This window comes from Manduca sexta, chromosome 10, assembly GCF_014839805.1.
Source record: "Manduca sexta isolate Smith_Timp_Sample1 chromosome 10, JHU_Msex_v1.0, whole genome shotgun sequence".
Classification (NCBI taxonomy): Eukaryota; Metazoa; Arthropoda; class Insecta; order Lepidoptera; family Sphingidae; genus Manduca; species Manduca sexta.
Window position 1 is genome coordinate 6,663,881 of NC_051124.1, and position 562,478 is coordinate 7,226,358.

The 562,478-nt window shown below is 34.4% G+C and overlaps 38 protein-coding genes, 2 long non-coding RNA genes and 1 pseudogene across 54 annotated transcripts in view; 17 read left to right on the forward strand and 24 right to left on the reverse strand.

Moving 5' to 3' along the window:
* Window positions 1–88,894, forward strand: part of LOC115455874 — a 124,538-nt gene extending 35,644 nt beyond the window's left edge. The window contains exons 2-11 of one of the 2 annotated variants that reach the window (XM_030184636.2): window positions 9,562–9,883; window positions 11,271–12,529; window positions 82,986–83,150; window positions 84,211–84,569; window positions 84,648–84,744; window positions 84,855–85,082; window positions 85,370–85,491; window positions 85,768–85,972; window positions 86,232–86,382; window positions 86,514–88,894. In XM_030184636.2, the coding sequence (XP_030040496.2) occupies window positions 9,562–9,883; window positions 11,271–12,529; window positions 82,986–83,150; window positions 84,211–84,569; window positions 84,648–84,744; window positions 84,855–85,082; window positions 85,370–85,491; window positions 85,768–85,972; window positions 86,232–86,382; window positions 86,514–88,630 (5,025 nt within the window). In that variant the 3' untranslated portion in view covers window positions 88,631–88,894. Of the gene's footprint in view, window positions 1–9,561; window positions 9,884–11,270; window positions 12,530–20,451; window positions 20,819–28,593; window positions 28,992–82,985; window positions 83,151–84,210; window positions 84,570–84,647; window positions 84,745–84,854; window positions 85,083–85,369; window positions 85,492–85,767; window positions 85,973–86,231; window positions 86,383–86,513 lie in introns of those variants that run through there. The other variant, XM_030184637.2, reaches the window with a different exon arrangement.
* Window positions 88,895–92,146: 3,252 nt separating this feature from the next.
* LOC119188888 (putative inorganic phosphate cotransporter) lies at window positions 92,147–98,688 on the reverse strand. Its single transcript, XM_037437020.1, has 6 exons — window positions 98,478–98,688; window positions 97,220–97,347; window positions 95,727–95,966; window positions 94,070–94,369; window positions 93,378–93,902; window positions 92,147–92,791 (listed from the first exon to the last, which is right to left on the reverse strand). Exons 1-6 carry the CDS (start codon window positions 98,485–98,487, stop codon window positions 92,633–92,635), a joined length of 1,362 nt encoding a protein of 453 aa, XP_037292917.1. The 5' UTR covers window positions 98,488–98,688; the 3' UTR covers window positions 92,147–92,632.
* A 2,380-nt stretch (window positions 98,689–101,068) lies between these two features.
* LOC115455826 (uncharacterized transporter slc-17.2) lies at window positions 101,069–126,745 on the reverse strand. The gene is made up of 9 exons (XM_030184569.2): window positions 126,534–126,745; window positions 116,019–116,145; window positions 113,282–113,366; window positions 111,546–111,788; window positions 106,396–106,567; window positions 104,742–104,887; window positions 102,968–103,188; window positions 102,493–102,793; window positions 101,069–102,108 (listed from the first exon to the last, which is right to left on the reverse strand). The coding sequence occupies exons 1-9, from the start codon at window positions 126,556–126,558 to the stop codon at window positions 101,914–101,916; spliced, it is 1,515 nt and encodes a 504-aa protein (XP_030040429.2). The 5' UTR covers window positions 126,559–126,745; the 3' UTR covers window positions 101,069–101,913.
* A 7,521-nt stretch (window positions 126,746–134,266) lies between these two features.
* On the reverse strand, window positions 134,267–141,097 carry LOC115455806 (arginyl-tRNA--protein transferase 1). Its single transcript, XM_030184533.2, has 8 exons — window positions 140,815–141,097; window positions 140,524–140,650; window positions 138,902–139,173; window positions 138,724–138,801; window positions 137,301–137,488; window positions 136,656–136,817; window positions 135,826–136,007; window positions 134,267–135,077 (listed from the first exon to the last, which is right to left on the reverse strand). The coding sequence occupies exons 1-8, from the start codon at window positions 140,900–140,902 to the stop codon at window positions 134,669–134,671; spliced, it is 1,506 nt and encodes a 501-aa protein (XP_030040393.2). The 5' UTR covers window positions 140,903–141,097; the 3' UTR covers window positions 134,267–134,668.
* A 3,616-nt stretch (window positions 141,098–144,713) lies between these two features.
* On the reverse strand, window positions 144,714–149,668 carry LOC115455807 (sialin). 2 transcript variants are annotated; one of them, XM_030184534.2, is made up of 12 exons: window positions 149,572–149,668; window positions 149,339–149,500; window positions 148,557–148,663; window positions 147,473–147,602; window positions 146,907–146,991; window positions 146,054–146,271; window positions 145,823–145,978; window positions 145,605–145,740; window positions 145,398–145,525; window positions 145,172–145,282; window positions 144,969–145,090; window positions 144,714–144,875 (listed from the first exon to the last, which is right to left on the reverse strand). In XM_030184534.2, exons 1-12 carry the CDS (start codon window positions 149,596–149,598, stop codon window positions 144,764–144,766), a joined length of 1,494 nt encoding a protein of 497 aa, XP_030040394.2. In that variant the 5' UTR covers window positions 149,599–149,668; the 3' UTR covers window positions 144,714–144,763. The 2 variants fall into 2 exon arrangements, with proteins under 2 accessions (XP_030040394.2, XP_030040395.2); XM_030184535.2 differs by lacking the exon at window positions 145,172–145,282.
* Window positions 149,669–150,450: 782 nt separating this feature from the next.
* Window positions 150,451–171,334, reverse strand: LOC115455804 (sialin). Of its 3 annotated transcripts, none has more exons than XM_030184531.2 (7): window positions 157,992–158,109; window positions 156,290–156,416; window positions 155,879–155,972; window positions 153,459–153,701; window positions 153,031–153,336; window positions 152,220–152,741; window positions 150,451–151,902 (listed from the first exon to the last, which is right to left on the reverse strand). In XM_030184531.2, exons 1-7 carry the CDS (start codon window positions 158,032–158,034, stop codon window positions 151,657–151,659), a joined length of 1,581 nt encoding a protein of 526 aa, XP_030040391.2. In that variant the 5' UTR covers window positions 158,035–158,109; the 3' UTR covers window positions 150,451–151,656. The 3 variants fall into 3 exon arrangements, with proteins under 3 accessions (XP_030040391.2, XP_030040392.2, XP_037293115.1); XM_030184532.2 differs by lacking the exon at window positions 157,992–158,109 and adding an exon at window positions 170,997–171,334 and having other exon boundaries at window positions 151,427–151,902; XM_037437218.1 differs by lacking the exon at window positions 157,992–158,109 and adding an exon at window positions 157,284–157,290 and having other exon boundaries at window positions 151,427–151,902.
* A 3,565-nt stretch (window positions 171,335–174,899) lies between these two features.
* Window positions 174,900–184,665, forward strand: LOC115455821 (2-hydroxyacyl-CoA lyase 1). 4 transcript variants are annotated; one of them, XM_030184562.2, is made up of 12 exons: window positions 174,900–175,135; window positions 175,358–175,467; window positions 176,295–176,436; window positions 179,495–179,652; window positions 180,937–181,083; window positions 181,388–181,610; window positions 182,262–182,422; window positions 182,726–182,914; window positions 183,086–183,271; window positions 183,507–183,609; window positions 183,703–183,835; window positions 183,913–184,665. In XM_030184562.2, the coding sequence occupies exons 2-12, from the start codon at window positions 175,420–175,422 to the stop codon at window positions 184,130–184,132; spliced, it is 1,710 nt and encodes a 569-aa protein (XP_030040422.2). In that variant the 5' UTR covers window positions 174,900–175,135; window positions 175,358–175,419; the 3' UTR covers window positions 184,133–184,665. The 4 variants fall into 4 exon arrangements, with proteins under 4 accessions (XP_030040422.2, XP_030040420.2, XP_030040424.2 ...); XM_030184560.2 differs by having other exon boundaries at window positions 174,944–175,135; window positions 175,347–175,467; XM_030184564.2 differs by lacking the exon at window positions 174,900–175,135 and adding an exon at window positions 175,194–175,212.
* Window positions 184,550–186,686, reverse strand: LOC115455822 (DNA-binding protein RFXANK). The gene is made up of 5 exons (XM_030184565.2): window positions 186,363–186,686; window positions 186,052–186,244; window positions 185,658–185,787; window positions 185,195–185,342; window positions 184,550–184,798 (listed from the first exon to the last, which is right to left on the reverse strand). The coding sequence occupies exons 1-5, from the start codon at window positions 186,589–186,591 to the stop codon at window positions 184,749–184,751; spliced, it is 750 nt and encodes a 249-aa protein (XP_030040425.1). The 5' UTR covers window positions 186,592–186,686; the 3' UTR covers window positions 184,550–184,748.
* Window positions 186,687–187,461: 775 nt separating this feature from the next.
* On the forward strand, window positions 187,462–189,152 carry LOC115455838. Its single transcript, XM_030184579.2, has 3 exons — window positions 187,462–187,733; window positions 187,815–187,884; window positions 188,373–189,152. The coding sequence occupies exons 1-3, from the start codon at window positions 187,648–187,650 to the stop codon at window positions 188,520–188,522; spliced, it is 306 nt and encodes a 101-aa protein (XP_030040439.2). The 5' UTR covers window positions 187,462–187,647; the 3' UTR covers window positions 188,523–189,152.
* Window positions 189,153–189,602: 450 nt separating this feature from the next.
* Window positions 189,603–207,326, reverse strand: LOC115455837 (EF-hand domain-containing protein D2 homolog). Its single transcript, XM_030184578.2, has 3 exons — window positions 206,996–207,326; window positions 191,164–191,328; window positions 189,603–189,964 (listed from the first exon to the last, which is right to left on the reverse strand). Exons 1-3 carry the CDS (start codon window positions 207,163–207,165, stop codon window positions 189,712–189,714), a joined length of 588 nt encoding a protein of 195 aa, XP_030040438.1. The 5' UTR covers window positions 207,166–207,326; the 3' UTR covers window positions 189,603–189,711.
* Window positions 207,327–207,346: 20 nt separating this feature from the next.
* Window positions 207,347–215,208, forward strand: LOC115455835 (pickpocket protein 28). Its single transcript, XM_037437160.1, has 15 exons — window positions 207,347–207,421; window positions 207,703–207,740; window positions 209,355–209,497; window positions 209,906–210,035; window positions 210,113–210,234; window positions 210,521–210,626; window positions 210,696–210,850; window positions 211,582–211,693; window positions 212,154–212,246; window positions 212,473–212,612; window positions 212,971–213,101; window positions 213,190–213,249; window positions 214,180–214,387; window positions 214,619–214,792; window positions 215,002–215,208. Exons 3-15 carry the CDS (start codon window positions 209,370–209,372, stop codon window positions 215,066–215,068), a joined length of 1,626 nt encoding a protein of 541 aa, XP_037293057.1. The 5' UTR covers window positions 207,347–207,421; window positions 207,703–207,740; window positions 209,355–209,369; the 3' UTR covers window positions 215,069–215,208.
* Window positions 215,209–218,952: 3,744 nt separating this feature from the next.
* On the forward strand, window positions 218,953–225,846 carry LOC115455824 (pickpocket protein 28). The gene is made up of 14 exons (XM_030184567.2): window positions 218,953–219,048; window positions 219,123–219,299; window positions 219,799–219,928; window positions 220,009–220,124; window positions 220,997–221,102; window positions 221,532–221,686; window positions 222,062–222,173; window positions 222,785–222,877; window positions 223,534–223,673; window positions 223,928–224,058; window positions 224,138–224,197; window positions 224,286–224,496; window positions 224,861–225,034; window positions 225,689–225,846. The coding sequence occupies exons 1-14, from the start codon at window positions 219,032–219,034 to the stop codon at window positions 225,774–225,776; spliced, it is 1,710 nt and encodes a 569-aa protein (XP_030040427.2). The 5' UTR covers window positions 218,953–219,031; the 3' UTR covers window positions 225,777–225,846.
* Window positions 225,847–227,030: 1,184 nt separating this feature from the next.
* Window positions 227,031–227,690, reverse strand: LOC115455870. The gene is made up of 2 exons (XR_003939831.2): window positions 227,574–227,690; window positions 227,031–227,065 (listed from the first exon to the last, which is right to left on the reverse strand). It is a non-coding gene; the product is annotated as an uncharacterized LOC115455870 (long non-coding RNA).
* LOC115455868 (inhibitor of growth protein 3) lies at window positions 227,409–232,477 on the forward strand. The gene is made up of 11 exons (XM_030184631.2): window positions 227,409–227,605; window positions 227,771–227,842; window positions 228,877–229,074; window positions 229,457–229,598; window positions 229,786–229,882; window positions 230,262–230,351; window positions 230,695–230,803; window positions 231,018–231,126; window positions 231,455–231,541; window positions 231,938–232,070; window positions 232,275–232,477. The coding sequence occupies exons 1-11, from the start codon at window positions 227,578–227,580 to the stop codon at window positions 232,392–232,394; spliced, it is 1,185 nt and encodes a 394-aa protein (XP_030040491.1). The 5' UTR covers window positions 227,409–227,577; the 3' UTR covers window positions 232,395–232,477.
* Window positions 232,478–233,113: 636 nt separating this feature from the next.
* On the forward strand, window positions 233,114–236,064 carry LOC115455871 (calcyclin-binding protein). The gene is made up of 5 exons (XM_030184632.2): window positions 233,114–233,287; window positions 233,604–233,826; window positions 234,013–234,219; window positions 235,094–235,256; window positions 235,919–236,064. Exons 1-5 carry the CDS (start codon window positions 233,264–233,266, stop codon window positions 236,010–236,012), a joined length of 711 nt encoding a protein of 236 aa, XP_030040492.2. The 5' UTR covers window positions 233,114–233,263; the 3' UTR covers window positions 236,013–236,064.
* A 412-nt stretch (window positions 236,065–236,476) lies between these two features.
* Window positions 236,477–238,711, reverse strand: LOC115455872 (serine/arginine-rich splicing factor 4). The gene is made up of 2 exons (XM_030184633.2): window positions 236,687–238,711; window positions 236,477–236,606 (listed from the first exon to the last, which is right to left on the reverse strand). Exons 1-2 carry the CDS (start codon window positions 238,708–238,710, stop codon window positions 236,558–236,560), a joined length of 2,073 nt encoding a protein of 690 aa, XP_030040493.2. The 5' UTR covers window position 238,711; the 3' UTR covers window positions 236,477–236,557.
* Window position 238,712: 1 nt separating this feature from the next.
* LOC119188930 (myosin-2 heavy chain-like) lies at window positions 238,713–243,523 on the reverse strand (the record flags this gene model as incomplete). The annotated part of the gene is made up of 1 exon (XM_037437191.1): window positions 238,713–243,523. A coding segment is annotated over exon 1 (4,749 nt), but the record flags the coding sequence as incomplete, so codon positions are not given.
* A 2,594-nt stretch (window positions 243,524–246,117) lies between these two features.
* LOC115455864 (60S ribosomal protein L13a) lies at window positions 246,118–249,236 on the reverse strand. The gene is made up of 6 exons (XM_030184627.2): window positions 249,124–249,236; window positions 248,646–248,776; window positions 248,297–248,406; window positions 247,294–247,439; window positions 246,853–246,975; window positions 246,118–246,242 (listed from the first exon to the last, which is right to left on the reverse strand). The coding sequence occupies exons 1-6, from the start codon at window positions 249,142–249,144 to the stop codon at window positions 246,159–246,161; spliced, it is 615 nt and encodes a 204-aa protein (XP_030040487.1). The 5' UTR covers window positions 249,145–249,236; the 3' UTR covers window positions 246,118–246,158.
* Window positions 249,237–251,835: 2,599 nt separating this feature from the next.
* LOC115455851 (group XIIA secretory phospholipase A2) lies at window positions 251,836–253,526 on the forward strand. The gene is made up of 3 exons (XM_030184600.2): window positions 251,836–252,224; window positions 252,448–252,693; window positions 253,030–253,526. The coding sequence occupies exons 1-3, from the start codon at window positions 251,993–251,995 to the stop codon at window positions 253,170–253,172; spliced, it is 621 nt and encodes a 206-aa protein (XP_030040460.1). The 5' UTR covers window positions 251,836–251,992; the 3' UTR covers window positions 253,173–253,526.
* Window positions 253,527–253,823: 297 nt separating this feature from the next.
* Window positions 253,824–255,940, reverse strand: LOC115455852 (myotrophin). The gene is made up of 4 exons (XM_030184601.2): window positions 255,693–255,940; window positions 255,241–255,351; window positions 254,215–254,298; window positions 253,824–254,023 (listed from the first exon to the last, which is right to left on the reverse strand). Exons 1-4 carry the CDS (start codon window positions 255,885–255,887, stop codon window positions 253,937–253,939), a joined length of 477 nt encoding a protein of 158 aa, XP_030040461.1. The 5' UTR covers window positions 255,888–255,940; the 3' UTR covers window positions 253,824–253,936.
* Window positions 255,941–256,240: 300 nt separating this feature from the next.
* On the forward strand, window positions 256,241–261,672 carry LOC115455878 (serendipity locus protein alpha). 2 transcript variants are annotated; one of them, XM_030184643.2, is made up of 9 exons: window positions 256,241–256,387; window positions 256,473–256,661; window positions 257,084–257,326; window positions 257,509–257,628; window positions 257,945–258,338; window positions 258,858–259,039; window positions 259,407–259,599; window positions 260,139–260,813; window positions 261,249–261,672. In XM_030184643.2, the coding sequence occupies exons 1-9, from the start codon at window positions 256,313–256,315 to the stop codon at window positions 261,599–261,601; spliced, it is 2,424 nt and encodes an 807-aa protein (XP_030040503.2). In that variant the 5' UTR covers window positions 256,241–256,312; the 3' UTR covers window positions 261,602–261,672. The 2 variants fall into 2 exon arrangements, with proteins under 2 accessions (XP_030040503.2, XP_037293198.1); XM_037437301.1 differs by having other exon boundaries at window positions 259,410–259,599.
* A 535-nt stretch (window positions 261,673–262,207) lies between these two features.
* On the forward strand, window positions 262,208–264,536 carry LOC115455827. Its single transcript, XM_030184570.2, has 3 exons — window positions 262,208–262,545; window positions 263,067–263,177; window positions 264,180–264,536. Exons 1-3 carry the CDS (start codon window positions 262,504–262,506, stop codon window positions 264,480–264,482), a joined length of 456 nt encoding a protein of 151 aa, XP_030040430.2. The 5' UTR covers window positions 262,208–262,503; the 3' UTR covers window positions 264,483–264,536.
* Window positions 264,537–270,843: 6,307 nt separating this feature from the next.
* On the forward strand, window positions 270,844–277,138 carry LOC115455839 (neuropeptide-like precursor 1). Its single transcript, XM_030184580.2, has 6 exons — window positions 270,844–270,931; window positions 273,885–273,980; window positions 274,254–275,019; window positions 275,133–275,277; window positions 275,734–275,766; window positions 276,076–277,138. Exons 2-6 carry the CDS (start codon window positions 273,885–273,887, stop codon window positions 276,446–276,448), a joined length of 1,413 nt encoding a protein of 470 aa, XP_030040440.2. The 5' UTR covers window positions 270,844–270,931; the 3' UTR covers window positions 276,449–277,138.
* A 522-nt stretch (window positions 277,139–277,660) lies between these two features.
* Window positions 277,661–294,919, reverse strand: LOC115455829 (mucin-5AC-like; the record flags this gene model as incomplete). The annotated part of the gene is made up of 6 exons (XM_037437192.1): window positions 277,661–278,303; window positions 284,021–284,118; window positions 285,168–285,467; window positions 285,547–285,829; window positions 285,904–286,927; window positions 293,526–294,919. Coding segments are annotated over 6 exons (3,567 nt in total), but the record flags the coding sequence as incomplete, so codon positions are not given.
* A 6,305-nt stretch (window positions 294,920–301,224) lies between these two features.
* On the reverse strand, window positions 301,225–303,452 carry LOC115455840 (cell wall protein DAN4). Its single transcript, XM_030184582.2, has 3 exons — window positions 303,365–303,452; window positions 302,868–303,281; window positions 301,225–302,030 (listed from the first exon to the last, which is right to left on the reverse strand). Exons 1-3 carry the CDS (start codon window positions 303,404–303,406, stop codon window positions 301,275–301,277), a joined length of 1,212 nt encoding a protein of 403 aa, XP_030040442.2. The 5' UTR covers window positions 303,407–303,452; the 3' UTR covers window positions 301,225–301,274.
* Window positions 303,453–307,829: 4,377 nt separating this feature from the next.
* LOC115455831 lies at window positions 307,830–312,033 on the forward strand. The gene is made up of 2 exons (XM_030184573.2): window positions 307,830–307,854; window positions 308,939–312,033. Exons 1-2 carry the CDS (start codon window positions 307,830–307,832, stop codon window positions 312,031–312,033), a joined length of 3,120 nt encoding a protein of 1,039 aa, XP_030040433.2.
* Window positions 312,034–312,779: 746 nt separating this feature from the next.
* On the reverse strand, window positions 312,780–313,751 carry LOC115455832 (putative uncharacterized protein DDB_G0282499). Its single transcript, XM_030184574.2, has one exon. The coding sequence runs from the start codon at window positions 313,749–313,751 to the stop codon at window positions 312,780–312,782; it is 972 nt and encodes a 323-aa protein (XP_030040434.2).
* Window positions 313,752–318,000: 4,249 nt separating this feature from the next.
* LOC115455833 (mucin-22) lies at window positions 318,001–331,225 on the reverse strand. The gene is made up of 5 exons (XM_037437193.1): window positions 331,145–331,225; window positions 329,694–330,353; window positions 327,695–328,817; window positions 321,060–321,618; window positions 318,001–319,751 (listed from the first exon to the last, which is right to left on the reverse strand). The coding sequence occupies exons 1-5, from the start codon at window positions 331,184–331,186 to the stop codon at window positions 318,005–318,007; spliced, it is 4,131 nt and encodes a 1,376-aa protein (XP_037293090.1). The 5' UTR covers window positions 331,187–331,225; the 3' UTR covers window positions 318,001–318,004.
* Window positions 331,226–334,807: 3,582 nt separating this feature from the next.
* LOC119188943 (uncharacterized protein DDB_G0271670-like) lies at window positions 334,808–339,622 on the reverse strand. Its single transcript, XM_037437220.1, has 3 exons — window positions 337,492–339,622; window positions 337,135–337,353; window positions 334,808–335,848 (listed from the first exon to the last, which is right to left on the reverse strand). Exons 1-3 carry the CDS (start codon window positions 337,531–337,533, stop codon window positions 335,531–335,533), a joined length of 579 nt encoding a protein of 192 aa, XP_037293117.1. The 5' UTR covers window positions 337,534–339,622; the 3' UTR covers window positions 334,808–335,530.
* A 792-nt stretch (window positions 339,623–340,414) lies between these two features.
* On the reverse strand, window positions 340,415–346,608 carry LOC115455841 (putative protein TPRXL). Its single transcript, XM_030184583.2, has 4 exons — window positions 346,481–346,608; window positions 341,797–344,048; window positions 341,403–341,696; window positions 340,415–341,159 (listed from the first exon to the last, which is right to left on the reverse strand). Exons 2-4 carry the CDS (start codon window positions 341,836–341,838, stop codon window positions 340,575–340,577), a joined length of 921 nt encoding a protein of 306 aa, XP_030040443.2. The 5' UTR covers window positions 341,839–344,048; window positions 346,481–346,608; the 3' UTR covers window positions 340,415–340,574.
* Window positions 346,609–348,216: 1,608 nt separating this feature from the next.
* On the reverse strand, window positions 348,217–349,037 carry LOC115455823 (sulfur globule protein CV3). Its single transcript, XM_030184566.2, has 2 exons — window positions 348,880–349,037; window positions 348,217–348,707 (listed from the first exon to the last, which is right to left on the reverse strand). The coding sequence occupies exons 1-2, from the start codon at window positions 348,913–348,915 to the stop codon at window positions 348,387–348,389; spliced, it is 357 nt and encodes a 118-aa protein (XP_030040426.2). The 5' UTR covers window positions 348,916–349,037; the 3' UTR covers window positions 348,217–348,386.
* Window positions 349,038–358,267: 9,230 nt separating this feature from the next.
* Window positions 358,268–362,420, forward strand: LOC115455817 (uncharacterized PE-PGRS family protein PE_PGRS54). Its single transcript, XM_030184555.2, has 2 exons — window positions 358,268–358,418; window positions 358,745–362,420. The coding sequence occupies exons 1-2, from the start codon at window positions 358,392–358,394 to the stop codon at window positions 362,321–362,323; spliced, it is 3,606 nt and encodes a 1,201-aa protein (XP_030040415.2). The 5' UTR covers window positions 358,268–358,391; the 3' UTR covers window positions 362,324–362,420.
* Window positions 362,421–362,462: 42 nt separating this feature from the next.
* LOC115455818 (protein gooseberry-neuro) lies at window positions 362,463–386,032 on the reverse strand. 5 transcript variants are annotated; one of them, XM_037437341.1, is made up of 6 exons: window positions 385,765–386,031; window positions 374,211–374,383; window positions 372,724–372,864; window positions 371,911–372,019; window positions 365,615–365,811; window positions 362,463–363,414 (listed from the first exon to the last, which is right to left on the reverse strand). In XM_037437341.1, the coding sequence occupies exons 1-6, from the start codon at window positions 385,835–385,837 to the stop codon at window positions 362,680–362,682; spliced, it is 1,428 nt and encodes a 475-aa protein (XP_037293238.1). In that variant the 5' UTR covers window positions 385,838–386,031; the 3' UTR covers window positions 362,463–362,679. The 5 variants fall into 5 exon arrangements, with proteins under 5 accessions (XP_037293238.1, XP_030040416.2, XP_030040417.2 ...); XM_030184556.2 differs by lacking the exon at window positions 385,765–386,031 and adding an exon at window positions 375,571–376,107; XM_030184557.2 differs by lacking the exon at window positions 385,765–386,031 and adding an exon at window positions 375,575–376,104.
* An 18,028-nt stretch (window positions 386,033–404,060) lies between these two features.
* On the forward strand, window positions 404,061–424,197 carry LOC115455877 (protein gooseberry). 3 transcript variants are annotated; one of them, XM_030184640.2, is made up of 6 exons: window positions 404,061–404,625; window positions 416,478–416,650; window positions 417,276–417,534; window positions 419,066–419,265; window positions 419,753–420,366; window positions 423,331–424,197. In XM_030184640.2, the coding sequence occupies exons 1-6, from the start codon at window positions 404,571–404,573 to the stop codon at window positions 423,449–423,451; spliced, it is 1,422 nt and encodes a 473-aa protein (XP_030040500.1). In that variant the 5' UTR covers window positions 404,061–404,570; the 3' UTR covers window positions 423,452–424,197. The 3 variants fall into 3 exon arrangements, with proteins under 3 accessions (XP_030040500.1, XP_030040502.1, XP_030040501.1); XM_030184642.2 differs by having other exon boundaries at window positions 404,063–404,625; window positions 417,276–417,378; XM_030184641.2 differs by lacking the exon at window positions 404,061–404,625 and adding an exon at window positions 412,825–413,311.
* Window positions 424,198–488,016: 63,819 nt separating this feature from the next.
* Window positions 488,017–491,293, forward strand: LOC115455814 (arylphorin subunit alpha-like). The gene is made up of 5 exons (XM_030184548.2): window positions 488,017–488,168; window positions 488,395–488,528; window positions 488,604–489,434; window positions 489,527–489,693; window positions 490,312–491,293. The coding sequence occupies exons 1-5, from the start codon at window positions 488,072–488,074 to the stop codon at window positions 491,189–491,191; spliced, it is 2,109 nt and encodes a 702-aa protein (XP_030040408.1). The 5' UTR covers window positions 488,017–488,071; the 3' UTR covers window positions 491,192–491,293.
* A 7,214-nt stretch (window positions 491,294–498,507) lies between these two features.
* Window positions 498,508–501,560, forward strand: LOC115455792 (arylphorin subunit beta-like). The gene is made up of 5 exons (XM_030184513.2): window positions 498,508–498,652; window positions 499,001–499,134; window positions 499,369–500,199; window positions 500,277–500,443; window positions 500,591–501,560. Exons 1-5 carry the CDS (start codon window positions 498,565–498,567, stop codon window positions 501,480–501,482), a joined length of 2,112 nt encoding a protein of 703 aa, XP_030040373.2. The 5' UTR covers window positions 498,508–498,564; the 3' UTR covers window positions 501,483–501,560.
* Window positions 501,561–501,562: 2 nt separating this feature from the next.
* Window positions 501,563–505,955, reverse strand: LOC115455793 (arylphorin subunit alpha-like). Its single transcript, XM_030184514.2, has 5 exons — window positions 505,790–505,955; window positions 504,217–504,320; window positions 503,164–503,997; window positions 502,929–503,074; window positions 501,563–502,849 (listed from the first exon to the last, which is right to left on the reverse strand). The coding sequence occupies exons 1-5, from the start codon at window positions 505,875–505,877 to the stop codon at window positions 501,976–501,978; spliced, it is 2,046 nt and encodes a 681-aa protein (XP_030040374.2). The 5' UTR covers window positions 505,878–505,955; the 3' UTR covers window positions 501,563–501,975.
* A 1,196-nt stretch (window positions 505,956–507,151) lies between these two features.
* Window positions 507,152–512,943, reverse strand: LOC115455845 (troponin C). Its single transcript, XM_030184591.2, has 5 exons — window positions 512,816–512,943; window positions 512,252–512,423; window positions 510,520–510,622; window positions 509,012–509,160; window positions 507,152–507,521 (listed from the first exon to the last, which is right to left on the reverse strand). Exons 1-5 carry the CDS (start codon window positions 512,816–512,818, stop codon window positions 507,493–507,495), a joined length of 456 nt encoding a protein of 151 aa, XP_030040451.1. The 5' UTR covers window positions 512,819–512,943; the 3' UTR covers window positions 507,152–507,492.
* Window positions 512,944–515,188: 2,245 nt separating this feature from the next.
* LOC119188898 (arylphorin subunit beta-like) lies at window positions 515,189–520,726 on the reverse strand. The gene is made up of 5 exons (XM_037437040.1): window positions 520,603–520,726; window positions 519,792–519,925; window positions 518,910–519,704; window positions 518,678–518,799; window positions 515,189–518,586 (listed from the first exon to the last, which is right to left on the reverse strand). The coding sequence occupies exons 1-5, from the start codon at window positions 520,688–520,690 to the stop codon at window positions 517,332–517,334; spliced, it is 2,394 nt and encodes a 797-aa protein (XP_037292937.1). The 5' UTR covers window positions 520,691–520,726; the 3' UTR covers window positions 515,189–517,331.
* Window positions 520,727–531,537: 10,811 nt separating this feature from the next.
* On the reverse strand, window positions 531,538–534,966 carry LOC119188922 (annotated as a pseudogene).
* An 8,022-nt stretch (window positions 534,967–542,988) lies between these two features.
* LOC119188923 lies at window positions 542,989–554,602 on the forward strand. The gene is made up of 2 exons (XR_005112171.1): window positions 542,989–543,220; window positions 552,903–554,602. It is a non-coding gene; the product is annotated as an uncharacterized LOC119188923 (long non-coding RNA).
* Window positions 554,603–562,478: the final 7,876 nt, after the last annotated feature.

Here is a 562,478-nt window from a genome sequence, read left to right on the forward strand (position 1 = left end):
CAATTGAATTCAAATCTTACATAACAAAAATATAATGATAAGTAAATATATTTTTTAAGTAGTTGCTTTTACTATAAAAACATATACAGTCTTGATTATTTTAAATAACCGTTACACCCGACAATAATTTAAAAGGCTTACAGATCGCCTGATTGCTAGATTCGTTATTATTTTTTTTTTATTAGGCATAGATTAGAAACCGATTTCGACATAATGTGCGGATAGGTTTTTTGTCTATAGTAATTATATTTTAGCGAATAGGCTTGGTTCGTACAGCTCGTTGACCTTGAGAGCGGTGTACGTTTTTTTAATAGACTTTGACATGCTCTGAATCGCAATAGTGCCAATATTAAATTGCATGTAAATATCACATTTATTGTTTTATAAGTAAGACTGCTCGGATGGCGTAGTTGTATAACGGTCTCCGGTTCGACTCCCGGGCAAAGTGTATATTAGGTTTTTCTATTCAGTATTAGGCTGGAGCGGGAATTTGTGCTAGATATGGCGATAGAATCGCCGCCTATTGGCTACATCGTAGCACAGAATACGTATGGCAGAAAGTTGGTGCACCAGTTGTGCCTCTGCCTACCCGTTCGGGTATTAAAGACGTGAATGTGTGTTTTATAAATGACATGGCATTTGTGCAGTGTGTGGCTAAAATTCTGATATAGTTACTAAAGTTTGTGTTTTCAAATCCGATTGCGGCTTATGCATGAGTTAAATTGGAGAATAGAACCAGCGATTTTTTGTTTCACAATCAACTCATCATTTGCTAGCGAGACGGATGTTATCGTTATGACAAAAAATATATTATATACTACTCATCTCTTGGCGACGTTATTACGTTAAACCAATATTGTAGCTAAAAATTGTCGGTGACCCTCTTTGGCGTATTAGGGCCGGCTGCGGCCTTTCTGTGACGGAAATGTCTAAATCATCGTCCACAGCCACCTCTGCGCGGTGACGCCTATTTTGTATCTACCATGAAAATCTTTTACTAATTATTATATCTATGTCTGATGAATTAATCAAAAAGTTAGGTCCAGCATCTTACTTCAAGCTAAAATCACCGCTGTTTACATAAATAATTGAATATGACGGTCTCTTTGGTGTTATAACCGGTTTCTATGGCATTATATACATCAATTACACAACATGGCATATTGTTGTTATTCCCACGATAACTTCCTTAACTGAATGTTGTATTTAACTCGCTAACAGTTTGCGACATTGAGCTATATTGGTCTTAGTTTGTGTAACCTACGGTCATCCAGAATCATTCACAGACAAAACCCGAGATGGCGACTCCATTCAATTCTACCGGCTTATGGAATTTCTTCTTTTCCGGCCAATACTGTTAAATGTTTACTATGTCATATATTTGTTGAATTTTAGTAGTAAAGTGCCGAGTATTTGTTGAATTTTATTAGTGAAGCAACTATCAGTTTTGTAGTATAATTAATTTTACCTATGGTATAGTTTAATAACAAGATAATAGCATTTGCGCGATGCCTTAAACCAGCTGTAGTCTTTCAATCATAGAAATATATTTTTACGTTTTCCATCTTTATTTTCCTACAATATTTATGAAAGTAACCGCTCCGTGTTCAAAAAGCTGATAGTAAGCCTAGAAGCCAGTATGTTTTTATCAAACCATGTTGACTCATGGATGCATTTTCAATATCGCCAAAGAAGCTGTGGATAAAAACTAGTCGTGTAGACAACATTCGCAGAAACTCTTAAACTGGTTTTAGATGGTAGTCCCGTATAACCACATGCAAGAGCCTACTCTAGGCGTATTATCAACTGAATTAACATATCGATATGTTAAGCGTGAACCGGCTTAAGTAATGCATTTAGTCTGTTCAATATTATTTCACGCGTCACTTAATGTGGGCTAATTTGATTTCTAATGTAATAATAGTGTTAATGATTCATTTCTTTGATTTAGATGTATATACGGTGTATAGTGTATAATAATTTATAATACTAGTTTATATAATAAAGGATGTATATGCGGTGTACAGTGTATACATAAATATATATTATTTATATCTACTTATCCTATTAGCTGATAATCTAAAGGTAAATAATTTGACATATAATATTCAAGTTATTTTAATCCTAAGCAATATATTATGAAACAATTCAGTATCCACCGCCAAGCTTATTGTGTGCTAATCAGTCAAAAGGACATCGATCCAACTCAATCAATACACAAAGAATCAAGATAACCTGATTTCGAATTGCAAAACGAATGCGAGTCTTTATCCCAATACATCAAAATATATCATATAATATAAATAACTATTTTTCGTATCGAAATATGGCGAAGTCAATCAAGTCGTAAAAATAATTATTATTTATATCAAATAATGATTTGATCGCAAGAATTCCATTTAAATCTTCATGAAGAGTTAATGAAACACGCACTCATCTACCAAAATATATTTTTGTACAGAAACATCAACCTTATAGCTATGGAATACGGAATAAAATAGAATAATATATGTAATAGGTGAATCAGATGTATCAATTGTAATGATTGATTTATGCGCCTTTGTACTTTATTGTTCTATCAAGCTTTAGTCTTTTGTGGACTTTCAAATATATTATTATTGTAATACGATACATAAATAAATAACAGCTACTAACGTTAGATTGTATATAACCAAAAAAGGATCTCGGCCAATCTTACTCCACCTTAATGACGCCGCGGGTAGCAACGTAAAATCATTGACCTAGAACAGTAAATAAAAAGTAATTAAAATTTACTGGATATTTTTATTTTTATAATTTTAGCATACAGTTCAACAAATTTCTTTAGTTTTAGTGATTGTTTTAAAGTAATGTCAGTCACTTGCAATACCTCGGCGGGACGAAGGTTGGGCATAACTTACTGGGTGATTTTAGAATCGCGCCAATTTTAAACTTAACGTGCCCCGAAACATTATATACCATTACGGTACTGACAGTTGTAGAATAAACTTATTTTCTAAAAACCAAGCGGAAACACTACACTACTATGAAACTCACTTTTTGTATGAAACAAAAGTATACATTTATATTGGAAATATGATGTTTTTTGCATAATTGTTCAATTTTTTGATTTTTATCCACAGTTATCATTAAATGCCTTTACTTACTATATAACTTTCGCCATGGTAAAAATAAAAAAATATATATAATTGGCACATGTATTGCTAAATACACAAATTATATGTACTCGAATTATATTTTGCAACGTGTTAAAATCATAATGAAATGCGTACACATATCTATGTAGTACAGAACGAAATAATTTAGGCAGTGCCTTTTATATTCTCACAGTCCACACATACTTGATTACTAAAAAAATGCATGAGATATTATTACGTATTCTAACCATGTTTAGAATACTTTACAATAATACCGATAGATCAATCATGCAGAAAGAACGTTCCGTCCGAATGATTCAGCAGCTGACAGACTTCTGTTTGTCTATATAAATTATTAGCTTTTGCCTGCAGATCCACCCGCGTAAAAGGTTTTAATGGAATAAATATTTTTACGGGATAACAAGTCTCCCACACTACTTATTAGTAATGTAACTTCCTATTAGAGAAAGAAATTTCAAAATCGGTGTAGTAGTTCTTGGCATTAGCGCGTACAAACAAACAAACTTTTCACTTATATTAGTAGGTATAGGTAAAATTACATTCGCACTTTATAAGTATGAACAATCCTTCCGAAATATTTGCATGGTAAAACGATACTATCGTTCACTGATTCATTCAAACAATTTTAGTTTTGAGATAAAACTATTTAACTATTTTGTTTTAATATTGTAATTTTAGTTTACAATATTACTTATACGTGCATGTGTTTTTGAGCTGTGGCGATTTATAACTGAAAACTATTTGAATAGCAACTATTGTTATTTGACGTTTTATTCCAGTTGACCTTATCCAAGTTACCCAATTAATGGCTATAGAGCCATAGTACGCCACCACGTATAGCCACGTATAGACGTATCGTAATGTCCCTTTGAAATGCTTTTTAATGTCCCTTTGAAAATTGTTTGAGAGCGTATTTTTACGCATAGCTAACGCACGCGCAACACACCCTAAATCATTGATAACAACGCGATTTTTTTTTGCTTGGCAAGCATGTTTATTCAAGTCCCAAATAAGCTCCCGAGATATAGATTAATGTAGGAATTTTTAGCTGTGTTTACAGGATTTTAAAATAGCTTGTAAGAGTAATTTACGCTCTTATTGTAATTTGAATTTAAGTAAATAAAAGAGTAAGTAGCAAATGATTGGGAGCGAAACACATCCGTTGCCAAACATTTGGCACATTTAGAAACTATAGAAAGTGAACTGAAGTCGACAAAGGTCGGAAGCGATTTTCCAATCGTCAACAACTAACGACCCTTGAAGAATCAGTCGCCGAAACAAAACAAACGAAACACAATTTCTAAACTCTATATTTGTATTGTACATAATGTTTACGAATCCTATCTATTAGATAAGGCGATAATCTTTTATTTTCTTGTGTATTTTTTATCTAGGTAAGCACTTTTATTTGGCTCTACGTAAATATATTTTTTATTCTATAAAAATAAGCATAAGTATAAAATTCATATTCGTATATCACTATAAGATGTTGATTATCGAAATTATGTTTCTTTTTTTCAATGACGTCGTTCTAAAATTGATTAGCTTTTTAACCCATAAGGTAAGTGTTAATATTCCTACGCATAAATGCTTTATTTTATTGACAAATACGATTATGTATACTATATAGATTTTGAGATTTAATGAAATATTTATTTCTCAATTTATTAATTCATTAATTTTAATAATAAAATACTTATGACAAGACGTTCATATATAAATACAAAAACACTAATAAATAATGCATCAATATTAAATTACGTATTATTGAATTTTGTTGTTTATTATTCATGTTGCGTATGTTTTCTTCACAAAGCTGAAGGAAGCGATGCATTCCAAACTTATGACTTGATATGATTTTTTATGGCTTATTATGTGTGTTTTAAGTATGTTTTAAAAAATTGCAACAATATTAGTATAATTTCAATTACGCCTCTGTATTCTTTGATACTTTCAATTGCGTAAAATATGAGCCATATTTTAAAACATAAATAGTAAAGTGCTAATGGTGTGTCATATTTCTCTAAATGCACGACGTCCGAGTATTATCTTCTTACAAATTAAGGTCAGTAATATGCATTGACAGTAAGGTGAAAATTATAATTTTCTAAAAAAGAAAGTATTATTATTAGGAATGAAAGTGAAAATGAATAAATTATCAATCGTTTATGAAGATAAGGCGGACTAAACACGAGCCATGTGCGTATCGCATATTGATAAATGTAATTATAACATCGGCAAACGTCGAAAGTGTGTCAGTCGGCGACCTGACGATACGTTTGGGAGACAGCATTTTCATCGTACCACGATAACTTACAAAATTATTGTTAAAATACAGACAAGTTTTTGAGGTCATCTCTTAGTTCGTAAAATATATTTTTTTAGTATAGTTCGGTAAACAAATGCAACAGAAAGCTGTTAGTTCTTACTTTACGATATTTCGTGAGATTGTACTACTATTTATATATGGAATGAATCTGCAAAGTTTTTGCTTAGTTACATGGAAATTATGAAATTAATTTGAATGAAACGTCCGTTACTTGGAGGTATGTCGCATTGCATTTCGGAGAATTAGTTATTAATTCGTCTTATATAATAAGCAGTTTTATATCCGTAGGGCAGAGATGCGAATATTGAAGTGACCATTCTAGTATAAGTATTTCCAATATATTATAATGGAGTAAAACCACAATCACTGATTATGTTTTAATTATATGGATGAAACATGTGTTCCGCGGTATTGCGTGAACGCACGTTATTGCGGTCTCCTGAGAATTTAAAAATGTTCCAGCACCTGGTCTTTGTAAACGAATATTGAATTTCGGTCAATAACCCCAGTAACGAGATACTAAGCGTGATTTACAATATTGCAAAAATGTTAACGGCATTTAAAGACTTTTTTATAAATATGTAGAGATTATAACAAACAATACCTATTGTATTTATGTAAAATAAAATTGCGGGTTGCTAAGGGCTTTTGAATGTAGGTGCAGTAGTCGTACTACTGTTAGGAGACTTCTTCTTTTTATTCCAACTTATCCGATCGAATCGGTGTACTAAGCCAAATTGTACATTTATAAAAAATAAAAGAGGCCTACCCATTTCTCGCTTCCATAAATTAAGTACACAATCGCAAAGTACTATATTATTAAGTGGAGCAAATGGGATCCGGACAGGTCTACAAGCACGTAGTTACAATTTGCGAAGGAATTTCTCTGGTTTGGCCGTGTTCCATAGCTTTATCGAGGTTAACGAAAACGAACGTCATTACTTCTTACTTACTGCAATAATGTATGCTTTTAGTTCATTTTATAAGTATGATATCATTTAGTTAGTTGTATTGCTAAAAGCAATCATAGATAACCCTCTCTACAATGTGTTGATAAAACCGTTTCCTATTTACTATAATATCATTTATTTGATTGCTGATTGCTGTCTACCTATTGTTTGTCTACGTCGTGATGATACTGTATCATCTAGAATATATAGAATCTTCTTAATCAGGTGACTAAGTTCACATAATATTACAAATATATATGAAAACATAACACAAATTTTGCTAATACAAATTTGCTATACCTAAGCCTAAGTTAGCCACTAACCCTAAATCTTTACCTTTGCTTTCTTTAATATTCATTCTAGGAAAACATACTCACTGGACTGCAAAACTTTCCGTTTGCATTTTAGCCTAGTTTTAATAACATACACGGACCGTATTAATAAATGAACATGTAACATAAGATATTCACATAACTTATATTGGAATCCTTATCCATTAAATTCCAATGTATTGTAACATAGTAATTTATTATTATAAATTATTTATCATAAAATTTCAAATAACCCTTACTTTACATCATGATGAGAGGCTATTTTTACTTTAGTTAAAGTACTTACATATTTTATATTTAATACATACTATTCAGATTTACTATTTAGTTATATGAGATTTTTTTTTATAATAATATTTATTTTGTAGAGATGGTAGAGATTACCAAAATATGTTTATTTACTAACACGCCATCTATACTAAAGGTTATAAATAAATGCCACAGCGTTGAGAGTGAAACGCGCTTGCATTACTTTTTAGAGTTGGAAGTTATCGTCACAAGATGGCGCTCATTAATGTTTCCCTCACAACATAGAGGGCGTTAAACGCTTTGTAAGAATCTTAAATCAAGATAAATAGTAAGTGAAAAATTAAACTTTATTAACTGCATAATATTGTTATTGTATGTTTTCTAATTACAATTGACAATTTTAATCGGGTGGTATATATTTTTCGAGGAGTTTGATACTGGTCTCATAAAATGTACATAATAATATTATATTTTCTTTACGCCTTCAATTAAGTATAATCAAGAATAAGTATTTCTGTAGACTCTATAACCTATTATTACATTTTTTTAAAATATGTACATCAATTCGTCAACTGCAAAAATATATCCCTCATGGAAAATCAACTGACATCCATCTTTCTGGTTTTGTAAAAACAAAAAGCGTTGTCTGTGTAAATCGACTGCCCCTTGTCCGCTGCATCTTGTTTTATTTTTTCTCGTTGAAGATGTATCAGATGCATTATCCTGGAGGCTTTGGGCGTGGCGGGGCTCGGTGAGCGGGGACCGAGCGCGTGCGCATAACTTCGCCGTGACGTCACACGAGGGCCTGGTAAAAAACGCCATGAACCCAAGCAGTCAAGGCCTCCGACTTCTGCATAATGTTAATATACCAACATATTAAAAGGATTCGCTCACCGTTCGATATTTTCTGGCATTTATCATACCCGCATTTTTTCAACGTTTAAATCTAAAATGCACAAGCGGGAACTACAACTTCGTTTCTGAAATAACTGTGGTGATTAATATTTTAATGTGCATATTAAAGTGTTTTATGTTACATCTGAATAATAAAGCAGGTTGAAATATTTCAATTGCTACGGCTGATTTTACTGTTACTTTATTTACTCTGTACACCAAAGAGTAAAGAACGGGGAATAAAAACTCGTTAAAAAGTAGGTTAGTCATAGAGGTTGAAATCCGTGCCTACTCTTCTTTACGATGTTACTGTAACTTATTTCGGGGAAATATTCTGGCATTTCCGTTATACGACGACATTGACGTAATATTTTATACTTTACCTTCTGATCGATTTAACCTTGATATATACTATGGTAATCAATTACATAATATTTAAATATTTATAACATGTGTTTTGGTTAGATAAATATTTGATTTCTCTTTATTTTAAGTACGGCGTTCGAGAATAATAGTTTGTTCAAAATTTAAAATAATCCGTTCAAAATTCATTACATGACTACGGCAGGAAGGGATATTATGAACTACACTGGAATGTGTGTATGTTTAGAAAATACTCGATTACTGTGAATAACTTAAATTCAGGATTTGATTGAAACAAAAGAAGTTTCCTTGGAATTTGTTTTAGCGCTTTAGCTAGAATATATTATAGCGTCGATTTTTTATATTAGCACTAAAATATGATAATATTGTATCTTAAAAGTTATAATATGAAATAGCAATATTTATTACGCTTTACTGGTTAGCATTTTATAAATGATTTACTAGTTGCTATAAAATGTATATTTGTGTACAGTTTTAATTACGACATACAATTTTTTATAAAAAAATAAAATTCGGCCATGAATGAACCAACTGAAAAGTACGAAACAAGCAAAATATTTCTTTCTGAAATGGTGTGAAGCAGCAGGAAGCTGTCACTCATTCGCCCCTGGAACCCTTGTAATTATTGGTTCACATTCTTAACAAACTTGCATTACACGTTCCTATATAAAGAAAACTTATTATGATTGTTAATAAAATATTAAATTACTTCGAACATTCCATAGTGGTTTAATAACTTTAGTTGCATATATTTAATACGAAAAAACGGGTATTTTTTTCTTAGAAATATATTGGTCATACATATGCTATTTCTGATAATTTAAAGTACAAACCTAATAATTGCAGTTTGTGGTAACCTTTCGTGCAGCTGCATTAATCATATTGAGCAATCCTATATTAAATCACTTGAATTATGGAACGCGAAATACTAAAATTGATTGCGACTTTCGACTAGATTCACGAAACATTCTTCGTTTTACATTGTATTGTAATTCGTATAATGTAAAATCATAGAGATTTACTATGATTAATGTTATATAGAAATGGATCATCATCATCATCATCAGCCGCATAAATTCCACTGCTGAACATAGGCCTCCCGCAAAGATTTCCCGACGGACCTGTAGAAATGGATATTACTTCTTAAACTATTGGAATATCTGTGAAATTTAATATAAAAAAATAGATACACCATTGACAAGAAAACAAAACTGTATTGTAACCATCTCTATTTAGTTCTTTAAATGATTTCTTCATTGTTATAGGTGATGGTATGGGGACACAACACAGTAGCCGAAGTCGTTTGCGAGCCTTTACAAGAAGCCGGTGCTGTTGTAGCGGGCATCCCAACAGGCCCACTATCCGCCCCCTTATCTGTTCCACTTGGTGGGCCACTGCCTCCACCAGAATCTGACTCACCGTCAGCGCCACCAGCAGCTCTACTGTTCCTCGGAGGCTCCAAAGCGCCAGTCGAGCCAAGATCCTCAGCCGCTGTTTTAGAGGGTGAAGTCTTGGTAGTGGAGTACCAACCACCACAATGGGACGGCCGGGATCTGGAAACCTTTATTGCGTGGGAGAAGATGTATGGTAAGTACAAATATTGCAGTACATACATACTCACGCTTTTTATCCCCGATGATGTAGACAGAGGCGCAACTGGAGCATCTACTTTCCGCGTGTTTATTCTCTCCCATGATGTGATAGCGGACGAGCTATATCGCCACAACGGGTACAAATTTAAGACTTCGAGCTAATTCTGAGTAGAAAAACCCAATATCACTTTGCCCGACCCGGGGTTCGAACCTGATACCTCAGCACTACATTCTTATCGTAATAAAACTACGCCACCGACGCTGTCGAATTATTTTAATAATTTGTAATAATTCTTTGACTGGTCTACAAACCGTGTGAAAATTCTTGAAAGGGTACTCGTAGTTGGTTTTGTTACATAATGCAAAAAAGGTTCGTAAACCTTGGTTAGGTTAGCACTTGTGTCATATCTTCACCTAGTATTTCGCAGCACAGTACCATTATTATTGTTTTAAAAGAAAGAGCAGAATGAATAAAGCTTGTAATAAAATTAATTTATAAGAATCTTTGTACCATTCAAAGTTTATAGGAATGATTAAATTAAGTTTTGTCTCGTGAAACTATTAGTACTGAAGAGTATAAAGTCATTACAAACTATTATAGACAAGAATAAAGCGAATAAACAAGACTAAGTATAAATAAGCAACTTTCCTCATCAAACCGTTGAAATCCTCGTTGGCAATACAAAATGATGTCGTCTTCATTCAGTATTCCACTAGCAAACTCAGCGATGTTTGTAGAAAGCGGTTTGGCAATAATACTACGCATGCCAACCATTGTCCGGTAATCTTTCGTAGAAGGCGATAATATTATGCATTCGGTTTTAAGACACCGTGATACTCATGTTGAATTATATAAAAATATTTCTACTATCTCGTTGATTGGAGAATGTGCATTGTCATTTGAAAATCTTAAGTATATTGCGTCTCTTTTCTGTTAGAAAGGAATTTATATATTTTTTTATGGGTACAATATTTATAAAATATTAACAATAAATGAAAACTTGAAACTCTATACAGAGAAAACTTAAAATAAAAATTGCCTTGGAAATACAAAGATGTGGATTTATATTCAGCCAACGCGGCGATGTTAAAAAGTACATTTTGCGAAATCTTGAAATTTATTTCTTTACCTCGATCTTAGGCTGTAAGGAAATGTATGAGGAAAGTTGCGCATTTTGTGCAATGTATGTCGTGTTTTTTGCAGATCGTTAATAGGCTTCTAATGTACGTCATTGCAGCATACTAGAATAAATAAAAGTTAGGAGTAAGACTGTTTCAAAATATATATTTTCGACCAACAAAATTTAACAGTATTTTTGTCTAGTTACAAACGTATTTATTGAATTGTATCAGACACTAAATGGTCTTATTTATTGTTACAGCTTCAACTTTGTTTTCTGCGGTAGAGCTGTATGGAAAGCCATTGCTACGGGCAGCAGTCATAACAAAAGAAGAATACCATCTCTTATTCTATTACTTAGAGTCAGTTTCCGAAGCCAGCGAGGCTCTGACAGAAAGAATGAAAAAATATATTGATTCTGGATTACTCAATAAAGTTATTAAAGATGACAATGAAGAAGAAGATACAAATACATTTGATAAATCGCTCATAGAAAATGAACCAAAAAGTTTGCTTACTGAACTTATCCAAGAAGGCGTATTATCTCAACACGACGTCGATGCATGTTCAGTAATGACAAACTCGGAGTATAATGAAACACACGATAATCGGAAATTAGATGATGTATCTAGCGTGTCCTCCATTAGCGCTAGCCTTCGTAAAGTGATTGTGGATATTCCTATAGATTGCAATGACTCAGTCGCCGATAGCTCTATTACAGAAACAAGTGATAACGTGACAACAGTGTCTATCAGAGGCGGAGGACAATGTTGTGCTGACCACAGGATATCTGCTGACGTCACAGATAATGTATGGGCTAACGTGAAATGGGATTTTCTTAACCCCAACGATTTTGGCTATGACCAGGTTAGAAGTGTAAAACGAAGTCGTTCAGATTCTGCTATTACTCCGGTTGCGCCGAGGAAAAACGAAGAGTTGTACGAAACATTGCAGGACGTGGAAGCAGAATCATGTGGTAGTTTAACACCATACGAATCTATTGAAGACTTGTATGACTGCATTAAGAACGCACATTACACGAGTCCCGCGGCAGACGAGTCATCGCCCTCAACCGAAGGCCATTTGGAGCCGCAATATCCAGATTATTACGAGAAAGTAAGCACAACACGCCAGAGTTCTGCCAGTAGTGAAAAAAGCGGGACCTCATCAGCTGCGTTTCAATTCTCGAAATGTGGTTCGAGTGATTCTACGGATGCCTTTACTTCGTGCGAATCAACAAGTGGCATCAGTATGTTTACTACGAAAACTTTGCCCGAGTCCCTTAAATGCCGAGAGTTGCCACCTCCACCCCTCGAAGATGGCGCGAGCGAGAGCACCATTCTTTTAAAGCAGCTTTTTATGGGTGAACTGATGGATGCTTATGGCGAATATCTAGCAGCGTACCCTTACGCACGGGCTCTTCTCCGTCGAAAAATCCGTCGAGATGAACATTTTGCTGCGCTGGCCGACATCAGACGCGGTGCCGCCAAGTTCACTATCGCAGAATATCTCGAGCTACCGGTAAGTACTTTGAATGATTTTATATTTATAATAATGTTTCGTAACTTCCTTATGTGGAAATTATTGTATCGTTCACATAGGCTTACGCAAGTAAGGAGGAATGTCCGTTGTACTTGACCTTACGTAAGAGAAATCTGTCTGTTCAAATGTAATGAACGCGTCAAATGTGATCGTTATTTTAATCGACAGTGGAAACTATAACAATGCATTGAAGAGCGCTATTCCAGGAGATTGATTTAGATCAAGCGTCGGCTTTAATCGTGGCCGGGCGACAATGATCCGCGCAACATGCGCACGCGCCGCCCATTCAATGCTAATGGGCCGGAAGAGTGCACGTGTAGCTCTCTCTGCTGATGATGGACTTGATTTCCCTGGATACTGCACCAATAGTTCTAGATTTCAAAGCCACGTCGCGTATTGCATTTTTAATGCCTGGCAAATTTATATGACAACAGAATTATGTATATATTCTCGATATTTGTATATTATCAAAAATATAAATAACATGCAGGATAATAAAATACCAAAAAGGTGTTTGAGAGAAGCTTTTTCTCGTATTTCGAAAATCAACATTATCGGAGTCTCGCGACCTGTATCAGAGGTTTAAAGCATAAATACTGGTACATTGACTGTAGTGTCACTGAGAGTATATTTATTCCATTTGAAAACGAAGCTGAATTTATGCACGTAAAATACGACTTATTGTGGATGAAAATTTTAAATGAAGGGCTAAACAGTATGATTTAAAAATAACTCATTGGGGCATTTTATATTTTCAAATCTATATTTAGGTATCTCATATGAATAGGTAATCGTCCGTCAATTTAATTGCGCCTATATTCTTTTAAATGAATACTTTTATTTATAACGCTCGATGCAACCAGTTTTAAGGAGAAAAGACAATTGTTAACCTATAGAAGCATACTAAAACAATATTCTTCACACACATGCGGTTAAATAACTTGTGGTCGAAATTTGACTATTGAATTTATTATGTATAATACATATTATATATTATGTACGTTTAAACAAAAACGATCTTCGTCAGATTTATATAGTAACTAGCTTTTGCTTTCGTCTGAGTAGAAGAGTTCTTCTGGAATTAAAGTTCATCTATATAATGATTGCTTATGTTTACGCGAATGTTAGACATTAAAATTAAACTATTTTTCGGATTTATTTGTTTTCCTCCTGTGACCATGAAGGCTGCAAAGTCTTCGAAACGTCGGGAGAAAATTAAAATATAAAAGTCGCGATAAAACTCGTAAAATAGTTTAATTTCAATGTCCATCTTTATATTTTTTGGGATAAAAAGTAGCCTTCTTTCCCAGGGGCTCAAACAATCTCTGAACCAAACGTCATCAAAATTCGTTTAGTATCTTTTCAGTTTCCTCCATTTAGAGAGACAGACAGGGTGGGAAATGAATGCCTTATTTATGTGTTATTCATTATTTCGATTATAAAATTTCGCTATTACAATTACTTCCTACTGGATATAGAGATTTCGAATTTCTCGAAGTTGAATTTCAAGTTACATACTTTTCAATAAATATACTCAATTCAATCTTTATGTTTCGCCTGACGCCCACGCTCAGGTGTATACAAATTGCCACACTTGACCATCGCACCGGGAACAAACATAATCCCATTGAATACGATATTGTAGTCACAAATGATGCAAATGTGGAACTTGTACTTGTAACTAGTAAAATTAATAACTGCTGCTTATTCTCTTAGTTTCCTTACTCGATGGACGTTTAATAAACACTACATATTAATACAATTTACAGATTGCTTATTTTATGGCCGCCTGGAGTATTTAATAATAAATTACGTGCTTTAGTGCTGGCCAATGCATGCATATTGAAATTAAGGACTAGTTATTGCTGATGCATACGTTATTAGTATAATTATGAAATAGGATACATGAAGGTCTGTGTGAGGGTACTTTACTGTTAGTCTTAGTCTTTTCCTTATGGCCCAAGATGGACATTTGCCCTTGCTTTTGGTTAGACTTATTTGCATAGCCTATTTCATTTAGCAATACTGAGGCTATCATATTAATGCCAGAATTTGTAGTAGCCGTTAATAAGTTCCAGACATTACTACCTAAAACAAAGTCTTATATACGTTTATACGGTACACGATTTACATATTTATAATAAGGTAGCGGAACCCTTGAAGGTCTACCTAATTTGAAATCTTAATTAATTAATTTCATGGAAAATATAAACCTTTTATTAAATTGCAACATATCACTACTTACATATTATAAAATTTATAATAAAAGAACTAAAGGAAAGTCGTGATATGTTTTTGCAATACAACACAAAAAAAATACCAAAAACATGGACTTTCTTCGGTCACGCTACCTTATAAAATTTCCGCGTCACAGTATTGTATAGAAATAATATCATGCACTCTATAATCTAGATGAAACGTTACCAGTGTATAAATGGAATAATACTGGCAGCTTAACTAATCTCCAAATTGACGCTACAAATAGAATATTTATACCCGCAAGTGTGAACAGCACGTTGCGTCGTGAACGGAATGCTAAAGGATATAAGAGCCCTGCAATCTTGATACTTAGATGCCGCAACATTCCATTTTGTCTATACACACCAAGATAATAGTATACGCGACAAACACCTTTTTAGATCGCCTTGATTACAGAGCCTGCGAACTAGCTTGCCGACATTAGGATAAGAACTCCGACACAGATTAAGTAGCATAAATTCCCTGCTTACAATTTAACTTACTCAGGTCGCTATTTCCAGATTATCTGAGCATGCGGGTTTCAATGTTGCGTAGGCTAGGTTGAGGTTTAACGCATTTGATGATATAAGGAACCATCAGTTGAATCAGCTTTGAATTTAATATTGTATCGTCATTCATGGAGTCTTTGTCGATACCTACTTCTAAATTATTCAAATTGATATTTACGTCAGGCATAACTATCTTATATGTAGATAGTTGTTGCATTTTTTATTTATAGTCTGTTGGATAACTGAAGTCACATCCGGAACGGACATTCTTAGAATAGTTAAAGTTTTGTTAAAGCTTGACATCTTTTAAATATTCTCTGTAACTATTTATTTATTCATTCATTCATTTATTAGCACTTCATATACAAATGCATACAGGCGGACTTAATGCCATGGGCATTCTCTACCAGCCAACCTTAGAGTGGTGCCGAGATAATCATGGTAGGTGCATGAAAGAAGGGTTGAAAATTTAAAAGTTCAAATGACAAATATATATATATGTGTGTGTAATATATAAAGAACTAAGGTGGTGGTGACACTTCCGCTTTATTCAAAAGTAATTGCCGGACTCTCATTTTGAACGCTAGCCGCGTAGTGGACGTCCTGATTTCGAGGGGGATATGTTGTATAACTATGTTGATTTTGACAGCAAATTAATTACTTTTGTTGTGCTTACCTTTATAATTTATGATTTTAAATCTTTGTTACATTACTCATCCGTAATTCCCAAAATCAAACAACATTACTCCAAATTTTAATATCTTTGCCAAGTTTTTTCGTAATCACTAAAATGGCCCAAAATCTGTTAAACCGGTTATAATTGCATCCGTCTAGTTAGAGTGGATCATCAGATATGAGAATTGATTTTTTATTCGTATTTTATTTAAAATATATAATATGTGTTGCCCAATGTCAGGTCGGGTTCTCGTTTGGATTTGCGATGTGACGTGCCCAGCCTAAAAATATGTTAATCTTCTTAAATGATCGGTATTTCTCAAGACTCGTTTCGACACTAAGCTATTCGTAAAGAGCACACCTAGTCAAATTTCATCAAGTGGGAAGCTCGTTTTTTTAAATGTTAAGTGCTTCGATAATACAAATGATATTTAATCATTGAAGTGAATGAAACGAGGATAATCTCAATAATATGATAAGTAAGAGTGTTTTTATCTGTCCACTTGCTGTTTAATCACGGCAAGCCGATTAATTTGAATCTGCTTAAAGGATTACTGCTATTATTGTTTTGTATTCAACATTGTAAGTTTTGATGGTGGTAGGTCTCTCTGATTTGGATAGATGTCACTATATTGTTTTTCCTGGACCTTAGTTGAGCAAAGACAATATGTCATTAGCTGTGAAATATATTAAAGTTGAGGTTAGTATTTAGATTTAAGTTTATTAATTTCAAGTCCTTATAGAAACGAAGTGTATTTTTACCCAGAATGTAGGTACTTACTTTGCATATATTTATAGAGTCAATCCGAATATTTTAGGTATATCTATAAATAAACGAAATTTGTATATATTTTGGCGCCACTACTGGCTCTTCATATTATTGATTTTGTTGGCTCGCCAATGTACTTTGTTTACATAGTATGAGCTATTTTGCTTCATATTTATGCAAAGTCATGATCAATTTTAGAGAACGGCTAGATTGTTCCTCAAAAAGATATTTTTAAAAACGTATCCTTATTGTTTTGAAATCTTAATTTCATAATCGACATTAAGTTGTTCTTTATCTATACTCTATATACTTATAATAAATCTGTAGAGAGGTCAATTCTGTACATGAAATATATTTCCAAAATAACTATCAGGGGGTGATTAGGGATCATACTGATGCCAAAAATGCAATTAGTAAAATTTTTGTCTGTCTGTCTGTCTGTATAACCGTTATAGAAACAAAAACTACTCGACGGATTTTAACGAAACTTGGTACAATTATTTGTCATACTCCTGTGCTGGTTATAGTATACTTTTCATCACGCTACAATTAATACGAGCAGAGCAGTGAAGGGAAATGTTGGGAAAACGGGAGAAGTTACTCCATTTTTTAAGCTTCCGTCGCGTGTGCACCCTTAATGGTTAAAGCTACGCAGAAATCATGTATGACGGAATTGTTCTCCTTAAAATTATGTAAAAAATATCCCACGACAGCATATGTCTATCTTTTATGGTTGACTCAGAATAACACGTGTAACTCCCGATAGCTTAGCAGTTCGAAGCTTTCTCATTATATTTGTCTACTCTTACGTTTATAACACTCTCAGTCATCCCTAATTTAAATAGTTAACATTATTAAATATTAACACCAAAACACAAACTTGAAACACCAAAGTTATACATGAAATAGGTACGCTAATAATAAGCCATCACGCGTGAATACTGAATCATGCTATAAGCTTCCTTCGTTTTCACCAGGATCCCATCATCAGACCCTGACCGGACAATCGGACCACCTGCATACCACCATACATTAAAAAACATCCCGACAAATTGAGCACCTCCTCCATTTTTGAAGTCCGAAATTCACGCGGGCGAAGCTGCGAGCGGAAGCTAGTTAGTAATAAAATAGAGCCAATATTTTAAAAAAAGTAATTTAAGTCTCTTATGATTATGCTCGCATAAATAATTGTCATAATTCAAAAACAACATACTATTCTGAACGAAACACAACATTTATTTTTCTTGTTCTGGCTTACCTTGTCCCTTGTCGTGTCAGGATCCGAATAGATTTCTCCTAATATAAACAAACGTAATGGTTAATTTACTTACGACGTATCATCATTAAACAATAATTGTTAGAAAATTTATGAGTGTTCGATAAAAATCCATGAGTCGTAACGACCATACCTTTTAAAGAAAGCATGTTTAGATCTCACTTGTTTAGTACTTTGTAATCTTGAGCACAAAGAGACCTTCTAAATGGCCGAGGTAAACAGTAACGGTAAAACGAATATTAACTTGAAACGTCTTGATGTTTTATTACATAATTGATCCAGTGAATGCTTAATTTGTTAATGGAGCCAGTTCATCCTATCCTCCTTAATAATGGCGAAACGTCTAACGGTATCACAGTACATTTCGTTGATTGATGAATGTTTCATCGAGGACGGCAACAGATTTGTGTCTGCTTTCATCAAAGTCCCACTGATGGGTACGTGGGTGTTCGGGTGTTCGCATGTCAAGTCACGTCTTCCATACGGCTCAGCGGATAACATAATATTATCATTCGATGCCATGTGTTTGTTCAAAACTAAAATATGAAGTTTTTATAGACGCCAAAATATGTGACGTACGTGATAAATTAGTTGTGGAGTTGTTTAAACAAGCAGTTTGGTTTAAGATTTGAGATGAGTCTTAAAAACTACGTTCAAATCAATTGTTTGTTTTATACGAGATACAATTGCTACTGTATCGGCGATAGTAAATGTGAGGCATCGCCGATCGCCCCTCCCAGTTCTGCTTTCTACACGCGCGATTTCACTGACGGCGTTTGAGACGACGTTGCCGCGACTTGCTTTTTGTGCCGACACACGCGAGTTTTCGCAAATACCTGCTATCTTACCACCTGTTCTCATGTTACGTACGCGGTGATGCGTTTGCGCAACGCAAGCCAATTGCAGACAACGATTTGTACAACCTTACGATCGAAAACTCTTGATTAATACTTCATGTTTAATAATTTAATTCGCATTCCAAAATTATGAACAAACTTTAGCATGCATTTGATTATGCAATAGTCAGTAGTATCAATGTACTAGATAAGGTAATAAATTGTGCGGCGTGCACAATAGGATTCCTGGGGTGTTTGGAGCGAACGCGCCACCGCTATCAACCTCGGCGAGGCTTTCTTTGCGCCGTGGTGACTCATATCTGACTCACAATTCAGATCTGATTCACGCTAAACCACGTCTCAGTTGTCTTATGCCTTATTTTGAGATATTAAAGAACTTAAATCATATGATAAAAATGACTCAAATAAAAAGAAAACCATCAAGCTAAATGCGCTGTAAAAGGTAAAATTTCATTAATTTGTCATTGAGTGTTACGTGACTTATGCGCTAATAACTTTTGTGTTTAATTATATTTTACCTTATTTATTATAGTTATAATATTATAATCAAAATAAACTTATAAAACATTAATAAATTAAAGCTCTACGTCGCTGAGTGTTTTATCTCTACATAAATAATATTGAACTCACACGTGCTTTTGGTGCCAGATTTATGAATAGCAAAAAAAAATTTGGTGAAAAAATGTTCCTTTAAACAGCCACACATGTTTTATGCACACAGCGGAACCTTTAAAGTATAACAAACACTTTGAGTACACACAAAAATGAAGGACGGCCGGACCGGCACACGTGTCCGCAAACATTTTTGGATTGTATTTGTCCAAAAGTCAGGTCGTAATCTCACTGTTTGTTTATGTTCTGCTAATGCCTTTATCTTATTGTTGGAAATGAATAAATTTTAGTGAATTTTGGACTGCACAGGGCCTATTTGTTCAGAATTGTTGCGTGGGCGGTTGATGCGTCAATGACCCGCGAAACTTGCGGATCCGCATTCAGCAGGTAGCATAACTGTTCAGGAGTGATTTAACAATTGAACTGTCTCATTGTTTGATCAATAATATGTGGTTCACATACGTAATCATCACTTTTAAAAAAAAATACTTTAAAATTTTCTATGACTCTAATGTTACCTGTTTTGTAACACAGACGCCTCCACTTCAAGCAGTCGATCACACGGACTCATAACTGATTATTTTTTTAAAGATTGTTTGCTGTTAAGTGGGTTACAATTCGAGCAGAATAGTATTCCTCGGAAGGCTTGTCATTTACAACTAGTTCTGTGACCTCGCTCACGCATTCCCGCGCCTGCACCTAACTGTACTTTCCCGTTGACTTAATGCCGACTTTGGACAGAACTTGATCTTAGGCAAGTGTACATTATAGCGCTGTGATGGCGATCGGCTGTTGCAATTTAATTATATTTTGTATATGCGAAGCGAGGCGGGCGTTGCGTAGATCTCAACGGACAAGCCGAAGCCGTAGCCTCTGGGCCCGCGTGCCGCGCATTCCATCCGAGTTCCGCCGAGGACGGCCGAAGCGGCCCGAGCGTGCTCCGGCCGTGCTGTTGACTGCGGCCGACTTCACACCGGAGTATGCGCGAGCGCGGCGAGAACGTCTCGTTTGTCTGCACACGCTATCTGTCAACAAACTTCTCCTCCGTCGAAAATAGCTGGTGACTTTACAGTGATCCTTTTCGATATTGACTGGTTTATTGTGTGGTGTGAGATCTCTGCCCGAACTGTCAAACCTTGAGTTGTTAGTTCGACGTTGACTGTGAAAGAACCGTGTTATTTTTTCTTTTGGATCGCGTGCAACGCCTGCGGTGAGGTGGAAGCCGTGGACGTGTGTGAGTGACTGTTCCGTCTACCTACATGGAAAGTAGCCCTTGATGATCCTAGTGCTCCACCGACATCCACCGGTTTCTGTGATGACTTGTCAATCACGGTAAATAGATCTCTAAGTGTGTTATTTTGTGTTATACGAGCGGGTGATGACTCTGTAGCCTCAATATTCTAAGTACCGAATGTTCCGTTAACTTAAAATACTTTTTAATTCATTAACTATGTTTTTATTATTTGTATCAAGATGAATCATAAGATCTCATAGAGCGTATGAAAATTTCAACTAACAAACATGCGATTACAGAAGCTCAGTTATCATAAAAAATTGATTAATTTATAAGGTTACAAATATAGTCAATACTATTCTCTTACTTAAGATCGAAAGAACAAAAGAGATCTCAATATGAACACATATAGCAAATTGTAGTTTATTTAAAATATTTAACACAAAAACCGTTTTTTAATGTCATAATTACCATAATCTTCAGCTTTCCATATAAGAGCACCTACTACAAAAGTAGGTGGAGAATATATTATGCCAGATCGATAAGTCATCGCAAATACAATTTAAACGGGCATAACAGACAGGTTTGGCTCGATGCAAGAAAAAATCTCCAACGGAAATATTTGCCATCACGCTGTTTCGGATCCATGTTTAAACCTGTACTCTCGAATAAAACGTAAACGAATATTTAGGGAGCAACTTGTACACGAGCGACTGCAAAGTTCTAAACCAATGCCAACCTGTTTTTGTTCCCCGTGTTCATGTTAATTTCGAAGCCAGTCAGTAACATTATCACGTGCCGTAGTTGTAATGATGCATTAGATAGTTGTGTTTCTAATTGCTTCTTCCTGGGGTTCTCGCCTGATGAGAGACATAGTCCTGAACGTCATTAATGTTAATAGTTACTTGTTTGTAACCAGTCGTTGATTTCTATCCCTAGCGTAAACATCCGTGACGGCCTGCAGGGCTTGTTTGGCCACTAGAGGCGCTTTCTATTCCCGGATAGCACTGGACACGGTGGCGAAATACCCGATTGTAGCTTTATTACTTAGCACTTGTGCTCTTTACTTTCCGTTTCTTTTTCTCTATACATGTGTCATGTCTGTTCAAGTTCGACACAAACTGTTTTGTCACGTTACTACACCTTCGTCATTCTAAACATCTTTGCTAATATTACACACTCATTATATAACACTTTTTTTCTGTTATCATTGTCTAAATACGTTTCTATCTTTACATTTTGAAACAACGCTATTCTTTTTCGCTTTAAACATGTTGCGATATTGCGTTAATTGGTATAAACCTACTTGACATTATATTACTCAATATCGTTCATTTAGTTCTATATATTGTGTACATCACATATTTCTTGAAGAATAATAAACATGAAATAAATACTTATACCGACTTTTAAAATGGCTCTGTAGAGATAAAAGTTAGGTCTGCACAGTGATTTTTCATTTGATTTTAAGGTTAAACGTATATGAGTGGAATGAAATTTAAATTTAGGTCGTGTCTAGTAATATGTGGTCTAGTAAATAGGGTTAGTGTGATAGGGCTTCGCAAGTGCACGTGTGTGGGCGCGAACGCCTTGATGCACTGTCGTTCCTATTCACGCACCTACATTATCATTCATTGTCAGAATAAATGGGATTACCGTCTGTAAATTCTATTAAAATCACGACAAGTATCACAGTGATTGAAAGTGAAACCACTTAATTATCTTATACATAATATATTTGTAATGAAAGAGACAAATTACATCAATGTGGTGATTTAAATACAATCAACCAATTAATTTCACATCGTGTAATGGAACGTAATAATATTGCTAACTACTCAGCCGTCTAAACTTTCTCCATCAATTTTAATATTAACAATGCGATAAGGGCAACGTAATTACTTTTTTCATTTTGTTCGTCTAAAGAGGTCTAAAGCCTGTAAGTTTGTTAACTTTTCACAAAGTACAGTTCAGAAATGAATTAGATCATCACTCTTTTTGTGACGATTGATCTTAGTCAAGTTTGAATGACTTTAATAAGTTTTTGCATGTTGTTTGTCATTGACCTACAATGATTTCTCTAATTAACACAGAGGCTGTTGAATTTACTCGTAGGTACTAATTTGCAACAGAAGCTAACTTTAATTAAATGCCCAATTAATTAATTTCTGTATTCTGTTACGTTATCTTTGTACTTGATGTCTGTATATTCGGAGTTAATAAAAAAATGTGTAAAAACTATTTTGTTTATTGCTTCAAAGTAAAACTAGTTTTTTTAGAAATTAGTTTTTTGCTTTACTCTAGGAGAAAAGTATGAAAAAATAATTTCATATCACGTAGGCGTCTTCTAACAAACGACTCAGGGATTTAAAGGCGATTTATGATTTAGCATGTTTCCTACAATATAATTGGCTACATCAATGTTCATTTGTTAAATTAGTTGTATAAAACTCTGCCACAATTATATTACTCTGCTTTATTCACGTCATTAAGCTAATAGGCACTTAATGGTCAGGTAGCGTATCTTGTCAAACTGAGGTTTTTGCGTTCCTCGTGTTGGAATTCTTAGAAATATTCTAATCATTGCTTTAGTCGTCAATCAAAGGGGATTTCGTGTTTTTGTAACTACGGTATTATCTGTAGGTATTAGATTGACGTACTTTTTGCCATTTTAGCATAATTATAAAAGAACGTTAAATTAATTCCTTATTAAAATGAATATTTTGCAAAACAATATACATATAGAGATAATCATCATAATTGTTTAAAAACTGTCCCGATTTCCGACACGGGTGTAAGTGGGCGAAGTTAATGATGCAAGATAAGATATAATTGGTCTTAGTAATTATCAAATTTCACGCATCTCTTGCTATTTATCTGAGAACAAATAATGTCATCGTTTTATCATCAAGTTGCTACAAAAGATCGCTTTTTAGGTGCATTGAAATTATATGTTAAATGTTATGGGAGTTTTTTATAATTTAATTTGAACAACAAACATTTTAATTTCCGATGCATCAGGTTTTTGGCTGGATCGGAAGTATAAAATATATACAAAGCGGAAATAGAGTTTATAATAAAATAGTAAGAATTTTTATTGTTCTCGAATAGCAATTAAAATAATTGATGCATTTATCCTATATAAAAAGCTTGTTATTAAATCTGCTATAAAGATCGCAAACATTACCGTCTTATTATTAAATTTTTGCATTTTTGAGCATAGATACAACGTAACTTTACTGAGTTTATGGGTATACGTACAATAGGCATTCTTTTTAAATAATTATTTGACAATCCTACAACTCATAAAAGTCTAAAAGAGTTTCAAATAAAAACCGGAAAATACACGCGAACGACGTCGCTACCAACAACTAGTTAATTACGTACGAAACAGGAAGGCGACTATAGTTAATTTTACGCCAAACAAGAATGTCCATAAAGCCTTGTATGGTAGGAACTATCTAATCTAACAAGTATAAAATATTTGCGCGACCTACAAGATGCCGTCCTACCGTTATAAATAGGTATGCTCGGCTCTGACCTGGAGAAAGCACTGTGTTTTAGTCAATTGGAGATAAGTGAAGATGTTAAAATGCACGATATACCTTGACCTGGTGATTGAGGTAAAACGGAGGTCACGGGTTCTGTGAAATTTATTTTGGTTACTTTACATTGATGTACGGAATATTTATTGGCCATTATAATGCATTAGTGGTATAGCAATGTCTGTTCTCATCTCAGCCTTGATTTATTTCATGTATTTACTTGATATTGCTTACAAACGCCTCCGTTAAAGACCTTTCTCAGAATTCCCAATGAATACTTCTCTGGGATAATAAGTTGCCACGTGTAATCCGGGCGTGGTATATTTTTGTATCAAATTTCATACAAATCCGTTCCGATCAGCCGTAAGCAGATTCAGAATTGCCTTCTAAGAAACATCCGAAAGTCTTCACAAACTTTTGCATTTATAATATTAATAAGTTTTTACCTGACATAGATTTTTATCAGATCCACAACATGCAAACACTTGTAATCTTTTACACACCAATAAACCATTACATCAGTGTAAAGAATGCGTTTATTGTATAGAACTTACTCGTAACAAAGTATTTTATAATGATTGATCATCGAGCCCTTAATGTCTACTTCCCATACTACCTGTTGGCGAGTGGAGTGGCGACCGGGTTACGGCGCTCCCACCGGAGGGCCAACATTTAAATAACTACCATACTATGCACTAGTATTGAATAACGGACCGGCCCTTATAACGTCTTCAATTGCTCAATGAATGTAATTGCACATTCTTTTATTCAAGGAACATTCTAGATGCTCTTTGATGTTTCTGCATTTTTTTTATTTTTAATAGAAGTGTGCGGTCTGCGCTCAATTTGAAATTCATTTTAATTATTTTATTTTGCTGCGTTTGCAGAATTCCAATGATATTTTGGTTGTTATTTCTCATAATACGGCTTCAAATATTATATTAGTCAAGTTTAATTAAAAACAAACTACATATTACGTTTAATGTCCCTAATTAAATTATTCCTGTTAAACGTCAATCTTACAGTAAACTAAACTAACAATTAGAGGTATAATATAGGAATATTATAACAAAATTATTAAAAGATTTTTCCCACCAATAATTCCATTTGGAAATACTCCACTTCTCAAACTGCCAGCTGATAGGATGAAGACATTTCGAAATATGATGTGGTTAGTATACTACCATGATGTTTATTATTTTTGAATTATGTTTATGTAACTAAAGAGTAGTAATATAAACACGGTTCGGCAATCAGAAAATATGGCTGCTGCGGTTAATGTTAGTATCAAAAGGAATAGAACACTATCATTAAATAACCATAGAACGCAATGCACCATAGAAGCTTGCGTCGAAGATAACTATAAAATAAATTGGTTTTAATACTAAGACTTCTTAGATAAATATGGACCGCTTTACGCGTTGCATGTAGGCGTTAATACTTATTGTGAGTTGTGTATTAAGTTTGTCTAGAATATTTTAATATAAAGTAAGTTCAAATAAAATTGGTGGCTTTCACTCACGTCTTGTCATTAGAGGAACGATTCCGTGCCTGATGTTTTGTCGTGTTTTGGTGGCACAATTTTATTCGATGAGAACCATGCTATAATAAGAACAGTTAAATCTGCTTGTATAATAATAAAATCTTATAAATGACTTCCTTCCAATAGTGTTTTGAATGTGTGCCACAAAGGTTGTTTAGAGGAAATTTTAGCATGAGAATAGCTAGAATGTGATTCACGGTTGGTATGCGATTTTGATCAGAAATGATTTAGTTAATTGTAGATCGGTGGGTCAGTATCGATAATAGAGTTCCGTGCTGGGTCAGCGAGACGTTGCGGGCGGCGTGGGGGCTCCGAGCGTGACGTCTGCCACCCGATAGCCCATCTCACGACCGACCCACTTACACACCAAGGTTACCGGCTGACCTCCTAAACTCTGTAATATTTCCGTAACCTACACCTGTAAAATTATCGTGCAATTGTATCGATTACATAAAAACGATGTCTTTATTCGTATGTCGCCCGTTGACTGGATATTCCGACATGGCCGATGTACAAAATTCGTACATCAAACACTGACAACTTTTGACATGCGATGCTACAAAAAATGCGAAACGAATAAAGATTTATTATACCCAATGGTTCATCGATCATGTAAACAGATTTGTATTGGTCTGCTTTGAGGTACCTACTTTTTTGTCATATGCTACATTGTATGGATTTGTAATAATGATATTGTGAACAATGGTAAAGCCCGACGGTAAAAAACTAATTTGTTAGACAGTGTAACATTTGATAGATACGCGTGTTAAACATTGTTGTGCGATGTCGCCGCGTCGCGTCGCGTCGGTAATGGTTAATGAGCGGTGTAGTGGTGTAGCGAGCAGCGAGTAGCGCGGCATCAGCACGACAGATTTGTAGATAGGGCGCCAATCAGAGCGTGTGCGTACTCGTATCAGGCTTTCAGATACACAACACAACACACTTTCTAATCTTCGTCTTTGTCACTGCATTTGCTATTGGCTAACTTACCGTTTATACTACACTTTCGCCAATTGTTTCCACGCTACAATGGAATTTCACGGTTTTATTGTCTGAAAAATAACGATATATTATGCGTGGTTGCATCACAGTGACATTAAGTTCGTAGGCGACAGATATTGGCGTGATCTTGCCTCGCGGCACGGTCAGGACGGGAGCACAGCGATTGATTTGCTGTCTTGAAAGTTTACATTCAATCTAAACTGCGGTTAGTCAGACCGCTGGCCAGATTGGGTTGCCGGTTCGCTCGCATCTTGTTCTCCGCGATGAATCTGATACGAAGTATCATCGAGCCGTGAAATAGGAGAGGCTGGCGAGATGTTAAGCATATAATTTTTTGATAGTGACATGTATAATTATTTGTATTTTCGAATTACTTGTGGACATAGGGATGTGCGCGAGTGTAGTGGAAGCGGGGGGCGGTGTAGTGCAGGACCGGTCCGCGTACCGGTTTGCGTTGACGTCGCCGGCTTAGGACTAACCGTTTTATTAGCTGAGCCATGCTCCACAAACGATGCGAGCGACCGGAGTTAGCCCGTACGTAACATACCCACAAGCTTCATGTCAATTGACACCCTTCGCTCGATACAATTATATTGAGACACGAATCTATAGCGGAATGTATGAATATTTAACATTAAACCATAATGACCTCGCTTAATTCGATTAATTATAAACTATAAGTAATATGGGTCGCCCGTCCCATACTGTTTTATGTTTAAGCGCTGCCTATTCGTTTCCCACAACATATTCACAACGACTAAAAAGAAGTAAACAATGGTTTCGACACAGGTGTAAAAGTGAAAATGTGACTGACTACATTTAGTTTACGACTGAGTTAACTCAAGTCGCGTAAGTATTTTCGCAATTGTTTGTAAGTACAATGTTTATTGCCGTTTAAAACCTAAGGAAACAAGATTTTTAACCACAATCCATAATAAATTCATTGGTTTTTGGTATTTGTTTCGACTTCCGATATCTCGCATATTCTGTTATTTATTTGTGGATATTTGTGGACGTCTTGAATAATATTCATCAAAATCTGAGTGTTGAATGAAAACGAACGAAAACAATTTGTTCTTCCATTTATAAATTATACACATAAATCGAATCCACTGTTATTTTAAGTAAACATTTTCTTTGCACAAACAATGTTTAGCCAAATCTTTCTTGCCAGAGATCTTGTAAGCACGTGACAGGATTTTTCTGGAGTGTTTCTATTTTAGTTTTCAGTTATTGGCCTTGCAAGATTTTATTTCGTCGGCTGGATGGCAAGCTGCCATGACAATGTTATGAACACACTAACACTACACTGGCATGAGGCATCATTTAATAACTCACAATGCTGAATATGATACCAACAAAAAATGGATTCACTCAATTATTATCTCGGTAACTAGGTTAAAGAACCTGATAATAATCCACATAATGTGTGAAAACCAGCGTGGTTTGCTTTCGACACCCATTGTTTATATTCGCGTGCGTATATTTTTTATATGTAACCTTTACATCAGTAGTACCATGCAAATGCAACTCAATTTGCCATTTCCGTTCGTCATGGTACGCACACTGTGTGAATGAATTTCAAACAATGCCATTTCGAGAGCCACTATCGGTATGGTGACAATACCGCGATCGGTCAACGATCTAAATTATCAACACCCGAGCGCGTACGCGAGGCACGATTGTGACTGTCACTGTGATCGCATGTTTGTTAACGAGTAACGAGAGGCCACAGAGGACCGCCCGCGCTTTCGTCCATATAGAAAATAATATTTGATTGTAGGCGTTCAACGGTACGGGATATACCGAGCTACGGCACAATATGGATGTGTGTGAGAGTGGCGTGATCGCCGCTCGTGACTACCGTAGTGGGTGGCGAGTGTGATGTTCGAGTCGTTGGTGTCGCGGCTGACGTCGCCGCCGGTGTCGCGGCGGCGGCACACGGTGCACGCGGCGCGCGAGGTATGCAGCGAGCCCGAGGAGGACGCGGTGCCCGTGCAGCGACGGTCGCGCGCCGCCAAGCACCTGCTCGACAAGCGGCGCAAGGCCCGTCTCTCCTGCGCCGACCTCACCGCCGCTACCAACGCGGAGCCCGAACGCTCTTCCCGCATCGATGCGCTCAAAGCTTTCTTACCTCTGCGACAGTCCAAGTCCCTCGGTCGCCTTGATGGCCTCAAAGAGGTGAGTAACAATCAATGTATTGTAGGTACCCGTTTAAATTTAAATAAGTATGCCATAGTACTATTATTGTATTGTGGTGAGTTTGAGCAATAGCTTTTATAGAAATTACCATAAACCTATAGAAGAATGGAGGTCTGAATGGTAATAAGTAAAACACTTGCGACAGCATACAACGCCACAGTTGTGACCTTCGTTTGCGTCGCGCCCATGCGCGTGCGCTCGCGCTTGCTCTTACACCTGTTACGATCTCCCCTCCCTCTTCTGCCTCCGCGATATCCATCTTAGTTGCGCAACCGGCAACAACTAACATCACTTGACCACTTTTTAAATACTACAAAATGATCCGCCGTGGAGCGTCGCTTGTATTAAAGTGCAGTTACACACATGCAGTTGCGACATCATTGAAGGCGTTTCTATGAACTATGACATCACACCGGGTCCGATCTCAAGTAAGACAATACAAACAGTACAAGGGAACGAACATCTGACGTTCTGACGGCATGACTCAACGAATTTTTGACATGAATATCAAATCGACACAAGAGTCAAGGTGCAGTTACACGTGCAGTAAAGTTCAGTTAGATTGTATCTGTGTAGGCGTAATTTAATTTATTTACTTTATTAATTTTTAGTTGACGTCGTGAGACGTTTAGTACATAATAAATGTGGAAAAATTACGCTCTAATCCTACGCAAATATTTTGTGTATAAAAATAAACAAAACATTTTTGTAATATGAATGAAGGAGATTTAGCGTAGTAATTTATATCACGACGTTACGAGCAGAATGTCTGTCGCTGGCGTCGAAAAAAACATTAAGATATAAAAGCGGAAACTAACACTTTTTGCAATTTTAATTTCTTCTAACCTGATCTGCATCTCTTTATAAAGGTTTCGAGGTTGGTAGTTCATGGCCTACAAACATAAGAATTGAGGACAAGAAATAATAATAAAATGAATTAACGAGACGTGTTTGACACCTCTGAATGAAAACTAATCATAGAAACATTGTATGCAGACCTATTCAATTTTTAAATTGATTAATATTACGGCCTCTTTGCTGAATTAAATTAGATCGCTCTATCGAACTTCACATCTATTATTGTTTGTATAACAGATAATGTTGGTTAAGCCATTTGATACAGCTTTGAATAGCACTCTCGTTCATACAGTTTTTGTAATTTTTGGGTCAATAGGGTACGTGCACGAACTATACGTGGCTGTACAATCCATACAAGAGCCACAGAGGGGATAAAAAAGAAACATTTCAGACCTATAGTTTGTTTATACTTTTTTTAATATGGCAAAAAATATAAAATGTAATTTTCGGTATATTATTATTGATTTTTTAGATGGGAACAATTTATTTGAATGTTATTAAAGCAAACATATGAAGTTATGTTCATTGAATTTTAGTTTGTTTGTATTGAATATTAATTATTAACTACACAATGTAATTTGTAAAATACATTATGAGACATCTTTAAATGGTTTTGGAATTAATATTTATGTATGTTTTTGTAACGTTTATTATTTTTTGGCACTTTTCATATAGCCATGGGATGTAAGTAAATACATTCTTGGAAACGTAGTAGAATTTTACAACATTTGGATTTATTTATTTTTATGTGTTTGAGTATCCTGATATAGAGCAATACTTTATCAATAATAAAATGTTATTGTTCACTTCTTTTAATATAAATATTTTAGGACTATTATATTTATTGATAGAGTAAAAGATTCAGATTGCGCAACTAAGTGACAGAACTTTCGTCGAACACATTCCCTATAGTACAGTCAGTTTTATTAGTTTAAAGTTTTAAATGTGTGATCGTAATTCCTACGAGTAAGTTATAGAAATCAATTTGTACACCAATTGGATTATGTATTTATATTATACATAAAAATAATTTTAACAAAAAATTAAACCGCCTTCAAAAACCACTCATAACCAAAAATAATTTCACATAACAGGTATATATTGGATACCAATTTTGGAGTCGATGCCTATTTAAAATTGCTAGTTTCTATGAATCCAGAATAAAAAGTAATGAGCAAGCGTATCAACTGATGTCAAGTGATCCCACTGCCAGAAAGTTTGGTACCTTATTGATCTTTAAGGAGGAATGGCGATTGTAAGAGATCGCTTGTCTCTTTAATAATTTCAATAAACGTTTCATACATACTGTTAAAGTTTTATACCTCATGTTGGTTACCATTTGAAAGTAATGCTATCCTGAAAAGCCGGCTTATTATACTGCAGACAAAATCATCTACAGTATGGATCCACCACAAAGTAAATGAATGACTAGTGCGTCACAAATAAGTTTTTAGATTAAGAAATAAACTCTGGAAACTTTCATAGTAACAGTAAGATTGGAGATGTGAATAATAAACGCAGTGAATAACAGAAATCTTATTGTTTCGTACAACACAAGGTTCTTATTGTTACTTATTACTTGATTGATTCAAAGTATGCAGTACGGTGAAGCGAAGGTCTTAACACCTATTCGCATTTATAATTACGTTGTCAGTCAACGTTGGGAACTGTCAAACCGAACGAGATATCGAGGACATGTGCTAAAGTTCATCGTAAGATGGCATGCAGACGTTACGAAATTTCCCGATAGTAGATACCGCAAGAATTTGTTAGTGTAAGCGTGTCGTGCTTATGGCAAATTATTCGCATATTAAGTTAAAAAATTGTATGTTACGCATTGCGAAAAATTGACATTAGAACAGGTAGCGACTAGGCGATAGTAAAATACCGTGTTATAACTGTGATCGTAGTGAAAGAGATCTTTCTCAATCACTTCGCAGGTATTTTATTAATTTTTGTACTTAAGTTGTTTCATCATGTATTCATACAGTTTTATTAACTAGAATCTAAATGAATAGTAGAGTTAGTTTTCTAATCTTGCTTCTTATCTTATTACTCTTGCAAAATGTTTGGATGTTTGTAAAAAATAAACACAGAAAGATCTTAATGATTTAAATGAAGTTTGGTACGCGGAGAGATCGTCTAGTCTTTTAAGAAATAGGCTATTTTTTATCCCGATGCTTAGCTCCCGTGAGAAATAATGGGATTTTTTAATCTGACTAGTAGTAGAAGTATATGGCGAAAATCGCTACAGTGTTTTTAGTTGGTGTGACTTGTTTTTGAACTTTTGTATTGGGAAACACTTTATAAGTAGCTTCCGCTGCAATACTTCTTATATAAATAACAAAAACGAGCAAATTTTAAATCTTCAAAATTTGCGTTGGCAATCCGGTAGCATAGTAACCCAAATCCTTAAACACAAATGGTTGGATTAACAAGAAAAAAAAACGAAATCCTTAGAATACCACCACAATCCTCTGTTCTGTTTGCCCTTGTGATTCACAAACACACGCCAAGTCCCCACAAGCCCATCTGTTCTATCTATAAAGCCATCTCTCGTATGAGGCTTGTACAAGAATGAATAATGTAAGCGTCGTAAGAACTCTTATTACATTTATGCTTCATGTGTTAATTACATTGCATCCAGGTGGATGCGGAAAATGATTTCTTTGTCTGTTATGTGTATCAAGGCTGTTGTGAAGTTAAATACAATTTATTATTATAATTAGTGTTTTGTAAAGATCCATAATATTATATCTACTTATTTTTTTCGAATTTGACTTTGGTCAATTTTCAACAAAGTTTTTCCGAATATTATTAATTGAAGTAAATTATTATGGCGTATACAGATATTCGATTTCTTCCGCATTATAAAATATAATTGCTTGCAATATCCTGGTGATGCAACAGCTTTGACCCATACTAGTTTTGTATAATATACAATACAATACAATTTTATCTGTTTTAGGTATGAACCCAAATTCCATGATTTTGTCTCAAAATAAACTAATATTATAAAACAACTAAAAGAGTTGGCATACTGAATCCTTCTGAAGATCGTCATAAAAGGTTAAGATTGCCACAAAAACTCTCAAAAAGCCTCACTATACATAGCTAATATCTAATCCACGCGGAGCCTAGTGACTCAATGGAAAGCCACGAGGAATACGATTGGCGTTTTGAATAACATTATCCTTATTCATTCATTGTCTCTATTATAAGGCCATATCACGAGTATATTATTTTTATTTATTAAGTTATATATTTATTGTATTGTCTATACATACTTCAATATACCACTTTGTGGAAAAGAGCTTGTGTTTACTCAACGTTTAATAACTTAATATGAATTTGCAAAAACAGCTACAAAAAGATGGACAAGCAAAGTGTATTTCTTATTTTGTTAATTTAGCTACATCAAATAATAGAGCCACAATTAACCTCAGATGTTTTTGCTAGCTCCACGATTACAGGTAAGCCGCCATTTTTTACTAGTATGGTGATGTCAGATTCCTGATGGTAGGTGTCTTGACGGTAACGGGACGTCGATGGTGACTGGCGACCGTTGTAACAAAGCAATTAGTTGATTGAGAATCAATACGACCATTCGTTGAGCGTAAATAATCGTCTGTGAAGAGCGTTAGCAGGCTGTATATTTATTATAATAAAAAATATGCATCGACACATAACTAGCTGTTGCATATGCATGATATTATAAATATTTTCATTGAGTTTACTGCAATGACTAAATTGTAGCTAAAGACAGACTGTGATGTTTTAATTAACGTTTGTAATAATTTATTTTTCGAAATAACTTAAATACTACAAAGTTTATGCACCGCAAAATAATTGCGAAAACAATCCAACAACAAATATTCCATCCAAACTACAAAGAAGGTTACATGTTCTATACCAGCGATTAATTTTTAAACGCGACGTTATGACCGCGCGGAGCACGGCAAAATTGTTTTTTTTTCTCCCTCCAATCACGACCTATTCTGAACCTGTTTGAAACATGATCTTTAGTCAATGGATTTGTTCTCGATAGAAAAAAATGTGCATGTGTGCCAGAACATCGATAATAAATTAATATCTCGCGTCTGTGTGAAGTAACCTTTGCCTATTTACGCACATGGCTCTCGGCTCGCATTTTGATGGACAATTAACATGATAAATTGTTTCGAAACATACCTTTGTTTTAATGTCATTGTATTCTAAAATAAAAAAAGAAAACTATAGACAAGAAAACATGCGAAATTCTCTTTCTCGTTTAACATTGTAGATAAAATAAAAGCGAACAAAGAATACAAGCACAGAATGTAGTCAGAATGTATTGTAAAATAATTTATTTTTCTGTTTAAAAAATTCCAACGCATAACTTGTTGTAGACTCGACCATGTAGGTCTTCATTATTAACACAATTGAATGAACATTCCTTTACTAAAATACTATCTCATTAAAAACTGTTCGAGGCTGAAAAAGCTGTTCGCATTTCATATACATACTTACCTCAGTAGCACTTCTCATTTGCAAGCTGTGTTCAGATTGTAGGAACGTCACAAAACAAACAAATAAAAATCATATACTTATTATGTTGTTTACTGGTTGGTACCTACTGGAAAGTGTAAAACATTTTCAATAGAAATATGGTAATAATAAAATAAATGTAGTGTATAATATGTGATGTGATATTTAAAGTTATATACTTCTATTATATATTTCCTTATATAAAAAAATAACACGTGCATTAGGCAAAAAGTTAAAAATCCCAAATACGTAGGAAAATTAATTAAATATGTACAAATTAATTAATTTGCGGAAATAATAATAAAGTCACCTATCACACATAAAAGTATGAAAGGTGACTTTTTTATTAAGACATTAACAACACATATAATATTTATAATAAGGAATCGGAAAATAAAAGACGGACACAATGTATTCATCACCCCGAGACTAAAAACAATTTTACTTAACTCATTTCAATCGCTTCTCATGCACTTAATAATTCTTCCTTGTTGCGCGGGTTCCAAGTAGTTTTTACTCGAAGTACGTGTGTGAGTATAATCTGATCATCATAAATCAGCCCCCGGTCTTCCCGGTCTCGTTGCCGACTACATTTAACGTTAATAAATACTAAAATCGTATATACTTGTAACGAACTGGCTGCTGCATATATGCATTCAAATAGTGCTTTAAAGTGATATTATTATTTGTTTATATTACGATATTTTATTAGTAAAAATTCATATATTGATTTTAAAAGTTAAAAAAGAAATCCAGTTTGGTAACCAAAAGTATAATATGTTGATAAGCTAACTACAAAAATTGGTGTTCATAGTAATTAAAATAATTTTGATATTTGAATACTTACTACTTGCATTCTGTGATTACTTATCTCTATTATTAACTACATGTCTTCAAATATATAGTAATAATAACATTTCCCTTTCATATTTAGATACAATAAACTCAAACAGTACAAATAGAGATGATCCTATGTGCGACACTAGTCTACCTTGGAGGCATTCGCACCGTCCCTTCGCGTCGCGACCTCCTGCTGTGTGCATCGAGCTGCACGAGCTGCCACGCTGGAATAAATTCACTCCAATATGACAATTATTCAAAATGGATTTAATTTTGTATCTAAATTAAAAATTGGCGAGAATGGTTACATGGGCTGTGCATTTTAAATCACAGGCATTGAGAGTGCTGTGATTGTATTTTTAAATTCGCAATCCTTTATATTTGTATGCAGTAGAGGCGGGTGAGGCGTAGAAAAAAAACAAATACCATTATGATTCGTGGTGTATTGATTAAATTATGGTTAACCGCTAAAATTATACCCTCCATACATTTGCAACATTCAATATTCATATTTATTGAGAATATTTTCGAGCCTTGGGTATCCTCGCATGCATGTAGAACACCCTGCTGAATTTAACGAGGCTTTGGCGAAACAATAATTCTGTCTCGCAATTTGGGAGGTATTTGATTAGAAATGAGGTTATAAAGCTGCTAGTTAAACAACATGTTGTGTTACTATTTTAAAACTTCACTGTTCAAAGACATGTCAAATCGACTAATTTTTTAAGGTTGTATCAGGAATTCGCTTGTTTCCATAAATTCTGCTGCCAGACGCGATGTAAGACTACTTAGTGGTATGTCACGTGGATTACATTCTTGCTAAGGAAACTTGGGATTTCCGAGTAGCCTGGACAATTTATACATTTTGTACTCGCTTTACTCTCTTGAACTTTATTAAATCTTCCTTACATTGTGGCTAAAACTTATGCAATATACAGTATGAAATTTACTGTTGATAATTATTATTTACACTTTTTTCATTTCATATTTTTGCAGATAGATCAATATTTACTTTCCTTATTGAAATAAAAAATAATTTTATAAATACGCCATTAAGGCTCAAAATTGTCCAACTATCAATCAACCCTTCATTCGCTAACGCATTCCGCATAGTTATGCAGATTTCTTTTAGGATTTCCCTACGCGCCGAGGTTATTACACCCGACAGTCGACAGCCGCGAACCCACAATCCATCTGCTCCCCACGCCGGTACCTGATTATGCCATTGTATACACAGCTCTAAGCTAACGCGTTCCCGCTAAACATGTTAGAACTACTTTACTGTAAGTTGACGACTTTTTCACCAAAACCTGGAGTATACTTGACACCGTTTATGGATGTATCATTCTGTTTGGATTAAGTGAGTAGGGATTTTGTTGAAGAATTCTGTTCAAGAAAACATGTAATGGAAAAGATCTCATATCCGGTAGGACCAGACAGATAGTGGATGGTGTCGATGATGAAGAATTACATACATACATACATACATACATACATAACATCACGCATTTTATCCCCGAAGGGGTATGCAGAGGCGCAACTAGGGCACCCACTTTTCGCCAAGTATGTTCCGTCCCATGATGTGATAGGGGGCGAGCCTATCGCCATATCGGGCACAAATTCCAGACTCCGGGCTGATACTGAGCAGAAAAACCCAAATATCACTTTGCCCGACCCGGGATTCGAACCCAGGACCTCAGAGCGCTATTGTACCGAACATGCAATACAACTACGCCACCGAGGCAGTCTGAATGAAGTCAGGCATGAAGAATTACGTATAAATATAATAGTGGAAATAGTCGATGTATTTCAATATAAGAGTTGACGCGGCAGAAACAGTCATGTTCGAGTTAGAAATACAAAATGTTTTCTAAAGCGCACACTCAGTGTTATTCAAGAAATGTGAAATAGCACTTTAAGTTCGTCATTAAAACATGATGTCTCATCGTGCATTTCATGCAAGTAGTCGGTTTTTGTCTATCAAGCATTACTGAGTTGATGTTTCATAATAAAATAAATGTCATTTTATTTTCAAACTACATAATATTCGTTTGCAAATTATATTATGTCTTAAATTGTTAAGTATTTCATCTATGCTTATGGTGTTTCTAATATATGTGATTCAAGTTGATCTTAACTAAATTAAGACGCTGCATTGTCTTTTCTGTGAAAAGAATAAATAAATTATTTGACACCGCAAAAAATCTATCAGTCTTTCTCAGAAAATATGATTACGAAATCGGGTTCCGACTTTTTATATAAAAGGAAGTTAAACATAACCATTATTAATATTAGCAAGTAGAAGCATATCAAAGGCATTTAGGGCAGGTGTGCACTTCAGTACTCTTGTGTATAAAAGAACCCCACGGGCTAAATGACTGCTTTTCAACAATCAACGTATATTAAAGGGTCCATGGTAATGTTCCTTGGTAATCGTTTAAAAAGTATATTTACGTAAATATTACATATTTTATATTTAAATGACTATATTTTGCATATATATACCTTATGAAAAACATCGTAAGTTTTTTGTTTCCCATTTTTGGCACAATAGCAGGTTCTCAAGATTTAAAATAACTTGTTAACGATCAACTAATTAAACAATACTTCTCAAGAGCACTCACAATATATGCATAACGTAATTTATTTCTACGTAAAACATCTCTTCAGTCCGGTTTAAACGAAAGTTTCAAAATGCGATACTAAATAAGATGCTGCTATAAGCGGTCATTACACGTATACAAAACAGTTTCATCATCAATCGTGATGTCCATATAGACTTATTTATGACGTAATGAAGTAAGACGTAACGCCATTAACGAGTGAGAGGTTGTCATCCCACGTACCAATTAACTTTCTATCAAAATCACCATTGGACACAAGAAAGGGCCGCGTCGCATGCCTTGCAGCGTTTTGCTGTTCTACTTAATTTAAACTGCTGTTTGTATGTCAGTGTATGAAATTATATTGTTTTTATACATATTATGTATGGTTAATGAATGATTCCAATAAACCCTACCTAAAAATCCAGCGAAAATGGCACAATTTAATTAAAGTTTATTACGGATTGTTTAATTTTTATTTGTTTATTCTTCGTATGGATCCGAAATCAGCAATGGGATGTAAATCGTTAATGATTATTTCTAAGGTTCCGTGCCTGAGGTTACAATTGGCACCTAAAATTCAATTAAGTATTTATGTTGAGGTACGGAACTCAAGACGCGCGAGTTCACACGTACTTGACCGGTTTTATTTTTTTAAGCAATTAGTATTACCGAAAGACGTAAACGCCTTAAAAGTGTATTGCGCAACCGAACTAAGGGTCAGCATTGACATTTACAATTTTGAAGTTACCGGAAAAATTGCGCCATCTTTAAAATACTGACCAAAACGGTTACATTCAGTTCAATTAACACAAAATATTGTTGATGAGCGTACATTTATCAGCGATCACTGGTAATAATCGATGGTTCCTCGGCTTTCAATCTTTCTGTTCTCGTGAATGGATGACGCAACAATAAATGTCAGCCTCGTAGTTCGGTGCACCAGACGCAGCCGGTAGGGTTGCCAACTTACCAAAAACATTGAATACGGGTGGAGCCACAGATTCGCAGGTGAGTCGCAGTATGAAAAGTATTTACTTTATAAAGAGTTTATGATCATTGTACTGACTCTTCGTTTGGCAAACAAGGTATGTGTATATAACCATACCTTTGTGTAACTTTATATGTGTCCAGAAGTTTCAGTCTTTAATTGTAGCTTTGTTTACTACACTAGATTTTTATTTTATTTATACTACTAGCTTTTGCTCGCAGCTTCGCCCGCGTGAATGAGGTTTGTAGGCATAAAAGTTCTTAAAACTTCATCGAAATCCGTTAGGTAGTTTTTGAGTTCATAATATGTAAATAATAACCGATTATAATTTGTAATAATACAATACAATAACTCTACCCGCTAAACTATAGATTAAGTAGTAGGTTAATATATTGATCTGTTGGTAAGTGGCAACCCTAGCGGGCAGATACACTCGTGAGATGTGACACGCTCATTGTTACTCGCACAACAGGTGTGTTCAAACTCATATATTATTTAGATAGAGTTTTTTATGTTGAAATCATGTGTTGCGCAATGCTATGATACACATACGAGTTTTTGGTTTTGTTATTTGTTATTGTGTAGATTTTTTTTGTATGCTCATAAAGGCAATGTTAGTATTGTGTTAGATATCTACACTGATAAACATGTTGACATAAGCCCAATGTTCGAAGGAGTTTTTACTAAGAGTAATAAAAGAATAAAAATATAAAATCGATCTGTGTTGACCAAAACGCTACAGAACAAAACTGGCAACTAATGATATTAATAACAAAGCTGTACAAATTAAAAACGTAACTCAAGATTCGTGCAAATTTTTACAATTACGGAAATATAATTAAGCATAATGTTATTCGTGTTCCCTTGAATTTTTTCAATAAGTATCTATATCTTGTGCTGCGTTATACATATATTTTTTGTACTCTGTACGAAGAGTACACATCGCTTGCTTAATACTTTGTCCAAGAGATTTAGGCATGAGGTTCTTCACTTTATTACTGAATAACCTTACTATTCAAGACTGCGGTCGCAAGATAGTCCCAACCGGGACTAAAGGTACAATTATGCATTTTTCCAAAAAAAAAAATCATATGTTAATCTTAATTGTTTTTATTGTGACCTTAATTTCATTAAAAAGTTTAATAAACAAAATAATTACTGCTGCTCGTCTAGACTCTAGCCTATTACGCTAACCATTAAAATAATTTTTAATCATGCCCTATAGCAAACCTCTTTCACAACAATAACGACCTATATAACAACCTGATTATACAAAAGGCACGAGCTATAATATACACAAGTAGATATCAATAGCGGTTAATATAGCATGTATTTAATCTTTGATATGCTATAATCTAATGTAATTGCTAATGTTGGATAGAAAAAACAAGCAAATGATTAGATGGTATCTATTGACATTTATGTTGTGGACGCAGAAACATGCCGTACTAACGAAGGCGCCCGTGAATGCAGTCCCTCGGCTTCGCGTTTAAAGAACATAGTTACAAGCTGAATATCAATGATAATTTAAACATAGACGAGCTGGGCTGAGCGGTAGATTTGGCAAGGTTACTAATAAGTGATACAGAACATAAATAAAATCAGATTTGAACGGACGAAACGAAGAGGGTACGTTCCTTGTGTTTTGATTTTCATGACAAATATCCATTTGTAGTTTATTAACCCAAGCTTTGAATATGTAATAGCTCTCTTAAGACAGGTACAGTATCTTCCTGGAACTAAATATCATTTTCGAACTGAAACCAGTAATTCGATGATATCGGTAATAATTTTCCTTACTTATGCCGAGAAACATAAAATAAAGCCTTGAGCTGTTGTTGCCGGCAGCACAGGACACCAGTTAGCATAAATCAAAGGAATCTTCTTCATTTTATCTAATGGCGGTTCGATATTCGATGAGGTTATGTTCTAATAATAAGCAGAATAAGCTCATGACGATAAGAACATAATCATGGTAATGATGATCAGATTCTGAAAATACTTTTAATAACACGAAGCAAGTTTGTGCCTAAATTAAACATTTAATCTAAAAACGAGCTCTTTCACAGGCGAAGTCGCAATCACTAGCTAGTATTGCTATAAAAAGGTATTATTCAAAGTGGTACAAACGTCGGGCATCGCCATTCACATTTGCATTCAGTTGTACATACTGGTTCCGTTTCACCCGCGCCGGGGCACGTCTGACTCACTAACCGTCGTTTATACGTCATATATTTTATTAAAAATACAATTTAAAATGGAAGTTCCAAGAACCACTATTCTTTTCTGTATGGTAAAATTTACTCGGCCCAACTTTTCCTTTACGTAACAGAATAGCAAGTTTTCTTTGCATTATATAAGTCTAGTCACTTCATGACACAGGGTACGGTTAAGACGACACTATTCTTCAGCCGACAGTTCCATAACCGTGAAATTAACACTTATTAGGGCTGCCTCCGTACCAGTTTAGCTTTATACAAATATGGTACTTGGCTTCAGACTGCGCCAAAAGATCAAATGGAGATATGACACTTTAGAATGTACACGTGCCATGATGTTGTATAGTATGTGGTAGATTTACATTTAAGTAACAATTTTAATGATTCAGTCTTAACATTATTGTTAAGACCCAATTTAGGTGCCTAATATAAAAAACAATTACATAGGAATTTCTAAGTTAAAATTGTGGCAGTTTCATTGTGCAATTGTAAATGAATTACAAAAAAAAATATACAATACAGTACTCTTTATTACCAGGAAAATACTTTCAGATGTTTAAACGTGCTACGCTCTTATTTGACTTGTACCAAATTAATGGCGTAGTTTTAAAAAAAATGTGTTGTAACATATAATTCGTATACTTTACTCAAATCGACGTATATATTTTTTTATATTGAAGTCACCTGTCGCAGTGAAGTGTTCGCACGTGGCAACCCTGCGAGGTGTGGGCGGGACACGTGCGCCGGCGACGCGCGACCGGCCGGCGACGTTGCGACACGGTCGGAAGCGAACTGTGTAAACAAGAGGCAACCACTTGAGCCTATTGCCAATTACGAGTACTGCTACCCTATCCGTTACGTCACATGATCCGTCAACGGTACCGTCAAATAAACGTTCACGCGTAATTTGCCTTTATTATGATAGTTCCTCTATATGAATGATAATATATAAATCAATTAGTTTTGAGTGTCAATGTTGCATGTATCTGTAGCTGGGGTTTAAGGATCTCTTATCAACATTTTTTCCCACTAAATTTCAAGTGGATACTTCACGCTTATGAAGTGTTTAAGTAGTCACGCAATTAAGAATTAAAAGAACAGATTTTTAACACATTTAAGTGACTAATTGCATTCATATTTAAAATTAGATTTTGCTGGCGACTTCGCACGCGTAAAAAGCCTTTTCCGCTATAAAAACATTGTAGCGTATACGACGCCTGCGCCATCTATTTAAAATATCAATAAAACAAAATCTCACGGGAATAAATTACTGGGATAAAAAGCCTAGGATTTAATCCAGGACATGGGCTACCCGTGTGCCAAATTTCATCCAAATCCATTCCTGCGTTTACTTCCAATATCCAGTTTTTACAAACTCTCGCATTTATAATGTTAGTAACATAAAAATATTTCCCGTAGTTAACTACTTCTATCTATTACGGCGGCTGGGAAGGAATACACTTTATATAAAAACCAATTACTAATAAAACGCGGCATCAGATTATTGCTTTGCTACATAACGCTTTTCTAGATCTGCATTGCAGTAACTGGTTCCCAGGCGGGCTCTACATGCGCAGTATCTACTTTCGTGATAATACATTGCACCTTCGGGCCATTGCTGCTGGATTTAAACCACCAATGATAAAGCATTAGACCAATAAAATAAGCTATAAACTATTCCTGTAGTAATTGTTCTAAAGAAGATAACTCCGGGAATGCTGGCTGCAATTCTGAAAAGATTTATAATAACTCCATAAACTATGCATTCTCGCTACTGCCTATTAAGTTAATTGTTTAAACAGTTTATATCCCTAGAGTCGCGTAATGAATAATTTTATATATTGCACACATAGTCAGGTAATAACGTATTCTTGCACGCGGCATTTAGATTGTCCGTCGATAATGCAACGTTTTTCTGGCTCGTCAACACCGACTGAGTTATTATCTCGAACGAACGGCGAACAACATTGTTTCATACACATGCGCGAAACAATGGCTGCGGTTCTTGTAAGAAAGTAACGCGTACCTTGTGAAAATAGAGATTCCCATCGGTATTTTCACGTATTTCCCTTAGCGGTGTGAGTTTTTGCCACGCGCTGTCCGCGCACTTTCTAATCGCCAAGCCCTTTTGCAGCCGTTACTCGGCTTTACTTTGTCGCATTAGTGTTTACTGACAGCAATTACGCAGTGAAAGTGCTTTTTTGGCTTATCCCACGTCGATCTTGTCGGTTATTACGTTTTATCAATGCAGAATTAAGGTTTGCCAACCACATAGCTCATTCACAACGGCCATTGAACACGGCGATTAGCGAGCAATTCGTAGTAAACGTATTTACTGATATTGCGCTCGGAGTTAATTTAATTTACTATGAAACACTAATAGAATAGCTATCCGTCCGCATGCCGGAGTTAACTGCGGTGTAATAGTAACAGTACAGCAAGGTTAATTCCAATTACTTAGCCAATAGCGAGATATCGCCACTCATAATCCGAGTAATCTCGGTGATTGTGCGGAAAAACATAGGGAAGAGATCGCCGGGCGGAGCTTCACCATTAACGGGATTCACATTCCGGTGCCTAGATACGTGACTGATCCCACTGACTGAGACGCCTTGTCCATTAGCACTTATTCACAAGCACAACGTTTTACAAACTTTTTGTGCACCTTTTAGATTTCGGCGTGATACCAAGGAGTTGACATTTGTCTGAGAATATATAATATATAATTCTTCACGAATAGGTCTACGTTTTAAAATGGATTTAATTAAATGAAACATGCGTAATAAATGTTACATCTAATAAATCTCACATAGATTTTTATTAAAAGCATAGTAAAAGTAGTAATTAAGTTTTTACGTTTTAGTTATTACTATTTACTTAGACATTAACTGTATAGTGTAGTATGATAATTTATCGCTAAACAGTAGACGTGGCAGCGGATAGCTCAACATACTCTTAATCAATATTTTACGACATAAAAATTTATATGTATGGAGCGAATATATATTTGCATATTTAAGTAACTATTAATTTTACGATTGCAACCGTGATTACTGGTTATATTAGTATTTATTATAAAATAATACGTATTTCATTATACTTTATTTGGAAATGAAATTTGTTTAAAAGTACTTTCACACGACGATTATATAAATTTATAGCCTGCAAAGAGAATATTACGAACAAAAAATGCAATCGAAGTATAAATTCATTTTTTTCTCCGCTAAATTAACTTATTTTTGGAAAGGAAATCGATAGTGATGCAATTAAACTATTGAGATAGAGGTGCACTGCAGAATATCTTACTAAATTAGCAATTCTGTAGAAAGAGACAAAACAACAGTGCAGTAAATATTTGTACCCTGTTTTTATATGTTATTTCCCTAATTAATAACCACTATTCTCTTAACAGCTGGATTTGAACACTCAATACACTATATCTACGATTTACGAAATGAGCAATGTTCAATGTTCAAGAGTTCCACCGTCCTAAGGTGTTTCTCTAACGAATGAAGAAAGAAATGAAATTTTAAGAAATCAGCCTAATAATTTTAAACAATAATTTTAATACTTTGCATCACTTTCGTTCTTTAAGCATTCTTTATGATGTTTAACTTTTTGATACTTTCTATACTGGTACTCGTTATTATATATTTCTATATTATTCTATATAATCATGTCGTGTATATATATCTGACGTCTTAATTTATATATATTTATAGGGTACTTAATTGCGTATAATTTACAATTAAATTAAAAATACATAGTGGGCCGTAAAATATGGAGATTTTACGTAATCAAAACATTCACATTATGGCGACTTGAAACATTAACTGATGATTTGTTTCGTATTTTCATTTCGATACTCGTTACCTACCGCTCATAACTGTCGACGTAATATAGTTCGCTTTTTATTACTCGATATGACTTGTTTCTAGTTTTTCTAATGTATTAAATAGTAGCAAATTGTTATTGGTTTTAGGCGCCGAGGAGAAACTTTCAATTTGTTGCCGCCAAACAATACACAACCATGAAACTGAGTTGGTTCAGAAACTAGTAACTACTGCTACCATCAGTATAGAATGTAGTATTTCAGAGAAATCAATTGGCAGGGTCATCTATACTAATAGAAAAAAGCGGTGATAACCTAGTTGAGATCAGAACAGTCTGACAAGCCGAAGTCCGCCGGTTCAAAACCCAAGGCACACACCTTTAACTTTTCGAAATTACGTGACAATTGATTCTCAATTATAACTCGCTTTAACGGTAAAGGAAAACATAGCGAGGAAATCTACATACCTGAGAATTCTCCGTAAGTATTTCGAAGGTATGTGCAGTCTGCTAACTCGCACTAGGCCAGCGTGATGGACTAAACCCTCTCAGTAGTGAGCATTATATAAATCAGGGTTGGTATCATTATATTATTTTTAATAGAATTCATGTGTGTATACGTGCGGTCGCTAACATTGATTTACCGCCAATATATCAATAAGAATTTAAAAATGGAATCAAGAATACACTTACTTTCTTTGAAGTCCTTCGCACATGTATAAAACATAGTTACAAGACATTTTATCATTCGCCAAGTGTCTCTGAGAATTATGGATTTGCATGTTTACGAGTGTTCTCAGTTGGTGGTCCGATGCTATTTGTCCGGCGAAATGGTGACCACTTGACAGCCGGTTAACCGAACACCATTAACCAAAGGGAGCCAGTTAATGTTGGTACCGATTCTGGTGCTACACGTATTTTAGCGTCAATTTATTCTGGCCCGCGCGCGCTGAATTATCTTTCTATCAGTAACCTGAAACATAATAGGATGGCATGTTTTATGGCCGTAATTCATTGGACAACCAGGTGGCCCTGTATCGATGCCAAACATTAGGATTAGATATTAGATAGTTTACATAGTTAATGCGACTTTGCATGCTCGTTGGGCTCTCGCTTTATTCTCAATGTTTTAAACAGGTTGTTGTTTTTGCTTTATTTCAACAAAGATTATTGTCACGCTTATGAAATAATTCCGCATATATATAAAGCATAAAAAATGCCTAAAAGATTTATATTACATAAGGAATACAATCATTTCTCGAATCTAAAATGTACGAAATATTGCAGCGCTCTCATTTTATTAACAACATTATACATACATCTCTGCCAATGTTCATTTGCAGATTAAGAAACACAACCATTATTTATTATTAAGACACGTTAATAAGATGTAAGCTGAATCCTATCAATAATCAGCAATCAGATTGCATTTATATGTGACTTTGACGAAGCTGTATCAAACAATCTACACCTTGACTTACAATGTAGTGAGTTATTGTTCATTTGCGCAACTCAATCGCAGAATTTAATCAAGATTAAAGGAGTAGGTGAGGTCGCAGGTCTTCTTACATCAGTTGTGCACTTTCGATGTGCGCTAGTGAAAGGCGCATCTCTGCGTACTCGCCGCAGCCCGCAGGTGCATGGCCTAGGGCAGGCGATCTAACTATCATAAGCCACGGTGGGAAGTTATGCGAGCATTGTAGGGCTGTGAATTGTGATTGCTCTATTAAACCAGGCGAATATTTTAGTAGCGCATTCCTGACATCATTACAAACAATAACTTTTGGTTTAAATAGTCTATTTTAAATCGTTGAATTAAAATATTTTGATATTGTATTGATGAAGGTTATGTTAGTGTGTTTATTTGTTTTATGAGTATTGCATTTATTGTAAAACACAAACATGAATGAAGCGTTATTTGTGTAATTATTCTTGTTTTTAAACTTTTTTCCGTTTAGAAGATTAATTTTCCTGCTTTGTACAAGAGCACGTTGAAATATTAAATTAATTTACTAATGAGGTTTTTCTTCTCACATATTATTATAACATACGTTTTCTTTACATTTTTACAACATATATAATTACAGAATTATATTTATTTTACTATTTATAAAAAATTGACGTTGCTTGCTTCGAAATTACATAATTTTGCACTCCGCATATGATTTGTCACATTACGTTTTAATGTTTATTGAAAAAACTATTATTTTTCACATGCTAGAGGGTGCCAAAAGATCCCGGAAGACACATGAATCAGCCGTTGAAACATCTCATATTTTGTTCTCACAATGTTTTTGTTAGCGCATACATTAAAATGGCAAATCGTTCTTGCGGAAGCTTTGCTCTCTAGAAATAAATTTCTCTTGATGACATAACAGTAATTCTATGTATGCTTTTACTGGTCGCTTACTTTTTGTGCAATATTTTTGAATGGATACGTGATTCATTTCTTATTTAATATGTCTTATATTGATGTCGAAGCTAGTTACAAAATAATCATAATATATAATAATCATAATAATGGCAGTTACCAATATAGGCAAGATTTAAAATTACGTAAACTTAAGTTATTTTTTCTTTATAATACTTTGTAGACTGTTTTATTTGTTTTAACGCTTTGAGCAACAATTTAGCTGTCCATTAGTTCCTTCAACGTAATGTAAGTTATTTCTCCTCAAGCAATAACTCGTAAATTACTTCTAAGATTTACATGAGCAAATACCAATGTTGCTTAACAACCTCTATGAGATTACGTCAATTCCCTCCACTTGTGGGAAATGCAGGTCAGTTATCGTTAATATAAAAGAAACGCCGACAAAAGCGAAACATTTTCTTGTTTCGTACCGTGAATTATTTCACGACCTTTTTCTTGCTGAATCAGAAAATAAATTCGATGGCTGTAAAGGTATTTGGTACAACTGACCTGTTACCCACCGCGATGTAAAGTTACGGCTGTCTCTTAATTGCGTCCGAACTGTGTTCAAAGTTCGTGCCCGTCGACTCTCATTACTCGGAAACTTTATTATTGCCTTTGGTTGTTTCATTAATGCCATTCTGTCATTACCTGGCGTTTCTGAGGTGCAACATGGAAAATTGTCATGGGCGAATGCGGCAGCCGTAACGGGAAATGTAAGCGCAAATTATAACGTCCGCGTTGATGTTTCCACTTTCTTATGTCTACTGCCGTTTGAGCTCGTAGCTTGACTTCTTCCAGTTAATTATAGTTTTTATTAGCACCACCTTTTGTATGAAATTGTTCATAAATAATTTTAAAACGATTTTTACACCAATAGAAATATAGGTACGTAGATAATTCAGTGAATTCTATGTATAATCCTTTTTATCCATTAATCTTATGAACTAAGTATCTACCATGGCTTTGATAATATTTTATTTTATAGTTGTTTCATGTGTTCATTTTTTATATTTGCATAAAGCATTAATAATAAATTTAATTATATAATCTAACATCAATCATGGTTCAATTTCTCATGTGAAACAAAATTTCTATTACCATCAAATTTCTCTGCTGCTGAATAATAAATGTATATTGATTGGTTCACTACAAACTCTTATACCAAGTAGTACAAGTAATACCGGTTAACGGTTCAAGAACACTTCCTTTATTGCTCACGTTTGAACAGAAAACATTACATTGTAATAATATTAACAGGTTTTAATTTGTCTTTTTCACAGCATCTATACAGGTCCGGATGTGCTTAATCGTGTTTATACTTTAATAATGATGCTCGTTCGCGCTAAGTCAATATTAACGTGTTATTCGTCGGTACGTTGTGGCTAAATGTGTTATTTATGTCGTTCTTTTTGTAATACTAAGGGTAAATTCGTCATTTCCTACCTGCCTATATCTAAGGTTAAAATTAAGTCACTCTGTTTTTTATATGACCCAAGTGACCGTGAAGGCTGCAAAGTCTTCGAAACGTCGGGAGAAAACCAAAATATAAAAAACCGCGATAGAATCTGAAAAGTAGTTTAATTTCAAGCACTCTGTTTAATTAACCATGTTGTATATGAAATATATAGGCTTAGTTTTATGTCCGAACGCTAAGTTAAAGGCAATACTCTGTGGGAAATCCAATTTTTGACGATTTGTGTAAACTCTTTGCCGTACCTGGTGAATTATTATTGACTAGGTATTGCTCGCGGCTCACCTGCGTGCAAAGATTTTCCTTCTATAAAAATCCCTGAAACACTGCGATCCGTAGTGCCACATGTACGACGTCAGCGCCATCTATTTTAAATCGGATTAAAAAGTAATTATTTCCCATGGGAGCAATATAAATTGTCTTTAGTTTATATAGGCGATTTTATTTAAGTGATAATTAAATATTCTTATGTACCTTGACTTATCATGGTGCAACTATGTTCGCCTACGTGATGAATAAAGCATTTTATTTTATTTATTTATTTTATTTTATTACCCGGAGAAAAAGTATCCCACGTGTTAATCCAGAACATGGTTTCCCCGTGTGCCTATTATCATCTAAATGTGCTCGGCTATTTCTGCGTTTACTTCTATAAAAAATCCAAACATTTTAACTAACTCGCATTTTTAACATGAATAAGAAGTAAGATTGTACCTATGTTTTAATGGTGTGTCTTTTTAACCTAATCTAATTAAATGAATAGTAGCCGTTTTTAAAAGTCTCACCTACACAGATTATACAAATATGTAAAGCTGAACTCAAGGACCCATTACCTAAAATAAGACATATGTTTTTAACTTTAAGATATATGTAAGTATATAAACTTCGTAAAAATAATAACCATCGATGCTCAATAGAATTTAACGAAAGAATTTGGTTTCAATAATCTTTTTTTCTTTTTTATCTATTGATTCGATGATTTTGTTCGTTAGTATTCATTTATTTTCTTTATATCACTAGGCGTTTATATCGTCAATTTGACATGAAATAGAAAATGGCAAAACTAATCACAATTTTATAGCTAAGATTACTATAAAAAAATGTTGGAAATACGTTATATTTTGCTATCTCAATCAAATCAGATTTGAAAAATAGGCGCCGTTTATATGCGCAGGCGCCGCAGGCTAAAACTAATAGCCTATAAACCGGCGTAGTAGAGGCATACCAACATGAAATTAGCAACATGGTGTTATCTAGATGAAGCGCTAATAGAATCAATTAACGCCTCTTTTTTTCACAAAATACCTAACTTTTATTGGCATAGAAAGTTGTTTATTTATTTTCGTGTGCCACATAATTATGTAGGTCGTGGCTATATTGTGCTAAAACAAAATAGAAAATTTTACTTTCGTATATTTATTAGGAGAATCAGCGCATGCCTTACTTCCTCATATTCTAAGAAATTTATTTAGAAGACCTATAAGGAAAAAAATATTGATTTTAAAATATTTCCTTAAAAATCATAATAAATTATTATTTATTCCTAGGCCCAGTATTAGATCAAGTTTTGTTTATTTCCCAAGTCCTCACCAACATGGAAGGGATCTGACCGGTCCGTATTGTGTCATGTTCCAAATAATAGCTACATACACGCCTACCTACTTAATAGTATATATACTCAATATTATTAGATAATTTTACGTAATCTTTTTTGTTGTATATTAGTCATCACTTTATTTATACACATACTAATACGACCCGTAGAGCTTTCAACTATTTATATGACAAGAATATGAATAAATGTGCTGTAGTCACCGATGACGTCAATCAACTGGCCTTCAAGAATATCGGGTTGAAATTGCAAACAATAAAATCAAGTCATAAGAATACATGTGTATATTTATTATTTATGTTGCAAAGACTATCATTTTTCCACTAAAATAAAGCCTATTAATAGTAAATTACTTCACTTCCTTTTATAAGTCCTGTATCGTACCGAAGTCTCGAATTGTCAAAGGCCCACTCCCTGTTTCATAAGTTATAACATAGTAGATGTGATAACTACTCCGCCCCTTAAAAAGGAAAAAACGCAAAACCATATATGTATAAATCTCACAACATCGAAAGCATTATGAAGTAAACACATTAGAAAGCGATCGAGTTACAATTGAATATCATACGTCTAAAGGTACTTACACGTGTCGTATAATCGCGATCAATCCGCTTTCACGTCCACATAAAGCCTAGTTTACATTTGGCCAATAATTGAACGGCGACCGGTTGCAAGCCCTTTGTAAACAAATTACGTAATCATGACAGATACTGAATTTGGGCCATCTTGTATGTACCCATGTTGACTAGTATAGTAAATGTCAATGGTGGTAATAAAATTATCTACGAAGATAATTGTGTGAAAAGTATTACTTTAGTCTTTGCGATTTGTTTAGGTTATATAGTTTTTTATATAGCAGTGTAAGCCGTATTGAACAGGTTAGCTGATCCCCTATCTTATACAAAATGTAAAGTGGTTCAACATGGATATTATCGTCAGTAAATTGAAACAGGGTTTAAAATCGAAGTCTCAAAATCTCAATTTTTTTAAACATCAACAAAGCATCTACGATTCCTCCTTCGTTTGGTGTTCTTCTATATGGAAATCACTTACCGTTCCCAACATGCTCGTTTATCGGTCAAATCCTAAAAAATCAGTAATAGTTTGGAATAATAATAATGTTTGGAAACTTGTACTAATAAGGCAAAAAAGCAATCAGCCACATACATTGTACAATTAGCGCATATTTTCTAACTTGAATATATAAATATGGCTGTCTTCTTTGGCAATTTAAATCGCTTTGTAAGGTTATTTAGGCGTGGTTTGTCTATAAAACAAATAATCATTATAAATACCGGCCTAAAGTTTCACGAGGTACAATAATGTAGGGTTCCGTAACTATTATTACAAAGAAATAAAAGTTTAAAATAAACACAATGGAGAGTATTATATCTTGTTCTATCTGAATCTGAATCCTGACATATTTATTAATGAATTTAATTCTAAAAGCTGCGATATTTTAATTTTTTATTATGTTCAATGTTAATACAATGTATTATCAACTTTTTTTTACAACTTTATTTTTACAAAAGACCCTTTGAATTACTACGGAACCCTAAAATTAATAAAGGAATAAAAGAAGTGCATGCTGACATCATCAACTAAGAACTTTATTTTTGCCGTGAACTTATGTGGGCGGGACTCCGTTCACAATTTTATTAGTGGATTTTCCCGTTCGTATACGATGTTGGCAATCCATGGCTAATTCTGAAACACACTTTATACTTGGTAAAATAATTACAATGGCTGTTTATCAATAATAAGGACATCATGAGCGAATATAGCCCATGATTGATAGACATTTGATATCACCCGAAGAAATTCTGGGTTAGTGCGTCATAGAAACTCAGTAATTTTAAGAAAATTACTCATAAATGTGCTACTCGTGTGTCAGTAAGATTACTATTTCTAATATATAAGCAAATGTATGATACCACTGTATTATGTTTTCCTTACTTGCAAATAACACTCGTGCAGTTTTATTGCAAATGCACTTTAATGAGTAATAATTCTAGTTATTACTGAAAATTATAGGCAATTTTCAAAATAATTATTTTAGGATTTATGATTTCGCAAAAAACATACTTTGTCTTGTGTGGTAAAGAATTGCAGCATTATTAATTTATCGAATTAAATTTACTTTATAAAAATGTTAACGAAACTCTACTTTGAGTTCAACAACATTGTATAACATTCTATATTGTTAATATTGCATTGTTACTAAAAGGTTAGGGTCAGTTCTTTAAATATTAAGTTTTATATTATTTATTACAATAAGTACAGCAGGAAAATAATATAGGGACGTGATTTCCTCTGTTTTGATGTTAGAGATTAGGTTTCGCCAGGACTCGTTCAATATTTCAAAAGGCTTTCGCACGCAGGCCAGTAATTAGCGGTAATCGATCTCTGGTTTACGCGCGATCCTATATGGCAAGCGCTGAGCGCTGATCGCAATAATACTTAGGGTTGTAACGCGAAATATAATCAATTTACATATTAATAAGTTTTAAAATCGAAGATTTATTTCATCAATCCAAACTTTTCTAAAATGTTCGCACTATTACACGATTTGAAACATGTTAGAAATAAATACGGAAGACAACGAAACTGTGCCACATGTTTAAAATTTGAGGAAGTCTTAAAAAGCAAAATGAATAAACAGAATATGCTTCGATATAAAGCAGCCCTGCATGAGTGAATGCACTCCTGCTGCTAATTTCTCTATCTTTAGCTTCGGTGTAACTGACCGCAGTAGCTACTTAAGAGAAACTGCGTTAGATGCGTCCGGCTATACACGTCCAATACGGGGCCAATACTTCCTTCAGACGCGCTGCATCGACCTAAATATACCACACTCGTATAATTCATGCTTTGATTCATAAATTATGAATGGACAAAAGCTTTTAATTTCATAAATAGATAACTTCGATGAAATGCCACGTATAATTACTTCAAGATTATTAACCTATTTTGTGTATATATTTAGTTAAAATCTATACCAATACATAAAGTTCAAGAGGGTATTTTTAGCGCGCTAATCTCCGGAACCAAAAGTTGGAATTGAAAAGATATATTAGTCTTGGATAGCCCATTTATCGAAGAAGGCTATATGCTAAATAATATCATGCTATGACCAATAGGAGCGGAAAATCAACGAATAATGTTGCATGAATGGGGAAAATTTATTCCTTTTGAGAGCTTCCGTTGCGTACGCTGAGTAAACGGTAAAAGTTACGGAACAAATTTGTATGACGGAATTGTTGCCCTTAAAAAGTTATAAAAAGTATATTATAAAATAAAGTCCCCCGCCGCATCTACCTCTCTGTATGCCGCATCGTAACGTGATAAACTCAGAAAGTACCTAATGGATTACAATGAAATTTTGTATGGAAACAGTTTGAGGCGCTGGAAAGGATGTGGGCTACTTTTTATCCCGAGAAAATATATAGTGGGATTTTTATCCTGGAAATCTTTATTCTAGTAAAACTGTTTCACGCGGCCGCGTCGCGGGCAAAAGCTAGTCTTGAATAAAATATATTGTGTGACGTCTACTTTTAATAAAATGCAAAGAACGAAAGCAACGTAGTCATGATATAAACGCAAGGGCTGTAATGACCGACGACAGTTTCCTTTGAAAGTAGGCATTATGTGCACCGGTAGCTAGACTGTACCAATAGCTCATATAACATTTCTAAGAACTGTCTACTCACTCAATTTCCGTAAGATATAAACGTTTAGATACATATTTTTTTTATAAACTAATAATTCTGACTAGGAAATTCAAGACTTCAAGTTGCTTTAAAGTACATACTCGATACGAAAACAAACTTGTACTCCTTTGTATAATATTTTTATAGTATTATATTTATATTTCTCACGTGTGCTAGGGAAACAAAGAATAAGTGAGAAAATCAAGTAATAAAAACTTAGATATTGTATGTACAGTATATTATATTCCTCCACAGATTGGATATGAAGTAAATGAATTAAATTTTTTTATCACTTAAATAATATTAACACCAAAGAAAAAGATAAAAAACAATATTAATAAACCCGAGCTATAAATAATCACATACTTGCTACGTTTAGATTCAAATTTCCACACTCGATCAATCAAGAAGACATTTTGTTTACAATAAAATGTTCATACGACGTCTGGTAATTTTCAAGTAATTCCAGCCTCCGCTGCACAAGTGAAAAAGGATGTAATGCATTAACCAAGGCGGGTCTTATTCATAGTAAAGATTATTCACATAAGTTAACTTTCGCTCAGCGAGAGTGAGTTTCCAATAAGTATTGACTCGTAACAGGAAAGCAGAATAATTATAGTCCGTAATGTTACCTGCTTAACGTCTAAAACAACATCGCCGTTCGTTGATTGGTTGTAAATCACTTTTCCACTTATGGCGATGGAAATCGACTCGTAGCAAAAGTGTGAAATTTTTAGATTTCCTTTACCATTTGTAGCGTATAATATTGTTTTGCTAATCTGAGTGCTGTCACGCTCGCGCTACGTGATGATTATTTTGCCTATGATCTCTTCCTTGAGCATATATATTTATGTGTGAATAGTTCTTTTACAACGCTAAAAACGATTATGGTTATGATAACAATATGTAAAAGAAAAATATTTTTGTATTATGAGTACTCTTACTGCGACTGCCTCAACTTTGAAGTTTTAGTATTTAAACTACACGCAGTCGTAAAACAGTACATTGTTCCATTCTTTGATTTTTTGTTTAAAATATTTCTACACTGTCGTCCTTCAACAATAAAGATTATTTACTACATCACATCACATGTTTCGAAGATGAAAGAACCGTGTTTACGATAAGTAATGCTGTTGGAAAACGTTTTATAATGCCTTCTTATTTCTAAAATAATTTTTGTTAGTGAAAGTTTAAGTTTGTTTTTACGACGGCCGTGAGTTACGGCCCGTGTCCAGTTGTTCGTTGGATTTAGTTCAAAATACGTAATTTTATAGTATCACATGTTATCTAATTTTATCAATGAAGTGATACATTTTAGAGCAATGCGTAACCCACGTGTTTTTTTTGTTAAAATACTAATATGTGAAGGTGGAAAAAAATATTTATATTTTTAAGTCCAGTAAGTGACGGCTAGCTTTATGTCTCCTTCGATATGAGAAAAGTATTCGATATTTACGTATTCAAGATTCATATTTTATACCAAATGATACACAACTAGTAAGTTGCAATATTTGAATAGCAATTCAACTAAGGTATGTCATCCAGCTGTACAAAAGCGTGTTGAACTTAATGCCTAAATCCTGTCAGTAGCAGATGAGGCCCAGTAGGCTAGAGCTGACATTATAATCCTTTTCATAATTCATTCATTCGTTCATTACAGATATAAAATCTTTGTTTTCGCCGAATTACTCGGTTTCGACCGCAGTGACCTTGTTACGCGGTTATGTCATTGCCGCGGTTACGAAAAAATCGATCTTGGTAATATATTAATTAATTCTGGGTATTGCAAAATAGTTCGTGAGCCAAAAACGGTAGACAATGTTCATTAATCATTGCCCTAATAGATAAACAATCGGAGAACAAATGTATATCGACGGCTGAAAGGCTTATTGACTTAAGCGACATTTGTTTTTTAACGAAGATATTTTTTTTATTATTTGTTATTTTACACATTTACAGGTCATTACCGTACGTCGTAATTAACATGGATGGTATTATACGTTTTGCGAATGAAAACGGTAATTAAATGTTAAATGTCAGTAAATACATCAATTTAATTATTTGGAAAGCTAGTATTTAAAATGTAGTTTATGTTTCTTGCTTACCTGCCTGATATTTTAGTGAGATAGGGTTGATCGTAGACCGCGGACTATTTTTCTTATAGCTTTAGGCTCTTTACCTTGAAGAATTACATATTTAACTTCCATTAATCCTAGAAGATACAATTTCAACTAAACTCCATCAATCGCATTTTAATTTCAATACCAGAAAATCACACTCCTATAATAAAATATCTAATAGGAGCGATAAACCGACTGGAGAAAAAACGTGTCAGTTGTCACAAATAACATATGACGTATGCTAATACTAGGCCATTGTAGGGATTTACAAAAGAATGTATAGATTAGTAATACCTAGGCTGTGTGCACATGCGAGAAGCCATGTGTCACGTGGCGCTGCAGCAGAGCGGATGCGATGTCGCCACATTTCACGCGACCATGTTTAGATTGCAGGGCGCTTGTAATGATTTACAGCGTGTGCCTTGATGCAATCATTACCATTCATTAGTTCCATTACATTTTCTATATATGGAGTGGACATGCAACATTGTGCATGAAATATTGGTTTACGATGGGATATTTTATTAATAAGACTAGTAGTTGTTGCATACATTTTATAAATATTGATCCCAGTTCAGTACAATATTCTCTTAAATTATAACATACAGAATAATTTCTTTAGTGTCATAGACTACTGTCAAGTTCTGGCAATTTATCAGTTGCCCTTCAAACATTTATACCTACGATATTTTATAGATGCAAGCAAATTTAATCATGAATCACGCAACTGTTGATATGTATAATGTAATATGATACTAAAAGTGTTGCTTTTTGTTTCCAGGTAAGCAAAAGTCCCTTGTGTATGCGGTAAGAGAATGTATAATTGTAATTTAAGGAACAAATATACAGTTTGAACGCTGTGAATCTTATCATTCACGGAAAAAACGTTTTTATTAGAAAACAAAATTTCATTTCATTTTCTGACTACTGTGGCTGTATCTATATTATTTAACATAAATTATTAAAAAAATTACCTCAATAATGTTCTTTTAAAGATAAGACACACAGAAAGGATTGCACGAAAGCATGAGGTTACTCTCCACTAAGCGAGAAAAATATCGGGGTCTTAAACATACAAAAAAACTGTTGAATTTGATGATGATATACCGAAGCTATCCTATTGATTGATATGTACTATGTGCCTACCGCCATTCGTTTTAGTGGAAAGCTGGCCTAAGTTATCGTATGCAATGCGCACATAACGACAGTGACTCGCCTGTCCCTGGGAATGAGGACCGCGTGGTCTCATTACCAATCCTATTACGTTGATGCGCTACGCCTCTATTTATCTCCACTTTAGAAAGTCTAGGACGTAATTAATATGAAGTGAGGTTATTATTTCGATACCGACGCTGCATAGAGCGCTGTATAGATATAATAGTAATTACCCGCCAGCCTCCTAATGCGTTATCAGTGAAAGTTCTTAAAGGAATGCGCGATAAGGAAGAGATTTGTAATTAGGTTTATTTTCTAACGTCAACGTTACATAAATTTGTCCTACGGTGATATAATTGACGGCGATAGGTTGTAACATTTTGTTTGGTTAACCGAACGCGTTTATATAATTTTGTAAAAGTTAAGAAACTGTAACGTCACTACGAAACGTGATAAAAACACTCTTACACTGTGAGCGTAGATAAATTTGAATTATAGTGTGATTGATTAATGTATTGAAAGCTTGGATGTGTGTTAAGTCGTAGGGTATTTTTGTTGAGTTGACTTACGTGACTTATTCTGCGTATACCAACTCAAAGTTTGTATTATAGAATGCTTATACACCATTATATTTGGAAATTGTTTCGAAATTTGAAGGTCGTTGTCATAAAACAATATTTGATCAACGCGACGCGATCATTTATAAGTTATTTAAACGCTGCAGCGCTTACGAGAGGCGTCCCTATCAATCATGATAGCGTACCGAGTGCCGACCCACGCGCCCTTAACGGAAGTAACTAAAACTCAAGACATAACACATTAACAGACAAGTGCATAGACCTTGCCTTATCATGAGATACCACAACGTGGGAAATTCAGGATTCAACATACCAGCAGAATAACAAAATATAAACAGCCTTGTGCAGCATTCCTATATACGCCCTTAGTTTATGAGCGTACGGAGTTAATAAGCCTGTTTATGTTTTTAAAACAGTGGCTTTACATTTACCACTTTAAAATCCTTAACATTAAAAGCTGAGTAATTATAAAGGAGGTTACGAAATTACTGGAAATGTGTGAGTAGTTTTTGCGATGCCACGAGTGTGCGCGCCGCTCAGAGTTGTCCAAGCATGCTGTCTGGCAGCATACGCGCCGCTGTTTACAGTGCATGCACCAAAGGTACAAAATCGCTTCACAAATAATTACATAAAATTTGATTTTTAAATTAGCACGTTTTACTTGAAAAGTAGAGCGAAAGAACTTGTGCAGTATATAGAATTTACTTATTGATCGAATATTTTTTATTTCTTCATTTACATGCTTTATACTTACACTTTAAAGTATAAATTCGATATTTAAAAATATTGTATCGATGAACTCATTTACAGTTATTAGATGTTTTCAAGTTCATAATATAAATGTTATTTGTTTATTCAGTTCTATTTAGAATTTTAATAATTGGGAGGTAAACAACTATTCAACATCATTAATTTTATTTATTTCCGTATGTTTTTAAGTGTATGAGAAAAATAACCCTACAAAAACACATATGACCATATAATAGTAAATGTTTATACAATTATGAGTGAGTATTCTGTACTGTTTGTGCTATTCGAATGGGCTTAGTAACCCAAACATGCTGTTAATTACCAGAATTATCAACCTACTGTCTCGGTTGGTGATGAAATGTGTTCGTAAGAAACGTACATTGCATAACGCGTCATTTAGAACTTCTTAACGCTCCATTTTTCACGTTTTAGCTGTAAGCAATTAGTTGTTGTTTTTTGTCTCATTTTCAAAGGATAAGAAACACTTCCTTCTTAGAACTTTATGAGATAAAGGATAATACTTGTGAAATTAATGTTTTTATGTGCGCTCCTTTTGTTTGTTTACGTTGTTAATAATAAGGGCCATAATCACGTTCTTTTTGCTCGACAACGTTGTTTCGACTGCACTAAATTTATTAATGTAATTATTAATATTTTTAATAAATAAAATATGCTACTTAAAAATCATGCAAACGCTGTCAACTTGTTGCTGAGACATACTGCACCAACAACTTTAGCAACTGTCACTTCCGTAGTAGTGTTTCCACTTTCCAGCAACAAGTTAGCATTTCTGTGACATAACCTAATCTTTTATATACGCTACTCTTCCGTCCATATTATACAGTCCAAAAGAATGTTCCGCCATCTTTGGCAGTATTATTATTGTTTATATTAATATTATTCGTGGTTAGTCTTATATCTCGCCTCCGCATTACGTAAATCCATTATCGTTCAGATTGCCTCAGACATTAAACGGTAGCATCTCCACCCGTCTTTTATTAAAACAATCAATCTACATCTGTATTAATATCATAAATCGAAAGTACGTTTGATGGTTCGGCCTTTTACGTAGCGACGAAACGTCATATTTTTTCATAGAGATAATTGAGGACTATAGTAACATAGTATTTTCCATCGCAAAAAACTAAAAATTAGTATTAAATAAAGCCCTAAAGGTGAAAGTAACATATAATTTTCCTCATTCAATCATATGAAGCTTCTCAACGAAGCTGGCCAGTGCAGTAGGTACCTAATACATTTTAAATATCACTTGTCATTAGCATTATGCATTATCTACCGCCGGGTTATGTAACAAACGTGAGCACCATGATACCCTGAGGCAATCCACTGATGTACTGACTAATGATGTGCCTACTTACGATAGTGTTTCACGAGATAAAATTACGGTAACACTACACTAAATGTAATGTTTATGTTGCTAAATACCAACCGTCATTGACGGCCATGTTGAAAATATAAGATGCAGTATTCGCATTACAAACAACAAGAACGGTTAGGTGGAATGTGTTTTATAAAACTTATTTTGAGACGAACTAGTTCGCTATGGTTTTATTATAAAAAGGATGAGTATCATCCCGAAAATTTTATTTCAAATTAGTATAGTACCTAATGAACCACGTTCGTCGCTTGTAGTAGAATATTAGATATCGAAGGGCCCTATGACTCTCGCATACTACCTAGTTTTTTCGTATTGGTCTTGTTAGTAGTTTCGATGGCACAAAATGAAAATGTAGACGTTGCTTTTTCCAAAGTGCTCAATGTAGCGTTTGGCGTTGTTGTATGGCTTGCGCGGTGCGACACCGATCTGAGGTCCTGGGTTGGAATCCTAGGTTGGGCCAAGTGAAGATTTTTCTACTCAATAAGAGCCCGAATGCTGGAATTGCGACCGATATGGCGATAGGCTCACCCCCATCACATCATGGAAGGAAACACACAGTCGTAAAGTTGGTGCCCTGGTTACACGTCTGCCTATCCCTTCAGGGATAAAGGCGTGATGTGTGTGAGTGTGTTTATTACATACTCACACACATAATATATTATGTATTATTATACCGTTGTTAGCTTCTATTGTTTCATACTGATAATTACAATCATAGAGCATGTGAGCAAGGAAATTGCGGCCTTACGTATTATGTATGTTGAAGATAATATGCCACATCGCAAATATTAGCGTTGTCACTAGTCATCTCTATACAGGGCGCCCAATAAAATGATATTCAATAAATCAAAAGGATTAAATAAAATGCCACACAATCAAATAAGTTACGTCTTTTACACGTTCAATCGTCGGCTTAAACCGCAAAGTTATACTGGCGTTGAAAAATTAGACAATATTTAATTAATCCAGTTTTTCCGTAACGTTTCACCGGTACTTATTGTTACTTAATACTGATTTATTAAAGCGTAGGCAATCGTTATGCACCATCGTTGCGTAATTTGATTTTGCCTTCGATAAAACTCCAGTAAATTATATCCGACATCTCGTCCATTAATTCCATGAATTTTGTTGATATTTATCGAATTACACGATAAGAAATGCGATATTACATAAAACAAATGATCATTGTATTCTGATTTTAATGAACCGTAATTGTATTTTAATTTTATTATAACTTTCGTTTTTTATATGACATTAGGACAGAGTTTAATTACCTACATCTTTTTTATTTTACAATATATGCCCATTTATATAAATGTGTATTGTATTTTTCCACAGTTCGTTCTATAGAAGTTTTAATATTCAATTAAACCTATTAATTATACTCTAATTAAAGAAATTAATTCAAATAGATTTAGTCTGTCACAAGAATGATTATAATTATTCGATACTTATAATTCATAATTCCTTTGTCCCATTGAAATTATGAAAACGTATTCGTCAACATAGAGTCTCTATTTAATTAAGGTTAAGATATCTGTATCATTCCCAATCTCCACTGGGACTTTATAAAGTGAAAGTGATCAGTTTCACTCTAGAAGATTAATGGCGCTCGTTACTAGGCACCGAATTATCATCCATTCCAAGATGGGTCGGAACAAATGACGTCACTAATGTTAACCGATGGGGAACCCATTCTGGAATGATCTCCAGTGATGCAATTGCATTAAATTAGAATATTCCAAACATAAATCAACGTATTGGCCGCGGTAATCGGTATGAAAGAATTATTGTGCTTTTCAAGTTAATGTTTCTTAAATTACTTTTATCTGTGATTGGAGATTTATTTGTTGTACTGTAATCTGGTATTTACGTTACAGACGTGCATGTTTAGAATATTTCAATGTTCGTATAGCTATTTCGTTAGCCAATATTAATAGTGTTGCCGCCATTAATCTGACAAATTTAAGAACCATGACTGATCGTTTTAAATTATGAATAATCGATTTAAAATTGCATGTACGTTTCTGAAACATTTTTTGTTAGTGTAAATATGAAAGGCGTTTTGTTACTTGTACTGATTTGAAGGCGTAATTATACCATTATGAAATAGCCGTTACTTGACTGGTGATGACAAAAAACACGTCAGCCGCAATGGCTATTTTCCGTTGGCGTGTTTGCCCACTTAGTCATCTGAAAGGCACTTTAGCTAAAACAATTGGCAGTGGTTGCAGATGGACAGGATAACGTATTTATATCTAGAAAGTAATCAGCTAATGGTCTTCACCCAGCTTTACTTGTGACGTGTGTGTAATTTGATCGACATTTGATAAAAAAAATCCTTAGGGTTTTGCGAACCCACGTTAATCTATGGCCTAGTCGATCGCCCTTTTGTAAATTTATTTGTGCTACGAATTATAAACCACTATCTAACATAATTTACGATATAACTTTTTATTATGCAATAATTATAGAAATAACGTTAGCAAGTTAACATTTCAATTTAACATGTCTATCAATCGGACTGTTCAGAGAATTAATATTTTATAAATTGAATAATATGCATTTATAATTATTCTATTACACTCTGATGGGCTGTGTGTAGTGAGACGCTCTTGCCTTATGTAACGAGACGACCTAACGTTTCTATTTTCAGAATATCAATCCATCTGACAGCTAAGCAAAGAAGCAAGCCCGCTATCCGACTCTATCAACAATCTCTATTACACAAACTATTGTGAATCAATCAGCGAAAATATCAAACAAAAATTAATTTCTATATTATTTCGATGTAAAATACAACTGGTATATTAAAATACAATAAAACAGTACATAAGTAGCCAGTAGTAACATTCTTCGAGTCAAACAATAGAGTTAGTATTAATAATTTGTGGTGTGTAGTGTTATTCGCCTTGTGTATTCATGAGCTAATTACTCTATTCAAAGTTATTCTAACGTCATAACCATCGGTCAACGTCGATATCCCTCGCCGGAGCGCGCCGTGGAACAGTGCGTAGCGTCGTGACTAAACTCCTGAAACGATCGTATACTTGTCAGTCCGTGTGGCCACGTTCCGAACGCCACCGCAGGCTTTACACGACTATTCTCTTCCCACTAATGTAATAGGGCATAATTTCCTTTGACGGCTGACCTTGAGGACTCAATGTATGCGTGTATGTCTGTAAACAATCGATAGTACCGGCGTGGCCGACGCAACCCACCGCGCATGGCTAATGCGCGCGCGCAACCACGCCGCATAAAGATGAGGCCAAACGGCGTTGATAAATAAGCCTTAAGCTCTACGACTATCAAATTTTATTTGTCGCAGTATTTTATTGCCTTATTTGTATTCAATACTTCCTTTATTAAAACACCAAATCTGATGAAACCACGCTTGTAACGAGCAAGGTGACTCTGACGCCGGCTACTGGTTCTCAAAACGTTAAATCATACAAAATCTGGTATTCATAAAGTGTAATTCGTATTTATTGGAGAGAAAGTCATGTCCGTTCTTAAAGAGACGCGATACGAAGATGGAATAGGCAAACGATAGAATTTTCGATGAAAGCTTCGTTTGGAATTCTTCGTGGGCTTTAACGCTCTTAGATTTGTAGCTTAGTTAATTTGTATGTATTAGAAGGCTTATCACGAGGGACAATTTAAAATATCTCCGGCTTTAGTATAAAATATCTCATCAATTTCTTTTAAGTGTTTAATGCCGATTCGAATCTTTCCAATTGTTTCACTCTGACTTACCATAAAATTGTAGTGTTCGATGCGTCTGCGTTCAATTATTACGGGATCTTTTGAATCTTTAAAACAAAGGCTCAATTGAGAGACACTGGGACGATAAACGGTACTTTTACCATAAACAAAAAATACAATAGGTTACCAATAATCACTGAAAGTTGCTTACATCGGGGGCGTGCTGTCTGCATCGTGAATATTGTTTAAAGAAAAATGTACTAAATGCCATGACATTGTACAAAATTGTAGATCACTACAGATTTAGATGAGTCTTTGTTCTTCTCAAAACAAAAGGAGCATCGCAAACGGAGAGGTTACTAGGACGGATAACCTACCTAATAACACTAATGAAGATAACTTTCAGATAATCGTGAATCATCGTTATTTTATAAGGAAATGTTCTGAGCGGAATGGCATGCATGAACGAGTGATTTTGATAAACAATAGAATTAAATAGGCAATAATATAAGAACGCTGAGAATCGCGTGCTGCGCCCGCGCAGGCCATCACGCACGTTCGAGTCGGGAGTCATTCGTATAATCAATGTAGAATACAAAATTGGATAATGTCTTACAAATAACTGCACTATGGAAGGCTCATTAGGGCGGTCGACCTATTTACTATATTCTAGTACTAACACGCATTTTGTATCGCGATGTAGTAATGTATGTAGGCATTTACTTTGTGTAAATAACTAGACTGACTATACATGCAACTGGGGATATGATATGAAAATGGCATTCACATAAATAATGATTATTATAGTTATCTTACTACTATATTGTAATAGTAATATAGTTTTACTTGGCTGTAAAACTTGTGTGATCTAGGTTCAATCCCCAAGTCGGGTAGTTTGTGACCTAGCCTACGATAAAATTATTTCAAATGCTGCGACATAAGATCATCATAGAAAAATGTGGTGATATTAAACAGAGATGTAAGTCTCAGTTTACGTGTTAGTACGTATATTTAATTTGTTTTATCATCACAACAATATTACTTTTTGTTGTATTATAAATATATTTTACAAAAAATTGGAACGTAGAATGTAGTTACTAAACCCGCTTTATATTTGATTGAATGAAGTATCATTATAAATGCTTTTTTATGAGAACCCGCGGCACTTTCTGCGACACCGTCATTGGCTAACCGTCGTGACGTTCGTATTATTTCACAGCCTTATTCAATTGCTTGGTGTAGGTAATGCAATGCAGTTTTTTTGCTATTTACACAATTTCAAAGCTTGCTCTATAATTACTCTCTTATATATACTAATAAATTATGTAAACAAAATTCAATTACATGCCTATTTCAAATAATTCTAATTTCAAAATTGTTACTAATTGTAATGTGATTAAGGGGAACTGATGTTGTAGTAAAACGCTACGGGTAACATCCCGATGGATGAGATAGTAAAGTGTCAAGTAACATGACAGATAAACTACCTTAACAATGATATGTATTAAAAAAATAACCCTTGTTCCTCAAGCCATTATTAAATGTACACTAATAGACGTAGATCATTTCATCCAGGAAGCCGCGCCCCACTGCTTTCCCTAATCGCTTAGAGTACATGTGAGCAGCATGACTGCACACGCACACTACGATGAAGAGCGTCGAGGCCTAGACTTGGTCCCCTTTTCGCGCAATACCCTAATTTAAAAAGTCGTGGAGCGCGTCTTCGTGGATGAAATTTTCTTTGTCACGTACTTGTAATTATTGTTATGTAATAATTACTCCTTGCCCCGAGTATCATTTAACTATGCCCGTTATATCAAATAATGACATATAGACAAACTGTTTTATACCCACATATTTTATCCTTAAAGCAATAGGTAGAAGCGCACTTACCCACTTTCCGCCGTGTGTATTCCGTCCTATGATGTGATAGGGGGCGAGCCTGTCGCCACATCGGGCGTAAATTCCAGACTCCGGGCTGATACTGTAGATCGAACCCGAGACTTCAGCAATGCAGTCATATCATAATACATCTACGCCAACTAGGCAGTCGGCTTTGATTAATGTTCATTTAAATTTCAAATGTGCTTAACAAATGTCCAAAAATTAGAACAGGAAACTCCAGTGTCATGGTGACACTTTCGAATGAATAACTAAAACCACTAAATCATTTTAGAATTCATTGTATACGTGTGCATGAATGTTAATATAAAAAACACGTGTGGAATAATGTTGCATGCACTGCGACCCAAATATAGAGTAAAATCGTTTACTACGGACTGTGTAAGCAATTTAGTTGCCAATAGCCATCCGAGCGCAATTGTAGGAAGCTAAAGGTGTCATAATACTAATGTTGCAAATTTGCATGAACAGTCTACAGGCAAGTCAGGCTGTTAGGTCCGCAAACCGCCTCGCCAGTTTGGATATGACATATGTTCAAGTACAATGCGTACGCGCCGCGCGTAGAATTTTAAACGCGCCAGCAAAAAATAAGGACAATTGGACAATTTTATAAGTGTACGTCAGGTTTTTTTTTATTTTAACCATGGCATATCTTAGTTATCTACCTCGCTGGAATAATAAGTTGAATAAGTCTGCGCGATAAAAAGCGTTAGCAGTAGCATACAGTCCGACTTGTGTAATTTTGGTCGTTAATGTTCTAGACGCAACGTTATTGCTTTGGTCAACGTGAATTTAGAAACGCTATTTCAATGACATTTGTGTTTTCTCACTATTACAGCATACTACGCGAAAAAGTAAACAATCGCTCGTAAAAGGGTTTACTTTGGTAATATTTATTTCATTTACAACAATATGTTATTTTTTTATGAAACTATAGCTTTAATCTATGTCCATTATGTCACACTAAATAACATTTAACAGTTATATTTTAAATGCTACTGAAGAAGTTAATGTTAATACAAAAGTTTGGTATTCTTCATTGAAGCGTGGCGTGCGGTTGTTAATCGAATTATTGACGACAGCCGACCGACCAATGATATAATTTAGCTGGTTTTAATTCAATCAGACACACTCGGGGTCAATGAATTCAGGTTACTCTGTCGAAGCAAATTACTCCTCTACATTATTGTTGTCTATTTAGGTCGAACATGGCAGAGTAATGAGAAGTATGTTGTTACGTTATGATGTTTAAATGAACGAATAAATCATAACTAGTTCTTGAAAGATGATTTCAATCTCAATGCAAATGAAATATTCCTGCCGAAGATTAATCTGTCAGCTCATACGATACGATGCGAATGTTTACTATTGTGAATCAAAAATGGTTACTCAACACACGTTATTCAACCGGCTAAGTTGACAAGCGAATAGCAATCGATACTTATTAAGAGTCTGTCGCAAAGCTGTCGGAAGTTTCGACATCACGATTATTAGTCCGATGACTTATTAATATTATGTAAATTAATTTGTGTGCTTTTAATTTGGTTAATTGTTTGGGGTTGTGCACTTTACTTCCTTTTGCGGCGCTGGTCAGTGAACCACTGGCGTTACCAGCATTATTTGGCAACACAAGTCAGTTCGTGATGCCGTCTACCCTCGACAGTATACGCGGTGGTATGATTGATAACTAGTGTGACATACTCCAGTTGCGAAAGCCGCGGGCACCGGGGATCGCGCGGAGATTGGGCGCGCGTGCCCTCCGCTCTATCGCCATCACGAAACTCTTTTGTTACTACTTATTACACTTATTAATAAATAAATGAACATTGATATGTTACACGGATGATTTATTTACTCGCTGTCATTGGTAAACAACTCTGACCTACTACGCCTATTGTGTCGTGTATAGTTTTTGAGTGCGATCGTGTAGACGAGACGTTTCTGCAACAACCGGTCGGTGGTGTCGCTCTGATGCTTTTGAAAGATATCAAAAGTGAGCTGTAACATTATATTGTAGCTATAAATTACGGCGGTATTATTGGCAAACAGTGACTTTTACTTTTTGGCCATAAAAATCGTTTTCTATGGCCCATTTTATTTAATACGAGCTCATAAAATTTCAGATAATAAGGAACACGAATGATTTATAAATGTAGTTTTTATAATAGAGATGGGTCGCGGTTAGGCAGGTAAAGGCGGGCGGGATTATACGATTATAGCGTTGAGTTGTAAGTTGTAGGGTGTAGATGTGAGTTGTAAGTAAGCAAGCGCTGGGCGGCTCGCGGTGCCGTGGCGGGGACGCGGCGCGCGCGCACGCCGCCCGGCCGGCCGCTAGTGTTCCTCGCGCAGCGCTATCCGACGCACGCTTGTTCTTCTATTGGAAGCCTAACGCCGGTAAACATAAACAAGGGTCCTACGTGACCCGCGCGTAGTGATGTTCCCGTGGCAGTGACTGCAGAGTGCCGAGTGACGTGCATATACCAATTACAAAGGACTTATGATGCATGTGAGTGCTTCCCGCTTGTTCGTAATAGATTTATATACTCGGCTTCCTTTAACGGCTTAAGCCCATTCGGGTAATTTATTATTGTGACAGTTTAGTTGTGAGGTTCATGTATGTGGCTACTGCTGGTTGTTATTGACATTGTAGTCACAATGGATAATTGATTAGTCAAAGTGGTTGCACAAGTGATTTGTTTTTCGACCGCAGCGCAATACAATGGCTGTCGGTTTCTAAGCATCCTGTATTTGTAATGTATCCGTCGACCTGAATGCCCGCGGGCTCCTAGTTATACGCGCAAATAGACCACCTGCGCGTTTAGTTTCCTTAATGCGATTCTTATTATGTTATAATATTCTCTTTTAAATATAAGAATAAACCATTACAAGCTAATCAAACTCTTCTAGAAATATACAGAGGAAATTTATTCTTTACATTCAGTACCATCTTATATGATGTACAAAGTTTGCTTTTGAGCTAAGAAAAATTCTAATGTGTACTAAGTTTCAATATTTACTAGTAAACACGTAGGAGTATAAGGATAATTAGCATTAGAATATTCATTAAAAAAACAAGTGCGTACGCGCCGCTCGCACGACCCCAGCGGCGTGCGCAACACTAGTCATTTCGTGGCTCATTATATTCTCATCTCAATGTTTTATAGCGTTGTCATTACAGCGAGCGTGAACACGTCTGTTTATAAATATATGTTTAATGTTTAATACATTCTGTGCCTGAAACTTTATACATGATAAATCTGTAACAATATACGTCTATTATAATGTGTTAGCGTCATGAAGACGAAGCTAGAAGGTTATATTTTTATAACTATACCACAACATCTGATGTATAATGGATACTAGTCAGTTATAATCTGTTAAGTCCATAATTACGTACTAGAATCGCACTAGAAAACTTTTTTAAGTAGATATAAATTCTGATATATAAGGCCTCGATATATATACCCACTTGGGCCATTATTCTGTATGATAGTGGAAACGCGTAACGCGGCCGTGTCATGTTATCTTCGAGAAATGTGCGTAGAATGGTATTCTGTAAGCCAAATTTCTATAGTCCTAAACATGATGCGTTGTGTTACGTGCTTGTTACGGACTGTTAAAATAACGTGCGGGATAGAGAATAAGGCCCCTGATATTTAAGGCCTCGGTGGCGTAGACGTACTGCGTGCGCGGTACGACATCGCTTCGAGGGCCCGGTTTCGAATCCTGGAGTTTTCGGACTTACTGTCATCCCGGAGTCTTGAATTTGTGCCCTATATAGCAATAGGCCCACCCCCAACCCCTCGCGGGACGGAACACACTTAGGGAAAAGTGCGTGCCCTGGTTTCACCTCTGCTTACTCCTTCGGGGATAAAAGCGTGATGTGTATGATATTTAAGGCTGGAAACGAAATGGTAAAGTCGTGAGTGTTTACCAAGAATCAATGGGGAATTTTAATTTTCCCCGTACAGATGAGATCAAAGCTCAAATAAGTATGAGTCATCGAAGCCACATAGAAACTCAAGCTCTACATTTAAAACATCCCAAGTATTTGTTAATGACACGAATATTATATTAACAATGACTTATTCTCACGCTAATATGCGTTAAGTGATTAACATATCTAATTAGTTTAAGTGCTGTGAAAATTAACATACAGTAATTATGGTTTTCTTAAAATTCATAGATTTAGAGTTAGAACTATTATTATATATGTATATTGTATATGTAATATATGTATATATGTGAAAACTACATATTTATGAAGTGTCATTTACAACACTTGGCAATTTGGCTTTATAATAAAATATTTATTACGTACTATAATATGAATTACAAGTAGTATATTTTGCCACATAAAAAACCCTACTCTGTTCCATATAAAAATTACGCACATTTCTAAAGCTACAAAGATTACCTAAGTGCCAAGTTAGTGACGTTCGACTACATTGTTGGGATTATTGGTTAGTTACTTTTGTTTGAGTGCTCTGGCCATTAGAAGTATTGTGTGGACCAACTAACAAGTCATTGACTCACTTTTAAACAAACATACTTTGACCAATTTGTTATTGTTTCACCGGACGTCTAAATTTTGTGCTTGCGATACAATTATGACCATATAGAAACTAGGGTTGATACAGTACCGATATAGTACATATCATTAAGTTAATTGATGAAATATATAATGTTGAAATATAAACATATAAGAATGCTCCACTTGGTCATATGTAAAACTTAGTTCTTAATTAAATTTATTACAGTATGTATTGTAGATTTCGTATTATTAACAATTTAATCGATAAGTACAATATTTAGAAAAAAAAGAAGCAACAAAACGATGCCCTACTTCTATTTTCATGTGTATAATAATAAAATATTATAACACCTCATATATCAAAGCATGCATGACGACACATAGGTACAATGATCATTTATCATGTATTGGCTTTCTTAAAACGCAATTCGAAGACGCCCAGCCGAAACAAGCTCTAGCCCGCCTTCGCAATACACACGTTATGTAAAAGAATTGGCAACATTACGAGTGTCGAAGATTAAATGGGATAACATTTCATAATAGTTCCGTAATTACCCCCTCAACCTGATTTACGGGTTTGTAATCAAAAATCTACGATGTGCAATGCTTGATCGTTAACAGTAAGTTCGTATACTTATTAGTATCAGGACACCATCCGTATTGTATAAGAACTAACTAAGAGCGTCTTAATATATTCGATTTCTTAGTACATATTTTAATTGGCCTTCGGAAACCAATTGGTTATTAAAATCTTGTTACGATAATTAATGAGTATATCTCTGGACGTTGTCATATTTTTAAACTTAGCAGCAAAATGTTATTATCAACGTTTCATATACAAAACGATAAATATCATTTTTTGTTACGTATCATAATTTCTTATAAAAAATTAATATAAACGAACCATTTAACGATTAACTGCGCATAATATAAACATAGGTAACATGAATAATTCATTGTTTAGTTGCTTTTCATTAGCCCGCACATTAATTATAGGGGAAAGCGCATCTAATCGCGGCCTAGTTAAATAAACTAGGAATCTTTACATATGGATTAATGTCGAGGATTGAGAGGATCTGAGGGCCGACCGTAATAATGAACCTCTACATTGAACCGTATGTTTAGTTTAATTGCAGCCTTTGAATATAAAATAGAACAGTAAAGTTGCAGAGTTGTAAGTAAAAGGAAAATCTAGAATATTAACATTCGATACGTGTACTCTTCTGAATATTAAAATAGAAACTGGTGACAGTACCTGCTTTTCTTTAATGGATACTAACTACCAGGTAGTAAAAACATTCGGAGTTATGGACAACTTTTGTGGGATTTAAGTGACTGAATGGATAAAAATTAAACATTTTTAAATTATATTTATAAAAAGTCAAATTAAAATCGTTAGATCTATTGTGAAAGTGATGTTTCCGCCATACACAGAAGAACATTTTATTCGTTTTTATTTTCTTTTTCATACCCCGCTAAATAACTAACAGACAGGTCCGCGCGAGGAACTCTGACGTAAAAAAATGAGCTTCTTTTGACAGACATAATAACACAAGGCATAAAGTTAACGTTTCGAAACACGAATGAATTGGAATGAATTTATTTAATTGCTTCTTCTTACTCGAGGCTGATGGCAAAGATGTCTCTTCATCTTCAGGGTTACCATAACTTGAAAACAATCGAATTTACTGCGTCTGTATTCTAAATTACATATAGAAAAATGATTATCGGTCTTCTCTTAAATTAATTAAATAGTCGATAAATCAGATTACATCATACAACAATCGTTGAAAATAAAAAAAGATAAAGTGGTTTTAATTGTTTAATAACTTTCGAAAGTCTTGCGAATTTTAAAACCAATTCATAAAATTAAATGTAAAAGCGGCGTTAGCGATTCCATCGAACTTTTTAATTACCCAATTAGTGATTACGAAATGAAAGTGAAATGGTATTTTGTCATGTTTTAGTTGTTAGTAGTATGAATTGGCAACCCTCTACTCTAGTTGTCATTAACAAATGCAATGAAAAAGTGCGTGGCAACAGATGCGCGCGCGCAGTTATGTTGTTGAAAATAATTCAAATATTCAGTATAACAGTGAACACTATAAACTATGCTCTTAATAAGGACTTGCATATGTCAGCATCGACAGCTGCAACAGATAGGCAAAAAGCGATGTACTGTCAATTACAACTGCGCAAGTTTTGATTAAATTATACATGATATAATATGAACTTATCCCTGTATAGAGTCAGGAATGTAAGTGTTCATTGTGTCTCAAACTAGTGACAATAACATGAAAAATTTACATTTAAAATGCAAACACCGCGAGGAATTAAATTTAAAATAACCTATAGCATTGTATGAATAACAATCATAGGTGTACATGGGACCAAATGCCATATACAAGAGTACGTTGCGTCATGCATGGTAATAAGAAGACATTACAAAATTACTCACCATTGTTCTGGGTTCGCGGAACATTGTTTCTTAGGGTACTTGCGTTGATCGGCTAATAGAGCGCGCACTGTTTAACTGTGCATCTCTACGACGCGTCGGTTCTCACAAACTACTTTACGTGCCATCAACTACTGCAGAATCATAAAAAAATATTTTCAGCCTTATTTTATTATGATTAGATTCAAAATCCTCCAAAAGATTTTTTGAATCGTAAAGATAATGTGTAGATAGAATGATTTTTATAGCTGCGCGGTGTTAAAAATAAAGGTTCCCACTGCAATCTGTGCAGCATGTGACACGTTCGTAGATATGAAGCACGTGTTGCATTATAAAGGTTTAGTGACCCCCTGTCGAGTGCGTAGTCGCTAGTCCTGCAGTGATTAGGCACTTTTGTACAAAGTTCCGTTCAATGAAATCGCAAATAAACGCACCGACATAGTTCTATTTTTAAATGTTTGTTTTACATTTGTTTAAGTTTTACCGGTATGTTTATGGAAGTACTGTTACTATTTCTTTTCTAACAACTATGATTGATATGACTACACTGTTTCGTTGTATGTATTGTGACGATATTCGTTCATAAATGCATATATTCTTTCTCTAAAGTAGTGAGAGACGCAATAAACATAATCGCGGCCGGGCACGGTTCGCCGGTCTTATTTCCGTCCGATGCATGGTGTGATGGGGGAGAGGTTATTATATTTAAAGTATGTTTTTTTTGGAATCAAAAACCTTACATATTATTTTAATTGTTTGACCTGAGATTTATCGGCTTGACAACCTCAGCGCATTGATATTAAAATATAGACTTATATCCAAGCTATAATTAATTTGTTTATTGATTTTCCATTAGAGATTTAAAAATAATAGCTTTAAATCCGAGCCATTCTACAATGTTAAGGTAAGATATAATACAAAACCATTATTTTACGCACGTATTTGACACGAGCAAGTTTAAACATTCGAAATTCCTCGCATATCAATCATGTCGCGCTTACGAAAATTCACAACATAAAAAATGTTTTTTTGTTAATTTTCGAACAGCCAAGGTTTAGCTCAGCGACTGGACAGTTAAATGGGGAACTCCTGTAAATCAGGAACGTGACGAATTGAAAGGCACTCCGGTTTGGACAATTGCATGCACTGAGTCAGCCTTCCAGGTGCTACGTAACCATGAATTCGGAGGATTTAAAGTGATGTAAACACACTATCATCGACCGCACTCTTTAAATAAGTTGTCAAGCTATTTCGCTCCACGACACGCTAGTTTGTGTTACGTCATGGTGAAAGATTTATGACACCAAAAGGGTTTAGATAAGCCGGTTTAGATGGCAAACTATATTTTTATTGTACACAGTATAAAAATTCTAATGCCACGTTTCACAATATAATATCTATTTACATTTATTTCACTGTTATCTATGCAAAATGATATGATAGAACATACGCTAAATTGACATTTTCATAAGAATATGTATGACGTATCTTGGATGAAACACAAATGGAATGTGTATGACGTACGTACTGGATAAAAGTATACATAAGTGACAAAAATATGTGAAAAAAAGTCGTAATTACGTCCCGGGGCGGGAAGCGCGGTAACCGGCACTCGGCAGGGTCGGCGAGTGTGCGTGAACGTTTAAATCACATTCCGGGAAGCGAGGCACATCGCGCGTGCACGTGCCGGCAAACATTCTTCCAGAATTTTAAACGTTAGCACATTAGCATTTATACCGCTAACTTATTGTCTACTGTTTGAATTCCTCGCGGGAGAGGTGGAATATCAATTTGGTTATTATTGGATTCTTTCAACGACTTTAAGATGATTTACATGTCCGTAGACTAGGTACCTGGGACGCTATAACCCTGGAAATCTACCTGGAATTATTGGATAAGAAGATTAATTACTATAAAACCTTAATCACCTGTCAGACATTAAGGAAAAACAATTTGAAATTCGAACTATTACGCATCAAACATTAACGAAAGTATCCTTAGTCGAAAAACAATTAATAGAACAATGAACAAAAGTATCCTTAATCGAAAAACAATTATTAGAGCAATGACAGGCTTAGAAAAATCCGTAACCAATTATTGTTCCTAAACCGTAATCTGCATACGAAATGTGTCCAAATCTAATTACAGATTAGTTTAGTTCAATAGTCATTGTTCTCTAGGTAATTGAATGTAATCATTCGTTTTAAGCTCAAGGTGATGTCATGTCCTCCGTGCATCGATATTGAATCGAAATGTTACTGTGCGACGATGGTAATTTATATGTACTATAATTATATTTTCATAATAAAATGTTATATCGTATAACTGACTACAGACCACAGATTCCGTGTAATCAACTACTACAATCTAGGTATACTTCGGAAATCATAAATCACTTATTTGTCATTAAGGTTTAATTTCATAGGTACATTTCGAAGGTCATGTCGGTTTGTAATACTTTTATTGTTCTTAGCGAGATACTTTTTATAACTAGTTGTCTATTCACCATTTTAACATAATGAACGTTATCTAATATTTAAGAATGCACTCGCTGAAGATAGTTCCGAAACTGAATACAATCGACACTTAAAACACAGTATCAAATCAAAATTCCCGTGAATTTATGTTAATTAAATGTCTAAGTCCATTCTCAAGATTTAATTAATACCTTGTCTTACCGAGTATAGTATTATGGGAAGATAAATCTTATACCATATTATATAGTAGAGTTTCCATTTATTTACCAACAAATTTTGCCTAGATAACGTTTTACGTAACGAACGTAGAAAAGTGGGACATCCATTTTAATATTGACACGCGAAATAATAAAATACTTCCTGATTCGACGTGCTTCACACTTTCTTGTATTTTATGTAATTTCGCATGCTACACAACAATCAAACTTATCGATATCCATCATAAAAGCAAGTGCTGTAATTAGATTACCTATACACATACATAATTTATATTTTTATATATACTAGTTAATAACGCTGGGAATACATACTAAGATCCTGCACGTGCAGTCACTATAAAGAAGCGATATCATTGGACTTTTTTTTATTCTCACTGCAATCGTCACTATTGGCTTTATTCGTGAGGAAATAGTTACCAAATAATATAACGAAACTGGTAAGACTAAATGCATTTAAGAACATCTTGAAATTGATTTAACGCATGGTCAATTATCAATTGATGGCAGCCGATAGCGACGTATTGAATTGAATCGTGCGCCGGCCGCAGCGTGTGTTATACTCTATGATGTAAATTTGGTAAACAAAGCTTCGCATTACGCAACTAGAAAGTGGGAAACCAATGAGTTATTAACTGTTTATCGCGTTTTATAACTGCCCACACTAATTGTCACCGTAAACTTTCATAAATGTCATAAGTGTAGTTTGAGTTGTATACTGTACTTTCAACGCTGCACTAAGGTGCGGTCACACTACACAGTAGGTTTACGGATGGATGTTGGCCTTAACACTTAATACTATTAAATAGAGCATTCACAATAGGCGTAGGTATTGTATGCAATAGGTGGCATTTCAATCGCCAACTCATTCAAGTCATCGGGTGATTTGCAAACGGCAATCCTGTCGCCGGCGTTACGCCCGCTAATAACTGATTCATTCGGCGGCGTTACGCAAACTTTTTGGTTGCTGCAGCTGGGTCTCTAGAATATTTTAATAGATTCGTTTTATTAATATTTATGCATGTTAATTTATTAATAAAAAAATTAATAAAAAAAACTAATTTTGCAGCTAATCACGTAAATAATTCGAGTGACATCGAAACAGACCCGTATATCATAAGCCGACGCAAATCCGATCAAATATTTAACGGTATATTTCCATTTCTCTCTATCGGATTTGAAAGATAAATTTGTATTCACTAAGGCGATTACTTATATAATTATGCAACTTTTCAAAACGAATATATTTTTATGATACACATTGACGAAAAAACCTCATCTACTCGCCGAGACGTATTTCGTAGTATTGTCTCGCGTAGTGTTTATGAAATCACAAGTCAATCCACTTTTTCTCTCGATGTGAGCAACTGCGTAATAAGTTGACTATATTTAAAAAGTCGGGCCAATCGCGCCCGCTTTCGTGACGGGTATGGAGGGCAGTATGCGCATTATAATTCGAGTTGAGAGGTCGCGATCGCCGACCCTCAGGCGTGGTATCAACGATCAATTAGGCGGCCACAGTGAGCGTGAAGTGTAAAGAGGCCTGGACACCTCGTACGAGCCCGCCCCCGGCGCGGTACTTTCTCCCATGGACTTATTTAAAATCGTCTCCAATGCGTGATTGACGCTCGCTCTATTGTTAACGTGCATTACGTAACCCGATTTGATGTGCCGTCACTCAAATGAATATTTTTAAAGGAGACTGTTTCGTTAATGTGTAATGATGCGTATTCATTGTGCTTGCCATTTAATTGTTAAGCAATAGATGTGTCCGTTTAACTTATGTACCAATAGTTGTTAAAGATGTTTTATTTCCACGCCGCGGCGTCATGTAATTTGCAGTCTATTGCGTTTCGTAGGTCTAGTTTCATATTTTAGCATACCTTTTAGAGCAAACAAGGGTCTCTGCTACACAGTTTAGTAGCGGATAAAAAACTATCAAGCATTATTTGATGTCATTTCTTCGACGCCAAACTTTATAGTGTGCTATTATCTTGAACGATTCTCATTGGATCGTGTCTTCATTTTAACTGCCGCAGTCCCTCGCCAGATCTTTTACGGACAATCCTAAAACTTTATATTGAACAGACAATTAGAATTTGTTTTATTTATCGTCTTAACTATATTACAGCTCATTTGGAACATAGTTAAACTTTGTGAAGTTTTTCTTGTTTCAAAATAAGGGCTCGGGGTGTGGGTAAGCGGGTCATTGACCGCGATCTCCCGCTCATGGCCCAGAATGCGTTTATTCCGAATCTCCGCTGCAGTCCTACATCATTCCCAATCGGAAATTCCACGCTTGATATCTTCTTTGGTAATAGCGCTGCTTTCTTTATGATTTATGAGTGGTTCACGTCCAACTCGCAATTACCAGACCTCATCTCAGTGCGTTTAATCTTTGTCCGTAATAATTGATATTCATTTAATTTGCTTTATGATTGATTTTTTAAATTAACAATGAACTTTATAATAATATAATGTTGTTATAGCGTTGTTTATTTTATTTTACTGGTACGTGAATGTTACTTTTGTCAAAATAACAGGTGTGGTAGTTGTTTCCTTCGTCACGTACAAAAGACATCAACGCAATTGCACGTACTCTACAAAAAGTTTTCTTTGTACAACATCCATTAATACTAATTAACAAGGCACACGCACCTGCCCTAGTGATAATTTAGCAAAAGCGTAATTAACACAATCGACGATGCTTTTGTGTAAACAGTAGCTGTTCTAGTTACCATCGCGTGTGTCGAAAGATTTGGTAACATTATTATTTGGGTCAGTAAAATCCGTGCATTTTTCGGTTGCCTATATTATGGTATTTATCTCTCCGATAAATTTCCATTGTTTTTATCTAGACACAAAAAAATGTATTTATACAATTCATTGACAGTAATTTATTAACTGCACGCGTTTAAAGATGTTATGCGGATAACTAAATAGAACGTTCGATTTCTTTGACCTTTGGTAGTAGAAACAAAACACTTTTACTTGGCGGTATTTTGTCCAAAAGTGAAATGTTTATCACGCGTCGCTGATCAGAGGATTGTTTTCACTATGAGTCGACGGTTTGTTAGTGATGACAATGGGTGCGGATGACTGCCAACAGCGACCCGCTGAGTTCCGACCCGACCTCTGACAGATGTCGTTGACATTAATAAGGTATTATCATTCTCTCCCCTCCATATTCATTGTTTCAATTAGCACTGCCACTACTTTAATCACGAAGGCTGTATCCAAGTCGGAGGCTTGTACACAGCCTTTTGATGAGTACAAATCCATATATTCCAAATTCTGTACAAGCATGTCACAGGAAGAGATATTTAAAACATGCATATCGGTAGATAGTAGGGGCGATAACTGGCGGCCACACAGCTTTGTCGGTTACAAATTATAAATTATAGTCTAATAGCGCGCTGTTTTCCACACAATGTCTTCCTTTTCCTTTACATTTGAATACGTTTGTACTCGAGTTTCGAAATAATCTTAAAGTACACACGAGTATTGTGAGCATTGGCTTTGCTTGAGACCAAGCACTAACAAAACTAACTTTATGACTATTTACACTCCGTGTTACGAAATTTATTACCTTGTGTAAAAACAAGATAGCTAGCACGTGTGGCTTCATGTAATTAAAATACAAGCCTTGTTTAAATTCTTTGTGGATTTTCTATTTATTCGTCTTTCGACTCCCGCGCGAAATCTCAGGTTTCATGAGATAGAAAGTGATTTTGATCATTCAACTTGCTGCGCACGTTTAGCGAAACGCACTAGAAGTGACAAAATCAAGTAAATTTCACAAACGATCATTGCTGATGGCGATCACGAACGTCTTTCGAATCCAGTGCATCCTTGTTCCGATCTCGTGTTCCGATTGATCCGAATGCCTGCGGAATGGCTGGTGAATCATGCTCAGTTTGCATTCCGAGAACTCGACTTGCTGCATATTGCATTACATACCGTTAAAAGTTGTTGATTGTAAAATTCAATCAGTTATGAGAGATCATTTTCGATATAATTACGATGCTATGTGTTATACGACACGTAGGTTTAGTGAAGTATGTTTTTATGTCAGCTCTTTATTGAATCCCGCGTATGAAAGCGTGAATTTCATTGTATGTAGGTAGACAGGAATGTACATACATGAATGTATAAATATGTTTTTACGGACTCGATTATTCTGATTTCGTTTCAGCCTCAAGAATTTTTTGTTGGAATATACTGAAGCTATCTGTATTCTTGTAAATGTCTTGTAAAACATGTAAATGTAACTGTTCTTTTAACACTTAATATAAAAATGACATACATAGTTACAAATTTAAAATGTTGAAAATATAGCATACCAACGAATTTATTACGTGCGAAATTGCTAATAAATGTTGCAGTAGTGTTATGTATATTTTTAAGGTCGTTTGCATAATTAAGATTTTTAAAGTAAAATGATCTGGAACATAACCCGTTTGTTTATTATCTTTAAGCGACGTTACACACATTGGCCTACATCTAGCATTACCTTGAAATATTAAAAATTATTTAAATTTCAACATGGACAAGTTGAAGCTAATGGTGGTACGTAAGAAAGTAAAACGTCTAGTAAAACCGGCAGACTGACAGTCGATTGGGGGTCATTGCATTATTGGAGCTCATCAATCAAGAATATATTAATTTATAATAGATCATCGCAGATTATTACGCAACTAATAATATTAGCACAGATGCTCTTCCGTTTATGTAACGTATAATGCTAATGATTCATTTTGTAAACATCTCCTAGTGATTCTTTAGCTATTCTGACACACTTCCTACTTTCAATCGATAGCCTGACAACCTTCTATAGATGACCCTCTCAGTTAAAACTCACATATTTTAGATAATGAACTTATTTAAACATTTTATGGCTTAATGTAAACCCATTTAGAAATATTCGAAACGACAAACTTCTAGGCGTGTCGACTAAAACAGGAAACGAAAAAAATGCAGATAAAGATAATTTGTAAAAAGCGCAGGCCATAACGCACGGGCAGGGCACGCGCGTCGACTTATCTCAGTTTTTAGGACAGTTTATTTCTTATCTAAAAAACTTACGCGTGTACACACTTACTCTAAAGTAAATATTTGAGTTAGAAAGTGCAGTTCCGTGTTACACGTCTATAGATAAACTATACCTGTGCCTATTTGTGCCGCTCCAAATTCGTGGTTCTAGGAAACAAGCCCAAGTTAACCAGTGTTGGTCGAACAAACAGTCTTGACATCTTTGTCTGAGACGATTAATAACTTAAAACAGGTTATTATGTTGTTTGAATACAAAAACAATTCCCATTTTACAGAGTTAATCCTCTTTTAAAAATTTATTTGTTTATAAAAAATGCTAATAGCTTCAAAATGCAGTTGCGCGGCTGTCCGACGCCGGGTATAAATCCTTTTGTTTCGTATCTCTCTTTTGTTTATCTTATTGTTTTCTTTCTGAAGTTAAAACAAATGTTTCCAAGAAAATATCAGTATTTTTTAAATATCTAATCTTTACTTTCTACCTACATCTTAGGATAGATTTTTAATCTATAGCACTTATTCTTTGTGTTTTAAAAATATTTTTTTTATTATTTCTCAAATAAAATTAACGAAAATTATAATTAATGAGGACCACAAAAAATGAAGTGTCACATGAGTTAGTAATAAAATACTTTCAATCTTCGTAACTCCATTTCACGTGATAAATATTAAAAACCATAGTGTTCCATAATCAAAAGCTCTCAAACGAATATGTTATCTTAATTTATGCACTGTGTCATAATCTGTGTATAAAATTTAATCATGTAACGGTATGAAGTGAGGCCGTCCATTCAAATTAAAATCAAGCGAGCAGATCGCGGTTGTGTGCACTATCCGTAATTATTAACACTACAATAGGTTTGTGTAAGTATAATGAACGGTCTGTGCAATTATGTTTTACTCTTCATAATTTATAATATTTTAGGTGCACCAACAAATGCGTAATCAAGCCTTGTTTCCTGGTGGGTGTTAAAGACTTCGGTCACAATTAGTTTCATTTCTTTGGTATTGTAATAAGTTATAAATTGCTTTGTAAATTCATGTTTTAATAGTTTACATTTTAGATGTTAATGTTTGAATGAAAGGTAACTATTCACTCCATTCGTAGGACTTGATATCCTTCAATTAATTTACTAGTTCACACTGTACGGCTCTTAATTACCAATTTACATCAGATTAATTGCCGATTGACTATGTTACCAAAATAAATCTAAATTTGAAACGAGATCAGCTGTCAGCAACCTTAGCTCACGTTGCTTAATCAAAATGTTTATTTATTTTTAAAGTAACTCGGTCATAAGCATAAAAGGCAGGATATTACACCGCGCTGACCACACGCTATGATTTCTCAGAACATAATGGAGTTGGGTAGCACCGTTGCTCCCAGAGGTAATGTTAGATGTCGTGAGTCAAACCTATAATTTAACGTTCCACTGAACACAATCGAAACAATAAAATCCATTATACTATTAAATATTGAAATTTGTTGTACGGGGTAGATAAAAACAAAGCAGAAAAAGTTTTTGTATTTAAATGTTTATTCAAAACTACAGACTAATTCCTCAAAATTACGTCATTCCAAATAAACGAGTACCAAACATTTATCGTTTATTCCCTATAACAATTAACTCCTGTGCAATATTCCCGCATTGAAGTCGCCGTAATTCAAGCATTCAAAAAGTCACGTTTCTCTCGCTTACGGGAATCTATTTACTAGGTAGTGCTTATAAATGTTTATGACAACGTGGTTCAGAATTCTCACGGTCCTTTGTCCTGTTTTAATACGATAGCATTGTTGTGGACACGGCTGGAAGAGTCGTGAGACGGGCGGGAAGTCACCAGGACTCATACATACAATGCGTACGGAATTAAATTTTCTTGCGTTCCATGCATAAACACAATTATTTAATGTTCTTTTAAACTGATGCCGGCTTTTGTTCTTTAATATGTAATATCGGTAATCCTATAAGCATAATAGGACAGTATACATCATAAAAGCAGTACGCGGACTGTAATGTTTTGTATAAATATTTTATTTAGGTATTGGAATTTTTCACACACATTCTTACCTATAATAATATAATGACGTACTAAAAAAGTTATAAACATGTATCCGTTACATAGTATTATGAGATTTTCGGAGAAATCCCCTGAAGACATTAGCAACGGTATTACACGGTGATATTGCTCGTATAAACGCTGTGTCATTAAAACTATTACTACCGTTACGTATCTTCTTTCGGCTATTAGAACCGTAGATGAACATTGCGAATGTTTTGCATTTCACTCATGGTTTACATCGCAGGTTTACGTTATAATATTGTATAAAAGTGTATAAACCTATAGGATTGATTCTTTTAATAATATATTTAATAATCTTTATCGCCCTAATTCTTTTTTGAAAATAAATACAAATAGTTTGAAGCGGTGTGATTTGAAGTTTCCACCGTAAAGTTTTTCTAGTATTATAGTTTATCAGCGTTCCGCACAACCTGTTATGTGTCTTCACATGTTATTATAAGTTCCATTTTCTAATAAATCTCTTTTCCTTCCTAGATCGAGCGTCTGGCCCAGTATGAGCGGCTGGTGGGCGGAGGGTGCGCTCGGCGCCGCGCCGCCCGGCTCTCCGACCTCGAGCGAGTGCAGGATCTCTTCCCGCACGACTACCTCGCGCTGCACGACGCTGATGCGCCCTCTGCGCTTGCTTCTCACCATGCCCAGGTAAGCTTAACATTCATTATCAAACCGCATTAGTTCATTGGATATAGGCCTCGTCTACTAAAAGACCTACTGAGCCAACGTAAAGTTTTATCTAATAGGACAAACAAACTAGTAATACATTTAACATGTAGAGTATCCAAAGTCTATATAGTATCTTAAATAAATTCAGAGAAAAGAAATAGCAGCAGTACTCCCGCCAAACAGAAGATATAAACTTTATTCAAATTTATTACACCACTATTAACAGTCTTGTTTGCCGGCCATAGCCTTCAGGAATTGATGTTAAATCGATTTAAATTATCGATGGTGTACAATATCGATACCGTAGAAAATACACAAAATATGTTCGAGTGAAAATATTGTGCACTTTATGATAGACATAACAATGAAAATTTACGCTACCTAAATAAACTGAGGGGACATTTGCAAAGTAATTCTATTACAGTTACGGCAAAACCTTTAAATGTTTCGTACCATGTACATAAGGTGCTGCGCAGACACTGTAAACTACTGCACAAAAACACCACACTATAATGGAACGGATAGTTGCGACTCGTTATACTGCAGTGTATGCAACAAGTTGACAGTGTACGCGACGCCTTATGGTATAACGTCTTAGTTTTAAATCTAAACTCTGTTACATTCTGACGGTATCACAGATCAAAACTTACGTGACATATTACGTACATAAAATAATTTTAATTACATCTTTTAATCTAAATAAGCGCAGAGGCCAAGTGTTCAGATTAATATCGCTCACTTAACTATAATTTTTCGTACCATTACGGTACTGAGGAAGAAACAGTTACTCTTGAAATGCACATTAATTATATCCTACATTTCAACATAAAATTTTAGATACTTACTCTTACTAATATAATAATTGCAATAGTTGGTGAAGATGTTTGCATGTTAGAAGTAAACCCAGAAACATTTATACAAATTTGGATAATATTTGGTACACAGATAAATCATTTCCTCGATTAACATATAGATCTCATAAAAACCGAAAGCGACACCTTATCTCTCATGAGTATTATAATGTATATATATTTTGCAGAAACAAAAGAGTCTTCGCAAAAGACCAAGCCTGGACATCGGCGGGACGATCAGCGCAAGCAGCACTAACCTATCACCGCGAACCTTCATAATGGAGGCGCCGGTACAGCTGTGTCCCATAGGCACCACCTCCCCACCGCTAGAACGTCATTTGTTCCTCTTCAGCGACCTGCTTTTAGTCGGCAAGTCGCGCGGGACGAATTGCTTTAAGTTGAAAGAGAGCGTCAGGCTGACAGAAGTATGGCTGTCGCTGCCTGATGGCGACGATACCGGCTTTCTGATAGGATGGCCGACCGTCACCGGAGTCGTTAACTACCTCGCTACCTACCCCACGCAAGCTGCAAGAGATACCTGGTATAGGTAAGTTATATTTACTTTATAGAATTTACTGCAATGATTAAACTATATTTGCATTTCTAAAATATTGTTTCGTTCCAGGAAAATACAAAACGCTTTAAATGCTCAATTGGCCACAGAACCAAAGTCAACGAATATCCAGATATTTTACAAAGATATGATGACTTCAATAGAGTTTGTAAGTAACGATTTATTTATACCATTTTACATATTTCTATAAATCAATTCATACGAGCAAACTTTACTGTTAAAATATTAATTTTTAATTGTAATAATTTCCATTTGTAGTGTAAGACGGTGCCAGTAAGTCCAGACATGAGTGCCAGCTGCGTGGTGCGGCAGGCGCTACATGTCTTGCAGACTGGCTCTAGCGAAGGTGACGCGGACGAGGGTGACGGCGAAACGGAATCAGACAGCCGGTGGGGAGCTGCTTCCGAGTTCACTCTGTATGTGCGAACTGGGAGGGACGCTGCCCCCGTACCGCTGCGGGGCATTGAGAGACCCCACTCTATACAGGTAACTATACTATAATACTTTATGCTATAACAATAGTGAGCTTATAACCGTTTAGGTAAACTGGCAACGTCAAAGTATCTAACAGTTTTGAAGTTGAAATAGAACTCAACTAAAGAGTTTTTTGTTTCAAAACAAAAAAAAATGCGATAAAATCCGAGATGTTTGAAGAATTTTTATGACTACAAATTATCATTTAACTAAATTTGAAGTTTGAATTATGATGTACATTTAAAAACATTAAGCATAATACAATAATTTTGGAATTAAAAACGTTTTTATTTTCCTAGATGTCACGAATACGGCAAACACTATCCAATGAAGACGGGTTCGATTTGGAACACGTTAACGCCAAAAACAATCCGTGTGGATTAGTTTTCGAATTGAGGAAGAAAAATCAAGGATTGAAAAAGTAAGTATTGCTTAAATGTACTCGTAATCATAAAACCTCTAGAGCAATAAGAAAACACAATTTATGGCAAAATCCAATTACCTTTTTAATTCTGAGAGATGCACACAATTTAGCTTTCCGTAATGAATAATCCTTAGAATAATAAGTTTTATATTTATAAAACCAGTATATTACTAGAGCTATTTGCCTCTAGTCTCATAGAATTAAGGATATCAGAAGTTATAAGTTAGTCTTTAAGTTTGTCTAACGGACTTTATAATCTAACTCCCTCCACAGTGGCACAGCGACGCCAGGCCGCGGTCTTCGTCTATTGCGACGCGGCGGCCGTCTGTTCGGAGTAGCGCTGACTCGCCTGTGCAACGGCACGCCTCCTCCCGCGCTCATACAGATGCTGCGACGGCTGAGGGCCGTGGCGCCTCTCACGCATGGAGTGTTCCGACGCAGCGCTAATGCTAAGGCGCTGAGACTGCTCAGAGATAAGGTGAGGAGTTGTTAATATCTAGTAATATTTCCGTGTAATAAATAATGCTGTAAAATGGGGTGAATAGGGACGAAACGGGTGATTAATAGGCAAAATTTTATACATTTAATTAGCAAATAAGAGTCATATAAGTGTGTGAGTAATTCAACATAATTATTGTCCCAGTTCACTTTATACAACTGTGCCATTAAAAAATATTATATTTTAATGAACTTCTCAATAACTTAATAATAAATAACCAATGATATATGCATTCCAGATGGACGCGCTAGGTCCTTGGGCGGAGAGTTGTCCAGAATTGGACCGCGCGCCGGTGCTGCTGCTCGCGGCGCTCGTCAAGGAGTTCTTCCGCGCCCTGCCGCAGCCGCTGCTCGCCTCCGAACTCTATCCGGCCTGGTTGCAAGTGCTTAGTGAGTATAGTTCTTTCTTTATAAACCTATCAATATGTTGAATATTATTTATTTTTGTAAATAATATTTATAAATAACTAAGACATTTTAAAAAATACTTTTATTAACTCATGATTCCTCCTTTGTTGCAGGTTTATCACAAACAGAAAAAGTGAGTGCGGTGCGTTCATTACTATTGAAGTTGCCAAAGGCACACTACACCATGCTGACCTACTTCGTTTGCCTGCTGCAAGCGATCGCCAAAAAGTCAAACATTAATCTCATGTGCCCAATGAATCTCGGCGTATGTGTCGGCCCCAGTCTCCTCTGGCCTAACACTCCTTGTGAAAAAGCTCCCAAAGCAGTGCCAATGGTCGTAGAACTACTTATTGTGAAAGCTGAAGCTCTATTCGGACCTCAGATAACAAGCTTGTTGGGCAACGGCAATCCAGAATCATCCAACGCTCTCTTAGACTCAGGTGCTGAAGAAAGCGACAGTCTTCATTCTGTCGGGATATCTTTGGATTCCATGGAATTATCCACGCCAAGGAAAGAAAAACTGTCGCTAAGTCGTGATTCTGGGTTGACACTATCAGAAGATGATTCGAACAGTAATGGAGGAAACAGTCCAGCCCCAAGAAACATTCTTCATAGCTTGTCAGCGCCAACATGCAACGTTCAGCAAGAATCAAAATTAACCGTTCGGTACAATAACGACAATCATAATGTAAATGGTTTGCCTCAAATTCCTCAGAGACCAAATATTTACGCCAACAAAGCAGATTTCTATAGTAATATGAACGAAGAGTTATACACCACACCGTATATCGGCGAGAGATACGTTCACAACTCAATCAATATTGGAATTTCTAATGGTGTGGATGAGAGGAATTATGTATCAAAACAAGCACTGCAGCGCGCCAGGGCCGAAGTGTACGCCCAGAGCCCAGCTAAATACATCACAGGATTGGAACCGCAGAAACCCCCAAGAAGTAATGTTTCCAAAGCCGCTCGGACCTCCAAGGTTTACAGTATGTTTGCCGAAACTCAAGACGACGCCAACGTCAATAATAAAAACTTTAACCGTGCAAAGAGCTCCGACAATCTCTTAGAAGCGAAGCAAGATTCCGTCGAGAACAAACGTGACCTGGTGTCCAGTCAGGAGAATATTGTGTACAGCAATATACACGACCTCGCTATGTTCACGGAAAATATTCAACGACAAAATCAGTATCAAACGCACGCAGAGATCGTGGCAAATGCAAACACGAACTACACGCGTGTCTACACCGGGTGGGAGAAGAAAAGCGCCAACTACGCAAACAAAACGAACACTGAAAATATATACGGACAAATGAACAAAAAACAGGGTGAATCCTCGCAGAATAATTCAGATGGAAAATTAACACCGGCAGCCACCATTTTTACAAGAAATGACTGGTCTCGTCAAGCAGCGAGGACGAAAAGCTTAGAAGTAAGCGAAGACGGTCATGGAAACGTTTCAGACAAAACGCGTAACGGCAACTATGACGCCAACGTGGCGAACTGTTGTCGGAAACGACGATTTGATCCCGCACATATGTGCACCAAAAGTTGTACCGGGTCACAGGTAGCGAACACGAGGGAGCAAGACAAAACTAACATGAATCCAATGCAAAACTCATACTCTTACGTCGAAAGTGTTCAGAATATGTCGGAAGAGAAGAAATCAAGGCTTCGCAACTACAACAACAACAAACTGAACCAATCCAAATCACTAGCCAATATTATCCTGCACAGCGACTCGAGCAGTAGCGACACGTTGTATCAACCGCAGAACTCTTTCAACAGTCGATCAACGGAGTCTCCCGCGAGCGAGAACTCTTACGAGAATTGCTACACGACCCAGTACATCGACCCGCTGTACACGTCCGTGTACAACCGGCGGAGAGACATATTCCATGAGGTGAAACCGTCTAGCATGTTCTCATCGGATATATACAAAGCCACTCCTACAGCGGTGGAGCCCGAGTACCACAACTCGGACAACGAGAACAACAACAAGAAGCCCCCACACATGCCCCCACCTGTACCGCCACGGAAAATGGTATATCAGAGAGTACTGAAGAAGTTCCAACCGGTCCACGTAAATAAAGAGGACAAGGCATCCCGTTCAAGATCCGTGCCTCGACTGTACAGAGATCAACCCAACGGTGCTGACAAGAAGAGTCAAAATGTTCTAGCTTTGGACGGTTCAGACTCCGACACCGAGTCAGAATCATACGTTTAAATAAAATTATAGACATACAATTCATCGGATCAAAAACATATAAGTTTCGAAATATTTTAATGGCTAAAATTATATCAACATTATGATTAAGTGCTATTTCATGTTGAAGATAAATTAAATTGAAAATTGACCCAGTATAGCTACTACTTACTAAATGGCACCATTAAGATATTAACACGATATTAAATGTAAGATGTATGTTGTGAAACCCGCCTCAAAATTATAAAGTATGTGACCATAACCAGAGCTGTTTTGGTGATGAAATTCCAAAGACTTAAGATAAATTTCCATTTTAATGGTATTAACGTAGATGGATGTTTTATGTGAATCTTGTTTTATAATTATAACTTGCTTAATTAATCGGTTTATTTAGAACGTGTATATGCCAACCACTCATTATCAAATATTGATTAATAAATTCATTAGCCATTATAAGTAGATGTATACAGTAGTTGGTTATGTTTTAAATGTGTACGTTAATATAATTATTAAAGTCATATTCACAGACGTGGCTCGCGTATTTTTAAATTGTTTGGATTTCTTCATCACTCGTAATTAATTTAATCAGATTTTTGAGGAATTACGACTTCTACGTGTCATTTATATCTGATAATATATTTTTAATTGGTAACCCTTGTACATATAATGTATTGTAATATAATGTACCTACCTACAGATATATACTAAATACATAAAATATATTAAATGATTTGTAATGATACAGACCTGTGTTTGACTTATACGATATATCCTTTTTAACGAAGTTCATTGTTTAACATAGTTTACTATTATCTGAACTGATAGTATATTTATCAAAATCGAATATAATAATATACCTTATTATAATACACAGTGAAAAGAAAAAAAAATAGTAGACACAACTAATATTATTTACCAAAATAATTTTAAGTATATTTTGAAGAACATTACTTTTTATACATTTGATTGTACTAAACAACAAAGTTTACTTGAGTTTACTAGTTCATTATAATGTAACTTGGCATAATATCATAGATAATTAGTATCTATGACATAATTTTCTCATAATGTCATAGATACTAATTATCTACTAATTATCTATGACATTATGAGAAAGATCTAAATTATTGTGGAAAATTACAAAAAGCAACTTTTTATCTTAAAAAACTTTCGCGTGGTCGAAAGTCTCAACGGCTCGATTCCTAATAATAGTTTTCACTTTATAAGTAGTTTAACATTATGAGTATGTCTTTTACGTACAGAGAAAAGTGACAAAAGAGTGATAAAAATTAATCTTGCTCCCTTAGAATGTCCTAAAAGAGCGACTCATAAATCTATGTTGTTTAATTTTAATGTCTGTAATTGATCAAGAGACCAATGCGTCAGTCACGTGTGAATCTTTCAACCAATCCCAATAAAACGACACGGAGTAGTGTCGTTTTTGCCATATTCTAAGCACATAGATTATACTTAAAATATTTTTGGTAAGGCAGTAATAATCAAACATTTAGGACCTTCAACAGTAAATAAATATCCCGCATGGCTATGTCGACACGCAGTAAAGCAGTTTAGTAACCAACTTTGTCCCCTTCTGAATGGAGTTTCCCTAGGGATAGTACCTATTTAGATCGAGGATATTATACGTCCTTTACGTGTAAATAATACCGATATCTGGCTAAAAAAGGCTGGCTTACATAATCGTATGTTGCGTACAGACACGATTTGCCGTAGAGTTTTGTAAGCAGTTGATATTATTGTCTTATTCACTTGAGAATATTACGACTATTGTTACAATATAGTATAATTAGACTAGCGGCGAATGGCATAATATATAGGCACACGCCGAATATCGAGTATTCGGCAGGCTTCTTGGCCGTATATTCATAATATAGTCGCTCACTCTTAAATTTTAATTTTATGCGTAACAACACCTATAATGGAAATTGTACAATTTTTTATATATTTTTTAAATTCTTATTATATAACAGTTGATTATGTTCCACATGATTGATTACGAGGAAATATATTTTATAAAATAAATGAGTCTTTGTATCTTACCAATCATTTACCTCCAATAATTATTCGGCCGAATAGGATAAAAGTAGCCCAATAGGTCAAATATCAAATTGTAGTGGAATATTCTTGCAAGTCTAAATGTAATATTAAATATGGTTCCATAATGTAAATAGAATTAATTTTAATCACTCGTTAATTAATGGTAGGCCCTTAAGAAATTGAAAAACTAAATACTGAGATTATTATAAAGCAAGTTTTCATAAAAAGCAAAGAGGAAACGCTTTACATAATATTTTGGTATAATTTACACATTTTTTTTGTCTGATATTGTACCTACCGCCCTACATAGCTTTTTGCGTATTAGTTAAAAAGAAATATTTTTCTGGCTGAGTCATTACAGTTTAAGATGATATTAAAAGTACTTGAACATTAAATATATTTCGTTGACAGAAAGCCAATTAACAGTAGGCTATTTGTTTGCCAAAAAGTTAAGGACAGCTGTTACACGAAAGATATTTGCTCTTATGTGCCAAATGCGATGATTAATATCTAAAAGATCTTAAAACTAGGGCGGACCAATTGAGAGACACAAGATTGATGTCATGATGGAATGTAAAATTAAAATGGTACGTTATTCAATTATGCGTGTATTAATACGTGCTGAATATAATAACGAAGAACATTATGAACTGTTATGTTGTGCAGGTATATTTTACATTCAATTCACTAGCTATTTCCAGCGGCTCCACACACTTGACAAAGTTTTCTATGATAATGTAATGTACCCTTTTAATGAAAGAATTTTCAAAATTGGCTCGGTAGTTCCAGAGATTAGCCCCTATAAACCTCCAAACTTTAGAGTTAATTTTAGTATAGATATAAAAAAATAAACATAATATTTCTGCAATATGTTATCTTTACTTTAATCGTATCAAACTTATTAAAAGGTGGCTATTGTTGCATTAATATCATAATGAAAATGCCCCTAAAATAGTTGATTCCGTGCAGATCTCTTCCTAAAAAACATTTATAAATTTGCGCTCAACACTATTCCAAAACTGCTCTGAAGTTGCCACTAGCTTTTTAGTTGTAAAGTAACTTTATTAATACAAGAAATTAGTTCCATATTTAACCGCAACAGGGCGAGATTTTTAATTTTCCTAGATAGGCTATACTTTATGCCTCATTTATATATAATTTATCGCCAAATTATGAGCAACGAATGCACCCGAATAAACTGTTTACACACTCGTATTCTTGACTATTGGTCTCGGCAAGTATTGAAATCAGATGCAAAAGTTTAAACAGAAGTAACAGTCAAAGTTATTTACTTTCCATTAAGTTAGTGTTTTCCTGGAAAATTACTCAGACATATATGTATTCTTGACATTGCCGGAAGGAATAGTTAATTCGATTTTTACACGTATATTTATTATACTGTTATTACTTATTCCCAGTACGGATATCAAATAAGAAAAAATGACAGCGTTTTAATATTCTTTCGTAAATGATAACAATGTGTATATATTGTATATATATTCAAGTTAAATTTGTACAGGAGATCATAGTAATAAAATATAAATTAATAAGTAACGTACGAAAGGAAAAAATAAGGCACATTACTATGTGTTTCATTTTCTTCTATCTACTGATAGAAATTGTTTTGTTACTGAAACATTTTTTAAGGGAGACCCCGATTTCCGAAACCATCGAAAGAGAAAATCGGGAATCAAATTTATAAAAGTCCTATATTATTTTAGCGTCAAAAGAACCAAGAAATTCTAGATCCTTGGGGATCGGGATTTAGTGTTCTGGACCCTAATTATTACTTAGTATTAAGTATAATAATAGTAAATAACATGATTGCTTATTAATCCAATATCATAAATTAATATCTTATAAATTTTAGATACAATATGTGGGTATTAATTATTATCTACTGCCTCAATTTTTATGATTACAATACAACCTATTTACAACTTAAACTAAATGGATTCTTCATCTTTGTCATTGCTTCTCCTTTTCCTTATCTTTTTCATCTTCTATTTTTGTAATAACATTCCATGGTTGTGTCTCCGTGGAGCCGAAAATAAGAAATTGTAAACCTGTCGCTATGAACACTGATCCTCCCGTGTAAAACACTGGTTGCCATAACGCCGCACTTGTCTGGAAATATTACATACTTTTATATTTAATAAATAATAATTATTATTGTATTTAATAATAAAAATAGCCTTTATTTTATATATGTTTTGAACAATACACGTCCGATATTAGGAACATTAAGAGTCTGTTTCACAATTTCTGAGTAAATACTGTCCGTCACATACCTACGCTGCCCATGTATAAAAGTAACTTTAATGTATGCTCTGTTTAATACGATAACTGTCAAATAAAATTGGCTTGAAACTTGCGAAACAGACCGTAAGGTACAATAAACGTTCTTAAAATTCAATTCTATTTTCCGAATTTAACCCATACTTCTATACAAAGTTATACGTGATCCACAAAGTACATTTCGAAGATTGGTGGTACTACGTAACAAGTTTTCGGTCTGGGGTTATAAAATCAAAAGCCTGTACGTACAGGTCCATCTGGATATACTGAGTGGAAGCCTATGTTCAACAGTGGACTTTATGAGGCTGATGATGATGATGATGATACGTGCCTGATACCCAACGAAGGCCAACCAAATGTAAGGCCAGAAATACATAATAAATGCTGTTGAGTATAGCAAACTTAATCTACTAACCTCATCAGATTTCGTGAAGTAGGCAGTGATATACGGAGTTATGATCCCAGCGATAGGCATCATGGCGAACGCGATGCCGTTGACAGTGCCCGCAAAGTTCCTCGTCAAATCGTGTCCGTTTACTGCGGTAGTTAATGTCACAGACCCATTCAAAGCCATTACCGCAGTAATCAGTGTTATATAATATGCCGGATTCATTCCAGGATAACCCATTCCCAATAGTCCTAGACCAGGCAGCACATGGGATATGAATATTGCGCATTTTCTCAAAGCATTCAAAGTTACACATTTTTTCTTCAATAAGAAGTCGCCTATGGATCCAAATATCATAGCAAATATGGATTTTGCGAGGTAAGTGAGTGCTGAAAGTACGCCAGTGGAGGCGATATTAAAGTTAAGGGCATTTGCTATGTAATTAGGGGCTGCGGTAATGACGAAGAATATCCCCCAGCCACTTCCAAAGTTTATGATACATAGAGACCAGAACGGCAGTGACGTTAGAATATGGCGGTAGGGGATCGATAACTGCAATAAAAAATATTACGCATTATAATACATATTTCGAGTTCCTTATTGTGCTTCCAAAAGTCATTCTCAAGATAACATTTAAAATAAAAGTCATCATTACACAATGTTTGATAGCAAGTGAAGAATAAATGCACATATCAAAGATATTTAGTTTGAGATCTTACCTTCCCATTTTGCACCGTAATGTTTTCAGCGAGATATTTCCTCTCTTGTTTTGAAATTCTAGGATGTGTGTCGGGTGAATCATACATAGACCAGCATAACATCGCTCCTAATACGAAGGATACAATTCCGAAAAAATAGAAGCCCCATTCCCATCCGAAGGGACCAATCAAGAACCCACAAATAGTCCAAGCTAAGAATATACCGATGCTTCCTCCCATCAGAGCGCCAGAGAACTTCCCTTTGTCGGTGGCGAGTGCCCATCGTGAAATTAACACGTGACAACCTGGGTTTACGAAGCCCTAAAAAGTAATAAATTCATTTTATTATATGTTATTTTTTTGTGTTTTGTGTCAATGTAAAGCATTATAGCGGCGATAGCCTAGTTAGGTGTGGAACGGACTACCAAGACGAATGTCCGCAGGTTCAAATCCCAAGGGCACAGATCTCTGACTTTTCTAAAATCATGTGTGTATTCTTTGTGATTTCATCGTTCGCTTTAACGGTGAAGGAAAACATCGTGAGGAAACCTGCACATCTGAGAAGTTCTCTATAGGAATTTCGAAGGTGTGTGAAGTCTACCAATCCGCACTAGGCCAGCGTGGTGGACTAAGGCCTAATCCCTCTCAGTAGTAGAGGAAACACGTGCTCAGCAGTGGGCAAGTATATAATACAGGACTGATATTGTTATTATTATTATTAAAGTATTATTACTATTCCTAAAGTTGATATATTGTTATATTATTTTTACCTTCTGTATCAATGAAACTATACTTTTGTAATTTGCTGGGTAATATAATAAGTTGCGGCATATTCTAATTACATATTCAATTACATAACACTTCATCAGCTATAAGTGTAACTAAAAATTATCTAAATAGAAACACTCACTAGGGGCTGTATTAATAAATTGATTTCACCTTTTAATAGGAACTCAATTAGACATTTAATAAAGATAGCTAAGTTGGCGTTGTTTAATACAAAAAAGTCAGTTGTCAAATCGGTCATATGCTGTGACTGAAAATATCATTAAGTTACTGTCTTTAATTTGACAGCTTTTCAGCTTATATACACTTGAGAGCGAAATTAAGTTGCAAATACGCCTAATTAATACGCCCTTTGGGTCTTATAATAATATATAGTAATAATATCAGCCCTGTATGAAATACTGTCCCACTATTGGCACGGGCCTCCTCTACCACTGAGAGGCATAAGGTCTTAGTCCACCACGCTGGCCTAGTGCGGATTGGCAGACAACACTACTTTTTTCAAAATTCCCCAAGAATTTTGAGGGTATGTTAAGTATCCAGATTGCCTCACGTTTCTTTCCTTCACCGTTAAAGCAAGCGATAATTCACAAAGTATACACAGGTAACCTTAGAAAAGTCAGAGGTGCGTGCCCTTGCGTTTTGAGAATTTCTCAGTTATGCAGGTTTCCTCACGATGTTTTCCTTCACCATTAAAGCAAGCGATAATTCACTAAGAATACACATATAATTGTTTAGAAAAGGCAGAAGTGTTTGCCCTTGGGATTTGAAACTGCGGACATTCGTCGCGGCAGTCCGTTCCATAACCAACTAAGCTATCGCCGCTTTTATGGGTCTTATATTATTTCTAAAAATAAAAAATCCTTAACATTCGTAAGAATAGGTTACTCACACTGAAGAAGCCCAGAAGAAGTCGAACAATCAGCATCGCGATATAGCTCTGTTTGGCTGCTACAGGCGTGACCATGGTGAGCATTGCACTAATTAAAACCCCTGTGATAACCACGTACCGGGCTCCCCAGCGCTCGGCTATAGGACCGCCGATAAGGCAGGCTAATATGTCCCCCCATAAATGACTCGACATGACGTTAGCTCGTTCATATGCTGTCCAGTTTAATGTCACTTGTGAGTCCTGAAACAACAGTAATTAATATTAATAAATTTAGTTTTCTTAAGGATTTTGTATGCAAATGTCCACCCGGGTAAGTATTGGCGCATATTATTTCTGTTTCCAGTCAACCGTGTGCAAGCAACGCAAATTATTTGTTAAAAATATAACAAAATATACCTCTGTAATGGATTTTGTACATTAATTGTGATACAATATTTATGCGTAAAATAATAGGAATAAGAAACCCTAGTGTATAAATAAATAAAAGATGTTTAAAATTTAGGTAAAAAAAATATTTTATTATAGTACCTAGTGTTTTCGCTATTTATTTTGTTATACTTGCATCGTAACGTCCAGGTTCGGTGACGTCGCAAAACACAAAAGTGCGGATAGAGATCACCGAACAAAAAAAATTAAAACCCGCCATAGTGGCTAATGTAACTATGTCGCGTTCCGGAATCAGCCTGTCTATATCCGTTTTCAAACAGGCCTGCATAATTGTGTCGACTGGCGAGCAATAATCATCGCTTGTCAGTCAACACTCTATCTGGACCCTACATTATTCACCATCGGGTACAGTGGTGTCAATTTGTCGAGCCTGAGTAAAATAAAATGTTCAGTGGGCTTGTCATTCCGGACGGGGTGCCGTCGTAATTTTTTAAAACATATAGAAAAGTCGAGGCACGGACTTGACGCTGGGCGCCGCTAGAGATGACGGTTTTTAGGTGTCCGATTTTGACACTATAACATGTCTTCTTCCGAAGATGAAGATGTGTTAGCACTGGTGTATCTCGCTAATATACAGAGGGTTATTGCAATACCCCGGTCTATTATAAATATAGAGAACTAGATGATTTTCACTTAAACTACAAAATTAAACGTTGACTACATAATCGTTCTGCATTTTCACTTAATATACAATGATCTTTCGTCTCTAAACGTGTGACAGCGTCGCGCGAGTGCCGGCCATTTTGTATGAAAAGGTCGCGTAAAAGACATATGTCCGCGCCTCTGCCGCGTCTTACGTCTTTTCTGTCTTTTCAGTGCATTATATTTATTGTGTCAGGGTAACAAGCGTAGTGAAGTGCCACGCAGCACTTTATAATTCAAAGTCGTGTATGGTGTTGCTACTGTTAATGAGCGATCGTATCGTTTACGGCTACAGGCTCCTCTCACCTCGCATTATATTTAATTGCATTAAAGGATGTTAGACTATAAAAACATGGTATCAAATCATATCCTATTATTTCAAGAATCGAAGTTATTGTACTTACATATTCCGTGGTGTTAGAAACAGGAACCATGGCCACCAAGTTGACGTTCAGGTTGGTCCTCATCATGTAACTCGCGCACGAGCTTATGAATATCATCGTCGCCACCGCATATCGACTTGGTATTCTTGCTTTAATTACAAATAGACTCACATTAATATACTTTCTCTAGGTGTTGTTCGCGGCTGCCCCCACGTGATACGCTTAGGCCAGGATAAATGTTCTACTCTAGACTTCTTCGGGATAATAAGTAAACTATATTAATCTGTCCTAATCGTATGTCTATTTCTTTCTCTCGTTGTGTATACCGATTCATCTACGCACATCTTAGAAGTTCATCATCATCCTAAGCCGCAGGATGTCCACTGCTGAACATGGACCTCCCCCAAAGATTTCCAGATCGTCCTATTGGAACAGCCCACAGCGACCTCTTGCGACTTTTATGAGGTCCTCTGTCCACCTCGTGGGTGGACATCCGACGCTGCGCATGCCAGTTCGTGTCCTCCACTCCAGAACCTTTTTGCCTCATCAGCCATCCCCATCCTAAAGGTTGGCTGTGAGAAAATACCTTGAGCATTATTAAGTCCTATTTTATACTTTTAATATATACAATGTATTAATGTGCTCTCCCAGCAAATCGACGCGTTTACTGTATTTATAGAAGCTATCTACTCGAAATTTATAAAACATATAAAAAAACATATTATTTTTTCTAGAATATGTTATCTTAACTTTGTTAGTATTTTTTTTTTATAATGTCAATATTGTCTCATTAATTTCACATTAAAAATGCTGCTCAAATTGTGGATTCCGTTCATTTTTTTTTAAAGTACACATTATTTTAATATGCAAACAACACTGGTAATTAAACAATTTAATAAGGAATATTTTGGTAGTTTAAATTTTAAAAAAAGACCTAACATTTTATTTTTTTAAAGAAATTATTCGCAAATCTTTACATATTTCCGACGTAATTCGTCCGCCGAAAATGTATGGAAAATATACTCCAGGCCTTTTGCTTGGAGGAGGATCTTAAATTAATCAATAAATTTGAGACATGGTCTGCATATGTACGGTCCAAACCCGTCCAGTATTTACGGTGTTAACTCCTTAGTTTGTAGTTCCGCTGAACTCAGAGCTTTAAACAAAATCCAAATAAATTACAAAATAACTTATTTTTAATTTGTATAGTAAGTTATAAATTATAACATAATTATATATATTCTATAAATATGTATTTAAATATATAAGACAAACTTACCACAACTCATAGTTAACGTTTAAGCACTAATTTTCTTTAAATACCTCACGTAGGTATCTAAACGCGAACGATTTGCGAATCGTCACTTCGCGTGTGGCATCAATTTGAATATTTTCACTATTATCAAACCACTTTTATTGTAGATACTTATTTCTTACTATACGTATACGAAATGTGATGTTCAAGATTACCACTTGTCTAGATACAATCCAAATGCTTTTGTAAGATTATTCTCCTCGAGTATTGTTTTTATTGATAACATACAACATTGATATAAAGAAACGTGATCTGTCAATTTATCAAAGCGGCATCAAGATACCGATATTCATTTAGGTTCATCTTAATGATCTTATCTAATACGTCAATAAAACGTAATCGATGATATAGTAGTTTTACTACTTCTGGTAAATGCTACATACACCTTATATCACTGAGATTATCAAGCGTAACTTCTCTGCATCTCAATAAAGATACGATTTTAACGGTTCCTGGTTCCCCTATGCATAATGACAGGAACACCCAAGACATATAGAGTTCTATAACGTCAATTTTCTGACTCCGAGTTGCAACTAAGTTTTATGACAAAAAACCCAGTCGCGATTTTTTTTTATTGATTAAAATTCCGAGACGACCTTGCCGTTCGCCTGGTGGTAAGCGATATGACCGCCCATAAACAGTGGAAATCCATCCAACACCTTGAATTACAAAGTATTAATTGGTATTCCACTGCGCTCACCATCCTGAGATATGAGATGTTAAGTCTCATTATGTCCAGTAGTTACACTGGATACCATGTCGTTCAAACCGGAACACAACAGCGACTACACACTGCTGCTTGGCGGCAGAAATAGACATTGCGATGATACCTACCCACGCGGACTCTCACATATTAGAGACCTACCACCAGTAAATATTGAATTATTGAATAGAAGCGGGATTCGAATCTAACCCTCTTATTCATAAACGTTTTTTATCTAACGACCGAGTAAGGTTGTGATAACAAGTCTGTTTCTCAGTGCTGACGGCATGGCAGCCTTCGCAGTGCGTAGACGTAGGGCCGTTGTGATTGGCTAATATTGAAATACAACAATAATAACCAATCACAACGGCCCTATGTCTATTTCTCAGTGCCGTTGGGCACTGAGAAACAGGATTGTATCACAGCTTTACTCCATCCTTAGATAAAAAACGTTTATGAATAAGGGGGTAAGACTTTAGCGCGGTATTCGTACTGAGTACTGACGCAATATACTACGCCACCACCGCGATCAGAGAATATTTCTGGAGAATGTGGTGAGAAACGCCCGGCCCGGTTGAATTTTTACTGCGCAAAAATTGACAAATAGCCCCTTAATTTTTTTTTTTGATTCGTGTACGTAATAACGCATTATTTCTCGCAAGTTATGTGCAAGCACCGTAGTGTTCCCATTTTTAGACCTTTGTAGGCAGTGTAATTGCTTTATGTGATTTTGCTGGCTAACTATTACAGAGTCCAGTTGCAATTAATAATTATTGAAAAAATAAGATTAATAATTTTCATGTTGGTAAAAATTTTAAGAAAAATCATAGTTCCCCCCTTATTTATCTTTCGGGGTTATTGATTTTTTTTATTGTAAAAGACGTCTCTCTTATGTATATAATTCAATTTGCACATAAAATAGAAGATATTATTAGCAAGATATTTTGTAATTAGCCAGCGATTAATCAAACGATATCTGGTAAATTAATATAGAGCAATATCGTGCTGTGCTTAGCATTAATATTCTGTTTATGGGCAATCGTAGCTCTTTCTATCAGCTGAAAGGCGTCCATGTCCTTAGTATGAAAAATATTCTATACAGTATACATACAGTAACTATATATACAGTATAGTTCACCTGAGTTGATAAATCTATTATATAGTTTGTGTGGTCGTACAATACTTTCGGCATAACAATTCCGGTAGCAATTGAGTGACAAGATGAGCAGGTCACGCGCCTGATGACAAAACTATCATAATTTAATTCAGAACTTTGAATAATAAGAAGCAGCATGACATTATTCCTACTTACTGCGCGTTGTCGCGTTTGACGTTGCCTGAAAATAAAGTACGAGAATATACCTTTTTTTTTCATTGCCTTAGTAGGTAAACGAGCGAGCGCTCCGCGTGATGGTAAGCAACCACCGCCCATAGATGAAAGAAATGCCAGATGCACAGCCAAGCCGTTGCCTACTGGGATAATGCCCAGTTAACGTTGGCTATATTATCACCTTTCAAACCCGTACAAAAAGTGTATTTATTTTTTAGGATTGTGGATGTTTATCCAACGAGGGAGTAAAATCAGGTGAAACACTCTCGTTTGCGACGAGTTTATGGGGTAAAATAGTTTTATTTCAATGATTAAGGCCAATGTGTATAAAAGATCCAGAAAATACTCAAGGAAACTAATTCATGAGTATTAAAAAAAGTGTGCACACAAATGTTGCTCAACCTGGGAGTCGAATCCAAGCCTTCCATTCCACGGCTTATATACGGTGCCTTTAAACCAAACCAAAGATTAAGTGCTGTAGGTATGTATATACAAGTAGGATAAATTATATAAAAAAAATAATTTAGAATTGATATGTTCAATAATTTAATTCAGTACCATTAAACGCTCTTTTTATTCTAACTTCAACAATCATCACAGTCATAATTTATAATCCGTTATGTAATTTTACATTAAACTTACAAGGCAATAATAAATTCGCGGCAATTTCTTGTTACTAGGTAAAAATTATATTAAATATTTACAATAACCTAATGTACTACGTACACTTGCAAAATGTTAAACTGACAGTACAAAGTCTCATTTTAAAATGATTTCTCTTTAAGTAAACTGATTTTAATTAAATTAATAAAACAGCTTAAATATAGATGACAATAGATGATCAATATGAAAATACTGAACGAAACACACGTTGATCTATAGAAAAAAGATAATTATCACATAATAATCACGAATGTCAAAATTATTTAAAATTTCCTTTCACAGAATTTTAATCAATTGCTTTAAAATAATTAAAAATTTAAACTTCAGTTAGTGTTTATGTACCTTTTCTTAGAGTATCCAAACTTTTTGAAATAATCCCTGTAAAGTGAACTTATGAACTTATATATTCGTGAAGAAACTACTTTAAATTCTATTACGAACATTTGACAAAATATGTTATGAATATGTGAGAGAAATTTACCAACTTCAAAACACGCTATACATTCCTTCGGCAATAGAAATAGTACTGTTATCCTGTCACATATACTTCTCATACTCATCTAAATGTTCTTATTTACATTTCCTCAAATTCTTAACCATGGCAGCCGTAATATCAAACTAACTGCTTATTTAAACCACAAATAAAATACTTGACGGTAAAATAACTGACGTCGTATAAAATGCTAATTTAATGGCTTGCAACACTATGTTTTAGGAGGAATTGTGATGGTGGTTTCGCTGGAATTGCTGGGTCTTTTATCGCGTTCGTCTTCTTCTGTAGGAGCCACGTAGTTCCAGGATTGCGTCTCTCCGGTACCAAAAAGTATGAAATACCCAGCTGAAGCGATGTACAATGATGCCCCAGTAATGAATACTGGTCGCCACTCCGCAAATCCATTCTGTGAAATACATGTATTGTATGTTAATTTCTGAATATACTTCCGCATATATTAAGATAAGAGTTTTATAGCGTAAGCTAAGCAGGCGGGCAAACAGGATCTATTGTTAAATTATCATTGTTACTTATAAATTATAATCACCCAAAATGTCAAAGGTTCATAAGGTACGTTGCCGTCTATGAAAAACGAATTCCGAGAGGAAGAATTCTGCCTCAGCAGGTTTTAGTGACCATACTACATGCAATGTTAAGTGTGCCTCCTTGTGTTAATGATATGCAAAAGTAGTAAACCATCCTGATCGGACCATCCATATCGCTATATATAAAGCATACTGCAATGCGACGCTACCTCTTTCAAAAGTATGTTCATAATATTTAAACTTACGCCATTCTTAGTGAAATACGCCGTAACTAAAGGCGTGACGAAACCAGCGGTGTTTCCTATTCCGTTGGCAATTCCGTACAGCGTTCCGGCAAAGTTGGGTGCTAAGTCTTGGTGGTTGACCAAATTAGTCAAGGTGGCTGCACCATTAGAGCCCATAGAGAATGTGATAAGGGCAACTGATAAGATCGGAGCGCAGCCGGTGTATCCAAGAGCGATGAGGAGCAGCCCAGGCACAACGTGAGAAAACAGACAGAAGAACTTCCTCATGAATGTTGTTGACACCACGTTTTGTCGGACGATTCTGTAAAAGTATTTTATAAATATAAGTATAAGCAAAAAAATTTTTGGTAATAAGTTCTTTGATGTCTAATTAAGCGGCACTCTGACAGACGTAATATTTCGAAATCAAACATCGAGAGGACTCAAAATTGAAAATTATTTTTTTATAATAATAGTTAACGAAAATAGTTTGTACCTGTCGCCAATAGCACCAAATATAAGAGAGAATAGCATCCTAGCGAGGTACGGCAGAGATGACAATGTGCCAGTAGAAGTCAGGTTAAATCCTAGAGCGCTTGAAACAAACTTAGGTGCAGCCGTCATGACGAAGTAAAGTCCCCAGTTACTGCCGTAGTGCAGGACAACCATCGCCAAGAAAGGGAATGACGTAAAAATCTTCTTAAATGGAGGAACTACCTGCGAAAACATTTAAAAAGACATACATTTTGAGTGTCCCATTTCTGATACGTACTTAAGTATTGAATATATTATATATATTTGATATCGCTATTTGAAGGGCACTATTGTCAAATCACAGCAATTGTTCATTATTCATACCTGCATGCTTATTAATGTCACACTTGATGCCCATAGAGATTATTAACGACATATTTTATTTATCCTTGTTGATTATCAAGGTGCATGTAATATTTATTCTAGGTATTTTGTCGCATTATTGATTTAATCAGTTAAGCTACTGACAAATAATTACGTTTTAAATTATTCTGATATGTACTCATAGTTCATATACAATATTTCCAATCAACTTATGCAATAACCAAAAATTATTGAGAAGATTAATTTAAATTTAACTCTACCTAAAAACGCGACGCGATCTGTCGGAATGTTCTAGATTTCTTCGTGAAATTGTTCTTTCCAAAAATATTTGGAAGAACCGCTTACAAACAGAAATAAACTATAGCAGATAATAGCGACATGATTACTAAATATTCGTTTCAAATAACTCCAATAAAAATAAATGACGTAAATTTTAATTGTTCGCTTTTTTGTTGGTTGTTGATTATAATTGCTGTACAAGGTTGCAGTTTTTTTATTGCAGGACTTGTGTATTTTATAAATACCACAAAAGTGTAAAACAAGTAATGTAACAAAATCATTTTATTTTTGTTATGATATCGTACTATGACCAATACTTATTAATTTGTTTATGGCTTTCGTGCCAGCGACTCTACATAGAGTTTTATTTGGGTTAGGTATCTATTATAATATCGTTATTCGTATTTTATAAATCTTCAGGCTGATACCTATCAGTTTTACTTAAGTTTTACCCACCATAACGGCAAATATGCATCAAAATCCATTAAATCGTGGTTACGTGACATGCAAACGCATTAGTCCTGACTAACTCAACTATTTTAGTATACTAATAAATTGCTCCTTGAATCTCATTTTATTACGCATAAAATTTATCATATGACAATTATTCTGGGCTTTAAGGAAAATGTAATCTATGACAATACCAAGTATTGCGAAGGCTTTCTGATAAAAATCTTCAGGTCTTAAAACTATGAGTGTGTTAAACTTTATGTTTCCACGCATTTAGTTACCATTTTTGTATGCACGAAGGTATTTCCGTGATTTAATCGCCTAACAGTATGTGATAAAAGCGTCTTTGCACTCTTAATAGTCACGATTTTGATTATTACGTGCAAAAAAGACACATTTAGATAGAGGTCGTTTCTGTTTGCAGTTATATGCGTAACGACGCTCGCCTTTGATGTCTCTACTTACTATAATAGCTAAATATCATATAGCTACATATTATAAAATAGTAATCAATAATTCTGATAAATATAAAAACATGCTACATATCTTAGAATGCTATTTAATATGTGATTGATAGAAAAACATCTTAATATGCACGATGACCGTTTACCATATTTAATCATTTCCTAGGCAATCGACATTAAATTATGAACTGTGTTAAATATTTATAAAGTTTATTTTACCTTTGTATCCTTTGAGCTATGCGCAACTTTATCACCGATGGAGTCAATAATGTACTGTTTCTCATGTTCTGATATGCGAGGGTGTTGTACGGGAGAATCGTAGACCAGGAACCACCACAGAAAACACCATACGATACCAATCACTCCTGTAAGAAATGACGAGGCAATTATTACTTTGCGATAAATTAGTAATGGTTGATTTTCAATTGTCAGTTATAATATATTAACTACACAAGATATAAGCTATGACAAAATAAAGTAATATAACTTTTTTGTTACTATAATCGTTATTTTGAATTATATTTTTTATCTGGTGATTGAAAAATCTACCCTAAGTATAATTGTAAAATATCTCTTTTCCAATAAATATTTTAAAAATAAAATTCTTTAAGTAAGTCTCCTTAATGTACCAGACATTCAGATATGCAAAATGTATTCAGCACCTAATAAGACACCGTTTGCGGCCATTTGAAATCCTTTAAAATTTTCACGTCTTTCATATGATTACATTATTTTCTCCATAAATAACCATATCAAATGGCAACATTTGCACACGCCTCACGTGTCAATTAACTATGTAGAAATCTGTGGGTACAACCGGAATGGAATTTCAATAGAGGTACATAATATATGAAAGCAAATTTTGTAACACTCATACAACATAATCTTTCATTGTATTGAGTTTACGACTAATAAAATAGTGACTAATAGAATAGTGGTTTGCTAATAGAATGGCGGTTTGTTGTGCTCACATAAATATGCAATTGTATGATTGTTGATCATATTGGTAGGTAGTTGATTTATGAATAGCTTAAGCGTGTTTTGTTACTTTGTTATTCGGACTGAAGTTTAAATTTGATTCATATCATAGCATAGTAGTATAAGGCTATTTGATCAATCAGCGAATTGCCGTCCATAAACAACATAGGTCTCCCCAATTGAGCGCCATCTATTCCGCTATTACGCAGTGCAGGTCTGCTACCTTTACTGTTATTCATTAGAATACATTTTATATATTTTTGTTTAAGGTTTCATCATCAGGTAACTAATCATTGTTTTATGTTAAACCTTAATAGCATCTACAATATGTAGTCCTTTAACAAAGATTAATGACCTTGCTCCGAAGTAAAGACTAGGTTCTGCTTGCCATAATAACGTTCGATAAGCTATTATTTAATAGATACCTATACTATACTAATAACAATTAAACTCATGGAAAACTTGTTCATGAAAATAATTATTTTAAGTAATTAAGGTATTTTCGTATAATTTTTATTATGACTACCACTTTTATAATTTGTAGATACTATAATTAGTATATAATACTAATTGTGAAAATACACTGTAACTAAATTATATTCTTAATTTGTAGTTAAACCTTGTCGTATTTTATTGTTTTTTACCGAAGCATAATTTAACTACATCTATTAGTTTTAGAAAAGCTCAGTACTTACTGTTAAATTACGTTTACGTTAATATAAAGAGATGAGTATATATTAACAAACTCGGTATAAAGTTTTGTATAAAATTTGTCACAGATTTGATCTCAAAAAAAGCAGTAATTAAATTTTTTTATTATACTTGCTGCACATCGCGATTTCTAGTTTCAATGTTACCAGAAATTTCAATTTTTCATATCTTAGTGGTGACATACCAGGAACATAGAAGGCATAATCCCATCCGAAGTTCTCGATGAGCGGCCCGGTGAGCGACCAGGTGACGACGGTGCCTATGGCGCCACCCAGCAGCGCACTCACGAACTTTCCTTTCTCAGCCGGCGGCGCCCAGTGCGCAACCAGAGCGTGCAGCGACGGAAACAAAAAACCCTGTAATATAATAACATATAAATAATCAATTATTATAATGTATGTAGTTGAAATACATGGTACGGGCCTCCTACCTTCACATACCCTCAAAAATCATGGAGAATTTCATGGAGAATTTTGAGGGTAGGTGAAGTATGCAGGTTTCCACACGATGTTTTCCTTACCATTAAAGCAAGCAATAATTCACAAAGTATACACCACATAACCTTAGAAAAGTCAGAAGTCGTGCCCTTGCGTTTTGAACCTGCGGACATTCGTCTCGGCAGTCCGTTCTACTCCCAACTAAGCTATCGTCGTTTCGCCGCTAAACATAATCAATTATAATAATGTATTGTGGTGTGATTGAAATACAGCAAAAACCCTGTTAACCATGGTAATTTGGATCTCAATAATGTTCGTTTCCCCCCTTGGGTCCTCCATTTGATTCGACCCGTTTGTGGCACAAGTTGAAAATCGTTTAATAAAATTCACAGTAACTTTGATATACATTTTTGAAGAGTAATTCGAGTAAAGAAAAATAAAATCGTCACGTTTTCTATTTAAATTCCATTACAATCATCATTTATCCTAAATACTTAATTGGAAAATGATTACCGCGTATCTAAAACTACTTATTATTCATGCCCAAGTATTCTAATGGTTTATTCAGTTTTTAAGTTTGCCAACTAGAATATTCAAATCGTATAATACCCAATTTGTAAGATAAAAACAGTAGCCTCAATTCTATTGTTGTGTATAATTATCTTCTTTATAAAATAACGTTTTCACAGCTCATAATGAATACAAAACGGTGTGCCTCTGTGTAAATGTAATATCGAAACTCTTTAGATATGCTTTCCACGCGTGAATCAATAAACATGACAAAATAATCGCAATTGACACAGGTGTATAAATTGTTACAGGAGACATGCCTGCCTACGCAACGACCGCATTGTTTTACGTCAAATGGACTATTCCTTGTATTTATAAATAAGCATTGAATTATTGTTCAGTTCTCATAAATCGCTGTTCTGTTATTTATGAGACATGATTGAGATCTAAAGCGATGATTTCTTTACAAGTTCATTTGTTTCATAGAATTTAAACTTCTTTGAACACACAACAAAGACGCAATTTAGGTACAAATTTAGCGATTAGCGACAGTCATTGTTACTTAAAATTTCATATAACATTACATCTAAATACCTCCTTTTTTATCAAAAAGTAAAATATTACACACATACTCACGATATTTTTGTAATCATAAGTTTTTAAACTTGTTTGGAAGATTTCCGTTTAATAAATGACTTAATTACATGTACACAGTGGGTAAATAATATTTACCAAACGAGTTTTTATTTAAAAATCGATCCTTGTGATGACGTAGAAGTTTCAAGTAAATGCTACGTAGTTAAAAACATAAGAATGTTTGAAACAATATTCTTTTTTTAATTCTTGGCATTAATAAATAAAAATGAAATACCATGAAGTTATAAATCGTGGCAAAGATAGATCCACAATGTTCTGCTTATTCTGTAGTCTTCCGATATACATTTTTATGAAGCTAGAATTATTAACCATTTACTATAGTCACCTTGAGGCGAATAGTTGAAGTGATTGCTTTGCAGTGTTTACGTGTATGTCCATATCGGTTACGTTGTTTGATACCAGCTCCATTCGATTAATGATGGAACATGAATATATTTTTTTAGTCGTCTGTTTCGATTTTAGTCAACACATAAAGAAAATATTTGTTTTTCTTGTTAGATACTTTAGAAATACACACTACATGTATGATCCAGGTAATATGTATGCATAAATAATACATTTGGATATGTTTGAACTAGAAAACCTCCAACAATATTTGACCGATCAATAAAAGTGATCAAAATTGATTTTAATAAGTATAATTTCATTTTATAACTGGTAGCAGTACAGTGCATTGAAGTGTCTACGTCGTCCACAAATCACTGTGAAAATTAATATAAAATATATATAAATCTAGTACATACTTTGTATATAATTGCATCGATTTCCGTACTATTGCTCATACAATAATCGGACGAATTGCATTTGAGAATTATAATAACCAATTCATTCACTTAGGTAATAGCTATATACTTATATATATACCTTTAATTCAAATTCTAAGCAAACTTCACTCATCTAAGATTTACTAGTATTTTAACTGCTAATTAATAAGAAAAAACCTGTGTCATTTCATTCAAATGATGAGCACACTGCATAATTAGAACCCGACAATGTCACAGCGCCGAGTCTCTCCAATTTACCTCGAGTTTCTAAGAAATTATGTCTTGGGTAACTTCTATAAGTGGTTTAAGGAATCCGGTTGATTATAATTAACTTCATGATTCCATGGATTTTTCACAACGCTACATGTAATTTAAGATATTTTTAAAGTAAAATTAACTGCCAGTGAAAATTACCTTTATGCCACGTTGGTAAGTTTTACTAAGATATTTTATTATTAAGTTTCAGGTGATATTGATATTAAACATTTTTATTTTTACGAATAGATTTTGAATTTTAGTCTGGCGTTCATGCTCTTTAATATAAACGGCAATGTTATGTAACTATATTAGCCCCTGTTGTAGCCCACTTTGTGAGAAAAATTTGGGGGCTTCGGTCCTAAAGTATAAGAAATAAGAATCTAGGAAGTTCGATCACGTTTCCTAAAATGGATAGGGTGCAAGCAGTTTTAGACTAATCATATTATGAGCGCTATAATAAAAATTAACTAAAAATTTATCGGGTCAAGCTAGCATATTGAATTGTATAGACCAGCTATACTCTAAGTGTGTTCCGCGGAACCCTAGGGTTCCGTGATACCTCTGTCGGGGTTCCGCAAGAATTTAGAAAAAAAAAAATCAAAACACCTCTCTCAATAATAATTAGTAACTGTTACATTGTACTTTTATTATGCTGATTAATAAAAAATACACTTATAAAAACAATTGTTTTATTGTAGGGTTCCATCAAGTATTTTGCTTCCCAAAAGGGTTCCGTCATTTAAAAAGTTTGAGAACCACTGGTATAGACAATATTTTTCACAGCAAAAATTAAACTCTAACACATTGAAAAACATTTCGTGCCTATCGTTATGAATTCATCGGTTAGTGTAAATAACAAGTATGTGTAAGTAATGTATCATTGTTCAACGAGATATGTGTTCTATCTATGTGAACTGTAGCATTGAATCAAAACTGTGCAATAAATCAATGTGTTGAAAGATGTACACAATATTTTTATCTTTACTTGCATATACACATAATAAGCCTCGTTTCCCGAAAGTTGGACAAACGCATAATAAATGCATCTAGGGTTCATTGATCTTTATTCCCCAATAATTGGGCACAAATTTCAATACTTATTATTCAAATTTGGAAACGCATTACAAATATTCGCCCAATCTTGGATCATAAAAACCCAGCACCTCAAAGCTAACCGTCCACGCACGTTAACACTGAAGATAATACGACTTTTTTGCTAATCATGTCTGACCATAATCACACCCAAAACAAAATTAACTAAAATCTCTTTAATTAAATGTAATTAATGCTAAAAATATCAGGACATAGGTGTTTACGGTATGTCTGTGTAAGATCAAATTCTTACGGGTACATCCAAGATAACATCACTGAATACCCAGCAAATATTCTCGGCAATACACATTAAGCTAAAAAAATGAACCAGCACCACAAAAATGCTAAGCCGATAGTAACCAATTCTTTCTCAGCGAACGTGTATAATCTGCCGCGTATTGTAAGTATATCTAGAGCACGAGTACGAGTAACCTTTTCTAGTGGCCTTTTTTTATGTCTCAACCAAGTTTTTAGTTGGAATACTTATTATAGGTGTCCCCGCAATATTTTGCCTAGTGCCACCACTGGCACGCCTGCCAATGTTCCACCATGATATAGAGCTGTATACTATTGACAGCCCAATGTCGTACTTAGTTTTGACACGTGCCATAATAAACTTTAATTTTTACTGAATAGGGTATTTGACTATGTTTGATTTTGTTTATTTTTTACTATGTAACAGCAATTAACACAAAATAGAAGTTTTGCTGTGAAAACAGATTTAAAATTCGATAGCAAATGAAGCAGTAATTTAAATTTTAAATATTGCTACGTGTAAGAATGGGCGCGAAGTGGGGATATCGTTCCATCTCTTTCTTTCACACGCAGTGTAATGTCCGTTGACGTCACATGCAAGTATCGTCCCTTTTCTGTTTTTTGACATTTACCCCTACTACCTAATTTCAATGGTTTGTTTCTTGTATATTTTTAACCAGATTTCAATGATTTCTTCTGTTTTAGAATTGATACGACGTACATATTTTATAAAAGTTATAAATAAAAATAAGTCCAATACCCTATTACAAACGGAATAAAATTGTTAATCAACGTGGTGTTTATTTCCTAGTGAAGCGGGTCAAGGAAGTAAGTTACTAGGACTATTTACTGTCTGAATGGATTGATATATTAAGTCTTTATGGTCGCTTGGATTCCTTCTGTAAAGGCCACATTAAGTGGCGATTCTATATCCTGACGAGTTAACGTTGCTCCGCTACTTTCACATAATTACTTTCCACGTCTATTTTTAGACCTGACATTATCTAAATTGTTGGAGGCGCCACACGAATGTTTCATTTTAGATATATGCATAAAATTGTCTTACTGTTTTAACTACTATTAAAGGAGAAGTGCGTGTAATTATTTGTTATCAAAGGAATGAGGCTACGACAGGCCGACATAATTTTAACAATTTCTATAGATTCAAAATTATCAGACGTTTTCTGTCAAATGCCTAACGAACAAAACAAAATTCAAAAAGTCCAGGACAAATTGAAGTTCTGTCCGTCAATGATAGGTACATACAACTCAAGCTTATTAAACCTTAACAATTTCCAAAAATCCAAAATCCAATCTGTAAAATAAATAAATATAGCTAAAATTCAAAAATGATTACACACCGCAGCCAATCCAATTACGAATCTCACAGCCACCAGCACCATGTAGTGTAGTTTGGCCGCTTGGGGACTGATTAGTGTCAGCACAGCACTAATCAGCATCGTGATGAACACCAGCTTGCGCGGACCCCAGAACTCAGCCGCGGTCCCGCTCACCAAACACGTGATAGCGTAACCCCAGAAATAGCCAGATAGCACGTACGCTTGCTCTTGAGTTGTCCATGTGAACGTCACCACTCCCTCTGGCTGCAAACAATAAGGTTATGTATAAACATACATAGATATTATCGCCTCAGTGGCGTAGTTGTATAACGGTACGCCTGCAATGCTGTACGCACGTACACACACACGCATTTATCCCCGAAGGGGTAGGCAGAAAAGCAGCTGGTGCCCCCACTTTCCGCCGTGTTTCCTCCGTCCCATGATGTGGTAGGGGGGCGAGCCTATCGGCATATCGGACGCTAATTCCAGACTCCGGGCTGGTACTAAATAGAAAAACCCTATATCACTTGGCCCGACCCCGGGATCAAACCCGGAACTCTACTAATTAATAACATGCGTTTCGGCTAGCGCTATTGTGCAACTGTAGTTTCGTAGCCTGCGCAGTAGCGTCTACAACGAAATACTCATAGGCAAGTTAAAGCTGAAAGCGCGGGTATGTGCAATGCTTATACTTCCCACGTAATGACAACTATGTATATAGATATGTCACCTGCATGTTAATTATAAATTATAATTAATACAGTTACGAATGTCCCTGATATAGTAGTCCAACCAGTTATTGTTTAAATGCACAGATTATCACCAATTGAATGTATTGAAATTTATCTGTGTTGTCTAGGTTAGGCTTTCCAGAAATTATAGACATTTTTTCTTGTACCCTGTGGGTTTTATTAAAATTTATATGACCTGTTCCATCAACGTCTACGTGGTTAGAGTTGCGCACAAAATTAGACTAGCATTTAAGAACTGTTATTCCTGTATGATATATTACAAGCTTTTATTCCCAGAGGGCTAGGTGGAGAAGCAGCTGGTACAATTACACTCATACATCTTAACTAACAACATTAAACCTCGTAAGTTGACACATTATTTTGTATCATTATATGTAAGGATTTTTTATTTAATACGTTGTATAATGTAATATGTGTATAGTTTTTTAAAATAAAAACAAAAACGAAACATTGATTCGACCTATAACATTATAAGCGGTAGCGCGGGATTTTCCGTCCGTTTCGGAACATTAAAACATTTTATATTATGATATGCATTTTTTTCGCTAGCTCCTAGTTTCTTGTTGAAAAAATGCAATAATTTACCAAGGATGTAACAAGAATTAGCTTTTTTAAGGTGACAATTATCCCGAATTTTTGCCATAGGTAATAATAATTTATTGATGACAACTCGTATCATTGGATTCAATGCAGGTAATTTAATATTTCTTCTTATAAAATCGGTAAACATGCCTTGAGATATTATGGTAGGCTATATTATACTGAGTACATACGTCAATACCATCACACACTTTTAACTTTTTCAAAGGTGCGCGCAGTGGTGAAACACACCCATAGGGAGCGTTGCTATTTACCAGCCACAATTCCAAACTCCCGACTGATAATGAACAGGAAAACATATAATATCGCTTTGCCCGTAATTCGAACCCAAGAAGACAGAGCTTGCAGCATAATATATTTATTTATTTTGTAACGTAGTTGTGCATAGAAGTATATTGTGCTTACCTGGCGCAGTTCTCGCTTGGTGACGATTGTTGCGTTGTATAACGAACTATCGTTGGTCACGATGGCCTTGCATTCGCTTTTCACCCTGTGAATAACAATGAAAATTAAATTGAGCACAACAATTTTATCTGTAGCAATACCAATCTATTAAGGTCGTATACTCGATTTGTTCGTGTTTTTCTTGCCTTGCCTGATATAGCGGATGGAAACATATCGAACTCCTAATGTTGGATATATTGAAACAGTAAAATAAAACTAAAATCTTCTCTTGCACGTAGCAAAAGAGCGTATACGGAATACGGAAATACGCACCATCGCAAGTATTTGTTATTATCATATCAAAACAACAACAAAAAACAGTAGGTTTTTTACACATTCCATATACGCAAACATGTATCTAGTTAAACGACGCGTACAATAGTACAGTCAGCCACAGAAGTAGCTGAACTACAAACCGCTTGTACACATTAATTTTAATCGAAATATTATTTAACTGTATCTAAAATAAAAAAAAATCCACTGAGGTTTATATTAGTGGATTGTTAACACGGACACAACAGTTAAAGGCAATGTAAAACTTCGAATTTATTCAACTACTTTTATGACTGACTGTACATACTGATTGAATTCCACTCTTTACGATGTCTCGACTAATCTCTTGTCTCGGACAATGGCACACATTGACACCTATATAGCCAATCGTTCAATTTACGAATACAAGTTTTGCAATCAGTAAACTTTCTAAGAAAAGCGTTGTGTTGCAGTTTATTACGTATATTCCGTATGAAACCACTCAAGCACGTGTATGGACACGCGTATCGAACTGTGATGCGAGGTAATTTACAACTAGCATGAAAGGCGAACTCACGTGTACCTAACTGCGAAAGAATTAAACATAAAATTATAACTTGATGACATTCAAAGAAGAAATAATGCATATTGGCTTTAGAAATGTCAATCATATTAAGTTAAATATTATTTTAGACTTTCCGTTTAGAAATTGTGTATATTAGATAACAATAATTATGCGCCGGAAAGTTAAAAATTTGTAAATTTTTCCATACCTGTCTTACTCTATAAACAACCGATGCATTTCATTAAGATATAGGCAAAATAAGAACCCAATCTTTAGGTATATATTCCTTAAATTATTTTGTTTATAATGTAGCTCAATGATTCTTAATGATTTCTTATATTGAATGAATTTTTGATGTCATAAAATTAATAATATGGTTGTTTTACTTAGACAAGATAAAATAGGTAACAATGAAAAATTTTTGCACGATGTTTGTTTTACTTAGACAAGATAAAATAGGTAACAATGAAAAATTTTTGCACGATGTTTCATTCCAATAACAATAACATATGCATCAATAATATAAATAAGCAGATTTTGCAAAATGACACTACGGTAAATATATTTTAGCTGTGGTTTTTCCGACGTTAATGCTACATTTTAATGATTATTTCCTTATGTTTTAGGATATCTGTATAATTTATTCTAATTCCAAAGTCACATTATAGTTATATAACTACTAACGTTTAGTCTCAAATTAATTTAATACTCGATGCTAAACTAAATTTCCGTATAGTTCCGTCTAACATTAATTGTTAATACTTGTCGAGAAACGCTGTTTCGGTTTCTAGTATGTGTAAGTCTCTTCTACTATCACTTTCACTCTTCGTAATTTTGATTTCTTCTCAAAACTTCACCGGACTTGTTATTAGTTATGCTACATTTTATTTTTTAAATCGAACACTGTAATTTCGACAATAACGTGCAACGGAACACATGAAAGTATATAAACTGACTCAAAACACAATAAAATTCGCTTTTATTTATCTTGTTATTACACAGATACTTCAGCGAGGAAGAATTTCGATTATATTCATATATTTGTTACTGTACCTTGCTTGTGTGTATCTATATTTGACTCAATGCGAACTATATATCTACAGAACTTTTTTGTTTGTTACAAGATTTTACCTTTTGAGATAATATATAGAAATGGCAGTTATTTTGCTCATTATGTTTTTCAGAGGATTGTATTACAGCTTAGCGATTTCCCATTGTTTTAATCTCTACGCTTCCAACAAGATTATGATTATTTAGATGCTCTTTTATAAAGATATTTTAAGCTCTTACAATCCCAAAAAGAACGTATTAATTCTACATCATTTTTTATGAAAGAGAGCTCTTAGAAAGGTAAAAAAAATTAAAAAACTCATTTTTATATTAATTATTCTGCTACCTCGCCTTGCGTCTTATATTACTCCAATGTGGAGTTGGGACCCTTGTTTCGAAATATGTTGCAAATAAACTTTGCCTTAGTTTTTATAAACGTTCGTCTGGCTAACGTCGACTCGAGGATCTAATTTTGAGCAATTCATCTTAGCCCCATGATTAGCCCCATGATTAGCCACATGATGTCCACTGATGAAATAATGAATTAATATTAGAACACTAAGTTTTTTTTCCGTCCTGGAATTCGAAGTCAAGACCTCCCCGTGCACACTCCATATACCTACGCTATCACTAGACCAAGGAAGCAAGAATCATCGTCTTATTATCATTATTTGATTATAAGCATATAAGATTTACATTTAAGTTTTATTCATAAACATAGCGATAACTCGTTCTAAGGCTGTACTAGCTTCATCATTATTTAAAAGATGTTAATAAATTATAATTTTATTACGAACTTTTTATTAAATAATATTAAAAAACGAAACTAACGATACTGTGTGCGTCTCATCGGGCACCATAGCGATGATGTTGACGCTCATGTTGACCCTCATCATGTAGTTGACCCAGCACGCGAAGAACATCATGACGGCCACGTTGAACCGCGCCGGCACCACATCTGTTGCCAAATATAATAACATTAAAATCATATAAACAACATCTCACTAAACACAAAATTGAGAGACCTTTCACGTTCCTAGAATTCGCATAAATTCAATAAAGCTATATTTTTCCTCAACAATTTGCATGTAAATTTTAAATCAATGGCACATTGGTATCATGTAGGTATTCATTTTCATACGTTTATTTCAAGTATATATAATAGATAATGGGACGTATAGTATCTATTGTGAATGCGGAAAGAGTAATGAGTTTTTGACTTTAGCAAATAACAGATGCCAAGAATGCTCGACCTCGTAGGAACCTGTAAATGTTCGCGGAAGATAAACTTTCGAATACAATGTCAATACCGCCGAGCCGGTTGACAAACATTAGGCTAGCGGTTCATGGCACCGAACATATCTGTACTGGATAACTAGAAATACCATGATTAAAAACAAATTGGGACGACGTGAAAGCGAAAGCAGAAGCTTGACATATTGAGACGCTGATCTAGTTCAGCGAGCCGAAATAATGTGATAGGATGCAAGTGAAATGAATTGAACAGATGACGGGTGCAACCGAGCGTGCAGACAAACTTAATTACATTGCCATCAAAGGGAAATTGATAACCAATCTCAAAGCAGGTTAAAATATTCGTTACGTGCAAAAAATTGTGTTTTTATCGTGTGACCTCAAAACTCGTTGGACAGATACCTCGCGATGGCACCAACCTCCATTTGTAAGCACGATATTGAGAGAATCTCAATGTTTTTTGTTAAGCTTGACCTCATACAACCGTAAAGGTTGAATGATGTTGGATCGGTGAAGTAGGTTTATCAACCGCGCCCGGTAGAATAAATTTGTACCCATGACAAGGGATTTTGCAATAGTACGTGTTATACGGGCGATAATTATAGCAGTTAATTACGCCATGTAAATAAATAGCTTTTTTAAACGCAAAATTATGCATATTTTGTTAATTTCTGTAGTGGTTTTCAAATATAACTTTGCTCTATGATGTATTGTGTTAATATTATAGATGTAAACGTAAGTATTGCCTATATTTATCGGTTGGTTGTTTTCGCAACTAACCCACGGTATAACCTATACATTAGTCTAATAGAATTTACGTCAATAAGAACTCAAAGGGCAGAAAGACCAAATTATTTAGCGATAATAGGATTACTGATGTTTGTAACGAACTCCATAAGCCGCTTCAAACCGGTCTAAATGTTTGATAAAATGTATTCAAATAACATTCGCGATAAAAATCAGTCGCGGTGTAATAACATTATTTTATTGGTAAAGTAATTAAATTATATGTAACTAAAAACTGGCGCTTTAAATTGATTAATTAAATATCTAAATATTAAAAAGGGCACTAATTGTCCGAATGAAAAAGTCAAATATCACAAAAATTATGTAGCTTTTTAATGTTCTTAACAACTGATGGAAGGTGTACTAAAGGCTTCGGATGAGATACCAACACATAGTAAAATCTTTCTATACTCAGTAATTACTTGTTAAATACTTATCACACTGGCGATGTACCAGCAAGTTACTAGCGAGGCAAATAGTGACTTGAAATTCAACCTATAATTACACCTTTTTTATTTCTGTATCTGAGGCTCCGATTGTATATTCTATTGAACAAAAAATACACTTTAGAATCATATCATATCTAAAAATATTATATGTAGTCATAACTATGTAAAAAAGCAAACCAATAATAGCTATCTTAACGTTTTCATACACGAAAAAAATTGCCATATTGATTTCTTAAGTTTACGCAAATGTTAGACATTAAAATTAAAGTATTTTTCGGATTTTATCGCGGTTTTTATATTTTAATTTTCTCTCAATGTTTTGAAGACTTCGCAGCCTTGGTGGTCACAGGGAGGACTTGACCATGGGCGGAATTATCCATATTGTCAAACAAAGGCGCACGAAGGCCAATTTGCAGGGAAATCTCATCTATACTTGCTATTATATAGAGCTGAAGAGTTTGCTAGTATATTTTTGTGTTTGAACGCACTAATTGTAAAATTATTTTAATGTTGGATAGCCCATTTATCAAGGAGCGCTATAATAGGCTATTTAACATTACGCTATGACCAATTAAAGTGTAGCATCAATGAAAAATGTCGCAAAAACCGGGAAAATTTATCCCTTTTGACAACTTTCGTTTTTTTGCGCTGCGTAAACAGTTAAAGTTACGTAATAATCGTGAGTGACGGAATTATTCCTTCAAATAGTTCTAAAAAATATTTTATAAATCAAAGACCCACGACGCATCTGTCTGCCTGTCTGAACGCGATGTATTCAAAAAGTACCCAACGTAATTAAATGAAATTTAACTTTAAGATAGTTTGACGCCCTGGGTAGGATAGAGGCTACTTTCTATCCAGGGAAAAAATATAGCGTGACCTTTTTTTTAAAGTTAGTTTACAATATACATAAACGAAAGTTCGAAGAAATAATTGCTTACTAATTTAATATAATGCGATATTATTTTTCAAATATCCTAACAGTCATATTATAGTTATTCGATTCAAGATAAGGCTGTCGACATACACTTATCCAGCATACAAAATCCAGATAACTTTTTTGTTTGTCATCTCTCGTTTTGTAAACTTCGTATTAAATCCCAAATATATTTTATCAGCATAATCGACAAGCCATCTTTTAGTATCCATACTGTCCTTGTCAAAGTATCTTTGAATATGTCATACTTATCATCCATACCCAGTTATTATTTCTTTTATGTGCTAATCATCGGTGGGATGAGGCTTGTGGTAAATGTGGGCAGGAATCCTGACATTGTCACAAGCCATTATTTGTTACGTGTTCATTGTGTTGAATCTTTGACATACTACTTAGACATACCTACTATTGTTCGGGTAATTGCTATGGATCATAGATCATAATTTGCAATCCGGTTAGTACGACACCAGCCAGGTATACAAAAATTCTGTACACTTGGGTGTGGTAAGCGATTTTGAATTTAGTACGTTATTTATAAGATCTCTTTTAAATTAAATTACTGGCTTTTATAACTTGGACTTGGTCCTGCTGCTAAAAATTTCCAGACTGTCATTTTGGATGCGACCTCAATCCTGAGTATTATATTTAAATTTTATTGCAATTCAGTAATATAAATATTTTATGGACGAGTTAATTAAAATAACTAATCGAAGAGACGTAGTATATGTAAACAAACCCGAGTCGGCAATAATGTATTCTCTCACTTTCGCTAGCATTCGTTCCGTGACTTTTCTAATATTTATATTTTTTGGCCTTTTCTGATGATTCCAAACCTATAAAATAAATAAAAGTAAATAAATTTGCCATAATACTTAACATCTTTAAACTTCTCAAATTATAATTTAATATGTGTGCGGAATTCGTACAATTCTGCCATTAACGAATTGCGTCTTCTATTATAACAGTTTGCTAGTGTGTCAAAATACGAAAGGTAGTAAAGCTCGCTCTTTAACCATTATCAGAAAATGCTCACTTCGCTCCCTCATCTTGCCAAATTTTTATCAACTTTCTTACGAGGATATTCCAGGCCACTTAGCCGTAACTGTTAACACAGCCATTAAACTTATAAAAACGTCGAGGATCACAAGCGCCCAAATATGGTATCAATATATTTATTAATTTTCGTACGTAGCTCCGCCAGTGAAAAATTCCGTTGCCTATTATACTCAGGAATATTATACTTAGTGTTTTATTAGTGAATTATTTTTCTGAGCAGAAAATGTAGAATTAAGCACATTCAGATAAACATCATCTAGTTTTTTTTAAACATTTTTTGCATTTAACTAAATATTAATCTATTGTAAATTACTTAATGTTGGTATTTTCGAAATCCGATTCAAGTAATTTACTGACGACAAAATATAATAATTTAATTCCCAGAGTATATCACTACACTATGTTACCTATTTATACTTACTTATAGCCCACTAATCACAAAAATATCAAGGACTTGTTACAACGTCAACAACCTTAAAATTGATAAACAGGTTGCCTAAAATAAAAATTAAAAGAAGATAGAATGGAATTTAAGTAAAAACAACCAATTTAGAACTCATGCTTCTTCAGACATTATTCTATAGCTAAGCTGAGTTAGATATTGTTATGTGTCAGTTTCTACTTGGGTAACTAGACCACAATACGAACTTCGCTTCGACAGTGGCGTAAACGCATGGCTGAACTACTTAACTAACAGTCTAACACATGGTTATTTTAATGAGTCGCGAGACGACGTCAATCATTTGCGTAACGGTGTGCTCGTGCTAGGCTCGCGATCTGGAAGAATCCGAATGTCCGTGTAGCGGTGAAAGTGCAAGAATGCAGGGTCCGACTGGTTGGGAGGCGCCGGCACCCGCGCCCGAGCCGCCGCCGTGGCGACTGCGCTCGGCGCCACTGTCAATCGTTAATGACTGACCATCCCGTTTCTGCCACATTTACCTGCGTAATTAATCCTTTACTGGTTTTATTTGCACTTTATTGCACACGAGCTAACGACATGTGTACTAAGCATGTTCTTAAAATAACATGTCAGCTACGAATGCTATTTTTAGATATAGCTAAATAATATATTTTTACCTAGGAATATTTTTGGTAATTTAGCAGTTAATGTTATAATTGCAAACAAATTTATTTTAATTCTTATCTTATCTGTTATGTTATAAATGCGAAAGTTTGTGCAAATGCTTGTTTGTTAAAAGTAAACGCATAAACAACTGATCGGATTAGGTTGAAATTTGGCTCGCGGGTAGATCATGTCTTCTTAATACCTACGCCAATTTTTATCTCTGTAATTTCCTCTCATGGGAAATAATCGGTTCTTTAAAATAAAACCTTTTTAATAGATGCCGCTGATGCTGATGCCCACTTGTGAATAAAAATACTTATTTTTTTCCTGCAAGCCCTAATCAGAAAAAAAGAGGTACTAATATAAGAAAATTAAAAATTCGCTTGGACATAAAAGTCCGAAATGTGTCTATATTTTCCTCTTAGGTGTTATCCTGTTCACTCTGCGCGGTAAAAAAAAAACCTCTTTTTATTAACCTACTCCCAAAACAACAAATATCTTTCTAGGAATTATTAACATTTAAAATCATTGCAAAACTCACAATGTCGTTATTATGTATAAATCGGATTAAAATCGTGCCAAAATAACGTCGTCTGCATAGCTAAGTGACAGCTACCGTACACCGATCACAGTAAACTTTCAAAGTAATTAAATACTTGGCAAGTCCACTTGCAAGTACAAACATACACTAACGGTACAGCCTACTTATGTTCCATGTGATTCATTTCGCACTGTTCTCAACACGAACACACAAAAATGAAATATTTTCAAAGAACCGGTTCAACGTACGAAGTTCGTTCACGTACTCAGGTAAGGACGTGAGATGATCTCTAAAAAAATATTTTCCTGCAACATTCATGTACAATTAGATATATGTTATACGTAGTAATAACTCATAATTTAAACTACGTAATTATAATTATCTTATTAAAGACAATTGAGCAAAATAATGTGAACATTTTCCTTGTTGTTAAAGTAAATAGCGATGTTAAAAACTCATCTAATACTCATAAATGCACGAACTAGAGATCATGGGCCTATAGGTACCCTATATGGGCCACGGCAAACCTATTTCGATAAACTTGTACTAGCAAGATTTAAAATTCATGCCACGTTGTAGTTGTCGTGTTTACAAATAAACCAAAACGTTAATAAGAAACGTGAGTACCGTGTGAAACGTAATTAACAAGGCTACATAATTTTAAACACGAAATATGTAAATAATTAGGTATTTACCTCGCTCAAAATTACCTTTATAGGTTATGTTAAAATTATTCACAACTTTTGTCTGCGTTTCTAGAAAAATTAAATTATCGAAATGTATTTTTAACATAATTCGACTAAGACAACACACATCACGCAATCATTCCCGAAGAAGATATGCAGAGGAGCAACCAGGGCACCCACTTTTCGCCAAATGTGTTCCTTCCTATGATGGGACGGGGGGCGTGCTTATCACCATATCGGACACAAATTCTAGACTCCGAGCTTTATACTTTGCAGAGAAACCCGAGCTACTGAGACAAAAAAACACTTTGCCCGACCCGGGATTCGAATCCAGGATCTCAGGACACTGCCGTACCGCGCATGCAGTACAACTACGTCACCAAGGCAGTCTAGATTGAATCTCTAAAATGATAACATTTTACAGTGGTTTCTTATAGAAGGTGGGTGACCGTAAAAAATAATGAAGATTAAATCCTAAGGGATTTACCAAGGTTTTGTCCAAGAGATATCCCATTTGGCCCACAGATATAAATGCTAAATTAGCACTATAACAGTGGCAGTTTGTCATGGGAAACCTTTGCTATAATTGTTGTAAGGTCATTCAAACGTGAAACGACGGAATCACGCTTTACACGACTTATCAAGGACGACATGGCATTATACGGGTTTATTTGTACCTGTACCAATAAAGATGGAGATTTGCAGAAAATATAAATTGATTAGTTCAGAACATTTTTGAATGTCATGTATGGTCGTTAAGTAGTAGGTATCTCGTATGATATAGTCTTTTTGAATAGTATGCAAATACTTTTGTATGCGGATTTGAAAACACGTGTTGCGCAGGATTGAAATTTGTGTCCAATAGGTCATCGGTGTCAGGCTTAAACCCTATCACACGAAGACCCATAGGCTATCAATGTTGAATTTATCAATATTTATCGGCCTAGCGGGCAGTATATTTTAAAGTAGGGGCAGCACATTAAGTAATTTTTCAGAAAAATTATTCAAGATATTTTGTATACGTAATGTATACAAAATATCTAAGGACTTTTTTATTTTTGGGTCATCACTCTGTTAACTGAATAGCCAAAAGGTATAAATCCGGCAATGGACATAATATTATGAGTTCACTAATTAGATCTCTGCATTAACCTTCAGAGATAAAGGGCAAAGGTGATTATGATTGCTTATTCTTTATTGAACACAATTTGTCACAGAAATTCGACAAACATTACTTATATGTTTTTCGTGACATACATTTATTTTTGAGAAATATCTACTTATTTATAATTATTGTTAGACCTATGTCAACCAATATAGGTGTTTGCTATGTGAACTATTGGTTAAGGAAACCCAATTAGTGAAACACTCACGAAAAAAATTACCTTATTTTATTTTTACTCAACAGTTCGGATTTATGTTTACTTATAGAACCCAATAAACTTAAAAACTTATAAATTGTGATACTTGAACCGAATTGCTTTGTTTATCAAAAGTTGAATTAACTTTTTTTCTTTAAATTGTGCCGTAATTTGTTTATTCAGAATAAAAAGACCATACACATTGTAATTTCACGCATAATTACATTCATCTTAAAAATAACGCTATCCGTATGTATTGCTACATTTATGCAATATATATTACATAAACACATAGTTACTACTACTATTTAGATGTCACCTTTGTATATTTACGGGTTGCTTCAAAACTCTGAAACTACAAAAAGGATTCTTAGAATTATTTAATTTTCTAGTGAGTATCGGATATGTTAACTTTTATTAGATAGCGTAACTTCCTATGCAGTACCGGCTTTTGCTTACCGGGCGGATGGATGTACCATTTTTTCGGTGAAGGTTCCAAGGATGTATTCTATCTTTAGTAGTCCGTGGCGACACTTATGACTTGTGAGGTTTAATCTAGGACCTGATACACTGAACGAACGCCTGACCTTCCATTATGCCTCAGGACTTGGCCCAGTCTACCGCAGGCCCATTCCTACTTCTTAAAGCCGGTACACGTACGATATTTTTTTATTGTTTCAAATATAGTAAAAAGCAATGAAATGTCTGTTAAGAACATAATGATATTATGTAATAGCAGCTCTCCATCGAGAGTTTTATGAGTAACAAAGCTCTTGCGTTGCGTTTGTGTGTGTGTGTTTGTGTTTGTCCCGTTTTGCTTTCTTTTTACTAAGTTTACTTGAGATGAAATTAGTTACAGCAGATGCTAAACTCGACCAGAATAAGAATTGCATGTGGTAGATGTGGTACATCAAACAAAAAATATCGAAGATTGATCTAGTATTGTGGATGTTTATACAAAGAATAAATTATTTGTTGAAACCATTGTGAAAATGTAGACTAGGGGAATATGAGACGAACTAAAAAAAACATTTGACTAAATATACCTACTTAATTAGGAGACGACGATAAAGTTGACTAATATGAAGGAAAATAAGAGGTATTCAGATTGCGGAAAGCATTGCTCTGATGCAAAAAGGTAATATAAAAATTTCCATATTGCAACTAATAGTTACTGCGATATATTTCTTTCCTCTGTTTTCAAGAACCTTTTGGAGATTCACGCGTTGGCTAAGGCCGATCATGAAATAGGCGGCGGGAAAATTTTCGAATAAACCCAGCCTCTGCGCTTAATATAAGTAAGGCAATCACCCCATTGATCCCCGTTAATATCCCAATAAAGATTTACACCTTATGCCTTATTCTAAGAATGGAAATAGCTGCCCGGTTTCCAATTATCTCTGTCGTATTAAAAATAACTAACAGATACAAACAAAAGATTATTACAAAAGGAGATATTATTTTTTTACATATTATTTTCCTTATGTGGATATGATATAGATAGTTGTTTCATTTCAAATAATTTTATTCAAAGCCTAATAACTAAGTTATGCGTAATATCCTGCACATAACACGAATTTGCTTGATTGGTAGACAAGCAATAATTTTGCAATAACAAGTTATAACGTCACTAGCGTAACTTTATCTGACTAATATTTAAAAAAAAACCACAAACATTAACATATTAAGCACCGTAAACAACAATAAATCCAAAAAAAAGGCACTAACTACACACTAATTAATAACTTCACGAGATTATCTCTATCATTGCGCAGCGCATATTGTGTTCTGCGTCGATTATATTTCAATGTTTTCTGAAGTACAACAAAGGCGATTAATAAACAATACTAACTGCTCAGAAGAGGGCTACCTCGGGGTTCCAATCATTTTATTTATTTATTTAATACATTATATTACATTATATTGGTTAGCATTGTGATTGTGTATTGAATTGCACGCCGGTTAAAAATATTTAATGTTTATTGTGGAGTGCAATAAACTTGGAATTTGAATTTGAATATATGATCTTAGGATCTCGGCTTAGCAGTCGCTTGAATGGCATTCCATCTTTCATGGGCGGCTGCCTAAGCTAACTCATTCGTCATCGTGGACGGTAGCGATTCATGCAGCGAGAAAATTAAAAACAATATAAGTAGTACATACAAGCAACAATATTGACATTGAACTCGATTTATCACTTTTATCGAATATTATGTACTCTTAAGTTCTAAAAACACATTAAAAAAGTTGTAATTGTATAAATTAGGTAAAAGGAATAAAAACCGCATTATGACTTTACCCCATTGACGTGCAAGGTAATGGTAAATATCGAGATAAATTGACACTACGCTCACACTATAATTACTCCTCAATGAATATTTGATATCGTGAAACTGAGATTTATTTATTCAAATTGTAACAAAATACATAGTTCGTTTTAACGGTGAAGCCCAAAAGTGCCGTTTTTAGAAAAGGCTTTTTTCGTAGTGTTAACTGTAATTTATAGTATAACAATAGAAAACATCACCATAGGAAACTATTCTAAAGTAACTCTAGTAATTCTAAATTAAAAAGAACGTAGTCAAACCAAAATAAAGATATATTAGTAATCTAATCATTTTTGTGCCTATACATACGTAAAAGGCAAGTTTCCGAATATCCTAACAATTATTTTAACGAAAATTATTTAAAAGGTAAAAATGTAGGTACTTTATAAACACCTTACATCATTTTTGTGATTTCCCAAGGTCGTGATAAATAATCTTTAACGTATTACACAATTAAATGTTATTAAGTAATTAAGTATTACAAAGCAACCCACTAAAACTCAAAAAAACAATGTAAGTTTTCTTCATTCATAATTTAAATTAAAATTTAATAACACCAATTCGTTTCGCAGAAATAAAAATATTTACTTAAGTGTGTATTTTTATACAGTATGACGTTATAAGAGTCACGGTTGGTATTAAGTTTACGTCGTTCCTCTCACTAAGCAAAACAACAATAATAAGCGAATAAACATAAAATACTGAACATCATTGACGCAAGTTATGATTGTGAAAAAAGATACGAAAATTACAGTAGTTGGTATAACTACTTAATATTTCTTAGAAATAAAAACAATACGGTTAGATGATTTTAATATTACCTCCGCTGATTATTACAAACATTTGATTTTTAGTTGAATTAAATATATGACGATACACTTACCGAATAGTTTAATGTGGAACTTCATTGTGAAAATTGCATATAGCACGTTATTAACACGAAACACCCGCACGGCGCGATAGACGGCACTCGGATCGTGGCAAGTGTTCGCACGCACGGCCGAGGACGCGAGGCGAGCGGGCTGCGGGCGCGCAAGTCTTTCTGCGACTGCCTTTGCCTTTTAGATCCCCACTGCACTAGTCGAAGGCCTTGCATACTACTTCATACATCCTATCGTCAATGAACATCGGTGTGGCAACCAATATTATTTGAATACTAGTAACTTAGGACTGATACTATAATCTATCTTGTTGCCTATAGAGTATGCACGTATCTAAACAATGCTCTAATATCGATCAACATCAGGTTTTTGACACAGCACGATGCAATTACATGCTGTATTTGATTTCAAATTTTACTACGAATTACTTAGGCAATGTTTACAAATATTTCATCACGTCATAAACTTGTTAAAACATAATTATTTAATTCAGGTATTATAATTATTTATCGGTATTGAAGGATAGAATGATAAGTTTATTTTGCTTAGATTCAAATACCAATTCCTACGAAAAGTCAAATTATACCATCAAACAACACTAGACAATGGACATGAGCGCCAAAGTAATTTTAAACATGTCTTTTTTTTTACTTGACACGGCTTATTTTTAATTTACCATTGTCTTATTCTTTTTATACAGGCTTATGTGAATTGAAATAATATCTATGTATGAGGTAATAACGTAGCAAGACGTGCTGGAATGGGTGCTAGCTATGGACAGAGGGTGTGTAGGTTAGGTACTACAGTCAAGGAACGCATAAGACACTTCTATTTATAAACGTTCGTGTTTTTCTGAACTATACAATCTAATATTAGTTCGTCCTGTATAATTCCCATTTAGTTTTTATTAAACTTTGTATTTACTATGAAAAGATATTAAAAATATATTGTTCATTAAATATTTTTGAACAGGTAAGAAAATCTGTATCTAAACGAGATTAAGCGATATAAATACAAAACTCCACAAAAAAGTATATATTTTTTGCGGAGCAACGTCATTCATTGATACATTTTTGCAATACCCGTCGGCTATTAAGTACTATGCATGTAATGGAGCTGAGATGACAGATTCAGGTTAAATTCGATGTTTAGTTTCTATTCTAAATAATTTATGCTGCTCACAAGGTTTTTGTTATGAATTTCTTATTAAAGTTGATCGCAATCTAGATGTCAAACCCATCCATTGTAGGATTATAAGTATATAATGATCCAATTTAGTATAACGACAGTAATACTGTTCTACTTTGCTACTTTAGTTTGATTCTACTAAAACTTTTACATCATGACAAGTCGATCACCTCATGGTGGGCGTAACTACTGTCTAAATATAAATATAGTCAAGCCTTATTCCGTGTACGAAGGAGTAAATAAAGAATTGTTGACGCTTACCTGTGTGGCTATAAAAGTTGTCCCTCGATTAAAATGGTCGTAATTGCAAAAAGATGGACATTCCGCTGTAGAGGGAATAGGGCTCCCTGACTATATCCCCCTGTATATTATAGTAAAAACGGCACAATATTGTAATTAACAATTGTTATAGTTGTCAGAGGAACATAGTCAACAACAAAATATAGTTTTAAGGAACTAGTATCTCAAGAAAATAAAGTATTAAAAGTTGGTAAGGTTTCGCCGTTCCAAGGGTTATGATTTCAATTTCATGATGTAGTTTTGTTAATTTAAATAGTGGCTAGTAACTTAGATCCTTTTGTTTAAATCTGCAGTTTTAAAACAATACATCGAAACTATTTACCCTACCTTTTAACATAACGATAAAAATTATATCAAATAGAAGATCACCTGTAAATATGAAATGTTTGTATTATTACTCTATGGACTGCGACTATATTTTCGAATTGATTTATTCAATATATCAATATAAAAAATTACACAGTCACTATTATGTGCGTTTTAAATATGATACATTAAAACAATGCGGTCAAAATTGGTACCATTCCAGATCAGACCAGATACCAGTCTGCTATAAGTGACTAATAAACATTAAATGTACCATCAGTCAGAGGCGGCCTTTGGGGGAGGCGAAACCGGGCAAGCGCCCGGGGCCTCACGCTTACAGAGGCCTCACGCGGTGCCTCGCAGGACCTTTTTTTTACGTTCTTAGCGACGAAACTGTTAAAACAGGAGAACGTTTTTTTACTCTGCCCGGGGCCTCGCTTCTATTTCTTTTTGCTTTCGCCTGGGACCTCGCGTCGTTTAGGGCCGCCACTGCCATCAGTTTAGTCAAAGGCCTTTGTATAATTGATGGCGAAATCTGTGGTTTAAAGACTAGTAAATATAAGTATCATAAAATATTAGATTATAGCCTGGTCCCATGAATTAAACTGATGCTACATTCAACGTTTAATAAGCACCATATAGTTTTATGTTTTTGGGACCCATATAGTTTGTTGAAGCGTAAAATATAATATGTATTTAATATGTGTAAGTGTTACAATGTTGAATATTAAAATTTATAAACAATGAAATATACTTGGGTATAAATCGCTAAATGGTTAGCATTATGTCTTCATTTTTATCTAATCGATGATGCACAAACAACGAGACGCAGAAATACGATCTCACGATGGATTTCATACGCCAAACAATAAGTATGAGCTATTTCTGAAATAATCGTGGATATTGATATTATTCTTAAGATATGTCCGCTCTTGAAGATATACCTACGTCCAATGATTCCATTAATATTATAAGAATAATACTTATCTCTAGTTTATAAAGGTATTTGTTTTTTGGATGTTAAGACTTTTTGCTTGTCGGTAACACAGCTGGATTTAAAGTCCTTTTTTAAAATAGAATATAGCTAATATGACTCTCTCAATCCTTCTTTTATGCGAATGATGCTGTCGAAATGATTCAAATGCTAATAACCTAGTAAATAAAAGCAGATAACCAAAAGATTAGCAGAACCCTTTACTACGTAAGCACACATAGATACATGATTTGCTTATATAGATAGATATAAAAAAATAGAAGGAAATAAGTATTCTCCGAGATTAGTATAAAAAATTTACGACTCAAGATGATTTCCGCACTACAGTCAAATACCCAGCAAAAGCAGTGAACCTCTCAAATTAAATAACAATTACGGGTTCATTGCAACGTCGGACGCTTTTTTAATCGTTTTCTTGCGAACGAACTTGACTTATTGTACATTTTTATATAAGTGTAAGACCAGTTCTGGATACGGGGCAAGATCCCGATATAAATTTCTTCGATACTGCGGTCATAAAAAGTTGCATAAAGAAAAAGTAAGTAGGTGGGTATTTCTCGCCAGGAGTGGACTATAATGCGAACATTGAACTCTAATGAGTTTTTACTGAAAAGAAAATTAATAGGTATAGCCATTAGAACTTAGAGGAAATATTTATCTATCTTAACAAAACTCTAACCTGTCTAAAGTGTTTTAGTACAAGGAAATGCATCCGTATGTGTCTTATCGAACAATCAACATAGAAAACAAAATCCATGTCCTTCATAACACCAATCTTGTTTATAGTACAGAGATAATGAAATCTTGTAACAATAGTATGTCACTTTATATCTTTTAGTTATATAGGGAGATCTAACTCAAATCAAATATTATCTGTTGATATCATACTTTTAAGCAGAGATACGATGGTAAATTACCAGCACTATGTTACAATTTTTATAATACTAAAAACCATTATCGATAATTATAAATGCTTAATTACTGCTAATTTAATTCATTGATAATCTGATGATCCATCCATAATCCATATCAGCTTAGTTTTATCGCCAATCTTAATTACGTTATTTCGCCTCCGTTAGAATAATAAATAGTCTCAAGATGCTTTATACGATGCTTCTTTTTTATACTGACTAACGACTCACGTTCCTATCTCACTCGCTTATTTATAAAGGTTGGTTATAAACAGTAGAAACGCCATCTAGATACAGTCCAATTGTAAGTATAATTTGCACAAATAATTTGTACAAATTGCAGAATATGGTTTGTTAGTGACAGTGGATGGTTAGGATCAGTCGGGTAGGGTAGTTAGAGCGGGAGGATAGTATGCCTCGGGCGGCACTTAAGAGGCTGCAAAATACTTAAAATATACTTAACTTTAAAAATATTTTAAATTTTGTAACTTGTAACAGTGTCAAGGGACGAGCGAGTGACGTATCATTCTTGGTTTGTTGAAATGACACCCGGGTTTTTTTTATATCTCCCGGTGCCTTACCCCTACATGGCAACTGAAAAGAACCCACGCTATGTCAATGGATAGGATTTTCTGGTTCTGAATTTATTTCCTAGAGGCCTTTTCTAAATTTGATATGATTTACGGATTTGTCGGTTCTCTAGAACTACAACACTTCAAGTACTTACATTTTGTTATATCCTATTATACTGTCGTGCTAAGCGCAAAAGTGTTACATCAAGGTAACCTTATTTCGAGATAATCGATTCGATCGATCGATTTTGTAAATATAGCTTTATAGTTTTGTATGTAAAACTGAGATAGAGACAAAATTTTAAGGTTTTTTTAACAGGTTCTAAACAATATATCGTAATTTAGGTAAATTTAATGAATGGGTATTTCTTGCTATCTGACGTCATAAAAATCAAGATTTTGATATTTTTTGAGAAACCGCTGTTGAACTTAGCACGGTAGTATACGTAATCCTTCTTATTACTATAAATGCCAAAAAGGTTTGGATTTCTGAAAGTATGTTAGAAGGAGGTGAGCGCAAAGGTGAAGGTATGTAAAGTAACACTATCAGTTATTGGCATGGCTATGTCCTGGATTCATATGTTGCAGTTAATTTTGACTTAGGATGGAGAGATATCGTATAGGACAACTACATAAAAATAAAATTATTTTTCCACACAACACAAACTGAGGAGAGGGGCTTTTGTCTTTTATTGCGGGAGACATCTTGGCAAAAAAAGAGTCGATAGTCAGCAATTGTGTCTTTTTCTATTTACCTATAAATGTCTAAAGGTCATTGTTGTATAATTGCAATAAAAATGGAACCCGTGATGGATAGGTATTCAATGAAAAGAATTTTCCGAAGGATGTCTATTTCACAAAATAAAACCTATTTCTTTTTTAATAACACTACGTTTGTTTTGCGACTCCGTCTGTGAAAAGTCGTTTGCTTCCAAACTAAATGGAGATAATTAAATCGCCATAGAATAGCGATAATGCTAACAGAATTCTTAAAATCGAATGCTCTGGCAAACTACGTCATTTGGAAAGACACCTAAAATCAAGGAATTTCCTATAAAATGATGTACTCACTCGTGCAACATTTCAGAGAGTTGGTCCTGTGTGGAAAGTGGCGTAGCCAGAGGAAAGATGGAGTGCGGCACTTTGTGCAGAATTGACCAATAATGTTGACAAGGCGTCCCTCACTTTAAGGACTTTTAATGGACATTCAGAAAATAAAATTCAGAAATGAATCATTCAACTAGCTAGGATTTCTTATATAAATAATTAAACAAGAACCTAAATTAAGATAAACCCGTAGATAAATTAAATAAAAAGCGAGTAGGTGTTTAATACTATTCTTATATAAGATTATTTTTGTATTATGTAAGACTAAAAAACTAAACAAAGGAAACAAAATATGTCCGCCATGTACCACGCTAATTAATACCTATCTAATGACATTTACGTATTTGTTCTACGTGTTTAACCCTGCGGGTTTGCTTTAGAATTAGTAATTTATGAATATATTTTTAATAAAATTATTATTCTTATGTTTATAGTATTCTTATATTTGGCTCTGTTTTATGTCATGTAAATGATCGACCCCCATTTCCAACGTTCAGTAAATTTCTTTAGTTAGCTTTCTGACTGTACTTTGTGACAATTAAAATCAGAGCTGGTTTCTTTTGTTTTCTTTTAGGTGTGTAAATAAGCATGATCTATGTTTGAATAAAAACAGAAACTATTAAGGCTTTAACTTTAAGCAGCGTACAATTACATTAAGTGTATATGAAAATTATCTTTCTTGTCAGTTAATATGGCAATTTAGAGTAGAATATAAGAGACTTGTCACTTTTTCGTGTCTTATGTGTTAAGCTTACTACGTATAAACACCTAACTTGAATAATACACAAAAACGTATCTACATACCTACTATTAAGTTCTCCTTCGTAATATTCAAGAACTAAAAATGAAATACTTATAAGTAGGTAGGTAATAGGTAATGGGATAGGCCCATTTCTTTGCAGGCAACTCGCATGGTACTCGAGTACTTAAAAAGGTCGTTTTAAAGTCATTATACTTAATCGTTCCTAATATCCATTGATAGAAAACACATAAAAGTGAAACTTGAGTGATCAGAATTACAACCGTTTGGCTAAACACAAGTATGCCTCATGATTGTCTGTCGAACAGGTTTTTTAGAATTCAAATCTAAATATATCATCAGTGTGCCTTCGACTTGTTCTCCACGCTTGGCTGACATTAAAATTTTATCTCATTTACCAGACGCTCCTATACGGAATCTATATTTTATTGATAAGTACTTAATGTTTTGTAGACATTAATTAATTAGTTAAACTTAATTTAATTATGACTTAACCAGAAGTCTTGGGTTAATATAATGTCTAGGGGAAATGTTTATATCGGAAAAATGCATACTTTATTTAGGGAGACTATATTAACGCTAGTGTAGCAGCGAGCAACTTCTTATTACCTGGGGTCAGTTTAGGTATTAGGTGGTGGCGAATGGGGCAACCTTCCAAGGCCTTGCACTTGCGACGGGAATAAAGAAAAAAATATCACCCTCTTTTAACAATTGGGTAAAAGGGTATCGTAAAGATTAGCCGGCTGGCATTAGTAAAGGTCCCCACTACCTGGCCTGGCCAGTGTATATTTTAATCAGAATTATTTTATCTTCTCTAAATGCGGCTGAAGCATTTTATTAGCCACACCACTCTAAGAATTCCAAGGATCTCTTAAAACTACAAGGACTCAACGAACATCTGTATAGCAGCACTAATTCCGGTTCGAAGGACCATTTTAGCCAGAAAAAATTGACTTTATGGGACATATTTCGTAACGATAGTAAGACAGGGTGATAGTGCTTTTATAGATAGGTCTGGGAGAAGTCACTAGTGTTTATGGGACTCTTACCGCTTGTCATCAGACTAGTAAGTTACTTTTCTCTATGTCAAGTATGTCAATCATTTTGGCTAATATTTAAATATATAATTATTTCAATCATCATATCATAAAAAGTTACGTACCTTTTTTTATTCTTTTCATATCGACTGGCGAAAGTCTTATTAACTTGAGCGACATTTTTGTGACATCAAGTTATATACATATTGGAAAATAAGTGTTATTGAAAACGACTTATTGTAGATATTTGTGTTCCTTGCCCTAATTAAAAGACCCCATAAGACGTACTCATTTGTCGTTATTCTTTCGCCTATTCGAATATCGTGAAGCAGTAAAATGCAATACAAGCCAATGAACGAAATGTCTACTTCAGTACAATAAAATACGACGCAAATGTTTTCACTCATTATATTCAAGTTAAGTTTATGAAAACAGGTGTAAATTAACAAAATATGACTAGTTAATATTAAATAAATATAATATATTAACTATTGTAATAAAAACTTAAGCCTAATATAGCTTATGTAAATTTATTAAGGTGGGAAAACAAAACACACGTGTTTATTGATCTAAAGATCTATTGCTGTGAATGTAAGTACTGATAGTTCACTATAATACAAATAAATTACAATGTAAAATATTTATTAGTAACACTCAAAAGGGCTTTGCCATTACAACTATGTATATTAACAATATTAAAAGCTAAATTGATAAAGCCTGGCGTCGACTAGAGCGAATCGAAGTTCGCATAGTCGAATTACATTTATTAAATATGTGTTTCGGCTTGGAATGCCATGGCGTGTTTTTAATTGACGCTGTTTAGGCTAAATATAGTAGGCAAATCAATCCGATTCGGTTCAATTCGGCAAGCTTAGTCGACGCTAGCCCTTAAAGCAAAATATAGTACTCGGGTGGCCTTAAACTGTCAATGCAAGACACCACTGAGAATTTCACAAACACATTCATCTAGCCAAGATCAGACTCTTAGCAGCTTTAGCGCCGGCTAATATCGCATATTCTTGAACCTCGTCTGCACTGTCATTTTTCTTAGTCCCGATTTTCCTTTTATACGCTTTGTACGTCATAATAGCGCCATTCAGATACACTGGTATGTAGCCTATATCTCTCTCCGTGGGATAATTCGTGTCCACACTATCTATGTCTGGGTCAAGCCTCGAGTACGGCGATAGTTCTAGCTTAGGTATGCAGTCTTTTAGAGGGAACCATTTGTAAGTCTCTGGGCATAGAAGGTCTGACGGGGCGAAGTTGCCTTTGTACCTCATCTTCCGACAAGAATGGATGTAGAATCCCATGTAGTAGTACTTGAGCTCCGGGCACACAGTGTGCAGTTGTCTTGTGAATTCGATCTCTCTGAACAAAGTAATAAAATGTTTTTAAAGTATAAAGTCTGGTTAGCGAGTTAAAGGACTTTGAAGTTTTGACTGGCCGGCTGGTATACCCACTTCGAATCCAATTATCAAGTTTTTAAATGTTACAATAAAATAAATAAAGCAATGAAATAAATACTCGATTTAATGAGCTTTTTTATTGTATTTTTGGAAATTGAAAAATCATTTTTTTTCTTTAAAAAATATATGTTTGAAAGTTTCTAACTTGAATTTCACAAAGTTGCCATATTTATATATATATATATATATATATATATATATATTCTAAAAATAGCTACTATTGTATAGATAATCCCTTAAAGTTTCATAATGGGCTGAGAAGTCGTTTAGGAGCTAGACCGATTACAGTGCCGAAGCGCGGCTGTCGCCAGAAAGAGCGAAGTAGTAAAAACTTTCAATTAAACTAAATACTTTATATCACAGTATTTTATCATGTTTTGCATTGATTTAAGGATTCAATTACATCTGATTATAATATAAAAAAATATATTTATATTAAAAAGCCCACCCCGACTACGCTACGCAGACAGGCTTTTTAAAGTGAACGAAATAAAATAGCAATATACCCACGCTATTTGATATCATAATAATTATTATGATATATTATACCCAGTGTTCACACCTATGTGTCCACAGTAAACAAATTAAGTAAAGGAACTATAAAATAATATATAAAGAAAAGTGTTAAAACATTAGAAGTTATTACTAACCTGAGAGCGCCATAAGTGCCCAAAGTTAAATGCATGTACTGAGGGTCATAGAAGAAATAAACAGACGAGACACATTTGGGCAATATATCGATAACGCCAACAGCCACTAGTTTACCTTCCAACCAGTACTGTTGGTGGAACGAACCAAACCCGCATGGCGGACCCGTCTCGCTGAATTCCTCCTAGAACATCAAAAATAGTGATTACAACTTACAGGTTTCAATATATTCGTCGCCAATGGGACAGTCTTGTGAAATTAAATTATAAAAAAGGATTTATATTCTGAATTAAAAAAGTTTATTTTATCTAACTTATTGTTGTAACCACGCGAGAGAATAAAATAATTATATCTAATTAATCAACTAATAACTAATCAAATTAGTAGCGGCGATAGCCTAGTTGGGTGTGGAGCGGACTGCCGAGACGAATGTCCGCAGGTTCAAATCCCAAGGGCACACACCTCTGACTTAAAAAATCATGTGTGTATTCTTTGTGAATTTATCGTTCGCTTTAACGGTGAAGGAAAACATCGTGAGGAAACCTGTACATCTGAGAAGTTCTCTATAGGAATTTCGAAGGTGTGTGAAGTCTACCAATCCGCATAAGGCCAGCGTGGTGGACTAAGGCCTAATCCCTCTCAGTAGTAGAGGAGGCCCGTGCTCAGCAGTGGGCAAGTATATAATACAGGGCTGATATTATTATTATATTATTATTATAATTGCAGTTCATCATCTCTCGTCATGCCAGCCTGCACTCTATCCACATGTTAAATATACCATAAGGTAGACATAGTCACTTTACCGTGCTTCTAGTATAACATATATACGTACCAACAAAGGACTCCGCACTAAAAAGTCCTTGAACTTGGGCTCAGTACATTTCTCCGGCTTATCATCGTGTATTATTGTTTGATATTTGACATACACTTCATACGTTTCTTTAGAAGTCGCCAACCACTCGGGGCTGGGCGGAGTGGTGCGGACTAATCTAATCTGGAAACGAAGACTAAGTGAATGTCAATGTAAGAGGTTTAGTTTCAGACAATATAAACCCTGTTTTAATAATATCTTTGTTTTTATTACGTAACATTTCGAAATATTTGAATGTTCTACTCTTAGTAAACTATACAATTGTACTAACGTAATGTTAGTAATTGTTCACTTAAGTAATATCTATATGACAATGTATGTAACGACGCAATAAAAAACAACACCCTTTAAAATAGCTCTAGAAATTTCGATACGTACAATAGGCATGTAAAAAAATAAATACCAAACAAAAATAATAAGGATCAAGCAACATTAATTTATTCATTCAATATATATTCAAGTAGACCGGCATAATTGTGTCGACTGTTGAGGGATTATCATATCTCGTCAGTCGCTGTTCTATGTGGACACCACTCTACTTAACATCAGGTGTGATGGAGCTAGTTTGCCATGCCTGAAAAATATATATAAAAAAAAAATTAGCACCTCCAACTTTTTCTTCACATCGTCAGGCAACTCATTGATAAACTCTTCTATTTGTTTTTCATTGTTTTTGCTGGTTGTGTTCAGTGACGACACATCAATTCCCTTCTCCTTTAATTTTTCTAATTTTCTCTCTCGTCTCAACTGTTTGGCTTTTTTACATGGTGCCTTACTAGGATCAGGACCAGTGTCTGCAAAGAAATTTTAAAACAAAGTTATTCATATGATTTATTATTTTTAAATTAATATTTTACACATCAGATTTAAAAACTGTTTTTATATGGGAAAAAATACCTACTGTAAATCTTTAATAATATTTTTATGACCTATAAATTATGTCACGTTAACCTTCCTTGGATCCCCCAGAGAGAGAATGAGTCAACCGGGTGTGGCGGCCAGTTTTATATGCGTGTTTTAGTTCTTTAAAAGTGTAACATAATGATTTCTTGTTTACGCGAATGTTAGATGTAGAATGTTGAATGATAGATTAGATAAAACTATTTTGTGGATTTTATATTATATTGCGGTTTTTATATTATAATTTTCTCCCGACGTTTCGAAGACTTTGCAGCCTTCGTGCCTTTTTTATTTTAATAACCGCAATAATAATATCAGCCCTGTATTATATACTTTGCCCACTGCTGAGCACGGGCCTCCTCTACTACTGAGAGGGATTAGGCCTTAGTCCACCACGCTGGCCTAGTGCGGATTGGTAGACTTCACACACCATCGAAATTCCTACAGAGGAACTTCTCAGATGTGCAGGTTTCCTCACGATGTTTTCCTTCACCGTTAAAGCGAACGATAAATTCACAAAGAATACACACATGATTTTAGAAAAGTCAGAGGTGTGTGCCCTTGGGATTTGAACCTGCGGACATTCGTCTCGGCAGACCGTTCCATACCCAACTAGGCTATCCTCGCTTCGCAATAAAATCCCCAAATAAGTTTTATTTTAAAGTATAACATAATCGCAACATGACAAACCAACTGTTAAATATAAAACATTTTATAACCAAAATTTAAATTTAAACTGAGCAGTTCATAATAAATATCGAAATTTTTAATACAATCAAACTTAATCAATTACAATATTATACATGGTTACATTTTAATACTTCTTTTCACGAAATCAATTTATTTAATCTGTGGGTAGCCTATAGATTTCTAAATTCCAACGCGTTTACGAAATACACGCAAACCAATAAAGTTCGACCTCCATTTGCGCATACAGCACTTGCACGAAAACATTTCAAACTACAGAATTGAAAAACAGACCTCATCTGTGTTGGGTAATTATCAACACAATTGATTTCAATATCCCAAACTATCAATATTGCATGAGTTTATTCTTATACATATAATATGTATGTTATCTTCCTTTACATCTTTTTATTTTTATATATTATTATACATAACAAATTACCTTTTTTTATGGGATTTTGTACATTAGTACTGGCTTCTTTTGGTAAAGTATTTACATCCATTTGTACTGAAGATTCACCTGAAAAATAAAATTTTATTTTGTATATATCTCAGATTTCATATAAAGTTGAATATTACTCTTTAATTGCCCATATGACTTGTCTATATTAACTACATACCTTTTGTACTACTATCAGCTGTTTCATTTAATCTATCCATTTGACAAGATTGAATTTCCGCAATATTCATATCTTGAGGCTCTCTAGTGGTTTCAACATATTGCTCAACTCCTTCTTCAAAACCTTCGCCTAATACTTCAGACCCGCTACTGCATGTGGACATTTTCCTGCCCTTCTCAGCTTCTGACTCATTTTGACCCATCAGAAACTTGTTGAAACGTTTTAATACTTTCTTCTGTGATTTGGTAGGCTTAAACTCTAATGCTCTGCATCTGTTGATGGGTGGGAAGAACTATCTAGTTATGTCATGTATGATAACTTATGTCAAACAAAATAAGTACCCCCAATATTAAGTATTCCAAGATAAGATAATCCAAGTGTAGGATCATAAAACACCAAATAAGTTTATCAAGTATTTTCTCAAAATATCTTATATCTTGTGTGTTATATCAACATGTGGCATTTAAGTAAATTTTCTTAATGTAAAAAACAATATTTTAAAAGTCAACAATTAATATAACACAATTTTGCAATATACAATTAGCTATGTGAGAGTATATGTAAAAGTTATCAAAAGCAAACACTCATATCTAAATCTAAACATTTGATAACTAATACATACTCAATACATTATTGTAAATATCATTAGGTATGCAGGTAGAAACTTAAACTCCATGTGGATTCATATAAGTGTAACAGTTTATAGAGTTATATTTTAGACATACTATTTTGTGGATTTCTGGCACTTTAAGAAAACAAATTCAGTATAATGCGCTTAATATGACTCACTTACTGGCACATGTATTAACCAGCTGCTTAATCATCATCAAAACTAGTTTGGATTTACCCACAGATGTATGAAAAAAAAACTGATAAAACTCTTAATGACTGCTTATAGGGACATACATAATACATACATACATACATGTATGGTATGTATGTATGTATTATGTATGTCCCTATAAGCAGTCATTAAGAGTTTTATCAGTTTTTTTTTTCATATAGGGACATGTCACTTTGAATTACCTATTGTCAAGGTAATCTGCCTATTTTTATTGTCTAATAGAATACCATTTATTATTTACCCATCTTCTATCATGAGCGAGCCTTGTATTGACTTGTTTGTTCAAATGTCTTAACCACATTGTTAGTGATTGGGGCATTAATAGGTATTATGCAATATCTTTGTTTTGTATAACGTCCGTTTAGTATGCACATGATTTTCTTTATGGTTGCGAGTCCATACAGTTAGCTTTAACATTATTTATATTCAAAAATAATTGTGGCAAAGAATAATGAAAATTGTTATTTTATATTATGCTCTTATTATAAATTTCTCTTCATTATACTATTACAAGGCATAACAAATGTTTCATTCAATTCAATGTAGGGAACTATTTTCCACAAGTTTTAAGCAACAAGAAACTAATTATGTCATGCATATCATATCTTGTTAAATATATCGCATTTAAGAAATATAAACAAAAATCTACCCACTGTTGAAGTTTGTTTTCCTATCCTGAATAAGGTTTGTCAATATAGCTATAGAGATGTATATGTGCCATACGTATATTGGTTGCTCCTATATAATTTAATTAAGTGTATGCATATTGTGTACAAACCTGATAGTATACATGGGACAGCAAGTTACATCCATTGTTGGTTTATAACAATATTTCCCAGATCTTCTCCAACCCCTATCAATCAGATCCTGGTAGTCACTCACCGTTAATGTATGCGCCCACATACCTAAAAATATAAATTTTTTAGCTCAAGCATTTAAAAAACAAGGTTAACTAGACAAAACATAACTTTTTGAATTATTAATGGAATTAATAATAAAAAGTGCCTACTTTACACAACACAATGTAATTTTATTCCTCGTTAATGAATTTCATTGTTTATAAACTCACCGTGACTAAAGTTTGTCGTAGGACTTCGACAATATCCACATCTATAGCCTCCGTGTTCGGCGTAATATTCAACAATGCTGCGTAACATTTTTATATAAAAATGGTTATTTTTTTATAATCTATGAAAATCAAATTCACTGTGAGTAAGACCCTAGCAGGCAGAACTTAATCTGATGGGAATCAAAATTTTTTGGAATCTTTTAATCAAGAAAGTCGAATAATTAAGCAACAGACAGTTGTCACTTGTCAGGTGTCACAATTCGCATCAAACTTCAAAGAGAAATACGCAGAGTTGCCATCGTATCTCAAAGACATACCGTAAAAAAATCCGCAAGTATATTATACAGTAGATATTATTATTTTAACATTCCGTTTTTATGAAGTCAAGTATTCTTAAGTCAAAAACTTTCTGTTTTCGTTAATGTGAAGGCATGGTTAACAAAATCCTTGTGTATTTCCTTCCTTCTGAAATTCAGAAAGGCCCAAAACTATTTTCCGATGTTTTAAAAATAATACTTTATTTTGCTTGAAAAATTCCCTCGCGAATTAATAAGTACCTACAGTTTGTTAGAAAATAACTGATACTTACCTATTTATAGATTATAATTAACTTTTATAACAATGCCAGATTTAGTACATTTGCCTTTCCAAAGGAAATCCATATGTGATAACGGACGCTTAAATTTTGCCTGCGTTTCATTTAATATTTTGATAATGTATAAACCTACTTAAATATTTGTTTTCATACGATTTATCAAAAGATAACTACGAAATCCAACAGGCTATTTGTAAAATAAGCACAGTCTCTGATACATACTCGTTATTTTATCAATAACTATGTGTTGCACACAGCTTCGCAGACGTTAAAGGCCTTCCACTTTCCACTTTACTTTACTATCAAAATGAAGTAAAGTGCGAAAATCATTGTAGTATCAATATGATATATTTAACGTATCTATAAGTGAATATTCACTATGGGATCAATAGTCTTTTATTTTTCAAATTTTATCCAGCCACTCAGCTGTTTCTGCGTTCACTTCTGTAACGCATCTAAAAATCCTCAGAATAAGAACAAGCATAGAAGGAATCTAAATTACCCTCATATACTTATCTTATTTTTTCAAATAGGCCAAAACCGTTGAAAAGAACGAGACAAATATTATGTTGCTAAGGTCGGCTTGCGTACACTTTAAAATAACCAAATGGTTACCTTTGGTCCTCTTTATGATGCCAAATTAAAAAGCAAATAAAATGTCAAATGTTCCAACTTGCCAATCCCAAACAATGTCACAAACGCGCCCACACAATTTAGTTATGTTATACTTCAGCGCGTGCTTTTCAAAAGTGGCTACATGTTTTGTAATATTTTTGTTGTTAATTTTAATAAATACACAGTGATAAAGCGGTAAAATATAGCCCTAGGAACAAGCAATGGCCTGCGTTATTGTGGGGTGTAAATCTCATTCTTCTCGTAAAGAAAATGAAACTGAAATCATCAGCTTCCATCGGTGAGTAAACAAAAATCGAATATATTTGCTTAAACCCTGTATATAAGTGCAAAAGTGTTATTAATTATACTTTATTATGCTGTAGTCATATTATAATCTGCTGTTGGCCATTCGATCCAGTCATTATTAAGTATTTTTCATTTTTACCAATTTACGTAGTCGTGGTCAATAGTGTTGTGCTGCATATTCTGTCGATAACATAGATGTTAGTATATTGTAGTTTACTATTTTGAATAAATTGCCTTTTACTTTCAATGTATGGTGGTGTAGTGGTAAAAGCCACTTGGAAACCGTGCGCGAAGGCTGGGATCGAGGAAACTATCTGATTTTCATAGTGTGTTTCATACAATGTGTTTCATTGCAGATTCCCCACAGATGATGCTATGAGGCAAAAATGGATCGTTTCCATAGCTCGTCCCAATTGGCATTGAAAAAACAGCACCGTGTTTGCTCTTAGCATTTCGACAAAGTTTTATTAACATTGAAATAAGTTATCAAACATATGTGACATGAATGATACCGGTGTGTTTTAATTTTACTGTCCCATTTTAGTAGCTTTTGTCAAATCACACCTCTTGGGTATCTTTTAATCCCTTACTGCGTACTGGCTTTCTCCTAGACGAAATTCCGGCCGATTTCTTGTTTGTTACAGCGGTTTCCATTCCTTCCGAAATTTCTAACATTTTCTTAATTTAATAATCTAAATGCTAGACCATTTTTGTGTGAATGATATTGGTATGTTGTAGTGATGTTTTGGTACTTTAATACCAAATCAGGGTTTTGATATCTTTTTTTTAGCCTCTATCTAAAATAGCAATTTGCAACGGCTTGTAGTTGACTGACCGAAAAGTGTTTATTTTAGCAGGTCTGTGAATTTACCATAGCCGATAGACAAAGCATTTATCGATATCGATAAGATGTCAGAAGGGATCGCAACACAATTAAATTTCTTGCTGTCTAAGACAGAGTACGCTCAAATGTCATAGTGTTACTTCTATGCTTGTCATTGTTCTGAGTAAAAATCACTCATACACATTAATATTTGACATAACTAGAAATCCAACAAGTCCCCGGAAAGGATTATAAAGCTGGCAATACGTAGTCAATACTTTTGTCACTTTGACATGGCTTTTCATTTTCATTTTCATACATAGGCAAAGGACGACGTCATACATGAAGGCCAATCTATATATATAAAAATGAATTGCTGTTCGTTAGTCTCGCTAAAACTCGAGAACGGCTGAACGGATTTATCTTATCTTGGTCTTGAATTATTCGTGGAGGTCTAGGGAAGATTTAAAAGGTGAGAAAAATTCGAATAATTGCCGGGAAAATCCTCAAAACAGCATTTTTCTATTTCCCATACAAACGTTTTCTAAATAAAATGGAGAGTCAATTTGTAATTTATTACCGCTGCATAAAGTTCAAATTCGCGTGCGCGTTGGAGGATCTAATATCGCGTTCTGAAACTCAACAAAAGTGAAAGTGAATCGCGAACGCGACAAAATTGCATAGTCTCAAAATACATAGTACATAAATAGTGGTCGGCTTCGAGAAACTCAATTTTAGCTAACTTCAGTTGTTAATATAATATATAACTCAAAGGTGACTGACAGTGATATATCAAGGAACAGCCCAAACCATTGGACGGATCGGGCTAAGACTTTACATGCATAAAGCTACTATGACGTAGGCATCCCCTAAGAAAGGATTTTGATAAATTCTACCCTTAAGGGGATAAAATAGGGGATGAAAGTTTGTATAAATGTTCTTAGATTTTCGACTGATTGAACTGAAATTATAGATTGGGGATAAAATTAGTTTGAACCTATAAGTACCGGGAAAATATGTAGCAAGACTTTTATCAAACAGTGGAATTTTATCCTGGAAAACACCTTCACGCGGGCGAAGCCGCGAGCAAAAGCTAGTCTTCAATAAATATTTATTAAAATTATTCATGGATAATTCTATAATTCCTTTATCTTTATGCAGGTTAAAAACATGTCGCATAATTTTAATATCTAGTTGGGAGTTCAAATGTCAAACCAATAGAAGCTTACTGCAGGCAATAGCGTCACATGCGTATTGATGCTGTTTTGGAAGAATCTAAATAAATAAATCGTAACAATTTTTTATCAACATTTAAAAAAACGCCGTACACACTGATGTCAGTAGGTTTCAAACCTAGAGAGTTTAAACGAGAGCACGGCTAAATCAGTACCAACTTAGGAAGCACCGCAATGTATATTTTTGCCGCTCAGTAATAATGTGCAAGCATAATTGCGCTCTAGTTTGAAGGACATTGTAGCCAACGTTAGTACTGTACAGTATAAGACAGCGTCTAATACTTACAAACACTGGCAATTTTGATATTATAATACTATAACACCATTTCATTACTGATCAAGTTTATTTAAACTAATGTAATTATGGAAATAAATTTATAATATCATCTGTGATTTCCTTGTCTGCATAGAACCAGCATCTTCATCTACTTCAATTATATTTGACATAAGGGAAAGATTCCGATTAATATTAACTTTGTGATGTTCTCTGTAAAAAATATTTTTAGATAGGATTTCTCATCAAAATATAAGATCTGAGTATAAGGAGGTAATAATTTGCATAAGATTTAGGTATCACTACCTTTTTCTCGAATAATGCCACGGCTGTATTTCTGTTTCGCCCCAAATAAGGAAAATAAATCCGCTGATAAATAATACTGTAGCATGGAAACACCAAATATGCTTCCAAGTTACCGGAATATTCTGTAAATTGATATCTGGGTTTTGGTTAATGTCTTATCAGAAACTATTAAGAAATTCCGCTTTTAAAAGTAGGGCAGATACTTTATACTTCTGAGTAACTTGACCAACACATAATGATACTATTATTCCAGAGGTGTGGCCAATAATTTTTATTACTGTATGAAGAGAATTCACAAAGGTCGGCGTTAATTCCTGAAAGTACAAATACAGTGCCATGTATAAATATCATGTGTAACATAGTAGCTAAATCAATTAAAAACATATAAAATGCAGAATTTCTTGATGAGCTTATTTTAAAAGTTCTAACATAACAAAGATCCAAAGTAAGATCCATTCCAGCAGCGGTTAATGCGACGGCTATAGTCAATAAAACAGGGCCCGGAACCACAGGTAAAAACCATGAAAATGCGACGATCATTCCTGGTAATACATGTGCTGTAAATAATCGCGTAACTTTAGATTCAATGAACAATACGTTAAGTTTTAATATTCCTTGTCAAGTGCTTCCACTTACATACGACTATAAAATATTTTCTAATATTCTTGATGCGCTTGAATTTCCTATTGTGTTTGTACCAATGAAAAGTTTGTATTACGATAGTGCCTAAGATTAGTCTCAGGAAAAACGGCAATGCAGTCAATACAGACGCCTATAGGAAATGAATAGTTGTGATTATTCCACTAGCGAATATTTTTCATCAGAGCATAAGTAATTTACAGATTCCAAATTACCTGATAAATATCATATTTTACCACTTTAGAATAATAAATAGGACCATGTATACAAACAGAAATTATCATCCACGCGTATCCAAAATTCAGAATACAAACTGCCCAAAATGATACCGATTTCAATATCAACGTCCATGGAGCTTGTAAATTCGTTAGCTGAAATGATTTTATGAAATTCCTTCATTAATATTATTTAATTTTCAATAAATAAATTGAAATTGTGAACCAAACCTTAATCGCGAAAATATTCCCGATTGTATCAGTTAAATAAGTCAGTTCTTCGGTTGATATGCATGGATGCAATCTCGGGTAGTCAGTTACAATAAGAATCCATAAAACCGACCAAGTAATCTGTGTTCCACCAGATATATAAAATCCTATTGGCCAGCTAGAATAATATTGTACGCCAGCACATATTAAAAATGTTGAAAAGGTCCCCGTTGTAATTCCTGAGAGCAAAGTGTTTATTAACAAAGATTATGTTGATAAAATTGATTATGGTGTTCCACTAAAAATTTCACATTTCTTTTATCCATTGCATAAAACCCACTGTAGTGCCACGAAAGTTTCGTAACCACTAGGTATCACTTTCATGACTTAAATGTAGTCCTAAGTGCTTACATGATTAAGCATTAAAAACCGCTGCATTTCCCTAATAGTAATGTAATTTAGTAAAGATACCAATTATTCTTATAATTTTTATTAACGTATGGCCTCCACAAAACCCAACTTGATACCAATCGTTTATTTACTATGGGAGTAAATAAGTACTTAACGTATTATTGTACAGAATGAATCCCACAACAATGGAAGAGGTACAATAAAATATCCAGCAAGAAAACAGAACAAGAACTCAAAATACGTTGCATGCAGTCGTTCTAGATTTAACCGCCCGTTTCGAGGAATGCAGAGAGAAACACAGTTCGCACGTGGTGGACATATTTTTTTTATAAAATATAGTTTAATATACAATAAACAGATTTTAAATGAACCTATTATTTACTTTTTCAATATATTATTTTTAATAGCAATAATATATTAAAGTAGTAATATATTATTTTTAGTTATTTGTAATTAATCTTACCACAATAAGCCCACATAAAATGATTTCTTTCAACTGGTGGTACCCAATGTCTTAATATTTGTACCATGCTTGGTTGCATAGCGCCCTGGTAAACAACATTACCTACTATAAGAATAGTGTTTAGATAGTATGATTTTAACTTCTAACTATAAATTAATAGGTATATGTTTATGTTTTCAATTAGTGATAAAACTGTGCCTGAACTTAGGAACTAGGTATTCGCGACTTTGGTTAGCTAATTGTGGGTTACAATTCAGAACCTAAGTAATCACAGTCAATTTTGAATTTTGCCCGCATGATAAGTATTTCCCATTACAAAAGTTCCCAATTACTGTAAAGACCCATTAATAGTACCATCTGTATCGACGACACTATTTTGTAAGAGCATAATATTATCGGGATGGAAATTAGCCTATGTGTGGGCATGATCACACATGGTCTATGTGTGGGCCTAATTACAATTAAATCCGTTTGCATTTGGTCGTAATTCTGCGTTTACATCTAACAAACATCCAAAAATTTGCACAAACTTTGGTACTTATACTTAATACTAGTGAGATACTTACTGCACAAAATCCTTTTATTGTTCGCACGAAGAAAAGCGCCCAAAAATTTGAATACGCTGCCGCAGGCGTCAGACAATTTAAAATACCTGATATTAGACCCGCTATTCCGATCACCCATTTAGGTCCCAGCCTGAAAATATACTTTTAATTGAATGCACCTGCATACTATTAAGTAGATTGCAATTCTTAAGTCGCTCCCCGAGCAAAGGGCCTTAAGCAAATCGTTCCGCACATTGTGGTGCTTCAGGCGGTAATAGCAAAGGTTTACGAATATTTTTTTTTATGAAATTTAGTTCTACCAAAATATTCCTAATTCAATTTTGTATCTCACAGTGTTGGTAAAAAATTAAAATGATGTGTACTTTGGGAGGAGATGCACGAAATCAACCATTTTAACCGCATTTCCATTATGAAATTATCGAAACAATATCCACGTTGTAAAAAATTGGAAACAATCAAAATAAAAATAACATATTGCAGAAATGTATTGAATTTTTCCCATAATTATTATAATTTTCAAATAGATAGCTTTTAAAAATAGTTATTGCGCCGTATTGCTGAAAGAAGGCGTCACAAACGAAACTGATCGAGAAGCATGAAAATTGAAACGTTTAGTTACGTTACTATTTTGTATTTTGTGATACTAGTTCCTCGTAGGGCGTGATAAATTTCTTTACCGTCCTCTACCACCGATGGCGAAACCCAAAACCCAATCAATTAAAGGCTTGAGAGTGAGAAGCTCTTCATTCCTCATGCTGTTTAAAATACCACCTCTAAAGATGTTGGTCCAAATTGAAGGTTCTTTGTTATCAAATATCAAGTTCTTTATGGATATGAAAGGTTTTTGTTAGGTATCATCATTATCAGCCTGTTTTCGACCTATCGCATCCAGTTCTTGCCAGCAACCTTTCGCAAATCGTCAAGTGCGAAACTATACTACGTTTGCCAAGTCGTAACCTATTGAAACCCTCCAATGATTTGTTTGGATGGTAATGTGGGGATAAATTTTGTTTAGCGAGTCTGAGTCGAAAATGTAGTATGAATATCAATTTGTTAGATACCTACTATCGTCATTTGCACTTACCTATCACCAACGTTATGAAATATGGGAAAACAAATGCAATATCCTATATGATAGGCCGCAAATATTCTGGCTACATTCATGTCGTCCCAACTTATCAAGTCAAGTATCTGAAAAATAATTTGTAAATCGAAACGAAAATCATTGTGTAGCCATTAAAGATTTTAATTCAATTAATGTCAGCACATATTGTTTCCTTATTCCAGTTAATACTGATGAGTGAAAGTTCGGAGGTTTTCATTCATTTTTGTAATTTTACTACTTTTGGCTGCAAATATCTAATCTAATACTGGAGTCGTAATCAAGACGCCTTTCTAGACATTAACGCTTTTAAAAAACAAAAAAATATAAGAAACACATATCTATCTATGCGTCTAAGCGATAAATGAATGTTGGTAACACAAATGGAAACACTTATAGATATACTTAGTACATAATATTATGGAATGTGTTCTGGGGGATCCCGGATAATCCATTCTCAAGTTGGACAATAAAATTTTTATGTTTTTACTACACCATTTTTGTGGAAAAGAAATGGATTCCCTAGTGAAGATTGACGACTGGCAGGTGACCTGAGGCAAGAAACTAAGGTAGACCCAATACCCATTCAGATCACATAATATTGAGCGCGGTAGATGCAAGTAAAAAAATACTACAAATAGAAGCATTAAGTATGCTACATTTTATGATATATTATTTTTATGGAATTTTAGTATTTATATTTATGGTAACAAAAACTTTAATATAAAACAATACTTAAGTAAAAGATATATTTATAAACTTACTCCAGATCTAGCTCCCGTATATATACCATTTAAAAACGTCCCATTGTATGGCATATAAAATTCTTCCCTTTTTGATATTTGTACCATATCAATAATATGGACACTGAGATTGTATCGGACGATATATATAAGGAAGTAACCAAAGAATATCATCACACCGATCTACAAAAATATGTATGCATGTATATTACATTCTTCATAATTATATTACAACTATGTACAATTTTAGTTACCACAACCCGGACTCTAATTTTGAACATGATTACACATTACCAAAAGTTTATGGAATCCATAGCCTTCCTGAATTATACCAACTAAAATGTAAAGTAAAAGATAGTACAAGTATTGGTAGGTACTCGTTTTTTATTTGTTCGTATCTTTTTTATATCTCCATTGTAACTTAGTTAATTTAGTAATTTGTGGCGAAAGATAAAAAAAATATTAAATGAATATTAATTATCTAAATGAGTATTTTGTATAATATATGGTGCCTGAAGACCAGTGATATAAATTACCTCGAAGAGAGATGACATCCTAACTGCCTAGGATGAATAAATATCATCGGAAAAGAAATCGTGCAGAGGCACCAAGAAGATCCTAGATTTCTCTAATACCTAAGTCTTTTATTTTGTTTCAGGCGATACACAGACATATTAATTATATCCATACAAGTCCACTCCTTTTATTCCCGAAAGGGAAGACAACAACAACTGTAACAATTTCAGCATTAGTAGTAAGTCCTATAATGTGGTAAGGCCGAGCCCGACGCAACATCGGACACAAATTCTACACTTCGGAATATGCAGTAATAAATCCAATATTATCGAGCAATAGTATTAATTTCTTACCTCCCCCAGCTTCGAACCCGATACCTCAGAGCAATAAGCAGTTGCATGGCGCACGCAATGCAACTACGCCACCAAGGCAGTAAATAAATGAATGGATTTTAAAAATCATTTTTTTTTCAAGTGAACTTGTTTGTCGGAACTTAAAATGCCAAAATCAAAGATCTGCTAATTCTTATGAAAATTAAACAAACAAATGGTAAATATAATATGCCGTTAATTTAACATTGTGTCTTTTTAATAGTTACCGTTTGAATAAAACTTCGAGTTGTCGATAACAGGATTTTATTTTAAAATTAATCAAAATGTCATTATTATACGACATTCTTTAATTTATAATTAATGTCACTCATTATGGTAAACACAGTTGATGAATTCGTAGGATTTAAAAACATTTAGTCTTCGCTGATATTATTGTCATTTAATTTTACGAGAGTACAATTTTTTAAAATTTTACTTCATATAAGAATTGAAAATGCGAGCCCAATGAACTTAACGCAATTACATATTATTATTTCATCATTAAATAGGCAAAACGTGTATGTCGGCCTATGAAAAAAATTATAAAACCTGATTAACTCGATTCGTCTGTTTAATTTACTCAGTGTGATAATAAATACTCGTGTTATGTCAATAATCATTAAACATTTCAAATACAGTCTGTTTGAAATATTGAATATTAAATCGTGCGATTCTTAGAAGAGCTGATGTTGTATAAGTTTATTTGTATTTTTGCGTATTTCAAATCGTATTACGAGTGACGAATATACAAGCAGGTAACATTTTGAACGACGGTAACATAATTTATTTTAAACGATAGTAATGAGCTTGATCCCGGATCAGAATTTCAAATACATTTTCCACTATAAATGTTTAATGAAGAACCAGGTCAACTTATCTATTGGGCTATTAGCGAAATTGTTGAATAGACATGACCAAATCTACCTACTAAATGAAGTACGAGTATGCGTAACATTACATTTGGCAATACTGATCACAGACATTAAAATGAACGCGAAATTTTTGGTTTCAAACATTAACATTTTACATCCGCCAATTTGAAGACAAAAAATTTGAAGACGAGCTACAAACTAAATTACAAGTTATATTAATTTAGACATCACAATATTACACCTTATATCTAAACGAAATGCACAAACAGTCGATTTACAAAAAAATATCAATAAAATACTTATATAAAAATATTGTATAACAAATAAGTAATGCGCGTAAAATACATCTATCCCCGTGTTTTTTTTTTTCTTTAATATTTGTCATTTTAATATAATTTAAAATTTATCTCAGTAAGCACTCCATTTATGAGACATAATGATTACGTAAATATGGGCAAGTCATAAAATATTCAATTAAAATTACACAATTAAGTAACTAGTGTCACCGAAAATATTATTATAAGCACGTTTTTAATTCGGACACCATACAATTTACACGGAAATCTTCAATACCTAACCTTTACTGATTCGTTATTACACTTAGGGATGTCTCTTTATTTTCCTTGGTTCCTCCGTTCTTCACGGAGATTCCATTGATTTCCTTAAGGTCATTGTTGGCATTTTTATCATCCTTACTTTCTCTGTCTTGATCAACGAAATTCCAGTCTTGTATGTTGCCAGTGCCAAAGAATATGAAAAATATTGCCGAAACAATATACACCGAAGCACCGACATAGAAAACTGGGCGCCAATTTTCAAAGCCAGACTGAAAATAACATTTACAGATTAAATTATAGGTACATATGGCCTTGTAGGTAAATCCACCTGCGGTCGAGCCCTTTTTGGACTTTATAATAAGTGTACCTCACAGCCCTACAAACGTAATTTTGGTTGTATTTAGAAAATTATATCAATCAATATAAGACATGTTTATACCATTGTTCGTTGGACTCTATTGTCCAACTTACGGTAACGGTGCGGCCAAAACATGCCAGTTATCGACGTTTCGGTGTTTCGGAATGGTGACTTTGGGATATAGTCATATATTTATTCCATAAGTGCCATCATAAAACGTATACTTACACCATTCCTCGTGAAGTACGCTGTAATCATAGGTGTAAAGAAGCCAGCCGTGCTACCGACGCAATTGGCAATTCCATACAAAGTTCCAGCGTAATTTGGCGCTAAATCTTGATGGTTTTGTAGATTTGTCAGCGTTGCCGCTCCGTTGAAACCCATCGACATTGTTATCAGGGTAACAGACAAAGCCGTCGAACATCCCGCGTACACTAACATCACTAATAACACTCCTGGCAAAATATGTGAGAATAAACAGAAGAACTTCCTTATAAATGTTGTTGACATCAATTTTCTTGCTAGAATGAAATCGCCAATAACTCCAAATATGGTAGCCATGAATAATCTTGCTAGATAAGGCAAAGCAGATATGACGCCGGTGGCGGATATATCAAAGCCCAAAACGCTTGCAACGAATTTCGGTCCAGCCGTCATTATGAAGTACAATCCCCAGAGATTTCCGTAATGTAGTATCACCATGGCAAGAAACGGGAAAGACTTAATAATATATTTGAACGGCGGCAAACCCTGGAGACAAAAATAGTTATGGTCATAATGTTCAGTTTTGATGTTATAATAATATTTGTTAATATCTGCGAAGGTCTTATGACATAGTTAATTCGATATGATAAGCAAATACAATTTTGGGTGGGTATATGGTAAATATTTCACAAACTTATTTCAGAAAAAGGAAAGGGATTTACTTAAAACGATGTATTTGTAATTATTAGAGGCGCCTGAACAGATTCAGCGCTATAACACAAAATGTAGCACCTTATTGCGATTTTTGTACAACTTATTACAAATATTGACACACCTTTGATTTCTTGACCTTGTCTCCTAAAGCATCTAATATGTATGTTTTTTCTGCTTCAGTGATTCTTGGGTGTTCCCCAGGTGTATCCGCTACTAAGTACCACCAGAACCCACACCATACTAGAGTTAGTCCGGCTGGTACGTAAAAAGCTGATTCCCATCCGAATTTTTCCATTAACGGTCCAGTTAATGACCACGTGACCACTGTTCCTAACGTTCCACCCATCATGGCACTCACGAACTTTCCTTTCTCGGCTGGCGGGGCCCATCGTGCCACCAATACATGTAACGCTGGATATATGAAACCCTGAAAATAGTTTAGATATATTTATAATAATAATATATATTTATAATGATACAGTAATTGAATTATTGCAAACCCACCTTCAAAGATACAAAACATGATAAAAAAAATCTAACGTTACGTACCCCAGCAAATCCGAGGAAGAATCGAGTTACGACCAAAGCCATATAATGCCAATTAGCTGCAACAGGACTGAGTGCAGTCAATATGGCACTAGCAAATGATGTGAAAAGGACCACATATCTTGGACCCCATCTCTCGGCAGCCATGCCTCCCACGAGCGACGTCAAAGGATAGCACCAGAAATATGAGCCCAAGATCAGAGCTTGCTGGTCAGCATTCCAATCAAAAAGTGCACCTCCTGGAACCTAGATATTATTTTTTAGCATCTTTTAAGTTTAAATGATCAAATTAATTTAGTAAGGCAAAGAATAGGGGCGTCATATTCATATAACAAAAAACTGGAGTCAAATATATATGACATCTTTGCTTCCTGCCTTATCCCACTCCAAAGAAAGTGGGTGTGGGCTTTGCAAGGCATTATTGCAGAAATTATTTTTACAACTGACTGTCTTGCCTGACCTCAAGCCCATCTGGAAAATCTAGTCTTAAGTAATTCGTGTTAACACTCGAATCGATCTTGAACTGGGGTTAAAACTCCGAATTAGGTTTTTTAGGTTTTAATTAGTGCTTATAGACCACTGTCAGGCCAAAAAAAAGTTAAAAAAATGGCTTGTTACATTTCGGACTGTCACTATCTAACAAAATAATCTGTAAGACTATAAGAACTTATTATAAGGGCACAAAAAATAATACATAGTTTTTTAATTTATGACCATTAAACATGACGTCGCGTCGTGGTACTTCTTTTAATAGTTGTCTGACAGGATACAATCATAATTTTATCTTAAATTTACATATAATAAATAATAATTTTATTGTTCAAATAGAACTGTTGTATAAAAATACGATTAAAATAATTACGTGGAATAATAAATTAAATGGATGTTCGCCTTGGACATTTTTAAGTGTAAATTTAATTTACACAAATAATTTCCATTTTAATTTCCCGCTACCAAAACACCTATATCACCCTAGCCCTATATGTGTACCTACATACAACGCCTACGAGTCGTCTACTAAAAAAGTTAAATTAAAACTTTTAATATCTCTCCTAAGGCGGCAAATTACCAGGATTAAAATTGCCATTATGTTATTCTAGCACATGATCCATCCGTATGCCAAATTTTATATCTATACTATTATATAAAGCTGAAGAGTTTGTTTGTTTGTTTGTTTGTTTGTTTGTTTGTTTGAACGCGCTAATCTCAGGAACTACCGGTCCAAAGTGAAAAAATATTTTTGCTTTGGTTAGCCCTTTGTTCGTGGAGTGCTATAGGCAATATATCATCACGCTATACCCAATAGGAGCGGAGCAATAATGGCTAATCTCAGGAACTACCAGTTTCAACTGAAAAATTCGTTTTGTGTTGGATGGCCTTTTATTTGTGGGGTGCTATAGGCTGTATATCATCACGCTATGACCAATAGGAGCGGAGCAGTAATGAAACATGTTGGAAATACGGGACAATTGATTAGTTTTGAGAGCTTCCGTTGCGTGCGCTGCGTAAACGGTTAAAGTTATGCAACAATGATGTATGACGGGATTGTTCCTCTTAAAAAGTTATAAAAAAATATATTATAAAACAAAGTCCCCCGCTGCATCCGTCTGCCTGAACGTCTTAAACTCAAAAACTACCCAACGTATTAAGATGAAATTTGGTATGGAGACAGTTTGAAATCCTGGGAAGAACATAGGCTCCCGGGAAACTACTACTTTTATAATGGAAAACTTTAGCCTGAAAAACTTCATAACGCGGGCGGAGCCGCGAGCAAAAGCTAGTATAATATAAATCCTTTCAGCGGTTACTGCCTTTACTTCTAACATCTAATATTTTCATAAACATTCGCATTTAAGGTATGGTCAGTTTAAAAACAGTTTTGGTTACTAATAAAAATTTAGCGAAGTATTAGCATTGACGTATATTCTTCTTCTAAAACTATTTGTTCAAAATCTAAACTAAAATGGCAACCAAAACGTCACTGTTATAGCCTATTAATTCACTCAAGTGACTTGTGTGAAGAGTTGTACTTATAATTTTACTCCTTTGATTGATATTTTTTATTCAAATCCAAGTTTACATTTAAACTCGAGTTCTTATATCATGAGCGCCACTCCTTACACAACCACAAGCTGTAAATATTGACCATACTAAAGTCAGTTTGAATGGATATCAGTTCAAATCCGTTGAACACAGTGAATGTTCGGAACGCCAAATCTAGTACGTAGTATTATGGTATTAGGCTTTAAAAATCATGCTTAAAAAAATATTGCAAATCATTTAAAAATAATGTAGCCAAAAAATACTTGCATTTGAAATACCCTGTTCTCCCCTTTAATTTATTATACCAAATAATACAAGCAAGTAAATTCATAAAAAAGAATGAAACATTCGAAGAAAAGTAAAATATAATGTTTTGGTACCTGCCTAGGCGCCTCCCGAACATCGGCGATGTCCACGTGACGTAGGCTGCTATTTCTAACAACGTCATCCTTTGACCCACACTGAGACCGGACGCTGACATGAGACATACAACTTATTAGATACGCCAGGCGTTCGCGTGACAATGCTTATCATGAAAATTGAGGGTACAAAAACGTCATTATAGCTATAAGGAATTTCGTATGCTACAAGTTTTTGAGATCTAACCAAAATTCATAAATGTATCTTATTTCAATAGAACTTGTACAGAATGCAAAGAAACCGAACTAGTATATTTTATAATTTAATTATATTTTTCGGTATAATAGCTATTAAATGCGATATCGAGTAAAGGTAATTAAAATCTAAGTTAGTTAAAATCCTTTTTAAGTTTATTATTATAAGTTAATCACTTAGAGTTGCGAGGAGCTTGAGGCACCATGGCGATCAGATTGAGGCTCAAGTTGACACGAAGCATGTAAGCCGCCCAACAGCTTGTGAACAACATGATCCACAAGTTGAAACGTACGGGAACAACATCTGCAACACAAGAAAAACAGTAAAAAAAAATGTTTGCAAAGTTATGCTTGATTTTTCCTTATTACGTATATTTTGGATAAAACGAAGAAATTACACCACTAGACGACAAGTATTGCCGTTCACTGTGCTCGCAAAATCTTCCTGCTGTATCTAGTTCATAGTGAAATAGCAAAATTTTACTAAAAATGTATGCAAACTCTAATTAAAAATACTCCAAATGCATAGAAATAGGTATCTCTCGTCTCCAGTATATAGCATTCAAACCGGCTTTCGCGTGGAGTGACATAATACGCTGCCTGCATTCTCATATACGTAGAAATCAAATGGATAAACTAGAAATATTCATGTCAATTAACTAACTATACTATTTAATGTTTTTGATGTAAATTAATTCATTATACAGCGTCGATTTTTAACATAAGGTAGTAAGAAAAGCTACATAAATCCGTGTTGCTATAATAAATCTTTCTAAGGAAACTGTGCATTATTTTTGAAGATTTGTATTTACAGATTCTGAATAAAGTATATAGTCAGCAAGAAAATGGGTAATTTATATAAAACCTTTTTTATGCCAAATAATCCAGTTCCTTATAAAGATTAAATGACTCTACGGGAAGATTAGAGATTTTATTACTTTTAAGGTCAATTGAGAAAACCTTCTTCATACATTTTGTAGGAAATGTGAAACCTTATTGTGCTTTCAAACATAACAACATTTTGTATTATCGTTGTAGTATCGGTGTGTGCTAATACCGACAAGTATTGTTGGCATATCTTATTTCCTGCTTTTATATTGTGTAGAAATAAAAAAAAATACGATGCAATGAAAATTGCTACTGCATAGATTTAATTTTGTTGCAATGTAACCGAAACTTTTTTACAATAAATCATATACATTACACAGGTTTACTTTCTTATGAAAAGGAATAGACAGTTTCTATAATTAGCAACAAATGAAAGTAAAAGCAACAAATTCTAGTCTTGTCAAGATTTCCTTTCAAGTTACGAGTTTACTTATAGTAAGTAGTTTTCCATCAACAATTTATGATACAAAAACAGACATGATATTTACTTATACAATAATGTTTCTAAATATAGACCTTTATCGATGTAACTTAATAAATAAATAAATAAAACTTAAAATTTCTATACAGTTTTATAGCTTATTAATCATAAATATTGTGAATTGATAAGAATATGTCTTTTTGACATTTTTGTCTTCTGCTTATTAGAAAGATGATGAATTAGCCAACACACCTATGAAAGGGAGTTGATGAGATGCCCTAAAGCATCTACTAATTACTCCTTGAGTTATCTTTGAACCGGTCTCTACAAAAAATAACAGCAAAATTGTTACTTCTTTACATCTGTTATCGAGAGACAGTTCGATAGAACCAGGGTAAGAGATATTAAATGATAAATTTGAATATAGTACGACTTATTGAATAGAAAGACGACATTAAATTGAGAATAATATAAACTGTTACGATGATACTTAAAAACTAGTAATGACTTTTATATCATCTACTTCAATATTAAAAAAATCCTGAAGAAATAAATAAAAAATGTACTAACTTACTACAACTGGTTGTTTATTTAAAAAGTCGAGCTTAGTCATAATTTCGTACTAAAAATCAACATTATTATAGAAATAAACATAACCAAAAAATAGTACAACAAAAACCAAATTTCAAAATATTTTATTTATGACAGCAAATTTATGACTTCTTTGTGAAGTTGAACTTCTATCAAAACTTTTTAGTTTGTTCATGAAATGAAGTTACACAAAACGACTATTTTATTTTTATGAGCCGAATTTTCTTATTCGACGCGTTTGCACTGACTATTTATTGATTATAGCCAAGTTAACTGCAGAAAGCCTAACCCTAACTAAAAATTGAAGACACTCTCGTGAAAATTGAATACGAAATTAATACACTATTCATCTATTAATTCCAGGAACATGTAACGCCCCAGCCTTCATTTTTTAAAGAAGTAGAGTTTGTAGAGTAATTGCTTTATAATTAGTTATTCTTGAATTAGGGTATTGGTTCTACTTGAGTTCTTATAATATTTTAACAGTGATAAGTTAAGAAATCGCATAATTCTAAGTCTTGTATTTATGCGAATGTTAGACATTGAAATAAAACTATTTTTCGGATATATCGCGGTTATTCATAATTGTAACATGTAAGTAAATATAGTAACATTGACTTTTCAGGCGACTAACACCTTAGTCTTCCCCGTGACCATGAAGGCTGCTAAGTCTTCGAAAGGTCGGGAGAAAATCATAATACAAAAAACCGAAATCCGAAAAATAGTTTTCCTTTTCGTGAATCATTGGGACAATTTTATGGTATACATAAAATTATTTTAATTAATGTACATAATATTATATTATTATTATAAAGAAATATATAAACTACATTGTTTTTTTTACAAACTTAGTGTGGGAATGGTGTTCGTATAACAATCTCAAGGGTGTTTTGTATTTTAATTTCGACTTTGTAAACAGTGTGATGAGAATTACATATTAGGCGTTCTACAAGACGTATTGTAACTTATAATATCCAATATCCATGTGACTATAACCGAACAGGCAACAAAAAATGTCGGATGCGGGTCGGGTACATAGAGATGACTCAAGAATATACAGATTTATAAGCGAAACTTCGTTAGTGTGATTGCACTACCAAGCAGGAGCATTCGTCAATGATTGCCATGGAGAACGCTTTGCAAGTATCTCTTAGGAAGTTGTAATACAAATTTATATTCGCTCCCAATTGCTAACTACTCATCTAATCTTATGAATATGTTTGTCTCGGTGGCGTAGTTGTGTTACGGTACGACTGTAGTGCTGTGATCTCGGTTCGATGTCCGGCTCGGGTGATATTGGGTTTTTTTCCTTAGTATCAGCCCGGAGTCTGGAATTTGTCCCCGACATAGCAACAGGCTTGCTCCCTTTCATAACATGGGACAGAATACACACGGAAAGTGGGTGCATCATTTGCATGTCTGCCTACCCTTCGGGGATAAAAGGCGTGAGTATGTGTGTATGAATACGAGTAATCTAATAAAATCAATTGCAATTCAAATCCTTGTAAAAAATAACTTAATACGGTGACAAACAAATATACCCTTCGAATTGAGTATCTTCCTCCTCTTCTTTGGTGAAATATTTATAACTAATACTAAAAGGTCGATCCGCGCATCATAATTAGTATGAAGAACGATAATAGTTTTCGTTCGTTGTCATTTAGGCATTTGTTGTGCGACATTATTATAAAAATAAGACGGTTTTCACGGTCACAACTTGCCTAATTTGTGTTTGAATAGTGACGTAACTTTGTGGTTTATTATTAGACGGTCTTACGCAAATAAATCTGATAGATGATAAGTATGTATAACATAATAGCATAAAGGTTTTCTACGAAATAACGAGCGGAGTAAATCCCCGCTTTCAAAGTCCAACGTTGACGTACAAAAAACTTAAGTAATTTTATCTAATTGTACGTAGGTACATTCTTTTTTGTTCTTTACGCCAAAGTGACCCCACTGCACCTGATAGTAAGTAGAGTAGGGTCCAATAGAATTTCGACAGGCGAGAGATGATTAACCATCAGCAGACGAGACAATTATGCCGGTCTATCGGAACCGAATATACACAGTCTGATACCGGAACACGACACACTAATACGTGGGCCACTATGGCGGGTTTTAACATCTTGTGAACGGTTGTCGCTATACGGACGGATATAAAATATATCCTACCACCAGGAAACACGTGTTTTTAACGTATATAGTCAATGACAAAAGTAGAACGAAATGAAAATTTTCAAATTGCCTTTAAACTTTTATGTCCGCAGTCGGTATTACCTCAGACATATACTCATCAAGCTTTTACTTTATTTTAGATTAAAAACAAAATCGATTGAAGTTAATGTGTGGAAGCATTTGAAATTTTTCAATTTGTGATGACACTTTTTTGGTTCACAGTACAACCAACAAAGGACTACACAAGGAATATTTCATTCCTTTCGCCTAAGTATAAAAATCTTGGTAAAACTAAGACAAACTTTTGTTTACTAGTGTTATCTGCTAAATTATATTGGTATATTATAATTACATGCTTTTAGCTAATTAAGTACTTTAGCTATTTATTTTTGTTATTTCAATGAAATGTTTCCTATTATTTTCATCTCTAACGACTTCCCACATATTTGTAAGTTACGTATATTTATCTATATTCACTAACTACGAACATTCAGCAATGTATTACTTATATTCATTTATTGGCCTTCAGCTTGAATTATGATGTTTCATTAATTCTGTTGTAACTTGTGTAAGATTTTCAGTAAAAAAAAATATGTTTATAGACTTGGCTACATACTAAATACAACTTGCACAAGCATACAAAAATGTTAAGGGCGAAACAATATATCGTGCTAATAGCATGCTCAAATATTAATTTGCTCCAAAAAAAATGTGCATACACAAGCGTGTATATTATAGCGATATACATAAGTGTATAGTACGCAAAAGGTTTTAACTCGTCGTGTCATAACATTCATTTTATTTACCTTAATGATTTTCGCAAGCTACGTCAACAAGCTCGATGCGCTCTTTCCCTGAGATCTAAGTTTGTGAAATATAAATGATTTCCTGCAATATTAAAATAGTAACACTTACCATCGCAATATGTATAAAATTTTCGTTTAAATTTCGAAAATTAATACATATACCTATATCTATAGGATATTGCAATTTGCAACAAAATAACTAAACAAAGCAATATAAATATATTTTATTTACGGAAGAACTAGAATTGACGGCTTAATGGACGTTAGATACGTACTCGGTTAAATTAATCAGACACTGGCATCAAGGGTTAATTGATTAAGAACAGTTGTTTACTAAGTTTATTATTCGTATCGCCATGATGATTATACAATAAAAACCTATAGTGTGATGTTCTAAAACTATCAATGCTGTTCACACACGTGCCAAAATTTAAAGACAAAACAATACACATATATACATAACAATACGCGCCTAGTATATAAAAATGAAGAATTAAAAGATACCGCCTACTAAAAGCGCTTTTATATTGCTTTAGGTAGGTAACCCTCAATGTCCATACTCCATCATAATAATTATTAGGTAGTAGGTACAATTACCCCGCTACTTATTTTAATATCAATGTAAAACAATGACAGAGCTATGTATTTTCAGGAAATAATCTGTGTTTTTCCAAAGTCGGCTGTATGATAAAATAACAAATCGCAACAATTCAATGTCATGGCATTTTATTCAATGACCTCGATTACGCACACGACTCGGCTTTTATATGTAGCATTGTGTACATCTTACTGTATATGGTGTGCTTATATGACAGTGTACGTGAATTAGGCACAATATTACCGGCATCTATATATATTCACAAAAATTAAGCGGATGTAGTTTTTAAATTGCCCGCAAGAAATGATTTTAATATCTCTAGGCTAGAGAGTATAATACGGGAATTGTATAGTCTATTTATCAATGAGTAGTAAATACGAACTAAATGTGATTTATGTAACTTGGGTTACCCGTCGTAGTTGCTTCAATTAAGTCTCAATAAAACCGACTTACCTACTTAAAACTCCCGGCTGAGGAGCGTTGTTGACTGTGAATTATCGTAAAAAATGTCGGTGCAGAGGTCTTATCATAATAAACTCAATAGATATTTCAGTTATGAACCGCGTTTGCCTTCATAATAATAGAATGACAATAAGATTTTAAAATCTTACATTTAAACGTATGAAATATAATTGTCTAGTTTTTAACTGACATGCTTCTTTAACGAAGCGTGTTCTCATTTAACGAAAGTATTCAAAATAAATAATCCTACAAATATAGACAATATTCACATTATACGCTCTTATTACTGCCGGTAATGCTCTCCCATGAAGTTTTCTTCCAGAAAAAGTTTCAGGTAAGCTTTGCAGTAATTAAAATTTAAAACGGTTTATCATTATTTAAAGCAAAGTAACCATTTCGTATGGAAAATGTGCCATTACAATTCCGATAAACATAAAATTGATTTTCATTCTTCAACTCAAAAGAAATAGTCATAACTCATAACACTTTACAAATACCAATAGCACGGTTTTATACGTGCAATTGGCGCTTGCATGTAAGTACATTTGTAGCGCAATAAAATAAAAACAAATCAATCGTTTTTGTTACCGGTGAGATAAAACTCCTATAAAATCACGTTCATAGTGAGCGATTGAAAATTCTTTATCGTCAGCGTCCTTTCTCAGCGTCAACATTGGCGCGTATTTGATAACATGGGGCTGGCGTCGCGTCCAATAAATCCAACTGTTGACATAACTACCATGTCGCGGTGCGAATGAATCGATCACCTTTCAAAAACATCATTCATAATGTTCTTAAAATTCTACACAATTTAGGGCTGATTTTTCTGTCGACGATTATTGATGGAGTGCACGAATAACTTTGTTTTGACATATTTTCGAAAGTCTGGCAAAATTTATCGAATTATAAAAGTGAGATGTGTTAATTGTAAAAAGAGCCTTATGTGTGTTTTGTTTGGCTTGTTTTTATCATATGCGAACGTCATAACTCATAATTGGACTCCTCCATCTATCAACTTACATACTTTATAGCTAGTAGGTTCTAAAAGGTATCGCTAAATAGCTAAAGAGCAGCACCATATAAAATCACATTAATAATCTTGCACCGAACATAATTAAATTTTACACCTGGCATTGTTATAACACTTATCCTCAAATTAAAAGACTCTTAGCTCTCCAGTAATGGCTTACCTTACTTAGATAAAAGAAATGCCGGTCGCGTCGTTTTCATATTTGGACTCAATCTTTTTTTGAATAGTTTAGTAATTAAGATAAACTAGAATCTTCTTTACATATCTATGTGTAATACTTAGAAACCATATTTATGACAAGTTGCATCTATGATTGGATGCTTCATTCCTTAATGCCATTAGCTAAGTGTTAATTAGACTTTCAGATATTAATTGTTATTAATGATTCTAACGGAAGACATAACTTTATAGATCACGTATTTCCACGAACTGATATATTGTACTTGATCGATTACCTCTTTAGTTGTTAGCAAAGATTATATTGGTAATTTCCTGAATTGTTTCTAGATAATAGCTCGGTACGTAGGAACTAGGTATACTAGGACATAATAACACTAAATCTCATACTATAGTAATGTAAAGTTATTAGGGTCACTAAACCTACCAGGAATAACTTTTGGTTTTCTTATAAATTTCGATAAAATGGTTATATTGTATTTTAACCGACTTCAAAAAAAGGTGGAGGTTATCAATTCGACGTGTATTTTTTTATGTTTGTTACCTCAGAACTCAGTCATTTGTTAACCGATTATGAAAAATATTTTTTTATTTGGAAGGATATGCTTCTAGATTAGTTCCATAGAATTATTTTAAATACCGGTTTCGTAGTTCAGTTTTTAAACCGAATAAGATATAATTATTATGTTAATTATTATGTCGCCCAAGTAAATGAAATTGCGAATACTGCTTTCCCGTAATTTTTTCAGTAATATTTTTATGTTGGTTTTTGTTTAGTCTATTTTTAAACAAACAAACGTTTTAATCGTGGTGAAATCGTCCCAATGGTACCTTAAGGCGAAATCTATGGAAAACGGGAATAATCATAATTATATTACCACTATCGGTGTATTTAGTCTTCAGTAGTCTTATTAAATGATTGTTCAATTATTGATGTACACAATATCAAATTAAATACATTTTAATCTTTTAACTTATTATGATATAAAATATTATAATTAATTAAAGTTTAGGGGAAAAAATATTTAGTAACGTAATAATGTAAGAAATTATTTTTTTAATAGACCTAATATGCATATGTGCGTGCCATGACAAATTTAATTTCACCATAGTGAGGTTGATACATAGGTAATTTTCCCAACTTTTTATTGCCAAATAATTCGCAACGGATTGCGTATCGATAATAACACTGGATTATTTTTTTCAAAGTTTACGCCTTCTTTTCTAATGCACCACTAGTCCGTAAAATTATTTTCATATTGAAAAAGTGATATTATACTTATTTAGACAATTTACATAGTTTGTATTGCAATAATCAAAGCACGATCGCACTTTTCAATAAATTGCAACACCTAACGGGATCTGGGGGATTATTCTCACTTAACAGATTTTTTTGTCTAATACGACTTATGACATAATGTATGTTGGAAACATGAAGAGAATAATTAGGAATAATATTATGAATGTAAAGTGTGACTTGTGATTGACCACACGTTGCGCATCGCACACAGTTTCTGAACAGTTATATAAGTGACCTTGAGTGTTATTCAGAAATAATAATAATTATTCTTATTAAATTGTTTTGACGTATCATAAGTTTGTTCGCCTACGTGATAAATAAAGTATTTAATTTTTTTTTATTTTAGTCGAATATCTCACCATACAACATACCAAGCATAGAGAACAACAGTAGTCTTTAGACATTTAAATATCGAATTCGCGAGAATTACAACCATGATTTCTTTATTTCTAGGTTATGTTATGTGCTCGACATTTCAAACAAGCCAACATGTGTCTACTGTATACCCTAATTTGGGTATTACGTTCCCTGCTTACTACTATGAGGATGTGACGATATGGTCAGCTGGGCAAGATATCTGTTAAGCAAAGATGTAAATTTTATACGTGGATGAAGGCTTTCTCATATGGTGGGTGTTGTCTTATGTGAAAACACCATCTAAATTGATTAAAAAATGAGACAGCAGTAATAAATATTAAGAATTTTTCTCGTGGTGGCGACATCTCGCTTTTCCTTTCGCACGCCCGTAAAGCTGATGACTCATGACATCACCGCTTGAATCGTCCGCCCTTAGGTATTTCATATTATGGCAATCGCCGCGACTACTAGATTTGAAAGGTATTAATTATTGTTGGTGATGGATAGTGACTGGGATACCTTCCAGTTTGTCTACGTACAGGCTTAAAGTTAGCCTGCCAGGCAAACTTCAATTTTGTGCTTCATTGTTCAAGGCTGGGCGTTATCCTAACTCCGCCTATGCTGACATCCACTAAAAGATATCTACGTTAATTGAATATCCATATCTACGAGGCCCATTTTTTGTAAGGTTTAAGTTTTGCTAACACGCATACTTTATTAATTTTTAATGTTTAATTATAAACTTTGGACGTTTCTGTGATCTGTATTGTTGCAAATATAAGAGTTTTATTACTTCACGTGATTAAATACTTAGTTGACTAATAAATAAAACTGTCAAAAGACATAAGTATTTAAAAATTATTGCTTAAACAATAATCACACATTTTATATAACCTGCTAATCATTAGAAGGTTTTTTCCTTTATGTTGGATAAGACCGTCGAATGAAAAAAAATAATTAATGTAATCGAATTTAAATTAAAGCCTCCAATAGAAGCATTTGCCGGGTAAGTTGGGCATATTTTGTCATTCAGGTGTTCAATATAATTTCGTCACAAATATTCACTTTAAAAATATAAAATTTAAGCGAAATTCTTTCCCGTGACCTGTCGCAACCGCTAGAGTTTGATGCCAATAATTTCAAGGGTGGTACCCGAACGAAACTAGTGAGTTAAATCGTATGAAATTTTAAAAGGAATGTGTATTGCCAATTTCTTAATTTAAAAACAATTCATTAATATCAAAGTCGAGTAAGGCTAAAAAAGATTAATTCGCAATACGGCATGTTCAAATGAATTTTTAATTAAAAATAGTGTTCGATGGGAAATTTTTAAAATTTCTGAAATCGACTAAAACCAATATCAAACGGCTGATCGTGGGCCGTCAAAGACTTCAAACATCATTTTCTTTCTTTGTGTCCTAAATAACACGATAATCTGCGTTTATTAATAAGAGTTAGAACAATTTCCGATTTCGTACATCGGGCTGCCATCTTTATAGCCAAATTTAGCATTCATCATAATTCTTACTAAACTAACTAATACGGTGCTCCTCAGTCGACTGTCATTGACGCATTGACCAATTTATTAAAGAGCGTAGGGTGTAATATCGTAATATTGTAATATTATGGTACATTTAATGTAGAAACTGCATTTTTTTATTACTTTAGTAAGCTGTACGACAGATGGTAAGCGGCATCCACAGCCAAGCCATTAGCTACCGTGACATGGGTTTCAATCTAAAGGGATTGAATGCAATATGAATAAGTACATGAAACTAATATTTATTTATTTTGCACTTTATATACAAATGTATATCGGCGAACGTAATGCCAAAAGTATTCTCTCCCAGTCAACCTTGGAGTATTTATTATTATTATTAAGAAGCAAGCTATTATAATTTCACAAAGTTAATAAAAAATAATATTATTAAAACTTGTGAGAGAGTAATGTAATATTATTACACTAATAATATTTAATAAACTGAATAAATTATTAAAAAGTATAAAAAATAACATTTTAAGCAAAGTTATCAGCATAGATGAAAGGTATGAACACTTAGTATCATCATGATAATATTTTATTTAAAATCAACGAACTAACACAATATTATGCAAATGTACTTATTGTTAATAAAATAATTCCTGTAAAAAGATAAGTCAAAACCAGTTTTTTTTTAATTATAACTGCTATTATAATATAATATTTTATAATTATGATGTTTTGTTGTGAGCCTGGATTATCCAACAGCAACTTGTATAACCTTATGTAGTCTTAGTATGTAGTAGGTAAATACATACTTGTTAACTGCTACTGCTAACACGCTTTATAATTTATAGGTATATATTATTGTGTGGGTGGCATTGACTCGTTTCAGTGTCACATTTGTACTTGGGTATTTTATATAGCTTGGACCATCAAAATAGACTTAAATAACCAATAATCATTAAAGTTACTAAAAAGCATAAAAATAATCAACATTTTAAGCAAAAAGTTAGTAATTAAATCAAATTTATCTGTTTTTTTTAGTTTATTTTTAATACGTGTTTATATTTAGGAATCTTAAACTGTGTTTCCCGATTTTATAATTTGTGAGACACAGTCAGCCTGACTTAATCAGACCTAATTAGATCTGTGTGTCAATGATTACATATTGTATCACTTTGAGACTTCAAAAATAGGCGATATTTATATAAGCAGGCGTTGAACCACGGTTTGAACTAATTTGATATTTGGTAGATAATATTTTAAACCCCATAAATCAAGGCTACAAGAATGACGCCAAAGTTAAAGTAGATGAACCAGATTTTTTTTTATTACAATTTTTTGGGGCCTGTAAATCATAATGACTATGCATAATAATATGGAACCATTCGAGACTTAATCGTAAAAAGGTAAAGGGTGCTACATAAACGTTTTCGCTGGGATATAGGTATCTATACGTCAGTGTTCGTCATATGGACAGAAACATAACAAGATTATGATTAATGACTTGCATCATAAAACGTTATAAGTAATCATAATTAAACAACAATGGCACACTATATTAATGTTGAAATACTTAGTAGTTGAAACAAATGACTAATTAAATAAAATTTATATTTTTTTCTCTTGTATGTGGTTGTTATTGTAATCAAATATTTGATATTATTTAGTTATAACACGGAATTTATAGATATAAACTAAGCTCGTGCAGTACTTGCAGATGTCGGAAGCGGAAGAGCGATATAAGGACAAGTAATGCTCACCAACACCTAGGTACTGCACCACAGAATTGATTGTTCCTATTATAAATAATAGACAAAATAATTAGCAAAATGTCGTAGAGCCTAGCCTAACCTAACCTAACCTAATACCAAATTTATTTTTAGAGCTTTCTTATAATATATTTTACTCAATATTTACCGTACAAGCAGCAGGTTAATAACTTGAAGTTAATGCTAAAAATACTTACCCTGCTTAAAATACAATAAATAAATTTATGGATGGCCAAGGGATTCCGAACCACCATCTGTGTGTGTCTTAGTAAGATGTGTGTATGTCGCAGTGAAATTATAAAAATTGGGAAGAAATAAATTACCCAAAAATATAAATTACTGAAATGTTTGTAGTCAATTGGATTTTATTCTGATAAACCTGCATTTTTTTAAAGTTGTCTGATAACTTAATTAAATCCATAACCTAATGATATGAGTACATTACTTGTTTGTAAATTATAACGTTACAACATATAAGTTGACGATATTTATGGCATTAATATCCAAATTATTATTTATATATAAGCCTTCCTTTTTGAATTGCCGACTGTTCTTTAAAATAAATATTTCATAATATTAAATTAACGAAGCATTTTATGAAATTCTCAAATAGGTAACGTAATTATTAATCTATAATAGTGCTTGGGGACAAACCATGCTTCCTAATTTTGCTTACATATATTTTCACTAATAAAACATTACCTAAGTCTTTTATAAAATTGCTACTACTCCGTGGTTTGCTAATATGATGGTGGTGTTTATAACCGTAGGAATAAAGATGAAATGTTTAGCAAACTGGTAGAAACTCATTTCCGAACTAGTGGTAGAATAATATTTTGACGGAATCGAAATAATGTTCAATATTTTATGATTCAAAATACAGTATATATTAATTTCAAATTTTAAGGAAAAAGAAATAAAAAGTAGAGCGAGAATTTTTTACCTTAAGCAATCTTTTAAAACGCAATAACAGTCTCTGCTTTTTCCTTTACCTCATGTTACGTCATGTCCTTTATTTTTTTTAATACTACACGACCTTAACCTTAAAACCCTATATGGAATCGTGACTATTTGCATTTTGGTATTCCGGAAAAAATATGTATATCTATCTCCATGTAGGGATTTTAAATAAGAAATGATTGAACATTACGGGCATCATCGAATAGCACGTAAGAAAAATTTTGATCTTTAATCCGATTATTACATTTTACGATATGAAGATTTTTTCAATTTGTATTCGCGGTAACCACTGTAAAAAAAGTTTATATCGCTGCGACTCGCGATATCACCTTCAATAAAATATCACAAAAAATTGTGAATAGTAGCACGTAGTAATGTTTTAAAGTCTAGGGATAAAACGACCATGCTGACCTCATCATAAGGTTTAGGTTACCGAAGAGGTTTTGTCCCAGGCAGTTGATAAAATCCCAGTTTTTATAATATCTGCAACATATTGTATATAAATGTATAGTATACACTATGATAAACCCGTTAGACCCGCTTTTGCGAGTCTTGTTTCGGGATTAACTAGTGTTAATATCCAGTTAGTTTGTGGACTGGCATACCACATGTCAAATGATATTGATTGGCAATTCTCATCTCTTTTTTGTTAGCAGAATATTTAATATAATCAAGTACCTAACTATTTCTGTAGCTGATTATTAATAAAAATAATAAATAGATACATTTTGGTAAACATATAATCAAATAAATTATACCTAGTTTTTTTTACGAAGTTTAGTCTCTCTCAGTAATGACCGGCCAAAAATGGGTTTTTAAACGACGCGATGGCGCGCGATCCTGTTATGTTAATACACAATATAAAACATTAGTTTTAATATAAATTAACGAATTTCTAACATGTCACGGATACCCAGGCATTATAAATCAGACCACCAATAAACAAATATCAAAACACATTTATTTCAATTCATAAATTTTCCATAGAATTTACATCCTTTCTCTACACGATCATGTTACACATCATTTATTTTAAATTTTAAATACGCGAAGAATAAAAAACGCAATATTTAATTTAATTATTCAAACAAGGAAAGGTGCGGTCGACTCTTACTCAAATAGGGCATTTGTTACGCATTGACCACTAAACTCAATACCCGTGTCGTCGATAGTTCACATTCATAAAGGCACGAAAATCTGTGACAGCTATTATCTTCAAAATGTGTGTACAGAATGAACCATACCAATACCTTCTGCCTGTTCTAAATTATGCGAATAATAAACATCTGCCATTTACCGAAGATTCATTTCGCCTTTTACGCCTATTTATTTTAATATTACTACGGCAATATGTATGATGGCATATTTCTTTTTTAAATAATCATAATATTAAATTCTAGAATAAACTGTTTTGATATACAATAAAAGGAGAAGATATACCTAATTTATTATATAACACTATTTAAGTAAAAGACTTAAACGCAATCTTACACTACATTTCTCTTAATCTTAGGCGTCTGAGAAGAGGGCTGAATCAATAATTTATTGTAATAATATATTTATAGCTATAAGTTATAATATTTTAATGATTGTAATCTAATAAGTACATAGATACCCTTTCTTCTACAACGTGTATAAAAAACAAAGTCATAAAAATACCTAGGTACGCATACATTGGATAATTGAATACCATTTTATTACACTCTCGCGATAAAAAGTGATCTTGTGTAGCTAACTATGTGTTTAATATACGGGTAGGTACTTACATAAATTAATATAACCGTGAAAAATATATTTTTTGCATCATTTAATAAATCCCAATTTTTTACTTAATATTATAAAATAAAACAAAAATACTCACCGAAAATTTTTAAAGCTATAACCGCCATATTAAGTCTTTTAACTACCTTTTTTCAAATAACAATTACAATTTTCGTCACTTTTATGCCGCAATCATTGTATATCGGTGCGTGAGCCAAATGAGTGATCGGAATACGTGAAACAGCGCGGTCGAGTGCGAAGAGTGAAATAAAGTTAGAATAAACTGTTACGAGGAACGCGCGGACGTTGTATTGTCAACAGTGGAAGAGGCTTCGCGGTGCGTGCATCGCGACTCGCGTTCTACTACTTCCGTCGTAAATTAGACACTATATTTTGTTTTTCTCTAGGTCTAGTGTTAGTAGAGGTCGTTAACCAGAAACCCACTTATAATCCGTAGAAAAAACACTTACCCACATGGAAAGTTTTATACAAAACACTTTTAAACAGTTTGACGTAACTATGTAAAAAGAAATGTTTGATTTTTATTATCAAACAAGGACGGAATAATATATTATAGGTAGGTAGGTAATATTTTAAAACTCATTTCCCAATTAAACATTATCGTGGGCCTGGTTGCCTTTTGATAACTAGATTTAGTTATTAACATCATTATGGTTTTATAATCTTAAGTTTAATTTTAACCTTATGCAAGGAGAATTATTAAATATGTTTGCATTTTGCAATTTAGACAAATTCTAAGATATTTCAAAAGTGGGTAGATAGATATCATGTACGCATGTGGACCTATCGTCTAAACTTTCACCAAATAATATTATGGTTTATGAAGCTTTATTAAATAATAATGTTATTAATATAAACCTACCAGGCACTAATTATAAGTAACTTAGATACAAAATGATAAGATTTTCGTAATCGCTGCATTTTTGTATAACAAATAGCTACGTGACTAACAAGAAATGTAAATTTATCACGCGTAGATATTTGAATTCCCTTTCATACAAACACCATGTCAAAACAGATAATCAAGTGTTAAATAACACATAGGAACTTCAAAATTTGTGGATTGAAGGTTGTATAGCATTAGCGTATGAAAGACCCCAAACAATGCACACAGACTTAAACTACTTGTCTATGAATTTACTTGTATACATATATTATTTGGAATGTTACTCCGGACTTCTTACTACCTTTTTTTTCGCACCATTTCTTCCCTTACAGAAGCTGAGCTATCGCAGAGTTTTATATTCCTTGCTGAGCTATATTTGCTCACTGATAATACGGCGTCAGTATTCTCGAGGATAATTTAGCGTCAACAATATCTTAACAAACAAAATTTCACGTTATGTAACATAGCATTATGTATAAATAAATAGGCACAAGTGTACGGCCCAACGCTCCCAATGGCGATCTATTTGCATTAAAATGAATAATTATTGTGTATATTGCGTCAAAATTAAGAAGCATTGCAGATAAAATACTGTATCCCAAGTAAAAGTTCACTTTAGGATTTGGCCACACTCAGAAATGCAGGGTCCGTGCGTCGACCTGGTATATGAGACCAAACCTGTATTATTCTCGCGCAATGCAATCCAATTTTATTTCATACGGTAAGATCGATGTATGGGTACGCATATTTTTTTAAAATTACGAGGAATTTCATCCTGTTACTGACTAACCGTTTATTACGCTTTTGTGATTTTACACTTAAAAAATTTCGCCTTGTTATTGCGTTCTACAAAGAATTTTATATCCCGTTACTATACCTACATATTAATTTAAACTTATACCGTTTCTAGTAAAAAAAGGCACACAGATTGACTAAATAAAGTGGACGGACAACAAAGTGACTAAGTGGTTCCGATTTTCCTTTGCGGATACCTAACTTTCTATTCTCGACTTTTAGTTTAAAGTAAATTAAGTAATTACCAACCTACAGGTCATTGAATGTATTGCAGCATTAAAACCTATTATGATTGAAACTCTTCTTAAAAGACCAAAAGTCAAAACAAACACAAATGTATCAGGTCTAGCAGACCGTATGTGAAAGCTGTATACCTACATAGACATGAGTCCATTCCAGTGCGCTTAATCTGCTGGTATCTACTAACTACATAGATACCTACTTATTTGCCTTGAACTATGAATGAAAGAGTCATATACGGTCTCATTTTGCAATAATATTAGTTTTGGTCATAAAAAATAGTTCGTACCTATATGATATGACCGTAAGGGCGCAATTTTGACTTGATAAAATAGTATTAATAGACTCAACAACCAACATTTGCTTAAAAAGTTTGAACTTAAGTATATTATAATGGTTACCTTACCAAACCTTTAACTAGGAGACTTTAACGTAATATAATTCCCGCTAAAACTTATTGAAATTTTTGAAATGTAGCCCCATAAAATTCAAATCACCGCCATAATAACTAAATAGAGATGCAAGAATTTAAACATTGATCGCGTATTATTGTATTAGATAGATTGGTCAAGCTACGCTCAACCTACGGCATTACATTTGACTGAAGGATTTTATTCATAAAAGATTAATAGAGTACCTCTGTACTGCACAAGTAATCATGGAAAAACTTTCTTTAGTAAGTACTAGATAATTTTAAGTACTTAATTTGGGCTGCATGCAAAAGCTCGGCGTGCCGCACGCATATGCCCGGTGCGCCTTCCATATACTTACATAATAATATACGTATACTTATATAACACAGGGGCGTAGCTACCGCCGTATCAGCCGTATCAGTGATACGGGGCCCCCGAGCTTTGGGCCCCTCTTGGCCCATACCTACATTAAACTAAGCGGGCGCCTAAAAGTTCGCACTGCCCTGAAGAGCCCCCAACAAATATAGATATAAGGCCCCTCTATGGCAAGCAACGCTACTGATATGACGTCTATTATTAATAGACGTCAGTATTTCTTTAATTGGCCGGAATGAAACGCAGTCGCCATATTCACTAATACCTTGTTTAATATGTAAAATAGAAGCAAGGGTATCCTAGTTTTTTCATTGGTTTTTAATTTGTTTATAGCCGCCATGGCTACATGTCTTTCAGCCGAAAACTTAATAAGGAGGGCGCGCCGCGCTACTAAACACTCAGTGTGACAAGTATTAATAGTATCCAGATTTTTAGGGTAATTAAGTTTTCGGATAATAAAACTAATAGAGATAATTGACAAATAAAAAAGCATAGTTCTAAGTGCATTATTAGAGATAAAAATAGTACTCATAATATGAGTGTTATGACGGAGTTACTTTATACTAGCTTTTGTTCGCAGTTTCGCCCGCGTGAAGGAGTTTTCTGGAATAAAAGTCCTGCTATATATTTTCCTGGAATAGAAAGTAGCCTATAACCTTCCCAGAGTCAACTGACTTCATACGAACCTTCATAAAAATCCGTTTAGTAGATTTTTAAGAAAATCGTTAACAGTATACAGACAGAAATGGCTCACTATTTTGGTCATAGTGGCTTCCACATAAAAAATAGATACATGCTGTCGCGGACTCTTATTTAGAACTATTTAAGACAAACAATCCTACGGTACATCATCTTTGTCTCTTACTCCAACGGTTTAGGCAGCGTACGCCAAGATAGCAATTTTTTCCAACTTACTTGATATGTATCGTTATATTATGATTGAATTACACAAAATTACTTATTATAAATTGTACCCTATGTGTTATTTTGATGTAAAACCAATGTGACCATTCAGTAGTTTTATCGTGAAAGAGGAACAAACATACAAAGATCCATCCTCACAAAGTTTCGCATTTATAATATTAGAAGTATTCAACGAGCTATTTAAGTTTATATAAATTATTCTATAGAACACGTACTAAGAATATAAATTTGTGTCCAAATATTATTATTAACACTCGAAAGCAGGGGTTTCTTTATTGATTTTTGTAGGCAACATTTTATTAATGTCACTTATGACAATTCACGAGATGTCAAGTATTTCGGCGTTAGTTCCAATTTTGGCCACGTTCATTACGCCAATTACTGATTAGGGCGCCCTATACATACATTATCATCATGTTTACATTTTACGTTATCTCATTGCGATTCAGAAACTTGCAACCCTAGAATGGAAATGACGCGCAAAATCCAAAGTTTATTGTGATAAAACAATAATTCAAATTTAGATTTTAGAGCTTGTCAGAAGATAAGGATAATACTGCGATACCTACGTTAAGCGATTTTATGGTACGTTTTTATTTTTACCTTTAAACACAAGTCATTTTGCGCTGATAAAATATTTTTTATACAGTAAACCGCTATCGGTAAGTTTCTGAGTTCTGTCTTTTGATCTCTTTCACTCATTCGGCAATCGGCGAACAGTTATATTTACATCTCCAGTGGGGTTATATCCTTAGTGACTTTTTTATAGATTTTCTCGAATAATAAAAAAATTAAGTATGTTACTAGGTAGAATAAGCCAGTTGGTGTTCAGAAGATCTTTGCACATAACTCAAAAGTTGAGCTCAAACATGACAATCGACGGGAATACAATTTTGGCGGAAAGTCTTAAAAAGCAAGTGAGTACCTACTCCTTAAAATTATGTCTAATTTAGTGTTGATTATTTTTAAATTGTTTACATAAATATACTTTCACAGAAACATTTGTTCCACTGTTATACATAAACAAAGCATAAATTGTTTCTGTGTAAAATTGATATTTGACCTAAATTTAAAAACAAAGCAATTTAAGAATTGCTTGTCAAAGATTTTTTTGTTTTTATCACTTAAATAAATTTCACTATGACAACATAATGTACTCAGCAAAGAGCATTACAATACTGTACTCAAATTTGAGGACAAAATAGTTGGTGCTTATAAAGAACCTTGGACCTGATATCACAATATCACTGCTGTATCCTTCTCAATCATTTACACATTTAATGTAAATGGTGTATATATTTTCTTTACACAATCACTTTACAATTGCTATTATCGGGCTCATAAAAATTTGGTCCTTGTTAATCTATGAGTGTATGAAATCAACAAATTTATAGAAAAGTACATTCAACAATACTACACACTCTTAATAAAATACTTACCTATTTCAAAATTGTTAATATGTGGGAATCGTTAAAAAACTAATTTCTGTTTGTGACCTTTTTCTCATGCTATAAGTTTCATTTTTGACCTATCTGATGAGTTCAATTTTATAGCATCTTAAAAAAAAGGACCAACAAAAAATAGTTTTTTGAGGATTTCTACAAATTAACAGTTTTGGAATAGGTCATTATTTTATTAAGATTGCAACTATAACTGTGGAATATTCTCATATCTAAATACTCTTCAGCATACATTCAATTGTTTTTCATCAAATCCTATTGTTTATGTATAATAATTATTTTAGGGTGTGGAGTATGTGTTCGGTATAGTTGGAATACCGGTAATAGAAACAGCCCTCGCATTCCAAAGTGCTGGCCTGAAGTATATTGGCATGAGAAATGAGCAAGCTGCCTGCTATGCTGCTCAGGCTGCTGGATATCTCACGGGTAAATATAAAGATCTTATTTTTTATTTGGAAAGTAGTTTATTTAACAATAAATTTTAATCACAAACTCATTCCATAATTCAAATTTACCCCTACAAAGCGATTACAAATTAATTGTTAATCTATGCACATATAAATATACTTCCATATTTAAATTTTAAATAAGTGAAATGGGAATTTTAAGTTTTCTTTAAGCAATTGGTTTCTTGCTTCTTTTAAATAATGACTACTTAATTTGCGTCAGTCATAGTCTGAATACAGATTTCTTTTCTATATGACCAACAACTCACTGAATATTTTTTGTTTCTCAAATTTTATTAGTACAGTTTCCTATGTTTAGGTTGATTCATGCTGTTGTTGTAATAGTTATTCTATTGCTCTACTGTGTTTGTAAATGTGCATGTCACACCCCTAGTGCATAAAGGTGTAAGATGAAAACACCAACTTTACAGGTTGAAAAAACAGAATATATGTGTACATTTTCTGTGTTTAGTCCTATAATATTGGTTTTTGTATCAAAAAAGTAAAAATATTACCCTTTTACTACAATTATGCACAAAATCCTTGAAAACTGGTTATTTCGAAATATTTAAGAAATAACAGATGTTGTTTCGTTTTATGACGAAAGGGCACACAGACGTAAAGATTGTTTTCCCATTATTGTTTTTTAAATATAAAGTAACACTATCAATACGAAAATTAAAAAAGGCGTAGTCTAAACCCAATTTACTTTAGTATTTATATCAATTTTTGGATTTAAGTCACAATATCTGCTATATAAAAATGTATTTCATTAAGTGTACTGTTTTTATATCAAACTTAAAAACACATAAAAATATGTCTATATCAAATTCTCGCTACATTTTGTGAAACAAATACGTATACCCGATTATTTTTTATTATAGAATATTTATATGCATAGTTGGTTTATTATCTTTTTTCTAAATATATATAGAACTTCCTATGACGCAGTATAGATGCTAATTTCTAATTTAAAATTTTAATTATTCAAAAAAAATTGCATTTGGCAAATGCCGTATTCAAAACTGAAAAAAAACTTGACGTAATACGACTTATGCCGCTTTGTTATAGGGGTGCGATGTGAACAAGCTATAGATTATTATTATTGTTTTTATTGACCATTGTTAACTTAATTAGTAATTATAATCGTCTCTCAAGGTAACAAGCAGCAAAAAGCATGGTGTGAAAATTAGAAATAACAAAGTATTATTGAGACCTAATATATAAAGGCTAAATAGCTCCATAAGCTTTGCTCCCCATTAATATAAATTTACAGAAATATTCGTGTTTCGATCTTTAAGTAAAACTATAAATACGTATAGGTAGATATTCCGGTTTGAAGGACATTGTAGCCAGTGTAACTACTAGACATAATAAGACTTAACACCTCATGACTTAAGATGGCGAGCACAGTGGCATACCAAACAATATGTACTTTGTAATTCAAGGTGTTGAATGGTGTTTCTACTGTTTATGGGCGGTCGTATCGCTGACCATCAGGCGAACGGCAAGCTCGTCTTGCCATTCAAAGCAATAAAAAAGAAAAAAACGTCGTGAGAAAATTGTGTTACGTCGTAATCTTAGACGATTCCATCACCTTCGATCTACGGCCCTAAAAAAACAACATACTTCTTCGTATGTTTTGTAATTTTAAAAAGGTTCTCAACTATGCTGTTTTTATACGGTAGCCAAAACCTATACATGTGGGTATTATAATGAATCAAACCTTCGTATGAATGTTTATAAAACATTCAATTCTTCAATATAGTTAGTTGAGTGTGATATAATATACAAAACATGTAACAATTATATTGTGTCATATTTATCATAGTATTCGTAAGTACCTACCATTATACTCAAATGGTTTAAAACTATTCCATGAATAGAAACTAAGTGTAATATTGGATGCATGTGTTTATTTCTGAAATATTGGTGCCACTTTGAGTAGGTAGGTAAATATGTATGTTGTTAATTTACGTTTATTTCTACCTGTTTCTTGTCAGGCGCCTTCAATTACCAGTATCGAATGCTAAAAATTATCTTGACTGGTTGAAATATTTAATTATCTTCAGGTATTTAGATAAAATGTAATTAGCGATACAAAATAATATATTTGAAGTACTTAGGTATTTAATAAGTACAATCAATTGATTACAATTTGATACTTTTCCCTACTGTAGCAACATGTAATATTTCCTACAATAACTGCGAATTTCCGTTTCTTTGAACCTCACACATACAGCCATCGATAAAATACGACTCTTTCGGGGACTTTTTTCCTTATGGTAAAGGGTGCCGCAGTTATAAACAATATCTATTGACTTTATATGAAGCTGTCTCGGATCAATGTGGTATCTAAAATCGATACTGTCTGTCTTCTAGACAAAAATAAGCATATTTTATGCAGTCTAAAGCACAAACAAATTTACGAATTTTAAATAAAAAAAAATAAAAAATTATCTGTCTCAAAAGAAACTGACTGTTAAGGTTATAGCTTAAGGTCCATTTTTCATACATTTTGTTTCACCTTTAATCTGGGTAAATAAACAAGTATTGACAAGTAAAGAATTTAAATTCACGTCTAGGTAGTGATTAGTTCTCGCAGTTGAAAGAAAAACGTAAAAATAATTAATATGCATGGATATTTCGGCCTTTAAAATTTCGTCGTATTAAATTTTTTTACGCCTGTTATAAAATATCAATCGAAAAAAGAAGTCATTAAAAATAAACGTGTTTTGTTGCAAAACAAATTTAAATATCTGTATTTAGTCAACATTTTGTTAGAGAAAACATTAATATTTTTTATTTATCATTTGATATTCTACTGAAAAACTTACTGTGTTACAGCCGTTTTCAATAAACGATTTCAATCTTCAATCTGATGAAAGAATGAACCAATCAAAATAACTCATTTGTTATGTCAAATTACTCTTTGTTCTGATTGGTAAATAACAAAAAAACGATTGGGATCGTTGATTGAAAACGGCAGTAACTAAGATTCAGTAAATAATACTTAAAGAGTGCGTTATGTTTTACAGGTAAACCGGGAGTATGTTTGGCGGTGTCTGGTCCCGGACTGCTCCACTGTATCGGTGGAATGGCTAATGCCCAGGTCAATTGTTGGCCACTGTTGGTTATAGCTGGATCTTGTCCCGAGGATCACGAGGGAATCGGCGGTTTCCAAGAATGGCCTCAGGTAAATGAGAAATACTTTAAATTTTATTTGTAATGATATTGTAAGTATATTGTGTACAAAAAACATACATGCGCCTTTTTTTCTTAAAGTACCTATTCTTTAAATTTTTTATGCTAATCCAGTATCAATAACTTGCTTATATTCAAAATATGAAATAAAAGCATTGCAGGTGCCAAAAGTTGCTTGATTCATACTGTAATATTTGATACAAGGAATCTTATAATTTTATGTTACAACCGTATATTTTATTATCTATTATATATAATAATATATTATATATATTATCTATTTATATCTATATTTTATTATCGCAAATAATTATCTATTATCATAAACATTTTTACAACAAACATTACACGAACATTACATAAAGTGTATTAAATTATGTTATCCAATTTATGAAGTATCTATCGCAAATGATTTCTAAAATATTTCCTCTGTATACACAGATAAGATTAGATAATTCAACCACAACATCGTAACCGACCTTTGTACACGAATTACGATATTCTCAAGTATATAAAAACATAAATGTACTTCGGTCTCTGATGTGATTCTATAAAGTTGCACTTTGGAATCTTGGGTACACTATAGATTACAGTTATCATAAAAATACAGCATGAAAGATTTATAGTACCTACACTTTTAAGTATGATAACGCCTCACGTGCCGGTAATATACCTAAATCAGAAAATAGAAAGGAGACAATGCACGTCAAGTGCGTAGCCATGTTTTAGTATCGCGTGGTGCAAAAAACAAAAATGTGCATTGAATGAGTTGATATTCATTGCAATAAAATTGAATATTATTAATCCTAAAAAGTCTTAAAACAGGCAATTGTTAGTTGTAAAAACTTAATTTGGGAGGGGTGAACTTCTAAAATCCTCCTGGTTATGTCAACGATGCACATATATCTTCAATAGATTCAATACCAATGAGAATTTGTGAAGACGCGTCAAACACTATTAACAATATATTCCAAAAACAAGTTAAAGTTATCTCTGTTTACAATGTTTTATCACACATGTAGAGTGGGTAAAGTTCAGAGTATCGCCTAATGGAAGGTGATTCCGTCGCTAATCGACACATTTATGCCAGCCTGTTTGAAACTGGATTCTATATACTTTACCTGATGTTTCATTATCGTGGCGCAACAAGTAATATTATAAATAGCCATAATACCTTTCGAATTCTCGACAAAATTATGCCTGTTTGCCTTTACTGAATGTACACCAATTTCTCTTTATTTAATTTTTTGATAACACGTTCCGGCTCTATTTTTAGGTGGAATCGAGTCGTCTGTACTGTAAATATGCCGCGCGGCCTCCGTCGCCGCGTCTCATTCCGCAACATGTTGAAAAGGCCGTGCGCCTCGCCGCCGCCGGCCGGCCCGGTGTGTCGTACCTCGACATGCCGGGAACTCTTCTCATGGTATGTTGTAAACTTATAATAGAGATTATATTGTGGTATACAATTGTTTTAGAAATAAGTCTCAATATGTGTTCCTGAGATATTAAGAGATCCGACTTGTTTCAAGTTTAGAGTTTAGACAGTTCTTTACTGTTCGTTGATGCTACATAATTCATTTATATGAAATAGTTTTAAACGAGTAGTATTTTGAAAACACATTTATATCAAGTAGTTTTAAACGTGTTGATTTAAGTATTTTGGTAACATATTCTTAGTATTTGTTTGATCTGTATTAGCAAATTACACACAATTGTAAATTTGGCAGGCGGAAGTGGAAGAAGAGAAAGTCCCGTTGGAGTACTACAGCGCGGCGCCGGTGGAGCTGGCGCACGCGGCGCCGGCGCAGGTGTGGCGCGCCGCCGAGCTGCTGCGCGCCGCGCGCCGCCCGCTGCTGGTGCTGGGCAAGGGCGCCGCCTACGCACGCGCCGAGCTACAACTCACGCAACTCGTTAACGACACCAAGCTGCCCTTCCTGCCTACGCCCATGGGTAACAAATATATCCTGTGCTATACTAACAAATATACAGTTTATTAGACGGGTAGGTAAACCAGCAAGTACAGTTACTACATACTGATCACTCTGTAAACACCAATAAGGCCTTCTTCCAAAATACACTCATATTGTACTGCTGTAGTCTGCGTTGTGCTATTTATATTAATATCAGGTATATGCTGTCACAATGCCATTTAAACTGACCCCTAAGTGTCTTTTGTAACAAGTAACAGTTGTATCAACACACCAGTTTCTAACTGCCTAATTAAATACGTAAAGTAAATGTTTTATTCAAATGGTGCTGTCCTACAAATGCTCTTGTTTCTGTGCTCTATATGTATATATTTAACTTACTTTTATTTGCTATGCCTGACCTATGCAGGCTACAATAAAAAAACAAGATAAGAATTGTTTTGCTTAATATCGGAATTCTTAAAGGCTAAAAATATGTTACCACAGAAGTACACAGACATGCAGCTATATCCCGAAAGGATACAACATAGTAAATAATATAGTCCTTTATTTTAAAAAGTATTGAATTCAAAATTGATATCTAGGTAACTCTAAGTTATTAAACATGAATTTAATTTTAGAAACGTCAAATATTACCATAATTTGATATTAACATTTATTTTATAATTACTAGGCAAGGGCGTAGTGTCGGATGAGTCCGAGTACTGCGTGTCAACAGCCCGCACACAAGCGCTTCTCAAAGCAGACGTAATAGTTCTGCTGGGCGCGAGACTCAACTGGATGTTGCATTTCGGACAGCCGCCGCGGTTCGCACCCGATGTTAAAGTTATTCAGGTAATTGTGTATTATTTATTCATTAATTATTTATTAATTTACGAATAGTGTTATGATCTAAAATGATAAATGAAATAAAATTTAATATAGGTGATCATAAATAAAATAACAAGCTTAAAAATATGCAGCATAATAGATGAAGGAACACATTAGATATTTAGGTTATTACTAACAATACCAATTTCAAATGTTTAAAATTAATACGTTTTTTTTTTGGTTAACAATAATAAATAAATAAAAAGAGATGACTAAATTATAACACGCAATCCTTTTAAAAATATTAACACATGTTAAAACCTATAGGTGGATATAAATCCGGAAGAGTTCCACAACAGTATAAAGTCCGAGGTGGCTGTGCACTCTGATATCAAACCATTCGTAGAAGCGCTCGCGCAGAATCTGAACAAATCGAAATTCTCGTTGGATCCCGCTACCAACGAATGGTGGCAATCGCTGAAGCAGAAACAAAAGGCGAACACGGAGTTTGTTGAGGTATGTGTATTTCTTTAGCAACATAAGCCTTTTAGCAGATATTATTTTAGAATTTACTATGGATATAGAATATCAACACATAACTTGACCACATGTTAATAAAAAAAAGTGGTAGGGATGATTACCAATATGCCAAAAACTTTTTCTAATTATTGGTTTTATTTCTCGCAGGCTCAGGCCGCGAACACATCAGTGCCTCTCAATTACTATGCAGTGTTCAAGACTGTACAACAAAACATTCCCAGAGACTCGATAATAGTGAGCGAGGGCGCAAACACCATGGACATCGGCCGCGGGCTGCTGTTGAACAACAAACCGAGACACCGACTCGACGCGGGCACTTTTGGCACTATGGGTGTATGTATAATTTGAAATAGAAATTACATGCTAAGGCTGTCTTGAGATGTTTGTGTGCAAAAATAATGAAGTGTAAATTATATAAAATTTTTAAAGGGGAAAAATCCTTTAAAATCTTGCATAGCATTGTATTAAACAAACGGGGATGAAATGAAACCAAGGCCAAAAAAACCTTTTCCTATATAGTAAATACATAGTTATGTGACAGTGAATATTTTAAAATTAACTTTGCTAGGTTGGTCCTGGCTTCGCGGTGGCAGCTGCCATGTGGTGCCGTGACTATGAGCCGGGCAAGCGAGTCATTTGTGTCGAGGGCGACTCCGCTTTTGGATTCTCAGGTGAGATTCTTCCGAGTAATTAAATAAAGTGTAATCAATTGCAACATTTCTGCAATAAGTGAATATGATTTTAAACAAATATCGATTTTACAGGGATGGAGATCGAAACCATGTTCCGCTACAAACTGCCTGTTATTATAGTAATAGTCAACAACAACGGCATTTATAACGGTTTCAACAAAGAGATGATGGCTGACATACAGTCTAGCGGCGATGTAGCGCAGTGGTGAGAATTAGCATTTTAATAAATATTTGATATCTTATTTTAAAATTGGTGCTCTAACATCATTCTTCTTTACCCAGCACACCGCCAACAGCGCTAAGTGGCGAAGTACGTTACGAGAAGATGATGGAAATGTTTGGCGAGACTGGCCATCTTTGCCGCACCGTTGAAGATATCAAAGCTGCACTCAAAAAGGCCTTAGAAGAAACGGAAAAACCTAGCATTATTAACATACTCATCGACCCACAGTCTAGCAGAAAACCACAGACATTCAACTGGCTCACAGAATCAAAATTGTAATTTCATGACATTTTTGTTTGCATTTTATACTGATAACTGCCATGTGAAGTTGAATTGTAATGATTGTTCAATATTTTTACTGTATTTTGGTGGAAGGGTCTTACAATACAAAGTTTGCAATAGGGTTGCATCAGGTGTGTGTGCATTTTAAAAATCGTATGTCGTAATCATAAAATGATTATTTTATTCAGATAAAAAATATCACTTTATTCTTTGAATCGATTTTATGTAAATTTACAGAAACAAAGTGCTAGTCAGGACCTGTTTTACCCAGTGTATAGGCACTATTCAAGTTATTCTAAAAGGTATTTATTGTTCAATGGTTATTATATTTATTGGTGCTAAGTGGGTGCAGTAGGTGGAAGCATTTTGTACTTTTATAAACATTTAATAAGGGTTAAAAATAATACAAATAAGTGGTTTGACAAGTCTGTATTTAAATTATTCTTAAGTTATTGTGGTCAAGATGTATGTAATTTGTATATAATGAACTTAAAAATATATTATCCAATACATTTATATTATAAACTAAATCCCTGTATTATCATTTAACTCCTGGAGGCAAATGAATTGTGCTGTGTCGGTTGTATGTAGCAACATAACATGAGCAGTGTTTTCACATTTTGGCAAGGCAGCCAATCAAGAAGTTTTCTATCACAGTTTGAGCTGAAAATGGAAAATATAATATTTAACACCATGAACACTGCCTTGGTAAGGGCATTTCTAGATACATGATATTGTTTTTTTTTTTGCCTTTTTTCCATAAAATATGTAGTTTAACAGCATAAACATCCTTCCCTATGTGGTTGCCCTTTTAATAGCACTGGCCTGCATGCCAATGCATATAATAATAATATAAAGATTGTTTAGTATGCTCATCCCATAATTGTTGATATCACATGTCCCAAGCTGATGTAATTAATGTGTCGCCATCACCTCAGTCACTTAATTTCCAAGGGTAACAAGCGCATAAAACACTCATTCAAAACTCTGGTGTATTTGTAATAGCTGATCCTTGTCAAGCTAGCAAATATAAGACAGAAAAAAAAATATCCTCCTTACCCAGTTTGCAGTTATTGGTGGTGGTCAATGTGTAAGCATCTTGATCATAATCATTGGTAAGGGTGAGGTCAGCTCCTCTTATGAGGAGTTCGTTGCAGGTGTAGGGAAAATCGGCAGCTGCTGCATACATTAATGCTGTGCATCCAGACTGAAAGAAAATTATTTGAAATTTAATTTTTATAGTATATTAGTCTATATATTTTTATTTACAATACTGAATCATTATAAGACTTAACTGCTGCAGTACTACATTGCTTTATAATCCAAAACCATGCCAAGCTAGGTCTTCTCAGTGTTCAAATATTATTATATTGTTTGTTTTCACTAGAATTATCAGTATAGAAAGACAATTGTGCAATATATTATAATCATTCAACAAAAGATACACTTGCCTTTTCTAATTGCACACAATAAAACATCATAATAATCGTGAAGAAACAGTAATAATATTGCATATACTTACATCATCTTGTATGTCGGCAGCAGCACCTTCATTTAACAAAAACTTCACAACTTCGTGGTGCCCCCCTGCTGCAGCCAGATGTAGTGCTGTCTCCCCCTCCGGACCCCGCATGTTCACATTGGCACCACACCTAGTAAATCACAAAAAGTTAATTTTAAAAGTTGTAATTAGAAGTAGATAATTGATAAACTACTGCACATGTTGGGTGTGAATATAGACTTATGAAACAAAACAAATTAATAACAATGATTTTAGCATAGTATTTTGTCAAATAATTATACCTTATTAAGTTAACATCACATTATAACACTAACCACACTGAAAAGCATTCACTGTGTCCTTGATGAATACACAAAGAACTACAACAAAGTATATCGCGAATCGCCACACTTACCAGACAAGGTCTTGACAGCTATTTAGCTGGCCATAGCTCGCGGCCCAATGCAGGGCCGTGAGACCATGTTCGTCCGTGATGTCAACATACTGCTCCAGTTTCAAGTCGTCACGGGTGATTTCGCCGCGGCCAGCCTTCGCGTGCAGGCTGTAATCTGGCTGGGGCAGCTCCGGAACCCGCGCCTGCGTGTTACCTGCAAAGGCGACCTTGAAATTTTCACCCACATATATAATGATGCGATTAATAATCAATAGTCGCACTAAAACGACAAAGTTACAGTAATTAATCAAATAATGACTTGTATTTTGTACCTCTCTGCAAGTTGGTTAGTGCAGTGCAAGCTGGTTTATAAGGAGTAAATGCGCTTTTACGGACTCCATTCAAATTAGGCGCCCAACGTTGATATCCACCGCTACCACTTTTACTGCTATCTTGGCTACCCGAATCGAATTCATATTTAAAACTATCCGTATTTTCTTGTTTTTCCTGTTTGATATCGATACTTTTCCCTTCGTGTTTCACAGAAATAGCTTCATCCATTTTATATACACAGACTTATAAAGCAATTTATAGCGAAAATTGTAAACAAAACAAAATACCACTATAAACCACTGATACAACTCATTGACTGATCAATACTTCAAAGTTGACTGACAGTTAACATTTTCAAAATTAACTCAACTCTATGCTAGCTGTCAGTTCATACTGACCAACTGAGATTTTTCACTTTTTTTCCTACAATTCTTACTACAATTTTATAATACTGCTAATTGATTTATAAAAATAATTTGTATTATGTACTATACTCTGTAAAATGTATGATGTCTTGTCAAAGAATTTAGGGTTAGTATCAATTATTAATTACGGCTTCCACCATTTATCAGTGGTTTAGGTCAATGGCCATTAGTAATTTATACTTTGAAAATGTAAGTAAAAAAAAGAAGATATAATTGGGATTTCTTGGATTTGTGTAAGAACAATATTTTTTTTAATAAATCGTTTGGTAGGTAGGTATAATAAATTATACTAGGTGTTGCTCGCGGCTTCGACCGCGTGAAAAGCCTTTTCCGCTATAATAAAACCCTTAACTACTAAAACCATCGATTTAAATATTTTGAATATAAATCCTATTACTTCAGCATATGGGTTAATCCGGAGCGTGGTCTATCAGTCTCCCAAATTTCAACCAAATCCGTTCAACTGTAAATACTTTTACATCTCACAAACATCCAATGAGTTTCACTAACTTTCGTATCGAACACAAAACACACAAAGTATTCAATTATACATATTATTGTGATAAAAATTGATCGTTATTTTTTTTAATAATATTATGGTTGCCTGATGTTATACCACAGAAACTGCCCGAGTGAAGCGACGTCTAATGATCACTTAGATACCGTATTAATCGATAATCGACTCTTGAAATCCTTACTTAATTTCCGTTGTAAAATGACACTTTTAAAAAATTATTCGATAAATTTTGTATGTAAACAAAGAGTTGATTACTTTTTAGCTCTGCTTTTTAGTTTGTCAAAGATCTTTTATGAAAAGTTTTAGTTGTTGGTAAAGTTTAAATAATAATTTAAATAAAAAATGAATGCAACCGGCCAACTAAATCAACAATTGCAACAAGATTTACAAAATGAATTAATAACTGCAAATCAACTTTTAAGATTAATGTAAGTTTACACGATTATAAGTACCTAATTTAGTTCAATATAAAAACTTTACTCCCATAAATTCACATAATTTTATTGCAGATCGTTTGAACTGCAACAGTTAAAAAGTTTTACGTGCGCTGGTGGGGAATTTGAAGCCAATATTAAAGAGGTAAAAGTGTGTCATTTTTATTAATGATTATAATTATTTGTCTTTAAATGCTGTTTCCATTAAAATTGGTAGCAGTAGATATTGTACCTAAACCCACCTATAAACATCAAAATGTAGTCCTGCCTCTTCTGAAAGAAACTTTACTGTCAGTTTAAGACATGCTCAAACACTGTGCTTGGACTAGTTGTGTGAGTGTAAGTCCAACTTTAAGTGCAATGTTGCCTCTGCTACGAATTCTCTTAAAGTAGTAGTAGTACTGGCATCAGGTTGTGAAATATTAAAATTACTTTTGATATTTACTTCGTTACAAACTGTCATTTTTTGTATCTATGATTGTATTTATTAATTGTATAGTGTTATTTTCAAGAAGAGAAAAATGTGATTTTATTTAGTAATGAAAGTCAAAACGATTTAAAACAGTGTGTTTAATAGAGAATGCAAATATTTGATTTAGGATTATTTATGTGACTATAATTTATTTATTTCAGAATGCATTGTTATTAGCTAAATTAGCAAGTATGAAAAATATCAATATAGAGAATCTGCCCTTAATGACAAGGATACAAACTAACATTGCAGTGAACGATAGCCATTTACCGGAACAAAGTTTAAGAAATGAAACTAGTATGGAAGATTGACATTCCATGAAATTTAAAATAGCTTTAATATACTGTGATCAAACTTGTAAAGGAAAGCATTACCCCTAGCACAAATAATAAAGAAATTATTATTTGTGCTATTATTATTGTTTTTATTTCTCTATTTTGTTTAACAATACTAAATATCAAAAAGATTTAGTCTTGATTCCCATACATTTCGAGTTTACTGTACTATGGCTCCACAATTTAGTATGGGTATACATATGTGCAATGGTTATGCTGCTGAATTTAAGTTCCAAATGCAATCATAGGGTATGATTTAAATTTCTGTACAAAATTATACAGAACCTGTACCTATACTTTAACTTATTTTATACTATAAAGTAAATATTTGTGCTATTTGGGTCCAGGTTGTCCCTAAAATAGTTAAATCACTTTATATTTTCATTATGCAGTCAACATGCCATTGCCATGGTTAAGTGGCAGTTGTAATCCTGGATTCTATTTCCATATGAGTAACACACTGTCCATGCTGAAATCATCTAGTTATAAAATAAAATGTTGGATTAAATTATAATAAGCGCTATTTTATAAACAAATATCAAAAGAAAGTTTGTCAAAATATACCATGTGATTTAAGTACACAAATAAATGTAAGTTCTCTTTGTACACAAATGTTTTATTTATATTTTCTTAAAAGTAACCTAATTTATAATACAATAACATCACATATAACTTTAAAATAAGTATAAAAATCTGTTAAAATTATATTTTACATGTAAAAAGCTATTTAGTGACCATTTTTTGTAAGGTACTTACAGTATTGGAGACTCCAGGTTCTTGCAATGAATATAAAATTTATAAAAATTATGAAACAAATATATTGTCAATCATTAATGTCATATCAAACTTGAAAAAACAAGCCTAGGCCTTGTTAATATTTTTTTAACAAATAACATTTTTTGTTAATAATTATCCTTCGATTAGCATCTATTATTATTTTTACAGGTAAGTAAATATGTTACATATACATAATAACACATAGCGAGTAGGTCCTTATATCGAATTTTAAAGTTTATTTTTACACTGAGATTTTAATACTATTATTAGACCTGATAATTTTGCTTTCGTTTATACCAATAAGACAATTATGGCAATGTATTTTCTCCGATAAAGCCATGGTAACAGCTTACAGACTAGAAATATAACAATACAATTAATGACTTTATCAGTGTTGGAATAAAGCAGCTTTTTCATTGAATCTTTGTTTTCGAAGTGCTTTCTCCTCGGCTTCCCGGCGTTTTTCTTCCTGTTCTTGTATTATTTCGTTGTGGAATTTGTTACTTTTCGCGAGTTCTTCGATCTTAGCTTCGAAGAAGTTTTTAGCTCCGTTCACTCCGACTTGATGTACATTTATTTCTGTAAGCCTTGCTAACGCTTCCAAACCAGAATCGGTTTCTAATTCTCCGGCTCTTGCTTTTCTGAAAATAATATAAACATCTCGTTATCATTTAAGTAAATTAGGTATAACATGGAGCATTACTTTAGAATAATAAACAGATAATAATATTAAGTATATAAATAATCATTTAATATTTCATAATTATAAATTTATCAAATACGTTAAGTATATTTGTTATGTATATTAGTTTAAAATCTCAATAAAATAACGTAGGAATATTGACCTACCGGTAGTTAAGTATCGGCAAATATATAGATATAATAAATAGTCTGCAATCGTATCATCAACATAAAGTTACGTTTGATTGATAGAGACTTCCTAATGATTACTAACGAAAATGAAAACTAAAGTTACCAATCGATTTCACCAATAAATCCTTGAGATAAGAATTTCCATTTTTATATTTCGTTTGTAATAATATTATAATATACGAAATAAGTTCATGACTATGCTGATAACGTCTTTTGGACAATCATAATAATTTTAATAGTTCCCCTTATAAATCCCTCATAAAACTTTTATATTTTTATGTGGGTGCTAATCATTGGAATTTCTTACGAACTTATTGTCTGCTACTAATTATAGTGGTATTTACAAAACCACATTATTTACGTAATTAATTTTGCCTGTTGTCTTATACCATTGTTTCTCTCATAAAACGGATTTTCCATGTGTTATGCGTATTTATCTACGGGAAAACAACAAATCCCTACAAATATAAAATTAATTTTGGAATAAAGTGGATGAACAGTTGCCTGCTCACTAAGATTTTAAATTGTTATTCATACGGGAATACCCAGAAAAGGTTCAGAAACTTCTGGGTTCAGTGATATAAATTACTAATTTAATTAACTTTATGCTACGACACAACTTCCGAATACAATGTGTCGGGTATGAAAAAAACTAATTTGGAGTGAACCAAAAGTTTCAGGAGTATAATTTTTCGAAAATGTATATTTTTTACTTATACAATTTTTCAATCGTCAGTTAAAATATATAATTTATCCGTCAATTAAATTATAACCTGACCAAATATAGAAGGGAGTCAAATTGACTACAACATGAAAAAAAAACATTTGATGCTTGAAAAATTGGCCTTTACAAATCTATAGGTAATGTATTGTAAGATAAGTACCTAAATAATATTCATAATGTCTTCTCCTATAGTTATATTAGATCTATGGGAAGGCGATAGATTCTTTGATTAAAGAATATTACCGGTATATAAGTAGGAACTCTCTGAAGCTGATCTTGTTATCGCCGTCCTCGTCGACCTCTGAGATCATAGCTTTCAGTCCGAGATGGGTTTGCGGGGCGCCTAATCGCTCCATCATTCGCTTCACCTCGGTCAAATCGAGATAGCCATCACGACCTTCGTCGAATCTGTAAAAATAACATTTTTGTTTGTTTTATCAACGCTTTTTTTGTTAAATAGTATCTAAGTATTAAACCTACACAAAATTTTGTACGAGAGGACTGAGCAAACGTTTAGTTTTTTTTGCACCTACCTAATACTTATATATCCACTTTTTAAGGCTTCGACGCAATGATGTTAACTTGTATATATATTTATCCATTGTTTAAAAACATATATAATTAAATAATAATTTTATTATTGTGTTATTTCCCTCTTCGGCAACATTATTTTTAGGTATGCTTTGAAAATACAAAATTATAATTATAATAGAATTATGTAGTAAATACAATACTATTATAAGGAAATACGGCACAAATAATTTTAATTTGTTATTAATATTAGCCAATTTATTTTATTTTCACTTTTGTGTTAAATTAGCTCGCGTGCTTTCGGCAACAATAAGGAGGAAAAAAATACCCAAGTCTCCGTAATAGCAATCATAGCTACGTCAAAAATTCTTACATACTTTTGGGTATATAACCTTAACCTAGCTTGCTTTCTAGGTATGAACATACTTAAATATGTGTGGGTGATATCTGCTGGAGGATTTTAAAAGATTCTCCAACCCTTTTAACAGCATGCGCTGACTCGAAACTCATTTAAAATGATAGCTCTGTCTGTGCCATTTGCCATTCTATAGATATTCAATGCATAAAATTTGAACATTCCTAAATGTATTGTTCGCGTTGCTGGCTGATTATTGTAAATTTTCTGACTACAATCAGATTCAGACTAGATCATACAGTTTATCCTGCATTGAATTCCAAAAAAATATTGCTTATAATACACCACAAATTTTTAATTACCAAAAGTAAAAAAATCGTTATCTACTGCCATTATTAAACACATATTTGACACCAAAATCACGATTTAAAATATCCCTAAAAAGAAAATTTTTGGTCAAAAGTTAGATTGTTTCGTAATTCTGTTCTTTTAGCGGCCATTATAATTCAAACAACCTGATAGTTTTTAGTATATTGTCATTTCTCTTATGCACATATAGTATTCATTGATGAATCTGACGTGTGATCTACAAAGTTTTAGTTAAGTACTACATGTTATGTTCATTATTTTATGCAATTTATGGATTTTTTTACCGCGTCATTAATATTTAATTTAAATATTATGAATAAAAATTCTGACTGCACATTTATAATGTTACCTCTTCTGCATACCCCTTTTCTTTTTTGATAATTTAAAACTATTGGTGTCCATGTATCTAAGTGTCTCTTTACTTAGGTTTTTGGTGCTTACCTAAATACATCTACTTATCCAAAAAAATTACAAATATTTTTTCTAAGGTATGTTAGGTAAACCGTAACATGTATGTATGTATTTGTATTTATCCAAGCAGAAAAATTAGAACTTCCTATAACGAATCTACCTATAATAGAATAATGAAACAGTAATGTTGCGTAGGTACCAATCTGTCTACGATTTCCAATACTGTCGCTAAATAATGGAACGAAAGACCGTTACGTTATTGAGTATTATGTTCAAGGAATGCTAATATATATTCGCTTTAAAATATGTCACTTTCTCTATGCTTTAACCGCGATGTCGTCATGTGGGAAGCCATTACAAAATCCAAGCTAATTATTCATTAATACGACCTATTGAGCTTTTTAAGTAGTTATCTCATAACCATAGTTTATCGTAGTTCGCGATGGTATTTTGGGTTTATGTAATTTTTATAATTAAATTAGTATAGATATCGACAATAATGAGAATTGGGTTATATTGTAATAAGTGCACATTACCTAAACTATAAATCTAACATTGATGTTAAGATTTATCTTCATATTAGTATTTATTATCATTCCCATGTGGATATTAGATTATAGCGAGAATACAGCGACCTTGAAAATGTCCCACAATAGGGAACGTAGCGTAGCCAGAACCACGAAAGAACGAGTTATGAAATGTGATAGTTTTTGCAATGTCAGGTCACTTAGGACACATATCATATTTGGTTCAAGTATCGTATCGAGCTGGTTGGTTGAACGTGGCGCAGACGCGGCCCCGGGCCTTGTTTGTATGCGTAACACGTGCTTATTTAACTTACTGCTTATTTCACCTAGTTTAGTAATGTTAGATGTATTGCAAACAAATCTATCTTTAGCTACTGGTCGAACATTATCCATCGATCGTAAAGGTGTTAAGAGATGCATTCACTTTTTATATCATTTAGATATCTACCTACCTACTGTTATCTAATGGGCTAGACCAGTTTGTTAATCATGTTATTATGAACCCTGGATTGTTAGGAACAAGCATAACATTAAGATTCTCTAATGTTCTAGTTATTATTATTAACTATTTTAATATACAAAATTTATAAGTTTTCACAAAGCTTGGATAATATAATACTAATTAATGGCTTTTGCTATTAATCAGTAATTACACATAAGTTATCATTCGCTTACTAACTTATATGTAATTACTCAGCTTCAAATTTTCACCTTTTCACCCTGAAAAGACGCTCCGGAAAACCGAAAACAAATATGTTTATAAGGCGACTCTACCACTTTCAGATTTTCTTATATTTTTTTTATTTAACTAATATTTACCTAATTAAAATATCTTTGACCTAAGAAAAAAAGCGCGCCATTCGATTCACGCATCACAATACACATTCTTATCTCTAATTAGGTATATTAATGTATGAATTAATAAAATCTCGTTGCTTAGAGATTCATCCTACCTACTTTACATAAAAACTATCATAGGTATCTCCATTCGATAGGTACTTAATTAAAGGTGTAAGTATTAATATTTACCAATTCGCTGCATAACTGTAAATATAATTAATATTTATAGATATAATAATGTATAAATACTGCTCTACATAATATTACAACATACATTTTAAATCTGTATACATACTACATTGCATTGTTAGTATATAATAATTACGCATAAAAGTAGGCATATTTTTATAAAACTCGTTAGCTTGGTTTATATCAGAGTAAGGGTTCATCGTACTAAAGATTCTCGTTATTATCCCGATAACGAGGTAATTTACAATGTTTTTATTCGCATTCTACATTCCTGATACGATAACCTAGGAAATAAGAGTTCGTGAGCTGGTTTATTTTAACATTTAACCGGCTGAGGGACTTGTTTATATGGTAAGTTGTATACTATTGTAATAACTACGTAGGTGTGCCGGCACTCGGTAGCTAGATTGCCATGATTGCAGTTTGAAGGTCGCCTGTCCTCTTATTTTATTAGATCAGTGTGATGATTATAAACAAGAAGACTTCAAAGACGCAGTTTATTTTGTTTACTTATACGTTATATCTACTTATTAATAGATAAGGATTGTCAAGATGCTACGATTCATATCCATGTCAGTTAACTTATTTTTGCATTTGTTGAGTTTAACGTAAAATGCTCAATAAAAACTAAACATTATGTTAAGTAGAGTGACGTGCGAAACATTGGCCAAAGATTACAAATAGTATTGTCTGAACAAGTCGTTTCAAGGTGAGTGAAGGAGCCTCACCTGCCTACACAAAATTTGGATGAATATTAATATGAACTAGTTATCTCATGTTCATCTCTGTTTTAGCCTTATGTAGCGTAATAATTAAAAGTAATTAACTAAGATACGAGTCTTATAATGAATAGTTTTTAGTTCTATTACTTACCTTATATCCACCTTACGTCTAAGGTTATTTTTAACTAACTAATTTACAACTTGGATCGTAAGATGTGATTTAGGGTTCAACTCGGGTAACTAAGAAATGCGTAATTTCTTCGGAAAACACACCTGTTACCCAAGATCAGTATTTGTGACTCAATGGCAAAAGGGACAATAATATCATAGGACGAATATAATCTGTGTGAAATAGTTCTGACTAATCTTCAAAACTAAACTTGTCTTTGATATAAAAGACATGTTTTGACAACATTTTCGTTTACACAAAATACTAGAGTGAATTCGACTTACTTTACAAAATCGATAATCTATATAGATTTTTAAATTTTGAATAGAAATATACACATAAACAATCGTATGAATATAAATACATACAAAACATATGCATTTAATTCTAGAAAATATTTAGTGCAACTTTTATTACAAAAAAGGACTTCCGCACGTGCGAAGATTTGTGCGTTTCACTCAAATTTATTCCGCTGCTCATGCGTTTACTGTCAAAATTCAAACAGCTATAGTTCCTCTCAAACTTCTACATTATACATTATACTTGATATTAATAGGAAATATAATACAGTTGCTAAAAGCTAAGCTGCATCAAGTTAAAACACCTTTTATTTTTACACATTTCAAAGGTCGCTCCACAAACAAAAGTGAAGGCGTTCGCAGCGGGAGTCATTTTGTTATGACGGCTGGCACACTCCACGTAAGGCGATTTTTAAAATAAACTTGAGCCGAATGCGTTTGTGTATTATAATTAACTGGTGACGATGAGTAACAGTATTACGTGTAAGTATAACAAACTATAACAAAGAATGTCGCTTAACCACATTGTATAGATGCATCAAACACCAATTACAATGAATAACTATGATGGTATGAATGACGAGAGAACATGGTCAAGTCATTAATATAGATAGTTTATATTTATACTAGGTTTTTCCTGCGGCTTTGCACGTGTGAAATAGTTTTCCAGGATAAAAGTTCTGCTATATATTTTATCGGAATAGAAAGTAGCATATTGGCTACCCGGAATCTAAACTATCTTCAGATGGGATGGGATTTTTGTTTAAAAATATATTTTATAAACTTTTTAAGACAAACTATTGCGCCATAAACGATTGCTGCATAACTTTAACGTTTACAAAGCGCACGCAACGGAAGCTCTCAAAGGGAATAAATGTTCCTCTTTCTTTCAACATGTTTCATTGATGCCTCTTATTGGTCAAAGCGTAATGTTACATAGCCTTTAGCCAACGCAAAATTCAGTTCCTAATTCAGTTCCAAATAAAAAAGTAATAATCAATGGCTCGTATGTTGAAAGGAAGCCTTTTCGTAATTGTAAAATGGCTCTATATTACGCGATATTGAACACCGATCAACTACATGTAATGTCCTTGTATTATAGACTTACAATACGCTATTCCATGGCTTGTATGTCATGGTTACACTTCATAGACTTCTCGTCAACCCATTTGATATAATCTGCCCCTCCTTTCGGAACGTCATGTGCACAGTACATAGTAATTTAATTAAATAACGTACATATCTCTAGTCTTTAGCATTCAGAGTCTACATCAATGTTTTTTATATAACTTTACTCGAATTCTATGCGAGCCAGTCGCTGGCCGAATAAACATCTCGACGGCCTTACAATGCGACCTAAAAATTTTAATAGCTCTACATGGTATTGAACATTCGACATCTACGGATATTGCGATTTGCGATTCAGTAAACAACGATATCTGACTGCAATATCCTTCACACTAGAGCACATCAGTGTACAGTTACTTTTCGCTGCATGAGACTATGATATTCATCGGATTTAGGGTTCATCATAGAAAAATAGTTTACTACATTCTATCTCTTATTAAATAAAACAACAGAATAGTTTAATGTCTTTCCATGACATGAATAAGATTTTTTAATAAATTACAGTACAGGAGATATGAAGGTGTAATTTCCAAACATACATATAGGTACATATATAATATCAACCTATTATATGTAATACTCATCTGAATCAGGTTATTGAGGCAATCTATTACATGACATGACCTAATAAAACGCGAATGTCTTCCAGCTAACCCATAAACACGAAAACAACGATGCTAATAACAATAAAATGGTGTCACTATGCCCTACTATGGCTAGACTATGATGGAATTTGTCAATCTAGGCGGCCGTCCACTTGTGCAATAATAGCTTTTAATTACTACAAGAACTAGTCCATAGCCTCTTGATATTGTCTTTTAACAGATCAATTAGTGTCTCGTTCATCAGCCTGGTTCCCAACAACTACTTACTTACCTAGGTACAAAAAATTGGTCATCGTGTGATTGAAACAAACTTTTACATGACGATATAGAAGCTGTTCCAATAAAATATTTTTGTCCTGCAGTGAAATTCTCAGGTATACCTATTGGATATGTCTATAGGTTTTTTCAATTTATGTGCTTTGTTTTATGCTTAAGAATGAGTAATCTAGGAGGTCACAGCATTATCAACTGGACATTTATGATTCACAATAACAAGTAAGTATAATACGTATGATTAATATACAGGGGTTTTGTAATCCATTATACAGAGTGCCTTTTTTTTATAGTCACGTACGGAAACTAAATGCTCGAGAGGTTAAATAAAGAGAAGAGAAATATCATGTGTATGAATTCTTAAAATCGTAATATTTAAAATGCTTTGAAGGTAAAATAATGAAAAACAAAGAAAATGTTGTCTGCGGTAGTTTATGTAATTGCGGTAAATAGCTACTAATTAAAAATATTTTTAGTTATAAAAAAAATCACACATATTGCCCAATATATAAATAGATGTAAGGAACTCCCAACAAAAAATTTAAGCTATAGTTCGATATTTAAAAAACAGAGTACAATATTCCTGCTACCTCAGTCTGACTAGTGAAAGAAAATATTATTTAACTAGAATGTTATCTAACTCCAAATGAAAACTGCTCGTATGTCTAAACCGCTCTCACGAGCAACAGCGAGAAGCACTAGTTCATAGACCTCGTTTTTTATTTCCAACTAACGAATATTTGCAACATCTTTTCTCATCTGTCCATTAGGAGTTTCAGGCCAATTAAACGCGACATATACGTAGTAGTCCAATTGTATAAAATATAGACGGCCTCGGTGGCTTAATTCTATTGCGGTACAATTATCGTCTTGTGTTCGATTCCTAAATTGAGTAATGTTATATTGGATTTTTCTGCTCAGTATCAACTCGGAGTCTCGAATCGTTCCAAGTAAGTGACAATAGCCTACCCTTGTTACATTGGACAAAATGTTGATATGTGAATGTTGAGTGCAACTGCTGGACATAATAATACTTAACACCTCATGTCTCAGGATGGTGAGCGCAGTGGAATATCAAACAATACTTTGTAATTAAAGGTGTTGGGTGGTGTTTCTACTGTTTATGGGTGGTCGTATCGCTTACCGTCAGGCGATCGGCAAGCTCGTCTCGTCATTGAAAGCAACAAAAAAATATGTTTACACATTTGCATACTTTTGAAAAGGAAAAAGGCGTGATACTATTTAATCATCCTCATTATTTGTTTGTGATATGTTACATTAAACTGGCTCATTACATAAACACATTTAAATTTGATAACTATTCAATGAGTCGATTGTAAATTGAAACTGGTTATTTAAGTAGTTTACTCGTTTAGTTCATCGGTTACGTGATGAATTTAAATGAATGTTTGTATAATAACAAGTCCGCCCTTCTCATCTTAACTTTCTTCGAAGGTAATCCTTGCGTGATAACGAACTACGCATAGATTATTATCTCTAGACAAGTGTAATTGAAAAATTTCTATCGAACGTAAATTTGAATGAGAAATAAAGATCTGCAGAAGGACGTATCAAGTAGACAGGTTCTCAAACTCCTATTGATCATCGCGTTTGGATAAATTAAATATTGACAAAATACTTAGTACAATATTTTTATAGATTATAACTTATTATCCAAAGCCGGATAATATGCAGGTATTGTAAGTAACACGTATTAAACTAGATTATGGGGCAAAGGCAAGGTTGTGTCGCGAGACTATATGACCTCTATCCTTCGAAGTTCAGTAATCTTAAGACTGGGTATTTTTTAAACTACATAATACACTATCAATGTTATCGTCCGTTTGTCCTTGCTCTACTCTACGTGAGGTCTGGCCGGCGTAACATGCTTTTTACACATGTCGCAAAAATGCTTTAGTTTGAAGACCGACCAACTATATGACGATAAAGTCTTTTAAAAAATCCCGGGCAAGTTATATTAGATAAAAAAAACACGAACTTTTATTAAAATCCGCGGGATAACATGCTTTTTACACATGTCGCAAAAAATGCTTTGGTTTGAAGACCGGCCGCCCATATGACGACAACGTCCTTTAAGAAATCCCAGGCAAGTTATAGAAGATAAAGAAAAATACGAACATTTATAAAATTCGATATTTTGTAAACTTCTACATAAATAAAAATAATCACATAAAAGAACTAAATACCAAGTTGATGAAATCTTGTTTGCCAAATAAAATGTAAACGTGCGATCTTGTGTCTCGACATAGTTGACATTTGTTATTTTAATTTCGTTGAAACGTTAATTACATGGAAATACCTAATTACAAAATACCTAAATAAAATGTCGTTTTATTTACTCCATATTCGATAAGCTTTCGGTATGTTATATTGTCAACCTTCATTACTTTAATAAATTAAAATAGTAACGCTTTTAGCAATTTTAGTGCTGTCATAAAAGAGTTGGTACTTAGGGAATAACTATCGACAAAAAGGTCGCTTCTTTTTGGTGTAAAAATTTCAATATTCTTTTACTTAGATGGACAAACTTTCATTCTGCGAAGCTACAATGTCAAACTGTTTAACATCTCATGTTATTACATAAATAAATGCAAGCTTCTAGATTATCTTTTCAATTTCTGTTTCTATCTAAAATTTACACGGTTAGTAATATAATTTAAACATACCTCAGGCATGAGCACAACAAAGAATAAAAAGACTTAAATTTTATTTCTAATACAGTATGTATATTACGCAAATACGTATTGATATGAAAGTGAAAATAAAGAAAGGATCAAGGATAGAGGATACGTATCAAACAAATTAAAATGCATTGCCGGTACAGGTAGTTGCTGCATATTGCAACCGCGGAATACAACAGCTGTTGCGACACTCGTACAATGTGAATTGACTGTGAAACGACACTGTTTCACAATAACAAATAACTGATATTGTTTTACAATGTTACCTTTATTTTTAAGAAAAGGAAGGCTAACGGTTGATGACTCACTGGATGAGAGCGAGCAATTATCAATGCCTATAATCCATTAAGTACAAGGAGTCTCCTTACTACACAAGAATAATTTTTATTCCGAAACGTAAGTGGATTAGTTGGGGACTGGGGTACAACTTACATGTTTCTAAAAGACTTTCACGTTTTTCATAATAGCATGAATAATATATTTTAAGTACCCGTTTATAATCGAAGGAATCCGTGTGGATTATATGCAAGGTGATTTCATAAGTGACCGTTTGCTGTCACCGTCTGCATTTCGTAAGTTACAAACATGCATATTGCAAGAGCTCTGAATTCGCGCGGTTCCACAACTAAACCACAAGAAATTGGAACCGCGCGGAATCCGCGCTGATCTATTGCTATGACATCTCTCGATGTTGTTAATTATTTTACAATTATGTATTTCAAAGTGTAAAGTAACGTCAATCATGATCGATGTTAAAATGAGTTGTTGCAATTTTTATTTCAGCGAAAAAAGGAAGATATTGAAAATTTCAAATTCTGTAGGACTTTTTTGTTATTTCCAAAACAGTTTTACTGAGACGTGACCTTGTAAAATTGCAAATACAAAGAAAACTTGCCTTACCATATTGAACTTTCAAAATTTATGTATTTCGCACCGAAATCATAAATCTCTTAGTTCTTAAAATCCTTCACATATATCAAACAATACTTTAGTTTATAAACATATTGTCATGATAGAGAATAATACACATAGAAAGTACATAGTCATTTCGTTCATTTGTAGCCGTTCTTACTGATGTCACCTACTTTGAAGAACTGGGTGACGACAGCCGGCTAGTTTTTTATACAACTGAACGACGAGACGACGACAAATTGTTCCCTTGATGTTAGGCAAAACTGTGAAAATACCACCCAGAACTTGGAATAACGAAGCTCTACATTTATTCTACATCATGTGAGTGTCACAATGCTGAAAAACGAGAGACCGTGATTTTATCAAAATTATTTGTAAGATCCTTAATTTTTTTTTACCATAATCTACGAATATTATACATCTTGTACTCTCTGATAGTTATGAATATACGCATATAAGTAAGGATATGTAATATTTAACTTATACAAACGGCTCAACTTCAAGACCCCTAGCCTTTTCTAAACAGGACATTATATTAGCCCTCTACAAAAAAAAATACTATTAAGGTCTGCGGTCCGACACACAAAATAACGATAATAAATCTTATATATATAATTATCGCTAGTTCAAACCGCATTAGTAACATCAGTTAGCTTTCTGTCGTGTTTACTCATAGGCCAGTGTATATAATTATCCAAACATTTTTTTTTATCAAACCAATTACCTAATAAATAGACACTTACCTAAATAAAAACAAATTGGACCGAAAATAATTTGTTAATTTCAATTACTTTCATATTATTACAATAGGTTGTAATTAATGGATTAGTTGCACGAACAGGTGATAGATATTGCCCACTAGTTATTTCAACAATAGGTAGTGGGCAATATCTATTATTAATATTACCAAACATGGGTGTGTGCCACATTTATTGTGTTACAGAAATAGAGTTTATTTCTAATATAAATGTTTCTAGACTGTTTAACATTACTTTCATAACATAATATAAAAGTAAAATTCCAAACGCAGAGAGAGTATCGCACCTTTTCTCGCTATGTCGACTTTCCTGTTGTGTTAGTTACTTTACAGACGAGTTAGCACAGACGAGTGTCCACACTTACCTTGCTTATAAACTTTCAATTACATCTAATTAATGTAGTTCTTGTCACTATCGCTTAGACATCTATTTATCCTACCTATATGTATGCGGTTATGGGAGAAAGCAAACATACTTATCGCAGAAACACTGACATTGATAGTTATACATAAAACTTTATTTTTAACTATGAGCCCACGCCCAAAGGACACCGTTAAGCTCTTAGACCTCCAAAATATAAACTAAAAAAGCCTAATTTATGCAGAAAATATGATGATTTTTTGGCATAAAAAGACTATTTCTGCGTGCTTACAAAGGTCCACTAAGTATTCGAGTATTTTTGGAAAAAGATAACTTGCCGAAAACCTAATAGTTCAGATATTTGCGTTTAAGACGTTAAATATCAGAAAATGTTGAGATCAGCTCGGATAGGTTATCATATGTAAACATACGGACCTGCCTTCTTCCTTTTTTAGTAAGTTCCTTATAAAAGAAGGCGATTCTGGTAACAATCTGCTAAAAATCATCCCTGAGTTACGAATATTTTTACCAAAAATCCCAGTTTCAGTTTGCCGATTTTTTTTATCATTTAGTAGTTTAGTGGAATATGACCTATGAGTCAGAGATTTTTTTCCTGAAAGTGTGATATTGCAGCTGCGACGAAAAAGCATACAGTAGTAGCAGAGTTAGTACTACTACTGTATGATTTTTTGTTAGTAATGTACCGACACTAAATTAGTAGTACAGCGCGTAAAGTTAAAATTACTTTCTATTGCTTTTTATTTTATTCGAAACTTATTTAAATTCATGTCCACGGTTCAAGTAACTTATTGTAACATGTTTTTACTCTATTGCAATGTCAAATGACCCTATATAACGATATTAGTTTATGGTCCGTCCATAATGTTACCTAAACCTTATATTGTAATTACAATTCACGATACCCAACAAAAGTAAAGTACATAACATTATCAATTCTTATCAATGTCGGTATAGTAAGTAGTAAACAATATATTTGTGATATAATTTTTATCTGAATGTGTAGTTCCGCGCAATATATGATATTCAAAGCATCCTTGTCGCACGTGGTAACGCGACACCAGAAGTCGTGTCACATTGTAAACACTACATAAACACCGTTGATTTTATGAACACGGCGATAAAAGGGCGACTCTAGAAGGTGTCATTCACAAATATATTAGTCAGCACAATTATTTCTTATACATACTTCCCATAATCATTCATGTTGATCATTTTTATATTATTCATTCTATTCCGCTGTATGACAACGCTGTAATAATTAGTATGTTTTTTTACCAACCCAGGATAATTTGCCGACACGTCATACGTCGGGTGTTTCCTCCAAAATCGATAAAAGTGCCTGTTCGCGATATTCGGCGGGGAAAGACTATGACGAAACACATCCGTCCGTTATTTAATAGGTGACAAAAAATTATGAAGTATTTTAAATTAAACTCATCGAAAATTTGAATCACCACTCTCAACTGTATTGCTTTGTTTGCCAGCCATGTTCGCTTAATAAACCGTAATGAGGAACCAATTGCTATTAATGACAATTGAAATATTGCCCCGTGCAGAAACAAATTCACATGACCGCCGTAGTGACATTCGTAAACATCCAGTGACTCATCTTGTCCTCAACATTGATTTTGTCGCGCTGTGCCGCGTCGCATCGCATGATGCATCTTATCCGACCACGAGGTCGGTACTTCCTTCCTATGCAAGCTGATCAATTTAACAACCCTGCGTAAGTTTTAACGTACAACTGTCGCATTACAACCAATTGTGAATTGTTAACTTCTCGCAGTTAATACATCCTTACATCAAAAACTTCATTGACAAGATTTGATAACGTTTCCCTTGTGTTCTAAGGTTTTTCTTTATATCAAGAGTAAATATGACATAAAAAATGGCCGTGAATAAAATTAATGTAAATGAAATAAGTAAACCCGCGCTAAGTAATGACGCACACCTGTTATAGAGCCATTCATAATGACAAGACGAGTTTACTACCTACTACCGTGGTTTTACGATGAATCTGACTAATTTTCTTTAAAATTTTACGCACGTATGACACAACGCTACCGACTCATACGTTGGATTCGGTGCCGGTGTGAATAACATCCGTTCACTAAAACACCAAGGAATTCAATCATAAAAACGGACCAAAGGCGAAAGCTGCCCGGCTTGTACGGGCCAGTTTAATATACAAATACCGCCGTACAATGAATCAGTCATCGGGAAAAATTATTGTTTTGACTTACCACAAATGTTTTGCAAACAAATGACACTCGTCTTGTTTATTTGTTTGCTAGCTTATTATTGTATGGGTATGTGTGTGAGTCATTAAAATGATGACCTACCCGCATAAGAGCGGTTCCATAGTTAGTGTAATGTGAGTACATAGTAAATATATACAGCACGTATGTTACAATGAATGTTTATTTCCGTTATAGTGATTGTGGGTCCTCGCTCCCTACATCTTCCGTCGACAATCGTTATTATTCTATGATACGGCATTGTTTTTGATGCTGTTATGAATTAGATATCGCTGGAAATTACATTTTGCTATAATACCTAAGTAAAGATTATATTATTTTTTATTTCTTCAATTTTTCTCTAACAATCAAGTCTTCGGCACTTGTCTGTGGTATCAAAATTAATATTTAAAACGTGCATTTTAACTAACTGCAATTGAATAAATATCAGAGCTTTGTCGAATAAAAAATATTAATTAAAAATACCAGTCTTCCACGAGAAAAGATGCATGCGTTACGAGAAAATTCATAAAACTAGAGGAACGGATAGCTATTAAAGGTACCTAGGCTCTTTCCTTATAAGCTCTTCTCCGAAGTCCCTAAATCGATTTCCGTATGATTAATTACTCAAATGGATTAATTCAATTAACCCCAAACATAATTTCTATCAATGAACCCTACACTTATAACAATTTCTAATGTAAATTAACTATCGCAAGTCCCGTGTGAATAACGTAATGTCTCATTACCTATTTGAATGAAAGTAATGATGTAAAAAATGTTATTCTCATAAGCGTGCCGTAACGCCTATTCTTAATTGTCTCCCACGACGATTCGACGTCATTTCACTTAATAAATTACTATTATGTTTTAAGCTATATATTCGAACGTAATTTTTATGCAATATTCATTAATTTTACTGTTAAACTAGCGTTTCTTTCGGGGCAATATTAATAACCCATAAGTAAAGGGTATTAGATATATAGTTTTATTCGGTTATTCTCCATTGCTAGTTTATTTTTGTAATTGAGTATTTTAGATCGAATTAAACCTAAATAAATAATATTCTAACATTCTCTAAAATGTCTATAAAAATTAATGGTCATAAATATAACCTGGTATTATTAAATTATTACTTCATCAAAATGTTTCGCCGAACTAAGCGTGAAATTTATAATTGAAATTTGATAGTTAAATGATATGTATATACGCACAATTATTTAAAAAAAAACTTGAATATTGACTTCTAATTTTCACAAATACGTATGTAACAAAAAAGGGAAAAAAGTTTTTTTTAATAGGTGATCTTTTTGACATTTTGAAAATATTATTGTGACAATGATGCTGATTTACGATGTAAACAATTTTTTAGTTTCCAGACTTACAATTGTATTAAAGTAAGTCTCCGTTGTTTGAGTGTATCTTTCCTTTAAATTTATAAACAAATAAACCTTTTGATTGACTCAAACACGTGGACTATTAACAGTAAGGTTCTGGATTGCATTCCCAGTGGACACTACTAAAATTTATAAAGATTTTCAATTAAAAAAACACATTTGTAGTTGGGCAGAAAATGGGTACTTAATTGTTCGTTATTAGTTATTGTAACCGAAATGCTGATAAAATCTCCCTTTGACATAGATTTCCTTACTAGATAAAAAGCGTTACTTCGTGTAGAGTAAATTCTTATGTTCATAAAACTCCAGATTTCAAACATTAGAGTACCTACTTCGAGGGACTTTTGTACGAAATGTATTTCAAAAGTGGATATTTTTACTGTTTATTAGTGTCCTAGGACAAAGGGATAGGTCCACATTTGGTTTCGGATATCAAATTCAGTTCGTAATTTTAAAATATTGGTTTTTGTCGGCAACCTAGCTGGCAATTTCTGTATCTAGGTCCCATTTTGTCTCCCCGGTACACCACGGATTTTAAAGCTATGAGCCGCATCTATCCTTAGAGTAAAATAAAGAAATTGGAGACTTATTAAATTAAATTTGTATGTCCAATTGTAATAACCCACATAATGTGAGTGCTATGATTTATAAATAAATAAATATAAATAAAATTCAGGCAGGAAGTTAAAATAAAAGGTTTAAACTATGTACTCAACTCACTGATTTACAGAAATATGTTAAATAAGTTGAAATATTTGATGTTATCTTTCACGGGGTCATCTCTGTTTTCAGGTCTAAATGACACTTAAAATAAAATGGCGAATTTGTATGACCATAATATACCTAGATAATATTTAAATAATAAACTAGTGGTAGCTGCGATGGATATCTACCTGCGATTTAAAAATGATTTCGTACCTTATCTACCCCATTTTTATGGATCAACAGTTTATCTTCCTAAATAAACGAACATCTAAATGTTGTACCAGGTGTAGGTAATTGTATTCACGATAACCAACCTACCTATCTCAGTAATAAAAATTATACAAGCACGATCAGTGTCAGGTGCCTTCTCGGTCTTATCCAACCTTGTCAAGAATTTATGTTGCATAAAATTTGCACACACTACTGGTAATATCTAAGAAATTGCATCAAAGGTCAACTGCGATCACTTCGATATTTAAAATTCTAAATGAATGCAATTTTTCGTTATATTATAAATGAAAGCCACGGATGTCTTACACAATTTAATGAAAGGAAAAATACTCACTTGTTAAAGGTCTGTTCGTATTGTTTTATTTCCTTCCTGGAGAACTCGTGAAATTCCGTATAAACGTTTACGAATTTATATTTCGGCTTAACCTCCACGCCCTCTTCGAGTTTATCGTTAATTTCTTGCCTTCTTGAAAGAATACCGCTCAATTCTTGTGTAGCGGCCATCGTGTAATTTACGCGCCAAAGAAAAAAAATAAAAATATGTTTTTTTCGCACACTATTGAGCGCTGTACGGAGCGAGATGCTGCCTGCCGCAACGATCTTACAAATACTGGTAGTGCGGGCCGGCCGGTTGGCACTCGGCACTCTGTGCCTCGCACTCCCCTCGTATCGTAATCAAATCGCGGGGGACGTACGGATCGACTCACGTAAATGCCGATTGGCGCGACCCGCGCAGCCCGCTTGACTCGTCCGAACCCAGGTTTGCCTAAATCTTGACGCATCGTACAAATATCGTCGCATAATACTATGGGATCTGTAGTTGTTAAACACACAACCCTGATAACGGTAATCCTTGGTACATTAATGTACGTCATCCAAGTTAGCAATTACATCAACGGCGCCATGGAAATTACGTACCTTATTCATGTCGTCGCACGGCTTGTTTGATGACTACTGTAATTACAAAATCGACTTGCTTACGGGAAAAAATAAACTATGACTTTTTCTCGGGTATTTCATATTGAACATTATTTATTACAGAACATGTACGACGTGGATCAACATCAACAATGAAAGATGTAAGAAGTCTTTTCAATTTTCCTTTTTCATCCTTTATTCATGATTGAAAACAGATAGGTTCACCTTCATTCGAGCGATGACGTGAGGTGGCCCACTAGCTTGATTGACGATTGCTTGCTTTTTGCTACTAAATACCCGCATTTACATAGTATGACGTAGGTCTTCAGATAGTTTCTTAGAACGTACCAAAGTAGAAAATTAAAGAGCCAGGCACTTTATTAATATAATATTTGATAGTTTCTCAGAGCGCTTTTGCTATGCTGACAATCATAGGAGTAGGTATTTACGTTAGTTTGAGCAAAGGTGTCTTCAGGGCCAAGGTTAAATAAAACTAGGTATATGTTATTGACGTTTTATTCTATCTGTGTTTTGAACATTTTAGAAAGCCCGAGATTTTGTGTTTTTTTTTCTGAGTAACGATTAACTAACTTTTACTAATACGTATTTAATATGAAGTTTACAGATACTATAGCAATGTTCCTAACAGAAGGTATGATGTTTCTCCCTGTCCACCATCGGGTCAGATAAATAATCCCATTTCACTATAACCAATGTTAATAGCACAGAGAATTGCAAGTGTTCCATGTATTGTGTTCATAATTCCTGTCATTTTGAGTATAACCAAAAGATTTTGAACCTTATTTATAACGTCTATATTTTGACTGAAATGCTATACAAACCGTATAAAAATAGGCAAAACTTAGGCAAGTGGAACTCTCCTAAAGGTATCTAAATTATTTTTTGATCTTTATGTCCAAATGGGGATTATTTGGTCACAAATCACATTGCCTTTATAGCTTTCATTAAGTTATTTTCTCTACGTATTGTAAAGTCAGTTGCTAAAATAATACGCAAACAGGCGTCATTATTATAAAAGTCGCTCGACCGTTTACGTTTTTAAGTACCTACGTAAATTGTAAAATCGATTTGTATTCTAGCATAGTAAAATAGCTAACTACTCTGAACCTAAATGTTCTAATTAAAATGTCAACCGACGAAATCGGTTGCGTTCCTTGATGGTCTTACAATTTATGTTGCCAAAAGGCATGCTTTGCTGTTTGACGTAAAAACCAATCCCAGAGAAACGAATCGCTATCACTATGGAGGGTTATAGGGTGATCGCTTTGACCATCCAATCGGACACAAAATACAGATGATTACTATGGAAACTTTATATTTTCTTCAACGACTATAAGTCATTACCCGTCGCTATGACTGGGTGCGTGTGATGCTCACAACATTTGTAATAGGCTGCTCTATGACGAATTGAAAGGTTCCCTGAGGGATTAAAATTTATGCGCACCACGCCATACAAACATAATGCGAAATTTTTCTATATAAATATAAAACATTAATAGGTTAAATAGAACTTGTAGTAACAAATGTTAATTTCTTAATTGGAAGGTATCCCTTGTGGTCATTTTGACTACGCCTTTCGTTTGCCCTATACAAAATTAAAACCCAACGAAACTTGTGTTGCATTAGTCACTCCCGAACAACTCGTCTAAACGTTTGAAGTATTTTTACAATAGCATCGTTAATATAGTCTGTTCTGGTATTATTAAAAAATATAAACCGATTGACCACCCAATAAATCAATTCAATCGTTGTAGTAAGAAGAAAACAAAATGAACTCGAAGCAAAATGGGAGAAGAAAACGCAATATTATCAAGGAATATATTGCAGATTATATGACTAATTCGAATCTTCATGGTCTTAAATACATTGGTGAGAAAGAACGGACATATATCGAAAAGTGAGTTATTTATTCTTCTTATAATTATTACTTAAGTCCTGTGGAGTGAGCACTACGTTTTCTAACATAAACAAATATAAAATTAAGTACCTACCGCTGTGTGAGTAAAATGTATTAATTTTTAGACGAATAAATTCTGAAAATTAATAATCTAATTTTAATATCCATCAATTTTAAAATACTTTTATTTTACGCAGGTCACTTTTATTTTACGCAGTAAAAGTAGTTTAATAAATCATTGTATGACAGTGATTATTTATGAGGGTCTAACTAGTGGTCCAACCTCCCTATATTAACACTATCCATTGCAGTTTAACGATTTTATAACCTCCATAGCTAGATAGTACACAGATAAACTTTACATAGTACACACATAAACTTTATTTTCTAATTTAAATATTTTTGCAGGATATTCTGGATGTCTGTATTTATTGTTTGTGTTGTCTTATGTGCTGGTTTGATTAGAAAGGTGTGGATAAAATGGCACGATACTCCAGTGATCGTTACGTTTGCGGAAAATCCAACGCCCGTATGGCAGGTACGGTACATATTTGATTTAAATACATTATAAAACAATGGTTATTTCACAAATTAAGCATTTATGTCTATTTATAGATACCGTATCCAGCTGTAACTATATGCACAGAAACGAAAACACCGCAAACAAAATACAATTTTACAGAATTCTATCACTTATATCATGGCGAGAACGCATATAATAATTCACGGCAAGACGAGTAAGTTTAAGAAAGCAGTTAATATTATTCATTACTATCTATTATAGCTGCTGAGGGACATTTTGGACGGAAGCTACAAACCTTAACGGCATTTTAATGTTCGACTTGTGACAAAAAATAGCCTATTATGTATCATCCTTCCTTAAGAGTTAAGCTTACTCCATAGTTTCTATTGAGTTTCATCAAAATCGCTGGCCGTAAAAGCATACAAAGTTACTTACGTGTTTATATAGTTACCATAGAGTTCAAACACAAAAAGGAAAAACGTATTTAAATATGCTTCCAGGCGAAATCTGTTTGAAGATGTATCAACGGTTTGTGACAGTGGCGTTGCACCACCTAATGGGCGGAAAGTAGTTAATGGATCTGAAATAATAAATAACATTAGAGAGGTACATGGTATTTGTATTATATAGTATTCCTAAAAACAAGATAATATATTTAATATTCTTGTTATTCAGGTATCGCTAAATATGTCTGAAACAGTTTTTGGATGTAAATGGCAGGACATTCCACGCCCAAACTGCTCTGAATTATTATCACCCATAATCACTGAAGAAGGAATTTGTTATACATTTAACATTCTCGCAGACGATGAGCTATTCCGAATAGAGAAGTAAAAATTCTGTTTTGTGTACAACATTTCGCTGGCTCACCATTACACGGTTCTTCTACATGTTGAATTACGTATATATATCACATAGTTCTATGTCTTCAGTAAAAATGTATATTCCTGAAAGATAAATAAAAAGGGAGCCATGAATTATCGCCTCTAATTTTTCTAACGTGAAAGTTTTAAATCTAATTTTTCGAACATAACTTAAAATTTACTTATGGCCTTGTAATAGTAAGCCAGCGATCGTCTTACGTAGTGAGTTCAAAATGTAACAGGAATTTTGTGATTTCCCGGGTATTTTAGTCCGATTCGTGTCATTTTTTCAATGTAGATTATAATGGATATTGAATTTGGCTTAAAGGTGTAAAGTTAGCCTGTGATGATGTTTTTTATTCTCTTCTGCTCTTAGTCTTTTGCCTGTTTCCTAAAACAAAGGAGGGCCTTAAAAAGCTGTTTAACAAGCTTACATAACAGTTTATGTGCATCGCGAAAAGTATCTATCACACAAGTTCAAGAAAATCAAGTTAAGTATTAAAGGTTTAAAAGATGCTTTAAAATAATATACTCATATTATGCTAAAATAAATAGCACTATTTTAAGAAAATAACAATCTTGCAAATTAATACATAAAAAAAGTTTGCCCAAAGGAGAAAATCCCCGTTACTTTTTGAATACACGAGTCTAATTTATATCAAGATTATTATTTTTTAACAAATGTTTTTTGTGTCCAGCTTAAATACAGATTATTCATATTTAGAACAGAACAGGAAAGCCGAATCATGGAATTTAGATGACGGCTATGCTCATGGCACACCCGTAGAAACCTATCCGCACAGAGGCTCTGTAAGTATAACTCACCTATTTTATACTCATAATTATTAACCAATGTAATAATCACTGTAAAGTTAGGAATATTTTCAAGAAAAGGAGGCTTCATGATTTTATTGTTTGAATCTTTAATAAAACCTTGGTAACTCTACGATATGGTAGAGTTATCGGTGACTGTGGTCGTACTTAGAGCAGTAGGTAATAAGAAATTATTAAAAATAGTAATGTGAATTATGGTCATCAAAAAAAATCCGTGAGGTCCGGTGACATCGTGCTTGAGTTTTATTTCGCACAGGGATCGATAACGAGGTTGGACAATACATGTACGAGTGTTTAGATATGACAATACAATACACTAGAATTACCCTAATTTGAAATTTCTAGCCGATATTTATAAGTTAGCGTTTTCGTCTTAAGCTTTAATTGTTCGACTGGATTGTTGACGGTCGCATAATACTATAATTTTATTTTTCAGGGATATGGTGCAAAATCTGGTTTAACGTTTGTGGTGAAATCATATATTGACAATCGAGATTATCTTTGCAGAGGATCTTTCCAAGGCTTTAAGGTAGGACGTGAAAAAATTAAATTATTATTTCAACTAAAATATGCCACGAAAAATAAACATATTTATCCTATATAGTAAATTTTGGGAAAAAATTGTGATTAACTACTTAATTTCTTTGGTCTCTATGAAATCGCAATGTACTCCCAACAACTCTACTTTTAATTTAATTTATATTAGTAGAGTATATTTGTGATACTATAGTATATAGCATCAATTATAATCTTAGGTGATGTTGCATAATCCAGCTGAGTTGCCGAGGCCTTCACAACTATATTTTCGGGCCCCAGTGTCACAAGAAGTCGTGGTATCCGTGAGGCCAAAAATAATCACCACCTCGGAAGGATTGAAGTCCTATGATCCAGAAAGGTGCCATACCATTTATAAATATGTTTTAGCTCTAGGTATAACCTATATTGCGCTCTTACTTTATCTAAAGAGTCTGACACTATCATACTGAAAACGGGAAATATGTAATGATGATAATGAAAGAAAAATGGATTTAAGTACTCATTTATCTAAATAATTATTATATTAAATCATACTTTTTAAATTAAAGTAAGATAAATTAATAAAATACAATGTATAGTACTTAGTCATAAATTAAGTTTCTGATGGTACATTTTTATTCGATATTATGTTGCCTAATGTTACTTTGAGTTAAGTTATTCACTTATATTATTTAAAGTATAGCATACATTAAAAAAGTAATCGCTTTTGTCCACAGACGACGATGTTATTTCATAAATGAGCGTTACCTTATCTATTTCAAAGTCTACACTCAAGCAAATTGTGAAATGGAATGTCTCACCAACTTTACGTATAATATGTGCGGATGCGTTCATTTCGGAATGCCGCGTAAGTGTGTTCTGAAATATAAATTAGGTAAATTAAATATCAACACATGTATAACATATAGGTTATTTAGAGTTTTACCTTTTTGCAGATTCACAAAACATGCCTGTTTGCAGCGCAGGTAGTATGTCCTGTTTAAAGAAAGCTCAAAGTAAGTTTCTCTTTTCTTCTTTGCATCGTTTTTTTTTTGTTTTTGTGTGTTTTGTACAATAAAGAGTAAAATAAAATAAATAAATAAAGTAAGTAACCTCAATCACCAGGTAAAAAAAATTGAAAATCTGAATCAATCAATCAATATAAGGTTTTTTTTGTATACGTCCATGGCAATTTGTCCCAACTGCATCTGATGGTAAATGGAGTGGGGTCCAATAGAATGTCGACTGACGAAAGATGATTACCCTTCGACAGTCGACACAATTATGGCGGGTTGATGGAATCAGATATATATGCTGGTCCCGGAACGCGATACACTTATGTGATCTTCTATGGCAGGTTTTAAAACCTTGTCGCTACCCGGGCGGTTATAAAATATATCCTACCACCAGCAAATATTTTTGTTTTTTTGGCATCTTCATTCAAATTAGTATTTTAGAGGATCTTATTTTAGTAATCTTTGGCACTTTTTTTGCTTAGTTTCTGGCATCTAATTAAATGGCATGAATACAATTTGTCTCCTCAGAGAATGCATTCACAATCAAGTCGTGAAAGAATAGGAGTACTTAAATATTCACCTAAATGTTTATTTGCTGCACAATACGTACAATGGATGTAACATGAAGATTTCGAAATTAAAGTATTATTAGAACAAATTCTTTCTAATAAGTGCAACGAGCGCTATAATTGCATAAATATAAATATTTCTGATGCATTATAAGGTTTTCAAATTGCTAAATTACGTATTTCTATTATGTATGAACAACGTAATATGTAATTTTGTTACAAATTTTAAAATAAAATAATTATATATAAATAAAGCTACTTCCAGAAAAACCTTAGTTGTTGAAACATTATTGGTTAGTGAACCTGATTTGAAACTACATCATATTCGATCTTTCCAAATATCTTCTTTCTTTAATTTTAGTGGAATTAACAAGTACAGAACTACGAGCTGCGATGGACTACAACATAGATAGAGAAGAGTTAAATAGAGCCCGCGAAATAGCCCAGCAATGCAAGTGCTTGCCAGCATGTACTTCCATACAGTATGAAGCAGAAACTTCACAAGCTGTATTCGATTGGACTGCGTTGTTTCGAGCTTATAACTTTTCACCTCCTCTAGATTTATTAAAGTAAGTTTAATATAAAATGCAATTGGGCTGAGTATGAGAATTAAAGTTTCGACTCTTTAATTTGTTTAATCCTTAATTCATATTTTAGAAGCTAGCGGACCTTGTTCGATATGTGAACCAAAGAGGATTGAATAAACCTTAAATTTTATTAAGGAGTCTGGTTATTACTACCTAAAATTATTAATACCTACTACCTTAACACTATTACGTTGACATAATATTTTTTTCCAGTGTGTCTGGTACTCGCATATTCGTATATTTCAAAGAACCACAGTTCATAACAAATAGACGTTCGGAGATATACGGATTGACCGACTTTCTGGCGAATTGTGGTGGCCTCCTAGGGCTGTTCATGGGTTTTTCGTTTATGAGCCTTGTGGAAATATTCTACTTCTTAACATTAAGGTTTGTGTAACATCAAATAACTATTATACGCTCAAGTTTTACACATGATGATCTATCATGACATGATACGATTTATGCCTAGTTTTAGTATATTTACGTATACAGACTGCAACTAGTTCACCCATGTTTTCTCTACCATATCTCCTTATTATGATATATGTCATCTTGATACGAATTTTGGATTGAATTTGGATTTGTTTTATTAACAGGCCTTGCTGTTTATTGCGTCGGCGCCAAAACCAGCGTACCTTGGAGTGTCCCAAAGGAGAAATATAAAAAAGATAGATGTCTTAATGTATATTTATTTCAGTCATTTGTCATGTAGGTAATACTAACATGAAAGAAAGAAAACAAAGAAAAATATTTTATTATATTTATTATTACATAACTTTAAAATTATATTCCTATAATGTCTATTATACCTATCGATTAAATAAATGATAAAATAAATAAATAAACGTTTAACTTTTTATATGACATTTTATTTACCTGTAATACCGCCTACAAGTTTTTCTTACTACTGAAAATCTGGGTGGCTTACGAGGTTATACTTGCCCACCATCCTACCAGTAGCTGAGCAGTTACCAGTTGATATCAAAATATCTTTAACTTCCAAAATTAAACTTGGGTTATTTGTATTTGATGCAATTTGTCATTAGGTTGTAGAAGAAAAACACAAGCATATTTTTAACTAAAGTTGAAAATTATGACATTAAAATGAAATTTTAGAATATAACCGTTTTTTTATAAACCTCCTGGATTTGAACCTTATACAACATTCAAAAAAAAATTATAAACCTCCTGGATTCAAGCTGTATACAAAATTCGAAAACTCAAGCTTAATCTTATTTGGTTTTAAAATCACAAATTTTATTATTTAATTGTACCTACATGCGGGCAAAATTATGGGAATTAAATCGATGAACATTGAGATCTTCTACCTACCTGCATCTGTTCCTACATCAGATCATATCCTATAACGTTAAATTTCTGACCAATAAAGTGGTCTAATAACACGTGTTTATCCAAAGGCTACAAAGTGTACTATTACAGGGCTTCCAACTTAAGTCTAGAAATGTGTGCCCCTATTACTGCTACGGAAGATAATATTATACAGGGATCTTTATCTAGAAGAGACATAGAGCATGGACACGGGGCTTCTAACTTAGATCTAAAAATGTGTGCTAATACTACCTAGCAATACATATAGAGTATGGAAGTGTTAGACTAAAAAGTTATTCACCTTGAGTGATTGCTAGCCTTCATAGATTTCAGTTGCTTTTAATTTCTAAATTGTTGTCTAATAAATATTATGGTATATCGTCATGCAGGTTTATATTAGATAGTAGGTCGCTCCGGTTATGTCTTAATACTTAGATACCAACGCAGTGTACCTAGATTTCTGTCACTCAGCAGCTCAAGGAATTTCGTATTAGAGTTCGAGGGGCATATTTGGGCATTATTAAACGTAACACCGTAATGTCTCAGATTGACGAACATGCAGTATGCCATGGAGAACTTTATAATTAAAAGTTCTGATATTGCTACAATGGGCCTATTTATGGCTTACCATCAGATTACTAGTAACTAGCTCGTCTCATTACTAAAATGCATAAAATATATTGCATAATGTGGTCAGATTATCATACCAGAACGTGTGAACAAATAAGCCTACTCACATCCTGCTCGTATTATCTAAAATAATAAGAATGTGATAGTTTTGAAGATGTCTGTTCAAGTTCTTTTTGTTAGCGCAACACACACAAACCGCTAAATAGATATAGATATTAGTTTCGTTATTTTATAAGCCAGCAAATTTAGATAACCACACTTTGAATACATTGCATACACACTACTCCAATCCACGCTCTATAACTCCAAAATAACCAAGGATTCGTGAGCAATCTTAACTTTATTTTAGGACTAGCTTTTGCTCGCGGCTCCGCCCGCGTTATAAAGTTTTTCAAGCTAAAGTTTACCGTTATAAAAATAATAGTTTCCCGGGAGCCTATGTTCTTCCCAGGGTCTCAAACTGTCTCCATACCAAATTTCATCTTAATACGTTGGGTAGTTTTTGAGTTTAACACGTAACAGACAGATGCAGCGGGGGACTTTTGTTATATTATTTAGAACTTTTTAAGTGAAACAATCCCGTCATACATCATTGTTGCATAACTTTAACCGTTTACGCAGCGCAGGCAACGGAAGCTCTCAAAACTCATAATTTTCCCCGTTTTTGCAACATGTTTCATTACTGCTCCGCTCCTATTGGTCATAGCGTGATGATATATAGCCTATAGCACTCCAGGAACAAAGGGCTATCCAACACAAAAAAGATTTTTTCAGTTCAAACCGGTAGTTCCTGAGATTAGCCATTACTGCTCCGCTCCTATTGGTATAGCGTGATGATATATAGCTTATAGCGGTCCACAAATAAAGGGCTATCCAACACAAAACGAATTTTTTGGTTGAAACCGGTAGTTCCTAAGATTAGCCATTACTGCTCCGCTCCTATTGATCATAGCGTGATGATATATAACTTTGAGCACTCCACAAACAAAGGACTATTCAACACAAAAATATGTTTTCAGTTCGAATCGGTAGTTCCTGAGATTAGCCATTACTGCTCCGCTCCTATTGGGTATAGCGTGATGATATATAGTCTATAGCACTCCACGAACAAAGGGCTATCCAACGCAAAAAGAATTTTCCAGTTTGGACCGGTAGTTCCTGAGATTAGCCATTACTGCCCCGCTCCTATTGGGTATAGCGTGATGATATATAGCCTATAGCACTCCACAAACAAAGGGCTATCCAACGCAAAAAGAATTTTTCAGTTTGGACCGGTAGTTCCTGAGATTAGCCATTACTGCCCCGCTCCTATTGGGTATAGCGTGATGATATATAGCCTATAGCACTCCACGAACAAAGGGCTGTCCAACGCAAAAGAATTTTTCAGTTTGGACCGGTAGTTCCTGAGATTAGCCATTACTGCCCCGCTCCTATTGGGTATAGCGTGATGATATATAGCCTATAGCACTCCACGAACAAAGGGCTATCCAACGTAAAAAGGATTTTTCGGTTTGGACCGGTAGTTCCTGAGATTAGCGCGTTCAAACAAACAAACAAACAAACAAACTCTTCAGCTTTATATAATAGTATAGATAAGAATAGTGAAGAGGAAATGGTTTTGGCGCCTAATGATACGATTTACAGATTATGCGAACGTTTATTATATCTTAACATTGACTCTAACTTCTGGGGGGAAAGCAGTGAATAATTGTGATGGTTGAAAGAAATGTTTATACGAAAGAATAGTCGTACACGAAAACGTCTTGTTTGATTTACCATCCCAAAAGCTTCAACACTGTGAAGGTGCGCTGCATTATGTTTAACTTCATCAGGTACCCAATTCATCTGTCAGTTTCACGGTCGTCGCTATAGCCTTTATAGTCATCCTCGTAAGTTCTGCACCTTCACAAACACTGACGAGAAAACAATTTATTATGCTATATAAATACATCAACCTAGCCTACCACTTTTTCTGATGACACAGATATACATATACAAGTACGTTCATGAGAATCATATAATATCCCTCTCAGTAGTAGAGGAGGCCCGTGCCCAACAGAGGGACAGTATATAATACAGGGCTGATATTAATATTAATAAATACTATTTTTTATTTACTAAAATGCATAAAATATATTGCATAATGTGGTCATAATTTATAAATACTATTTTTTATCATGACAGTGTACAACGGGTTTCTTATTCCAAGGAAAGCTCCGTCTCTGTATCACACATACGAAGCTGCAAACAATAGCTTACAGATTAGAAGTTGTTCTGGCTGCTTGGGCTACATCCAGCACAATGAGCAAACACACACACTTTTCCGAAGTTATCAAGAACTATAAAATGGGTATGAAGGTTTTTGGACATTAGCACATTCGCTGAGAAAAGATTTTATGAAAAACTTTCATCAAAATATACACACGGGCGGCAAATAAGCTAATATAATTGTAGCGTCAATTCATTTTGTTAAAAGACAAATTAAAGTTTACCTACATAGTTAATTGGTACGACGCGACATTGGCATAATATAATAATTTCACATTAGGCATATTCATTTCATAATTGGAACAATCCTCTTGGGAATAGAAATGCGACGCCCTTCATTTTCAACGGCGTAATTAAAATTCGGTGTAAGCTCGCAGAGTGTAGTCACTCCAAAACAACATGCGGAGACACGCGAGGTATCGTTTAGAAATATTGTATTTTACAAATTATTCATTATTTAATAATTTGAAAATATGAATATTATTTTCAGATCTGGAAGCCTAGGCGATATCCCAGATGACGATCTAGAAAAAACAAATGACAATGAAAAGCAAGGTACGAAGATAAAGAACAATGATATCAAAGATTACATTGTAGATTACACGAATAATTCAAATCTTCATGGCCTCAAATACATCGGTGAGAAAGAAAGGACTTACGTCGAAAAGTAAGTATTCTTAAAACTCTACTGCTCTATAGATAAGTTTTGTTTCACCTAGAGATACCTCCTTAGGTAAAGAAAAGATAATTATTCAATTACCTTAATCAATACAATTGTTACAATGGGTTTGTTATCTGTAATGTGTGATCCTGTAATTGGCGCATCAAAGTTAGCTAAGTGCACAGTGCAATCCATCAGACGCAATGCTCCGTTATAGAAAAATATACCCATTTGCAAAATATATCCACCTATTTTTATACTTGTAATATATTTGAAAGTAATGGTGTAAATCTTATTTTGATTCATTTATTGCTACGATTTTAGTATTTTTCTCTTCACTTCGCTTCCTGTAACTCGTAAGTGATTTTAAGTTTTCAATGAATACCTCACACAGTTATTGTGACCGTGAAACACATAATTAATTAAACATGCAGTACATTCTGTAAGTATGGCCATTTATGAAAATAATATCTACTTATGTATTCTAAATAGGGTATTTTTTCAGAATATTCTGGCTAATTGCTTTTATATGCTGCGTAGTTCTGTGTAGTTGTTTAATAAGACAAGTGTGGATTAAGTGGAATATAAGCCCAGTGATTGTAAGTTTTGCTGAAAACCCAACCCCGGTTTGGCAGGTAAATTACTTTTATATTAGTGTATACTGGCCTTTGTTAATAATAATTCCGATTATTTTACAAATCCATTCTCTTTCTAGATACCATACCCAGCCGTTACGATTTGCGGAGAAACAAAAACTAGGCAGAAAAAATTCAATTTCACTGAATATTTTCATTTATACAGAAATAAACGCGATAATTTAACAGAAGAATTGTGAGTATCAACGGGAATAGTAGTTGTAACTTGTAAATAGTGTTGTAAATGAGGCGATCCAAATGTATCCACTACCCAGACACCAGGCGCAAATCCTTTAAGGGCGCAGAAATAACCACTCCAGGACCAAGTTTTATGTCATACAAATCTCATGATAGTAGCATACTTACTATATTATTTATTGCACCTTCATTTGTTTAACTGTTTATATGACACCAAAAAAATCCGACATAAAAGTCTCGAATACATCTTCCCGGGGTAAAATAGCCTATGTCCTTCCCAGTAATAATATAATAATAATATCAGCCCTGTATATATACTTGCCCACTGCTGAGCACGGGCCTCCTCTACTACTGAGAGGGATTAGGCCTTAGTCCACCACGCTGGCCTAACGCGGATTGGTAGACTTCACACACCTTCGAAATTCCTATAGAGAACTTCTCAGATGTGCAGGTTTCCTCACGATGTTTTCCTTCACCGTTAAAGCGAACGATAAATTCACAAAGAATACACACATGATTTTTTTTTTCATGATTTTTCTTCCCAGTGTCCCAAACTATCTCCATACTAAATTTCATCCAAATCAGTTCAGCGTTTTACTAGTTAAGAAGTAAGATACAGACAGACAGAACTACTTGCGCTTTAATAATATAAGTATAAAGTGGATTGCTATCTGGAAAAAAACCTTCCACCAGACAATGATCGAATTCAGTGAGATTAACATGCGTTTTGAGATCGAACGTGGTCTGAAGACCAATGTTCCTCGCCCAGTTCTTTTTGTAACCGGCGTTCGAGCAAATAGCTCATTTGAAAGCTGAACATACCATAATTTAATTAAAGCGGTTTTTTAAGAATGTTGTTTATGCTTGTAGAAAAAATCTTTTTGAAGACGTCACAATGATTTGTGACGATCACCTTGCACCATCTATAGGACGAAATTTCAGTGAAGGGGCGGACATAACAAACAACATAAAAATGGTAAGAACTTATATTTTTATGTTCTGTTCATTAATTAAATTTTGTTATTTGATTTTAACAGCAGTATCTATATTATAATAAGCTAAAAAGCGCGTTAAAAAAATTAATTTAAATATAAGTAGTCATAATGTTTGTCGGTAGCATTTTTTGTGCTGACGCAGGAAAAGGAAAATTAGATAAAAAATGTGCATACCATATTTTATTAATTATGGAATACATAAAGGCGAGCCTTTATGTATCCTCGAACTGCTTAGAAGATATTAAACAAAAACACAAATTTCAATTCCAGACAACTTAACGTATTTATCAAATTTAAAAACATATTTAAAAGACAATTATCCAATCCGGAACTGGAAACTAGAACATTACAACTAGACCAACAACTTGTAATTAATAAAAAGGGCTAAACTTAATCAATAATGTTTGCAGGTATCGCCTACATTGACAGATGTATTTTTTGAGTGTACTTGGAAGGACACACCGGTAGATAATTGTTCTATGCTTTTCTCTCCAGTGGTAACTGAAGAAGGAATTTGTTACACATTTAATACCCTCCGAGCTGAAGAGTTATTTAGGACAGAGAAGTATTTATTACTTTTATGTATTTCTAAAACAAATTGGTCGAATCCCGAATATTCAAAAAAAAATCTTATGGAATGTTTAGACTTCGTACGGGTATCATACGGATTTTCCTAGTGATTTTTTATGCTAGTGCTTATCATCGAAAGAAGTAAGCTCTCTTTTAGTCGTCAGGTTGTTTAAAAACGACGTATACATGACTAGCAACACTAAGGTTTAGTCAATAAAGATTAAAGTCGTAATATTAATTTAAATTAATAATTGCACTTTAGTTTATTGGTTATTCCCCTTATCTAGCGATTTTTGAATATTTAATACCAATATTAAATGCAGAATAGGGCGATATTTTAATTATTAAATGATGTGACACTTATTTGCAGTTTGCATAAAGATTATCCATATTTGGAGCATGATAAAAAAGCTGGATCTTGGAATTTAGATGAGGGTTATGCTCCAAATACACCTATAGAAACTTATCCGAATCGGGGATCGGTAAGCTTATTTTATATAAGTACTTGTAGAGAGCGAAATTGTAGAGACGTTATGCTTGATTTAACACACGATAATAGTGGGTGCTTTTATACAGGTGTTTCATATTTGACAGGATCTTCTACAGATTAATAAAATTATATTACCGAATGCATATACCAATTGCACCTAAAATAATTTATTTAAGAATATTTCCTACCACTGGCAAAATTAAAATAAATTAAAATTCAAGTAGATTCCTTATATACTAATCTAAAATTTAAATAACCTAACCAATGGCGTTCGGCCCTTGGCAGATAGAAATGCAACATTTTTTAGTCATCGCCAGTATTTTCATCCTTCTGTCACTACAAGCGTAAAGTACTACTGAGACGACCCAGTGATAATATCGTTGCACGTCCATACATAGCTATATTATTATATATAACCTTACTTAATCCGTAGCTGGAGAGACGTTGTCCCGTTTTCCTGTCGTAAATGCCTTAATTTTCCACACAATTATAACGTCATGTCCTAAAGAAATTTCGTTTACACAATCAATTATTTTCATATACTTAATTAATAATAAATTCTTTATAGGAAAACCACATATGTTTATAGCATGTTTATTTCAGGGGTATGGTGCAAAATCTGGTTTAACGTTTGTACTGAAAGCAAATACCATCGATCTAGATTATCTTTGTAGAGGTCCAGTCCAAGGATTCAAGGTAATTTTGTACAATTATTCAATCGTAAACTCGATACCAGTAAACATAATCTATACAACAAGAAAACAAATACTTATTTAAAGTAATTTAGAAATTAAATAATAAAAAATGAAACAATTAATATAATTAGGTATCACTTACCTTTTACAAACATAGATACCTATTTTGTATTTAATATACACAATAAAATATTTTAAAGTACATTATTTTATAGAAGCTACTTATGTATATAAATGATAATAACCTTAGTTTCGTAAACCATCAAAAATAGATAGATAAAAACAAACATGAGAATGTAATCAATTAAACATTTATTGAGATCCTAAACTATCCTGTGCTCAATCTGCGTATGCAATGTATGCTCGTTGGGCTATCCAATGCCGCCCGCAGAGATTTTCGTAGTGGACCACTAAACTTAAAAAAAAAACTAAAATATAATAAGAAACCTAATCTAAGAACACTTGAACTGTATATTGCCATTATATGAGTAAATTCGTTCAGTTGATTATGAATATTTTATTATATTTGAATTTTGTTTTTAGACATTTAAGTAGATTAATGAATTTAGGTCCGACTCCGGGGTACCATAACTAAGACGTCTTTGTTTCCAAATAGAAATAGGTTAAGTAGGACTGAACCATATTTTATGTCCTCAGATCCTTTTACACAATGCAGCCGAGTTACCTAGACTTTCACAGCAATATTTTCGTTCGCCTCTATCACAAGAAATCGTAGTCTCCGTGAAACCAAAACTGATGACTACCTCTGAAGGATTGAGACCTTATGATCCCGAAAGGTGCGTTTCCAAAGTGTAAAAGTAAAATACCCAAGTATATTAGATGTGGTGTAATTTGTGAAAAAATAATTAAGTACTTATGTATAAATTTGTTATTTTTTATGTATAGAATGCTTAATATGATAAAAGATGCATCCTGGAGGCAATTGAGCCTATTTTAATTTTATATGTGCATTAGCTATGCATAACAATTATAAGTACGAAAATTAAAAGTTAAAATATACCTCCGTTAACCCTACATTTCTGATTCACAGACGACAGTGTTATTTCCCAAACGAGCGCTACCTTCGATATTTCAAAGTCTACACTCAAGCAAATTGTCAAATGGAATGTTTGGCCAACTTTACATACGCACGATGCGGCTGCGTTCATTTCGGAATGCCACGTAATGCTGTTTGGTAATCAATACTTGACATTATTATGTTGCACCAAGTTAGAGTAATGTGTTAAAATTCGCTTTGCAGATGCCACGGATATGGCTGTATGCAATGCAGGAAGAATGGCGTGCATCAAAAAATCTCAAAGTAAGTAAATGTACACAAACATTTATGTAATTTGCAATTATAGTGCTCAAGTTTTGATTGATGTATTTAACTTCAATGACCGTTACAGTGGAATTGGTAACGATTGGAATACAATCTGCAATAGACAAAAAAGCTTCAGACACGGAAGCATTAAATAGAGCCCGCGAAGTATCGGAACAATGCCAGTGTCTATTGGCGTGCACCTCCATAGAATACGAAGCAGAAACTTCACAAGCGGATTACGATTGGGAAGCGTTGTATAGAGCTAACAAATCAGAGATCCCCGTAGATTTGGCAAAGTGAGTATTAGTAAAATTCGAACATATTATGTAAGTAACTTATTTTATTTAATAGCTTCAGTAAATATTCCTACTATTTGTAACCGGACAATAAGGAATTAAAGTGAATCTCCAAAACCCAGCATTATCTTATTTTATATGAACTGTCAGTGTGATATCCACCATAAAAGGAGGGATAAGGAGGTTAAGGAAACGATCATGGAACATTCAACATAAAAAAGTACAAGTCTACCATTGCTGTATATTATAATAGTAGTTTACCTATCATTTAGCGACCATGCATGAAATAATATTAAAATGTACTATTATTAATAAAACCTAAATAATATGAAAATTGGTTGTATATCAGTTTCTTTTCTTTCAGCGTGAGTTATTCCCGAGTTATGATCTTCTTCAAAGAAGCGCAGTTCATAACATCTCGACGTTCCGAGTTATATGGGCAAACTGATTTCCTGGCCAGCTGCGGAGGTCTACTCGGGCTGTTCATGGGATTCTCTTTTATCAGTCTCATAGAATTAATCTATTTCTTAACTCTACGGTAAGTACTGTTTAAGGGTTATGTTCATGTTAAATGATTTAGAACAACTAAACCTAAGTTAAACATATTGAAATTACAAAATAGAATATCTAAAAGAAATAATTTGGTAAGTATTTAAAAAAAAATGGAATTTGAATTTTAATCACGACTTGTTCCTCTGTAATGTAATATCCGCCCGGATAGCGACGACTAGGTGTTAAAACCCGCCATAGTAGCCCACGTAAGTGTGTCGCTTTTCTGGCTCAGCCTGTGTATATCAGGTTCTAACAGGCCGGCATAATTGTGTCGACTGTCGAAGGGTAATCATTCATCGTCAGTCGACATACTATTGGGTTTGGACCCCACTCCACTTATTAACAGGTACAGGGGGGTTATTTTACCGTGCACGTATAAAAAAAAGATACTAAGGGGATAGGCAGTGTGATTGCAGCTTGTATTGTCTATTTTTACCTTTATATTTTCATTGTTTGTATTGTTCGCAATCTGTGTTTACTCGTAGCGGGTTGTGCATCTTATACTTAACTAGTGTGATTATTTTATATGTATTTTTATATGTATTATATGTATGTTAGATTTTTAGGCAAATCAATATAAATAATTAAATACTTAAATAGCCTCCCGATTATGAGTTTATATTTTGCATTTTTGTTTCAGACTTTGCTGTGTATTTTTTCGGCGCCAAAATACGCTTGCTCCTGTGGAATTTCCTAGCGCTACTGATAATAAAACACATAAATTTTAATATAAATACGAATATATAAACCTACTTACGTTGAATGAATGTAGTTTAAGAAATATATTGATACATAATATTATAAGTTTTTGAAGTAATACTTTCCTATGGGTCACTGTATTAGTCATTGTCAATGCAGTGTACAATACATTAAATTTCTATAAGTAAGTATTTAAATTTAAGTTTAATTTAATGACGTTATTTATCTATACCTTACACAGTAATATATTTAAGCCGTTTAACAATACGTCAAAATTTAACTTGATACTTATACTTACTTACTAGAAATAAATATTAGTAGATAATACCGTTATTTCTAAGTATTCTTATCAAATAAATTTTAAATCCTCTTGCATTGTTTTTTTATTCTGTTTTATTTGATATAGTTATAGGTTTTACCAAAAACGCGAAAGCGCTTGCTAACGCTTTACTCTACTACTAAGTACAATACATCCATCCTGTCGTTCCCTCAATGCTGAGGGTCGTGACCGCAGTAGGCTGAGTCTAGAGAGTCTATAAGCGCCCTCTATCTGGTTCTATCATCGGCGGCGTGAATTGCATCGTGCAGCTTGAGTTGCAAAGGTTTAGTGATTTTTTCACTCCATTTAGCCGGTGGTCTCCCACGAGGGCTCAATATTATTTTTTCGAGGCTGTAGTACAAAACATATAGTAACGAAATAATGCCCCCCGCATTATTGTTTTTTTTACGAAAATACATTTATTTTTTCTGTTTTAAACACATGTATAGTCAGTAAATACAAGATAGACTAGAGTAATGCATTGTATGGTAATTTCAAACAGAATAAGTATATTATTGAATTATTTTTTTTTTATTAATTTGTCTTAATCTGCCCCCTTCCCCTTCCCATATACCGGATGTCATCGTCCCCCTCCTTCGTATGCCCGTGATAAGGCGTGCCTAATGCCTATATTGCGTAGTAGAACTAAAGAATAGGAAAGATCTACTATTGAATCCTAAGATCCGCCTAGAATCGCAATTTTACAATCGGGATTCGGTACATTACCAAAATTAAAACGCTTAATAAGTATCTATAGTTTTATATTTATCATATTCTTATACAGTGCTAGGTCCGCTGGGTTTCTTTTTAGGAACATAGCCGATTCTATTGTGTATTTCTTCGGTGGTCTTCGTTCCCGAACCCAGTGATTTCGGCGTATCTTCCTGCATTTCTGTCGCTACAACAGAAGAATGCGCTTGTTCTTGACGAAAAGCTTCATATGCTTGTAAATCTTCTATTTTTAAAGTTATTTCAGTTAGAGGTCTGCGGATCATGCTTCTGTACAAAAAAAAAAACAAAGTAATGGCGCATCGATTTTTCAACCCGTATATGAACTAATTATCTGCAAACACCACTACGTAGAGGCCATATTCGACTAAACCACATCCCATTGCATGGGGGTGGGATGTACGATGTTCAAATTTTTTTGTTAGATATAAGTTGCACTGAAATTAAAAGTTACTTCGGCTTACCTCTCGAGTAGCGACTTGGCTGTTTTCTAAAACTGTTACAAAAATAATATAATTGTGATAATAACCAATGATATTTTGTTGTATGTATACTGAAAAAAATAATAATCGAAATGTCCTTGCACAATATAGTCGATTAGATTTACTAACGGTATTTTGTGACACAACACTACGAATCTATTTCTGTCGTGTGACGTAAAAAGGAGTACACGTCAATATTGTGATTTAAATAGTGATTAAAGTCCTATAAAACATTGTCATTACTCTATAATAACTATATTTGTGTTTATAAAATAAATTGAACGCTTTTAACTTACCAAAATGCTTTATCTCGAAGATTATTTGGAAAGTAAGTTGTCCTTTGTTCTTGTTCACGGTGACGTAACTGTAAATGGTTGGTAGTACTGGAGCGTGGCCTCAAACGCGCGAATATTTAAAATATTCAACTAGAATATTTTTTTATTACCACCTTCCAAGTACCAAATAATTTATATATTGTTATTATTCATTCCAGTGATTGAACATCTACCGCAAGAGCTGAGAGACAGATTCACAGAAATGCGTGAGATGGATTTATCTGTGCAAAGTATGAACTTTTAGATTGTTTAAATTATTACATTTTGTAGTGCTATGTCCATCAAGGGCACTGTAAGGAGTCATCTTTAAACTTTTCCCCTCTTAAATTGTCTCAAGCATTCGCTCCAGACATTTACGGCGCATAATTTACAGGCGGGAATTTACGAACACTGAAAAAAATGTTTTAGTTCATTTTAAATTCCTTACTAAGTTGTCTATCTAATAGTGTAGGTTGAAAATAAAATTATATGTACTTTAGGAGCCTACGCATAGAATTAACAGTTTTAGTGGCAGTTTCATTATAAAAATAAAATAATATTGATATAAAAAAAATTATAAGATCAAAACACAGATAACATATTGTACAAATATGTTAAATATTTTTTTCAATATTTATTATAAATTTGGAATGAATACATAGCTTCTTAAAATAAGGTTACTATGCTGTTATTTTTTCAATTGTAGAAGGCTAATTCAGATATATTTTCTCTGTTGCTTGCATTTGATCAATCATGATGACAATCATATCACAGCTTATTCTAGACAATTAATATATTAAACACAGTATCTATACAACAATTTATATCACTGAAAATAAATCTTACCACATATCAATAAACATGTTGGTTTTCTATAAGTTTTATAGTGAAAGAAGATTGCTTATAATGTCATGTGTGACAATGCTTAACGGTATTTAAAATGTAGCCTGAATATTATGATGGCACTCATACACATACACTTACGCATTTTATACCTGAAGGGGCAGACAGAAGTGTAACTAGTGCACCCACTCCTCTGGAGTGTGTTCTGTTATGCATTATGTGATAGGGTGTGAACCTATCGCCATATCGGGTACAAATTCCTATTACTAAGTACAAAAACCTAATATCACTTTGCTCAATGTGGGGCTCAAATCCAAGACCTCAGCATTGTAGATGTACTGTAATACTCTATGCCATCAATGCAATCTCTGCTAATATTATGATTTTTATCAAAACCCAGAGATGTTGATTATTATTCTTTCTAACTTAATTTTTTATGTAGATAACATGGATACATTGGAGAAAAGAGTACGCACCCTATTTGGTGGATGTAGGCGTGGAGAGGTCAACACCGAGCAAGCGAACACTGAATTTGCAGATATCAAGCGTGGCTATAATAAGACTTTGGAAGAAGCGGATGAAAAGACTGCTCTGGCTAACCAAATGTATGATTTGGTTGATAGATATTTGAGGAGATTGGGTAGGTTACTCTTGTGTAATTTTATCTGGTCATTGATAATAATTTATTCCTGTTCTGATTTTACAATTTTATAAAATTTTATGTCGGCCACAAAGTAAACATTAATTTCCAAAAGAACTTGAAATATGTATGTTACGTTTGAAATATTATACACCAGTCTCCATGGAGTAGCAGACATTAAGTTGACTAATACAACATCTATCTAATGACTGACATAAATTTTTGTTTGATCAGTGAATATTTGTTTTCTATCTCTGCATTTCAATTCCAAAACCAATTGGACATAGAAAAAATATTTTTACTTTATTGTGTTACCCTGAAATATACTTTTTGTTAACAAATCTAAACTTCCTCTAACAAATACTACACCTCATTTCCACAGATACTGAATTGCATAAGTTTAAATGTGAACTGGAAGCTGACAATAAAGGTATAACTGAATTGTTGGAGAAACGGTCTTTGGATTTAGATGTCAATACAAACCACACTGGCACATCTAATAATAACCACTATAAGGAGAATAGGTGAGTTTGAATCTTTATGTTAGTACTAACTATTTTTCTCGTGGCTATAAGTATTTATTCTATTTTTTTTTTTTGACAAACTGCAGCATAAAATATTTTTAATACAAACCATAACATGCTTACATTATGAAGTATTGTTTTTGTAAGGTCTTAATATTTAAATATATTATGACTTCATTTGCATTAGATACCGCATCAGGCCGGAGAAACGTCGCGATAGTTGGGGCAATCGTGACGCGCGCGGGCATTCCTCTAGCAACCTGTCACGTGATCCAGCTATTCAAGTAACTATGTTTTTGATGATTTAAAAACATTGTCGACCACGAAATGGGTGCAGGTGTTTTTAAGTAAAAAAAAAATGTTATGTATAAGCACTCGCCCCTGAGAATGATCTACTTAATAAGTCGAAACTGGTCGGCGATTGCGACTACTTTATGACGTGAGTAAAACCGTATTGTTTTCGACTAAGTTATGCATAAGAGTTAAAACGTGTCAACTTGATCTGCAGTTCAATGGCATAATTTTGTTACGTACATGTATATGTAATCTAATTAATTAATCATCTTAATATTTTATTTAATTAATTAGTAGTTAATTAAAATAGTAAGATGTTGGGTATCTGATAAAGCATGAATATTACATATACAATTATTTATTTCATAGGCTGCTCTTGGTCGTGATTCGTATTCGCTGGGTCAGGCTGGAAGTGCCATTGCTGCTGCAGCCAGTCAGGCTATAGCGGCCACTCAGCAGGTAATGTTGTTGTATATAAGTAGTTACATAAATAAAAAGCTTTGGCATTTTTATTAAATTACTCCAATATATCAATTCTTTAAAAGTACACGACAAAGTGACCCCACTGCATTTGCTGGTAAGTAGAGTGACAAGATATGATTACTCCTCCGCAGTCAAGACAATCATGCCGGTTTGTTGGAACCAGATATATACAGGCTGATCCTGTAACATGACACACATAAGTCTTTAAATTTTGTGTACGGTGGTCGTTTTCCGGGCGGATATAAAATGTATCCCACCGCAGAAACAACAGGAATAATGTAGCGGCCTAGTGAAAGAAATTGATTTATTTTTAATATAGATGCAGCATGGCCGCCGCACCGCTTCGCTAAAGGCGTCTTACGAGGCCGTCGCGGGCGGAGACCTCGCGCACCACGCGCTGCAACCACATCACACCCATCACGACCATGGTAACTATACACGACAGAGATAACTAATGCATATAAGCCCCATTGATCTAGTTGTACTGTGCTGGACTGTAAACTGAAAGGTTCTAGGTTTGATAACCATTTTTGTAATTGTCAAATGAGTTAACACTATACTGTATTGAGACGATATATAATATACTCTAATTAAATATGCTGATAAATTGGTGTTATAATAAAATTGGTTACCTATTTTCAGGTCATGGCATAGCAGCCAGTCACAATCAAAGCAACACTGTGCATGGACACCACACCACATCGCACAGCCATAGTAGCACATCCTCATCAAATAAACGAACCAAGCAGAAGTAAGTATTGAATATGATATATAACATACTGACAAATGGTTATATTTATTATATGGACAAGGTAAAGTGACCCCACTGCACGCGATGTTAAGTTGAATGGAGTCCAACTATTACCTCAACAATGCCAACTTGTTGGAAACCAGATATATAGAGACCCACCCTGGCATGTGACACACACACACACATGCACCAGTGTGGGAGATTTTTACACCTTATGGCAGCTGTATTATTAATGCGTGACTATTTAATGTTTCTAAAACACGATGGTTGATGACACCAAATACAAAAATTTAACCTTAAAATACAAATGGTTTATTGCGGCTTTCAGAAAGAACAGCTACAGTGCGTCGAGCGTGTCGGGACACACGCAGCAAGTGGCCGCGGTCGCCAGCCGCTCCTCGTCGCCTGCTGCTGTGTATGTATTATATTAATGTATAATAGAAGCATAACACTGTTTATACTATAGTATCTCATCGCCTTGTTTTAGTAAAGTATTTGAGGTGTAACCAGGTTTAAAGTCTAGATGGAGTAAAATACTGTTAGTTTTCTATTAAGATGAATGACAAGTCGAGCATTTCGCTCGCTTGATGGTAATGGCCACTTATACATATAAACTGTACATGATAATTCAATGATAAGCCTGTTGTATAATATTGACTAAAGTGAAATTTATTTTGGTTTGACCTACCCAAATGGTACACACTAGTATATAATATCAAGATGATTATGATAAAGAGAAATAGGTTATATGCTAAAGACATTTTTAAAGTATATAATTATTTTTAATAATTATGGGAAACATTTTGCACAGGGCTATGAGCGTCGGCAATGTGGCAATTGAGGAACCGATAGAGGAGGAATGGACTTACGACCCGAATGAACCTCGCTACTGCATCTGCAATCAAGTGTCATACGGTGACATGGTTGCCTGCGACAATCAAGATGTAATACTCTTTTTGTTTAATAGATTTAATTAATTTCAGGGCAGTCCTTTAAATTTGTTAATTAGAACATTTATTTCAATATTTTCATACGCGTTAACAAATTTAATATTATTTATAACATCTAAAACATATTTAAAAAAGTATTTCACATTTACAGATCGAGAAATGATAAGTGTTATTAACTATGAATGTAATTTGTTGCAGTGTCCATATGAGTGGTTCCATTACCCGTGCGTGGGAATCACCGCACCGCCGAAGGGCAAGTGGTATTGCCCACAATGCCAATCAAACATGCGCCGCAATCGCGCGCACAGAAAAAATTAAGCACTGGAAAAGTGCTAGCAAATTGTATTATGTACCTTTTCATTACTCATTATTAAAATAAACAATTTCGTCTCTCCATGGAATCTATTATTTCATTAAATTCCCGGGATAAAGTAGTAGCCTACTTATGGCTCAGGGGTAATGTACTTTCTTAATTTTGAAAGAATTAAGACATCAGTATTTGAATATGCCTATTGCAAAGAAATATGCAAAAAGTCAAATCTTAGCGATAATAACATAGATTATTAGTATTATACTTGAGAATTATAATATTATTTTCCAAATAAATGTACGCAACGGAATGTTATTACGATTTTTTTGTTACTCGACAGAACGAACATACTAAAGCAAAGAAAAAAAAATCGCATCAATATTTTGTAAAAACTATTTCGTTACGTAGATAGGTATATTTATTTTAATAATATGCATTATATTTTTTTTTATGAAAATTATATACTTATCAATTCTGAGATATCAATGAGGTCATTGTCGTTTCGATTGTCGCTGTATTTCTTTCGGGTTTCAATATAATAATTGATTCACGAGTGACAAACATATTTATTACATTCTTATCGTAATTTAGCATTGATTTTTCCCTGTGATTACGATTACGTACGACACGGTTTACAATTTGCAGTATCAATTTCAATGCCCACTTAGCGAAGTGTACAGTGTACATCTAGCCTAACACTTCTGGCATTTTCTAGAACATTAGCTGACTCCTATCACTATTATATTGGCAATACTGACATTTGTCAGTCAGTTATTGTATTGAGCGCGGAAAAAATATACTTACCTACTGGGATACGTGATTCCAAGATCTTTAAATTTTAGTGCATTATTTCAGGTACAAATATTAAACAATAGAAATGTCTGAGGCGAAGATTAAAGAGGTAAGTAATGTATTTATCCATTAAATATTGAATTTATGTTGTCCCTTGAAACACGTGTGTATAGTCATTGTCATTGAAAACATTATTTTTGTATTGGAATTAGTTTCAATCTCATTAATTAACACAAAAGCGAAAATATGTGTCAACAAATACGATAAATCAGGTGTAAAATAAATATTGCAAATTGATTAAGTATACATTTTCAGTAGGTAAATCAAAATTACGCATTAAATATTGTCATTTTAGTAGTTCTTCTGGGATTATACGCAAATTCACTATTGCTTAGCATGTTACGTACACTTTTGGTACTTTTCAGTTGCGTGACGACGTTGATGAGTTAAACGAACTCCTTAAACAAGCTAAACGCAAGAAGGTGCAGGATGTGTTGACATTGGAAATTAGGAAACTTGAGACTGAGATGGTCAAGTTGAAGGAAAGCGAGAACACCACCCCTATGGAAGTAACTCACACTCCAGCTACATCAGCAACCTCATCCCAGTCTAAAAGCAAAAGATACCAAATTAAATTAAATGGGTATGGTAAGTTATCCCATATTTACTATGTTGTCATTTATTATATTAATTAATAAAAGTTTTTTTTTTTTTATCTTAATTCGAATTTTTCTAATGTTCTAGATATTTTTCAACTTAAAAAATATTCAATCTCAATATGCGAATTGTGATGTATTGATTCAAAATTTAATCTTTACTCTAATGCCATTTCAGGTTGGGATCAATCTGATAAGTACATAAAAGTATTTGTTACACTTAAAAATGTCCAAACTTTGAGCAAGGACCAGGTATACTGTAAGCTTACAGAGCGTTCAATGGAACTGCATGTTGACAACCTAGATAACAAAGATTATTTGCTTGTCATTAATAAACTGCTTGAACCCATCAACATAGAGGAAAGTCATTGGAAGCAGAAGACAGGTAATTATACAACAATAGTTAGTAGAAACAGCATTTAAACATTATTTTCGATAGTACTGGTATTAATAAAGCAATAAAAGACTGCCAAAAAGTAATTCTGCTAGTGCCAAACATATGAGCAGATATTGCCAGCACTGTCGGCATAAGCAGCTATTCACTGATTTTACTTTACAGTGAAATGGAAAACAAGATTATAATGTTTTTATGACATGGAACAATGCACTTAGTATGTAAAGTGATATCTTAGACACATACAGTAGAATCCGGTTATAACGACGACCAAGGGACCGTTGATATTACGTCGTAATAACCAGAAGTCATACTAAACAATCAATTTTTGTTTTTTAATAATCGCATATTTAATATATATTTTTAATACATTTTAAGGCGACTAGCAGACAAAAAGAAACATTGAGACATGTAAAAATATTTATTTATTTTAAATTAGCATACATGGTACACGCATACGGTGCATATTGCATGCACGCGCAAATAAGGAACTGTAGTAAAATAAACAGTCTCATTAGTCTGCGATGCAAAGTGGGTACACAGGACGGAAATAGCTTCTATTATTTTTCAATTCAATTTGTTTGTTATCACGTCAACGCATGTCGTTATAACCGGACAATTGTGTGGAATTACGTCGTTAAAAGCAGTCGGCCGTTATAAGCGGATTCGTAATAGACAGATGTACTTTCAAAGTGATTCAGTATTAAAACCAAACATATGCCTATAGTTACGTCGCTCAAAACGGATGGTTGTTATATGCGAAGTCGTACTAAACGGACTACACTGTATGTGTATAATAATATGCCCAAACACATTTTAAAAATTTTAAATGACATATTAACTATGTTTTGTGGCTGGATTTCAGATATGGTTGTTGTGTTTTTGGCAAAGAGTAATCCCAATGTGAAATGGTCCCACATGACAGAGATTGAAAAGAAATTTGAGGATCAACGTAACAGCCGTTTCAAAACTGATGACATGGGCAAGAAAGATCCGCAGGATTCTATAATGAGCCTCATGAAGAATATGTAAGTGTGTCGATTTTGCAACTATAATTACATTTTTGTTACTATAGAATTAAGAAAATAGTGAATATAAATACAGTCAAACCTGTGTGACTGAGAAGTAGACAAGTGAGAGTAATTGCTAGGTCCCATCAATTTAAACCTCTTAAACCCTACATGCGAAAAACAAAAATCTTTATAAGAAAGTTGTATTTCCCTTGTGAATCTCAATAAATGAGTCTGCTACTTGTCTGTACCTCTGTAAGCTACAGTTGAGTATATTTAACATTTAATATTTGTGATTCTTTACAAATTTTTTGTAAAAGTACATATAATCTGTTGATAATAAATCTATCAAAATTATTTCATCAAATTCAAGTCATTAGATGTGTAATATTTATACCTGTATTAGTGAGAAAAGCCACCATATCTCTATATGTGAAAAACTCTATGTAAAAAAAAATCTCCATAAGGAAAAAGTTTATTGCGTTTCCTTGAACTGATCGATTGTCCCGGTTTGACTGTAAACTTTGTACAAAGTCCAGTTATTTTGTGGATTATAGTGGTTTTGGGAGATCACATTATATGTTAAAAATTTATTGCACTATCCTTATGTGCTAGATCTCGATATTGTTAAATTTGTGGTTATACATAAAGAATTTATTACATCTGTTATTTCCATACAGGTATGAGACTGGTGATGATGAAATGAAAAGAATGATTTCTAAAGCATGGTATGAAGGCCAACATAAGAAGCCAACTGATACATTAGACCTTTAATATTATTTTGTTTACTGTTAAGGATAAATAAATCATAGTATGTTTATATAAATTGGGTCTTTCATTTGCAAATAAAAAAAAACATTATATTCCCCAATGAATAAAGTTAATATTATATCTTTATCATTATATTTTTGTAAGAAATCTTGTGTCATGTCTTGCAAATTGTTTGGAAAGTTATTAATCACAAAAATAGTTGATCAGGTTCGAAATTTTAAAATTCCTATATACATTATGCTTGATTGAAACTTTTTTCCTTATATAAAATTAAGTTGAATGTTTTAGTGTAGTCCAGTACAAAAAATTAAAGTGTATACAATTTCTATGTTTTAAATTTGTTAATCTATATTATATTTTGAAAGTTGTTGGTTCTGTTATTTAACTATAATAAAATGACTTTATGTAATATATCATTTCTTTATTGTAAATATTATGATAATTGCTATATTACAAATATACTTCTTTACAATATAATATTACAATTTATCCATTTTAACAATACAAGTGGTCTTTTGGCATAGCTCTATATTCGATATGTTGAAACCTTAGTTGACCTTAATAAAAGTTGTCTGAGGAATCCACCAGGAGAGAGATCTGAAAATAAAAATAGAAATATTAATTTGAATGCCCCAATAAATTTACTCTCTTGTTTGATCTAAATTATTTAAGCTTACTTTGTTTTATGTTTCTTCGATACATTTTCATTGAAAATCTGCACAAGTACGCCGCATAAATAAATCGCTTGAAGTGTGTATAATACATGTTGCCAGTTAATAGGCAAGATGTCTTGAGGATACTTCAGTTCTTCATTCGTAGAAAGTGCCTGTTCGTTATTTCTGGATGCTCTGATATTTTGAAGTCGTGCATACGTTGTATCTTGTTCCATTATATTTTTTTCGTTAGATAGATGTTCTCTAAAAACTCCAGATATATTTCTGCGTATAAAGAAGTCAACACGCGTCACAGAGTTTCGATTTACACTTAGATCAGTTAATCGAGGTCTACGGTCATTCGCAAAACTGGTAATCATTTTTCTACACTTCGATACCATTCTATTCGAATTAAGAATGATACTGTTGTCAAAACGAGTGCGAAGAACTGTATCCATACCGCTTCTATCCACTTCATTTCTTAAATGGCGACTGTCTATCTCATCCCTGGCGCGACGGCCATGTAATGTTTCCATGGCTCGGCGGCTATCTATCTCATCTCCAGAACGACGGTTTGCTAATGTTTCCATGGCGCGGCGGCTGTCCACCTCATCCCTGGAACGACGGCTTGCTAATGTTTCCATGGCGCGGCGGCTGTCCACCTCATCCCTGAAGCGACGGTTAGCTAATGTTTCCATGGAGCGGCGGCTGACCTCCTCATCCCTGGAGCGACGGCTTGCTAATGTTTGCATGGAGCGGCGGCTGTCCACCTCATCCCTGGAGCGACGGTCAGCTAGTGTTTCCATGGCGCGGGGGCTGTCTGTTTCATTCCTTACACGGCGGCTGTCCACCTCATCCCTGGAGCGACGGTAAACTAATGTTTCCATGGAACGGCGGCTGTCCACGTCATCCCTGGAGCGACGGCTTGCTAATGATTCCATGGCGCGTCGGCTGTCCATCTCATCTCTGGAGCGACGGTTTGCTAATGTTTCCGTGGTGCGGTGGCTGTCCACCTCATCCCTGGAGCGACGATTTGCTAATGTTTCCGTGGCGCGGCGGCTGTCCACCTCATCCCTGGAGCGACGGTTTGCTAATGTTTCCATGGTGCGGCGGCTGTCCACCTCATCCCTGGAACGAGGGCTTGCTAATGTTTCCATGGTGCGGCGGCTGTCCACCTCATCCTTGGAGCGACGGTTTGCTAATGATTCCATGACGAGGCGGCTGTTAACTTCATTTCTTTCACGGCGGCTGTCCACCTCATCCTTGGAGCGACGGTTTGCTAATGTTTGCATGGAGCGGCGGCTGTCCACCTCAACGCTGGAGCGACGGTTTGCTAATGATTCCATGACGAGGCGGCTGTTAACTTCATTTCTTTCACGGCGGCTGTCCACCTCATCCTTGGAGCGACGGTTTGCTATTGTTTCCATGGTGCGGCGGCTGTCCACCTCATCGCTGGAGCGACGGTTTGCTAATGTTTGCATGGAGCGGCGGCTGTCCACCTCATCGCTGGAGCGACGGTCAGCTAGTGTTTCCATGGCGCGGGGGCTATCTACTTCATTCCTTACACGGCGGCTGTCCACCTCATCCCTGGAGCGACGGTTTGCTAATGTTTCCATGGTGCGGCGGCTGTCCACCTCATCCCTGGAACGAGGGCTTGCTAATGTTTCCATGGTGCGGCGGCTGTCCACCTCATCCTTGGAGCGACGGTTTGCTAATGATTCCATGACGAGGCGGCTGTTAACTTCATTTCTTTCACGGCGGCTGTCCACCTCATCCTTGGAGCGACGGTTTGCTAATGTTTGCATGGAGCGGCGGCTGTCCACCTCAACGCTGGAGCGACGGTTTGCTAATGATTCCATGACGAGGCGGCTGTTAACTTCATTTCTTTCACGGCGGCTGTCCACCTCATCCTTGGAGCGACGGTTTGCTATTGTTTCCATGGTGCGGCGGCTGTCCACCTCATCGCTGGAGCGACGGTTTGCTAATGTTTGCATGGAGCGGCGGCTGTCCACCTCATCGCTGGAGCGACGGTCAGCTAGTGTTTCCATGGCGCGGGGCTATCTACTTCATTCCTTACACGGCGGCTGTCCACCTCATCCCTGGAGCGACGGTTTGCTAATGTTTCCATGGTGCGGCGGCTGTCCACCTCATCCCTGGAACGAGGGCTTGCTAATGTTTCCATGGTGCGGCGGCTGTCCACCTCATCCTTGGAGCGACGGTTTGCTAATGATTCCATGACGAGGCGGCTGTTAACTTCATTTCTTTCACGGCGGCTGTCCACCTCATCCTTGGAGCGACGGTTTGCTAATGTTTGCATGGAGCGGCGGCTGTCCACCTCATCGCTGGAGCGACGGTCAGCTAGTGTTTCCATGACGCGGGGGCTATCTACTTCATTCCTTACACGGCGGCTGTCCACCTCATCCCTGGAGCGACGGCTGTCCACCTCATCCCTGGAGCGACGGTAAACTAATGTTTCCATGGAACGGCGGCTGTCCACGTCATCCCTGGAGCGACGGCTTGCTAATGATTCCATGGCGAGGCGGCTGTTAACTTCATTTCTTTCACGGCGGCTGTCCACCTCATCCTTGGAGCGACGGTTTGCTAATGTTTGCATGGAGCGGCGGCTGTCCACCTCATCGCTGGAGCGACGGTTTGCTAATGTTTGCATGGAGCGGCGGCTGTCCACCTCATCGCTGGAGCGACGGTCAGCTAGTGTTTCCATGGCGCGGGGGCTATCTACTTCATTCCTTACACGGCGGCTATCCACCTCATTGCTGGAGCGACGGTTTGCTAACGTTTCCATAGAGCGGCGGTTATTTACCTCATCTCTATAACGACGGTTTGCTAGTGTTTCCATGGAGCGGCGGCTGTCCACCTCATCCCTGGAGCGACGGCTGTCCACCTCATCCCTGGAGCGACGGTTTGCTAACGTGTTCATGGCGCGGCGGCTGCCCAAGTCATCCCTGGATCGACGGTTAGTTAATGTTTCCATGGCGCGGCGGCTGTCCACCTCATCCCTGGAGCGACGGCTTGCTAAAGTTACCATTGCGCGGCGATTGTCCCGCCTTTCCCTGAAGCGACGGCTTGCTATTGTTTCCATGGTGCGGCGGCTGTCCACCTCATCGCTGGAGCGACGGTTTGCTAATGTTTGCATGGAGCGGCGGCTGTCCACCTCATCGCTGGAGCGACGGTCAGCTAGTGTTTCCATGGCGCGGGGGCTATCTACTTCATTCCTTACACGGCGGCTGTCCACCTCATCCCTGGAGCGACGGTTTGCTAATGATTCCATGGTGCGGCGGCTGTCCACCTCATCCCTGGAGCGACGGCTGTCCACCTCATCCCTGGAGCGACGGTTTGCTAATGTGTTCATGGCGCGGCGGCCGACTACTTCATTTTCTACACGGCGGCTGTTAACTTCATTCCTTACATGGCGGCTGTCCGCCTCATCCCTGGAGCGACGGCTTGCTAATGTTTCCATGGCGCGGCGACTGTCCAAGTCATCCCTGGATCGATGGTTTGTTAATGTTTCCATGGCGCGGTGGCTGTCCACCTCACCCCTGGAGCGACGGTTTGCTAATGTTTCCATGGAGCGGCGGCTGTCTACCTCGTCCCTGGAGTGACGGTCAGCTAAAGTTTCCATTGCGCGGCGATTGTCCCGCTTTTCCCTGAAGCGTCGGCTTGCTAATGTTTCCATGGAGCGACGGCTGTCCACCTCATCCCTGGAGCGACGGTCAGCTAGTGTTTCCATGGCGCGGGGGCTGTCTACTTCATTCCTTACACGGCGGCTGTCCACCTTATCCCAGGGGCGACGGTTTGCTAATGTTTCCATGGTGCGGCGGCTGTCCACCTCATCCCTGGAGCGACGGTCAGCTAGTGTTTCCATGGCGCGGGGGCTGTCTACTTCATTCCTTACACGGCGGCTGTCCACCTCATCCCTGGAGCGACGGTTTTCTAACGTTTCCATAGAGCGGCGGTTGTTTACCTCATCTCTAGAACGACGGTTTGCTAGTGTTTCCATGGAGCGGCGGCTGTCCACCTCATCCCTGGAGTGACGGTTTGTTAATGTTTCCATGGTGCGGCGGCTGTCCACCTCATCCCTGGACCGACGGTTTACTAATGATTCCATAGAGCGGCGGTTGTTTACCTCATCTCTAGAACGACGGTTTGCTAGTGTTTCCATGGAGCGGCGGCTGTCCACCTCATCCCTGGAGTGACGGTTTGTTAATGTTTCCATGGTGCGGCGGCTGTCCACCTCATCCCTGGAGCGACGGTCAGCTAGTGTTTCCATGGCGCGGGGGCTGTCTACTTCATTCCTTACACGGCGGCTGTCCACCTCATCCCTGGAGCGACGGTTTTCTAACGTTTCCATAGAGCGGCGGTTGTTTACCTCATCTCTAGAACGACGGTTTGCTAGTGTTTCCATGGAGCGGCGGCTGTCCACCTCATCCCTGGAGTGACGGTTTGTTAATGTTTCCATGGTGCGGCGGCTGTCCACCTCATCCCTGGACCGACGGTTTACTAATGATTCCATTGTGCGGCGGCTGTTTACTTCATTTTCTACACGGCGGCTGTTAACTTCATTCCTTATACGGCGGCTGTCCACCTCATCCCTGGAGCAACGATTTTCTAACGTTTCCATAGAGCGGCGGTTATTTACCTCATCTCTAGAACGACGGTTTGCTAGTGTTTCCATGGAGCGGCGGCTGTCCACCTCATCCCTGGAGCGGCGGCTGTCCACCTCATCCCTAGAGCGACGGTTTGCTAATGTTTCCATGGTGTGGCGGCTGTCCACCTCATCCCTGGAGCGACGGTTTGCTAATGTGTCCATGGCGCGGCGACTGACTACTTCATTTTCTACACGGCGGCTGTTATTTTCATTCCTTACACGGCGGCTGTCCACCTCATCCCTGGAGCGACGGTTTGCTAATGTTTCCATGGAGCGGCGGCTGTCTATCTCGTCCCTGAAGCGCCGGTCAGCTAACGTTTCCATTGCATGGCGGCTTTCTACCTCATTTCTAGAACCTCGGATTGCTAATATTTCTATAGAACGGCGGCTGTCTACCACATCCCTGGAACGACGGTTTGCTAATGTTTCCATGGAGCGGCGGCTGTCCACCTCATCCCTGGAGCGGCGGCTGTCCACCTCATCCCTGGAGCGGCGGCTGTCCACTTCATCCCTGGAGTGACGGTCAGCTAACGTTTCCATTGCGCGGTGATTGTCCTGCTTTTCCCTAGAGCGACGGTTTGCTAATGTTTCCATGGAGCGGCGGCTGTCCACCTCATCCCTGGAGCGGCGGCTGTCCACCTCATCCCTGGAGCGACGATTTCCTGTTTCCATAGAGCGGCGGTTATCTACGTCATCTCTAGAACGACGGTTTGCTAATGTTTGCATGGAGCGGCGGCTGTTAACTTCATTCCTTATACGGCGGCTGTCCACCTCATCCCTGGAGCGACGATTTTCTAACGTTTCCATAGAGCGGCGGTTATTTACCTCATCTCTAGAACGACGGTTTGCTAGTGTTTCCATGGAGCGACGGCTGTCCACCTCATCCCTGGAGCGGCGGCTGTCCACCTCATCCCTGGAGCGACGGTTTCCTGTTTCCATAGAGCGGCGATTATCTACCTCATCTCTAGAACGACGGTTTGTTAGTGTTTCCATGGAGCGGCGGCTGTCTACCTCATCCCTGTAGCGACGGTTTCCTGTTTCCATAGAGCGGCGGTTATCTACCTCCTCTCTAGAACGACGGTTTGTTAGTGTTTCCATGGAGCGGCGGCTGTCCACCTCATCCCTGGAGCGACGATTTGCTAAAGTTTCCATGGAGCGGCGGCTGTCTACCTCGTGCCTGGAGTGACGGTCAACTAACGTTTCCATTGCGCGGTGATTGTCCTGCTTTTCCCTAGAGCGACGGTTTGCTAACGTTTCCATGGAGCGGCGGCTGTCCACCTCATCCCTGGAGCGACGGTTTGCTAATGTGTCCATGGTGCGGCGGCTGTCCACTTCATTTTCTACACGGCGGCTGTTAACTTCATTCCTTACACGGCGGCTGTCCACCTCATCCCTAGAGCGACGGTTTGCTAACGTTTCCATAGAGCGGCGGTTATCTACCTCATCTCTAGAACGACGGTTTGCTAGTGTTTTCATGGAGCGGCGGCTGTCCACCTCATCCCTGGAGCGACCGCTTGCTAATGTTTCCATGGTGCGGCGGCTGTCCACCTCATCCTTGGAGCGACGGTTCGGTCGGCTCTCTTCATTTCTTGCATGTTGGCTGTCTACTACATCCCAGATACGGCGGCTGTCTAATTGTTTTTTTGCGTGACGATTTCTTTTTTCCGACGATTTTATAATCCCGTATAAACGCTCATGCGCTAATTCAAATTGATTTTTAGGAAGTTCAAAATCTCTTATTTGTCTTTGATATTCTTCTCTCAATTCCCTAGAGATTCGAGATTTTAAACGATGGCTGTCCGCATCTGAATCAGTTTCCCTTAGAGACTGCAATGTTCTGTGCCTTCCACGGAATTCGTGAAATGATTGAGTTGATGGAAAGATTACCTTCGAATCATATTCCTTTGCGTCATGGTGTTGAACGTAAGGGCTGTTGTTTACGCTTTGCAAGCTGTATTCTTCTTTAATAAAAGTTTTGAATTGGTGTATTCCATGAGTATTTTGACGACCGTCTTGAAGCAATTGGCGATCACAGCACCGGTCCCTTCCATTAACAAGATTGCACTCTCTAAAAGAGGCAATCGGTTGTAATATCGCGACAAACGCAATAATAAATAAACGCCAGTTATTCATAGTAACTGTGTGCCCTCTATGTAAGATTTTCTCGTTCGCTTTATCGTTAGAAGTAAACCTGAGAAGGCTGCTTCTGAACTGATTTCTTCTGTGACCGACACCTCCTTTTATACTGCATAGGAGAGTGTCGGATCGAACGATTATTAGGCGCTAGAACGCATTCAATTTTCAGCAACCTACGCGAAGGGGTTTGTGTAGAGAGATGCGATGTATCTACATCCTTGCGTAACTTTAGGATTGCGGATTACAAAAGTAAGAAATTTTATTACCTACTCCGCAATTTGTAGACTTATAATCACTTAATTTAAAATATTAATGTTGTTTTACTAGGTAACAAACTATCGATCTCTCGTATGCCAGCTTCTGTCTTGATAGACAGGTACCGTAGACACCGACTATTTTGATATTAGATGCTGCTAAACTGCAGTGTATCTAGAAGATCTGTTTTGTCCCAATCGAACATTGTAGCTAACGTACTTACTGGGAATTGTGAGATTTCTACCATTCGATAAACATGCTTAACAGGTAGGTATTTTTTCGACCTAGCAAACAGAATTCCTGAGAACTACTTGAGTCGTAAGGACTTTTAACTGTTTTCTGATTTTTGTGAAATTTTAATGACTGTTTTCGGTTATGGAAAATAGTGGTAGGTATCAAAGGTATTCCGTTGGTGGTAAACGATGATGAGGCCTATTTAGCGCGCATTGCTATGGTTAATTGGTTGGAGGATCTAGCTCTTCTGCACAAGAGGATCATATTTCGAATTCCGCTTGGAATTCTCTTTATATACGGAAGGAATGATAAAGGCTATAAAAGGAAACCACTGCAGATATATTACTTACATATCAAAATATATTGGCACAGTTTCTTCTATGGGTTGCGAGTTATAAGATGGGACATCTTAATGGCATCTGTAGATGTCTATTTTTATATCTCAATGTACCCAACCTAGCTATTATGTAAACTCCAAAAATATGATTTCAAGAGAAAATACTTTCAAGTATCAAGAATGATAGAAATAGTACGTGAGGCACAAGTGTTATCGCTGGTCACAGCTGCACGAGAAGATTTGTCCTCGGGTATAAAATAATTATCTGATTGTATCCCCTGGAGCATCAAATTGAACTCATAAATTGGTTTCCTATGACGTCATTCTATCCTACATAAGAAACTTTGTTGCTTCCACAAAGGTTCACATAAAATATTATAACTATTGTGTTGTAACGTGTATGTAGGTTACCCATAGGCAAGCACACAATTATTATAAGGTAAGTAAGTAAAATATGAGTTTCTACTAGTAAATATTATTAAGTCTCGAAATACGCATAAAATGTATACTTATTTATCTAGTAAGTAGGCAGAATACTTTTATGCTATACTATCTTATTTATTGCTTTAGGTATACCGTATACCAAAATATAGTTATAATAGCCGACAATCAACTTAAGTACACTACCGCGTGAGGGTTTTTTTTGTAAGTACCTACATAAAATCCCGAAAACGTATATAAGTACGTACAGAAATATATTCATTACATTGTAGAGATAAGGCTGAATGTGCTAGGTACATAAAGTTTCAATTTTTCTGATGATGATGATGATGTATGAATTAATCTGTGGCAGCGACGCATACAACGGAGCCGCACTTACAGATCAGCAAATTGGTTTTATTTTCATCTCAGATAAGTATATCACCAAAAACCCAAAATGTAGTTAAAACTTTATTACCTATCTACTTAGGTACTTCAAATATGTTATGTAAATGTCTTGAATAAGCATAAGTAAATACCTATATAGGGTTGACACGGTTGTACCTGACCAATGTTCTCGTTTTAGGTCACCATAAAAACAAACAAAGCATCTTACCTATCATCTATTTGGTCGGAAACTTTTTTGCTCATGCCACTGGTTGTATTACACATTCTAGGTCGCAGGGGTCAATTAAGTATTAGCTTTTATTCCTGGGCCCTTGGTTACCTAGCAGTGGCGAAGGGTTCATGTAAACCGATTCCTGCCGGCCTCCCTTTATGTAGAATTTATTTAGAATCTAATTATCATTAGAACGATTTGCAGATCGCAATTATGCATATTAGTATATGTTGTTGGGTTCCCTTTCAGAAAATTTCACCGTTCCCCATTGTTACCTAGCAATATCAATTATTTTATAATTAACTAGCTTTTGGTCGCGTGAAAAATTGTATGGTATAAAAAGTAGCCTATAGCATTGAGGATTACGTAGCTTCCTATTAGCGAAAGGATTTTCAAAATCGGATTAGTTTTCCCTGAGATTAGCCCTTACAAAGCTATAAAATTGTCCTCTTTTATATTTAATCCTTCATAAATTACTTGTTGTGTAACTGTAATTGTTTGCGTAGCACACGTAACGGAAACTCTAAAAAGAAATGCTTTTTTCAGTTTTATCAAAAAAAAATATAGAATTTCCACTCCTACTGATCATATTATAATAGTTTATAGCCTTCCCCAATAAATAGTTTATCCAAAACTAAAATAATTTTTCAATTCCAATCATAAGTTCCCAAGATTGGCGTGTTCAAACACTTCAGCTATATACGTATAATAGTATAGATATACTAATAAGCTAACTGTACCTATAAATGTAGTTAGTTAGTAGGGTGTAAATGAATTAAAACAACAAGTTGGTCAACCATAAGGTTTATTTTTGTATAATTTCTTAATCCTAGTTGTATCCGTAGGATTGGATGACAGATGTGAATGGCGCCGTCGCTTTCACCACCTTTTCGCCGGCATCCTTGGTGATTTTCTGGAGAACAATAAATTTTATTATACAAGTGTTTGTACTATATAAAGTTAATAATTCGCATTTATATGATTTCATCAGTAAAGTTTTCTTTTCATAAACATCAAATAATGTAGGTAAAAGATCATCACAAAAACTATTCCGTGATTATAGAATCCCTTGAAATTTTTATAATAGGCCCAAAAATAGGGTATTTCCATTGCAGATTTTGTCATTGACTAGAACAAAATCAAATTTCGATATAAAATGCCATGTCACGATAAGAGATTTTTTTAATCTAAAAATTGTAATACAAAATTTTGTATTATTGGAAACATATATAAAAAAAATAGCGTTGGCAGGCAAGGCAGAACCAGCTAGTCTTGTCTTTATATTGGATACACTTAAATGTTAAACATTACTTCAATAAGAACTTAAATATTTTAATAAATCAAAATTAATAGTAATTAATATTGATTCACATTCACATTAATTGGGCTATAGTATTAATGTTAAGTATAACATTAACGCTATAGCCCAATTATTGTGATAAATTTTCACTGACCTACACTTCCCTCTAATTAATGGCATATAACAATTACATAGTCCCATCATTACAATTAGATATACATACCTTGAGTTTCCTCTCGTAGGCGACCCTCTTAACAGCCTTGACTTTCCTCTTGTCCTCAAGCTTGCGGACTACCTCGCGGTACTTCCAGCCGACTTCATGCGACAGGCGGCCGACGTGACAGTACTGATAAAATTCCACATGTATAAAAATTTTGTTCTAAAATCAACTGCTTTAAAATATATTTTGAATAATAGTTCAGACGATTTATGATTGCAACATGATTTTTCAGTCGCAAATTACCCTTGTGTAAACATCACTACATAAAATGATAAATAATATACTATTTAAGTATTCTGATAGGTCCTGAAGAAAAGCAAACCTAATGGTAAGGTTCACAACTGACTGGAAACCATAACACTACCTAACAACTCCCACTTACACAGGTTATAATATAAATATCTTAATATTTTTTCTAAGCATCTTGTTAAACCATGTATTTACCTTGCGGCCGGGCTTTAGGCAGAAGACGCGCAGAGCGGCGGGGACAACGACGCGACGGCGGTTGTCGTAAGGCGGAGGACAACCATCGTACGCGCGGAGCCTTCTCAGCGCGCTCTTCCCACGCTCAGTCTTGTGTGGGATCATGCCTTGGGAAAATGCACATTGTTTGTTAGAAATGTTTTAAGGTTGTCAATAGATAAGTTAAATATATGGAATTTCTTCATAATGTAAGTTTTATCACAAACCTCAAATAATGTAGGTAATAAGGATAGAATAATCATCAGTGTAGTATTATTGAATTATGCAGATTTTTCTTTTTATATTCCATTAGAAAGTTTTATATTTGTTGATTTTAAGTGAGTTTAAATTTTATTCATATTAAATTTTTTCTATGTTTGCATCTAATGCACCTTCTTATTTCAAGAGTCATTCACATATTTACACCTTCTGTTCCATTGCTTCCCACATAATGTGAGTAAGTTCAAGTAATTTCTTGTCTTTTATCCCCATAACAGTAGGCAGAGGTGCAAGTAGCGCATGTAAGTTCCTTAGAGGTTATTTCTGACTGAAGACATAAAAGTGAGGTGGGCTTAGATATAAGGCCCAAAACCCATTCCTTAGCAATTTATTTGTATATCAATGTTTGAAAGGATAATTTATTTAAGTGTCATTTTCTGAAAAATTTTTTTAACTATGTTAATAAAACATAGAAAAAAAAGGGGTCAATTTTAAATATCTATGAAACTGAATATTGCTCAAGTCAATTACCCTTTCAACCATTAATATTGTAGGACCAACACACATACCGTCCACGAGCCATTGAGAATTGAGCCTAAAATTTCAAAATCCACAATCTAACTGCACTAAGACTTAATCAAAATAGCCATGCTTTTTCATCAATGAATGCAGACCAACCTACATAGAAGATGTTACTTTTATAAACATATGATTCTTCAGTTTCAATATGCATTTAAAAGTATTACAATGTTAATTCATAACATACCTCGGACTGTCTTCCAGAGGATTTTGGATGGTGCTCTGAAGTGGAAAGGTCCACGAGCAGGGTTCACATTGCATCTCTTGCGCAGGAATGACATGAACTTCAATTTGTTCCTGAAAGTAATCACCACTCATATAGCGATGTTTAAAATACCACTATAAAAGCATGTCCAACAAAATATCAGTATCTAAATAAGTGACAACATGAGGTTTTATAAACATTCAGTCGCAAATTACCCAAGAAAACATCATTTAAAATAGATTTATTTTTTTCTTTTTAATTTACGAAGTGTTCAAGCAACAATCCAGGACCAATGATGGTCGCTACAAAAGTAAATAAATCACGAGCTCACCTGAAGAAGTTGCCGGAAATATTGATCTGTTCGCAACGAACAACAACAACTTTGTTTCCTTCCAGCAAGACTTTAGCGATGACTGCGGCCAGGCGGCCGAGCAGATGCCCGCGGCCATCGATCACTATGGCCTGCAACACAAATCACACGCGTTACACACTGAACCTGACGTACCGCCATAACCTCTTTCTTTTTCGAAACTTGATTTACACTTTTAGAAGATTATATCACTGATGTTAGTTATATTAGAGCTGCGGGATATGGCTTTCATATTAATGAAATTAATTTGAACTAAATATATTCGACGAAAATAACAATCATGCATGAAGCATGCACGTGTATCAAAAAATATGTCATTACGAAAATAATTTACGCTTCACAGACATGCTAATACAATACACAAATAAGTCTTCGTTTTTTTAATAGTAATATACATATCTTTGTGATTTTTACATGATATTTACAATTTTCTTCTCACCTTATTGCTAAAGCCCGTCATTTTTCACGACAACAAAACGGAAAAGGATAACTTTTTAAAACAATATGGCTACCGGATCTTAAAATTATGTTGCCAGCAAAAAAAATATTTATAGTCGATTCTTATTTTATTGGTTACTAGCTTATGCTCACGGCTTTGCTAGCATGAAGGATTTTTCTGGGATAAAAGTCCCGCTTTATATTTACCCGTTCTAGAAAGTAGCTTTCCCAAGGTCTTAATATGAGTTACATGCAGAAGATGGATTTTTTTTTCATTATAAAACGTCAAAAATGTTTTGGATGAGTTCATAGAGGTAAGGGAATCTGTATCTGCCGCATAACTCATGACTAAATACATGGGTTAAAACTTAATTATTATATCATATTACTAGCTTTTGCTTGCGGCTTCACCCGCGTGAATGAGTTGTCCTGGATAAAAGTCCCACTATATATTTTCCCGGGATAACCCATAACCTTCCCAGGTTTTTAAATTATCTCTATTCCAAATTTCTTTTTGTTATACCACGTTTTATGTCTGGTCCAACGAAAACGGTATAAAAAGTATCCTATGTCCGTCTCCTGGTTCTAAACTACCTACCTACCAATTTTCAGCCAAATAGGTTCAGCCGTTCTTAAGTTATAAATAGTGTAACTAACACAACTTTCTTTTATATATATAGATTACAAAATAAATTCGGTACATATATAACGCGTTTTCATTGTTACGTGTCACAACTAAAAGTACTGCTTTTTTTAAACAATATACACATAAAGTTTATGAAATTAACTCTAGATACGCGTAATGAATGTTAACACCCATACACTATGGGCAAAATTTCAACGAAAACACGGTGTTGGAAATGTTTGTCGTTCAAAAGAAACAAAGATGCACATTGATGTAAATTACCGATTATTCTTGTCTTATCTATAAATAAAAACAAAGTTATATTATCGAATATTATCGTAATATATATTATAGTAATATTATCGATTTTCTCAAAATCTGAACGGATTTTTATGAAAATGAAGTTTAATTTTGTTATTCAATGGATTTGGTTAGTACTCATTTATATCCTCTAACGCTATTATAATCATCCTGAGATAATTCTCATTAGGAGAAGTCTCAGAACAATGACAAGCATAGAAGTAACACTATGACATTTGAGCGTACTCTGTCTTAGACAGCAAGAAATTTAATTGTGTTGCGATCCCTTCTGACATCTTATCGATATCGATAGATGCTTTGTCTATCGGCTATGGTAAATTCACAGACCTGCTAAAATAAACACTTTTCGGTCAGTCAACTACAAACCGTTGCAAATTGCTATTTTAGATAGAGGCTAAAAAAGATATCAAAACCCTGATTTGGTATTCAAGTACCAAAACATCACTACAACATACCAATATCATTCACACAAAAATGGTTTAGCATTTAGATTATTAAATTAAGAAAATGTTAGAAATTTCGGAAGGAATGGAAACCGCTGTAAGTATCAAACAAGAAATCGGCCGGAATTTCGTCTAGGAGAAAGCCAGTACGCCTTCTGTTCTTAGGGATTAAAAGATACCCAAGAGGTGTGATTTGACAAAAGCTACTAAAATGGGACAGTAAAATTAAAACAAACCGGTATCATTCATGTCACATATGTTTGATAACTTATTTCAATGTTAATAAAACTTTGTCGAAATGCTTAGAGCAAACACGGTGCTGTTTTTTTCCAATGCCAATTGGGACGAGCTATGGAAACGATCCATTTTTGCCTCATAGCATCATCTGCAATGAAACACATTGTATGAAACACACTATGAAAATCAGATAGTTTCCTCGACCCCAGCCTTCGCGCACGGTTTCCAAGTGGCTTTTACCACTACACCACCATACATTGAAAGTAAAAGGCAATTTATGCAAAATAGTAAACTACAATATACTAACATCTATGTTATCGACAGAATATGCAGCACAACACTATTGATCACGACTACGTAAATTGGTTAAAATGAAAAATACTTAATAATGACTGGATCGAATGGCCAACAGCAGATTATAATATGACTACAGCATAATAAAGTATAATTAATAACACTTTTTGCACTTATATACAGGGTTTAAGCAAATATATACGATTTTTGTTTACTCACCGATGGAAGCTGATGATTTCAGTTTCATTTTCTTTACGAGAAGAATGAGATTTACACCCCACAATAACGCAGGCCATTGCTTGTTCCTAGGGCTATATTGTACCGCTTTATCACTGTGTATTTATTAAAATTAACAACAAAAATATTACAAAACATGTAGCCACTTTTGAAAAGCACGCGTTGAAGTATAACATAACTAAATTGTGTGGTCGCGTTTGTGACATTGTTTGGGATTGGCAAGTTAGAACATTTGACATTTTATTTGCTTTTTAATTCGGCATCATAAAGAGGACCAAAGGTAACCATTTGGTTATTTTAAAGTGTACGCAAGCCGACCATAGCAACATAATATTTGTCTCGTTCTTTTCAACGGTTTTGGCCTATTTGAAAAAATAGGATAAGTATATGAGGGTAATTTAGATTCCTTCTATGCTTGTTCTTGTTCTGAGGGAGAAGTGGTTAAATCAAACGAGTATTTTATCCGGTCCACTGTGTTACTGAAAGTGACAGTGGCTATCGACTATCGACTACCGATTCGTTTACCGATTTTTATACAGACGTCTGTTGGCAAGTCATAACACTGAAAACGTAAATGTCAATTCGTCAAAATACGATGAAAAATAATCTGGCTTTATTCCAAAACTCAGAGGAATGACGTGTTTTTAAGGTTTTGTAAGACTGCAAAATACTTGTAAAATGTTTAAAATATAGGCCGCATATAACATACAACGATGGATTTGCCATATAAGAAGATTTTTATATATATTTTAACTTTTGCCGCCTATGCGTACACTGGTATCGGTTCAAGTATGTTAAGAAATTTAAAAGATGCAGTGTTATCGGCGGAATCTGTGTTTGGGGATATGCTGAGGAATGCGATCACTGTAGCAGAGAAGTTTAGATCTTTGCACGAAATCTTTGACGCGGCTGTTGAGGAAGAATGTATTTTTAGTTGCCCTGAAGGTACGAACTTGTAATATATTCAATATTTAGGTAGTAGGTACTATATACGTTAAATGGTAGTCCGAATTTACCTATCTTTATTTCATAGGCTTTAGTAATTTTATTCAAATATCCTGAGGACTTTATATCTATTATGCTTGTATGTTATAAACTTGCTAAATATAAGTTGTAGCAATTTTCAATAATAAACATGTAACAACATAATATTGTGAAACATTTCCAGGACACAGACCAGTTCGTAACCGCAATCACATACCAAAGTCAGATGGATGCGGTTCACTTGGTTTTGAAATAGCATCGGAGTATTTACCACTGGAGCAGATGACGAAATGCTGTGACACACATGACATTTGTTATGACACATGCAACAGTGGCAAGGAAACTTGCGATTTAGACTTTAAAAGATGTTTATACAATTACTGTGACTCATACAAATCTTTGAATGTAGGAGGAGAAACCGTAACAAAAGGTATTATTCACTTATTCCTGCAATACCTTAATTGGACGTAGATATGCAAAAAGGATCCAGCCTATAAAATTACACTTTTGAAATAGTGAGGATTGAAGTTTAAATTGTATTTTTGCTCATTGATATTCTTTTTGCGTATCTATGTCCAATTGGTCCTCACTGATAATTTTTCATATAGTATAATGAATATTTTCGATTAAATAAGACATTTTGTCGTTCCAGAATGAAAATAGTCTGGTTTATAAATATAATGTTTCAAAGAAAATGTTTAAAGAATATACAACTAGAAACTAATATATTTAAACCTCTGAAATTAATATTGTTTCCTTTTTGCAGGTTGTAAAGCAGCTGCAAAGTTATTATTTACAGGCACATTAACACTTGGATGCAAGTCTTATTTGGATGCACAGAAAAATGCCTGTTATTGTCCACCTAAGAATAACAAATATAAAAAATATTCAGGGAACAGTGATTTGTAGCAGTAATTAAATAATAAGTACATTAATGTGTTAACATGTCTTCTATAAGACATAAGTCATATAATGTGTATTTATTTATTGACAGTTCAGATTTTAATTCAGAAACTGTATGTGTATCAATTTATAATGCATGTGAATCATATGATACAAGAAAGATTGCAATATGAAGCAATCATAAATTGTCTTTCTATGAAATAAATTGCTGTGTTTAATGTTAATTTTATTTCTTGTTTTGTTAAATTATTTATTTTGTTTTATTTAAAAAAATGGTGTAAAATGTTATCAATTATATGTTTCAACAAATTGACTATCTATATGGTGTGTATTTGTAAAATAAATGTAAATTTACAATTTGTTATCATTTTATTATTTTAGCAATAAAAATTACATCTTACCTGCTGGAATTATATCTTATAATTAAATAATTTATTTGCTAAATGTATTTGACAATGGGGCTTTTATGATAATTTCGCAAGCAATACTCAGCTAATTACAATATATCATGCGGCACTTGTATACTCCTACCAATGCCGCAAGGGCTGAGGGCTAGGCCTTTATGTCACACACTAATAAATGGACGCACAATAAATACATATTCATTAATATGTTGAGCATATAAAAATAATTCATTACATTGTAAATAAATGCATGTAAAAATATAATGGTTTAATTTATTGTTCAATTCTAGAGTGACTTTACCTTAGCATTATGAAATAAATGAGCGAATGCAAAATATGACTACATGATTGTTGTTAATACTCAATCTATGTCAAAAGCTCTTTGATTTCTTCTTTCTCTGCAGCTTCGATATATGGGGTGCCATCTGGGGTTTTACCGTTTTTGGATGCACCCTGAAAAAAGATAAATTGTTAATCCCAGAATTAGTCTTGATAGCAACAGCTATTGACTCCTGCTGTAATAATCTCTCTTGAAAAACCTCACAAAAGATATATCCTTAAGAACTCAGGCAAGACAAGTATTTGTGGATTGCATTAAGAACTTGTTTCATTAGCATCAAATATATATTTTGGAAATACATTACATTTTTCAACAGCGTCTTCACGCAGTCCGTATGTCCCTCCCATATGGCAGCCAGTAAGACAGATATGCCATGTTTATCCAAAGCCTGTAACAATAATAAATAATACAACCCTACCTCTGATACAATTCAAGACAACACTTATTAATTTTTATTTTAAGACAATGTCCTTGTTACAATCATTTCTATTAATAATAAAACAATGTGTTGATTGAGTTGTCATCCAATACAAAATGTTACATAGTTATTATCCTCATATGGTATGACTACTTATTCATTACTGGCTTTAAGTTATTATGGTCATTCAATAATGTAAGATGATATAAGTAGGTAATACTGAACATCATCATCATCAGCTGCATGTATGCACTGTTGAACACAGGCCTCCCCCAGAAATTTCAGGATCAACCTATTTGAAGCGACCCTCATCCAGCAACTTCCTACAACTTTTATTATACCATGTGTCCACCTTCTGGGTAATCTCAATATTCATACATACTTAAATCTGCCATAATCAAGCAGTCATACCATACTAGTAACCATTGAAGATGTTGCAATTTTTAAAATGCCATCACAATTGTTTTGTTGCAAAATGTTAAATTTTATTCGAAAACTAATCTATATTAGTTAATGCAATAATTTTTACAACAGAATGTAGTAACAATGTTCACATTAAGATAATAGTATAAATAATGCAACATCAGCATTTTGTTTGAGTAAGACTTATTATTATTGTGGTTTTTTATATTATAATTTCCTTCAGACATTTTGAAGACTTTGTAGCCTTCATGGTCATGGGGGAACTATAAATTCTTTTTTTTTATTTCAATGTCTTACATTCCCGTGAAGATGATAAATCTAAGGTTTATCTAAATAATGTTTAGTATGCATGAACTGTGGCATAACATGTTTGCAAATTGTTTATGCCCATCTTCATGTTATTTACCTACTTTACAATTGCTAAACATAATTATGTAGGTTTATATCAGGGTATAATGTTTATAAAGGGATATTGTTTATCATTCTTACATTGGGATCAGCGCCTTTGTCAAGCAAATAGTTGAGGACAACTGTCTGGCCATAGTCTGCTGCATAGTGAAGCGGCACTCGCCCATCTATTGGTGCATTTACATCAATTTTCTGAAACAAATTACAAAAAATATGAAAATATTAAGATATTGAAACTTTTTGTATTTGTATATAACAATGTGGTTTTATCATCATAAGGAATCGTTGCTAGGGTAACTACTCTAATTGATTAGGTGGCGTAGCAAATAAATCCAATTTGAATGTAATATTTTGCAATATACTCGGTCGTAAAATTTGCATAAATGATTTCGAAAAATAAAGAATGCCAATACGGCTGATAAAATGCACTGTAATATAACAAAAAGGTGACTTTCTCTTGCCAACAACTTGCAATTTCCATATTTACACGAAGAGACAATCAACTTATTTATCTCATAAAGTAGAAAACGTGCCTTATTCTCTATTATATCTTTAACTTGGTCTATATCACCGTTCTTGATTCCCCAAACTAATTCACTCATTTTTGCGTACTTTTCGTATGTTCTCGGTAATTTTTTGTCACTGAAACCGAATACAATGGTAATAAATGATGGCGTTCTTTTTTCTTTTATTTGACAAATGACACACTTGACAGTACGTGGTGTCATTTGACAACTAGTTACAAGACAATGCAATGGTTTAAATTTTTACCGATTTTTGGTAAAATGTGTACCGATAAATTGAGAGTTGGAATTTCCGTAGGAGCTGAATATTATTCAACATTTTAGCTACTATTATCTACCTGCTGAATGTATGAATTAGTCCTATATTTATGTGATTTAAAGATATATCATAGAATAGAAAAAATAATAAACAGTAGTACCTACCTATGAAATATCCATAGAATACATACGTAAGACTAGGCAGTATAGTTGAAAGACTATAGCCTGTCTTCTAAGGACGAATTAAAAAAAACTATCCATGGAGTATAATTTTTTTCTCTTTATTTTCAACGGTTGCTGTCATTTGAATTTTTTACGTCAATCGTAGATGTTTTGAAGCTGTTTTGAAGTTTAAAAATTGTTTTGTTAATATGGAATTGGAAGAAAAATTTGATTATTTTTCTGAAATACCGCAAGATACTTGTGCTGCTACAAAGTTTGTTGTGGTACGTATAATATTGTATAATGGTTTATTTAAAATAGACTAAGAAAAGGGGAATAAAATAAAATTATCTGCATATTTTATTTTAGGGATTACTTTTGAACAAGGTACACCCAGTTATAATCAGAACAAGAAATGAATTACGTTTACGTGAAGAAAATGAGAGCTTGGGAAACATTAGAGATGTTTTTACTTTGTGCTGCAATCAAATAAAGAAATGTATTTTGAGTATCTTAGATGTGTTTAAATTGGAGCATAATCAAAGAATGTATTTGCAGGTAACTATAATGTTCTGACTTATTATTTCTGCATATTAGGTTTGATGAATATAACGGTATTTTATAACATGTTATAGGCAGAGTTGGGTAGTGTTTAAAATGACTTGTGATTAAAGTAGAAATACATATTTGGGATTTCTATTATAATTACTAAAAATGTAATTTGTAATTGTTATTTTAAATATCTAACACTGTGCTATTTTGTAGTTAATATTTAAAGTACTACTGAGTATCTTATTAATGCGGGTGTTTAGCAAAAAATAATTATTTACTTCCCAACAAGAAGCTGTTTGTACTGTTTTCTGTGTGTATGCACTATATATTATTTTGTAATTTGTATTTATATAAAAGCAAATCATGCATTTTGCCCATTTCTGATTATAAGTTACTAAGTGATTTAACAGTTTCAACATATTTTACAGGAGAGTCGACAATGCAATATAGAGAGACTGCAGTGGTGCCTTAATAGACTCATGACAATCCATAATCACTTGGAAAAAGCTGATGATTCACTGTCAGACACTGATGACAGTATCAATGTTAACATCATGTACTTTGTGAACTGGATAGATAATACATTTGAAATTTTGAACAAACTGGCTAGCATCATTTACAAGACTGATTATAAAGAGAGCGACCAGCTTAATGATGTCTGGAAACATGATGTGAGTTCAAGGATTCATTGCTGTTTTTTCATCTTTAAAATTATAGTTTAGTTTGGACAGGTTCTGGTGGCTTTTATAGAAAATTATATTACCCTAAATATTAATTATTTTAAAATCTTTGATTAGACATCTTCAATTACTACTGCTTAATATTTATTACTTTATCCTGCATTTTTTTTCAGATAGTTGAACATGTTACCGAGTTGCATTTATCTATTGATGAGTTATTGCTATCGGCAATGACTTTGTGCAGATACTGCTTACAAAGTGACCAGCATATTGTTAAAGCTCGCTGCCAAGTGGTAAATTCAATTCCTTATTACATATTCCTAATAGGGTATGTTTCTATACTATCTTTAGATAATTTATTTATATGCACTCGCATGTAATCCTAGTATGTATACATCCACACTTTCCTGCGTGGATGCTATAGCATGGCATATGTACTAGAATATGATGTCATAGCTTGTGTATCCTGGTGCTTTAATGTTTTATTAAAACATGCTTTTACTAAATTAAGAGGAAGTATCTTTAAATTTTAGAAAACTACCCTAGTGGGTCAAAACTCGAAAGTAACACTGATGTAATAATAAAAAATATTACTTTTTGTATTTCAAGGTACTGAGAGAAACTAAAGCACTACTAAGTGAATTGATTGATGGAGACTTGAGTTCCTCAGTGAAGGCTACACCAGAAACACTAAAGTTGCCGATCATGCCATCAAATGTAAATGTCCTAATAGATGTATTGAAAGATGTGCTGTATGTTCTAGAAACAAACACAAATACAGCATTACTGGCTTTATTGATACATTGTTTTAGTAACAATAAATCACCTATAGATGTCTTGAAAGAACATTTCAACATGAGTACCAATGGAATGTGCGCATGTCTTGTGAACAGTAAGAGCGATATAACAGAAGATTGTTCGTTTGTCAAAGCATTTGATTTGTACAATGAAAGATTGCTGCAAATCGGGTCATTTGCAATGTCTTGTTCTTCAGATCAGAATAGTAAGTTATTGTTTAAACATATTATGAAACCTTTCTTGATGAGAGGTAATGGAGAAAGTGAAGTACATTGGAGTAACAAAGGTATTTTGTCCAGTATAATCTACCTGGCGCCACAAGCGTTTCATCTCTACTTAAAAGCGTCAAATTGATATGGAGAATGAGAAAAGTATAAATTGTAGGTAAAGTCCAGAGCATAATTGAGTGTACGGAATATAAGAATGGAATTGGTGAATTCATTTGAGTTTACAGGAATGATCGATCAAGCAACTTAAGTCAAGTCAAATTAGGACTTTGGTTGCTTTACATTAGGAAACTTTTTTAAAATCTCTAAGGGGGGCCCCCTCTGCTCCCCCCTTGGCGACGTCCTTGTCCCTACCCTTTATACACAGTATTAAAGTTTAACAAAAATATCATCACACAGAATGTTTAAAGTTGATATTTAGTTAGTTATATTTCTTCTTTCTGAACATGTTTTATATGAGGTATTAGTTAAAAAGTGACTGTTTCGACATTTTTCAGGAGTTTTGCCACTTCGAAGCGGGCTGGCGAGTCTAGAAGCTTTAGACCCTCACTTGGTGCCAGCATTAATGATGTCCACGGACAGCCATCACACAACACTTTTAATTGCATCATGGACACAGGAAATACAAGAGATTAGAAATAATGTATTTTTAATTGTTGATCCTGCGGCATTTGCTGAGGTAATTTATTTTATAACATTTATTTACGAATTAGACCTCAATAATGCGTGACAACTATGGTAAACTTACGAATTTGTTATTTTAGTAAATGCGAATTTCGTGAGTATGCCATAGGTTTGACGATGATAAACTTAGCATTCTGAATTCAGAATTGGTTTTTCATGGGTCTCATACATCAACCCATTTCTTACTCCATCATTCTATACTCTATATTTTTTTACACTTGTAAGTGATAGAATTCGCTGTCCACAAGCTGTTAGGCAGCTTATATTTCTTTGTTGCATTGCCATGTACTCATCAAACTCAACGATTATAAGTATAATTTTTGTACCATGTAATTATAATTATACTTGTCACAATTTTTCAGAAGGCGAAACAGATGATGCATTTGAAACTATTAGAAGTGCTAAAAGAAAGCGAATATAACAATAGTCTTGTTTGTTCGGTAATTAACATCGGTTCTGTTGTTTCTGATTTCTTTGACGTTTACAATAAATACGAGCCAGATGCTTTGACGCAACATGAAACACTTTCCACATTATTGAGTGATTTAAATAAAGGTATATTATATTTATTACACATATTCTTTAAAGACTGAAAATATTTAAGAGGAATTATAAAAGTGAAAATGCTGTTCCTAAAGTTTATTAAATCTTTGTTTAGTTTTCTTGTAGCTAGGATAAAGTAGCCAATGTGGTTTTACGAAACAACTAAGCCCGCGTGAAGGAGTTTTCCGGAATATTTTTTTTCTGACCTACTTGATACGTATCGTTATGACTAAATTACACAAAATCAATATAAATTGTAGTCTATGTGTTATTCTGATCTATAATCAATATTACTATGAAGTTTCGTCCAAATCCGTTCAGTAGTTTTTTCGTGAAAGAGGAAAAACATATATACATCCATGCTTTCGCATTTATAATATTATTAGGATAGGTAGAATTATGTATAAAATCAAATATCTAATGCAGGAAAATACTCTATAATAAGTGTCATACATTTCAAGCCGAAATAAAAACATAAAAACATACTTGTATTCATGTTTATAAATAAGGTTAATACCTATTTTATAATAATAGTTATTTAATTGTTCTAGTACAAAATGAGTGCAAGATTGTTTCGAATCTCCTGAGCTCAGACTCAGACTTTATGTATGATATCAAAATGATCAACAAAAAAGATATCTCATTGGAGCAACTATTAAAAAGATTGAAATTGTTGTACACTTTAGTGAACAGAATAAATAGTCTTCTCCATCCAAAAGAGAATGAAGAATTTTTCGCCAGCGAAGCATATGAGGAAGAATGCAAAGTCGATAATAGAAACGAGACACACACAGTTTACAAAAATACAGACACATACGAAATTTCGGCCACGAGGCCTAATATATCTAGAAGTATATTCGCGAGAACTTCGAACGGACGTTTTTCAACAAGAAACTTTCCCCTATTAAAACTAACAAAACATTTAAGAAAGAAAAGGTGTGACGAACTCAGTTTTTCAGTGCAGCTGGACCAGTTATGCAATGGGTCTGAAAATGATGGAAATATAAATGAAACTATATTTGTGAATAAATATTTGGACAATGCCAGAGATCCATCTGTGTTGTATAATTTCTCGCCAATCAAAAATAGGTCGTCGCTTAGAAAAGCTATATTGAATAGAAATTGTAAGTCGCACGAGAAAATGTTTGAAACTCGGTGTTTGGAAGGGAGTATGGTTTCAGAAACAGGAAGCCTTATGGATGAAACAATGAGTTTGCAAATTACAGGTAAGGGGCCGTTCAAGTATTACGTAACGCAATTTGGAGGGGGGAGGGGGCATGTAAAACGTCACTATGCGTAACAGACGCGGGATGGGAGGTTCGTACAACGTGTTCTGTAACATTGAAATTTTTATTTTAAAACAATAACAGAGGTATTTTAGTAATCTTCCGCTAATTCGCGAAAAAAAAAATTTAATTTTAGAGTTACATAACTTTTTGGTGGGGTCGGGGGCGTGCAGGAAAACGTTACGGCGTGTGACATGAGGGGTAGGGGGGTCAAAAATCTTAGTAAATGCGTTACGTAATACTTGAACGGCCCCTAACAATATTTTACAAACACGTGTCATTTGGAATTTTCTATGGGTTGTGCAATGTGCAAGTTATAAATAACTGTTTCAAAGTTTAAATATTTACAACATGATATATTTACTTTCTTTTCAGATGTCCTGAATCAAATTAATGAAATGACGTGCACATTATCAGGAACAAAATCGTCACGTTTCTTTAAACGCAGCGCGTTACCTTTAAATAAAATACAAGAGAATGAAGAGAAGGAAACGAATTCAAAAAATGTATTGACTCTTAATATAAATCATAATAATACATTTTCAAAACATATTTGGAACATTCCAGTGAATACTACAGTTGATGTGCCCTTAGATGATAGCGTGCTTACATCTGTTTCAAATCTGAGTCAACCGTCTAATGTTGGGACTTTGGAAAGGATGAACGATTTGGAGTACGTTGAGAGTAAATTAAACAGTTTAAAATCGCAATTGGAGACGAGTTTATAGCGTTAAGTGAAATATTTTCATTTGGGTAGATGGTTGGGTATTTTTAAGAATAAAGCATTATTTAACTTAAATGTGTCTTAATTTTTTTTCCTGGTTAAGTTGAAATGATATTTCGAAATAGTATAAAGTAATACATTCCAGTAATGGACGTGCCTACCTACTTACTTAGGCCTTACATTGTAGCAATCTACAAAGAAAAACCCAATATCACTGCCCGACCCGGGGATCGATCGAGACCTTAGAACTGCAGTCGTACCGTAATACAACTACGCCACAGATTCAGGCAAATAAGATTTTTGTAAAATAACATTATCAAGGATATGTTAATTTTTAATTTGTAAAAGGTATGGTTTGGACCTTGTAAATAGGTAATCTTATGGCTAAAAAGTTGGTTTATCATGCTAATTCATTCGACATGTGCCAATATAGAATCGGAGTAATAACTTAGTTTATTATTCTGAAATTAGATCCATATACCTTAGGACGTTATTATCATTACAATGTCGAATACAACGCATTAATTCTGTCACTAACTGCGTGAAAGTAGGAAAGACATTGTTGTATGCATGCATCGCACCAATACTTAATGAAATATTTTTTGCGGATATCAACACTGCACGCAACCGTAGCGGTTATTTTATTTGTTTCTGAACTTACCACAGTTTACAATATAAATCCTCAACATTTCTTTGGAGTGGAGAACATTACTGTTAATATTTCTAATTGAGTGGTTATCTATCAACTATCTTCTTTTATCTTTGATGATATACCTTTCTTTAGAAATTGTAAGTGAAGTGGTGTTATTATAAAATTAACATAATTTTTTATTCGTGCGCGGTATCTACATAAATACACACGCAGTTTGCAAAAATTATCAGAAATCGACAAGCAGCGGTAGCATCATGGAAGTAAAATATAATATTATCTACATCGTTTTGTTTTCGGTAAGATATTTGGTTAAAATTTAATATCGGCATGATGTACGAGTTCATGATTCGTGTCTGTGAATAATGTAATGTTTTGTGTGGTCGCATATATGGGCCTATCGCGGCTTGCTACTCTTTATTTTTATGTATTTTTTTTAAAATAAGTACCTAATTATTTATACTTTTTTCACGCATACATTATAATGTTTATTTTATTTTTAAAAGGTATTTTCATTTTTTCCACGCGTACGTTAAACTTAATGTATAATTTATTTTCAAAAGAGTAAGGAAGTTTTATATCAAGTATTTTTCTTCAATGATCTAACTCCCTTTCTCTTCTATTCCATTCTTTCCACGGTGTTGCAATAAGGCCGAATATTCGCTAGTCAATTGATTTTCTTGAACTGGTAAATGAGTCTTGATTTTGATTCCAAACAATTTACGATAAATTGATTCCTCATTAAACCCACTTTAATATCATAATAAGCAAAGATACACTTAAATCATCAATATTACGGAGGAAACATTTGTTATTTCAGTATTTGATTTTCGTCTACGCTCGTGAGCAATTGGAATATGACCCCTGGATTAACACAGCGAAACCGTTGGGTAAAGCATACTCATTTTCAACATGTAATTACAAACTTGAGGTGAGTAGGTGGTAGTTGAATAAAACCTGACTTATTTTTTCTGTAAACGATTTTAATTACTTATCGTCGGATCCATAGCCAAAATGGACCAAATATAATAAAGTTTGTTTGTCATGCACGAGTTATTTTGGTTGATTCATTTTTATGATTAACACGTAGGTAGTGGTTGGAATAATTTATTGGAATCAGCCGTTACTTAGTTTATTACAAAGGAATTACTGTTGTCTAACTTAGCAAAAATTAGCTACGCGACGTGGCGTCGCTTCCTGGCGTAGTAAAATTGACTATGAAATAAGAGACCACAGATTCATTTCCGTGACAATAATATTTCATTGCAGCCACCGAAACAATAGGATCACAAAAATATTTATTTGACTCGTAAAATATTTTTTTTCTGATCTTATATTGTGGTACTGAAAGCCGACATAATTTATTAATTTAGTGTAAGATCTCTAGCATGAACAGTCATGCTGTTGATATACCATTGATTGCCGAAAAAAATAACTAATTAAAATCATCTCTAATATAGGAAAAGGCGAAGAATTTAAATTAACTTACGCACAATACGCGGCAGTAAACATCGAAGGCTTACCAAAGAGGCGTAGATAAAAATACAGTTACAGAAGCATAAAACTGAGTAAAGTAAAACTAATTTGTGTAAGGTTGAAATTTGGGACACGCATCTTTCTAAGCATAACTTATATTTGATACATTAGTTTTGTTGCTCTTGTAATATATAAGTAGTATGTTCGTCTATACGCTCCTTTATTATGAAGCCTTCGATATCTATTATTTATAGAGCTATAGAAAAAGAATTGATAAGTAAGTGACACAAACTCACATCTGAATGAAATAGAGATATAAGAGTAATACTCTATAACGCTGAAGCTAACTGAATATCTCTTCCTAAAATCAATGTCATATTCATTGCCTAGCATTATATATTTTTAGATCGATGCGTGTCGTTTATATCCAATTACTGTACTTATTTATTTTTTTCAGGCCGGCTACACATGCTTAAGTTGTATAAGAGCGCTACATTGTTATGCGTCAAATTTTGCCATATTAGTCGACTGTCCGCTTCTATTCCCTTATTGTCGCAACGGTCGCTGCTCGAGGTACGAAGGCGCTAAATGTTTCGAGGAAAAATTATCAACATCAACAAACGCAAATATTATAGCAGATGAGTTGCATGATAACGTGACTGTAATCAGTGCAACTGAACACAAAGTTACAACGGATGGTATAGAGCACAACGTTCAAAAACTCGAAGAAACTCCAGAAACTTTGTCAGCGGATGTGTGAAAGCAACAAGTATTTCACTTTAACGGTTGATGTGTTTAATTTATTATAAATAAAACTTTTAATTGAATTAATTGTTTTCTTTTGATCACGGTCAAAGAAGATTATTAAACCACTAGCTTTTGCCCGCGGCTCCGCCCGCGTTATAAAGTTTTCCAGGCTAAAGTTTTCCGTTATAAAAGTAGTAGTTTCCCGGGAGCCTATGTTCTTCCCAGGGTCTCAAACTGTCTCCATACCAAAGTTCATTTTAATACGTTGGGTAGTTTTTGAGTTTAACACGTTCAGGCAGACAGATGCAGCGGGGGACTTTGTTTTATAATATATTTTTTATAACTTTTTAAGTGGAACAATCCCGTCATACATCATTGTTGCATAACTTTAACCGTTTACGCAGCGCAGGCAACGGAAGCTCTCAAAACTAATAATTTTCCCCGTTTTGCAACATGTTTCATTACTGCTCCGCTCCTATTGGTCATAACGTGATGATATATAGCCTATAGCACTCCAGGAACAAAGGGGCTATCCAACACAAAAAAGATTTTTTTCAGTTCAAACCGGTAGTTCCTGAGATTAGCCATTACTCTCCGCTCCTATTGGCCATAGCGTGATGATATATAGCCTATAGCGGTCCACAAATAAAGGGCTATCCAACACAAAACGAATTTTTCAGTTGAAACCGTAAGTTCCTGAGATTAGCCATTACTGCTCCGCTCCTATTGGTCATAGCGTGATGATATATAACTTTGAGCACTCCACAAACAAAGAACTATTCAACACAAAAAGAATTTTTCAGTTCGAATCGGTAGTTCCTGAGATTAGCCATTACTGCTCCGCTCCTATTGGGTATAGCGTGATGATATATAGCCTATAGCATTCCACGAACTAAGTACTATCCAACGCAAAAAGAATTTTTCAGTTTGGACCGGTAGTTCCTGAGATTAGCCATTACTGCTCCGCTCCTATTGGGTATAGCGTGATGATATATAGCCTATAGCACTCCACGAACAAAGGGCTATCCAACGCAAAAAGAATTTTTCAGTTTGGACCGGTAGTTCCTGAGATTAGCTATTACTGCTCCGCTCCTATGGGGTATAGCGTGATGATATATAGCCTATAGCATTCCACGAACTAAGTACTATCCAACGCAAAAAGAATTTTTCAGTTTGGACCGGTAGTTCCTGAGATTAGCCATTACTGCTCCGCTCCTATTGGGTATAGCGTGATGATATACAGCCTATAGCACTCCACGAACAAAGGGCTATCCAATGCAAAAAGAATTTTTCGGATTGGACGGGTAGTTCCTGAGATTAGCGCGTTCAAACAAACAAACAAACAAACAAACAAACTCTTCAGCTTTATATAATAGTATAGATTATCTTATACTTTCATCTATACAGGTTCCATTATAATATCATTAAATTGTTTGTTTTTACATACTAGATAAATATTAATAACAAAATATTCTAACAACTGCGACAATTGCATGTGGCAAGAACGATGTTTATACTATACTAGCTTTTGCCCGCGGCTCCGCCCGCGTTATAAAGTTTTTCAGGCTAAAGTTTTCCGTTATAAAAGTAGTAGTTTCCCGGGAGCCTCTCAAACTGTCTCCATACCAAATTTCATCTTAATACGTTGGGTAGTTTTTGAGTTTCACACGTTCAGGCAGACAGATGCAGCGGGGGACTTTGTTTTATAATATATTTTTTAGAACTTTTTAAGAGGAATAATCCCGTCATATATCATTGTTGCATAACTTTAACCGTTTACGCAGCGCACGCAACGGAAGCTCTCAAAACTAATAATTTTTCCCCGTTTTTGCAACATGTTTCATTACTGCTCCGCTCCGATTGGTCATAGCGTGATGATATATAGCCTATAGCACTCCAGAAACAAAGTGCTATCCAACACAAAAATATTTTTTTCAGTTCGATCTGGTAGTTCCTGAGATTAGCCATTACTGCTCCGCTCCTATTGGTCATAGCGTGATGATATATACCCCATAGTACTCCACGAACAAAGAACTATCCAACACAAAAATATTTTTTCAGTTTGAACCGGTAGTTCCTGAGATTAGTCATTACTGCTCCGCTCCTATTGGTCATAGCGTGATGATATATAGCCTATAGCACTACACTAATAAAGAGCTATCCAACACAAAAAGAATTTTTCAGTTCGAACCGGTAGTTCCTGAGATTAGTCATTACTGTTCCGCTCCTATTGGTCATAGCGTGATGATATATAGCCTATAGCACTACACTAATAAAGAGCTATCCAACACAAAAAGAATTTTTCAGTTCGAACCGGTAGTTCCTGAGATTAGTCATTACTGCTCCGCTCCTATTGGTCATAGCGTGATGATATATAGCCTATAGCACTCCACGAACAAAGGGCTATCCGACACAAAAAGAATTTTTCAGTTTGGACCGGTAGGTCCTGAGATTAGCCATTACTGCTCCGCTCCTATTGGTCATAGCGTGATGATATATAGCCTATAGCACTACACTAATAAAGAGCTATCCAACACAAAAATATTTTTCAGTTCGAACCGGTAGTTCCTGAGATTAGTCATTACTGCTCCGCTCCTATTGATCATAGCGTGATGATATATAGCCTATAGCACTCCACGAACAAAGGGCTATCCAACACAAAAAGAATTTTTCAGTTTGGACCGGTAGTTCCTGAGATTAGCCATTACTGCCCCGCTCCTATTGGGTATAGCGTGATGATATATAGCCTATAGCACTCCACGAACAAAGGGCTATCCAACGCAAAAAGAATTTTTCAATTTGGACCGGTAGTTCCTGAGATTAGCGCGTTCAAACAAACAAACAAACAAACAAACAAACAAACAAACAAACAAACAAACAAACAAACAAACAAACTCTTCAGCTTTATATAATAGTATAGATTACATTATTACGTACACCATATTTTGCATATACTTGAACCATAGATAGTAGAAGATAGTAGTACAGGTATTATCTTGATATGCCACGGTAAAAATCTAAACTCAGTCAGCTACATGGTTTTGATAAATTCTCACATCTCTCCCTGCCCCAACGTTATGTGGACATGTCAGCTTTGTTGCATTTAGTATAGTACATTGTATATTATTTATTTGCCGGAGATGAACAATAGGATATTTTACTATACCTGGGGATAAAGTTAAAAATGCATAAATAAGATACTCAGTACTTACTTATCACCTTGGGCCAACAAAACATTTTGATTTTGATTCATAAAAATAGGAGATAATTTTTGTAAATTAAGTTCATAAAATTCAATTTCAATTCAAATTGTTCTACAAAAACGCAAAACAGTATTTAGGTACATCATGGCATCAATAAGTTTACAATACATTATTTTGGTATAATTTGATTTTTTTAAATAGATGTTTTTAAAAGTCTTGTAATTTGTTTTATTTATAAATATCGTACAATAGAAGACGGTTTTGCGAAATCGGAAAATAAAAATCAAATATCATATGTATTACAAATATTATCGATATTTCATACTTGACATTGTGACAACTGCAAGAATAATATTGCTTGTTCTTGTTTTGAGAATACTATTGAGTGAGGTCACGAATCATGGCAACATGGCGGCTAGCGTTTTTGCGCGGATATATACTTAAATCATAAAATATAAATGATTTTTTATAGCGTTTGGTTATCCATTTCACAAAATTAAAATAGTTTTTTTGGCTTAAATTCAAAATTTAAGCCATTGTGCGGGCTATTGTCCATTAGAGATTTCCAAAAGGTACTCGATAATGCACTTTGTATAAAAATAGCAAAGCTGAGCGTCAAATATTTTTGCACCCTGTTCATGATTCCAAGCCGGTATAAAGTGGCGCATATTACGTGCTTGATGCTTCTTGAATTTAGATCGCATAGAATATCCATATCCAACATAATGTATCATAGATTGATATAGTATATTGTTGACTAAACGCTATTATAGGTAATAAAAACATAAGTATATAAATTAACTATATTGTCAATGCCTGCATATTGCATTAGTTTTTTTAGGCACAATCTGTATTTTATGTAAGCAGACCTATATTTTTTTATATTACATTATCAAGGGCACTTTCAAAGATAAGATATTGCTAGAAAATACTCATGAACGAAAAAACCTTGTAGTAAATCACTTAGTGACAGCAACAGGAGAGCGGTAGTCCCGAAGCGGCCAATCAGACCTCGTTTATACTAACGGGTGGGTGTCTTGAGAGTTCCTAGCCCTCAGATGATTGCTTACTTACCCGGATTGGATTCTGCATTGATTTAACGAGACCCGACCTTTGGGGATGAAATATGGTAACTACGAGTGTCGGTCTTTCCATGTAAAATGACACCTGGTTACTTTTTAAGTTTATTCGTTAATAGTAATCATTAAAATGGGCCAACATAATTGTGTCAACTGACGAGACATATCAATCAGTCAGTCAACCTAATTGCGCTAACCGTCAGGGGCTTTATTCTTTGTGCCACAAGTTGTTTTAAAAGTGTGTGACAAGCATGTAACGCACTGCGTTGTGTTAAAGACAAAAGAAATTGATATACAGAATATCATTCCACGCTATTTTCATGAAGATAACACTGTTATAGAGAGTAAGGTCTCAGGTGAAGGATGATTTGCTGTTCCCGCATATTAAATGATAAATGAAGTAAGTATATTTTGCCAAATTTATCATACATGATATATTATAATGTTAATTTAATGCTAACTTCGGATCGGTTACTTATTAATTGATTTAACAGTAGTATGAAATAATGTACAAAGTAATAAGTACAATAATATTGTGAAAGCGTATAGCCTGGTAAATTTACTCCGATATGGTATTCCGAGAAATATTTTCTTAGCACTGAGGATCGCGAGGGAGGATTACAGGTTGAAGTATTGCCTACTGCAGCGGTACAAACATTTGTATACGTACAATAAATAATCTTAAATCCTTAGATTTTTACCTATAAATTATCCAAGCACAAATCTCCTTATTTACATACTTACTCAAAGAGTCTTTTGTAAGATATTTTAGAATCTCTTTAATATTGTGCTTTATAAATTTGAAAGTTTATGAAATACTACATATTTGCCCGCGGCTTTGCTCGCGTGATAAGGCTTTGCTGTTGCAAAAGCAAAGCCTTATCACGCGAGTTGTCTGTCACTTAGTCAGTCCCCAATAAACAGCATAGTGCGACAAGAACTACGGCACCTCAACAATAAAAAAAATCTGATTTATAAATTCCATTATTTCTCATGGGAGCAAACTACCGTGTGCTTAATTTAATCAAATCCGTCCAGCTGTATCTGCGTTTACTTCTAACAAACATCCAAACATACAAACATTTTTACAAACTTTTGTATTAATAAGAAATAAGATTGTAAATTATTGTGTTGTTTATGTTAGTATTTCCAAGCCCTTCAACACCAACTAGATAATATTACACTATTATTCGTCACTCTCTGAGCCGCTCGCTACAATACTTCGTGCTTGCTCTGCATGCAGTTAAATCAGTACTTACATAACATTTTTTATTTCTAATTTCAGGAATCTAACATCGAACATTATTCTATTAATCTACACTAATATTATTAAGCAGCAATGAGTTTGATGTGAATGTGCTAAGCTCGGGAACTATTAATCTGATGTTTATTATTAAAAGTACCAGGCAGCTACATTATTCCAATTTAATTATAGACTGGCTGGCTGGGCTAGACAAGGAAAGAGATTTTTTCTCAGAAATTTTAAGGCTGATCTTAATAGGACTGAAGAAGAAATAAACGCAAAAATTGTTAAGCTGTGCTGTTTAAATTTTTGTCACTCAGACAATTTTGAGGGTTGGCAGACTTTATAAAGAACACAATCATAACTTTAAAACGAAAGTTATGATTGTGTGTGTAAAGACTTCACCCTTCGCCACTGCTGGGTTATTCATCTCGGCAGTCCGTTCTACTTAAAATTAGGCTATTGCCGGTATAGTGGTATGTATATGTAAGCCCTAGACATGACTACACATTAACAGTAGAACACCTGAACTTCAAATTTAAATCCTATGGCATATGTAGCCATTATTAGGTTTAATATAATTTCGCTAAAAGGTAATAAATTTAGATAAAAGCTTACACATCCTAAACAATTCAAATCGTTTCATCGGCTTACACGCATTTTTCCATGGAATTGTTGTTAAACCTTTTTGCTAATTTGAATATTGCCCTGTGACCTTCAAGTCTATCAATTAAACTGCATAGGTACTTTGCTCATCGCTAGGCTCCTCCTCTATCATTGCGCATGCGTATTTCTAATTTGTTTTGTATAAAAGGTTGCACACCACCATCGGGCCAACATTCCCGCCAAGAACTCAAATCGGGCAGAGTCACAAGGCGGCCGGTAGTAAAGTGCGAAATTAGTTTGTGCACTATAGCAAGTATACAGGTGGCTTAAGGTAAGTGGTAATTTCGAAAAAAAAGTTTTTTTTTTTATAATATTCTATTGAAATTACGAAATAATAGGGGTTTTAATAAAAATCGACTGAAGTTCCGGGAAATTGTCATATTATATTTATAACGATTTAATACTTCATTTAAAAGCGTAGGTAGTTAAAATATATTTTTTTAAATTTTTAGGAAACAAAAATTTTTTTTTTTAAGGAACAAACACAAATGATTTTTAAAATTAACAGAAATACAACATAAGTACATATTCCCATAAGAAATATAAAAATGAATCCCTAAAATAGTTTTAGGATAATCACAACTTAATTTGGTGGCAGTTGGCCAGATCGACTACAATTTTCTCAGTTCAGACATCTTTTTAATTAATCGATGGGGAAAATAAGTTCATTACATAAAATTATTACTCATGTATAATATGTATTTTGATCATGCATATATTATTTTCTATCACAATGGACTATCAATTTAACTATACCAAGATTATTCTAGACTACAAACGAAATGTTATGCAATAAGTTAAATAACTATTAAATAAGTATAAAATGTGATGTGAGTCGGAACAAAAAAATAAGTTTTTTTTTTAACAAAGATGCGACTTTTATCCAGGTGAATTACTCCCATGGGAAATAATGTATTTTTCAAATCTAGTTTTTGAAATAAACTTGTAGCAGAAAAGGCTTTTCATGCGGGCGAAACCGCAAACAACAGTTGGTTATGGAATTATTTGCATCCATTTTAACAACAAAATTATAAAACATTCAAAATGATTACCAATACCCAATATAGCGATAGGCTCACCAAATATCATATGGGACGAAATACACATGGCGGAAAGTGGGTGAACAACTTGTGCCTCTGTCTGCCCCGGGGGTATTTAATGGGAGTGTAAAGGTTTACATGAGATGGTATTTATTTCTGTGTACATTTGAAATGCGAGTGATGCGGCTGAATAATTGTTATCTATTAATTAATATGTGGCTAATTTAAAAACATGTTATTATTATGGAGGTAACTAATGTGCACGGTTATCCCGATTTGAAAGGTAATTAAGGCAAATTTTTAAATATCTACAATTTTTATTTTTCCTTTGAACAGAATGAAATTGTACTGCGCAAAATAATTAGAGAAACAAGATCATGGTCCTTTCCATTGTTTAAATTAGGAGTAGGATCAAAAGAAAATAATATATTAATAATATAATTATTACATTTAATAAAAAAACAAATTTTCATTGATATAATGCATTAATGACAATATACATTTTGTTCCCATATTGTTTTACAATAGGTACATTACGTACATACCCGTATGACGATATTTTAATAAAAAAATCACTAAACCTCTCATTTACATAAATTTACAGTTTAGTTTTATGTTGGTTTGTGTACAAACTAACCACTAAGGCTGTTATGGGATACTAAAAATAAATATTTGCATATACGGAAATCGTGACGACCTTTCGTATTCCACAGCACTACCTTTCTTTTGGCTTCAATACTATATTTTGTCACAAATAGCAGTCGTAGGGTATAATATCCACATGAATACATTTTATAGCTCAGAAGTCTGACCACCATGTAGCTCACCAACAAATATTTTTTCCTGTGCCTGATTTAAATCGAATATTATTAGTTTGCGTACTTACTTAGTCGGTCTGGCAAATTAAATTAGGCTCCGATTACAAATATAAAGTTTATATACGTGGGTATATTATATTATATAGTTACATAATTTGCTTTGTAGTGATTTTGAAAAAGTGTTAATTTCTGTTACAGTTTTAATTTTTTACTTTTTTTACTATATACGGTCGCAGCAATCGCTGGTCATTTATTGATACTTATTTAATAGGTTCATGATCTATCTCAGAAGATCTTCACCAAATCCTTATAATATATTATATACTAAACCCTTCCGTGAAATATATATTTAAATAAAGAAAAACCCACCAAATTCATATCAGTAGCTTTTGAGAAAATCGCGGACATACATAAATACTGGTCGAATATAGAACTTTTTTTTAGTCGGTTTAAAGTACAACACATATTGCATATTAAGGAACTTAAAAAGGTACATATATCAATAAAATAACGCATCTGTCTTATATGAGCGTCACAAGTAAAAATCTAATAAGCGGGCTTCACATTGTCGACTCAAAGTTAAAGTAGGATATGGCTATTACGGCCGAAGCGGGTTGGAGGCTCAGGTGTGCCTCGACAAAGCACACTTCGCATAATTGAATCTGCCATCTTCATATCGCGTACATGACAAGCCATTAGGCATGTCTCTTCTATATCTTTGTTATTTACGTAGAAATGGATCGATAGGTCGTATGGTGGATTTTCTAAATTGAGTTGAACTCGTACTCGTAGGCTGGTAATATGTTTTTTGCCTTTGGAGAAATGATGAGTAAGAGCGAAATGAGGGTATAGAGAGCACAACGGTTGCAAAAGACGGATTGGTTCAGGTTTCGTGTGTTTTAGGTTTAACTTTAAATTTAAATTAAAAGATAATTACAAATGACACTCGACTGGTTTAATCTTATAAATTTTCATGATATGATAGGACCATACTTATTCCCAGTTTCGAAAAATTACGTGTATTTCCTTGAACCGAGAAACTTTAGTTTACCCATCTGTTAATCAGAATCGGATTTATGAGTTAAAAGAGAAATGTGACATATCAAATTTTAACCCCCTTCTACCTTTGAACCAGTCGGAGAATAAAAACCAAAATCTAAAATCATCCTTAAATACTTAATGCTTCGTAAATTAATTTTGTTCCATTAAGATATCATTGAGTAAATAAAATAGGACTTTAAAGTAATTGTACACTGAAAGAAATTACTACACTTTGGACTATGATGGCTGTACCTAATATAAACAGTTATATTAGGTGAGTAACAAACATACCGTGTGATGACTGTAATGTCTCTTGTTTATTTAGATGAGGGACCCGGCTTGGTTGGATATGGGAAGAACCCGCGGGTACTTACTGCTGATTGCGGCGGTCGCTGTAATATTACCAACTTACATTGAACAGGTAAATCCTTCCATACCTTCACAGTATTTTGTGTAAAAGGAATTTCATTGTATATTCATTCCTTCCTTAGGCTTAATTATTTAAAACGAGTTATTTTACTCCAACAAAATGAAATTTCCAGAATTTCAAGGGTTCTCAACTTAACACTTTTGTTAATAGGTTGAGAATTCACCTAAACGTTCATTGTATTTTCACTTACGCTGAGACATGTTAATTGTTCTTAAAGCCGTTTAAGTAATTAATTAGTACTTTACTGATATAATTCTCTCATAGGTGACAAGCTTACCTATCGATCCGGCAAATGAGTGGCCCACATTTCCAAGGAGGAACATTGCTGCTCTCGCAAGAGATGGATATCTTAAAAGTTCTGGGTCTAGTTACAAGAGAAGTATTTCAACGCTTGCTAAAAACGGAATGCTACCAACTTACCGCTCACCATATCTTGATACTGATAAGCAAGAACCTGATGACGAGCAATCGGAAGAGAAGAGGAATATAGCTTCGATTGCCAGACTTCGCAGTTACGCAGCCATGAAACGCAATATTCAGGCGCTTGCACGAGATGGTTACCGTTTTGGTAGAGGACAATACACACAACAAAACGAAAAGCGCAACATTGCAGCTCTGGCACGTAATGGATTGATACACAAAAGGGATGAAGCAAATGGAGAGGAATATTATTTTCCGTTCTATCAGAATCCAATTCCTCCCCTGTCGGAAATCGATGGACCGTTTGACGTGAATGAAATGTACGACTACCAACAATCCGTTAATCCGGATATGCTTCCGCCTCTGTCACAAATTTTTAAAAGGAATGCCTTTCTGGCGTCATACTATAACCCAATTCAGAAGGAGATAGAAGACAACTTATCTTCTAAAAGGGGCATTATGGGTTTGCCCGTGCATGGCTTGTTTAGACCGATGTTCATTGACCCGACGGTGAGGACCAAAAGATACGTACTTTCGCTTCCCGATGTACTTGAAACAAATGATATTGGCGACAAACAAGAGAATGAAAATGAAGACAAGCGTTCCGTAGGTGAGTCTAAGATTGCCATTTCATGTTATTGCAGTGAACCTGTATGTCTCTTGTGATGACAACTAGAATAATGACAGCGATAAATTTTTTTGCTACTGTTGCGTCTGTTACAGATGAAGAAGTCCGTGAAAATTTCGAAAAACGCCATATTGGCTCATTGGCGCGGTTAGGTTTACTACCTTCATTTAGATTTTCTGGAGGACGATATAGTAGATCCGGCAGGGCTAGGTTGTTATTGCCGAGCCAGGAAATGTACAGGTCTCGTAGAAATGGGATATTAGAGACGATGTGTGTGCTTTAGTGCTTCAAACATAGGATATCGCGAATGATAGATGCATGATATATGTTAGTGCATCCGTGTTCCATGTTCTATGTTTAAACGATTATAATTAATTAGATGCTTTAGAGTGCGTCATTCTGCGATGTTACCGGAGTAAGCAAGATCCTATGTGAATGTCTCACGATATAAAGGCGATAAACAATCGCATGTACTTTCAATGTAATTATAGAATTTATAGCAGTGTAAAGTAAAAACCGTCGTTTGATAGCATGGACGTAGCGTGATAAAGAGGCAGTCTGAAAGATTAAAACATATTGGTGTTGAATATTATATTTACATAGTATCGTTGGATTTTCGTGTTAGAAAAGCTTTTCTCTAAATCAAAAATTTTCAATAGCAAATATTATCGTATTAATGTCGAAATACGTTTTCAGGAAGCATTCCGCTGACGAGAATTTCGGAATTAGGTAAGTTCCATATGGATCCTATTCATTAGCACATGTGCTATCGTAACGATGTTCCAGTAAAGTTTCAATATGTTTCCCGATATATTCTGCTCCGTATTGTGCACCGTGCTCATAATAACATTAACCACTAATAACATTGCCTCGCCGCGTTCAGAGTAAATTCAATAGACAATATTATGTACAATATTTGTATCAAGGTAACACGTGATGATGTCATGTACATTTTCATTGTATTTAATGTAATACATTCAAGTTCAGTGTATTGGTTGTTAACAATTTGAAATGTGTAATTTACAATGTTTGTCGCAGGGAATATCTCACTGCTCCCGAAGCTGAGCCAGCAAGCGATTCAAACAACGCCGACGTACCGCCGCCGGCAGTACCTCCTTACTCGCACCCGACCGGCCGCATCCTCCACAGACCGTTAAGCAATGATTTACCGCACACCAACCCTTCCTTGCCTTCATCTCCACTTGCACCAACCAGCTTTAGCGACCCATTCATCAAGAACCGATGGCAGCCCAGCACCAAGGAATCACCTAAGTTCTACTACTTTAGATCGTCTAAAAGACCGTACCACACCTCTGGCAAGCGATACCTGCTGCTTCCTGCCGTAGATAACATTCTGCTCAGGAAGACCTACCGCAACAGCGGTTTGCCAAGTCGTCGTAAAAATCAGTAGCTGTGCGGATGCCCGCTAGGAAATGCTCAGATTGTCAGATCTGGCTTTACTAGTGTTGACGAACTCTCAAGTGATTCTGCGTAAATTTCCCTGTCCTACATGATAATTGTACGTTGCATTCATGTTATACTTGGTATATATGCACGTTTATTATACAAATTCTTATTATTGAACTTTAATAATGGATTGGGATGTAACTGATCGACTAATAGTAAATTATTGTAAAGAATACAAGCCTATGGATTATGGGGTCAGTTACAGGATAGACAATAATCTTAGTAGATTATAAATGTTTTAATATAAATCTTTAATAATACTTTCACTATGTTTACTACGTATATTTTTTAAGAGAACCCAATTTACAAAAAAACGACTTTGGCCAGCCTGATAACAATGCTTTCTATTAATATAAGGTACATATTTAAGGATGTCAATCGCAAATATAGGTTTATATTTATTCTATGACTATATATTATGATACTGAATATAAGCAGTGACAATAAAAATAAAAAACATATTTTAATAATTCTACCATTTCATTATGAGAAAAATTATCTTATGCTTTAAAAACTTTTAGGAGTAGCTGTGATAGGATATATCTGAATTAATGGGAAATATGTATTTGAATATCATCATTTTTAAACAGATTAACGCGAATACAGTGTACACGTTACCTGAAACTAAGATACATTTACAAGAAATAAGTAATACAATGTTTTATGAAAATCTATTTCTATATTAAAACATATCTATTCTTTTAAGTCATGTTATTAAATATATCTATTAGCTGTGTTTGACAAATAAATTATAATTATAAAAATGTTTTAAATTTCCTAATATATTTTTGCTTCAAGCTTTAAAATAATGAAACACAATGCTATACTTAATATGTTAATAATTGTATTACATTCGTGTTTCAAAACAAATTTGGACAATAAATTGATAACAATGTGGCCAAATATGATAATAATTGTAGTTTAATTAATGATGAATATTATACACATTATATTATCTGTAACGTCTTTGATCTTAAATTATATTTTGAAATGAATTCTATAATAGGTATTTATTCAATATTAGTGTCGTAATTGTTGTGAACTGTAAATAAAAATAAACTTATCCGTAACACTATTGGTTTTATTTTGGGATAAAAAAAAATCAACGACATAACCTTGTATACATTCAGGTAGTACCTAAAAAGGTAAATGATAGACGTACGTATGCCTATATACATCGATTTGACAAATGGATTCCATAAATGTTGTTTATGGAATGTAATAAAAGACCGAGTGAACGAACTGAATTCGTGAATTTAGTGTTCTGTTATGCAATGGTGGAATACATAATAACCTTGTGTGGTAGTTGATATAAATTAGGTATGTAGATGTTATGCTGTGCTTGAGTTAGTAGTCGATGAACTAGAGCCAGTTGACGTTGGAGAATCACTGGTTGTACTAGCAGTAGATGTAGCAGTACTAGTAACAGTTGAACTGGATGAAGAAGGACTTGTAGTAGTGCTGGACGGAGTTGTAGTTGTGGTGGATGTTGTGTTAGCGGAAGATGACCTTGTGGTAGTTGTGGTAGACGTGCTGTTGGTTGATGTCGTATTATTCGAAGCGGTTGTTGTAGTAGACGCAGTACTTGTTGGAGATGTGGTAGTAGAACTAGTAGAGGAAGTTGTGCTTGTAGAAGTAGTTGTAGAAGTGGTTGATGTACGATAACACTTATTTCCCGGAGTATAAGAACAACGACCCTTATTGCAATATCGGAGTATGAAATAGCATCTTCTAACAACAGCTCTATTATTTCTAAAGCATGTTATTGCTTCACGGCAACTAAGGCACCTGCTCCCAGGCTGAAAAATAAATGTGATAACAAATTATAAAACAATGGCATTCTATTCATATATAATATATTTTAAATGGCAAAAGCAATGAATATCGAAAAACTGGTTATTTTTTTTACTAAAAGTAATAATTTATCACATATAAAACCTAGTTCCTAGTTCCTAGTTCCCAGTTTATTATTTATTAGAGAGCATAGTTTAGTAAATGATATTCTTTGATAAAACAAACATATTTATTATTACACTATCGCTCGCGACTTTAGTTGTGTAGGTCTTTTGAGTAGATAAAAGTAGCCTATATTACCAGGACAGAATATCCGTGCGCCCAAGTTCATTTAAATCCATTTAGAAATTTCTGTGTTTATTTCTATGAAACATCCAAACATCTTCAAAAATTATTGCAAATAGCGGAATGGGATTAGTTACATTTGTGGCTATATTCTGAAGTTAGCCACGAATAAATAAAATATTTGACTTACGTGATTAGCGTAGTTGCATGACGTCACTCGAGTTGTCACAGATAATCGAGTGTTGTTTCTTGAACGGTTTTTAACAGAATGATTTTCTTGGTGATGCTCAGCAGATCTCTTTAAACGTAAAGTATTAACTGGACTAATTAAGTTCGGTAGACGAGAAAATCCATTAAAGAATTTTAAAATATTGTTTCTAATTGAAGAAATATTAGCTGGTGGTATGCCTAAATTGGAGTTGGAATTGGAAGAGACATCGCTTAAGCCAAAGCCTAATTTCTTTTCTTGAGCGATCACTACAGCTGAGGTTATCTGAAAAAAAAAAACAGAATTGTAGTTGCTTTTAAATAGTAAGCAACAATTTTATAATTTTGATTATTAATTTGTAATAATAGATTCATGTTGAGTGCGTAGTTATTATTAACATGTCTATTAGATTTAATTATCTATGTACCAATTATAAAATAGAATAATTCTCTATAAATTCATATTTTATTTTATCAAAATTAAATTATAATTCAAAAAAATAGATTTATAAATATCAACAGAAGTAGAAGTAGACCTTGACAACTTACAAGCCACGAGAGTAGAATAATATTATTAAAACCCATATTAGAAATATTATATTTATTATATATTATTTGCTATTCCTTCCAAGAGTTCTTAAGAGATATCGTCTAAGCAGTAATTGTATGAAGGCAAGCTTAAGTTTATATACTATTTACTATGAAACGATTATGTTAATTTACTTGAAGAATCATACACGATGTAGGGTTGGCAGGAAGAAATGGAGTAATCAGTTCATTAAAGAATGTACTAAACATTTTATACAATAGGTGTGGAGCAGCAAATTATAGATATTCCCGAACTCACACAATCTTATTTGAGTGTTATACAAACGTTGCTTCTTATTTTTATGTTACTATTATTATTATTTTGACTTGGCTACATTTATGTTAAGTATTATTTAAATTTATAAAAAAAATAGTTGTATCAATATAATATATTCTGAATATAGCTATACTTCATAATAACTGCAAATTATTATTAAATACTAGTAGCCCTTATTTAGATTTAAGATACGTCAATACATATAAAAGAATATGTGAATGTTTAGTAGGTATATATGCAGATTAACTTGGTATACTTCGTGATCATTGAAATGATTCAAAGAGCAGGAAAATATTGATACTGTAACGTCGTGACATGTATTGTTTTGGAGGACAGAATGTCAAGAGTAAGGGAAAATTGTTTAACCGCGGAGATATACAATAAGAAGTCGTGGACATAATTATGAAGATGGAAAAGTTAATCCTACTAAGTAGTGATAATACACAAACTTCTCCGAAGGGGTAAGCAGTGGTTTAACCAGGCCAACCTCTTTTCGTCATGGTGTGGGATTTGAACCTGAGACCACAGAGCAGTAGTGTACCGCATACGCAATACAAATACGCCACTAAAGCAGTCCGAGAGATCTAGGCATTTAATACTTATATAATATTAGGATTATTTTACTACTGCGTCGGTGTCGTAGTTGTATTGCGTGCGTGGTAGTATGAATCCGAGGTCACGGATTCAAATTCAGAGTTAAGCAAAATCATAACATTTAAGTTTTTTGTTCACTATTAGTCCGTAGTCTTGAATTTGTGCCCGATATGGCGACAGGCTCGTTCCCTGGATGAAAAAAATGAGAATGAAATGAAATGATGATGAAAATGGATGCCCTGGTTGCATTTCCGCCGACCTCTTCAGTGATAGAAAGTCGGATGTGTGAATTCCAATTTGGCGGATCTTAAGATTTATTTCAGACGGCATGATCGATTTAAATATGTAACCAGAGAAATGTTTTATTCGACTGGATTGCCAGATAGGTCCAACAGTTTATATAACTAAATATTCAATTTTATAGGATACAACGAAACACCAGATGCAGGTCGATCCCAAAATGGATGCTTTAAAACCCTTTTAAAGCTTTTAATGCAGCACATTGTCCGAATTTACATGGCCCGTACTTAGGTTAGTAATTAAGATCTTTGTGAGATCATAGTGAATGTCAGTTTGGTTTATGTGTGCGTGAATTTTAGACTTAGAGAAATTTAAATATAGGATTTTTTTAAATTTCATCGCGTTTTTTTTGTATTATAATTATCGTTTCGAAGGCTTTGCAGCCTTCATGGTCACGAGGAGGACTGAGGTGTTAGTCTTCAGAGAAGTCAAAGTTATAATATCTACTTTTTTCCATTAAACATTGTTTTTATATTTTTGGATTTTTTTTAAATTGAGAAAATTATAATATATAAAACCGCGATAAATCCGAAATAATTGTTTTGTTTTAATGTTCAATACTGTTTTGGTGGGTCAGTGGCGGCTGTTAAGTATATGATCTTACAGCGACTACCCTAATTTAATAAATATGACTCGAGATACTTTAAAGGTTGGGTTGTTTTTAAGGCATAGTCTGATAAGTCTCTTGTATGCGAGAGTTTGTCTGGGTGATGTATAATTTCTGCTTTCAAGTAGATGCATAAATGCACTGTTGGATTTCAGTTTCAAGGAAATTGTGGCCAGCGTAATTACTGAGTATTAGACTGCTGGACTGCTGAGACGAATGTCAGCAGGTTCAAAAGCCAAAGCCACGCACTTCTGACTTTTCTAAACCTGCTTAAACAGTGAAGAAATACATTGTGAGGATACTTGCATGACTGACAAAATCTCCAAGAATTTTGAGGATATAAGGTGCGTTCGGGTAAGACCGGATACGGGGTAAGATCGTATAATGAAAAAAAAACACGAATATATGGTTTAGTTTAAGCTATGTAGGCGGCTACGCTGTCTCTTTTTGCCCCACCCTATATACCACAGTTGATGCTACGACCTAGAACGGGTGCGCTATGTGCATTGAAACAAAAGAGGTAGATTTCGCTCTTTTTAATATTTTTGAGACTTCTGTTTGATTTTGTGGACCTTATCATACTAGCATTAGAAACGTTATTACAACGGAGTCCGGACTTATCCCGCGAAGGTCCGATCTTTTTTAAGGGTTTTAAATTTCTATACTGATATTATCAGCTATGTTTAAGCTTACACAGAGAGAATTGGAAGATGATTAAATTATCACATAAAGTAGCATTCATAATAACCAGTTTCATGTATAAAATGTTGGTATCGCTTAAATATTTTATGAGAAAAAAAATATTTTCGAGACTTCTCGCAACACATCGAAAAAGCGTCCGAAATTAGCCGAACGCACTCTATGAAGTCTGCCAATTCTCACTAGGGCAGCATGGTGTAGAGGACATTACAGGAGGCCCGTGTTTGGCAGTGGGACAGTGTAGGTATATAATATAGGTCTGATACATACCTAGGTCATTTTGACATTGCGTTACTAAATGAAACCACGTACTCATCTTCACCTTTGCTGACGTTGCGCCAAAAATCTTCCATTAATAACAAATATTTTCACCATCTTGGTTTTAGTTTTCTAATTTTTTGATCATTTTGTGGTTTAATGCGAATTTGGCGCGTGTGTGAGTGTATTTCTGACTGAAAGTATGCCGCTGCGACGAATTCTCTTAGAGTAACAGTAGTGGTATTAGGGCGCGTAAAATTTAAGTTACTTTTCATTAATATTTATTTTATTCAATATTTACACTTTTTTATTTTACATCAACGGCTCATGTAATTTATTGTAAAGTGTTATTTCCAAGTAAATAATAATGTAGTTTCATTTAGAAATGCAGTGTCAAAATGACCCTGTATATGAGGCTCTTATGTCTGAGAGTGACGTGCACAATGGAATTAATTAATTTCAACAGAACATTTAAATTTGTAGTCTTGATACGGTTACTGGGTCGTCATATCGATTATAACAAGGCTAGCGACGTTCTCGTTTAAAAATAAACCGTATGGATCTGTATATTGGGGTCACATATAGGTGAAGTCCGGCTTTAGTAAATGGGCTATTTTTTGCTCAGAAAAAGTGCGCTTTGGAACTTTTTCCGAGAAAGGATTTTCATACTGGTGTAGATGTTACCAGCAATCTGTACTCGTATATCCCATATTCTATACTAAACTTAGACATTGTATAGAATGCCTAGGGCATCCAGGCAATGTGTGCAATAATATTCCTTTTATACTGTGCCTAGGAATTCTATATAATATTAAATACGCCTCTTGTAATGGGTGTAAAAGGAGGTTTGGCTTAAATTATGTTTATTTCTGGCGTTCGCTGACTGCTACCGCGGCACGCTCGCTGCGTTCTCTGGGCAATATGCGTATGTACACAATTCCAACCTACCCTAATCAACTAGGGAATATGTATAAAATATTTTTTTCAGTGCCTAAAGAGTAAGCTGAATAGGTCGTAAAATACGAAATCCTGTTTATTTGTCCACTAGTATATAGGCACGCATTTACTTACTGAAATTCGATAAATACAAAGTAAAATCTGTTTACTTCACACATTGCCGATGTACCAGTAGATATTATACACAAAGCCTGGTTATAGTATATATTGTCTGGGTTAGTATGTAATGGAAAATAATATTCATTATGTATTATTCATAACTTGAACGCACCAGGCATTCTGTACAATGCGTCTGAATTATTAGTCCGGTCAATTTAGACATTGACCCTTGCAAAAATTCCCAGAAAGCTGAAAATTTGCATAGATGTTAGGGACACCATTGTTATGAAATTGTGAAAAGTCCCCATCGATCCCATGTCTGCAAATTTTTTTATTCAAGGTCAAAGGTTGCAAAAATGTTTTATTTTTATTTTTTTCAGCGAAACGGTTAGTTTTATGATAAAATATGTTAGACAAAAATTGTAGATCATGCAATTATCTACAAAATTGTCCTTACACATTTTTTTCATAACACTAACCATTTTTGAGAAAAAACAATTACAAAATTTTCTTACGCTGTATTGTTTATAATATGTACAGTACCTATGAGGTAGTGTACCTAGCGCGTTTTTTTTTTAATGTGGTTTCCCCGGTAGGTCTATTCCACGGTCTATTACAGTAAAATTTAATGAATGTTTGGTTATTCTTCTTCCTTTCAGTCGTTGTACTCTTGTCAGAGTGCTCGTTGTCGATCAGGTTCAGCTCGAGCGACAAGTCCCGTTATACTTGGTTATAAACATATTTTATTCATCATCATTGTCATTAATTATTTCTTCTTCTTCCCCTCCATCTTCTTCTCTCTCCCCATTTTCTTCTTCTTCCTCATCTTCTTGAGTTGACGTAAATTGTACTAACAGCGATACATCAGTTGTTTCGTCGTTGATGTGAAAATCTTCTTCTGTTGGAGATTCAACATTTGAACACGATTGGCCTTGACAAGTGGTGCACGCTAGTGAATAAAATAAGCCTACTTTTTTGTAGCCGCATCTTGAGTTACACCCCTTTTTGCAGTTGCAAAAAATAGAATTAAGGAGGTTTTCTGGTGCAGGTGGAAGAAGCGTGTGGATTGGTTCCAATAACCGAGATTTATTATGATGTTTGACAAAAATTGTTCAAACGTTAGCAGAGAATATTTTAAATAACTACGTGTTTTCACTACGAAGGAATTTCCAAGACTAACTGTGATTTAGGTGCGACCTTACAAAAACAGGTAGACGGAACGGCCACGCGAACAATGGAATGGCAGGCAGATGTTGTTGTTCAAGGCCATATGGTCCCTTAAAATTAGGGACTCCGTTTTCTTAACATCATATTTTCAGAATTATCGGTCAATATGAATGTATTATATTACAAGCCCAATGATATCATAGGCAGCTTAGACATGCTTATTATGGAAAATACAGCGTAAGAAATTTCTGTAATTGTTATTTCTCAAAAATGGTTAGTGTTATGAAAAAATGTGTAAGGATAATTTTTTAGATAATTGCATGATGTACAGTTTTTGTCTGCCATATTTTTTCATAAAACTAACCGTTTTGCTGAAAAATTCGAAAAACACATTTTTGCAACCTTTGACCTTGAATAAAAAATTTTGCAGACCTGGGATCGATGGGGACTTTTCACAATTTCATAATAATGGCGTCCCTAACATCTATGTAAATTTTCAGCTTTCTGGGAATTAATGCAAGGTTACCCCTATTTTTGGGCTAAATTGACCGGACTATATATGTTTCCAGTGACGTGGATTATTTATTCGCTTATAGCGAATGCAAGAATTTTAATATCAAGTTTATTTATTATTATAGTTTAGTTAATCTGCTGTAAAAGCTAAATAAATAAAAATAACATTTTTGAACACTATATTTTTTTAATTATGGAAAACAAAATGACCAAGACTATACTTAAAAATAGTATAAATATAAGTTCACCACAATACTTCTTGATTTATTTTGACTGGATTTTTTTGTTAACTGTTGCTTGATGCAGTTGTGCTGTTACCGTCAGTCGTGCTCTCTACAGTTGTAGCAGTGCTGTTACTTGATGTCGTTGTGCTGTTACCGTCAGTCGTGCTCTCTACAGTTGTAGCAGTGCTGTTGCTTGATGTCGTTGTGCTGTTACCGTCAGTTGTACTCTCTACAGTTGTAGCAGTGCTGTTGCTTGCTGTCGTTGTGCTGTTACCGTCAGTCGTGCTCTCTACAGTTGTAGCAGTGCTGCTGCTTGATGTCGTTGTGCTGTTACCGTCAGTCGTACTCTCTACAGTTGTAGCAGTGCTGTTGCTTGATGCCGTTGTGCTGTTACCTTCAGTCGTGCTCTCTACAGTTGTAGCGGTACTGTTGCTTGATGCCGTTGTGCTGTTACCTTCAGTCGTGCTCTCTACAGTTGTAGCGGTACTGTTGCTTGATGCAGTTGTAGCGGTACTGTTGCTTGATGCAGTTGTAGCGGTACTGTTGCTTGATACAGTTGTAGCGGTACTGTTGCTTAATGCAGTTGTAGCGGTACTGTTGCTTGATGCAGTTGTAGCGGTACTGTTGCTTAATGCAGTTGTAGCAGTACTGTTGCTTGATGCAGTTGTAGCGGTACTGTTGCTTGATGCAGTTGTAGCGGTACTGTTGCTTGATGCAGTTGTAGCGGTACTGTTGCTTGATGCAGTTGTAGCGGTACTATTGCTTGATGTAGTTGTAGCGGTACTGTTGCTTGATTCAGTTGTGCTGATACCGTCAGTCATGTTCTCTACAGTTGTAGCGGTACTGTTGCTTGATTCAGTTGTGCTGATACCGTCAGTCGTGTTCTCTACAGTTGTAGCGGTATTGTTGCTTGATGCAGTTGTGCTGTTACCGTCAGTCGTGTTCTCTACAGTTGTAGCAGTACTGTTGCTTGATGCAGTTGTGCTGTTATCGTAAGTCGTGCTCTCTACAGTTGTAGCGGTACTGTCACTTGTTGCAGTTGTGCTGTTACTGTCAGTCGTAGGCTCTATAATTGTTGCGGTAGTGTTGCTTGATGCAGTTGTGCTGTTACTGTCAGTCGTAGTTTCTACAGTTGTTGCGTTAGTGTTGCTTGATGCATTTGTGCTGTTACCGTCAGTCGTAGTCTCTACAGTTGTTGCGTTAGTGTTGCTTGATGCATTTGTGCTGTTACTGTCAGTCGTAGTCTCTACAGATATTGCGGTAGTGTTACTTGATGCAGTTGTACTGTAACCTTCAGTCGTGCTCTCTATAGTTATAGCGGTACTGTTAGTTGAAATAGTTGTGCTGTTACCTTCAATCGTGCTCTCTGCAGTTGGTGTTGTACTGTTACTTGATGCAGTTGTGCTGTTACCTTCAGTCGTGCTCTCTACAGTTGTAGCGGTACTGTTGCTTGATGCAGTTGTGCTGTTACCTTCAGTCGTGTTCTCTACAGTTGTAGCGGTAGTTTTGCTTGATGCAGTTATACTGTTACCTTCAGTCGTGCCCTCTGCAGTTGTGGCGGTACTGTTGCTTGATGCCGTTGTGCCATTACCGTCAGTCGTGCTCTCTACAGTTGTAGCGGTACTGTTGCTCGTGTTGCTGGCCTCGGTCGAGATGACTGTTGTTGAAATCGGGATTGTGGTGGTAGAAGTTGGTGATGTAATGGAGGTAGTGATGGTAGAAGATGGTGATGCAGTGGAAGTAGTGATGGTAGAAGATGGTGTTGTAGTGGAAGTAGTGGTGGTAGAAGTCGGTGTAGTTGTACTAGTAGTAGAAGTAGTTGTGGTTGTAGTTGTTGTACGGCGACATTTAGGTCTTTGGAAAGAGGTACATCTTCCATTATTGCAATAACGGGATGAGCCAGAGCATCTGCGAATGACGGCCCTGTTGTTGCGACGGCAATTAATAAATTCCCGACAGTTTAGGCATCTTCGTCCCGGCTGAAAATGTATACAATTATTTAAATAGATACTAAGTTTAATTAATTAAATTAGTATAGATCATAATTACTAGTTTCGTTGGTTGTAGAATTTGATTAGGTTTCTTTCATATAATAAAAAAAATAATCTTAACATGCACGAATAGGAACGTGATTCAAATGTTTTTATTCGGTGGTCAAAGCGTTAGTATGGAAAAGGATATGTATTATTTGCATGGTCCTATTGACAATATATTTTTTAATTACATATATATTTTTTTTCCTCTTTTGATATAATTAATAAGTACTAGATGTTGCTCGCGTCTCCACTCGTGTAAAAGAAAATTATGTAAAAAATTGTACACAAAAATTGTAAATAAAAAGTCCCACTGTGTACGTTTTTGGTATAAAAGTCAGCAAAAAATGTACAATATGCTAGCCCAACTAAAACATTGTATTGAGCCTGTTTTTATAACGCCACCCTCTTTTAAAAATCAGGTTAAAAAAATCTTCAGTACTTCGTTTTTTCGTTAGTCGTATGGGAGTAAATTGCTAGGTTAAAATCATCCCATAACTTATCTAAGGCACAGTATGTCTGTGTGTCAAATTTTATCGCAAGTCGTTCAGCAAATTCTACTTTTACGTTTATTCCACTGCCTTTCGCATTTATAATTTCAGTAAGAAGTGAAATGTAAAAATCATTTAACTGAAGATTAATAAAAAAAAAAATTGAAAATTCAATTAAATATATTTTTAACTTACACGTCTTCTGTAGTTGCAGTTTGTTCGACGTCTTATTACAGATCGTCTGTCTTCTTCGTCATCAGTGTCGATATCAGTGAAACCTGGTTTACTTGAGGTTCTATGCTGTTGGTGTTTATGATGTTTTTTAGTAGATTTATTGACTATCTTAGATGTTTTCTGTTTATTGTATCCCTTATTTTTATTATTAAGTGTTGTTGGACGATGCTGTTGGTTTGGTTTTATCGAAAAATTTTGTAGCTGACGTCTATGGATTTCTTTGTTATTTCTGTTTGGACTGGCTGATGACTTTTGTTGGTGATATTTAGCGGGTTTTGTGCTACGTTTAGCCGATTTTTGTGGATGGTGTTTAGGAACTTTTTTGTTATTTGTGCGCGGTGTGGAAGATGACTTTAGGTGGTTTTTATAATTCCTTTTGTTGCCTTTGCCAGATTTGGTATTTAGTTTATTAACGTTTTGCTTACGTTTGCTCTTTGTGCCGGAAGTTTTTTGCAATTGATCTTTGCGTTTTGCTTTGCCACCGTCACGTTTAGCTGATGACTTTAGTTGCGGATGGCGCTTAGTAACTATTTTGTTATTTTTGCGCGGTGTAGACTTTATCTGATTCTTTACATAAAGTTTTTTTTTGCCTCCATTAGCTTTGCTATTGTATTTTTGAGAACCTTGTTTACTAACGTTTTGGCTACGCCTGCTTTTAGTAACGGAAGACTTTTGTTGTTGATTTTTAGGGTAACTTAAGCTACCGCTACGATGTTTAGATGATTGTCTAGTAGCTTTTTTGTTATTTCTGCGTGTTATAGAAGAAGATTTAAAGCGTTGGTCAGCATATTGTCTCTTTGTGTTTCCTTTAAGTTTAGCATTATATTTTTGCGGTCTTTGTGCATTTATATTTTGGTTATTTCTGGTATTTGAGATAGAATTCTTTTGATGGTTAGTGTGTTGTTTTTTGTTCCTCACAATAGGTTTAGGAGAAGTATTCTGTCGGTGTTGTCGATTGGCTTTTTTTAGATTTGTATTTGATTTATTTGAAGATTTTGCTTGATGGTTTTGACGATTTTTTGAACGATCTGCGTTAAGTTTGGTAGAACGTTTTTGTGAATATGATTTGTTAACTTTCTTTTTATTCCTATTTGGTTCGACTAAAGGACCTTGTCGGTTTTTTTTGTTTGCTTTATCAGGTTTCGAGGAAGATTTGAGTTCTTGTTTTTGTTGGTATTTTTTATTATTTTTTCTTGTTATCAGAAATGATTTTAGATGGCCCGTACGTCGTTTTTGATGTGATTTAGTAGAGCTGATTGACGATTTGATTTTACGAGCTGCGTAATGTACATTATTAGGTCTAGCTGATCTCTTTTGACGAGTTAGATCTTGCAAATTTTCTAATCCGGAACTTTCGAAGTTTGTAATTTTCTCGGTAACTACATTATCGTAGTGATCTGGAAATGACGATATCAATGAAACGGGGTTACGAATTCCGTCATTTATATTTCTTCGGTACTTATTTCTTGCTGTCGCGGCTTCGTGAGTCCAAACTAGTGTCGAAATAAACTGTAACAGAAAACACAGGCTTGATTAGATTATGGTGTTTAGTACTTACTTAAGTAAAGCCTTTTCATACTTACTACATTAATTATAATATAAATAACGATTTGTGACTTCATTTGAAATTGATGGTTTGATGTCATGGAAAAACGCAGTTTTATAATGCTAGGTTAACGCTATAATCGTATTCGTCTAAAGCATGGATGGACTGGCTTATAAAAATCCTGATGGGGAGTGACCATCCTTTTCTTAGGCATATTTATTATAATGAGTAATACTTCTGAAGGCTCAAACTTCATATGAAATAATAATTCGTTTTCTTTGTTTTTAAGATTGACGGCGCATCTATGATTCTTCTGGTAGTGTTATAGTAGGTGTTAAGTCAATTCAAAACAAGATAGATTGCAACTTTGGCCCCTCTTATATCGGTGAAACAAAAAAAAAACATACAGGGATGTGCCTAAAAATATAGCTAATGTGAAACATCGAAATTCGACGGTCTTCGAAGTCTGCATGAAACACCGACTTTTACAACATCTACCTAAGATGATTCGCGAGGTTATGGAAATTAAAAAACTACTCCGAATTTTATAGAGAAGATGGCTGGACTTTCAAGATTTTGGGATCCTGTTATACATTGAATTAAATGGGAGATTAAAAGACCGGCTGTCTGACTTAAAACAGTGTGAGTACATGCTGCGTAGATCGGACCACCATTAATATTTTTTTGAAAACCTATAATTTTAGAATAGTCGATACTGTAACTTTTTCTTGAACCCACTTTAGTACCACTCGTGAGAGTTGTGAAGTCTTCGGAACGTTGGGAGTAAGATAACAACTAAAATACCGCAATAGAATACGAAAATGAACTTTATTTCAATGTCTAAGATTTAGGTAAACATGAGAAATCATTATTTACTTTTTTTTTCTATTGCGAGGAAATGTTAAAATCACTGTTTTTATCGTATAATTTTACTTGAGTATAAATATATACCCCTTAAACTTTATTTCTGATGTCAAAGAACAATCTTCCGGCACGGTTAGAGCCCGTTTAAAAAAAAACTATCACCAGCGTATTCAACAGGTATTACATCTGGCGACGGATTTTTCTGTCGGCTAATGAAGCCGTATTTAAAAATAAGAATTATTGAAAAATATTATATCTAACTATACTGTTTAATACCTTTGATTAAATAATTGAATAACTGACGTTTAATAATAATATTTAACTCACCAGGATAAAGGAAATATCCAGTAATATGATTTTTAGGATATCCATCTCTTCAAACGACTACGTACTGGTTGTGATCATCCATTTGCTTCGTCTATTCAAGAAATAAGGACGTATAATGTGATACCTGTGTTTATACTATGATTCAAATTATCATGTAAATGATTTACATAACACGTAGGGGTGTCATGCCAAATAAATTATTATAAGCATTTATTATTATTTTTTTGTTATTCATATATTGAAATATCTATTCTTTTAATTTCACTATCAGTTGTTATTATTTGCTAAATGTTTGATTTGGGCATTGACAAGCCTTGGAGGCATCTTATTCTCAATCAAATTCAATTTTAAGACCGTAAAGGCGGTGATCCTGCACCTCATCTCCGGTCATGGCGGATTTCCGTTTCATCGGACTGTGCAAGTGAAGGAACAGAGAGTGCAACTGTGTATTGCGCACACACTTGTGTACTATAATATCGCCTGCGTTCTTGGCTGATCTCTCTTTAGAATCACTACTGTGGCGAAATTTAGCTAGGCAGAAATCAATCATTCTTATTCGTTGTGAAAAATTCTTCAGAATCTACCTCGAAAATGGCCATTAGAGTTCATAATTCGTGTACTCGTTGGTGAACTCGTGTATAATCAATAATATATTTATTGCTGTTCTAATGTATATATAAGTAAATAAAATTTTGTCTTTAGTGCGATGGCAATTTTCTATATGTACCCACACACACTAACGCCTCTTGTCTTCCAAAGGGTAGGCCGAGGCGGAACTGGTGCACCCACCCGCCGTGTGGTGTGATAGGGGCGAGCTAGAGGCTATCGACATTTCGGACACAAATTCCAGGCTCTACGCTAATGCTGAGTAGAAAAACCCAAAATCGCTTTGCTCTACCAGGGGATCGAACCCGAGACCTCAGTACTGCAGCTGTATCGTAATAATAAACTACGCCATAGGAAATTTATAGTATACTCATGTTATTTTGCCAGCCCTATTCCTAGCATGACATACATAACACTAATTTATGTCAGAATAAAGACATTTGACTACGCTTTACGATTGTTTGGTGAAAATAGAAATTAAAATAAAGTCTTCTAAAATCGTGACACATGTCGCTATGAAACAAAGCATTGAAGCTCAAGTTAATATTGGATTATTTGAGTGAAATAATACGACATACTTAGATGAAGTAATAATAATAAATCTTTATTTGGAATAATAATACAGGTTTTTTTTATAAAAATAGAATGTTCGAAAATATCTGCATTAGTTGGGTAACTTTGTCGCAGATATTAACGCCCACCTCCGAAAAGTCGACATATATTTATATTCCAATGGAAAAACTTAATAGTGCATACGATTTATGGGTCTTATGTTATACAACACCAAAACTTGCCTGAAAATTTTGGACTGAAGTAAAAAAAAAATATTACTATATTTTTAAATGTCTTACTTGTCGATCGTTTTTGTCCTGACCATAATTTTTGGATATATTTATTAATGTGCACCCACAGATATCTAAATAAATGTACTGTCGGTCAAATATGGGCTATTTATAAACCTTTTTTATGCTAATTGATCCATTTGATTATAAGGATCAAAGTCTCTATGGGACCATCGTACGTATCAGTACTTTTAAGTTCAAAATTGGTCAAAACTTTCTCCACACATTCTGTAGAAAATGCGACACAAATTCGTTTTTAAACATGACATGACAACATAACATTCCGTTCCGGATCGTTTAATTTCTAAAAAATGATATAATTGTATTCAGAAACTGAATAATGCACACAAAAGAATCATTAATTATTTTATAAATTTCATGGTGTGAAAAAGCGAAATTTATAAGTAGGTAGGTCGAAAAAAAGAAAGTTTTTTTTATTGCTATTGTGGCATCTATAAACGTGAAAGATTTCGTGCTGTCGAGCTCAATCATAATCGACATGGGATAGTTTTTGCCAGCAAAGAATTTCTTTTGTGACCTTAAAAAAGGTCGCCGGTAAAGAGGGGCGCCGTAATGTTTCCCGCTCGGAAACCTCGAGTTATCTTTATATCGCTAGGCCTGCTTCTAGTTTGCGAGGACAGGAAATTTAATAACTCTTTGTCACCACAAACCGTGTTTACCACCGTAGATAATAGTAACTTATTTTGTGACTTAAGGTCAATTACTCAATCAATTAAATGTAAGATTGAGCAATGGATTTTATCTTTATAGAATACACAACCATTTATAGAATATTAGCGTGGAAGGTAGGCCTCACGTTGCTGTTAACGCTGGCTTCTGAACCCCCTCCACCCAGGGGGCATATATGTTAAAGTGTTATAGATTTATTTATTTTTTTGATTTAACGGACGTTTATGTTAACATTGTTTAAACACTGTTTTGCAATGGAGAAAGTTAGGAAACTTTTGATAGGTTGTTTAGTAAAATACGTGTTTAAACAATATTGACTCTTTATTGTAATAACATTGAATTTTTTAACAATATGTTATCTTTTATTAGAAATTATTCATAAATCTTTGCATATTCTCGCCCGTAGCTTGTGCATCACCAATTATGGAATTAATCGCCCAAGCCCTTTGCTGGGTGTAGGGCCCTAACTGACTATTAGAAAGTATTTCTAGGGTAAATAAAAGAACAACTAAAAGATTTTAAAATAATATATTTTCTACGTGATATAACTTATTAGTTTTTATATTAATAAAATATTTTATTATAGACAGTTATTTTTTTTAAATAAAACACACATTATTGTGTATTATAAACAACTTCATGGACCAGCATTACGTTTATCATCATAAGGTATTGGAATCGTTGTATGTAAAAGCTAATTAAACTGGTTAAAATGTAGAGTTTTTTTATTTATTTATACATATACAGGGACATTTTAATATTGCGATAATAAAAGAAACATATTAAATCGCTTACACAATATATATGATAAACTGTCACCCAGCAGATGTGGTATTAGTGCTATTAGAAGAAGCTGTTGTAGTGGTAGTGCTATTAGAAGAAGCTGTTGTAGTGGTAGTGCTATTAGAAGAAACTGTTGTAGTGGTAGTGCTATTAGAAGAAACTGTTGTAGTGGTAGTGCCATTAGAAGAAGCTGTTGTAGTGGTAGTGCTATTAGAAGTAGGTGTTGTAGTAGTCGTAGTGCTATTAGAAGTAGGTGTAGTAGTAGTAGTAGTGCTATTAGAACTAGGCGTTGCAGTAGTAGTAGTGCTATTAGAACTAGCCGTTGTAGTAGTAGTGGTATTAGAACTAGCCGTTGTAGTAGTAGTGGTATTAGAAGTAGGCGTTGTAGTAGTTGTGCTGTTAGAAGTAGGAGTTGTAGTATTAGTGCTATTAGAACTAGGAGTTGTAGTAGTAGTGCTATTAGAAGTGGGAGTTGTAGTATTAGTGCTATTAGAAGAAGGCGTTGTAGTAGTAGTGCTATTAGAAGAAGGCGTTGTAGTAGTAGTGCTATTAGAAGTAGGTGTTGTAGTAGTAGTGCTATTAGAAGTAGAAGTTGTAGCATTTGTGCTATTAGAAGTAGGTGTTGTAGTAGTAGTGCTATTAGAACTGGGCGTTGTAGTTGTAGTGCTATTAGAAGTAGAAGTTGTAGCATTTGTGCTATTAGAAGTAGGTGTTGTAGTAGTAGTGGTATTAGAACTGGGCGTTGTAGTTGTAGTGCTATTAGAACTAAGCGTTGTAGTAGTAGTGCTATTAGAAGTAGGCGTTGTAGTTGTAGTGCTATTAGAACTAAGCGTTGTAGTAGTAGTGCTATTAGAACTAGGCGTTGTAGTAGTTGTGCTATTAGAAGTAGGAGTTGTAGTAGTTGTGTTATTAGAAGTAGGAGTTGTAGTACTAGTGCTATTAGAAGAAGGCGTTGTAGTAGTAGTGCTATTAGAACTAGGCGTTGTCGTAGTAGTACTGTTAGGACTAAGCGTTGTAGTAGTCGTTCTATTAGAAGTAGGCGTTGTAGTAGTAGTGCTATTAGAACTAGGCGTTGTAGTAGTAGTAGTACTATTAGGACTAAGCGTTGTAGTAGTAGTGTTATTAGAAGTAGGCGTGGTAGTAGTAGAAGTTGATGATGTACTGGAACTGGTGGTGTTAGAAGTTGTCGTAGAATTTGTAGTAGTAGAAGTAGTGGTAGTAGAAGTAGTGGAAGTAGAAGTTGATGTAGTCGTAGTCCTAGACGTTGTGCGTTTGCGACGACATATCGCTCCTGGGAATGGAGAACAACTTCCTCGATTGCAATAACGGAATATGAAAAAGCATCTCCGAATGACAGCCCTGTTGTTTCGACGACAGTCAATGATTTCACGACAGCTGCGGCATCTTCTTCCAGGCTGCAATTTTGTTAATAAAAATTACTAAAAGGATGAAAGAAATAGTACTTATTATTTATAGGGTTAGGCTTTTTATATCTAAGTTAGTAGGCGTTTACCCATTTAATACGAATAATCGCTAGTGCATGTTTTGTAATATATCCCCCTTTTAAGTCGGTGCTTTTAAAACGAATAATACCCACTGTACCGGATTGACCTACGTATTGACTATAATCATTCAATTAGTATAAGAATTTTATTAATGTATGATACAATTTGAACCCATTTTAATTACAACGGGTTTTTACTAGAAACACTCATCTATACTTGAACCTTTATAGTAACTAGTCACCAAATAATTTTAGATATTTATATTAAATACCTAAGATATTATGTGAAAAAAGATTGTTTATTTGACGAAACGTCGAATATATATCTTTTGCAGAGTTTAATAATCTTAATATTATGCTTCATTTCAAAATGTGAAGTCGATGAATTTTAGGACTTTTTTTATATTTTACTTGTGAATTTATCAGAAAGGATAGATATATTACAAAATAATCATAGTTATTTCGTAACTTACACGAGCATTATAGTTGCATCTTGTACGGCGAACTATTATAGATAGTCGATTTTGATCGTTATCAGGATTGATTTTAGTAGATCCATTACGTTTGCTTGAGGTTCTATGATGTTTTTTAGTATAATTAGTAGGTTTCGTAGATGAATTACGTTGATTCTGGCCATTTTTTGTATTATTTCGCAGCGGCTGTTGGTGGTCAATATTTTGTCGCTTTTTAGTTCTGTTTGAAGTTATTGAGGATGTTTGTAACTTGCGTCCATGAACTTTTTTTTTCCTTCGCCTTGGTATGGTAGAAGTTTTCTGGTATTTGTTATGGATTTTTCTCTTAGCCTTATAAGGTTTTGTACCAGCTTTATGTTTGCGGTTTGCATGATTGTCTTTCTTATTTTTGCTTGGTCTGACTGAAGACTTTTGTTGTAGACTTTTACGCTGTTTTGTGCCACGTCTAGCCGACGATTTTTGTGAATGGTGTTTAGTATTTTTTTTTTTATTATTCCGCGGTTTGGAAGATGACTTCAGTTGGTGGTATTCATTATGTTTGTTACTTTTGCTGGGCTTTGTATTTAATTTATTAGCCTTTTGCTTATGTTTGCTTTTTGTGAGAGAATTATTTTTTTGTTTATTTTTACGTTTGGTATTATTATGTTTAGCCGATGATTTTGACGGTGAATTGAGCTTAGTTTTTTTTTTATTTCTACCTGATATGGGAGAAGACCTCAATTGGTGGTCATTACGATGTTTTTTGTTGCCTTTATCAGGTTTGGTAAATTTCCTAGGACTTCGTTCATTAGCGTTTTTTTCTTGTCTTCTTTTTGTGACAGAAGTCTTTTGTTGTTGATCTGCCTTCTGTTTTTTGTTACCACCAATGTGCTTAGCCGATGATTTCTTTCGACGTTGTCGAGTAATTCTTTTGCTATTACTGCGCGGTGTGAATGATGTTTTCAGTGGGTGGTTCTCATGATGTTGTTTGTTACTTTCATTTCGTTTGGCATTAATTTTCTGAAGGCGTTGTTTTTTGCCCTTTTGATTATATTTGTTTTTTGTAACAGAAGTTTTTTGGTGGTAGCCAATGTTCTGTTGTTTCTTATTCTGAACGGCTTTAGAAGATTTTTGACGATATTTTCGATTGCCTTTTTTGAGGTTTTTATTTGTTTCAGTAGAGGCTTTTTGTTGGTGATGGTCACCGTATTTTTTACTTTCTCTGCTAGATTTGGAAGTTTTTTTTTTTGAGTATGATCTGTTGGCCTTTTCTTTATTATCTCTTAATGAGTCTGAAGATCTCTGTTTGCTATTGTCATTATCAGATTTTGCAGATGACTTCCGTTTATGCTTTTGATGGTAATTTCTGTTAAAGTAATTTGGTGTTACGAATGATATTTGATAGACAGTAAGTGCTTTTTCGTTTGAATCAGTAGACGCGGTAGAAGACTTCATTTTATGTACTACATGTTGTTTATGCGGTTTAGCAGATCTCTTTTGACGTATAAGAAATTGTAATTTTTCTGAATTGGAACCTAAAAATATGGTAGATTTCTCGGTTACTACATTACTGTATTGTTCCGATAGTGAAGAGGTCCACGAAACAGGCTCAAAATTTTTATCATTAGCGATTTTTTGGTACTTATTTTGTGTTGTTACAGGTTCGGGGGTCACTATTTGTGCTGAAATGAGCTGTAACAAAAACATATATATAATTTTTATTAACATTATGTTCATGAAACCTACATTTGCACACCTATACCTGCATTATGTTCTTATATATCTGGTTGTGATTTTATTAAAATAAAGTTTCATTGCAAATGAAGTAAGTCTTAAAGAAGAAGAGAATAAATAGGCCAGCATAACAATAACTATTCCCATTTTCTGATAGAAAATAACCGGGAAACCGTCCCCTTCCCGAAATTTATACAAGATAACTGCCTCAATTAGGACATTACTGATTATTCTTGTACATAGTATATTTTCGAATAAATATAAAAATCACTAAAATGATCATATTAATGTTTTAAAATGCTTCCTAGATTGAAAACAAATATAAAAACATTACTGTGCTTGCCAATTTGCAAGCATTTTATCCTTATACATAAAATATTATGGCTAACGTATTATATGGGAATTAGTCCCTACACAAGTAGTTCAACATATTTCAGTATCATGTAGGGCATTATTTCGATTATTCAGGCGACTTTGTTACTGTTTATGAACAGCTGTGGTGTTTACTATCAGGCGGACATTTCCTTGTCTTCTTATTTAGTCGAAAAAATACATAATATATTCAAAAAAGTCTTAATCACACAATAATTGAATCTTGCAAGTATGAAACTTACCAGTATGAAGATAATACGTAATGTGATTTTTTGGAACCCCATTTTTAAACGGATATATATTTAACGCCACGAATCCATCTGGTCTTTCCATTTACGAAATAATGACGTATAACGTTGGACCTACATTTATATGAAGATTTAAACATGTAAATATTATATAACACGTAGGGGTGTCATGAAAAGTAAATTTATTATTTCTAACTATAACTATTTGTGTAAATGAATATGAATATCTATATAATTATATTTGTTTAATTTAATTTATTGCAAAACTCTATGAATCACTGTATTCTCAATTTATCTCAAATTATCTTCGCTAATTGCAATTTTATTAGGCGTAGTGTTAAAATCATGATTAAAATAATTTAGCAATCATAAATGTTTGCTAAGTCTCCTTGTTTTTTCTTATTACTTATATTAATATTCGTAAATAACTAATGCATTCCTGTTTTATATTTCGACGAGGCTTCTGTGTGTTTAAATTTTTGTTATTTTCGTTTGTACAAGAAAGCATTTGGTTTCGCCACGAGTGGACAGTCTGACATTAACCTTTTCTGGGATCGGTATATGTCAGACTGGCGGATGTCGAATGACGTGAGACGGCTACCCCTTGGCTGTCGACACAATTATGCCGGCCTGTATGTATGTATACGGCCGTACAATTTAAATATACTCTTGCTTTTTCTACAGCCCTGTTCCTGACATGACATGCATAGAACTAATTTGTGTCAGAACAATGATTTTGCATTGACTTTTGACTACGCTTTACAATTGTTGGATGAAAGAAGTTCAGTTAATGTCTTGTAAAATCGTGAGATATGTCGCTTTGAAACAATGCAATGCAGTGCAAGTCATTATTCAAACGTAGAATGATTATGATAATACAACGTTACATACGAATTATAATATTTATATCTGTATGTGTAACTAAATATGTCTCTATATGATTATGTGGTATTAAAATAAAATTAAGTTTTTAACATCAAACCCTAAAATGTTGTGTTATATTTAACTTTAGATCATGATGTTAAATTTAAAAAGAACGCAATTTTATGTTAACGTCAAAGTGGGTAGTATGAAAACAGAAGTGATGTTCGGTTTGCTTGCGCTAAGTGGCTAATGAGTAGTAGACCAAATATAAAAGTGTTCTATTAAGAAATAAATATTGCAGTGCTAAGTACCAAAAAGCTGTTTCCTTTTCTCATTACGATGCCAAATCTTTCTTGACGATTTTGGCGTTAGAAGTTTACACTGCTGAATGCATATAGATGAAAGGGCATGGAATATCTTGGCTATGTACAGCATTTTAATCCTCCATTTTAATACATCTTTTTGCCAAAAATTCCATTTTCATAAAAGTTTTTACGAAGTAACATGGCTGTCTTCTTCTTGATTTTATAGAAAAAATAATGATCTATCGATAATGTTGTTTAATCAATAGAAACTATAAAATTAGGCAAAGACATTAAACGGTTAGTTTGATACTGAACATCGGGACCGAATTTGTGTTTCAAAGTATTACCGATTGGTAATAAGACGTTGTTTTATTTAAAATGTGTGACAAGATGTCACAGCGTCCTTAGATATCAATATAAAAAAAAACATATATACAGAAATCATGCTAATATGCGCATTAAAAACGTGCAAATCACTATAATATATAAATTAATGAAGTATTTTATATTGGTGTTTTAATATTTCGCGGTAGACCGACTAACCATCGCATAAGCGCTATATTTCGCCCAATAACCTACTATTATTATATTTTAAATGTGGGATATAATTATAATATATTTAAGTCCTCAGTGAATATTTTTTATATTTACTGTCTTTGTAAGGCAGAAGTCTCTTAAGAGACTACTACTTGTGCTCATTATCTTTTCCACTTTCGTTTTAAATATAACAAAAAAAAATTAAGATTATGATTAAACATCAATTTTATTATTTGCTAGCTTTTGTTTGCGGCTTCGCGTGCGTTAATGTTGGTCCCAGGATAAATACGGCTTTATAGCTCTAGAGGATGATGTAAGTATGTAAGCTATTACTGAAATATTTTTAACGGATCAATAGTTGCAGAGATTATCTATACTATTATATAAAGCTGAAGAGTTTATTTGTTTGTTTGAACGCGCTAATCTCAGGAACTACTGGGTCAAAATGAAAAATTCTTTTTGTGTTGGATAGCCCTTTGTTCGTGGAGTGCTATAGGCTATATATCATCACGCTATGATCAAAAGGAGCGGAGCAGTAATGGCTAATCTCAGGAAATACCGGTTCGAAATGAAAAATTATTTTTGTGTTGAATAGTCCTTTGTTCCTGGATTGCTATAGACTATATATCGTCACGCTATGACCAATAGGAGCGGAGCAGTAATGAAACATGTTGCAAAAACGGGGAAAATTGATTAGTTTTGAGAGCTTCCGTTGCACTGCGTAAACGGTTAAAGTTATGCAACAATGATATATGACGGGATCGTTCCTCTTAAAAAGTTCTACAAAAATATATTATAAAACAAAGTCCCCCGCTGCATCTGTCTGCCTGAACGTGTTAAACTCAAAAACTACCCAACGTATTAAGATGAAATTTGGTATGGAGCCAGTTTGAGACCCTGGGAAGGACATAGGCTCCCGGGAAAATATATAGCGTGACTTTTATAACAGGAAACTTTAGCCCGAAAAACTTTATAATGCGGGCGGAGCCGCGGGCAAAAGCTAGTAATATAATAATTGCAATTGTTTCGGTTACAAAAATTTTGTATAATTACGTCATGGAATTACTACGTACAGCTCAGAAGCTGCAGAAGCAGGTGAACAAATGTAAAATTTCAAATCGCTTTTAAACTATCGTGTCCGCATCAATAAGCGTTTTTCTTCACTGAAATAAATTTCTAAGGGTTTAATTTATCATAGATAAAGAAATAATAATATTTCCATTAAAGTGCATGTGTAGAAGCGTTTCGAAGTTTTTAATTTTTTGCGTTACTTTTGTAGCTGCCTGTATATGATACAATTACACGTAAAGAAATAAATGAAGGGTAACAACAGAATGACGTAGGCTCAAGGACTGGGAGGGTGGTATCGGGCTGGGAAAATGAATTGCCGGAAAGTGTCTAGTGTCATTTCTTTTTGCAGTTATAATAATTATTCTTTGGTACCAGTATATACGCCTGTACATATTGGTACCATACTTGCCGCCTGACAAGTTTATATATAAAAGAATAAGAGCAAAATGAAAAGGAATCTTTTTCACAACATATTTATTTTAATATTTTACTGTGCCAAAAATTTTTTTAGATTAATTTGATGATTAACATATTTTTAAATTTGAATTAAATCTTCATAATAAAATAAAACGGACATTTATAACTCTTTATATTAAAAACATTTTCGTAATATATTACAGATTTTATCAGATTAAATAAAATATTGGCAAACGTTACCGTTATAATGATATCATAAAATTAAGCTGGTTGATTTTATCTTAACCCGATTCAGTAGTGGTACTGGTGCTAGAAGTTGTAGAAGTGGTGCTTTCAGTAGTTGACGTGGTACTGTCAGTAGTTGAAGTTGTACTATCCGTAGTTGATGTTGTACTGTCAGTAGTGGAAGTCGTACTGTCGGTAGTTGAAGTTGTACTGCCGGTAGTAGAAGTTGTACTGTCAGTTGTAGAAGTCGTACCGTCAGTTGTAGAAGTCGTGCTGTCAGTAGTTGAAGTTGTACTACCAGTCGTCGAAGTTGTGCTATCAGTTGTCGAGGTTGTATCACCGGATGTTGATGTTGTACTATCGGTTGTCGAAGTAGTACTACCGGAAGTGGAAGTTGTACTATCGGTTGTGGAAGCTGTACTATCAGTTGTCGAAGTTGTAGTACTGGACGTGGAAGTTGTACTATCAGTTGTCGAAGTCGTACTACCATCTGTAGACGATGTGCTGCCAGATGTGGTCGTTGTAGTGCTAGTTGGAGAAGATGTGGATGTTGTACTAGTACTTGAACTGGTCGTAGTTGATGTACCATCGGTTGTAGAAGTTGAACTACCGGTTGAAGATGTACTAGACGAGCTACTACTTTCTGTAGTGGTACTTGTTGTTCGTCTTGATGGACGACGGCATCTACTACTTGGGGTCGTAGAGCAGCGGCCATTGTTGCAGTAACGACCGTTACTGCATCGTCTGATGTAGACTCTGTTGCCTGGCAAGCAAGTCACAATTTCACGGCAATTACGGCATCTGGACCCTCTCTGAAATAAAAAGTTAAATAAATATTATTACATACATACATAAGTACACGATTTGTCCGAAGTGTTAAGCAGAGCCACAACTAGGGCACCGATCATACCTCATCAAACTTAATAGCCGTCTCATTATGTTATAAAAATCGAACGAATTGGTGTATCACACATAAATACTAACCCTGCCCAACACTAATGTATTTTTCACATCAAAATCTTATACTTATATATATCTTGTAGGGATGAATAGGTAGCAGCCATTGTATAGGAATAGATGTTGCGCCTGACTATCCGCGGCTTCTCAGAGGATTGCCATTTGGGGCAGTTATATAATACTATACTGTCTGTATGTATGTGCGTAAATTCTACTATCGCAATATAGAGTTAATGATTGCCATCTGATAGCAATAATAAAATAATAGCAAATATAAAAAAAATGTGTTCTCGGGAGGGTCTCTGGATGGTTTAGATTTACTATTGCAACCAATTGCGCTGTACTCGGGTTCTAGGACTTTATCTTTATCTCCTTTTTAGGGCAAAGCAACGTTTGCCAGGGCCGCTAGTATTTAATAATAGTAATACAAAACAACATTTAAGTTTAATTATAAATCCTTCGTTGTGATAGTCCAATGGAGGACTTAGTTGCTTTGTTTATATTTATAATTTTATCGTGGCATTGTTCGATTTTACAGCGCCTGGCCCCTACCGTATTAACAACTGGTAGGAGGTGAATAGAATTAGTTAGATAAATCATATTTTTGCACAGCCTCTTGAAGGACTTTAATCGAAGTAAGATTATGTTAGTAATATGTAATATTTAATTAAACATATACAGTTCCAACTTACGCGGGCCGCATAGTTGCACCTATTTCTGCTATTTCCATAGTATTGTCCTGCTTGGCTATTGTCGTAGTACGGATAGCCGTAGTAGTAGGGCATAAAAAAGAATGTTTTATCATTTCCATGTTGCCGGACTTGTTGGCGTTGGCGGTGAGCTACTTGTTGACGAGCCCTTTGGTGATGACCAGCGTGTTGTTGACGAGCCCCCTGATGATGAGTTACATGTTGTTGTCGAGCTCCTTGATGGTGATCCGCGTGTTGTTGTTTACCGACGCGCTGTTGGCGATTCTCATGTTGATGCGCCTCCCTCTTTTCACGCGGCGATCGTGGGAACGTATTTGGCATTGAACTATTTGAAAGACCGTGGTCATCACTAAACTCTTCTGGAGCTTCATCGGCTAGAACCACTACCGCAGCTAACTGAAACAGTATGTTAGTTACTATTGGAACATAACGACTAAAATGTCTTAATGAACTTTAAATGTTAGCAGCTTAGGGCTTACCAGTATGCAGGACAAAAATATACTTGTTGCTTTGAACTTCATGTTAGTGTGGTGCGAGTCAAGCCGCCGTCAGTAATATATTTGCCACCTCGATACTAGAAGTGGTGGTTATATTTAGTTCACCTGAAGTTTATATAGTATTTACCAATAATTAATATGTAAATGTACTTCTATAAAGTCAGGGATGTCAAAAGAATGTTAATTTATACATTGCTAACTACGTTCTTCGATAAATTTAATTAATACTCAATGTGTGATTTCTTTAAGAAAAGGTTATTATAATTATTCTTAAATTTTAAAAAGCAGCTTTTTTACACTGGTGTTTGCAGATTTACACTTTTGGTTTATATTTAATTCTAGCTTTTGGTGAACAAGTTTTTACGACATGAAGACCCGCTCTACATTATCCTATGTAGACTATATCCTTCCCAGGGTCTAAAACTGTCTCCATAATATCAAATTTCATAGAATTCGGTTCAGTGGTTCAGCCGTGACAGCGTAACAGACAGACAGACAGACACTTTTGCATTTATAAGTATAGATTTTGAAATGGTTCACGTTTAGTTTTTGATCACTAGCAGTCAACTTTAAATATTTGGCAATAGATCAGTTGACGGTTGCCGCAACAAAATTGCTGAATAAGTAAATTGAATCGAGCGCCTGATTCATACTAATTGTATGAAAATGAGCAATTAATTTCTCGCCGTGACCATATTAGTTATGGTATTGGTATGTTTGAAGTAACAGTTGACAAGATCTGCCATATTTGCATCCGTGCAAAAAAAGCAAAACAGGTATAACATTACAACAGAAAAAGCATCTTTAAACCTATTTGTTTTCGATCAATTCCATTTTAATATTCACGTAGTATTTGACGATAATTGTTTTTTTTTTGTTTAATATTACAGTTTTTGGCAGTATAAGGCAGCTCTTATAAGATTTGATTGATCTTGAGGATTCATTGCCAGAGCTTAAAATATTTTTTATTTTTGTTATCAACCCTAATTGTAGATCGATGTACGTAAACAGATATGAAATAATAGATCAAAGTAAGAACGCAAATATCCTGTAAACAAAATATCTTAACACATTATATGAAAAAGGCTATTATTTTATTGAAACATTAAACGCTATTCCGTCATAATAATATTGTTTATTGTGTCTTTGCGTGTTCCACCAGTGACAATTATTATTGTTAAATTGTTTTGATAGTGAACAAAATATGTATGTTCGACAATAGCGAAAGCTTTGTATTATATTTATTAAGGAATTCGCTGTCAATAGAAATAGTGGAATTAATAAATGGAGAGACGAGATAAAAATTACGTTTAGCGTGGATTGGATTACAAAGACAAACTATATAAATTTGGACCAAAAAGAAGACGGTAAATTTTCGTTGATCAAGAGTTCCTTGCCAATTAATAATTATTTAAGATTTCAATAAGTCTCTTTAATGAAATTATTATTGTCTATGCTCGTTGTTCCCCCTTACGGGAACGACGTAGTGAAATCTTTCCCATTATCCCCTATTGGGAGACAGTGCAACAAATTTCTCGTTTGTCTTCCTATAGAGCATGACGGGAACAAACGAATTGTTCTCTTTACCAATGAAGAAAATAGAAATTAAGCACTCGTCATTGTCCTGTTATATTTAATATCCATAGTTCATAGGGCTGGGTAAGACACTTGACAAACTACTAAATGTCATTTGTTCTTTAGTGGCAATTTTAAAGACTTCTGATTCAAAATATTTATTAATGAAGCGCGAAGTCTCTGAATTATTATGTGATACTTGGTGCGGCTAAGTTTATGCATTAAATCTTACATAAGGCTGGTAGAATACATCAGTTTTGAAAAAGTATATTCACAATAACTCACCAATATTGAATACACAATAATACGTTTATTAATTGAAATCTTAGAGAATTTAACCATATAAACATTTGAATTAACAACTCTTTATTGTAAAGGAAAATCAAAAACAATTATTGTAAAACAAGTTTTTAATGGTTTTTATTTTGTCTATGATACATTTAATAAATAATAACATAGATCGATGTGAAAGAATGCCATATCTGCTAAAGTCCCAAATTATGTTTCTGTGTTCTGTGTAGGTGCAAAAAAAGAGTTCGGCAACGGTAAGTAGACCTTGGCATATGTTGGCGTTGAGCTACACTGTATCCAGTCAGAAGGTAGATACCACTTATCTTAAGGTAGTCTGATATAATTCGGGGAAGGGTGATATTAAGGTCGTAATTGTATTTTACCTTCTAGTGACAGTGTATATGGATTCTGTCTTTCTTAAGAATTGTAATTGTAGATCGATGACGATGTCGATCGATCGACTATTTCCAAGTTCGACAAGACGTTGTGTGTGTTTGTATTGCCGTGTGCGAGTCATAATTCCTCTTTAAGTAGTTCAGAGTTTGCACTAAAAATTAGTTTAGTACAAGCCCAAGGCCCCAACTTAATGAACTCAAGTATGTTTATCTAGAGTAAATTTTATAGTTTTATCCAATTTATTTAGAAGATAAATTTAAAAATTTTTGAACTATGTAATTGAGTTTTACAACAGAGTGTTATAATCTATGTACCCAGACTCCCTGAGACTCAAAAGAATTTGCCTTAAGGTTAAATAAGTCGCACTCTTAATAAAATAATGACCCATTCCAAAATTGCCAATTTGTGGTAATCGTCAAACAACCAATGTCTGTTTGCGACCTTTTAGTTTTTTCCCTTTTTTTTCATGCTATAGGTTTCATTTTTTACCTATCTTTAATAAGTTTAATTTTATAACAACTTAAAAAAAACGGTAGCATACAAAAATTAGTTTTCCGACGATTGCCACAAATTAACAATTTTGAAATAGGTCATTATTTTATTAAGAGTGCGATTAGTTACATATGTTTGGTTATAATAAAAAGTTCTAAGTTACCTAATCTATTAATTAATGTCGGATTTTAAGTATTTCTCGGATGGGTTTTGTTTTTAAATAAATATAATGATCTTAATTCAATAGGACGATACGTTTTCCTTTTATGCTTCACAAGGTGTTGTTCGTGGTTTTGCCTATGTAGAAGAGTTCTTGCGAGATGAATGTCCCTTGTATTTTTCCGGCAAATAAAGTAGCCTATGTCCTTTCTTATAGGACTTGCGTAGGTGCCCTCACATTGTTCGTCGTTTAAGCGTCTTTGACTCTACCCTGTGCTTCGGTATAAAGAAATCGTTACTGAGTATTTTTAGATACTTACATTATATTTTCAAGACAATCATAGATTTAACATAGGAATGTCTTGAATGTCAAGCGCAAGTGACTTGCGCGTGTTTTGTTGATACTGTTTATTGAAAAGTGTGGCTTGCTTATATCGTCATTCAGTGATATAAAACTATTCTTTTTTGCTCTAAATATTTTATTATCACAAGCAGTATAATAGAAAAAAAATAATTGTGAATAAGATTGAGACATAACATTATTGTATTATTTATTGTAATTGGGTTACTTTTTCAAACATATTTTAACCTTTTCTATGTTTCAATACTATATAACCTAAAGTTCTTTAAAATAAAATAATACTTTTGAAATCGTTTTATTAAATGGCGTTTTGGGTGGTTTCTCGTAAGCAAACAACATATAATGCCTTTAAAAACACCTTTAAGTTGTTTTTATTAGTAGCTATAAAATGTTTCAGCACGTAAAATTGTCAAATTGCTAGCGTACTCTGTCTCAGAAATGTTTAAATTATATTTAGGAAATGGCGAAATAGTCATATAATTCCGAAATAATTATTTTAGTAAAATGTTCGATTCAACATAAACTCGCGATGCTTGTAGTAGTGGTGGTGTTCCTATAGATTGGGAGCATTTTGAGAATTCCCCTACAGTCTCTCCTACTTCTTATAAAAGTCTTCTAACTGAGTTCTAGAGGTCGTCCCAAGGCGCCCATCTACGTCCATTGAGCGACACTTAGGTGATACGGATTGTTGGTCTCTCGCTGTCATAGGCTTGTAGAGCAATTCTCTTGTAGGGGAATTCTATATCATCCAGCTCCTTCGGAATTCTCACGAGAATAATTACGCACAACAATCTTAGTGCAATAAGACATAATGGATAAGTTTGTACGCACTAAGGAAAGCCACCTCTGGTTAAAGTTAGTATGCAGACGTACCCCCTTATCCATAGACGTTATTTATCTAAAGACGGGGCATTGCTATGATAACAAGTCTGTTTCTTAGCTTTATTTATTTGACAACTTGCTGATTTTTCAGCTTTGTTTATCTGACAGCCAACTAGATTTAAGTTGTATCTCAATATTAGCCAATCACAACGGCCCTATGTCTACGCACTGCGAAGGCTGCCATGCTGTCATCACTGAGAAATAGACTTGTTATCACAGCAAAGATAGAGCTTAGATAAATAACGTCTATGAATACGGGGGATAGAGTATACATGGTAGAGACTGGGTCCAATGCTTGCCCTGACGACGACGAGGCGTAAGACCGATAAAACCAACGTCAACTTTTCCTCACTGAGAAAGGGTTAACGCGTTTTTCGCGCGATCACGAAGTACTTTGTTATAGTAGATCTAGTATTTATTAAATTATCGATTGTTATAAGAGTTATGTCAATAAACTTGTAAAAATCACAGCCCCGGATCTAGGGGGGGCAAGCCAGGGCCCGTGCCCCGGGCGGCGAATTCAGAGGGCGGCAAATTCAAACTTGACAGACGAATACACATCTCATCATTAACGCAACTTTGACTACTGAGACATCCAGTATATAACACACATAAATTATTTTCCGCGGGGCGCGAAATGATGATGATGATGATGACAAAAGTAAAAATATAGGTGGTTGGGGGCGGCATTATCCAGATTTTACCCCGCCTTCAAAAAATTCAAGATCCGGGGCTGAAAAATCAGTACTTTTTTGTAAATAAACATTTATTTAAAATGTTCTACGAAAATGAAATCAGTTTATTGTCCAGTACTTCTAGTTCTTATAACAAATTGATAAAATATACAGAAAATAAGGGTAGACCAAAAAGAATGGGCCGGAATCTATAATAAACTTAGTCCAACTATTAAAGACATGGTGAAGATTCATTTATTTAAAAGTAAACTGAAGAATTTCCTCTTGCTTTCTTAAAATCATAATAAATTTAATGTTATGTATTTAATGTCATAATTATAATGTGATTGATGTCATGTAAAACTACTGTCGATATATTTAATATTATTTTTTTGTACATAATGTTTATACATAACACCTGTAACATGCATGTAACCTATATTCAGCAACTAAGTGATTTGATTTGAAAATAATTATATTATATAAAAAGATACATAATGAATACACTTAAATTGGTTTATTGCTTACTTTTATTTATAAATTTCATATACAACATTATCTGATTATTTTCAGAATAGAAATAAAATTTTACGACGTTAATTTGAAAAAATATGTTTTTTGATTTTCGATTGATTACTAATGACTACATCAAAGAAAAATATAATATGTAATTTTATAGTAGCACCATGAGAGCAGGCTAGTTGATTTTATCTTATCCTGACGCAGTAGTAGTGCTTGTGCTAGAAGTTGTAGAAGTGGTACTGTCGGTTGTTGATGTTGTGCTATCAGTAGTTGAAGTCGTGCTGTCGGTTGTTGATGTTGTGCTGTCAGTAGTTGAAGTTGTGCTGTCGGTTGTTGATGTTGTACTGTCAGTTGTTGATGTTGTGCTGTCAGTAGTTGAAGTTGTGCTATCGGTTGTTGATGTTGTACTGTCAGTAGTTGAAGTTGTGCTGTCGGTTGTTGATGTTGTACTGTCAGTTGTTGATGTTGTACTGTCAGTTGTTGATGTTGTGCTGTCAGTAGTTGAAGTTGTGCTGTCGGTTGTTGATGTTGTACTGTCAGTTGTTGATGTTGTGCTGTCAGTAGTTGAAGTTGAGCTATCGGTTGTTGATGTTGTACTGTCAGTAGTTGAAGTTGTACTATCGGTTGTTGATGTTGTGCTATCAGTAGTAGAAGTCGTACTATCAGTTGTAGAGGTTGTACTGTCCGTGGTCGAAGTTGTGCTATCGGTTGTAGAAGTTGTACTGTCAGAAGTGGACGTTGTACTGTCAGTAGTTGAAGTTGTACTATCGGTTGTAGACGTTGTACTATCAGTTGTTGAAGTTGTGCTGCTAGTAGAAGAGCTTGTACTGTCAGTCGTAGATGTTGTACTACCGGTTGTTGAACTAGTACTGTCAGTAGTTGATGTTGTACTACCAGTTGTCGAAGTAGTACTATCAGTTGTTGAGGTCGTACTATCAGTTGTTGAAGTCGTACTACCAGTTGCAGAAGTCGTACTACCGGTTGTTGAAGTAGTACTGTCAGTAGTTGATGTAGAGCTACCAGTTGTTGAAGTAGTACTGTCAGTTGTTGAGGTCGTACTATCAGTTGTTGAAGTCGTACTACCAGTTGTAGAAGTCGTACTACCAGTTGTTGAAGTAGTACTGTCAGTTGTTGATGTCGTACTATCAGTTGTTGAAGTCGTACTACCAGTTGTAGAAGTCGTACTACCAGTTGTTGAAGTAGTACTGTCAGTAGTTGATGTAGTGCTACCAGTGGTTGAAGTAGTACTGTCTGTCGAAGATGTACTACTAGTTGTAGAAGTTGTACTGCCTGTTGTTGAAGTTGTACTATCGGTTGTAGACGTTGTACTATCAGTTGTTGAAGTTGTACTATCGGTTGTAGACGTTGTACTATCAGTTGTTGAAGTTGTACTGTCGGTCGTAGATGTTGTACTACCAGTTGTTGAACTAGTACTGTCAGTAGTTGATGTAGTGCTACCAGTTGTCGAAGTAGTACTGTCAGTTGTTGAGGTCGTACTATCAGTTGTTGAGGTCGTACTACCAGTTGTTGAAGTAGTACTGTCAGTCGAAGATGTACTACTAGTTGTAGAAGTTGTACTGTCTGTTGTTGAAGTTGTACTATCGGTTGTGGACGTTGTACTATCAGTTGTTGAAGTTGTACTATCGGTCGTAGATGTTGTACTACCAGTTGTTGAACTAGTACTGTCAGTAGTTGATGTTGTATTACCAGTTGTCGAAGTAGTACTATCAGTTGTTGAGGTCGTACTATCATTTGTTGAAGTTGTACTACCAGCTGTAGAAGTCGTACTACTACTGGTTGTTGAAGTAGTACTGTCAGTTGTTGATGTAGTGCTACCAGTTGTCGAAGTAGTACTGTCAGTTGTTGAGGTCGTACTATCAGTTGTTGAAGTCGTACTACCAGTTGTAGAAGTAGTACTACCGGTTGTTGAAGTAGTACTGTCAGTAGTTGATGTTGTACTACCAGTTGTCGAAGTAGTACTATCAGTTGTTGAGGTCGTACTAGCAGTTGTTGAAGTCGTACTACCAGTTGCAGAAGTCGTACTACCGGTTGTTGAAGTAGTACTGTCAGTAGTTGATGTAGAGCTACCAGTTGTTGAAGTAGTACTGTCAGTTGTTGAGGTCGTACTATCAGTTGTTGAAGTCGTACTACCGGTTGTTGAAGTTGTACTGTCTGTTGAAGTCGTACTACCGGTCGTAGAAGTAGTACTACCAGTTGTTGAAGTTGTACTGTCTGTTGAAGTCGTACTACCGGTCGTAGAAGTAGTACTATCAGTTGTTGAAGTCGTACTACCGGTTGTTGAAGTTGTACTGTCTGTTGAAGTCGTACTACCGGTCGTAGAAGTAGTACTACCAGTTGTTGAAGTTGTACTGTCTGTTGAAGTCGTACTACCGGTCGTAGAAGTAGTACTACCAGTTGTTGAAGTCGTACTACCGGTTGTGGAAGTAGTACTGCCAGTTGTTGAAGTCGTACTGTCAGTTGTAGAGGTCGTACTATCAGTCGTAGAAGCTGTACTACCAGTTGTCGAAGTCGTACTACCGGTTGTTGAAGTAGTACTACCCGTTGTTGAAGTTGTGCTGCCAGTAGTAGAGGTAGTACTACTGGTTGTTGAAGTTGTGCTGCCAGTAGTAGAGGTCGTACTACCAGTGGTTGAAGTTGTACTCGCAGTTGTGGAGGCTGTGCTGCCAGTAGTTGAAGTAGTACTGTCAGTTGTTGAGGTCGTACTACCAGTGGCCGAAGTCGTGCTACCAGTTGTAGAAGTTGTACTTCCTGTTGTTGAAGTTTTACTGTCAGCTGTCGAAGTTGTACTTCCTGTTGTCGATGTGGTACTTTCTGTAGTTGTAGAAGTTGGAGTTGTCGTGGATGTGGTTGTGGTAGTAGTGGAAGTTGGGGTTGTTGTGGATGTACTCGTACTAGTGGTAGAAGTTGGAGATTTCGTAGATATACTTGTACTAGAAGTAGAGCTTGAATCGCTAGGAGTAGTAGTAGTTGAACTGCCAGTACTGGTTGTTGAGCTGCCAGTGGTAGTAGTTGAACTGCCAGTGGTAGTGGTTGAACTACCAGTATTTGTCGTTGAACTGCCAGTAATGGTTGTTGAACTGCCAGTGGTAGTAGTTGAACTGCCAGTAGTAGTGGTAGAACCATTAGATATAGTCGTTGCATTGCCAGATGTTGTGGTACTGCTAGTTGTACTAGTAGAAGTGGGCGTTCTTGTCGTTCTTCTGAAACGCGTTGTACGTCTTGTGCGTCGGCGACATTTAGCTCCAGGTGTCATAGAACAGCGTCCATTGTTGCAGTAACGGAGCACGCCACTGCATCTTATAGCAACTGCTCTGAAGCCAACACATGTAACAGTTTCATGGCAACCGCGACATCTAGCTCCTCGCTGAAATAAATATAGTTAGTTTGTGAGAGCTTGTGAAAAGAACGGTAGAAACTCAAGCATTAAGTAAAGGTCATTTTTGGAGGATATCGTCTCATTAGAAGAAGACTTTGTTATATATTCATTTAAAAAATAATAACTTATTTTTTTATATTTACGAGTTATGTCATTAGTCTGTAAGTCTTCCGACAAGAAATTGGATGAAATTAATAAATAAAATACTCATAATATGCATTGCATATTCGTTCTCTTATTAACGTTATCTATTAATTGACATATATTTTTATAATAATTTTTCACGTATTGTTTCAGTTCCAGAAATCGAATAATTTTTCATCTGCACAAAGTACCTATAATAATGTTGCACAATCACATAACGACTTATTGTAGTATGTATACGTCTGTTCTGATCAGATCTGTGTCACTACATTTCATGTAACATTACTTGACATAAATAGTAGGTGTAGTGCTCAGTCTTCTAAATATATTGATATCGGTGACCACAAAGGTAAAAAGTGTATTAATTAACCTAATATTTCCGTAACGTTTTTATTTGATCACGCAAAATATTATTCGACGAGTTATACAAAATATTAGTATTTTGAGTAAAATTCCGACTTACCCGATTCCCGTAGTTACATCGATTTCGACGACGTCCACCAATTACACCACGTCCACCCTGTTGACCTGAAATTTGACCACCACCGTAATAGGAATTATATCCGTAAACAGGTCTGTAAAAGAAAGTTTTTTCAGGTTTTTTTCCTTTTTGTGGTCGAGCTTGATGTTGGGTTCCGGGTTGTTTCCGAATTTCATGATGAGATCCGTGCTGTTTCCGAACTTCATGATGAGATCCGTGCTGTTTACGAACTTCATGATGAGATCCGTGCTGTTTCCGAACTTCATGATGTTGTGATCCGTGTTGTTGACGAGCTTTTTGGTGTTGGGATCCGTGATGTTGACCTGCTCTCTGATGTTGTGATCCGTGTTGTTGACCAGCTCCGTGATGTTGAGATTTTTGTTTTTGGCCACTTCCGTGGTGTTGAGATGTTTGTTGTCGATGAGTTTTCTGGCGTTGGGATCCATGTTGTTGATGAGTTCCCTGGCGTTGTGATCCATTTTGTTGGTGAGTTCCCTGGCGTTGGGATGCGTGTTGTTGATGAGTTCCCTGGCGTTGGGATGCGTGTTTTTGATGCGTTCCCTGGCGTTGGGATGCGTGTTGTTGATGCGTTCCCTGGCGTTGGGATCCTTGTTGTTGATGAGTTCCCTGGCGGTGGGATCCGTGTTGTTGATGGGTTCCCTGGCGTTGGGATCCATGTTGTTGATGAGTTCCCTGGCGTTGCAATCCATTTTGTTGGTGAGTTCCCTGGCGTTGGGATGCGTGTTGTTGATGTGTTCCCTGGCGTTGGGATGCGTGTTGTTGATGAGTTCCCTGGCGTTGGGATGCGTGTTGTTGATGAGTTCCCTGGCGTTGGTATCCATGTTGATGTTGCGCAGCATGTCTTTTTTGACGGCCAATTGGCAAACGGGCAGGTTCAAATGTAGGAAGTGTAAGAATACCGATTTCATTTGATTTGCCAGACGTTGGTGCTTCAGATTTTGTTTCAGAACTATTTGAAGAGCTGCTGCTATCATTGAGCTGTGTTGTCGCTTCTTCAGCCAAAACTATTACTGAGGCAAACTGTAACAAAATATTATTTTTTAACATAAAAATTTTCGTACTTATTTATGCTATAAGAACAATGTAAGTATATGTATATACTTACCCCCTTATTCATAAACGTTTTTTATCTAAGGACGGAGTACAGCTGTGATAACAAGCCTGTTTCTCAGTGCCCAACGGCACTGAGAAATAGACATAGGGCCGTTGTGATTGGTTATTATTGTTGTATTTCAATATTAGCTAATCACAACGGCCCTATGTCTACGCACTGTGAAGACTGTCATGCTGTCAGCACTGAGAAACAGACTTGTTATCACAGCCTTACTCGGTCGTTAGATAAAAAACGTTTATGAATAAGGGGGTTTGTGTATAAACTAACTTAAAATGCTTCAATGAGCCAAGTACATTGCCTCTCCACAGATGTTGAGCTTGTGATCTATTCCTAGGACAATATTTCCAGAATTTACCTCATTATTTTATTCAAACAGGGAAAAACGTCGAGCTTTGCCATGTCGGGTAAATAAATAAAACATTGTTAGTAGTACAAATCTAACGCTGAAGCTTATAGTTAATAGCATAGGTATGCTGCCAAACAGGCGAAATATGAAACATAATAATGAAGGAATATAAATATGATTAAACTTTGTATTAGATGTTAACTCTAATAATCCACCTTACCAAGGTAATAAACAAGAAGGTGTAAATTTTATAGAACTCCATGTCGCCTAGAAGACCGTATCGGAGCCGTTGTCACTGAGCCATGCACGTTGGTTCGAAAATTAAAAGCAGTTGTAACTTGAAATAATGTTTATATAGGTAGCTGCATAGTAATTATAATTATGAGAATATATGTTAGGGGTGTCAGAATAAATGATTTGTTTATAATTGTCTACAAAATGGTATTTTTATTACAACTGCATAGCATTTAGTATTAATTTTATTCCACAAAGCAAAATCAGCCAATAATTTGCAATCTATAATTCGATTCAAATATATAAAGCTGAAGAGTAAATTTTATATTTGTTTGAACGCGCTTGATTTTTTTTACTAATGGGAAGCTAGATTACTTCTGAGTACTGAGGAGATGAGCTACTTTTTATCCCGGAGAAATATAAAACGGGACCTTTATCCCGTACAATTTTTTTGACCTGGGCGAGCAATAAATAGAATTCGTACCGTCACGGTTGGCCGGGTTCTATCTAGCATGCATGATGTTGGCACTGTAAAAATTACGTCTAAACATCTTTATGTTATAGACTCATCGGTCATCGGTCATAGCTCATCGGTCTATTAGGCTTCTATTAGGTTGATTTCTACAGCAGCAATATCGTGCATACTTTTTAAATATAAAGGATTCACACGTGTAATAATGATATTTTATTTATAAAAATAATTGGATTACTCGTTTTTGGAGCAGTTTCAGCAGTTTTTGATATAATATGCTTTTCATAACTTTTTGGCTGTGATAACTTTTAACAGGCTTCTTGTTGTCTCATTTTTACTTTATGGTGTATCAGTATTCTTAGGAACTATCTATTATAACTTTATATAATACATATAGAAAATGGACACCATATTGTAATAATAGTATGTTATCTCTACTTTTATTTTTTAAATTCTTAAAGTAATTATTAATCGTACATTTTTGCGCATTTTCACCCTAGACTCGTGCCTCGAAAATATATAGAATGTTAAAACTTCCATATCTGATATTATTACAAATGTTTAAAGGTATTTTATTTTATCAACCCTAATAAGAGTGATATAAAATAGATCCAAATAATGTACGATTGAAGGCAGGCTTAGTTGTATAAAACAAAATACAATAGCACGGAGAGGGCATTCATCTCATTGAAACATTTCATATATTCTGCCTTTATCATATAAGAATGTGGATTGTTAGATCTTGAGAGTAAACATGTGTTTTATATAGTCGTGACTCGTGACATATCAAACCGTTATTAGGATTATTTGACTCTGTCGAACACGTGTAACTAGAGGCAATAGATGATATATTTTAGTAAAATTAATTAATAAGATCATCGCTGTCGGCTGTTGACCATAGGCCTCCCAAGTGAGCTCCAATCATTTCGGCCTTGTTTTATGCGCAAGTATAGAGATGCGTGCGGATAAGGGTATCCGCCATCTTCTTCAAACCCACGATCCATGATGCAGCAAGGCGTTTTACAATATATTGACTTAATCGCCGTCTCTATTTTAGCACTTTTCTGCTTAACTGACCGTCCGTCCGTCTACGAAAATGGCCGGCCCAGTATCACTTCAGTGCACTGATTTTGCTAGCGCTGCCAGTCACTTTAGAATAAAATTTATACACCGCTTAAACGTTAAATGTAATGCTGACAAATATTTAGATTGCTTATATTTACGTCCTGACGTATTTATCCTATATATTTGGTGTTTTACTTCTTTAGGCTTTATAAGTTATCTTGAGTTAAAATATGACGCACTTCTATATAAAAGTTAATTGTCATTTTACCCTTTTTTATCTTACCCTACGTTCAATTAATTATGTCTAAGATCAGGTTCACTTGCTAGTAAATACGGTTTTCTTAGCCTTGTTAATGTCTCAAAAACGACTGAAATCAAAGTTATAAATCAAAGTATATTTATTTATAGAGTTATTTGCCAAAAGAGTTGTAGTTGTAGTTGCTTGAGTTTGGTAAAAATAGTACGAGGTCTATATAAATCAAGTATAATATCATATTAAATATACGCACTATAAGCTGGTCTAGTAAGTTATATATTGCTATTTCTTTCTTACCCTCACACTGCAATGGTTGATGACATTATATTTCTAATATTACGTCTCTTTTCTAATGCTTGTAAAAATTTAAGGAAAGGAGTACTTCCACTAAATTTCAAAATGTTATAGTTATATCTTGAATGAATTTTGATAATTCTCTATATACAAGTTTTATTGTGATGTAAATGGTGGCCCATGTTAGGATGTCGCGTTCCGGATTCAGCCTATGTATATCAAACATTTTGGCATTATTGTGTCAACTAACGAAGGATAAATACTCCTTTTTGTTAATACTTTCTGAACCCCACTTCATTTACTATAATATGTAGTGAGGTCATTTTTCTGTGCCCCTATAAGAAAAGAACTTATGCTTCAAAAATGAATTGAAGCGTCTAAAAAGGAAAATTTACTAGGGGTTATTTGAATTCAAATTTATGTCTCCTCATGGGTGTTTAAAGTTTAGCCTGGGTCCTGTACACTCTTTTAGTTTTATTTTGTGGGAAATAGTCAGTCACAAAAATTAAACGTTTCTTATTTAGCTGTTAGGGTAGTATGTATTTAAAGATGAGAGAGAGATAAAGTGATTGTGCGGTTGGGCGTTAGTTGACTTTTCTGGAATTCTGATTTACTTATAACATTAGAAGCTCATAATATAATCTTTGAACTAGCGGACACGACAAGATTTTCATATAATAAAATCGAGATTACTCCAGGAAAATAATCTTTATTTACGAATTTTTTAACCTAACAAAGTTTAAAAAAAAATAAATGATAAAATTTAATCTTCTGCATTATATATGTTTAAAAACATATAATAAACGTAGATAAATAAAAATATATCCCAAAAAGTGGCACCCAGCTGGCATCTAAATTCCTTTAACCTTCACGCCTCGAATTTGTTTTCTTTGCTCTTATATTCCTGTTTCAAAAAAGTTTCAAGACTTTTTCTATTTTTATTTAGAAATTTATTTTTATTATTTTAATTGTAACATTAATTACAACATGATTAAGTCAGTATATTACTTTTTCGGACTATTTTTCGAGCCGCTGTTCGTATTACGGTATAGAATTGCGCCCCACAAATGAAAAAGATTTTCCCCTGTTACTAGGATACAACATAGCTAGTAAAAGGTGTGCGTGTAATGTGTATGTGCGTGAATTATGTTGCATACTGCTAAAAAGGAGGTAAAGTGTGATTGGGGTTCTAAATAAAACTTAACAATAACGAAAAATGATTTCATTTTATACATTTATTTTTCGATAAATTTAACATGTAGGCAGACACGGATTCCATTAGACTCGACCATAATTGTAGCGCAATAATAATATATATTTTGAACCGAAGGAGTTTATTTTAAAGACGACGAGTCTCTTCCATTGTAATTAAAGTAGACGAGGTTGAAGACATAATAGTAACATTGTGAAACCATGAGAATACATATACAACAAGTTTAATTAATCTTAACCCGATGCAGTAGTAGTGCTGGTGCTAGAAGTGGTACTGTCAGTCGTGGAAGTTGTACTGTCGGTAGTTGATGTTGTACTGTCAGTCGTGGAAGTTGTACTATCAGTAGTCGATGTTGTACTATCAGTAGTTGAAGTTGTGCTGTCGGTAGTTGAAGTTGTACTATCAGTCGTGGAAGTTGTACTGTCGGTAGTCGATGTTGTACTATCAGTTGTTGAAGTTGTGCTGTCGGTAGTTGATGTTGTACTTTCAGTAGTTGATGTTGTACTATCAGTCGTGGAAGTTGTACTGTCGGTCGTCGATGTTGTACTATCAGTAGTTGAAGTAGTGCTGTCGGTAGTTGAAGTTGTACTATCAGTCGTTGAAGTTGTACTTTCGGTAGTTGATGTTGTACTATCAGTCGTGGAAGTTGTACTGTCGGTAGTCGATGTTGTACTATCAGTAGCTGAAGTTGTGCTGTCGGTAGTTGAAGTTGTACTGTCAGTCGTTGAAGTTGTACTTTCGGTAGTTGATGTTGTACTGGCCGTCGTGGAAGTTGTACTATCAGTAGTTGTTGTTGTACTATCAGTAGTTGAAGTTGTGTCGTCAGTAGTTGATGTTGTACTATCAGTAGTCGATGTTGTACTATCAGTAGTTGAAGTTGTGCCGTCGGTAGTTGATGTTGTACTGTCAGTTGTGGATGTTGTACTATCGGTAGTTGATGTTGTACTGTCAGTTGTGGAAGTTGTACTGTCAGTTGTGGATGTTGTACTATCGGTAGTTGATGTTGTACTGTCAGTTGTGGAAGTTGTACTGTCAGTAGCTGACGTTGTACTATCCGTAGTTGACGTTGTACTATCAGTAGTCGACGTTGTACTATCAGTAGTCGACGTTGTACTATCAGTAGTGGAAGTTGTACTGTCAGTAGTTGATGTTGTACTGTCAGTTGTTGATGTTGTACTACCAGTAGTTGATGTTGTACTATCAGTAGTTGATGTTGTACTGGCTGTTGTTGAAGTTGTGCCACCAGTTGTCGAAGTGGTGCTATCAGTTGTCGAAGTTGTGCTATCAGTTGTCGTAGTTGTACCATCGGTTGTTGAAGTTGTACTATCAGTTGTTGAAGTTGTACTGCCGGTTGTTGAGGTTGTACTGCCAGTTGTTGAAGTTGTACTGCCGGTTGTCGAAGTTGTACTCCCGGTTGTTGAAGTTGTACTATCAGTTGTTGAAGTTGTACTCCCGGTTGTGGAAGTTGTACTCCCAGTAGTTGATGTTGTACTATCAGTTGTCGAAGTTGTACCACTAGTTGTCGAAGTTGTACTACCAGTGGTCGAAGTTGTAGTACCACTTGTTGAAGTGGTACTATCAGTTGAAGAGCTTGTAGTTGTAGTAGAAGTTGGAGATGTAGTGGATGTACTTGTCGTTGTAGTTGAAGTTGAACTTGGGGATGCTGCAGATGTACTTGTTGAACTGCTCGATGTAGTAGTGGAAGTTGTTGTAGTCGTTGTTGAGCCGCCGGATGTAGTAGTGGTCGAATCACCGACAGTAGACGTTGAACTGTCAGTCGTAGTTGTTGAACTCTCAGTAGAAGTCGTTGTATCATCAGAACTATTTGAGGTACTGGTACTTGTAGAAGTAGGCGTTGTTGTCGTAGTTCTGGAACGCGTTGTACTTCTTGTACGTCGGCGGCATTTAGCTCCAGGTGTCATAGAACAGCGTCCATTGTTGCAGTAACGGAGCACGCCACTGCATCTTCTAGCAACCATTCTGTAGCCAACACATGTAACAGCTTCATGGCAACTGCGACATCTAGCTCCTCGCTGAAATAAATATTATGGATGGTTTATTTGTGTATGCGGGAAAGTTAACTCAACGTTAAAACTCTAGGCTTTAATATGGATTTTAAAGAAGAGTATGTAAGTATACATTAATATCAAACTTAATTATTTGGTGATCAGTTAAGACTAATACTGAATACTGTCTTATATTTAGACCAAGAAAGCCGTACTCTTATGGACAATGATATACAGAGTGCACCAGAACAGGACGATAAAAAAGCATCGGGAGAAAGACCTATGACGGCACGAAGAAGAAAGGAGCTTTCTTCTTTATCATATCTATAATAGTTCTCGAGTTCGGGTCTTTAAGTGCAAGTCTTGACCATTGGGGTTGGATTTCATCGGCAAGGATTACTCTCCAGGATGCCAAATTAGACCAGCTTGGCGGGACTGACTTACTCGAGGTGATGGACCCCCACTCGAGGTGATGGATGGATTTTAGAGACTTAAATCGTAGAGTAATATGATAACTGGTGCCAATTGTTTATAATTGTAATTAAGGCGTCTCAATAATAGATAACAAAGTTAATAAAATAATGATATAAATAAAACCAAATAGGTTTGCTTTTAAAGATAAATAATGAAATTCCTTAGTTAGCTATTTTTTCCTTATTTATTATTCTTCTTTAATAACTAATTCTGTTGATGTATTGGACTAGTCTAGCAAGTTTAATAAAATTTTGGCGTATTTTGTCAAGATTCTACAATGCTACAACACTAAATTTTTTTAACTTTTATTTGCATATTCCGTTATTTGATTAAAGTTAAAATGTGCATTAGCAAATATAATAGATTATTTTCAAAATTAGACCCTGATGTTCACTCTTTAAAGCACCTAACAAAATCAGAACATATTTATTGGATTGTAATATAATAATGAAACTCGATTTAAACTAATTCTTATTCTTACTTACAGTAAAACTATTATAAGAATCATAATATTATCTGAAATAAATGTAATTCTATTAGATCGACGTATCAGTCCCATGCTGTTTCATCAAATACCAGACTATTAGTCGTCGTGTTCTTTACGTCACTAAGATTATAGAACCTTCTGCGATGTACTGCTAAAGATTTAATTTGCTTTCATATCTATAACATGTTCACAGACCAGGTATTTTTTGGCTAATAGCTGATATATTTGCTCGATGGCATTTACGTTGTAATTATTTTTTTTTTTGTAGATTCTCTGATATTAACAATATTTTGTAAAAAAAAACATTAAATTTCTATTTACCCGATTCCCATAGCTGCATCTATTTCGACGAATGCCACTATATCCTCCCTGTTGACCTGAGGCCTGGCCACCGCCGTAATAGGGATAATATCCATAATAAGGTCTGTAAAAGAAAGTTTTTTCGGGTTTCTTTCCTTTTTGTGGTTGTACTTGATGATGGGATCCATGCTGTTTTCGAACTTCATGATGTTGAGATCCGTGCTGTTTCCGAACTTCATGATGTTGAGATCCGTGCTGTTTCCGAACTTCATGATGTTGAGATCCGTGCTGTCTTCGAACATCATGTTGTTGAGATCCGTGTTGTTTACCAGCGTTATGGTGCTGAGATTTTTGTTGTTGGTGAGATTTTTGGTGTTGGTGAGATTTTTGGTGTTGAGATCCGGGTTGTTGACCAGATCCCTGGCGTTGAGGTTTTTGATTTTGACGAGCACCTTGGGTTTGAGATCTGTGTTGCTGGCCAGATCTTTGGGGTTGAGATTTTTGCTTTTGTCGAGATTTTTGGTGCCGAGATTCGTTTTGTTGCCGTGCTCCTTGATGAGATGCCTGTTGCTGTCCGGCTCTCTTGCGTAGAGATGAAGCAAGTTGTTGCCGAGATTGATGATGCTGTGCTACTTGTTGTTTACGAGCTCCCTGCTGATGGGATTGTTGTTGTTGTCGAGCTCCGTTTTGATGATGTGTAGCATATCTCTTTTGACGGACAACTGGTAAACGGGAAGGTTCAAATTTAGGAAGTTTAAAAATACCGCTATCATTTGATTTGCCAGACGTTGGTGCTTCAGATTTTGTTTCAGAACTATTTGAAGAACTGCTGCTATTGCTGAGTTGCGTGCTAGCATCTTCAGCCAAAACTATTACTGATGCGAACTGTAACAAAATAATATTTTATGATAAAATTGTACCAATTATTATTTTCCTAACATTGAGCAATGTTTGTTCGGAAAGCATATAAAACATGAATTTCAACATTAATAAACGTCGCCTTTCTACAATTGACCATAATGTGTTTCAAGACCGTAAACTGGTTTAGTTATGGAAGTGATTTTCTAAATCTTATCTTTATTTTTAATAATATTATAAATGCGAACGTTTGTGAGAATTTTAGATGTTTTTTAGAAGTAAACGTGGAAACAGCTGAACGAGTTTGGGCGAGAATTAGCGCGGGGATAGACAATGTATTTGATTAACACATAGGCTACATTTAGGCACGTCGTAGCTTCTTCAGCTAAAACCGTTACTGAGACAAACTGTAACAATATATTTTTGATAAATTATAATTACTATTAAATAACATAAATTAATGTTTGTCCTATAAAAAAAATATGGCTATATAATAAAAAGATCTATCGAAGGGGTTGGCAGAGGCTCAACTAGTGCATTCATTTTCCGCTATGTGTATTCCGTCCCATTATGTATAGCGAGCCCCGGTCACAAATTTCAGGCTCCGGGCTGATACTGAGTAGAAAAACCCAATTGACTTTACCCGATCCGAGGATCGAACCATAGACCTCAGTACAGCAGTTGTACGTAATACAATAACGCCACCAAGGCAGATTTAAAAGATATCAATTGATAAAATAGAGAAGTTCTTTACACACGCGGAGGGTGTGATCTATGCCCTTAGATATTACATGTAATATGTAGGTTTGCACAAATCTAATTCATCTTTATCAGACCTACCTAGCGAACACAAAGCCCCAAGGTTCGACAAAGGTAGCGGCAAGGCAAAAGGACGCTCCCATTAAAACAGCGCGAAATATTAGACGTAATGACATATATGTGGGCGATTTATTTTAGAATAATATTCTACAACGTTATAATGTTTTGACGTGAAGAAATAAAAGTAGTTCATAGCTTACCAACGTTACAAGTAAGCAGATGTAAATTTTATTGAACTCCATGTCGCTAAGGAGACCGTATCGAAACCGTTGTCACTGATCCATGAACCACGTTGGTCCAAAAAATAGAAGTGGTTGTGGCTGATAACCACGCTTATATAGATAGCTTTATATTCACAATAATAATTATGATAATATGCAGAATAGGGGTGTCACCAAAGATGAGATTATAATTATTGACACAGTGGTATTTTATTCATGTATGTATTTTTTAAATTTTCGTTTTATTAAATATTTCAAACTTGGCCATAATTTGTGTATAATATACACATTAAAATAGTGGGTACTTCTGTGGTAGGATACGCGATTGACCGGGTTTCGTTTTTGTAACAACGTAGATTTTTTGCATTTTGAAATATAAAAACGCATAGAGCTTGGTCGATCTGAGAAGGCTTCTTTGTCCGCCTTGGTAGCTTCATTTAGATGTAACCAATGAAACTGTTCTTTCGAGTAGGAATAAAAATAAGAACACAATTCAATCCTTCCAATAAAATTATAAAAAAGTATTAGTTTTTGGCAGCGTATATCATTAAACGAACAAGCGAAACACTGTTATCAAGTGTTCTTATTGCGCTTGAAAACCTGTAATGTCATTACCATCTTGAAAATGGTAACATAGTTATTCATTGATACAATTTTATATAATATTTTTATAATTTTTAGATTGCGACAAATTTGAATTGGCCTCTGGTCTCATTTCAGTAAGGACTGGGTACTTTAATTCAATTTATATACTCCAAATTTAATAATCACAAATAGGTTTACCAACCCTAAGAATGATATGAAATATATTTGGATTATAGATCCAAATGACATAAGAATTGGCTCAGATACATCAAACATAATAATATCAAATTACAATACTATGAAGAGGGCTTTCATCTTATTGAAACGTTTCTTGTGTTCTGTCTTTATACTTTAAGAATGTGTATTGTTAGATCTTGAGAGTACAAGTAAACATGTGTTTTATGTAGTTGTGACGTATCAAATTGTAATGAGTATTGGGCTATGTCGATACACGTGTCATACAGCAAATAGATGCAAGGAATTTTCATGATAATAATTTAATAAAATTAATGTCTATTTCTGCCGCCAAGCAGCAGTGTGTACACATTGTTGTGTTCCGGTTTGAAGGACATTGTACCCAGTGTAACTACTGGACATAATAAGACTAAACATCTTACGTCTGATGATGGTGAGCTCAGTGGAATACCAATCAATACTTTGTAATTCAAGATGTTGGATGGTGTTTTTACAGTTTATGAGCGGTTGTATCGCTTACCATCAGGCGAATGGCATGCTCGTCTCGTCATTCAAAGCAATAAAAAAAAGATATGTGAGATGTATATTTACCTTATTACTTCTAAGTTACTGAATTAATAAAATATCTAAAAAAGTATACGCCGTAATAACTAGGCGAGAAATAGATTCCTTATTGAAGTTAACGTCTATTCCTGTTGCCTCTCAGTTCCTTAAGCACGTATAATATTGCGCTGTGGGTGTATGCGGCGGTGCCCTTCTTTAGAAACGTCTTTGCCTATCCGAGAAAAAGCCTTGCGCTTGGAGCCTTACGTGGTGTCAGATCTTTTCTTGGATTATCCGAGCTATTTTTTGTTCTTGCCAGCTGCTCTCCGTAGAGCAATTCGTCGCTACCACAATGTATTGCGCAGAGTATTCGTATCTAGTAAATTATTTTTTTTTATAACCTGTCATACGTTTATTAGCCCGCCGAGGGTCGGCTTATACAAACACACCGGCCTTTAGGGTGAGCGCTTTAGGCGCTCGCAACCCTTAAAAATTAAGTGACCATGTTTGGGGCAACCCACTAACGGGTTACAAACCTCGGCTCAGGATGACAACTCGGAGAGGATGAGATATCAACGATTATGGGATGAGTGTAATAAACAAACTATCTATTCTATTCGTTGGCACGCGGGCTGGAACTGGAGCTGGTCGGGGGGACGGGAAACGCGGCGAGGACGGAACTGAGGTCTTGTGGAGTGTGTGAATTTTAGGAACTCGTTTTACGGCGAATGGGCAGAGTCATAGGTCAAAATAGAATGCGCCCGTTTTAAGTATTTCTGAATGGTCGGTTGACAATAAAATGTTAATCGTTTTTACGACTAATGACCAGAGTGATGTTCTCTAGGTCGGTCAAAATAGAATGCGGCCGTCTCCATTTAGAACAATCGAATTGGGATCGATTTTAATAAAGCGTTAAAATAATGCCGATTTCCATATATTTTAGGCTTACTGCTACCATGGTTACACGAATTAATATTTGAAGTTTACGCAACCTGTGTTCATCCCGATTTCCATACATTTTAGGTTTACTGCTATCATGGTTACACGAATTGGTATTTGAAGTTTACGCAACCTGTGTTCACGCTGCCGTGTTTTATTTCCAAATACGTTCATAGGGCGCAATTAAAATTTCTATACAAAATTGTCTTAAAACGCATAACTTAACATATACTATAACGCTAAAATTCGTGCAAACTACTTTGATTTTTAATGAAAATGTTGCGATAACACATATACGAGTAAGTTTGTGCTATAGCTAAGTTCTCTCCAATTTTGAGATTTGTTGATTGAGTGCCGAGGATATTACTAACAAAATTTATTTATTATTAATTATTAACAAATCTAAATATAGTTATGTGTTTAATAACTTTAAATACATTTTTTAATAATTTTAATGTTAAAATCAGCTCTTATTATTGATTGAACTAGGCTGGACACATGTTGTTTGTATTACTTAGAGGATTTAGGCTTTAGTCCACAACATAGGCCTCTCCACCAAGCCAAACATAACAGGATGCACAACACAAATTAATACCTTCAATAATGGTTATTTGCTAAAGTGTTTATTTTTGACAATAATTATAATCGACGTTAATAGTTCGAAGTTTCTACATTTATCCGAATAAAGAAAGAAAGGACATATGGTCATATGAAAAAACGTTACCTAGCTATTATAGACTAGGCTATTATCAAGAGTCTGTTTCTCAGTGCTTTTAGCACGATAGTCTTTACAGTCCGCAGTATTATAGAGTTCCCAGTGTTAACCTTTTTAAAAAATATCAATTTTTAAGACAGTCAGACGACTGTCTTAAAAATTGTTCTCGACAGCTACAGGAAAGCTAGACAGCTTGATGGATAGGAGACTGGTGATTGAGCACAGGGACCCGTTATACATTGAACATTGCATTACTAAATTAAACTACATATTTATCTTCTTGAAGATAACACTTTATGATGAGTTAATTGAACCGTAGCTTAAATGTAAAATAAAAAGTTTACGTTACAAACAAAATAAATATCAATAAAAGTAATTTTAATTTTCTATCGCGCTCTATTGCTGCTCCTATTACTTCAAGAGAATTAAGTCATCGCATAGGAAATATACTTTTAGTCAGAAATACATTCACGCATGCGTCATATTCGCATTTAACAACGCAATGATTAAAACACCAGAAAAGTAAAGCATTCGTTATTCTTGAATGTTTTTTGGCATAATGCTAGCAGAAGTAAAGAGGAGCATGTGGTTTGATTTATTAACGCAATGTCAGAATTATTCATTAATTGTTAATGCAATATCATAATTATCATGAATTGCTATAGCAGTAGGCAAAGGAGTGCTATGATTTGCTAATATTGAGTTAAGACTTTACTTTAGTTGGCGGTCATAAAAAAAGTAAAAAAAATATGTATTTGCCGACAATATTATTATGACACTGACAATAAATAGTAAAGTAGTAGTGCGGTCTAGCGCACTGTGCGACCTCATATTATTTGTGAATACAGGTATAATAATTTTTTATCCAGTCAGATTGAATATGGACAGAAAAGTTTGAGATAAATCGGTCCCCCGGGCTTTTCCCTAATTGCCTCTTTCTAGAATTCTGATGGATCATTTATAAAGTTCCACAAGTGTATTGCTTTTTTCTGTGCATTATTAAGTAAATACAAGCAAACATTACTAGATTGTTCATATATCTTATAATATCAGTAGTTTGTTCTTCTTTTCATTACCTAAAATTAATTTGAGGGTTATATAGATTTTATTTTTTCTTATTAATACATAAGTAAGAACACTATTAGAAAATAATTAAAATCAAAATACCATGTATTTTTCTTAATTTCATATATTAGGTACGTAGGACTTCAATGAATATTAATAATAGAATCCAACAAAATACTTATTGAAAATTGACGTTATAAGTGAAATTTAGACAATTAAATTGAACACAACATCAAAAGCTGTTAGTGAATTCATAAATATTAAAGTAATCAACGTAAAGTTGTAATGACTATTTCACTAGATAAACAGAGATTTTTATTGAAACATTGTTTAACATGACAATATAGTACAATCAACATATAATAAGTTTTATGATCTAAATGAACATTATTCCCATTAAAAAATATTGCAAAATTATTCTGAACCAGAGCAGTTTATTCAGAATACTCGTCCTCTTCGGTTGTAGTTGTAGATGAGGTTGAAGAGCTGGAGCTATCTGTTAAAAAATTTGGATTATCATTTTAGCTAAAAATACTGCTAGCCGTTGTGTTGGGGATGGAATCTGAAATAGTACTTTGGTTAGCATAAGAGCTCAATATCGTGGAGAAGATAGATATTCATCGCTATATACTACCAAAAATTAAAGAATAATGATTGATGATTACGACAAAATAGTACAACAATGTAAGGCTATCAGAGTAAGTTTTATTTTTAGCTCGATGCAGTAGTAGTGCTGGTGCTAGACGTTGTAGAAGTAGTACTGTCAGTTGTTGAAGTTGTACTGTCAGTAGTTGAAGTTGTACTGTCAGTTGTGGATGTCGTACTATCAGTAGTTGAAGTTGTACTGTCAGTAGTTGAAGTTGTACTGTCAGTTGTGGATGTCGTACTGTCTGTAGTTGATGTTGTACTGTCTGTAGTAGAGGTGGTACTATCAGTCGTTGAAGTTGTACTGTCAGTTGTAGAAGTTGTACTATCTGTAGTAGAAGTGGTACTATCGGTTGTTGAAGTCGTACTATCGGTTGTTGAAGTTGTACTACCAGCTGTTGAAGTTGTACTAGCGGTTGTTGAAGTTGTACTATCGGTTGTTGAAGTTGTACTACCAGTCGTCGAAGTAGTACTATCACTTGTCGATGTTGTACTTCCAGAGGTTGAAGTTGTACTACCGGTTGTTGAAGTTGTACTATCAGTTGTTGAAGTGGTACTACCAGTGGTAGAAGTAGTGCTATCAGTAGTTGATGTCGTACTACTGGTTGTTGAAGTTGTACTACCAGTAGTCGAGGTGGTGCTATCGGTTGCAGAGCTTGTGGTAGTTGATGAACCGTCAGATGTAGTGGTCGAACTTCCACTAGTTGTTGTAGTGCTGTCAGTAGTAGATGTTGAATCGTCATTGGTAGTGGTTGAATCGCTAGTAGTAGTTGTTGAACTATCAGTAGTAGTAGTTGAATCGCTAGTAGTAGTTGTTGAACTATCAGTAGTAGTAGTAGTTGAATCGCTAGTAGTAGTCGTTGTACTGTCAGAAGTAGATGTTGAACTTTCAGTAGTAGTGGTTGAGTCGTCAGAAGTACTCGTTGTATCACTTGATGTTGTCGTGGTACTACTATTTCCACTAGAAGAAGTAGTAGTTGTGCTGTCTGTTGTACTAGTAGTAGTAGACGTGGGCGTCGTCGTAGATGTTCTAGAACGTGTTGTACTCCTTGTGCGTCGGCGACATTTAGCTCCAGGTGTCATAGAACAGCGTCCATTATTACAGTAACGGAGCACGCCACTGCATCTTCTAGCAACTGCTCTGTTGCCAACACATGTCACAGTTTCATGGCAACTGCGGCATCTACCTCCTCGCTAGAATAAAATTAATTAAATATTACTAGTGTTATCAGTAAATGCGAAAAAGAAAGCTGTTGATTTATTATCGTTATGTTATACGATGGGACGTAACTCACGCATAAACTTTTTTATTTTGTCTTTTATTGATAGATTGATCTTAGAGAGACGTCATGAGCTTATTTAATTGATAATATTAATTAGTGTTTATTTAGTTTAATGAAGATATAAAATTATATACAATCACTATCCGAATATTTTTTGAAGAATATCTTATACTACAATGAAAAATATCTGTGTAATATAAGTTATTTCGACGGTCCCTACGTATAGTATCGAATTTGCAAAATGCAATACTTTGCGTAGGGAGGGACTGTCGATATTTAAACGATCCTTATTAAAATGACCTGCATTTATTTAAGGCAATAAGGATCGAAGTGCTTATTTCCTTGGTGATTAACACTAAACATACCATGTTTATTTCACGCCCCCTACGTAAAGTATTGCATCTGCAATATGCAATTTTGCAGATTCGATATTTTACGTAGGGACCGTCGATTTATATTCTGCGTTCTAGTATTAAAAATGCAATTGTTTATGCTCAGAATTCGAAGAGCGGGTGGATGTAAGACAAGTGGCTGCTCATAAAAACTAACATTGTAATATGCTAGAAAAAGTTGTTGCGCTGTACATTAATTGGAATTGAATTTATGTAAGTAGAAGAATATAAGACATTGAAGGACATCTTTAGATATAATTCATCAGTGGGAATTTGGACCACTTGTTCGTGTGTCATTACTAATGTAATATCTAATGATATAAATACCGGTTTAGGAAAATTCTCGTTTTTTTCCAGAATATTTGACTCTATTTTTTAGCAGTTATTTTACTTACGCGATTTCCATAGCTACATCTATTCCAACGATTTCCGCCTTGACCAGAGAGCTGACCACCGCCATAATATGGGTATGCGTAATAAGGCATGTAAAAGAAAGTTTTATCGTCTTTTTTTCTGTTTTGTTTTCGAACTTGATGTTGGGATCCGTGTTGTTTCCGAACTTCATGATGTTGAGATCCTTGTTGTTTTCGAACTTCATGACGTTGAGATCCTTGTTTACGAGCTTGGTGTTTAGATTTGTGTTGTTGGCGAGCTTTCTGGTGCTGGGTTCCACGTTGTTGACCAGATCCCTGGCGTTGAGACCCATGTTGTTGACGTGCTTCTTGGTGAGATAAACGTTGTTTTCCAGTAGCCTTGCGTTGAGATGATGCAAGTTTTTGCCGAGACTCATGATGCTGAGCTACTTGTTGTTTACGATTTCCCTGTTGATGGGATTGCTGTTGTTGTCGAGCTTCTTTTTGATGATGCACAGCATATCTCTTTTGACGGGCAAGTGGTAAACTGGAAGGTTCAAATTTAGGAAGTTTAAAAATACCGACATCATCGGATTTGCCGGACGTTGGTGCTTCAGATTTTGTTTCAGAACTATTTGAAGAGCTGCTGCTATCGCTTAGTTGCGTGCTAGCATCTTCAGCCAAAACTATTACTGATGCGAACTGTAACAAAATAATATTTTATGATAAAATTGTACCAATTATTATTTTCCTAACATTGAGCAATGTTTGTTCGGAAAGCATATAAAACATGAATTTCAACATTAATAAACGTAGCCTTTCTGCAATTGACTATAATGTGTTTCAAGTCCGTAAACTGGTTTAGTTATGGAAGTGATTTTCTAAATCTTATCTTTATTTTTAATAATATTATAAATGCGAACATTTGTGAAAATTTTAGATGTTTTTTTAGAAGTAAACGTGGAAATAGCTGAACGAATTTGGGCGAGAATTAGCGCGGGGATAGACAATGTATTTGATTAACATATAGGCTACATATATCCTGGTAATTAGCTCCCGTGGAAAATAATCGAAATTTTTAAATGATGGCGCTGGCGTCGTTCTCATGGCATTGTACATTACTACAGCTATTTAGGAACTTTGGTACTCGGGAAGGCATTTCGTGCTGGTGAAGTCGCGAGAAATTTCTAGTTACAAACTAGTGAATTAATTAAATATAGATATAACTGGTCTAGCAATATGGAAATAGATTTTATCCGAAGTCTTATTATCCGACGTGCATATACGAGTGGTAATCTCAGATGCAAAGCTTATTGAATTTAAATGCTAATACAATGAACGGAGAATTAAGTCTCATTTAATTCCAATAGCTCCTAGTTATGCGTCTTTGTGTTCTATTATGGTGATTTCGTTTTAAGAAAAAATAATGAAGATAAAAATTTTAATGGATTAAAATGTAGTAGTAAGACAGTATTTTAGAACTATCAGCTCACCAACGTAATGAATAAGCAGTAGTAAAACTTATTGAACGCCATGACGCCGAGGAGACTGTATCGGAGCCGTTGTCACTGCGCCATGCACCACGTTAGTACAAAAATTTGATTTGGAACGTTGCTTATATATATGAAGTTAAGTTATAAACAATATTATAATATTATGCATCTAGATGAATAGGGGTGTCAGAATAAATTGTACATAAAATTATTTATTCAAATTACTGTTCGCAATGCTTAATTAAGATTAGTTTGTATTGTATTCTGTTTTCAAAAATTACAATATGTTGAGCATGTTTTCCCAATTAAAGAGAATATGCGATGAAATTTAAATATCTGGTTTTTATTTTTTTTACGAAGGTTTCGAATGTTTTGCAGCACTTCGAGGTAACGAGACAGACTGAAGTGTTGATGGTTCGAAAAGTTGATGGTAAAATTCTACCTTTAATGTTGAATTATACAAATTGTTAGTTGTTATTTGTGGTCCGATCTACGCAGAAAGAGCTTAAATTATCTTGAGGTCTGCCAGCAGGTCTATTTGGAACCCGAATTATTTAGATATATAAATGGTTCCAGGCAAATTAAATTTATTTTTTAATAATAATCACATATTGATGGTTGAAAGGCTAATTGACTTAAGTAAATTTTTTTTTCGATAAATTTTAACTAGTTAAAGACACAGAAAAAAGTGCTGATTTTAAATATGTATGAAATTTAGTGCCGCAAAAAAAATTTGCATAAGAAAATTAGAGTTTCAATCGTGGATATATTTACATTACTTACATATATTTTCGTACAACTATGTATCTACTGCGCTTACAGATTGAGGATCTCATGGTATGATAGCGCGATTATCAACATATAGCTACTTTCGTTATCTGTCATGTATTATGTATATAACTGTAATCTTTTTGCCCCGTCCTAACATAGAATCGACTTCCACTCAGTGAGGTCGCTGTGACTACATAACTGTGATGTAATCAATGAGATAATATTATCATTAAAATGTAAGTAATAAGTAAAATTTTGCAGTTCGTATTGAAGTTTGAATAAAGTTGGAACAATGAAGATTTAATTTAATGACCGTTAAGGTATGTTTTTTATTTTAATTTAGGCTTCACCTCATTCAAATGCGCAAAAGATACATTCTCATACTAAAGATAAAAATAAATAAATCTAGACTTGTAGAAGTCTAATACAAGCTTAGGCTTGGATAAATGACTTGTAAAACACCACAAACGAGTCGCAGTATAATATTTCTCGGACACAGACGGTATAATAGCATTATTGTATTAAATCCATAAGTTTTATGAACATTATTTACGACAACCCTGTAGGATAGTGATATGGAATAGAATCAAATAACGTAAGAATGACGCCGGGCTCCGATACCCTATAATATCCAAATAACAATAGTGTGAAGGGGGCTTTCATCTCATTGAAACATTTCAAGTGTTCTCCCTTTATTCGTAAGAATGTGGATTGTTAGATCTCGAGAGTAAACATGTGTTTATGCAGTCGTGACATATTAAATTGTATTATGATAGATTGATCCACGTGTGATATAGCAGCAGATACTTCAATTAGATAAGCTGTCCCGTGATAGGGTTAATCGTCAATTACGTTAGTTAGGTACAGTCAGCCACAAAATTAACTGAACTATTTCAAAATTTCGAAATGCTCTTACATATTAACTTCAACTGAGATATTCCCTTTTGTATATAAAATAAAGCCAACCCTTTGAATTTTATATTACTTAGAAAAAAAACGATTGTTGATAAGGACAAAAGGCTATTTGAATTTTTTTATTTGTTAAATTATTTTTGTGGCTCACTGTACTTATACATGTATTGTTACAGGAGAGTGTATTAACAAGTAATTCGGTCACCTGTTGGTAAATGGTCCTCCTATGAATATAATGAAATGGAATTCTATAATTATTCATTAACCATTGTATTAGATACAAGAGGTTGTTTGGGGTACGCCTTTCTAGACCAAGCTTGTACTAGGGACAAGAAATATTGACGCTTGAAATTATTAATGTTTGACCTTCCAAAATACGACCATACCCGTCATACTACCCTTTGTTAGATGTTAAAATAAAAAACGCAATATTTTTTACTCTTAGTTTTAAAACCGGTTACCATCTGTACGATTGTGATCATAAGTCAACCAAAATAATTATTATGGACTACATAAAGGCCGAGACATAGAAGTCAATTGCAAGAATTATAAAATTTAAGCAAATTTTGCGTTGCCTTGGTAATTTAGCATTCAAGGATAGAATCAAAGTATATTAAAGCTATATACATAAATTTAACACCAAGTGTCAAATTTATTGTTAAAAAAATTTGCACGATATATGTATATTTTGGAGGTGTTGTTGAGGCAATCTTTGTTTCTAAACATCACCACAAATTACATTTATAACTTGAAATAAAAACTCACAACTAATATTTTTGATCGCTAATCATTATATTTATTATAAAAAAACATTGAGGTGATCTGAGTGTTTTCAATCCATCCGCGATGTGAATATCGGCTAAAAGTATGAGAGAGATAGAACTATTGTGATGTCGGTCGTTGTATTCCTAGAATTGATTGGCCCTCTTCACAATATTGCAGAACCGGATTGGCTCGGCAATGCTACTCGGTACGTTTTTGTTTCTACTCATTACAGACTTACTAAAAAAAAGACATGCATTAGCCGCGCAATCATTTAATTGTCTCTATTTACTTGGACGGACGGACGACTTAAAATAGGCGGTGGATAACGGATGGATGCTGGATGCTTGGACTCACTTGGGGATGCTAGCATTCAGCAGCGGATGGCAATAAGCTGTTAGAGTGAATAGTGATATATTTTTTTATTTGTTAAGAATATTATATCAGTGTAATTGCTGGACTTTATGAAAATTAGCATCTTATTTAGGGTGACGAGTGTATTGCGATATTGTTGTTACTTTTGAGGGGTAGTGGTTTCACTTATCAGGCGAGCAGCTTTGCTTCTTTCATCATTCGTTTATAAAAAAACTTGGTAGGATTAAGGATAGAAAGCATCGAGGGATCAACGTTAGGCCCTTTGGAGTTATGGTAAACATCGGGCAACCGCTTATCGTAGTCTTATTTGTTGATGAGAATCCGTAATCCACCTCTGTCACCGTCCACTGGATCATGGCCTAGATTTTTTTTATTGCTTTGTATGAAGAGACTAGCTTGCCGTTCGCCTGGTGGTAAGCGATATGACCGCCCATAAACAATTGAAACACCATCCAATACCTTGAATTACAAATTATTGTTTGGTATTCTACTGCGCTCGCCATCCTGAGACATGAGATGTTAAGTCTTATTTTGTCCAGTAGTTACATTGACTACATACTGTTGATTGGCGGCATATACATTGCGGTGGCACCCAGCCAGGACTCTCCTATATGACAGACCTACCACCAGTAAATTATTTAATTAATGAACCTGGCAAATTCTCATGAATTAAGCTTATTTCTATCCACTTTTCCAATATCTCTTTAACATATGACACAGTATTTTTGTAAACACTAGATTTCATATTTATGTAATATGCTTTGACGTAGTCCATAATACGAATATATTATTTATTTGTTATAAAGGAACAAATTTAATTGAGGGACGCTACATTTTTGAGAATGACTCCAAACATTTGCATTATGTTTCAATAAAAAAATATATATAGTATTAATCGCAATATTTATTTTTAATGAAATGATTATTATCAATGTTATATTAATAAATCTAATTTATAAAAAATGATTATGAAGGTTAGAAATCATGTTACAAACATAGTTTTTCTTTGTAATAACTTTTTAACATTTTTCTGATAATATATTTTTTTATTTATATGTACTTATCACACAAAACCACAAATTTATAAAACTTTGAAGGTAATAAAATTCTACATATATTTTTATGATTGTTCTGGAAAATGTTATATAATGTTATGAGGAGACTTCGAATTCATTAAATTTGGTAATAACATTAGTAATTGTATCCCAGAATAGGTTGAAAATTATGTCAGTAAAATTGCTGGTAAACGGCAAATTCAATTTAATATTACATAAAAAGGCAATGTATAAAGCAAAATGAAATCCTTCCACCTTTTTCAATAAACTGGGTAAAGAAAATGGGCCAATCAGAAAAAAGTATTTTGACATACTTGATTAATTTTATTAGTTCAATCTCGGAATCAGATCGAAGATAAAGATTGGGATTCTTTATTGAAAACAACCGTTTATGCACACCCGACTGAATAGCAAAGATATATTTTATTACACTATTAAGATTAAATATACTACTACAGGTCAATAAAATCATAAATATTTTATCTAAATGATCAGATTTTAATACGATTGATTATTCTGTATAGTCCTCCGCTTCGGTTGTAGTTGAAGTTGACGAAGTTGACGAAGTTGAAGAAGTTGAGGAGGCTGTCGATGTAGTAGATGCTGTAGAACTAGTACTATCACTTGATGTACTAGTAGAGGAAGTTGAAGTAGTACTAGTGTCAGGAGACGATGATGACGAAGTCGTAGTTGTACGGCATTTACCGCCAGGAGTGGCGGAACAACGACCGCGGTTGCAGTAACGAGACGCTCCTGAGCATCTTCTGATGATGGCTCTGCCGCTTGGTAGGCACTGAATCACTTCATTGCAACTGCGGCATTTAGATCCCTGGAAGAATAATTTAAAATATTCACTCGCAAAGCACATGAGGCTGTTGGTCCTGCGTCTGATCTCTCTTCAGTCATGTCTGATCTCACCAGACTATGCGATTAATATTAAACTATTTTTCGGATTTTTATACTTTAATTTTCTCTCGACGTTTCGTGGTCACGGGGGGGACCCAGGTGTTAGTTATCCGCCAAGTCAAAGTTACAACATCTACCTACATTTCACAATTATACAACTTTTTAAATTTTAGCTATTGGTAGTTCATTCTGGGTAGATCGGACCACCAACAGCTAAAATTTAAAAAGTTAAGACTGCCTCGGTGGCGTATTTGTACTGCATGCGTGGTACGATAGCGCTCTGAGGTCTTGGGTTCGAGTCCCGGGTCAGGCAAAGTTTTGGGTTTTTCTGCTCAGTATCAGCCCGGAGTCTGGAATGTGTGCCCGATATGGCGATAGGCTCGCCCCCTATCATCGTGGGACGAAACACACTAGGCGAAAAGTGGGTGCTCTGGTTGCGTCTCTGCATATCCCTTCGGGGATAAATGCGTTATGTCGTGTGTGTGTGTGTTAAGAATTGTTACACTTAACTAAATGCCGCAATTGGTTTTTTCCACTATAAAAATCCCACCTGCCATTTGTCGGGATAAAAATAACCTAAACCTAGTTTTTGACTTAGGTTTGTGCTAATTTCCATCCAGATTGTTTCAGCGTTCTATGTGTGCTAAAAATATCTTAATATTCCAAAATTGCACATTTAAATTGCATAGTGGGATATTATAAAATGACTCTTATTTTCAACTAGATACCACGACAGACTTTGTCCAGTCTTAGCTATGAATATTCAATATGAATTGCGGTTTTTAATTTAGTTTCTACTCAAATCCATTATGGGAACTAAACTGATATTTCAACATTCACATTCATCAAATGCGCGAACTGTGAAATGCACGAAATTAAAATAGTCGTTAAGTTTTCTGAAATTTTCTAATTTTCTTAATTTTTCTTGTAAGAACCTTCTACAAACTGTTGGAAACTAAAAAAAAATAATCAAATTAGTTAAGTTGCTATGCAGTTATGGCGTGAACTAGGTAAATAGGGATCTATTTTTATATACATAATATTATATAGATAATGCCGTTACAAATCTTCAATACAAATGTTAACTTCGATTAAATTTAACTGCTAATCTATTTAAGATCAATTGATACGTTCGTAAATTAGGACTTCTACTTAGACGCTTAATTTAAATGAACAATTGTTATTTAGAATATTATTAAGTATACTTACTCGACTACCAACGCTGCACGCGGCTCGACGAGGAGCAGCCTTTTGTTGATGTTGCTCAGGGGATCGTTTGTGACGAGATGGCGGGTGACCAGGGCCAAATGCTGGAAACTGCGGCGGGCCTGCATGGCTGGAGTCATTAGCAGGGGCTGATTCTGAGCTATTCGATGCGGCTGCGATTTCAGTAGAAGATTCCTCAGCTAACACTATTGCTGAAGCAAACTAAAAAAAAAAATTATAATCTTTTTTTAATTTCGGGTAAACTAAAAAAAAAATGGAATCGTTTACCTAGAATATGATACATCCAGCATTTTTATACTTGTATATTAAATAAGTTTGATGAATTCTTTTTATACTAACTAGTATTACACTGAAGCAGGTTAGGATCGCCTTGGTAGTCATCGTGGTCGTATCTCTAATGACTTCCTGTTCTTTCAGAAGTGTTGCTATTTCTTCAAAACTTACTTTATATAGAATTGTACTACAATAATTATGGAAATGACTTCTGCTCAATAGATAAAAGGGATGTTCTTAGAAAATATCGATACTGTATGTCATGGGCGCGACACGGCTTGGAGAGATATTAATTTATTTAACACGTTGGTCGTTAAACTGAAATGTACCAAATCTAGGAAAAACGCCTTTGGTCTCGTTGGTAAAATGATAATTATAATAAGTTTTATACATTTAATTTCAGAAATATTTTTCAACACGCAAAAAAATTAATCACTAATAATTATACTAACACAAGCTTTTATTTGATTACGAAAGTTATTGGATGTGCTCCAAATATCGATAAAAAATCTATTAATCAGTCGAAATATTGAAAATAATTAAATAATACTAAGAACATATTTCAATATTTGAGAAAAAATATTGCTTCTCAGCACTGATTTTTACGTAAACAATGTAGAATATGAATTGACAATAAGCTAAGCATTGTATCACAAAATACGTTAGAAAGTGGTTGTCATTTTATTGAAATACGACTAAGCCTTTGAGCTAAACAAATGTTCACGCATGAATGAGTTATATGAAATATTATGTTTGTAAAACGTGACATACATACGTGGTTTCTGATGAAATGTCAAGTTACTGAAGTATTTGCTATTCAAAAGCAAATTTTGTAGTAAATGAAAAACAGTTTCTTTTGCACAAATATATTCTCTTTTCAAATAAATGTTTATGATATCATATCATATTATTTTGGGACAATTGTTGGAATATTTTTTTTTATTGGGGCATATGAGCATACGGTTCACCTGATAATAAGTGATTACCACCGCTCATGAACATCTGCAATACCAAGAGTCATAGTGATGCGTTGTCGGCTTTTTAGGTGGGAATACGCACTTGTTGTGAAGGAAATTTATACTTTTAATAGAAAACATATTAACATTTTTAATCATTATCAACAAAGCCTTATTTCTTTATTGAAGTTAAATTTTTCTCGAATAACTTTATCTGGTAATTGGCAAAATTAGCCCTCAGTAATGTGGCATTTAAGTTAAGTTATTGGTTTAGATCTAAAATAATTATTACAATTAGTGTAAAGCTGCAATTGTGTCAACAGGCGAGAGATCTCTTATCAGTCGACAGTCTATCTGGATGCTACTTCATTATGGAAATGACTTCTCCTCAATAGATAAAAGGGATGTTTTTAGAAAATATCAATACTGTATGTCTTGGGGCGACACGGCTTGGAGAGATATGGTGAGTGCACCATCAGGTGCAGTGGAGTTACTTAGCTTAGAGCTTATATAAAAAGTAACCGCATGGTATTTGAAATTCCAGAAGATTCAAAGATAATTCCTTCCTCGATCCATACATGTTTTATTTCCGCATTCATGCTTTTTTGGTACTGCATGTTTTATGATGATGATCTTCATTCAATCTCTTAACACCAAATTATTCATTTGTTGTTTTGCTGGTATACTACGAAATATTGTTACGAGCAGGCGTTTCTCCTAATCGCAAATGGTAACCTTAATCCATTGCGTTAAAGGATAATGTTCTCGTTGCGGACCCTTAATTAGAATAGGAATTGAGAAGGGATGAGGGATTTATTGCGACAAAGCTGTCCACATTTTACTAATTGGTCTATCATTTTGTTATTTGTATACTAATCCTCTACTAACTACTACTTATTTACTAATCAATCATTACAATTATTAACCTAAAATATTTTGCTTGCATAGTTCAGTTTAGGATCGCATAGTAACGAGTTCTTTTGTTTTCTAAGCGGTTGTATCTTCTATAAGATTCCGTCTGGATAGATATTATCGCTTTTTCTATTTATATTGCGACGCGGCTATGTACTAGTTTAAAAGGTTTATTTGAGCTTCTAATTTTCAGCATGACGAGCACATTACCGAGAAATAATATAAATTATTATTTTAAGTTATTCAAATAAGTAATTTGATTAATAGAAGCCAAAAAATAAGTGTATCACTTATGTAACTACCTGTTATCTGCGTAAAAAATCATTATTGTATATTGATTAGGTGAAGAGACTCTTTCTGTTTCTTTTTTGGTACTATCTCAAAAGGACTTCGCTCTTAAGTTAACTCAGCATGTACATGTTTTTAACTACATGACTTCTGAAATAAAACAAGTACCTTTAAAACGATTTCTTATGTTTATGCAAATGTTAGACATCGAAATAAAACTATTTTTATAATTATAGCGCGGTTTATAGTACATTATGATTTTCTTCCGACGTTTCGCAAACTTCGCAGCCTTCATGGTCACGGGCCGGAATGAGGTGTATGTTTGAAAAGTCAACTTTACTAGATCTACCTATATTTATCAATTATATAAATAAAAAAAAATGAAAAATCCTTTTTTAGTATCTTTATACTGTTTCGTGGTGGATTAGACCCTGTGGGAAACCTAGTAGTAATTAACAATTAGATATAAGATTTATCACAAGAAATAGGTGACTCATTAAGGTAGGGCCACATAATATTCTCATATTTTTTACTAAACGTCATCATCCCTCCCAACAAGGTGCTCTCATCACTTATAAAATTTTAGACAGACTGCGTAAAATATGATTCTAAGAAGTTTGCAAATGAGAAAGCATTTTTAGCTTTTACTATTTTAACACTAATATGCGTGTGATGTGGTTCTAGTGTACCAGAAATTTTAAGTAAGCCTGATAGGAATATATTTAAAGATTTTATATTTTTTATTAAGAATACTTACATTGTTGCATTGACATAGCAAACTTTGTTACACGAATAGTTAGGAGATACCATTTTGTTTTATAAATAATCTAGCATTGTAGTCGTGTGCTGCAACCTTGCGTGTATTTAAAAGTAATGTTATTATGTAAACAATGTAAATGTATCAATATATTTTGGATGTCGTGGGAAGCATTTTGAAGGAAAAAATCCTGTAGAATAGCAAAATTTTGTAGTAGTTGAAACGTTTGTAGCTGTTTATTCTTCGGAGTCTTCAGATTCTTCGGATTCTTCGGTTGTAGTTGAAGTAGAAGAGCTTGAAGAAGATGAAGAGGTACTATCAGTCGTAGACGTTGTACTGTCACTGCTAGTTGACGTTGTGCTATCAGTTGTGGAAGTGGTGTCGTCTGTTGTTGATGTGGTACTGTCAGTTGTGGAAGTAGTACTGTCTGTTGTGGAAGTACTACTGTCCGTTGTGGAAGTACTACTGTCCGTTGTCGAACTAGTACTGTCTGTAGTGCTTCCGCTTGTAGAAGTCGTACTTCCTGTCGTAGTAGTTGTACTGTCATCGGCGGTTGTTGTACTATCACTTGAAGTTGTGCTGGTCGAACCAGTTGTACTTTGGGATGATGTACTTGAAGTGGTATCACCACTGGAGGTTGTAGAGGATATGCGAGTCCGAGTGGGCCTGAGTGGCGGACGTGAGCGGTGGCATCTAGCTCCAGGCCTTGAGGAACAACGACCGTTATTGCAGTAAGGTTCCATACCACCACACCTTCTAATCAGTCGCCTATTTCCATTCCGACATTCTACGATTTCGTGACAGCCTCGGCAACTTACTCTCTGAAACGTAATTAAAACTTTAAAATGTGTTTCTAAACGATACAAATCCGATGGTAACCGTGAATATTTAAGTATATATATATATATATACTTAAATATTCGACATATATATATATATATATATATATATATATATATATATATATATATATATATATGTCGCCGCAGCACAGGTTTCTCTCCTATATATATATATAGGAGATTTTTAATACATAGCGTATCATAACGAAGACAAACACTTACACGAATAGCGTTGGTGCACGAATTGCGGCGACGTCCAGCGCTCGCTTGATGTCCATTTTGATTTCTATGCTGTGCAGATTTCTCGTTATGATTGTTGTGATGCTCAGCAGATCTTTTGTGGCGATGCGACCCGCGCGGTTGTCCACGCGGTGGGCCATGACCGTGATGTCCATGATGTGGTGGACCGGCATGATGGGTAGTATCACTAGAGCTTGCCTCGGTGCTATTTGAAGATTCGTCGCTGTCAGCAACCTCAGTCGTTGCTTCTTCAGCTATAACTAGAGTTGCAGCAAACTAAAAAATGAAATGTAATATTTTATAGTACACTTGATTTTAGGTTATAAGTAAAGAACACACTGAATTAGAGGATTTATCGTTATAAAAAATATCTTACCAGAACGATTGAAAGGCATACTAAAGTCCACTTAAGCGCCATTTTGTGAGCTGGAAGATGTACTTTCCCCCACTACCCACGTTTAAAAAGTAATGTTGCACGATCAGACCTTACTTTATATACTGTAAATACACAATGATTTTGCTAGATAATATGTATTTCATTTGACAAGGATTTCATAAAAGGTACAATACATACAATAGGTTTTGTATTATTGTTTCAAATTGTTTTCTTATTGAAAGCATATCGTTTCCTGTCTACTTATCATTTAAAAGGATTAGGAAGAACATCCTTCCAACTTCCTTTAACCCTTTACAATGTGGCATTGGCGGTCCAATAGACCAATTACAGGCACTTTTGAGAAATGATTTGGTTAATTTTTACGACCGGCCCTATATTTGCATAAATACCCTCTATGAGAATTCGAAAACAAGCAAATCATGCTAAAAAGCCAACACGGAGCGTGCACTACCTAGGAATCGTTCTCAATATCCTGGTTCAGAACCGTTACACAAAAAATAAAAAAAAACTGATTTAATGACTTTTAAACAACTAAATACCAGCTAGCGAGATGAGATAACCACTAGTCTAGTGGTAGCCGACATGATCGCCTATAAATGGTAATGGTTTAAAAATATATTTTCACTTGCAGTTACATGGGTTTAAAGGCGGCTAGGTTTTCTTGTCTTCCTATGCGTGGAAATTTGCTACAATAGTGTAAATGTGACTTTTGTATCAATCTAAAGCGATGCTCTATCCTATTGTGTACGTGAAAGGGCACAGTAAAATACAATTTAGTCGTGACACACCTACGTAGTAAGTACGTCAGCCGCCGTGATCGGAACCTATAAATGCCTAGTTTAAGGCTCGTGAATTTTAAACAACAGCACTGTTTTGTTTTCACTGGAGGCAAACCACTTCTACTTCAAATAGATATTTCGGGGCTTGCACAGACTGCATATTATTCTCACAATCCCCAGTTTATACACTACGTACAATGTTTTTTTAAACCAAAACACTAGAGTTATACAATACAGTTTGGTAGAAGAAGGCAGTAAGATGCTTGCATTCAAGAAACTTATGATTTAGCAGATATAGCAAGACTTATGATGAATTTTTCGTACGAGATAACAAAAATTAGTTAGTAAATCCACGTGCTACCAAAGAGTAGTGGCAAATATATTCGTATCTAAGGCATACGAATTGTAATTTTATACAATGAAGGGTTGACGCGGGTCGACGCGTACCATTGGAGCCGCTAATACTATGTTCTTCAAAAGAATTTTCATTAAATTCCAAGATATTGTATTTATTTGAAAAGGATTCCTTTGGCGGTACGAATTTCTGTAATTCGTATCTTAGCAGTGACACTCTAAATATGATCATGAAATCACGTATTTTGTCTCCGAAAGCGAAAAAGTTCCTCTTCACTTTGCCGATCTTCTTATTTGTGATGCTTGTGAGACTTCATAAAACATTGACGCACAAAAATCGGAATCTTTAGCTATTGATATCACTCGTTAGAAGATTGTAGTTCATTACTTGTCGCGTTAAACGAGCAATGGTATATGCACATTAAAAAATATCGGAGAATAGTCATAAACATAATTTATTAGAATTTTTGAAATTCAATCAAGTCGCATATTACAATCAAAATTAAATACAAGACATGTACAAGAATACAACGTTTAATGTAAAGTCGAAAGTCACAATTCTTCAAATGTTGTTTATATATAAAGTAATGTTATATTAATTAAAGATTTTGTCTAATATTGGAAAATGTTTCTGAATCGTTGTTTCCAAAGTACTCAATTGTAGTGATTTGGGTGAATTGTATTTAATTTTCAATTGCAATTGTTCCTTACAACTAAAACACGCTTGAATTATATAAAAAAAAACATTCATTTTTTAAAAAGCAAGTTTCCATTTTTGTTTTGATTTTAACAGTCTGGACTTTTAATGTTCGAACATACTCCCCGATTGCAGTGTTGAAAGATGTCTTTGGGACAGGACGTTGCGATACCTATGTTGTTAGGTAGGCAAAGGAGTCGAGTTTGACAGTCAATGCAGGAAATCAGTGAAGTTTGAGAAGCATTGCACGCGGTCCAGTTTACGAATCGACCAAATGAGTTGACCCCATTGCTGAAGAGTGCTGCAAATTCCCTGGCTTCTTCTTCACCTACTTGAGGGTCGAGTTCTTGGAGTTCACGAGGCTCTTCGAAAAGAGCGAATGCCACAGCAAAGAGTGCGAACTGAAATATTAGAAAGGTCATTTAATCAGGCGTTGTGACTAAGTTTTAGAGTTTAATTGCAATAAGATTTTTTATAGTGAATGCGTAGTTTCTTTGAGGAAGAAGGTACATCATTTGCATGTATTCAAATAATATACAATTATAGTATATTATTATTGTGTGGGTTTAATGGATTGATAATTGGCTTCTTGTTGATATCCAATCTTTTCGAAATTAATTAGAACTGGCTGAATTGTTACTTTCGTGTCGTATTATATAGGTTGTTTTTAAAAAAGCAATAAAGGATCAATGGATAAAAATGCTTCTTAATTGTTTTATTTGCGATCTATTACGAAAGCAAATATAAAAATAAATGCTCTAATACGGCGGTAAGAAACCGTAGTGGAAAACCGGCCCGCATTTTTCTTATTATTGCAATATCTTAAGATAATCGTTAAAGATAATTAGTATTATGACATTGTATAAAGTTAAAACATTTTCAAATATCTCTTTCAAATACTTATTACAACGTTTAATATATAAAATAAAGTCCCCTGTTGCATCTGTTTGTGTGTTTGAATGCGATAAACTCAAAAACTACTGAACGAATTTAGATGAAATTTGGTATGGAGATAGATTGAGACTCTGGGAAGGCCATATTATGATTTTTTGTTCTGGAGAAATATATAGCGATACTTTTATCCCGGAAAACTCATTTACGCGGGACAAGCCGCAAGCAAAAGCTATTAAACGACAATAAATAATGTTATAATTTTTTTAAGTGTTATAGTACGGTAGCTTAATAACTTATCTACTGCTTTATATATATAATACTAGCTTTTGCCCGCGGCTCCGCCCGCGTAAATGAGTTTTTCAGGTTAAAGTTTTCCGTTATAAAAGTAGTAGTTTCCCGGGAGCCTCTCAAACTGTCTCCATACCAAATTTCATCTTAATACGTTGGGTAGTTTTTGAGTTTAACACGTTCAGGCAGACAGATGCAGCGGGGGACTTTTGTTTTATAATATATTTTTAGAACTTTTAAGAAGAATAATCCCGTCATACATCATTGTTGCATAACTTTAACCGTTTACGCAGCGCACGCAACGGAAGCTCTCAAAACTAATAATTTTTCCCCGTTTTTGCAACATGTTTCATTACTGCTCCGCTCCGATTGGTCATAGCGTGATGATATATAGCCTATAGCACTCCAGGAACAAAGGGCTATCCAACACAAAAAGATTTTTTCAGTTCAAACACGGTAGTTCCTGAGATTAACCATTACTGCTTCGCTCCTATTGGTCATAGCGTGATGATAAATAGCCTATAGCACTCCACGAATAAAGGGCTATCCAACACAAAAATAATTTTTCAGTTTGAACCGGTAGTTCCTGAGATTAGCCATTACTGCTCCGCTCCTATTGGTCATAGCGTGATGATATATAGCCTATAGCACTACACTAATAAAGAGCTATCCAACACAAAAGAATTTTTCAATTCGAACCGGTAGTTCCTGAGATTAGTCATTACTGCTCCGCTCCTATTGGTCATAGCGTGATGATATATAGCCTATAGCACTCCACGAACAAAGGGCTATCCAACACAAAAATAATTTTTCAGTTTGGACCGGTAGTTCCTGAGATTAGCCATTACTGCTCCGCTCCTATTGGGTATAGCGTGATGATATATAGCCTATAGCACTCCACGAACAAAGGGCTATCCAACGCAAAAATAATTTTTCAATTTGGACTGGTAGTTCCTGAGATTAGCGCGTTCAAACAAACAAACAAACAAACAAACTCTTCAGCTTTATATAATAGTATAGATTAACAACTGAAGTTAGCTAAAATTGAGTTTCTCGAAGCCGACCACTATTTATGTACTATGTATTTTGAGACTATGCAATTTTGTCGCGTTCGCGATTCACTATCACTTTTGTTGAGTTTCAGAACGCGATATTAGATCCTCCAACGCGCACGCGAATTTGAACTTTATGCAGCGGTAATAAATTACAAATTGACTCTACGTATTAGTTAGAAAACGTTTGTATGGGAAATAGAAAAATGCTGTTTTGAGGATTTTCCCGGCAATTATTCGAATTTTTCTCACCTTTTAAATCTTCCCTAGACCTCCACGAATAATTCAAGACCAAGATAAGATAAATCCGTTCAGCCGTTCTCGAGTTTTAGCGAGACTAACGAACAGCAATTGATTTTTATATATATAGATTAAAGTAAAATATAAAATTCTAAAACAGTGATACTATTACTTCTAATTTGTCGTGTTACCATAATTAACATGTTTTAGCGTCAGAGCTATTTTCTACAAACTTCCAAAAAGAGGAGATTTTCAATTTAATAATTTGTCGCCAGTTACGCCTATTACTTTATGCCAATTTAAATATTAAATATTGAAACATAAATACATGATATAAACAAATCCAAATAATTACTTACAGCGAACAGAAGTGAAAGAAATTTCACCGGGGACGTCATCTTGTAACTTTAATGAAACTGAAGGTGCGTTATGTCTTTTATAATACTTATATGAACCTTATCTGAAATTTATCAGGCTTGCATAGAAAACATAATATAGCAAACGTAGCTCAACAGTTTCCTGTAGTGGGAAACCGATAATGTTCTACACTTATAGTTTTGAAGTAGTTCTCTGTGTATTAGTAGGAATGTTCATGCGCGGCCTTATCTGTTTCCTTTGGAATAATACCTTCAGCTGTGGCGTCGCTCGGGAATAAAATTTTATTTAAATGATACCATCATACTGTTAAACCTCAATATGTTTTTCAAGCATAGTTATTCTTTAATAGTTTTCGTATAAATATCGAATTTAATAATAAAATGTCAACGTTAGAGTTAAAATAGCTGTATTAGTAAATTGTTCGCAAGTAACTTACGTAAGAAACCTATGGAAGTAAAACTTCGATCGAAAACGATTGCCTTAAAGAGAGGCTACAAGAAGCAGTCCTTATGTAGTGAAGAAACAATAGCTTCCGAACGATTGCGTTTGAATATTAATTATTGCTGGTTATATTATATCCGCCCAGATAGCGACCACTGTACATAAGGTGTTAAGACCCGCTATAGTAGCCCACATAAGTGTGTCGCGTTCCGGGATCAGCCTGTGTATATCCGGTTTCAACAGGCCGGCATATATGTGTCGACTACCGAGAGGGAAACATTTCACGTCAGTCGACAATCTATTGGACCCCATTAGTTACCATCTGGTACAGTGGGGTTATAATAAAAAAAACTGCAGCCTTCATTATTTCTTAATAATAATAAATAATAATATCAGCCCTGTATTATATACTTGCCCACTGCTGAGCAGGGGCCTCCTCTAACTATTGAGAGGGATTAGGCCTTAGTCCACCACGCTGGCCTAGTGCGTGTTGGTAGACTTCACACACCTTCGAAATTCCTATAGAGAACTTCTCAGATGTGCATGTTTCCTCACGATGTTTTCCTTCACCGTTAAAGCGAACGATAAATTCACAAAGAATACACACATGATTTTTTAGAAAAGTCAGAGGTGTGTTCCCTTGGGTTTTGAACCTGCGGACATGCGTTTTGGCAGTCCGTTCCACACCCAACTAGGCTGTCGCCGCTTATATTTTATTTCATTATTTCTTGATGTGAAGTAAATGTCTTTTTATTTAATTCTTAGGAAAAGAAAAATAATGTTGTTAAAAAGGTGTATAGGTGATTTGACGTTTTGAATTTGTTCAGCTACTAATGTGGTCAATTATACCTAATCTAAGAGAAGTTTAATATTGTAATAAATTATTGATTAAATACGTGTACATTTTATGCATTAGTTGGTAATATTGTTTTTTATTCAAAGAATCACATTTAGGTACATGCGTATGAGTGGTTCGAGGAGTGGTATTTTTGAGTCATACAGATAGCGCTATTGTTGGTTCTTCACTATCTGGAGATAATGTAAGACTTAATTTTAAATCAATAGAATCATATGTAGTATTGTGATACGTATTAATTTTAGTAGTTATGTAAATATTGTTTCGAATATCTTTTTAATTAAATCACACATTATACTTCACATACGATAAAAGTTTATATTTGTTATACCTGTAAGGTACACAATGAAAAAATCATAAGCTGTATAAAATTATATATCAGTTTCCATGTTCGTACAAAACGGTTAAGAAAAGACGTTGTTACATTAAAATAACTTTATTTATCAAAATATTATCTAATCTATTAAATTTAACAAAATATTTGCGCAGCCAGACTTGTTTACACGATGTTAACACTACTAAAGTCAATATATCAGGTCAGAGTTTTTAAACACTCTCTTTATATTGTATCCAGAATTTTCTTAGTTGATTTAAACTGCAGCGGGAACTGGTTCGGGCGCGCATTCTGCGGATGGTGTAGCCGAGCATTCTCCAAGGTTGCAATAGGGGAGGGTAGGGTCAGAACAAGCACGTACAAGCCCACCGACTTTAGTGCACACGAGTTTGGTGTTGCAGTCGACACAAGCGCTGCCTATTGTGGTGCAAGGACTCCATTGAGGGTACCAGGGAGATGATACAATCCAGGGTGGTATCCAGGGGTTGACACCACCGACACCTCCCCAGCCGGCGCCACCCCAACCAGCTCCACCCCAAGCTCTACCAGGTTGTGGTACTGCTGACGCTACTGCGACCTGGAAAAGAGAAAATAAACATGATTAGTATTTTCGTGAATAATTAAATATTATCCAAAAAGCTGCTGTGTTACTATCAGTCGTTAGGCAATTTATAGATTAAAAACATCTTCTTCTGTACACAATAGTAGTTAGTTATAATTAAAGCACCTGGTTCTCAAAGACTACTCACCATCAAACAAATAGCAAGTACAAATTTGGAAGCCATCTTTAATTACAAAGTGCGGGTCGTAAAGTTCGAATTAGTTTTGTTACTAAATCACGAATGCGGAGCCGTTTTATACAAGATGATGTTTGATGAAGGATTTAATTATACAACGATACCACCTGTCGGCATAGGTAGAAACAATAAGGTTTTCCCACAGCAAAAGTCAACAGTGATCACAACAGATAAGGTTACTGTACAGTCAACATTTTCAACAAAATCAGCAGTACTCTTGAAACATTAATATGTATAGATTTTTTTTTTTCATTATTTTTATTGATATTGTACTTTCAGTAAACACCGTAGGAAACCTGTGTATGGCATTCAGGAACCCACCAGTTTAGCTACTTCAGGGGCCTTGAGGTGAGAGGGGAAATAAATGGGGCAAGAAACGGGGAGGAATAGGAATTTACTAAAATGGGCGGGGAAGAAAAGGAGTGGGAAATGTTCGAGGGCCTTGCCAGGCCTCAATGTGTTATGTCAACCACGAGGAGGTATACATATATAACTGTGCAAATAGGGCCGCGACAAAATATGTCTTGTACCTCTAAGCAATAAATGTCTAAATTCATGAAGTTCAGGCGTATGGTTTAGGTATGGTAGACTTGAGGTTTAACCGAGTTATATCCGTTTTCAATAAACGACTCCAATCTTAATTTTCATCCGACCCCAAAAATAAACCAATCAAAATAAGTCATTTGCAAGCATGTCAAAAATACTTCGTTCTGATTGGTCCATTTTCACAAAGGATTGAAAAAAGCGATTGGGATCATTTATTTAAAGCGGCGGTTCGTAGTAGAAGATGCCCGGGACTTGCATTGGGGTGGTATGTAATGTAGGGCTGCTGCAATTTCTTTTCCTTACTGCTAAAGCTACGTACGCTTTGCTAGATGCTGCGCACACATAATTCCTGATATATTTTTAGTGTTTATGTGTGATTATTTTCAGATCATTTGACTTTTGTGTTTATCTTTTTCATGAGTTTTTTTAATGGCAGTATGGTATTTTTAAACGTAGATTATTTAGGTTATTTAGCAAAATAAAGGTATTGTGCGAAAGCAACTATAAGCCTCGGTGACGTAGTAAAACTGTTTTAAACTTTTATATGTTAGGAGACTTTAGTTGCTTTTTATGTTGATATTTTGGAATACTTTCTAAAGCCATAGAGTGTGGTTTGATGAGCAATGTACCGTACTTGTATTTTCAGTAGTAGCTGTAACAATTACGCTTAAATGCACTTTACTTCACCCACGTAAATATCTAAATTAATTATTGATATAATTTAATTGATTAAGAAAAAAATCGGAAAAGATTCCTTTAATAACTATTTCAAAGGAAAATATAGCCTATTACTCAGGAACAAAATAGCTTTTTAGTTGTGAGAGATCTTCATGTAGTTTCGTGGGTCTATATAAACAGTCATAAACTCAAAATTATCCTTTACGATGTTAGTGTAGATAGATAAAGTATATTGCTATGTGAATTATCAATCCTTCATGGGTGCAGGTGACCTACATGTATATATTATACGCTATATATATGTAGGCTACTTCTACATAAATGTTTTGAGAGTATGTCTGTGAGCTTAGATGTTTATTTGCGATAATGGCATTAGTTTAAAGAATGTACTTAGAATTTGGATTAATAAATATTATTATTATTACATTACAGCGGTACAACAATGTTACAAATAAATAAATAAGAATTTGATGAAATTTAGTACATTGGATATGTCCCTCACATTATCTTTTTATAACAAAAATATACTTGCCGGTGGTAGGATATATTTTATATCCGCCCGGATAGTCACCGTACACAAGGTGTTAAAACCCGCCATAACGGCCCGCATAAGTGTGTCGTGTTCTGGGATTTGGTTCAAACAGGCCGGCATAATTGTGCCGACTGTCGAGGGGTAATCATTTCTCGTCAATCGTTATTCCATTGTACCCCAATACACTTACCATCTGGCAGTATGAGATAACTTTGTCGTGCTCGAATAAAAAAGAAACACTATTTTATCATGACAAACCTCTTCCATAAGGATGCAGTTACGAGCAAAAGCTAGTTTTACTCAGTCCTATTAGTACAGAAGCACTGAAGTATACGTTTACTCGTAGTGTTATTTACACTTAATTTATGAGTGCTCCATATCTGCTGATGGTACTAGAACATAACAACCATTTTGTTTGTGACTCTGCAGTGTTGAGTCATTTGTTTTCAGTATATCTAAGGAAAATTTTAATATTTATTTACAAGTTACAGATAAATACACACCATGGGTGCGCGTGCTTATAATAATTAATGTAATGGGGTCAAAAATCGATAATTTCATTTCAAGTCCATGATACTTATTAAAATCGAAAATATATGAGCTAATTTTTAATCATGGTATATTTTTCTTATTTTCTTAGGATAAAATACATTACAGACTAAAAATTACAGTTGTATGTATTAAGTTATCAATTTAACTTACTTTTTTATTCAGTCAAGTTATAATTCCAATTATAGATGAATATCAGACGATTGAAAAATTATCCTTAAAAGACATTAAAAATGACTATGACGGTTCTTGACGACTGTCAAGAACCCAGTTACTGGTTTGGAACACGTTATGGCTGTGATGAAATTGTTTTTACTCAAGTTGTGAATTATTCGATTTAGTCAAAACATTTTAAGTGGTCGAATTACGGAATATTTTAAAACTAACAGTTTATAAGCCGGTTTTATTAATACTTTTCACTTAGCAGAGATTCACATTTTTCATATTATTCGTTACTCTAATATTATCGTCCCGTGGCAGGATAAGGAACAAAATTCCTAACTTAATATCTTCATCTATCTACACTAATATATAAAGCCGAAGAGTTTCTTAGAAAGCACTAATCTTAGGAACTACTTAACCGATTTTGATTTTCTTTCATGAATACGTAGCTACGTTCTTTCTATTTTTTATTTTGGGAAAATATTTATCCCAGACACACCTTTTACGCGGGCGCAAATGCTACTAAGTAATAAAAGAAGAATGGAATATTAAAGACCATAATATATTTACAGACAGATGATGTTCGGTGTTCTCTTGTAAGCTGGTATCAACAGCGATCCCTTATACTTACGAATGTTACGGGTTTGTTTCATGCATCATTAATAAGAAAATATCTTTTTAGATTTTCAACAACCATATCTTGAATAGAATAGGCTCTCCACTCTATACCAAAACCAAGAAGAAAAAAAAAGGAATAAATATTTCCCACTTTTAAAATAATTAGTGTAGAGACTCGCCCCTACTCTGGTTACAGTATAAAATATAAATAGATTAAGTTGGAAGTTGCTCTATTTAATAGGAATTCAACTTTATCAGTGGGTAGCAATTCAGGTGTAAATAATGATCTATTTGAATGCCTTTCAGCCTTTGAAAGTCTATTGAATATAAGCCTCTCTTAGAGATTTCCAGAGCAAGTTGTTAATAGTGCTCAATATCCAGTGAGTTCCTGCAACCTTCTCATTTTAATCGCCAGTGCCTTCTGCAATGCTCGGTGGATTATAATACTTATCAAGATAAAATACGAATGCTAAATGAATATAAAGTGTCGATAGCATAGTTGGGAGTGGAACGGACTGCAGAGACGAATATTCGCAGGTTCAAAACCCAAAGACACAAACCCCTGACTTTTCTAAAATAAAAAAAAATGTGGGTATTATTAATTAACGCTCGCTTTGAGGTTAAGGAAAGCATCGTGAGGAAACCTGCATACCTGAGAAGTTCTCTATTAGAATTTGGAGGTTATGTGAAGTCTGCCAATCCGAACTAGGCCAGCGTGGTGGATTAAGGCCTAATCCGTCTCAGTAGTAGAGGAGGCCCGTGCCCAGCAAGTGGACAGTATCTAATACAGGGCTGATATTATTATTATTATATATATGAATATCATATATTCAATTATCTACACATACTTCTCGTGCTGAACAGCTGAGCTTGGCCATCAGGCCGTGTCAGGCAATAGATAGTAAGACAAAAATATGATGGTTCAGAGTAAGATAGAATAATAGTAATAATTTAAAAAAAAATCTGTATAGTTCCTGTAAATTAAGGGGTACACCAGTATAATTTGTCATTTGAGACGTATTCCACGTGCCTTCGATGTATATAATCTCTTTTTTTCACTTCTAGGAGGAATTTCCCAAACTGTATCAGTTAAACAAAATATGTACTTTCATTATTGACAAAGTACTTAAGCACCTGTTTGTTTGCTAGTGAAACAGTTTAATGTGACGACGACGTGACGAAGTATGTAATATTATTTCATGAGGCACAACATTTTTCATGAAATATACTGAAAAATTAACATGTAACAGATGAATAAATAAATCTGTCCTAGCCGAATTTCAGCCATTGCGACCAATTTCAACGGAAATCAGTCAGGTGCGCAGGAGGTATTATAGCGTATAAGTGTGTGCGCAATACACAGGTACATTCGCTGTTCCTTCAATCTTATAGTCTGGTGCGACGGCAATCCGACATGACCGAAGAGAGATCAGGCGCAGGCTTTATGTATTTTCCGTGGTACTCGGATAGCATCAACTTCCTGACTCCGAGTTGCGACTGAATAATTTGAAGATGGAAAAACTCAGTCACATTTATTAATGGCTATGATATAACAGATAAGAATATTTTTGCAACTACACTTGCTGGTTGCTATGTTATTTGTGTAAGGAATTCTCTTTGGCTAAGTATCAAGGCTTAATTCGTATGTATACCTACTGATAAACATCATTGTGGCTTCATAGGTGTATTCCAAGTATGGTATTTTTCTACCGTTTGTGTTTTCAGAGGATTTCTTTTGGTACGTCATGATATATGAAAAAGAAATTGTAATTTTGCGTTAGTTTTTGTAAGTCAGTGGTACCGTGGTCGCCTAATTTCTGCTATGGAAAAATAATATGTTTATAAAATGTCTTTACTCTGCTATTGCATCTTCGGGAATTATCAAATCCTATTTAATGTATATTATAGGTACTGTGTGTCAACACAATTAGATAAGAGTAAAACAATATTACGTGACGTACTTATTATGATGATTTTAATAAAACCTAATGCAACCAACAAGTAAACAGAATGCACGATTCAGATATGCTAGAATACACATCATGTGATGCAATGCAGTGTTGTGATGCATTCAGTTAGCGATTATTATAACAACGTTAATCATATTGTTGGGTAAATTTTATGTTTTTAATCAATTTATAACATTAAATTTCCATGAATTTTACCTATTAATAAAGACATCGTTCACAAGTTAGGTTGCGATTCAATGCTTTTTGAAAACCTTAAACACCTCAGTCCGCCCCGTGACTACGAAGGCTGCAAAGTGTTCGACACGTTGGGAGAAAATTAAAATATAAAAACCGTGATAAAAATAGTTTGATTTTAATGTCCAGCATTCGCATAAACATAGGAAATCATTATAACCTTAAACAGGTTAAAGGTTCGCGCAGACTGGCTGAAAGTGCTCAAGCATCTGCCAATTAAATAGTAGTTTAATGTTCCGTGACAACAAGGCGACAATATCAGCGCAGAGCCGTAGATCAAATCCCCCACACGTGATTGCATTCGGGCGTACATGGGTTTTTCACAACTACAGTATATCTGTTATGTTACAGCAGAAGCCTTAAGATTTTTTTTTATGATTCGTAATAGGCTTTATTATATTTAACATTTACAAATTGTCTCACATAGGGTGAGGGGGGGGGGGGTCCGCTATTTGATACGATTACGTCCTCTCCCAGCCTTACTATTTGTTATCTATACTAATCTATTATGCTGAAAAGATTATATTTTTCCTTGAAGGCACTAATCTCTGAAACTTGTTTTTTCTCGGGAAAAACCACTCTCTCTACCACCAATGGGTGGTAAGTGGAATGTTTTTATGTTGGTTTCTCCGGTCGTACAGTCTAAAGTCAACACTCGGGAGTATAGCATCATTCGAATGAGCATTGGATTGAGTCCCTAACTCTATATACACCCTACACCGGGATACTAACTTAAAACCGCGGTGGCTTCATCAGGTTATATAAGACGGCCCTGGAGATGAACTAAGATAGCTGCGCGGAACTGGCCCTGGGGGATACCGCATTACGTCCCCTCTCTAAATTAATATCTGGGACAGCTGCCTCGAATCTTAAAAGTTGAATGATATTCTCCTGTGTGATATAGGTATTTCTCGAAACAAACGTAAATCCTCGAAACTAACCTTATGGTGGACGGAGCTTCGAGAAAAAGCTAGTATCGATGTATAAGCTGCATTAGATATATAACAATATGGAGGTATTATTTTTGTAAACTTGTCATACGTTCCTATACAATTGTTTTTCACGTTACCTATACTATACCACTATTCGCGCCTCTACCCGCGCTGCTGCTCATTGCCTGGTTAGCGTCAATTGTACTTCAGGACCCTAATGAGGGATTAGTGCAACACATTTGATCAAGCCCTTTCTAGAAATTATTCGTATATTTATACGACCAGCAATCTATGTATGACGACAATACCCTCTGCAGGAACTAATCCTGGGTAAATAGTAGAAAAACCCACATAATAATTTTGTTTGAGCTAAAAATTCTTCTGTCTTTCTGTCTGTAGTTATTGTACATGGCCAGTAGATCAAGAGGCCAAGGAAAAAGGGTGCGCTGGCTATTAGGTGGGACTCTAGTACGAGTAACAGCGTATATTTGTAAAAGATGTAACTGCTCTCTGATATAACACATTGATGTGCGTTGAGCACTATCATTTGCATAGCTGTGAATAAAATAATTTACATAAGATCTGTAAAATGGTCGTCTTGGCGTGACGTCAATTCTTTAATATTTTTCTGAAATCATTTATAAACATTCATATTTTAATTCTCAACAATTCCATGTAAATAATAAACGTAAAAAAGAAAAATAACAAGTGTAATAACTAAAATATACATAGACTAAATGTGACATGACGTTAAAAAATGCCAAAATACATCCATAAAGATACAACTCAATCTGTGGCATTTTAATATACAATTTCCGCTATCCGTTCGCGAACAATAGATGAAGAATGCAAACATTGTAATCACTGAGATAAGTTTGGAGACAACTAAATGCGCGTGATCCTAATTGCGTAATTTTGTCGCTTGACCCTGACGGCCAAACTGGAGTTAGATTAAATACTTCGCATTATTCAACAGCTCCCAAATTTCAAATCCTATAACATTAGCTATTTACTATTCTATTTGAATCCGATTAATTCCTTTCTGAGTTGCTTGGTTTCTTTAGATGTTATAGTTAGAAGAAGATTTCAGATAAATGATTATGCATATAACATAATACGATTAACGTATACATAATATAAATAAATTAAACACAGTACACGTACGTGTCATTCTTTGGTAAATGCAGAAGTTATTTGTTTTATTTTCCAATTTGCGCAGATGTTTTTTTCTTGCTCGTTGGAAGACAAATATACTAATTACCGGTTCAAAGAGCATCGTAATATATTATAATTTAAAGTGTTATAATAATTTTCATCTTAATAAATATTTAAAGCAATTAGTATCAAGTAATAACGGTGAAGTCAATCACTATAATTATAATTTATTTATATCCTTAAATAAGTGGTGATAATCTAGTTATCTAGGGTGTGGAACAGAATACCGAGACGAATTCCCGCAGGTTCCAATCCCGTGGGCACACACCTCTGACTTTTCAATAAATTATGTGTTTATTATTTGTGAATTATCACTTGCTTTAACGGTGAAGGAAAACATCTTGAGTAAACCTGTATACCTGAGAAGTTCTCTATACGAATTTTGATCATGATTGAAGTCTACCAGGCCCAATCCCTCTTAGTAGCAGAGGAGGTCCGGGCACAGCAGTGGGACAGTATACGATACAGAGCTGATTATTATAATATCCTAAAAAGAAAGACTACAAGGAATTCTTAGATGATCTTGGTGATATAACGTCTGATGAGTCGACTTTGGAACGAGAAGTCGCGGGTTCCATGCTCGCTGAGATAAATTTTCGCGTGATGAGCAAATATTTGTTTCCAGTCTGGGTGTTTTGAGACTCAACGTCCCACTTTGTTTCTGATACGCAGAATTCGAAACTTATTTATGTGTATGTGTGGGAAGGGGATTTCCATAAATATTGTTTTAAAAATTAATTTCAATTACTAAGCTAGTTACGGGCACGATGGTACCTTGACTGTTCTAATCAAATTCAAAGGTGAAATTAAAATTATTGATAAAAAATGTATTTTACTGTAATATAATAAACAGATTATAACTACAACATAATTTTAAAATTACTTGTGCGACATTTATTATGTGCACTTTGTTTAGTTTGTACGCAAGTTGTTTCAACTCTCAACTGCGTGACGTAAAACATTAATTAATGTATTTTTTTATCATAAACATTGTCGAAAACAGAATGTTGACTTTGTCTCTAAATTGCTCGAAACCGAATATGTTACTATTGATTCGTATTGCATTTTGCGAATTCTTCAGGTGTTTATTACATATACTTAATATTCTACGCGATAAATTAATACTAATCTCTGAAAGGTTACTTTAATGAACTCAGATATGATATAGGAGTTCTAAAAAGTTACACGCGCGCGGTATTTTCGAATCAATTTGAAATTAAAGTTCAATTAGGTAGGTACCACCGCAATGCCTATTTCTGCCGCCAAGCAGCAGTGTGTCACCGTTGTGTTCCAGTTTGAAGGACATAGTAGCCAGTGTAACTGCAGGACATAATAAGACTTAACATCTCATGTGTCACGATGGCGAGCGCAGTGGAATACCAAACATTATTTTGTTATTCAAGATGTTGGATGGTGTTTCTATTGTCTATGGGCGGTCGTATCGCTTACCATTAGATGAATGGCAAGCTCGTCTCGCCCTTCAAAGCAATACTAAAAAATCCTATCTAAAAAACAACAATGTTTGAAATTACGCTATATTAAATATAAAAATCTCAATTTATGACGTATCCTCAATGTTATATTGTTTTGAACATGCTGAAATAAGATATAAAATAAATTTCATTCAAGTTAGATTTCATTACCATTGTATTGTACGTTTATTAATTTACATGTCACTCATCTTTAATGAATTAATTCTCGTTTCCGTTGATTTACTATTGTAAACATCCGGTTGTTTGTGCCATTTGATAGGTCTTTCCAAGATAGTGCCTTCATTACAAATTATTACCACTGTTTAAACTGAGTCAGACGTCGCAAAAACATTATGTTTGCACAGGTCTTACTCGCTACCTGTTTATCTCAGAAGACATTATCTAATGTTATCTATGTTAATTGTTGGTTCGAGTATAAAAGGACATGTGTGTGAGATTTTTAAACGAATACTAACGAACGAGCTCACACGATACACAAGTGTTCATCACAGTACGAACGAATTTTGCTTTCTATGTTGACTCTAAGGCAATCAATATGAAGACTGTTTACTTATTTATCGCTGTAAGTTATTTTTGTGTTATACCAGTGACTTTTATTTATTAATCTCAGTGAACAGGGTGAAAGGATAGCATTCTTGGACTGTTGAACCTAAAAATACATACTATAGTAAATTAATAAATAGAGCTGATGCCTTGAACATAGTAGTTGTTGTTATAATATTTTATTTTATTGTTTATAGAAAACTTACAATTTATATAAATAATAATATGTCAAATTATGTCATATCATAATAATATGTTATATTGTACATGATTGAAATGAATCATAAATATTGGAATTATATATAGTTATAATGATGTCTAAAGTTATTTTTTTTATTTTTTCAGGTTTTTTTGTGCTTAGTGAGTGCAAAATACATCCCCAGCGAAAGCGTGTCGCCGGTGCTTTTACACCGGCATCTTAGATCAGTGAACAATGTGCCAAGTTATTCAGTAGAAAGCGACAGTGACGATGATAGTGATAACAATGGCAGTAATAGTGACGATAGCAGCGATGATGATTCTTCGGATAGTACGGATTTGAGTAAAGCAGAAGAAGAACAAAGAAAACTGCTAGAAAAACAAGAAGAACGTTTACGTAAAGAACAAGAAAAAAGAGAAAAGGAAGAAAGAAAGCTACAAGAAAAATTAGCAAAAGAAGAACGCAAGCGACAAGAAAAACTAGAGAAAGAAGCGCTTAAACAGCAGGAAAAACTCCAAAAGGAAGAAATGAAACGCGAACAAAAATTACGTAAACAAATTGAGCAAATTGAAAATGCAAAGTTGGATGATGAATCATCTGAATCTCTTGAGGACAATTCCTTAGATTTGGAAGACATTGGTAAGAAGTACGTTTACCAGAAGTATGGATTAACTGCAACAAGTACTGCAATAGAAAAGAAAGCGGCCCTTAACAGATTTTTAGAGGAAGAGCTGGGTCTTAACACAAACAGCACTAAGAGCGAATTCCGTCAGGTCGTAATCGAGTTAATTGAAAGTAAGCTTTTAAACGAGAGTGCAGCTGAGAGTAATTTCAAAGCGTTCCTAATGAGACATGTGAGTGTTGTAGGTGTAGAAAACCTGCAAGCCAAATTAGAGAAGAAAATAGCTAAACTTGAAAATGAGAGCGCTTTACTTAATAATATATCACTGCCATGGGCTCAACCTATACAACAAAGTGTACAAGAAAGTAAAATGCTTTTACAAGCTGTTTTACAATTTGTAAATACCCTGCTCCCTCATTGGGTACTTGAACCGCAAACACCATCCAGCGAAGGCTTTGCAGCTGGGGCAGGCGCACAAGGTTCAGGAGCTGGATCAGGCTCAGTGAGTTTAGAACCTCAAGTCGGTGTAGAGCGTTCGGCATCTGAAGCTGGCGCACAAGGTTCAGCAGCTGGAGTGGCCGTAGAGGGTTCACCATCTGGAACGGAAGAAGTCGCCTCAGCGCCGAAAGCTGGCGCAGAGGGTTCAGTACCTAGAGCTGGCGCTGACGGAATGGCACCTGCTGCGGGCGCGGAAGGTTCAGGCTCTGGAGTAGGCGCGAGCCCTGACGGATCAGTATCTGCATCAGGCGCAGAGAGCTCCGCACCTGGATCTGGCCCTGAGGGTCCGGCACCTGCGGCGGGCGTGGAAGGTTCAGCATCTGGAGTAGGCGCGGGCGCTGAGGGTTCGGCACCTACATCAGACGCAAAGAGCTCCGCACCTGGAGCTGGCCCTGAGGGTCTGGCACCTGCGGCGGGCGTGGAAGGTTCAGCACCTGCGGCGAACACAGAAGGTTCAGCTTCTGGAGTAGGCGCGGGCGCTGAGGGATCAGTACCTGCATCAGACGCAGAGAACCCCGCACCTGGAACTGGCCCTGAGGGTTCGGTACCTGTGGCGGGCGTGGAAGGTTCAGCACCTGCGGCGAACACGGAAGGTTCAGCATCTGGAATAGGCGCGGGCGCTGAGGGATCGGTACCTGCATCAGGCGCAGAGAGCTCCGCACCTGTAGCTGGCGCTGAGGGTCTGGTACCTGCGGCGGGCGTGGAAGGTTCAGCACCTGCAGCGAATACAGAAGGTTCAGCATCTGGAGTAGGCGAAGGCGCTGAGGGATCGGTACCTGCATCAGGCGCAGAGAGCTCCGCACCTGGAACTGGCCCTGAGGGTCAGGCATCTGCGGCGGGTGTGGAAGGTTCAGTATCTGGAGTAGGGGCGAGCGCTGAGGGTTCGGAACCTGCATCAGATGCAACGAGCTCCCTACCTGAAGCTGGCCCTGAGGGTCTGGCACCTGCGGCGGGCATGGAAGGTTCAGCACCTGCGGCGAACACAGAAGGTTCAGAGTCAGGAGTAGGCGCGGGCGCTGAGGGATCGGCGCCTGCAGCGGGCGCAGAGAGCTCCGCACCTGTAGCTGGCGCTGAGGGTCTGGTACCTGCGGCGGGCGTGGAAGGTTCAGCATCTGCAGCGAACACAGAAGGTTCAGCATCTGGAGTAGGCGAAGGCGCTGAGGGATCGGTACCTGCATCAGGCGCAGAGAGCTCCGCACCTGGAACTGGCCCTGAGGGTCAGGCATCTGCGGCGGGTGTGGAAGGTTCAGTATCTGGAGTAGGCGCGGGCGCTGATGGTTCGGCACCTGCATCAGATGCAGCGAGCTCCCCACCTGAAGCTGGCCCTGAGGGTCCGGCACCTGCGGCGGGCGTGGAAGGTTCAGCACCTGCGGCGAACACAGAAGGTTCAGAGTCAGGAGTAGGCGCGGGCGCTGAGGGATCGGCGCCTGCAGCGGGCGTGGAAGGTTCAGTATCTGAAGTAGGCGCGGGCGCTGAGAGTTCGGCACCTGCATCAGACGCAGAGAGCTCCGCACCTGGAGCTGGCCCTGAGGGTTCGGCACCTGCGGCGGGCGTAGAAGGTTCAGCATCTGGAACGGACGCAGAAGGTTCCGCACCTAATGGTGGCGTAGAAGGTTCTGTCCCTGCAACGGGCGCAGAGAGTTCAGCACCTGAAACAGGTGCAGGTTCAGCTCCTGAAGTGGATGCGGGATCAGCATCTGGAGGGGCCGTAGACAATTTAGCACCTGAAGCAGGCACACAAGGTTCAGCGCCTGGAGCAGGCGTAGAAGGTTCGGTACCTGAAGCAGGCGTAGATCGACCTGTACCTGAAGCCGACGCACAAGACTTGGAGACTGGTGCAGGTGCCGAGGGTTCGTCATCTGTAGCGGGTGTTGACAATTCTGTTAACTCTAATGGCGAAAGTTCCACAGATTCATTAATATCTGTAGCTGAAGTTACAACAGAAATTGTTGGCGAATCAAGCGACGTATCTGGAAATCAACCTATCGCAATAGATAGCGCAGCTAATTCTGATATTCTAACAACCGAGGCATCCATTAACGATGCTCCTATAAGTGCTTCATCTGGAGTCGAAGCTTTAGAAAGTGCATCTACTGATGTTCCCATTTCCAATACGATTGTTCCACAAAGTGCTTCAGAAGTCCCTAATGTAGATTCTACGCCAGCAGCAGCAATTGAACCCATAAATATTCAATCGGACCCTAATGAAGGTATCTCCACCGTAGACCAGGGAACTATTGATACTACGCCTATAGGTCTTATACCTGAAGATGCCGCGACAGATGGTCAATCAAATGTTAATACTGATGCTCCGACCTTACTTGACACGACTCTACAAGACAATTCTGTGGTTCAAGAAGGCACCACGGAGCCCGTTATGACAGATCTCCCGGTAGTAGTAGCAAATGTGGATTATAACGCACCTAGTCAGACTGTAGCTCCTGAAGTATCTGAGACTACAGAAAATATTGCACCCACTGATGTAGCTCCGGATGCTATACCAGCTGTAGAGCCAGTTTTGGTCCCTGAATATAAACCTTCCCCCCGTATGTTTGTAATAAGCCCTGAAATTGGTTCAAAAATAATAGAAGTAACAACACAGTAATCAATTGTTATTAAAACTGACTAATTTATAATGTACTAACATTTTGTAATTTTATAGCATGTATAAAATATATTAAATTTAAGACGCATCAAAGATTTCTCTTTGTTTTATTTACGCGGTAAAATTAAACTGCACCACATCTATTAATACTAATATATTTTTTGCAATAATTTTCTAAATTACTTTTTACAAAATTTGGTTGTTATAGGTATCGTACTGGAATGTATTATAAGAGGTACTTAATTTCTCACAATTGATTCTAATTATAACAACTATGAATATTAAAATATAAATAAAAATAACAGTTTGTATTCGCTAAAACAATAATTGCTTATTATAATTATGCTAAGAAAATGTCAAAGCCAGTACTTGTTGGCAGCGTTAGGAGGATTTGGATAACTGTGTTGATTCAGTGGATCGGCTATATTAGGGAAGGTGTAAGGATCGTTCATATATTTATATTCACTAGATAATCCAGCCAAACTCATGTTTAACGAGTTATGTGAAGGACTCCAATTAGAAGTTACTGATGGATCAACAGAAACTTTGGAGTAGTCTGCAGGAACTTTAGGGTAATCAGAATCACTATTTGGTAACGTTTTGTCATAATCATCTCCAGCTGGTTTTGGAAAATTATCTTCCCTTGGTTCGATGATTTCGTCATTAGGCACTTTCTCTTCTTCAGTATCTTTGGGCAAATAATTTATAGGTTTATTGTAAACATCGTTGCTAGAGTAGCGTGCATAATCGTTTCGCGGAACTCCGGCATCTAGGATTTGACTGTGCGGCGGTCCATTGGTGCCCGTTACTAAATGACCGAAGGTAGATCCAGATGTGCTAGGAAAAGCTGCATTTTGAAATGCTTGATTTAGATGCTGCGATTGCGCCATGAGTTGGTTGTAATTGGCATATTTCTGGTGATGCCATGCATCCGGGTGTTGCGGATGATGTTGAGGCAGTGACGGTATTTCGCCTCCGGGGTAGGGGCAGGGTATCTGAGGCATCGGTATTGGGGAGTAGCCGGCTATGCTAGGCGCGCTGTTGGATCCCGTATGTTTCCGTAGGCGAGCTCTTCGGTTTGAAAACCATACCTGCAACACAATAATTTTATATTAGATTCTACTTGCTTGAGGATGGATGTATGTACATATGTATATAAACATACAAACATATGTATGTATTCCTCTGTCACGAAAAAACTACTGAACGGATTTGGATGAAACTTTACAGTAATATTGGTTATATGTACATCAGAATAACACATAGGCTACAATCTAAAATGATTTTATGTAATTTGGTCATATAATAACGATACATATCAATTAATTCGAAAAAAAATGTATCCCAGAAAACTCCTTCACGCGGGCTAAGCCGCGAGCAAAGCTAGTACAGATATAATGATGAAGAACTGTGAGAACTCATTTACTCAGAGGTTTTTTTTAATAAGTTGTTCTAAGTACTACTAATATTAAAAATAAGAATATTTCTAAAGATATTTCGATGTTAAGATTGTTGTCTGAAAGGATTTCGAACGAACTGGATACATAATGGCAATTTTTATCCTGGAAAATTTATTTCGAACCGTAAACAAAACTTTGTAATATTATATCGTTAATAGGAAATTTTTGAATACCGACTTTTATATATTACATTATTCATAATATAAATTGAATAGCGTAGAAGCCTGATTTAGATATCTAAATAAAACTGTGTATTTGTTTGAATGGGACTAAAGTCATATTACTATACTACCTATCTACCTACTATTACTAGGTAGGTAGGTAGATAAATTGCAGTCAACCGTCTTATATATTATTGTCATGTATGTTAATTTGGCTAAATTTCTACACGTATTGAATAATGTGAGTTTAAATTAGGTTGAAACTGTGACCACTCATAATGACGCTAGCGGGGAACTTATTTTTTTTTTTAACGTTTATGGCAAAGTGACCCCACTGTGCCTGTTGATAAGTAGAGTGGGTTCCAATAGAATATTGACTGACGAAAGATGATTACCCCACGGTAGTCGACACAATTATGTCGTCCTGTTGGAACCGGCTACTGTGAATCTTATTGAAATAAGTGGAATTCTTAGTAAAATATTAAGGCTATAAACCATAATGTAAAGAGATTAAAACAAAGTCCAGATAAGTGCACTCTGTCAAGTGTCAACCCAACCTAAGCCAGTGTGTTGATTTCGTGAATTAGAAATATATTTTGGTTTTAGTTTTCTGATTCTTTAATCACACTATGGTTATTGCCACCTATACAATATATTACGAAGCCGCGTACTTTAAATTTCGGCTCACATGATCTCAATCGAATTGTGTGTGAATTAGATTTTTTTTATTAGTTTATAAAAGAACATGAATATAATTTTTATAGGTATTGCACCATATAAACCGTATTGTTTGCACTATTTTTTTATATAAAACTTTATTATTAAGTTCTTATAAGACTCAACCAAATACGAATGAATAAAGTAAGTTTACCAGTAAATATACTGATGGATAAAATAAATAGGTTACTTGCATTTTTACCGTCACACATTATTAACATTTTACAAAATATGAGACATTGTCATTTGCTTTAAAATTGATATTACAAATAGTATTTCTACTTTAAATAATAAACTACGCTATTGTATTATCGTCTCATTGGTATTTATAAATATTTCGCAGTGTACTCGTACTCAGAATCATAAGGTTTTGAATTCGAGTCCAGGGTAGACCAATTAAAATGTATTTTTTTAAGGATAATATATGTGACTTTTTCTTGGATCAGCTTATATCTATATGAGCGATTCCTCTATTACGTCAAAAAACCGCGTATGATCTCGTATATTGGTGTTCCAGCTACTCGTTCAATTATCTTGCATGTAATTTGTTATGCTTAGCTTTAATTTAATTTTTTGTTAGATAATTTATTTTCATAAATAGTTATGGAATATAGTTGTAAGTTATTATAGTTTCGCCAGTCGAATTGACTGTAACCTGTAATGTCTGTGTGTTGATATGTAAATAAATAAATCTTTTTTGGAAGAAGCGAGGTCATTTAATGTAATGCAAAATAATAATAGTGGCGGAGCGTCCATATAATCCGATTCCTGTAGGCTTCTATTTCCTAATTTATGTAAAATCTAATTATCATTACAACGATTTGCAAACCGCATTTATGGATATTAGTACCTATATTATGGTATGTTGAGTTCTCTTCAGAAAAAAATCACCTTTCGCCACTAATAAATAGAATGTATGATGTTACGTTTTACTCTGCCATTAATAAACATACTTGTATTCTCGCTTCGGTGAGGCCTGTTTGCAGCGCTAACTCCTCTCTGGTGTAGACATCAGGGTACTGAGTTCTATGAAAAGCGCGTTCCAAAGCATCTAACTGCTCGCCTGTGAACGTGGTCCGGGATCTGCGCTGCTTCCTCTTCAGTGTCAGCCCTGGCTCGGAATCTATGTCCGATGAATCGGAACCGCGACCTGGAAATAAAATATTTTTAAATTTAATAAGTGGTCAATAGCCAGTATTAACGTTGATTGTTTTAGTCTGGTTTGTTTAAAACAGTTTACAATTAATACAGTACTTAGATGTCATTGGTTTTTTAATTAAGAAATTGCACTTTTTATATCATAATTTAATTATAATCTAGCCTAAGGCATTAATGTCGCTTCCAACGTTTATTCGACGAGATATAGCAGTAATTTGTCTTCATATATTTTTTCTGAACACGTGTTATTTATTAAGTGTTTTTTGTGAAAACCCACATCACGTTATAATTCGGCCAAATCGAGAGCCGTTGGGATCGCGGGCCGAACCTCATTTATAAATCGGTAGCGGTATCCTACGGAAACATATTAAAAAACGGCCACAACAATACGGGGCTTTGGGCTTAAAACTGATTTTAAAAAATGCGGCTTATATTAATAGCCTTTTGAAAGAAGTCAAAATTGAATGAGATGAAAAAATAGGGGCTCAATGTAGCGCGGAATAAGGAACACCCAGCGAGCCGGCATCTTTGTCGGCGTCTTTGCCGTTCGGGTGACATTTTAGCACCATTCAATATTTGGTGTCGCGATCTGGATTTATGACATGTAAAACGAAAGTGTAATTTTTGTTGTCGCGTTTAGATTTGAAAGTAAGGTATTTACATGTGTATGGAAGGTAGTTTGAGCGATGAAAGGCGTGTGTTTGGGGGTATTTGGAAAGAATAACTTAGGTATATATTAACATAGATTTAATTGCAAATTCTGTATGAAACACAATGTATATGAAAATAAAATAATGGTAATATTGAACTATATTAATTTGTAGGTTTAAGGTATTTATAGCTTAACATTTTCGATTTATAATTAAGTAAAAGAAATCTTATTAAAGTTATCAATGCGTTCGCGTATCATATTTTACAAAGGAAATCCATCTAACGGAAATAAAGGAGCTTTGTAAAGCAAGAAGGATTATTAAAAAACCTCAAGAACCACAAAGGCAGCGTGCGACACCAAATAAAAAACAACATATTGTAATAAAATGATTTACATTGCTCAAATTCTCCGGCTGGTCCGAGAGACAGAGACAGATTTATTTAGTCTTTTTTGTTCCCAGACCTGATCGCAACGTACGAGCCTAAATACAAACCGAAAAAATATAAAACCTCCAAACGCGATACTAAACTTTACTGCGTCGCCATAAAGTTGCTTTCAATAATTTCCGCTTTACAGCAAGGCATTAAACCAAAACTATGAGGGTTTTATGTGCTGAAGAAAGGCGAGAGGTTTACGCGACCGACGCACGTGGGAGAGGGCGAGAATACTTTGCCGATTGCCGAAATGTGACCCCATGAAGACCGCCGGCCCCGCTCAAAAGTCATAATTTGGAAGTTGAAAGAGCGGCGGCGGCTGTTTAACACCTTCATAATCTGGGTTCATTAAAACTGTCGGGCGGGCCTTTGTTTCAGCGGTTTGTTTCGATGTTAACAGATGGCTGGATTAGCACGTTCGACTTTTGTGGGTGTTTGCCCGCTTCACACTATACTTTTTATTTCGCGTAATTAAATATTTAATCGTGATTTATTGAAATGTATTTTATGCTGACAAGGGTTCGCTAACTGTTCGAGGCAAAATTTTATGTTATGTAACTGTCGTAAATGTTATTAAAAATATATAGCACCGCTAGCTATGAGACTATTTTTAATTTAAAAAGTCGTTACTTGAAGTTCAAGCTTATTGTAGCAAACTTCATCAAACTTAGTTTAGTTTGTTTAACAATAAAAACGTAATAGGCATTGGCTTTCATATTTACAATAATGAATATAGACCAATACCTCTCTACAATTACTAACTACTAACACTGATCACAATACTCTCACACAGTGTCCACTAAATGAATTGGAATTCGAGCTTGTGGCTTGTTAGAGTCTATTCAATATTGACCCCGCCCCCTCTTTGTCGGCTCGATGCACTTCCGGAAAGTCACGCGTCTTCCAGGGAGGGCTGTTATACAATAATGATTGCGTTGAACACAATTTAAAGCAATAAACGTCCCTACATCTTGTGTCATGAATTAGATCGAGCTGGTTGACTTATGATAAATGGGAAACATTTCATGTAGTTAAAGTAGTACATAAAAGTAATAATGAGAGAATGTTATCAAACGAATATGTTTATAGATGATCAGTATGAAAATTATTTCATTGTAAAAATAGGTTTTTATAATTTCGTTTGCAAATTCTGGTATTATTATTTCCGCATACATAAAAAAACATGAAAATCAAATTCCGTCCAATTAGAAATTTGATTAGATTTAAAAATTATATTAGGGCAAGTGAAAGTTTATTTTCTACTATTCTAAAACAGAAATCGTATGACATTTTTGATCCCGAACAGTCCATTGGTACCAATTGGAATTTCTATAATCTAATTAGATTAAAAGTTTAGTAAAATCACCAGCATTCATTTCTAATTAAGAAATGTTGTTTATATATTAGAAAATATTTCATTTCATTTACTAGTTCTTTAGAAGATATCGCGTATTGCTAAAAGACCGCCAATTGTACTATTATCTTAATTTTATTATTATTCCTATTTTATGTTTGTACTTCACCTTTGATGTACAATAAAGTGTAATAGAAAAAATGTTGAGAAATAAGATTGCCTTGTAGGCGTATTTGTAGTGCGCACAATAATATATATCTTGCTGTAACATTATATTCAAATAGTATAGGGTTTTCTTTACAGTACCAATCCAGTGTCTAGAATTATTCCAGTAAATAGTAATAGATTTTAATTTATCTCAGAAAGAGCTATTGTAGCTCGCAGTTTTAGTGGTTTAACTAAACACATTTTTATTGTCATTGATTATAGTTCTACCTTTACTTTTTATAATAATTGTCTTAGCTAAGACCAGTGCGATAAATTGTTTTTTTTTCTGTTAGTTGTATATTCTAAACAAAACAATAAATATTTAATATTATGAATAAAACGTTTTAATGTATTGTATGGGCCTTGACACATAGCTGAAACTACAACTGGTCTTTCTATCGCGGCTGTTACCAAAAGGTTCAGTAACGTATATTTCTGTTCCACTATCGAGCTGTGAAACAGTTAGCCAGCATATGTGTTCCCTCCCTAGTGGTTCTTCAAGAGTGAAAAAGAAATTAAGTTGGCCGGCATTATTTAATCGACCGTCTGGGGATGTTTATCTCTTGGTGGTCAATATGTATTTGGCCATCTCTGCACTTACCATAAGGTGCAGCGAGGTATTTTTGTGCCACCAATAAAAAAGCTGCGGAAATTAAGACTACACCACTACCTGAAAAGGCGTGATTGTAAGTATATGTGAAAAATAAGTTACTAGTACGATCACGTAGGCATGTGATGTAGTGATTGCTTCGTCTTCGTGTAATCACCTGGCGAAGCTCGTGACATAAGTCGATTGTAGACTAACGAGCGATGTTATTAAACAAATGCAAGAGATTTTATCGCCACCTTTGTTTTGCCCCTACGCCACTGTGAAAGTAAATTGCTCGATTTATGTCGTTACTGCTTTTGTAGTGGAATAAACGTTTTGAAATTTATCGTATTTACTATTTAGTTGAGTTTTGTTTGTCTTAAATGTTTGGGCCTAAATGTTTTGTTGTCAAATATAAATTAGAGAAATTTAAATAATTAATCTAATAAATTTAGATTGAATGTATTTTAAACGAATGAAATACATATGTTTGAGTATCTTATAATTAAATGAATTTGATGAAGAAAGTTAAATAACTTATTAGTTATTACAATAGGTACTTATATCGTACATTGAAGATCTTATTTTCCAGTGCATCGCGTTATTGCATTAACGAACGAAAGAAAGAAATGACTTTATTTAATTAACATACATTAAACGTACGCGACAATAACTGAATTCAATTAAGATCAGCATTTAAAAATCGAACGAATCCTTTAAAAGCAAAAAGTGCAACACTGCGAGTCAACGAAGCATAACTAAAGTCGAAGTATAGTCAACAGGTACAAAACACAATTAACTCTGACAACAATGACAACAACCAAAACATGTTACGTACATTGTTCATGTTTTCAGCACTATCGTAGTCTCCGTAGGTGATCGCGGCGGTCTTTGTCGGTCACTTTATACCTAGTGGCAAAGAGCGCCGCCGTTTGACGCGAAACTTCAATATTTCAAATGGCAACAATGACGCGGTAAGATTTGTGTGCGGAAATTGATTTTTTAAGCTCGTGAGAAAGCTTTGACGGGGTGCGGCATAACATTGCGATATTGGGGGTTTGATGGACAGTCAAGACGGTACTTTTTGACGGAAGTAGGCTTTTTCGATTTATCTATATTATTATGTGTAGAAATATTTGTTTTTACCCGTTTTAATATTTGGTAGTTCTTATTTGATTTTGGAAATTATTTGACAAATAAATACTGATCAGTTATTTTTGACTGCCATGATTAATGTGCGAGAATGTTCTTGTTGTGTTTAGACTTAAGTAATCTTCTTGTTAAAACTTTACAATGAAATTATTATCAAAACTGTATGTTATAAGGTTCAGTTTATAATTATTAACTGTTGCATTATTGTTTTTACTTATATTTGCCCCAGCTTTAATAGATTTTGGATAAATAAATACTAGCAGGTGCAGTCATGAACATGACTTAAACCTATTCTACTATTTTATATATATTAAAAAAAATCGTATATCAGTTTTTGTAAAAATCCTAAAATATTTTCGTAAATTAGAAATAAGCAAGCATTGCTTTTAAGATATATCAGGTAAAATATTGTTTCATGTCGCAAAAATCTTTTAAAAAAATTGTTGCCAATTTGTTGAAAGCGGCTATTTTTTTGTATAGACATAATATAATTAAATTTCATCTCTTTTAAAGAGATTTTAGTGAAGACTCGCTTCCTGTAATGAAAGAAATGGAATAGAAAAAATATTTTACAAAGTTATTTGACCCTAACACGACGCCATTTTATAATATTTTTAATTAACGCAAAATATTTTTTTATCCCCAATGTCAATTTCGTGAAACCTTATTTCCTATTTATAAAGATCGTTTATTAAGATTATTTTTGCCATTGTTTTGTAATATATTTTAGCCTTTAAATTTGCGAAAAATAGTTATGTTAATGTGTTATACAGTGTTTTACAGCGTTTGAAATAGTAATTAACGATTGATTTGCCTTAGTATGTAATCGGTAACACGAAGTTTGAATGGCCTTATGTTGTTAAGCGGTATGAACTGCTTGATCTTAGTATATTATATCCTAAGCTTCAGAATTCGGAGATAGACAAACAGACGTGTTCATAAGCAATTCATTTTACCTCATATAAGTTTAGAAAAAATAAGTCGAAAATATGCAAATGCACTTATAAATTCTGAATCAAGTTGCTTAATAAACTGCCTGGATGTCGTAGTATTACTAGCGCGGAATGACTACCCCTCTGAAGCCCCGAGTTCGAATCCCGGGTCGGTAAAGTGATATAGGGTTTTTTAGTATCAGCTCGGACTCTGTAATTTGTCTACGATATGGCGATAGCCTCGCCCCCTATCACATCATAGGACGGACCTGGGGAAAAGTGAGTGCTCTGTTAGCACCTCTTTCTTACCCTTCGGGGATAAAGGTGTGATTGTGTAAAATGTAATTGTGTTGTGTAATTGTTTACATTTATAAAATGTCTAGAAATAATACCGAACGATTTTTACAAAAAACGCGTGTACAATGTTTTCTAGTATTATATAATTACTAGTATTATATTATAACTGATCAATAATATTATAATTGCATTTGTATAAATGATTTATTGAATAGATTTGTTCACTCTAGTAAGGATTTAAGGTTAATTTTAACGTATAAGTTTACATACTACCATTTTAAAGATATTATATCGTAAGTTTGAATTGTAACAACTTAAAAGAGCTTTACAAATTATACATAAAAATGTGACCATTAAACAGTCGATAATATGGCTTCGGGAGTCGATAATTTCTCAGGATACTGTAGTGAGTTATACGTCAATGGTCATCGATATATATGTAGTGAGTATGAATTTCATTTTGACAATGCTCACCTCCAAGAATACCATCAATGCTGTAGTCTTTCTTGCCGTCAGCATCCCGAGCGCCGCCGCGCAGGAGCCTTGAAATGGAAGATATACTGGGCGGGTCTGATACGCCTTCCTGAAATAACATAAAATCATCTCTAACATAACTGGATAGGTTGTGTATGAATCGAGAGGTGCAGTAATGTTTATTTTTTAGGTTATTTCCTGTTCTTGCTATTTTTTATATTATTTTTTTCACAACAAAAACAGACCGTAGACTAGATTATTTCATATATATTTTAACTTCATACCTCTACGCGAACCCTGTGCAAAATGGGTCTTGACAAATAGATATACAGACGGACAGATGGACAACAACGTGATCTTTCCCTTTTATAGGAAAAGGTCCTCCTTATTGAGGTATGGAACCCCTAAAAAATCTTGGTATGCAAACAAGGTAACAGATGAAATACATAATGATATTTAAGGGTTTAATCTTTAATGTCTGTCAATCAGGACAATCTCAATCAGGGTATAGTATGCGCTAAGAAGCTAAAAATATATTATTATACTATAAAAAAGAAATGGACGAGTGACCGTGGCGTGTAAGAAATAAAATTATTAGTAAAATATCAATCTACATAAGTAGGAATTTAGGGATATTAAGAGATCTAACATGTTTAATAAACTGTATGTTTTAAAAGTCGTAATCACATAGAGTGTTTATAATTTTTTTTAATGAAAACATTTTAACAAAATAACAATTCAACTGTTTAATATAATTTACATTAAAATTTAAATGTATTTACATAGAAAAATATTAAAAACAGAATAAGATACCTTAATCAATTTCTCGCGTATTTCCCAAGAGAATATACCAGGATTTTGACGTTTGAGCTCTTCGATCCTCGCTTCTACTTCTGGAGTCGCGACTCTTGGCTTCGAGCCACCGATTACACCCGGACGGATCGATCCAGTCTCCTATATAAAAGTTTTTTGTGCAAATAAAATAATAATATCAGCCTTTTACATGTCGTGGCCCATTGCTGGACACGGCCTCTATTGACAGGGTTAAATGTAATTACAGTACTACTAAATCCGACCGAAGCGGAATAGGCAAAAAAAAAAATACTTTAATTTTCACAGCGGTTTTTACGACTGTGAATTTTCTTTTTTCCTTTTACTGTATAGGCTACGGAAACTGTGTTAATTATTTCAATTATGTCCAACAAAGTAGACTTTTTATAGAATTATTTAACATTGAAATTGGGAATATTAGTTTATTTCACAGATAAAAATATATACAATTCATCAGATACATGTTAATTTAGAATGTACTTTCTACAATATTGGATAAAGAAAATTAGATGGAAATGATTACTTTTTTAGAACCGTCAATATTCAGATTGATTTTACAGCACGTTATTCAAAATTAGTCAATTAAATTCATTCATTGTAATTGAAAATATATTAAATGGGATATCTATTTATTTTTTGTGTAATTTTATTTTGTAGCATTTTTTCGGTTTATATATAGAAAGATTTTTAATTTACTAATTTTATTTACAGTATAAAATTATATGAATTATTCACAGAAAAAATTAAATTACTTTTATTAAATTCGTAAGTCGACCAAAAGGGATAATAATATAAATAATAGATATTTAATAAATATAATTTGCGACTATTCCCACTAGAGTAGTTAATTCACAACTCTAGGTTGTTGCGGAGTGTCCTACACAGGCAAAGCGTGGAGAAACGTTTCCTGGGCGAAACAATCGCCATTATTACATGTAGTATGGGTGAAACGGGCCTTCAGGGTCCGTTGGCCGGGGATCAATGGCAATTGTTTACTGATCGACCAGCCGTGCTGCGTGGGCTTCGCACTACACCATTAGATACTGGTTGTTAGACTTTATTGTCCTTATACCCATTTTGAAATTCGAATGGCGATTGGAATTATTTTCGTTTGTGTTTCGATTTTTAAACGGATATTTTGCTGACAATAAATATTCGTTTTTATATGTATAATTAAAAATAGCTTTTTTGCACATTTTATTTTGATTACAAACAATATCCGTAATGAGTTGCGTTATTTTATAAAAGATTTGCCATTAGTGATTCACATTTTTAGTATTTTTCATGTATCATATTCATAGAAAAACATATTTAATTTATAATCAAAAATCAACAATATGAAAAATGTTTTCACTAATACAATTGGCGAAGTTGCAAATTATTCTAATCTTACTAAAACTCGACTGTACTCAAATTGTACGTTGCAACTGAATTTACATTCTAATAACCTTAATATTAGACAGTCTTACCTGATATCTATTGAGTATCTTGGAGACGCAGCCATGAGAGACCCTTAGTTGGCGAGAGATGACGCAAGGCCTGACGCCTGCTGCCGCCATTTCGACGATTTTCAGTCTGATGTGATTTGGCAGAGGCCGTCCGTTGATGAAAAGACCGCCCAACTGATTCACCCGGCCCTGACCTGATGAAATAAAGAAGTTATAATATATTTAACATAACATCATGTCTCTTTTCCTTCTCAGGAGTAGGCAATATTCCATCTGTTTTATACGGTTTTATCGATAGGAATGAGTTGATAGTCATTTACCGGGTATGATTCTAAACTTCGGAATAATATTGAGAATAAAAAGCAAATTAGTCTTATAATTTTGAATTAAAAATAACGGAAAGTAAATAAATACACTATTATTAATCATGTTCTCTTATAAAAAGTTTTTATTATGTACTTTTAATAAATTTATGGTAACTAAGAAAGTAAATTAAATGAGAGAGTAGTTTTTGTAACAGTGTTTCATTTAGTTCTAATTTTTTAAATGATTCAAGATATTTTTATTTTAAAGATTTGATAGTATTTTTTATAAAAGTAAGAATTTAATACTCAATTGTAAATGTATTTGTTACAATGAGTAATCTGAAACATTCAATATCTGATATAGTACATCTCTAAATTCTAACAAGAGTTAAGGCAAATATTAATAGTATTATACAAAGTTTTATAGACTTAATTACATGCGTTATAGAAGACTTTTATCTTATAAGACCAAGACGTTTCTGAATTCCAATAAGAGTTAGACGCGCTCGATAATCTAACAAGAATGTATTTCCTAATTTGTTTAAACAGAAAAGAATGCGAATAGTACGTATGATACATTCATCTCTTATACATGTGTATTTTTATATTATTTTCAAATACATTTTGACCATACCGATTATAACTCTTATATAAATATATTATAAGATATAAAATCTACTTTTCATGTCTATCAAGTAAAAACCTTTCAAGCAAATTGCATCTTTAAAGTGTATTAAGTACATATCGGTTTGCGTGCATTTCAAATGTAAACTTAAGTGATCTAAAGGGGGTTGATTGATCTCAACGCTATATTCACGCATCGCTTATTTGTTTTCTTTAAATATACGAATGTCAGTTTTCAACACTCTTAAGCGCATTACCATAAGGTTCATCTATTACAAAATATAAAAATCAATAATTTGTTATAGTACTATTAACATTATCGTGCATTTATACTTTTTTAAAGTAAAATATTGATCAAAAAAATGATTGGTACAGCAAAAAGTGTTAGTAATATTGATGATGTTAGAGACTTGATTAATAGTAAAATAGGAATTAAAAATATATTCCCTTACCTACCCACACATCCATACCATTTTGGTGGCGTTCCATAATGGTATGAGAGTCAGTGTAAGGATTCCATTAACGGCGATCACAATATAAACGCACAGGCCCGAGTCCAAACATCGGTGGCACAACTAGCTTCAACAGAAAACCATAGCGCCAAACACTAGCGTGAACAACGCGACGTCACAAGTGACAAATATATGTTTACATTAAATTAAACGAGATCGAAACACATAATTTAAATTGATTATCACCCGTTCGTATTTACATAATTAAAATGACATGTTTAATTATTGACGCTGCCATATATAGCTGGAAATGTATAGTTTTCGAAGACGCGTTCGGCTGTAGACGTCTTGTCTAGCCAACTATAAATGCCTATCAGTCGGCGTAGTTTTTTGGATTTGAAAAAAGATCGATAGATCGCGTTATCTTTTTTTGGTGCGCGTGAGTGCAGTAGAAGAGGTTGTTTAGTGAACTGAGAGTGCCGGTGTGTTCGTAAAGACAGGGCGGGCTGTTGTTGTGTGCGTGCGCGCGGAGGAGGCTCGTTCGCGTCTGTGTGGGTCGCTGCGTTAAACACTCCCACTTGCAAGTGTGAGATCTTAGTACCACCATGATGTTTGATGTACACGTTTATAAAATCACATTGCAGGTTGAATTTCAATCTTTATGGACATATTTTAGAAAGAACACAATAAACATAATAGTTTAAAATAATACAAGATTACAGCTTTTGCACGTTGAATAAATCAATTTTAGAAAAAATTATACATGAATATATTTTGCAACAAATCACCATTTTTGAAAAATAACAATGAGTGTCAAATACTTAGTAACAATACCGTATTTTCTAAATACAATTTGTTGAGAATCTTTGCCACCCTATAGCTCAACCAAAAGAGGCGCCCGCGCGCTTGGAGGGGACCGCGTTCTGCCCACTCGGCGACGCGCAACGACAGAAATATCTTTGTCCTTTTCTAATATAGTTGTGGTGTGTATGTAGAAACATCTTGTACAGAGTACTTCATTTTTTAGACATGGATTAGAATACTAGCGTTTAATTTTAAAATATTTCATCAGTAAAAAGGTATAATATCACTTACTTTCAGGCGTCAAATTGTATTACAAAAAAATGAAAGGAGGAAAATAATGGTCTGTGTGGACAAACTTCCTCTATTTTTTATTGTTTTTTTAGACATGGATTAGAATACTATAGTTTAATTTTTAAATATTTCATCAGTAACAAGGTAAAATATTACTTATTTTTTTAGGCGGCAAAGTTGTATTACAAAAACATTAAAGGAGGAAAATAATGGTCTGTGTGGCTTCGTCTATTTCTTATAAATAAAAGAAAAAAATCTTCAAATTCGTGATAAATAAATAGGCATCAAATAACATAACATAACAACAGTTTGAGTACTTTAATCAAAACAAACAATTAGTCTGGAAGTAGCTACTTGAATTTATGAACGAAGTTTAATGAAAATTAATAGATGGCCAGAATTGTAAAATTTATGTCGGAATTGGCAGTCAAATATTAGCTATAACTGTAAGCTAAACAATAACGAGCAGTCCAAGTACAAAATCGTAATTTGAACGGTGTCGGCTGCGACTGACGATGGAAAATCGACTTAAATTGCCATAATTAATTTATTCCAAACAGAATCGGCCTCACAATGTGGCTTCAAAGCATTCAATTTTGCATTGAATTTGTAATTTCCACGGCACAATAATTTGTAACTGTTTCATTACGGTTACTGTTTTTTCCCCTTAGATCATCTGGTTGTACCTGCTGAAAGTTCAGTGGTGATCTGTTTCTCACGGTTTTGGAAAGTAAATACATTTATCTAGCTTTCTTTTTTTAATCGACAAAAAAATCATCGCTCAAAAAATTATCAGACTTTTTTTGCAGTTCTACTTCGGCGAGTTTGCTAAAACGTCTATTTCTTTTTACAGAATATTGTGGGAAAATTCAATGACCTGTTTTTTCATGAGAGTCAATGTACTTGACATTATAATGCTTAACCATCTTATTATCTGTAATCGTACATTTTTTAATCAAATTTGTTTTTTTGTCTTTCAAAGCGTATTGGTATTAGGAAGCAATGGCTCCGTCGTTCGTGAGATCAACTTCTTGTAACACTGGTAGCATTGGACTTATCAATGGATTCCACGGAATGAAATGCTATTGTGGCCGGATCTTTCATTCCAAAACGAACCAGTGAATTCTTGGTCTGAAGAAAATTAGTGGCCTTATTCCATTAGAGATAAAGTTAATGATTGCTTGACAACGGAGTTGTGTTTTTATGCACTCAAACCTACGTCAGTGGCTATCAATGAAGTCCACTATGGTGTTTGTGTTAAGTCATCGCATTTTAATGAACCGTCGATGACATGCTATACGAGTAATAGACTCACAGCGTTATTCTTTTTAGCGCCGAATTTTTTTGTTGCCTCTTTTTGGGATGCGGTAGAAAAAGAAGTGTTGAAGGTTTTTATTTTTTTAGTCTTGCATTCTTTCCTAGATGTCCTGGGTAGTTTTATTAGATATCTAAATCCAAATCGTGCTTCTCTTTTACATTTAAATGGCAATTTCCAATTGTGTAATGTAAAAAAATAAGTTATTGAATTATCGGCATTATTCTGTAAACTCCTGTTGCTTCGCTGTACGATTCCGTTTTACTTTTTTACTTGATCGTATTGAATTTTTTGATATTGTAAAGCGACGCTAATGGAAATATTTTATTGCAAATCTTCGAACATTTTCTTATCACTATTCAAACATAAACAAAATTGAAAATGGTTATTGGAATATTCAATTTAAATGTTCAAATTTCGAACTAACTCCAATTTTAAATCGGATAATATTCTAGGAAAATGGTTCTCAGATCTCAGCAGGTGTGGCATCACCAGTTGGTTTCCAGTGAGTGGCCAGACCGGAAGCCAATGCCAGTATGGTTACTGGAGCGACGCGGGCTCGTTACCGATCTCATTCCATCATTCCCGATTCATTTCCTTAGCATTTTTTCATTCAGTTTAATTACTGTTAGTTTTTTCGGCATTGTAGGTTAAAAAACAATAGAGTCGAAAGTCCCGAGGGAAAGGTCAGTAGCACTTGGGATAACATAAATCACTTGATTAAGTGAAATTGTCAAACGATTTAAGACTTTAAACATTTTAGCAATAGAGCTACACATATTATGCCTGTTTCTAATCCTCTAGTAGGATCAGAAGAGACAAAATTCGCATTTGAAGTTAGATAGGCGTAATTTACATAAAGTATCATATTCTCTTATTAAAAATGAAGATTTTTTTAAATTAATTAATTTTGCGTTTGATGTGTTATCTGATCAAGCTCAAACACTGTTATTCATTAAATTCATCACTGAAATCTGAATAAAGCTATTGTATATATATTATTAAGGTGTATTTTATCTTAAAAATTGATTTAAAAAAGTTTAATGAATATATTTATTAACGAAATGAAGTTTGAAATATAAGTAGATAATACAATCCTAACTCATATTGTCATAGTTTCTCGATATTAATTTACGTGTATTTCCATTTTGCGATATATTTTCTGGGTTGGTTATTGTGTATTAGGAATTTCTAATTTCCGGTCGCAAAATATTTGATTGCTTGGTTTGACTTCTCAGAAGAAAGGTCTACGAATCCTATAATCTTTTTTTTCTCATATATATGTTTATTTAAACCGACCAATATTAAAGATATTGGATTTTCTTTCCTACAATAGAGTAATATGTTACCATGGTTTGCATATTCCCATATGTAAGTGATTTTTTTGATGAAAACATTGTCTGAAACTAATATTTTCTACCATGCTGAATGCAATCTAAAAACTAAACGAACCAACAATTTAACCTTAAACTTCTGTTTTATAGTATTTATAAGATTGTTCATTCTATGGACTAAGGTATGATATGAGATTGTAACATCGATGGTAGAAGACCTTTTAGAAAAACAAATCTGTAAAGTATGTTAATTCATTTTATGATTCTTCTCTGAATGAAAACATTTTTAGGTACTTGCCATAAATTCGTGCTGTAGGTCCTGAAGAGTTAAGTTTAGACTTAAACTGTGCACCCACTTTTCACCGTATAGTGAGTTGCAAGTAAATCGTGTCGACATATTTAATATTAAAGTTTCGAATAAATTATGATACTACAAAGGGCTACGCGGCGTTGTCAATATTGCGTAAAAATAGATCATTAACCACGTCTTGTAAACTCTTTTTTAATTGCACACCAATATTTTGTAGTCTACAAACAAAACAAGTATATCATGTAAAAATAGTCTGTCAATTCGTTTACTCACAACCAATTTTCCCATACAATGTAAAGTAATAGCAAAAATAAAATCCTTAAGAGTTAACATATCGGAAACGTGATAATTTGGGCAAAACTAACAGCGACTGACTTTTACTTTCAAGGAAGAAATTGCCTGTAGCGCTGCTGTCTGGCGACAAATACAGTGGTCTCCACACAAACGAAGTTTAGTTTACAATATCCATAGCTACTGCACATAATATTAATAAATTTGTCTTCATATCTTGAACAAAACGTAACACTATTAAAAAGTACTTAAAGTTTTTTTTGCATTAGTTTAATTTTGACTCTCCAAGTAACGAAGGTTTTGCAGCCTCAATGGTGACGGGACGGACCTTCTATTATCCATGTAAAATGATTGTCTCTTATCCAAGCTCTTATCTCTTTATTTGACAGCGATCGCAATCTAAATTAATCAATTAAACATCGTCAAATGAATGTTAAAGCTACGTTGTAGAGCCGCGTGAAGATAAATTTGTAATTATAGCAGTTATACAGTAGGTAGATACTCAAGCCGAGTGTCTATAGGTACGTGGGTGTAATAATATGTTTGTATACGCATAAAAAGTGTTCTATCGGTCGGTCCGTCCTTTGTTAAATAAATTAGTTTCGGTGTCTACCAAATTACGCCTCCGTCCTATCTATATGTATACCGCTTCGGATCTTGGCTGGAAAATATGCTCTACCCATTATTTAACCATGAATAAATTAACATATGTGAGTACGTGAACAAAACTGGAGCTGAAACAATAGAAGATCATGCATCATTGAAAAAAGTTTTTGGGAATACTGGTAGCCAAATAGTATTTGTTTTCATTGATTTATTCATGGTCGGAGTGGAGATACAAGCCGCCGACACTCGCGCCGCTTTTAAAACATGCTGTTGGAATTGTTAATGAGATACGAAACGTTACAACATACGCTACGTACTGGCTCAAAGTGAAACATTTTAAGGATAAAAAAATGACTGCCAAGCTTCAGTTTGTACAATCAGTGCACGAGAAATAGGTAAATGTTCACGTATTGGCACAAAATGAAACATGTGAGGGATAAAATATGGTTGCCCAGCTTCAGTTTGCACAATCAGTGCACGAGAAATAGGTAGATGTTCATAATGGCTATTGTTTATTTAAGTTTCTTCTCATATAAAATTTATCAGTATATTCAGTGATAAGGGTGCATGTGATAAATTGCCTGTTTCATAAGGCGTTCATTAGAAGCGTGCAAAATGCGCTCCGTTGCGCAGCGATAACTTTACTGATAAGAGTTTTATTGCCACAAATATTACCTGTTTGCTTATCCAATGTGGCTTTTATTTTTAAAATATCACAAGGATAGTGGAAAACTTCAGATTTAAATGTCATTCTTATGAATATTTTTCTCCTACTAAAAAATCTTGAGTACACTAGAGTCAATAACAACAGGCTTATGAATGTAATGACGAAGACCTGATCAGTTAAAATACTATCCTAACTTACAATTGGATTAGTCAACTACGATGCAGCTTCGTTCTATCTTCCATCACTCGCCTTAGTTTCAAGTAGAGCATTATTCAGACTGTAACATCCGTCCACATAGATTCATCTTGACAACGTCAGTAGAACTGCATCGCCAGTCGATCTGGCGCGGAGTTGAAACATACTTAATTATGTGGAGAACATTCGAGAAAACTTTGTATAGAAAACATTTATTCATTTCTATGTTATAAATTTGAAATCATGTTATAAATATAATAGCACCGTGTAATGCGATTCCAAATTAAAATATTTATTTGCTTATTAAAATTGATTCATGTTGTATACCGAGGTTTCATGTAAATTATATTTGCAATGCAATTGTATCAGTGAATGCGCAATCTTGATTACAACTTGGAAGTTCGAACCGCTCAAATAGCATCTCATACAAAGTGGAAGATTGCAGGTGACTTGCAGTGCTGAGCTTTATTCACTTCTTTAATTAACTATCAAGCGGAGGCAGGCTCGATTATAAGCAGCTACCCGGCTTTGTGTTCACTTCGCCTACCTGCCATTGAACTTAACGAATTTCTTTATCGACGAGCGAATTACAACCTTAATACTCGGTAATAAAGCGCACATGGTTCTACTTTCGAGTTTCGGTCATTTCTGGCGACGGAATGTCTCGACTTTGATATAGTTTTTTATTACGTGGACATCAGACATTTGTTGTATGAGCATGAACATTAAAATTAGATCTCGATTAAATGTTATAATGAAGTTTACGTGTAAGCGCCCATTTCCTTTTGGTGCTTCTAATGTGATTGTTTCATAAAAATAATTTATTAACTCATTCAAATACCTTATTATATAAGTTTGTTTTATATAAGATGTAAACAAATGTCTTCAGTTTAACTTTAAAAATAAGTTCAGATGCATCTAATGTAACATCGATAATGCTGCATGTAAGAATCATGGTTCTCATAACACGAGTTTAATATTGCTTTGGGCACCAGTGTTCAAGCAAACACTTCAAAATAATTTGTTATATTGCACTGTATCAATTAGTATAATGTTAATTGTATGTTTGTTTTTCCAAATCAACAATTTATTATTAATACAGTACACAACATATTCTCACAATATCCTATAAGACTTATGTAAAGGTTTATTAATCACAGCACAAAAACTCATAAAGACGTTGACAAAACCTGCCCACTATTACATACATTAGCTCTATTCTTAACACAATATTCGCATAACACCAATGTAATCACGTCCACCCGACATCCATAATAAAGTACTACAGATAATAACAAAAAGGATCCATATATCAAAGGTGACAAATCAAAATAAACAAGACACGCATTCCGTCACATATGCGGAGCGCAAGAAAGCTGAAATCCAACATCGACGCACTTCGCCTAATGTATATTAAATATGAGTACACCATATGGCATTCAACTGAAAAACAGTGCAAAAACGAGATAGAATTGCCATTATAGCTTATAACTCAATCAGTGGTGGCGTGCAGGCGGCGTGGCTCGATAGGAATTTTATACTTTTTCACCCATTATCTGCATTCTTGCTGACAGCCGTTGACGAGAGAGCTCCACCACAAACGCCATACAATAGGACGTGATGAGAAAAATTCCACGCATTCTAAAAGCGATATTTGATTTACGCTGTAACAGTTTGCCATCGGGTGACAACATTGGAATCTTATTGAATGTTTTGACCCGTGAAATGTTTAAAGGTTTAAATGGCTTATAGGTTAGGTAAAAAACATGAAACTCAGTTGACAGATACATTTTCGTGTCACAAATATAACCTTCAGACAGTTTTCAAGTACAATTTAACGATAGGAAAGCGTGAATGACATCTTGAAAATTTTAAAATTATACTAAAATATTTATGTTTCTCGTTTTGGATTATAAAGTATTTTACGGAGTTAATACTTCTTTTTTTTAGGATTGGGAACAGGGGCACTAGATCAATTTTATTTGCAAGGAGCTGAGATAATTAATGTGATGGAAAATAAAAGGACGTTCATCAAAAGTCCTTTGAAACAAATTGGGGCAAACTTCCAATTGTGCCATCAAATTATTGTAACCGCTAACCAAATTTAACATTAATTGAGATTTTGAAGTCCTTTCTAATTAAAGTTTCGGCGTACTATTCAACACTTTATAAATAAATACAAATATTAAGGGTTATTTTATCTTTACGAATGCAACTGGCCTTTTCCAGTCATTTTAAACGAAACAGAAACGTCAGTGCATGTAGACAATTAATCATACATGCTTCTGCATTTCTTCCCCTTGATTACCATTGTGAGTTTCTCAATGGACGTACGCTCAGTGATGAGACCAGCTCCCGATTTAATTTCGAATCACAATCACTTCGTATAGTTTTGCTCTTGTTTCGTTATTATTCTCATTATGCTCGATTTAATGAACATCTTTGTTTAATGGGTGGTGTAAGATGTGATTTAGTTTTTATTGCTTTGATTGTTGCGGGTAAAAAGGCGACGCAAAAATATGGTTTTAATGACGTTTATGTTTTCATAATTTGGCTCTAACCGCTCAGACGTTGAGATTGTACTTTTTAATGGATAATTTTCGGGGCTTGTAATTTATGCTAGCAAACTTCACTTTTCAAAGTTTTATGTTTCATCATTAAATTAATCACATCAATAAATTTCAAAGCGAATTTCTTTACACCGCCAACAATCGAGGAAGATCGTGTAAAAAGTTGTTTAAAACGAGCGCTCGTTCGTAACTTCATTTCTCATTGTCCTCAACACGACACATCAGCGCGAATTTTATCAGATCTTGACGCAAAAAATGATGGCGGATGGCACATACATACTTTGATACAGTTTTGACGGACTCGCCTCGTAAATCGTATGTCATTATCAAGCCATTGCCGTCATATGTTTTTAAACTGATTTACATCTTGAGCCGATGCAAATACAAATGAGTTCGTAAAGGTTAACTGCTTGTTTTGTTTGCTATGTAAATGTGAGGTATAAAACGTATTAGAGAGGTTCTAGGTGTAGTTTATTGCGGTATTTACCGGAATATAATGCGGAGACGACAAGCGTTACTATAGTTATATTGTAAAATTGTAACTGATGTTCTAGTTCGTATTACAAATAAGTAACAACTTAATCAATCCAGGATAATATTTTATTTCAAACTGTTTGATATGAAATGAAATTTATTAACAATAGATTGGTTTAGTATTAAAACAGATTCCATCAGTTAATCTACGTCGACGAAAGCGTCGAATACGTCCAATTTCATATCGGTTACTCGGCTTTGCTGCATCATCGGTGATCTAATCATGTATCAGTCGAGATTAAAACAGGCCGGCCGGATCGCATCAAAGGCGGTATCACACTGTTATTTTGACTGATTGATCTCCTCCAACAAAAAAAGGTTGCAGCGCTACCGAGATCGACAGTAGCCGAGAAAAAACAAATTAGCTGGCTAAACCTTTTCATAAAGCATTGTTATTATCACCACCTACCCCGTCTTATACGTTTCAACAAAACATGTTTTATCAATTGAGTTTGTTAATTTCCATGTAAGTCCAGGGCGTAAGGTCGGGAATTGCGTTCTCTGGCGGAACATGCTGCCGGCGACCGGCCGGTAATCGCGGTTGTCGAAAGGCGAAAATCATGCTGCGTTTGCGACCTTGCGTTCTGTACAAAAAACGCGATTTATTTTTTGGAGAAATGTTTTTCGGTGTCAGATGTAGCGGCTCGAGCTTTGATTGTCGAGATTCTCATATTTAGTTTTAATTGGTGGCTTTATCGAGTTTACATTTTACGGTCGGAGTCGATGAGAGGTTAATAAGCGGCACTTTGAAAGGTATCTTCGTTTTTTTGAGTACCGCGTTAATAGGTAATAGGAATATGACTGAGTCTGCGGTGTTGTGATTTTATTAGGGTTTCGTATAAAATTATACATTCAAATTAGTGCTGCTTAATTTCTTATTAATAATTTGCGGGTGAATTAATTTATAATGAATGAGTTAATCGTTCAAATTTTCGCAAACACCATAACCAAATGATATTAGGATATACTTTCCTCTTTAGGTATCCAAATTCGTTATAGTTATATCGAAAGAGACATCAATTCACAAAAAACCTTCCCATTTTGCTATTGGAATGTTATAATATTTTTTTACGGAACCGTTCATGGAAAATAAATGTAATGCGCTGTGCCCAATTTTTTATTGTTTAGGCAATAGTCGATATTGATTTCGGGTCTTTGATACCGACGTATTATTGCTTGTTTTATTGGTACCTGGGAACATTGTAATTAACCATATCGAGTATTTTTTCTCATCTTTCTGTATCCTTTCGTGTCTACGGACTATAATGGAGACTCACCTTGAAAAGCGTACGCGCCGAAAATTGGTCTCATATTGTTCATCGAAGACGTAGTTCCTGTGCTGTAATCCATTTTATGTTTTTAATTAGTTCCCAGTGATATTCCGTCGACAGCGTCGCGTACGTGGAATGTAATAGACTATCACTTTAACTTTAGTCACACGACATAGGTCTGAATAACCACATTCCGCGGTATCACTGCACTACTTGACAAACTTCGAGAACCGCATTGCTATGTTACTAGTTAAAGGAAACTGCAACTCCGCTCGGATGATATTCACGTGCGTCGGACATAAGTGAATCAATTACATCGCTGCTAGAGTCACATTTTCGGACCCTACTAGTGGCTTACAAAAACATTTCGCTCCACCTCTTTGCTCCCCTACTACTTTTTATTTACTGGTAATAATAGTAAATCATCGTGTATGTGGACGTCAAGGGTTCGTTTAAAGGGTGTGAATGTATATACTGAATTTACAGACACGCCAGCATAATATAATCGTTATAGAAAATGATCTTTGTTTAGTTAGCTTATGTCGTTGAAATGCAAAATCGACAGAGATTGATGATTTGATCTTAATCTTTGAACTATATGTTGTAAAGTTAATATTGTTGACATCCGTGTCTGTGTCGTTTCACCATCTATGTATGAATACTATATTAGTCGATATAGCTCCTTTATATATGTTGTCGGCAATTTATTGTAATTATACTGCATCTCATTTGTACACGTTTGCTTAGGAAGCTAATTGGAAATGTCAAAGATGTTGAATAAAGCCAGTCGATCGATCAAGCCCTGTTTCATCTAACCCGATACGCTCTATAAATCTACGCAAGTTCGACAATATTCTTAATACTTACACTTCACTTTGGAAATCTTACAGCTTCTTTCAAAAACCGCGTGCTATTCTGCACTCATTTTTAAAAAAATATTTTTATAATGTCCTTTAATTTATTTAAATAGATGCATCAAAATAAACGCTTTCGACGTTATAACAATTGCAGAAGGCAAGTCGCGTGTTCGTACTAACATACAATTTTAAGAGGTCTTCACCACCCATGAACCCTATATAGCCAAAGAAGACATAAACGTGTTGATCTTTAAGGAAAAACATAGGCATTTAGCGCAATATTTTATTACATACTTACCTCTGATATCTTATAACGATACAATCACAAAACTCCGCATAATCATAAATAAGTTCCCAATAAAGTTATAACGAAATAAAATCGAAATGGTTGGGTAATAAATGCTAGAATATTGCAAGTACTTCGTACGTCGCAAGCCCTATCGATCAACGCAGTTAGGTAATGATGGGTATCTATGACCGGCTGACATATCAAACGTGGAAACTGCAGCTGTAAAGCCAACAATGCACAGACAAAAGCCGTCATGCAAATTTATCAACTATTGTACCGTCGTATTGTTGATGTGCGCCCGCGACTGTCCTGCGGACGCCGCCGCATCGCGCGATTCGATGCGCGTTACATTTTTTGGGGATTCTGTTCGAAATTCAAAATCCAGCTGTTATGGCGCAAGTTATATTTAAAGCTTATTTTTATAATTTTCGCTGTTCAGTTGGGTATGACCCGGTAAGAGAAGATTTTTTTTATTGTGCGAGAAATAAAAATCACCTTTTTAGTACTTATTTTACGGAAAAAGACATAGATTGAGGGAAGAGTGAATTAATACGCCGCTTTCGCTATAATATCAATGTATAAAGCAATAATACTTTATAAGATATTAATATATAACATTGACAGATTATATATACGAAGATATAAATGATATAAGGATGAATACATCATTAAATTCAAAAAAAGATATTTTAGATCAAAGGTAGAGCAATACCGAAAAGTATTATCAAAGATCTTCATCTAGGCGCCAAATTTTCAACATTTTTAATTTAGTAATTCTTTTAGTGAAATTGTCCTCTTGATGAGATTTGAGCTTTTTTGAAGGGTCATTATTACATCCGGCGTTTTGCAATTAACTTAATAATTTCGGGGATTTACTTTCTTTTTCTTACGACAATCAATACACCACTTGTCATTCTGTCACACACCAGTCTCAATTTTTTAAATTAATTTACAAAGCCGTAGGAATTTTGAAAAACGCCGACTCATGGTTTGCCATTATTTCATTCATACCTCAAATCCGAAGGCCGAATGAATGCGGTTTGTTTTTGTCACTAGAAGTCGAGAGGTGTCATTTGTGACATCTCGTTGTCTGTCAAAACAAAATCGAGTGGTGTCTTGGGATTTGCGAGAAATCACCAATTGAGATCGTCAATGTGAAGTGTTTACCGCGTTAGCTACTTGAGTTTTTGTAATATCGCCTCTTTTATGGCCCGTTTTGACAGCGCAAATGAACAGGAAAATCTTTAAGACGAAAAAATTGCGGTATCATAGCATTTTTATTATCGAAAAACGTCTGCCGAACAGTTTGTTGCGATTTAAATTAGCTTTATCCGATTTCAGTTGAAAACTGCTACACAATCTATGCTTTTTTTTAGATCGATGTAAAAATACGTATAAACTGACTGGATATTTAAGTATTATGTTGGTAAGTACGTAAGTAATGACTAAACATTAGCCTACTTTTATAGATAATTCTATGTTGAGACATATTGTAGGAGTGGTCCAGTTTATACTCTAATTGCACAGACATGACAACATTTAATTTTAATACTTACACAACGGTAGAAAATTCACAAATAAATGAAATATAATATCTATTACTAACTATATTAATATGATTTTTAGTACCTATTTAGAAGGTTATGTGGAATTTACTCTACTAATTTCCATGCATAAGGCTTATATAATAGAGATCAAAAAGCGATCGGCCATTGTGCACACGTTAAATATACGTAGGCTTTCCACAAACAACCAGTTTCCATTGTTCTTTTACGCGCGTTTGTCAACGCACTTGAAAGTGGCCACTTTCACCATGCAAATCGGCTGGACTGGAATCCTCGTATTGTAGAACGTTTCCCTTTAGCTGGACTTTACGTAGTGTGTTTTGAAGGTGTGTAAGTATTTTGCGAATACGCTTCGATCTAAATCGACGCTTTTAATGCAATAATATCTAAGCGACAAATGTACTGAAAATGAATTACATAAATATTTAGATCGCCATTTTTTTCTGCGTCATTTGATCTAGGTTTTATAGATCTAGGACAATTTTAATATCATTAGACTATCATCACTACATGGTATAAAACAAAGTCGCTTTCTCTGTCCCTATGTGTGCTTAAATCTTTAAAACTACGCAAAGGATTTTGATGCGGTTGTTTTTAATAGATAGAGTGATTCAAGAGGAAGATTTATATATAATAACATCCATTAAATAGTCAGCATTGCACCCCTGCGAAGCCGGGGCCGGTCGCTAGTATCTTTATAAAATAAAAAGTTTAATTGTTATGAATTTTCATATTAAAATCAAAACTTTAAAACACTCTACTCAAATTTTTTCTGATTGTCGCTTATATATGAGTGCCTTTCAAGAGTCGAAATGTATTTTTAACTGATTTTAGATAATCTTCCGCAATGTAACTATTAATTGCTAAGTCGTAAGGTGGGTGTGTAATGTGTTACTTTACAATTTAATAAGCGTATTGTTTTCTAATTAAATCTTCCTTGTATCTAGGATTAATTAATTTTCTTAAAAAAGTGCCCAAAACGTGAGTTGACATTAACGTACATGTGCCATGTTATTATAATCACCAGATGATCTTAAGATTTTTTGCCTCCGTAAAATAATTCAAAAATTTTATATTTTAATTAATTCGTTTACAAATGTCATCAATTTTCTATCAAATTGATAACTTCAATGCAATTTATTGAATCTGTCCCGGGCATACAGAAATGAAGCAAAATTAATTAACTGAATTCAATTATGAAGGTAAATGCCAAATGCGCGAAATAGTCAAAATGTCGAATTGTAAATAGCATTTCCTGTTAGTGAATGAAACTCCGCATTTAATTATATGTATGGAATTGAATATCGCATAGTTATGAATGAAACGGGCTACACAAAAGCAAATCCACGGGTCCAAAATCCAACTCATACAGACTTTTCAAAGTTACGTGTGTATTCTTGTTTTTTATCGCCAGTTTTAAAGGTGAACGAAAACATCGTGAGGAAACTTACATACCTAAGAATTCTCGGTAAAATTTCGAAGGGATGTAAAGTGTGCCAACCCATAAAAGGCCAGCGTGGTGGACTAAGGCCTAAACCTTCGCAGTAGTAGTTAAGGTCCGTGCTTAGCATTGATAAAGTATAATATTATAAAGTAATGTTATTTTTTTAATAAATAGATCACACTCCAAATTGTGTAATGGTTTTGTATCATTGAGTTTCATATTAAGGAAACCTACATACCTAAGAATTCACGATAATATTTCGAAGATATGTGAACCCTGCCAACCCGCACTAGGCCAGCGTGGTGGACTAAGGCCTAAGCCCCTCAGTAGTGGAGAAGGCTCGTGCTCCGCAATAGGAAGTATACAAGGTCGGTATTATAAGTTTCTGATGCGGTTAGTTCTTGTTCCAGCCACAAGTTGCAGTGGCGCTAGATCTGTGCTTCAACTAATAAATGTAGAATGGAACTTTAGCTCGTAAATTATGTTACGAGTTTGTATTCATGCAGTTATATCCAATGTATCCTATATGGGAGGGTGAAAATTTCCTGATTTAAATAATTAAAGCAATGCACTTTCCTGATTTAAATAATAAAGTATCTATTTAAATGAACTCTGCCTCGGCGGTGTAGTTGTATTACAGCACGACTGTAGTGCTGAGGTCTCGGGTTCGACCCCCGATTGGAGCAAAGTGATTTTGGGTTTTTCGACGTAGTATCTGTCCGTAGTCTGGTATCGTGCCCGATATTGCGATAAGCTCGCCTTAGAAGGCATGATAGATAATGAGACGGAATATACACGGCGGAATGTCAATGAACTAGTTGCACCTCTGCCTACCATTTCTGGCGAATAAAAGGCGTGAGCATGTGTATGTGCTAAATTAATAAATTAGTAAGAAATGTAAAGCGCAGATTGAGAATACAGTACTTCACTACCTTTGTAATAAAAGAAAGTGTATATGAATGAAAGAATTAATCTCACGAATGAGGAAATAGTGAAAGGTTTTTAATTGAAAATGTCCAAATTCGCGAAGTCTCAAAGAAGTATATTGTACTTAGTGCTTGCATATTTGTAAATATACTTATAATTTTCGCAATTATATTTTTTTCAATATTTACGTATTATTGACTATTGTTGTTCGAGAGTATGTGACATTTTATTTTCTTTACTCCTAATTATAATATCGAAAAAAGAGTAATTAATATAAGAAAATAATATAAAATTAACTTCTGTTATTCTTCGTATTACGTGATTATAAGGATACTTTTTATTGCGTCTCGAACAGACTGTGATTGTCGGCGGAAACAGGATTTCCTTGGACGCATCGCGACTCCGGGACGTTGGTTAACTACAGCCTTAGTAAGTTACTGCGTTTCCAAAACATGTTATGAAACATGACAGTTTTTATAAGGATAGACCCGTATTAATAGATGTAATTGTGTTTCGCTCTGAAGTGCGATATCAACTGAGATGTTGTCAAATTAAAGTCAGCATCTTAATATATATATATATATATATATATATATATATATATATATATATATATATATATATATATTTTGCTTTGAATGACGAGACGAATTTGCCGTTCGCCGGATGGTAAGCAATACGACTGCCCATAAATAGTAGAAACACCGTCCAACGACTTAAATTACAAAGTATTGTTTGGTATTCCACTGCGCTCGCCATCCTGAGATATGAGATGTTAAGTCCTATTATGTCCAGTAGTTACACTGGCTACAATGTCCTTTAAACTGGAACACAACAGTGACTACATACTGCTGCTTGTAGTAATAGACTTTGCGGTGGTACCTACCCAGGCGGACTCCCCACATAATCATATCGACTTTATTTAATAAACAGATATAAACAACATCTCACATTATATTTTCAGTCACAGCATGTGACACGTTTTAACAACTGACTGTGGTTTACTAAATAACGCTGCCTCAGCTGATATCAAACTCTTAAATGACAACCTAAACTTTAATTAGTAAATAGTTCAATATATTAAATATCTACTTAAGTTCCTCTTCAAAGGTAAGATATCAATACCTCCTTAAGATATATCACCATCAGGCGCATTAAATTATCTTTGAATATAAGCCTCTTCGTTGGATATGTGGTACAGTAAAATTTTTGTGACTTTAATAATCATTTTTTTTTTTGCCAATAACAAGATAAGTATAGGTCACTTAATGGTATCGTGACTGACCATAACAGAAGATACGCTACCCTGAACTTATAATTACAAATCACTGTATACTTTATTACATACTTTTTGTGACCAGTCAAGATAATTATTACGTTTGAACCTCATGATTAGTTTAACACACATATCACGCTTTTATCTCGAATGGGTAGGCTGAGGTGCAATTAGGGCACTCGCTTTTCGCCATGTATTTACTGCTTATGATATGATTGGGTACGACCCTGTGCCGTATAGCGTACATTCCCAACTTCACTCCAGCTGATACCAACTAGTAAATGTATTATCACTACCCAACCAAAAATTCGAATCCGCGAGGTTACAGCGGAGCCTGTACCTCGCCACTGAGGCAATAAATGTCGTGCATTTTTTTGTATCTTACTAAGTACTATCATTAATTGATACTTGCATTATGCTTCATCGTAGAGTATCTCGATTAAAAAAAACAAGTTCAAAAATGTCTTTGATAGCTATCTTTCCTGGTTATACGAAGATCATTATTATAAGAAAGGTCGTATAATGTTCAGAAACAACATTGTTGTACACGACACGCGTTTGTCTGTTGTATGATCTATACTTCTATACTATTATATAAAGCTGAATTATTTGTTTGTTTGCGCGTTAATCTTAGGAACTATTAGTTCGAATCAAAATATTCTTTTATTGTTGAATAGCCCATTTATTTAAGCTATAGGCTATATAACATCACAATATGATTAATGGAAGTGGACAAATAACGAAATATGATGTAAAAACCGGAGAACTTCATTTCTTTCGAAAGTTTCCATAGTGTGCACTGAGAAAACGGTTTACATCACGCGAAAAATGTATAGAACGAAATTATTCCTCTTAAAATGTTCAAAAAATATTATAAAACAAAGTCCCTTGCCGCATCTGCCTGTCTGTCTGTAGACGATAAATTCAAGAACTACCAAACGGATATCGATGAAATTTGGTATGGATATAGTTTCAGACCCTGGGAAGGACAGAAGCTACCTTTTATCGCGGAAAATTCTTTCCCGCGGGTGGAACTGCGAGCAAAAGCTAGTATTAAGATAAAACTACCGCATTATGCAGCAAACCTCAACCAGACAAGGGTCCACAATGATGTTTGCAATTATGTTTACAACAGGTTTTTATTCCGCTCGACATCACTCGTGTCAAATACTTAAATAATATATGTATCTGTTATTAAATATCAAAACGATATTCGATAATTGGGTCCTATACAAAGATGCTTGTGCTCTTCAAAGTCCTTAATTACTGCGGTCAGCAGTTTAGTCATAATTAAATAATATCCTTTCTGACTAACAAATCAAGATCGCAACAAACACGATCAAACGACATATAAAATATTGTTAATCGTCAAACAATCACAATACAAAGCGATCGTTTTCGGCAAAAAGTTAATGATTTTAAGGAAGCCTCGCTGACGTCACACGACAATAAAACCCACGACAATACTGGTATCTGTATAATTATTATGTAAAACGCATTTTTACGACTACAAAAGATTTAACAAATTACAAATTGGTTTTGGCAAATTTTCATACGATAACACCGAACGCGTGAATAGAATTCGTGTCGCTTCTATGGATGTTTTGATTTCCGTGTACAGCCGATTAGAATTAAATGATGTTTAATGGATTTAGTTTTCTTTATCTCATGTGTGCTCTCACAAGTATTATTTTTATATTTATTTTATATTTCGGTATTGTGGTTGTGTTACTAAAATGCACGATCATATTGCCCATGGTTGTATACCATTATGATTCTTTACTTTAATCAGCACAAAAGTATACATTTGTTGTAACGACTATTTAAGTTGTAATTTTAATAAGGATTCATAACTGTTACAAGTACATTCTGCTCAGTATCCAGCCGGAGTTTTGAATTATTGCTGGTGGTATATTTTACATTACACAACGTGTTAAAACCCGTCATAGTGACCAACGTAAGTGTGTCGCGTTCCGGGATCAGCCTGTATCCGGTTCCAACAGACCGGCATAATTGTATCGACTGCCGAGGGGTAATCATCTCTCGTTAGTCGACATTCTATTAGACCCCGCTCTACTTACCATTAGGTACAGTGGGGTCATTTTGGCGTGCAGGTATGAAGAAAAAGAAAAAAAAATCTAGCTGATAGAATGGGATACCATCTCTGCCTACCCCTGGAAACGAGAAAAGGTGACACTATGTATAAAAGTAAGTATATTACTGAAAGTCCCTTTATGAAACAATTTAACGATAAAGCAATCAAGTTCAAAGTTACATCAAAGTTATTTCCTGCTCAGTATTAGACCGGAGTCTGGAATTTGTGCCCGATATGGTGATAGGCTCCCATCCTACAATATCATAGGATAGTATATAGAGACGAAAATTGGGTGCTCTAGTTACAGTACTGCCTACCCTTCCGATATAAAGGCGATATGTTTTTAAGCAGTAATGACATCTTTGACTTCGAGGGCGGTCTAATGCCGCGGTCGCATGCGTCGCTTAGACATTTTTGTAACGGCCCATTACAATATCTCATAGTGACGTGGAAAAATGTAACATGTCATTCGGAAACATTTTACGAGTGTTTGTTTTTCACAGGGCGGGCCCCTTTTCACACGGTGCGTTAAATTGCCTTCAACGTTTCAGAGTTACTATTTAACTTGATTACTATCGCCGTTTTGTTTTCGGCTTTTTGTAATTAATTTAAACGACTTCTTTTTTGTGAAACGTTTGGAGTTTTAAAATTATATGGAAATTGAGGGATTTGGGATGTGTTTAGAAATATGTGATTTTGTCATTTGCATGTTCTTTGAAGGGCATGTGAAATAGCGTAATACAGTATTTATTTTTTAACTTCCCATAAAATGTTAGTAAATATAGTAAAGTTGACTCTGACTGAGTAGGTAACCACCAACCAGGTAAGTAACTTACTATATTTCTTCCATCTACAAACAATAACAAGAAGTCTCGAGTTACGCTTTGAAATAGTTTGTATCCAACATAACTATAGCAGTTTAGAAACATCAGTTTAAGTTTCAGATGACACTGTTTATAGGCAGTTGTGTCCTTCACTGTGGCTAGACCATTACTGGTTCTCAGACGTACGAAATAAAAAAACAATCGATCAAAACTACATGCGTTTCTCCTCCCTGAGTTCTTAATAAATTTTAATTTACCATAACACGTAAATAACGGTCATATTCAGAGACAGTATATAATTATTTTAAAGTAATTGAATAATAAACTATAACGATAACGAGATATGTAATTTTAATTAACATATTACATACGAAAGGCAAGTTTGACGAATCATAATGCTATATTACATAGTGTGTGCCTATAAATTATATCCCTGGAACATGCCTGGCGTAACGAATGCAACTAATAACCGTCGGGACCACCGACTTGTGACATGTGTCGGGTATTACATTTGTACCTTTTGACAATGTTTTAAAGGTTGCAAGAATTAGTCTTTGTCGAATTTTTATTGCTTGCGTTAATTAGAAATTAATGATTTTGTGTTTGATGAGTGTAGTTTGGGAATGTTATTTAATGATAAAAACACATATCAAGCCTTATTTCCTACGGGTGTAGTAATGTAACCAGGCTTCCCACTTTTCGCCATGTGTGTTCCGTCCCATGATGTGATAGGGGGCGAGTCTATCGCCTTATCGGGCACCTATATCAGACTCCAGCCTGATACGAAGTAGAAAAAAAAATCACTTTGCACGACCTGGGATTCGAACCTGGCACCTCGAGCTGTGTAGTATCTCGCACGCTATTTCGCCACCGAGAAAACTTTTAGTGATATTTGTATTTTTTTTTTATAATATCTTTGTGGAGTGTTAATAAAATTAGTATTGAGTACGGAACAACCTATTTTATTCAACTAAAGCTCAAAGTTCTAAATATTTGATTTGGTATATCAGAACTAAGATAATCTAAATGATCTATTATATGCTAAATGGCAAAAAGACACACATTTATGTTAATTAAAACCACACCAACCATTAAAAAATTTGATGCTTATCTGTGTTAACAGTCACATTAATTTAACTAATCATTGTTACAATGGTATATTTATGCAATGTTTTTTGCTTCTTAAGCGAGCAATTAGCAGAGTCGCGTGTCTGCGCAGGCGCATCCGCGTTTGTTATTTATCGCCGACCACCGCCCCTCATTAGCCTTCACAAAAACTCGCCAAGTTTTTATTTAGCGCTATGACTCATTCGACACCAATCAAATGTTACGACCATTTAAAACAATACATCGCCGAATTCACTTCTCTATTGTGTTCGACTCGGTATTAAGTTTCATTATTGATGGGTATCAATGATCGAGGTTCATTCATTGTTAACAATATTGATATCAACATTCTAACACGCTGTTCAATATCGATATTCGGAAGACAGTTGACAGGATATGATTATATTTGACGTGATTTGTATCAGGTTGCGTTGTCAAATTTGCATTCTCATGGTCGGTTGTATTAAAAAGAGACAGACGTTATTTTTAACTGCTCCAACGATTTTCCTTAATGGGTGATTTGCAGTAAAAAATGTGATCGTGATATACCAACCGAGCGTAACAAGTTTGATACTTGACAAATAAACGAGACATGGTTGAATCAAGCCGAATGTTGAAAAGGAAAGCGTTCTATTCTATTGTCATTTGTGTATGTAACGGTTCGGAAATAGCGAGCAAACATTTTGCCGTCGTGTGCGGCCCATCAGCGTACACCCAGCGGCGTCTTTGGCAGTTAATGGGCCCTGAAACTCTTGCGCACCGATTTCAGCGCGTTTCACGCCTTTTTTGTGTATGCTGTGTCGCGCATCGCTCGTATGAAGATTCTAAATAGCGCGTGAAGTGTCACCTGGTTTAATTGCCATATGCAATGCTTTTGGTGTTTACCTTTTATATAAAGTAACAGGTTGTTATGAGTTTGCAGTAGAAATTTTTAATGAATACAACTGAGCAGGATCGTCATGAAAGGAACTATAAGTTAAGGGAACTTTTTTCTGTCATAACACTATTCAACGAGGGTTGATGAACATGATTTAAATTTTTCATATTATAACTGAAGGTGTAGTTTTATTACTATATGACTGTAATGCTGAAGTCTCGGGTTCGATCTCTGGGTCCGGCAGCGTGATATTGGGTTTTTCTACCCAGTATCAGCCCGGAGTCTGAAATTTGTGCTTCATATGGCAATATTCCCAACCCTGAGTGTGTGAAAAGTAGATCGTGCTAGAAGCATATCAGGTTGCCTGCAAGATTCTTAATGAATCAAATATATCCCTCCTAGCCGATTCTCGGCCACAGAGGCCAATATCCACGGAGATTAACCAGGTATGCAGGAGATATTAATGTGCACAAGTGTGTGCGCAATATGCACTCTCTATCCGTTCTCTTTCACAACCCGATGAGACGGCAATGTGATATGACCGGAGAGAGATCAGGCGCAGGGCCAACGGCTTTATGTGCTTTCGGAGGCACGGGGCGATCACATCGCCGACTTCCTGAGTCCTAGCTGCGACTAATAATAATAATAATAATATCAGCCCTGTATTATATACTTGCCCACTGCTGAGCACGGGCCTCCTCTACTACTGAGAGGGATTAGGCCTTAGTCCACCACGCTGGCCTAGTGCGGATTGGGAGACTTCACACACCTTCGAAATTCCTATAGAGAACTTCTCAGATGTGCAGGTTTCCTCACGATGTTTTCCTTCACCGTTAAAGCGAACGATAAATTCACAAAGAATACACACATGATTTTTTAGAAAAGTCAGAGGTGTGTGCCCTTGGGATTTGAACCTGCGGACATTCGTCTCAGCAGTCCGTTCCACACCCAACTAGGCTATTATATATTTATAGGCTGCGACTAAGTAATTTTTAATATGAAAAACTAAGTCACCATTATTTTGACCCGACCCGGTATTCGAATCAAGGAACTGAGTGCGGTAGTCATTCTTATTGAATAAGAATGGTTACATTGATTCTCAACAAACTATCCACACGAAACGTATGAGCAAAATTCACAACGGTTTTCTAAAAGATTGTAGAACTCGAATCGATCATGATCATCTATGATGTAGCCAAAGTTGGTAAAGGGCCTATTACTAAGTGACAGTTTAATATAAAATAAGCTTTGGCACAATAATAGCGATAAATAAGCAATATCTAGGCTGGATAGGTAATAAAATAAAAACAATGGAATCTTTGTTACAAAACTTCTCGGTTATGATGGCCTAAATATTTCCGCTATATTTATCGTTTAGTTATCAGCTTACTAAATTATATTGATAAGGATTATTTATATGAGTATTTTATAATTGCTATATATTATTTTTCTGTGATTTATTAATCGGAGATTTACTGACTACGGAATGTAAAAGCAAATACATAAAATGAAATGTTTTTATTTTAGGCAATAAACCCATAATAAGCGTACAAATACCATCAAACTAAAAATATACAATAATATATAACATAAAAATATAGTTAATTATTATATAATTGAATCCACAGTTTTAAAAAAGATGAATATAATTACTTCCTGTACTTGACCCAAGACGAAGACAATATCTTTATGGGGCTGTACAGATTGACAGACATTTACTGTAGAATGCAATTTTTAGTATTCTTAAGCCCATTCCAAAAGGACGCAGACCGCAATTTTATAATGGCAAAAAAGACTGCCTCAGTGACGTATTTGTCCTGCATACGGGTTACAGTAGCGCTTTGAGGTCCTGAGTTCGAATCCCGGGTCGGGCAAAGTGGTACTTATTTGGGGTTTTCTGCTCACTATCAGGCCGGAGTTTGAAATTTGTGCCGGATATGGCGATAGGCTCGCCCCCTAACAGATCATGGGATGGAAGACACTTGGCGAAAAGTGGGTGCCTTGGTTGCGTCTCTGCATACCCCTTCAGGGACAAATGCGTGATGTGTGTGTGTTTAAGTAAAATTACTTCAAGTTGGTTTTATGTAATATCGGTCCTGTGTCGACGATTGTTTATACGAAAAACAAAAGCAGGTCGCAGTTTCGAATTATTTCCTATATTTATAATTTCTTCATTCAAATGTCTGTAGGTGTGAATGTCATTTTTTCTCACTCACTTCTAACCAAACTCTTAAAAATATTATTACTAAATCAACATAAGAATGAAAACGAAAAAATAAATTTAGATTTGTTATTTATAAACATTTTTTTAAAATCAAGATCGATGAAGCGTTCGTTGATTTTTAATTAAAACGTTGGTAACACTCAAGGTTAATGAGACGGCGATTTCTGTTAGTTTCGTTATTTCATTGTTTCCTGTCCAATTTATTAAGGCTAGTATACAATTGTAATAGTTACTGGCATCTCTAAGTTTTTTTATACTGGCCACGGGAAAGTGACCCTACTACACCTTTGTGAATTAATCGTACGCTTTAACGGTGAAGGAAAACAATCGTGTAAACCTGCACATCTGAGAAGTTCTCTATAGGAATTTCGAAGGTGTGTGAAGTCTACCAATCCGCACTAGGACAGCGTGGTGGACTAAGGCCTAATCCCTCTCAGTAGTAGAGGAGGCCCGTGTTCAGCAGTGGGCAAGTATATAATACAGGGCTGATATTATTATTATTATTATTTTACTGCACCTGATGATAAGTGGAGTAGGATCCAAAGAGAGTGTCGACTGGCCAGACATGATGGCCCATCGCCCGTTGACACAATTATGTGACGCAATCATTAATAATTTTAAAAATAGAAGGTAACGATAGAACTTATATTGCACTACATCAGTGTCTCGACTTAATGTGAAAAATTACGGAATTATTCGTCAGATTTATTTGTTTTAAATAACAAAACGAGTTCCATGTTATACAACTGTCCAACAATAATTACGTATTACTTTAATGCTTAACAGATAGTATTAGGGATAGACAAAGGTCTAAAGGCAGTCCATCCAGCATTTCTACAAAGTCAAAGTGACGACGTAGTATTTAATACATGGATTAAGAACTTTTGTATAGTTATACCTCTTCTCCTTCTACGCAAAAAAGACGACATACACACAGCAGTAAAAAAGACAGGCTGATTAAGATTAATTTTTATGAGAGTACGGCAAAATGATCCATTTGCACCTGATGATAGACACGATAAAATGATAAAAATGTACGTGCTTTATGATGAAGAATATATATCCTATCTTACTCATATAATGAACATGGAAGGAATCAAAATTGATAGATATTTGTTAGTAGGAACCTTGGAAACCATTGAACGCATATAATTTTTTTCGAACGTTAAGTGTTATAATTATTATATTTATTATCAAGACTTAGATTACATTTTATTTGAAAGTACACTAATGTTATTGATCTTACACGCGAGCGGAACCAAAAGCAACACATAGTCTAAAATAGAACATAGCTGGCAGATTTTAAAAACGTACATTTCAGTACTGAAGATTAAGATACTTGAATTAATTAAGAACGTTGCCGTAGATATTAATGTAATCTATGCAAAACAGCCTTAAAACATTGTCATGCAAAATCCCTTTAGATGACAAAAGGTTGCCGAGCTGTGTTGAAACTGCGACCTTGTGCCGAGCTAAATATTAGAGAATTTTGCTTGCGAACACGCTTACCTAATTACAAATAAACTAAGTATAATTAGCGTTCACTAATTAGAATTAACTCTCACCAGATTTGAGTTGCCTAATTATATTAATACTTGATTAAAAGTTAATTTTAATAACGAAAGAATAGATCTATTAATATCAATATTATCAATGCGAAACTGTGTTTGAATGTAGAATTAATAGCAGTAGTATCTACACGGATTTGAATGTAATTTAGAACACTTATAGATTATTTCCTGAATTAACAAATAAGCGACCTTATCTCCAAAAGTATATTTCTTACAGGGCCCTTATTCTGTATTATAGTGTAAACGCGTAACGCGGCCGCGTCATGTTATCTTCGATAAATGTGCGTGGAATGGTATTCTGTAAGCCAAATTTCTATAGTCCTAAACATGATGCGTTGTGTAACGTGCTTGTTACGCACTGTTACAATAACGTGCGGGATAGAGAATAAGGCCCCTGGTGGGAGTTGCGAGCATCATCTAGTAATTCTATGTATAAAATGGAAGGTAAATGCTTATTGGTGTAAGAATTTTGTTTCTTTACCACTAATTGCGGATTAGTAGCGGCGTTTTCCAAGAGGAATACCTTTTCACACGTCATGTCAGTCTAATAGTATAGATAGAATTTTTTATACTTTTTGATGGTTGATGAATTTTCTTAATATGGCTTGGGTGCTTTGGTTGGTGTACGATTGAAATAAAAGTACATTACGGATTTTATAGCGGTTTTTTATATTATATATTTCTCCGGAAGTTTCGAAGATTTTGCAGCACGTCACGGGGCGAATTGAGGTATTGGTTATCCCAAAAGTCAAAGTTATAATATTTATCTACATTTTGGGCAGGATAGCAGAGGTAGCTATTTATAATAGAAAATTGACGTATGGTAACTTTACAGTCTCCATTCAGATTTTTTTTTCAGAAGACCCAAAATCCCACACTCCAAATCACGTCTGGCTTGAAACATGAGTTCTAGTGAACAAGAACTATTATGTTACCAAAGTCTAGTAAGCTTAGCTTCTTCTAAAAGTAATAACAATTTTATTAATTGCTGTAGTATTAGTATTATTTTTGACTTTTGTTACTGTGTCTAATAGTGGAATCTCTTCTTCTATTAAGTGTTATCGCGGTTCAGTGTCAGGCCCCTTTCTACTCTGACCTCGGTCTTAAGTTTCTTTTTTCCTAATAATAGAATATCTGATACTTCAAATATTTGTCTTGAACATCGACCTTTAAGTCTGGGGATAAAGGGTTAGTTTTATATCTATTGTGAACTATAATGTCGGTAGAGAGTATTGTTTCATGAAGTCTACAATTTTAAATTGCCGCAGTAATTACAAACAATATGATTACAGAAAGTTTGAAACAACTCGTTCTAAGAATGACTAGAAACATTTTCAGAAATTCACAGGAATTTAATTGAACATAATAGAAAATGCTTCAAGCTATCTGACAAGTCTCAAGTCGAGATTCAGTAATCAAATACTTGAACATTCATCCAATCAATGAAATTTCTCGTTTTCATTTAGGTATGGAAGAAAGGGCGTAGTGTTTTTAACTTTAGCAGAAATATTATTATGGTAACTGGGTACACTTCATCGACTAAGGACTCTTCGTGGATATTTTCATAAGAACTGTATTCTACCGTATATTCTTGTAGTGGAAAAGGTTTGATTACATGATTTGTGTCGTGACGTAATTTGGCTATGTGATTATTGTTAGTTTCGGGAATTTTTAATATGTTTATGAGTTCGTGTTTCTTTCTATTTGATAGTAGAATTTAATTTAATAGTGTTACAGTAATTATTACTTTGGTAATTTACGAAGTAATATTTTAAAAAAAAATAAGAAACGGATCACTGTTGTATCTTGCTTGATTGTTAATGGTTAAATCTGTGCTTATATAACATTTCTTTTTAATTTTAAATTCTTACAAGATAAATTAACAAGGCACTTAATAGTATAATTGTCTTGTCTTGTAAAACAAAAGCTTCACAAATGTTGTGTAGCTAACTCTAGTTTGAGTTAGTCTTTGCTGTATATTTACACTTCTTGAATCTTCTACTTCACTTAATTTTCTTGTCTCTTTTTTTAATTCAGTCTTAATGTTTAAGAATTTGCCCTGCATTTTATGATTAGCTTTATTTGTTATAGTTTCTATCATTTTTAGTTAATTAGAATTTAAAACTAAACACTTTAAATCAACAAACCAATTTAAACGGCTATGATAAAGTTATTAAATTAAACTTCATAAAAGTCTGGCGTTAAGAACAAGTTTTTTGAATTTTATATTATCATTTCCGTGGACGGTAATATTATTTGTTCTAACAGATTAAAACATTAATAATCTAAAATAATACCTGGTTCAACTTCTGTAAATTTTCGAAGTGATTTTTTTCTTTATAAATTATTGTGTCTTTGAAAATAAGTTTCTCTACAAGTTCCGTAAGCTTACCGTCAGGGAGACTTTTTTTTAAAATTACGCACAGGTACTCTAAGTTTAGAATGTAAGGAAAAAACCTTGTTTCTTTGAAAACAACATCTCAAATGATATTAAAGCTGTATAAAATGTGAACCGTAAAAAGCTTTTTTCTAATGATATTCTTCTCATATATTTTGTAGATATTATAATCAATGCGAAAACTAGGCAATACCTATTAAAAACCGCCTTGCTGGCCTTCGTTGATCAAAATCTAAAAGTAAATTATGGGCAAAATAATGTAAGTGTGCCTGTACTGCCAAGCAAGAATACATGATTTAAAAACTGGTTACATGCGAAGGGTCGCGTATTAGATTTCTACTTGCGCAAAAAAAAAAAATTAATCATTAGTCTATCATCTATCTACATATTTGTTTAATTTGAAGACTTTTTTTTATAATAAAACATTATATAAATATGTTTTTTTATCACTATCCATGAATTTATTACAAGTACAGTTATAATTTAAATAAACAAAATAAAATATTTAAAAAAAATATTTACCACATAGGTAACATAAGTTCGAAGATGTGACAAAAATATTTTTAACGCTGAAAAATGTGTCGTGTACACGAATAAGATCGACGTTGCAATTAACTCACACAAACATAACATTTCATTTTCTCGGTGTGCTTACAAACTCCGCCCTGAATAAATTTTGTCCAATCCCCGACCGTTGCAGGCATAGATCGTTGTGGCCGCACGCCTCATGTTTTTCGTCACGGAACAGCGACTCAGGCGCGACTCACACATTGTTAATGTAAGCGTTCTTGGTTTCAAAGATACCGGATCGGAGGCTTCGTGCTGTCTCGTTTCAACGCCGGCTTGCATCGACATCGCATTGAAGAAGAAAATTTGAAAACAGACCTACAAGAAATTTACTAGCTCTGGTTGGCAGCCTTTAAAAGTCATCTAGCTTGATAATGAATCAGGATTTTGCTTCATTACCCTAGAAATAAATGATCAGTACGAGCAATTCGACGCCGGCGATGCGCTAGCTCATGCAAACAATCGGCTGATAGAAAGAGACAGACAATCGGTTGAAGCTGTGCCGAAGGCTGTGGAGGCGGCCAGTTTGACCATTTTTTGTTGGACCGCTGATTGTGAAAGATTACACTTGAGAGTTGAAATACATCTTTACATCACACGTCAGTGGGCACTGAGCTGTCTTCAAAGTAACACGGATTAGATACACGCAGTTTTTCCTTACGTAATTATGTCTACGTTTATGCTGTGATAGTGAAAGACTGAAATAGTGACAGTCCGGGACTTTTGCATGTGTTTGAACGTATTCTTGCGCTTGGAGTAAATTAGTATCCTGATTTAAGTTTTCGGCGTCCATGGCTGTGTCAACATTGAATATGACACCATACTTCACCGGGTACTCCTTCCAAGGTATGTTTTTATATATTTCTTTTGGAAATGTTGTATATGTTTCATTATAATCTTTAACAGTAACGCTAATTATGTTATTCCTATTTTTTGTATTAATTTTCCCGTTAGTACTTACACTGGTTTGATTTTCATTTGTCAGTACGTTTTCATCTAGTTCTTATGTTCTATCGTTTCTTGGTAACCTGTTTCCTCATGTATGATTATTTTCTTGCATTAATGAAGTATATTATACCTAAACATTTGAACGCGCATTTCGTGTATAATGTATTTTTTTGTATTGCAGTTTTTACTTGTACTTCATGCTATATTTCTTTTAAATATAAGAACGTAAACATTTCAAAGTTGTTCAATAAAATACAGATAATAAATTTAATGGTAATTTTGACTATGATTAGAGGTTTAGCAGCTGATTATTAGTGATCAATTACAAAAAGTAGAAATTTGTTAAATAACATAATAAGTCCAATAACAGAACTCAACGAACCAAAGGGCCCGAGACGGCCATAAAACTATAAAATCACGAAGATATTACAAAATGTTTTTACTGCTACCAATATAACCATATTTCATCCTCACGCGTCGGTACCGGGTTCGAAAAAGATGCATAATAAAATCTAAGTAAGTTTTTTCACAGAACCTTGTTTAGGCAGCACTTTCTGGAATGGTCAAGGACTGTTAAGAAGTTATTTGTTTCATATTCAATAAAGAATTTTTGTCACGATTCTCCTATTGTAATATTCAGCTATTCTTTGAACGAACTTGATCTTAATCTAAGATAAATGAACTTAATGATTGATTGCGTTTAGAAAATGTCTTGTAATTGCAATATCAAACTGATTGTCTATTTTTTACAATGCTGGATATCAATTAATATAAACAAGGAAAAGTTAAATGAAACGTGTAAGGTGTGCATGCGCATCCCAGTTCTATTATAATCCCCTTACTAGACTAGTTTATAATTAGGTATTAAAAGTAATAATAAATTCTATGGAATATGTTTATAGTAATACTATGTAAATACCTACTGTTGACACATGTGCATTTAGAAGTGTCATATATTATGTCGCTCTACATAGTCTGTTTAAAACTTTATACACATAACAACGGATATTAATAACAAGGAATATTAATAAAGTAGACTAAAGCTTTATATTCTGCGTATTCTGGGTAAAATTTTGGCCTCTGAGGTGATTTTAAAGATTATGTGAGTAATTGTAAAGACTATCACAGAATACAACCTTTGCTACTTAACTGTGAATTCCGAAGAAGGCTTCCGCTTCTATCATCTCTTGCTATAAGGCGTGCGGCATTCCCGTCTCGCCATTCGATTGAAATAAAAAAAAATAAAATAAAAAAATAATACTATATTAACTTTTTTACCAAGCGGCGAGGTACACAGTTAGTCGTACGACTTATATTACTATTTTTAAGGTCTACCAAAAAGTCTGGATCTTGTAGTTTTACAAATAAGTCTGCATTGACTATTCTGCTGTATGATAGCAAGCAAAATTAAATTTCAAGCGGCAACTTAGATTCTACCTTTCAATCTTGTTTGCAAGGTAATAAAGTCTCCTATTATGAGTTTCATCTTCCTGTTCTTATTTCGCTTCGATCACTGCATTCATCTTTTACGATACGGACTAAGAATTTTATGCAAAAGCCTTCTTTAGAACATATGGGACGGTTCTGGCGGATTGTGTAATTTATTTTAATGCGTTTCTTCGATCAATATTTAGACGGTGATGCTCGTAGAATTCATACGTATCATCGAATTGAATTCCTAATAGTATACAAAGCAGTACAAACAAATTAAAAATTACCATAATGTCGGCAGTTGACATTTAGTTTTACAAAATACGTACATCATGTCCTTTCTCACGAATGTTCAACATTATGAGATATAAGGACATACTATGTTGACTAATTTAAGTATAGGAAGAAGTTGTTCATAAATTTTCACAAATCAAGCATAAACGGAGGTGTGGAATATAATGGAGTAAGAAATATTTAACGTCAAAATGCATCAGATAGAAATATTTTTCTACAGTATGAGTTTCAGTTATTTTTTGCTGCTTCATGTTGTTTGATATACTTTGTTACTTTACTATACTACTTATGCTTGGTTTCTTAATCAATGAAAATTTCTAACTTAACTCCATATTACTATAGACATTAGACATGTTAAATGTTTTATTTATTTATTTCAATATCAACATACAGCCATTACAGGTTACACCCAATTCGACTGTTAATTGCTTTAAAATAGAGTATTGAAATAGTATAGTGTGTGTTATATTCTTCATTGCTTGATGATTTAATCTTGAATGAAATTAATCAAACTGATATTAGTTTTGAAATAGTACGGCTTAGCATCATCAGTTGGTTAAAGAAATAAGGGTTATCAAGTTAAGCCTCTGAATCAATCAATGTGAAATTAGCCTTAAAAAAGATGATGTATTGGCTTTAAAAGGAATACTTGATAAGCCTGTAAAGCCTATTTCGATTGCAGAAACTGATATGAAACCTCAAACCAAGCATGTTGTCTTGATTTTGCTAAGTTATTTAGACTCTATGTAGCTTCGTTCTATTTTCGGCATGATTTGTATGAGTTTATATGGTCGGATTGTACTACATTTTGTATCGTATTGGAAAGGGTTAGGGTAAGTCTTGGGATCAGCCGATATGCCTGTATAAAGCAGTCATAATTCTGGCGACCAACGACACAAAATCTTTCATGGGTCCTCATCATATTTCAACTGTATTACACCATCAAATCTAGTGTTAGCATTACTCAGATAAAAAGCAGTAAACAACAAATAAAAATATTTATGGCCATGCTTCTAAAGTAAATCACAAAAACCCTTTTTGTGTTTAATTTATTGCAGGGTGTAAACGGGTAACTGTAAACTTACAAGAACGGCTCGATTAATCCTTATTTAAAAATAAATACACTCATTTGTTTCCTAACTTTTTGTTGACAAACACTTTTGTTGAGATTAAAATAATCACTATCACTATTTCAAGGCAATGTCGAACTCTAGATAGAGTTGCGGACTTTTTACACTGAAACTGCTTTTTGTATTTATTTTGCTATCATTGACTCATTTACTTATTTATTGAACTAGTTAATTGAAGTTTGTATTCGTTTCTTGATTTTAATATTAGGTTATTGCATTGCAGATAGAATTCTTAGAATATCACTAATAAATATTCTTACAGTAGTTTTTGTTTGACTATTACTTTACACAGCGTCTATTGCACTAGCAATAGACGCTAGCAAACTACTAAGTTAACACATATTATATTTATTTTCTAATTTGCTATTTAACCCGATTATTGTATACTAATAATCAGATTGTACGCATATGAATACACGGCAAATATTTTATCAAAGTATGCATTTGATCGTAACTTCGGAATTAAATATGCCATTGTTTCCCCTACGGCTTAAGATCGGACCAAAGGCTTACCGCTTATAAATAACAACGAACACTGCTCCAAAAAGCACTCTCTCTGACATTTTTACACATAAATCATTACCATACGAAAACATTTCAACTGTATTGTTAAAAATGTCACTTCAACTTATGACCTGTTTCGTCTAAGCTAAATTAAAAGAGCGAGATGAATATATTCAAGCTGTTCGAGTGAGAAAGAGATAAAAGAAACTTTAAAGTATGCCGACGAATAAGTATATACGTGTATTCAGATTCATAAATATGTTCAAACTCTTTTGGACCTTAATGCTGATATGTGAGAATGAAATTTACAATCACATGTCTGACAGACTCAAGTTATGATTATATATATGATTGATACATGTGTGAATTAATTCAATTAGAATAATGGCAATATTTTATAGTCGTCTTTAAAAAATTGAGCGTTGCATAATTTATTGCAGTTCTAAATTAATATTATACGTTCAACGAAGATCTTACTTAGATAAACCTTGAAGTTTAGTAGAGCTTACCATAAAGTTAATATTTGAATAAAATTAGAATAAAACGTTACAAAATACGAAGTTACGTACTTGTGTAGTATGAATCATCGGGGCCCGCGTGTGGACGCGCCGCGGCGAGATGCCCTTTATGAGTTATTAAAAAATGTCTTGAATTTTTAATTCGCCCCCAAATTATACGACTCTGAATTATAAGAAGAGATTAGTGTCCATAATCCGTTCTGATATGCCCACGGTATCAGAAAACATTTGTTTAAGTCTTTAAGACGATTCGTATTTTAGAAATATACAGGTTAGTGATTTGTAAAAATTATGCGTATCAATATTTAGTGCTAAGTATTGATTGACCTTTTACAATTACAAATACACCCACGTGTTGGGCTACAGTGACCTCTTATAATGGATTTTTTACAATGTTTGCTCGTAGACGATAAAAACTATATCAGTGGGCGCCTATGAGTAATCGATGATTAATACTGGCACAGAACTAAACAGACCGTGAGACAAAATAGTAGTGGTAGTAACATTAAGTATGTAAGTTAAGAGCGGTATTAGTTGTCGTAATGTGATGAGCGGTGGGACGCGGTCCGATGGGCCCGGGGCTAGGTGACGGACGCTGATGTGGATATCGATCGCCGACCAACACACCTTGTAATTTTCTCCAACGAGCCTTTATCAAACCGCACATTTTTGCATCCAATGACTTATTTACGCGCGTAATGTTTTACCACATTTATTCAGTAATCACATTTGTTTTTATTGTAATCAACCGCCGCAAATGCTTGATTGCGCTTTATTTTTTAGCTCAATTATAAAACAACCTTCGTTATGGAATCATCGGATTTTTGACCTTTATGAGGAGTTGTGTGGCATAATGAAGGTTTAGTCACATCGGTGAGGCGAGGGCCCGACTGGCGAGTGCCGACAAGCGGCCGCGCAGGCGCATCGCACGCACACAGCTCCGCGGCGCGGCGGTGCGGCGAGCGCGCCCGCACAGATCAAAGGCACCGACAGGCTCTTTTAGCCGCATAATATGACGCGCCCCCCGCCCCCGCCCGCCGGCGAAATGCCTCGAACAACCTCCAGGGCGCTTACTTGCCATTACTTATGCCGATCTATTAATAAACAAATTGATATAACGGATATTTACAGCGGAAACTTTGATCTCGAGTAATGTTATCGTCGTAAAAATTAGTTTGTTACGAACGTTTGTGCCGCTTTGGGTCTTATGCGGTTTGTAATAAGACATGTGGTGTAAACGGATAAAAATTAGAGACGTCAAAAATTAACTTGTTGTTTTGAGTTGTTCGATTATTAATTACCATCACAATATGTCATTTGCGGCAGATATTTATGTTGTTTATGAGAATAACATAAATTATTTTCTTAAGAAGGTTCGAGACATTATCAAGTGTTTGGAATAAAAGGACCGGTTAAATCCGAAGTTAAAATCTCTTAAGATGATTATCAACATTTATTGTACCGCAAAGATCCAAATCTAAATAGCTCTGGGCTATGGGCGTACTGTCTTTTGCGACAATAGCATTACGGCACCTTTCGTTTAGAAGAAAAATACAATTTCCTTCTATTGACTATTGACCTTCTGAGTAGTTAATTCTATTATTTATAAATTTATTAAGAATTTGATATTTCAATAAATTACTTAACATTTTTTTATTTTGTATGACGGATAGTCTATATATTAATACTTTACTACTTTACTAGCCTCTATTCAAAACTATGTTAGTTAAGGATACAAGCGTATTACTGATTACACTTATAAATATAGGATTAAAATAAATTAAAGTAATAAATGCGAACGCTGATGAACATGTCTGAATGTTTGTTAGAAGTTAGAATTAACCGGATTTGTTTGACTATTTCATGACTTTGTATAAATGGTACTTTTTATCCCCATTAAGTAAATAATCCATTATAATTTCATATAATTTGTATTAAAATATAAATAAAAATATATGAAGCAGATTCTATAAATAATCTTACGAATTGTATAAGGCTTTGTGATTTGGGACATTTCTAAATTCCAATACAGTATGGTATTCTTCACAAGCGAAGTTTCGGAGGGTATTTTAATAAAATTTATACGACGTACGCTTAACTCAAAGACATTGCCCAAGCGCCTTTGTCTTTCCCTAACATTTTTCATTTTCTTTCAGTATAAATGTTGGTTAGTTCAAACAATTTTATTTAATATTCTAGTTTATTATTAAAATAGTTGCATTTTGTAACTAGCCTTATGGTTTAAGATTACCTTGTATGCGAAAATATTTCAGTTGTGAAAGTATATAAACATTGGGTTCCGAACAGTAATTATCTTTTCTTCATCAATCTCAAATGAATAACGATATTTAATAACGTTATCTAGAAATTAAATCCTTATATGAATAGCGTATTTATTAAGTTGTAGCAGTTGTTCTATGACTTCCAAATTCCTTACGCTCAAAGTATTCGACTGCAACAAACTATAACTGAATTTATTATTTTTGTAACAAGGCCTTTGTGAGGCGAGCGGCGAGCCACGTCAAAGAGTCCATTTCGTGTAAGAAATGAAAAGAATCCGTCAAATTAGTACATAACGCGTTATGAATACAGAATGAGGTCAAACAGGGCACTTAAAAACATAGCCTATTATATTGAAATAAAATATTCAGTTCCATTCATTACGTTGCGTACATTACATTCGGCAGTGTCGAGCCGAAAGGCGTCGCCATAGTTTGAACAGTTGGCAACAGCTTCTATAGAGGGAGAGACTCGTGTTTTAAACAAATTATTAGAATAACTTTTTTGTCCCTTTCGCCGCTCTCTAAACGAAAGATTTTTTTGATATTCGTATTTCTTATAGAGTTTGTAAAAGTTTGGACATAAACAAAGGATTAGGGCTGAGTTTTACAAGGCAGGCGTAACCCAGTAGCTGGAGTGTAATGCTATTAGGAGTCAAAGTAAACATAGAAAATACAGACCCAATTGGACAAATGAGAATAAGCCGCTATCTGGGTTGCGATGTAACTCATACAAAAGTATAATAGAATTGATTTGATATTCGATTGCGCTGCGTTTTGTGGCTGCGGCGCGGCCACGCGACCACGGGCCACACAGAATAGTTTGAAGACTTGAAGAAGGCTTAATGGAATGACACTACCTTTGTGAACGCCGCCCAATTCTAATGCCTATTCAGATGGCATTTCACCTCTCTTTGTTGCTTCATTTTGGAGAGTAATAGGTTATTTTATTAGTATACAGCTAAATTTTAACAGTTAAAGAAATCTATAGAAAATGATATAGCATTGTTATTCAAGTTAGGTGTCACTACGTATTGAAATGAATTTATTTTGTTAAATGTTTCCTTGTCGATCGAATTAGATTTAACATGCTATAGAACTTTGATAACCTTTTGAAAATTGAATGAAAGTATTTTCTTGTTTGCAGTTACATCGCAATTGTATCCGTGACGATGCAATTTATTAAAATTATTGAAACGAAAACTTGTTTGCTGTTGATTAAAATTGAAACGGCCGTGCATGCATGCGACGTTGTTTATAACAAAACAGTTCTGAGAATTACATTAAATTCAAGCGAAAACATAAAGATTCAAGACACTTATTAAGTTTCCTGAACCGCGACTAGGCATCGTAGAAATAACAGTACGAACAGTTATCGTTCGCATGTAACTCATGTGGAAGGAAAGCGGCGTGGCATGTGACGTAAAGCCTCATATAAATTTTACTATAGGCACATTAATGTCGCTACGTGAAATTGATTTGCAAGCAGAAACATATTATGATTGTGAAAACGGGGTTTACGATTTATTTACACAATACGATATCGACACTGAACATAACAAACTATCACCGTGCAGTAACAGTTGTTGGCCGAAGCCTGTGGAAAATTCGATACCGATTTTTTGATGCGCCATACGCTTGTGAGTAGCGTGGATGTTTACACCTCTAATGGATTTGCCATCGATTGAATGACAATCGGTTCAATGCTCAACTGAGCATTCATAATTGATATCAGCTTTAACAGTCTCATAAATTCTTAAGAGATATTTTAATGGTCATACAATAATTGAATGCATATGTTAAGATTAACTGCTGTATTGCTTTCAACAAATAAGTTAGTGTGCGGTTTAGATATCTTTACGCGTATTGCATTCATAAGTTTTATTAGCCGTCAGGCTAGTACTGCCTGCTAGTGCAAAAGCAATAACCTATGACATTAAACGTTTCAACCGACGCGCGGTGAAATGAAAATGCACAAACAAAATAATCTTAATATTATGGATTAACGCAGTTAGTCCGGTCGAAACTATTACAAAACCGGAGTCGCTCGAATAGAAAACGAGATTCGTCAATGCAAAGATGGAAGGTTAAGAAATCCAATCTCTGCCGGACAATGATGGTGATAACCGAAATGTACTCGGAAGGTTGATGGAAATGTGATTGTTAATTAAAGTTGACACAGAAATGCGTATGGTGAATTCAAAATCTTCATTTATGCGGACACGGTTTGCATCTTACGTTTAGCATTAAATGATTGACTCTGTTTCAATTTCGTCTAACACGAACGCGGCGGTTGAACGAATCGGTACACGGTTATGTGATTGTGAGAAAAATTAATATTTCAATATGCAACGATGTCTATGTCTAATGTTTAGTGTGTGATTATGGTCTGAACGGACTAGTCTTTTTACTGCCATGAATAAAACGCGTAAGTATTTTATTACACAAATTCTAATAGTTCACGCCTTTATTTCTCCCAAGGGAATATTTCGATAGTTCCAATCTCTTAAAAACCTTACGCGACCTTGTATGGTGAATAGTTAAAATCAATATTTTGGGAATTCATAGCAAATTATGAGAGCGTTATACAATTTGATAGTCATTTTTATTCTTCACGAAATTTACTTCGATACCAATATTGAGTCAGGCTGAAAAAATGTTACGCGGTGCCCAATATTTTTTGTTTGTATCGACTTTATTATTTAAAGTTCGCTTTATATGCCACCCGGGTAGCGTTCTTTGTTAGAATCAAGTTGCGCATGAACTAAAACGCTTCCGTACGATTAGATTTAAATTAATGTGTGAATTTGTCCTTAACTCCACCTCCGTCGGCCTAAATGCTTCAATATTTGCGAATTCTATTACTCCATTGTGCGTTTGAGATCTCCATAATGCGTGCATTGTGTGCCTTTTCACAATTGTGTACTTTGATCTCGTTGAACTCATGCAGGATCCTGTTAAGGTGCAATGTTGTATTTGATGCAAGTTTCGAATTTGAATTGAATGTAATGGCGTCTAAATAGTATTAGTACGTAGACTGCTTCGGTGGCGTAGATGTACGTCATGCGCGGTACGGCAGAGTTTCGAGGTCCTGGGTTCGAATCCCAGGTCGGGTAAAGTGATATTTGGGTCTTTCTACTCAGTATCAGCCCGGAGTCTGAAATTTGTGACCGATATGGCGATACGCTCATCATCACATCGTGGGACGGAACACACTTCTCGAAAAGTGGGTGTCTTAGTTGTGCCTCTGCATATGCCTTCGGTAATAAATGCGTGATGTGTGTGTGCGTGTCTAAATAGTATTTAACTAAAACAGAGTATGGAACATCAAAGCGGATCATTACAATAGTGACAACGTTCTAATTAACCGTTAATCATGCCGGATGCCTAATGAAGTGATGCGATATACCATACCCACCCACATTTGTATAGCGGTGTTATTATGGACACGTTATGCGTCATAAATATTTCAGGAACATAAAATTAACACTCAAAAACATGGGTTACTGAGGCACCGCAACGTCTACAGGGATCAACAAAAAATAAGAGAATCTTGCAGAACCACGCTGTGCATACAGGTCCAAAATAAAGGAACGTTTTCCCGTTAGCGAATTATCCCTCCTGTTTCTTTAGCCTTAAAGTCCATTTCAAAAACTTCTTTGAAGATGTACCATAATTTAGAAATTTCGTTTTGGTTTGTTACTGTTATGAACCCTGTCTTGATTGTGTTATGATGCATATTTGCTTGGTTTGTTGGTAACGCGCCTCGGTTTGTGGTGGTATCAAAGGACATACTTGTTGACATGTTGTCTAATTGATTAGTAGGGCCCAGCAGGGGTCCGAGGGATATCTTTCGGGACTTTTGAGGAATTATTACAAATTGATAAACTATAAATAGTTTTAAAAGTGGTAGATGCCACTGTTATGTTTTTTTGTTGAAACGAACTTGTGTCAATCAAAGTCACGTCAGATGGAAATATTGATGGTGCTTAGATGTTATCATTGATATGTAACTCATGGCGATTAAGTTCATTCCCAAATCTATTTAATTATATTTGACTTTATAAATGATTAATAATATTCCTCGTGAGCTTACAAATATTGTACTAATCACAATTAATTCTTCAATTTATTTCTATATGAGTGTAAGAACTCATTTCGAAACAAAATCTTAGAACATTAATCTTATATTTTGCGCAGGAGCATCAAAAAAGATTTCATATTTTTCCATTGACGAAACACGTTTTATCCCACATTAATCTAATAGAAGGCACATATAAACTTTTTTCAATAGTCTGTTATTTTCAATAGAAGCTAACATGCATTAACAAAGGCGTTGCAAAAATCTTCGACCGGCGGCTCCCTTTGACGTTAGGTGGTCCTCCAACCACTGCCCGGCACGAGTGATGTGATTATAATAGCGACACTTTAACTCACATAATAAATCTCTATATAGAATATTTTATTTTTCGACATTTCATTCGCAATCAGTTTGGAACGATCGACTTAATTATCGTCGGCTATACCCATCGCGATAAAACGTTAATTAAATTTTTGATGACTTTCTTTTCGATGCGAATAATCGAGAACCGATCGGCAAACTAAAGGTATCTAGGTATCGATTTATGAATCGTTTGTTACGAACAAATTGTTCAACGCCAAGTAACAAACTGCAGAAATAACTTAAGTGTTGTCGTTTCTGGCTGATTGCGTTTGTGTTAATAGAAATTGGATACTCTTGCTTGAGAACACAAGCAATGAAACGTAAAATTACGAGGTGATCGAGGGCTACTGATGACGTACGTATTATGTGTTAGGGACGTGCATCATTCGAACAATTGCCTTTCAACGTGGATAATGTATTGTTGCTATTGATGCTTTACGCATATTTGATTTTAATGTGGCTACTTGTATGAGAGTATTAGTTTGTATGTAGGCTTTGGTATTGACAGCAAGGGCATTACAGACTATTTTGCCGTGTTTTTTATATGTTGATACAGAGTTTATTTAAAGGTTTTTGGATACAACTGTTTCGCTTTCATCAAAATTGATAATCAACTTAAATAATCATCAAGTATTAGTTATCGAAATAATTTTATTATTTCAAATCATCAGAATAAGACTGTAAAGCAATATCGCTATAAACATATTATCAGAAATTATGCTTAACGATACGGAATATCTGTTCTTGAGCCGAGCGCGTTGGCTACATCGTAACTCAAGTTATTCACGTGATCTAGATAGAATCAGAGGGATTCACGGTAATGCGAGGTATCATTTGATGGATCATGGTCCTTACTTGTTCAAGTTGTTTAGTTATTGTTATCCTCATCAAACTAAATACGCTCAGAAGTTGTATTCACGTAAACATTATCTAGCATAGTGAAATTATATTTACTTATCCCTTTGTATTAACGTCCCAAAACTTAACGATCAACTTTACAATGATTTATTAATGTCTAGAGAGGTAGCCAGCGACGGCATTATTAAAATGAAGACAAAAGCGTAGGCGTATGTATTTAAATTAGCCAAATTACGGTAATTATCGATGAATGATGGCTTGCGCGGTGTTAAAAGTTCTCATTTTGTTACAGGTCAGGGTCGTATGAACCAGTTGGGTGGAGTTTTTATAAATGGAAGGCCTCTGCCTAACCACATCAGGCTGAAGATTGTTGAAATGGCTGCAGCGGGGGTGAGACCTTGCGTCATCTCTCGGCAGCTTCGCGTCTCTCATGGCTGCGTCTCCAAGATCCTGAATCGATATCAAGTAAGACGATAAAGATAGTCCATAGTTTTAATTGTAAACACTTAAAATAAAATTTAAGAGGTTTTTGTGGTCCAAATAAAACATGACAATTGGAAACCAGTTAATGTTAGCCATTAAATAATTTGGTTTATTTGAATTGTTTATTTCTTCACGTCTAATAACTAAGATATTAAATGTGCTTTGTGATAAATAATTCAGACGACACTTTAAATGTGTTGACAATTAATTGCTATTTGAATTAAACATTTATCAATTAGATACTTATCATTTAACATCACGGTATCATTTTAAACAAAGTAAGCTTGAACTTTATTTGCAAACACTTCGATAAAAATATAAAAATTTTGCAATAAATCGAAGCAACGCTACCATTTCTCAACATGTAGACCTTCCCAATGCTCCATTGGTATAATGACTACGTTATTCATATTATTCATTGGCTGCTGATATCTATAAATCAAAACCTTTTGTTGTGCCCCATAACTTATAATTTGCTACCTTCTTATAGAATACTAATTTAGTTTTGTATCATGCTATCCGCGTGTGGACGTGTTTTACTTTTACGTTTTGATGTCATTTAAATTTGGGTTAAAAATGAAAAATTTACAAATCTTTTTTGTCCTAGGAAACTGGGTCGATCCGGCCTGGTGTGATTGGGGGATCAAAGCCGCGAGTAGCGACTCCTGAGGTTGAGAACAGGATCGAAGAGCTGAAGAGACAAAACCCAGGTATATTCTCCTGGGAAATTAGAGATAAACTAATAAAGGAAGGCATATGTGATAAAAACACAGCACCGTCAGTCAGTTCCATTTCGAGACTCATAAGAGGAGGCAAAAGGGACGAATCAGATCCTAGAAGAAATCACAGCATTGATGGTATTCTAGGTAAGTCTAATACTTACCTTGGATTTTGTGTAATTTTATTGTGATTCGTCTATGATTTGAGCTCCCGTTTATACTCGTCTCTGAAGGTTGAACAAAGCGCGGTGAAGTTAGACTGGCTCAGTAATCAGCCGCTAGAGTTTGTTTGCATAGAACCACTAGAGAAATTCTAGAGAGAATATTAGCCCAACTTTATATTGCTTCACTTTATTGTTGTGCTCTTTCAGTTGATGCATAATATTGTATACTCAAAGTTTATTTTTCGATTTCCGAGAAGCATTAAGCATTAGAAAACATTGAAAAATCCTTGACAATTCGTCATATTTTTTTAAGGTTTTAAAGAGACCTTCTCGTAATGATGCGAACATAACGTGCCGTGTCATCATAGTCCTTAACGCTGATTCGAGACCATAATCACTTAATTTAGTTCAACGTGTACTATTATTATAAATTTATTCTTATAATGAGACTGTCGGAACATTTGCAAACTTTACAAAATGGCGTATAAAGTTAATAAACCACGTAAAAGTGAAGAGGGCGAGGCGCGCGCACGCCACGGCAGCGCCCCTTGTGTCGGCTTCGAAATTGTAGGTTATAAAAATGAAATTAGTATCCAAAGGTATTATTATCCCATCGCGTTTGGCCGCAAGGCTTGCATTACGACAATCTGTCCGTACTGCACGTCTCGTGGCGTATAGCTATCCAATATAAAATGGCGCTCCTAATATCCCAGTTCAGTGACGGAGCGCTGTTTTGCCGAGGAGATTCCGCGCACCGATAAGATTATGCATATTAAGTTGTGTGCGGCTAAAGTAATATCTACATTGGAAAAGCGGCCCTTTTACTGTACCACGGAGCGTATTGAAAATTCGCTGTTCGTGCCTGTTTCGCGGCCGAGTTTAACGGTACGTTCGGATCGAGCAATTTTCGTAGAACCATTTGCATACAGGTGCCCGCAAAAACGTTCAAATATCAACGATAGGCGCGTGGAATTAATAAAGGCCCATGAAACGTACGGCCGCTTCGGCCCTTATTGATCACCGCTGAGCGCATAGTAATATAGAAATTAATATACAAATCACTGTAATAAAGTAAGAAAAGAACGCCATCAGCTTCTCGGTAATCTAATTCTATTTCATTATCAACTAGCATAAAGTAATATTTATTAAAGCTCAAAAGAATTCATTTGTGGCTACTATGGACGTAATGTAATGTGGTTACGTTTAATTTAATCGAGGCCGCGTGTGGTCCGCCGGTAGTCGACGTAATAGACAAAGAACAAAACAAAATGCATCGTTAGAAAGCGACAATGAAGTGTGACGACAAAGTTTTACAATAATATATGACAGCCGTTAGCTAAACATTATTTTACTTTAATGTAGAAAATATAGCCGCCCTTAGGCAATTTAACCGCATTGACTGCATACAATCATAGTACTTAGATCATGCCTATTTTCGAGATATTAGCAAACACTAAGGTGCAGAATTTGTTATGCTTTATGCATAAACGAAATATTTTGCTTTATCTCAAAAGGTCCATCGTCTTGTGAAGACTCAGATACGGAGTCGGAGCCGGGAATCCCACTAAAAAGAAAGCAAAGGAGATCAAGAACCACTTTCTCCGGAGACCAGCTTGAAGCCTTGGAGCGTGCCTTCACTAGAACGCAGTACCCTGATGTTTACACCAGAGAAGAATTAGCTCAGAAGACCAAACTCACCGAAGCTAGAGTTCAGGTATGTTTAATATGGTGTCAATGATAAATAGATATAATCAAACAAACCCATTGTTAGATCACGCTTGTTTCCCGCCCCCAACCCTCGCGTGGCGTGAAAAAGTAATTGCCTTTATAATTAATTATGATTGTAACTGAGCTACCATATGTTGTTTATCGCTACCGTTGTTTAATACGGTTTTTATGTCTCATTAGTACCCGTAATAATAAAAATTAAATCGGCATCAATGTCTCCGCGTAATTAACATTCAGACAGACATTGAAGTTTTAATTAAATAAACGATAATGACGATCGTTATTGTTTAATAAACAAATTGATTACTATCACTGAAGCCTGTAAATTGATTGCCACCCCTTAGATTAACTCGGGACCTCGTCAAAACAATTACTCGATTGGATTTGTTTTCAAACGAAACTTTCAATATTGTTTTCCAATGTCGTAACAATTTCATAGGCAAGCAAATAATTTTAGTTTTCCTTTTGTTTAGGTTTGGTTCTCCAACCGAAGAGCTCGTCTGCGCAAACAACTGAATTCACAACAACTCAGTGCCTTCAATACTATGTCCCTACAATCCGCTTTCCCATCCGTCCACCAACAATATGAACCTCCATCGACGTTCAATGCCCAATGTGCTTCTTGGCAACAATCTTATTCCTCTGCTTTAGGAACAAGTTCAGTACTAAATTCAGCGTTAGCTCCCTCCCTTCACCAATCTGCGTTAACTGCTCCTTCTGTCTGTCAGTCCGCTCTTGCAGCTTCGTCCTTACATCCCCCAACATCGACGTCATTTACATCAGGAAACTTGACGCCTCTATCTCACTCCTCTGACCTTGCAACGCCGCTTCAACCGTCCACCGATGCGACACCACCAAGTTCTAGCCCCACATCTACAAGTCCTTCGGCCAACCAGACCAGTGCAATCACTTATCAGCATTCTACGTATGGAAATACGAATGAGCCAGTATCGCACCCGTATGGATATGGCGATTACTCGAAACAAGAACACGCGATGTCAGCACATAACCACTGGACCTCGAGGCAACTCAGCGCGCATCCTCAGAACAAATTAGCCGAAGTCGGCGCTTGGCCAGAAAATTACAGGTAAGTTAATATATCATTTTACGTGTCAACTGAGTATCTTAAGATTTTATTAATCCCCGGTGTAGACTAAGAAGCTTTATGAATTATTGATGCCGGACTGCTCATATTTCGAAGTGGATTGTACAGATGAATATGCAATTACAATGAACCTATTGCCGACGATTTAAATAACTATTTATTAAAACGTGACTGTTACAGTAATAATATGGTTAGGTTGGTCATTTTGGATGAGTCATTTCGATGATCGTTATGTATTACTCATTATTTGTCATTTGCAATATTTATAAGTTTGTGAGGTAATCGGTGGTAATTTAGTGGGTAAAGGTAACTTTGTATTGTAACGTCCGGTGGCTGTTGCGGGCGTGGACCCTGATTGCAAATCGGGGTGCGTACGTTTTATTTCTTTTCACCTTCCTTTATCATTAGCCGAAGCGGCCGCTAATCAATTAAGAGTGTAAGAAGTCGGCCATTATACGCCGCGCGGGTGGTTATTACAGCGCTCTCTTCGTAATACGCCGATCTGATCGTGGATTCAATAGGGTTGCGAATGTTATAGAGAATTTTGATCGATTTTTTAATTAATTTTCACATACTTTTGTAAAATTAACCGCGACTATGTTTTGTAATCGAACATCAAACGCGCAACACATCTTACAGTTGAATGTTGATAGGATTTGTAACTAAACACATTGAATTTTTAGTGTAACAAATACATTGTCGCGTCACTAAATACGGCGACGACATTTATCTGTGTTATCGAGACAATGGATGGCGATAAAACTTACATTGGACCACACACAATCGCTTGCACAATGACGGACAGCTAATAACATATGGGTTAGCCACGTCTGTGACGGCGCGGCGCCTCTTATCTAGTCCTTTTTGCGTCTTGATTGACGTAACTCTTTCTTCAACATATTTTATTGTCGGCCGAAATATTTAACAGAAATATTGTACAAAACTTTATCCATTACTACACAGAACACGTCTTGCGCATCCCGTATAAGAATTAATAAGCGTTTAATAAAACGATTATTTTCAATTTAAGTACCTAAATGTATGTTGTTCATGATCTATCGGTTCATTTTCTTTATAAGTAAAGTACGGGGTTTGGCCTGTAATTTGATGATAAAATAATTCGATGCTAATAACGTTGGCAAATGCTACAGGCGTCGTAAATTCTCGAATGACTTTATATAGTCAATGTACTACGTTAATATGTTCAAGTATTATGTCTTAATCTAACTTAAACATCAAAGGCTATTGTAATAAGTTTACATCATATTAATGATCTTTAACTTTAATTTAGACAATTGACTTTAGTCTCTGCCGGTTTACTAGGTTACGAATACCATTGCAAATCAATTTCTAGATTTAGAAAACTTTTTGCGTAATCAATTGCAGCACTCGTCATTCATGGCTTACAGTTCACTCCTTGACCATGTCTGTCTCGAAACTGTGAGGTTAATGATTTTGGCATTCATCTTGAATTTAGCAACAAAACGGTACTGTGGTTTTTATCTCACTCGTATTTGACAAGAGTTAGTTATGTTTATCTTTGACAGACGCTTCAATTACATTCATTACGTTAGATAGCATTACTTTAAACTTGTTATTACATGTAAATACTAAATCATCAAATTTCAAATAGACAGCTTCTAATTAGTGTAATCAAAACCCGTTGCCCTTACCAAAGGTTTACGAAGCCGATACTTTGCAATGCGATTGTAGCACAATGTGTGCATAAATGCAAGTCTCTTTGTGTAAGTTAAAGCGATTAATGAGAGGCCGAACGTGATATTAGTGCAGTGAACCTGCGCATTATACTAACGCTAACCTAGTATTAAAACTTATCTGCAGCTATTTGCATTCGACTTCCTAAACTGCGCGGCTTGCGTGCGCCTTGTCTGTTCTACCGCTTTTCGGACGAATGCTTTTACATACATTGAAGTTATCGCTTTGTTCAATCGGAATGTTGGTAATATTTTTGGATATTTTGTAGGAGTTTAAATTTTAAAATCTATGCTTAAAATTACGCATCACAGTTTTTAAAATCAGTTAGCTTCTTAGACCGTTAAAATGGTCTTATGCTAGAATCACAAATTAGGATTCACCGTTAGATAACAATAAATCTAGAAAAGTTATAAATTAATATCTTAGTATCAGATCTAGAATATTCCAGTGGCTTTGCGTGTTGCAATGCCCTTACGTCGGTAGATATCTCCTAAAAACATCTTTCGATAATGATAGAGCGCAACGCGCATTTCCTCGCAGTTTTAATCATTTATTATTATACATATGAGTACAGTAACTCACCTGTCTACTACGTATGAATATTTTTAGGTTAATTTTGATTACATGATGTGTACAATAAATTCATTAATATTAAATACATTAGGAAATAAGATTTCATTGAACATTGCTGAGATATTGTCTTCATGGCGGAGGTAATAAACTTTTTTATTAATGACCGGCCTTGGTGGTTTGCGTATTGCACAAATGGACTTTAATAATGTATCAGAAGTTAAATTAAATCTATATTAACGTTTTATTACACAGATGGTCACGACTCGCTTCCGAAAACATACCCTCAAACTTGCGTATCATGTAGATGTTACCGAAATTACGTATCCCGGTAGACAACGGTAAATTACAGCCAAGTTTATTATTAGACGCCTCTGTTATTATATTTCTAATGGTCACTGTAATCTCACCGCTCAGGTTGATATTTTGTTGATTTTTTGCCGTGTAGCTCTCCCACGCTTCGAGTATTTTTAGATCGCGAATTATAATTACGTTTACATATTTTAATAATTGTTTTTAGGAGATATTATGGTGCCTATTCATCATGATAGGAGATTGTATAATACACGAATGGTAGACAATACTGTCATTGGTGGCAAGCTTATAAGTCCACATTCTTCCTTGTGGATATAAAAATAACGTATTCTTTCTTTGTTACAGTTCGTTCTTTGGCACGAATGCATCTCACTACGCTTCGCACGCTCACTCACCGACCGAAGCGAAGTCTGGCTATCCTTACTTAGGACAACTTGGCGGAATGGACATGGGTAGAGTACATTAGAAGATTGAACTTTTATGACATAAATACTTCGGATACCCATTTTTATATACATTTAAAGTATAATATACACAGTGATGCATATCGTATGTGCCTTCTTTACAAAATGTTCGCTATAAAAAGTATTCGTAAAAAGTTTATTAAAGTCACTTATCAACCAAGACTTAGTTAGTCTTATCATTGTGTTATATTATGTGAGTCATAATTAAATAGATTTAATATTATTCTTCGTCGTATTATTCGCGGTTCCTGAATTGTAAATTAATTATAGGGTCGAAATTTATCATATATTTTAGTTGTAGCGTGTTATTACATTTCATAAGTTGTTAAATATTGTATTTTAATGAGTGAAAAGTTTAGATATATCGATAACATTGTAAAAAATAAGCAAATTAAAACTCTATACTCTGGGTGCAATTGCCAAATGGTTTCGACAATCTTAATTTGCTTTAAAGACGTAATTACTTTTTTGTGAACGAACTATTTTCTGAACGAATTCAATTATAGCCTGAGAACTGTTTCAATGTGGAAAAAATAAATTATATTGTCAGTGTATCCAACAGGGAACTAACATTTTGGCAATTGTACTAAACATATTTTGATCTTGTGAACACGCCTTAAATGAAGTTGTGATTTTTTAATAAAATATTGTATTTATTTTATAGGTACTATATTGTAATTTAGCAATAATTTAGTTAAGCACTTTGTAATATAACAATTTAGCCCAAATAAATGCTAAATCATTTGAATGTATGTTTTTTTCTTTTATATCAAATACCATGTAGTTTGACGATTTGATGCAACAACGCCGTCGGATAAGTTATAACTGTAAAACAAACAGTTTAATTCTAATAGATATTAAAACTGAACTTACCTCGAAAAGTACTTTAAACATAGATAACCTTTAGTATTTTTAACTTCATTTGAATTGATAAATGACGATATCTACAATGCTATGTTTATATAGATATTAAATAATTATCACTAAATCAACTTAGAGATAAAAGAGGCTTCAAATTCTTAATAAAATTGCATATTTTTAATAAAATATGATGTGATAGCGGCCGCAGACAAAATTTTTGGGTACGACAATGTATCACCCAATGTTAAGTGCAGTGAAGTTTTAGGGTCGTACTAATTAACCAACTTTACATTCGAGTAGGATCTTAAAGGGATATTAAGATTTAGAACTATTTATTAAGAAAGCAAGAGCTGTTACTTAAGTGCCTGTGGTCACCTGAGTCTGCTCTATCGAATAAACAAAACTCAGCAGTCTTTAAACACTAAACTAGAGCTGTCACTTAAGTGCCTGTGCTCAGCTGAGTCCGCGCTGTTGAATAACCAAAACTCAGCGTGCAAAATCATATGCTATAACTTAGATTACATTTAAGATGTTCATATCTATATATTAATTAATGACTATTAAGACGCTGACTTTGACTTGAGAGCATCTTAGCTGATATTGCACTTAAGAGAGAACTTGAGTTGCTATTGATACGCGCCTAAGCAAAGAGTTCACCAGGCAAAATCGTTTCCAGTTATCTAGGGTCGGCATGATTATGCCGGCATGTCAAACTACTTCTTGCTATGCAAGTAAAATCTTTATAAGAAAGAAAGAATATGAGAGAGGGCAAGAGTGGCACAATTTAATGGTACATATGTCAAAAACAAGACCTCTCGAGTTAATTAAGAGTTGAAATTCGATTGAGGAAATTTTATCAAATCATGTCTATGATTTAAAACCCAGCTTTGTGAAGTCTAAAAGGAACTAAATCTTTCGAACTAGTGTACTGAAGTATAGTGCATAATTACATCCAACAAATAATAGCGTACTGACACTATTATTAAATATACTTAGCACTGGCTAAGTACATAACACACGCACAAAGTATTTTTATGTTACCAAACTCTAAGAAAATAGGCACTATCTACAAAACTTAGAAAAATGTTCTAGGCAGAACATTATGCATAGTTGTAGTGAAACTGTAACTTCTGGATAGAAACCGTCGGAGGGGCCGCGGCCGGTCAGGCGCAACATGTGCCTGACTGCAGATCTTCCCCTTCCATAGAGGAACGCAACCATCTGTTCCTTTATAGTAGCGGCGCCCTACACGCTACCACAAAATTAAAACCTAGAAAATGAAGTTAGAATTACTTATTAGTCTTATAGATTACTCGATATATGTGTACTACCTATTAGATCTGGCGTTCCGGACACTAACTGTGTTCAACTGAAGTGTAGTGAAATCCGGAATCGGTTGCCACTTTACTTAAACTCTATTTAAAGCGCTTTAGCACTGCATGTTTAAAAAGTTTGGTACGATTGATGTTTTAGCGTTGCAGCGAATTTTAGTTCTAACTCCAGATTTTAAACAAATAGTTTATATGGAAGTTCATGTCTATAGAATATACGTCAAGGTATAGATAGATTGAAAATTACTGCTAAGAAACTAGTTCTTACAACAAAAAAAAATCAAGTCTATATGTCATCTTTATATGTCAAAAGCCAGCTTTAAATAGGAAATACCACCAGCATTACACAAATCTTTTATTTGTAAATAAACATACGAAATTTATTACATTCCAAATATCTCAACCTTGGGTCACGAGATTTAAAATCAACAATTACATCAGTTTTTAACCATGAGGTAAATGAATAAACTCATAAAGTGTGCTGATCATTTATTTTATAAATGACTAAAAGTTAGCCGCGATCCCGCCTGCGTGCATCCTTAAAATATATTACACTATTGTGAAAAAAAGTAATTTATTTTATGTTAATCCAGGACTTAAGCATTCTCTGTACACTGGTAGAATCAATGGCCTAGTAGTATAGAGTATTTATGGTACTAACTACTAACTATAACAGTGTGTTGAATTAATAATAATAATAATATCAGCCCTGTATTATATACTTGCCCACTGCTGAGCACGGGCCTCCTCTACTACTGAGAGGGATTAGGCCTTAGTCCACCACGCTAGTGCGGATCGGTAGACTTCACACACCTTCGAAATTCCTATAGAGAACTTCTCAGGTATGCAGGTTTCCTCACGATGTTTTCCTTCACCGATAAAGCAAACGATAATTCACAAGGAATACACACATGATTTTTTAGAAAAATCAGAGGTGTGTGCCCTTGGGATTTGAACCTGCGGACATTTTTCTCGGCAGTCCGTTCCACAACCAACTAGGCTATCGCTGCTTGAATGTGTGTGTTGAATTGAATGTACTAAATCTGGGAGTACTTCGAACTGGTAGATGACTTGACTCTATTGTTTAATCAACACATCGCCATAGGTTTTGAGCATGTCAGTGCGAGACATTAATACAAACCTATTGAAGTTCCTTCAGTTACTTATCTATATTAACGTATAAATTATTTACGCCCAATGTGATCCACAACGAAACACAATATTGTGAAAATAAAATTATACATTTGTACAAATCATAAAAAAAAAAAATGTATAAAGCTGGTTGTTTGAACATATTAATTACAGTAACTACTAAACCAATATTATTATTGTTTTACTAATAGGTAGCTACATTACTCCTGTGTGCTATAGGCTACTTTAAACCCGGTAAAATATCTGTCCTGGAAAACCTTTTTTTGTCTACACAAAAGCTAGTTTTTATAAAAGTCTAAGTAAAGCAAACCTTCGCATTATGCGTACGATTAGGATACAATAAGTATGATAACCAACTAACGTCTTTGTCCTTAAAGCTTTATAACTCATAAATCATATTTCAACTATTATAAATAGGGTTAATATTACCTAGAGTAAATTTAAATAGTATCTATACATATGATGTTCATGTTTTTGTTTTATGAACGTGTTAATTTCTGGCACATTGCTCTGAGTTGAAAACTCTTTCAAGAATAAAAATATAAGTTATCATTGAGAGCCGATTCTTACCTCACAGGCCAGCAATATATCGGCGATATCAGGAATATTTCATTTTTTTTTGGATAGATATTCTATCCGAATATCGGTAAAGTTGTCGGTATTATAAGTGTAGCGTTGACTCCTATAAAAGGTCTACTATTCAACTTAGGCACATACCTTAATGCGGACGAAGTCACGAGCGAAATTTAGCCCTAGAAACTAGAAGTTTCAAATTAACACACATTCACTTTTATAACTGCAATGGTTTGCAGAGGTATTATCAGAGCACCCATTTTTCGCCATGCTGTCATAGTGAGGTAGTCTATCGTTTTATTGGGCACTAATTCTAGGCTCCAGTGTGATACTGAGCAGAAAAACCCAATATCACTATGTATGCACTATGCGCAGTTATTATACCGTTCACGTGGTACAATTACGTCATTAAGGTAGTCAGTAGAAAATTAAATAAACCCATTTATATGCAAATGCATTTTCAGTCCAAACAAATGAACGGTCTATGTATGTGAGGCCTTAAACTTGTCTATTCACATCGAAAACAGATTTCCTAACATAACATTACTCCCTTGACACTCCCGGTAATGACGTTAGAGTGGGTCAAATTAAAAATTTCTGGTGGTATCTATTTTATATCTACCACATAGTCATCACTGTACACAAGTGGTCAACCCGCCATAGTCGCTCACGTAAGTGTGTCGCGTTCCGGGGTTTAGTCTGTGTATATCCGGTTCCAGCAGGCCGGCATAATTTTGTCGACTGCCGAGAGGTAATCCTCTCTCGTCAGTTTACATTCTATTGGACCCCAATCCACTTACCGTTAGGTGTGGGGAGTCAGTTTGTCGTGCCCGAAAAAAGAAATCTGCATAAATCTAAAAAAGAACAATTAATCTAAAACGACGATCACATTTTCTTTAACACTTAATCGAGGTAGATAATTATATTTGTATCGTAAAATAAAAAAGGCACATTTTTTTCTTTGTATATAAAATAAACATGATTTTATATTTTTATTTCTGAAGTTATTTAGCATTTTCCTTATAAATTGATGCAGAGGAAAACATCTAGATTAGATAAAAAGGTCTTTGAAGCCGTCTTACTATTTATAAAATCGGATTCGTTCTTTGTGAAATAGTTTCAAGTACCTATGTATTTAATTAGAGATATAATTTATTCAGGTATCATAATAGTAGACTTCTGTCTGCTAGTATCATTGTGGCCTAGGGTATGATTCCAAGAGACTTAAGGACTCTGCTTTTAATTATTTTTTAAACCGACACGGATAAGATACTCTATTGTACCTGATGGTAATAGATCCCTTGTCAGTCGACACAATTATGACGGCCTGTTAGAAATTATTACCATATTATTTGTTAGGTAATATATTACTTGTAGAGATTTATCGGCTATAGACTGCAATGTCCATGGTTCGATTTTGAGGTTATCACTTAAAGTTCCTCTTTACATTATTTATCTTCTACTAAAGCCCTTAGAATATTTACAGCTATCATAGTAAACTAAGGTAAATCGTATCAATAGACACAAAAATATATTGTACCAAGCCCAATTAATTGAAAATTCGGTTATAAATGTTTTTATTTTTGCACAAACAAAATATGACAAGTAGGAACACATAAATAGTTATTAGTATGTAATTTTAGTGTTAATGACGCAGCGTAGGCAGGTCCCCTACGAGATGGACCGACGATCTGGTGAGGGTTGCCGGAGTCCGATGGATGAGGGCGGCCCAGAACCGGTCCCTGTGGCGCTCAATGGGTAAGGCCTATGTCCAGCAGTGGAAGATTCCCGGCTGAAATGATGATGATGTTAGTGTTTATAACTAAAACAACACATCAAATTTGGATTAATAGAAAACAAATAAGTTATTTAATTACAGGCTTCAATACAGTGACAGTAACAGGAACTCCTCTTAATATTTTGAATAGCACACGTCTTTCAGCCGCACATGGGGTCTGATTAGCCAGTCAATCGCATCCTTTACGACTTACGTATACAATAAACGGAACGGTACCAACTACGTTTAAGCGAAATTGTACCGAATTACGTAAGTAATATTCGCTATAACTGCATCTATTGAAATATCTGGGAAATAGTTGATAATAAAGTGTACTGATTCAATACATTGTTATTATTTCATGAGTTAGTTCTTGGTTTTAAGTTTTGTGTGTCATGATTCATTACCAGCAGTAGGATGTCTACTGAACGGAGGTCTTCCTTCCTTCCTTAAATCGTTTAGGCCGGCACAATTGTGTCGACTGGCAATGGACAATCATATCTTGCCATTCCACTGTATCTAGGCTCCATTTCGCTTACCAACAGGTGTAGTGAGGTTATTGCCGTGCCGCGATGAAAAATTAAAAACATAGTTCTTAAAATGGCATGCAGTATCTTGATTTGAAGTTTTGGAAAGTGCTACTACTGTTTCTTTGAGGATGGTTAACCTTCGAATCTAGCTAATACAATAGGTAAATCAATAAGTCAAGACAATGATATCTCTGTTTCACTCTCACAGTATATTATGGAGTTAGTAAACAAATAAAAGCAATTACTTGTAACGCTGATTTATAACAAGGATGTATCCTTAATACTATAGAATACAAAAACTAATATAATAACTTTACTGTTTTAAAAAGGTAGAAGATATAGATTATAGAAACTATTATAAGGATTGCTTATGTTTACGCGAATATTAAACATTGAAATAATACTATTTTTACGGATTTTATCGCGGTTTTTCGGATCAGGGTTAGTCCCCCCCGTGATGATGAAGGCTGTAAAGTCTTTGAAACGTCTGGAGAAAATGGGAATATAAAAAGTATGACAGAATCTGTAAAAATAGTTTTATTTCAATGTGGAAATTATTCCCAAAAATTTTGATCCACAAGACCGCAGTTCCGTCCTCGCCGCGTTCCCCGTCCCCTGGCCTTTCTCATGGTTCCGGCTCACGTGCCGACGAATACGGTAATGGTCAGATTGTTAATTCGCTATGACTACGTGCATACATAATCGTTGAAGTCTCATCCTCTCCCAGTGACCATCCTGAACTAAGGTTCGTTATCCGTCATTGGGTTTTCAGCAATAGCTCAATTTGCAGGGGTTGCGAACGTCTAAGGCTCACCCAAAAGTCTTGTGTTTGTATAAGCAAGCCTTTGCCAGGCTAATAATAATAGGGTAAAAAAGCCTTGATTCAAGTATTTTACGTTATCCAGCTTCCACACCTATCACCCTTTAGTTTTAGAAAACAATAGCTGTTACGACGCATATCTATCTTCAACCCAGCCAAAAAGTAATAATACTAAACAAACGACTTCAATCTTACAACTTAAGCAATACAGTATATTTGTCTAAAATATTTTATTCGTATTTAAAATTCTAAAATGTTCACGAAATAGCAATAAATTATATAATCATCGGTGGTGGCCGAATCCCATATTATCGACCAATCATCGCGCAGGGCGTCTGTACATAGATAAATTTCAATGGAAAACGTGATTCAAGTCCGGTTTTTACCACAAAAACCGATTGTTGAACGCAAAAAGTATTCGGTAAGGCACACGCGTGGGAACTGCTGTTGAGCTGTTGACGCGCCGATGATCGTGGGGAGCTTAGATTCGTACAATCGTGGATTGGACTTATTTCAATATCAAAGATTTTGTAACACCTTTTAAGAGTAGAAGATTAGTAGACACACACATATTAAAACACTAAGATTTACATAAGCAATAAAAAAGAATAGTAGTTATATAAAAAAAATCTATGTATATATACATACATACATACATACATACATAACATCACGCATTTATCCCCGAAGGGGTATGCAGAGGCGCAACTAGGGCACCCACTTTTCGCCAAGTATGTTCCGTCCCATGATGTGATAGGGGGCGAGCCTATCGCCATATCGGGCACAAATTCTAGACTCCTGGCTGATACTGAGCAGAAAAACCCAAATATCACTTTGCCCGACCCGGGATTCGAACCCAGGACCTCAGAGCGCTATTGTACCGGACATGCAATACAACTATGCCACCGAGGCAGTATATATACATACATACAACAAATACCTAATATAATTAGCTATTTTATTATATAGTTCCTCCCTCTCTTAAAACTTTGGCGTGCCCGACAGGGTCCACAATTATGTCATTTGTATTAAAATGTAACATCTTATGTATAAAATGATTGTGGAGTGCAATAAACTTTTAATTTGAATTTGAGATATTTCTTTAGTTGTGATACTATAGAGCACACGATTACTCTTTTTATGGTTTAGAATTGTATAGCAATAAGTACTCGGATAACTTATTTCCCGAAGGTCAGGAATAAACCACAGGATTTAGAATAATTTAGAAGCCGCAAGAATATTATTCCAAATTATGTCTAACGCGAAAATTTATTACACCTACTACTATTAATAATATTTTTGTGGTTAAGATATTTTAATCGAAAACGTAGTCTTAATTCAATTTAGTTCATTCATAATTAATAGGTTAGAGTTGCTACAGTTATGCGATTTATCTTTATCGATCCCATGTTATATCATCCTTTGCTCATAATTAACGAATCTACAATTAAAATTAAGATATTGCATCTAGCGTTCTTGAAAGACGTCTACTTTTAAGCTCATCGAAATCGTGCCAAATTCGAAGAATTCCAGCATCAAGACGTAAAACCTTATTAATATAGTTCACAACGTCACTCACTAATAATGTTATTAATATACAATATCTATATTCGAGTGTTAATTGCAACTACGGAGACAAAGGTGTTATTATTATAATTAATAATGTATTGTAGGTCGAGTCTTTGATATCACTTTAGGTGTATTAATTGAGCCTTTATTTAAAATGGCCTTTGTAAATTATCTGTAGAATATAGCCTGATTTTAAATTAAATGACTCAATTATTGAAGTGTATAATTACTTTTCATTACAAAATAATGTTGTATTATACTTACCTTCTGGGTACCATTGGTTACATAGTTGATGCCAATCAAATAAATATCTATGATAAAGAATCATTTTATTTTATTTATTTATTTTAAGAAACTCCAACAAAGGATACACGGCATATAATAAATACAATGTCGTAATATTGGTACAATTAACAATGTGACGTGCTTCTTCAATTATAGGAGACCACAGCATGCAAATAAGATAAGTATGTGAAAGAATTACGTTTAAACATAAAATAGTAAAAATCAGACGACCAATCCAGAAGTTGTTAGATCTTAAACATTTTTGGATGACGACAAGAAAAGTCGTGCCTTCGCTTTAATTGGACATAACGAATCAAGTTTGCCGGAAAAACTGGGCGGGGACTGTTTGTGGAGGCGGATGCGAGACAGTTTTGTTTCTTGTACACCGCGAAGCTGTCGCTACGTGTCGCATAACATGGAAATATGTAGCTTCTAAATGTGACACTTATGCTCAGGCGCAAAAAAATAAGATTAACAAATCCACCATATGAAGATTCAAACTCAAAATAATTACTCAACCGTAAACACAATTGTGAATTTTATTATATTTCGATCCGAAAAATGGCAGATTAATGCTTAGCCAACCACACAAAAATTAATTTGCTGGCCTATAATATGGTTTTATCGGTATAAGAAAATTTATATGGAAGTCGTATATATTTACATGTGAAATTTCTAATTGCCTATTACAGTGTCGATTCTACGTAGGAATCGTTCTCGACTTTCCGGCACATTATGAATGCTTACCAAGTATTTGCCGTGTATTTGCGTATCGGACAATTTTAATCTAACGACTACCAAAACATGTAAAACTCTCTAGACGATTGTTCTCACACTACGATGCGTGAGAACGAAAAATCACAAAATTGAATTACTGACTAACTGTCGGCCAATTAAACATTTAAAAATGGCAGCGACAGTTATAGCGGGATGAATGTGATCGCAGGTGGATCGTGGGTCTCGGATTTGGGGGCGTCGAAAATTGTAAGTAATCGGTCAACGACTTAGGTTTTTCGGAAAATTCGTTCGGTATTCGATTGATTTTCACAGCCGATAATGCACGCACGTGGCGCTGCGCTGGAGTCGACTGGAGGCGGATTCGATACACTGTCACTAGACTCGTTTACCCGAACCGCGTCTCGGTGACAGGTTGCTAAATTTATCACAAAATGGTAATTAGTATGTGATCTATTGAATTATTTTTGCTCACTTCAACTTTCATGATAGGATGTTTGCTGTCAGCGCGATTGATTCTGGTGTCATGTGATACGGTTGAAGTAATTGAAAGACAGGTAGTGACATATTTCCCAGGTTATGATTCGTTACGATAAACATTCATATTTCCAGAAGAAATTCGAATGACCGAAATTGTTTCTCAAGAAAGCTATTTAGTGGCGTGACGAAGCCATTTGTTTAGCAAAAATTTACAATCACCCAAGAATATTTGATGATGGCACTTGACACCGACGACGCGCTTACTATCGGTTCTCACGAGAAATGATTCGGCAGCATTCCGATAGAATGTCCACAGAAATTCTCGATCAAATGCGAAAGTCGTGCATGTCCATTGATCACTCGACCAAAAAAGTCAATACTGGTCGCTCCCTATTTCTTTTATAATCAAATGGAATTTTAAGAGGAATTGCAGTTTACTGTCTTAATTATCGTATTCCTTTTCAAAAGATTTCCCGTTCAAGACCTAATTTAACATCGATTCCTCTTTAATACTATTGGATATAAACGTTCCGCACCAAACAGAAGCCGCGCAGTTTTTTGCTAATCAAAGATAAGACGTGATGCGATAGAAGTACTCGATGCTTCGGGAACATTTCCAGAGTCCGACTAATACATAAGTAATAATTTATAAAATAATGGCTTTCATTATCGCTGAAGTCGTACATAACAAAGAGCGGACATTCGTTCCGTGTTTTTGTTTCATTTCGACCGTGTGCGAGGAATTGTAATTTTGTACCGAATAAAAGGCACGGGGGTGTCGACACGTTTTGTTTTCTAATCAACAATGGCGTTAAAGACTCGAAACCTCATACTGTGACCCTTTAGACGTACGCACAGTATGCCTTGTTTTGGACAAATTATTAGTCTGGTTTAGCATAGAGGTGGCGACAATCGCTCGTGATTCCTGCGAGTCTTTTGACTGTAACAATGATTTATTTATAGCGAGCGTGAGTCATCGGTAGCCATTAGTCTTGCATATTGTCTTTAGTCTTAGCTGAGAGCGAGCGAGGAACCCAGCTGGACGGCTTTGCGTGTTTACAAACATTTTATTGAGGTGTTATGTTTAATGGCTTCTTTAGTAGGTGTACTTTATTGTTCCGTTGACAATGATTAAGTGTCTATGATTGGAATAAAATGATGAATGTTATGTGTGATGATAGTTAACGTCCAATATAATTTGACTGTATGATACATTAATAACGTAGGTAATTTGTTTTTTCAATGTGCTATTGCAACGTGAAGGTGATGGAATGTTGGTTTTATGCATTATGGTGTATTTGTGTATCCAATTATAGAAAGCAGATATTTCAATTTCGGTGTTTAAATTTTGTACGGTATTTATAAAAACGATACCTAATTACGTTTAGTTTTTGCTATGTGCAGTCATTTTTAGATGTTGGAAATTTTATTAGTATTATGTATTAAGTAATTTGTATTAATTTATTTGTGTTTATTATACTATTGAATTGTTTCCTGTACTATAATAAAATAAAAATAAAATATAATAAATACATATACTTGATTGCTGACAAACATACTTAACTTGTAGTCATTTTATTTCTTATGCGGTCGACAGAAACTAAGGTTGTATAACCCTATGGTTATACAACCTTAGTTTACGCCACGATAATATCTATATATTATCGTGGCGTATTATATGACTGAGTCAGGACTACCGTAATATCCCTGGCAAAACACTTCCCGCTGAATCTAAAACTTACTTACTAACATGGCATGACATCCAGAATTAAACCCGGTATCCCAGAATTATATCTACTGACCTAGCGATATGTATTCGTATTTATATCTATTTAGACAATTTTTACACATCATTGTATAAAGGCGGACTTAATGCAAAAATATTGTCTGCTAGTCAACCTTTGGGTGATGTAGAGATGAAACAATATAGGTAGGTGTAATAAATAATTCTATGACAATGTATGGAAAGAATAAATACTAAACTTAAAATAACATAAATATAAAAGTATAAATACACGAACATATTGAATAAACATAATAAACGAATACATTATGAATATATGAACACAAATATAAACATTAAATATATAAAATACAAGTACATAGTAAATAGAAAAAAATGATTGAGATGATGATTCCATCAATTTGTTAAGCGACAGTAGGCGAACTTTTGCTTGAATGTAAAACGATGCAAATGCATAAGGTATGATTTTGATTGATTCTTTCCTAACGAAATTTCGGCCATGGTGACCAATCTCAACGGAGATCATCCAGTTATGCAGGAGATATTATAGTGCGCAATACACAGATGCACTCTCTGTTCCTTCTCTCACATAGTCCGGTGAGACGGCCATCTAACACGACCGGAGAGAGATTCGACGCAGGACCAACGGCTTTACTAGCTTTCCGAGGCACGGGGGTATCACACCGCCAACTTCCTGACTCCGAGCTGCGACTGAGTAATTTTTAAGATGGAAAAACGCAGTTGCAATTATTTGATCCTGCCCGAAATTCGAACCCAGGACCTCAGCGCGGCAGTCTTACTCGTACCGTGTATAATTACAACTACGCCACCGAGGCAGTCAACTTATATTGTATAATTAAAATAAGGTAAAATAGCGAATAATCTCCATCAACGCTGCGTCGCTTTATTTAGATGCCGTAATCTAGGTATCCTACGACTAAAGCATAATAACATTATGCAGTCTTTCCATTTCAAACGTCGGCCGCGAGTCGCCGTGGTTTCCCTTCCAAGTGGATTTTCCTAACAATGGAAGGATTATTGTAAGTAGCTTAGCAGTTTCCCAGATTTTACGTATGATCTAATACGTATATTCTAGTTCATTTTGTAGTAGCATGCAAAATGGGAAATTAATCTATAATGCGTATGGACGACTTAATAAACTTTGCATGTAGGAAACAGACTAGGGACCTACATATAATAGATAGTTTTGAAAAACTTGCACGGCAAAATGACCTTTCTGGATCTCATGGTAAGTGCATTTTGCCAGTTCTTATATCTTGGCTGTCAACAGCGGCCTGTTTGAAACGGGATATATACAGGCTGATCCCGACCCGTGACACACCTAGTGTTCTTTGAATTAAGGACCACGCAAATAATATCAAACAGAGCTACGCAATATTAATTGTTGAAATTTTATATAATATAATTTTTGGTGTAATTTGTGACGTAAACTTAGGACTTCATTAGGTCTTTAAATCGTATTTAGTGTTCCGTAATAGAGTGTTATATTCCGGGTTCAAAAGATGCGGTATATTGAGTAAATATCACAAAATAATAATTCAAACGTAGAAGTAACGGTTACATAAAATTTACTTTCAGGTGAAATATTAGTCACGTATAATTTTACGCTAACAATGGAATACCTCATCGATTTTCATTAATACTGGCGAAACGACCTTAATCGAAATTCCTCTACCCTTTTAGGTCGAAAAGCTGTAAGAGCGGCAAGTAATAGCTTCTTGGTAATTTAAACGTTGTCCAACGTCTTCATTTGTCATTCGAAAACAATGAGGAGGCAGTTAGCACCAATGTCAACGATTGTCAGACGAAACAAAGGAACTAACAGTACAACACTGTAGTTTTATTGTTTTACTGCTTAGCTTCTGTAGCCGCAGGAGGTAGCACCCTAAAATTTCCGTCCAAAAACTTTGCGAGTAAAATAGAAGCAATTAAATAGATTTACAGCCGTCCCAATACTTTCTTGGAACGTAATGTAAGAATCTGTTATTTATGTTTTTATAATTTTGAATTCGTAATAATTAGTGTTGTTTAGTGAAATTTCATAGTCGCTTATATTGTTGGAGCGTGCGCGTTTGAAAAAATGGTCGCGTATTGGTCAAGAATTCTTTAGATAGTTATTAGGCTATTTTGTAGTTATTGACAAAGACAAAAAAAATCCTTGTTAGTTTTTTCGACATGTTTTACGTATGAAAGCGATTCGATTCATATTAAAATTGTAATCTTGTTAAGTTCTTGACAATGAAGTTTTGACATACATATCATTGTATACCTTGTTTTTAATTTAAAACTTCCCCAAATTATCGTACAGGTTTAGTTGCTGATTCATACGGTTAGCGTTTCACGTACCTTTATTATCGCATAACCAGTTACATTGTAAACTGGTCGGTTTCTTTCATCTGCACACGAGAAGGGTTAATAATTAACCCAATTACTTAACAATTATTGAACCAGGGTGAAATATTAAAGACAAATTAATGAACGGTAAACCTATTTTCAAACCATTACGTTTACGTTTTATCTCACTCCAATAAAATTGAGTGTTTGTGCCATGAAAAACACAATAAAGACTCTCGAGTAAAGAGGCAGTCCGCAAGGTACTTCAAGTTTTATTAACGTTCAACCCAGTGGTTAACAAAACGACTTGACTTCTTCCAGATTTTCTTTAACAATCTAATATAACTATACGATGTTAATCTAGGAATAGTCAATCTTTTAGGCAGGATACTAACGGTTTGTAAGTAGGTATTCAAAGCCATGATGTCGTGACGCGAGCATTAGGTCGGCAAATACCCTTTTCTAATAAAACGCTGCTATGATAAATATAATAGAAAAAAGTTTGTTTTTCGTCGCGCCATCACGACATTAACATTTGCAGACTTAATAATGTTGTAAATAATTTAAGGTGTTGGATTCTTTGTTATGTTTACATTAAAGTTAACAACTAAATAGAGCAACTCATGCCGGTGTTCTTGAAGTATAGCAAAGTGCAACAGACGAACTAATGCCACGGATCGTCAAGCTCATTTCTAACCAAAATTTTATGAAGGGGAACTTTCCTATATCAATATCTACATAAAATTTTAAGGAAAAGTTTCGAATGTATTTTGAATTTTGTATTTGTGGTTTTTCTTTATACGTATTTTGTGGTTTTTCGTACCATCATTATGATCAACTGCGGGATGTCAACTGCGGAACATGGTTCTCCCCCAAAGATTTCCAGACTGACTTATCAGAAGTGGCCCACATCCAGCGACCTCCGAATTTTATTACGTCATCTGACCACCTCGTACAATACTCTCAAAATATTTGCCTATTTAATCAAGCCCGGCATCTTAACTACTTTAACGTAAATAAACTGCCGCTAGATTCACAAACTTTTATTTTAAAACCAGGATAAAACAAGAATTCCTAAGTTTGCCTCATAAATTATCTTAAAAATACCCGCGCAGTCAGCCGACAATTTGTACAAGAATTTGCAGCGATAAAGTTTTCACGATTGTTCGCGAAATTGTAATCTGTCGCAACGTAATCAACGTGACCTTCGTTAGTTGCTATTGAAAGTTGGACCTGAGTAATTGTTGTTTTAGTTTTATAATTATAAAGATAATTATAGATTTTTATTTAAGAAACAAAAATTGGACCGGTTTCATTTACTATTTACGTAATTTTTAAATAAAACAGAATGTACTTTGTTAAAATTTTGCGAAGATAAAAGTTTTATAAGCAATGATAGTCATTAATTTTAGATATAGATAACCTCTCTTCACTTACTCTGGTTAGGTAAATGTAGTTATCATCTAAAATATACAAACTTACCTTCTTGGAATTTACCACAATATCAATACACGCAAATCGACATAAGCATTCAAAATGTTTTCGTTCTAATGAAGATTTACAAGGCTTTACTCTTCCTCGAAAAAACTAAGACGTCTCAATTAGACACGGCATGGCAATGCTTCGTTAATGTATGGCTAACCGCAGCTCGGACCTCATGTCGACTTAAGAACAAAAGCGATAGACCACTGTTCAGTAGCCAGCTCCCGCTGACGCTCTGTGTTGAATCGCAAACCACAAACAAGAGAATTGGAATACGCCTTTCGACTACGCTTTGTCTCCACACATTTAAGTGAAGTTTATTGTTTGAAACCAAGCTATGATGCTACCTGTGGGTGGCGGCCTTTATTCGTCTCACTCGATGACAGATTTGCAACATTATTGATTGCTACCTGACAAATACAGTATAGCCAATGTATAAGAAAATACAAAAGTATATTTACGGCAGACTTCCAGTTAAGCGGATAGTAAATACAACCGTGATTAATTTTAATTGTTTACTCTACAAAAATGAAAACTAAGCTACAAGGAGAGAGTTCTAAAGTATTTTATTACAAACTTTTCGCATTAATCACACCGCAAGATAGGCATCATTTATCTCATATTTTCATGCAACAGAGTTTACGTGGATTTTGTATTATTAGAGTCTTGAACAGATCTTAAAATACTGTCAATGTTGTTGTATCAAAATCATAACTGGTAGGATATTTGTATACAATATTTAAAACCAGTGATAAACGCACGCAAGTGACGCGTGCCGGGACCAGTCTATGTATATCCGCATTCAAATATATCAGAATAATTGTATTAATTGACGAGGAATAATCATTCCTCGTCAATACGTAACACCCGCCATAGAAGCGAGCCGACGTAAATGTGGTGTTCCGGGGACAGCGTGTGTATATCCGCTCTAAAATAGGTCAGCATAATTATTTCGACTGGCGAGAAATAATCATCCCTCGTCAATCGATACCATATCTTCATCCCAATAAACTTACCGTCAGATACAGTAGGGTCATTTATCCGCGCCTGCATAAAAATCAATCGTCAAATTTTTTAGTTAACAGTATAGTAATTTCGCAACGGTACAACTATAGAATCATCACGTATTAAGACTACCGCCCCAGTTTTCTACTACCACCCAAGTAAAGCCACACACGCGATGGGCGTTCCTACTTTGTCACTTTGTGAATGTGCACAAATAACATAAAGGAACTATTTGTAACCCCGAAGGTAAGTCGGGCCGACCAATTCGTCGCCGATGTATCAAACGGTTGAAATGAAGATGGTTCGATATTTGTAAAGTGCCGCTCACTGACATTTATTGGCAGTATTGTGCGTGGCGTTATCTCTGAATGGTATTAATATGTGTGAAGTACTATTGTGAAGTCAGGTTGCTTTGTGTCGATGTGTGGCATCTTGCAAGACTGACAGACAATGCGTTTCTGTTCGGAATCGGTGGCGGTCTAGCAAGGTTTTTGTTTTCACGCGATATTGATAATGTACATAGTGTTATGTTTTATTTATTGTGGTTGACCCGACAGACGTTGTCCTAATTATGAATATTAATTTAGAATTGGTATAAATTTTAAAATTTTCTAATCTTCCGCTCAACTTCCTTAATTTTTTCTTTCATAATAACCTTAAAATAGTTAACACAACAAAAAAAGAATTAGCGAAAGTGTTCATGCCGTTCAAGTGTGATGCGATGACCAAAAGAAATACAGGGTCTTTTTTTAAATATATAGATGAAAGGGACCATATACGAGAATATTTCCTTTTTAATTTGCTTTAAAGACTACGGTTTATAAAGCTGGAATTATCCGTTCAACTAATAATATAAGGAAGAAAATGTACCAACATTTTCTTAAAAGAAATCTGTACTGTAATATATTTTGGACATAAAACTCAGAACAAAACCACTGAAGTGAAATCGCCGGGAATACGAGTTTCGTAATAATACCGCATTAAGTATATTATGTTCAAGAGTTTTATTAAGATTTTAACGATTTTCATATACAGGCCAATTGTGTTAATAATATTGAACAACTGTACGGATACCTGATTGTATTTATATGGTAATTATAACTTCAAGAACATTTTGACAGCTATGACACAATACACTTTGTCTAAACGTATTTCTATTAAAATGTTGATAAAAGTTATAAAGTAATATACAGAGGAAAAGTATGTAGGTTTGTAGGATCTAATCTCTGGAACTATGGAACCGCTTTAAAAAATCCTTAACTAATAGAAAGCTACATTACTCTTGAATGATTTGCGCTACTATTTATATAAAATATTTATCCCAAAAAAACTTTGCCACGCAAGCCGAATAGCGGGTTAAACTTAGTTATTAATAATATGGCATCATCGTTGTAAATATTATGCCTTACATTTGATATACTATTAAAATAATTCTTATTTAAGAATAAATTAAAATAATAATGATGGGTAGCTACTCAATATATTTTGTACTCTGTTTAAATGCGACGATAATCTAGAATGTCTTTTAAACTGGAACGACTGTTTTTTTTTTTTTTTTGGTTTGATTTACTCCTTAAGGAGAAGGCAAAGGCTCTCAGCCATACAGCCTAGTCTGTCTTGGAACGACTGCTTACTCGCTGCTTGGCTGAAATAAACAAAGCGATGACGGTCTATAGGCGATGGTACACAGAACATAAATAATATTTGTTTTTTTTTTTGTGGTAACTATAGAATAATATCTCGTACTTTTTTATGTGAGCACGGTAAACTGACTCAGTTGCACCTGTAAATGGAGTGGGGAACAAAAGAATGTCAACTGACGAGAGATGATTACCCCTCGGCAGTCGACACAATTATGCCGGCCTGTTGCAATCGGAATATATACAGGCCGATCCCGGAACGCGACACACTTACATGGGCCACTATGGCGGGTTTTAACAACCTGTGTACGGTGGTCGCCATACGGCGGATATAATCCTATCACCCACAAACTTATACAAACATTACCGAACATATCAACAGATTTGTATGGGAATTAAATAGAGTTTGTGTATAACTTCTTTATTATTAAAAGTAATATGTCAGTACAGTGCATATTACACCTAAATACAAATTACAAGTAGCAATAGACATGTAACATAAATTTGAACATGACAGATGTAAATAGCAATGGCTGCCTTCATTTAAATTCTAGGAATTTGAAATTAATAATTCTGTTTTACTCTTATATGAAAATACAACTAAACTATAATACTGTTATTTAAAATAACGCTTTTCCAGCCACAGTCGTCGATAATATCAGGAGAAAACTGAAGTTTGAATGTTGAAACAGCGTTGCAGTTATTTTGTATGAAAGCACTGAAAGTTGCCGCGTATCTATTGTTTAAAACACGAAGCGAGAATTAACTTCAACGTTGGTTACACAACGTTAAATTGTGTTTTGTTTGAGCTCTATGTGATAATAAAAAATAAAATTAGTTATTTTGTACGACTATGTTAACTTAGGTTAATAATTGTAGGGAATTAATGAAAGACTTTCATATTTTTAAGGGAAATCAAAACACCATTACTCAATTTTGAAATGGGCCTTAAGTTTTGAATTTTATAACAATATAAGCATTTTAATAAAAAAACAAGTCTATATTTGGCAAATTTTGTAAAGGTCTTTTACTATGATCTATGGTTGTTACGAAGAGAAGATAATATCAAGTCACTTACAATCAAATATTGCATATAAAAAATGTCCACCTATTAATATAGGACGCATTGTACAATAAAATAAGATATAGACAATTAACTGAATTCAAAACAATGCAAGATTTTAAAAAACAATATATAACAATAATTTTAGCTCAGTATTATACTGTCCACTGATAAGCACGGTCCTCGTCTGCTAGAGTTTTTTAGGCTTTAGTCCACCATGCTTAGTGCGGGTTGGTAGACTTCACACACCCTTGAAATTCTTATGGAGAATTCTCAGGTATGTAGGTTTCCTTACTATGTTTTCTTTCACCGTTAAATCGTGCGATAATTAAAATCAATATACACGTAACTTCTAAAAGTCAGATGCCTTGAGTTTTGATCATGCGGACATTCTTCTCGGCAGATTGTGCCATTCCCAACTAATCTTAAATTTTAATGGAAGATTTAGTAAAATTGGAATCATATTACAAACACAAACATTGGGCCATTGATCTTAATAATAACATATTTTTTTTACATGATTGCGATATAAAAAGTATTTATATTTCGCAAATGTTTTTGATTTCAGTTGTTGCTGAAATACTTGAATACAAGCGTGCAAAATTCACGATTTTGTACGGCTTTAGTTTTGCAGAGGTTTCCTTGACGTCAATAACTAAAAATGGGTAAATGTTAAACGGAAGGATTGTTTATTTTAATTTAGCATATTTAAAAATATTTTTTTAATCTGTTGTCAATATGGATTCGGTCTCACATATTATGTGTGAGTGCGGCTGGATATGTAGGTAGGTACTATGTACAAATGTAAACCGTAAAGCGGTATTATGTTCCGGTTATAAGAGAATTGTAGCCAGTGAAGAGACATTATGAGACTTAACGTTACAAACCACTAAAAATAATTTAAATGCATTACTTTCAGTTGCCGCAGCATGTATTAAAATGTTGGAAAAACATTAATTAAAATGAATAATAATATTAAGAAATATAAAGCAAATTATATAATATAAATTAGGTACAATTTTAAATATACTAAACGCTTAAATTAAACGGCACTTCAATGACTAATTCAAAACATCTACGTCAATTATATATGAATATATTGCAAGTATACTTCAAAGATACATCTGTAGCACTATTTTGACAAATAAGTTTGTCAAAGTGCAATCAATTTGAACCTACAGCAAGTAAATGTACTATGAATCTTTAAACTTCAAAGAAACATCTCCAGTCTTCGTTCAAACTTCACTCAATGTGAAATGGACGTAAATACCCTGACCTTTGGGATAATATTATTTAAATAACTTCATAGAAATACTCTTAGGCTCAAGTATTTAAAGTAATTAAATTAGTGATAATTTGACAAATTAGAATCAATGGATCTTCAAAACGTCTGCCTCTAAAGACATTATATGTTAATGAAAAATTACTAGTTAGTAACTAGGTTTTTTTAAATTTTTTTTGTACGGGCAAGGGAAAATGTTCCCGCTGCACCTTATAGTAAGTGGAGTGGGGTCTGACAGAATGCCGACAGACGAGAGATGATTACCCCTCGACAGTCGATACAATTATGCCGGCCTGTTGGAACCGGGATATACACAGGCTGACAATTGCCGGTGTTACATTTACGTGGGTCACTATGGGGAATTTTAATACCTTGTGGACGGTGGTCGCTATCTACTTTATAAACAGCGTCATCTGTTTACATAATCTAAGACAAAACACTCACTAATCTAATATATGAAATAATATAATATGTTAAATATTTCTTGCACCTTCTCTTCACTACAAGTAATAAACTATTCTTCCGCTCTTCAGGTTCAAGAAAGGCATCCATAAAATAGATTAAAGCAGGACAAATGAAGTGTAATTAATTGTCTTAAGCAGGGTAGTTAGAAAATAAATACGTACGAGCGTAGTTTAACTATTGAACGAAGTAACATTTAATGTAAATTGATAAAGGGCAGTAACGAATTATTTATATAGGGACTCCTTGGTGGCATAATTGTAGTGCGTACGCGAAATTAGAGTTACACCTCTGCCGGTACCTCTGAAAAGGGAAAAAAGCTATATTGAAGAATTATAAATTTTCCAAAAAAAATAATTATTACTATCTAAATCTACGACATATATCGCTAATCAAATTAACACGATTATGTTTAGCATAACCGTTTCAGGAAATCTGTAGGTCACCGGATGTTCGTGTTTGTGAAAACGGAAATCAAATTTCCCGTCTCCGATCTCCCACATGTCAATCTAACCCTAACGGCGTTTGACAGTCGCCCGCTGAACTTGAATTGAATTTAAATCGATCCAAAAGTTTTCCGATGGATATGTCGCTGGCTCACTATTACAAGGTTCTATGTTAAATTTCTTGTACATATTGAAGTATATATAAATCACATAATTCTAAGTAATTTTTAATAAAAATTCCAATAACACCAAAAGATAACTAAATGGGGAAACATATATATTTTTTTTAATTTTCACCGACATGAGAAATTAAATATTATTGTTTCAAGATAAGTAAAAATTAACATAGAACCTTCTTGTGAGACAGTGATAAAACTTTGAAAAGAGATATTGACAAAGAATCGCCATTTTTTGGAAATCTCAAAAGTCGGTAGTTTTTATATGTTATATTGATTTACGCTTGGTATTTTTAATATTTTCAATAACGGTAGCGAGAGTGAAATCGAGTACTAAGACATGATTAAGGTTCGATTCCCGCGCACATACCTCTTGATTACTTAGTAAATAATAATAATATCTGCCCTGTATTATATACCGCCCCGCTGCTAGGCACGAGCCTCATTTACTACTGAGAGGGATTAGGTCTTAGTCCACCACGCTGGCCTAGTTCGGATTGACACACACCCTCAAAATTCCTACAGAGAACTTTTCAGGTATGCAGGTTTCCTCACGATATTTTCCTTCACCGCTAAAGCAGGCGATAAATCACACATAATACATACATCATTTTTGAAAAGTCAGAGGTGTGTGCCTTTGGGATTGGACCTGCGAAAATTCGTCTCGGCAGTCCGTTCCATACCCAACTAGGCTATCGCCGCTTAGGCTATTGATAACTAAGTGTTTATTGTAAATTAATTATCTCTTTAACCGTCATGTAAGACGACATATTCTATTTTATTAAATTCTAGACCCGTTTTTCCGTGTAATGTTTAACTTACAAAAATTAAAACACAAAAAATACCACGGCAACGGCACTAATCTTATTAGAATCTGGGAGCACCCATGGATGATTAGGTTATAGAAATCAAAGGAATCCAAATGTCAACTAACGGGACCAGCGTGAAAATATCGGAATTGTTTGAAGTTAATACAAAAACAGTAGGTGTAAACTAATCTGAGATTAATTGCAATTTGTTTTCTATTTTTATTCCGTTATGGATAATGCGTATTTGAAAAAAGAATAAAGTTCTTTTTTGGAATCATTTGAATTTCGAACTGTATTTACTATATTTATAAAATATTTTTTGTTTCAAGTATAATGTATTAAACTATTTCTTAAAATAAATGTAATACTTGTATATAATATAATAAATGTAATGCAATGAAATACTTTCACGAACTTTTTTGTCCCGTCATTTTTTTGTTTGTTCATACATACATTCGTTCTGTTAAAATAATATATAGATTGAACGAAAAAATAAGATGAGCCAGAAAAAGTCATAACAATATTTCAGAAAAACTTTTTCGTATATCGTGTATATTACATGTTACAGGGTTTTATATCCCACGAAAATACGTGCGTTACCAATAAAGAGCACCAGGGCCCTTATTCTGTATGATAGTGTTAACGCGTAACGCGGCCGTGTCATGTTATCTTCGAGAAATGTGCGTGAAATGGTATTCTGTAAGCCAAATTTCTATAGTCTTAAACATGATGCGTTGTGTTACGTGCTTGTTACGGACTGTTAAAATAACGTGCGGGATAGAGAATAAGGCCCTATGCGCGAATAACATCTAAGGCATTATTTTAAACAAACGAAAAAATACGTTATTCATATGTATGTAAGGACCGAGATTGTAATTATACCGAGATGGATTTCATCGCCATGAGATTGTATAGCATTTTATTTTTTTTATAATTCAAAAAAAGAATGGCCAGTATTAAAAAATATGACGCGCGTCCATTACAAAGTTTCACTGCACCACGGATAGAATACACCCTACTTTTTCAACTCATGTTAACATTTATTTTTAAACTATTGTTATCGGAGCGTTACGAAAATACAAAATGGCGTCGTCAGCTTAGGGACGAACTGAATAATCAGGGCAGTAATGGAAGCCGTTTATTTACTTTTTGCGATTTATGCTTTAGGGTAAAAATTTGGGGTGAATTTATTTGTAAGGGTTTTGTAATGGTAGGCCGATATGGCTTCCCGGAGGGGACGGAGTTAGGTGACTTTGTGAAAGTGAGATTTTATCGTTTTAAATTAAAACTTCAATTTGTCACCGCAAACATGTCGTAGACTTTTGTGGTCTAATTGTAAAATATGTGTGTTGTTCTTTTAGTATCAATGGAGTAATTAAAAGTTTAATTTCAGCTCTGCTTTTGCGAATATAATGATTTTTTAGTATTTAAATTATAAAACGATGTTAAGCTAAGTTTAAGGAGAGTATCCAGTGCACGCTCGGAAAGAATATACGTTTTCTATGTTATTTGAGAAAAAATCGACGACGAGTTTGTTCTTGAATGAATTTATAATCCACATTGTACTCGTATACATGGAGAGGAAGAAGTAAATGCAAGTTGATTACTTTAACCTGGTATTAAATAAAGCTTGTTTATATTAGTAAATTTTTTAACAGTAATGTATACTTACTATGGCAGAATAATTACAATATTTTAGTTACTCAAAGCTTTTAGCATTTCATAAACTTTTGCACGGGTAATAATACCATTCTATAAATAAATGTAAGGCTTTGATTTAATTCAAAATTGTCTACGGAGAAGCATTTATAAGCATAAGATTCAATTTAAATGGTCCAATAGCCGACAATCTTAAGAAACTTAAGTTTGCGATAAAATCAAATATTAAGATATCGCAACCCAAGGTTTCAATAGACACTACTTCTCAGAAGAGTTACTGTGATAGTTCTTGTTCAATTTACATTAAACATTTAAATAATTACGAAGCGGGTGCCGAAGATACCTTTGACGTGAAATAAGTTGGAAAATGTTGGCGACGCAAATACTTTTTAGTAAAATTTAGTTTTGTTTTTTAATTATTTAAATTCCGATCCCTGGATAAAATGTTGTTTTTTTGTACTTACTTATTTTTCACTACAGAGTTTTTTGTTGTATGTAAAAAATATTTTTCTGATTTAGAATGGCTCATCGTCAAAATTTAGTTTGCTTTTGCTCGGAGATCCTCCTGCAAAAACCCCAGATGTAGCATAAATTACTTTGAATTGTCTACTATTTATTAATAACGTTTCGAACCCGTTAAAATCACGTTTAGATTTTGATAACATATTATCAGCTTAGGAATAAAGCATATCTATCAAAACCACAGTCGATTTAGTTTCCTTATTTAACGTACGTCGCATATACAGTATTATTTATATGATACAAATAGAATTCAATGTTTATGAATGAAAAGAATCACAAATGAATGAAACGGCTATATAAAATGATGACCATTATTAAATATTTTGTTAATACACAGTTCCCACAGTCACATCCCATTATTCACGGTTTAGCAACAGTGGATAAAAATTGACATTAACGACGAACGCTAAGATAACTGCATTATTCAACGTATTGCTAAACGATGCATGAAATTGTCGAAAGCTTGACTGTAAGTGAGGAAGCTTTCTGCGTTATGTAATGCTCTTTGCTAGACTGGCGAAACTTGTTTCTTGATTGACAGTGATGACAAGACAGTCAAGGCTAAATTTAGTATGATTGGAATGATTGACTCTTGAAATTATCATAGTAAAATTCTGTAGTTTTATTAGGTATTTAAGGTAACTTGTAATTTAGATATAGTTGTGAAATATACCAGCATATATATTAGCCCCTAATGGTTTTCATGCCTTTAGAAGTTTTAATTTTGTTAATATATATATGCTGTGGGTGTACCATAGAAATAAATACATTAATTAATTGAAGTCAAAGTAACATTTGTGTTTGAGTATGTTCGTACGCAGTATACAATGAATTTCAGCTCTTTACGTATGTTGTTATGTAATGTCGAAATGTTATTATATTTTCTAACGGATTTTCTTTCTTGTTCTGACCTCTGCAATACAGTCTAGTTATTTTGAAAAAGGAGCGTAAACAAAATTCCAGAAAGTACGGATTATTTCTATTTATTTGAAGTCACATCTTTTATCTATATTAGTTCCTTTGCGCAATATTAAGACAGAAAATGATATGTTGACCTTTATGATTTTTTTATTTTAAGACACAATAAATAATTTTATAAATACAACAAATAATCACACCTTTATACTAGAAGGCAGCGTAAGCAGAGATGCAACCGTGGAGACCACTTTTCGTCATATATGATCCGTTCCAAGATGTGACATGCGCCAAGTCTATTGCCATATCGGGCACAACTTCCAAACTAAGGGATGTTATTGAGCAGAAAAACTCATTACCACAAAAAAAAACCACAAATAAAGAAAAAAAAAAAACAAATTGATGCTGCAATAAAGAACAACAAAACACAATTTAATTAAGCTTCCTTATGTTGATCTCATTCATTAAACATAGAAATGTTCTAAAATCTTTTTTCACTAAAAATAGAGTTCAGCAGTTCTACATTCAGTTAAGCCGAAAATGTGTTTGGACGTTCGGCCAACGATTCGGTATACGTCATGCACTATTAAATGGATTTCATCCCGTACCGAAATTGGAGTGGACATCATTCGAAACCATTCGCTGGATTAGCATTCGGCTTTAATGCAAATAGATTGAATAAACATTGCTCGCAAAACCATTTGGAAATACTTTTACGTACGTAATATTGCTTTACTCAGGTCTGAATAGTCTCGAATATTTTGTTTGTTGGGCGACATTTGTATGTTTTCATTTTGTACAAACTTTCATTACAACCTTAACACAATTACTATTATGAATTAAAAATATATTAAAAGGGTGTTTTAAACTACATTGTGTAAGTCTGTTATAGTGATTCAGTGTTTTGTATTTTTATGTTGAATGACATTTACCGTCAGAGAAAGTGAGACAAAACATTATGTAACTATGGCAGTGGTATATAGCGTTTATTAGTAAGGCCCTTAGACTTATATATTAGTATAAATAAATAATAACACAGTTTCATCAAATGAAAAATAATAAAAAAAGTACACGTCAATGAGTACCTCATCCTTTTTTGAAGTCGGGTTAAAAACAATATAGCCTCTGTAACGTCACACCACATGCTAAGCAAAGCCAGCCATGTGTTAAGCCAAGCTAATGCCATCCCACGTAGGTTAAATGCCGCAATTTCCAATCGAACCTGCCAGAAGTTCAACATTGCTAATGGTCAGTCGTTGATTGTTGGTGACATGACATCCAACTGTTAAATCTACGCATATAAATACCCGGGGCATTTCATTTGGGGGGACATTCAATTGTACATTGTATAAGACGGAACACTGTACGTCTAATAAAGTATAATAAATAAATAATTTTTATTTATATTTTAGCCTTCTGTTTTGCCACAAAAGATTTGCATAATTGGTAGATTCGACTCCAAGATGAGCAGTCACTACAATTATTTCAATGATAGTTTTATCATGCCTACGCCCTTAGTATTGTTGGTGATTTGTTGTAAGCTGTTTTTAGAATATTACACTCCTGAACACCTACAATATTTTATCACAATTCATATTATATTCGCTGATCCTGGAAGAACGACTCTGCCACCCACCATTAAGTATTAGTAGATTTATTTTTATTATTAAATAATGAAGATAAGAAATTGCGCATTGAAAAGAGCTATAAATATCTTAAGTCTGCGACCCTAGTATCAATTATATTGACTTGGGACTAGTTAGTTTTACACTTGGAATAAACATACAGAAATTCACCAATCTAATGACCCCTTCAAATCATTGACCGTCATTAAAATCTGATTCCAATACTGCTTGCAAATGTCTGCTCGGCAGTAGAAAACAATTAGTACGGTTGTTATTGTGTGTATCTGATGACATGAATATCACCTTGTGATCCATCATCGATCTCACTGTTACAAGGTTCTATTATATTTTTCGCACGAATTCAATTACATTTGCTGGTGGTAGGATATATTTTATATTTAACCAAATATCGACCACTGTACACAAGGTATTAAAACCCATCATAGCGGCCCACCTATGTGGCGTTCCGGGATCAGCCTGTGTATATCCGGTTCCAACAGGCCGGCATAATTGTGTCGATTGGCGACTCTCATCAATCGACAATCTGTTGGAACCCAATTTCACTTACCATCAGGTGCAGCGGAGTCAATTATTCGTGCTTGTATACAAAAAAAAACATATATCAATAATCCTAAAAAATAAATAAAAGGGGAATCATGAATTCTTTTGAAATGTTTACCAACATGAACATTTCAAATTTCGTTTTTACAACATAAATAAAAATTAAGATAGGACCTTGTAATAGTGAGTCAGCGATATATTTCGCAGCCCCAATGCTACTGAAATAACAATACTAAGGTCGACTGGAAAAGATAGCTTCGAACGATAACACCGTCTATTATAACACTTATTGTTAGGATTTACTACCTTGACAATTGTACCAAACACCCACCAAATCTTAATTTTCCTCAAATCAATACAAAAACTTGTTAATTTATCGCTTGTATAATTTTCATGAATCGGTAATTCAATTAAAACTTTTAATAAACATTATTTATTGCTTTTATAAGTTGGAAGTTTTGCCATCATTTCAGCGAAATCCCTTTTCAATAAGCACTGTTTATATTAGGCACATTTGTTTACTTGACCTTCTCATTATATCAATATGGGAGCTGTTTCAATATTTAGTATCTATTGGGGAATAGTAATGCTAGTTACGGACGATCTAAATTCAGATACACGATTGAAACATCTTTTATTTTCGACTATTGCAAAAATAAAATATTATAACGCGCAATAAAACTACCAAATTTACCTTTAAACAACAATTTAATTTTTATTTTTGTTTCTCAATTAGATATATATGTTAATAGTCATATTTGTAGTCATGTCATCAACATAATTAAATAAAGAAGCAAATGAGTGCAAAATTGTTCCACAACAAATTTCGAGCTTAATTTTAAACAACTACTAGTGGTATTTATAAAATTACTGGAAATATAAGGTTCGTGATCGATTATTATCAATATTCAATTATCTTTATGTAACGCGAGGCGATTAATCAAACAATTTTCTATATGTGATTTATTATTAAATTATAACTTTAATGACTTAATAGACGCACATAACTGCCATATTTGTATAATCGAATTTGGGAATAAAAAATTAATACATATTATTAACACGATTTTAATGAAATTATTTAATTTTATGGGATTAGTTACGATTGACTGATGTGCAATTATATGTTTCATTTAATCAATTAGCTTCAAAACTAGTTTAGTAATACCACCGTAATAATAAGATTACGCGGACTATAAATAAACATAGGTAAATGTATTATGGGAAATAAGAATAAATAATTAGGTCTTCGTTACTAAAACGAAAAGTGATTAAATTATTGTTACCAACGTCGACAATCAATCAAGTAATACTTAATACTTATAATTATTATTTATTAGATAATTAAGAAATACGAAGTCGATTTATTAATGTAAAAGGAAGGTTAAATAAATAATTAACACAAAAAATATCTAAATGTTCCAAGTTAACCGGCGATAATTATACTATCTTACACTGCAATTTATACTCTACAAGAAAGGTAGCGTAATCCATTTATGAAAATTAAACGGTCTAAGCACTGCGCACAAGAACTAAAATCGATTTAACATAACTCGATTAAAAGCGTGATACACTTATAATCAAATAAGTGCATTCATGAATGAAACTTGCGGGCAAAATAGTAACATTCGTTATACTTTTTCACAGCAATAGTACGGTGTACCCTATACGGAACTTATAGACCGCGCGTAAAATTTAATGTATAATGAAAAGATACGTGTAAAATTAAGTGTTAAAAATGAGTGTAGAAATGCTGATTAGATCCAGGTATTTAGTGGCCCCGGTGCACGATAGAGCGGTCACATCTCATACGCCACCGTCACGCATCTGACACGCCGCCATACAATGCCATGCTTCGTTCCATTGTAATGTCCGTTCAATTCGTGTCATATGCCTAATTATGTCACTCATTTCGAGTATTAATATCGATTCGCTAATACGATCGAACATAAACTCCGTTTAATATATTTTGACTCAGGAAATTCGTCGAACGAGCCTTTGTGCGCTTGCGTTTTGTTCGGAAGCAACCTTGCTCGGACAATGATGGATCTCGGAGTGCTCGCTGTGCTTCATTATTGTTGACATTTTAAAGAGGGCTCACTCTTTTATTGTTACGAGACTACTAGTATTACACATGGGAATCACCAATCAAAGTTTGACGTTTCTGAAATGTTACAAGAGGTTGCCATCCGTCAAGTGGGCCCCGGTATATTGTAGCTCGTCAATCATCGGCCTCCAAGGCCCCTGATATCGTTGCTTCCTTTTTTCTTTCCCATTTGTATATTGAAACTCAATTAAAATTCTCGGCATCTTAGTTCAGTTGTTGTGATTGATCATAAAACTTGGGATTGAAGGACAGAGCGGTACGTTAATGTCGTTATTTAATGGACTGTTTTTATTATTGCAATTCCAGCTAACTTAATTAAAGAAATGTGAAAACAATGCTGGCTTCGATCGGGGCCGGTCTGTGTATGATTACAAAAAATCAAATTCTTGATGTGTTGAAGATATATAGTTTTTGTCAGTTTAAATGACAGCTTGTGCACTTATAAACTGCCCAAAATATATTTTTTTGCAAATATGTCAATTTGTGTATAAGCAAGTGTGTGTGCAATACTCTCTGATTCATTTAAACAATATTTAAGGAATTCAGTGTTGTGTTTAAACAATATTTAATGAATTCAGTGAATGGTAAAGTCAGTATAATAAAATTAACGAAAAATAATTAATTTAAAATTAAGTCTCGCAGGAAGTTGGCATAAATTATCCAACAAGCGTTTTTACATTTTTGGACGTGTGTTATTATTGAAATCGAGGCGTAAAAACAAATATTTATTTTCCGTACCCAAGTCGATGCCATAATTCTATACAACGCGGTAAAAAATGCGCAATTTTTTGCGACACACTAAATAATACAAATCGATCGATTAACATTTTTACTAACAAAATACTAATACTTTAACACCATCAATTTAGTGACGCGACATTAAAGGAACGAACGTAAAAATTAATTATACACTATTGGCACGCTATTCTAATAATCATAAATAATACAGCAATCGGATCAAACGCGGTGGGTCTACAACAATGTGCGAAACATTAAATATATCAACAAAGGAACTTTGACTTTCATAGTACATACTAGAGTCAAAATTAAAAATACGCAAGTGCCAATTTATTTATCATACCATTTTAAACTTTATTATATCGGGATACCGTCCAATCGTTTTGCGTGGAGTGTAAAATAAACGTGGTTTATAGTTGTCGCCCTCGACAGCTGGCCTACCGTGGAAAATCGATTTTCACGTGGGACTGACGGATGTCGCAGATGCTCGCGACTACGCCGCTCGTCTGCACCCAAAATACGCGGCCGTCTGTGAAGGGAAATCATGTGAGAATTATATGTGGTGCATTCATGCATTTATTTTCATAATTGTCTTGCATTCTCTTTCGTAATTGCTGATTTCATTTCAGGTTATTGAATTGAGATTTATAGAAAAAGTTTTTGTATTGGAATATATTGCTGATGAAATTTGTTTGTTTTTGATGTTTTACTTTCTGGAAGTGGTGTAGGCGATTAATATTGACTACCTCAAGTCGCTGAGAGCGAGTTGGCGATGAAACGAGGGGCTCTGGGTTCGATCCCTACATCATGATAAATGTGTGATCTGCAAATATTTATTCAGTGTCGTTTTGTGCGACCAAAAAATGCTTTGTACTTCTTTATACTTATGACTAGAGGCTGTATCTTTCTGCATGGTTAGGAAGATGTTTATAAGCACTGGGTAGGATTATTATCGGTGATTTCCACTGATTAATAATAAGTAGAATATATAAAGACAATTTATTATATTATATTACTCTTTAATACCAAGAAATATTGTATCATGCAAGAGTTTCTAAAAATCATATGGCATAGTAATTAGGGCAACAGACCAACCCAACCGTGCGATGTCAGACATATATTACACAACCATCGAAGCATATTGGAGAAGATCAAGCTAGAGTTTCGAAACGTTGCTAACAATGCTTGCAATGAATACAAAACAAACTGTTCCAATTGATTAACCAAACGTCACATTATTGACGAAGTGTAACAAAAACAAAATAAGTTTCTAAACGTCACCAGACCACACAAGGAACGAAACACGAACGAAATTCACGAAGCTATCACCGTTACAAATTGTTTTAACGCAAACGTATAATCGGTCGTGAGCCGTTCTATTTGTTTTAAGCTGGCCGTAACCGGGATTTTGAATAAAAACATCAAAGGGGGGTGCGTAAGAGTAAGCTTCGAGGAGTAATTATAATTTGTCTCGGTTAAGCGGAAATAGTTTGTGTCGTTAATATCGGCCGTATTCCGGGAACGCCGCGACCGACGGCGAATGTCCTGCGCCGGCGCAGACTTAGCGGCTGTCCGCCTTCTATACATACTGTTGATATACTTAAATGTAATAAAAACACCTTGTGTTATAACTACAAACGTATGTTTTATTTTCATAGAAAAACTTATTTTTTATAGGTAGTCATATACCTATCAAAAATTAAGTTTTTTTAATATTAGTACATACATTATATTATTCTTTCCTACACTATAGATTATATGGGTTTGTTAACATTACCATAACATATTTAATTTTTGAGTAAGAACGCTTTTAGATACCTCTTTTTGTTTATTTATTTCTCAACAGATATCCTTTTTAAGTTGACCGTTAGGTGAAGAGTTAATTATTTCCGGAATAAAAATGTTATTAGTTGCTCCGTCACACGTATGACTACTAATTACTAAATAAAACATATCATGTGTGTTTGCTTTAGCTGTTTTTGTAACGGTTAAATTATAGAGTGTATTTTGAACTTGTTTCGTAATAAACATGCATCAAGTAAAAAGTAAAAAATAATTCTATAGTAACAATATAACAAAGACAAAAAATCGTAGACTAACTACCAAGACAATGTGTGAGCAAATATATTTTTTACTGTTCTAAGGAGTAGTTATAAATAATTAAGAAAATAATAATAATCGGAAGTGAGTTGAAGAAAAATGTAAAATAATTAATAATCATGGATATTTCTGCCTTTAAAATTTCGTCATATTAAATTTTAAAGGCCGAAATATCGATTAAAATGTCTCTTCTATTCTAAGGAGGAGTTAAATATCAAACAATATTAATTGTAACCTAATTAAAATGTCTCTTACAATAATTGTAAACACAGTTCGAAATCTCAGGGTTTCATGATGCGGTTCTACAGCGTCAAAATCTCATTTTTTTAAATTCCTTCAAGTGACCAATAATGTCGCAACAAATTTTATACTTTTCTTTATGAAACCTTTTAAGGGAAATGGAAAACTTTTCGCTCGGTCGCGTCGAGTCAACGTGTACACAAAATGTGGTTTTCTCTGTATATTCCATTTATGAAATCTATTTCAAAATGACGCAGCTTCAGCGACAAACCTCAATTTTTGAGGTTAGTGGTCACGGTATATTTTACGGGTCTTATCGTCCTATGGTTGGTAACTAGTTATTTCTCTGCTTCACAGAGATAACTAAGTTAAGGTACTTTCTTTTAGTAGGGTGCTTTTAGAGTTTATAATACTATAATAAAAGATTTCGTATTAACAAGAATTTAATAAAAAAAAAATGGCTAAATATTTTATTTACGAAATTGACTCGACTCTTATATCTAGAAAATTCTGTCTCAGATTACTCCTGGGTCCCAGACGGATTCATTAAGTAATGAACTATTTCATTTGTCTAACAGTTAAAACATAAACAAAACTAATAAATTTCACGAAACATAATGTACAATTATTTTCAATTAAATAAATACATAACATTTGAAATTAATTTCAAAATTAGAATACTTCACGTTTTAACACTTTGACTGACCTAAAATAAAATTTGAAATTAATTTGAAAATTAGAATTCTTCACATTTCAACACTTTAACCGACGAAAAGTTGGATTCCAATTTTGGTGTAAACCCAGAGCATCCCACGTAGGATGGTGTGGCGAGTACCCGGGCCGGTGCGTGGAACACCGTGACGTATCGCGATTACCACGCATCCATCCCTGCAAAGACGGGCCTTTGTCACAAAGGAAATTAACTAGTTATACACATCGTACATGTATATGTACTAGTGTGTGTGAGTACGGTGAGCAGAAAAATTCATTTTATTATTAAATGAATTCGTACAATGTTATGTTTTACAGATTTTTTTGTTTAGTTTACAGTTTACATGATCAGTGTATATTATGGATACTAAGATATCACAGGACGTTCGCGTTTTATTCTTACAATTTTATTTTGTATTTTAACTTGGAATGAATTATAACATCCATGTCCAGGATTTTATCACACATAGTTATAGTTGCATCTTTACATAAGGTTTTTACAAGCTTAATATACAACAGGTATGGGAAATCACATTCGGTTTTCAGCTCAAACCAGAACTTGTAGTTTTTTCTTCTTGTCTATTTTGTTTTTTTTCATTTATGAACCTTGAAAATTCAACATAGATTTTAAATTTAAAAAGGAATATGCAGATATCAAACGTAAGTTCTTCATTGCTACGCGATGTTCGTTCCTGGTATAAAAGCTTGTAGTTTATAGGACTCAGAGATAATATAGTTTCTTTTAGAAAAATAATTCTCAGAACTGCAACAATAGTTCCAGATATTACATCTTACATCGAAACTCAGAAACCTTATTGTGAAAGAAAATATTTTCTATTTTTCCTTGGCGAACAAGAAGGATATAATCGTATTAAAACTCCGTGAGTTCTTAAAATAAATATATTTTGCACTATAATACGAGCATTAAATGTTCTCATAATATTATGTTCCAGATATTTTTTCTAATAAAATATGTCAACTGTACTTGGGCAGTAATCAACCGTCAGTGTGCCAATGAAGCAGGGCCTATTGTTGTAAACTTGAATGAAAAGTCCTATTTAAGTAGACGACGGGTGCTTTTTTGTATATTTTAAAATAATTTTCAGCAGATGTTTCCATTTGATCACACTTTTGTATAAAAACTATAATTTGGTAAGCGTGAAATTAAATTCCTTGTTTAGACGTCCGCTGAGGCTGCTCACGATATCAACATTGGGTTAAAACGCTAGTTTTACATCATCAAAATATTTATCTGAATTATGTGACTCAATATTTCTTTTCTTTGGTCTGCGGGCACGTTTCATGTATTTGATAGTATTCATTGTCAACGTTATGAGTTTAAGGTCAGTCTATTGAATGTGCTACAATATTTTTTATCTAAAAAAACGATACCAGTTTGTAAGAATAGCGAGGTGTGTCCATCAAACTGTTGTCTTTTTAAAAATCGAACTATGTAATAACGTTCATGAAAATAGTTATAAAATATTGCTTCGTAGATGATGTCGTTTCGGAGCCGTGGGAAAGAGTCATGTTGGTTTTTGTGTTTGTGTAAATTTGCTTGTTATTTTTTGCAAATGACCGATTCGCCTGACGGGGCAATCGGTTCTGCGATTCACAATCGAAGATTAAAAATAAGCAACAAAAAATAATTACTAGATTCGGATTTCGTATTTCGAGTAAGTAGTGCATATCATTTGACAAAATCGTTCTGTATGCAGATGAAACTTGTCCATTCACAAGTGACCCATGACATTGTTGCAACGTTTATTTTACGCTTGTTTGCAACAAACGAAATTTTGGAATTAAATATTGAAGCAACACTGATTGACGAACGCTATATTATATTTTATTTGATATAGAAGACTTTTTTGGTCTGTCAATTGCAATGTTGCGATAAAAAGGAAATCAACAATCTAATAAATGAATAAATTGTATAAATTACCTCTAGCCGTATGAATGGACTTATTGTTGAGTAACAATTTAATTTGTTTTATGCATAAAAAGTACTTGCCAATTACTTTTTTTAGAATCTAACTTTCTTCATAGAATACTTAGGCAATTATTCCAATTTAGCATGCAGTATTGATGTTTTCACTAATGATTGGTACCCTACAAAGCCATTTAGTCCATTAATAGGAAAATCGAGAATGCCATTATCATGAAAACTGTCTATATTAGTGTTACCAACATACAAAAAAACAGCATACAATTTCTCGTACAAAGTAATTCAGTTCAAGAAATTATAACTGTGGCAAATTTATGTTTGTTTCATGTGAAAATCAGGCCGTCATTGAGGCATAATTTATCGATATTTTTGTATCGTAAACATAAAACCGTCTCGCAGTTTGGATTCTTAGAGAACTCTTACTAATCGTATGCACGATACCGAGCGTCGTTCACTTCGACGTTTATCATTAATATATCCGCAACTTTATGTGTTACCTGGTGGTCGGACAACACCAATATTCCCCTTTGAAATCCACCCAAAAATGGGTGCAGCAAATCTCAAAGGCGTCCGTCAATACGTTATTGAGGTCTGTTCTTTCGAAGGAAACTCTACCGATCGGTAACAATACCTCTATAAAACTTATCGCTTGTTCTTTGCGTGCTTGTTTGGCATGCGAGAATTGTATACGAATATGCAAAATGTTTGTATGACATGAAGTAAAAAATATTTTTCCGCGGATTTTTACTTTGTGTTATTTGCGATGACACAAGATATATGTGTCAATGATGCTTCTTGTACGAGGTAATGACCTATTGACTTTACATAATGATTTGTTTACATAGTTTTTTTTTAATTGTGCTCGATATGACGATAGATCCGCCTTTGTCACACGAAAGGACGAAAAGTGGATACACTACATTCCCTTCTACGTAACCTATAAATAAAAGACGTGAGTGCATGTGTGTGACCTTCATAATCATTATTTAAAACGTAATATCAAACGCCTCGCTTTATTGTCATCCGAGTACAATTTTAGTAAACTTTAGTAAATTTTAGTAAACTGTGAACAAAGGTTCAAGTCATCGTAACCCTCGTGACAAAGCTAAAGTGAATATAATAATGTAATTGGAGGTAATAAGCCGCTATTTACCCCACGCCCGGCTTTTACCGGCTACGTGACGGTGTTGCATCGTTTCGAGAGAGCCCGTAACGGTTTATTTTCAATAAGTTCAAAGTTTATAATGTATGGAGGGAATACGTGCAAAGTTCGAAATAATGAGATAAATATCGGTACTAATATGTGGCGGTGAATAAGTGTTTATTTTAAGAGATTTTATACTGTAAGTTGTTGTTTAATATTGGAAGTGTTGATATGGGAAGGAAGGAGGATGTATACTGGGCATTTTAAACCAATATTAAAATGAATAATCAAATGAGCTCATAAAACCTTATTGGATGAATTGTCTGATCGAACTTTTTGTGTTTGAGTAAATTGCAGACGTATGCTACGTAGATTCAATATACAACTTTTTTTATTAATACTTAAAGGTTTAATTTGAAAATCGTTTTCCACGTTTAAATAGAAAGGTAAGAAGTTTAATAGCCGATACAGGGATAGGCTCACCCCATATCACATCATGGGACGGAACACACTTGGTGAAAAGTAGGTGCCCTGATTGCGCCTCTGTATACCCTTTCGGGATAAATGCGTGAATTGTGTGTGTAAAAACTTTAATAGATTGTATCTAAATATTAACCATCTCATAATTATTTTTAGTAATGAAATAAATAGTAAGAAATGAAATAAGAAACCATTTATTTATATTCTAAAACACGGTGAAAGTATTTAAATCAGATAACCCATGTCCTAATGACAAATTTAATATTAAAGAGGTAACTCATATCGTGTAATTAAAATCTAGATTTGATTTTCCTGATGATCTTTTATCTTAATGAAATGCACTAGTGATTAATTTGCAGATATCTTTTGCACAATGAAAAATACTATCGAATTTTCATCAGCCTATTCAAGTATTCATTTTATGTCTGCGGTTTGTATCACGTAGTGAATTGTAATGGATCATGTTTCATCTTTTAATTATATTGTAGTTGATGTTAAATAATGTAAAATACTTATTTTTCACTTTCGTCAATAGTAACTATAAAAATATAATTTGTCTGAAGTACATACGAGATAGAAATGCGTTACACAGAAAATCTATTCCATTTTTGAAAGCAGTTTTATAGAAATAAAATAAAACATTTAAAAGCATGTTACAGAAAGGATTTCACTTCGTTTTACCAGTCACCTTGATGTCTACCTTTCTGAGGGATTAAATCTCGGAAAATCACACTAGAAAAATCCACACAAAATGTTGCCTGACCTGAAAATCGTATTCAAGATCTCAATCTACAATTCTTATATACTATCAAAGAAAGCTACATAAATGTATACGATCGGAAAAATATTAATATCTCATGATAAAAGCGAAAAGGAACCAAGATAAATAAGATAAACAAGATATAAGTGACTTTATATAAGTAATAATTAAATATTATTATGTACCTTGACTTATAAGTGCAACTATGTTCACCTACGTGATGAATAAAGTATTTTATTTATTTAACAAAAATAAAAGAGATGTCACCCAAACATCGGGAAGTGTGACCATAATGGGGTGACACACGCCCGCGTCGTCTCAGTGACTTGCAATTCAGGCAAGAACTAGGGTTAATACAGTTAATGACAGTCGCCTATTAGGCGTTGTTAGGCAAACGATACGTAACGAACCGTCACAGAAACGGATCGGTCACGCTGCGTTTACCGACCTATGTGACGTCGGTTTAGCATCGTGAGATTGTGTTAATTGTGTGAACATTTCGCGAATTTTTTGAAATTTTATTTTAATATCTTTCTGTTTTTAGAAAGAAGGTATTTACCTAAACTGTTCAATAAACTTTATTTTTAGCTAATAGCCTTTTTATTGCTTTGAATGACGAGACAGGCTTGCCGTTCGCTTGATAGTAAGCGATATAACCACCCATAAACAGCGGAAACACCATCCAACACCTTTAATTACAAAGTATTCCACTTCGCTCGCCATCCTTAGACATGAGATGTTAAGTCCTATTATGTCTAGTAGTTACACTGGCTACAATGTCCTTCAAACCGGAACACAACAGAGACTACACATTGCTGCTTGGCGGCAGAAATACACATTGCCGTGGTACCTACCAAGCAGACTCTCCCATTTGAGAGACCTACCAACCAGTAAGCCTTATTCGGTGTTTTAAATTTTGATTGATTTGACCTAAATTTCATTTCATAGAGGACTTGATAAAGAGCATTTTAATGTAAATTTTGTCTTAGGTAAATATTTTAAGTGATACTTGAAAATAAATATATTAAAGTGTATTCTTTATTTAATATAATTTAATATAATAAATACTTTCTTGTATAAAATGTACACTTCGATCACAATTTAATATGTTCCTTTATCCTTCCTTATTACTTACAGTCAGTCGGTCGATTGTTAGATATTCCTTCATCATTTTTAATCTATCTGTATTTTCTTCAAATATTACTACAACGAAGTAAACATATTTAATAATTTCTCTATCAAGGGCTCTTGTTTTAGAAATAACTCGTAGGTACGTTTAAGTCTGCGCTTATAACAAATAATAAGAATTGATATTAAAATTGTATTATAAAAGAAACAATAATTTGTTTAGGAGGGCTTGTTATTATATTTAGACTCAATTTGACACAAAGATGTGAAACAATTTGGGCGTGTATAATTTAGGTAGTCAGATTACGAAAATCGATTTATTTCAGCATCCCTTTAATCCTAATTTAAGAGAGTAAAAAAACCTCACACCTCTCATTAGAGGTCCATACCTTCATTAACATACATAAGTATATTCTAATTAATTAGTCCGGCTTCATCTGGGACGTAGATATATTTCAAGCGGCTGACAAATGCGTTCACTCCATCACATCGGATAAAATATTATTAAAACAAACAAATGAACAAAAAAGATGGCTTTTCGAAAGAGCCGAAATCAATGTGCGAGCTGTGGTACATTGCCGGCTTCGATAGCAGCGTTTAAGGCTCACATCCCACCATTCGTATAGTGGAATTTACACGTTATTAGAGGTTGTATAAAGTTGTTTTTCGTGTGGTGTGTGCGGAGATAATAAGTAAGAAGGTCGAACAGTTTTGTGCTCGTAATTTAATGTAACAGTTAATATGACAGCGAGCATGAGCTTGCCAGCGGGTCGCCTGTGTATTATATTTATGCACTCCCACCTGGAGGTCTGCCGCTTCGGATAGTATTTTATTTTGAGTTGTTGTCTTGATATGATAGAACTCGATGTTGCTATTTATGTCCGTGCCCTATAAATAAAGGCAATTAATTACTTTTACAGTTTCATTAGTGCTGCGTGTCGTGCTAATGAGTTTTGGCAGTTTGTTTTGTTAAGACGTTTATGTGTTTTGGTTCGCAGTTGTGACTAATTGAAAATATTATTGAGTTAGTGAATTTAAAATTATATTCTCCGAAATAACGATATTGGTTTTGCGTATGAATATAATAAAAACTCTGCATCGAATAACGAGATGAAAAAGTGTCTGTATTCAAAATTGCTTTGTTAGCATACAAAGAAATCATTTTATAGTAATATGCGACTTCCTGGAATAGTCGCTATGCAGTTACATTCAAGGTACATTCTCATCCGGCTGAACTGATAGCCTATAGAAAAATCTCGATCGCCATCTCCAGTTAAGTGGTCTTCACTTGCTAGATAACATTTTTTATCCAAACATAGTCAATAGGATTGTTATAAATACATGGGTAGTCCACGCAATTTCGAAATGTAATGAAATTCGTGTCTTGAAGAGGTTGCTGCATTAATAGTTCTTAATCCAACGTCATTCCATTTTTCTTTAACAGGATTATGTGGAAGCGTAACTTGTGACAAGACGTGAAATAGTTTTATAATCGTATGATTGGAAGCAATTGATCATGAACGAGCTTAAACGCCCCCAAACAGTGTGAAACTCCATCAGGCAACAATTCAAATGTAATTACTTTTGACAAATCTATATTGTGGTGAAAATGAGAGTGGACGCAAAAAAAAACATCGAATAGACGGAAGGCGAAAGTGCGGTAAACGATTTAGGTTCTGGACAAATAGTACCAAAGACACTTACAGAATTCAATAATAGATCTCACAGATTAAACTATTGATAAAAAAATTCAATTGACACAAATTGAAAAGGTAAATAATTGATTTTGAATTTCAAGCGACATCTGATAAAGGTTACATCAATAATATCTATTTGTGTTATCAAAGAAATAAGCAATCAAAACTTTGCAAATTACATTTGTGTAAATTGATTACGCTACCCTCCCAATTGGTTGTCGAGTTTCTCTTATTTCCAAACCAAATTATTGAAATAGGTGATGCGGAAAACACTTCGAATGATGTCTAGATAGTTAAACCACTTAATCAGTGACGGATCAATATTCTGCAGAAATTTGTTGGGTAAGTAGACGAAAGAAAACGGTAAACCATCAACCTGTCTCTTGACCCTATCGAAACGCTTGGATAATTGTTTATCTACGGACGGATTGTATCGCATTCGGGCTTAAATTAGGGATCAAATGTTAACATCCATGAGCGGCGTGCTAAAAAACAATCCGTTTTCCTCGCGAAATACCAAACTTTCTTCTTTAAAAATGGTTTTCTCATTTCACAGGCTTATTCTAGGTTATTAAGACATTTCATCAAAACAATGATGCAAAGGATTTATTTTAAAACGCGATGAACATTTTGTAGCCCGCAGCGAAGTTCGACGAAAACTAAATTCGAACTGGGAATGAGTATGAATCTTTCAGTGTAGCTGGAATTTCAACGAACATGTCTACATTGTGAGCGAACATGTGTAATTTGAGATGAAATGTGAACCGATTGATGTCTTTGTTCAGTTCTGGTACTTTTATGATCAGCCGAAGGGGCTGTTGACTAAACTTCTCATTGTTCAGAGTGTTCGCCATGGCGACTGCCGTTATACACATGAGTTATTTATAAAAATATTTCACAATACTTTGTGTACTTCGTCTTGCGAAAGTCAAATCCGCTGAATAACAAATAGTTACAGCCTAATATTAAAATTGTTACAATAGTGGCATTAAAATTATAATTCTATTTTCAAATTATTTTATCATTTTACCACGAAACGAGTTAGAGCGTGTTAAAACTTTTTTATTACTCCATTAAAATTAGCACAATGACTTCAAATATGACTGCACGATTTTCAATAACAACTTGAATTATATCTGTTTGTGTTGTGATTTCACATTAATAAAGCCGAAAAGATATATTACAAAATAAAATATAGTTACTTTTAGCCCAAGGGCACTTTGAAGGTTGGATAAAAACGCAGTACGTCGAGAGATTTTAGCTAAATTGGACGGCTATAATCCTACGTCAACACACTCCTCGGATGATTTGAAACGTTCCAGATCCTTTGAGGTAATATAATTGAGGGATTTCTTTTAAATTGATCCCTTAAGTGAAGCTTCAATAGCTAACCGCTTATCCGTTAATTTATAATTAGCTTTGTTTGTTTAAAAAAAAAATTTGCGTACAATAAAATATTTTTAGTATAATTTAAAAGAGGCTGTCTTGGTGGTGTAGTTGTATTACGGTACGACTACACTGCTGAGGTCTCGAGTTCAATCCCCGGGTCGGGCGAAGTGATATTGGGATTTTCTAATAGTACCAGCCTGGAGTCTAGAATTTGGACAATATGGCAATAGGCTCAACCTCTATCACACAATGGATCAAAATACAGACGTCGGAAAGGTGCACTAGTTGCGTCTCTGACTACTCCTTCGGAGATGATAGGTTTGAGTGTGTGTAATTTAAAAGTTTATTCAATACTAGCGACCCGCCCCGGCTTCGCACGGTTGCAATGCTGATACTAAATACACTACAGAAAAACTGTGAACGTTGTATATAGAAACATAGCGGCCCGATCTGGCTTCGCACAGGTATAACATAACAAAATAACAGTATTTCTCCACTATTTAATGGATGTTATTATACATATAAACCTTCCTCTTGAATCACTCTATCTATTAAAAAAAACCGCATCAAAATCCGTTGCGTAGTTTTAAAGTTTTAAGCATACAAAGGGACAGAGAAAGCGACTTTGTTTTATACTATGTAGTGACTTGTAAATATGATGGAAAATATATGACCAATATTTATCAGATAATCGATACCTATGTTTATTTACGTCCCGGCATGACTGTGGCAAGGGCGGATTTATTGCTATTTTAGGATCTTACGCAAACAAATTGGAAAGCTTTTCATAGTAGGAAACTCTCAAACCTTCGCTTTTCTTTGATATGCAAATAAAAATAAAATACTTCCAATTTGCACTAGCAAGGGGATTTGGAGCTTTACTATATTCTTCAATATCTGTTTCAGCCATTTAACAGGGTCTAAATGAAAAGATGATTTGTCCAAATACAATATCGTTAACAGGCAACTTTTTGTAATTTATTTTATGTTTTTTGCTCTTATATTATATATTTTTAGGGGGTGCAGTGGGGTCGTTTTACCGAGCATGAGCACAGTAACTGCACTGCACCTGATAGTAAGTGGTTTGGAGTGCAATAGAATGTCAACTAACGAGACATGATTACCCTTCAGCAGTCGACACAATTATGCCGGCTTGTTGGAACCGACTACACAGGCTGATACTGGACCGCGATACACTTACGTGGGCTACTAGGGCGAGTTTTAACCTTGTATACGGTGGTCGCTATCCGGGCGGATTTAAAATATATCCAACCACCAGCACGTTTAACATGTCCTATAATAGTCAGCAGTAAATGTCCTTCAAACCGGAATATAATAGTATATACATTCTTCATTCATATCTCCACCAGCTAAATTTAGTATCATTTACCCATGACTCTATAGAATGTTTTCCTACGTTGCTAGATGTAATTCAGGTTCGGCACTTACGTACTTTTATACCACCCATATCGTTTCCATATTTGAACGGAATTAACTGGGACCGACGGTGTGCTCTCGGTAAGACAAAATAATAACTCAAAAGAATGTTCGTACACGTCACGTCAAGCCGGCAAATCGATTAAAACATATTACTTAACGTCGTAAAAAGCGTACATACATTCTCACGAGAGTTTCGACAATTGAATTCCCACAGGACTTAATTAGGTGCCAAAACGAGACCCGGACACGCGTGAACATCATCAATTAACTGGCAATTAACTCAATTAATAGCCAGACGAGTATCGGAAACGTCAATAGGATCAACATAATACGACGGACGGTCGGCAATAAAGAAATCAATCAGCGGATTAGGTATTTCAAATCAATAAAAATCAGAAAAGGCCATAATATTGGACGTATATACATATTGTTTGCTGGATGTGTCTTGGTTTTACTTGAGATGCATGATTTTTATGCCAATAAATAATAAAATAGTTTATTTTATAATCACAAGTTATTATTATTAGTTTAGAAGAAATAGATAATAACTTGATTAAAATATATAATGCGTAAACCAGAAGTGGTGTAATTCTGGCAAGTCTCTTATTCTGCAGCGAACAAAATACAAGCCGATGAATGTATAGGTAGAGGGATAAGATTCTAGCATTGATTATTGCAGAGCAACAAATAAATTGTTGACATACGAGATTGAAATGTAATATCATTTACGAATTTTTTCCCATATATTATTAATACTAAACTTAAAGGCGCCTAACAATCTGAGTAAACTTAACTGCAGCTACAATTAACAACAAAATAACTTTTATCTGCCAAGCACGCTTCAAACCTCCTTCAAACAACGCTCTTGCTGCATCCAGCGCGTCTGTGAGTCTAGCCGGTCGCGTTTAGTTCTCATGGGAGTATGCGAGGCGGCTCGTGTGATGCGCGGGAGGAGGGGGGAGCCTGTGGAGGGAGGTGCGGCGTGTTTGAAGCACAGGTGTGAGACCAACTCCGCCGCACAGCGTTATTAAACTATGGTTAATTTTTATTGGAATCGCCACATTAGGCCATCTATTGTTCAACTATTAGTTGATAATATGGTTTTCGTGTATTTGATGTTTTGTTGCATTTGAATGCTCATTACGAACTTGAGTATGATAATTAGTGAAATATTATTATATACAATATATGTATTGGATTAGCTACAGGAAACTTTTAGGCATTTATAAAAATTGGAGTCAATATATATTTGGGCAAATTTCTTTCTGAAGTAGGTATCTGTCAGTTTGGCATCTCACATTTTCTCCTAATTTATAAGTCAGTATCGCGAGGTTAGCTGAAGGTAAGTGACGGCAGTCAGCCAGATAAATAGATAGAGAGCAGATTCTACAATATCAGATCCATGGATAAGCTTTCGACCTTCAAAGAAAAGAATAAGATTAAAAAAATAGAGAGGGTGGTTTAGGCTTCCAGAAATCTGATATTACATACAAAAAAATAGCAAGCCGCCCATTTAAACTTTGGTATAATGATGAATAATTTCCAACAAATTGCAATGTATACGCAAATCGTATTTGATTCCCAAGAGCAATTACTGTTAACCAGCAAGAGGCGTCATAAGTATCATAGGCAAGAAATCGTTATAGTCCTAAATTGGTTATATACGAAAATAACGTCGAAAAATTATATTGTGCTTCACAACAACATCACGCGTGTATCCCCAAAGGGGTATGCAGAAGCGCAACCAGGGTATCCACTTTTCGCTAAGTGTGTTCCGACCCATGATGTGATAGTAGACGAGCCTATCGCCATATTGAGTACAAATTCCAGACTGCGGGTTGATACTGAGCAGAAAAACCCAAATATCACTTTGCCCGACCCAGGATTCGAACCCAGGACCTTAGAGCGCTATCATACCAACTACCGCGCATGTAGTACAACTATGCCACCGAGGCGGTCATCAGTCGGTTCATATGTGATTACTAAAAACGAATATATCCCAAAATCTTTATTTTATTATATTTTCTTATTTCCTTTGGCTATTGGAATAATTTTTACACGAAAACATTAATTCGGCTTTCGAATAAAGATAACTTATATCAATGTGACCATGACATTGATAGTAAAAAAATAAATAATCAACACAATATTCGAAATAATTTTTTTTTCTTTAAAATCGTTTCGAGCTGTAAACCAGTTCGTATTGTTATGTTCGTATAACACGTAAACCTAACTCAAGACATATCGGGCCCGTTAATTTAATGGGGAACCTTAATGTGTGGCCGACACGATTGAATTTTTGGAACAATTCTCTTTAGCGATATAACCAATTGAGGGTATTTTGTTACGACCATGGTATAAAGTATATCAATAGAACAATATCAAGGTTGAATATTATGAAATTTGTGATTCGTTTCACATTAAGTTGTTCTCATTTCATTATTAAGGTATCGAAGGAATCTTTCGGTTTTATGGAAGTTTGAAGCAAATACCGTGAAAAGCCGGCGTGGAGTATCTCTTAGAAAAATATTGGAATATGTCCAAATAAAACTATTTTTGGATTTCATCGCGGTTTTTTTTACTACAATTTTCTTCCGAAGCGACGCGACGTTTATAACTTTGCAGCCATCATGGTCACGGGGTGGACTAAGGGTCCTCCGAAATGTCAACGATACAATATCTACCTACATTTTACAAAAGCATAAAATGTTAAATGTTGCTGATGACGGTCCGACCTACTTAGAATGGAATTGGAATATGTTATATTTGAAATAATATTTAGTCATTATAATATATCTTTATAGAATCTACAATCGTTCATTACTGCATATTAAACCTACTAACGGAAACTTTACACAACTTATTCTGGATATCAAATCATAATTCATTATAAGCAATAGTCTTTTAACTGACATTTCCCGTAAGCAATTCGCTAGAATCCATCAACAAGAAAAAATAAAAGTTCATTGAAGTGAAAGCGATACTTTAGAAAACAAACTGTTTATTGTTTGGCACAGGATAAGAGGCTTTGGGAACGTCATGTTGACTATCCAATTTACGTCTTACCACCCTCAAACTAAAGGAAAGTGAGAATAAGGTATGCAACAATAAACAAACAAGATAAGTAGATAAGACCACCACTTGTGAAATGAAATTGACAAAATATTTTGCAGATTGTCATGTTTGTTGACAGCAAATCTCTTCAAAGGGATTAACAATGCTTTGTTCAATTTTTTACAATGGATATAAAGGAGATTAAGTGTGAGGGAGGATTGTCTATTCATCTATATTATATTAATAGTACGGTTATGTGTTCTATGGTGATGGTAAATATTAAATTAGTAAGGAAGGGATAATTGATATTAACGTAAGTAGGTCGCGCTCCAGGATCAACCTGTGTGTATCCGGTTTTAAACAGACCGACATAATTGTTACTACTGGTGAAAGGGGGGTAATAATCTCTCTTAAATTGTCAGTCTTTCTGGACCCTACTTCACTTATTACCTAGCACTAGGTGCAATGTGCTGCTTGATGATGCATGGTGAGCCAGTTTAAAAAAAACTAGAGATTCTTACGAATTCTACCCAACGATAACCGTATGATGGCTCCACTAATAATACCACATTAAATAAAAATGTTTTATAGCACGAGTAAAACATTATGTTTTTATTTATAATAATAGTGACTACGTTTATTCATCTTACTGGTAGTAGGCCTCTCAAATATGAGAGTCCACCTGGGTGGGTACCACCGCAATGTCCATTTCTGCCGCCAAGCAGCAGTGTGTAGTAATTGTCGTGTTCCAGCTTGAAGGCCATTGTAGCCAGTTTAACTACTGGACATAATAAGAAATAACATCCCACGTCTCAGGATGGCGAGCGCAGTGGAATACCAAACAACTCTTTGTAATTCAAAGTGTACGATGGTGTTCCTACTATTTATGGGCGTTTGTATCGCTTACCATCAGGCGAACCGCGGGCTCGTCTTACCATTTAAAGCAATAAAAAACTTAAAAATTAGTCAGTCGTAGCTTGGAGTCAGGAAGTTGGCGGTGTAATACCCCTGTGCCTCGAAAAGCATGTAAAAGTCGTTGGTCCTGCGCCTGATCTCATTCCGGTCATGTCGGTATGCCGTGCCAGACTATTACAATGAAGGACCAATGAATGTACCTGTGTATTTCGTACAAATTTATGCTCTGTAATATCTTTTGCGTTCCTGGCTGATCCGTTAAGGTTGGCCGCCATGACCAAATTTCGGCTAGATGGGATTTCAATTATTACGTAAATATTATATTTACAATTCTTCTCAATTGTGGACAATATGAGACATAGCATAAAAAACACTGTACAAGGATGATAAGCGCAGTTCAAAGCCATGTGAGGTTTTTAATTTAAAGTTCTAAGGTTCCTAACACTTGGAAGCTGTAAACCGCCGCGGTTTGAAAATATTGCGACCGCAAACTTAGGCTATAAAATAAGCGTAAGGACAATTTTGAGGGTGGACATCCAAACTATGTGTGAGTTCGAAACTGCAAAAGGTCACCTAAACTATCATCTAAGTTAACATGGGACAGAAATTTATGATCGGAAAGCGTGGGTGCAGTAAATGTACTTCTGCCTACCCCTTTTGAGATAAAGTGACCTATAAATAAAAAAAGACAATATTATTCGCAAAATCTACATAAAAGGCAACGCTGATTTCCATATTTTTTATTCGCAAAATAACCGTTTTTTATGATTAACCCACAAGGCTCATTACTTACTTTATTTACGAAGAAAACAATATAGATAAGTCCAATGTATGCGAGCTCATGCATAGAATAATTAACACATAGCCATCCATAAAGTGTCAGAGCAAACGGCGTCTAAAACAAATATATGAATATTAAACGGGAAAATTGTCTGGCGCTCATGTAGTTTGTAGTTAAATGTGATAAGTGATTGGGCAAAGTAGGTATGTAGTGATTTTAGAAGTTATATGCATGTACTTTAAATAATTATAATAGTAGAAGTTCATTTATGTACGTGAAATATCACCGGTAAAAGACTATTCTGTTTACATAGGTACCAACCACTGTAGGCAGCTTAGTTAGGAGCGGAAAGTACTGCTGAGACGAATATTTTTTCAAGTTGGGTGTGTATTCTTATTACCTTTTGCTTTAACGGTGAAGGAAAACATCGTGAGGTAACGTGCAGACCGGAGAATTTACCTTTAAGTTTTTTTAAGTTATGTAAAATCTGTGAATTCGCACTAGGCCAGTGTGGTGGACTAAGGCTTAATTCCTCTTAGTAGAAGAGAAGGCCCGTGCCCAACAGTGGGATAGTAGAAACTTATATATTATACTATTAGATTGATATTATTATTATTATATTCTGTATTATTAGATATATAAAATAATGATATCTTTTAATTAGCCTTTTTAAAGCACTATTAAACGTCATGAATTTACTACCACAAATCTTCTATAGTGGCACGTTTTAAACTGACTACATCTGGACTCAGCTGGTATACGCTCAATAAGACATAAAACATAATTTGATCAGAGAAAATCTCTCATCGAGCCTACAGCATTCTCAGGTGCAGTTATTTAAAGTACACATAGGAATATTACAAAAAAAATATACTTAACCATATGTCTAGAAAGATGAAAATATACTGTCCCACAGCTGGGCAGGTGCATTGAAATATCGCTGTGAAAAAATCTCTCAAAAATACAATCAGTCTTAGTAAAAAATATCACAAAATGTTAAAGTGCCGACGTATCATAAATAAGAAAAAATCGATATAACATTATAAACACTGTCTAATAATGTAACATATTGTGTGAATCTAAGAAATAAAGAAAAAACACTGAACTGAACAGGCGCTGGCGTTGTCAACTCATTATACAGAAAGTTACAGTTTGCGAACAACGTCAGTAACAAGTTGTGTCTACTTGAAATTTTACGTATAATTTGTTTAATACATGATTGCGAATTAAATAATAGTTTTTTATCACAACATAATGCTATGGTTTGACTACTTTCATTACAGAATCTATATTGCTTTCAAAAGTGCCTATAATTCATTTCAACAAGAGATTTAACTCATATTAAGCCCAAAAAAAAACATAACTTCGTACTTCCTAACCAATTTCAAACAACATTTATAATTCTTGAATAACGAAATACACTTCACGTTGGAATTGTGCTCAGGTGCTCCGAAAAGCAATAGAAACATTCCTGTGTAACACTAAAACATCTCGACAAGTTACATGCAGAATACTTTAGCTTCTGCAGCGAGCCAAGAATGTTCCTAAAACCGAGGGATGGCAGGTATTTATACTACAGCCATAGTCTTAAGGCGGTTTTCTTTAAACTGAATTAACTTAGGATATTTACCTAGGTCCAAGGTAGAGTTTGAAAATCTAGTGCCCGTTTTGAAAATAGTTGCAAAGTTTAACAATTTATTAAAATAACTATGTTTACGTCTTTATTATTAAAGTAATAGACAGGGGATTGCGTAGTAAAGGTTCTAAGTAAAAACAAATTAATAATTATAATTTATGACGTGGTACAAAATTATACTTTTAATGAAAATGGAATGACTGCCTCGGTGGCGTTGTTGTATTGCGTGCTCGGTACGACTGTCGCGCTGAGGTCTCGAGTTGGAATCCCGGGTCGATGAAAGTGATGATTTCTTCTCAGTATCGGCCTGTAGGCTAGAAATGTGCCCAGTAAATGGTGTAAGGCCCGCTCCCTATTACATTACTGGTGGTAGGTCTCTCACATGTGAGGGGCCGCCTGGGTAAGTACCACCACAATGTTTATTTCTGCCGCCAATCAGCAATGTGCAGTCACTGTTGTGTGTGTCACTTGTGTGTGTTCACCGGTTTGAAGGACATAATGAGATTTAACATCTCATATCTCAGGATGACAAGCTCAGTGGAATACCAAACAATACTTTGTGTTTCAAGGTGTCGGATAGTGTGTCTACTGTTAATGGGCGGACGTATCTCTTACCATTAGGCGAACGGCAAGCTGGTCTCGTCATTCAAAGCAAAAAAAAAAACATGGGATAGCTGGCGAAATCTATACATCTCTGCCCACCCCAAAAGGGAAAAAGGCATGTTATTATGTATGTATGTAATGAAAGTGAGGAGTTTCAATGATAGCTGTGCTTTAATAGCGTTCGCGAGTTTTATGTGTGTAAAATAAATGCTTGAACTACATTACGGCTACCGGAGCTTGCAAAGCTTTACATCACAATTTTATCTACTTAATTAAGTTAGGTATAGTTAAAAATTTACCATAGGCTGCGGTGAGAAATAAAAAATATTCAAAACAATTAGGTAATCTTCAAATAATGCTCTTATTTAAAACGTTCAATTACAATATAATTTATAATTATATAGGAAATTTTATTTAATGACATATAAAATATTTTATTGATAAAACTTGCAAAAAATACAGTAAAGTATTTTTTTGTATGTGGGTGTTCACGGGTTGCTGACACAGCCGTCATGTAACGGGAACGGCGCGGCTTTTATCTCGCGGTGCCTTTTTATACACCGCTTCAGGTTTTCCCTTTGAAGATTTAATGATTTGTTAGCGGTTCCATACTCGTGCATATATAAAATATGGCTGTCGTCTTCAACGAAATAATATTGTTAGGTGTTTTATATATTAACTAGTTTGAAGGGTAAATGTAGGTTCGCTCAGACATTTTTAAATTATCTGAAAATGTATATAGATCTCTGGCAAAGTAGGTATAGTACATGATTTTCTTTTAGTCGTAATAAACTATCAGCTGAATGATACGATTTATACCATAAATATGGGTAGCAAGGTCGAGATTTCCCAAGCGTTGTGCAAAAAGTCAATAAAATCATAGCTGTATACAAAGTCGTTTATTAGTATAGTTAGTTATAGACTGGACATTAGGACCAAATGTATGCTCGAAAAGTTATCACCAATTACTAATAAGTCGTTTTTTATTTGAAATGTTTGTGCAACAAGATGTCACAGGATCCTTAAATATTAATACAAACATTTAATATAGCGTTCTTAGATATTAATACAATAATAACATATTTACATAAAATATACTTACATGCGCATTGAAAACTTACAAATCACAACATGAAAAAAATAATAAGAATATTAGTGTTTTGCTATTTCACTGCAGATAAAGTAACCATCGTATGAGCGCAAAATTTTTGTATGACAATCTTTCAAATGTTCGCTCTTTATAATCTTAGAACTCTTCGCCTGCATTTCATTATTACATAATCTGTTTTAGGTGGAAGTAGCGAGTTAATACGCCTCGGGCCGCGATCATTTTTTGCGGATGCCCCGAATCAACCACCTTGAGAGCCCGACAAATGTGTGGGCAATCCGGTAATTTATTTTTTTAGTCAATAAATTACTCATACGTCAAAACTTTGGACGTGGCCGGTTGGGCCGCAGTACAGAGTGATATATTGGGCCTTGTCACAGCGCAGTACCTTTTTCTAACAATTTTAATGTGACCCACGATTAACAAATTGCTCATTTCACGATGCACCGTTTTACTAATGAGTCGGCGTTGTGCATCAAACATTTGGATATGGGCATCGGTGATCTAAACGATATTTACATTTAGGTGCAGGGGTGCAAGACCGTGAAGAATTTGTAAAAATTGAAGCTCCCTTCTATACTGATATTTTGACATGATACCTATATATCACGTCTTTTAACCCCGAAGGGGTAGGCAGAGGCGCAACTTGCACTTACTTTCCGACATGTGTATTCGACTCAATAATGTGATAGAGAGAGCCTATTGCCATATCAGGCATAAATCCAGTCTCCAAGATGATACTGAGTAGAAAAACCCTATATCACTTTGCCCGACCCGTGGACGAACCTGAGACCTCATCATTGCAATGGTGCCGTTATACACTGCTATGCCACCGAGTCATTTTGACGTCATATAACTCATATTTTAATGCAGTTTATCTCACTTATAAAACCAGAAGGAAATACTTCATATAGGGATAACTGTCCAGAAACCTTATTTTTTTTTTATAAAATGTTTGTTAACATTCTAGTTGAACAAAGAATTATTGTAATTTAAACATCATCGCTGTGTACTAGTTTCTATTTGCGTAACTATGTCCGGTTAAAATTATATTCATTATAATGATTTCTTATCTTTACGCGAATGTTAGACTTTGAAATAAAACTATTTTTTGAATGACCATACCTCAGTCTGCCCCGTGACCACAAAGGCTGCAAAGTATTCGAAACATCGGGAGAAAATTATAATATAAACAAAACGCGATAAAATACGTAAAATAGTTTGATTTTAATATATTTATTGTCACAGTGGCGATAACCTAGTTGGGTGTGGAACGGACTGCCAAGACGAATTTCCGCAGGTTCCAATCTCAAGGGCACACACCTCTGACTTTTCTAAAAATCATGTGTGTATTCTTTGTGAATTTATCGTTCGCTTTAACGGTGAAGGAAAACATCGTGAGGAAACCTGCACAGCTGAGAAGTTCTCTATAGAAATTTCGAAGGTGTGTGAAGTCTACCAATCCGCACTAGGCCAGCGTGGTGGACTAAGGCCTAATTCCTCTCAGTAGTAGAGGAGGCCCTTGCTCAGCAGTGGCCAAGTATATAATACAGGGCTGATATTATTATATTATTATTATATTATTGTCTTAATAATGCGACCTTTTGGATTTTATCAGTATGTGTCTGAATCCCTGTAGCTCCAGCATAGTGAAAATTACGTGTCGTTGGTTTAATATCAATCACACAGCCAAATGAACTTTGTGATGCGGGATTTATCTCAGTTCTGTTCATTGCTGGCCCGTATAGAGCTATCTGTCAATTCCATTCAGATTTCGGCAGGGTTAGTGTTCACTGTTCGTGTGAATATATTGTTTCCGAAATTGTTCTCCGCATGCGAAAAAAACTGTAGGGTTTTATAAAAAAAAAAATACTTACCTCAACTATTTACGCAATCAATGTTTTGTATTTTCGACTCTTAAATTAAATAAGAATGGCTTTGAGACATTTCAGACCAGAATTCACGATATAATTAAATCAATAGAATGATTTCAACTCAGTCTAAATAATAGTTACCACGGTTACTTTTAGTTAATTGCAAACTCATAGTCTATGAAGTAGGCACTTGAAATTTCAAATATTTTAAAACTTATATATTTAAGTCCTAATCATTTTTGTATTAACTAGTGCATTATTATGCAAAAATATATTTGTGTATTATTTGTGACACGATATTTAAGCGTAAATTTTAGTATGAATATTTTGAACTTTACGATAACTCAAGAAAATGTGATGTGACCAGAAAATGTTCAAACAATTATCTGAAAAAAGCTATAAATATAATGTTAGTGGGGCTAACAAGTCATTTAAGAAATGGCTTCTGTGGCTCTGTGGCTATATGGCTCTGTGTTTATTGGCACTAATTTCTGTAGTAAAATGTGACCGAATTTAAAAAATCACATCATGTCGGTAATTTAAATTATTGTCATCATTGAATCATGTATTTTTTTTCTTTAAATTATTGTCATCTGCCACGTGAAGTCCACTGCCACCCGTAAAGATTACCAGACCAAATCTGCCGAAAGCAGCCTGAATCTCAACTCATAGTGTCTGTTCACCTTATAGATGGACGTCTAACGCCTTATCATCATTTATTAATAGGTTAGCTTTAATTTGCAGTTCCGATGGAATGTAAGTATTCTCCTGGAATGAACATTTGTTTTTATTTTTATTTATTTTATTGCGTTATAATAATGAGATGGGCATACTGCTCGCCTGATGGTAAGCGGTACGACTGCTCATATATAGTAAAACCATTCGGACAGTTAAATTACAAAGTATTGCGTGGCTATGCACAGCGTTCAACACTCTGAGACATAAGATGACTTATAATGCACAGTAATTACTTTAGCTACAATGTTCTTCATACCTGAACACAACAGTGCACACCGTTGCTTAGCGGTTGAAATAGGCATTGCGGTGGTTGCTACTCAGACGGCCTCTCGCATACGAGAGACCTTCCGTAGACTACTTTTTGAATTTATCAGAAAGCGAAAAAGGAACTGGAAAGTGGGAAATATAACTATTTTAATGAACTACCTAATCATTTTTTCAATCTCATCTGCTAATGAACCTATTATACTGCTTATACAGATAGAGTACAATTTACTTGGAAGCATTATTGAGTTTCAAATTTCAGTGTTATTGAAATGGGTGCTTTTGTCGATTCTGGCTGAATAAAAGTTACAGTGGCTAGCGTATTAATAAGCAATGAACCCATCCCATTGTCTCTGTTAGCATTCGTGCATAGTATGAGGCTTCTTACGATCAGGTGACTTACTCTTAAGAGGATCTCCTTCTATAAAAATGTTATTTTTATTAAATTAGACAATGTATGGCCTGCCTGCAGCCCTGTATTATATACTTGCCCACTGCTGAGCTCGGGTCTCCTCTACTACTGAGAGGGATTAGGCCTTAATCCACCACGCTGGCCTAGTGCGGATTGGTAGACATAACACACCTTCAAAATTCCTATAGAGAACTTCTCAGATGTGCAGGTTTCCTCACGATGTTTTCCTTTACTGTTAAAGCGAACGATAAAGAATACACACATGATTTTTTTTAAAGAAGTCAGAGGTGTGTGCCCTTGGGATTTGAACACACGGACATTCGTCTTGGCAGTCCGTTCCACACCCAACTAGGCTATCGCCGCTATTCCAACTATGCTATCCCCGTTGGCTAGCCTACAGATAATTAATTAAACAGTAATCTACCAACATGATTCGATTTTCAGGGATTTCAGGTGATGCATACCTTAAAATAAACCCTTCTTCTACAAGCCTGCCTTGAATTATCTAGCTCGTAGCGTGTAAAGTTATTTAATTTTTCAAATTCCCTGTTTACATACGAACTTTACCTATATAATGTCATTTATGAAATGAGAGCAAACAAGAATACGGCTCACCTGATGTTAAGTGATCACCGCCTTCTGTAAAGAGATGCGTTTTCGGCCTTTTAGGTGAAAATACGCTATTTTTAACGTCACTTCATATTTATATTAATATTAAATGCTGTCATATTTATTTTATTAGTGATGATGGATGTGTTAAAAATAGAATCATCACTCATTTATAAAAGTAAATGGATCAGTAGGTATCAGTAAAATTTTAATAACAATACGCTCAGTATTTCTAAGTTCTTAAAGGGATAATGCTTCGCTGTTACTCAAATTGAAAATTTTACGTCTCATAATGCTTTATACTTTAACTACACACTATCTAAAATATCCTTGTCTTTTTATACAACAATAAATTAACGAAAGTAAATTTAAGCTCGTTGTATGGAGACTACTCCATCTACTACGCACACTAGTGAATGGACTGTATACTTACGTTATTTGTGATTATTTTCGCTTATCTATGTGCGTGTATGTATTGTGTTTGCATCGTACATTATATCAGTATCATACATTTTATTCTAGAAGCTGATACAACAATGTTTATTTCCAGGTCACGTTTTATTTATTTAAGACAGCCAGTAGTTGTTACAATGTTGCTTACACTAAATAAAAGAAAAACAATATTGTAAAATATAAGAGTAACACCTTCTTAAGGCAGTCACAGCATGCACTATTTGTGATAAAAAAATATAATTTGCAAAATGATACACATACATACTAATCGTAATTAAAATAATAGACAAATATAAGTACTATTATTTAAAACAGTTAAGGTTCAAAGAAATGTAGAAATTTAAATCTAAAAATAACATAAAAAAATTCCCAAACTTAAATTGGAATGAACTGTATAAAATACGTTTTTTGTATAAAATACGTAGTTTTGAAATCGTAATTGTGGCATATATATCTGAATATCGACCACAGAAGGTTCCTCTTGCCAGTAACTGAGTGGATTTGGTTCTGGCGCACGGATTCTATCTAATGATCCTCTTAGCTTTCCTTTCGACAAGTCCTGGCTAGCTTGGCCTTAGGACGTTGACAACTTCTTCAAATATATTTCGATTGACCAGAAGTCTGTGCCTGAAGTTGTTGTTCCATATAATGTATAAACTGATGTTCCATTTTTAAAAAGTTTAAATTAATTACGTTTCTATTTTGCTCTCTATTGACCGTAACAATGTATCAGTCATGCTGCAAATCTATTTGTGTTTGACTTTTTTTTACAAATAGTGCCATCATAACAATTTTGTTATTATTTCACGTCAAGAAGAAACAAATTAGATTTATCGTTAATAAAATAGTTAATTATGTTTGTATGACAAAAGAATGGGTGAAAAGATTATTCACCAATTGACATGATGAGAAATAATTAAGTTTACTCCGTCCCATAATATTTGCAAATGTTTGTATCATAAAACAGAAGACATTGAAAACTTAATAAAATTTTTATTATGAATAATCTGATTTCGTGGTTTTAATGTACCTATATATTTGTAATGATCTATATTATTTAATTATTGTTTATCGATACGGTATCAGCCCGAAATATATTCTTTATCACAAAGATTACCAATTTTTTATACCTTTTCTAGTGAAATGGAAGACTTTGGGAAGGTAAGAAACACAGAATTATTGTTTATCGTTAGTCTAGCAGCAAAATTGATCAGCAATATTGATCAACAACATTGATGCGTAGGGCAGAAAAAATCTCTAGTAAGGTAAGTTTTTAATGTGTTTTGCCCAAAATTGGATTGGCCAGAAAGTTTAATCTAATCGAGGTAGACAAATGGGCAACTTGTATGTAACATAAATATACCGTAGCCATCATGATTAGCAGGTACCAACTACCTGAAGAAATTTCAATGATATATTAAATTGTATTTAACCAAATTTGATGCATGCAAATAAATCAGAGGGAAATCAACATGTAAAGCAAAACTTTTGTACCCTTTTCATGAATATTGCGTTGACGGAGGAGTATGAAGTTAATACAGTTAAAGTTTATACGGAAAGGCGTGCGGAATAAAAATGTATATCTGTTACAAATATATCAAATTAGATGATGAATTGTCGACCACTAAACACCCATTAGTAAGTATAAAAATTGTAATTTTAGATAAAAAACCGATCCAGTGCATATTCGACAAACACACTGAATTTCCTTTACCGACGTTATTTTTATGCATTGAAATATCATAATAACACTGTAATATATTCTGCAAATGTTTAAACACTATTATTAGATAAATCATACAGTTTTTAAAAGTCGCATAGACTGACGACATAGCGTTAGTTACTGGCTTCCGTTGCAACTTCCTCTGTACGCCCCGCTAAGGCAATAGGGTACCGGACTCATTTTCGTTCTTTACTATTATCAAATATTTACATAATATAACACAGAAGGAATTATTAAAATTCGGTAAAAAATCAACAAGTTATAAGTCTTTGAATTTCGGTGGAAGGGATAATTAACAAGAAACAGAAAAGAGACGAAATACCCACATGTGACGTCATCGGGAATTACGACGCGTGCGAAAGAAAGAGATGAAGCGATATCCCCAAATCGCGCTCACTTCTGCAAATTACAATATTTTAAATATGAATTACTTGCTCATTTATTAAACAATTTTTATGCAGTTTTCGCAGTAGTGCTTCTTTTTCGTAATATTAACCATTACATATCGAATAATGTACAAAATCAAGCATAGGCCGGTCCCCTATTCTTGTGCGCTCCGTCTCATAACCGAATGCGCACCCATGCACGGGAGGACATTTGGCGGTCCTAGGCACATAGTTATGCGTACATTCTTCATTGTTGCAAAATTCACATTAAGGCCTATGAGGACTTGCAAACATTTCCTAGCCTTCTCCCCTCCTCCAATCCTAAGATGGTTCCTTGTCCTTCCCCCACATTTCCTTCTTCGGATATCCCCTCCCAACTTCCCTCTAAGACCCTATGGTCGCTAAACCGGGGGATTTCAGTATCCCATTCGCAGCTTCCGTAGTGCTGACTGCGGGATCCGACACTCAAATAAGAACACCTTCTGCACGAAACCCTAAACATAACTTTTGTTAAAACAATATTACTAAAAATTACTTTTCGTAATAATTTATTTTTAACCGCTGTGAAAAGGTACACATGCAGCAAAATTCACCAAAAAAGTTTTCAAATAACGACTACTTAATAGGCGATTCCCTATATGAAATTTTCAAGCTATTCGAGTTTCGGCAACTGTTGGGATTACCCGGGATTAGCTGTTCAAATTCCTCAAATTTCGATAAAATTTTCGGACTTACAGTTATAACATAGTTCAAAATCAAATATGTAAGTGATTTGATAAGATATTTAATTAAAGCTAGTTGAAGACTAATTTATAGTAGAGTATTATATGAACAGGCAGCTTGATGACTAAGCCGCTTATCAAATGGTGTACGGCAAAATTTTAATAAAGGTGATTCTATTCCGGCGGCAAGGTAGATCAATCAATGTTCAGTAATATGAACTAAATAATATTATGTATTATTCGGATGTCACTAGACAAGGTAGTAGGAAATTGCATATTTTATCGCGATCTAAGTTAATACTGATGGTAAATATATTATGGAGCTTAACACCTATATCAGATGAGCCTCGGCGGTCGTCAGGATTGTGGTGACATTTTTATACGTCGTATAACCAGAATGTTTGACCTCAGGACGTGGCGGCATTTCAATAGAACGTCTTTTTATCAGGTATAAAGTTGTGGCTTTATAGTACAAAATAAAGTAGGTATTCTACCAATATCTTGAATAAGAGGTTTATATAGGTCACTAAAGATGACAATTAACGCCCTCTAGATTTATTACACGTAAAAATACAACGCCATCTATGTTACTAAGTATTTAACTCTTGCTTAGGGTTGCACCTAGGGAAGAGAATAGCAAATTAAGTCATCAGGTTGCATTGCTACAACAGAAATATTTTTTAAATTCCAACTAGATGGCGCTAGTTACTAGTTTAAGTCGCACAACTAAAATAGGCTATTTAACTACGTTCGTATTTATTCCATTGATTATTTTTTACTAATAATGGATTTGGATAGAGAATATAATTAAAGCATATGTATAATAATTTATGTTAATGCCTTTAGCCTCGTAGGGTTGGACAAAAAGGCAATGAGTGGATTTACACTTTGCACAGCGCGGCGTATGAAAAGATTGTACACTGCGAGTCTGTCGCCACATTCAATAAAAATTCCAATCCGTTACAACTTAGCTACATTTTTATTTCGAAAAACTTACTTAACTTAACCAATTATCCTCGTAGAATCGAACTCAGAATTCACAACCCAACGACACTCTGGAGTCTAGACCAATCGGGTAAAAAAAACATGAGGTAGTTATTTTTATACAATACTGGTGGTAGGACTCTGATATTATGCGAGAATCCGCCTGGGACCACTGCAATGTCTAGTTTTGTGTAGTCACTGTTGTGTTCGGGTTTGAAGGATATTGTAACCAGTGTAACTATTGGACATAATAAGCCTTAACATCTAAGGTCTCAGGATGGCGAGCGCAATGGAATACCAAACAATACCGTAATTCAAGGTTTATCAGGCGATTTGGGAAGCTGGTCTAGTCAATTAAAGCAATAAAAAAAAATGCAATAAGAATAGAGTTTATCAATATGTATTTTTATACAGGTCCATAATTGTTTAATTCTAAAATCCCAATTGGTGTAAAATAGATTTGCTTAATATTTTCATTTTGGTTTATAATTAAATTAACGCAGAATACAAATCATACGAAATTACAAATTTTGATGAATATAAGCAGAAATCACATTTCAACATAATATTTTATTTTTTATTAGGATGTGAATGAGAGCGGATGTATAGATAAACAAACTGCAGAAAGATAATAAGGTGCAAGCGAAAGTCATCTTCATAAGTATTGAACTTTGACCTGTGTCGAAACGGAATGGATTGCACCGTTTATTTAAATTATCACGTAAACGTGGAGGTGGGAGAAACGTTAATAATTGTTATCAGTAAATATAAGTTGTTTTAAATCTAATATTAGACAAGCTTTCTTGGTCTTGCATCATGAACTACATCGGTAGAGCCTACATTGCTTACTAAGTTATTTGGGTTTGTGGGGAGATATTTCCCGAATAAAATAAAACGTTCGCACACAATTGCAGTAAATATAATGAATAAAATAATTAATGTAAAAATAACAATCATTTTCGATTCACTTTGAATTATTTTAAATATTTGAATACTTTTATAACCAGCCAGGGCTTTATGAAAACAGAGCGCTGCCTCAAAAAAAACCGGCCACGTGCGAGTCGGACTCGCGCACCGACGGTTCCGTACAAACTTTTAGGCAACTAAAAGATCACTCATCGCGACAATCGAGTGATAGTTATGGTATTTTTATTGTAAAATGCAATACATATTACAATATGGAAAGCTGGAGGAGTATAAATTAAAGACATAGGTCTAAAAATTTAAGGTTTTTGGAATTTTTCCTTTATGTGTGCTATCCTTGCTTCATGTCAAGTTTCAAGACTTAGGTCGACTGAAAGTACCCTTTAGGTTTTGATTCCCTTGCGAGTAGTTGCGAGTTTGAAAATATGCGGCTTAAATTGCTGTTTCTTTTGATTGCGTTGATATAGAAGTTTGATTTTGTTATAGCGTACAGGTATTATAGACTTAAGTATTTGATATAAATTTCAGCTTAATACCTCCTCGCGTTCCTGAGAAAAAGGGTCTTGACAGCCGGACGGACGGACGGACAACAAAATGATCCTATAAGGGTTCCGTATTTCCTTTTGAGGTACGGAACCCCAAAAACAATCTATTCCCCATGCGTTGTTTGTATCAGATATCCAAATACTATGATGTTTTCTGAGAGAAAATTTTATATTCCTAATACTTCAAGTCGTCGTCGACCTGCAAGGTGGACACACGACTTGATAAAGGTCGTAGGAACACGCTGGATTCAGGCTGCTTTCGACAGGTCCGTCTGGAATTCTTTAGGGGAGGCCTGTGTTCAGCAGTGGACTTTGTGTGCTTGATGATGATTATAATGATGATGGACACTTCAGTACCGTGGAATACTGTGACCTCAAGTCGGTGTGACATTATAGTATTTATATAATTTCGACGGTATTTGTATTTGTAATCTTCCAGGGCTCTTTTAACCTCACTTTTCAAACAGAAGATATTTGATTACTTGACTGCCTTGGTGGCGTAGTTGTAATAAGTACGCGGTACGGGTATAACTACTGTGCTGTGGTCCTGGGTTTGAATTCTGGGTTGGGCCAAAAATAATTGTGATTAGGTTTTTCTATGTTAAAAATTACTTAGTCACAGTTTAGAGTCAGGAAGTTGACTGTATGTTACCCCCATGCCTCGGAAAGCACGTAAAGATCCTGTGCCTGATTACTCTCCGGTTATGTCGAATTGCTGTCTGATCGCATTATAAGAGTGAAGGAATAGACAGTGCACTTTTGTATTGCACACTTGTGCACAATAATATTTCTTCGTTACCTGTCTAATATCCGCGAAATTGGCCGCCGTGGCAAAATTTGGATAGAAGTGATTCATTTGATAATCCAAGTTCTTTGAAAAATATGCCCGACTCTTTAAATAACATCTAAATCGAATACCTATGTTTTTTTTTGCTGCCACTGAACAGCGAGCTTCGTTCGTCGCTTCGTAAGCTTACTTCACCAATATCTTTAAGTCACAATATCTCTGAACTTTGGATAACAATTATACGGCATATAATCAACTAAAATACAAGGCCGTAGCCTAGATACCTTCTAACAATCGTTAACGGTAACCTTAAGTATGGGAATGACATATCCTAGCGAAACACTTACCTATCGATCAGATGTCATTCACTTTTTTTTTGTTTTATACTAGCATTAACGATTGTAAAAGACATCTTGTCTCTTCTTGCACTCTGCCACACTCTGCTTGGCGGCAGAAGTAAGATTAATATAGGCTACTTTTTATTCTAAATATTCACAGTGACAATAATATTGATATCGACGGCGCCACGAGCATAATCTAGTATTACATACTTATTATTGTGAATTTGGAACCTATCCAGATTCTATGCTTTAAATGTAATAGAATCAGAAATATTCTCGTTACATCACATTCAACTGTAATGAACGTTTTAGTTATTGATCGCATCTTGTAATAGCAGCGTAGGTTGGGAACCGTGAGGATCTTGCTGATATCCGGAAGAATAAAAATGTTTGTGTGAATTTTTTTAACCAAACATTTTAACAAGGAAAACATCACCAAGAGATGTGATAACGACCTGCACAATTATGCTGGCTTGGTTCATTGCTTCTTCACGAATCGCATCTATGGGTGTTTATTGTATCTATAACACACAAGCTACTGTGAAAAAGAATATCGTGCCGCATAGACCACTGGTAATGGCACGAAATACAAAATAGTACTATGCAGTTACGGCATTCCTCACATCTAGACGTAAATACGCAGATAAACCCACCCCAGTTTATTTTATTCTTGTCATAGATTCATTCAGGATTTTTTTTATTGCTTTGAATGACGAGACGAGCTTGCCGTTCGTCTGATGGTAAGTGATTCGACCGCCCATAAAGAGAAGAAACACCTTGAATTACAAAGTATTGTTTGGTATTCCACCGCGCTCGCCATCCTGACACATGAGACGTTAGGTCTTATTATGTTTAGTGTTTACACTGGTTACAATGCCCTTCAAACCGGAACACAACAGTGACTTAACACTGCTGCTTGGCGGTACAAATAGACAGTGGCGGTACTTACCTAGACGGACTCTCACATATGAGAGACCTACCACCATTGAATTTATGGTGGTCAGTAGCTGCTTTTACGGGCTGTGGACTAGGTTTGGTTTCCCTGACCAGGCAACATCGCAAGATTACCTTTTATCTTACTATACGCAAACTTAATCTTGTGCTCTAATGTGATACGAATGCCCACTGTCAAATTAATGTATCGGTTTTTGGAGTCGAAGAACTTGTACGAATGCCGATTGCTTGATTTGGGTGGTAAACACAAAGCTTTAAAGATTTCGCTAGTTTTTTTTACAAATAAATGACGGATAAACATATCACAAGCTTGATGGTAAGTGTCACTGTACTGGCAGTACAGTGGGCTCGTTTGCGTTATGAAACGCTAGAACTTCTTTTTGTGACGTTTTAATACCATAACCTATGATATCTCCCGTATTAGGCGAATAAGTAAATTAGGTATGATCAGGAATACAAACCGATGAACTCTTATTTACAATTATTTTTTGTAAATATGTGTTTTTAATATTGCAACCGTTCCTAACCGTTTCTGTCTTTTCTTACTACAGTATAGTGAACCTTATGCTGGTTAACGAGACACTGCGTCTTCGATTGTCATTAACGCTTCATTTGTACTAACAACGACAAATCTAGCGTCTAGTCTATCTTCAGAAAGAGTCGCTGTGGTTTCTTTTTCAATTACATCTATGCTTTCGACTACGATAATATAAATCTATGCTATCGAGTCCAAAACATACCCTGTACACTCCAATGTTGGCTACAGTAAATAGATTTCGTATATTTAACATTTAAATCTCTACTGTGTATACAAACACTATCATATACACAATACGTAAACAATCGTCGATTTACCTACAGACCACGCAATTTGGAACTGATTAAAATTCACGGACACCTCATATCAAACTTTTATTCAACGATGGATCAGGAAAGGTCACGACTGATAGTGATAAAGAAAGCAAAACAATATGTCGCTAGGGGATCGATAACGTGGGAATTGGATAGTATAAATTCACAAGCCCGGACAGAGGGAGGCACAGTTGGTTTGTGGATTGGGCAACGGGCAATATGAAAACTGTCGTAATCCTAGCGGGGCTGGTGGCCCTGGCACTCAGCAGTGCTGTACCACCTCCCAAGTATCAGCACCATTATAAGACCAGTCCGGGTAAGAATAACGATTTTTTTTTCATTCTATTAAAATTTGTTCGCATTCCCAAAAAATAACTACTTCTTTTCTTGGTCATGATAATTTGTTCTCAGGCAGTGCTTCGATTGTGCTTGACAAGACTTTACATCTTACAATCTTGGACATCATTCAACCCCCCATCGGATTCGGTATCAATTATGCTCTAATAAAGCAAAGATTTAATGTAATTTGTTTTTATTTTCAGTGGACGCCATATTTGTAGAAAAACAAAAGAAAGTTTTTTCTCTTTTCAAAAATGTAAACCAACTCGACTACGAGGCTGAGTATTACAAAATCGGCAAGGACTATGACGTTGAAGCTAACATTGACAACTACTCGGTAAGTTTTAATTCAATACACGAAGGACTAATAAAACATAAAAAATATATACTTTAATATTAATCCATTTTGCAGAACAAGAAAGTAGTCGAAGACTTCTTGCTGCTATACAGAACTGGCTTCATGCCGAAGGGCTTTGAATTCTCTATTTTCTACGAAAGAATGAGGGAGGAAGCCATCGCTCTTTTCGAGTTGTTCTACTACGCTAAGGACTTCGAAACTTTCTACAAGACAGCTAGCTTCGCCCGTGTTCACGTTAACGAGGGCATGTTCTTGTATGCATACTACATTGCGGTCATCCAACGTATGGACACTAATGGTTTAGTTCTCCCAGCGCCTTACGAAGTCTACCCACAATACTTCACCAACATGGAAGTCCTATTCAAGGTCGACCGTATAAAGATGCAGGACGGTTTCCTTAACAAGGATCTCGCCGCGTACTACGGCATGTATCATGAAAATGACAACTATGTATTTTATGCCAATTACTCCAACTCTCTCAGCTACCCCAACGAGGAGGAAAGGATTGCATACTTCTACGAGGACATTGGTCTAAACTCGTACTACTACTACTTCCACATGCACTTGCCTTTCTGGTGGAACTCGGAGAAATACGGCCCATTCAAGGAACGTCGTGGTGAAATCTACTACTACTTCTATCAGCAATTGATCGCCCGTTACTACCTGGAGCGTCTTACTAACGGCTTGGGTGAAATTCCTGAATTCTCCTGGTACTCTCCAGTGAAGACCGGCTACTACCCCATGCTCTACGGTTCCTACTATCCATTTGCTCAAAGGCCCAACTATTACGATATTCACAATGACAAGAACTACGAGCAAATCCGTTTCTTAGACATGTTTGAAATGACCTTCTTGCAATACCTGCAGAAGGGACACTTCAAGGCTGTGAGTATTATATGTACAAGCTGCAATTATAAAACATTCTATTATATTTATGTAACATTGGCCACAGCTTGTAATTTCTTTGTATTTTTTAGTTCGACAAAGAAATTAACTTCCATGACGTAAAGGCTGTTAACTTCGTGGGCAACTACTGGCAGGCTAATGCTGACTTATACAACGAAGAAGTTACCAAACTCTACCAACGTTCCTATGAAATCAATGCTCGTCATGTACTTGGTGCTGCTCCTAAACCTTTCAACAAGTAAGAATATCCTTAATAAATTTATTAACAGTTATTTACATAAATACTATATAATATTCTTACAAAATAATCATGATGCAATAAAGGATCTTAGTTCATATATTATGTAAAAATCCTATCCTATCGGTGATTCATAATTATGTTTATGTTATCCAATTGGGAAAATAAGTAACAATTAAATGAGGCGAATATTATGGAAATCTAATTTAATTCAGTACTAGAAATGTATGTTTTAAATTGTATTAATAGTGATATTCATTTTTCGATTTTTTTATTGTTTTAAATGACGCGACGATTTTGCTGTTCGCCTCATGAGGCGAACTTACCATGGTAAGCGACACTACTGCCCATAAACAGTAGAAACACCATCCAACAACTTGAATTACAAAGTATTGTTTGGTATTCCACTGCGCTCGCCATCCTGAGACATTAGGTGTTAAGTCGTATTATCTCCAGTAGTCATACTGGCTGGATTTTAACGGATACATGCTTAAATAGAATCGGACAGGTTTTTTTGTATATATTGTTCATTATACCTTTATCTTTTTAACGTCTGGTTATAATAATAGATAGAACACAATATTTGAATATATTAAATTTGTAATCATTTTGTTACAGGTATAGCTTCATTCCAAGTGCACTTGACTTCTACCAAACTTCGCTGCGTGACCCTGTCTTCTACCAGCTCTACGACAGGATCATTAACTACATCAACGAATTCAAACAATACTTACAGCCCTACAACCAAAACGATTTGCACTTCGTTGGTGTAAAGATTAGCGACGTCAAAGTAGACAAATTGGCCACATACTTCGAATATTACGACTTTGACGTCAGCAACAGCGTATTTGTAAGCAAGAAGGACATCAAGAACTTCCCCTACGGTTACAAGGTCCGTCAGCCCCGCCTTAATCACAAACCATTCTCTGTCTCCATCGGCGTCAAATCTGATGTTGCTGTTGATGCAGTTTTCAAGATTTTCTTAGGTCCTAAATACGACAGCAATGGCTTCCCAATTCCATTGGCTAAGAACTGGAATAAATTCTACGAACTGGATTGGTTCGTGCACAAGGTCATGCCTGGGCAGAACCACATCGTCCGCCAGTCCAGTGACTTCCTATTCTTTAAGGAGGACTCTCTGCCCATGTCTGAGATCTACAAACTGCTTGACGAAGGCAAAATACCCTCTGACATGTCAAACTCATCCGACACGCTGCCTCAGAGATTGATGCTGCCAAGAGGTACCAAGGACGGTTATCCATTCCAATTGTTCGTGTTCGTGTACCCGTACCAGGCTGTGCCTAAGGAGATGGAGCCATTCAAGTCGATTGTGCCAGACAGCAAGCCTTTCGGATATCCGTTCGACCGCCCCGTCCACCCTGAATACTTCAAGCAGCCCAACATGCACTTCGAGGATGTGCACGTTTACCACGAGGGAGAACAGTTCCCGTACAAGTTCAACGTTCCTTTTTACGTTCCGCAAAAGGTTGAGGTTTGAACGTTAATTTAGAATAGCTTGAAAGTATCGTGTCTTTTAATTACAACTTGGATATGTATATAATTTAAATGGACAAAGAAATATATGTATAATTTATGAACACCTATGTTTTTCTTCTTTTTCCCTCTTACACATACAGTACTAACAAAGAAAAAAATATAATATTTATACCTGCAATATATTGTCAGAGGTTCACTATCCAATAGATATACAAACTACATATTTTTTTAATTCCAGTTGTGACATTCATTTCCTTAATTATACTTGAAATTAATTAACATAAAATAAATTAGAAATTGCACTTACTACTAGTTTCAAATAATATGTGTAAATTTTAACTGAGGAATGATAAAATTCATAAGTAGTTCGGAATTGTTGTGTTATTATAAATATGTATGTCATGAAGATCCTTCATCATAGAAAGGATTCACCTACTTGCGTAGTTCCAAAATTTTACCCTTCATTCACAGTCCAATTAGTCGCCATGCCATCCAATAAAAACAGACAATAGTAAAACAAAAACACGAGTTTTCTTCTAGTAACCAGTATAATATAACTGCAAATTAAAAACACTTAAGTGAGAAGGCCACGCTTTAAGAATTATGATTTGGATACTTCAATAATACCTTTGTTAATAAAATATACACATTATATTAGGTACGTATTATAAGAACTCAATTAAATAAATAGTATCTCGTGAGGTAATGAGATGTCATACGTTCTGCACTTGAACAATGAAACAAGACCTAACAACCGCGGCAGCAAACTATCTGTCGGTTTGACATACATAGCTAATACAAGTACCTCTTAGTTTTTTTATACGTCATGGACTTTTTAATCCCGAAGGGGTGGCAAAGGAACAATTAGGGTTACTTACATTTCGTTGAATTTATTTCTTTCTGTACCATGTTGATTTACTATAAACCAGTATAAACAGACTGCAAGCTTTTTGCGTCTGAAGGTATTTGCAGACATAGTAATTATATTATATTATATCATACACACAAAGGGATCAATGAACTCCCTATGAGATGACAAAAGTGCATAGATGACAATGGTGCCTACTTTGATTAATTAATTATATTTAAAAAAAAATCTACTTTATATACCTCACATACGAAACGCGATTTCATATGTAAGGTACCCAATATTAGGTATTATAGGATCGAGTGCCCCAGCGGAGCATGGATAATTTCTTCATATTTTTTGCTTTGTGTCTTCTTTACTATATATTTGGCCTTTTTCTACCACAATGGCCTAATTAATGTTGGGAAGAAAGTACCTATATTATTATGGAGAACTAATACTTACTTTTTTACTGCCTCACCTGCATGGAAAATGAAACCTATATACGAATGATTGTGAAAATGATTTTATATTTGTTAGAAGAAGTAAAAAGTAACTCCTGAACGGATTAAGATGAAATTTTGCACACGGATATATCATGCCCTTATTTATTTTCTAGGCTTCTTATCCCAGTAGTTGCCCGTGGGATATATTTTTTTTTTATTTAATGTTTTAAGTAGATGGCGCTAGCATCGTACAGATGGCGCTAGCATTGTACAGATGGCGCTATGGATAGCTATAGTGATTTAGGGATGCTTTAATGGGAAAGGCTTCTGACTCGGACGAAGTCGCGGGCAATACTTAGTAGCTCATGAATGAATTTCCAGGACTTTATCACAGTTGTGTACCAAAATTCATCCAAATACATTCAGCGTCTTATGAGTTTATGGATAACATATTTCCAAAAATCTTAGTTATACTGTAGGCAATAGGATAGTTTAAAGGATTTTCGGTATGCACGTCGATGAATTATTCAAATTTATTAACATGAAGCTTTACATAACAGAAGAAATGTAGGTTATAAGTTATAACGATTGTAATGTGGTCCTTTGAGGAGGGATATATGATGATTTGAGGTCGTTGCTAAATAAAGACATAGATTTTTTTATTTTAATTTAGTTTTTCATCTCTGTAGCTTCCTTACCAAATTTAAAAAATATTTGTATAATTAAAAATCACATTATCGTTGAGAACTTTAGGCTAGATTCCAATAACGAGTATAGGGTAAGTATATACTAAAAATTCCATTTAATGCATACATATTAAGTTACCATATTACATTCCAAAAATATAATAAAACATGAGTAAGTCGTGAGTTACCGAACAACCTGTAAGACGTTCTTTGACAATTTTTTTTAAATTTTTTGAATGACGAGACGAGCTTGATGGTAAGCGATACGACTGTCCATACACAGTAGAACACCATCCAACACCTTGAATTACGAAGTATTGTTTGGTATTGCACTGCACTCGCCATCATGAGACGTGAGATGTTAAGTCTCATTATGTCCAGTATTTACACTGGCTACAATGTCTTTAAACCGGAACACAACAGTGACTACACACTGCTGCTTGGCGTCATAAATACACATTGCGGTGGTACCTACCCACGCGGAATCTCCCATATGAGAGACTATGTTAGTAACTTGATCATGTTTGCCTATTTCTAACTAATTTGATGGTCCAAGAATTGCTGTTTAAAGTACCCTATTTACAGTATTGATCATCATCGAGGTTGGTAATGCCTTATTTATGTAAAGACATGAACAGAGATTTTCCAGGGTGGCACTACACTGCAATAACCTTAGCCTTGAATAAAGTATAAAAAAAAAACAAATCGCGTGGTAGATGCATACTTATTTACAAATAATTGTATATCTATACTCTACATTATCATAACAATAACAAAAAATATATATATTATGCCGAATATTATTCTATGCGTTATCTTATTAAGCTCCGTAGTGATTATTTGATAAATAATTATTGTTTGTATACCGGCCAATTGTCACAAGGTCGAAGCATAAAAGTTCTAGACGTTAAATGTTAGGGTTCCGTAGAAAAAAAGAAGTGATTTTGCAGATTGCGCGTTCACACGTGCTATCTATCTTCATAAAGTAATAGGCTAAATGCTGTAAGCCCCAATAGTGACCTCTTAAGATAGGCAGGGGACGCCGTGGCATAATTCCCTAGACGCACCCGAGCTACGGGGCGCTTTATACTCTTCATAGCACCACCTGCTATACAAATAGATACGCCATATTTAAAAACCAAATTTCATCCAAATCCGCTCGGTTGTTTCTGTGTTTACTTCCAACAAACATCCAAACATTTACGCAAACTTCTGCATTTATAACATTAGTGAGATTTTAGTAGTGTGAGTATTTGCATGCATGTTGTGTTTACCTACTCAGCACCGAATTTAGATAATGGTTTTTTGTTGTTTGATTTGTTATTGAGCATCTTCTATTCGCAATTTTAAAATAAAATCAGTAATCCACCTTAGTTCCATCTCTATTTATATTTTTTCTCATTATATGTTTCCAAATGATAGCTGATATTGATAATATAAGACTGCGAAATTGAAATACTACCAGTTTCATAGCTTAATTAACCAAAGGAGCAGACTGAATAGTAAGTCAGACTATACAAATTGACGGCGCCATGGATCGTTTTATTGAATTATATTGAGACTGGTTAAGATGTTTGTATGAAACGATTAAAAAAAATCCTGTACGTTTAACAATCTCACTAATAATTATTTGCGGAGCAGCGAAGGTGGTGGTGCATATCTCATCTTTTCTCTGTATGATGCCACATCCACCCTACAGATAAAACCAGCTGACATGGCTCATCCAGTTATAAACTTTGTATAGCATTGAAATTTAAAAAATATTTTAGTTGTACAAATTTGTGCGGAACCCTAATCATTATAATACACGCAGGCGATTTTTATTTAATTAGAGGTGAACAATTTTATCGTGGTTCAACCTAAAAAATGACCTCTACGTTCTGATGGAAAGTTTTAATATAACCAAACAACACGCGCTTCTATCTTGCTCTGGTCTAATTTGAATTTATTTGAATCTGAATGAGAAACAAAAAAAAAAATAAGGCTAGGGTACCACCATAGTTTCACAAGAACCCAACATTTATTTATGTAAATTAAGGGGCGAGTTGCAATTCCCTGATGATTAGCATCACAAGTACCCATAAACAGTGACAATACCAATATTGCCCTGCTATGCCCTGAGATCTTTGAAGTAAAGTCTCATAATGCCTACCAATTATTACACCTCAAAAACCGAACACTTCAGTGGATGCCCACTTGGCAGCAGAAATAGACATAGCCGTGGTACCTACCCAGCCGGACCCTCACACACGAGAGTTCTAGAAATACGTAAAATGGCAGCTTTATTCTAACTTTCGTAGATACGTGGAGTAAGATTTCCGAAAACTTCCTCTTTCGTTTTTTTACTCGTATTCTTGAGTGGCGCTAGCCTAGTTGGGTGTGGAACGGACTGCTGAGACGAATGTCCGCAGTTTTAAATCATAGGGGCACACACCTCTGACTTTTCTGAAATGATGTGTGTATTCTTTGTGAGTTATCGTTTAGGTACTTTAATGGTGAAGAAAAACATCGTGAGAAAACTTACATACCTGAGAAATTCTCTATAGGAATCGGTAGTAGTGGGTGTGTGAAGTCTCCGCACAAGGCTAGCGATGTGGACTAAAGCCTAATCCCTTTCAGCAAGGGAGGAGGCCCGTGCCCAGCCGTGGGACAGTATATAATTTAGGGCTGATATTATTATTATATACCTATATTCATTTATTTTTCCGGATACAATTCCAATATTATGGATATTTGCGGGGATTGGAGATCATTGATCGACTTGCACCCTGTCACGATTGTGCCACTATCTTACTATTACTACTTTTACATATCGTAAAAATATTTGTTATTAGGAATACAACACTAAATATCAGGTACATGTTTGTACATAAAAACTTTATTAAATTTTTTGGCAAAAAACAATGCAAATAAACTTGAAAATATATCTATTAGAATCCAAGACGTAATATTATGTTTAAAATATACGTTTTATCTTTTAGTCACAAATATAATAGTCATATAATTTAGAATGGATTAGAAGAGATTAAACATTTCAGTTGTGTATTTAAAAGTGTCATGAAAAAGAAAAAAACAAATTAAAATTCACCGCTGTTATATATTTTACTATTCTTATATCTCGATCTATTAGGAAATATTTTATTTTGTTTAAAATTCTTACTAACATACGATATGAGACAAAGATTATTTCTTCCAAATAGTTGGAAATCGTTGCCGGTTCACAGTTTTCATTTAAAGTATTTATTTAATAAAAAGTAAATACTAATATGTTACAAGAGCTGTACATAAATATTGAACATAACATCAAATAATTTCCTATTCAGGAGGCTGAATTGAGACATACCGCACCCATCTTCGCCATTTAGCCCCATAGATTACAAAGCAGCTGGACCTTTTGCGATTTAGCGGACATTATTTCAGACTTTAGCCGGAATTGATGATTTTAATATAACTACCCAAACAATCCGAGACCGCACCACGGTAGTCGTATTGCGTACACAATACACCTCATCCACCGATGTAGTCTATAATCATTTCTGATTATCTACTTTTTCATGGAAATGCAATAAGCCATACTTAATGGTAATATTGACATTGGACAATAGTTAAATTAAGTGTACTTTAACTATATTGTTTATTGCTTGGAATACTGCTTCAGTGGCGTAGTTGTAATTATACATGGTACGAGTACAACTACCACGCTGAAGTCCTGGGTTCGAATCCCGGGCTAGCCAAAATAATAGTGACTGGGTTTTTCTTCTGGGATCTTAAAAAATAGTCGGTTGCAGCTTGAATTCAGGAAGTTGGCACCTACGCAGGTAAATCCGTAGGTCCTGGGCCTGATTTCTTTCCGGTCATGTCGAATTGCCGTCTCACCGGACTATTAGATAGAAGGAACACAGAGTGCATCTTTGTATTGCGCACACAGTTGTGCACTATATGTCCTGCGTACTTGGCTGATCTCCGTTAAGAAGAAATTAAATTAAAAAAAAAACCTTTTTGGTTGGTTTCATTTAACCGAATACCAAAAACAAGCGAGCCGCTCACCTGATAGTAAGGAACAGAATTACCCATACAGAGTAATAACAATATTGTACTGCGGTTATCATACTGAAATATTAAATACTAGCTTCCGCCCGCAGTTTCGCCTGCGTGGATTTCGGACTTCAAAAAGTAGACAAATATAATGAGAAAGCTTCGAACTGCTTAGCTATCGGGAGTTACACGTGTTATTGTGAGTTAACCATAAAAGATAGACATATGCTGTCGTGGGATATTTTTTATATAATTTTAAGGAGAACATTTCCGTCATACATGATTTCTGTGTAGCTTTAACCATTAAGGTTGCACACGCGACGGAAGCTTAAAAAATGGAGTAACTTCTCCCGTTTTCCCAACATTTTCCATCACTGCTCTGCTCCTATTAATTGTAGCGTGATGAAAAGTATACTATAACCAGCTCAGGAGTATGAAAAATAATTGTACCAAGTTTCGTTAAAATCCGTCGAGTAGTTTTTGTTTCTATAACGGTTGTACAGACAGACAAAAATTTTACTAATTGCATTTTTGGCTTTAATATCGATCGCTAATCACCCCCTGATAGTTATTTTGGAAATATATTTCATGTACAGAATTGACCTCTCTACGGATTTATTATAAGTATAGATTAAGTCTCAAAATGCCCTGTTATTACATCTTCAAGCTAGAATATGACAGTGCACGCACACTACTGCTAGACAGCAAATATAGAAATTAAGTTATCATCACCTTCCAAGGATGAGGAATCTGTTACCATAAAATAATGATTAACTCAGGTTTATATATCATCAGCCCTGTATTACATACTGTCCTACTATTGGGCACGGGCCTCCTCTACTACGGAGAGGGATTAGGCCTTAGTCCACCACGTTGATCTAGTGCGGATTGGTAGACTTCACAACTTTTTCAACTCAGGTTTGGATTATTTAAATTATTGATTTCAGGTAGATAGTAGCAACACAAGAGGACCATCGCACAGAGTAGCTTAAAGAACTGATGAAATATGTGTAAGAAGTAAATGGCTATTAGAGTTAGGTGGTTCAATATCTGGACACTTTTTGAGAATAAGTTAAGATCAATTACACAAATAGATTGTCTACCATTATGCAACACCGAAATCGAAAGTGATATGATAAGTAATAAAACAATAAACTTCAGACAAAAGCATTACACTAGTATGACCTCTAAATTATCGCTTACCTACAGTTAATGAGATGAAGAAGGGGTCAACTGATAAGATGATAAAGAAAGCATAATATTTTGTCACTAAGGAATTGTAGACGATAAGCTCGTCGATCGAGGTATAAATTGTCGAATCGGCGATGCTGAGGTACAGTTGGCTTGTGGACTGGCAATTATGAAGACTGTCATAATCCTAGCGGGGTTGGTGGCCCTGGCCCTCGGCAGCGAAGTGCCTGTCAAGCACTCCTTCAAAGTTAAGGATGGTAATATTAAAATTTTATATTTTTTCTTTAAATTCAATCAAAATATATTTATGATAATTAAAAATGTTATTTGAAAATTATAGTTTTCTATTTGATTGTCTGGTAACCACCTCACGTTCGACTGTAAAACAGCCCAAGTTGTTCTTTTGGGTAATGATAAAAAAAACATGGATAAAAAATTATTTGTGTGACAATCAGCTAAAGATTTTGTTCTACGATAGTAATCGTCGTGACTGCCCATAAACTGGCAACATTTTCAGAACTGTGAATTACAAATCACCGCATGCATTGTAATATTTTGCCCAATTCAATGACAATACATTCCTAATATAATTTTTGTCATCATAGTTGATGCGGCTTTCGTCGAACGTCAAAAGAAGGTCTTAGATCTTTTCCAAGATGTCGACCAAGTAAATCCTAACGATGAGTACTACAAGATTGGCAAGGAATACAACATCGAGGCTAACATCGACAATTACTCGGTAAGAAAATAGAAAAGAAACATATTGATTTCATAATTAATTATTGAGGAAAAGTAATATGTGTGCAATTTCACTTTGGCAGTCATTTTATTGCGAACTAGACTATCCGAATAGGTCCATTTAATATCAAAAATACTATATAATAATATCTGGAAAGATTCCTTTTATTATCCACAATTATAATAATCATTATTGTGTATTCAATATTCATATCATTTTTATTTTCTTTTACAGAACAAGAAGGCCGTCGAAGAATTCTTGCAGTTATACAGGACAGGTTTCTTGCCTAAGTACTATGAATTTTCACCCTTCTATGACAGACTAAGGGACGAGGCCATTGGTGTTTTCCACCTCTTTTACTACGCTAAAGATTTTGATACGTTCTACAAATCTGCCGCATGGGCGCGTGTGTACCTCAACGAAGGACAGTTCTTATACGCCTACTACATTGCTGTGATTCAGCGTAAAGATACTCAGGGCTTCGTTGTACCAGCACCGTATGAAGTCTACCCTCAATTCTTCGCAAACTTGAACACTATGCTCAAAGTCTACCGTACCAAAATGCAGGATGGAGTTGTTAGTGCCGATTTAGCTGCACAACACGGCATCGTAAAGGAGAACAACTACTACGTATACTATGCCAATTACTCCAACTCATTAGTGTACAACAACGAGGAACAGAGACTGTCGTACTTCACTGAGGACATCGGCTTGAATTCGTACTACTACTACTTCCACTCTCACTTGCCTTTCTGGTGGAATTCTGAGAGATACGGAGCACTAAAATCGCGCCGTGGTGAAATCTACTATTACTTCTATCAGCAATTAATGGCACGTTATTACTTTGAACGTCTCTCGAACGGCCTGGGTGACATTCCCGAATTCTCATGGTACTCACCAGTCAAGTCTGGCTACTATCCACTGATGTCTTCTTATTACTACCCCTTCGCTCAAAGACCCAACTACTGGAACGTGCACAGTGAAGAAAACTACGAGAAAGTACGATTCTTGGACACGTATGAAATGTCATTCCTTCAGTTCCTCCAAAACGGACACTTCAAAGCGGTATGTATAACAAAATGTATGTTTTATTTCTCAGTATACAAGATTCAGTTTAATAACGACATGTCATTTATTTTCAGTTTGACCAGAAGATTGACTTCCACGATTTCAAAGCTATCAACTTTGTTGGAAACTACTGGCAAGATAATGCTGACCTGTACGGTGAGGAAGTTACCAAGAACTACCAACGTTCATATGAAATTATAGCCCGCCAAGTGCTTGGTGCTGCACCTAAACCATTCGACAAGTAAGTGTACATGATTTATATTTATGTCCTATCACAGTATAGTAAAGAACACAATTATGATCGTTTTATTAAACTATGCCTAGTTTTACTATGCTAATATATGTCTCAATTTTGATATAACATATACTTATTTTTTTTTTGTTACAGGTACACATTCATGCCCAGTGCTTTAGACTTCTACCAGACGTCTCTGCGTGACCCAATGTTCTACCAACTTTACAACAGAATTCTGAAGTACATATATGAGTACAAGCAGTACCTGCAACCGTACTCTTCAGAAAAACTGGCATTCAAGGGTGTCAAGGTGGTCGATGTTGTAGTAGACAAACTGGTTACCTTCTTCGAGTACTACGACTTTGATGCGTCCAACAGCGTTTTCTGGAGCAAAGAGGAGGTTAAATCTAGCTACCCCCATGATTTCAAGATCCGTCAGCCACGCCTTAACCACAAGCCATTCTCTGTCTCTATCGACATCAAATCTGAAGCTGCCGTTGATGCCGTTGTCAAGATATTCATGGCACCTAAATACGACGATAATGGATTCCCTCTGAAATTAGAAAACAACTGGAACAAATTCTTCGAGCTGGACTGGTTCACATACAAATTTGTTGCTGGTGACAACAAAATCGTGAGGAACTCAAACGACTTCTTGATCTTCAAGGACGACTCTGTTCCCATGACTGAGTTGTACAAATTATTAGAACAAAATAAGGTTCCACACGACATGTCCGAGGATTACGGCTACCTGCCTAAAAGACTGATGCTGCCAAGAGGTACTGAGGGTGGCTTCCCATTCCAGTTCTTCGTTTTCGTATATCCATTCAACGCTGACAGCAAAGATCTTGCACCGTTCGAGGCCTTCATCCAGGACAACAAACCTTTGGGCTATCCATTCGACCGTCCCGTTGTTGACGCTTACTTCAAGCAACACAACATGTTCTTCAAGGACGTCTTCGTATACCATGACGGCGAGTACTTCCCGTACAAGTTCAATGTTCCTTCCCATGTGATGCACTCAAACGTTGTTCCTAAACACTGAAAAGGAATTTGCTTAAATAGCATAGATCACATTATATTGTATTGAAATGTGTGCAAAGTAACTTAAATAAAACAGATTCATATTATAATGTTATTTTTTTTAGTTTATGAATAACAAAACCTTAACAATTTTTTAACATTATTTTTTGGTAACTTGAGCATTTTAAATATACCTCTACTTTTTACACATAACTTTAGCATATCGTCAACGAAATTATATGATTTGCGATTTAAATGCTATTTTAACGTTAGTATTATGATAAACTATTTTTAATGAACTTAATCTGTTCAGAATTTACTCTAATCATATTCAAATAGAACATATTATACTATTTAGCTTAGCTTCTTGCATGCGCTATTTTTTCTTTCCTAAAAAGTACTTAATATTTTTAAATTTCACGCTCTTGGAATTTCGCCCACGATACTTAGACGCATTATCTTAGGTAGCTATTGATTTAAACACCTACATGTATTTATACAAAAATATTATGATGTCAATACAAGTGAGGGGAAAAGCTACCGCTTTCATCAATATAATGGCGTTTATGATATATAGTAACATCATAAAATTTATAATTATTTGCGTTATTATTATATCCAGTGGCTCGCCTGTGGAAAGGAAACCCTAATGGTTTTGAATCTACTTCATATGATACTTGCTTATAATAGTTTACATCTGGTGCATGATCCATTAGAGATATATCATCAGCATGTGTAAGCATAACAAATAGTTTTAAATCTAATCCGTTTTCGATTCCTTTAGGTATTAATAAATTTCCAGGGAATTTATACATGTTGTATTTAGGTTTCTTTTGTGACGATTGCTTACTGTGTGGGTTGTAATAATCGTATAAATTTTCGTCGGTAAAGAATGAGTACTTTGATGATTTTTCCGGAGACCAAATAATATCGTTGATTCCTCCTTGTAGGCTATAATGGAAGGAGTCTAGTTCATAGAATTTAGAGTACTCGCTCCAACAATCGTAATCACATTTGGGACCCAAAAATAATCTCACAATTACATTTTGTTCCATTGAGGATTGTACAGTAATATTTAGAGAGAAAGGCAAATGCTTCAAGCGTCTTTGTCGTGCAAATATTGGCCACTTTTTCGACAGGTAATAGTTATTTTGATCCGTTGTTACTTTGTTTATAGAAAACTGATAATAGTCAAAATATGTTACAATTTTTGTAAAATTATTTCCAATGATCGTAAAGTCTTCTGTTTCATATTCAGATAAATCGAATGGTTCCATAGTGTCTTTTAATTCTGTGAAATATCCCAAAACATATTGTATCATCTGCCAGTAAATAGGGTCCCGAAGTGTTGTTTCAGGATGGTGCAATATCGAAGGGGCTGGATTGTACCTGCGAAACATTACAATTATTATTGTCAATTGCTTTTACTGTTATATTATTGATTTAACAGCACTTTATCGCCACTTACTCATTCGTATTACATCTATTACCACCAGCTCCGAATAAGGACCGGATTGTTTTAGTCATTCTGACACTTTCCAGATTAGCTCTGATTAACTTTGCTAGCATATTTACATAATTGTCATCGATCATGTTAACTGTGGTCCCATTGTCCTGAAAAAAGAAAATAAATTTATTTGCAATGTAAATATAGATAGAAAAGGTTTTTTGTTCTTGTTAATAACTGTGTATTTTTTACTCACCATAATAATAAATCCACGAGCTATACACTCACGTATTGCGATGTCTATAGATTTTATTTTAGCTTTCTCATCAGACCATTCGGTTTGGACGGACGGTCTAAAGGGAAACGCTAGACCATTGTCATAAATCAAATGGGGATTATAATAAGACTTGTCAGTGTTCTTTTTGCACTTTTCGGAATCCAATTCTTGTTTTAAATGTTCCTTCTCTAGCTGATATCGAGCAACTAATTGTTGGTGAGTGTAATAGTAGTGCTCAGCATGTCTTGGATTTATTACATCCAACTCCTCATTGGACATCCAAAACGGATGCAGAAGGTGTACTCCAAGATAATAACAGTTGAGAGCAATGTCTTCTCTAAAGTAATTAATTTCTTCATCCCCACCGTTATGGGCTAAATTCCATCCGGAATAGTTTGTGTTTATTACAATGAAACCATGTGACTGATAATATTGATTGACTGTCGATTCCTCAGGCAGGTCTCCGCGGTAGTTCATGATTCCGCGGAGTCCCAAAGCCTTTACGATCGTTTCAGAGTTGACAAAGAAATTTGGTTTTTCAATATAGCATGGCACTTGAGTTATAAGCTTTCTATTTAATTTAAGACTGTATAAATAATTTACTTTAATAGCGTAGTTTAACATGTCTTTGTTAATATTGTTTTTTGCCCAATCCACGAATGTTTCATAGTCACTATGCTCTATGTTTTGAAGAAATCGAAAGAGTGCAATCGTAGCTTCTCTCATGTCATCGTCGTATATGTTGAATGTGAGACCTTTTTGAGTGATACCTTTTTCTATATAACTATTAAATGCCTTGAAGTATTCATTATTCTAGAATAAAAAAGTCCACTTTATCTCTACTGTGTTAAATTAATGACATCATATAAGCACAAATCTATTAATATATTTTAATATTTATGATGATGTTATAATACACCAGATAATTCAATTAAGATAACTATATGTTAAAAAGAAGGAAAGATCCTTACAGTCTTAAATATCTTTTACATTAGAGTTAATTTTCTTCAGCAGATACTGATGTGTACTTACGTCATTTGCTACATCCGGCAGCAATTTAATATTGTTCTGTGTTTGTGGTGAGAATCCTGAGGGAACGATATGCATAATATATTTAGCCTCGTCGACGGATAGTTCTGCAATTTAATATCATTAAATTTTATTTTTTGGCATAACGTTAGCTCGAAGATCATCAGTGTTTAGTAATACTTTTCAACAAAAGCAGTGCCCAAGAATACACAAGAGTTGCTGATTCTAGTAATAGAAAAATTCTTTGAGTAATAATTTCATCAAAAAGATCGTTATTTATTACGATTATATTATGTTACAACGTTTTTTTCGTAGTTATTACACTGTAGGAATTTTATTCTGAGAACGACTTTCATGCCAGCGATTGGAAACTAATATCTCATATCCGTAACGCTAATAGTAAATCAATAAAAAATAAGAACTCTCGCCATGTTGTAGAAAAATATGGAATTAATTTAATGATAACGGTAACTTAAAAAAGTAAAGTGGTGCCCCTAAGGCAGTTTTGTTTTCCTGGTCAGGCTATCAGAATTTTTTGAGTTTTCTATGATGAGTATAGACTGCACACACAAACATACACACACACACACACACCATCATGTGTGTGTGCATGCAGAGGCAACCAGGGCACCCTCTTTTTGCCAAGTGTGTTCCGTCCCGTGATATGTTAGGGGGCGACCCTATCGTCATATTCGGCACAAATTCCAGACTCCGGGCTGATACAGCGTAGAAAATCCCAGATATCACTTTGCCCGTACCCGGAATTCGAACCCAGGACCTCAGAGCGCTGTCGTACTGCGCATGCAGTACAACTACGCCACCGAGGCAGAGTATAAACTACCTAATCTTATTTAAAGATCCTCTATAAATTTACATTTCCTTTACCATTGTGGACAATCGGAATTCGTGATTAATGTAATGTGATCTACATACTCGTAAGACCTTGAGATGAAAAATATACTTCATAAACTAGGACGAACGACTTGACTATCGACAGCAATTACCACCAGCAGATGGAATATGAGACGGGATGTATTAAAATAGCACTACCTTTATATGAAAATGTTCACAGTTAATACTCTAATATGCTCGAGACGATACAGTACGATGAGACAATCTTTGTAAAGATTATTTATTTACCTATGTTGTTTATTGAATATTAGATTTCGTTCACGCCTTCACCCACATGTAAAAAAAATCCGATATATTAATCCAACTGTGTAAATGGTATATCTGGTATACCTTTTATCAATATCCATTCAGCGGTTTCAACGTTTACATTAAACAAAGTGTTTATTGGTCAGAAAAATAGTTGACGCTCCTGAGTACCTACGCCAGTTTATACCTTATATCATAGTTGTAAAGACAATACTGGCCTACTCTGACATATATATGGCGTTTGTATATGGTAAAAGATAAAACGAGCTTTATTATCCATTCGTGGATCAAAAAAACTTGTTCTTTCCATGATAAGATAGCATTAGCCTTGAAAAGTGTAAACATATGGAATCAAACAGGAGTCTAAAAACTGCACTGTCTATATACGGTCTCTAATAACATATAAGGCTCAACTTACCTCCTTCGTTGATGAAAGCACGGAATTCGTCCGAGGGCGCCGCTGCGGCGGCTCCTAGGAGTAGCCATATTATCTGTACCACTAGCATGGTGTTGCCTAAATGCAGGTCGACTAGCTTCTAATAGCAAACGAGTGTCGCATATGCACCAGACGTCATGACTTTGTTTCTCTGGAGCCAATTGAGGTCCTCGGGTCGGTTTAATGGGAATAATTTTCATGTACATTCGTTGTCATAAAGTTTTCATTTTTTATTTACGGACGTACCTACTAATAGGCAAAGATTTTTTTATGATTGACGCCAAAATATATTCTTGCTTCCTACTTTAAGTATAACACTAAAAATTACTTTTAATAATGGTTCAAAGTTGCATTGAACAGTTTTAGTGTTCTTTTGATATATAGGTATACTTATTACCTATACATATTTTTTTATATGTGTTCGTCATTAAATGTCATTAAATGTTAAGAGAAGATAGGTGGAAATAGGTCTACCTTATTGTAAATCTAGTTGACACTAGCTGTAAGCAAATATTCATTTTCATTTAGATCGATAATCGTTTGAAGTTCATTCAAATATGTAGTAAGTACTTGAACCTATACCTCTTTTACTTCTAAGATAATCACATTTTTTCAACCATAGATAATGGACGCAGAAAGTCTTAGTATATTTAACTACCGATTAAGAATGTTATATTTTATTTTACTTTATAAGGTACTTAATCGAATAACTGAATTATATAAATGGCATGAAGTAAAAAAACAAAAAATAAGAAGTTGAATAAAAGTATCACAAAACATTTGTAGACGACAGGCTTAGAAATTAATAAAAAAATCAATAAAGGCTAGCCACGAGAAAATAAATCTTAGTTTACGAGAAAGTCTAATTATTATTATAAAATTCGATCAAAGAAACAAAAAAGATTTTTTTTTATAAATTTTCACAAAGTAACTAAATAATGTACATGGAATCTCTAGCTAGAAAAAATATTATTTATTAACACAATACACAAAAGAACACAAAAAATTCAAAATAACAACACCCTCGTCACCTGTACGCAAGTGTACAATATACAAAGGAAGTGTATGAAATTGGATAATTTTCCAATTGTTAGTCCTTGGTAGATGGCTAATTTTGGTCAAGAGGCAATTTATTACTTTCAAGCGCTATTACAGCATTTGCTAGAAACACACAATAATGATCTCGTGGAAATATTTAGAGATGCGCTTACATAACAGCTACTCAGACCGTGTATCGTTATAAATCACAGTCCGTTGCTATTCTTGGACGCACAATCACCAATACTGTAAGTGTAACATACTGCTCCAGGTATAATCCAGGGAATGTTATGATTAAAACAAACATTAAAAACTATTGTTTATATTGTAGTTGTTTTCATAGAATAATATTCAAAAATAAATTGCAATGCGTTATAGATATTAGCATATAATTGTTTACAATGCAGAATACGTTACGAGTGAATTATTCCGGAAATAATTCTTTGGAACGAATTCAAAAAGATCCCTGGCCCACGTTGCAAGTAATAAATCATATTAACAAGTGCCTATCTATAAGATAGATGAAATGGTACATTAGATTACATTCCACAACCATGCTAATACCGCATTTGATTTTGTACTAGTAACCAAGTCTTAACTTTAAATGTACTACATTATGGTAATAATACTATAATAATAACAATAATTTAGTCTCCAGTCATCATCTCCATGAATTCTGAAACAAAAAGAATTTATGTTTAGTACAAGTATTCGCTATTTTAACTGAAGGACAGTTTACAACGGTGATTCCATTTAAGAATATTTATAACCTTACAAATAGCGGACAAGCAAATGACGACATGTCCAAGTGTAAACAGTGAGATGTTTTGACACTGGTGCGAAGAATTATACCGAGTAATCCTTTGATCTTCATCCAAAATGAGAGCTGGGGAATGCAAACTCATTGAAAGTTCATGTGTTGTACATGTAAATCACACATCGCGCGCAATCATAGGAATTTTAACATCTATCATAATGTTTTATTATTATTATTGTTTATTTCAATACAGATATTGTTGCTTGCGATTTTAGATGGTCTAAAAATAACTGAACAAAAGGAAAATGCTTTTATATGGAAGTGGTAGGAGTGACCGAAATTATGTGAAGAACCGTTATACTCAGATTTTAAATGGATTACCTACTGTCTTACAGAAAACAATCGTCAAATGGCAAATTGGTTGATGTATGATCAGTGAAATTGCCGGATGTCCAATAAATCTTCTCCCCACTTATAATATCACTGCTTCTTCAAGGTCGATATCGCGCAATAACTTTAGTAGTATTATTGTTCATTGTGGTCACCACCTGCTTGTTTTACTACCCTTTGTTATAAAAGTTTACACTGTATGTGCCATAAAACCAGTGAAAATACTAAGGTTGAGTCACTTAGCACAATAAAAACTGGTAGCCTCATAAAGACACAAATTGAATCTTTCTGGGTAAATTATTCACTTTAGATCGGCAGAGGCAGATAAGTGGCGTAATATTAATATCATTGAGAGGTTCTTGACCTATATGCAATTTTGTTAGCTGATGCAATCACAGTAATAGACGAGTGTAAGATCTATTTACAGGAATTTATACCTGTTTATCTGGATCCAGAATTTGAGGGGTAATATTATAAATTATTTAATAAGAAATTTAACAAGATCAATAAAATCAATTACAACGAGCTTTATGGGCAAGAAGCGCATAGATTTTCGGATTTTATTTTTAATTTTGATTCGACAAAACAATATTAATTGATGTAATATGAAGCTTATTGCATAATTTGCTGAGAATTACATGATTACTACATTTGCTGAGAATTTTGTTATCATGTAAAAAAATAACATCGGAACCGTCTTCTTTGTTGAACACTGATGTCAGTTTAATAATTAATAGCTATTAAGATAAATTATCATCTAATATAACTCTTTCTCTGATTTTCTTTTCTCTCTCTGTGTAACGACTACAATGTTATTCTAAATTCTATTCTGTTGCTATTATCTAATATTCGTAGCGCCTACCATGAGCCCTCTCTCATCTGTCAACACTTTATTTAAATCCTACTTCACATGCCATCAGGTGCAATGGGTCTCTTTGTGCACAACTTGTTCGTTCCTTCGTTTAGTTGAAAATAAAAAGAAAGCAAATTGATTAAAGTGATTTGTAAAATATAATTACCATCGAAGTCGACGGTTCCGGAGCCGTCAGTGTCGATTTCAGCGATGATGCCGTCCAGGTCAGCGTTGCTGAGCTTGTCGTCGAGCGCGGCCAGGATCTCCTTCAGGGTGGAGGTGGTGATGTAACCGTTACCTTCACGGTCGTACAACCTATGGACAATTAAATGATTTTAGTGTACTTTTCGGTGATCAACAGTGTAATAAAATCTATGAAAGGGGTCACTGACACAATAGGTGCGAGCATCATGAAATCGGGTACTAATTCCAAACTTGAGTTATTTTTATTTATGTTTATGAAAAACAATACATATTTTTCGTTGCCTGACCTCAGGACCGCACCTAGTCTATGTATGCTGTCGTTAAACTTCCACCTGTTAATTTTTTTCTATGTTGGATTCATACTCTTTGTCGAGCATGTTACAAAAAGGACTTGGATTTAATTATGGACCATCTGCTCATCCTATCTAGTTTAGTGTCAGATAAATACCGTTCGAAAAAAAATTGTGTTTTCAGATATGGGAATTGAACCCAGGACCTCCTAGTTCACAGCGCATAAACGGTACCACCAGATAGATGCGGCATTATCGTAGTCCATATTACCGATTAGTAAAATAAAAATACCGAATTCTAAATAATTAAACACGCAAGAGAGTTTATTAAAACTGGACGTAAACCAATCAATATCTGAGAAGAAACGGAAGTAGCTGTTAATCTTATTCAGCGTTTGTTATTTCTAAAATTACCACATTTTCACAAAGATGTTTAAGTTCCCGTAGACTTCATTATAACGTAGACTAAACATGATTTCTCAAAGCGTTTGTTGTGCGTCCGCAGACAATTAATTACACCTTTGTTTGTTGTACTTACTAGAAACATTTGTATAGTGTATTTGCATTAGCGGATGAAGTAATTGTTAGACTTACACCGTAGTTACTGTTTGTATTTTTAATAAAATATTTGGATGATGTGGTGAAAAGTGCAGAGTTTGCAGTTTTTATCACATTGCGAACAGATATTGTGTTAACACATTCCATCCAGTTCGTGTTCAGCCCACGCAAAACTTTTCACCAAAAATAAAATTTGTTCTCTAGTAGCGAATTTAAAAATGCATAAAATATTATTTTTATTACATGTTATTTTGAAGGTGGTAACGAAGTCAGGAGATATCGATTGGATTGATAAATAAAAACAACTGTTTTAAGTTTTTTCTTCATTAAGTAATGTTTTGAAACCTTCTTAATAATAGAGGAAGCCTGAGCTCAACAGTGAGCACTACATACTATAAGGTTAAATTAGCATTTACTCAGAAACATGCCCTAATAACATCGTGGTGAGTACTGATACTCATACTATCTGACATCATTGTTTTGTACTTAATTAGTATAGCTAGTGACACAACAAATGAATGGAATTAATCAAGCTTAAATACTGCGCGTGTGTAATGCATTATCAGTATTGTCCAGTAAGTTTGTAATTTCATATTTTCTCTTATTGTGAGCTATTGTTTACCTGAAAGCTTCTTTCAGTTCTTGCTGCATGGCTTCAGCGTCCTCTTCCTCAAGGAAGTGGGAGGCAATATTGCAGAAACCATCGAAGTTGATCTTGCCAGAGTCTGAAATAAGAAAGAATCCAAATGTTATGATGTGATTTGATTTACGTGTTTAAACAAACGAATGTTAATGTGCTATTTCTCAGAACGTATAGCATTGAACTATTTCAATGTTTAATTTTTAACACAAATCCGCGATTTTCTAAAGTAAATATCAACTGAGAGTCAGAACATTATTTATCTGTCATCACGCATAATGCCGCGCCAGTAAGTATTCTCAACGTTATTGGCACTGCTAAGATACCTAGATTTACAGATATCACAAAATAGATAATTCCACTCTACTTTATTTCTGAAGATCCTTTCGGTGTTATGATATCAAAAAAATGACCTAGATTCATCGGTATTTTACTATCCTCCCATGTTGATTTTTGACAGAATGTGTATCCGAATATGTCAAGTCCGACAAGCTCAAAGAGGATTTCTTAAAAGAATCTGTCTACGGAAATAGCTTCGTCAGTTTCGTGCACGTGTAAAAATATTCGAGAGTATATCGAGGAGGAGCGTCGCCGTGTCCCTGCTCCGATGATTGATCATCGCTCATTGTACTATTTACGACGACAGAGAATTCTGAACAGTAATTAGCACTCCTCTCATGTAAATCATTACTTATAGTTGTTTAGAAAGCTTCTATTTGCATATGACGTTTGATATATCTGCATTAGGCTGTTATTATTATTAGACAGATTTAATAACTGCTGAGTGTTACTCAATGATGAGTAAATTTTAGTAGATATTTCGACAATTGTTATAATTATGGATAATTTTTTTTTTCTGGATGTTCTCTTAGTATTTGGCACTAAAGGCTTGTATAAAAGTAAAAGCTTCATAAACACGCGTAACCTATTAATAAACCTGTGAACGGTTCAGTGAGTATTTCTTACATAATTCCACAATGATAATGAAAGCAGCATCGTAAACCTAATCGACATATATTTTTATTTTAAATCATTTTTTGTTTTCCAATTTCATATTAAATTCTGCTCCACAGGTTTCGTTTTCTATATTTTCACAGTACTTTCAAATTTAGAGTTAAACTAATCATTCGATACATTGTTTTATAGATGAAGGTCCTGTCTCACAGCTTCTGAATAAATGCTACTGATCACTGAAACGTATAAGCCGACCAAATACAAAAGCCACACTTCGATCTATGCTTCCAAATACATGGTTATTAAATGAGCACTATCTGACCTATTTAATATGATAACTGTCAAATCAAATATACTTGAAATCGAAGCTTTTATGCAAAATTTAATTCAATTGCAATTGAAATCTATTGCAGCCAATTAGAAAATGGTTTGAATCGCAGAATGAATGAATCGAGATTATTTTGTTGTGGAAAGTGCGCCTTATATTAAATTCATTCAATAACTAGATCTCATTTCATCAATGAATGCATTGAATATAGCTTTCAATTATTTTTGTGCCTTGGAAACTAATTATGGCCTCTAAATCCAAGGTCTTATCGGTATTTGGAACCACGTCATCCAGTTTTATGTCTAAGCAATCACCGGAATTTCTATGACGAACATAATTTTGTCAAAATATTTCTCACTATATTAATTTATTGGCTTTCGGCAACAGCATTTTGTTTACTAAAAATGTGTTTTTTTTTTTTATAATGCTCACTTTCTGGGTCGTTTTCATCAATGAGAGCCTGCAGTTCAGAGTCGTCGAAGAGCTGGCCCATGGTGTTCAGGATGGTGGAGATTTTGAGGACATCGATGTATCCAGACTTGGTGGTGTCGAACATCTGGAATGCCTTGCGGAGCATGGCCATTTTCTGGTCATCGTCAGTGTCCTGTAAAGAAGAAGAAAATGTTATTAAAGAACCGAATGAAATAGGTAACTTTGTAGAGCTTATGTTGCGGTTTACTACATATCTTTGTCGTATCAATGACATTATAGGCCAAAATTTTATTCCATAATTATTGGTAATAACTGTAGTTTATAATCAATGGCTAAAATAATACGATAAGTAAAATATAACATAAAGCTTCATCGAAAGTTCCATTCTGGATTTCGAACTCGTTAATCTCAACATAAAATAGTAACAAAACTATTTTATTCCACAATTGTTTCAAACATTCCAAAAATATCACTGAATATCCAAATTCCGCATTGCAATTTCCGAAAAATATGTCGTTTATCACTTTCACTCATCACAACACTTGTTAAATGTTAAATCCTCACCATTTTGTTTTAGAAGTGTTTGTGGTTGTAACAAGAACTGAATCCGAGTGCGAGTGTTGTTACACTAGACTTTACGTTCGTGCCCTACCCTTATTTATAGCATTTCATCAGACTGAAAATACAAAAATAAGTGAAAAACTGTCCATCTCTCTCATACGCGTGTAACACTGCGTGGTTATTATGTTTGGGGTGAAATATATCTACGTCATGCGATGAAAATGCACGTTCCACATTTGAGCCGCAGGAAACGATTTGTCAGGTTTACTGTTTATTCATTTACTGTTTATTTAGTATTATTTCCATTTCGATTATAGAATTTCCGTTGTTTTTTTTTATTTATAGTTCCAATTATAGCTTGCCCTAGTTATTTTTCTACGTTTCGTTCGGTTAAATCCGAAAGTCAACTGTTTGTTTCAAATCCATATGTAGAATGTCCCCTGTGACTATTTTGGTTGATCATGTATTTATAAATTTACAGTTGTTTACGTTCGTGTTATCGAATATTGCATTTTGTTACTTTTGTTTCATAGAGATTCATGTATTATCTAGTGCCTATATACATAACGACGAGTTTTATAGATTACACTTTAATGCCAATATGTTTTACTACTCTAGTGGTCTCCGAGTTATTAAATTTTATTGTATATTTAAAGATAATGCAATTTGTCAGGCTCATTCAAAATTCACGAGCATTTTTACGACTACTCAAACTATTTGCTAAATATAAAAAAGCCTAATAGTGTTTATATTCATATTTTAGATTTTTGCTTTGACGTTCTTAAAAGCTTTTTAAATAGCGAAATTGTTACAAAAAAGTATCTAATGCGTATTAATAAGAAACTATATATTTTTATTACTGTATAATAGAAGTACTAAGAAAATAATATACAGGTATTTTATTATTCTTGCAATATCTAAATTAAAATGACTAATAAATATTTCAATTAATCAAAAATAAAGTTTAAATGTGAAGGACAAATGAGTTTTACTCAAACACTAAAACGATTAAATATATTCTTTATATTCCTGAAATCACATGTCATTAACTGTTTCAGTAATAAGCTGCATCTGTGCTAAAGCTCATCGCTGCTATAATTAGAGTCTGTATTGGATAATGTTTTGGTCGTAAGTGGATTTTACCACGTCAATATCCAGATTAAAGTGTACCAGAGCCCGGCGCTTATGAAGCGCTTCCTTGATTAAGAACAGGAAATTCCTTTGAACCAGCCGCCGATTCACAACAATCCCAATGAAATTATTACGCGTAGCGACGTCACATGCAGGGGTTGTAAACATATTTTAACTGATTATACATTGAAGACTGAAATTTGTCTAATAATCTTATTGAAAAATAATATCTACATAGTTTTTTCGTATATAATGATTTAATAGACTAGGTATAATGAGAGTATCGAAACAAAATTATATTGTCATAAAATTATTTGTAGCTTACGTCTTACCTGATCTTCAGCAACAAAATATAGGTCAAACTACTCAATCATAAAATATCATTTACTTTTTAAAATGATACTAACTAAACGAGCTGGATACGTTCTTTGATCAGTGAATTAATAAAAATGCATCGGCAGTCATAAATGTAACATAAATCTCTTTATTTTAGCAATAAAAATGCGTTTATTATGATCAACAAATATACCTTCTTTGATTTATTAATAAATATTTATTGAATACAACTGAAAGTGGAGATAATTTCCTGTTTTCAGCGAAGCCGATGATTGGCGACCACTAGCGCGTGAAACGGGTTATACTGAGTCGGCGTCGGCGGATATACATAGACTGTCGGTGATCGACTATAATTTTTGTGTTCTCATGTGAATGCCACAATGAGAGAAACATCTAATCTGAGTCGAGCTTTAGTGTTTCGGACACGTGTTTATTGTATAACAACAATAGAATCCAATTTTAGATAGCTAGGTCGGGTTTCACCTTTGTGGAGGCTATCATCAAAATGTAAAGCTTAATCGTTTTGAGCTAAGACCAAATTTCCTTTGGACCTTGCTGTTACGACGGGTGTGAATATATATACAGCAATTTGTCTGGTCGCCTTATGAAAATAGATGAGATGATTTATAATTTTTTCTATCGCTATTATAGCTAATTGGACGTCAGTGTAAATTTTATTAGTGACAATGCCAGGTCGTAATTTTAATAAGGTTTATTACACAGTGTAATTATTGTTGTTTTGTCTTCCTTGCTAAACGGTAATGGTGCCAAGACAATCCATTCAAAAGGGTTTTGATGAATGATATACATACTTTTGGTTTCACTTTTATATTTATATGTAGAGCGGTTTGTTTTTGATACATTTATATTATAGTTTTTTACGCAAGTATGAAATAATAAAAACTTAAGTATTGTCAATAATGATTTATTACTTGAAATCTTAAACTATATCATCTTAACTAAAGAAATATTTGGATAATAAGACTGTACAAAACATATGGACATATTAAATAACAACATATTAAACTTCATAGTTTTAACAAAATAAATCAATGCAAATGACAAAGAAAGGATGGATACTAAAATTTAAATAAATGAACCAACAGTGTTAAAACATACACAAGTAATTAAAAATAATTCCAATACTTGCTTAAAACAGCTTCTTAAATTTTGTATTCGATCCGTAACGGACAGGTGAAATATTCGGCGTGTCTTAACATTCCATAATCAAAATAATTGGCTGTCACAGCCAAATGCAACGCGGATAGGTCAGCGTCGCACTTGCGCTGGACCCTGAATCATTGGTGTCAATGGAGTGGAAATATAACTTCATTTTGGCACGGAACATCGCGTTTTCCTTGCAGAAATCGCCGTTGATATCTGGGCGCCAAATGTAAATATGTAAATAATTCTTAAAATAGTAACATAGATTCTGTCTCCTATTTACTTTTAATACATTGTTGCAAAGCATTTGTCTAAAAATAGCAATTTCGATTTTTCTATTTTATACTATCTAAATCTAAGTACATAATATTTTGTAGGTATAATGGCCGTAGTTTGCAACAAAAACAATTTTTGAAAACATTATAAATTCGGCAACCGTTAATTTAATTTATTGTGCCGATTTCACCTATGTATAAAATAAGCCAAATAAATTACGATTTGTGAGACTTTATATTTATTTTGTACGTTAGAAAACGTATCCACGTTCGACTTTACGACATACCGTAAAATTTATTTAAATGTAATCCCAGTGTGTTACTATTAGTGAGACTAACGAATTTTGTTTATTCTTTATTTAGGTACTGTAGATTAGATTAATATTTTTTTTTTATAAATATATTTCCTAGAAAATAATTCAAATATTTAATTTACAATGGACATCAATAGTTATCAGTTTCTATAGTTATAATCAGCTATAAAAGTATTTCTATTTGTTTCTAGCTGTTGTCACACGAGTGACCGATGGTTTTTAAATTTTCCACGATGAAAATAGGGAAAGCGTAACAGCGTTGTAAAACGTTTGGACCATTTCCAAAAATAATGATAGAAAACTACGTGAAATAGCAATAACTTGCATTGGTTTGCCTTGTTTTATGTACACATACATTTCATTAACACGCCAATAAAACTAGATATCGAATAATACAATTTTGAATGATGATCTCTTGTCTTCCTTGGGCAGTCTTTTGGTATAAAATATTTTCAAATAACAATATTTTTTGCATATCAAAGAACTACTCATAAACTTTTTCTTCTGAACTATCATCATTGAATACATGAATAATGTAATCGTAAATACTATAATGCTTTTTCGGTGTCACTGGCGAAAAAACTGGCTCGGTAATGTTATAGTTATAATTTTGTGGATCGTCGTGCGCTGCTGAATATACTTCTTGGTCATTAAAGGGATTATTATTAATTATTTCCTCGCTTAATTCATCTTTCTCTAATATAACTTTACCTACTTTTGGATCTATGTTTTCTACTGACACTTGAGCTTCAGTAGTAGAAGTAAATTCTTTTCGAGAATAATCTTTCCGGTAAATATTTTTATTCTGCGTGAAGTTTCCTTTTTTTCCGTATTGTGCTTTTTTTGCTTTATAGTCAAAAGGTGGCTTTCTTTTTGCGGCATAGTCAAAACTCGAAGAACCTAGTTTGAACATTGAACCCTGTTGAAATTTTAGGTCATCGATGTCTTTATTATACAGGGCTTCTTCACTGACGATATCTCTCTGCAATACTTCTTTATTAACTTCCATTTCTAATTTTTTCACTGGAACTTCCACTATAGCAGTAGAAGTATATTCATTTTGAGAAAACTCCTTGGGGTAAACATTTTTATTTTGATCAAAGCTATCTTTCTTTTCATATAGATTCTTCTTTGCTTTGTAATCAAAAGGTGTCTTTCTTTTTGCAGCATAGTCAAATTTCGAAGATCCAAGTTTGAATATTGAAGCCTCTTGAAATTTTACGTCATCATCATCATTATTATATAGAGCTTCGTCACTAATGTCATCTTTCTCTAATACTCCTTTATTAAATTTCATTTCTAATTTTTCCCTTGGATCTTCAACTTTAGCAGTAGAAGTAAATTCATTTTGATAAAATTCCTTGGGGTAAATATTTTTATTTTGATTAAAGCTATCTTTCTTTTCATATTGATTCTTCTTTGCTTTATAATCAAAAGGTTGCTTTCTTTTGTAGCATAGTCAAAACTAGTAGAACCTAATTTAAATATTAAATCCTCGTCATCGTTTAAGTCATAATTTTCCTCAAAACTATCCATAAAACCTTCTCGTTCTTTTGATTCATATTCTTTGAATTCTGTAGAATCTTCTTTTTTTCCATACTGGCCTTTTTTTGCACTGTAATCAAAAGGTTTCTTTCTATTTCCATCATAGTTTGGTTTCGAAGACGGATCATAAGTGTCCGTTCCATACCACTTTTTGGTGACACCAGGTCCACCATAGTTTTCAACTTTACCTTCCCCTTTATGTGTGACAACAATTTCTTTAACCATCGCATTTGGCAATTCAAATAATTGTTTATCCTGCACAACTAAGTCAAGAGGGTATCCGGGACTCATTATAGCTTTATTAAATTCCATACTCTTCAGAGAATGCATTACACCGGTAGAATATTTAGCATACGGTGCAACAAATACAAAAATTTGGAGTGGTACACCTTTCATTGTGCCTCTTGGGAGTATCAATCTTGCTGGGTATCCGATTTGTGAGTCGACGGTTTTAAGAGGCAAAGAGTCTAAACCAAATTCAGCGTCTTCAACTTTCTTGCGTAAATTTCTTAAAGACATAAAATCTTCAGAGAAATGTTTCATGTCGTCGGATGTTCTTGAAATAATATTTGAACCAATTTTGAAGCGGTACTCAAATCTGTCAAGCAGAACAAATGAATTTTTCTTTTTTGCTAGTTCTCCGGGCAATATTTTCGGACCCAGATAAACTTTAACCACACCTCTTTGTGTTACTAATGACGAGACGTTGATTTTAATTGAGAATGGTCTGTGATTTAACCTAGGTTGTGCAATTTTGATTTGGTACGTAGAATTGTCGGCAGCGCTTTTCAATGCATCCGTTGCATCAAACTCAAAGTAATCGTAAAACGTCATAACTTTTTTAACATCCACATTGATCACTTCTACCCCAGGGAAATAAAGTTCATTTCTTGCGTATGAAGGTAATAATTTAAGCGCCTCGTCCACCATGTCAACTATTTTTTTGTTCATTTTCCAAAATATTGGATCCCTTAGCGATGTCATATAATGTTCTAAAACCGAAGGACACCTAGAAAAAAAAATTACATAATTTTATTAATTTAGTAAATAAGTTTATGAAAATTCATCACATTGTACAATTTTATGCATTCTTAAATTACCCGTTATCGCTGTGAGCTTTGCCAAGGAGCTGCCGTGCCAAAGTCTCATAACTTCTGTCACCCGTTACAAGGATTTCCATTAAGTGATTCAATATTTGAGTTTTATTGTACCCAGCATCTCTCTGCAAGTATTTCAACTTAAATAAATCATTATTGCTCTCCACGCGCTCATGGACGTTTATGACACGTTGAGCATAAATATAAATGTTAGTTTTATTACTTTAATGCTTACCATATGGCTTACAACCGTTCCAATGTTGTTCTCAATGGTCTGTAACAATGCAACGTCTTCATTGTCTGGCAACTGTACAGGTGACGGTCTAGAAATAAATTCGTTTCCGTTTGTATATATTAACATCGGATCGTAAGGAACATCAAACAAAGTGGGATCGTTCCAGGCCCAACTTTCAAGCTCTGGCAATCCATTAGCATATCTCTCTAAATTATATCTGGCCATGAATTGCTTCATCATTTGATATACGTCCTCTCCGTATCGTCCATCAATGCCTATATTGAACCAAGGTGCTTGTTTAAGTTTTCTAATAAAATAATAAGAATTTAAACCGATATCTTCACGGAAATACGCCAGTTTCGATTCATCGTTATTGTCATAGAAGATTGATGTGTAATTAGCATCCAGTTGGTACGCGTTGCCTTCGACGTGGACGCCCTCAGACAGTTCTATGTTTACACCGCCAGCTAATTTGGTTCCTTCCAATATAACATCCTTACGTATGAAATAGTTGGGTAATAATTCATATGGAGCAGGTACTACTAATCTTTCAGTATCTTTCCTATTTGCGATTGCCAAGTAAATGGCATCTAGGTATAAACCACAATTTAAATTTTGTCTTGCCCATGCTGCTCCCTTGAAGAAAATATCAAAGTTTTTGGCATAGTATAAAATATCATATATTACTTCAAGTTCACTAAGGTGATCAATATTATATTCAGTAAATATTTCTCCTTTCGGTAAAAATCCTTTTCCGTTTTTCAATTTCTGGAAGTTAGGTAACGCGTCTGGTTTCTGAAAATATCCACAAAATTATTTATAAATTTTGAAATAATCCAGCTTCCCAAGTATATTTGAAATGTGTTTTTTTATTTATTTTACCCAATAATTTTCAGTTGTTAACTCCGATGTAAATTCTTGTGCTGTTCTAATAATAACCGGGTCGCTGCTGTCTTCACATACGTTTTCAAATAATGGAAGAACTAGTTTCTGTAAATGCATCCATTGTGGTGGAGCTGTAAATATATTGTAAAAATATATTGTATTAGCAAAAATACATGAGCAAAAGAGATACTTTCTCTAGCCATTTTTGTTTATTGTAAAAGAGATGTAACAGATAAGTGTCACTTTAACGTACGTAGAAATTAAATTAATTTATTTGTACAGGTATAATTATAATGGCATCAAGAAAAATATTTGTTTAAAATCTGTTCTAGTCACACTTTGATGCCATCGTTTAGATTAAACACTTTCCGACGTGTTCTATCTGATCTCATCTGATCTGATAAGCGAAAGTGTGTCTTATTATCTAAATAGCGCACGGTTTTTTTTTGCTTTGTATGAAAAGACGAGCTTGCCGTTCGCTGGATGGTGAGCGATACGACGATATACAGTAGAGACACCATCCAACACATTGAATTACAAAGTATTGTTTGGTATTCCAATGCGTTCGCCATCCTGAGATATGAGATGTTAAGTCTTATTATGTCTAGTAGTTACACGGGCTACAATGTTCTTCAAACAGGAACACAACACTGACTACAGACTCTTGCTTGGCGGCAGAAGGAAATTATATTTTTTATATTTTTCGTTTAAAGAATTAAATATTAAATAGTATAAGGGTATTTCTACTTCAGGCTTTCGATATGGTACAGTCATTGAATAATAAAAACGAATTATGATTAGGACTTACCATTATTTGACGATGGTCCAGTAGGAACTTTAATTAAATACCCTGAAGTCCCGACCAGGAACGTTACAACTATTGTTAATGCTTTCATATTGTATCGCAAACTGTGTTGTTTGAACTAAGTTCTCCAATTTATATAAAACGTTAGAGTTCATAGACATACGAAGACTAAATATTGATAAAGCAGTTGAATGCACTGATGTTATGAACTATTGTGCAGAATGACATAAAGGAGATTCGGTCAATAGTCTCAAATCTCTCGGAATTGAAAACGTATTGAATAATGTTTACAATTGTTTACATATCGGTACATAATAGTATGTCTACATCGGTGGCGTAGTTGTTGTTGTACGACTGCAGTACTCACGTCTCGGGTTTGATGCCTTGGTCGGGCAAAGTCATAGTGGCGTATACTCGGTATCAGTGCGTTGTCTGGACGACGTGCCTGATATGGCAATAGGCTCGCCCTCTGTCACATCATGGGATGGAATACAGATAGCTGAAAGTGAGTGCAACAGTTGCGCACCTGACTACCCATTTGTAGATAAAAATCATGAGTGTGTATGTGAGTGTATAAGCTATAATCCTAAATAGGACTGGCTGGTATAAGACACTCTTTGTTTCTTAATAATGTTAGATTCGTAAAAGATACTACTCGATATTTGAAATTCAAAAAGTTACATTGATCAAATTCGATTTTAAACGACGAAGGATATCAGGGTAAAATAAAACAAATTCTCTTGAGGTATATTGTCTAGTAATTAGCCCGTATAATATATTTTTGTAGGTGTTTTGCAAAAGGCATTAATTATTATCATAGTTCCAATTAATTCATGTTACGGTGAATAAACTTATTAATATAATACAGGGAGATAAGAATGTGAGAATAATATATTATGATACTTAGTGCATAATAAGATTATATAGTAATAGGTAAGTATATTTCAAAAATTAACCTTAATATAAATATGACGTGTCTGGTATTTTAAAATATCTTAAAGGTAATATAGTACTTAAAGACACACATGAAACAATATACTTGACTTAAAACAACACTTTAACATGAGTTATACTCACTATAAATATAAAAGATAGCTGAGTAAGTTTCGGAAAAAATAAACAGTATAAAAAAGGAATGTTAATTTTATAAGCCATGAGGCCAATACTAATACATGAAGAGAATTTGTCGGAGCGGCAACATACTTTCAATCAGAAACACACTTTAATAATAATAATATGTTGTATTAACTATCAAAATTATAAGTAATCAGAAACCAAAAACCGGGATTTTTGGCGTAAATATTTGCTATTCATGGATGATCTTTTGGCACAATGTTAGCAGTGACAAAGATGAATATGTGGTTTCATTTGGTAATGCAATGTAAAAAGACCCTGTTTATGTTACTGAAAAAGCCCGAATGTCAGTTAATTTTAGATCATGCTGGTACACTATAAAAGGACATTGTCGAAAACGGCCCCAGAACCAACAAAGGTGTGACTAGCACCATAATTATTTATGTATTTTTTTATATTATTTGCAAATATGTGTATAAAACGGACAAGCTGCTACATCCAAAATGAATATATAAAAGTATTGTAACGACTTAAAGTCAAAGTCGCCGACATGTTTACAACTAATTGAGTATAGAGATGTACCGGTTCGACAAAACGATAAATCTAATTACCGATAATTAATTATTGAAACATTTTAAAATATTCGATTTGTGAGGCGATATGTTCTTTAATTATTATAATAATATTTAATCGAGCAGTGGATGCGTCTCAAATAAATAAGTAGTTAGTTTTAGAACTAAATTGATTATAGATCAAGTCGTCTACGAAAAAAGTTCTTGTTTTAGTTTTTAATTCATATTGATTTACTTTTTTTATTTAGATTCTATATTAGCGACCCGCCCTGTCTTCGTACAGATAGCAGAGCATAATATATTATGCGAACATTTATTTTTCTGTCGTACAAAATATTTATGAATCATACATATAAAAAGTAGCGTTCTTCTCTCTTTATCCATCCGGGAGCCTCAAACTCTCTCCATATTAAACTACTATCGGATCCGCCCGTGTGAAAGATTTTCCGGAATAAGGGTCCCTCTAAATATTTTTCCGAATAAAAATAACCCTATGTTGAATAAAATCGATTTTTGTATAAATGATCGATATAATCGATCCAGAATCTAGTCGAGTAGTATCCCTAATTCTTACTTCATTGTTCAATTCAATTTAATGTCACTCAAACTTCACTCATCAAAGACAAATAAACTAGACTCTCACTTTCCATATAATATATTATAATTCTCTGACTCTCACTATATCATTGACGATTCGGATATTATAAAGACTCTGTGCGATTGATTACGATATCGACATACACTGGCTGTGATTTCTGGACTTTGTGAACTGATGTAACAATTTACCTGGCATTGATAACGGATACGAAATGGAAATTGCTTTTTGCATTAATTGTGGCTCTGCTGGCGGGTCCATAGTGTTGGAGAACGAGCAGATTCGCCATTGTATACAACAATGGACAGCGCCTCGTTTGGTAAGCACTTTTTTCTGTAATCGTACAAGTTTAACTGCCGCCAAACTTCTAGTTCGCTCCTCAGTTCCTGTTCTTGGTAACTGCGTGGAGACAGCGAACAGTCTGTATACTACCTACTACACACTTTAGCATGTGGCTGTGGCAACTTAAGAGCAAACTAGCAAGTATATTGTTGATTAAAAAACGTGTGTCATATGCTTGAAGGTTTTTTACATTTAATTCAGCTGGAAGATTTGAATACATAAATCTGCTTTCCGTGTGACACAATATTAATATATTGCCATTCTATTTTGAGCATAATGTTTGTTTGTTTTTTTTTCAGGTTGTAGCCCTTGATCTTATATGTACAGCATGTCGGACCACGGCCCAAGAGCCTATACATACTTCAGCTGTAACTATGTTAGTAGAAGCTGCGTGCTCTGTAATAGAATGTTGGAACTCCAGACTCGCTCACATCAAATAATTCCATTAAGGACAAATACTCCACATCATGTTTATAGCAGAAATGTCATTTTAGAAAGACTTGCACCATTGGAGGTACATATAATGAAAGATTATATTCATTTAACTAATATGGTGATTGGCAAAACTGAATTGATAAATATTACCATAACAACAACCCTCCTGCACAATACTCAGATAATATTTTATAAAACAATGTAGGTGATGAGGAAATAAATAATATGAACTGAAAATATTTTTTTATTTGTTTAATTTAATCCTACATGCCCTAAGAGTCTACCAAAAGTTTGTTAAATATGCCATGCCTCTGATGAAGCGTGAATGCTCAACAGTGCGCTCTCTGTCTGTCTCTTCGAGGAATACGTACGTATACATAGAAAATACATAAAATCTGAAGGGTACTCTTAGAGGATGTAAATACTATAACTACATATTAGGTACCTTTTACTTATAAAAATTATATGAATCAAGTCTTAAAATAGCCTGATTTAAGTAAAAATAATCAGATACCTACATAGTGATGAATCTTTAGGGCTTATATATATTAGATAGGTACTTATATCGATAAAAATCATAGTGAAAGCGTAAATGATAGGACTATAATCTGTCTTGAACATTGAAAAGCTTTCAATGTTTACTATCAATTATAACCTCAAAATCTCATCATTTTTTTGGATTAATGCGATATCCCAGCTTGTCCGTTTTATAAATAATATGTCATGAGAATTTATTAATGATTCTAAATATTACAAACATTTTTCCATTGCTGTTGGTTCCAGGGCGAATTATGTATGGGCACAGAACAATGTCCTTTACCAATGTGAGATGTAAGGATTCTTATATACAAAAGATTTTTTTTCTGACTTTTACCATTATATTTTGTCTGACTAATTAAATTTTGGTTCAGGCTCAGATAAGGCAATCTGGGTAAAAGATTGGGCAACGAAACAATGTATTTATTTCTTAATTATTTATTTTAATCAGACCATCAGTCAAGCTCTTATGTTGCGCCAAATTATTTTTTTATCAAAACAAAAACTTTTTTTACCTATAACGTGCACAAGAGTTTAATGCATAAAATAATTAATATTTTTCTAGATACATAGATTCTTACATAAAATTGCTTACAAAATCTTATTATATTGAATACAGAAATAGCTTTATTTGAAATTTATAATATTATACACCATTAACTCCTGTTAGCACATTTATAAGAGTGTCTAAAACATCAAACAAGAATGATTTGTAACTATCGCTAAGGTAAGTAAATCCTGTAACACATTTCAAATAAATGTTGGCGCTAATTAATGGGTTTTGTTTATGGACATCGCAGACGTTCTAAAACGGGCAAGGGAAGCATTCCTTATAAATGTCATGGATATCTTTATAATATATTGCAACCTAACTTCAAATTGCATTAATTTTTCAAACCAATAAATTTTTACCAATCCGTAGGATCCTTGTTTGTAAAAATTTCGATAACTTTGTCGGTAATTAGGTAGGTATTATTTGTTGTTTTTGTTTTTAATAAATTGCGTCAAAGTGACCGCGTTGTGGCTGCATGTGGTAAATATAGTACGTTTCAAATCTCGACTTACAAAAAAAGTGCTATAATTAACGATCTTCAGGACGATGTCGGCATGATAACTTATTTGGAGTGATTTTACCATGCTGCCTCAATTGCACGGTTATATTTTTCACCATGAAGGTATCTGGTATAAAATACATAGCGATTACCTCCCGTCACCCATCCGTAAGGTTTAATTGTAATAGATTGCCTGCATACCCTCAAATTGCAACCTTATTCCAATTTAATAAATTTGAAAAACAAACACTGTCCCTTTTAAAAGTGTTAGGCGGTTGAGTCGAAACATAATAAATATTCTTGCCTGAAAATGGGATATTGAGTCAGTAGGAGAGGAGGCCCGTGCCCAGCAGTCGGTAGTATATACTACAGGGCTGGTATTATTATATTTTTTTCATTAAGCATTAGCTACCCGACAGACTTTGTCCTGTATTAACTATGAATTTGCAGCGCGCATTCTGTCAATCGCTGACAGTTATCTCAAACCACTGACAATTATGTAAAATGAATATTATTAAGCTTTCTTAATTTTTTACTATTACGGTCATATTTCTTTATTTTTTATTTTATAAGAACCTTCTCCTGATAATAATTAACACAATAAAAAAAATGTTAAAATGTTCCATCCGTTCACGCGTGATGCGATGACCTAAGGAAATTAATAGAGATTCATTTTTATATATATCGACGTTTATAAACTATTTTGCGAGCATATAAATGCACTACTCTAAACAACAATAAAAAAACAAATTGTATTTTTTTCCTTTCTCTGTATCAAGTACTGTACTGTTGTTTATACATTAAACAGATTTTGAAAAGAGCAACACCAGTTTCTTGCCCGTTCTTCTCTGGTAAGAACTGCTATTCGAACTGGTGGTAAATGATGGTAGTAGGTGATCTAAATGATGTATAATATTTTACAGATTCAAATAAATTATTCATTACATTTATTATAGATTTCTGTCCATATCCGGTAGGTATGTTATCATACTTTGCAACAATGTTGCATTCGGATACAAGGGAATTTTTTTAATCAGTCAGGTCACGTCTCATTGTTATCGAAAGTGTCTGAAATTGTTGAAAAATATTATTCAACTTTAACCTTTAACGATAATGAAAGGTGATTCAATTTTGTTTGTTATGCGTGATAGAGGAGTAATCGCGGGCCCAGCATGCTGATTACAGTCTGCCTAATGTTTTGATTCTAATCATTTACTGATTAGTGATGTTTGCAAATAATATTAAAAATACATATTTTAACATGGTATTGTAATGTTTGTATAAATACTAGATAAGCTTTATTTTTGGGCGGATTTTCTGTTTTTTTTTTTTATTTTAGTTGTGGGTTGTGGTCATTACAAGTATTTGATAGCTTATAAATTGAAATGTTCCTAGTTAATGAACCTAGAAAAAATATGAATCAATAATGTTTTACCAAATCATTTTATATAATAGACTTAAAGCACCCAGGAGTAATACAGCTTCTTAAAAGTGAAAAGAAATCAAAATCGGTATAGTAGTTCCCGAGATTAGCACATTCAAACAAACAAGCTCTTCAGTAGGTACATATTATTATAGATTAAAATAGTTCCGAACATGTACTTGCAGTCTGCACCTGTCACTATATTATGAACTCAAATAATCTAACTTATGGAAAACGTAGTCTTATAATTTACTTATGTATTTTGTAAATACCAATAAAGTAATAATTAAATAATGTTTTTTATTTGACCATTTGGCAACTACAGGCGGACGTTTCATCTACAATACTTTTTTGTTTCATGAAAAGCATGTTTCATCTTAAAATCTTTCGTAGAGATTTTATACTATGTTGGGCCAAGGTTATACCTTGTACCCGTAATGGCTACATTTGTGTAAAAACCTTTTATAACTATGTAGTAAGTTTTTCGTTAAATAATACACTCCGTCACATGAAAATCTGTTAGTAATTTAAATACAACTAAAGTAGATACCATCGAATAACATAGATAATATTATATTTGTTTGTTGATTTTTCTAAAAATGTAACACGTAATATATATATATATATATATATATATATATATATATATATATATATATATATATATATTTATTTGGCCACCAACAATTGTTTACACTATTACCTATGAATTAAATATAAAAACTAATACAATTAAGTTGCACAAATGTAACAATTATTTAAAGGTTGGCACAGCATGCAATAAATCCCCAATTATGTGTAATTCATAATCCTCCGATGACTTTGGCGTAAATACGTATGCACATTCGTTTAAATGTTGATAACTTGTTTTACTGACACCTAGCGGCCTATTGTCAGACTATTAATATAGTGAGTAGAAGCTTACAATTTAGTTTTTTAGAATAGAATATAGGAATAGAATATAGATGGCGCTGCAAGTGTATTTCGGTCGAAAACAGAGGCGTGTTTTTATAAAATCTAAGTACCCGATGAGAGTCCATCCATAATTATCTTATGCGTATAATGCATAGGTAAATTATTATAAAATTACTTTTATCACTGAGGAATTTCATAAACTTTGGGATTTATTGGTAATTACTAGGTAAGTATACCTAAGTCTGCATCCAGCAACTTCCTACGACTTTTATCAGGTTGTCGTCTATATGAAATTAGTTTTGCCCTTGATGAGCTCAGAAACTAGATAAGGTGGGCGAGAACCGAATCACTGCAGAGATATTGAATGCGGACGAACCACTGGTATCGAAAATCACGTCTTTTTTGAACACACACACGATTTCATTCCCGAAGTGATAGGCACAACTGATGCACCTACTTTCTGTCCCATGTTGTGATAGGAGGCGGGCCTATTCATATCGGATACAAATTGTAGACTATGAGCTGATATCGAAAGAAAAAAATCCTATATCAGTTTGCCCGACCGAATTTTATTTTTTCAAAATATTAGTATAACGAGTTCTGAACTTCGGGTCCATGGAAGTTAAGAATTTTGAATTACAAATCACTCCGTTCGTGATCCCGAAACGTTAGATGTTTTCTTACAATGCCCTATAATGATTACACAAAGTAGTTACAATGTTATTCAGCCCGAAACCCAACAACAATAGTGCTTCTATAGTATTAATTAGTGGTAAAAATAGACAACAGTATAAAACCACCAGCTGAGCTCTTACATACCTACGAGACCTAGCAGCTCCATCTCAATCCATTCTGTTTGAGGATGTGACCTTTCAGCCACGGAAATAGGATTGAAATAGAACTATTTTTGAAGAAAAAGCATATCGTTAGATCCACACTGAGCCTTGTTTATTAGCATTTTTCAAAGCTTATTGCCAATTTTTTCGAGCGCAACCTAAATGAACTCCAGTATGCCGAAAAAGTGTCATTATGATACAAATAAGTTTCAAGGTAAATCTACGGATTAGTGAATAATTAAGTAAAAATACTTTTCTTTGTTTATCGAAAGTTTGAAATAACGTGTAGACCAACTTAGTTTGTGTGCAGTGCGAGGTAAAACGTGGTGAAAAAGGAGTGCACTAATTGCACCTCTGCCTACTTCTTCGGACATAAAAGGCGTGAATGCGTGTTTAATCTAATTATATAAAGTTGACGAGTTTGTTTGTTTGTTTGACAACGCTGATGATGAAAATTGTTTTAGTGTTGGATAGCCTATTTAACCCGGCGAGCGTGTGGCGGGGTATGTCATACCCCCCATGTTAATTACTGGCGTATATTTTTTGTGCCTGACTTTCAAACTTATAGTCTCTTTGAGTAGCTGGAGTTATAGGGTTGCGGAAGGTAATAGTGGGGTGATCACAGTGTCGCGGCAACTTGCATTCGAGTGACACGCTTGCAAACTGAGTTCGGGTACGTGATACCCCCGCCCTCATAGCTGGTGTGACAAAAACTAAAATTGCTTTTTCTGCTATTTTAACTTATTTTCTTTGTTTAATTGTAGATTTTAATAGAAAATGGATGTTGAAAATAAAAAAACAACTCCGGTCCATGATAGAAGATGTACTTACTAGAACAGGGTTTCGCAAACATTTATTTAGTGCGGACCGCTAATGCCACCTTATGCGACCTTTTTTGCGACCAAAGTCGTAATGTTTGGGTTGATGTTGTTCAGTTGGATTCTTAAATTTGTTTTTACTAGCAGTTTACTTCTGCATTTATTTTTAGATATACAAGAGTGCAAAAGCGTGCACTTTGTAGTTTTTCTTTTAACTTTTATTTTACTTGCGGATCCCCTGAGAGGGGGCCCGCGGGCCCCCTAAGGGTCCTATGTTTCGTGAAAATCAGGACAAAGACACTAAATGGACCGATTTCATCCGTAACTTAGGCTTGGCTTTAGTTTACGAACACCTGAAGATGTGAAATGACAAAAATATATATTCCGATTTATATACGTCAGAGAATTTCTTCCCAGATCAACGAATCACTTTCATCGACTCAAAATGTTCCTGGTCATTTTATTAGATGTAGAGATTACCCCAACAAAAATAATCATAAGACAAAATACTCATGAACAAACTGAGGAAAGGCTATTAGTGTGGAACATGCAACGTTTTTTTGCAAAAACTGCACAGATTTTATCTCCAGTTCCTAAGATGTTCCTAAACTTTTTTTGTGTTTTTTTTTAGTTTATAAAGAAAATTATTTCCTATTCTATCATACGATGACGTAGTTTTTATCATAACACTGGTTTTACTTTAGTTCCTGTTCGTTTTTAAGAGACTGAAAGTGTTTGTTTGAAATTCAAAGTGACTTATTTCCATCGAGGTAAAAAATAAAATTGTTAAAATGGCGCGATTGTTTTATTTCCAATGCGTTATGATGGTATTGTCTTATTATACCAAAAAATAAATAGTATAATACTTCTTCAGAAACAAGTTTTATAGCCAATTTTTTTAAGGGGTATGTCATACCCTGCCTCATACTGCTTATTACATTTTTTCACCACACGCTCGCCGGGTTAACTAACAAGGCTATGGGCTATATACCATCACCCTATGAGTAATAGGAGCGGTGATCTGTGACAAATGTTGTAAAAAAAACATAGGAAATTTATTTATTTTGAGAGCTTCCGCTGCGTGCGCCATGTAAACGGTTGACGTTACGCAACAAACATGTATAACATAATTGTCCCTCTTAAAAAATTCTAAAAATATATTGTAAACTAAAATCTCCCGCCGCATCTGTCTGATTGTCAGAAAAAACAAATTCTGATGAAATTTGGTATGGAGATAGTTTGGGACCCTGGAAAGGACATAAGCCACTTTTATTTTATGTATTTAGGCGGACTTAACGCCATGGGCATTCTCTCCCAGTCAACCTTGGGGTGGTGTAAAGAGCATGAAGGCAGGTGCATAATAAAAGAAAGTGAAAAACACATAAAAAGAGTTATAATAAACAAATGTAAAAACGACATTATCGCATATATAAAAAATACACACACACACACATATATATATATATATAAATATATATATAAATAAATACACTAATAAGTCAATGAGAAGAATCGGCAATATCCCGGGATAGGAATCACTTTCTATCCCGAGAAATTATATAGCGGGACTTTTTCCCAGAAAACTAACACGTTAGCGAAACGGTAAGCAAAACCTATATATTATATGAATAATGAAAATGAAAAGTTTTCATTTACGTCAGTGAATTACTGTTTTAAATAATTACGCAGCGCCTTACAATCTAACTGTGGCTTTGCTAATTTATGAAAACTATCACGAGCTATCATTAATGTGTATAGTTTAAATGCGATGTTGAATGTGTTTAAATTGCGAAAACATATAAAGTGAAACGTTTGTGATACTCTAGGACTTGATAAAATGAAAACATTATTGTTTTGAAATAATTTGAATTTTCGAGTGCCCGTTCTGTCATGTTTGCTTGTGTAGTCTAGAGTATTTTAAAACGCTTTTATTCGAGAGAATTATTGTAATATACAGAATGTTTCTGATCAGAAAAATCTCTAACACAATCACATAAATTTCTGTTTATGAACGTGTTTATTACTACGATGAAATATTAACCAGTATATTGTATAGCCCAAAGGCAATAAACAATCAACTTATTTATCATATATTTTATATTCATAAATAATAATTAATGTGCTTTTGTATACATCCAGAAGTTTAATAGATTTATTTTTTTTTGTTGAAACACTAATTGAATTATTTATGTTGATTTAGCTCCCAATAAATGAGATTATAAGAAGTTGAATATTAAAATAATAAGGTGTGCTAGTGTATATTAAAATATTTTGTGTGTTAAATCTCCAGCATGTCAATAAAAATTTGTAGGGATACAAAAGAAACGAAATAATATTATAATAATTCAAATTTATTTTTTTTCATTTTTTAGGATGCTATTTTCGCCATGGTCACAAAGTATTGCAGTAAGTGATGCTGATTACATTTACAAATCAAACACGCTGACATTGCTGTCGACTTTAGTGTTAATGTTCATGTGAACATCAGTGTCAACGAAATACGTGTCTGAGTTGATGGGCGTACGGTCCACCATATTGTAGTTCCTCAGCACCCAGCGGTCCCATCGGGTTCTCATGTCGCACACTTGCTTCTTGTGGAAGATTACCACATCAACGAACTTCATGTTGGGCGTGTAGAAGGTCGACACATCAATATGACGGTCCAGAGGGAAACCAAGCGGCATCTTGTCCAGCAAGACAGTCGATCTGAAGTCCACGAACAGGTCCTTGCGTGTTGTGTCCAGGATAGACATGTCAACGTTATCTACCAACTTCAGAGGAGTCACGATGACGTAGAACATCATCTTCATACCACCAACGAAACCTTTAGGTAGCAGGAGCCTGGTCGGGAAGCCAGTGTGGTAGTTCCTTAGGTCCTTTATGAGCATATCCCTCATGTCAGTGATGGTGTCAACCTTCTTCCAGAGGTCGCGTGTCATGATTCTGTCGCGGACAAGGTTGTGCATGTCATAGGAGTTCCTCACAATCGTGTTCTTTCCGGTGTTAAGTTTGTAAATGAACGTGTCCATCTCGACGAAGTTGAGGCGGTTGACGTTTATATCGATGAGGCGGCCCAGGTGGTCCTCCTTCGGTCCCAAGAAGATCCTCACGACACAGTCTACAGCCTTGTCGGAGAGCACATCAAGGGTGACTTTGAATGGCTGGTGGTTAAGACGGCGTTTCCTGACGAAGAAGGCCATGTCTGAGCTAGTCTTTTTAAGTTCATCCTCGTTCAGAATAACAGCGTTGGTCATGTCCATCAGGTAGTCATCGAAGTAGGTAACAAGTTTGTCAACAACTACGTTGTCGATTTTGACTCCAGGGAAGTAGAGGTCATCCTTGTTGTAGCAAGGTAGGCGTTTCTTGAACAGGATCAATAAGTCAACGATGCGCTTCTGCAGTTGGTAGAACACTGGGTCACGAAGAGCGGTCTGGTAGAAGTCCAGGATGGAAGGAACGACGAAGTACCTGAAAATATTTGTTATTACTATCAGTAGTTCATGTGTTATTTAAATATTCGGTAGAGAATTAATTGTATAGATAGTTTGCAACCCTGATTATAATTTCCCACTGGTAAAACTAGCTTAGACTGCATGGGCTTCTTCTACTAATGACAGAGATAGCTCATAACCCTAGCCAAGTGCGGGTAATGCATATGATGCAGTATAATAAGTAAAAATAATGAAATAACGATGTATTCTAGATTATTTTGGAGAACTTATTCCCTGGATTGATATTTTTGGTTGTTGTAAAGATCAAGCTTACTTGTCACTGTTGAAGTAATTAAGGCCAAGAGATGACTTCATGATGATGAGCAGGTAACGGTAAGCATCAACATGTTTGTAGTCCATTTCATTCTTGTCCATCTTGCCGAAGATCAGTTTGCCCAAAACTTCAACGTCGTCAGCCTTTGTCAATTCGTATCTTAAACCGTTGATCTGCAAGCAAAAAAAATATATACAATAGCTTCCTGTTTCCCATATAAAACAAAATTGTTAGAGCAATTATCTTATAATAACCACCTCGACGAATCCTTTGATGATAGCTTCCTTAATGATCATTTCGTAGTCCTCGCAAAGACGGATGACGTCAACATTGTCGTCTCTAGCAATAACGTAGTTGTTGAACCTTACTGGGATTTCAACACCGTTGTGAAGCTTCAGCCATGGCCAGTATCCCTTTTGGATGGGCTTGTACCAGGACAGTTCATGAATTTTACCTAATCCGTTGGACAAGCGCTCAAGGTAGTATCTAGCCAGGATTTGTTGGTACATGTACAGCGTAAGCTCGAAACGTCTGACATTGAATTTGTCGTAAATCTGATCCTTCATCCAGAACGGATAGTCAATGTGGAAGTAGTAATAGTAAGTGTTTAAGTCAATATCTTCAGTGAAGTATCGGAGCTTGTCTTCTACGTTTAAGTTCACGCGTTTGTCATATACATTCTCATCAATGATGTATACGTCTTTCTCAGTCTTTTTTAATGCCGTAGAAGTCGCAGAGCTTGAGATCAAGGAGTCCTCTCCTCATTTTGAGTAAGTAAGCCTTCTGGATGACGTCGGCGCGTACGAAGTAGTAAGGATAGATTTCGTAGGGAGGAGGAAGGATGATGCCTTTGCAGTCAGTGCGGTGTCTGACAGCAACAGTGAGAGCGTATACGAACATGCCTTCGTTGAGGTAAAGACGCATCCAGCAAGCGGTCTTGATGAATGTGGTGAAGTCCTTAGCGTAGTACAGAAGGTGGAACATGTTAACAACTTCCTTCAGCTGGCGGTCGACGTGGAGAGTGAAAACTTCACCTCGTGGCAGCGTACCGATCTTAACCATATTGACAAAGGTCTTCACAACATCGGTTTTCTAGAAGGAAGAAATAATAACTCAATTTTTACTCTAGAATTTCATAAAAATTCATACTTACAAATTCAAAAACTTAAATTTTTTTACTTACAGTGTAAAATTCGACGTTGTCTTCAATCTTGAAATTCTTGCCAATGTCCTCGATTTCCTTGTACATAACAGGTTCCGTCACGTGGTTCAACAACTTCAAGATGAAGATTTGCCTTTGTTTGATGTCCATGTTCACTATAAAAATTTAATATATTTATACTACAATTTATATTTAATTATATTGCATATCAAAAACAGTCCCGAAAGTTTTTTAAATCTTCTATCATCATTGCCACTTTACACAACTGAATTGGACCCAACGCATTATACGGTTTTATTTTTATTGCTTTGAATAACAAAACGAGTTTGCCGTTTGCCTTTAATGGTGAGTGATACGACCACCCATAAACAATAGAAACACCATCCAACACCTTTAATTACAAACTATTGTATGGTATTCCACTCCACTCGCAATTCTGAGACATGAGATCTTAAGTCTTATAATATCCAGCAATTAAGTTTAATTGACTAGTCAGATTGATGTAGTCAGTTGACTACAATGTTCTTCAAACCGCAACACAAAACAATGACTACACACTGTTGCTTGGCGGCAGAAATAGACATTGCAGTGGTACTCCCAGGCGGACTCTCACATATGAGACCTACCAGTAGACCCATCAGTAAATGCATGAAGTATAGCTATGTAAAGAAGAGGCATTAGAAGTATTAAAAAGTGTTGACTTACCGAAGGTGTTGTCATCGTATTCAGGCCGAGCCGCGGCCAGGGCGGCGAAGCCCAGTACCAGTATAAGAAATGCCTTCATCGTGCAGCCAACCCGATGGGAGTTCAACTGTGATCAATCAACACTTCCACCCCTTTTTATACTAACTCTTACTGATTATAATAATCTTAAAAAGTATTTGTTGCCACCTGATAATTCGTAAAGGGCATCTCCCTTGTTACATTGTAATGCTGAGATAAATTATCAATATTTTTTATTGCAACTTCTCGGGGTCAAGCAACTGTAATGATGCAGATATATAACTATGCTTAGATAAATGCTATTTACATATTGACGGCAAAGTTTATGAACCTTGCAATATTATAAAAGTGCAACAAAACTAACTTTTAGTTTATCATTAAAAGAAAAATACAATTCTGAAAAAAAAATTACATTAAAACAAAAATTAAGGGTAAATGCAATTTTTAATAGGTATAGGAGACAAAAAAAATTATATTGTTGCGTTACAATTATTTTTTTTTCAAAAATATAGGTTAAATATATAAGAATTTCAAACTTTATGATTGACGATCTCGTCATGATAAAGTAATATATATTTTTTTAAATATTGCATCTATCCGGCATGCTTTTATAGTGGCGAACTATGTAAAGTGTTATTATCTACGTGTTAGAAATAAACCAATTTTGATTACCTTTGCAAGATGAAATTACAAAAGATTTATATATATTTGTTTCAAGTTAGTTTTAGCATATCAAAACCGAATACAATTTAATGTTTCTTTTGGTAATCGTAAACACAGCGAATAACTATGCGATGAAAATCGTAGTTTTTAAAATATTTTAGTTTTACTCCAAATTGAATTTTGCCTATTATAAATTTATTATAATAAGCAATACTAAATAATACTACCAGGTCTGTATATAGCCCACTAGTAAACATGGGCTTTCTCTACTGCTAAGGTTTAAGGGCTTAGTAATGGCCTAGTTAAAAAGCGGCGATAGCCTAGTAAAAAGCGGCGATATCCTAGTTGGGTGTGGAACGGACTGCCAAGACGAATATCCGCAGGTTCAAATCCCAAGGGTACACACCTCTGACTTTTCTAAAAAATCATGTGTGTATTCTATGTGAATTTATCTTTCGCTTTAACGGTGAAGGAAAACATCGTGAGGAAACCTGCACATCTGAGACGATTCTCTATAAGAATTTCGAAGGTGTGTGAAGTCTACCAATCCGCATTAGGTCAGCGTGGTGAACTAAGGCCTAATCCCTCTCAATAGTAGAGGAGGCTCGTGCTCAGCAGTGGGCAAGTATATAATACAAGGCTGATATTATTATTGTGGCCTAGTGCGGGTGAGTAGACTTTATATATCTATATATTTATATAAATAGACTTACTGACTGCATTAACTAAGTCAGTAGACAGACAAATTAATCCCATTACTGATAAAGCTACTTCTAAGCTGTTTATATTTTGTACATTGTTAATACTTAACAACTCAAACTTTCCTTGGCTTTGTGGGTATTCAATTATAATAGTATTTATCACTAAACAATCCACTTTGCCGTCTTAATCCATAATCATAATTATAATTATAATCATAATTATGGACTAAGGCCAATATGGATGTGTAGATGTTTGTTAGAACGAATATCGTAAACCGCTGAACGGATGAAATTTAGCTCACAGGTAAAAATGTCTCGGCTTCAGCTATTTCTTTATGCTATTTTTATGGTAACAAAGCACATACTGGCATTTTCATTACAAATAAGTTTTTCTCGTGTACAGTCGCAAATAAAAGCAAGTAGTCTATAAAAGTATATTTGTTTTATACTCTCATTACGAGACGCCTTAAAAATTCACATTTCATATAAAACAGACGTCATAGAAATTCACGTAACGCGAAATACAATGGGTTTTTTTATTTCTAAAGCACTCTGATCATGACAATTATGAAGGTTGTAACAACGTGCTCAAGTCGTCACGTGTTTTATTTTTCCGAATTGTTATAAGGAACTTTAATATTTCTTTATATTTTTATTGTTATTACTCTCTTTCATCGTTAAGTCAGCACTCTCTTTTCTTTAAAAAGAAATGGTTTCTTCATTGTGTTTTATGTTTCCTAATATTATTAGTTAGCTTTTGCAAGATATTCCAAGCGGTCAGAATGACTTAGTGCCAAATAACTTAATTTTTCATACTCGCCATTTTATTGTATTTTTGGTTACATTGATAAAAATTATGGTATTGTTGAAATTTACTGGTGGTAGGTCGCTCATATTTCTGCCGCCAAGTAGCAGTGTGTAGCAGTGGCGATGTGTGAATTTTTCGAAAGGTAACCCAATGCAAAAAAACAATTATCTTAGTTAACATATCGCTGCGATTTTAACAGAAAACACAAAATAAGACACACGTAAATACGCCTAAAAGGGAAGCCGGTAGGAATCGGGTTGTATGAAGGCTTCGCCACTGGTGTGTAGTCAATGTTGTGTTTCGGTTTGAAGGACATTGTAGCCAATGTAATTATTGGACATAGTGAAACTTAACATCTTATGTCTCAGGATGACGAGCGCAGTGGAATACCAAACAATACTTTGTAATTCAAGGTGTTGGATGTTGTTTCTACTGTTTATAAGCGATCGTTTTGCTTACAATGAGGCGCACGGCAAGCTCATCTCGTAATTAAAAGAAGAAAAAATTGTGACATTTTAATATTTTTTTACCTTGATTTTAGTTAAGTCACTGCTTTATTCATCGTACTAGCATGATCTGACTCAGGTATTAATATATAACATGTAGGTCTTTATGTAATATCGTAATATAATTATATAACTACCTGACGTGAGCGTGCTTTATTCTAATTTTAAGTTCTTACATCGATCGACCCGTCTAGTAAATGTGTTCTTAAAATAATATTAGGTTTGTAATACTTTGTGTAGTCATAATATAATATTGACTGTAATTTGTATATTTATTTATATGTAACTGTCGAACTAATTTGCATTCACTTAACAAAAAAAACGGAACGTAATTTTTTTCCTAGCAATTTATATCAAGCATAACGGCTATTTGATGCTGTCTCATAACTATTTTATTGTACTATCACTGATTAAAGTAACATATAATGCTACAAATAAATAAAAACAGGGAATGTTCTGATTCCCTACGTGATAAAGGGCGATTCCTAATATTATAAACGTCATTAATTGAACCTTGAACACGAATATTATTTAACAAATATATTCAAATCGAATTTCAATATCTTCGCCCACTAGTTATAATAATTTTATCGAGAGGTAATGATACATATTTGCATGTAGGAGGTTACTTTCGAAACTACTCATCCTTAAAGAGTTACATTATATATAATAATTATTATTTTATTACATATAATCACTAATATTCGATTTTGAATAATAAAATAAGTGTTATCGATTATTTTTAAAGGTAAGAGGTTTTATAAATGGAAACTTTGTACAATATTAGTTAGTCTTGATATCTATGATATTAAAAGCAAACCCTTGTCCTGTAGTTTTATTGTATTTAGGTTTGGGCGTGACTTCTACAGTAATGTAGGAATAAAGTTTGTTTTGATGTAAATAGTTAGCTCGAAGAGAACAGCTCCGGTTATGAAAATTGAATCTGTAATAACAAAGGATACTTTTTAACCACGGAACTTTCAAACCCACGGAGCTACGAGCTAAAGTTTGTTAATAATATTGCTAGCTTTTGCTCGCTGTTTCTTTTTTTTTTAAATCTTTATTTACGGAGCTTGGTCGTTATTTCACGACTATGTCGCTCCGTGCGTCCACTTTTACCCATGCCTACAAAATTTTGATAAAATCAAAATATTTTTTTAATAAAGCCTTAGCCTCTTCCGATACAGGAATGGACAAAAAGCTATTGCTCGCTGTTTCGTGCGCGTGAAATTGTTTTCGCTATAAAAACCCCGTTTTACATTTTTATGGGATAAAAATAGTCTATGTCTATTTCAGGGTCTCAAACTATTTCTATATCAAATTGCATCAAAGTCTGTTCGGTAGTTTTTGATTATGTTGCATTCAGACAGACAGCCATGGTAGGAGACTTTGTTTGATACTATGTAAGAATCTTCATACATGCATTCAACATTTTTCACGTTAAAAATAAACCCGAAAATATCGCCTCATTTCGCTAAAAAGTAAGTACTATTTATGAACATCCCATATATATATTATAGGAGATATTTCGTTAATTATGGCTAAAAGCTTTTTAAAAAGTCATTACTTTTTTAAGTTTTTTTTTATCATAAACATTATTCATTTAATTTCGCATTATACTAAACACACAAAAATAAAATGAAAGCCTTTATCTCAACACAACAGCATTATAATGTAGCTTAATTAGTAAGCCCTCGACCCTCATAATGGTAAGAGTTAATCCATTAAAAATATTGTATTAATACTCATAATTCATACTTAACATTTTTGTTACAAAACTTATAACCAACATGTAAAATGATTTATCCTGGGCAAAGTCTTCCCGAGGGTAAAGCCGGTAACAATACTATAGGTATATATGAAAAATTTGTAAATTATCGCTTGCTTTAGCGGCGATAGCTTAGTTGGGTGTGGAACGGACTGCCAAGACGAATGTTCGCTGGTTCAAATCCCAAGGGCAAACACCTCTGACTTTTCTAAAATCATGTGTGTATTCTTGGCGAATTATTGTTCGCTTTAACGGTGAAGGAAAATATCGTGAGGAAACCTGACATCTGAGAAGTTCTCTATAGGAATTTCGAAGGTGTGTGAAGTCTACCAATCCGCACTAGGCCAGCATGGTGGACTAAGGCCTAATCCATCTCAGTAGTAGAGGACGCCCGTGCTCAGCAGTGGACAAGTTTATAACACAGGGCTGATATTATTATTATTATATCGCTTGCTTTTACGGTGAAGAAAATCGTGAGAAACCTGTATAACTGAGATTTTTTTAACAGGAACTTTGAGGGTGTGTGAAGTCTACCAATCCACAATAGACCAGCGTGGTGGATTAAGGCCTCATCCCTCTAAGTAGACGAGGTCCGTGGCTACGTGCTACGTGCCCAGCAGTATTCAGAATTCATACTTAAAATTTTTGTTTTAAAACTTATAACCAACATGTATAATGATTTATCTTGTAAAGTCTTCCCCGTGGGTGAAGCCGGGAGCAATACTATTAATTAATAAAAACTGACAAGATCAACTTTATATATGAAAATATTTAAATAAAACCATTTTAATTAAGTAAATGTTTGATAAAGCGTTCGTAGTTCGATTTTTAAATACACAATATTCGTTTGGGGCATTTGTGGTACGCGTAGTTTCATACAAATAACATCTTTTAATTAAAATGCGAATCTTTATTTAATTTTCTTGTTCTGACATGTTCGTTATTTACGTTGCACAAAATAAATTTACTTATGTTCAATTTTCGTTTTTGCGTATTTGTAAAAAAAATTGGAGGTTGGTAAACGTTAAAATAAGGACGCAGAATATTAACGAGTCTTTCTAGTGTCTAAGGTTTCTAATTATTAAGTGACATTAGAAAGAGAGGTCCTACCGGAAGACCATTAGATGCTGTTAATATGAAAAATGAAAAACATGAACCAAAAAGTTTTAAATTGATCCCAATGTATGTCCACTTCAATTTGTATTTAATTTACATAATAGGTTTGAAGCTTCTAAGCGACAATATTTATTTTACTATGTTTACAAGTAAGGTCAAGGGGCCCTATTCCTGCAGGGGTATATGCGTCTTTTTACAATTACGGGCGTTCTATTAGAAGGACAGATTTGATGGCCGTATAGTTAAATAAGGGATTTTTTTACTCTCTTACCTATACGTCTATCAAAGCTGTCCTACGAATAGAATGCCCAAAATTGCAAAAAGATGGATTCTATAGACGGAATTGGGCCCCATTACCTTACGATCAAGAGCACTCGGAATACCAATACCTTACTAGAAGTAATCTTAATAAGCATGAGCGTGGTATTCAATTGAATTAAGCACATTCCACAGTGCTCTGTTGAAATTGTTCCGTAACTTGGTTATTGCTCGATAATGTACATTAATTTAGTTAGAAATAGCGCCGGTGTACTCATTAGTATGTATGAAATAAATCAATTATACTATATTGTAAAGTTAGATGGTGTGAATAAAAAAGATCGTGAATTTTTAAATTGATTATGAGGGAAGACTTGTCCAGTAGTAGTTTTATTATACCGTAAGAGGAATAATAAAAAAATATAGGACAATGAATTAGAACTAGTTAAATTGATGTTATTAAAAACCTTATTATATAATTGGACCATTTTAAGAACCTACTAAATAAAAAAAGATTCACTAATATCGGTTTACATTTCTCAGAAGAATCCACTAATTACTCAGACCAATATAATTGTCTCTCAATTCGTGTGTTTGTATTTTGTATTATTAACACTTAAATATATAAAAAAATACTCTTCCTTATTTGGAGGTAAATTAAAAAGTAATTTAATTTTTACTAATACCAGTCCCCAGTACTAGTGACAGACCACTAAAGAATCTACAAAAAGTAGATTAGTCCCTAAAACTCAGTATCTTCTGCCCAGGGCGTCTCACTACTTATATCTGCTGTTGACTGCAACAGTTATCCCTTTAACTACTATAGTTAGCATTTCGCAATATACTCTATGTTATTGAAATATTTTTGTTCCAAACAAAGCCAATAACTAAACTATTTTGCTAATTTTTTTTGTCTTTATACCTAATCCTCATTCACATGAAGTCCCCTGCTGAACACAGGCCTGCCCAGGGGGCGAGCTACATATCAAATAGCAGAACCACGTTCCCCTCTGACACCCAATGAGAACCACAACACAATATTGTGAATATAAAATTATATTTTTGTAAATCATTAGGAAAGAAAAAAAACACAGGCTTGCCCTACAGCGTTACATTTTTGTTTTACGAATACATAGTTAAATACAAATTTCAAACTCATTTCGCAGTTGTCGCCGCTAACCGCTTAAATTTACTTTCGACGGTATTTGAGAGTGAAATTGTTACTGGAAATTTGAAACCCAATTAACCTTTAGGGACTCAATTTGTCATGGAAACTTTAATAACCTATTGACTAAATAACCGCGTTCCGTAAAATAGTTATGTAGGCAAAAAATATAAACAATGTACTTTAAGGTACAGCGAAAATATATCCATAATGTACTAGTAATTGAGAAGACCCATCAGAAAGTCTTTAGATAATACAGTATTTGACTATTACTATCATACTATAGCGAAGGGTGACATATTCAGAAAGGGTACCCGGAACAACATATAAGTACTACTAATATGCGGAAATGCGGTTTACAAATCGTTTCATTGATATTAATATTTTACATAAGTTACGAAAGGAGGAGCCGGCAGGAGTCGGGTTATATCGACCCTTAGCCACTAAAATTAATATGTCATACATGATTGCAAAAATAAGTGCTAGGTTGTATGCTATTTGTAGCACACGATATGTCATCTAAAACATAATATACATACAAAAAAGGAGAAAATATAGAGATAATTTGCTAGCCAATCTCGCAAAACTGCGAAGACATTTTAAATGGAAATAAACTACATAGCAACAGACTGTAATTAAAATCTAGTCCGCGAACGAAGCTGAGATGGTGCCAGAGTAATTAAATAAAATAGCGCCATCTACATTGCTATAAAACAACCAATTAATCACCTAGGCATAAACTAAATACAATGTAACTATGTTTATAAACAAATTAAATTAAGATAACTGTTGTCAAATAGGTTTTAAACATCGAATTTCGTTGTCAGATGATTTTGTTTAAGGTGGTAGCTCAAGGTCCATTTTCATACATTTTGTTTCGGCTTTAATCTGGGTAACTAAACAAGTATTGGCAAGTAAAGAATTTAAATTCACGTCTAGTTAGTGATTAGTTCTCGCAGTTGAAGAAAAACGTAAAAATAATTAATAATCATGGATATTTCGGCCTTTAAAATTTAATATGACGAAATTTTAAAGGCAGAAATATCCATGATTATTAATTATTTTTACATTACCAACTGCGAGAACTAAATACCAATATGTTTAAAGCTTATAATAAGTTAAAGTATTATTTGTAGATATAAACAATATGGATGACATAATGAAAATGGGTTGTTGGTAAATATTCTTAGTCCCACAGCGCCAACGGACGTGAATGCTCGTGACAGTGGAAATATACAAGGGAAAAACACAGGAAATATCGGGGATACCTGATTTTGACGTTTCGCAATTTTATTCGCGCCAATATTTATATAGCTTTTTTTTACAGTTTGCTGTGGCGGCGTGAAGCGGAAATGTTTTGTTGCGGCAAAATATCAATTTGGATGTTGTGAGTATTTCAATATTGAAAATTTTTTCATGCTGCTCTAAAAAATCATTATTAGCCTAATAGATATTTGTGAAATTTTTCGTAAACATTAAATGTTTAGTACATTGATCAATAATGTTTATTATGCATTGGCATGTACAGTCAGACACGATAATACTTAATAAAATTCCAAACTTAAAATAGCTTATACAGGTAAATCTTAATTGAAACAATTCCTTTCTTTGCATGAAGTAAAGAAAATCCCTTATATTTTATTTTATGAAGAAAAAAGGGAATCACGAAAGCGAAAAAAGGCGATTTGAAATTTTGAATTGGTTCAACTACAATTGCGGCTGACTGTACATATAAAATGCACTTCCTTTTGCGGTGTTAGCATGCTATGCTTATAATAGAAATTTATACGTCTGCACGCCTTGTAACTATAAGGCGAAAATATGTTCTTCATGAGAATTAGGCTCTTGCATTGTTTCCTACCACAAACGCAATGAACTAACTTTGGTGAATAACCTAATTTCCCCTAATCTTTGGTCGTAGGGAAAGTGACTTTCTAGGGTAAAAACGATCATAAGTTTTTTTCTGTATATGCTTCATGTGATGAAATTACATAATCTTTAAAGGTGTAAAGGTTATTTGCAAAATGAATTGTTGCTAATTATAAAGCATTGCGTGGTACACTGTGTTCGTCAACCGAGACAAGATGTAATGTCTCATAATAGCCAGTAATTGCTTGCTACAATGTCCTTTAAACCGGAACACAACAGCGCATGCCTTTTAGCGATAGAAAAAGAGTTTGTCTTGGTACTAACCCCAACGGCCCCTCAAATACGAGAAACCTATCAATCAGTATAGATATTGTCAACTAATCCTTGCTCGTGGCTTTCCGAGCGTGGAATTCGGTTTGAAACAAAGGTTAATCTGTCGGTAATAATGGCTTTTATGAGGGATTAAATTACCTTGTTTACTTAATTAACTTTAGCTGGTAATAATCCTTAAAAACGTACCGTACGCCCATATAAATAAAGCTCTTAGAGATAATTAATGATACTCTTAATTTTACTGTATTAAACAGTGCAATTCTGGATGAATTTATTCGAGGCAATTTTACCACATCGCAGATTTACAGACGTTCTGCTGTATATAATTGTAAAGGGTTTCATCGCGCACATAACAGACTGTATTAATCTTTGAGGTGATAGTGTACATAAGGCTTATATACACCTATACATATTAAACATAGTCCCCTTTTCGGTCTGTCTGTATGTTATCGATTTTCTCAAAATCTACTGAACGGATTTTTATGAAATTTGGTATGGAGATAGTTTAAGACCGTGGGAAGGTTATAGACTACTTTTTATCGTGGGAAAATATAAAGTTAGTTAAAAATAATCCTGTATTGAGTACGACATATTTCATGATGCTAAGTAGTTTTGACTATTGTCTCTAAGTGGGATTTTGAATGGAATAATTGTATATTTAAAAGTATGTGACTGGTTCCAAAAAATATACGAGACAGAATAGTTGAAACTTTTTCTTTCTCGTTTTTATATCCATCTCATGGTTGTTTGGAAGACATTGACTAGAGCGATAAGATCGCCATTTGTGCTTGTATCTTTTGTCTCTCTTCTCTTATCTGTTTTATTTTTTGTTTTGTACAATAGAGTATAACTAAATAAAATAAAATAAATTAAATAACTTTACAGTCATCATCTATCCATTTTAACTCTACACAAAAATAGTTATTATTATGTATAATCCGTGCTGTTAAGTACCATACAGAGACCTGGTTGCCTTATTTAAATAATAAATCTCGTTATTTTGACATAACCAACACTCACTTCTATATCATCCGGTTATGAACAATAGATACATCCTTATTCAGTCATCGTCGCGCTAGCCAACCATGTCCACGGACATAAAATACAGCAAATGTCGTGTGAAATTATATTCGTAGCGTTTTATCGTCCATAACGGTTGTAGAATAAGGCATTTTTTCACAGATGGCTTATTTTTTCCCGCATAATGGCTTGGACTCGCATACCCATTCGAATTAAATAATTCTTTAATAATATATGATGTGTTTGCTCGCGGTTCCATCCGCATTTTTTGCGGTTATAAATACCGTTTTATATTTTCCCCGGATAAAATGGAGCCGGGATTTTAACCTGTACTTCGGTGAAAACCTTAACCAATTCTGTACATATTTCCATAGTCTATGCATGATGCCAGGTATGTAAGCATACATACAGATACAGTCAGAATTCTATAAACTGTTGTTTTGAGTTCTGGTGTAAAGACTTCCCATATTAGTTTTCCTTGAATATATTATTTAATTTACAGACATTATAATAATATCAGCCCTGTATTATATACTTGCCCACTGCTGAGCACGGGCCTCCTCTACTACTGAGAGGGATTAGGCCTTAGTCCACCACGCTGGCCTAGTGCGGATTGGTAGACTTCACACACCTTCGAAATGCTTACAGAGAACTTCTCAGATGTGCAAGTTTCCTCACGATGTTTTCCTTCACCGTTAAAGCGAACGATAAATTCACAAAGAATACACACATGATTTTTAGAAAAGTCAGAGGTGTGTGCCCTTGGGATTTGAACCTGCGGACATTCGTCTTGGCAATCCGTTCCACACCCAACTAGGCTATCGCCGCTTTACAGACATTAGGCTTTTTAAATTTTTTTATAACAAAAATTATCTTATGATTTTGGCAGTAAGAGTTAAAGGTAGATTAAATAGCTATTGTTGTTTTTTGTAAATATGTTATTGATATTAGGAATAATAATCAAATTATTACATCCGCAATATAAGATTCATATTTTTATACATCAGTATGAATCATTAAAGTTCACAATTATCTTGTTGGGCCCAACTCTTGGAATACATTACGATCTACGTTTAACACAGCTTTTAAAATAAATAAATAATTAATACAATCTCACTCGACATAAATTATTCGTAAACGATAAAACAAAATAAATGTTAACATTAATAGTTTATAGCGAAAATTGCAACTTCAGAAACTCACACCCACCTGAAAAGTTTCCCTTTGCATTTTCGTAACACGAACATTTAACTTCTGTAACTTTAATGAGTACAGAGTAGTAACTACGAATTCTGTGATTAACATAAGTTGAGGTTATTACATTACTGACGAATATTTTACTATATTAATAATATTATAAAGTCAGTGACTGTCTTTACTATTTGTATTACGGTACGACTGTATTGCTGGACAAACATACATACATACATACATATGTACATAATATGTATGTATGTATGTTTGTTCCTCTTTCACGAAGAAACTACTGAACGGATTTGGATGAAACTTTACAGTAATATTGGTTATACATCAGAATACAATAAAATACTACAATTTATCATGATTTTGTGTAATGAAGTCATAATATAATGATACATAATATTAAGTAAGTAGGAAAAAAAATTGCTGTCTTGGCGTAGGTACGCTGCCTAAACCATTGGAGTTAGACAAAGATGACGTACCGAAGGATTGCTTGTCTTAAATAGTTCTAAATAAAAGTCCGCGACAGCATATATCTAACAAAAGGTTAATATATATGACCAAAGTAGTGAGCAATAAATATACTTAAATCGAATACTTTTTTAGCGGGACTTTATCCTGGAAAACTCCTTGACGCGGGCGAAGCCGCGAGCAAAAGCTAGTATTCTATATATGTATGTGTACGTATGTATGTACGCATTATGCTTCTGCACGTCGTATATGCATTAATTGCGCCTTTTTCTAACCCTTCGGGGATGAAAACGTGCCACTATATTGTATATGAATATACTGAGAACTTTAGTGACTATCATGGTCGATAAACGCTAGGTCATAAATTTTATAAAGGTCATTAGAACTAACATTGTAATGTACCTCTCAAGACTACAGCGAGATAAATTGTTACTTTGTAAAGATAATGTACTGCGATTAATAAAGAAATAGTAAAACGAAACTTGTAAAATTAATAATTTTTAGTGCCTCGGTGGAGTTATGCGGATTTGATTAAATTGCTTTATATACTGTTTACAAATTTGCTGATGTCTTGGGATCGAATCCCGGGTCGTGCTGATATTTTGTTTTTTCTGTTCACAACATCCTGGAATGACATCATGGTAACAATGATGATGATCAATTAGTTCTATTTACATTATGGTTGAAGGGACAGGACACGCTTAGTGAAAAAGTTGCAACTATACCTACCCCATTGTGGATAAAGACGTGATGGGTGTTTGTTAGTTTTGTTTTGTACATAGTCGAAGGATTAGAGAGTACGTCACATTACTAAACTGTATCTTTATTATTTCAATAACTATTAGTAATGAATTATAAGCATTTTTTTAACTAAAGATGATGTAGGCACAATTAAAATTATATCTGGATTGCCGTCTACAGAAACACAGTAGGTATGAAATAAATAAAGTATCGAACAAATAAAAGAGACATTGACATTAAACTATGATTCGCTTCAATATAAAATGCAAAACAAACAGCATTGCTATCATGAGTTATTTATAAAATATCACTGAGCAATATGCCATTTAATCGATAATTTTTTATTATTTATTACAATTGAGAATAGTTATCTGCCGATAGTAAAGTGTATTGTAATAATCATCATATTTTTTTTCTTAAGTTTATCTCTGTTTTATTTTTTTATAGTAAGGTAGTGTGATCGAAGAAAGTCCGGTTCATAAGCCATCCATGTTTTTGTTATTTTTTATGGTGCACTGCAAAAGCATACTACGATTTGTTGTTTGTTATTTTATTTTATACGTTAGAATGTAAATAATTATAAATAATACCAAATTATTTATCATCATAAGTAAATAAGATTTCATGAGATGCATCACGTAGAAAATTTAATTAAGTAAGCAAGATTTCAGTTTTATGCATTACGTATAAAAATTAAATTAAAAATCAGCAATTACTTCCGGAATTGTTAAAAAACAAACTATGTAAGGTGAATGTTTTTTTGGCTGTTCGAATAAATAAATAATAAATCATTCCTGTATTTTACTTATTGATGGCGTTACGTTCAGCCAATGAAAACTAAATAGATATCACAAAATACGCCAAATTATTGAAAGTGAAACATTTTGAAAGGTCCCATAAAAAATAAAATGTATTATGAAAACGAAACCGGTTTATTGACTCACCTCGTGTAAGGCTAAAACACGCTACCTATTTTCATAAAATATTATGGATTAGGCTAAGTATAGATAGCATTCGTGTTGCTTTTTTATCGTTATAACATGTGCATTATCTGTTACATAAAATGTGTTTTCACTATATATATATTGACGGCTTGGTCGACTGACGTTATTAGAGACCATCTAGATAGACCGTATTTTGTGTGCACTGCCTTTCTCCGGATAAAATTCGATAACGGCTCCACTATTTTTCAAGCCCTAACGCTTGATGCTATCAAATGCTATCAAACAATTTCAATAAAATCGTAAAGATAATTTAATATTATATATTTTGAGGTCGTGTTGCTTGCGCCTTTCCTCGCGTGGATAGCCTTTCCCGTACCAAAGTGAAGAAAATCGAATATTTCCCACTGGCGTTAATTAGAGGAACAAAAATTGCTAATATTCTGTTATCCCAAGACATGGTTTCTTTATGTGCTAAATTTCATCCAAACAGCGCTTTAAAAAAACACTTTTAAAAAGCATGCAAATATATCATTATAGTTTTCGTTAAAATAAAATAATAAATTCCAAAAATATTTGATATGTTACAAAAACAACAAAAATCTTATGAGTAGACGTAATTTTTTTTTACAAAAATGGAATAAAATTATAATATCTGGTATATAGTTTTATTCCCATATTATAGTAAGATTTTAAGTTGCATCTGCTAACGTTACTTTACTGGAAATGTTATCTGTAATTCAAATAATTTTAATTTCAGTTCCATAAATATCCACCACTCTTCCGTGATACACGCACATTGGATTTTCATAACAATTATTTAGATGCTATTATTTATAAATACGTGTTCGGTCAGAATTCATATTGAATTAATTAACTAGATCCACGTTAAGAATATATTTCTTGAACTTAACGGAATTTCTGAAAATATAAACTATAAACATCATTGCAATTCTATTATCAGAAACTTGAGTAAATTTTTGACTGTTCTCAACTTAATAAATTATTTAAGACGTAAGTTAGATATAATGTATATTCTGTATTTTTAAATATTAAATAATAATAAATAAAATAAGTGGTGATAGCCAAGTTGGGTACGGAACATACTGCCGAGCCGAATGTCCGCAGGTTCAAATCCCAAGGGCACACACTTTTCTAAAATTATGTATGTATTATTTGTGAATTATCGCTTTTTTTCAGTGAAGGAAAATATCGTGATGAAACCTGCGTACCCGAGAAGTTCTCAATAAGAATTTTGAGGGTGAGTGAAGTCTACCAATCTCCACTAGGCCAGCGTGGTGAACTAATTCCTACTCCCTTTCAGTGCTAGAGGAGGCCTATGCCTAGCATGGGATAGCATATAATACAGAGCTGATATTGTTATATTATATTATAACTTATAAACAGGTCGTCACATATTAAGACTTGTTAACAATAAAATATAAATGATATTGTATGAATAAAATAGGTAAGTCGTTTATATTTATGATTCAAATTCTTTATCAGACTATAAGACACCACTAAATAACTATAAGACCTACAACACATTAGCCAATTATAAATTTAGTGAAGCCACCTTAAGTCGATACGAAACGTTCATTAATGTTGTTACTCCATTCAGAGTAATAAGATTAACATCGATCTCAAGTTGTATAATCAAACGAGGTTACAGGAGTTTATCTGGGCATGATAATTTGCCGTATATTCGGTTGTGGCGTGATCTGTGTATGTCGACAGATGTCTGAGAAGGTTGTGCACTCGTATGGAAATATAAAATTAATTTATAACCTATTTTGCGAGCATATAAATGAATTGATATTTTGCGAGCTCTAAACAACAATAAAAAAAAACAATTGTATTTTACTGTAATTTATACCTGAAAACTGAATTTGAAAAGAGCAACACCAGAGTTTCTTGCCCGCTCTTCTCTGGTAAGAACTGCTTTCCGAACTGGAGGTAGAGTTAATATTGACAGAATTTGAATTATGTATAACATTTTACAAGTACATTTAATACACTTTTCACAAGCAGAAGAACTATTAATTACTCTGGTGTTGCAGTTTTCAAAATCAGTTTAAGGTATAAACTACAGCGCACGACACAGAGATAAAAATGCAATATTTTTTTTTATTACTTATTATTTCTCCGTAGTAAATAATAGCCTTGCAATACTAGTTCAGTTCTCAATCTAACGATGCACATCGTCACAGTTAAAGCGAATTGGGGGCCTATGTTTTTACACCCTCGACATTTGCCTGGCAAAAATTCCAAGCTCTCCACGTCATTTAGTTAGTAAGATCAAATGCAATTGACAATATTTCATGTTTTCAATATACTCAAATGTTTATATTTTATGAAACTTGATTTAAAATTACGAGACTCATATTCTTTCTTATTTGCAAATTGACATAATTCATGATTTTACTTTGAATTTTGTTTTATTCTAAGACTAATATTACAGCCAGGGACATTAAAAATGTCGGATGCTAGGCATCATATGTGTTTGTATAAAATATGGAGTCATTGCTAAACGCCGTTTCATGAGCTAAGATCATAACTCTTCTAATTATAGCAGCGTGGGTGAATATAGGGTAAAGTCACCTAACGTCGGCTCTACAAGAATGTATTGGCAACTTCGATTTGTTTATAAAACCGATAACAACTTTATATTTGGATGGAAAAAGTATGGTTTGATTACTAGTAATTTCATTATCTTAAAAAAGGCAGGAGCCAATACTGAGTGAAAACCTTAGGTTCGCTCTTACCATGGAGAGAATACATCAATAAGTGATCTTAGGGTTGCTACCTTTATATACCTACCTACAATTAATTTAATAAATTATCTTAACTTGTTATGCAAATTCTTGACGTACCAATTGAAGATGAGAAATTAATAACTAAAATGAGAAATTAATTTATCATTTTAATTTATACAGTCAGTCACAAAAGTAGCTAAAAAAATAAAAATTTCAAATGGCCTTTAAACTCTTGTGTTTATCAACAATTGTTTTTTCAGTTACATAAACTTGATAAAGTTTGCTTTAATTTAGATAAAAAAAAAAATATTTCTATTAATGTTGGGGTGTAGGAGCATTTACATATTTTGAATTAGTTCAGCTGTTTCTGTGGATGACTGTACATTGTACGATAATATTCATTTGTAAATTCTATTTTAATATCCCTTAGGGTGTTTCTTAATTGTTAACTAATTTAGGTCTTTGACTCAGTTGAATAGCACACATGTAATCGACAGAATGAATAATATGTAAGTACAAATATCACAGCGATGTAAGTATATTATAATTTTCTTAAAAATATATATTCCCAAACATGAGGTAACTTATAAAAAAATACAAAGTTTTATCTTTATAGTACGTACCTATACACAATTACTATAAATTACATTTTTTTTTTAACACAAGGAACAGTCTAATTAATGCGACGAGGTTGTCCTTGTAACTTAACTTTGTATTAGAATTACCATCGCCTTTAATCTTAGCACTTTGCCTTACCAATAAAAAGAACTAACTATTGTAAATAACTACCTACTTATAAGTCGATCTAAGTAAATAAAACTTACATTAAACATTCCGACTTTCATTTCAATTCCATTTTCAAATAAACCATAGGCACAGAGTATATAATTTTACTTCCATTTTCAAATACATGCCAGAGACTATTAAATCACGAGTGGAGTGGATACGCCGTGATCCAATCACACGTTGCATCGTAACCATAGACCGCATATTTACGGAGATACGCAGAATGGCATGTCCCAGTGAGCCTGTTATCGACATGCATTAATGCCATTGTCTTTCGAAACGAACACTCACAATTCATAGGTATGTGCGTTGTAAAGCTTTGCAATTTCATTCATTATTGAGCTATTAAAGCATGTTTTGTGTGGGTAAATTCAAAATGTATAAAATTGTGGGTAGTGTTAAATATTTATGACACATTATATCAGAATTTGAAGACAACTGCCTATGCCTACCCCTGGGAAGAGAAAAGGTGTGTTTGTAGATCAATAATATCGTTTCGTGCGATGTACTACATGAATGGATTTAAATGAAATTGGGTACGTAGGTAGTCCATGTCCAGGATTAACCCATGGGCTGCTTTTTATCCTGGTAATTTTCTGTCACTTGAAATACTGTAATGTTTTCATCTGATATGTTTAAATAGATGATGCTAGCATTTTAGAGTCTTTTATAGTGGCAAAGGCTTTTCATTCGGTTGAAGCCACGAACAACGCTTAGTATATAACATATTTCGCAAAATAAACTATTCGTAATTAATATAACGATTACGTTCTAATTTTGTTAAGGTACCAATTATTTTTCTTAAACATTTAATAAACTCTTCATAGTACAATTCGAGACATATTGATTTTCATTTCATGAATTATTTTTAATCAGAACTTTTGTGTAGAATCACTAATAATAAGAAGAAAACTGCTCCAATTAATTAACAAGGCTGTATTTACTTTTTTAGATGGGCGGAATGAGATCGTGATATTAATAACAAGTATTGCAATGGATACTGAAGGGAACCACTGAAGCATGAAGATATGAACGAAGTTCTTCGTATTGTTAGTACTGAAAATATTATCGTATTTTGTTTTATTTATTTGCGCACCTTATTAATCCAGCGGAGTGTATTATGCTATACGTATACACTTTAAAACATTATGGTGTACTTAATAAATTAAGAAAATGACATGATAAATGACGATGGATACATGATATCATCATCATCCTCAGACCTGTAATATATACTGTCCTACTGCTGGGCATGGGCTCCTCTACTACTAAGAGGGATAAGGCCTTTGTCCTCCACGCTGGCCTAGTGCGGATTGGTAGACTTCACACCTTCAAAATTCTTATTGGCAACTTCTTAGGTATGCAGGTTTCCGCACGGTGTTTTCCTTCACCATTAAAGCAAGCGATAATTTACAAAGAATACACAAATAATTTTTAGAAAAGTCAGAGGTACGTGCCCTTAGGTTTTGAACCTGCGTGTATTCGTCTCAGTAGTCCGTTCTACACCCAACTAGGCTATCGACGCAACATCATATGGCTGTATTTTTTACTTTTAATATAAGACAAGACAGTAGCTTACTTATAAGTGACCGCAGAGGAGTGCATTATGCTAATATATAAAATGAAATACACGCACACATACAACATCACGCATTCATTCCCGAAGAGGTATATACCAGGCCACCCACTTTTCGCCAAGTATGTTGATGTAATAGGGAGCGAGCCTATCGCCATATCGGGCACAAATTCCAGGCTCAGGGCTGATACCGAACAGTAAAACCTATATGTTATTTTGCCCTACCCGGGATTCGAACCCACGACTTCAGAGCGCTGCGCTACCGCGCATAAAGTACAACTACGCCACCGAAGCAGTCGAACTATATGTTATGAATATTTGTTATACCGTATTTAATATTTAATTTAAAAAAACATTGAAATAAAATTGCATGTGTGCAGAAACTAGACCACAGGGAAACTTAAATATCTTTAAGTTTTAAAATTTAATAATTATAAAAACAGCACGCCCAATTTTCGAAAATGATCGTGGGATGCTCTACTGGGATCCATCTATCATCCCAGACAGGACTATGGTTGCCAATAAGCCTGATAATGTGGTAGTAGATATATGTTGCGCCGAGCAACATTTGGTGACGTCACCATTCCGCACAACCTTGTTAAAGCCGTAGAGGCCGAAAGAGATTTTTATATGCATTGATGTTTTAAGGTATATAAAAATATTAAAAAAAGTTGTAAAATGAAGAGTAATAGAGTACATAAAGTCGGGAAATAAAACCCTTTAATTTCTTGTTTTTTATAAGATCAGATTTACTTTATCTAAACGTAAAGTTGTAATCGAATATAATTATCGTAAGTAAGAGTTGGAACTTCTTACAAGGCGTTGGTCGACTTCGCAACTTGGGACGAAGTTTTGTTATCGAGTGTGTCATAAAATATCTAACTTCTCTATTATAGTAAAGCTATTTCTGACGCCCTCAAAAGTGATAAACTTTACTGTTTCCTCAATTATCCGTAATTAGGCAACACAGACATTTCTCTATTTAGATACCTTTTACACAAAGTTTTATTATAAAGAATAATATGATCGAAATGAAAGTGAAATATTTGACGTTTAAATAAAATAAATAATGACCAGGATTTTTTAGTTTTTTTTCGTGAGACCACGTTATCTTCGTCCTTATCTGTATTTTATGGTATACCATACCATATATACCATAGGCATTAAATGACGCATAAAAACTTATTAAAATATTCAATCATTTTGACATTGCGTTAATAAATGTAACTTAAAACTTATCTTCTTGAAAATAACAGTTTACAGTAACTTACTCGAATCGTACATGTAAAACAAAAGATGGGTAAATTTCGAATAAAATAAATTTAAATAAAAGTAATTTTAATTTTACATGCACTAATGCCACTACTGCTCAAGACAATTCGTCACAGCGGCAACATCACACTTACTGTCAGAAATACACTCACGCACACGCCTTCGCACTAAACTATAATATTAGCAATAAATCATAAAAATAAAACCGGTATTTTTGGTGAAAATATTCGTTATTCGTGGATGATTTTTAGCACAAGGATAGTAGAAGTGAAGACACGCATGGTTAAATTTATTAAAGCAATGTCAAAATGACCTTGTATATGGAGTATTGAACCTAGTTAATCTCCTTATGCTGCAATTTGATATATTTAACTGTAACTGTACTAAATAAAATAAGCTAAATTTATGTCTTAATATACTGTACAGAAAATTGGTGACTAGTGGTAGGTCTATCATATGTAAGAGTCCGCGTGGGTAGGTACCACCGCAATGCCTATTTCTGTCGCCAAGCAGCGGTGTGTAGTCATTGTAGTGTTCCGTTTTGAAGGACATTGTAGCCAGTGTAACTACTGGACATAATTAGACTTAACATCTCATGTCTCAGAGTGGCGAGCGCAGTGGAATATCAAACAATACTTTGTAATTCGAGGTGTTAGATGGTGTTTCCACTGTTTATGGGCGGTTGTATCGCTTACCATCGGGCGAACGGCAAGCTCGTCTCGTCATTCAAAGCAATAATAAAAAAGAAAAATTAAAGTACTTAAAATTCATTTTTCTTTGAATCTGGAACATTTAAGCAGTATAAATTTTGATGATATAACCACAAGTCTAGTGAATGATTATTATTGACTTAAAAGAATAATGCACATACATATAATTTGCTCAAATAACACAATTATAATAAATTATAATAAAATATGGAAACCGGTCAAAGCACATACGAAATGCAAACAAGGAAGGGACGAAAACGACTATCGAATATTCAACACGAGTCCTGAATCAATAGACGGACTATTTACTAAAAGTGAATATTGGTAGGACTGTCTTCATGACATTGTTGTAATGCGGTACAACTGTCAGGCAGAGGCCTGGGTTTCGATCCCCGAGTCGAGCAATGATATTAGGTTTTTCTACTTAGTATCAGACTGGAATCTGGAATTTTGTAAATCACTCACACACACATGGGACCTAATATATGTAGCTGGCGCCATCGCCACATATATTAGGTCCCATGCCAGCAGATGTAACAACCACGTGTTACACTTCTACCTACCCTAAAAGGTGAAAAGGAGTAAAGCTAAAAATTTCTAGTCACTTAACAAGGTACGTTGTGAAACACTATAGCGAGTGTAACTTCACATTACGTACAGATATTAATATGTCTAATATATAAGACTACACTTAGACTTGCAAAGCACACTTTATCCTGAATATTCACCTCCGTCGCTGTAATGAAAACGTTGATATGTTAAGCTAGTCGTTCCTTGACTTTACATGATATTAAACCTCGGCAGTAACTGGATATTAGCTGGCTAAATATGAATTCATTGGTGTACTATGGTTAATGAAATGTTAACGCACTAGATTCGATCATTCCGTATCGTTACGTGTAAACGTAGTTGTGTGTGTAAAGATGACTACGTTTTTTTTTTAAATACATTTATCAAAATGGAACGCAGTAATAATTTTCAAAATCCAGACGATAATAAATAAGTTATAATAACGTTGAAATTTAGTGGAGAGGGTAGCGGCCGAATTACAGTAATAGCAAACTGTTACGTCACCGTGTATTACCGAACGTAATGCTGCACACGTGCGAAAAAGATAGCGCGATAACCGCACCACACCCCCACAATGCTAGTAACAATGTTTCAAATAAGCTTTATTTTTCAACCAATTTGCTGTTTCTCAAAATATATATTCTTTTTATTATTTTCCGTTATATATAAAATAATTTGCAAATTTAAACATAGGGAAATACATACTTCCATTGGCTCAGAAGTATAAACTTTAACATAATGCAAATAGCCGTTCATAACAATTATCATTATTTACCAAACTTTAACAATCATAAAATACACGGTAGAAGCTGTTTCATATTCTAACCCACGCATTAAACTCTGAACTGAATTAACCACGATGCATTAACAATGTAAACGCTGTTTAAATTGGTTGTTTAAAAAGTCTTCCCGGAGGAATCAAGTTCCTTCTAAAATGTGTGTTTGTATTGTCCATCTAAAATCTGCTCCCATTTGTTTTACTTCGTCTGCAATTTCCATATGCTTATACCATCCACCATCTTTACTTTGCAAATCCCATTACCAAGTTAGACCCGTCCCATATCCCGGGATTCCAATATTTTGAATGTAAATAAAGGTCCAGTTGAAAATGCATTAATGTAGTGTTAGAGGCAAGAAAATTTTCTATTGACTTATTTTTGCTACAAGCGACCTACTCTTTAACTCTGATATTTATTGGGTTCACAGATTGTTTAAAGAAGATTATTCATTCTTTTTTCCTTTTAACAAAAATGTGGCAGTGTAATTAAATATTATAATTTCACATACACAAGTATTTTACGATTTATTGATGATGTCCATTAATAAATAAGTACGTTTATATAAATGGTTTAGATTAATACGTAAAATATAGCAATTTAAAAGCCTGAGCAAGACAATTAAAAAAAGTAGAGGAAAAATAATATAATTTATTAATTTGTTAAACTGACCCCAACCTCTGCATAAATTATGTCGATTACTATAAAAATTTAATCTGTAATCCATTAGTAACATACTAATTGATTAGTAATCGAGTTGTCAAAGGTAAAATAAACGGATGAACGAAGTATAGTAAGGACTTTCAGATTAATATCGGTCCATTATATCCCTTCCCCTTTCATTATTTGTATTTTTTTTTTATAGTAAACTGTGATAGATTAAGTGTATGTTTGATGGTAAATGATCATTTCAACTCATAGACACACTCATATTGAATTCGCTCTTTATCTGAATGTAGTTGTGGTAGGTACCAATAAAAATAAATAAAATAAAATGCTTTATTCATCGCGTGGGCGAAAATAGTTGCGCTTAGGATATGAATATTTAATTATAATTATATAATAATTATTCCACTATTTCACTCATTAAATATAATTATAGACATTGTATATTGGTAATAAAATAGATGAGAGTACAAAGTAAACCAAGAAGCAAGCTCCGGCTGGCAGGAAAGAAGAAAGAAAAAAGAAAAAGGATGTAAATGATAATTTATCTCCAGGTACACACTTTATCCCTTGTTTACACTTTAGTATAAAAATTGTGGATATTGACGGTTAATAAATATTAAGAAAATAAAACAATCAAAACAAAAATATAATTTCATAAACCAACAAACCTTTATTACAGCTAGACTCCTAAAATTATGATCTAGGATGTGAAACTCCAACACCAGTAACTGTTCACTCTCCAAAAAAAGTTTTCCATACATTCAAAGTTGCCAAAATCTGTACGTACTGCAACTTTATTAAATGAAGTGTACATGCGCAGTAGAGTAGAGGCAACTTCGCCGTAGCAATTTCCACCAGTACCTTGGCGCCAGTTTCAACCTTCATACGCTTTCGCACCGAGCGATAAGCGAACGAATTTTGAAGTATAACCACACGGTGTTATATGTAAGCATTAGTTGAAGTAGCGAAGCATGTCTATGTGTGTTTAGAAAGTTACAAAGTATTCCTTCAAAATAAGGTGTACGTGCGAATCTTTGTTTCAGGGTAAGTCTGTCACCTGTAGCTTTTTGTATTTTTGAATTGTAGTTGATTTTGTGTTTGCATGGTATAGGTGTCCCCTGCTCCCTTGTTAGTGATTGAGGAATGATTTAGGTATAGTCGTAAAAATATAGATTAGATAAAAAAATATAATGTGACTTCCTAAGTATAACAGAACATTATTAGTGCTCGAAAAGTTTACGATATAATTTTATGTAATTTAAGTTATAAGAATGCATTTATTTTTGAAATAATTTATAGAATTAAATACTGTGGAATATTATTACATTTTTATTTAGTTAATGGTTATAAAATAAACTAGGGAAATATCTGAAATACTTTTTACTACAAAACGTTTTACGTTTTTTATTTTATATTCAGTTGAAGTTAATTAGTTTTTTATACTGTGTGAAACATTACTGTAAACATTAATTAAAATAAAATCTAGTAAAAGTAAATAACAATTAGGCATACCTATAATTCTATCTTGAATTAAATCTTGAGTCAAAAAATATGATTTAAAAATATTTTTATTATAAATATTTTACGTAAAATTACTCTTTGAAAGTACTTACTCATAGCTTGATGGAAATGCTAGTTTGCTGAAATATAGGTCTCAGGTTGGATCTCAAATTACGCACTCGAGCTTTTAAAATTTATATTTATTCATTTATTTTATTATACGGATGACCGACATCTTTAACCAATTAAAAGTAACAATGGTGTACTTTAATGCCAATTGCAAGTCTTCACTTATAGTATCTGGTTAAAAGGAATTAGATCATCATGAGTAAATATTACTATTTCATATAATATTTTAAAGGAGAAAGGTCACATAAGGAAACCAGAATGGTGCACTTACCCAGCGCATATAAAATAAAGAAGAGCTACAAAGGTTTCTGATATTAATCCCAAATTTAGGCTAATGGGGTGCAAAACAGTTATCCGATGACGACTGTATTCAACAATTGTTTTTTTTATACTAGGCTTATATTAATTGTATTATAAATTCGAAATACGTAGTAATATCAACATCCGAAAACAAATAAAATACAAAATCCAATAAACATTACATTACAATAACGAAACAAAAGATAACAATTGTGAATTCCCGTATTCAGGTTCCGAATTGAGGCGTGTTGGATCGACCCAAAAAGGACTGATACTACGTCATGACTTGCAAATGTTACGGGTAACAAACGAATGAACTAATAATTGAGGGTTGCTGAATTGCTTTGCGCCTTTTGAGACTAGATAGAAACGAGGTTACGTTTTTGTGCTGAAATTTGCACTTAAATTGTTATTAGCTGTTAATTTGGCTGATAATTTATAACTATGTGTATAATAAATATCGGAATACTAATTAATAGATCAGTATCCTATTTATTGCTACAGCTGTATGCCATAGTCCATAGGGGTTGGCAGAGATTGTACTAGCTATTTCGTTACACTGGTTCAGGACTTTTTTTTGGATGCGGCCGTTGGGATGTTCTTATCACCTGGAAGGTGTTACTATCACATTTAGTTTAGTTTTAGGAAATAATTGTGCAAGTTTAAGGAACATGAAATTTTAATGGACAATTCATTTCTTGGTATTAAAAAAAAAAATAAAAATCTTAGTGAACTTACAAAATTAAATATTAAGTACATTGATACTACATAAATTCATTGAATCTGAAATCAAAATTGCAACAGCCATTGACATTCGTTAAAGAATCATAACCTAGATAGTAGCATCAAGAGGATAACCATCGACCATGAAAATAATAAAACTCACTCTTATGCAAGAATTTAGTTTATTAATCATACCATCAGATTAATAACTATCGTACAAATCTCTTTTATCAGAATACTCCGTTACTTTTCAAAATGAAATGAATAAAGATCTTCTCCTTCTAATCTTTTCTGATTTCTAATTGAGGGCCAGTTGTTAATTATCTTCACAGACATCGTTTCTGGGGCATCAGATTAAATTTTGCGAGGTCTATTTTCATAACCGACATCCATATCAATCTAGGTCTTTCCATTTTAAACCTAACTCAAGTTGTATCAAATTTCATTTTCTAACTGGCTACCAGTTTAGCCATTCCTTGTGAGAACCCTGGGTTCGTTTAATTATTTCTAAGGGACAATAACAGACTGCCCCAAAAACAGATAAGGGATAACCATTAGGAAACTACGCAGTTTCCTCAATTATTAATGGAAACAAGTGTCATATATCTACGTAGTGAATTAAGGCCGAAGGTCATATAAGTTCGCAATTGTCTTTTGTTTTCGCCTGTCCTTTCTTCATATAGTTTATCTTGCGGAAACATTTCCGTGTAGTTAATTCGTCTTTATCCATTACGGGTTGCTGAGGAAAGCTTTTATTGTTATTAGAAATTGTGTCTGATTTATGATAATAATACCTAATACTGCGGATAGATGTCAGTTTTCATTACATATTAGATGCAAAAATTAACTGTTGTCAATTGTGTCGGTGTTTCTGATTTATGATTTGTTAAAGGGATGTGAATTAAGGTTATAGCTTAAGGTCCATTTTTCATACATTTTGTCATTTGTTTCGTAAATTTCGTCGTATTAAATTTTAATGGCCGAAATATCCATGCATATTAATTATTTTACATTTTTCTTTCAACTGCGAGAACTAATCACTAACTAGACGTGAATTTAAATTCTTTACTTGTCAATACTCGTTTAGTTACCCAGATTAAAGGTGAAACAAAATGTATGAAAAATGGACCTTAAGCTATAACCTTAAGGAGTTGTTTCGGGTGTGAGATTTGAACCCATGTCAGGCCCAGTGGCAGCTCTGTAGAGAGGCTTATAGTCTATAAGCTAACCCAATATGAACACAGCATGTAAAACTGGGAACGTTTGACGGATTGACAAGACAAATATTTCGATAGTCACCGATAGATGTGTTTGCCAGAATAAGATCTTGTAAGGAAGACACAGGCTAATATTTTTGTGATGAACAAAGTTATGCCACAATAGACTTATTACTTCTATGATGAAACCATACCAGATTTAATTAATTTTTGCTGGTAATTATAAAAGAACACTAACCTATATTAACTTATTTTCGTCGGAATTTCCAAAATAACTCAATTGTCTCGATGATGCCTTACAAACTAGAACAAATTGGAAAACTAGGACAACTGGTAACCTCTTATTTTACTTCTACAAAATGCTACAAAAATAAAACCTTATTTATTATTTATGATAGGAGTGGTTTTTCTGTAATATTTACACGTCATGTGTTTTGACAGGTCAAGTATGTACTGTCTATCCTTAACTGACAATCATTGACAGGAAAGGACTTTTATGTTCATAAACAATTTCGAGGCGAAATTGCCTAAGTAGAAACGTATTTATTTATCATTTTATTTGATCCAACCACAGGTGATGCTATAGTTAGCTTACACATATAACGTACAAACAAGACTTATGATAATATTCACATTATTATAAGAGGACTCAACTAAGCAAATATGAATAATAGACTCAATTACAATTACAATTGTGGCGATAACAAAACAGAGTCATCTGGATAAAATTACTTTAACTATGAAGTAAATCGAGCAAAAGGCAGATTATGATGTTTTGTGCGAGTTTGCTTCGCATTTATTAACAACATATATACCACTACTTTACAAATTATGAAATGTAAAATTAAAAACCAACTATTAAAAAACGTTTAAACTTTGAAACAAGATACTAGTTAAAAACATAATCTGAAATAAACGAAATGTTTTATAAAAATCATGGTTGCATAGGTACTTCTGTAATAATGTCTTAAGCATCTCGGACTGTGTCGACTTGTTGCTGAGAAACACAACTATAAAAGATAGTTGCTCAAATTGTTGTACAACCGTCAGTTTCATAAAAGCATAGTTTCTCAACAATTACTTAAC

What these genes read in the sequence shown, in the direction of transcription:
- LOC115455841 (XM_030184583.2), bottom strand. Translation starts at nt 341,838, where the DNA reads ATGGCGCTTAAGTGGACTTTAGTATGCCTTTCAATCGTTCTG. An exon ending in TATGCCTTTCAATCGTTCTG is followed by an intron (nt 341,697 to 341,796) that starts GTAAGATATTTT and finishes TTCATTTTTTAG; the next exon opens with TTTGCTGCAACTCTAGTTAT. An exon ending in CGTGCACCAACGCTATTCGT is followed by an intron (nt 341,160 to 341,402) that starts GTAAGTGTTTGT and finishes ATTACGTTTCAG; the next exon opens with AGAGTAAGTTGCCGAGGCTG.
- LOC115455877 (XM_030184640.2), top strand. Translation starts at nt 404,571, where the DNA reads ATGGCTGTGTCAACATTGAATATGACACCATACTTCACCGGGTACTCC. An exon ending in CACCGGGTACTCCTTCCAAG is followed by an intron (nt 404,626 to 416,477) that starts GTATGTTTTTAT and finishes ATTTTGTTACAG; the next exon opens with GTCAGGGTCGTATGAACCAG. An exon ending in CAGCATTGATGGTATTCTAG is followed by an intron (nt 417,535 to 419,065) that starts GTAAGTCTAATA and finishes TTATCTCAAAAG; the next exon opens with GTCCATCGTCTTGTGAAGAC.
- LOC115455827 (XM_030184570.2), top strand. Translation starts at nt 262,504, where the DNA reads ATGGAAGTAAAATATAATATTATCTACATCGTTTTGTTTTCG. An exon ending in TCTACATCGTTTTGTTTTCG is followed by an intron (nt 262,546 to 263,066) that starts GTAAGATATTTG and finishes TTGTTATTTCAG; the next exon opens with TATTTGATTTTCGTCTACGC. An exon ending in CATGTAATTACAAACTTGAG is followed by an intron (nt 263,178 to 264,179) that starts GTGAGTAGGTGG and finishes TATTTTTTTCAG; the next exon opens with GCCGGCTACACATGCTTAAG.
- LOC115455833 (XM_037437193.1), bottom strand. Translation starts at nt 331,186, where the DNA reads ATGGCGTTCAATAAGTTTTACTACTGCTTATTCATTACGTTG. An exon ending in CAGCACTACTACTGCATCGA is followed by an intron (nt 321,619 to 327,694) that starts GCTAAAAATAAA and finishes TCTACGCAAGAG; the next exon opens with AGCCGGACAGCAACAGGCAT. An exon ending in GATGCAGCTATGGGAATCGG is followed by an intron (nt 319,752 to 321,059) that starts GTAAATAGAAAT and finishes TGTTGGCTACAG; the next exon opens with AATGGTTGCTAGAAGATGCA.
- LOC115455807 (XM_030184534.2), bottom strand. Translation starts at nt 149,598, where the DNA reads ATGTTCAAAATTAGAGTCCGGGTTGTG. An exon ending in GGAATATTTTCGCGATTAAG is followed by an intron (nt 145,979 to 146,053) that starts GTTTGGTTCACA and finishes AAATCATTTCAG; the next exon opens with CTAACGAATTTACAAGCTCC. An exon ending in TAAAATATGATATTTATCAG is followed by an intron (nt 145,741 to 145,822) that starts GTAATTTGGAAT and finishes CATTTCCTATAG; the next exon opens with GCGTCTGTATTGACTGCATT.
- LOC115455868 (XM_030184631.2), top strand. Translation starts at nt 227,578, where the DNA reads ATGCTTTATCTCGAAGATTATTTGGAAA. An exon ending in GATGGATTTATCTGTGCAAA is followed by an intron (nt 227,843 to 228,876) that starts GTATGAACTTTT and finishes TTTTTTATGTAG; the next exon opens with ATAACATGGATACATTGGAG. An exon ending in TCCTCGTCGCCTGCTGCTGT is followed by an intron (nt 231,542 to 231,937) that starts GTATGTATTATA and finishes CATTTTGCACAG; the next exon opens with GGCTATGAGCGTCGGCAATG.
- LOC119188943 (XM_037437220.1), bottom strand. Translation starts at nt 337,533, where the DNA reads ATGACTACCAAGGCGATCCTAACCTGCTTCAGTGTAATACTA. An exon ending in CCTGCTTCAGTGTAATACTA is followed by an intron (nt 337,354 to 337,491) that starts GTTAGTATAAAA and finishes TTTTTTTTTTAG; the next exon opens with TTTGCTTCAGCAATAGTGTT. An exon ending in CGTGCAGCGTTGGTAGTCGA is followed by an intron (nt 335,849 to 337,134) that starts GTAAGTATACTT and finishes TTATTCTTCCAG; the next exon opens with GGATCTAAATGCCGCAGTTG.
- LOC115455817 (XM_030184555.2), top strand. Translation starts at nt 358,392, where the DNA reads ATGAAGACTGTTTACTTATTTATCGCT. An exon ending in CTGTTTACTTATTTATCGCT is followed by an intron (nt 358,419 to 358,744) that starts GTAAGTTATTTT and finishes TTATTTTTTCAG; the next exon opens with GTTTTTTTGTGCTTAGTGAG.
- LOC115455871 (XM_030184632.2), top strand. Translation starts at nt 233,264, where the DNA reads ATGTCTGAGGCGAAGATTAAAGAG. An exon ending in AATTAAATTAAATGGGTATG is followed by an intron (nt 233,827 to 234,012) that starts GTAAGTTATCCC and finishes ATGCCATTTCAG; the next exon opens with GTTGGGATCAATCTGATAAG. An exon ending in TCATTGGAAGCAGAAGACAG is followed by an intron (nt 234,220 to 235,093) that starts GTAATTATACAA and finishes GCTGGATTTCAG; the next exon opens with ATATGGTTGTTGTGTTTTTG.
- LOC115455831 (XM_030184573.2), top strand. Translation starts at nt 307,830, where the DNA reads ATGCTTGCCCTGACGACGACGAGGC. An exon ending in TGCCCTGACGACGACGAGGC is followed by an intron (nt 307,855 to 308,938) that starts GTAAGACCGATA and finishes ATCCTGACGCAG; the next exon opens with TAGTAGTGCTTGTGCTAGAA.
- LOC115455852 (XM_030184601.2), bottom strand. Translation starts at nt 255,887, where the DNA reads ATGACACCACGTACTGTCAAGTGTGTCATTTGTCAAATAAAAGAAAAA. An exon ending in AAGATATAATAGAGAATAAG is followed by an intron (nt 255,352 to 255,692) that starts GCACGTTTTCTA and finishes AATTTGTTTCAG; the next exon opens with AAAATTGATGTAAATGCACC. An exon ending in TGAAGACGCTGTTGAAAAAT is followed by an intron (nt 254,024 to 254,214) that starts GTAATGTATTTC and finishes ATCTTTTTTCAG; the next exon opens with GGTGCATCCAAAAACGGTAA.
- LOC115455818 (XM_037437341.1), bottom strand. Translation starts at nt 385,837, where the DNA reads ATGGATTACAGCACAGGAACTACGTCTTCGATGAACAATATGAGACCA. An exon ending in TACGCGAGAAATTGATTAAG is followed by an intron (nt 372,020 to 372,723) that starts GTATCTTATTCT and finishes ATGTTATTTCAG; the next exon opens with GAAGGCGTATCAGACCCGCC. An exon ending in TCACCGAAGCGAGAATACAA is followed by an intron (nt 363,415 to 365,614) that starts GTATGTTTATTA and finishes ATTGTGTTGCAG; the next exon opens with GTATGGTTTTCAAACCGAAG.
- LOC115455840 (XM_030184582.2), bottom strand. Translation starts at nt 303,406, where the DNA reads ATGAAGTTCAAAGCAACAAGTATATTTTTGTCCTGCATACTG. An exon ending in TATTTTTGTCCTGCATACTG is followed by an intron (nt 303,282 to 303,364) that starts GTAAGCCCTAAG and finishes ATACTGTTTCAG; the next exon opens with TTAGCTGCGGTAGTGGTTCT. An exon ending in GGTGCAACTATGCGGCCCGC is followed by an intron (nt 302,031 to 302,867) that starts GTAAGTTGGAAC and finishes TTTTTATTTCAG; the next exon opens with AGAGGGTCCAGATGCCGTAA.
- LOC115455838 (XM_030184579.2), top strand. Translation starts at nt 187,648, where the DNA reads ATGAATGCAACCGGCCAACTAAATCAACAATTGCAACAAGATTTACAA. An exon ending in AATCAACTTTTAAGATTAAT is followed by an intron (nt 187,734 to 187,814) that starts GTAAGTTTACAC and finishes ATTTTATTGCAG; the next exon opens with ATCGTTTGAACTGCAACAGT. An exon ending in TTGAAGCCAATATTAAAGAG is followed by an intron (nt 187,885 to 188,372) that starts GTAAAAGTGTGT and finishes TATTTATTTCAG; the next exon opens with AATGCATTGTTATTAGCTAA.
- LOC115455826 (XM_030184569.2), bottom strand. Translation starts at nt 126,558, where the DNA reads ATGAAGTTCCACATTAAACTATTCG. An exon ending in GATGAGACGCACACAGTATC is followed by an intron (nt 113,367 to 116,018) that starts GTTAGTTTCGTT and finishes TGTTATTCACAG; the next exon opens with GGTGAAAAGCGAATGCAAGG. An exon ending in CCAAGCGAGAACTGCGCCAG is followed by an intron (nt 111,789 to 113,281) that starts GTAAGCACAATA and finishes TATTGTTTGCAG; the next exon opens with CCAGAGGGAGTGGTGACGTT.
- LOC115455835 (XM_037437160.1), top strand. Translation starts at nt 209,370, where the DNA reads ATGAACTCGAAGCAAAATGGGAGAAGAAAACGCAATATTATCAAGGAA. An exon ending in TAATAAATAACATTAGAGAG is followed by an intron (nt 210,627 to 210,695) that starts GTACATGGTATT and finishes CTTGTTATTCAG; the next exon opens with GTATCGCTAAATATGTCTGA. An exon ending in CGTTCATTTCGGAATGCCGC is followed by an intron (nt 213,102 to 213,189) that starts GTAAGTGTGTTC and finishes ACCTTTTTGCAG; the next exon opens with ATTCACAAAACATGCCTGTT.
- LOC115455872 (XM_030184633.2), bottom strand. Translation starts at nt 238,710, where the DNA reads ATGGAAACACTAGCTGACCGTCGCTCCAGCGATGAGGTGGACAGCCGC. An exon ending in TCGAAGAAACATAAAACAAA is followed by an intron (nt 236,607 to 236,686) that starts GTAAGCTTAAAT and finishes TTTTATTTTCAG; the next exon opens with ATCTCTCTCCTGGTGGATTC.
- LOC115455845 (XM_030184591.2), bottom strand. An exon ending in GAACTGAAAGAAGCTTTCAG is followed by an intron (nt 509,161 to 510,519) that starts GTAAACAATAGC and finishes AATTGTCCATAG; the next exon opens with GTTGTACGACCGTGAAGGTA. An exon ending in CGGAACCGTCGACTTCGATG is followed by an intron (nt 507,522 to 509,011) that starts GTAATTATATTT and finishes TTTTTGTTTCAG; the next exon opens with AATTCATGGAGATGATGACT.
- LOC115455814 (XM_030184548.2), top strand. Translation starts at nt 488,072, where the DNA reads ATGAAAACTGTCGTAATCCTAGCGGGGCTGGTGGCCCTGGCACTCAGC. An exon ending in AGAAGGGACACTTCAAGGCT is followed by an intron (nt 489,435 to 489,526) that starts GTGAGTATTATA and finishes TGTATTTTTTAG; the next exon opens with TTCGACAAAGAAATTAACTT. An exon ending in GCTCCTAAACCTTTCAACAA is followed by an intron (nt 489,694 to 490,311) that starts GTAAGAATATCC and finishes ATTTTGTTACAG; the next exon opens with GTATAGCTTCATTCCAAGTG.
- LOC115455804 (XM_030184531.2), bottom strand. Translation starts at nt 158,034, where the DNA reads ATGACTAAGCTCGACTTTTTAAATAAACAACCAGTTGTAGTAA. An exon ending in CAAGCTCCTCGCAACTCTAA is followed by an intron (nt 155,973 to 156,289) that starts GTGATTAACTTA and finishes GTCTCATGTCAG; the next exon opens with CGTCCGGTCTCAGTGTGGGT. An exon ending in CGTACTTCACGAGGAATGGT is followed by an intron (nt 151,903 to 152,219) that starts GTAAGTATACGT and finishes TGTTATTTTCAG; the next exon opens with TCTGGCTTTGAAAATTGGCG.
- LOC115455821 (XM_030184560.2), top strand. Translation starts at nt 175,348, where the DNA reads ATGTTACTAGGTAGAATAAGCCAGTTGGTGTTCAGAAGATCTTTGCAC. An exon ending in CGGAAAGTCTTAAAAAGCAA is followed by an intron (nt 175,468 to 176,294) that starts GTGAGTACCTAC and finishes TAATTATTTTAG; the next exon opens with GGTGTGGAGTATGTGTTCGG. An exon ending in GCACTTTTGGCACTATGGGT is followed by an intron (nt 183,272 to 183,506) that starts GTATGTATAATT and finishes TAACTTTGCTAG; the next exon opens with GTTGGTCCTGGCTTCGCGGT.
- LOC115455824 (XM_030184567.2), top strand. An exon ending in TAACAAACAACATAAAAATG is followed by an intron (nt 221,103 to 221,531) that starts GTAAGAACTTAT and finishes TAATGTTTGCAG; the next exon opens with GTATCGCCTACATTGACAGA. An exon ending in ATCCCCGTAGATTTGGCAAA is followed by an intron (nt 224,497 to 224,860) that starts GTGAGTATTAGT and finishes CTTTTCTTTCAG; the next exon opens with CGTGAGTTATTCCCGAGTTA.
- LOC115455837 (XM_030184578.2), bottom strand. Translation starts at nt 207,165, where the DNA reads ATGGCCGCTACACAAGAATTGAGCGGTATTCTTTCAAGAAGGCAAGAA. An exon ending in TACGAACAGACCTTTAACAA is followed by an intron (nt 191,329 to 206,995) that starts GTGAGTATTTTT and finishes TTATTTTTACAG; the next exon opens with ATTCGACGAAGGTCGTGATG. An exon ending in GAGTTCCTACTTATATACCG is followed by an intron (nt 189,965 to 191,163) that starts GTAATATTCTTT and finishes TATTATTTTCAG; the next exon opens with AAAAGCAAGAGCCGGAGAAT.
- LOC115455864 (XM_030184627.2), bottom strand. Translation starts at nt 249,144, where the DNA reads ATGACGGGCTTTAGCAATAAG. An exon ending in TGACGGGCTTTAGCAATAAG is followed by an intron (nt 248,777 to 249,123) that starts GTGAGAAGAAAA and finishes TTTGTGTTGCAG; the next exon opens with GCCATAGTGATCGATGGCCG. An exon ending in CCTCTGGAAGACAGTCCGAG is followed by an intron (nt 247,440 to 248,296) that starts GTATGTTATGAA and finishes CATTTTCCCAAG; the next exon opens with GCATGATCCCACACAAGACT.
- LOC115455832 (XM_030184574.2), bottom strand. Translation starts at nt 313,751, where the DNA reads ATGATAGCAGCAGCTCTTCAAATAGTTCTGAAACAAAATCTGAAGCAC.
- LOC119188888 (XM_037437020.1), bottom strand. An exon ending in TTCTTCTGGGCTTCTTCAGT is followed by an intron (nt 94,370 to 95,726) that starts GTGAGTAACCTA and finishes ATTACTTTTTAG; the next exon opens with GGCTTCGTAAACCCAGGTTG. An exon ending in TTACGGTGCAAAATGGGAAG is followed by an intron (nt 93,903 to 94,069) that starts GTAAGATCTCAA and finishes TTTTTATTGCAG; the next exon opens with TTATCGATCCCCTACCGCCA.
- LOC115455792 (XM_030184513.2), top strand. Translation starts at nt 498,565, where the DNA reads ATGAAGACTGTCATAATCCTAGCGGGGTTGGTGGCCCTGGCCCTCGGC. An exon ending in AAAACGGACACTTCAAAGCG is followed by an intron (nt 500,200 to 500,276) that starts GTATGTATAACA and finishes ATTTATTTTCAG; the next exon opens with TTTGACCAGAAGATTGACTT. An exon ending in GCACCTAAACCATTCGACAA is followed by an intron (nt 500,444 to 500,590) that starts GTAAGTGTACAT and finishes TTTTTGTTACAG; the next exon opens with GTACACATTCATGCCCAGTG.
- LOC115455839 (XM_030184580.2), top strand. Translation starts at nt 273,885, where the DNA reads ATGAGGGACCCGGCTTGGTTGGATATGGGAAGAACCCGCGGGTACTTA. An exon ending in TACCAACTTACATTGAACAG is followed by an intron (nt 273,981 to 274,253) that starts GTAAATCCTTCC and finishes ATTCTCTCATAG; the next exon opens with GTGACAAGCTTACCTATCGA. An exon ending in GACGAGAATTTCGGAATTAG is followed by an intron (nt 275,767 to 276,075) that starts GTAAGTTCCATA and finishes TGTTTGTCGCAG; the next exon opens with GGAATATCTCACTGCTCCCG.
- LOC115455793 (XM_030184514.2), bottom strand. Translation starts at nt 505,877, where the DNA reads ATGCTAGTGGTACAGATAATATGGCTACTCCTAGGAGCCGCCGCAGCG. An exon ending in TGCCGGATGTAGCAAATGAC is followed by an intron (nt 503,998 to 504,216) that starts GTAAGTACACAT and finishes TTTTTATTCTAG; the next exon opens with AATAATGAATACTTCAAGGC. An exon ending in AATAGATGTAATACGAATGA is followed by an intron (nt 502,850 to 502,928) that starts GTAAGTGGCGAT and finishes AATGTTTCGCAG; the next exon opens with GTACAATCCAGCCCCTTCGA.
- LOC119188898 (XM_037437040.1), bottom strand. Translation starts at nt 520,690, where the DNA reads ATGAAAGCATTAACAATAGTTGTAACGTTCCTGGTCGGGACTTCAGGG. An exon ending in TGGACCATCGTCAAATAATG is followed by an intron (nt 519,926 to 520,602) that starts GTAAGTCCTAAT and finishes ATATATTTACAG; the next exon opens with CTCCACCACAATGGATGCAT. An exon ending in TAACAACTGAAAATTATTGG is followed by an intron (nt 519,705 to 519,791) that starts GTAAAATAAATA and finishes GGATATTTTCAG; the next exon opens with AAACCAGACGCGTTACCTAA.
- LOC115455851 (XM_030184600.2), top strand. Translation starts at nt 251,993, where the DNA reads ATGGATTTGCCATATAAGAAGATTTTTATATATATTTTAACTTTTGCC. An exon ending in TATTTTTAGTTGCCCTGAAG is followed by an intron (nt 252,225 to 252,447) that starts GTACGAACTTGT and finishes AAACATTTCCAG; the next exon opens with GACACAGACCAGTTCGTAAC. An exon ending in AGGAGAAACCGTAACAAAAG is followed by an intron (nt 252,694 to 253,029) that starts GTATTATTCACT and finishes TCCTTTTTGCAG; the next exon opens with GTTGTAAAGCAGCTGCAAAG.
- LOC115455878 (XM_030184643.2), top strand. Translation starts at nt 256,313, where the DNA reads ATGGAATTGGAAGAAAAATTTGATTATTTTTCTGAAATACCGCAAGAT. An exon ending in CTGCTACAAAGTTTGTTGTG is followed by an intron (nt 256,388 to 256,472) that starts GTACGTATAATA and finishes ATTTTATTTTAG; the next exon opens with GGATTACTTTTGAACAAGGT. An exon ending in ATTGAGTGATTTAAATAAAG is followed by an intron (nt 259,600 to 260,138) that starts GTATATTATATT and finishes TAATTGTTCTAG; the next exon opens with TACAAAATGAGTGCAAGATT.
- LOC115455806 (XM_030184533.2), bottom strand. Translation starts at nt 140,902, where the DNA reads ATGTTACGCAGCATTGTTGAATATTACGCCGAACACGGAGGCTATAGA. An exon ending in AGCTGATAGTAGTACAAAAG is followed by an intron (nt 138,802 to 138,901) that starts GTATGTAGTTAA and finishes TTTATTTTTCAG; the next exon opens with GTGAATCTTCAGTACAAATG. An exon ending in TAGTGCGGAGTCCTTTGTTG is followed by an intron (nt 136,008 to 136,655) that starts GTACGTATATAT and finishes TTGATGTTCTAG; the next exon opens with GAGGAATTCAGCGAGACGGG.
- LOC115455822 (XM_030184565.2), bottom strand. Translation starts at nt 186,591, where the DNA reads ATGGATGAAGCTATTTCTGTGAAACACGAAGGGAAAAGTATCGATATC. An exon ending in AGCTGTCAAGACCTTGTCTG is followed by an intron (nt 185,788 to 186,051) that starts GTAAGTGTGGCG and finishes GTGATTTACTAG; the next exon opens with GTGTGGTGCCAATGTGAACA. An exon ending in CTGCCGACATACAAGATGAT is followed by an intron (nt 185,343 to 185,657) that starts GTAAGTATATGC and finishes ATTTTCTTTCAG; the next exon opens with TCTGGATGCACAGCATTAAT.
- LOC115455823 (XM_030184566.2), bottom strand. Translation starts at nt 348,915, where the DNA reads ATGGCTTCCAAATTTGTACTTGCTATTTGTTTGATG. An exon ending in TACTTGCTATTTGTTTGATG is followed by an intron (nt 348,708 to 348,879) that starts GTGAGTAGTCTT and finishes TCTCTTTTCCAG; the next exon opens with GTCGCAGTAGCGTCAGCAGT.